The following is a 551966-nucleotide window of genomic DNA, read 5'->3' as shown; positions in this document are numbered from 1 at the left end:
CGGTTCAATTGTCCGAGAAAACAGGAGATGACTTCTCCTGTTTATGCAGCAATAAAACAGGTTTTGACATTTTTTTTTCATAGCTTTAATTCGTCAAATTTCAATGGTGTTCCTATTTAAATTTAGCTTCCTGAAGCATATATATTAAGCAAATATATGAGCATATATATTAAGCAAATCAACTGTTTAATGTGGACCATCCATAAATATTGGCAGGTTGTTAGGTCACCAATTAGGGGCACCAATTAGGGGAATTAATTATCAACTATGTCAACCTTCATCTATCAAAAGGTACCTCAAAATAGAATCAAGGTAACATGTTTTATATACTAGTGATTTGGTATTTAATATTTATAGTGGTAGGGTAAACTAACCAGTGACGGAACACTTAAGCTTCGCTTGCCTTTTAAAAAATCATATTAATTTCAAAATTCGTAATTTTAGTTAAATGACAGTGTCAACATGTTTGTTACTAATTGCAAAGTATGTAAAAAATTGTAGAGAACTTACAAAATATTGTTTTAAAGTTTTGGAGGTTCAAATAACAAGTAGTAAGAAGACCCAGTGAAGGAACAGCTCTTACCAGTGAAGGAACACAAAATTGCCCAGTAAAGGAACACTTAATTTTGGTTATTTTTTAATGCTCTTTATGAATTTATTAGTCATACAAATATATAAAAACAAGACTATTTATGAAATTATAACATACAAGCACTTGTAAAATGCTAACTTTTTTCTGTAATCATGAACTAGAAATTAAAGTGCTGTTAAATACAAAAAAAAAAAAAAAAAATCATTCTTTCTTATAATTTGACAGTCAAATCTAAATCATTGTGTCATCCGATGCTGTTTATTATAATTATTATTTCATCTCCTTTTTGTTTACTATTTCTCCTCTTATTTCTTGAAGCTTTTTTTCTTTTTTAAGTATTTTTTTATTTCTTTTTCTTCTCCATATTCTCTTGTTTTAACTTTTTTTTTAGATCTTTCAGCCTCTTGAAATTTTTGTCATTTCTCTGAAGTTAGTGCAAAAGGTAATTTATTCGTTTTTCTTCGTATTTGACCTTTCTTATTATCATCAATATTTAGCCAATGTAAATGGTTCTTCCAACATTTCTAGAATGTCTTTCTCAAAAATAGACGGGGGAAAGATGTCTCTTGTTGACTTATATCTAGAGGATCTTTAGAAGTACTGATTTTACTTATAAGAATCATTTCTTTTTTCAGCTAAGAGAAGATCAGCATGAGGACTCATTTCAAATTCGATACTAGCTTCAGTTCCTAAGTTTGATTTAACCAAGTGGTCTTCTTTTAATACGTACTTCTTCCATATTGAAAAAAGTACAGGCTCTTGGACATTTTCGATATTAGACTCTTCAGTCAATGCTGCGTTAAAAATTTGCAACATATCTTGGGGGATTTCCCTCTCAAGCTTCTGAAGAAATTGAGTATCGTTTCTGTTTAACTCTGTTTTTTGTTGAGGAGCTTGCTCCTAAATTCTAACATAGTAAAGTATTTTTTATAAATTATATAATCACGTTGCTATCCTAGAATGATAACTATAATGATAACTTATTAGGAGTTCTTGGTGCAAAAGCCAGCGAAAAAAATTTCTATTCAAATTTTTATGATTATATTTAATTAGTTTTCGATTTGTAAACATAGATAACCAGTTGCTTAACATTTGTTGCCTAACATTTGATGTAACTACACACCCTATTAATAAATATAAATTATAATTTTGTCATAAATTAAGCTATTAAATTAACATTTTGAACTGAAATTATTTCAGGAATTATTCATACAATTTTTAAAAAAATTTCGGTTGTCCTCTATATAGCAGAATTACTTATCCTAGAGTCATGTAAAATCATGTTTCACACATTACTGTTCATTCACTAGAAGTATTCCCAGTGAAAGAACATGCCTGTTTCTTCACTAGTTAGAAGTTGCTTTTTATCTTTTAAAACAGAATTTTGATGTATAATATGACTAAAAGTACAAGAAAATTAAAAAATTTCTTTTATTTTCATTAACTGGGAAAAGAATCCAGTAAAGAAACACTTGTTCCTTCACTGGTTTTTCATCGTTTGGCGATCCAGTGAAGGAACATGCCTGTTCCTTCACTGGTTAGAAATTGTTTTTTGTCTTTTAAACAGAATTTTGATGTATAATATGACTAAAAGTACAAGAAAATTAAAAAATTTATTTTATTTTCATTAACTGGGAAAAAAACCCAGTAAAGGAACACATGTTCCTTCACTGGTTTTTCATCGCTTGGTGATCCAGTGAGTAAACACCCCCTTATCTCAGTACTTGATTATGCTATGGTGCTTTAAAAAAAATAAAACGTAACTTCAATAACTATATTTTGAATTCTCTTTTTCACATTGAGAAAAATAAGACTATTACATGCAATTAATTCCACTCCAAACATATAAATACAAACACTCACCTTATAATTTTTTCAATGAAACAAGGTGTTGCAGAGATAATAACAAATTCAAAATTTTTTTCCAGGGAAGTCTATTTGACCAGGTAATCCAAAACATTGCTAGATGACTTCCTATTGTTTGGCAGTAAGCTATTGTTACCAATCAATCTAAAGAAAAACTTTCAAATTCTTATTTTTGATCAATATACATGAAATGTTCCTTCACTGGGTAGTGTTCCTTCACTGGTTGGTTTACCCTAGTTACGCCACAATATAAATTATGAAATCTGGCAAAAAAAAAGAGAAAAAAAACACTTTCCTTGATTTTACATTTCCCCCCGACATTTTTGGCTGTTATTGTTGTTAATTTACGTCGCACTAGAGCTGCACAATGGGCTATTGGCGACGGTCTGGGAAACATCCCGGAGGATGATCCGAAGACATGCCATCACAATTTTGATCCTCTGCTGAGGGGATGGCACCCCCGCTTCGATAGCCCGACGACCTGCGCGCGAAGTCGAGCACTTTACGGTCGCACAGTTTAACGAGGAATAATACCGCACACCCTCGTTCCCTACGCAGACTGATCCAAGTGGTAACCCACCCGCACAATGACCGTAGCCAGTGATGCTTGACTTCGGTGATCTTCTGGGAACCGTGTCTTAACGATCAGTCCACTGTGGGACCCGACATTTTTGGATTTTTTACTATTAGAATACGGGACACAATCTAAAAAATATGATCGTATTAATTTAGTCGGCAAAGTGGTCGGTAGGTAAAGATCCTTAATCTTCATTTAGCTTTTTCCGTATTTCGAGCTATCTCGTCACTACACTAATTAAAGAAAGCAAGAACTTTTAAACACAATCATAAAATCCATTTAATCGATCTAAGCAAAATAAATCTTTTTTACTAATTGCTTTTTATTATCTTACTTAATTGTGGTTGGAAAAATCCAAATAGTAAGTTTTTTAAGTTTATACAGTGTAATTTCTTACCATATATAAAAATCTAATGACGGTGTCTTCTTTTCTTGTTTTGGTTGTCATCAGCATACATTTAATAAAAGTCAAAAAGGTATTGTTTTTCTGTAAATATTTTTGTATCCATAATTTAAAGTTATTTTCGTATAAAGCTGCTATTATTACGCTTCTAATGTTTAAAACTATGCGAATTGTTGTTTTTGTTTATTATTATTATAATGTAATTCAGGGCAACATTTTAAGATAAAATTATTTTGAAAGGTGGTCTAATCTTTTTTAACCGCTTTACAATTATTATTTTCATGCAAATAACATTAATATACTGTTATAAATTACAGTTAAAAAGATCTGTTAAATGATTTCGAAAAAAATTTTGTAAATTTAATTTATAGCTTTGAGAGTGTATGCAAAATGAAAAAAAGATTTTCAAACTGTTAATTTGTCTCTAAAATAGCTGAAGAAATGATTATGCGCCCTTCCCAGCGAATCAAGAAATGAAATCAAAGATGTTGAAGTTCAAAGAAAATATTATTTTATTCCACTTATTTTTAAGTTAAAATAATGCTCAATTGCAGCCGAATTACTTATTAAAATTAGTCGCAGATTGAATAGAAATTGTATACATTTAGAACTAGGGTGGATGATTTTATTTTTCGGTGTTGCATTAAAAAATCAGTGTTTTCATAAATTTAGTCCAAAAAATAACTATCCATCTTCGTTATAACCTCTGTGCTAATGTTAAAATATTCAGACAATAAAACTAAGATTTGCCTTTTTTTTTTTTTTTTTTAAAACCTAGAGTTGAAATTTTTATTTTTATATTTTTTAAAGTAAATATTTACTAATGTAATTATTATTATTTTTTTACTATGCATTAAATATTTAAATACACAAATTCTTTGAGTAAATAGGAATTAAGCTATAGTTAGAAATTATTTTTATTTTTAAATTTATAAATTTTAATTCCCCTTTCTGCAATATAGTATTTACAAAGTATGATTATTCTTAACTTTTCTAGAAATTCTAATGTACATTTTTTATTGTTTATAAAATAACTAAATCGACAGTAATGTTGATATCTTTCTCAACATTTTTATTCTTTGAGTAAATAGGAATTTTGCTATATCGAAAAATTATTCTTATATGTATTTATGAAATTTAATTCCTGTTTCTGTTGTGTAGAACAAATAAATCCATTTTTATAAATCTAAATTTTTTTCAAAAGACTACTGCTATGCTGAAGATAACTATTTCCCTGCATTATATTCAAGCTAGAATAAATACATAAAAGAATTTATAACTTAAGCTTTTCTACTTTTTTAATATATAAAATTATTCTTTAATAAAAAATTGATTCAACATTTTTTTTCACCGAACATGAAAATAAATCTTCGAAATTAATTTGAAATAAAAATCATGGTTGAAAAAATGATAGAACAAAATTATTTTGTTTTTATAACGCATTATTTTAATAAGTAATATGAGGCATCTATAATTCACCTTCCACGGCTTATCACTAGTCTCAATTCCCCGTGGTAGAAGCTGGGATCGGAATCCACTTTCTCTGATCGTGTCTTTTAGGTTCGAATCCCATTCTAATGTATTCAGTAGTTTCTGAGTCTGAGAAACTCTGTCGCGGTAGGGGAACATGGTGCGAAGATCAGGTGACTGCTAGCTCGAATATAAATTGTAATAATGACGTGTGCACATGCGCCAGTATTGTCTTCGGATTATTCTTAAGGATAAGTCCTATTATTATCACCAATAATCCATTAGTATAGAGCTAGTGCGACGTAAACAACCAAACTAACGAAACGAGCCGAAAATCTATATCAGTCAAAAAAGAAAAAAGAATATGCTTATAATTGGTTCCGATAATAAGCATGTTTGACGTCACTCCTTTAAACCAATAAGAGTACTTGACAATACTTTGTATAACACTATTGTCAAGTTGTTTATATATATATATATATATATATATATATATATATATATATATATATATATATATATATATATATATATATATATATATATATATATATATATATATATATATATATATATATATATATATATATATATATTATTTTATAACCATCGTTGAACAGTCGACCCAATTTTTTGGCTTACGACTACTATTGTTCAAGTCCGTAGTTTTGTAATTTTGATCCCAATACAGAAGACAAGGTAAGTCCTGTATCAAGTATTGGGAGAAATTTGCCTGCGTGGAGGACTTTTTTGATGAAACTAACCTACATTTCCGTTACATGGACGGGAAGACCACGAATCCCTCCCACGGTTAGCCTGACGGCAAGGGGACTCTAACTCATGATCTGTCTACCACTGTGGATATTTCACGTTAGCTCTGAGGTCGGTGCAAGCCGGATGCAGAATTCGTATCAACCATTCATCGCTGAGTATCGAACCCGGTTCACCTCATTGTCCGGCTCACCTGAGCCATTGCGGCTCTCTCATATATATATATATATGCGTTAATGCAAAGGTGCGTTAATGCATGCATTCATATATATATATATATATATATATATATATGCATGCATGCATTAACGCACCTTTGTATTTAATATAACTTTCAGTAGTTATTTTTTAAAAAAATATAAGTCTCAAAAGTAAAAAAATAGCAAAAAGCGGAAGCGCTTGTTTTTTTTTCCCACTTATTTTTTTATTACTTTATTTTTTTATTTATTTATCAATTATTAGCATTTATTTATTTTTTAAATGCTTAGTGCGCCAAGTATAGAATTTTAATTCTTAAGTAGACAGCAATAAAATTTCGGACAACAATGATCGATTATTGACAAAGAAAATGATTCGAGTCACGGAAGAAAATAAAGTACTTTTTCTCTTTTTTTCTTTAATCATTGTCAGTACATGCCTGCATCTGAAGCTCTCAAGTTTTCATCTATCAAGGTTGAAGTAAAATAGTTTTTATATTATCTTGAGTTGAAAAGAATAAAGAAAAGAATGAAAATCGAGCAAGGATCTTTGAGAATAGAAAAGTATTATCGAAGAATGTGCTTGGATTTACTACATTTTAGGGTAAAAAGGGGTAAAAATGTATTTTATGTAGCTGATTGACTTTTCAAGTTTCTGCTTAGTAAGGAAAAAATACATATAGATGACCTTGAAGGGATAAAAGATACTTTTTCTCGTGGTAGGGGCTACTCCTTTTATCAACATCACCATGGCAACGCAGACGATCCTCTTTCACACGTGTCTTAACTAAGAATGAAAAATCTTTCCCTAAAAATTATCAGATTGTTTTTATTAGATGTATCTATCGCCGTCTGCTGCTGAATTTTTACTTTAACCTATTTAAGTCTAAGTTGCAGGTTTTTAGTACTATTTTGTACAGGCCGTAATCACAGCTCTTAGTATACAGTTTTAGAATCCTGAACTAAAAAGTAACTGAATAACTTTTCAACTGATTATCTAATTTTCACCTACTCATAATCTTTCTTAATGGTTTGAGAGCCTTACTTTATGCTAATTATTTAGAGCTGGTGATATTTTAAGTTGCGAAATTAGATACAAAAATACTTTTTTTTAGTAAATATGAATTTTTTTAATATTTGGATTCTTGACTTTCGAAATATGAGAGTATACAAAAGTATATTTATTCAGAAAAAATACGTTTGTGCTTGATTTTGCATTTTAAAATCTGCTCTAAATATTAAGGATATTTGAGGTCAGACCCTCAAACCATTAAGATTGAAAATCAGATCACTAAATCAAAAGTTGTTCAGAGGGTTCCGTTTTCTATTTTGTGCATTGTACATTAGGAGTATCAAATAAATATTTAAGAGAGGAAATAACAAAAACGCTATCGAAATCGAACGAATCACTGCGTAGAATGGTTATTGAGGAAGCAATGCCTGTTTGATTGATCGAGGAAATTGAAATAAGTTGGGAAAATATGATTCGAAATGCCTTCAACTTTCACCAGGCAATCAAACTGGTTTTGATATTTCTTCCTCTGTCTTTTTCACTAGTTACTTGACGGATTTCGATAGCATCTTTTTTTCTATCTTAAAATATTAATTGAATTGATCAAGTTATAGTTAAACAGGTGGTGATAACACAAAACCCTTTGTATTATATTAAATGCCACGAAACCAAAATGATATGTGTTAAATACATTCTCTATTTGAGAAAAAGAAATTGAAAAATCCGTTAAGTTTTAATGTTTTACAAAATTAAAAAAATTAACAAAAATTTTAACTATGCGATGTGGAGCAACACCTCCTAGAAGTAGAAAGGCCTCAGCACGGATCAATTTAGTAGTCCGATGTGACGAAATTAACTGCGCAGTAGACGAAAAATAAGAGAGATGTCATTACGTTAGGGGTACTAAGCTGCGCAGTGGTTGAAAATACAAAATATGTCATTACGTTTGGACTACTAAGGGATATTTATGGTAACCCGTGCTGAGGCCTGTTCTTTCTAGGAGGTGTTGTGTGGAGTCGTAAAATGGTATGGTATTAGAAAAAAGAAATGGCATTTGAATTATTATTATTAACGGTATTAGAAAAAAGAAATGAAAAAAAAAATCCGTTAAGTTTTAATGTTTTTCAAAGTTACAAAAAAAAAAAAAAAAAAAAAAAAAAAAAAACATCAAAGTTTTAAACTATGCGATGTGGATTCGCAAAATGATATTTTCGTAATGGGTGGTGATTTAATCATTGGATTTTCACCAACTAAGTTAGCATCGTAATGGTTCGATGGGGACAACTAAAATGGGCTTTAATTTAGTATATGCGATATTTTAAGTTGTAAGTTACAAAAAATCAATAAATTGCAAGTTAAGCTAAATTTTAAAAATTTTTCTTTTAAATTTTTTTTTTTTTATGAAATTTAACGTAAGGAGAAATCAGCTTCAATTATTTATTTTTTAAATTTCTGCCGTCACTGATTAAATACGTAGTAATTTAAAATCAAAGAAGTTTTTTCCGATATTTTTAAATAAGACGTATACTTAAGTAAAACTTAAAGGGAAAAAAAAGGGAGCAAAATTAGGATTCTTAGATGTATTAAATTAAAATTTTAATAATGGATATTCCCTGAGGATTGCGGATACCTATCTTTTTCGCTGTCAATAATTATGGTGCGGTTTCCGATAGCAATTATCCTTCAAAAGTATCAAAAGTCTTCATTCAATTAGAGTGAAACAAATCCCGTGTGACATTTGAGAATTTTTTTAAATTAGGTAATATAATATTTGCTCGCTTTCAGATTTTTTCTAAAATCTAAAAAACATTCATTTTATTTGACTGAAAAATATTTTAATATTGATTTTTCTTTTAAAAATATTAAAAGAAAAGAGCAATAAGAGAACTAAAATTTTATTAATGCTAAAATCAAATATAGTTAAAATTTAATAATGCTGTCAAAAAAGTTAATACAAATTTGTAATTTCCTCATAATTGTAGAAATAAGTGATAAAATGTTAAACTGTTGTTATGGATCGTCTACTTCAGGTCTTATTAAATTTTCTAAATTTTATAAAAGATTATAAGTTCATCCATCGCCTTGACGGCTGTAGAAATGCTGTTAATAATTTTAAATAACTATCAATTTTTATAAGATGAACGAACTTAATTGATATATTGTTTTTGATGGATTGATTTAATTAACTAACGCATAATTGAGCTAGATCGTCAGAGTTGCAGTAAAAGACGCCTGCTTCCTTCCTCAACCATGTCCACTCTCTCATATAAATGTTATTTTATTTTATAACCGTCCCAATTTCTTGGGTTTACGGCTAATAATGTTCAACTCCGTAGCCTTGTAATTCTGAACCTAATCCAGAAGACAAGGTAACTCCTGGATCAAGTATTGGGAGACATTTGCCATCGTGGAGGACTTTTTGATGGAACTAACTCACATTTGCGTTACATGGAGAGAAAAACCACGAAAACCTCTCATGCTTAACTAGACAGCAACGGGACTCTAACCCACGATCAATCTACCACTGAGAATATATTTACGTCAGCATTGCGGTCAGAGCAAGCCGGATGCGAAATTCTTATCGACCAGCCATCGCTGGGATTCGAACAAGGTTCGCCTCATTGGAAGGCGAATGCGCTACTCCCTGAGCCATCATGGTTCGCTTCCATATGAATGGCGCATGCGTATTGTGTGTTTCCATTAGTTTGCCATATGCCTATGGTATTTCCCCTTAGTCATACTATAAGACTATGGTGTCCTGCCATATATCTTAAAAATTTCTAAGGTTACATAGACTTACGACATTCTGCCGTATGAATGCCATACAAATTTCTATAATAACCAGGTTTTGGTGTTTTGTCATATAAATTTCGACGGTTACCATAGGCTTATGGTATCTTGCCATATGAGTGCCATATAAGTCACAATGGTGACTACATTCTTATGGTGTCTTGCCAGATAAATTTTGATAGAAACCATACTTTTATGATGTTTTCCCATATATATTTTTATGATTGCAATAGACTTATAGTGTCTTGCTATAAGGATGCCATCCAAATTTCTGTGGTAACCATATTCTTATGGTATTTTGTCATATTAATTTCTATGCTTACCATAGACTTTTGATATCTTGCCGTATAAACTTCTATGGTTATCATAGGCTACCATGAGTGTGCATATGGTAAAATTTCCTAGGGGAAAAAAAAATTCGAATTTTGTAACTAATTTTTCCTGTAATGATTTTTGATCATCTTGCTACCCAGCTTCCAATATATTGGATAACAATTGGTACAATTTTATCACTTAAAATTTTTTTACAGTTTGTATTCCGCTAAAAAGCTATCATTATGTAAAAATGTAATTAGGTTTACCCTCGATATTTGGAAGTTTTAAATACAATCAAAAATTGTTCGAAAGATAAGAAGTTCCATTTAAGGAAGCTTTCAGCCAATTTTATGAAAACAAAATACTTATTATCGGGGTCTAGTCGATTTCATTTCATATCCAAAACGTGAAATGTTCAATAATATGCAAATATTACAAATTTGAACTTATCATTATTTTATTTATTAAAAATAACCTAAAAAGATTAAGTTTAATCAATTGAACTTCTTTTAAAAGAAGTTTACTCACATTTTACTTTTTAAGCTGCTGGTTCTGAAATTAAAATCGTAGTTTTTACCATTATTTAAGATCACAGAAGGTTATAAAAAATAATTTCTAAGCTAAATTTTTAGCAAAATGTACTACACGTTTTAATGAAGTTTTACATATTTACAGGATATAGCTAATTTCGTCTATAATTTTTTAAAATTTATTTTTAAGAGATTTTTATTTTAGCTGAATTTTCAACTTTTTTTAAAATTTTTATCCATCATATTTTGTATGGTATGTTTTCATTAATCACATATATTTTTTAAAAATTCACATATGAGTTTCTGCGTTTTTAAAAATTATATTTTAGCTTTTGATTTCGAAAATAAATATTTTCATTGAAAAACCTATTTTATGTGAAAAAGATATTTATCTTGACTTTGATCTTTTATTGAAAGGTATTTATATTACTTCTTTCCTTTATTTATTTATTTTACAAAAATAAAATAAAATTTGAAAAAAGGTGCATGAAAAGATTTCAAGATAATCTTTTTCATAATCTATTCCCATTGTTTCCTGAACATTTATTGTTGATAAAGATGTACTTTTTTGTTTATTGGAAGGAACAATCTAAATAATAAAGGTGAAAAGTTAAAAAAAAAAAAAAAAACTTTTGTTTATCCTCATTTTGATGAATCTATTCTCAAATCTATTCCCATTGTTTCCTGAACATTTATTGTTGATAAAGATGTACTTTTTTGTTTATTAGAAAGAACAATCTGTATAATAAAGGTGAAAAGTTAAAAAACAAAAACTTTTATTTGTCCTCATTTTGGCAAGAAAAAGAAAAAAAAAACTCATATACTCTTTAACATATACTCGTGTAAAATCGTGTTTGCTTTTTTCATATACAATGTTATATATATTTGATGGGAAAAAGAATTGAAAAGGCTTGTTAATTCCTGATGGTATATCCTAAAAAATAACGGACGATGTTAAGATTTCACGGTATTAAGGAAATTCTCGCTCTTTATTTGCAATATAAATTTATAGAGAACAAGTCTTTAATTTATTCTTTTATTAGAAGGAAAATATCTCGTTATTTTCAAAAAAATTTAAAATATTTTTTATTATAATTAAGAATTTTTGGCACTTTCCCATTATGCCGGCACATATTTCGCCAAGCAGACTTTATGGCGAGTTTGCGCCCGCACACAGTCGCCGAATTAAACCACACGAAGCAGATTTTATTGGTCACACAATAAATAATAATAATAAATAATAATAATGAATAATAATAATAATAATGTTCATAAATGGTTCAAATTTTTATTTTGGTGGCATAAACATTTTAATATAGCTTAAAATTTTTTCAAATGGGTCTTCCGTTTGCTTTCTCCACATGAATTCTGCAAGATAACTTTCGAGATGATGGCGTGACGTTCTTGTTTAGTGCTGCCCCACAGTCTCTCTATTTTTTGAGTGTGCGTTCCAGTTTCCGGATCTACAAAGTGGTACTTATGGTTAACTTTAAAATGTTCGAAACTTTCATCTTCCAGCTTACAACTGCTATATGATTTCCATGAATCGGAATATATTATCGTTTCTTTTTTGATATTTTCCTTAATTGCCTTCAATAAAGTGTTCATGGATCGATTTGGCACCTCCAAAAAGAAACATTCGTTCGTTTCCTGGCAAACTCCACCGAAGATCCATTGCTGAGGTAGGATTCGTCCCGCATTGTTTTTTCTCTTCGTAAACAAACTTTCGTCCACTTCGACAATCATGCCAGATCATCCTATTTTCCGTTGTTCACGTTTCAGCAAAGAATTCACACAAACCTCACGCATGTAGTTATTCCAGTTTACAACTGTTCCATGATTGATTTCCAACTGCTTTTCACACCATTTAATTGAAGTTAATTCTTCGCTCCAACAATACGTAAACCTCACATTTCAAAAAGCTCAATTTCAATGATTGAAACCATGTGCCTTTACGAACACTTCTTCTACAGCGACAAGATGAAAGGTTGCATCGCCATTGAATTTCATCCCCGATATATAACTTCATTTCATGATTCTTATCGCAAGCTACGATTTCAGGCAAAACCCCTTTCTCTTGAAAGAATCTGACCTCTTCTTCCTCTGTTTTGGGCAAATCCCAAATTTTCATTGCTTTTTGCTAATTTTTCGTATTAAGAAAGAGACGTGACTGATGGGAAAAAAATGGCCGCGATTTGTTTTGAAAATATGGAGGCAAAAGGTTACCACAAGCGATTTTCCGTTTGGCGTTCGTTACATCATTATTGGCGACTTTATCGCCTGCGCCGATATAACGGAAAAGTACCGAATTTTTTTATTATAGTTTGTATTTTTTGTGCGGTCGAACACGACGCTGCTTGTCTGGACGACAACCCGTAAATGACGAAAAAAGAAGCAGTTTTTAAAAACCATAACAGTCACAATTAGGACTGGGCGATGTAAGAAATTTTATATCGTGATGCTTCGTCTGTTAGACATCGCGATTTAGCATATGTTCAAAAATTATCTTTCTGAAGTCTTTAAATTTATCAAAAATAAATAAAAGGAATAAATCTATTACAAAACAAAATGTATTAGGTAAAAACAAACCCAAGCTTATTTTTTTTAAAAATAAGCTTGGCTAATTTTAATTAAAGCTAATTTTTTTTAAAAATTAAAAATGACTTGATTATTGGTTTAAAAATAATAATGAAACTAACAAAATATTTTGCATACGTGTATTAAAAATTAAAAGGAAAAAAAAAACGAAAGTAAAAAAACAAGCTAAAGAAATTTTTACTTTAGTAAAACATTTTTTAAATTATTTGTTGAAAAAAATCGTCCTTTTGAAGCGTTGTTAGACCTTGTTTAATTTATTTATCTAAATTAATAAAGTTGCATTAAATGATGCTCTAATTCTATATTTAATGAATGTAAAAATAAATTAAAGTTTTTATTTATTTATTATTATTATAATTTTTTTTGAAACTAAAATCGACTAAGGATTTACTTGTTTAAAAATGATACTGTCTGTCTAACAAATTATGAAACAAACAAGTATTGAAAGAATTAAGAAAAATTAAAAAAAAAAAAAACTTTTAAGTACTATTGTTAAATTATTAAAAAGCGTCGAAACATTGCTTAACTTTTTATTCAATTAAAAAAAAATACTTGTTTTAACTAATAGCCAAATTTTTTTATAATTAAAAACGACTGAAGATTTATTTGTTTAAAAATAAACAAATTCTATTAAATTATTATACTCAAGTGCATTAAATAAATTTAAAAAAAAAACTATCTTTTTATAACAAAGTTAAATACAAAATATCCCTATTAAATTGTATAGCTTAAAATGAAAAACAATAATTTAAAAAAAACAATGAAGAATCTTTTTTTTTATTGATATTTTCTTTTTATTAATAGATTGATTTCAGAAGGAAAATTTAAGATAAAAAAGAAGAAAAAGTGACGAAATAATGCACAATGAAACGATTGCTAACTAGCAAAAGTCTCACTGAAAATAATTTGCAAGAAACGTTAAATCCCGACGAAATAAAGTGGACAGCGATCACAAAATAACGTAAGTCCAGCTGAAAATAATCTTCAAGTAAACTTTCTAAGACAAGAATGGCGCATAAAGAAACTACGCATAGCGTTCTATTTCACCGCTGATCCTCACACGAAACCGGGAGTTCTGATTCAATTCGCTTTTCGTTATTCAACATAGCGAAACTAATATCATCTTCGTAGCTAGACGCTATCAACAGCTCCGCAGTTAGTCGAAATCAAAATCGTCTCCGTCTACGCTGACGACGGCTTAAATCAGATTTCTGATGCATCGCCTAAAACGAGAGTCAATCTCGGCAGCTTAAATCAAATTTCTGATGCATCGAAAATGAAAGTCACTCTCGGCAGCTTAAATCAGATTTCTGATGCATCGCCTAAAACGAAAGTCATTATATCTAAAACTAAACTCAGTGGCGCGACAGCTCATAGAGGGCCAAGGCCTACTGTGCCCATTTCAGTTTTCTTGACCTTGGGCTCTGGGGTGCCGGAGCAGATGTTCTGGTTAGGTGGTCAACCGAACGCAAAACCCCCTGTGCTTAGTTCCCAAGCATGCTTGGTAGTCATTTATCGATCCACTGAAGGGATGAATGGCTGAGTCAACCTTGCCCGGCTCGAGGATCGAACCCAGGAACTCAATACGGGAGCGCGAAGCGCTCCTGGAATATGTGGCACAGGAGCGCGAAGCGCTACCACGTAACCACCGGGCGTCAAGTCATTATATCGGCTTACCGATATATGCATTAAATCGATATTTCACGATGCATCGATTTATAGCCCAGTCCTAGTCACAATTTACAACAAAAATTATTAGTAACTGAAGGGAACATATTTTCCCCATTACATACTTCCCTTTTTTTGTTGGTAACTCGCATTTTCTTGTTTATAAACTGTTTATTTTTATTTTCATTCACGTCCTATTCAGAAGTTATTTTGTTTTCAAGTACGTAATTACATCATCTACCGTTATCTTAATACTTTAATACCGTCTCGAATACTTTAATACCATTTTTTTACTGTTATTATATCTTAATTTTAATTAGGTAATGCTACATCCTTTTACTGTTGTAAGACAAAATAAACATTGAAAGACGCTTCAAAATCTTTAAAAAAAATTTTTTTTTCTTAATTTAAAACAAATTTATCTAAAAATGGAGTGTAAATAATGAAAAAAAGTTTGCTAGAAAATAAATTTATTTTCCTCATTTTCTAAATTAAAATCTGAATACTAACGTAAAAGGAAGTTAAGATTTTCTAAAAAGCTCTTAAAAATATTTGAATGTCTTCAAAATCTTCGTACTCGCTATTTGTTTACTTCTAGAGCCTTTTAAATTTTGGTAAACATGCAACTAGAAAAAGAAAAAAAGTTTTTTAAATACTGTCAGCCTCTTAAAGCATTGATTGTATCGAATGCATTCGTGATGAGCTTTAAAGAATATTTATTTGCATATATATGACGTATTTTTTTTAAAGAAAAGAATGCTTTGAATCAAATGAAGATTACTATCTTCATTTTTGTGCAGATATTAAAATTTATTGTGCAAATATTAAAAGATATTAAAATTTATTCCAGGATTCTAAGAGGAAGTAATATTTTATTATTAGTTTCAAAATTTTATTTTTCAGTAAATAGTGTCAGCATGATATAAAAGCAGACATGCTACATGGTCAGAAAAATCGCTAAGGAAAAAAAATTTTTTTTCAAATATACAGGTTTGAGTTTTGTGAAAATTTAATATAATCCAGTAAGAAATTTTAATGATATGATTGATGTGTACAAAAGTATTCAAAAAATTGATTTAATAATTTTTTTTTGACATCACAGCTAATTTAGTAAGTCATGAGAGCTACGAATCTTAGTTTTTTTCTTGCAATACAAAGTTACAATAAATATGTTTACAATCAACTCTCTTGCAATTGGGTATTTGCAACTCGAAAAAATGCGAAGCGGTTATGCTTAATAATATGATTTAAAACAGATTTAATAGGACGTAAGCGACGTCACGAGTGTGCGTCGAACCTGATTGGCTTCAGATTCGACAAAAACCACGATTTACATACGATGACGTTGCTTGTAGGCATCCAATTACAAAAGTAAAACAAGATATGAAATGAAAACGATAAAAAAAGTCAATATCAAAATGCTTGTTTAAATGAACGGCTAGCAAAATAAATAAATAAAGGAATCGACGGCATTTTTTTGGGAAGCTTGTAATATTTGGAACAGTATATTTATTCTATATCACATTGAAAATTTAAATGAAGTTGTCTTGTGATATTTAAGGATAGAAAAAATTTTGCTTGTTCAAACTGAGAAAAAGAACACAAGACCATTCTATAAATAGCTTTTTGAAATCGTTTTCTATTATTCAATTTTTAACTATTCTTTTTGATAAAACATACGCTAAGACACCATTTTGTTAAATATAAATACTGTAATAAATTGCAGCTTGTACAAAATTTGAAAGCTCAATTTAACATATCTTTTAAAAATTTTAATGCACTTTCATTTACCTTAACTTAAAGAGGGGAAAAAAACCTATCTATATTCAACATACTTCTGGAAAACTTCTTAATACATATTTTGATCACTGCTTCTAAAGAATATTTTATTTAATTCCACAACAACATTTTTAAATAAGAAGAACACAATATTTGAGTAATTTTTTTTATTAATGGATAGTTTTTCAAAATCGATTTTTAATTTTCAATTTCTAACTTTTCTTGTTGTGGAAAGGCACATTAAAAGACACCATTTTGCTACATAAATCCACTCTCATCAATTTAGGTTGCGCAAAATTTGAAAGTTCAATTTAACAGATTTCTTTTTGAAATTTGAGCGTATTTTCATATATTTAAACCTTAAGAATGAAAAATTAAAAACAAAACCCAACTATATTTAACATAAAGTCGAAAACTTTCTTTAACGATTCTTTCATACATATTTTGATCCCTGCTTGCAAATGTTTATGGAAATAAATATTACAAGGACAACCGTAATTGCACTCGGTTTTAAGTGTTTAAAATTTGACCCTATGAGTAAGGGGCGAGATTCAATAGAAGAGGATTCTATTTGCTCTATCATTAATTTCATTCAATTGCTTCATTGTTTTCCAGAGCACGAAACTCTCAACATATCAGAAGCATCGATCATTTCTTTCAGGTATGAAAACATTTTCTATTAATAAATGTTTCTTTCGTTATTTTCTAACTCGTGTGAAATTTATTGCTAACACATACGATTAATATAAATGCCATGTTGAACAATGTCATTTCGGCAGTTTTTTGTCATTTACCAAATATGTTAGATTTCTTTACCTCATCACTGTATTTATTCATTGTTACGTTGCTCAAATATTACCTTTTTTGTGCGTGGTTTGTTTTTGTTCGGTGTGATTTTATATAACACCGGGGACTTAAAACCCCTTATTCAGTGCGGAAAAAAAAGATACACTTTAATAATTTTTGCTTTAATCAAAATAATGTACTCTATCATGTACAGTGCTCAAAATACAAAACGAACCACTCTGAATAACTTTTGATCTAATGATCCGATTTTCACGTTCTAGGACTCATTCCTAATGGTTCAAAGGGGTGACCTCAAACATGCTAATTAATAAGTGTAAATGATATTTGAAGTTAGGAAATTAGACAGAAAACCATAGTTTCTTTAGCTTCAGATTTCTGACCTCCCAAAATATAGGGAGTAGCATCAATCTGGAAAATATGATCTCCTTATTTTGTCCAGGAGAACGATCCAAAGTTTGGACCCCTTAATGTTAATTTTAATTTTTGAGTATTTCGCCATACCTCGAGAATTTTTCAAGCAAATTGAAAACTGTTTTCACACTACTATAAAATGCGTTTTTCTAAAGAGGATTCCATGGAAACTATAACTTTAAGTAAATATTTTTCTTAAAATTTTATTTAATAATGCAGTGAATTCGCGATAACTCGAATCTGATAGGACTGACGAAAAACTTCGACATATCGGAAGTTCGACTTACTGTCAGTTTCGGTTTTGGACTTTCAAAATATTGTCGGATTATTTAATTAATGCTTATTAATTGCAAATCTTCTAAATGCTTACAATATTTGAGATCATTTTTCTGACAAGCCATTTACGATAAGACTGTTAGAAGCACTTTATGATACCCTGGCCCATCGGCTGCAACTTTGCTCTTGTGTTTGGCGGGAGAAACTGCAAGTTTACTGCTTTCAAATTAGGTAGATCACTATGCGCTGTGCATTTATCCATTAATAGTATCACTTTTCTTTTTTCAGCGAAGAATTTCCGATCCAATTTTCTTACATTGTCTTCAAATAAAACTGATGTCATCCAAAACTTTTTGTTAGACTTGTAATCCGAAGGATACGTTTTTACATTCTTGAAACATCGGGGATTTCGGTATTTTCCGATGACAAGTAAGGGCAATTTCTCTGTCCCAGACGCATTTCCTTCAACTAGGACAGTCAAACGTTCCTTGCTCATTTTACCCCCTGAGCAGTTTTCATCCTTAAACATCATAGTCTTATTTGGAAGACATTTAAAAAATAAACCCATTTCATCAATATTGAAAACTCATTTTAACTGTATCCTTGAAGTAAATTTGGTAACGTTTCATTTAATCACTGTTCACATACTTCAAGAGGGACAGCTTTAGCTTCTCCATGAAGAATGCGAAAGACATTGTGCGTGTTTTGCAAAGGAAGGGGCAAGATATCAGCTCCTGGTTTTTTTTTCTTGCTTTAAAAGATCAAAAAAAAAAAAAATCGAGTTAAAGGAAAAATGAGAGGCAGTCGCAATCTGAAAAATAAAATATAATCGAATAATTTTTTTTTTTGTGCTCTGCAAATAATAAAGTAGTTTTGGCAGGAAAATCGTTTATCTTGAGTCATTAACACTTAGAATTTTTTTATTATTAAAAAAAAAAAATGAAAATTTAGAATCATGTAAAAGTTTTAAGAAAATGTGAGAGCCAAATTCCTGAATATTTAAACTGAAGGGAGCATGTTTTTCTTTTCGAAAAAGTAGGGGATGGTAACTCGATCACTTATTTCTTAGAATTTATTTTTGAAGATACAAGAAATTCAACTCCAAAAAAAATATTGATAACATAAATATTTTTATTTCTATGTAAAATGTTGCCCCCTCCCCCCAAAAAAAGAAGAAAAATTTGATCGATAACACTATGAAGCATCCACTTATTTAAGCGCAAGGGTAATACAAATTTCTTTCTTATAAAAGTACTCATTGCATCAATACAAAAAGGTACATATTGTGCAGCATAATATTCCGGATCAAATTACCGCAAAAATTACTGGCACTCAAGATATTGGTACTTTTTACAGTGAAATCCATTGCTACCGAAACATGTAGAGCAGTGTTTCCCAAAGTGTGGTACGCGTACCTCCGGGGGTACGTGAACAGTTTAGCGGGGGTACGCGTTCTTATGCGAAATATCTTACAACAAACGAAACTCTTAAAACTTTTTATTTAAAAACAAAGCTAGCCATGAAAATTTACGATTACGTATTTTTCTATTGGCTATTTTTTTCAGAACTAACAGTTAATAATTAGTGGTGTCAATAGCCAGTTGTGATTTTTAACTTTTGTGCAATTTTTTTACAGTAAAAAATACATTAATTTTTTAATTAGTGGTACACAGCGTTACAAAAATTTAGAAAGGGTACACAGAATTCATAAGTTCGGGAAACACTGATGTAGAGGAAGAAAAGATCTGATATACCGCAATTTTTACAGTAATAATTTCCGTAAAATCACTGAAGCACTGCAATTACATAAATATTACTGTAAAAATTAGGATATAATATTATACAGTAAAAATAGATTTCGCGGCTGATGCAACCGAAGTTGCGGTACTTTATATCGTAATTCGATCTGGAATTTTTTACAGTATAGGTTGGGAATAGGTTAAGTTTGTAAAAGATTTATTCGGATTAATTGGATGTTAGTATTTCATCGGTTTCTCACACATTGTGTTTTTATTATCATCAAAATTTTGAAATAATATTTACTCAAGTCTTTGGAGGAAATTTGATAGCATTGTGCCGACAGCTTCGTTGGGCCATCTCCATTATTTCATATTTATTGATAGCAGGTGATCCATTTTAACTGTTGCCCATTTTGTTATAATCGAATTCCTGGGCACATTATACACCTACTTTTATTTGCCATTAGTGATCCGCTCTGAGCAATACCTCCTATAACAGAGAAGGCCTCAGCACGTGTTACCATAAACAAGAAATTAGATCGTTTAGTAGTTCAAACGTAATGATATTCTGCGTATTTTTCCTTGCTGCGCAGCTTAGTAGCCCGAACTTAGTGACATCTTTCAAATTTTTCCTCCACTGCGCAGTTTATGTTCGTTACGTCTCACTACTAAATTAAACCATGCTGTGATCTTCTCTCTTCTAGAGGGTGTTGATCAGAGTATTTACAATTAACTGGTGGACCATTTATATAAATTATATAGAAACTATTTTCTTGTGAAGTTATCGAGTTGTACAATAAAATGCCGTTATCTGATTTATTGAAATTAAAACAAAGGCAGTTAAATCTCAAATTCTAACTCATTCCTTCTAATTGAATATTGACGCATTTTCTGCGGTCTGTATGTATTTTTAATCAACATTTAATACTTACGAAACAGTCTCATAATAGCATCAATATTTTATTCACTTTTATTAATGTGATACCGTATTTAAATTAAAAGCTATCAACACATTCATAAAAACATTCTGGCCATATAAAGGTGACGAGTCAATGGGTTAATGACACTTATATTGCCCTCCGATATTTAGGTACTCGACATTTCATAAATGTAACGTTTATTTTTAGACAAGTGTTAAACAGAGAATATACTATAAAATTTGACGGTGTGGAGGATCATTTTGTTGAAGTATTAATAGCAAATTTTACCCATAACTGTCAGTTTAACCTTGAAAAGTTTTTTTAATTTTCTTCTCTATATAGCGTGAATGCTGGTGAGTATTACTCAAAATATTTTGCAGGAGGTCGAATCAATATTGACTCTTCTTATCATCAAATTTGGATTCACGTTATAGGCTTGAGTGAGTCGTGGTGGCTCAGGGAATAGAGCGCTCGCCTTCCAATGAGGTGAACTGATATCGAAACTTGCAATGGCTGGTCGATGCGAATTCCGCACCTGGCTCACACTGACCACAGTGCTAACGTAAAATATTCTCAGTGGTAGATGGATCATGTGTTAGAGTCCCCTTGCCGTCAGGCAAGCCGTGGGAGGTTTTCCTCTACATCTAACGCAAATGCGGGTTAGTTCCAACAAAAAAAGTCCTCCACGAAGGCAAATTTCTCTCAATACTCAGTCCAGGAGTTCTATTGTCTTCTGGATTGGGTTCAAAATTACAAGACTACGGAATTGAACATCAGTAGTTGTAAGCCCGAAATTAGGGATGCTGTTCAACGACGGTTATAAACTAAAATATGATTGAGGAGTTGAACTTCAAGGGCCGAAATATGAAATAACGAAGATCATAAAAAAAATTAAGTGTAATAACATAAATTAAAAATAAAAAATAAATAAAATTAAAATAAAATAAAACATAAATAAATAAAATACAATGAAAGAAAACAAAGTAATATAAATAAATGAAAATGAGATCTGAGTTATTAAAAGATTTTTTCCTTCATTTTTTGGGTTTTTAGATGTTAAGAAAACAGCAAATTGACAATATATTTTTTTTTGCTCAATTAATAGTAACATATTTATCATTTTTATATACGTCCGAATAAATTTTTATCAGCGGTATTTTATATTTAAAAGAAAAAAAAACTTTTAATCCAAAAAAATCGTAAAAAATCATCACTTATACAGACAACTAAAATAAATCTTTTTAGACTCGCAAATAGTTTACACACAATTATTATATAATCACGGTTCCATACTAATCATCACGAACGTTAAAAAGTCTACCAATTATCTTAAAAATTCCCTAATTTTTATTTTATAGAGTTTCCGAATGTGATAATAATCTGATTATTAACATGAAACGTGCAAAAATCAACTAACTGTGAAGAAAATCCGACTCTTTATTTTCCTTATCTTTCATAATAATCAAAGAAAAAGAACTATTTACACATGTTCAGCCCGATAGCCAATTTAAACTAGATAGCATATAATGCTTTTTTTTTTCTTATTTTATTGCTGCTCTCTTCAAGTTCTTATTTTTCAATGATTAAGAGCGAAATTAATGAATATCTGTTGCTGGTTGAAGGTTTTGAAATACAAGAAATGAAATTTCATGCATCGGTTAATAAGTGGAAGACGATGCTTTGAATTGGCTGATTAGAGTGGGATTTGGCGTATTTCTTATTATACTTTTTGAAGAAGATTGCAGTACTACAGAAAAATTGATTTTGCGTTTTGTATTCTAAATAATTTCTTATTAAATTAGAGAAAGAAATGTTATTTCCATTTAGAGATGAATTTTATGCACTTTTCTTCAATAAATTGCACTAATGAAATATATATACTCTACAGGTTTTAGAACTTGTAATAAAGATTTGTAGTTAGTTATAATATTTATGTTTGTAACAACATATTTAAATTAGTAATTATATTTATAATTAGTTTATAATGTTAAGTTTATAATGTTATTTATTAGATGTAAAGTTCCGTTCATATATAAGATATTAAATAAATTTATAGCTCGTTTGTATAGGTAAGTAATAAATTTATAATCCCTTGAGTGTTTAATTAACAAGTTTATAATTTAGTTCATATTTAAGTTATTCACCAAATTTTTAATACGATCATAGTTATGTTAATAAACCAATTTATAGTTCATTCTTATGTTAATAATAAAATTTTAAGTCCGTTCTTAAGTATTTTAAAAAAATGCATAGTCCATTCATATTTTAATAACTAACTTTATAATTCATCGAAAGTTAAGTTAGTAAGGCAATTTATAATACTGTTTTTGTTTAAATTGATGATATTAATAGGCCGTTGAAAATTAGATTTGTAAAAAAATTTATTATTTTGATTATACTCAAGTTGGTAACAGAACTTATATTTCTGTTAACAATAAAATTCATAGTCATTGGCAGCTAAGTTAGTTAACGAATCTATGATTCTGTTCAGATTTAAGTTAGTTATTTGAATTTAAAATTCTTTGTTCATACGAGGGTTGCTATTTATATTTCCGGCCTAATAATGAAAAAACAAATATGTAGGATCGAAATTGGTTTTATTGCTTTTCAAAATATTTTCCATGATGATCAATACACTTTTGCATGCGTTTGAATCAATTTTCAAAGCACTTTTTCCAGTCCGATTGAGGTAACTCCAAAACATGCGTTTTGAATGCATCAACCGCTTCTTTGGGGGTCGAAAATCGTTGTCCACGTAATTTATTTTTGATGTGTGGGAATAAGAAGAAGTCATTGGGTGCCAAATCAGGGCTGTACGGCGGATGACCCATCAGTTCGATCTTTCGCTCCGTCAGAAATGCCTTTGTTTGAGTCGATGTGTGAGAGCTCGCATTGTCATGATGAAGAATGATTCGCCTGTTCTTCTGCTTTTTTCGAATTTTTCCGCTGACTTCTGGCAAACAAATGGCCGTGTACCATTCAGAATTGACCGTCCTGCGTTGCTCTAACGCCACTGTTGCCACATGACCGTTAATGCCGAAGCAACAGGCAATCATTTGTTTCGATGTGCTTCTTCCTCGAACAACTTTTGTTGGTTTTGCCTCGTCTTGGAAGACCCATACAGTTGATTGCTATTTTGTTTCCGGCTCATATGCATAGATCCATGATTCGTCACCTGTGTAGATGTTATACACAGCCTTTGCTGTACCTTGAACGCATTTTTCCAACATTTCCTTGCACCAATCGACACGAGCCTTTTTTTGAGCGTTTGTCAGATTATGCGGGATCCAACGCGAACAAATTTGTTTTACGCTCAAATGTTCATGCAATATTTTATTGATGCTAGACACACTAATGTCCAAAGACGCCTATATCTCACGGTATGTCATATGACGATCTTGCTTTATCAGTTCACGCACAGCATCGATCTTTTCTGGCACAACAACGGATTTTGGACGACCTGCACGGGATTCGTCCTGGATCGAACATCGACCACGATTAAATTCGTTATACCAATTTCTTACAGAGCTGTAGGATGACGCTTTATCGCTGAATAAAGAATTAAGTTCATCGAAGCACTCTTGTCTTGACAATCCACGTCGAAAGTTATGAAAAATAATGGCACGAAAATGTTCACGATTCAATTCCATTTTTTGAAAGAGAAGAACTTTTCAATTTACTGTCAACAACACAAATGAAGCTATAATGGTAAATCGTCTGCTGAATTTATGTTTAAAAATATCAAACTTTCGATTAAAATCGTCTGCGGTCGCCTTGCAACACTTACTGTTGCCAAGGCCAAAAATATAAATAGCAACCCTCGTATTTAAGTTAGCAATCCAACGTAAAGTTTGTTCATATTTTAGTTTGTAATCGGCGTTGAACAATCGACTCGCATTTACGTTTCCGACTATCAATGTTCATTTTTGAAGCCTTGTCATTTTGAACCTGACCCAGGCGACAAGGAAACATCTGGATCACGCTCTAAGACAAACAACAAACTAGCCTTCGAGATGGACTTTTGATGGAAGTAACCCGAATTTGTGTTACATAAAGAAAAAGAAATCCACGAAAAATTTCTAAGGTTAGTCCGACTGAGAGGGGATTCTAACCCATGATCTTCCTACCGCTGGAGTATTTTACGTAAGAGATGTAATCAGTGGAAATCGATCAAAATTCGAATTAATCAGCCATCACCAGGATTCAACCGATGAAATAAGTTTAACGATTAAGATAAATTACTTTATGGCCCAAAATATTTAAAAAAAATTTAATGGTTCGACGCTGAACGCATTCGATGCTTTCATCATCATTTTACCTTGGAACTCAAACTTTTAGAAACTTTTGCGAATTCTAGTTAAAGTTACAGTGACATTTTTATGTTTCGGCTCATGATTGAATAATCGAAATTCGCCATAGCTTTATAGAACAGTGAACTGAAAAACTCAATTAATTTTACATAATGGCTTATAGGGAAAGTAATTTATAGTAGATTAATGGTAAGTTTACTGCCATGTATTACGGACAATTTATTGTTCATATTTTATACATCAAGCAAGTAAAATAAAATTTTTGTAATATCACAGTAGTTAAATATAGATAAGCACGCAAAAAAACAATTTTAAAATTACTTTAAAAAAAAGAAACTTATCGAATTTTACTGACTGCGAAATAGAGCAAAATATTTCTTTCCACCCAATGAATAATTTTTAAATACATATAAGTTTAAAAATTTTATAGATAACTGGGTGTTGCGTAAATGTTACAACAAGCTTCTCATGGAGTTAAGGCACATCATCAAGATTAAAATTGCATAGGAACCTGTTCACGGAAATGCCGTCATACATAAATAGTTGTGCTTTCCTACTGTGACCTGTTCAGAAGTACACGAAGTTCATAATAGGGAAGAGTCCCTAGCAGCGTACGATGACATTCTTGGGCATCGGTTCTCATGCAATTTTGATCCTCATGATGTGCCCTAACTCCCTTAGAAGCTTGCTGCAAGGTTTACACAACCTCCTGTTATTTAGTTTTTAAAGTAATATTTCGACAAAAAATAGACTAAAAATATTCTTTAAGAAAAACTGTAGCTTGGAGAGAGAAACGATTGCAGACTTGAAATTAGTGACACGAAAGTACACAGTATCTATTTAAAACTCTCATGGAACAGAAAAAAAATTCTTCCCCTGTGTCATCATTTCTTAAATAATTATCTGACAAGGCAACTACCGGAATTGTTACTCGCAATTCTTGCGGAATGTTTTCATACAGTTAATATAGTTCTGTTCAGAATTTCAATAGTTGTATTTAAAGAAAAAAAATCTAGATTATTTATCTTCTTTAGATTGTATTTCCTGAAATCTTTTTTTTCTCTTTCCTTAACGAAGCTGGTAAGGTCGAAAGTCATTGTAGATTTATATATAATACCAAAAACCAGAAAAAATATCGAAGCAATCTAGTTTCGGAATATTGAATAGTCTTTAACAATCAATTACGCGCATCTGAACAATTTCTAAAAATTTTTCTTTTCAGAAGCGGTTGAATTCAAATTAAAATTGATTATCTAGAACTTTTTACTTTATCTGGAAATTTAAACTTTGTACAGAATTACATGTTTTACAGACGTACATAGAATTTACTTGATTGTACAAAAACTTTTTACGCTTCAAATATTATAAGTGTAGAAAACGACAAAATGTTTCGAGTGCTTAAAAAAAGGCACTTATTCTGCAGACTCATCAGACGTTAATGAGGAAAACTAAACAAAAAAAAATTGTCATTCATGTAGAATTACAGCATATATGAGTTAATGCAACAAGCGTAAACAGATTTTTAGCATTATCGAAATTAAAAATTTGTCCTGTTTCATTCATATGAACATCATTTCGGTTAAAGACGTAAGTTTCTCTCCACTTTCCATAGCACTTGGGAATTTAAACTGTCCAGATTCGCCTCTCCCGGCTGCAGCAGTTTTTCTGTTTTATTTTTTCTAATAGTTTACTTTCGTTTCGAAATATTACACAGACAATTCTGTATTCACTAACTTTCACATACATATATATATGAAGGACTTTGACCAATACAATAATAAGCTAGATTTGCAAATTGTTCAGGAGACGTTCTCAAAAGAGTTTTAGGGCAGGAAAAAACCCCACGATTTCGATGAAGTCAATGAGATATACTTTAAATTGCGCTGTCATGAAAAAAAAATTGAATGAACTTGTAAAAACCTACCTGGAAACAATACTAATGACGAACTTGTTCTAAATTTGTCGCTTTTGGAAAAAGTTTTGACCATTTTTATACAGTGTCAGGCCTTTCGTTTGTATATTTTAAGTAAGTTAGCGTGATTTGTTAATGACATTTGAAGAAGTTTCTTCTTAAAAACTTTTCATAATACGGAAAAAAACTACAAATTTAACTTTAACTAGTTTTAAAGCTATAAAGCACGAATAAGAAAATTTCTAGAATATTATTTTACGTGGAACTTTAATATATATATAAAGTTACACGTAAAATAATATTCTTTTCATTAGTTTTTTTTATTCATGATCCAACATCATATATATATATATATATATATATATATATATATATATATATATATATATATATATATATATATATATATATATATATATATATATATATATATATATATATATATATATATATATATATATATATATATATATATATATATATATATATATATATATATATATATATATATATATATATATATATATATATATATATATATATATATATATATATATATATATATATATATATATATATATATATATATATATATATATATATATATATATATATATATATATATATATATATATATATATATATATATATAAAATAGAATTACAGTTTCATTCCTTAGTTTTTACGTTTCTTTATAAAGAACTTTTTATGCTCAAATTTCAAAAAATAAAAATAAAAGTCTAATTGATAGGAAATTTAGCCTTCTTGTCCCCAGTTAATCATTAACAATGATTTTCGTCCTTTATTTTTTCTTAATTTTTGCTATTGTTTTTTGTGTGCAAGTTCTATTTAAAGGATTTATTTTTCTTAATCACAAATTCGATAAAAAACATTTACCAAAGCAAGATTTTTAAAACCCAAAATGTATTATTTCATTTTAATTTTTAAATAAATTTGTCAGAATATAAGTCGAAACGGAAATAAATATGAGTGTTTGCATTTTCTTTCAAAAAATGAGCGCACGCAATTATGTTAATTACCTCTTCTAATAATTCTAAGAATTCAGTTAAAAAAAATCTGAATTGTGATTGAACAATTTTCTTTATTTTCCTCATGATAAGGATAGATAATTTTTAATTTATAGTTGCAATTGAAGTTAGTTGCAGCGGACATTTTTTATATTAATCATAAGCCTAATTTGAAATGCATTTGCAATTAACGTAAAAACAAATTGTGTTTTTATAAATATTAGCTTCTAAGGAAGCAATCAATTAACGAAAATGCAGTTTTCAAAATTCATATTCTTAGAACATAAAAACATTATGTTCTTAGACCGATACAATGAAAAATCATTGTAGTCGGTGCTATCCCGTTGGATACTAAATCACATGGTATGGTTCGTAAATTGACAAAGAAGATCCAGGTTTCTTAGGTTATCGTCAGCATAAAATTAATAAAAGTTATGAAGTTATTTTTTACTTGCATACATTTTTTCATACATTTTGTTATATTTTTTTGCTTTTGAAAATGACATTTATCTGAAATATTTATTTGCCATCTTTATCTTTCTTAGAAATTTTTTACTTTTATAACATTTTTGATTTCGATTATTATTTACATCTAACTCTTATATCAAAATGGGGTGCCCTTTTATTATAAAACTATCTTTTGATAGTTTTATAATAAAAAAGTTCGAAAGTTCAAAATGTAGCGAAAACATGGAAGAAATTACAGAACTATGAAAAAAGGGAAAGAGAAAAAAATAATAAAAATCCAAAGAAAAAAAAGATATAATCTTTTTATCAGCTCACACGATTATATCCACAAAAAGACAAAAAGGAGTGCTTTCTAATATTGGATCAATATAGCCAAAGCAAAATATATCGATACAATAGTGTGAGGAGCACTCAAAGAAAAAAAAATAATGTACTGTGCTATATATATATATAACAACGTTTTACTTATTAACCGTCTTACAATTATTAAATGTTAAGTAACTTATGAGAGCGGTTTATAAGTCATAAGCAACTTATGACTTATAACAAGCAACTTATGAGCAAATAATAAAATATTTTATTGTTCGCGTCCTCCTAACTCAACGCTCGATTCTGACTATCTGGATGAGGATCTTTTTGATAAGCTTTCACTGCCTAGGGAATGTGAAAAGTACAGATGCATTCATAATGGGGTGTTGTAAGACTTGAATATACAAAGTTATAATTGCATTTGAATTTTGATTGGAATGAATTGACCACGAAACGTTGCTTCCACCACAACTTAATTCATTTTACATTTAAATTAACTCCTGTTTCAAGAGAAAACAATATTTTTCCAATGAATCAGGGGCGTGCAGTGGCGTGTGAATGGTCGGATTAATCTCCTCCATTAGACAACAATGAAAAGAGGAATCAAAGGAGGGCTAAAAAGAAATAATTATGTAAACAAACAGAGCTGCGGGGGTTCAGAGAATAGAGCGTTCAATGGATTTTTAATTTAAATTAACACATTTAAATGTTTGCGGAAATTATTCTGTGGAAAAAATTTAATTAAGAAAAATTATCCTTAATTTTTTATGTGTAAGAAATTTATTACCTAAAACTTGAAGAAATCTTATTTTATTGTATTCATTTAAAAATCTTATTTTTTATGTACATAAAATATTTTGATTAAATCAAATATTTACCAAAAAGAAAAAAAAACTTGCTTTCATAATAAAATATAATACTAATATAATTAATAATTAGAATTATATAATTTTATTCAAACAAATTATAGTAAGATTAGTTTTTATTATGGACAGAAGTATTACTGTCCTAATTTGATATTTGGAAAAAAATCAATTTGTGAAAACATCATAGTTTTCCATAATTTTCTTTTTAAATGTTTTTGATAGAGAATTTGTCATTAAGGTATCTGACTAGTACAAAAACATAATTTTAGGCAAAATTTTCGAAATTTGAGTTTATTTTAAATTTAGAATCCCTTGACTCTTAGCTTCCTAAAAATACTTTTGTTTGTACTGCAATATTTACAAAGTTATGCAGTTTTTGTGATAGGTGATAACAGTGGATGGACTAATGGCTTTAAGATTTTAAATGCATTTATCTCAAAATCAGATTACACCACCATAAACACGATATCTCATGTTCTTAAAATAATTGTCTATACAATTTTTCGTGAGTGTTTATTATTATATCACTCATGTTTTGAACGGACTAAGAGAAAAAAGTAGAATTTAGTTTTTTTCGCAAAAACAAATGCGGAAATGTTTGAAAATTTACTTTTTTCAACTACATTGATCCTTAACTTAGTATATGCACTTGTTTTTAAGATAATAGTTCGAAATATAGTTGAGAGTCTTCTAAATATCCAAAGAAATTTTTGTTTTAGACAATAGAATTTTTTACAGTGTTTACCGTATATACGTAAAAGTACCCTATTTTTACATAAAAATGGAAAATGAAATATTTTTTTTTTGCTAACTTCGAAGTTTTTAAATAAAATAAAAGTTTTTTGTTTTTTAATTTTGTATTAATATTTAAGAAAAAGTTACAGAAACTAGTCGTATACTTTAAAGATTTTCCACTCAGCATAGCGTTTTCTTACGTGCTTTTGGAATAAGTCATATGTCAAGTCCCATAGATTTCTGATAATTGAATTACAAATATTAATACCATATGAATTAAAGTATTAATTTTAGTTATTGAATCGTAATCACATATTTTACAAACGCGTAAATTTATTAAAAATAATTTCGCACTCGTTAAAACATTACAGAAAATATATTCGCTGCGGTTCTCATTAAAATCAAGTTTTATGTATTTCCGTGTGAAAGTTTAAAAGGCGAAGGCTATGCGTTTGATATTAGCATTCGATGCATCTTTTATTTTAATATTACCGTTTTATATTGCCCTTGGATAATAAATTACTTTCCTAAAAATGACCTTATGTTTAAGAAAATCTTTTCTTCCTCTGTATATAACTGTGCTAAACTGGATGTTTACAGTTTATACGTAAAAAAAAAAAAAAAAAAAAAAAAAAAAAAAACAGCAGCTTGTTTACTGTTACAGAGATGCAGCTATCATATGAAAGTTTAATAACAGCGACCTATTTCGAAATTTTAAGAAATAGTAGCAATCTTTTACCAGATAAAGTAAATTATTGCTTGCCTAATGCTAGAGTGATAAAAGTATTGTATTGCAATTGATAAAGAGTGACACATTAAAAGTTTTTGTTATTAAAATGTAAGAAAAGCCAACAACCTTTAATCAAAGTATCTGAGGGTCACGGTGGTTCAGGGGATATAGCGTTTGCTTCCCAATAAAGTGACCCAACTTCGAATCCCAGCGGTGGCGCTGGTTAATACAAATTCTGCTCCCGGGTCGCACCGACTGCAGTGCTGACGTAAAATATCCTCAATGGTAGACGGATAGTAGGTTAGATAAAGAGGGTACAGTCCGGTTAACCGGGAGAGATTTTCGTGATTTTTCTCTCCTCGTAACGCAAATGCGGGTTAGTTTCATCAAAAACTCCTACACGAAGACTAGTTTGTCCTACTGTTCGATCCAGGAGTTTCCTAGTGTTCTAGGATGGGTTCCAAATTACAAGGCTACGGAGTTGAACATTCATAGTCGTAAACTCAGAATTGGTTATAAAAAGAGAGTGATATATTAGAAATTTTGTGCCATGAAAAGTTTAGAAATGGCAACAATCTGTAGAAGAGAAAGTATGTAATGATTAAAAAACTAAAATAATATTATAAACAAATTCTTTTCATATTTATTTTCTAGAATTATTTTATTCATATTTATTTATCATATTCATTTTTATTCACATTTATTATTTTTAATGATTTCAGAAATCATAAGAAAGGCTTTAACATTATATTTATTAAAGATAACTTGGTTTAGCTGTTTTTGCCATATTAGAAAATAATAAAGACATGTTATAATATTTTTTAATTACTATTAAGTACAATTGTATCATTGTATTACATTCACGTATCCTTGGATAGTTATATAGCATTAGTAAAAGTTTATCTTCTCGTTAAAAACGAGTAGCTCTAATGTTTTTTTTTTTCATTTTTTGTCTCATCAGCAGATGCTATCACATTTTTCTTTTTTATATGGAAGCATCCTGTCCGTAGGACATAAAGAGAATATCTGCACAAAATACTTACATTTTATGATGACATAAAAACATTTTTATGCATCGTAAATCAAATCGAATAATAACATTTGGATTCATTGTATTGCTCTTAAATAAAACATCTGTTGTGGTTATTCTTTTTTATAACAACACGACAACTAGTAAAAATGGACAGGTAACAATTTCTATGATGAAAAAATAATTATTACACTCTGACATCACTGAGAATATTAACACTTGTATTTTCTTTTAGAATGTATTAAACACAAAAATACGAATCACACAAGTTGAATTTTCATTAATGTAATGAAAAAGTATGATCTAAACTACCTGGATATGGTAAAATTTACCATATTTCTGACTTCCTGGAAACACTAAAAAGTTCGGTAATTTTTACTGATGCTCTTTGGTCATGATTTTGGTTAGATTAACAATAAGCTATGGTTTTTATAATATGTGATATAATTTGGTAAAAAGGATAAAATTTAGTAATTTTATCATGATACCTTTGAGAATGGCTTAAAATCCAATTTATTTGGTTAAATATACTTTTAAGTTTTTCATTTTCTTACAAAATGTCTGGTAGGAAGAGATATGATTTTGAAAACCAGAATTTCTGGTAAACAAATACCATTTAAACGGAAAAATTACTAAATGAATTGTTTAATTACCGAATATTTTGCTTTTATTAACCAGATTTATAGTTTTTTTTACCATATATGTCTTTACCTAATAGATAGTTACTGCCTAAAGTGACATTACCTAAAAATGTTATTACCGAAAATGTCCTTAAAGTAATTTTAATAAAATATTCCGTGTACCTTCACGTTTAAGGCAAAATTTTCGTTTTAAAACGGATCATTCTATATGATTTTAAAACGCATATTTCATATTTCATCAATTATTCAAGAAATATGCGTGTCGACGCAATAAATAGGATTTGCTCTGTTGTCAACAACGCTTAGCTTGAATCTCGCATAAAAAGATCGCATCTAATAAATGTCTGCATACGTTCTTTGACGGATGGTGTGATTATAATTTCAGTGCAAATAAAAATATCCTGACATTTCTTATTGCATTCTAAAATTACATCAATATGGAAAGCGCTTGGCTGTAAGTTCATATTTTTTTTTGTTTGTTAAATGTGATTTCCCGACATCAACTCTGATGTAAACACAGAAAATTTTCATATTTTAAATTTTAGTTTATTTATCAATACTTTATGGGGATTATTCAAACACATTATTTTTTCAAAAAATATGTAAATAAATTATATTTCGTTTGATATAAAATATTTGAGGGAAGTAAAAATAAAAAAAATAATGAGGGAAGAAAAGTATAAACTGAAAACATAGAAATAGAATATTATACTAATAGCTAAAGTATGATGAATTAGCTGCTGTGTTCGAAGTTCTAACTTGAACTTAAGATGCGGAAACAAATATTTCATTCTTTATTACTTTGCTTTGTGTATTACTCTATATTTTATTGTATATGTATGCATTTCTATCTTCTTTCTAACTTTGTAAATCTGATATTTTTGAGAGACAATACATTTTATAAGAATATCATTGCATTTCAGAGCTCGAAAAGTAATTTTTAGGAATATATGTTTGCAGTATTTAACGCATCACTTAATTCTAAATCATTTTAAAAATTATAATTTATGTTACTTAAGGACATGCATCCCCAATAAATAATAAAAAAAAAAAAATTTATTTTTATTTTGCAAGCATATTACTGAAATAATTGGTTTTTACGTGGATCATCCAGTCAATAAATACAGAAGGTTACTACTTTTGATTAACCGGATTTTAAATATTTGAACTTTCGAAACTATTACACTCATTTTATTTTATAACCGTCTTTGAACAGCCGACCCAATTTAGGGTTTACGGCTACTAATGTTCAACTAAGTAGACTTGTCATTTTCAACCCAATCCCGAAGACAAAGGAACTCCTGGATCAAGTATTGGAAAAAATTTGCTTTCGTGGATAATTTTTTGATGGAACTTATCTGCATTTGCGTTTCAGGGAGAGGAAAACCACGAAAACCTCCCACAGTTTGTCTGACGGCAAAGCGGAGTCCAACCAATGATCCGTCTACCACTGAGGATATTTTACGTCAGCACTGTGGTAGGTGCGATCAGGTTGCGGAATTCGTTTTGATAACCTTTCGCTGGGATATGAACCCGGTTTACCTCATTGGAAGGCAAACGCTCTATCCCCTGTGCCCCCACGGCTCTATTGCATACATTATTTTATAGCCGTCGTTGAGCAGCCAACCCAATTTTGGGTTTACGTCCACTAATGTTAAACGCCCTGGCCTTGTAATTTTGAACCCAATCCAGAAAACAAGGGAACTCTTGGATCTAGTGTAGGGAGAAATTTTCTACATAAAAGACTTTTTGAATGTACTAACCAGCTTTTGCGTTACATGGAGAGGAAAACCACGAGAACCTCTCATGGTTACTCATTGGGAGGCGGGCGTTCTATCGCCTGAGAAACTACGACTCTATTATTACACATATTGGAATAAATTCATAAAATTAAAGAAAAATACAGTAAATATTCTTTTTTTTGTTCATAACAAATATTTGTTATGTGATCCTTCTGTTACATGCCAAGCTTCTAATTCCGCACATTTGATACTTTAATGCTTTCAATGGTTGCCATTGCTGTACAAGTGCTTTCTTTAACACGCTTGTAGCACGATCACTTTTCCTATAGTTAGCGCCAATAAAATTCAACAAGTGGTAGATCAAGTGGATAATTATCATTGAAAATTTTTTTTTGCAGTCATGATGTTTTCTCATGACAATAAGCTATTGTTTGCCAAAAAAACACATTGTAAAATTTAAAAACCAAAATGGTTGCTAAAGTAAGAAATTTTACTTTTGATTTTATCATTAAAGATTGCCATTCTTCAATGATAGATCTATTATAACCCACTGTACTCTGCTGGCAGTATTATTTTCTTTCAGTGTTAACAGCATCGACAGGTTATAAACAGTGTTTAAGGTGTATAAGCGATAGCTGACTGATCTATAATTACATGGCCACCGAAATCCTCGGATATTAACAATGTGATTTTAATGGGGTTACATAAAAGACATCATTGTTATTAACCAACGCATTGGTATTATTTCTCAACGATGTTGCAAAAACTGCAAGAACTCAATGAACTCATTTTAGCAGCATAATAAACCTCTGCTGTACAAAATATGTATTGATACTTTGAACAAAGTGTAGGTGTAAAAAAAGCAACAAAAGAGGATAGCGTAATGTAAAGGTCACTCACAAAATATTCGTAACTGAAAGAAAAGCTGAAAATTTTTTCTTTAATTTCTTGTATCAGTTACTGTAATATGTGTAAAAGATGCAAAACTATAAAAATTTAAAATCCAATAATTCCTTTGCGCTGACACAAAATATAATTTTTTGCTCCTACTAGCGATAAAACATTATAAACATTTAAAATTCGATTATTTATTTATGCTAACATTGAATATAATTATTTGATTCTACTAAAGAAGAGAAATTATAAACATTCAAAATTCGATTATTCATTTATACTAAGACTGAATATAATTGTTTGGTTCTACTAGAGAAGAGAAATTATAAACATTTAAAATTCGATTATTCATTTATACTAACACTGAATATAATTGTTTGGTTCTACTAGAGAAGAGAAATTATAAACATTTAAAATTCGATTATTCAGTTATGCTAACATTGAATATAAATATTTGATTCTACAAGAAATAAGATATTATAAACATTGAAAATCCGGTCACTCATTTTTGCTAACACTGATAACAATTTTTTTTTGATTCCACTAGAGATGAGTATTACTGACAATGAGATAATCTCATAATCTTGATATATTTCGAAATAAGATAATATCCGGTCGGAGAACATCTCCTTGTCCTTAACATTAAAACGAACCATGTACCGCAGTTGAAGAACAGAGAACAAAGGAAAACCTGTTTAATGAAGAACATCGATTCTAGAAGATAGTCAAGATAAAAAACAGGTCAAGTACAAGATCGAGATTTAAACTTAAACAATAATTACTCTTTAGCATTTTTTTTCTCTGTAAGAATTAAAAAGGCTTTTTTTTTGATGGAGAAAGTCTTCAAGTCGATAAAGAGCACGTGAATAAAAATATTTCTTTTTTATTACGTTTATAATAAAATCCTTCATAAACATATTTATTATCTCAACAAAACAATAAAACATAATGGCATATTTTCGCTTGATGGTGAATTTTTTTTGGTCAGTAAATAATGGATGATATTGTATCTCAATTGACAAAATAGATTCAAATTTCTTTAGTTCTCAGCTGCATAAAATTAACAAAAGTTATCGAGATATTATTTTCCTATAAAAAACTTATTTATTCCTAATTCGACGTATTCTTTAAAATTTTTATTTATATTTCTTTCAGTATTATTCTCTGCCATTACATTTTTTAATTTTAATTATTATTTCAAATTAAAGGTTTAAAATTAAAAGCAGTGTTTATTTATTAAAAAGTTATTATTATCCTTTATTAAGATGGTATTACTTTATTATGTAATATTTTATTATAAATATACTTAAATCCTTACCTAGACTCATTAATCATTTTACAAGTTTTAAACAGAAAATAAATTATATTTACTTTCATAATAAGTTTTGAGTAAAATTATGCCGAGTCAACTTATGCAATTAAAAAAAATGTATTCAAAATTGTTAAACATTATTTGGAATTAACTTTTCATACAGTGTTAGAATTTTCATTCTGAAATTACTTTGAAATAACGGGCAGCAGTCTGTTCCTCTGATTGTCCATACAGTTAATGATTAGGGATATTTTTTATTATCTTTAAGGTTTTCAAGCCATTTACAAATGGTATGGTAAGAAACCGTTAATACAAAACTATAAGTTGTAACCATTTACAACTAGCATAGTTTCTAAAATGATCTTAAACGATCAATGCTAGGATTCGAACCCCTGTTCAACCAGTCATGAGATTTAAAGATTAGCCCTCTCAGCTACAGTATGTACAGCATGGAACAAAAGGTTTAGTAAGGTGGGCCTAGTTGGCGTGGGTAAAATTCCTGTTATTTAACCGTATTAGAAAAAAGGAATCAATAAAAACTTTTTTTCTAACACTTAATAGTTTGAATATAATTTTTTTATGGTTATTCGACTGCTTTGATTTAATACGGTAAAATAACAAATGTATTGCTTTTAAACCATTTTTACCGAGAAATTTCTAATATTGTATAATTACTTAATGTGAAAAACAATCAATAAAAGTTATTAGTGAAAAGCATTTATAAGAAATCTTATAATAACTGAATAAGAATTAAAAAGGAATTTAAGAATCCTAAATTAAATAAAAACTTAAGAAAGACAATCACATAGGAAAGGGCAGCAAAATAATAAGGTTTATATTTTTATGCCATTAGAATTGGAGACTAAAATCTGTGTTAATACAAGAAAAAGTTTCTGGGGCCATTTAATTGTATAATTTTAAGTTTTTATGTAAATATCTATTTATCTTTAAAATATAAAAATAATTTCAAAGCAGTCTTGAAGGTTAGTGAACGAAACGAGGAAATGGTGTCAGACTCCTATATTGAGAAAAAAGTATGATCAAAACTACCAGAACATGGTAAAATTTACCATGTTTCTGGCTCTATGGAAACATCGAAATGCTCGGTAAAGTGCTTTGGTAATGATTTTAATATAATTTAGTTTTAAATTACGTGATGAAATTTAGTAGATGAGGTAAAATTTGGTAATTTTATGATAATACCTTGGAGCATGGCATCAAAATAATTTATTTGGTTAAATTTACTTTTACTTTAGTTACGCATTTTTTATATGTGTAGTTATAAGAGCTACAATTTTGAAAATCAGAATTTTTGGTAACCATGATCATATTAACGAAAAAATTACAAACCAATAGTTTAAATACAGCATATTTTGGTTTAATTAGCCAAAATTTCTTTTTCAAATTTTATTTTTTTTATTAGAAATATCATTATTATTATACGGTTTTTCTGCCAGAATTTTTTTTTTCGTGTAGAATATACATAGAAATAATACTTTTTTACGCTTCTCATAACAAAATCCTTTGATTATAACAAAAATTTAAGAGTATAATAAAATCCTGAATATTTCAGTCAAACAATTCAAATAAATAAAGCAAAAACAACGTAAATAAAACACAAATAAAGGTACAGAAATGTACATACTATAGTTTTGGTTCTGTAAACAAAAGCCTTCCTCAGTTTCAGAATATAAGATTTTGTTGATGGAACCGAAAGTCTATGTACAGTTTACTACATTTATTTGTATTTTATTTACTTTGATTTTCTTTTATTTATACGCAGAATAAAATATACCCAATTTTAATACAGTGTTCTATGAAGGAATAAAGTATCCTATTTCATTCGGATATTCAAATAAATATTTGATTTTCTTCCATTTCTGATTTCTCTTATATCCAGCCAATGAAATTTTTCCCTATTTTTAAAAAAGATACTTATAAATTGGAACCACAATTTGAGAGTTAGTGTAAATTAACAAATTACATAAAAATAACGTAAAGTTTGAAAGAAAATTAAAGTTTGTTGAGTATTTTTTACCGAAGTTAACCTTAATCAATATCTGTAATCTCAATGTATGTTACCCATAAGAAATTCATTTAAATAAAGGTTGTGGAACGTAAAATGAAACAATCAATGAAATTTTTTAACCAAATAAAAATAACGCAAAATAGTTTTAAGCAATAAAATTTAATAAGGAAATTTTTTTTCTCTTAAAAATAAATGGTAACGGTTCACATGGAACCGTTACCATTTTTACCGGAACCGTTTACCGGAAAATCAGGTTATCAAATTATAGTCGTTTATACCTCACATTCAATAAAAATCTGTAAAGTAAATTCAAATTAATAAATGATATTTATGCTATTATCTGAAGTATCATGATAAAAATAACAAATTTTACTACATTTACCAAATTTTATTACGTATTTTAAAACCATATTTCATTATTAATTGCACCAAAATCATTATCAAAGCTTTTCTGTAAAAATTACCGAGCTTTTTGCTGTACCAATAGGGCCAGAAACACAGTAAAATTTACTATATTGTAGTAGTTTTGACCATACTTTCTTTCTTAGTGGACGAAATTTAATAGGCCAACTATTTATAAATTCAATATTTATAAGCAATAAAATTGTCCAAAATGAAACATGAATAGTTTCTTATCTTTCTTACAATTTTTCATTGCAATTAATAATTCCTAACAACGAGGATAAAATCAATTATAATTATACATAGAAAATCGATTTGTAAAAGGCATACAAACATTTCTAACAACGAGGATAAAATCAATTAGAATTATGCATAGAAAATCGGTTTGTAAAGGCATACAAACATTCCTAAGAACGAGTATAAAATCAATTAGAATTATGCATAGAAGATCGGTTTGTAAAGGCATACAAACATTCCTAACAACGAGGGTAAAATAAATTAGAATTATACATAGACAATCGGTTTGTAAAGGCATACAAACATTCCTAACAACGAGGATAAAATCAATTAGAATTTTACATAGAAAATCGGTTTGTAAAAGCATACAAACATTCCTAATAATGTGGATAAAATAAATTAGAATTATACATAGATAATCGGTTTGTAAAGGCATACAAATATTTCTAAGAACGAGGATAAAATCAATTAGAATTATGCATAGAAAATCGGTTTGTAAAGGCATACAAACATTCCTAAGAACGAGTATAAAATCAATTAGAATTATGCATAGACAATCGGTTTGCAAAGGCATACAAACATTCCTAACAACGAGGGTAAAATAAATTAGAATTATACATAGACAATCGGTTTGTAAAAGCATAGAAACATTCCTAATAATGTGGATAAAATAAATTAGAATTATACATAGATAATCGGTTTGTAAAGGCATACAAATATTTCTAACAACGAGGATAAAATCAACTTGAATAATACATAGAAAATCGGTTTGTAAATGGCATACAAACATTTCCAACAACGAGGATAAAATCAATTAGAATTATGCATAGAAAATCGGTTTGTAAAGGCATACAAACATTCCTAAGAACGAGTATAAAATCAATTAGAATTATGCATAGAAGATCGGTTTGTAAAGGCATACTAACATTCCTAACAACGAGGGTAAAATAAATTAGAATTATACATAGACAATCGGTTTGTAAAGGCGTACAAACATTCCTAACAACGAGGATAAAATCAATTAGAATTTTACATAGAAAATCGGATTGTAAAAGCGTACAAACATTCCTAATAATGTGGATAAAATAAATTAGAATTATACATAGATAATCGGTTTGTAAATGCATACAAATATTTCTAACAACGAGGATAAAATCAACTAGAATAATACATAGAAAATCGGTTTGTAAATGGCATACAAACATTTCTAACAACGAGGATAAAATCAATTAGAATTATGCATAGAAAATTGGTTTGTAAAGGCATACAAACATTCCTAAGAACGAGTATAAAATCAATTAGAATTATACATAGAAAATCGGTTTGTAAATGGCATACAAACATTTCTAACAACGAAGATAAAGTAAATTAAAATTATACCTAGATAATTGGTTTGTAAATGCATACAAGCAGAAAAAAATCTTAAAATATTATCTTTTAAATAGTTAAAATTATACCAAACGTTGTCCAATATATTGGACGCTAAATCCCAGAAAGTTAGATTAACATTCACATATTGCATAGCAGAACACTTAAAGCATAATAACTTTATTTAAATGTATGGAACAAAGCATTTAAAAGAAAGTATTTTTAAAAGTTAATCTGCAGCTGTTAAGATATAGATTTAATAATTTCCTTCATTCACATATTGCATAGAAAAACACTTAAAGCATAATAAATTTAATAAAATGTATGGAACAAAGCATTAAAAGAAAATATTTTTAAAAGTTAATCTTCAGCTGTTAAGATATAACTTTAATAAATTCCTTACTGTTGTTTCGTAAACAGAACAACAAAATCCTAGTCTTGTTAGAAATTCGAAAAAAAGCTTTAAATATAAGAATACATTCTTTCGTTTAAAGAAATATTTCAATGGGGTACTATGCATCATTGTTATTTCATGTATTCATTGACAGATACTAGTTGTATGCTTAAGTGAGCGTAAAAAGCTTTTTCAAGAATTTTTCGATCAAAATAATAACACTTTCCTTTGGTACTAAGGATTCACCCGAAGGCTCAGTTCAAACTCAATTTTAAACTTTATTTATTCACGCGGAGAGGGGAAAGTGGTAAATTTATGTTATCTTTAAATCTTTATAAAGTTAGATGATTTAGAGACCTGGAGGAAAGTTAAGATGTTGTGTTTTGCAATGCTTACATCAGTTTTAAAATGAAACTTTTTAGCTTAAAATGCGTAACGTTTTAAGCTGTTGTTTATAAAAAATAAACTTAAGATTCACACAAATGAAAAAAAAGATTATCATAAAAAGGAGCTTAGTGAGGTAACTTGAGTATAGATTTAGAGTTTATTGAAACATAAATATGTGAATACCCTTTCAGGAGGGATAATCTTAAGTGTTAAATTTATTCGTATTTAGTACCGTTACTGTAGTAATTAAAAGTAAGTCATTAAAAATAAATAATTAAAAAAACTGTATAATGGTATATTGCATTGAATTTCCAAATTTTTACTATTAGTAAGAATTACAAGTGATGTTATTTTTTTCGAATTTATTCTAATTGATGCTAGGCGTTCAGCTGCTTTAAAATAAAACTTGTTTTAGATTCAAAAGGGTGATGGTTTAATTTGTTAAACTTAACTAATAAATTTAAATAATAATTTTAAAATGTAACTGTTGTTGAATCATATAAAAAATGCATACAAATGAATAAAATATTATTATAATGAAGAAGCTTAATAAGAGAGCATTTAGAATTTATTGAAACGTAAATTTGTTAGTTCGTTTTAGGACAGATAATCTTAAATTTTAAGATAAAAAATTTAAATAATTTTTTAATTTACTCTTGCTTAATATCCCAGTTGATGTAGCATTGATAAACAGTAGCTTATAATCGTACAATGTTATTTCAAATTTCTGAATTATTACGATTAATGGGAATGAACTAGTGATGCTATGCTTTATCTAATTCTTTCTAATAGATACTAGTCTTTCAGTTGCTTTAAAATGAAACTTCTTTTAGTTCAAAAAGTGTAATGTCTTAACCTTTTTTAAAAAATAAATTTCAAGCGCAACTGTTGATGAATGTTATTAAAATATACGCGGAGAAAATAAATCTGACAAAATTACTGTACTGTATTGTAATGACATTTCTTATAAAAATAAAACCAAAATTCTGACTAATAAATCTAAAATACATAGTATTTAAACCATTCATTTCGTAATTTTTTCGTTGATATGGCAACGGTTTACCTTAAATTCTGGTTTTAAAAATCACAGTTGTTATTACCACGCATTTAATTAAAAAATACAAAACTGAAAAAGAAGGTATTAACCAAAAAAATTATTTTTTATGTCCAAATAAAATTACCAAAATGTACCAAATCTTATCACATACTATAAAATTATATTTTATAGTTAATTTTACCAAAATCATTATCAAATCACTTCGGTAAAAAATACCGAATTTTTGGTGTTCCCATAGAGCCAAAACCATATTCTGGTAATTTTGACCACACTTTTTTTTCGGTAAACATTTTTATACATAAAAATTAATGGAAGGTTATAAGAAAGAAGGAGGCAGTACATGAGCACACATTTATAGAAACATAAATTTCTACCTTTTAGAATTGATTATGTTAAATGCTATTAAAAATCTGAATTGTAAAGCACTAAAAATACTTATATTAGAGCAAGGTTGTTTTGAATTCCTGAATTCGTACTAATTGAGGCTATGAATAAAATAATTCTTAGAAACTGAATTTGAAAAGAGTATTCAAAATTTAGACACTTCATAAATTAAAAAAATGGAAAATGTTAAATTTATGAAATAAAATGAGTTTTTTTTAATTTTCGAAGCAAATGAAGTGTATACATTTCATGTAATTAGTGCTGTGTTCTTTAAAATGCTTTCTAATTAATACTAAGTTTTCAAAAGGAAACTTCTTTTAAATTGAAACATTTAATGTTTTAGTCCGTTTTCTTTGTAAGCCAAATTTAAAATATAACTAATCTAGAAAATTCGTTATATTGTTATAAATTGAGAATTATAACTATTCACGATAATAACTTTGAAATGTAAGAGTTTTATATCGTTTAAAAGTCTTAACTTTATTTGCACACTCTACATTTCAAAATAAAGTAAATTAGAGGCAGATATTATTGTAACTTGATATTAATGCATTATAAATATCATAATTGTTAGTATTATAACTATTATCTAGAATTAAAAAAGTGTTTAAGTTTGCAGAACTTGAGAAGAATTATTAATAAGAAATTATTAATAAGAATAATATAATTATAATATATAATTATTAATAATATATAGTTTTTAATAAGAATCAATGGACCACATTGCAACACTTTTATGATATGAAGATACTCTGATAAAAATTAAAAATACTTTTCGGTAAAAAAAAGTAAGTTTATGGCAAATTTTTTTTTAATTTGGCCCCCCGCTGGTTTACAATAATTAATTTGAATCACGTGGGGCATCAAATCTAATATTCTTAAAATAGATGACCAACGGAACATTTAATTTAAAAAAGTTAAAAACTGCTTTTACCGTTATAAAAAAGACAGGTTTTGCATCAAACGCTACCAAAAGATAACTAATACAAGTGCCTGTCAAAGGAAGAAGCAGCGTGATTTGTGACAATTATTTTGGGAAATTATTTTGGACAATTATTTTGTGATTTCAAATTTTTTATTTTAACAAAAATCCGTGATGTCACACACACACTTCTTGTCATATACTGTCAAAATTTCACGAGAGCCCCTCTTCCAAGTGTAAAATCATTTTTGTAGATGATTCCTTATTTACAGAAATATATATATATATATATATATATATATATATATATATATATATATATATATATATATATATATATATATATATATATATATATATATATATATATATATATATATATATATATATATATATATATATATACATATATATATACATATATATATATATATACATATATATATATATATATATATATATATATATATATATATATATATATATATATATATATATATATATATATATATATATATATATATATATATATATATATATATATATATATATATATATATATATATATATATATATATATATATATATATATATATATATATATATATAGATAATCTTCTTCATGTCTTTCAGATATTGCTAAAATGGCACATTTTATCTTTCTTTCTGCCATACTTCTTCATTCATATATACTGTGTACTTCAAGAGAAAGTGATAAACACATAAAAAACATCACAGTTATTTCATCTAAGAAGGAAGACGTAGAAAGTGATAATCTGCCAACTTTTTCACTACCGTTTGGAGCTAGAATAAGTAAACATTTGCTGAAAGATCAAAATACCCATCGTCAATCACAACTTCAACAAAACTTGACGTCTGAACTCCATCAACAGAGGAGAAAGATAAAGAAGCGGAAGAAGATCGTTAAACTGTTGAACCAGAAACGATCAGGACCATTAAACGAGAACTCAGAGCATAAAATCAGGAAAATCGAAGAGTTTCCTTTTCGAAATAATGCATGGAGTGACGAATATTTTAACGATAATTTTTCTCGGAAGTCATATCACAATTCTTTTGACTTAATTAAAAGTGAAAATCCATATTTTGATTTATCTCATACCAATCGAAACTCTTCCCAAGGTATGCTAAATGTTAATGGAGAAAATTTTTTAAAAACAGCCTTTATGGCCTCCACATATTTACCTCATTTAAATAACAGGACATATACAACAGCGGAACCAAAAAACTTATCAGGTAACACAAAAAAGTTTTTTAGTACATTGAATTTACCAGTTCCGACTACAAATGCACCTCATGTTTCAAGATATGTGGAAAACTCTGTAACTGATGATAAATTTATACCTGATGATTGTTCCTGTTTTTGGAGTAAGCAAAACTGTGGATGCAGTTGCTTTGGTTCCTTAAATGTTGCTGATTTTCAGGTAATTGATAAAATTTATTTCAACTAATAACACCAGAAAAAGAAATCGAAGTGCCACTCTAGCAATATTAGTTTTTTTTTCTTAAAAAATGTATTAAAGTAATAAATTTTTTTTATATCAATTTTGTTTTGATTACGGGGAAAATTTTACCACCAAAAATCCTTTCTTGAAGGAAAGAAATAGAATTAGACACTATTTTAATTAGTGAAACGAGAAAGTTCAAGCACTATCTTTAAATTTTATTGATTAAAATTGTAAGAACCTTTTTTTGGAACAGTGCGTGTTAATTTATTTACATTAGATCTGAGCTAAATGTAACCAACGTAGGCAAATGTAATCATGTAACGCGATGTTGTAATAAAAATAGGCACCTGTATCATAATTCTAAATTAAAAAAATAGTTTTATACAATATATTAATGTGATTGAAGAGCATAACTTCTGGTATTTTTCTTAGTTGTTCAAAAATGCAAGAAAGGTTTATTTTATGCAGGTACATTTGTTAGTTCTTTTGCATGTTTATTGAAATAATTTATCTTTAACTATTAAAGTATATCATTGCAGGTTTACATTGCTGGAGAAACTATGAAACTTTTTTAACCGTCTTCTTTTAATCTTTCACATGGTAAAGGAATATGTAAAAAATAGTTTAAGATACGAATGAAGAAAATAAACGAGTTAATAAATCAACGAATTAGTTAATCAAAAAACTAAAGAATCGGTGCTTTATTAAATCAGTGAAGAAAAAAATCAGTTAATAAACTGAACAATCAATGTTCAAATATGTGAATTGATAAAGTAGTTGATAGGCAAATGATTAAATGGTTGAATCAAAAAATGGATTAATTAGTGAAAAGTCGAGTAAGTGAATGAATGAATAAGTTTGAAAACAAATAAAATCCATGATATTATAAATCTGTAACATTGGTATATACAATATAGCATATATTTAATTAAAAAAAGTCAAAAATCTAAGCTTTTTTTTCATTAATAATTAAGTTTAAATAAATTAAATTGAAAATTCAATTAAAAAACTTTTAAAACTTTTACTGAGTGTACTTTTCAAAAAGCTTTCTTTTTGTTTTATTATAAATATTTTAATTCCTCATAAAGCATCTTTTTAATAAATATAAATATTTATAAGGTATAAGAAATAATACTAATTTATTTATTTTTATATAGTTTTGCATTTTTTATACATAAAGTTCTTTTCAATCTAAAAATTATTACTTTAATGAGCACAATTCATTTTGACTAAATCAACTGCTGAGCATCTCAGTTGAGCATCACAAAGAAAGTTGCTGAGCATCACAGCTAATCAACAGTAAATGTCATATTTAATCATTTTTAACTTTATTCTTTTTTAAAAGTAATGTCGTAGCTATAAAATGTTTCTAAGTTTCTCGAACTAGCAAAATACGACTTCGTAAAATTGCAAGACTTGTGAAAATATTTAAAAACATTAAATCTAAATTATGGAAGTAAAGCAAATGAGCAAAATGAAAGGTTCGAAATAAAATAAATTTTTTGACAAAATATTATGTTCCCTGAAATCAGGCACTGCATAATGCAATTGCGCTAAAATAACTTTCACTTCGAAAAGTTTTGTGTTACATAAACTTAGGAATAAAATGTGTTATACTCATTACATCAAAAATTATGATAAATTTTTCAATACTGAGTTAAAAACAGTTCCTTAGAAAGTTTAAAAAGTGAAGTATGGAAATGCATAAAAACGAATTATTCAAATTTGCTCATCTACTAACTATTCAAAAAATTGAAAACAATTTGTGCCTTAAAGTAAAAATTTTAATTACACGTCAATTTTTTTTATTATGAAGTTAAATATAAAATTTGTAGACAGCAAAGAAAATTATCAAAGAGAATCTTTTGTTCTGGCTTTTAAAACAATGAACACTGCTTAAAATTTTTAATAACGACGAACTTTTATTAAGAAAGAATAACAATTAATATGTCAAAACATTTTCTTTCGACCATTCCATTAGGTATGCAAATGCATAGAAAAAAACAACATCATTTAAATGCATTTCAATTCCAAACTCTAACTTTTGTTGAATCTTTACAAAATATTTAATGAACTAATTTTTGCGTACATTGAATTTTTTTAACTATCAAAAAATTGTTAAGGATTTTATCCATTAACTAACATTCTGAAATTTTTTTTATTTCTGTTCTTTTACAATAAGTTTAGACAGTATATTATTTAAAGAAGAAAATACACATTTTAGTAAATTTATAGTTGAATTAATTTTTAAGGATATTAAACTTTACTATATGGAAATGTGGTAAGTTTTTGGGAAAAATATATATTTGTTTTCATTTTAAGCAATCTTTTGTCGCGTATGTATTTATTACATTACGTAATATTTTTAGCAAGTATGACATATATGATGGTTTTACACTGAGCGGAAAATTTAAAATTTTTGTAACCATTTTTAAACTATTATAAACTAAGCTTACTTTTAATGTTTTTTTTTACCTTCTCCGGAAATTTTTTCAATAAACATATAACTATTTAAACTTCAAACAGCCGAGGTTTTTAAAATTGTATTATAAAAACTGTTAAGCCTGAAAAATTTTCTCTTATGTCTGTTTATGCCACATCAACAATTTCATAATAGTTTATTTTGACGTAGAAGATTTTGTCTTTCTTTATGCGTAAATATCTTTTACCCCTTAAAACAAACATTACTTTATGATAGAATTTTAATAATGGATCGTGTAATAATGAAAACACACACGCATTTTTATTGGAGATACGATATGAATTATAACACTCCTAATTTCAGCAAGAAAAATTATAATCAATTCATGAATGGTAACAAATTACTTTTCCACTTGTTTAATTTTGTGGTGCATGCAATAAAGAGAATTGCAGTTTAAATGTAGTTTGTGTGTTAAATAAATTTTAAATTTCTTAAATTTGATATCACTGTGGAACGAAATTTTTGTAACATTTACACAAATGCTTGATCTCGTCCTATTCGGTTGTGGGGGATTTCGAATCTGGAATTAGTTTTGCTACTAAAGCTACAGATTTTTTAAATATAAAAATGACATTTTTAGTCTATATTTTGTCTAAATGCACAGGTTTAAAAATGGTATATATAACGGGAAGTGCGTAAAAATGTTGAGGCATATTTCTAGGGGAGTTAGGAAATATCATCTGCATGTAAATAGCTACAGAATCCATTCCCGGAAATTTTCTCTCACGCAACACATGGGGAGTTTCCCTATTATGACCTGCTTAGAAGCACACGAAAAAACAATTCATAATAGGGAAGCGCATTTAGCGGCATATGACGACCTTTTCAGGGATAAGTTTCCTTGCAATTTTAATCCTGATGATGTGCAATAACTGCCAAAGAAGTTTGCCTCAAAATGTACTTTTAAACTCGTATATTTCGACAAGAAATAGACTGAAAATGGCATGTAAAAAAACTGTAGCACGGGGAAAGAAATCGATTGCAGATTTTAAAATCTTGACGTGAAAATATCCAAGATTCGTTAAAAAGTCTCAAACAACAGAAAAAAATTGTTCTCAAGTGTAATCTTTGATATTTAAGTAGATTAATTTAAATTAGCAACACTAGGCAAATAAAAATGCTCTTTTTAGCTCAAGGCACATATACTGTCAGTTTCATAATTACGCCACTTAATATGTTTCAAAGAATCAATAAAAACGAAAAAAATAAAACATAGGAATATGGCGTCACAAACGCTTAAGCAAAGTCACCTTAGGAAGTTTCATATTATATGTAATACGAAAGAATATATTAAATATTTTATTTCTATTGAATTTATACACATGTGATGCATTAAAGACCGTTCCTACAACGGGTTATGCTTAATGCTTTAGACAGCTTGTTGCGGATACAAAATATGACCAAGATAAGATGCGTCATCTCTTACAGCGCCGTTGGAACACTTGTCTCCCGGATAAAGTTTGCGATCTCACATTCTTAAGTGATTTTTTGTTAAAAATTTCTTGGTTTCACAATGTTTTCAAATTCAATCTTCATTGAGATTAGTACTAGCAAAGGAAAAATTAAAATTTCTTATTTAAAAATGAATTAAAAAAGGCGAATACATCACAGTTCTGCCTGGCAAATAAACCTGGTTACTGAAGATTTTTATATTTTCTTCATTCCTTCTGATCTCAATAATAATAGGCCTAAGTTTTATATATTTTTTTCTCATTCCGATATTAACTCGTGTTCAACATTGTTAAAAAGTTTTATTTCATTGTTTAAAGAACTCGAAGAAATCATCTTAATGGTAGTTCAGTTATAAATCTCCAGATGCGACTTGAAGCCCACCCAGCTTCAGATTGATGGGCACCAACTTGCATGGAAGTAAAGGCGGCTTGTGCGCAGGGCTGACCTCATTGACACAATCATGCCGTTGGTCATGAAATTATGGAGCATTATCCTCCATGACCCCCTTGCCCCACAAAGGGGCTGTTGCGGAAATGTTTTTTTTTACTTTAGTTGAGTTATAAAGTTAAGAATATACTTGTATAATCTTAAACAAGTTGTTTTTATATCTATTCAAGTTCTTGCGTATTTTAATATACTTATCATTTTATTTTGGATTTATTACAGATATTATCAAAATTTTTTCAACCATGCAAGAATTTTTCTTTCACCATCCAGAACGGCAAAATACTTTTCCTTCCCTCGAGGTTTCTTTTCGAACGTTGGGAATGTCGAGAACTTTTACCTCTTTGTGTCAAACGCTACATTTGATTATCTATTTGAACCGACTCCATTGACGTCAGCATTTCAAAATGTCAGCTTTTCGAAGTCAGCTGTGGTTAGAATATCAGATGCAAAAGTAAATCTAGGGTGGAATTGGGCACCCTTATCACAAATAAAATCGACTATCCCCGATGTTGTTGCATTTATTGAGATAGATGGCTGTGGACTGAATCGCTTATCTTCGGATTTTACCCAGATCCTAGATAGAAAAATAAGAGATATTATTATCCACAACAGTGACCTGCAGATGGTAGGAAGTGGTGCATTCTCGAACTTCGAACACTTGACACATTTTCGAGTACCAAGGAATAAAATAACAACCATTAAAAGAACTGATTTACCACCGAATCCTCTAAGCTTATTGGAAATAGATCTCAGGTATGTATGATGATATATTGTAGAAAAAATTGGTTTTATAATGAAAAGAATCGGCACTTTGAGTATCTGAACTTTTTACTGCTAACTGAATATTTATTGTAAAATTTTGTGGGGGAAAAATACGAGCACACAATAATCTCAAGAATATAAAAATCTTACTCAATAACCATCTAGAGTTAAAAACCAGAGAGCCTGCTTATTAAGCTAATGTACTAATCTATGCACCTTTATGCAGAGAGGATAGTTGCAATTCAGATAAATTATGTTGGAAACTGAACATGACATCATAGTGGACGAAAGGAATGCTACAATGGCCCTGTTCACCTGTGTAAAAGATTTTAGAAATTGAACTGCACTGCAGAGACTATTATATACAGGGCAATTTACCTTTGAAGATTCTGTTTGCAAATCAGCTAACTGAATCTTCAAAGATAAAAAACAATCAGATGAAAAAAAACTAATTATTCTTCATTTTGATTGGTTGGAATATGTTTGTTGCTTTATATAGTGTGGTTCCATTAACATCTGAGTGTCTATTGGGCTAAAATTAGACTATTCCCGAGATTTCGCTTTTCCTATTCCCTAGACTTTATACAAAAGAAAATTTTTTTGCTTAATTTTATATTTTATATTATAACTTGAACACGTCACTTGAACAGTCGATCTAATTCTGAGTTTACGATTTTCAATGTTCCAACCTTGTAATTTTGAACCCAACCAACAGAAGACAAGAGAACTCCTGGATCAAACATTGGGACAATCTAGCCTTCTTGGAGGACTTCGTGATGAAACTAACCCACACTTGCGTTGTATCTAAAGAAAACCACGAAAACTGGAATTGAATGATTTTTATCTGTTATTCAGGGATTTTAACTCATAGTCATAATTCATTAATTTTAGCGAAAAAAACAAAAGTGGTGTACAAAAGTAGTGGTTGTTGAAAAAATTTATTATCAATTTCTAAGAAAGTTTGAAAAATTAGACTTTAAAATAATGCATTTAACGGTTTTCCCCCCGTTGTTTTTAGTTTTTCGGTAGATCACTGATTTTAGTGGAATTCAATTTCATTCAAATAATACTGTTGAAGGAGGATATCATATTTACATAAAAAAATGAAGAAAAAAATAGCTTAAAATGTTCACCGCTTCTTTTTTTAATTACCACCTTTAATACTAAGCCTTTGTACTAAGGACTGAATAGTACTGAGTTTTTAATTTATCAAATATTACCTATCCATACCGGAAAATAATAATCACAAATAAAAACAAAAAGCAATCTTACGAAGTTTCGAGTAGAATATTTAAACCGGTATAGCCCTAAAATATAACAACTTTCTAAACATCCGAAATTTCAAACTATTTTCAAGAAAATAACTCAACAAATTTCAGATATTATTTTACCAATCATGTATCGGAGCATCACCTTTAACTTGTAATAGCTTCCATACATATTTTTATAAAATCTATTTATACACGTCGTTTTATCTCATTATTAGATTTAAGAATTTTCCAGAAATTTCAAAAATAGACCCGCTATCTTTGAGAGTAATTTATTTGGGAAGAATTTTTGGCGCAGAAAACATCAATGACACATACAGTCATATTCCGATGGAATAATGAACTGTTCAGGCTGTATAGAGAGGCAAATATTATCAACGGCCTAAAATTAATTCGCATCGCAGAACAGATTGTTGCGAATTGTTGGCAGTATAAACTTCTCTTCTTTAACATCCTGAGTCTACAATTTTAAGTCGATGGGCAACCAAATAAATGGACTAAGGTTATTGGATTGCATTGATAAGAACTTTAAAACCCTGAGAGAGGCAAACTAGAACACCTTGATGAAGAAGAAAATTAAATGCATAAAGAATCTAAAGTAGGCTTTGGCTCATATAAGAATGTCATGTCCAAAAAAAGAGAGATTATACTTTTTTCATTTTATTTTATTTAACTTCCTTTATTAAACAGCCGATGCAATTCTAAGTTTATGACTATCAATATTTAACTCAGTATCCTTGTGATTTTAAATACATCCCTGAAAAAAAAGGGAACTCCTGGATCAAGCAGTGGGACAAACAAACCTTCGTGAAGCAATTTCTGACTGAATTAACCTAAATTTGAGTTACATGGTTGGGAAAACTACGAAAATATCCTCCGGTTAGCCTGATAGAAAGGGGATTTTAACCCATGAGAATATTCTATCACTGAGAATATTTTACGTTAGCCCTATGGGAGCAGAATTCGTTTCGAATCTGGGTCACCTCATTGTGGGGCGAACTCTCTATTCAGTGAGAAACTGCGGCTCTTATACTTTTTCTAAAAAGCTTAAAGCTCATAAATAGATTAGTCAAAACCAAATATGTAGAAGTCTATGAAAAAAAAATTCCCATTCTAATATGTAAATGGCCTTAAGTTATGAGTAAGAACAGAAAACTTTAAAGCATGTTTCCAATTGTATAGAAAAATAAATGTTACATACTTTAGTTATTAACACGCGCTATTTTGAGATTAATTAGTTTCTAAACTAACAATAATGAATCTGTATTCCTGACATGGCCCTTGTTTTGGAAAATTTAAATGGTTTTAATTTTTTGCATGTTTTTTTTTCTTTTTTTAAAAGAGAAAATCAGTAAAATTCTCTCAATCTTTTTCCAATCAGAATGTAGTATATTTTCCAGTTTGTTTGAATCGGAAAACAAGCTAAGGCAAATAATTTGAAACTATTTATTTTGTTGAAAGACACTTTAAACTCAAAAGATGGATCACTGTAAACTCTTTTCATTTTTAACACAGGTTTATATGAAAACAAACTATATTTACTTTAATGTTTTTCGGTATTAAAATATTCTCGTTTCAAAATAAGTTTCTGAGAAATGTTATGAACTATTTCGTTTTGAATTAAAATATTCTATTTTTCTCTCTCTCTTTGATGCATAGAAACAAGATTTCAAAGTTTCTAAACCGATAACACGTGTATTTTTGTTTGCTTTTTATTCTACTAAACCTAAAAAGAATTTAATTAATGTTTTTTCAGTTTAAAGCTTTTTTAGATCAAAGAGGTATAGTGGGCAGAATAAAAAAAGAACACCATATATATTCACCTTTTGATCTCACCTTTCATCTTTTCATCTAAAAAAATCGGAATTTCACATACTAGGATGTGATCTTGCTTTATATGGGTTAACTGATTTCTACAGACGATATTTTATGTGACAATATCAGAAAGAAAACGTTCTTATTGAATAAACATATATTTTCCTAATGGATTTGAATACTTGATACTTCCTTCTTCCTTAGATTATGGTTCAGTTTTCCAACCCACTTTTCCGTGTATATTAGGCTTTATCATATTTTTAAAATGTTCCCTCCAATTAATAATGTACAGTGCGCAAAAAAAAAAAAAAAAGAGAACACTTTACTAACTTTTGATCCAATTGTCATATTTTAAATAACAAATATGATCTAAATGGTTGAAGGGTCTAATCTTAAATATGCTGATAATTAGTGCATGCGATGTTTAAAATGAAATTAAACACTAAAAATGTTCTTTTCCTAAACAAACCATTCCTCTGAAAATATGATCCCAATAGTTTAGGTAGAAAAGTGGCTGAACTGAATTAGAAAACACTCAGTTCTGAAACTATTCTTTCAATTCATTTGGATGTTATTGGGTTTAACGTAAAAAATGCATAAAAATTCTACCTCACTTGTCTATATAGCAATATTTGAAGCGCAAATATATATAAATAGAAATTTTTATTTAAAAAAAAAAAATTATTGGGTTAATTCTATTGTCATTGTTTTGGTCTATATATTCGATGTATGTGATTTTGATTATGTAAAGCAATACATAAAAAACAATACTTCATTTTTTTCGATAACATTGCGAAATACGTTAATAAGCATATATTAAAATGTATATCGACTATACATAAAATTATGATGACTTCTGAACTTTTAGTCTTACTGACTTGGGAATGGTTTCATTAGGTTCAACACCGACAAATACCTCATTTGTCAAGATAGCAATCTTTAAATCATGTTCATACCATTTATAAATAATAGAACATTCTTATATTAACAAAATGTTATTCTTATGTTATAGAGTGCGTAAATTTTTTCTCCCAGAAATACTGATATTGTTCAGAATTCTTAAGACAGACTGCGTGCAGGTTTATATCTAATAGTAATGTATTCCTTGCTCCGTATTACAGCACATGATTTTGACTGACGGTGGACATTCAGAAAATATCTTACTGAGAATTTTCCTTGATTGAAAGATTCCGAAAACTTGTGATGTGATTCTCAATATTTTTTTAATACTTACTGCTTGCAGCGCCATCTATCCAAACAAATATGAACTGAAAACAGAAACTATATGAGAAAAAAATATGTCTTGTCTCAAAAAATCGCTAAGTACGAAATATTAAAACGAAGTATTGTTTCATTTAACTTTAACCATTTTTCTGATGGAATTCTATTTTATTTTATATCCGTCGTTGAACAAGTTGGCCCGATTTTGAGTGTGCGTCTACCAATGTTCAACTCCGTAGTCTTGTAATTTTGAACCCAATCTAGAAGAAAAGCTACCTTCTTCTGGATTAGATTCACCCTTGATCAAGTATTGGGATAAATTTGTCTTCGTGGAGTACTTTTTGATGGAACGAACCCACATTTGTGGAACAAGAAGAAATCCACGAAAAATTTTCGAGATTAGTTCGACGGTAAGGGGATTCTAACCTATGATCTTCCAACCACTGGGGGTATTTTACGTTAAAGCTGCTGTCAGTGTAAGACGGGAGCAGATTTCGTATCTACCAACCAACACTGGGATTCGAACCTGGCACACCTCATTATGAGGCGAGCACTCTATCTCTCGAGCCATGAAGGAATTTAAAAAAAAACATCAGCTTAATTCAGGACACTCTGTATGAACAGAAAACTAAACTAATTACAAAATCGTAAAATTGTAAGACTCAGACAGCTAATCCCAGCCGTCCGAACGAGATTTTACATAAAAAAGGCGTTAAAAGATAAACAGTTTAATGTGGCCCCCAGATTAAAATCAGCATTTAAGAATAAAAAAATTTCCAGTTGCGGTGTTACAAGCGCAAATACTTAATGCAGCATGTATACTTAAGGCAACAATTTGAATCCATCACAACATTAACTAAACATTATAATAAATACTACATTTTGTTTACTCTATGAGTGAGATCTGACCGCTTTTTGTATATATTGCTTTAGTGGTCATTTTATTGAGGAAAGTGAGTCATCATTCTCCATATTATATGATGTAATTCTTACATATATAATAATAACTTATTTAATATACGTTATTATGTAATATAATATTTTTTCCATACGGTCAACTTACAAAGGGGTTTAGGTTAGCTCTGAAATTTTTTTTGCCAATTTATACTTATCATAACAGCATAGGAAATTTCCTAGAAATTTTTACCGGTCGGGCAATTTATGAAGGGTTTAGAATAGCATTTAACAAACTCTTAGATAATCTTGGCATATTTTTTTTTCCAATGGCAGGCACTGAATTTGAGTCTTTGCCTATACTATGTCAGAATTGTTGATCATTTCACGTTACCCAGTGGGCACCTGTGAACCAAAGTCACGGAGGCGAGCAACATTGCCCACGCCACACTGCCCCAAACCCGTTTATAGGGTGGGCCACATTCACACATCATACATACAACAGAGGACAGCACAAAGAGAGAGAGAAACATCCATGCCCAGAGCGGGATTCGAACCCGCAGCCTATGGCTTCACAGTCAGGCACGCTAACCGCTCGGTCATCTGGCCGGCAAACTTGACATATTTCAGTGGTTAACTTTCAAGATAGTGAGGTGGCCTTAGGTCGCTGTAGATCAATTTAAAAGTTCGGTCCAATTTGACATGTTTCACTTTTGTTGAGTTTCCCTAATTATATCAGGCACGTTAGTTTAATTGATATGTTTTATGTTTTATTTTTCAGTGACAATCGAATCAGTTTCTTGGAAGTAAATTTGTTTACAGAAATGCCTTCTCTTCAGATCGTTGCATTATCCGGAAATCCTTTAAGTGTCATTTTAGAAGAAGCGTTTCAGGCAGTGATTGGAAAAGTTTACTTACCTGGATTAGCAAGTAAGAGCTTTTGCATCGCCCGAAGCAAGGGCGACTTTACTTAGAAACAGATCGTTTTATTTTATTTTATAACAAGCTTTGAACAGCCAACCCAATTCTGAGTTTGCAACTACCAATCATCAACTCCGTAGCTTTGTATTTTTGAGCTTAACCCAGATAACAAGGGAATTCCTGGATCAAGCACTGGGAGAAACTAGCCTTCGTGGAGGACTTTTTTTGCTGGAACTAACATGCATTTGCGTTACATGGAGAAAAAAGCACGAAAACCTCCCATGATTAGCCCTGCGGCAAGGAGACTCTAACTTAAGATCCATCTACCACTGGGGATATTTTACGTCAACACTGTGGTCGATTTGAGCTGGGTGCAGAATTCAAAGCGACCAGCCATCGCTGAGATTTGAACCTGGAGGTGAGGGCTCTGTTCCCTGAGACACCACGGTTTTTGAAACAAATTGCTATGGTTTCAGTTGATATTAAAGTCAATTAAGACTATATAAGTTTATTTTCTTTCTAAAATAGCAGTTGATATGCGGTATTTGTCACGGTATTTGTCAGAAAGCTTAAGGTACCGGACAGGTTTCGACACATTATTTTTTAAAAGGCTCAATTAAAGCTTTAATTTTATGTTTAGCAAGAAGGAGTTTAAAATTATAATTTTTAAAAATTTTTATAAATGTTTTGAAAATAAGGGAGTTTGAAAACTACAAAAGTGTTATGTCATGCTAACAGCTCTAGAACAAATTATAATGCATAAATTTCAAATTTTTTTTTCTTGATCAATAATGTGATTACCTGCGTTTTAAACTACAAATCATAAAAAAAAATTTAAAAAAAAAAAAAAAAACCAATAAAATAGAGCTAAATTTGTTGTTCAATATCGAATTTTTAAAGAAAAATTCTAAATATTCTAACTTAAAGCTTGATAAAAATGACAAACTCCAACTTAGACATTAGCTTTTAGTTCAAAACATTCCTAACATTATACAAAATTTACAATCAAAATTTCGAAGAATTCTATAATAAACTTTTTTGTGATGCGTATTAGCGTAAAGAAATTTTTCTCAAAAACAACGTTCTTTAGAAAATGCATTGAAAATGCAAAAAAATTCTGAAAATAAGAAAAAGAATAATTCGAAAATTAATTTCTGAAAATGAATTTCATTTGCATTAACTTTATAATTTATTCCAATGAATAAAAGTTTTAGTAACACCAAAGCAGGAAAAAAAAACATATTAGTTGCGTTTTCGTGAGTTCACTTCCGTTTGGCTTCTTATGAGAGCATATGAAAAAAAAAAACTGTCACTTAATTTCTAAAAATCGTAGTAAAATTTTTTAAATGCTTTTGGAAAGCTAAATCACTAAAGTTTAAATGTAATAAAATAAAAAAAATCGAAATTTTCATCGAAAATTTTTATTTTCATACTCTTGTATACCTTAACAAAAATTGGATAATAACAGATATTTATTAAAAATTTAATGCACATTTTCCGTTAACGCAGCATTTGGATTAAATATAACATAACTCAAAAGGCTATCTATATATATATTTCTCTTACACGGCACCAAAAAAAAGCCTCATTACAACTTCCCGAATGGCAACGTTAGATAATTGACCAATGATTGCTGCTAAAAATGTCACATGGCAAATGTCACATGAGGTGGCTCAACATATAGCGCTTTTAAAAACGGAAAAAATAACCAGAGTGAGCATTATCAGGTTGTTCAATTCAGATTCATGCCCTAAAAACATGATAATATTTAATTTAAACTCAATTAGGAATTCATTAATTAATTGAATTGAGAATGCTTTAAAAGGCCGCTGTTGAATTGATATTTTTCTACTGGGAGCTACCTAAACGTCTTAAAAACGTCTAAGTGTTTGTATTGAATGCATTGAATTTTTTTTATATTTCGCGTTTATTTATGCATTGAATTTTCACGCTTTAAAATGCAGAATATTAGTGAAGCTGCTAGGGCTTTTAAACGTAATGAAACGTGTTCGAAGAGCCCAAGAAAATGTTGAGGAATGTTATGGAAGACATAGATTGCAGAGATCAAGTGCAATATTAAGTATTGGCAGTAGTCAAGGGGAAGTGCCAATATCAAAACTCCCCGATTAGAAATGCAGCATGGCGACCTCCACATGGTATTTCTCGGGTAATGCTAACGGCCATGCATTTTAATTTATTGTATGTAAGACATCCTTATTTTGTTCTAAAATGTTAAGTACTTTATCACAAATGTTAATTAATATAGAAATTGATTTTAATAATGCTGATCACCAAAAAATATTTCATTTGGCGATAAAACAAATTTTTGCGTTCTTGAAAATGAAAGACTTTTTGAGGGTTATTATCTCACAAGGAAAAGTTAGGGTTTAAAGTTTATATTTTTAAATAATAAATTTTTTTTCTAAAACTTTCAGAATTTCTAGCATTAACTAATTTATTATACACATTTAGTTGAATTTAGGTGAGTAACTGCAATATTTGATAATTTATTTCGCTAATATGTTTCTCATTTAGCTAACGTTTTGATTTTTTCACCATGTACAATCTAAATAGCTAATCTACTTTTTTAAAAGCCAATAAGAACATTGATAGAATTCTTCTACATAAGTACAATGCTATGTCTTTGATGATAAAATACTATGTCTTTGATGATAATATACTATGTCTTTGTGCTAGAACATTGTGTTCATTGGCGAGCGAGCGCAGCGAGCCATGGTTCACGGCGTGAAGCACATAGGATTGCGTAGCAATTCTCGGGGGTCGGAGAGCGTTAGCGAGCAGGGGGCGGAGCCTCTTAGTTGTATTGAAACGAGTAAAATAGGAACATATAAAACGGAGTGAAGTTAATGACAAAGGATTAGAAAAGATTTAGTGAAAGTTGGTAAACAATTATGGGCTTAATGTATTGTGTCATGAGGGAATTTGTTGAAATGTTAAAATGGGATTAGAAGTACATCAAATAAGTTTAAATCTACAAAAGTAAAATTTATAAGAGTCCGAGGATTTGCTAGATTATATGAAATTTCAAGAAGTCAGTCACTTAAATTATTTCATCAAAAATGAAACGTACTTAGCTTAGTAATTGCTTAGTGTTTGTTGTTTTATGACTCGTTGCAAATGTCGTCGTCACCTTGTTATACACAAGGCTAATTGCAGAAGTGTCCAGCATTTTCTAATCTACCTTATCTTTTTAGGCTTATTACTATAAGCCTATATGCCTTTGGGAATGGAATTAGGAGGTGGAAGTATTACTCAATCAATTACTTTTGGGAATGGAATTAGGAAATGGATGTATTACTCAATCATAACGAAACTGCTTAGACTTATTGCAATAAACCTTCATTATGACTTTTCATATAAAGTCTTCACTAGTCTGAAACTATTGTACCTGTCTGAAATAAATCAGGCTAATTGAGCAATGAATGACATGTATTTTCTAATCAGTATGTGTGTTCTCTCAGCAATTAACCTAAAATTGTCAGACTGACTTGAAAATGCAGAATCATCCTAGGGCATAACAATAATACGATGGTTTCTTACGAAGAGTCGGAAAATTCAAATAGCTTATGAGAGCCGCGGTGGCTCAGGAGATGCAGCATTAGCACACCAATCACGTGACCCAGGTTTGGATACCTGCTGTGGGTGATTGGTATGAATGCTGTTCCCTGTTCACACCGATGACAGTGCTGACGTAACTTATCCTCAGTGGTAGTAGGATCACGGGTTTGAATCCCTTCGCCGTCAGGTTAACCGTGGAAGGTTTCAGCGGTTTTCATCCCCACTCAACGCAAACGAGGGTTAGTAACATAAACAATTCCGCTTCGAAAACTAGTTTCTCCCAATGCTTGATCAAAGAGTTCACTTGTCTTCTGGGTTGGGTTCGAAATTACAATGCTACGGAGTTGGACAGTTATAGCCGTCAACTAAGAATTGGGACGGCTGTTCAATGTCTGTTATAAAATAAAATAAGATATAAATAAGCTTAAGAAATATATATTTTAATGATGAACTTAAAAAAAGAAAATCCAAACAATTATCAAAAGAAAGGGCAATATAAAAACAAATTATATTTTTTTGAAAATATTGGTAACATATTTTATAGATATTTTGCATTGCGCAAAAAAATTATCACCCAATATAATTTTTGTACTTTATGTATTATACATATGTATTGATTTTTGATCCTTGAAACCGCAATCAGGAAACTGTGTCCCTAATCAGAAAAGTGGATGAAAGTTTATTGCTCTTAAGGTTGATTTCACTTTGAGTTTGTGGTCATATCTTTAAAACCAATTAAGCAATTTTAAAAACCTTTATACTCACTGACAAAACCAGTTTACTCACAGATAATTTCATAAATTTTTTTTTTAATAATCATTTATTATTTTTTATTATTTAATTTAAAAGTGGACGTTAAATTTTGAATTATGAGGCATAAATTATTTTATGCCATGTTAATCTACGTATACATGCCATTAAGTACTACGTACTATTGAGAAATCTAAACTTTCACTTGTTTTTTAATAGAAGCCGTAAAAATTAAAATTTATTATTTTTAAAAAGTAAACTGGCGGCAGTGAAATAAATATTTAAATGGAACAATTAATACCAAATTATGACAGACTTACAGGGAAGTTGACTTACGCACATGTGGCAAAAATTTCATTCATGATTTTTTCGTTGTTTCGATTCGAACTCGTTTTTCTTTATTTTCTTTTTTTAAACACTTAAAATATAATATATTTAATTTATTAATGTTTCTCTTAAAATCATCTGCTAATTTTTACTTAATTTAGTAAAGAGATTTGAATGAAGTAATATATTTAGTGAACGCCAAGTTTCTAAAAACATGTTTCATGTTTTATTCATCAGCGTTTTTTTAAAATTTTATTGTGTCGCTTTTTCATTCCTCAGTAAATTCAATTTCAGTAATGTGCTTTGGTATGTATACATTTGGAATAATATATTTATCAATTATTCATAATATATATTTAATAACTAAACAATAAAACCTTAATTAAAGATATTAATTTTGTAAAAAGTATCCTTATATACTCATGAATCAAACTCTTGTAATATCAGCAATGATTATATGAAAAGATTTTTTAATGTTTTGAGTGTAATGTTTTACAAATAGTATGGAGTAGCCGATCCTGATAAACTGTCGAATGCGTGGCTAAAATTTTTAAACGTCTTAAGATATTTCAGTATTTCATATATCATCCTAAGCGTCTTGATTTTAAAATTAAATTTTTAATTATCTGGTCACGCGTGTTTCGTAGAACTATTTGACCAATTACTTCATTATATGTCCCTGCTCTTTATGCTTCTACGAAGATTTTTATTCTATTTTGTTTAATCTATTTTCTGACAACCTTTTTTTATTTTCTCGCACGAAATTTTTTTGATTATTTTGAAAATAAAATCTACGTAGATTTGATATACGTAATAAAAAATTAGCGTTCTTTTAACGAGAGAATTACTTATCGTCATACTTTTACAGACATTATAAATGCAATTTTTTTAGACTTTTGTCATAAGGAGACAAGAGAGCTAATGCTCCGAGGAGCAGTTTTTTGTTTAAACTTTACTCCTTTTTTTTCTTCTTCCTATTCCATTATTTTTATTTGTATTCCATTATTTTTGCTTGTTTGTTTTAGCGGCATCAATGATAAAGAAAAGCTTTGGAAGCCCCATTTACCATTCTACTATGAATGTATTAAAGGGTATAGCTTGAATAATTTAAAGCAACTAAGAAAAAATAAATAAAATGTGTAACAAATAAACCATCGAAATGCACCTAAAGTATACGCGAAAATGAAATGTATCTAGAGTAAATTTTGAGAATCTATTTTCAATTAACTATTAATGAATAAGGCTTTTCGAGCTATCACAAAATGTTGAATGAAAAAGTTTTAGCTTTTATTTCATTCTTATTTATTCTCTTAACTTCATTGCTTTGCAACGGAGAAAAACAGGGTATTGTTTTTTCTTGTCAATTTAGCAAGATTACGGTTATCTTAAATTACTAAACTTGCTGCGGTGATATTGTTTGGTCGTTTCTTGTGACAATCGCTAAAAAACAATTATGATCCAATTTATCGAAATTTTGCTAACCCCCATATTTTAAGGATCAAGAATCCAAATGTGTACATGGAATTATATGTTTATTCAGAAAGTACGTTTTTGCGTCTTATTTTGAAACTTAATTGATAGTTAGCACTAACTAATTAATAAATTTAAAGTCACACCCTGGAACTATTAAGATTGAAATTTAGTACGTGAAAATCAGATCAATAGATGAAAGTTATTCACAGTAATATCTTTTTTTTATTGCGTGCCGTACATCATGAACAGTACGACGAAAAAAGAAAAAAGAAGAAAAAAAAAGCCGGACACGTTCTAAAAGCCGGATACGTCTTCACGTTCTAACCTCCATCTTAATGGTTCAAGAGGGTGACCTCGAATATGCTAATTAATTAGTGCAGACGATATTTTAAGTATTTACACTAAGCAGTAACATATTTGAGGTCACCCTCTCGACCTATTAAGATTGAGTCCTAGAGCGCGAAGATCTGATCATTAGATCAAAAGTTAATCAAGGTGGTTCGCTTTTCTTTTCCTTTCTTTTTTTCGCGCACTGTACATGGCATATGGTTTTCTTTCACTACTGTCTTAAAGTTTACTCTTTTTTTTAATTTTAAGCAAGGAATAAATCATTAGAAGCTACATATTCGTGTTAAGGTCAACAAATTAATATGAAGTTAGTTATTTAAAAACATATATATTATATTTGTATAAAAAATAACAAATATTTATTTTTGGAAATTTAATCAAGCTTTTTCTAAATTTTTTCCCCCCACAATACAAAAGATAATCTTTCACATAAGAAATATTTCACATACATGAGAAAGATTATATTTAATTCATATAAGAATAGTTTTTTGCAGAACACACCGAGTAGAAAATATAACTTTTTCACGTTTATTCGATCATGAAGGAATTTAAAATTACAATATTTTCTTATATTCTCAAAATGCTTATTTTCTTTTTTAAATGTTTTATCTTTCTCTTTGAAATACTTGAAATACGATTCCCAACAACTTGTTCTTCAGAATAAAACAACGCTGAAAAGAAATAGATAACAAAAGAGCTTTAGATTTAGTTTAAAGTTTCAAAAGTTCGTTTCTATTTCTAACATTTTTCATTTTTTTGATGTTGTTTTCAACAGCGACATCAGGCGGGACGACAATGATTAGAGGAAGCAATAAAGTGGACAAAAAACTGTTTAAAGAGTAATTTCTGAAAATTCAATAGTGAACAAAATGGTTTCTTACATAGTACGGTTAAAAACAATTCGTTTAAAAACAAAGTTGAAGGTAAAAAATGTGTATTACGCAATGAACTATTTTATTTGGATTGAAAAATCGAGTATTTGATCGCAATTCAATCAACGGCTTTTTATTATACTATAAAAGATTTTTTTTTAAGACTTTGGAGTAAAATTTTTCCAGTATTACAAATTATTACTAGATATTTTAAAATTTATGATTTTTCAGAATGTTTTTGTTTAAATGTTGGCATTTTTATAAAATACAAATCCTAAATTTTAAAAACTGTCTTAAAAACTCGCAATAATATAACGCGCACTACCCAAATCTTTTCAATTGCTATGATGTACAGTACCGCTCAAAAGTATCAGTAGTTGCAAAATAAATTTATTAAAAACAATTAAAGTACATAAGAGTAGAGATTTTAAGCTTCAAAATGAGCTAAAGCAGAAGCATTTTTGATAATTTTTAAAGAAGTTATGACACTTTGAATTTAGCCATTTTTTTATAAGTTTCTAGGTGTACTGATACTTTTGAGCGGTACTGTAGAGCTGTGGTGGCTCAGGGGATAGAGCGTTCGCCATCCAATGACGTAAAAATATCCTCAGTGGTAGACGGATCATGGGTTAGAGTCCCATTGTCGTCAGGCTAACCGTGGGAGGTCAACACACTTTCTCTATCATGTAACGCAAATGCCAATTAGTTCTACCAAAAAGTCCTCCACGAAGGCAAATTTCTCCAAATGGTTTATCCAGGAGTTCCTAGTCTTCTGGATTGGGTTAAAAACTACAAGGCTAAGGAGTTAAACATCTAGTCGTAAACCCTAAATTTGATTGGTTGTTCAACGACGGTTATAAAATAAAATTGCGATGTAATGATGTGCTATCAATTTATAAAGAGCCAATAAATCTCTGAAGAGAACTTTTCTACTTCGTCTTTGATATTTAGGTCAAATTTTTGATTATTGCATTCTTAATGTCTTTTTTTTTTATAACAAACTATTGATAACAGACTCGAATTGACTAACTTTTTGATTCGTCAGTTCTTTTTTTTTTAAAAAGAAAAATATTGAAAATGAAAGTATTATTAGAAAAGGAGAAATAACACTTGTTCACTTACAAAATGTCTATGAATTTTCCTCGAAAACTTAAAACAATAAAATCATTCAATTAGCTGTTATGGATGGATAATTTAATAGTGTACATTTGCTTGTATCCATATTCTCAAATGCTTATGCTTCACTGTTCCCCAGATTTTAAGAGGTCCGTATTTGTTTTTAGACTTTTTAGAGATTTTTGGTTTTTGCTCTGGCTGAACTGCATCATGCGGGTTTAGAAACAGCAACATTTGCTTGTTTTTGTATTATTTAAAATTTATTATTATTATTAAGTCATGAACAGATGATATATATATATATATATATATATATATATATATATATATATATATATATATATATATATATATATATATATATATATATATATATAGACACGGTTCTCAGCAGATCACCGAAGGCAAGCATCACAGGCTGCGGTCAGTGTGCAGGTGGGTGACCACTTGGATCAGTCTGCAAAGGGACAGAGGGTGTGCGGTATTGGTCCTCGTTAAACTGTTCTACCGTAAAGTGCTCAACCTCGCGTGCAGGTCGTCGGGCTAGCGAAGCGGGGGTGCCATTCCCTCCGTGGATGATCAAAATTGTGATGGCATGTCTTCGGATCATCCTCGGGGATGTTTCCCAGATCGTCGCCAATAGCCCATTGTGCAGCTCTAGTGCGACGTAAATGAACAAATCAAATCAAATCAAATCTTAATGATGTGAAATAGTAATTTGCGAGTTTAGTCATCTTACTTTGGGAGAAACTAATAATGGGAAGGAAAATGTTTAATTTAGCAAACACCAAGAGGTATTTCGAAAAATTGAAATCAAAAGTTTTGTGTGTTCTAAAACAATTCATGTTTTAATACCTAACTTAAATCTATGTAATGATTTCTCACAAAAAATTGCTTCTTCTATGACTGAGTGGTTAGAGCAAAGAAATTCCACTCAAAAATATGTGGATTTGAATCCTGTTCCTGCCCTTTAAATCAAAATTTCGTTATTTTCTTTCTATTTAAGCTATGTGCAAATGGTTTTGTACTTGCGATAATAGTGTGCAGGTATGCAAATTAGTTTTACGTATTCTTACGCCGCTGGAATATTCCAGAGTTGGCGATGCTTTGAATACAAAGCTGGGAAATCATTCAGCTGGGTTGTTGCATGTAAAATTGACTTACAGCTGCGTCGTTGTTCACAACACTTACTTTCTTAATCCTTAAAGCATTACAATTCTATTTCCTAAGAGTTTCTGGATCAAATATTGGGAGAAATTTCTACGTGGAGGACTTTTTGATGGAACTAACCCGCATTTGCGTTACGTGGAGAGGAAAGCCAAGAAAATCTCCCACGGTTAGCCTTACGGCAAGGGGATTCTAACCCATGATTGTTTACGTCAGCATTCTGGTCGGCGCGAACCGGGTGCAGAATTCGTATCGACCAGTCACCGCTAAGATCCGAACCCCGGTCATTTCACTGTGAAGCAACCATTCTATTCTCTGTTAATATTTCTAAAAACCAACAGATGGCGCTCTGCGCAGCAATATAAAGTTCATTGTTATTCAGAATCCTCTTTGACACTGTTTTTTTGACATCGTTCCTTTTGTTGTCATTAAATATTTCTGTTAAAGGCGTTTTGAAATGAATTGAACCGCGAGATCATCATATTTAATATAGACTTGCGAGTTTATAGAAACGTGTTAAAAGATATTTTCGCTCTCACGAAAGATAAACATTGATTTTAATCATTTTCGAATTAATAAGTAACATATCAAATAAATTCCAAGGAGAGCGTAACTATGAATCGCAAATTCTTAAAAATTATTTATTTTATATTTTCATCATCACCTAACTTCTAGGTAACACAACAATTCAGGGAAATCCTTTTGTCTCCTCACATTAATTATTCTTACCTATTGGCTATAGTCTAACATTCCTGTCAAGACTTTCACGAGTCCTTCAAAAAATTGCACAAAAGTTTCTAAGGAATGTTTTTGATAATGATTCGTAATAGTTATTCAGAACGAAAAGTTTAAGTAATAGTTAAAATGCAGTAGAAAGGTTAAAAGGAATCGAGACATTAACATTGGGGAACAATTTTTATTTTTATTTTCTGGTGCATGAGATTTTTTAACGAGTCTGGAATATTTTCACGGCACTGATTTCTAATCTGCTATAGATTTCTCTCTTCATACTACAGTTTTTTTAAAGACATCATTTTTAGCTTTTTTCTGTTGAATTGTTCAAGTATAAAAACGTTATACAGTAGAGTCTCAATAATTCGAGGTAGACGAGACCGAACTTTCGAAAACTCGAATTATCGAAAATTGGAAATTTAATCAATGAATGGAAACAAAGCAATCTTTAAATTTCAGTATTTAATTGAAAAATATATTTCAAAAAGATTTACTTACATTAGAGGATCAGGGAACATTTGTTACATTAAACTCAGTTACAATATTCATTACATTATCTGCATCAGGCTAATTGTACTTTAAAATAATTGTCTAATGTTTTTTCAGTTTCAACACACTATTCACATATTTCAGAGTTGAACAAACAATATCGTTTTTTGTCATTCAGGTTTTTCAACATTCAGTCGTAGTAATAGTAGTAAAATCAATCATAGTAATTGTGTTATGTGTGCGTTTGTCATTTTTTGGGAGCAGGATAGACTTTTTTTCCCAACTAGCTCGGATTTATTGGAAACTCGAACAACCGAGACTCGAGTTATCGAGACTGTAGTGTATATAACCGGGGATCACAAAATGTCGTAACAAACTTCTAGGATAGTTCAGGCACATCCTCAGGTTTGAAATTGCAAGGGTACCTCTGCCCGAGAATGTCTCTAGGGGTGCATCCCTATTTCGAACTCTTTCTTCGTGTTTTTCTGAACAGGTCATAAGAGGGAAGCTCCCCTAGACGCTTTCGACAACATTTCGGGCATGGGCTTCTAAGCAATTTTAATCCTGATGACGAGTATTAATTTCTCTGGAAATTTGCCACAACGATTGCGTGACCCCCTGTTCAATACATAATTTTTAAGCTTGGACGTTTCGAAATTCCAAACATTCCAAACACTCCGACATTCTTGAACATTTCAAAAAAATAAACTAAAAACGTTATTTTAAGAAAAATCTGTAGTTCCTGGAGCAAAACTAATTTCAGATTTGAAATCCACGCATGCGAATTAAGCAAGATCAAGTATTTGTATAAATGCAACAATAAATTTATTTACTAGAGTTCCCCACCAAACGAAACATTTCCTTTAAGTTTTGTTTGCTGTTAGGCTTGATATTTAAATTTCGTTTGCTAAATAAATTAAATGAACAGCTATAAAAGCTTAGATAATTAAAATAATTGCTGTTAAGGAGCTTTGTTAAGTCCTTGAATCAAATGTAAAAGTGTTTACAATATCGTTTTTTTTAATGTAACTAAAAAGATATTTTGTCCTTAAAATGGCTTTTTGTATTTTTTTTTACAGTATTTGGACGTAAATAGTTTATATGAGTAAAACAAAATGCCTGAACTTTTGCCGTGACGTTTTTTCACGTCCTGGAAGAAATATAAGTCTTCTAAAAAGTGCTTAGAATTCTTGGATATATTTGCTTTGAACATCGATTCTTAGTAATTAGAATCATAAATATCACGTTCCATCACATTAAATGTCCCATTTTGTCAGAGTAAAAGTTATGCTTTCTCCAAAGTCGGGTGAAATAACGATACTGTTTAGGGAACTTTCTTAAACTTACGTAGCTACTATTTTGAATAAATAACCAACATAGCCCCATTTTAAATTACTTGCAATAGCAGTAATATAAAATTGCTTACAGAAGTAATATTATATAAAATTACCTACTTAAAAATTAAAATTTTTAATTAATTCTTACTTAAAAATTATAAAAAATATTTATTTTCCGAATTCAGTTCCGTCAAGCTCCTTAATTTGTTAATTTCTCAGAATTTAGTTTACTTTTAATACATATTAAAAATAGAAGAGAACAAGGTAGTCTAAATCAGAGTTCCTCAATCTATGCACTCAGAGCTTTGCGAAACATTTCTTAGTACTCCGCCTAGCATTTTCTAGTACATGATAAAATTGAAATAAAAATAACACATACTAAAATTTTTTAATTATTTTGTTACGAAAAAAAGGAAAAAGAATTGAGACAGCGATTTATTTTTTGGGCTTTTCATACAAGGAAAAAAATTGAGTAACGTCGTATCGATTGTTTATCACTGTTTAAATAAGACATTGACTGCATAAACAAGAAGTAAGCATTTAATATGTCAAAGTTTTTTTGTTATTCGCTTAAACAAATCCAGGATAAATGACAACAGTAGGCAACACTATCCAAACGTCAGCCAAATATAATCCCATTTTGCACATCAGAGAAAACTCGCTCTTCTTATTAGCCTATTTTAGGCCGAGAATAGAAATGTTATAAAATGTTGGATTATTTTTATTGAAATATGTTTAATCTGCATTCATTAAAACGCAAAAAAAAGTTTCATGCATGAAAAATATTATATTAAATGAAATAAAATGTTGTGTTTAAGTTCCATTGGAAAAAAACATTGCGCAAATCAATGGACAAAACATTTAGTTGAGTTCAAGTTTTTCTTATGAAATTTGTTTTATTTTATTCACAGAGCTTGAAACATTAATTCATCATAAAAATGCATGATTTATTTCAACTGGAATACTTATTCATTTTCAAAAGGTTGAATTTGTAAATAACCGTTTCAAATTAAGAAATTAAGCTTGATTTAAAAATTTCTCAACAGAAAGTGTTTACTCCAATTTAATTACTAATATTTTACGTAAGTTTTCAGAACCCTTAACAATAACATAAAAGTTAAACTAGTTAAAATTGTTCATCTTCGTGTGAAAATAATTAAATAGCAAATTGTGGATCTGCAGTATTTATCTAGAAATTATTTTTATTTTTAATGTATACTTTTGCTGTCTGAAGAGGGAAATTTATACGGTGAATTATTAATTTATACAGCAATGGTCATAAAATCTAAAATAATCTTTGAGAAGGTGAATTTATCTTCGGTTTCAGAATGCTTTCTATTCTTGATTTACGAATGATGGTTCATCCTCGATTTTATAAGGTTTTTCTAGATTTGTTTTTTAAAGGCAGATTCAATCCGATATAAAAAGGTTACTTATGCAAGCTTATTGCTAAAGTCATAGCGCGCGAATCCTAACGTGTTTTTAGGAACAGTTCTGGAATAAAGGAACTATAAAAAATTATTTTCAAAATTAGCTTACATTTCTTATTTTAACTCATTTACATTGTAAATGAGCTAAATATTTGGTTTTTGAATTCATTCAAAAATGATCCAATGTGATGAACTTGTAATAAGCTATAATTTAAGTACTTGTCACATTGTTCATTTGAGTAATATTTTTGTTCCCATACTAATTATAAATATACATCTAAAAAATTTTTACAAGTTCAAAAAATTTGTTTTTTCTTAATTATAGAACCTAATGTTTGCTAAACTGGAGTCGAAGTATTTCCAAATCAAATTGTCAGACTCCCGTAAAATTTTCTTCGACTTCCCGAATATTACTCCAAATCTACAGTTCTGATATAAAGTTATGTTAAATTTTCAAAATACTTAGAAATACAGATTATTACTATATTATAAATTAGTTCATCACTGTAACTAAATTATCTTCTTGTATACTTAAGTTCTGGGTTCCTGACATTTTTTCATAGAAAAATAATTATCCATTTATATATAAATTAATAGTTTTTTTTTAAAAAAAGAAATTTTTTCCGGTGTTTTATTCAATGTCGATTAACGATGATATTTATTTGGTAATGGCATGCTTTTTTCATGCATTTTCTAAAAGATTTTAGGGTGTAAAAGAATGTTCTGAAACTGCTTTTTTAAATTAGAACTCGTGATAGCGTCTAAGCAATGTAAACTGCTAGTTTTTCAAAACTGTAGTTTATTGTTAAACGAGGTAATTTTTTCAGCAATTCTATATTTTAGTTAAAGATATGCAGCAATACTTTAATAGCACTGCCCACTCCAATATATATATATATATATATATATATATATATATATATATATATATATATATATATATATATATATATATACATAAATAAATACAAGAAAACACGAAGAAAGTTAAGAAAAACAATGAATTTCATTTATTGCGCTTAAGCTGCAAGCAAACAGAACTCATTAGATAAGTTCAAAATGAAGAATAAAACAAAGAAAAATATAGACATATAAAAAGAAAGGGGGAAGGGAATAATAAGTAAAAAAATAACAAACAAAAGTTTATATAAATATATATATAAAAAAAAAGAAAAAAGAAAAAAAAAGAAGAAGAAATTTTATTAAAAAAACCGGAAAAAAAGAAAGATATAATCTTTTCTTCAGCTCACACGATTATATCCGCAAAACAGAGTGCTTTCTGACATTGTATCAATAAAGCCAAAGCAAAATATATTAATACAATAGTGTGAGGAGCACTCAAAAAAGTTTTTATAAAAATAACAATAAGTAAAATAGATCACAAAAAGTAAAAATAACATGTAAAAACAGAAAATAAAATGAAATAAAAGGAAAAACATTAAAAAGGGGGCTATAAAGCGAGTAGCAAAATCAGATAAACTTACATGGTCGAAATATTTTTCAAGAATGATTTAAAAATGTTTTCACAGAAAGATTGCCAGATTACAAAATATGAAAACAAAAGATGAAAACAAAAGCGCAAATTGAGTGTAACAAGAGGGTTTTAAAGTGTCGTTCTTACTGCACAGCTGAAGTGATTTGTTATTCTGAGATTTGATTTGTTAGTTACCAAGGATGGGCCCGAAATGGATGTGCGCAAGGTAATATTATACTGGATAATTTTAAAAATTGATCATAAATAGTTTTAGAAGATAGATGTTTATTTAAGAAGAAATATAAAATATTTTTCTTTGTTTTATTCTTCATTTTGAACTTATATATATATATATATATATATATATATATATATATATATATATATATATATATATATATATATATATATATATATATATATATATATATATATATATATATATATATATATATATATATATATATATTAAGCAATATGAATACTACCGGAATAAATAAATTGTAAAGAAAAAGGAATGTGTCTTTAGAGTTAAACTTTGTATAGTAGTTGGTTTATCAAACTGCCTCTTACCTATCTCTATTCTCGTATGCATGTTTACTGTCCCTTCATTTTTTTTACTATTTTCCTTTATTTTTTTTATTAATTACAGGTTCTAAAATATTTTCATTTAATTTTCACTAACTGATATTTTTATATTTTCTAGGTTTTTCTCTAAATTGTGATTGCCAATTGAAATGGTTAAAGACATCTCCTCTAAGCAACCATTCCATGGTTCTAAAAAACCTGGAAGGGGTAACTTGCAAGAGACCCCCTCATTTACGAGGAACACCCTTCTCCGATCTATCCGAAGAACATCTCATCTGTTCAAAATAAGAAAAATATATATTATAAATGGGTTTATTAAAATACAATTCAATTTTATATACTTGTAAATACATAATAAATATAAAAAAATAAATTGCTAATGGCAATATAATGATAAGCCACGTTTTCAAACTGTTTAGAAGAACTTTAATTTGTGGTGAAAAACGTCATGCTTTTTACATAAATAAGTGTACGTTTCTGTTTATTGTTCACCGTTTCTGAAAACAATATTAAGGAACAGTTGGATATAAAATGCAAATTTTTAAGAAATTATCACAATATTGCTTTCACGTGAGTTATAAACCATTATTCGTGATTTTAAATTTTTAAGAAACTTAATTGAAAGCTCTAATTTGCATCCATTTCCTTGGGTTTTACTTATAACCTATGTTACTTGTTTACAATTGTATTCATAAATATCCTACACAATGCTCAAATTAATAAAAAATATACACCTGAATAACTTTGAATCTAATGATCAGATTTTAACATTAAGATGCGAATTTTATGGTTCATGTCTGACAATTAGGTCTAATGGTCTCATGGTCAGACCTGAAGCATAAAGATGGTTCAGATTTGACTTTAAATATGGTATTTGATAAGTGCAGGTGATGTAGTAAATCAAAAAATCAGATACAAAAACACACTTTCCCAGAATTAACGTGCATTTTTTAGAGGAATTTTTTGAATCTAGAATATGGAGCTTAAGTCTATCTCTTGACCTATTATGCTTTGATGGTCGCAATTGTTACTGCTATTCAATCTGATTAAAATTTTCTCGCTGTTCTGAAAAGGATAACCACCTAAAACGAGAATATTACATAAAATCACGTTTTTTTTTAGCATAACCACTACAGGTAACATGGTCCGGAGACCGTTGTGGCTATGTAAGAAGCACACCCAGGACGTTATTTATGAAATACCGAGACCAAAAACACAGAAAAACTTGCGCAGATGGGACTTGATTGCAGATTAGACGTTTGTCATCGATTAAAAAGGGTCATACATCGAACAATTAAAATTAAATGAAAAACTTTGTATACTTTTCATTCATTGTAACAAGTCCAATACTTTGAAAATTGAATTTTATTTTAAAATCCGGTCATATGCTTACACTTATCACATATATTAGAAGACTTATCTTAATAATCTATTTGAAACTGAAACGACGGCAAATACGGACAGAGCTCTTATTCCGTCAGAGCAATTACCTTAAGTGAAACATAAAACGGAAAAATTTTCAGAAGTTGTATTGATAAGGATGTAGCGGAAACAGAAACTTCGAGGAGAGCGTAAGGAAATTAATTTACTTCAATTATATTTCAGGATAGATTAAAAAGCACCGGAGAAAATTGAAATAACATCCTTTTCGACTCAAATTTTAAGTATCACTACAATAAAGTTTCTGCTTCATTATTTGTAAAAAGAGTACAAATAATGAAGTAATCAGAGAACAAGTTATAAAAAATAATTGACTTTATGTCTAAGTAACAGCGTTGTTAAATGTAAAATGAAGCCCGCACTTGACAATTTCCAATAATCATAAAACTAGATGCAAAGGCTCATAGACCTTTTCAGATTGAATACAGAAGGATTTAGAAATTAAAAATTGCACTTTAAAGTGATAGTGTTTGCTAAATCAAGAATAAGAAAAGGTTTCAATTTAATGTGTCATAACTTAGCAACAAAGTTTGATATTTGTTCCAGATATCATGCGAATAAAAATGGAAAGAGAAAAGAAAGTGATAAAAAATTTGCTAGTTTTTAAACCTTTTCTTTCATAAGAACAATTTACTTTTCATTTTTAAGAAGAATTATTAAAAAAAGAAACTATTTACTTTATTTAAGAATTTTCAGAAAATTGTTTCTTTACTTTTGGTTACTTTATTTGCAAAGAAATTTTATCAATAAGAAACCATGCTTTAAAAATAATAATTTACTCGAATTGTTAATCACAACTTTAATAAAACAGAGTTAAAAAATTATACTAGATAAAAAATGGATTGCAGATGTGCAAAAACTGTATGAAATTTTAGAAATTTAACGGATTAAAAATCGGTAAAAAATTCCCAGAACGTTATTATTTACTCTCTAAAACAAGAACCAGCTGCTCTCCTGAAACTACTTTTAAAATTTCTCTTTTTTGTGCTTAAAATGTCTCAATCATTATACGAGTAAATAGGTTACAAAAGTTTTTAAAGAGAGAAAAAAAAGTATTTAGAAAGGGAATACGTGCTGCCATCTGCTTATTAGATATCAAACTAAGTTATTGGTAACTTAAAATGAGCAAAATTAATTGAGACAATGGCATTCCAGTTTATTTTACCAAGCAAATTACAGAAGATTATTTCTTATTGAACTTATTATTTTTATTGCATCCCTTTTTAATCAAGATGCGAGCCCCGGATTTCCGGACTCGCGCTTTATTGTAGGTACCCAATACGCAGAATAAAAATTAGTAGTGATGTTTTCAATATTTATAATGAAAATTTAATTAACATTTATTTACTACCTACCTCAATTAGAAACTATTTCAGCTTACAGGCAACTGAACAAGAAATCAACACGAAAATGTTAAAAAAGAACACATGTTTAAAAAAAGCTTATGTTTTACCTTGATGCTATACCTAAACAACTAAATCATATATCTAAATCAAATATTTATTTAACATTTATTTACCACCTATTTCAATTAGATACCATTTCAGCCTGCAGGCAACTCAACAAGAAATCAACACAAAAATGTTAAAAAAGAACACATGTTAAAAAAATTTTACCATGATGCTATACTTTCACAACTAAATCAGAAACATTTTGTGACCATGTTTCTGGACGTTTAACAATGTTTCAAATTATTTAACAACAGTTCTTTTAATATCACTCAGATAATTTTCAATAGCGCAGAAGGGTGTCAATACTCTTTACGACTTATAATTTTTATATATATTTTATACATAATATATAGTTTTATAGCAAATAATGAAATATAACTAACTAATTTGAGTTACGTTACTAAAATGTTTCTGAAACATTTAAGAATTATTTAATTTAAAAGATTTTTAATTAAAATTTTATAAATTTATTTTTTAATTGAAAAAACAATTTTTTAATTAGTTTTTTTCATTTTGTTAAGTAAAATGCAATTTTTAGGAAGGTATGTCATTCAGTAAATTTATACTTTTAGGCATTTTATTAAAGATTTACTTGTTGACCATTTTCAATTGTAAATTCTTAAAACCATACCTGTCAACTTCTCATGCTTTCCACTGAAAGTAACAGTAAAATTTAAGTTTCAGCCTTAAATGTTTAGAAAAAAAATTGGCAACTGTCACTTTCAAAGCATTCTCTGTAAGCATATCATGTTCTTAAGAACCAGTCGAAATTTGAAAACATTTGTTCCCTATATTTTTATATCACTACCACTTTAAAAACTATGGATAGATGGAATTTCCGGTTTGGTGATTGCGTTTGATGCATTTCTAAGCATTCTAAATAATATAAACTGATTGAATCTATATTAATATGGACTACTAATGTTATTGAATCGATTTTTAAACAAGACTCGAAAGTTACACTTCCCGACAGTTACTGTCGAGCTATTAAGAGATCTCCGTCTGGTTGAAAGACTTTTGCTGTGGAAGGAAGAGTAAAATTATTTAGAATTGGGGCGTATTAAGAAATGGCATAAGTATCCCAACCTAAACCAATGCGAAACGGTCAGCCCCTCACCCATATCTTCCCAATCATGCTCACAAGATTTTTTTAATTAATTAACAAAATGTTAATAAAAGTTATTAAATTGGGAATCAGATGAAATTTCGTAGTAATGTGAGTGGGAAAAGGGACCACTCCAAGCAGGTGGAGAAGATAATGATAGTAAAATGATCAACACACATTAAATTGACCAGGTGCATGAAAATGAATAGCAGTTCGGGGGGGGATAAGAGAAGGCCAGGTGAATGATGGTCAGATGATGTCATGAGTGTTATTGTAGTAATGGAGAATAGCTTTTGGGTCTGGTCTTCTACAAGTGGGGTCGTCCGGGTCGTAATTTGAGGTTGACCATACAAAGAGGTTGCCCAGCGCTTTTGAGAAAGTGATTAAAAGCTCTCTTTTTAAAAATATCACTGCGACTGAGCAATGAAATAAGTTTGAAGTTTTTTAAGGTCTGCACATCAATTTAAGCCTCTAAGTTTACATATGTAGGTAAATATTGCGTCCTCTTCACCAGTTGACTCCTCTTATTCGATTTATATTCATTCGTCTCTTTCTTTTGCTCTCTAGAAATTTTTTAAATTTGTTACCCTTATTACCAATTATCATAAGATTTTACTACCAATTTAGTGCAGCATAATCTTCCCGGACTTTTTTATTACATTTAATTCAATTCTAAAGTGAAGGGGCTGAGAACTTTGTGTACAGATTTCAGCATTTAATTTATAACTGGCGTTGAACAGCTGACCCAAAGTTTTGAGTTTAAAACTACATAGTGTTCAACTTCATAGTCTTGTAATTTTGAACCCAACCCACAAGACAACCCTTATGAAAAAATCGAGGTATAAATGAGGTATAAACAAGGTATATTTTAAAGGTATAAAGGAGGTTGTTATTGAAAGACGTCGTTGAGGTTGAAAAGGGTGCAAATGAATACCTCAAAACCAACCTCAAATATACCTTAATATATACCTCCAGAGGTATATATGTTTCAACTTGAGGTGTTTAATTTTACATCTTGGGAGAGGTAGATATTTACTACTTTAAAGTGTTTCATTTTCAACCTTAGGTTATTACTTATCAGCTTGAAGTATATTTATTTACACTTGTGGAAGTATTTATTCAACAACCTAAAGTGTGTCATTTTACACTTCAGGTTATTATAAATCAACCTCAGGTGTATTTTGTTCCACTTCAGGTAATTATTTTTCAACCTCAGGTATCTAATTTTATGCTTGTAGAGATATATATTTTTCAACGTATGGTGTGTCATTTTACACTTCAGGTTATTTCAAATCAACCTCAGGTGTATTTTGTTCGACCTTAGGTTATTACTTATCAGCTTGAAATATATTTTTTTACACTTGTGGAAGTATTTATTCAACAACCTAAGGTGTGTCATTTTACACTTCAGGTTATTATAAATCAACCTCAGGTGTATGTTGTTCGACCTCAGGTAATTATTTTTCAACCTCAGGTATCTAATTTTATGCTTGTAGAGGTATATATTTTTCAACCTGAGGCATGTCATTTTACTCTTCAGGTTATTTCAAATCTACCTCAGGTGTAATTTTTGATAGTTGGAAAGGTGATTTTTTACTAACGTAAGGTGTATTATTTTTCACCTCAAATATAATTTTTTATACTTGTAAAGGAAATTTTTTTAATCAAACTAAAATATGCCATTTTTCCCTTCAGGTTATATTTTTTTATGCTAATGCTGGTAATTAAGTATAATTAAAATGTTTCTCCTTAGACTGCTAATTTTTAACCTAAAATATATATCTTTTCACTTGTAGAGGTATTTATCACTCTGATGGAGTTTTTAATGTTACACATTAGGTGGTAATTACTTATTAACTTTTTACGGTCTGTCTTAATTTTCACTGCTAATCCTGATGCTAAGAAACTATTTTCTAAACACATAGGCGGAATACGGATGAATCTTTCTTTCGAAAGAATTTTCGACTGATTTCCATGTATTGTGTGAAGAAAAGTAAAATGCAATGCAAAGAATATATCTTCCTTTAATTTTGAAATACAACCCATTGGAATGTATTCTTCCTCACACAATTCAAAATAGGAATTTTCATTTAACGCCTTTAATTTATAGTTTGTGAACCTTGTGCTAATTTGCAATTAAATAGTTCATAAAATTTATTAATCTTGAATTAACATGTAGAGTTGAATAATGTTAAGTATGCTGACTCATAAACCTTAAAAGAACATTTCAAATGTTTCTGTAATTTTAATAATTTCAATTAAACTATCGTGAAAAGAGGATACATTTGTTTCAGAAAAATGTGGGAACTCATTTATATAGAACAGATGTTAAAGGCGCTAATTTTTTGTAAAAGCGAAATAACAGCAGATTTAAATAATTTAGCCAGCTTACAAATAAAAACTTTTATTAACAAAAAAAAATTAATTTTTCGTTCAAGAAATCAAAATTCTTGACAATTACTCTGCTTCTTCTGCAAGTTTGCTGTGCTTACGTTATTTGGAGCATTGGAACCTATAAATAAAAAATTTGAATTAGCGAGAGTCATATTTACATTGATAATGACAAATTTTAAAAGATTAGAATAATATTTTAAAGCTTATTTCGTTGCATAAATCACCTTTTATTATTTCTATTCAATTTTGAATAAATAAATGGTTTCTTTAGTAACAGCAGATGAATAATAATAATGACCTGCAAAACTCTCCTCCCAGTATATTTCAATTCTTTGTTTTGACTGTTTAAACATATCACTTAAAAAAGCTAATTTTTCTATAAGATGCATATAAAAACTGCTGTAGAAATAACACGCTTATTGAAATTCTTAATTTTCCAATAATTCAACCGACCATTTTTAATTATGGATTGTTATGCTGATATTTAAATTTTTTTCTCAGCAAATTTTGAATAAATTCAATTACACTGGCCTGCTTGTTTAAATTTTTAGTCCAATTTCGCAAAAGAAATTGTACTAAAACCAATTCTCAATGCTGCTGATTCCGAAAATAATTGTCTATCACGTAAGGTTTTTAAAAACAAAAGGTCATTTTCAACCTTTTATTTAATGTGATCAAGAATCAATCATCTTTTAATAAAAGAATGTAGAACATCAATGTTTTGTGTTTTTCATGCCCCATCGAAATAAAAGCAACATTAATACTTGCCTGAGGGAATAATTTAAGATAATGCTATAAAATAATGTTTTCAAAAATCAAAGATCATGCAAACTTTATCAGTAATTTTTTAGGTGAAAAGATTTCATTGAATCAAAGGAGAATAATTTACTTGTCTTTTTTCTTTTTGGTGTATATTTAGAGTTACTCCCAGGGGAAGGCTCTCCAGTTACTAGTCTCCACTTCCTCCTAGCTGCAGAGCACGTATTATTGACAGCCTTATTCAAACCTTGAAATTCTGGATGCCATTTACGGAGCAGCTCTGTAAAAGTTGCATGTTCAAGTTGAGTAAAATCAAGTTATATAAAAGTTGCATAGCAAGTTTCATTTGGAAATTTTCAGATGAGATTTTTTTTTAAGAAATTGAAGGAAATTGAAATATATATTTATATAACTTTGATAAGTTACTAATGTTGACAACAAAAATCCAGAGTCAATAATACTTTTAAACTTTTTTAACTACAATATAAGCAGGTTAAGTATAGGTTCACCAAAATGATTTTAATATTTAATTGAAATAATAAAATTACTTTTTTGGAATAGCTGTCTCAGTAAATTTGTTTTATACAATATTCTTTGTGGATTAAAGATAAAAACTATTTTATTAGAGCACACTATTTATACGAAAAGTTTTCATGTTCTTTTAGTCTCTTTACGAGTCTTCACGAGTCTTATTAAAAATAAATTGAAAATCATTCCAAAATATTAAACTGCATAATGTTGATCTAGAATAATATTCAAGATTTTGCCTTAGCGGACTAAAAACTAAAATAAAACTAAACACAGTGGCGCGACAGCCCATAGAGGGCCAAGGTCTACTGTGCCCATTTCAGTTTTCTTGACCTTGGTCTCTGGGATGCAGGAGCAGATGTTCCGGTTAGGTGGTCAGCCGAACGCGGAACCCCCAGTGTTTAGTTCCCAAGCATGCTTGGTACTCATTTATCGACCCACTGAAGGGATGAAAGGCTGAGTCAACCTTGCCCGGCCCAAGGATCGAACCCAGGACCTGTGGCACGGAAGAGCGGGGCGTTGCCTTAGTGGACTAAACGGACAAAAAGTTTGAATTTTGCATGAGAATTTTTTAAGTGGATGCCAGTTTTCCTTTACCTATAGTTGCCTTTTTGCTAACTAACTTCAGATATTATTTAATAGGTGATACACATACAAATACTTTTAAGATACTCAACTAAACCAAGCTTATGTATAAAAGGGCAAGTAAACTTAAACTAGGCTGCATTAATTTCTTCGTAAAAATTTTAGTAACTTGTACTTGTCAGAATTCAATATGCTGTTGCTGGAATTATTATGGTGTTATTGAAGAAATGATTTCTGGTGAAAAGATGCGTTCTCTTAATCTTAATTTTAATGTTGAACTAAGCCATATTACACAAGTAACTAATTCTGGCAACTTTAACTTAATTCCTGTGACAAATATATCTTCTGTTTCTATTTCCATCCAGTGCGATGACACTGGGAAAATTTATTTTGCTAATGTGGTGAACAATCTAGAATTAGAATAACTTTTTTCTCTCTAGAGTAAAGTGACCACATTTTTATTGAGACAAATCGGGACAAATGGGATGAAATGAGAATTACAATTTAGTCAAACTTTCAATACGCACAATATATATATAAAAATACGAATAAATGTTTGCAATAATATTTTCAACAACAACTGGAAGTAAGTCAGATGCTGTTTGAATAGTATAGGTATAGAATGTGCGCTGCACAACCTACTCCAATATTTTTTTGCTTCAAATGTTCGTTAAGTTTCGTAAAAACGTTATTGATGCCTCTTCTAGCTTTTCCACCAAAATTTACGTTAGTGTTAGCCGCACAGTGGGCAATAATTTTATTGTTTAAATAATTTTTTTTAAAAATACAGTTGACTCGCGTTATAACGACCCCATCGGGACTGCCCCAATCTGGTCGTTATATCAAATGGTCGCTATATCAAAATGAGCAAATTTCCTTTGAAAATCGGTCGCATAATGGTTTTAAATGTCATAATGCATGCATATACTATTTGTGGTATACATGTTATAAACTAAAGAAGGATAGGATGCATACATTAATAAAACATAATGACATTTTAACAATTGAATTACAACTGTTAACAATTAAGAATTTTATTTTAAAGTGCAGACTAAAAAACATAGTATGACTAAAAAAAAATCTAGTTTCTAATGAATTAATTTTTTGATGTACATAATTTGCGGTATATATAACGAATTTTTTTTTATGTACATAATCTGCAGTATTATAAAGAAGAGTAAACCGAGGAACATAAACGAGACTTCATCAGACGAAGACATTAATTTTTTGATGTGCATTAATCTGTTGAAGTTACATATTAAGAAGACTTAACATATGTGTGCTTGTTCAAGGTCAACCATTTAACCCCACTTTCCAATAGGAAGTTAGAAAAGAGCGGTGTTCAAATTCAGAGAGGGTCGTTATATTAGGAGTTGACCTTTTTTACGGTCGGTATAGCAAGAGTAAAATAACGTTATCTTTTATGGATGTGAATTGGGACTCCTTCACAGGGTCGTTATATCATGTTGGTCTTTCTATCACAGGGTCGTTATAACACGAGTCGACTGTAGTACTTATTAAATCAAAAATTATTTGTGAAGTTTCATCAGGCAATGAAACAAAATCTAATTTCAATTCCTGTTTCTGGATCAAAAAATCTAACAATTGTGGGAAATAATTTTAAATCTTTGTGGTTGGAAGTATCAGAATATATGGATATAAATGCGCATTTTTCTAATTCTTTCTGCAATTGTGAAAACGAATATGGTCAAAAAACATTACAAATAATTGCTTCGGTTTTTGTCCTTGCACATGCATATTTTTTGTCGTACAATCCATTGATCTGAAACTTTGATTGTGGTTTATAGTGCGGAAAGCAAATAGCCCTTCTGCTAATGCTAGCTGTTTTTCCGTGTTGCTAAAGCTAACACTAAACTAAAGCTAACACTAACTAAGCTAAAGCTAAAACTGTTCCATTTTAGATGAGGAAGCGGTATTATTAGAAAATCTTTTGTGCCTCTTTGTCGCTAGATGTTTAGTAATATCGTTTTTTCCACCATGTGAGACCGAAAATTCAGCATTGCGTTTATCACACCGTACCATATAGTCCATTTTGTTACTTTTATTAAATGGAAATTCTCTGCTTAGCTCTTCATTAAATTTGCATCCTCTTTTATTTACTCGTCTTTTATTTTGTGGGTCAATACTAGAAATAAATAAAAAATTTACTACAAAGGCTAAAAAAGAGTATTAAATTTTACCTTATTGACCGTTACTTTGTGGCGACTATTGCTCAACCTTAGTCAATCAAATAATGAGTCAAACCGAACGTCAAATTGAAAACAACAAACCGCACTGTCTAACGGCAGTCCGCACTTATCTCAATTAAGCCGAGACGTAAAGACAATGATTCGCACACCACCGAGTAAATCTAACTTGGTACACTGCCTAATTTAGTTTACTCTGCACGCATTTTATGTATTTTTTATTTCTTTATATTCACCATAATACTTAATAAATAATAGGAATATATTTTTACAGTACATTTAAAATAAGAAATGCAGATATTTTCTAAAAAGCGGGACATTTTTAAAAATCGGCGGGACGCGGGACAGTTCACCAAAACGCGGGACTGTCCCGCCAAAATCGGGACGTGTGGTCACTTTACTCTAGAGGCAATGTATATGTAAGTTCAGTAATCCCCGCTTATATATAATGTAATCGCTGCTAATATCAATCACTTATTATTACCGAAATTATTCGGTTCTGATTTTTTTTCATTGATATTATAGTTTTCTGTGATCCTTACATAATTTAATGTTATTAGAATTTAATTTTCAAAATTCTTTATTTATTAGCGTTATATTTTTATTTACTCTGCACATTTAAAAATAAAAAAAATTCTTTTCTTTCTCTGCGATAATGTTAGAATTTCCAATTTCTCATCATTTCTGGAGTTTAAAAACAAAATATTTTTCAGATTATGAAAATTTATGAAGTTTGCTTTATTAATTTGTGAGGGGGGTTAAAAATTAGTTCACTAAAATTAGCTTGAATCTTATCTCATATTACATAAATTTTTATTAAAAAAAAATTACAGATTTTATTAGGAATTCTCATATATTTTTTAATGAAATTTGTTGATTTGATATGGTAAACTTGTTTCCTACCTTAGAATCACCTGTTAATAGTAAACATTAATTTAAAAAAATGAATATTTACTTCGAAAAACAGGATTGTTTTTTTTCTTCATGTTTGTAAATATATATTTTTATGAAAATGCAACTTTTGAAGAAATATTAAAATTTTTGTGTGATGTATTTACCCTGATTGCAATTTTTATTGTATATGTTTATTTTATTAGTTAAATATGTATGTTAGATTTTTGTTGAAGGCAACAAATATGCATTTCGTTCCTTACAATAGTATTGTTTATTTGTTTTATTACCTGCAATATATAGAAACTGTTAACTTTCAATTTTCAGTGATTTATTTATAAGAGAAATTATGAACCTTTTACTCAATCAGCTTGCATACTGCTACGTTAAAACATATACATTTAAGCAAAACAAAAAGAATAGTTATATTTGAATAAATTACAAACAATAAAATATACTGTGCGTAACCTGCTGTAACGATTCACCAGTAACGTTACCCTAAACAGCGACGAGAAATATTTAGATTGATCTGTCTTATTGCTAAGCCTACAACAATAGCCTCAAAGAATATTCTCCGACTTAAATAATGTAAGATCAGGACGCGTCTTTAAAACAAAAATAATGAAATTTAAGTTTGAAAGTTGAGGCATATTTGATTAAAAGTGACAAAGCTAAATTAATAAATGTCAAGCACACTTACCGAATTTTAAAGAAACTTTCGATTGTAAACACACACGCCATTTGCCGGCTAGCACGGAACTCTGGGAAGTGAGCTAGTTGATATGAAGTGTACTTTAAACAACCTTAAAACAACCTTAGGTATAAATAAAATGACTTCATACATCTCAATAAAGACCTCACTCTCTTTAGTTGAAAAAAATTATATTTTTTATACCTCGTAAATACCTCTTTTGTTACAAGTGTAAAAAAAACAACCTGGTGAACCTTAAAAACTGCCTCATGATTCTGGTTGATATGAAGTGAATTTTAAACAACCTCAAAATAAGCTTAGGTATAAATAAAAGGACTTCATATACCTCAATAAATATCTCACTCTCGTTAGTTGAAATAAGGTCAATTTTTTTATACCTCAAAAATACCTCTTTTATTACAAGTATCAGAAAATCAACTTGATATACCTTAAAAATCACCTTATCAGTCTGGTTGATTTGAAGTGAATTTAAAACAACCTCAAAATAAGCTTAGGTATAAATAAAATGACTTCATATACCTCAATAAATATCTCACTCTTTTTAGTTGAAATAAGGTAAAAAATTTTACACCTCAAAAATACCTCTTTTGTTACAAATGTAAGAAAATAAACCTGGTATAACTTAAAAATCACCTTATCAGTCTGGATGATTTGAAGTGAATTTTAAACAACCTCAAAACAAGCTGAAGTATATATAAATCAACCTCGTACACCTTAATTACAACCTTTACGAGGTATAATTTTTATTTCTGTTTTCTCTGCAACCTTAAATATACCTCAAATATACCTCAAAACAACCTTAATACCTCAAAAATACCTCAAATCAACCTTAAATATACCTTAAATTTTCATAAGGGAAGGGAGCTTCTGGATCAAGCATTGGAACAAGCTAGGCTTTTTGGAGGACTTTTTGATGGGACTAACCTATATCTGCGTTATATGGAGAGGAAAACCATGAAAACCACACACAGTAAGCCCGATGGCAAGGGGATGATCCATCAACCCTAACTCGTGATCCATCAACCATTGAGGATATTTTAAGCGAGCACTGTGGTCTGTGCGAGCCTGGTGTGGAATTCGTATCGATCGCTCAGCCATCGTTGAGATTTGAACCTGGGTCACCTCATTGGAAGGCGAGCGCTCTATACCCTGAGCCATCACAACTAGAATACAGCATTGAAACAAGTACAATTTAGCATCATCATGTGCCGCATTAAATACCAAATAATGATGTTTTCAAAAACATATTAACAATTGTATACTTCAAACTATGCCTAGTAATCTCTCTCACTCTTTTTTGAAGTTCTATATGCTTTCATCAATTAGTTACATACATTTTTAAAAAAATTTTAGTTTAAAATTCCACTATTATTTTTCAATTTTAATGATCATTTTGCTGTTGTCATTCACATATTCATATTGCACTAAAATTGTTGTTAGGAATTTTTACTTTCTTGCAATTCAAATCTCGCAATAGAATTGTGACTACTTTTCTATAAGAAAAAAATAGTACTTTTTAATCTGAAAGCTTCTTTGTTTTATTATTGCTAAAAAATTCAAGTCAGAAAGTAAAGGGAGTTTAGTTATTACGTTTTCAATTCATATTGTGAAAATACGGTATTCGTAACAGATTGAAAGTTCCATTTTCAATTTTACCCCATTACTTTACTTGAACGAGATACAAATTGTTTTTTGAAATTGTACTATCCTTTCTAGCTGATACTCAATAACTACAATATCTTGAAACGTTAAAAACAAATTAAATTAGATTTTAACTGTATTAAACTTAACTTTTTTGCGATTCACTTTTATGTTGCTGCAAGCATAGAATCACTGTAAGTGATATCGCATGATACCATTAAGCTTTAAACTAAAAAAACGGAACGAAAGAAAAGCGAAATTTATAAAGAAAGTTTTGTATCAAAAACATTTCGAGACAAATGAAATGAAAAAAAAAAGAGATAAAAAATATATTGGCTCTAAGGTATTTATTTAACTAAACCATTTAGCTTAATTGGAATATTATCTCAAATTATAAAACAATAAAGATGTCTCCATCAACAACAATTTGTTCTCTAAGAATGGAATATGTACCAATAAATTTATAAATGTTGCATAACATTTCACTTTTTGGAAACTAAAATACTGTAATTTTTTCAATACTTAAAAGCATTAATGTGGTGTGGTTTTTTTAAGTTACCGGTTTTTCAGTAATCATACATATAGAACGCTTTTAGAAAAAAAAAAAATTCTTTTACTCTATTTGCGCACTTGTTATTTCAATTTTCCTGATATTTAGGGGTTGAACTATTATCGTTACCCTTTTACCGTACATGGGACCTTTTATATTTTTTTCTGACGCTCTAACTACAAGCAAATATATATATTTGCTATTCTTTAATTATAAAAAACAGTAAAATATAAATAGTAACTCCTTTTAGCCATATGAATTTGTGTAAAAATTTTTTTAAATATTGAGAGCTCTGATCAGTTGTTTTTAATTTTTATTGTAAAAATATTTTTTTCATTTAAAAGGAAGAGAAAACAAAAGGTTATAAAAATTAAGAAGTTTTGATCGCCTTATTACCATCACTGGTTACTCATTGGTCAAATGCTTTTTCTTTCTGGATTGACTCCGTTAAACGCCACAACATTTTAAATCATGGGTTGCAAAAACTGTCTCAATTGATGTTTGTCGCCGGATTGGTTTTCAAATCCTGCCTATATACGTGTTTCAAGATGTCACAAAATACTTTTCTTTCTTCAGTATTCATATTTATATTGAAATCACCGTCAAGCCAGTAATAAGTTAATAATAAAAAGAATATAAAAATACTTTAAATTATTATTATGTAAATACATTGAAAATGCCTGCTAGTGAAAGTAAAAAAGAAAAATAGCAACCGTCGCCATAGCAACGCATGTAATGACGACGCATGCGCACTGTTTACTATTACTCTTGAACACAGTTGAAAAGTGTGGTGACGTCCAAATAAGTTGCTCACGCCATCAAAACCCAAAATAACACCCATTTTGCCACTGGGTAACAAAACCCAAAACAACACCCATTTTGCCAATGGGTAATATTTACAAAAAAAAAAAAATCTGTTAGATTATCAGTATTATATTTGTACTCAAATAAGTATTTCAGTATAATTATTAGAGTCGAAAAAAACCATAGGATTTTTTTTATATTCATATTCAAAACTTTATTAATAATTGAATTCGTCAATTAAAGAAACTTTAATGACGAATAATAATTTCTCTTAGATCTAAATAACTACAAATAAGTGAAAATTTGAAAAATTATTGTTTAGAAGTGAGTCGCATTTGAAAGATTTTAGATCTTTGCTTAAAAGATTCTTTTTTGCTTAAAAGATGCTTCAACAAAGCAGAAAAATGACACAGGTGTTTCGTGCTGCATTGTAAGACCATAAATTTTTAAAATGCTAAATATAACATTGTTCATTTGTTTTGACCCAAATTAATGCGAAATAATGTAAAAGGTATGAAAATTGTGTTTAATAAAAATTCTGCGTCAAAGGTTTAAATAATTCATTCAACTTTAAAAAATTGAAAGCGAAATTACTCAAATAGTCAGAATCAGAATAGATTTTATCAACAAAAAAAAAATTCCTGCTAAAATTTTTAAATATTCTCAGTTTTCTTCCTAAAATGTAGAAAGTTGAAGTAGAATTCTAAAACTGGTACTTTTACGAACCATTAACTTTAATGTGCTTCACTTAAAATTCTTATTGTATAAAAATTATTATTAGCTTCAAGTAAGCAATTGTTACCCTTATGAAAAAATCGAGGTATAAATGAGGTATAAACGAGGTATATTTGAAAGGTATAAAGGAGGTTGTTATTTAAATACGTCGTTAAGGTTTAAAAGGGTGCAAATGAATACCTCAAAATCAACCTCAAATATACCTTAAATATACCTCCAGAGGTATATATATGCTTCGACCTGAGGTGTTTAATTTTACATCTGTGGAGAGGTAGATATTTACTACTTTAAAGTGTTTTATTTTCAACCTTAGGTTATTACTTATCAGCCTGAAGTATATATTTTTACAATTGTGGAAGTATTTTTTCAACAACCTAAGGTGTGTCGTTTTGCACTTCTGGTTGTTATAAATCAACCTCAGGTGTATTTTGTTCTACCTCAGGAAATTATTTTTCAACCTCAGGTATATAATTTTATGCTTGTAGAGGTATATATTTATCAACCTGTGGTGCGTCGTTTTACACTTCTGGTTGTTATAAATCAACCTCAGGTGTATTTTGTTCTACCTCAGGTAATTATTTTTCAGCCTCAGGTATATAATTTTATGGTTGTAGAGGTATATATTTATCAACCTGTGGGGCGTCGTTTTACACTTCTGGTTGCTATAAATCAACCTGAAGTGCATTTTCAACACTTGGAAAGGTTATTTTTTTATTAACGTCATGTGTTCCATGTTCTTCCTTAAGTTATTATTTCGTAACCTGAAGTATATATTTTTGTATTTTTAGAAGTATTAATTTATCAACCAAAGATGCGACATTTTACACTTAAGGCTTATGTAGCTCAACCTAAAGCTGTTTTTTCAGTACTTACGAATGTGAGGTGTTCACCTAGTTGATTAATTTTTAACCTCACTATATAAAAAATATAATATATATATAAAGATATTATCTATATTATATGAAGAATAATGTATGTCATTACATTTTTTCACTAGTAGAGATCTTCATTTATCAATCTGAAGTTTTTAATATTAAACCTTCGGCAGTAATTGCTTCTTTTGTTAAGTTATAAAAGAAGGTTTTAAATGCATAATTCTTCTGTAATTTCAATAGATTGAATTAAATCATCTTAAAATAACACTTATCCAAATTCTACAATTAGTAAAAACTATTTATGGGAACTCATATTTTTCGAAAATAGTTGTCGAATGTGCTTGAATTTCTTAAGCTATAAAACTACAAATTTAAATAATTAGTCAGCTGAAATTCAAATACTTTTATTTAAAACTAAAATTTAATTTTTCTACAAATCAACAAAATTATTTTAAATACTGTTTCCGTCTACCTGTTGAAACTTGTAATTATTGGAACCTAAAAGAAAAAAAATGAATTAGTAAGTAAGTCATATTTACAATAATAGTGGCAGGTTTTAAACCATTAAAATATTAGAAATAATTTTTTTTATGATTTAAATTAACTGGATGAAGTTAATTTTCTTTTTCAGATAAATAGTAGTACTCTTCTGTCATTTCTATTCAATCCTCATAGCTAAAAAGCATGACAGGTACCACAGCCACAAAATAAAGTACACTGAAGTCAGTACTACCATTAACAACATTTACAGAAATTCAAAGATATAATTCGAATCTTAATATGCAATTTTAACACTTTGTATTTTTCTATTCATTTGGTATCATTATGGTACTTGTAAGTTTGATAATTATTTTTTTTTCTTTCTTTTCTTACAAATCTTTAAACTCAATAAACCTAGTCTATATATTTTTAAGCTTTTTGTCAGACTTTATGAAACTAATAGCTTTTTTATAAATTTTAGACGCTGATTCTGAAAAGGACTTCCGTTATTGTCAATCACATAAGAGTTTCTTGAAAAATAGTTATTTTAATATTTTTCAATAAATGTAATCAAGAATCAACAATCGTCTAATAAATTAAATTTTAAAGTTATGTACCAATTTTTATTCTTTTTTTACACTCAAATATTTTTTTACACTTAATCGAATGGAACAAATTACAAGTAGATAAAGAGCATTTATTTTAAAGTTGTGAGTAATTTTATGTGAGGAAAATGTCTAAGAGAGAATGATTTGAAATAATACTTTTAAAATAAGTTGAGTACAATATCTCCTATATAATTTATAATACCAAGCAGAATAAAACTAATAGCTAGTTGTTACAAACATTTGTTTAAATATAAAAACATATCCCATAAGATGAAATTCAAAAAATTGCATATTACTTTTAACAATGAATGTCTTTATTTGCAATTAATTTTATTCAATTAAAATTGCATAAGAAACTATACTGGCTTATTTCTAAAACATTTAAGATTTCCGAAAGTCGCTAATTTTTGAAGTAGTGAACTATAAACAGCTGCATAAAAATGCTCATAACCTTGAAACAAATTGTCATATAAACTTGAAATCGGGTTAAATTTAATTCTATTCAATATTTTAATAAGTAATAACAATCTGCTTAGTAATTAACGTGGGTAAATTGAGAAAAAATAACGCGTAGTGAAAATAGCAGTGTGATCAAACATAAAAAAGTGAGCTAGTACAGTTACTAGTTTTCAATTATCAAATATCTAACAAACTATTGTTATCAACAATTGAATAAATGTTGTAGTTTATTAGGAGAGATTACTTTTTCTTTATGGTATGAATTCAGAACTATTTCCTAGGGGAAGGCTGAGCAGTAACTTGCTAGTCACTTCTTCATCGCTGCTGCACATGTGCTATGTACAGCCTAGATCATCTCAGCAATATCAGGGAACAGTGGATAAGCTCTGTAATATATATATATATATATATATATATATGTAAGAAGAGAAAATTGCACGTTAATCAGATTAAAAAAAATCAGATTTAAACTGCTGTGTTATTATACATATTTTGACTCATAAACAACAATATAAACTTTGCAACAGATATCCGAGCAAACGATAAGCATACAGCGACAGTAGAATTTCAAAGCAAAATTGCTATTTTAAAGATATTTCAATTTTCAATGATTTATTTATAAGAGATATTATAAACATTTTACTCAACTAATCAGCTTGCATACTGTAACGTTGAAACCTATACATTCAAGCAAAATAAAAGAATAGTCATATTTGAATAAATTACAAACAATAAAATATACTGGGCATAACCTACTGTAACGATTCACCGGTAACGTTACCCTAAACAGCGACGAGAAATATTTCGATTGTTCTCTCTTATTGCTAAGCCTACACTAATAGCTTCTAAGAATATCCTCCAACTTAAACTATTTAGGATCAGGAGTCATCTTTAAAACAAAAATAATAAAATTTAAGTTTGAAAATTGAAGCATATTTGATTAAAAGTGATAAAAACCAAATTAATAAATGTCAAGCACACTTTCCGAATTTCGAATACACTTTCGATTGTCAACACACACGCCATTTGCCGGCTCGCACGGAACTCTGGGAATTGAGCTAGTTAATATGAAGTGTACTTTAAACAACCTTAAAACAAGCTTAGGTATAAATAAAATGACTTCATATACCACAATAAATACCTCACTCTCTTTAGTTGAAATAAGGTATATTTTTTTATACCTCGTAAATACCTCATTCACGTTAGTTGAAATAAGGTTGATTTTTTTATACCTCAAAAATACCTCTTTTGTTACAAGTGTAAGAAAAACAACCTCGTATACCTTAAAATCACCTCATCAGTCTGGTTGATTTGAAGTGGATTTAAAACAACCTCAAAATAAGCTTAGGTGTAAAAAAAAATGACTCCATATACCTCAATAAATACCTCACTTTCTTTAGTTGAAACAAGGTAAAAATTTTTATTCCTCAAAAATACCTCTGTTGTTACAAGTGTAAGAAAATCAACTTGGTATACCTCAAAAATCACCTTATCAGTTTGGTTAATTTGAAGTGAATTTTAAAGAACCTCAAAACAAGCTGAAGTGTATATAAAACAACCTCGCACACCTTAATTACAACCTTCACGAGGTATAATTTTTATTGCTGTTTTCTGTGCAACCTTAAATATACCTCAAATATACCTCAAATCAACCTTAATACCTCAAAAATACCTCAAATCAACCTTAAATATGCCTTAAATTTTCGTAAAGGAAATATAACATTGTTCATTTGTTTTGACCCAAATTAATGCGAAATAATGTAAAAGGTATGAAAACTGTGTTTAATAAAAATTCTGCGTCAAAGGTTTAAATAATTCATTCAACTTTAAAAAATTGAAAGCGAAATTACTCAAATAGTCAGAATCAGAATAGATTTTATCAACAAAAAAAAATTCCTGCTAAAATTTTTAAGTATTCTCAGTTTTCTTCCTAAAATGTAGAAAGTTGAAGTAGAATTCTAAAACTAGTACTTTTACGAACCATTAACTTTAATGTGCTTCACTTAAAATTCTTATTGTGTAAAAATTATTATTAGCTTCAAGTAAGCAATTGTTAGCTTAGTGTAAAAGCAAATTTAAATAAATTTTTAAAAAAAAAGTAGTAGGAATGCTCTAAAATTCATTTTTACAATATTAGATAAGCAGTATCACATAATTAATTTTATTTTAAAAATATTTTAAAAGAAAAAATAGCACGTGTATGCACGTTTTAATTTAATATCCTTATAAGCTAGTAAGCTATTTTTGCATAACAAATGTTTAAGTGCCCTCAAAGATCTCATTGCTTTTCTCAAACAACCGCAGAAAAAAAGAAGAAAAAAAAGAAGCTAATGTTTGATTTTTAAAAGTAATATTTCTGAAGATCGTTTATCGCATTGTGAAGTCTCATAAATAAAATTTTCGGAGCTCTTTTTTCTTCTTAATTTCAATTTTTTTGCTTAAAAGATTCTTATCTATGTATATGAAGAAACTAGCAAAACTGAAAATATATAAAGTAAAACAAATCCAAAGTAAAAATATTAAAATGCCTTCATAAGTTTTTTTTAAGAAGCAATTATATTTTAATTTTTTAAAATTATATATTTTTTTGCAAAAATTGACTTTTTCTAGGTAACTAAATATATATTTTTGAAAATGTAATAAATTTTGACGTTCCTTTAAAAAAAAAAAAAAAAAAAAAAAAAAAAAACAATTGACGTTCCTTAAAAAAAAAAAAAAAAAAAATAGCGAAAATAAGGAAAAAAAAGAGAACGAAAGGTTGAAGTATTTTTGTTTTGGTTATTTATATTTTCACTTACAAAAAACGTTCGTAAAAGTATAAAAAAGTGCAATTACATAAGAGCATGTAAAATCATAAAATAGTGAAACTTAAAAAAACATTAAAAAAAAGATTATTTAAAAGTTTAATTTCAAACTCTAAGCCTAAGTTGAATATTATTTCGAAGACTAATCACATTAAGTGGCTATTTTTTATTTCCAACTAATTCACTAGTTTTTTTCGTGCATTTTGGAACAACAATATGAGATACATAAACAATTTTTGTGATAGTTGCTTTTCTATTTCTTGATTAATTTAAAGCAAAGATGTTTTAGCAAATAAAATTTGAGAAGTTAATCATAATTTTAAGACCTTTTTTTTATTAATCATAGTTTTGAAGAATCTAATGTAATGTCTAAAAGAATAACATTAATATTTTTTTAATCCTTTTTTGATCCTTAATCCTCAGCAACGAAACAGTTTTTCTCTAGTGCTAACTATTTACTAAAATAAGTAATTAATAAAGCCTGGATTTTATGACTTAGAAAATGTAATTAAAAAGATGTAAATATGTTAAAAATTAAAAAAAGATCTTAACTACCATTTCCTTCCTAAAATTCCATACAATATATTAAAACATATACTCTTATATTAAAATGAGATTTTTGATTAAAGTTTGAAACTAATATTAATTACTAAACAAGCTGAAAATCAACTGAAGCAGATCACAACATGTTCATAATAGAATAGAACAACATTACAACATATTCATGAATTTTCAAATTTACATTAAATTTCAAGTTTAGCTTTAGGAAACAAATGCTTTTGTTTCCTGTCTCGCTTAGCTATTTCTGTTTTCTGATGATATCAATAGCTTATTTAACCGATGGACGGTGGTCATCTTTTTCATGCAAGTTGAAATTAATTAAATTACATAACTCAGTAAAATACGCGGGAAAATTGTAAGGACACTCTAGTATACTGCTAAATATTTTAAAAAACATTCCGTAAAATTAAAAATATGCTTTCTGAAAGTAAGGGCTCGAGAAATCGATAATGAACTCCTTGAAAGAGCTCAAAAATACAAAGTATGCTCAAGTCTCAAAAATCCGGTGTAATGATGTAATTATATTCACGGGGTTTCATGTGATGTTTGTGATGTAATGTAATGTTTTTTAAGTAAACATTTTACGTTTGGAATATGGTGAAGTTAAAAGAAGTAGCAATTAATTTGTATTGTGTTTCGTAATGGCAACCCTTAATATACAGGGTGTCCGAGAAGTGCGGAAATGATGATATATTTATTCCAAACTTTTGAACCTTCTCTAAATTTAGTATTTCCTTCCGTGAGTCACCCTTACAAATATAGTCATCCCGCTGTAGACTGATAGTAAAGACACGGTTCTCGTAGAAGACTGTAGTCAAGCATCCTTAGTAGTGGTTAGTGAGCGGGTGGGTGACCGCTTTGATTAGCTTGCGAAGGGGATGAAGGTACTTGGTATCGGTCCTTGTTAAACTGTTCTACCGTAAAGTGAACGACTTTGTGTGCCGGTTTCGGGCTACCGAAGCGGAGGAGCCATCTCCTCTGCAGAAGATCAAAATTGTGATGGCACGTCTTCAGATCATCCTGAGGTAAACTTCTAAAACCGTCGCCAATAGCCCATTGTGCAGTTGACTCTAGTTCGCGATAAATAAAGCTTCAGGAGGAAATTTGGGGTTTAAACTAGGTATCAGTAGATAAGTTTTTAAAAACATCCAACACTGCTATTTTAACTTTTTTGATTTGACAAATATTTTTCGAGATTTTTCCATTAGTACCTCATTTTCATTTTGAGATTATAATGCATATGTGAAATGAATTGCAAAAATCTTTGGACTGTTCTTAGAAGGTACAGCATAACACAGAGCTAAACTTTCAGCTCCTGTACCAATTGATTTTAAATTTAATTCACAGTAAACAGTTTAGAGTAAAATATGTAAATTCTGTCTGTTGAACAGTAATTAATGTAAGTTGTTGCTAACCGTAAAAAAAAAAAATTCAACCAAAGGGCTAATTTTAACTAATATAACACCATATATCAAGTCATTATAACATTTAAAAAAATATTTTTAAAACAGTGTCTACCTGTTTATATAATAAAATTAAGAGTATTAAGTAGGACGGCAACATGATAATATCCTTGACAAATGGCAGAAATAGATAAATTTTACTGCGTGAAACATATTTAGAAGAAGCAATTTACTGTTCTGATAGATGGCCAAAAAGTAACATACGATGCCACTATAATAATTAAACAGAAAATAAATCGTTATAGTACATTTTGTATTTCCAATAATATCGAGATTCATACTTAGAAATTTCATCATAGCGACATGCTACTTTGTTACGAAATGTTTCGTCTATTCACTGATTTTCAAAACGCGTCAATTTACTAACACACTGATTTTCGTTTTTCTCGAACTCACAAATGCACCGATAGATATATTCGCAATTTCAATAATTCGCTTTCGCTTTTCGTCCTTTCATTTTTATTCATTAACTGTATCAAGAATCATTCAAAGTAATTTTACGATATCAACATTCTAATTATTTACGAATTGTTTCGAGTATTCACTGATTTTCTAACACTCCAAATCACAAACACACAGATTTTCGATTTTCACGAACTCACAAATTCACTAATCCGCCGATAGATTTATTCGCTCACTCATTAATTCGCTTTTTCCTTTTCTCTTTCGTTTTATTCATTAACTGTATCAAGAATCATTCATCGAAATTTTACGATAGCGTCGTTCTATATTTACGAACTGATTTTCTAACAAGTCATTTCAATAACACATCGATTTTCAAGAACTGACAAATTTACTAATAAGCCGATAGATTGATGTGATTCAAAGATTCATTAATTCGCTTTCTCTTTTTTGCTCTTTCCTTTTATTCAATAACTGTATCAAGAATTGTTCCAATAAGTTTTATGATAACAATATTCTATTTAATTACTGTTCCACTGATTTTCTAAAGCGTCAATTCACTAACACTCGCTAAATCCTCTCACTCACAGATTCCCTAATGTGAGATAGAGTGATACGCAGATTTATTAATTTGTTTTTTTCTCCCCTCGCTTTTTTTTAAATTTATTATTTGCATTAAGAATAATTGTTAGTAATTTTGCCATAGCTAAAAGCTATTTTTATAAAATATCATTAGACGATCATTGATTGCAGTTAGAAGATAGCAAAACATTTTATCCTTTTTGTTATACTAATTAGTTTATTAAGTTAAAAAAATGTATTTGGAGGGGAAAAAATTAACAGCAAGAATTATATATTTTTTTACAACTCATCGTTGAAGAAAGTTTCAGAAAATTTATATTAAAAAATAAATATTTTCATCAATTAAGAACGTAATTTTCGCAAATTTCAAATGAAGAAATGTATTTACCTTCCAAGTAACAATTATAGCTTCAAGTAAAGAAATATTTTAAAATGTTTGGGTATAAAAAAACGAAAGACTTCAGGATAAATGAACTAATTAGAATTTTACCCTTCATAATTACACAAAATAAGTTGCATAAAAATTAAATTAAATTAGTCTGGATGGAAATCTTTTTATTTGAACTGAAAATAATTGTTTTAAGAGTTTCTCAAATTAATGTCAGTTATTAAATTAATATTAAAAAAAATAGTGTGCGAAAAATATCGTATCTCAGACAAATAAAATGATTCGACGTCATTAAAAAAATTTCATGTTCTTCAAGATTTCTCAATCTTATTAGATAATTCATATCAGGAAACGCTATTAACTAAGATGTTTTCCTTATTCTTTCGAAAATTTGTTGAAAGAAAACTTTGCCGATTGTAATCTAGAACTTAATTATTATTCTAATCGTACTTGGGAAATTCCTAATTCTTTCTAAGTCTTAATTTACGCACTTGATGATGATGTCTTAATGTTGATTATAAACATTACAGTCCCAGTAGTTCTAAATTAATTTTCATAATTATAAACTTTGTATAATTTATTTATCTATACACTTATACTCGTAAACTTTATGTTTTTTTTGTATAGTTAAAAAAATAATGAATTGTACTTAGTTATTTATTTGAATAAAAACAATACTAATTTTTTAACTCATTTTCTTAACACTTTTAGAATATTTTAATTGTTATTATAATAACATTGTTATATTCAGGTTTGAGCCCTCTACCCTGAATGTAAGGAGGCTCTAACACAAGATACGTCTACCACTGAGGATATTCTTACTCCAGCACAGAGGTCGGAGCATGCCAGGTGCTAAATTCGTATCGACCAACCATCACTGGGATTCGAACACGGTAGGTGAGTGCCCTGTTTCCAGAGCCACTACGGCTCTTGGTTACGAGGTTAAACTATTTCAAGCGGAGGTGTAGGATAAATAATCAGAGCAAGTTTTGGCAAGGGAAGGCAATAGAGATATCAAAGGCTCCCCTCTCCCAACTCTTTCTAGTTTTTATTGTAGTAGATTACTCCATATTCAGAGGGATCGGAAATTCTTCAGATGGACAGACTATACTTAAAGTATTTCAGTAATTGCACAATGAGAAAAAAAAATATCTGGCAAAGAAACCCATATTTGAATTGTAAAGACATTTCGAATAAAAAGACGATAATTAACACCAAAATGTGCGGTGGTGAAATAGTTTCCTTGCTAATTTTCTGTTCGTTATAGTAATGGTTTTTTGGAAAATAGGGTTGTCCCAAAAACGTAATTCACAAATGATTACAGTTTTCATTACTCACACATTTAGTAAAATTACAACACTACAAAGTATATTTTTCACGTTTTCTGAAGAATCGCGATCAAATAAAATGGTTGTTCGTCAAAGCGCATCATACATTTTACTATTCATTTGGTAGTTTTAAGATTTTGATGGTTATTCTTTTTATGAATAGAATAGTAATAGATATTACAATCTGTTTACCGTGCTAAGACTTATTTAAAGTAAAGGTTTATATGAATGGTTGATAGGCATTAGGACATATACATAGACGGAACATAAAAATTATATAATAATAAAAAATAAAACTAATCGATTAAAAACAAAGTTTAGTAGTATTTACTAAATAAATTGGTGTTAATTAAAATGAATCTTTTTACTGTATCTCGAATTATACTAGAACTGTTAAAACTACCGACTCTTTTGGTAATATTACCGAATTTTATCAAATTTACTACCAAACAAACATGATAATGAAAAAATTTTTTTTGGTAATTTTCCAGAATGTCATAATCAAAGTACGATACGGTAAAAAATACCATGTCTTTTGGTTTTCCCATACCGCAAGATAATGCGACGAATAGCTTAGTTTTGGAGTTACAAACTTTTACTTTAATCTTTTGCAGACAAGAAAGTTTCTCAGAAACATGCATCCGATGGGAAGAGGGAAGAAAGAAGCCAAAGGGAGATACGATGTCAATGCCTCAAGGGTTATATAGAGACAAACATTTTATAAAAATAATGTCATTATTTCTCAGTAAAAAAACTCTTTAAATAAATTTTCTTGGACAACTTAATATTGCGGTTAATCAGAGTAAGCCCTTTAACTACACGATATAATCGCGTATAGCATGCAGTCCTCAATTGATATAATTGCGCATGAAAATAATTTTTTTTAAAAATGAAATAATCGTTATCTTTTACTTATTGAAAGTGCTCTAACCTTCTGCGACTCAAGTTATGACTAATGATAAAAGTAAGATTTTTATCTAAAAATATGTAGTTTAGAAAGTAAACTCATAAATGCGATAAAATATATGTATATTTTTTAAAAATTAATTAATTTTAACTTTTAATTTTCCTAAAATTATTTTTAATTATTGCAAAAATATATATTTTAATTTTCAGCTTTCTTTGCCCATTATAAAATATTTTTATAATGTATTTCTTTACATTTTGTCCATAAAAGAAAATTTACTTGATTTAAATTGTAAGATATTTATATACCTTAAAACTGAAAAAAAAGACTAGTTGAATAAAAAATATTATTTTTATCATGTGCATTTTTTTTAATTTGAATTAAAAATTCCGATCAGCGAGGGCAAAACTAACTATATTTTCAAACAGACAACCGGATTGTAAAAGCATAAAAACCGATTAAAAAAAAATCTCAAATTTTTTTATAACTGTAGTCCTGCATACTCTCAAAGGGTCACAAGAGGAGAGACAAAAGAATTCTGAAAAAGAAATTATGAAAGTAAAACAATTAAAAAGTAAAGATGTTATTTAGATTTTATTATTTGTTATTTAGATTTTATTATTTTTTTTATCATTCAGTATCTGAATATTTATTCCTTCTATGGAGTTAAAAAAAAGGGAATTAAACTGCAGAAGATTATGTATTTTTCAATCAATTTGAACTAATTAACACAGCCTAATCAAAGAAAGAAATCAATTTAAAACAAAGAATTTGATTATCCAATAAAGATTTCCAATTGATTAGCCAATAAAGATCTTGTCTGTGTATCCATATACGGCATATCCGAATACAATTTAAAAAGTTAAAAGATCTTTCAGATCTTCTTTAAGTATAGATCTTTCAGCCCTTCCCTGGTATCGTATATTATTAGATAAATCAAATCACGTTTTTAGAAAACCAAATCATCAAAATAAAGTTCAAGCATAATTCGGTATCGAAAAATGATGCGGTTGATTGCAATATAACTTAGTTTTTCAATAGTCGCTGCTTTTTTTTACTATTTAGGTATAAAGAAATACGCTTTAAAAGCGTAACATAATAAACGAGTTATTTCAGTTAGTTTTATAAATACTGATTCATTGACAATCATGGAAGATCATCTAATGTCCTAGTTTTGGATATATCTTTCGTGTTGTTTAAGCACACCTCAAAATATACATAATTCTTTTCGAAATTTTTTAAAATAATTTTTCGAGCATATTTGCGATAAATCCAAACTCTATGCCTCCTCAACAATTTTATCGTTTTCCTATAAAACTAATTAAAACAGTTATCTTTCAGGAAAAGTAATTAAATACACTGTCAAGTATCTTAGATATTCTAACTTTAAATCTTTTTCCTAATGTTATCTATTTTAAAAACTAAATTTTTTAATTAAGCAACTTTTCACTAAGTGCTTAATTGCAATTAAAATTAGCTTTAACTTCCTATTGATTTTTATAATTGAATTCTGATTTGTTCACAGAAAAATATCTCATACTATACAAACATTGAAGTAAGTTACTGCTTGTGAAGTTACGGAAATAAAACAAGTTCTTATAGTTTGTCTTCGGTAGCTTTGTAATTAACGATAATTAAATAAACTACATGATTTCGCGGAAAAAAGTAAAGCGAACTTATAAAGTTACAGTTGTTCACTTTCCAAGACCAAGAATTTATTCAGCTAAAGATAACGAGAAAAGTAGCAATTAAAAGTAAGTTTTTAATGAACTAATTAATTTCTTTCACATTTATATAATTAGGATTAATGGGTTATGTTGTGTTAATTAAGCGTTTCTTAAATAATTAAGGTGACCCTGGAAAAATGTTTGTATCACGTGTTCGTAAATAATATTACCCAGAGTTCTTTAAATAACAATAATCTAGTAGGTAGTTTTAAATTAATTGAAATTTATAGAAGCAAGTTGTAAAGAAATAATTCCACTAAGAGTTTTTTAAATTTTTATTTCTTATTTTTATGTCGTTTGGGATACATTTCTTGAAGCAACAAAATTTTTTATTCTAAGAATTTTCAGGAGAATGTTTCTTAACAAATCTTTCAATTTTTCGAAAGCAAAATATCTTATGACCTGCTTTATTCTGAGCAATTTGATACTAATAAGAGAAATGTTAAGAAAAGCTTCCTAAATTACAGCAAAAAAACTGAAACACGCACTGAAAACAGTAAAAAACACACCAATTTCCTAAACAGGAATTCTTTGCAAACTCATGTATTTTGTATAAAGTTATTTATTCAAAGATTTGTCTTCAAATCTGTTTTTGTAATTCAATGTTTTTCTTCTTGAACGCAAGATTTTTTGTTTTTTAATAAACCTAAGTGAAAACTTAGTCACTGGTTTGAGTATGCTGCATTAATTCATATTGAATGTTAGTTTTAACGTATTTTGGTCAAAGTAAAACTTCTGTTATAAAAATCCAAAGAATTAAATTTCATTTTATTTAAAAACTGCGTTTTTTTTTGTAGTTAGTATGGCCTTAAATTGAGGATATTTGACTGCTTGTAAATATTTTTTCAAGACTTTTATTATAAGTATCATGTATCATACGTATATATTTTTTCTTCTTCGAATTATAGCTCTAAATAAAATTAAATTACAAAAGTTCTTTCATTGTTTCCGAAACTTGTTTGTATTTAATGTCTGTGATTATGTTTAACTCCAGTAAAAAATTCAGAATTCTAACTTGAATTTTAGATAAGTCACAGAAAATCGCAACAAATTGTACATTGTAGCAAAACCAACTGGACCAATTAAATAATTTTTAAACTTAGAAACACCATCAAGTTCATCCAGAGAGTAAAATTCGAGAGAAATTTCATTCCACCAGTTACGAAATCTTAACAAATTAACGTAGCTTCACAATTTTTTGTGTAGATAATTATAGTACTCAATACATAAAAGCACTATAAAGATTCACATGAACTTAAGTTCACATGAATCTTTATTCCCTCCATATGAAATGAGTTTTACTAAAGTACTTTGATGAGTAAATACTTTGCTGACTTGACTTGAGAGAGTGACTGCTATTGACCTTGATGGGAGTGACTGTTGTTGACCTTGATGAGACTTGAAAGGTACACCTTGAGAAGAAGGTTTTAAGTTGCGTTTTATGATGTGTACAGTGCGCAAAAAAGCAAAAACATTTTTAATAACTCTTGATCAAACAATCGTATTTTTATGAACTAAGAATTAATCTTAATAGTTCGAGCGATTAATCTCAAGTATGTAACTTGATTGTGTACACGATATTTTAAATTATTAAATCAGGCAAAAAAATGCACCTTCGCTGAACAATTAGAACTTTTTATCGATGGATTCATGGTCTTGAATCCGAAAGTACTTGGGGTGAAGTATCAGCAAATTGGCAATGCAGCAAATCAGCAAATGGGGTCTCTTTAGGTTACTTAGGAGAGCTGTTGAAAGCTTAGGTAACTTTAAGTTAATTTCTTATTTTGCGTAATTAATGGTTGCAAGGAAATCGGATCTTTAAATTTTTATTTCCTAAGAACTAATTCATAAGACCAACTCCTTCCATAGTTTCGCTGCTATGATTTAAAATAATGTAGGTCAAAAATTTTTGACCATTAGTAAATTAAAGGAATAAAAAATAATATCTAATAAATTTTTTTTAAAGATCGAATTCTTTTTGGATAAATGAGGTTTACAGTTGTGCTCTAAAGTTTCAGATTCATTTCTCAAAAAGTTAAATTAAAATTAGGGGACCTAAACTTTGATTACTCTTTTGCCTAAACTATTGGTACCATATTCTCCAATTGCGATTATCTTCCATATTTTTGGACTTAATCGAAATTCAACAAAAATCGGTTAGGGATAGTGCGTCTTTTGACTCATTTCCTATCTTAAATCATCTTAATGAACAAATTAATTTGGATGCTTGAGGTTAGACCCATGGGACATAATAATTGAGTCCTAGTACATGAAAATATGACAGATAGATCAAAAGTTATTAAAGGTATTTGCTTTTTATTGCACACTGTATATTTTTGAAGACTTGCTTACGCAATAGATCATAAATAAAAAGCATTTTTGGAAAGCAAGGAATTTCAGCTGGTAAACACTCCAAAGTAGCACGTTTTGATTTTTAGAAATCATCCACTTACATTTCTCAGACATAACTACTAACAATAACTTAACTATGTAAACATTATAACTAAAATTAACGAAGATTTAATAGAGAATCTTTAGAATAATTTAGAGAAATCCTACCCAACGGAATGCTGCGTTAATAGGGCTTCTTGTCCTCAAAATTTAGCTTGTCTAGTACGGTGTAGTAATTGCTACACAAAATGCTTTAGAATGAAGTGAAATACACAGTTAGCGTTATTATTGACACATTTCATCAATCATTGCTCTCTTCATGTTAAGCTAATTCCACTAGAGAGATACATTTCGAATGTGTTAGTAAATAACTGAATTGAGAATCTGAATAAAAAGAAGGGGAACTAAAAAAAAAATTTGAAAATAGGCCTTTATCCTATTTTTGATAAAATACTTACCTAAAGTACTATTTTTATTCCGTATAAAAAATAATCTTTTCTAAAATTTTAAAAATGTATATATTAAATTATTTTTAATTCGAAAATATATTCTACTTCAAGAGGAATACTGTTTGGATATTTTTTTAAAATATTTAATGTTCTTTGACACAAATATCAAAGATATACCTTCTCATTTCATCTACACTGAGAAAAAAATGGTACAGTCGAAACTATCTGAATATGGTAAAATATACCGTGTTTCTGGCTCTAGGGGAACAATAAAAAACTCGGTGAATTTTACCGAAGCGCTTTGGTAATGGTTTTGGAAAAAGTAACACTAGAATATGGTTTAATAACTTGTGATGAAATTTGGGAGATGCCTCAAAATTTAGAGTTTTATCATAATACCTTTGAGCATGGCATAAAAGCCATTTATTCGGTTAAATTTATTTATCAGCTCTGTATTTTTTACTAAATGTGTGGTAACTATAAGTTTGAAAACTAGAATTTCCGGTAAACCGTTACCATATTAATGGAAAAATTGTTAAATGAATGATTTGAATATCGTATATTTGGGTTTTATTCGCCAGAATTATGTTTTTTTTACTAGAAATTTCATTACGGTAATTTTACAAGAATTTCTTTTGTCCATCTATAATTATGCAGTTAGAATATAAATAATAAAGTTAAAATTTACTGTTTTAAAATTTGCTACATGCAATCTTTTGATTTTTAATTATAATTAATGCTAAAATCATTTGATCATCATTGTCAGATCATAAACAAAAATGGCGTTGCTCAAATTTTTAAAAGTAGTGGTGGGTGGGAGATTTTTAAAGTATATTTTTACAGTAAGTCATAACTGAAATACGGTAATGATTTATTGCATAAAAATATTGTTAAATCTTGAGTCAAGATAAGCTTGCAGAAATATTACAGATTTGTGCTACATCATTTTAGCACAAATAATGTTTATAATATCTTTAACTATAAAAATGAAACATAAACCGTTGTTAAATATGTAATTTTAACATAGTTTCATTAATTGGTTTAAATAAATCTTATGAAAAATACTTGTTAATCATATCTTATAGTAAGACTTTGGTGCTCATGTGACAATCATATAGCAAATGGGATGCCTGTAAATAACGTAGTGTGGGTATCTCGATCCTGATTGGTTGTTGAAACGTGGCATCTGTTTAAGTTAGCAACTCTTCTTTACATTCTATTTTGAGTAAGCCAAGCCCGTCAAGTACAAATTCTCGTAAGTGACACTTTTTCACAAAGGTTCTTTCTCTAAGATTTCAATTCTTTCACTATATATTTACGCAGAGACTTAACACAAAGACAGGCACGAAGCCACGTGGAACATGAACAAAATAATTATGCATCGAAATTGCCAGATACACAGAACAAAAATATATCACGGTTACAATAAAATAAATAAACAAATAATAAATCTAAGTTAAATAAAAGAAGTATACGAGAAGGAATTATATTTCAACTAATTCAATGGGCGATACGGCTCTGCATTTCTAATTACATTCTAACTTATGTAGAGAAACTTAGCTCAACTTTAATACGCCATTTTGCTGATAAAGATCAACCGACGCTGAAATTATAGGTCACATATGTGGGTATTAAAGGTCTTCTTCTTAAAGTTGCAAGTGCCCAATTAAATTGAACTGAAAATTTATTTAGCACTTTTAGCATATTTTACAAACTGTCACCAAACTATTAGCAGTTTTTATGTTTATGTTGTGCAAAACAATCAAAATAGGAAATTCAAGTAACTTAAGTGAAAATTCCCTGATAAATAATTTTGGATTTCCAAATAATAAGTTTGAAATTTGGAAGCACGAAGAAATTTTCTTTCTGGAATGCTGCTTATTGGTAACCCATCCTTTTAATGAAAAAAATAAAAGTTTTCTCCCGTTTTTAATTTGCTCAAAAAGCCTTGTGTCCTTAGTTATTACTTTAGTTTATTATTTTTTCTTTTTAATTTTGATGCATGTCGTTTCGGTAGTGCCGTAAAGTAGTCTAAACTTTGATTGCGATTAGTTTTGATAGTGCCCTTAAGAAAAAAACACTGTTAATATAGCTTGTATTAGGCACACAGTTTGAGCAAACATAATTTCTCACTCTTATTTAATGGAAAAAGGTTCAAAATTTTGATAGATGAAAATTTCTAATAGGTGATAAAATTGCACTATAATTTTTGTTTTTATTGGTCAAGAAACTATTGAAACCTATTTTATAGTCTTTAACATCAACTGTTGTTTAACTGTTAAAAATAATTTTTTTTCTTCAAATTTATGCATTTTAATATACTTAAACCACAAAAAATACTAATACTATATTTTTTAAACAAAAAAAAGTTTCGGAATAATCATTGAATAAAACTAAAAAAAAAAAATGGTTTAATAACGATACGAAGGGCAAAACAACATTTGACAGATAAAAAATTTTTCTTTGAAAAATTAAATAAAACTCGATAAATCTCTATAATAATTTTAAAAACCAGTGCGTTAAAAATATTTATGTAATAGCAAACATAAATTATTTGTCTATTTTAGTTTCGACAAAATCAAACCAAAATTGACTAGCTTAAAGTTTGGTTACAACAGAGCTCAAGGTTAGTCATGAAATAAATTTCAAAACAAATAATTCAGTTATTTAATAAATTATTGATGGACGAAGGACGAAAAAGAGAAATATCTTACAGCATTTTATAGAGAAAACATGATGTTTTTCGAAAATTAAGTAGAAAATTATAATATAATATTTATAATATCCTTAAAAAGGGCTTGGTGGCTCAGGGGATTGAGCACTTGAGAACGAATGAGGTGAACCGGATTCGAAACCAAGCAATGGCTGGTTGACTCGAATTCCACTCCCGGCTCGCATCGACACAGTGCTGTTGTAAAATATCCACAGTGGTAGATGTATCATTGGTTAGAGTCCCCGTGCCGTCAGGCTAACATGTGGGATGTTTTCGTGGTTTTCCTCTCCGTTTAACGCAAATGCTGGTTAGTTCGATCAAAAAAGATCTCCATGAAGGCTAATACTCTAGGCCTTGATCCTGGAGTTGCTTGTCTTCTGGATCGGGATCAGAATTACAAGGTGACGAAGTTGAACATTGGTTCCAAAAATTGTGTCGGCTGTTTAAGGACGGTTATAAAATAAAATATCTTTACTTAGAGTCGTGGTGGCTCAGTAGATAGAGCGTTCGCCGTCCAATGAGGTGAACCGGGTTCGAATCCCAGCGATGGCTGGTCGATTCGAATTCCGCATCTGGCTTGCACCGACCACAGTATTGACGTAAAATATCTTCAGTTGCTGATGAATCATGAGTCAGAATCTCCTTGCCATCAGGCAAACTGTGGGAGGTTTTCTCTCCATTTAACACAAATGCGAGTTAGTTTCATGAAAAAAGTCCTCCACGAAAGCTAGTTTGTCCTATTTTAGATTCTATACATATTCTTTGTAAGCGAAGGTCTCGTGTTATAATTTAAATCAATACACAATTCTTAAATAAATATATAAATATATTAACAAAGTTACATAAAAAAACGAGGTTTGATCAAAAAAGTAGAACAAAAACTTATTTTAAAGCAACCTTCACTTTTTCGATTATATGATACAAGATCGATTATTATTGTTTCGAAAAGACAATTAACCTCAAACCATTAGTGTTTTGATCAAGGTACCGGCAGGTTGAAAAGACCAGATGTCAAATAAAATTATTAGTTTTAAGTGAACTGGTATGAGTCAAATTTAGTTAAGAATAGTGAAGTTGGAAATTTTCAGCAACTAATGTTTTTGTGATTAAATTTATTTTTGAAATTTTAAGGAATGAAAGAAAATTATCATTTTATTATTTTTGCTTTCCTTTAAATTCAGAAAGCTGAACTTACGGGAAATTATTATTTTATTATACTCACGAAACTTCCAAATTTGTCTTTAGAATTTTCTTTTTAATTCAATAAATATAAAATAGAATTAGATAATCAAAATCTTTGTCTATATTTCAAGTAGTGTCAGTTGAGTCACTTATATTATATCAAAAATATTTATCACTAACGTCTTAGTTTAATTGCATGCATTAAGTGACATTTCTGTCCTCTGTTCCAAAACATATAAATAGATATTTAAAACAAATTTTAAATGTGTTTTTTTTAAACTTTTAATGTCGATCACATATTTTAATTTATTATACATATTACGCAAGTTAAATTTATTAAATCAGAAATATTTATCACTGACATCTTAGTTTAATTGCATGCATTAAGTGACATTTCTGTCCCCTGTTCCTAAACATATAAATACATATTTAAAACAAATTTTAAATGTGTTTCTTTTAAACTTTTAATGTCGATTACATATTTTAATTTATTATACATATTACGCAACTTAAATTTATTATATCAGAAATATTTATCACTGACATCTTAGTTTAATTGCGTGCATTAAGTGACATTTCTGTCCCCTGTTCCTAAACATATAAATAGATATTTAAAACAAATTTTAAATGAGTTTTTTTAAAACTTTTAATGTCGATTACATATTTTAATTTATTATACATATTACGCAACTTAAATTTATTATATCAGAAATATTTATCACTGACATCTTAGTTTAATTGCATGCATTAAGTGACATTTCTGTCCCCTGTTCCTAAACATATAAATAGATATTTAAAACAAATTTTGAATGTGTGTACAAAGCAATTTAAATTTATATAGTCTGTTTACTTTCGTTGCTTCATGGTGACATGGTCAATGACATGGTCGTGCTTTATGGTCAATAATTTATTATTTTCGCAACTCAAACTTTCAATTTTCTTTATCTCCTATATTCTCAAGTTTCTCCTCCCCCCTCTCTCTTCATGTATATATATATATATATATATATATATATATATATATATATATATATTTCAAAATGAAGAATAAAACAGAAAAATTATAGACATATGAAAAAAAGAGGGGAGAATAATAAGTAAAAAAATAACAAACAACAGTTTAAAGAAAAAAAAGAAAAAAAGGAAATTTTATTTAAGAAACTGGAAAAAAAGATATTATCTTTATCTTCTATATATAAATATATATATATATATATATATATATATATATATATATATATATATATATATATATATATATATATATATATATATATATATATATATATATATATATATATATATATATATATATATATGCAGTACAGGACCCGTTATCCGGAAATCAGAAAACCGGAAAACCAAAAAACCGGAACGAAAATCAATAAATTATCCCACAATTTTTAAAACAATTTTTTTCCTCATAAGATTTTAGGATTTTTCTCTCTTTTTTGAAAGATGTTTACCTTACCATCATTTCGTAAATAATCATTAGTGTATATAGTTCATCTTTTTTTCTTCTTTTTAAGATTATTTCCCAATATTTTCTTTTTTAGCTGGGTTTAACAATAAAAAAAACGGCTTTTTGTAGAGATTCAGAAAACCGGAAAAATCAGTTATCCGGAATAGCGATGGTCTCGATCGTTCCGGATAATCGGTTCCTTACTGTATATATATATATATATATATATATATATATATATATATATATAAAAGAAAGCAGTTACTTAAATTTAAAAAAAAATATTTTTATAACAATGTCAAAATTAATTACTTAGTTATAATAATCTAGTTTAAGAAAAATACTCAAAAAATAGAAAAACCTAAATCTCGGAAAGTCAAGTTGTTTATCTTCTTTTAATAATTTTTTAACACGCTAAACATGATTCCCCTCCAAAGTAAAAAATTTGACTTAAGTGGAAAGTTTATGAAAGATACGTAAATTAACGAGTTCATTAACACTTCATTTTTGAAAGAACTTTTTTAAATGAAATATAGCTGTATTTTTTTCATTTATAAATGTAAGGCTTCAAGTGTTAAATTAATTTGTGTTTTTCCCCCAACGAGACTTAAGAGAAGTTTAGTTCAATATGAATTGATATTTAAATAGTTTGTATTAAATCGATAAATAAATATGCAAATGCTTTGTTGGATGATTAGATTTAACACACTTTTTTTAAAAAATTTATGCCGCAAATTTATCTCTGAGAAGTTAGAGATCAAGTGTGCATGATATTAATTTTCATCTCATGTTAAGTACAATAGTGTTTCAATTTAAATTACTATTTCAAGCAAATCTTCGAATTTTGATATTACAAGAACCGAAAACAGTTCTAAACTAAAAATTAAGTCAAATGACATGAAGATCTCAAGACCAAAATAAACAAACAATTCTTAATGCTCAGTTTAAGAGGTAGTTTTATTTTTTAAATATCGGGCAGTTCAGGCAAGATCGGATACTTGGCAGTTTTAAATTTTTAGGATATGCTCTTTATGAAAAACTATTGTGAGGTATTGCTTTAAATTTATTTTTTAAGAAATAGATAGGAATACTTCAGTTCACAAGCAATTTAAAATCTTAATAAGATGTAAGTGAAAAAATGTACATAGCTGTAATTTTTTTCTCTAACAGTTTTTTAATTGCCAGGGAACTGCAACGAAATTGCAAGTTTTTAAATTGTTCATTGAGTGCTTAAAAACGTATCAGAATAAATACCTCACTTGCCTTGATAGCAATGTCAGACACAAGCGTCAGTTTCAGCTCTTTTTCTATATAAAACTTAAATGACTTCGAGACAACTAGATATAACGACTTGGGTGTGAATTCATACGTTTCTGAGTAAGCAATTGCATTGGAAACATTATGACACTTGCCTGGGTGGGTAGCAAAGAGTACGTTCCGCCTCATCAGTAAAACTTAGATAAAAACTAAAGCGCACCTCGGAGGGAGTGTTTTGTTTTAGAAATTCATTATTGGGCCTAAATCCTATTTTTTAAAACAATTTATAGCTTTTACATAACTATTTAATTATTCAGGCCTGGGTCTGAAATCTTAGGGTCATATTATGTAAAAATTGAGTAAGTAACTGTAGATCCTTGAATTGGTTTTGTTTTTGCAATACTTTAGATTCCTTTTCTAGCAAATTTCACACTTTTCTAGTATTGGCGAAGGCAGTTAATGATTTTGTAAGTTGTGCAAAATTTGAGTTTCTCGCATAGCCTTATTTCGAAGATTTTTGAAATTCCTTCGATGAAAAAGTCCACCAAATTATTTAGGTTTTAATTGTTAGAGTGGAAGCAGTAAGCCACAAAATAATGCTCAATTATGTGGTTCACTAATCACACAAAAAGCTTCAACACATGTAAAAAGAAGTGTTTTTTAATTTCAGAAGATTTTCTGCTGTGACCCCTAAACCCTCATGAAAAGCAGTTTTGTCGCAGAAATAAGAAAAAAGAAACACATTTCTAGCAATTCAACTGAAAGAACATATCCTTAAAATTTCAACAAGATTAAAAATTTCTTATACTTATCTCTGCCTGACTCTTATACGAACTGGCTTTTAAGACAAACACATAAAGATGAAAAGTAAACAATCATATTACATAAAGAAAGAAAGTAACACAAGCGTTTGCAGTGATGTGTGAGAGATTCTCTATTTTTCGACTAGGATCGAACTGGGGACCTTTGCATCCGTAGCCAGAAGGATGCGCTTAACAACTACGGTATGTACACTAGGGAAGATCGAAAATTATTAATCTTGTAGTTCTGGAACGTTTCAGTGCGGAAAAGTTGCCTATTTTATAAGAAAAACGGCATTAAGAATTTTAAAGTCGGATGAGTTTTCCACTCTCGCATCGTACTTAAAATTAACAAAAATATAGAAAAATGACGTGTTTTAAAATCCTTTTTTTAGTAGGCTAAAAATTTTGAAATAAATGTGATTTAGTATTTTTTTGATTTTGATCAACAATTTAATTTCTTTTGCTTGCTTATGTTTTAGAAAAAAAAATCAGAAGCTTACCAAATTTCCTTAATTTGCACCGTGTATTTCTACTCTCATTATGTTAGGTCAGAATGATTCAGAGCTTATCAATGTCGAGATGGTTAAATGTTGAGTTGCATTTACCCCCTACACAAACAACTATCCAATTTTTGCTGTGGTATTTACATAATACTATTTACAAAGATTTTAATGGAGTGGGATTACTTTGGCTTTGAATTGTTACGATTCCTTTTTTGCATATACTACTCATTCGAAAACTGGATTTTAAGACAAATGAATTATAACTGATCTAGACTTAAGAGATGCCCGAATATAGCCATTTCTAGTTTCATTCTTACATATTTCATACTAAGTAGAATATAGCCTAAGTCAAAAATTTGACACATCTTTCCTTCACCTGGAAATGACAGGGAACTATGATGCTCAGTGATGAACATAATTTCAAGATTGAAGAGTGATTTAACATCATCTTCACTTAAACTTTGCTGCATTGGAGGTAGGATATACTACACACGAATTTCAATTAATGATTCCAAAGTAATTCAAATGTCCGAAATTTCTAACAGAATTGTTATTTGTCTTGCTTTTAAGATCCCTTTTTTATGCAACCTAAGGACTCGGTTGATAACAGTTAGTCTTAGAGAGTAAGACTTAGAGAATTCATGTTGTAAAATGAGTATTGCATGGTTAGTTTACTGATTCCCTAAATCGTAAGGAAAATGTCTTTTTCTTTCAATCTAATGTAAAGTAGACACTAATATCTGCTCGTCTAACACTCTAGCCATAGCTCACAAATCATTTTTCCATCACAAAACAATTAAAAAAAAAGGCTGACAACTAGTAATATCACACGCGCTAAATGCCGAGTAACGAAAAAGCCGTATTGCAGGTGTTTAAAATTCCTTCGCCAAAGAAATGGCAAAGGTGGGCAAGTATAAATCCAAAATAAAAATGGCAAAATCTGCAAAACTTGAACGAAAAGGTGGCATTATGTCTCCGTCTTGCTTATTTTATTTTAAGTGGTCTCCAAGATAACCAGATCTTACACCTAGTGATTTTCATTAGCGGGGTGAATAAAAAACATCGAAAATGCATCCTGTACATGCTTATTACTGTGCAAGTTATTACAGCACATTATTACAGTAATGAATTCCATAAGCAAGATTCAATTTCCTTGTATAATTCTAGTGAGAAACAGTATCTCGACTAGTTTTTTGATTCATTAATGTTTAGGGTAAATTCAGGAAAATGAGAAAAAAAGTTTTTTTTGTTGAACTTTTCTTTGTTCTAATGACCGTTTTTTTAAGGATAAATATTTGAATGTCTATGGTCTGCTGCTACATTTTAATAGTTTCTGTACTTAAAAAGCTGATTTTTTTATATAAAAATATACTATACACAAGTAAGTAAAAAAGGAAGAAAAAGTCGTAACACAACAATTTTTGGCGTTAACAACAAAAAAAGCGTTTATTAAAATGTACGTTGATTTTAATGAGTTTTAAAATTTTAAAAAAAATTATGAAGCAGTGTTTGTTAATAAAAAGAAGTTTTTCTAGGTTCCAGTTTGTCTTTAACTCATTTGTTTATTCCTTTGGCAAACCAATTTAAAAAGAAACACACCATTATTTCAATCCAAGACAATTAATTTCTAAGTTAAACACTTCTGGTTTTAAATTTAATGTTTTAGTTTAAAATTCCATTTTTATCCATTGTTCCCAAAACCTTCCAAATACAAGATATCACTTTACTTTAACCGAAAAATCATAATACACCATTATAACTTACACACTTTATTCTTGAAAAGTTATTCTCGTTTATAATGAATATGATATTTCGCGATAATCAAGAGGGAGAATTCTCTAAAATAGAAGCATTATTTGTGGAATATATTTTGACTACTCATCTTAATGGCTGAGTTATTTTATCCGTGCAGTGAATAAGACTAAACCAAAGAGGGGACAAATTTGTTTTTGGCTTGTCTAATGATTATTCGAAGAAAACGCATCATTAAAACATGTATTTTTACCTTATATATATCAATACGCATAGATATTTATATTATCTAAACTGAATTCTAATTCAAATACGCAAGCTCTTAAATGGTTTAATTCGAATTTTTTTAGGTTGAATATAAGACAGAAATTTACTTTTATTGCTAATAAATTATAAACATTCTAAGTACATGCATGAGTACATATAAGTATATGTACTTTTGCTTAAGTCCTCTAGGGAAAATGTTTGTAAAATTTAAAACCTCCATAACGAATATAATTTATTTTTAAATTTATTTTGCGAACTCGCAAATTTTAGTCTGTTATTTTTTTCAGTCTGTTCCGTACAATTAACGATTTTGAGTAAAGTAATTCTTTTTTATAAACATTAAGAATTTACGGAATAACTATAAAATTATATAATTTATTTACCGTTACCATTAGGATTATCACAAAATTTCAGATCATTATAATGGTTATTTCTTTCATTTTTTCTCTCTCTTGCGAGCTTGATATTTATTTTTTGTTTCTTGTTTTAGAAATTTTTCCATCTAATACGTATAAGCTAATTTCCCTATCTTTGAAAACGGGAATACTTAGAAGTATTTACGGAAAGCGAAAGAGGGTAAAGAAAGGAAACTGTTCTTAAATATTACAATCTAGACAAGTGAGGTATTATTTTCTATGTATTTTTACGTTAAATAAATTGACATCAAAATCAAGTCGATAGAGTATATTGTTCGGACTTCATTAAGGAATTGTAAAAAAGACATAGAATTCAATACTTTGCATATTTATGCAGTAATGTCAAACAAATAAATAAGTGCCAAATGTGTACTTTTTATAAGTAAAAATTTTAAACTACTAGTTCAATCAATTTTATTATGGCCTCATTAATTCAATGTAAAAAAAAAAAAAAAAATGCATGAGAAATAGTATGACGTAATACATCACGTAAATGTCAGCCATGTAGTTAGGCATAATTTAAAGTAGTACTTTTTAACTTTCCATACTTAATACATCCCATATAATATCTAAATTATCAGTACTATCAATTTGATTTGGAGTCATTCCGTTAAGTGTAAAAAGAAACAAATGAGATTATATCTCATTTATCTAAATAGTAAAGCCTAAGCCCTCTCCCCTTTTGAATCCTCTATCCCTCTAGATGATGTCTTAAGGTCACCTTGGGTTTAAGGTCACTAGGGCTGAAGCGAAAACTTTTAAAACAACGTTTTCCTATTTCTTTCCGTATTGAGCTTCACTTTTACTTATTTATTTATTCATTTTTAACAGGGAGTCTGTACTATGACAGACATTTCTTTATGGAGTGCGTTTCTATAACTTTTGCACGGCTCTGCGTTGGATGGAAAAAAGAGAATTAAACCGAAATTTTCTTTTCTTCTTATTTAAATTTTTAACTCAAAATAAATTCTGAAATTGAAATTTATTAATTTATTGCGAAATTCAAGGAGTTGTATAATGAGTTTTTCGTTCTGATGTTTTTTTTTCAGTCTTAAGAGAAATGAAATCAAAATTTCTCGAGCTATTATTGAAAACACTAGATAGTTAGTTTGATTAAAAGAAGAGTAAATAAATATAGTTTCTTTTTTAGAACTTCAAAAGAAAACTTTTCAAGATTAAAAGTTTAAAGTCTTTGCCAATTAAACTTAATAGCTTCTAATATCATCTTCATTTCAAAAATTAAGACTCATCATTTAAGAAGTAAGGATAATTAAGATAATTGGAAACACGAAAGCAAAGAGAATTAGCTAATCATTCTAAATTGCCTAGTTCTGTACTCTGCAAAAAAGTTTGGTGTACAGTTACCATCATTTCTCGTATTGAGGTAAATTAAATAAATTTCTAAATAGAAAACTGTACTTAAGGTGCGAAAAATTACATAAAATTGACAAAATTACTATGGTTTGAAAAAATTAGTACGAATTTATTACTAATAAATTGATTCCGATGTGCAGGAAAATGTGGTTGTCAGTGACAAAAAAAGTAATAATGAATAAATAAGTGGAAAACTGTACCAGTGTAAAAGTAACTAAAATGTGACTAAATGCATTGTAAAAAATTTTTGTCTACCCCAACTCCGAAAATGGTACCAACTATACAGCAAAATTTTTACCAGTGTAGCAATATCACAGCGAATTATTCTTTTTTAATGAAAGTAAGCTTCAACGGGGAAAAAAGAGAAATTAGTCTGAACCATATGATGGAATTTTAGTGATATGCAATATTTTCGCAATGAACCTCATCTTAGCATGCTCTGATTTTAATTTTTTCCTAACAGAAGGAAAACCTTCAAGATTTGTGCAAAAAAAAATCTTTTAGTGTCTCTCAACACCAAATATGGTGTCAACTACTTAATGTATAAGTGGTGTAGCGAAACGCCATATGTAACTCTTGGATCTACACTGTTAGAATTTTCATTCTAAAATTATGCTAAAATAACCGGTAGCAGTCTCACCATCCAATTAACCGTTAAGTTTACGATAAAGAAAATTTTTTACCTTTGCGGTTTATAAACCGTTTATAACAAGTATGATTAAAAAATCATGAACTAAAACTATACGGCTTTCTAACCATTAACAATGAACAATTTTTCAAAACCATTAAAAAATGAATTTAACTGGACATTAGAGCCAGGTTTTTCCGTAAGAATTGGGCATTGGAGTTGGGAATGCAGGACACTGGTTGAAGGGAATGGAGGAAATATTGTGGCGTCTACAGTGGGATTCGAACCCTCGTTCTGTCCGCCATGAGATCGACATATTAGCTTTCTCGGTCATAATATGTTCAAAGCTGCAAAGAACTAAGTGTCTTCAATAAGTGGGCCTAGTTGGTACAATAAAAATCTGTTTGTTTAACCGCTTTAATTAAAAGTAGTCATAAAATGGTTTTTCCTCGCAGTTAACAGTTTGAAAATCATCTTATTTATGGTTATTTAACTGTTTTGTTTAAATATAGTAAAATAACATTTAAAGAAACGATATTTTCCGAGAAATTTCTAACGCAGTAAGTGTTTCGTTAGACCAGGAAATAAGGTTGTTCATTTAAATCATTTGGTGCAAAGTAGTCACCACCATTTTTCTTATTCATTAATAATAATTTGAGATTACAATGAGATATGATACTCATCAGAATCAGTAAAGTTATTTTTGCGAAACAATATGATGTAAAAGTTATTAATTTAGGACGTATATTTACAATATTACTTGGAATTAAATTAATTAGTCAACTAAACCTACACACAGACAAAGAAAATATTAGTTTGAATTCGGTCTTTTTGAACATTAATTGTTATAACACAAAACTTGAACGAAATTGGTCAAAAAGTTTTTGTTTACTTAAACTTCAAAAAATTTAACTTTTTAAATTTTGCTACCCGAAGTTTATCTATTCGACAAATTTTGTTAAACTTTCATATATTGTCAATTTCAATATTGTGTCATTTAAAATTTCAGTTTAAAATAATGTAAACAAATAAAAGTTGCAATTAAAGAAAATTTCGATTAATAACAAATTGAATAATAAGTAATATAAAACAATAATTTTTTGTATAGAATTATCTTTGGATAATCAGTTTTTCTAATAGCATGCAAAAATGTTTTGATCAACTAAAATAATTCCACTGATAAGATGAAATACACAAAACGTAAAAGTAACGTCAAGTGTTCCGAACTTTCAATCTAAACAGGTTATAGGCCTCGAAAGATTATTGTGTACACATTTTCCATCTTGAAGTTGATGCTTATATTATGATTGTTAAGAATCTAAATCCACTGAAAATAAAAAGCCTCTTTATTCAGAGACATTTCGTTTCAGAGATTGATTCCGTAACCTACACACCTTCGTTACGTGATTCAGTGCACAAACTGATTTGCATATTTAAAGTAAATCATCAGAGAAATTAAGTTTGCAAGTTTGTGCGGAAAATCAGTTAGATCAAAACTTATCAGGGGGTTCTTTTTTTTCTTATTTATTGCATTATACAATAATTCCTTCATGCTTAGTTGAAAATTGTATTTCATTCGTATAAGAGTTATAGCTAAAGAAAGTGTTAATGTTATGACCGTTTTTCAATTATTATTTTGTCAATAACTTTTAACTATCCATTAACAATTTTCATCAGGATTCCTTTACACTCCAACATCATGTTTATTTAACTCTAACCTTAAAACTTCCCTAAAAAAATTCACATCTGTAATTTTGTTTCTTTTGCTCGTAGGAATGAACTTTGTTATTTATATGCTATACATCTCTTAAAACTTCAGAAAATAGAAAATTCCAAATATTTAAAACAAAAACAAAGGTAAAACTTTTCATTTTTAAAACATATGCTCGACAAAAATTTGGTTTCACAAGAGGGCAATAGAAAAAATTATTTTAGCATGTTATTGTCTGTTTTGAAGATTTAATTTTAAAAAAGTGGCTTATTTTGTAAGCCATTGATTAGATTAATAGCGGTCACTGAACCATTAAATGTTTTTTTTTAAAATAACCTACACAACCGTCGTTATTTCTTCAATCCAATTAACTTTTCTCGAGACAATCTTCATTCAAATAATTTATACTCCATTTTAATTTTTTAATTATAGTGCCATATGCGGTCCAAATCACAAAACCCTGCAGGTCAAATAAGGATACATATTTTGTATGAAAAGTATTTATCTGTAATAAAAAAATTGCGGCTCCTATTTAAGATTTTGAAATTGCTCTCCACACTGACTACAGGACTGAGGATTAGAATAAAGTTGGTTATCAATAAATGCATCATTTGAAAATATTTGATGCATCTATTTATAAATTTTTTGATGCGATGCATAGCTCTCGAAATATTTTACTCCTTCTATAACTTTTGAACACTTTGTATAGTTAAATGTTTGGCATATGTAAATCATAAATAAGTTCACTTTTTGGGATATATATTCAACATAAAATATTGTATCTTGTTTTTACAAAATACTCTTATAAAAATTTAAATACTGTTTGCTAAGAAATAGTTTTTTTTTTACATTTGAAATTCAAATATATCAATCAATAAATAAATAGTGATAGTTAGCTTTTGTTTCAAGCAAGGTAGATGCATGAAAAGAAAATTTAGTATGTTTGCGTACATTTTGTTTTTGTTTTGGTCTATGGTTAAGAGATAAATAGTTTAGTAATAGTTATAAAAAAAGGCTTCAGAATGTAATATTTATGTATTAGTTTAAACAAACGGTAGAAAAAATAGGAAGCAAACTTTAAGCTCAAAATATATTTGAATAAATGAAGGTATTTCTAAAGGCAGAAAAGTAAGTGTATTTAAAACAAATATAAAGATTTTTTAACAAAGTGTCTACAATAATAAATATTAAAACCAAGTTTTAAGATAAAGGTTTGGATAAAAATTAAAAATGGCCTTTATGTGAATGACTAATAGTGATAAACTAGAATGATCAATTCAAATGATCATCAAACTAAACACTTAATATGAATTTGAGATAAAATGTTCTTAAATTGTTTGCTATCCGAATAATTTAAGTTCCTACTGTGATGGGTTATAATTTAATTTTTTCATTCAAATCTAGCATTTTCTTACGAACATTTAATAAAAAACAATATTTTTTCTTTAAATTTTAGAATTTTATTTTATTTTTTTTCAAAGATTAATATCTAATATTTCCAGTAAAATTTTTTAACTTAATATGTTCTTAAAAGATACGAATCGAAAACTTTTTCGACGAATCAAATCTAATATTAATAATATTATAATTTAGTTTTTTAGAAATTAAAACCTAATTTCTTTTTTCAAAGATTCCTCTCTAAAATCTTCCTTAAAGAATTCTAACTCAAACTTCATTAACGATTTTAGTCTAATATTATTCTCTTACAAATGTTCTAATAAATTAAGCCAAAAAAAATATTTTTCAAGGGTTCTAATTTAATATTTTTTTTCAAAGTTTAAATTGATTCATTCTTTAAGGATTCTATATTATTATTTTCTTTCAAGGTTTAAATAGATACATTCTTTAAGGATTCTAATTTAATATTTCCTTTTGAGGTTTAAATCGATACATTCTTTAAGGATTCTAATTTAATATCTTTTTTCAAGTATTCTAATTTAATTAACTTTGTATTAAAGATTCTAATCTAGCATTCTCGCATGACATTCTTACGGAATTTGTATAAAATTATAATCTAGTACCTGATCTATTAGTCTCCTGCTAACATTCTTAGGATTTTTCTTAGAGATTCGAATATATGATTTTTTTAAGCATTCCAATTTAAACTTTTCATTAAAAATTCTAATATTTAAGAAATTTTGCAAAATATTCTAATGGAATTTCTTCAGATTATAATATAATATCTTCTTTCAAGCTTTCTAAATATTTTAAGCTAAAGTACTTTAGCTTAACATGCTCTTAAAGTAATCTGGTATAATATTTTCTTTCAAGTATTTAATTTAATATTTTCGTTAAGGATTCATTTCTTATAAGGGATTCTAGCTTGATCAAACTATTTAAAAATTAGAATAAATTTTTCGTGTTCCAAAAATTTTAATCTAATGTTCCTCGTTACACATTCTAACTTAATGCGAATTTTAAGATTTCTAACCTTTTCCATCGAGCATTATTCTGTAATATTTTCGCTTATGTATTCCAACGAATCAATTAGTATATCATTTCTCCAATTCAAAAATTTTTTAAAAACAAAACGATAAGATTAAGAAAAATTAGGAAACAATTTAATTTATATTTTTTCCAAATAGCTCTATAAAAATATGTCATTGAAGCATATCAGATCGAAATTTATGTATTACAGTACTTTAAGAATGTTTTATTAGATAAAACAACATCGGAAATTTTAAAATGCTTCATTGAGTCCAAGAAAAAAAATGCTTGGGTACGTATAAACAAAAATTAGAATTTTCAAGTCCTTTCATGTCCTTTTATATTTTAATTAACAGATAGCAAAATCCTTTCATTAATTTGTGCTTTTTATATATATATCTAATTATTTTAAAGATTTTCTTCTTTTGCTTCTTGTTTAATCCCTTAAATTATTTATAAAAAGAAAAGTCAGTTTAAGCTGAAACATTTATTTAAAATCTTACCACAGCTATTACTTAGTTTGAAATGATCATTATAGGTTTAATCGAAGACAGAATAATGAAATGTTTTTTTTATCTGTAATAATATTTTTTTTAATGTGTTATTTTACAAAAAAAGTACAAAATTAAAGTATTTATTCAGAAAAATTGCTTTAAAACTATTAGATTTTACATTTACTCGAGCTAGAATTATAAAACAAAAAAGAATAATTAAAATTTTATTTTTATAAACTTATTAGATGTTAATTCTTAATAAATAATATCAGTGGAAATACATAAAAAAAATCAATAATAATGCTTAATTAGCCAGATCATAAATATAATTTATTATTAATAGTGCGCGATTTGAATATGATTAAGATGCTAAGTCACTTAATATTCCACCAGAGGAACAAACCGAGTGAGAGGGAAGCCTAAATTTATATAAATCGACCTAAATATTGCTATAAAGACAGATAAGGTATTGTTTTTTGTTGTTGTGTACTTTCACACAGTAATAATACTCAAACTCAAGCTTAAGAGATTAATACTTAAGACTTATACTTATTTTTTATTAAGCTTATACTTTGTAGTTATACTTCTTTATACGTTTGACATTGCTATCAAAGCAAGTGAGATCTTGTTTGCTATGCGTAATTTTTTTTACGCTAAATAGAAAAAAAAATAGTATTAGATAAATAAAATTAGTAATTTAAAGGTTATGAGAGTTATAATAGTTTCACGAGTACAAAGTTCACCTTTTGACTTATTGCTATTTGATTATCCAATTATTATCTTTGATATCTGTCATTGTCATCATTGTCACGCATCTGTCATTGTTATCTAGAAAAGTGAGTGTGATGTCGCAATTGGCATTACATATTTATTTTCTATCCTCTTAAAATATCTTTCATTACTCAAGCTGATTTTTATTAATATAATTACATTTAAAATAAATCAAAGACTTAATCTTTTAAAATGAGAAGAAAATATTTATTCTCCTTTTGCATCGATCAATGCAACGGGTACTTTTTATTTCATTACTAATGCAGACTCATTAATTCACTGCCGCTTCTAATCGAAGACAAAAATCGAGTTATAACTTTTTATTCTAATTTTCTAACCGAAAATATGTTTCAGTTGCATGGTTGTAATAATTCTCATAAATTTGTTGGTGACTCGTGATCGCCAAGGTGTTCTTTTAAACCCAATATTGATATGCTGGTTGACTTTGTTTTGGCTATGTGATATTTTGATAAATCGCCAATTTTGGATCTCCTACCCATAAGTTTTGTGTCCGTTGGGAACAATTGTATTCACTTTTAATTTTAAAATTGTGGAGCCTCCCCAGTCTTAATTTCTAACCGTCAGAAATGATATTCTGGCCGTATGATCTCTCAACAAGAGGGTATTCTGATCTCATTACTTTAAGGGATTTCTTTTTTTGGATGAAGAAATGGCCATTCTCTATATCACTAATTATGCTTAATAAAATCTAGATTTCACTAAACAATTTGTATATTCTTTCCTGGAGACTGTTAATTTTCTAATCCATTCATTAATGGCCAAAATGAACAATCATGAAGTTATTTTCCACTATACGAATATTGGCGGCTACTGATAGAGAACAACCTCCGCCATAGTGAGACATTGTTTCTTATATAAATTATTATTCTTTATCTAATAAAATCAAAAAGATTTTGATAGTACTACTAGTTTAGAAATAATAGGGTTCTTAAGTATGAAAATTTTTCACTTATATTCGTTTATTATTTAAACCTTTAAATTTATAAAATGTTGGCCCTATAGACTTTATTTTAAAACATTCTTCTCAACAGATAAAAATGCATCGAAAACAATTAGTTAGTAATGTCGGATAGGTGTAGGTATAAAGCAGTACTTTTTTAAAAACACAAAACCTAATTCACTTCTAAACAGCTAGTACTATTATATTGATTCGATGCAGTGTAAAAAATACATCAAAGCAATACCTCATTTGTCTAAATAGCAATATTCTAAAAGTTTGTATACAATATAAGTCTTTATCCCTACCTCTGCAAAGTCTGTCACTATGTAATCAATAGAGATATTCTACAAAATGCTCGAATATTCTAAAATCATGAGAATATTTTGTGTTTATATCACAGTGGTTGCAAATTGCACAATTTGTTTGCTAAGATAGTCTTATATTGCTGAAAACAGTTATATTGTAAAATTTAACTTCATGTAGTTACCATAACTACAAAAATCTGAACCATTTTGTTGATTTTTGATAATTATTGCGAAAGAGGAGTAATATCACCACTTTAATTTGGTTACTTAATATCAAATATTAAATATTAAATATCATTAGCAAATAAACTCACTCATTAAATAAACACCAGAAAAAAGAAGGTTTATTTGAATGACTTTTAGTCTAATAATCATTTTTCGAAGTTCATTTTTTATGGTCGAAGAGGAATACCTAAAATATTTCTGTCAAACATTCAAAAACGCACTTTTTCTGAATAAACATAAGAGTTTTTGCTTACGTCTTACTGACAAAATAGTGGGGAGGATGAATTTATAGCCAATAATTATTCAATAGTTCGGGGGAAAGCTCTTTCATATTAATTTTAGATTTTGCTCATGTCATATCAATTGAATTAATTTATAAAATCAATCAATTCAATCAGTTTCTGAATTTTTCCATTCAAAATATAAAGCAAAATTGGAGTAAAAATTTTCATACCTTACAACTAAATATATTTAGTATCGTCAAAATAAATTATGAGGCATAAATTATTATTACATAAAATCGAGCAAAATAAAAAAAAATCCTTAAAAATTTAAATAAAAAAAGTTTTTGATTTAATTAAATATTTCCAAAAATACGGTTAAATACTAATTAAAACATATATTACGGTGTTTTTAATTAGAGATTTAATTAAAAAATGGATGGAACAGCGAGAAGTTTTATAAATATTGTATTCTTTTTATAATGGTGCCATTTTGGACAGATTTGCAAATTAGATTTTCCATATTTTATTATTAATATCTTTTAATCTGTACTTAGTCTGCTAATCATTGGAAATATATTTTTAGCTTTAAAACTAACATTTCAGATATTAACTTTTAAATCCTTAATGTTCGATAGGCAAATAAAGCTTTGTATTTAATTAAGCGAAAGTTGAAACATGTTTCAGGGAGTTATGTGTTCTCTTCGCATTTTATGCTGGAAACTAGATTTTTTTTATCCAAACATTAAATCGTATTTCTTTCATATTATTTAAATCTTATTTAGAACCGGAAAGCCAATTTTTTTATTTAAAAAATGTCAAGTTTGCTTTTAAATTAATTAAATTTTTCTAATAAAAATTTACTCCAAATTTTAAATTGAATCAGACAAGGCACTGGTTTTTATATAAATATAATATACTAAAATGTAATTATATTTTTATTTCACATCTGTTGCAACCTTTTTTACCAACGCAGTCAAATTCAGAGAAATTATATATATTTGTTAAATTTGAGAATTTTAACAACTCAAGAATCTAAATCTTTACTAAGTTATAATTTCTTTTTTAAAGACTTACAATCAACTTCTTTTCAATCAATTTAGGTATGTTTTTAAAAAGCTGAGTTCTTCCATTAAAAATCTAAAATAAAAATTTTGAATTCCATTCAGCTTCATTTAAATGTTTATTCATAATCTTTTCAGCATCTTTAAATCCATTACAATTTTTATCCAACCTTAATTAAACACACGAAGATATATTTTTATTTGCATTTACAATTGTAGAAAGAATCTGGAGACCCCTTTTTAAGCATTAATTCATTTTTTTAAAATTAAACTACGTACTAAATTTCTCCTCTAAACAACACATATTTTTTAGAGTTGTTTCCCTAATATTTTAAAATAAAAATCACTCTTGAAATTCAATTGTATTTTGATAGTTGAGTACATGAAAACAGAACAATCATTTTCAATAACTAAAATTAGAAAAGTAAGATTTTTTTAAAGAATCATTTGTATTCTAACTAAATGCTAGGTAATAAGAACAGTAAATTTGAAAACCAGAATTTCTGCAAAATCGTTACCTTATTAACAGAAAAATTAATGCTTTATATACAATGTAGTTTGGTTTTATTAACTAGAATTTCGTTTTTTTTCATCAGAAATTTCATACAATACGGTAATTTTATCAAAATGTTTTCACCGTAAAATAATTAAAAAAAATTTAGAATTTGTTTTTATTAGTTGAGAGTATATACATTTTTCATTTAAAATAATACTTCTTTTGAAGACTTAAACCAGAATTGCTCGGAATATTTTCACATTCAAACCCGCAATCATTTGGGAAAGAAAAGTTACGCCACATGTTAGCGTAATAAATGTAACATACATTAGTGGAAGTATTTAGGAAGATGTGTGTGTTGTTGTAGCCTTATTACAGTTTATCGAGTCAGTTATTCTCCTGATTACGATCAACTTGTCGGAGTCAAGACGGTAAGTTCATCCTCATAATTATCCTAATCCCGTTATTAAATGAGATTTCGACATAACTGTGCAGATTATTGGATAATGCATGTTGACAATAAATATTTCCATTATATAAAATAAATTATTATGTCGATTTCGGTACTAGAAACAGCTCACAAAATGTATTTACAGCTCCTATTTCACGATATTTTAAGGGGGTCTGCTTGAGACTTTTTTCATTACATAATAAACTTAATGCAAATAATTTTGTTTTTCAAAAAGTGAAAAAGTTCGTTTTTGTCTTAATTGGCTACATTGATTTGGCGAGATAAAATATAATATGCGAGATTTTAAACTAACGGAATAAGGTTGAGTTTTATTTATTTTTTCTCAAGTTAGGGTAGTGAAGGAACTCTTCATAATCTGTTTTCTTTGGTTTAAGTTTCAGATACTCTAACAACCTTACAGGTTTTTGAGCAACTGAAACGATTGAGAAAGAAATCTATTCCCTGGAAAAATTAACCTTTAATTTTAATCAATTTAAAAAATAATAAAGTAAAACACTCATAATTTATCCAGCTTACAGGGCGCAAAATAAAAAAAGGGACAATCCTGAATAAATTTTGATCTAATGAGCGGATCTTAACGTTCTAGGACTGAATCATAATGATTTAAGGAGGTGATCTCAAATATGCTAATTATATAGTGAAGACGATATTTCAAGTAACGAAATCAGACACAAAAACGTATTTTCTCTGAATAGTTTGAATAGGAAAGAGGTCCAAAGTTTGGACTCCTTAATGTTAATTTTATTTATTTATTTTTTTTTTGTGTATTTTGCCATATCTCGAGAAATTTTGAAACGAATTTAAATATTTTTGCGCACGGTTATAAAAGTCGTTTATCCAAAGCTAATTCCATGCAAAGTAAAACTTTTAGTAAATATTTATTTTCTGTTATTTTATTTAATGATAGTCGAAAAATTTTGAATTGTAAGGTGTACAATTTGTTACATCATATCAAAGAATGTAATTTAATGGCAAAATACAAAGTTTATGCGAAATCGGTTGAATTGCTCCTGTGAAATCTAATTGTAAAAATACGGCTTCTTTATAATTCGATTTCAGATTTGATTCGATTCTGAGGTCATAAATCCGAAACTGACGAAAAAAAGGTATGTTCATTCAGAAAAAGAATGTTTTTGTATCTGATTTCGTAGCTTAAAATATCGTTTGCACTAACTAATTAGTATATTTGAAATCTCCCTCTCAAACTTTTAAGAATGAGTCCTGGAACGTGAGGATTCAATTAATAGATCAAAAGTGTGTGGGTCAGGGTGGCCCGTTTTTTTTTTATTTATTTATTTATTTTTTTTTGCGAAAGGTATACTGGGAAAAATAGTATTTCCTGAATACTGTAAAATTTACGGTGTCTTCTGGATCTATGGGAGCACAAAGAGACAAGGTAATTATTACCGAAACCTATTGGTAATTAGTTCGGTAAAATTAAGAAAGAAATACGGTCTTATAAAATTTGATCAAATATGGCAAATGTGATACATTTTGATAATGTTATTATAACCTAGAGCGCGGTATAAAAACGTTTTATTCGGTTAAATTTAGTAATAATTTTTGTATTTTTACTTAGTGTGGTAATAAGAACTATAATTTTGAAAATCAGCCAATGTAAATTACCAAATGAACGGTTAAAATACCGTATATTTTGAATTCATTAACCAGAATTATGTTTTTTGCTTATTTTTTTAATTTTTTTAACATTCATCACGGTAATTTTGCCAGATGTAATAATTTATTCACAAAACTTTAGAAATTTTGTGGGAATACACTATAAGAATATTCGTTAATATAACTTTTCTGTGAACGGTTCATTTTCGGATAGGTCATGCTTGCGCTTGCGAACAGAATCCTTTCGTTTTCCCGTTTGTGTGTAACGCTTAAGGTATTCCCGTCTACGCTCTTTGGCTTTTTCAGCCTCGGTAAGTTTATGACTTGGCTTCGTTTTTTTGTCTTGCTTCTACTCTAACTGTTGAGACCGTGTCAATCAGTCTGGACCCTCTTTAATTGTGATATTTACCTGAATTAGTATTGAAAACGATCCAGTTTGAACTGTAGGTTAGAATTTCTGATTCTTAATTGAAACAATAAAAACAAAAGTATCGTTCAAATGAGGAAATTCTCTTTTATTCGCATCTTAAGAAGTATTTATGGGATCTCTCTAATCCCATATCTCAAAAAATAAACTCACCATCTTAATGCATAACAAAATTAAAAGTGATAAAAAGAATTCCAAAAATATTATCAAACAGCAGTGGTCGCCATATCAACGCATGCGCAGTGTTTACTCTTGATTATTGTAGCTGAAAAGTGAGGACTCCATGAAATCCAAACCAAGACCCATTTTGCCAATGGGTTAAAAAAAAAAGAAGTTCTTGAGCGTTTACTCGAAACACCCATGAACATAGCAGATAGTGTATACTTCATACACGAATTCTTCACTAAAAGGTGTAAATGTTGACACTGATCCAAAGTACAACACTCTACCCTATTATATGAATGATCTACACAATTCTATGAGTGTAGTGCCAGTTAAATGTTAAAAAGCTATTTAATGGGTTAAAGTTTACATAATTCATAAACTGCAACACTTTGCAAAGCAATGACTTCACTGACAAAAAAATTGAAATGAAATCATAACCAAAGAAGTACAGTCAAAATTGCGATACAGGGCATAGCGGTACTATAGTAGTACAATTGCGATACAGTGCATTTCGATACTTTTGAAGAAATAAGAAGTAGTTGACTGATTCGGTTATTGGAATTTATCACAGCAAATAGGTATACTTAAAAAGAATTTTTAAAGAATATAATTTATACAAAATAATTCCTAAATTGGACACTGATTTTGCTTACGAACCTTGTATACTCTCATCGAATAGGCTAAAATTTAAAAATTGAATTCTTCTCTACAATGATTCTCCTATACTGGTATTTCATATACTGTACATCTGCACACATTTGATGCTCATACACTGATGTATAGATAAATGGTCCTATGCATCCCCTTAATATTAACCCATAATATTCAAACTTAGTCAGGTATTAGAAAATAACATACCACAGTACCATACCAAAGGAAATTATTTAAGACAATATTATATTTTTTTAAATAAATATTTATTTTCCAAAATTATTTATAGTCAACTTCTTTAAATTATCCAGCATAATATTATCTTGCGCACATCCATTTTCGGGCCCATCCTTGTTAACTACCAAATCAAACGCACTTCAGTAATGCAGTAAGAACGCACTTTAAAACAAAACTCTTCTAGTTACGCCTCTATCTCAATTTGCGCTTTCGTTTTCATATTTTGCAATCTGGCAATCATGTTACGAAAATATTTTAAATCATTTTTGAAAAATTTCCCGTTCATGTAAGTTTATTTGATTTCGCTACTCGCTTTATAGATTATGTTTTATGTCTTATTCTGTTTTTTCTTTATATGTTATTTTTACTTATTGTTTTTATTTCATTTGTTGTAATTTTTGTAAAACTTTTTTGAGTGCTCCTCACACTATTGTATTGATATATTTTGCTTCGGTTATATTGATACGATATTAGAAAGCGCTCTTTTTTGCGGATATAATCGTGTGGGCTGATGAAAATACTATATGTTTTACTTTCCGGATTTTTCAAAAGAATTATATCCTTTTTTTCAGATTTATTTCCCCCCCCCTATTTTTTGTTATTTTCATTATTAATTTTCTTTTTCCCCCTTTTTCCATTAATCTGTAATTTTCCTTTGTTTCATCTTCATTTTGAACTTTTATATACATATATATATATATATATATATATATATATATATATATATATATATATATATATATATATATATATATATATATATATATACATATATATATATATATATATATATATATATATATATATATATATATATATATATATATATATATATATATATATATATATATATATATATATAAAAGTTCAAAATGAAGATGAAACAAAGGATATGTACATATATATATATATATATATATATATATATATATATATATATATATATACATATATATATATATATATATATATATATATATATATATATATATATATATATATATATATATATATATACATATATATATATATATATACATATATATATATATATATATATATATATATATATATATATATATACATATATATATATATATATATATATATACATATATATATATATATATATATATATATATATATATATATATATATATATATATATATATATATATATATATATATTATACATATATATATATATATATATATATATATATATATATATATATATATATATATATATATATATATATATATATATATATATATATATATATATATATAAGCTAAAAAATTGTGGAAAAAATAAAAAATAATGACAAGAGAAGAAAAATATTTACAATAATTTTTTAAAAGTATTTAAAAAAAACATAATTTTTAATATCTTAAAAAAAAAAAAAAAAAAAAAAAATTATTAAAATTTGGACAACAAAACAAAGAAAAGATATAATCTCTTCATCAGCTCACACGATTATATCCGCAAGAGGAGTGCTTTCTAATATTGTATTAATATAGCCAGAGCAAAATATATCAATACAACAGTGTGAGGAGCACTCAAAAAATTTTTAACGAAATTGGAACACATTAAGTAAAAAATATGTACGGAAAAACAAAGAAATATATCAAGCAAAAAACTGAAAAAAAATGTAAAGAGTAAATGTAATAAAACTTATTAATTATTTTCGTTTTTCTCTTTGTTTTTATTGTGCTATATATATATATATATATATATATATATATATATATATATATACATTAAAGCATTAAAATAAAGAAATTGTTGCTTATATGCTGTATATATTGATGAAAATAGAGCTACTAGAAACAAAAAGAATTTAACCAAACTTTGTTATCAAAAATAGTTCAGTTTTTTTTTTTTAAGAAAATTTTTTTTTGGTCTTTTTATTCCTATGCTTAAGATAAATGATTCAAACGATCTTAAAAGTTGACACAGATGATCTTTTCTGTTTGATCTTTTGAAAAACTCCAAGACGGTATTAGAATTATTTGAACATGAATTGAAAGAAATTGTTTTATAAAAAAAGTCAAAGTGAAATTGAATGTCTTAAAGTAAAACAGCCCTGAAGTAGTTTGTTTGTGAAAAGAGATACTTTAAGTTTTTGTATAAGAACCAAAAAAAAAAAAATTTTCATTCTTGATTAGATATTGATTAAAGTTATTTCTTAGAGAATTAAAGTAGCCGGTGGCAACATTTTATTTTTTGAAAAAATGACTGTCGTCCTTTTCTCCATGATCTTATCTTGAATACATACTTTTAAGATATTTCTGTAAAATGCTGTCGTATTTAAACGGTTAGAGAGACGGCAAAAAAAATAGGATTTTGTTTCTTACTTTTTTTTCACCCAAAGTTATAAAATGTATTAAAGCAAAACTGTTTTTGTTCATTTGTTGACCAAGAAAGATTCTAATAAAACTTCTAAGGGAAAATCTTCTGTTTTTATCTGGCTCATGAACTCTCCAAGCGCTGAACAACAGGGTAAAATTGTACAGAAATAGCTATACTACGCACGATTTTCTCATGCAATAACACGGAGAAACTTATTTTTTTAATATAAAAAAGCCTGCATCTGAAAGTTCAGAAAATCCGAGACTGACGCTCAGAGGGTACACTAAACACTTCTGAATAGTTTTCTAAGACACCATGACCTTGCTACTGCTCATTTATCAGCCGATTAAGATTTTCATAAGCGAAGTTTCCTAATGGGAATGTACTTTTATATCTAGTCCATGTTGAAACAAGCGCATTGAGATAGTTTTTTTTAAAGAAACCATGCTTTTGCTCTTCTGTTGGCTGATGAAGAATTTCTGACCATTCTACATTATTTGTGCCCTTCATAGAAACACGTTAAAAAAGTGTCACTATAAACAAAATAAACGCGTGGTTTAAAAAATTAGTTTTCAAACTATTAACTCCATGACTTTTCCTTGACCTGTCATAATATATGGAAGATAAATATTTTCTGAAGAACGTGCAATAAGCTCTCAGTGAAACTCTGTTTTGATCAAACCGAGAAACATCGCTTATGTTTATATATTTAAAAAAATAGATATTTTAAAGTTTAATTTACAAAAATGTGTAATTTCAAATCAAACAGAAAATTTCTTACTCAAATATCCTACCCGAGCGGACAAAATTGCAGTTTTTAACGACTTCTAGGGACCGAGGGCAACTTAACAACCTTTTCAGACGCGATTCGAATTTTAGAATCCAAGAACAAACGATTCTGGAGTTGAAAGTGACACAAGACAAGAAAGAGACAGGATGGATATATATAATATAATATAATATAATATAATATAATATAATATAATATAATATAATATAATATAATATAATATAATATAATATAATATAATATAATATAATATAATATAATATAATATAATATAATATAATATAATATAATATAATATAATATAATATAATATAATATAATATAATATAATATAATATAATATAATATAATATAATATAATATAATATAATATAGTCAAACCTCGCTGCAGTGAACCTTTAAGGGACCGAAATTTCGGTTCACTATAGCCGGGAGTTCACTATATCCGTACTGCTAACAATGTTGACTAATTTTTCCGAACTGGTCCCTTTTATTACACATTATTTAAATAAATGATCAATAAAATGAAGTACAAAAATGATTAAAAAACAATTTGTAGTAACAAAATATGTGTTAATATTTGTTTATTTATTATTCTTCATCTTGCGTACAAAAAAGTTAGGATGGGTAACTGAAATAGAAGCATACAAGAAAAAATGCTTATGGCTACATTTCACTCAATTGATGGTTTAAAAAATCGGTATATATATTTTACGTCGAAATTTTAACATTACCAGGAAATGAAGAAAAAAAATCAGTCGAAGACAGAAAACAGTTCATAATATATGTATAAAATAATATTATATATGTATAGCAAGGCAAGGGAGCAAACATTTCGTTCACTATATTCAGGAGTTAATAATAATACACTATAAATCATATTCACTATAGCGGGGTTTGACTGTATAATATAATATAATATAATATAATATAATATAATATAATATAATATAATGCAATGCAATGCAATGCAATGTAATGTAATGTAATGTAATGTAATATAATATAATATAATATAATATAATATAATATAATATAATATAATATAATATAATATAATATAATATAATATAATATAATATAATATAATATAATATAATATAATATAATATAATATAATACAATAAAATATAATTAGATTATTCAGCTATAAACACATTAATGAAAAGAGATCTGAATTAAACTATTCAATCCTTAAAAATCTACCAGACAAGTGTAAATATATAAACAAAAATTTGACTCATTTGATTGCATAAGTCTTCAGTCAAAATGGTTGCGAATGGGCCTCAGGCCTATTCTATAACTAAGCAAATTTTTCAAATTTCATTGAAATATACTTAGTTTTCTATTAATTAGATGAATGTCTCCTTTTAATCTCGAGTGAAATATTCGTCGGAAGAAATATTTACAAAAGGAAATACATAATTATATAAATGTTCCTTATCGAAATTACGAAACTATTAATTATTCATTCTCAGATTACAATAAGTTTTATCGAAAATTATTTAAGTGTTGGTGGAAATTTCAAATACCTGATATTAAATCTGAACAATTACAAACGTTATCGAAATTGATAATTCTAAAATCCAAACATAGGGGAAATGATAATTGAGCTCATTGGATATTATTGAAACAAATTATACTCTTGAAATTTAAATCTAGCATTACTAACGGAGTCCAATAAATAACACTAGCAACTTCATAACTCTGCTATTAATAACATTACTAGTTATGAACATGGTTAAGAAAGACTGAAAATGGCTTCGAAACATGTTTTAAATTGCTTTAGAACACAGTTTATTTGATTCTACAAAAAAGCGCTTCTAGTAATTAAGAAGAAAAAAGAGAGAAAATTTCTTATTTTTATTTATGCTGTACAAAATAGTTTTTATAAGAGTGGATATAATTCTAAAGCTATTTTTTTATTCTTAAATTGTATAAAATTGTTTGCCTTTTTAAACCCTTTAACTCAATAACAAAGAGTAAAGCATTTTTATTACAATTTTGTTCTCAATGGTTTTGCAAATATTCTAAATTCATTATATAAATAAAATAAGTTCCAAAGGTACAAACATGAGATTAAATATTGTGGCACTATCTGTTTATAAGAGTGCAAACTATTCAATAAAAAGCCGATAAAAATATTCTACAGAGATTTGAACCTGTGTACTAGTAGATCACCCAATAACGAAATCCATAATGATTGAAAATATTTTTCCCATTTTATTTTGCGTAACCTAAAAACAAAATTAAAAGCAAGAATTGCGTTTGATATTTCAAAAAACTATTTCAAAATTGCGTTCAAACAATTCAAGTAAAAAGTCGCTAGTAATATATATATATTTCTGACAGAGCAACGTAGCTTTTTAACTAGTATCTAAGTAGTTGAATGCAGGGAGAGTTAGGGTATTTTTTTAATGCTTTGGATTGAGTTCAACATTTTAACAGCCTGATTCGAGTATTTTGTAAGATACAACGCACTCTATTTAAGTTAATTTAAAAGTGTTACAAAAATAACAGACAAAATGGAAGTTTACAAAAGTACATGTAAGAGGTTACAAACTATTTAAGGGACTTTCTCCAAAATAACGTTTTTACAGCAGGTTAACTCATTGCACCATTTTTTCTCATACAGAAATTATGTATTGAAAGATTTTATGCTTTTTTATGACTGACTTTGCGCCACCGATCTTGAAAACTTTTAACCCCGTAACTTTCTTATGGAATTAATTCAGAAGACGAGTAGTGGGACAAACTCGCTTTTGAGGTTGTGCTCCTTTTCAGTGCATAATAGTGTAGCATCAAAACCTTTAAAATATATTTTATTCGTATAGAAATTACGAAGATTTAATTTTACTTTATGAACTCCATCGGATTTACGACGGATATTTAGTTGCCAATTTTTTAGCCGAAACTTTCCAACTTTGAGATAACTATTTTACGAAGCAGTGTAAAAAAAATTGGCCCTCGTGAAGAATATAGCACTCAGAACACTTATTCTAACGCAAATGTTAAGAAATCGCTTAAACTTAGTTTGAGTAATGATAAGTTTTAAGAGTTATTTATAATGTTAATGTGGGAATTATAGAGTTAACTATTTTTTTTGGCCTAATATAAATGAAAGTGGATGAAAAAGTATTAGCGTCTTATGCTTTTCTGGCTAGTATGGGGAAATAACATAAAACTTTCAAAAAGAAAAAAAAATATTCAAAGGAATTTTCAACTAAGTATTTGGCTAATCCTTTCTAATGTAGTGTAACGCAGAGAAGGATACAAAAAAAAAAAAAAAACTTGAATAGATAGCTCCAAACGAGCCCGTTGCCACATAAAAATTGCTAATCGTCACCCATGGTAGTCCTTTCACCCTTAAATGTTCCAAGTAATGGAGGTATTCTCACTTAAGAAAGTGAAGATACAATTGAAAAAGAAACTGCACCATTTTTTTTTCAATGGAAGCGTATTCCTTCGTTTTTTATGATTCTAATCCACTAATTAACGAGTTTTTTGGTATGGCAGTTTAAAGACTTGGTAAGACCTGATGGGAATATCGTTTTCAAATGCCTTTGTCTGCAGACGATTTTCGATGTTCAGTCATAGAACTTTGAACTTTTGGAGGTGTGACAAGCTCGCGTTAGTAAGAAATTATTTGTAAGTAGAATATTTTTCTTTCATTTGCATAAATTATTAAGTGTGCTACTTATTATCAATCATTAGCAATTTGAAAAAAAAAATAGTAATTTAAGATTTTGAATTAGGATATGTTTCGCAATTGTTCCAAATCATTATTCGTTCATGCAGTCGTTATAAAATGACTACAATTTTTTATTTTGTGATTATGATTTTATAAAATAACAGTTTCATATACTGCGGCTGGCCAAATTTGAATTTTACCCTAAATTTTATTTTAATATACTGAAAACTTTATTTTAGCAATTTATTTGTTTTATTTATAATTGAAAAATATTCATATTTTTTGTAGAGCATAAACGATATTATCGTTTTATAAACGATGTTATTAAAATAATATTCCATTTTTTCCATATTATTTGAAAAATATTTTATTCTTTATTTTGTTTGAATAATATAATATTATCATATATATAATAATATTATCATATAATATAATATTATCATATATAATATTATCATATACCACAATATAGTATTTATCATTATATAATGATAAATACTTATGATACAAAAATTTAATTATACAATTTAATATATTTAATTTTTAATACCCATGGAAATTGAAACATTAATTTGTAAAGGTTATATATATATATATATATATGGGTGATTCTTTTTAAACCAATTCGGACATTTTCTTCAAATTTAAAGTCTTCAAAATAATCTAAAAATTTTTTTGTATACTTCTTTAGTTACATTTATTAATATCCTACAGACGGCAGTGTAGTTTATTGACATTTGCTCGAGAAAATAAAATAAAATAGAAATTCACCAAATCTTGAATGCCAGGAAAATGACATATTAGCTTGAAAGTTCAGAAAACAGTCATTTTAAGTTAATAGTTAGTAACTCAACTTAAGCCTTTATGTTAGATGGACCATAAATTGCTTAAATTAATTCTTTTTATCCACTGTAGAAGGAATCAATTTTTTTTGTTGCTGATATGTACCGTATAAAATTGTGTATAATAATCAATCATTAAATAAATAAATGACTTTGATTACATCCAACCATATTACAATCATACATAAACTTGTTATTAGGTTAATATTTGCTTTTCCTCCTTACAGTATTAGCCGTTAAAAAAAATTCTGGTAACAATTCAATGTCCTGCAATTCATAAGCCAGGAAAACGACAGCCAGTATTTTGATAAATTCGCCATTTTATAGCATATAACTTTACTTTAATTTGATATTTTGGCCTAAGACGTTTGCATTCTACAAAAAACAACAGGATTTCTTAAAATAATTCAGATAAATCTATGTAGTTTATGTTATTAATGATTTCAAGAAGCCTGGAAAATGACAACACAAAAACCTACTCATCTTGAAAAATTTTTTGAAATAGATTTTGAACCAGAAAATTGGTTCTTTATTCATGAAACAAGACATGTTCACATAGGAGGGTATCTAATCTATCTATTAACATAAGATATTGATTGCTGGTTCTATCTACTTTGGTTATAAACCACTAAATAAAAGTAGCCAGGAAAATGAAAAATTTTCTTGGGACAAAAAAATTATTGACAGAAAAAATTATTTTAAACGAAGTTTTTGTAAATAATGCCCTCAGCGTGTATTCTAGAAATGCTTACACTGGTTGAGGTAAAAAAAATTAGATATTTAAAAATTTATGGGAAGTTTTTGAAGCTAGTTATTATTGGAAACATTGTTTGGGACATGCCAGGAAAATGACATTTTGAAGTTCAATTAAATTTTTTAACTACACAAGACAGTCAATACTAGTGCAAAGTCATTTTAAAATGCTAACAGCAATGCAATTTATTAATTTTTTTAAAAAAAAAGTTTTTTTAGTATTATAGTATTAGATCTTGGAGCAAGGGACAGTGAATTGTTATATTTCGTGAGAATCACCCATATATATATAAAGTGGGAGTAGGACAGAGTAACTAAGATTCGAAAGTCTCTTTGAGCTAAATTGTTCGATTTAGTCAAGATATTCATTGTTTGTTTGGTTGTGTACAATGCATTTTTCTTGTAAAGTCATAGATACACAACATTTTTTCTAAAAACTGGAATATCAGTAAAAAAAATAGCAGCTACTTTTATTTTATGAAGCAATTAGAGTATATTATGTAAAAAATTCACATTTGAAGCATTTATCTGCTCCTAAAACAGCTTTCATAATCCCAACAAAAACATTTTTCAACATTAGATTCACCTTTTCTCATATTTTTAGTTGAGAAATACATCATTATAATAAAAATAACTTACATATCATGTGTTTTTATCGTTTTCATTAGAACAAACATCAATGAAGGATTTAGGTTTCTTAGATAAAACTATTCTTTCTTCCTTGATAGCACACTTTTTTTAACGTTCTTTTTTCTGTTCTTTTTCCCGATACTCTAAATCGGCTTTATACGTAGGCTGTAGTACCCGATCTTAACCTGAGATCAGAGGTTATCGAAAAGAAACAAAGCCATGACAGGACTAAATCCTTATTGTTTGTTATGGCATGAGTCATTAGTAAACGCATAATAAGCTTGGAGAAAAAGATTTTTTATAACTGTAATGACCAATAAATGCAGATAACTTATAAACAAAAGAAGATCAAGAGTAATGGCGCAGTAAAACAATCTTATTCACTTAGACGCCATGAATTCAACAATAACTATAGGCCAACAAAGTATATCCCTCTTCTTATCAAATAGAATGCAATGCAGAGTCTATTAGCTAAAAATTAAAACTAATCTCGCCAGAATCTGGGTAACTGGAGTTACCTTACTCTCCCCTATATATTCATTAGTGATTTGGAATACCCCATAGAAATTTTCTTACTGCGCCACTCAACATAACTATAGTTACTGTCTAGAGTATTTATAACTTAATCTTAAAATATCGAGACACCATATAAGACAGAGTTAATATGATATAAATTTAAGGTTATGAAGTAACAAGTAGTAACTAAAAAATTTTTTTTTCCTGAACGATTTCTAAAATACAAGTTGTGTCAAATATTTTTACTAAAATGAGTTTATAACACTTTTTCATAATATATCTTTTATTTAAGACACTTTCATAAATAACGGTACCAAATCATCCGAAAAAACCGACTGTAGTAAAGACGGAATTACTTTGAGTTGAAAGCCAATTTTCGTGAAATAGTGACTACTTTTACTTGCGGATTTCACTTATCTTCTCCTTCTGTAAATCATCTCAACTGTAAAACTTTATCTTTTTTTAGTTAAGTCTGAGATATTTATTCGATAGTTCTTTTCAGAGGATAAAGCTATTACCTTTTTGGAATGCTTTTATTAGAGAAAAAAACACGTCCTCATTGTTATATTCCCATAGATACTCGTATTTTAAAAGGTGTATTATTTTTAGACAGTATTACTATATGACATTTAGATTTATATCTTTCGGGTCTAATAGTTAAACAACTCTAGTTTTATTATTTAAAATTTTTATTAAAATAAAGAAACAAAATTTCATATATTGTTAGCATGGTTTCTATTTAGGATACAGCTTAGAATGCGCGTTTAACCAAATGGACAAACATTTCAATATAGATTCATTATCTTAACTATATATGTTACGGTCAATGCGAATAGTTGATTATTATCAAAACTAACAGATCAATATTAATAATAACCAAATAAGTCTTTTAAAGTGAATAACTTAAGCGAATTTATGACATTATCCGTTTATTATTTTATATCCGCCATTGAACAGCCGACCTAATTTTATGGGTTTACGACTACTAATGCTCCAACTCCGTAGCCTTGTAATTTTGAAAAAAATTCAGAAGACAAGGAAACTCCTAGATCAGTACCCCAGAGGTATTGATTTATTATGGGAACATGGAGAACTTTGCGACTCGATAGATTTAACGAGCATCAGTCACCATTTACTACACGAGGAGTCTTCGGCCGGCGGGGATCGAATTCTTGGGCATGGGTCCAGCACCCTACCGACCAGGTTATCCCGGCCTTATCGGTTATTATTAATAATAACAAATCAACTACTGCCAAGTCAACTACAATCGCCAAAGCAGCAAATTGATTTCAAACTGGAAAAATATAAGTGTGGATGTTTGACCGGGGGTGGCAACGAGTTTCCCTTCAAGTTCGTCCCTTTCTGCGATGTTTTTTTTAAATTTTTTTTTATAAGTTTCTCGCTGGCAGCTGCCCGGAAGTTGCTAAGACTTGGTGATTATTCTGAAACAGATTACGATACGGAAATATACCCTTTTTATTTCTTACTTTGACCAAAAGAAGCAGTCATTATTAATTTTGACCCGTTAGTATTAATAGTAACGGGATTTATCACTTTAACCGCAACACACATACAACGAGGCATACCCATGTCCTAATGCTATAGAAACCGTTTAATCACATTGAGCACACTTCCTTGGTTATTATTAATAACAACCGATTAAAGTGAATAATTTGCGATATTTCTCCCTTTGACCAAAAGAAACAGTTAGTATTAATATTGGCAGATTAGTAATAATAATAACCGGATTTATTACATTAACCGTAACATATATATTCATTGCATTAGATATTAGCTCAAAAATGCCTGCTTAATATAATCTACATGCAAGAAAAAACGCCCTCTGTTCAAAAAGTATGTTCACGATACTGTACTGGACAATATTGTACAAGAAAATTATGACTATAGACTATTATGACTGTAGTATTTATACTAAATTCAACCTACTTTTATGTATTTATAAAAATATAATTACGGATTCAAATAAATTCTTAATACATAAATCACTTTGTGCTGTGCACAAAATAAAAAGCAGAATTGCTTTATTACTTTCGAGTTAAAGTTCGAGTTAGCATGCAAATAAATGCAATTTTAATAGCAATTATTAAATTTAGTTGAAATTATATAAATTTACTTAGCAATTATTAAATTTATTTACGTCTGATTTTATATAACTTTTTTTAGAAATTGTATCAACTATATACAATCTTTGAATGCCATCAAAGTTTTGAAACAATCTTTTTAAAATTTATCAATTTTGGCTTTTATTCATTTTCCACCAACCACGAAGGCAACAAAATATAGACTATCCGGTTGACAGGTTATGGGGGAAAGCTCTTTAGATATCGGGGTTACGTACTTGTCATTCAAGATTTTTTTCTCAAAATGATACAATAATAGTAATACTTTCACATAAAATGTGCTGCCAAACGCTAATTTTTTTCAGATTCTAGAAAGCATAAGTTTTTTTAGGCACTGAGATGCATTCATGTTTACAAGTTGAAGATGTTTAAACATTAAGCTATAAACATTAAGCTTTAACATTAAGCATTAACATTAAGCATTAAACAACATTAAGCATTAAACAACATTAAGCATTAAACAACATTAAGCATTAAACAACATTAAGCATTAAACAACATTAAGCATTAAACAACATTAAGCATTAAACAACATTAAGCATTTAAGCATTTATTATCTTGTTGGAGACAATAAAAAGGAGAAAAAAATTATGACCAGTTTGGATTAGCATTTAACAAAAACTAGAAATTTAATTTTGACACTAGTTTCCCAAAATACAGCAATTTAATCCGCATTTCATATGCCGTAAAAGCAAAAGCTTTTCCTAATAAGAATGCACTACAATTTTAAAAAATAGCCTTTTTCACGATAATTAATTTTGTTTATATGTTATAAAACGGTTTAAATTTACATTGAAGCATAAAATATAAGGTGAATATCATTAATAAAATGTTTCATAACACAATAAATACTAAAATAAGATATTATTCATATTACGTCATTGTAAATTTATTGTGACACTAGATGAGTACCCATTGTTCATGCTGACTGAAAAAAAATAAATTTCCAATATATCAATATGATCAAGACTACGATATCATGCTCAAAGACATATACCGCCACAATTAATTAAACTTAACTAATTCAATTCTTTTATTTATTATTTGTTGCCTTTCTCGTTGGCTTTGCGTTATCAGAATAAGTAAAACATGTTTTAAGAAAGAAGTTCACTCCTTCAAAATAATTTTCCTCTTATTTTCTTTAAATTAGCTTTTTAGTACAAAACCTGTTTCTTTTCATTTCAATTTGTACCTATTACTAAAACTTATTGAGCACTATTGGCGTCAATAATAACATGGCAATTTTTTTATGGATGATATACAAAGATAAATAAATTTTCATCATTAATTTTACTTTTTAATAAAAATTTTATTGTATTTCGATTTATGCTAAATTAGCTAGTATTAATTCTCGAAAATAATTGGTTACGACACTAATATTTTTATAATCATTTTTGGCGAACGCACTAACATAGGTATTTATTTCAAAGGCCGTAAAAAATCAACAAACTTTTATTGACTGCAGTACTGCTTAGTTAAATACTTCCAGTATAGCACATACTTTTGTAATGAGAACCTATTATACTAAGGTCCATTACATATATGCTGTGGTAATGGATTTTTTTATCACCGTCCTCAACGCGGATAAGTACACTAATATCACCATTCCATTCTATGAATTCATGGCACCTAATATATAACCTTTATTTATTTTACTGTACGTACTGAAGCGACTGCATACTATTAGATTTATCATTATGAGTTAGAAGTACAATTCATTAAAAAAAGATTACCTATACACATAGTATAGTTTAGAATGTGATATTCAGAATTTACCATGTAAACAAATACGTTTTTAATGGCTAAATAGATAATTTCAATAACATTTCATCAGTTCCTATCGATCTTCCTCGATTAAGTTTATAGAAACACGCTATAAAAAGTATCAGTATAAGGAAGACGAACCGTTGTGGCTCAGACAACTGAGCGTTCGCCTCCCAATGAGGTGAACCGGGTTCGAATCCCAACCGTGCCTGGTCGATAAGAATTTCACACCCGGTTCGCAATGACCACAGTGCTGACGTAAAATATTCTCAGTGGTCGACAGATCATAGGTTAGAGTCCCCTTGACGTCAGATTAACCGTTGGAGGATTTCGCGGTTTTCCCCTCTGCAAGCTAGCAAATCACTCAGTTTATAAAATATATTTTTTATTTCACTATCATCGTTAAACAGAAAACCCAATTTTAAGTTTACTACTACTAATGTTAAACTCCGTAGTCATGTAATTTTGAACCCGATGCAGAAGTCAAGGGAACTCCTGAGTTATAAAGTAGACAGCTAGGTCTGACATGTCTTTAAATGTACATACACCAAATTTGGTGCTAATTGGTTCAGAATAACGGATAAACAAATCCGTTATTCTGAACCAATCAGCACCAAATTTGGTGTATGTACTTATGTACAGTGTGCAAAATAAGAAATCGACCACCCAGTATTACTTTTCATCTAATAATCGGATCTTCACGTTAAGTGACTTAATGGTACAAGGTACCATTAAGGTACACCTTAAATATGCTAATTAATAAGTGCAGACGATATTATAAGTTACGAAATCAGGCACAAAAACGCACTTTCTCTGTATAAACTTGCCTTTTTTCGACTAACTATATCTGACCCCCAAAATATAGGCGGTTGCAGCAATCTGGGGAATATGGTCACTACAGTTTGGTCAGAAGAACGGTTCAAATTTTGGACCCTTTAAAGTTAATTTTACTTTTTACATATTTCGCCATACCTCGAAAACTTTTTAACAAATTTAAAAAATTTTCCTTGCAACTATAAAACTTGTTTGTTCACAGATAATTCCATGCAAAATTTTAGTAAATTTTTATTATTTTTTATTATTTCATTTAAGAATAGTCGAAAACATTTTGAATTGTAAGGTATACAATTTCTTACATAATTTTAAAGTAACTAACTTTCCATACCAAAATACAAATTTTGAGCGAAATCGGTCACATAGTTCTTGAAAAATTGAATTTTAAAAAGTCGCATAGTTAAAATTCGATTTCTCAGGATTTATTCAATCGATTTCGCTCAAATCTGATACTTTGCCATGTTAAATTAGATACTTTAAAAGGATATAAAAATTATATACCTTACACAACAATTTTTTATTAAGAAATAAAATAATTAAGAAATAATAAACATTTACTAAAATTTATTTTTTGTATGGAATTATCTTTCTAGAAGCAAATTTTATTGTTGCGTGTAAAACTTTTTAAATTCTCTTAAAATGTTCTCGATATCGGACGGAAGACGATAAAATTAAAATTAGCATTAAGTATATTTGAGGTCACTCTCTCGAACCGTTAAGATTGAGTCCGAGATACGATTATTAGATCAAAAGTTATTCTGTATCTTTCGTTTTTTTTTTGACACACTTTACATACACATATAATCACTTTTTCTTATTCATAGAGATTAATTTATTAAGAATAATCAGAAAAATTTCACAATTTTAAGACAGTGCAAGGAAACTTATTTTTTTATATAATTAATTTTATTTTAAGAAAAATACTTTGCAATAATTTTAAAGAAACATAATTTGTTATGTATTTGTAAGAAATTTCCCTCAAAAGATATCAAGAATTAAAAAAAATGGTAAGAATTATTTTTAAACTCAGTTTTCATTACAAGGATTAAAATGCTCTAAAAATACTTAAGACGAAAACATTGTTTTAATAAAATGTATAGTTTAATTTAAATATTCATATTTTTTCACAACAAATATATCCATGCGTTTAGAAAAATTTAATTATTTATGATTTAGCTATATTTAACTATACAGTAATCCAGTTTTGGTAAACAAGAAAGGCATTTTATATGGGTAGACTTAATTTAAATCTATTTTTAAAACTTCAAATATAAACTCTGAATTTTAAAAAAAGTATCTTATAATATATATTTTGCATTTGGAAAAAAAATAAAATTCATTTTACGCATTTTTCATGAAAATTAATTTCTTTCATATTGCATATTCTCAAATTCGATAACCTTCCGCACAAGCGGCAAATCTACTTCAATTTCCTTTAAACTGGGATGAGATGAGATGTTTGCTTTGATGATGGTTTGCTATTGTAGTGCACTGGATGATGTGTCTTAGAACTTCAAGAAGTTTCTCAATTCAGCGTCTAACCCTCAATAGAATGTAAATTTTGCTTTCAATAACGAAATCATATAACTCTAAAACGACCGACATTTTTACCTAACTAGAACGACCATTGCGGCATTTTGATCGCAATAACAAAATAAGCACAATTATTTGATTTTTACTTATATCATCATAAAAAGTTAGAAAAAGTCATTTTTAATAACTTCATTCTGCGCAGAACTTTTAACGGTAATTTTAATCCATAAAATTTGTTTTTATGCAAGGAAAAGTAATGTAATCTATCAGTTGCATAACATTGTAAATATCAGCATATGATTTGAAATAAATTTTACTAATGAAATTTCTTAGAATGTTACTAATGAAATTTCTAATGAAATGACAAAGCTCAAACTAAAGGACGAGAAATTTCAAAAGTGTTGCACTCATGAAAAAATTCGGAAAAAAATGGCAAAATTAAAATTGGTATAACTAAAACTAGCAATATTCTGAAACTCGTTCGTGTCTTTCACAATCGGCATCTTTGATGCAACACATCCACTAATAGAAATTGAAAAAAACTTCAGGAAGATTTTTAGGATTATAAACTGTGTTAACGCTTCCAAAGTTATTTTAAGACTTAGCACCTCTCAAATTTGATTTGCTGTCAAAATTACCATTCCTGCTGTTCTAGTGTTATTCAACTCAAAGCAGTTTTGAATATTTGCCAATATAAATCTTACTCTTTTGCTTGTTTGATAATATTTATTACTTTTTATTTTAAATTTAATAATGATAATTTTTAAAGTTTAAAGGAACATTAAAGTCTTAGTTTAAGGTGAGTTTAAATCTGACTGTAAAAACACTGATGATGCCGAATAAACCAGCAGTAGTCCCAGAAAAAATCAAAAAAATTCACAAAATAGCTTTGGAAAACCACCACACGACCTCACGAAGGTAATGTGATTACAATTTTGCATGAAAATCTGAGCATGCGCAAATTGCTTTCGAAATGGGTGCGGCGTTTAAACACACCGGACCAAAAGGAACAACATGTCGACCACTATTTGGATATGTTAAAGTGAAATAAAAATGATTTCTTTCAGCGGTATGTGACAATGATTAAACATAGATCCACTACAACACCACCCCTGAATCAAAAAGATCTTTAGCTGAGGTTATGGCTTCCGTGTTTTGGAACGCGCATGGATTTTTTTTCATCGTCTATTTTGAAAAAGATACAGCTATCAATAGCGAATATTATATGGCATTATTGGATCGACTGCACTAGGAAATAAAGAAAAAACAGCCTCTCATGTGAAGAAAAAAAAATTCTGTTTCACAAAGATGAAGCTCTTCGTTACAAGACGATGAAAACTATGATGAAAAATATGATGGTCAAATTGAATGAATTGCGCTTTGAATTTTCTTCCCATCCCCTATATTCTCTAAATCTAGCCCCCAGTGACTACTGGCTACTGGCCTCAAAAAAATGCTCCAGGGAAAAAAATTTGGCTCAGATGAAAAAGTTATTGTTGAATCTTGGGCCTATTTTAAGAGCAAAGGTAAATCATTCTACAAAAAAAGCATCGAAAAGTTAGAGGAGCGTTAGAATGAATGAATGTTTTTTTGAAGAAAAGTAAGTTTCATATTTGTTTGAGAAAAAAATGTTAAACTGGAGACTTATTGAGTGATTTGTTATGCTTAAAAAAAGAAGCTATGAAATTGTAAGTGGAAACTCCAAAATTTGAACTAATTGAATCACATTTTAGTAATAAAATTAAGTCTTAAGAATTTACTTTCTCCGGAACTACTTTTTTGTATTCGTTTATCTCTTTTTTAATTTTGTCATTTAAAATTGCTTGCATAAAAGTAACACGGTAAATTTTATCATGCTGTGGCTTAGCAATTTCCGAATAATTTCAGGTATTTTGCGGCGCATTTTTTATACATTGCTTCATGTGTTATACGTGTTAATTGATGAGACCTTAATTAAGGTTTTCTCAATTTCCTTTTTACGCTGCTTTGGAATTAGCTTTTTATAAATAAAAATTTAGGTTATTTTGTATTTCAAGTTTGATCTAAAAATGCAGCTTAAAAGGTTATTGGGTGTCAAAGTTAGAATAATTACAATGGTAAATATTTTTTTGTTTTCTGTTGCATGAGATTTTTTTAACAGATATTAGACACATCTCTGAATTAAAATCTGCAATAAGTTTCACATCCCAAGCTACAGTTTTTTTGGATGAGATTTTTAGTGAATTTTTTGTCGAAAGTTACAAGATTAAAAACGTTATGTATAACGTTGTGCTCTTCGCTTTGTGCAAAGTGCTCGGAAGAGCCTGTGGCGTCATCTAAGACTCATCGCATAGAACGTCACACAGAACGTCATCTTCATTAAAATGCAACGCAGTTGGAAGAAGCCGATCTCTCAAGATGCAAATCAGCTTTTCCGGACTGCGCGCGCCTACACTCAAGAAGGATAAAAACCTGCTCACCGTCGATCAGTATGCCACTTCAACTTCAGCTCTCACCCGGAGATGTGTGCTGGACCTAAGCCACCGAGTCCCGAAGTACTGATGTCTTTCTACTTCAGGGGTGTCAAACTCGCGGGCCGCATGCTGCCCGAGATGAACATTTTTGTGGCCCTGTCAATATATCCAAAGCGAAGTAAAAATAAAATAAAAATGTGAATTAGAAACGAAGTCAGCATATAAAGTTATAATATACATTATTTATAAACCATATGGATCATTTTAAATCGTACGCGCGAAAATGTAAATGAATGGAGTCCGTTTGAAATGGAGTCCGTTTCACACTAAGCTATCAATTAAATAGTACATTATCCTACTATAACGAGGTATGTTGGTTTTCTTGCTCCAAGGTTCTCAACCAATTCTGGGATTTGAAAGAAGAAATATGTAAGTTTTTGCAAACTAAAAATCAAGATACAAGCTTGTTCTCCGATCAAATATGGTTGCAAGATTTATCTTTTATGGCTGATGTAACCAAATACTTATCCGATTTAAATTCATTGTTAGAAGGCAAGGATCAGATCATTACGAACATGTTTGACATAATTAAAGCCTTCAAATGTAAACTATTTCTTTGAGAAAGGCAACTGAAAAATGAAGATTTAACGCACTTCCAAGCGTGCAACAAGAACAAATCTAGTTTAGATGATACTGCATCGTATCAAAAATATGCAGAAAAAAATTTCAAATCTTAGAACAGAATTTGAAACAAGGTTTAAAGATTTTAATTCTTTGAAAGACAAATTTGTTTGTTTTCTTCGATTTTCTCAATAAATATAGATTCAGTACCCAGTTGCATGCAAATGGAAGTGATTGAGATTCAGTGCGACTCAAATTTGAAGGCAAAAGTCATTGAAGTGGGTGCACCTGAATTTTACGAATATTTACCAGCAAGGTTTGAAAATACTCGAAAATTCGCATATGAAATTATTTCCATGTTTGGAAGTACTTATCAGTGAGAGCATTTATTTTCTGTTATGAATGGAAATAAATCTCCTGTCCGAAACCGTATTAATTACGCTCACGTTGGGTCAATTTTGAAAGTCGTCTCGGCCAATAAAATTTCTCCCGAAATAGAAAAGATAGTAGCAGAGAAGAGATGTCAAGTATCAGGACGTAAACAATAATTTAACTTTATATATGTTTATTGCAATTCAAAATAAAAACATTTGTTTTCTATGAACATTGTTTTGTTTTTTTTGCGACCCACCTAAAGTTAAGCATTGTTTATTTGACCCAAGTTAGCCTTTGAGTTCGACACCCCTGTTCTACTTACTTTGATGATGGATTTAATGTTGCAAAACGCATTTTAGAATTTTAGTTGTTTATGAAGGAAATAAACCAAGTTACAGTTATAAAATGTCTGGTATCTTTTAAATACTTCCAAACACTAAAAGCTCTTAGCAGTATACGATGATATGTCCTGGCATGGGTTTTTATGTACTTTCAATTCTTATAATACGCCCTAACTTGCCTAGAAGTTTGTAGCAACATTTACGTGTCCCCCTGTGTACTTTTAAAACTGTACATTTCGAGAAAAAAATGAAATAAAAATGCCATTTAAAATTAAATCTGTCATTTTAGAAGCAAAACTAATTTCGTATTAGAAATCCCAACACCCGAATCAGGCAAGATGTATTTGTATAAAAAATTTGTTCTTCAGTGTTATCATTCAGTGCATATCAAATTCCCTTGTTCTAAAAACTAGCCCAATAGAAAGCCTTTACCGAATTGACATTATTAAATTATTAAAATTGAGCAACAAAAATATTATAATTAAAATGTTTCATTTATATTTCAGGCAATGACTACGCTATATAAAATGTTCCCATTCCTTATAATCATTCTGTGTGCAATTGTGCACGTACACTGTAACGGAAACAGGGAGACAAATAGAACAGAATTGGAATTGAGAACCCTACAAGACAATCCTTGCAACTGTTATTTTCAGGTAAGTATACAATAACAAAAAATAGTATAAAATAGTATAATGTAAAAAATGTATACAGTGTGCGACTAATTGTTTATAATATAATTCTAATAATTACTGCAAAAATTACGTGAATTACATACCCATTCAACATGTTCCGAAATATCCTTCATCTGCCGTAGCTCGTACTTGCACTCAGACGTAAAAATTTCAGAAATAACTTCTGAAGGTCTCTCTCTTATTTCTGACTTACTTACGGACTTTGACATCCTTGTTACGCATAGTTAGTATAATCCTATTAAACAAATAAATAAGTAATTATTCAGGGTTTAAACACACTTTTAAAACTGTCATATATGTCGAAAATATACATGGGATGGAAAAAGAGGAAAATCGACTCTTTCCACAATTTTTAAAGGCCAGCCAATGATAACAAACTCGATCTTTCACCCTGGAGGTGGGGTGGGACATCTATGAAATCTTAAATATTGAATCCCTATTTTTTTATTGCAGATTCGGATACTCCAAAAAAAAAATAACATCACATTTAGCCTTTAGGTTTACGCATTTTGCTTCATAGATGGCGCTGTAACCTAGAAAATAAATAAATGAGTTACTAACTGTTTAAAATGATGATCTCAAGACTAACCGGATTGAAAAAAATAAATAAATAAATAAAAATATTTCGGTATTTTTTTTGAGAAATTTTTTTAACAAAAAAAAATTTACAAACAAATTTGAAACAGATCTACTTTTATGTTTTTAATCTGATAGGTCTCGAGTTTTGCCAATTTAAACAGTTTGAACCCTGTTTTAAATTTTTTCGGTTAGACTTGCACTTATCGAGTTTGGTTTCATTGGATAGCTTTTAAAAGAATATTAAATGATTTCATTTTCCCTTCATCAATTCGATATATATTTCTCAAGATATTTGACAGTTTCCAAACTTTTTTTACTGCTTGCATATTTTTGATAATATTGAACTGAAGAACGTAAGAAAAATCTTGTTATAGACGACCACTGACTTATTTGTTATTTATTCGTCTAAAATTAAATCAACAAAAGTTATTCATTTTTCTTGGTCTACCTTTCTAAAGATAGCATCTGTGTAAATTTCAAATTGAATCGCATTCAGATGTTTTTGTAAGAAATAGCTTATATCATAACAAGTCATCCAGAATAAAATATAACCAACTTAAACTTTTCTGAAAAGAAATGAAGCACAGTATCCAGCTTTAGTTTTAATATGAACGTATTTTTCATCAGTTTTCGGTAGCTAAATATGTAAAATTTTTCTATAAGAAATTTCTTATTAACGCAATTTGTAATGTAATAACTTGTGATTCATTCATTTCAAAATTTTAATATCACGATATATCGTTATAAAATATAGATTTTTGACGATAAATTGCGAGTATTTTCCGAACTTATTAATTTACTTAAGCAATGGAATTTTTTTTCGTTGTCCAAATAAATATAATTAACCATAATTAAAGAAAAGAACAAAACAAATTTAACCCTAATTTAAAAAAAGCGAAATTAACCATTAACCATAATTAAAAAAAATGGTTACATCGTCGTCAAATTACCATATATGATAATTATAATTTCTTTTTATAATTATGACAAATCGTTTTAAAAAAGTATAGTCATGGATTATGATCGTAATATTAATGTCATATTTTATGTTTTTTGTAAGTCATAGTACATAATCATAAATCGTAGAAATAAACTTTTAAAGATAGCTGTAATGATACAGAAATATTTCAATATTTTATTACATATTACAATAAGAGCAATTATGAAGCCTATTCTTATGTGCAAATATTTGAAACAAGTCTATCAAGTTTTCTTTTCATTTGCTTTTTACCTTAACCCATTTTGACCCAACGTGACGTACATGTCACGGGAATTGTGAGAAATCTATGAGAATTCTTCCGATTTGAGAAGGAACAAGCAAATATTTTTAATTCTTTTCAAAAATCAAGTAGTAATAAACAGAAGAAGATATTCATTTAGTTAAGAGAAATCTTTTTTTTTTTAATTGGAGCTTTTTTTGCGTTAGGTCATATAAAAAAAATTCAAGCTTTAATGAATTAAGCTTGAATTTGCAAACATGTTCTGCAAAGATATTGCTTCATGAAGCATTTTTTAATTAAATATATACATATAGTCCTTGACATATAGTTGTACTTGATACATAATTTATTTTAAATTGCTCGTAAATAATTTATTTTAAGGCAAATTCCAGTCACAAGTAATAGTAACGAAATTTCATACCATATATTTGAGAGTAGGGATTCAGTAAAAATTAAGCCCATTTCTGTGTCTTGTTATTTAAGATTTTCCCTGATGCCTTCAGTGCTTTTGTTCCACCACGATAAACACCAAAAATTTTTTCGCTAAAAGCTTGGCCAAAAGAGGTAGAAACCTCTTAACATTAATTTAAACGAATTCAGAATTGAATTGCATATAACCCAGATGTGATTGTTCTGTGCCAAACTCAATGTACTTCGACACTATGCCTGGCACGTGCAAAATGGGACAGTAGAGCACTTTAGGATCATGAAAATTGCAATTATTTGACGAAAAGATGAGCTTTAATTTTATTGAAGAATTTGTAGTTTAATTTCCAATCTAAATCCTAAACTGTATTTCTTAGTCATTCTTACATTTAATTAAACCTATGCAATATAACTGATGCAACAAATATTCTCTGAACAGGACTCATGTGGATGCATTTGTTCCAGACCCATTTCATGGTCGCAATTCCAACTCCTCCCTCAAAATTTTAAGCCCTGCAGAGGCTTTACTCTTGCTTTGAGGGGAGGACAGTTCCATTCTTTTCCTGGCGATTATTTCTACAGGATAGGGAACGTCAAGGATTTTGTTCTAGATATTAGTAGAGTGGCATTCCAGTACTTGAATGATCCGGAGAGCGAATCATCACCCTTCAATGGAGTGACGTTTGATGTTAGTGCTTTTATACGAATGCATGAGGTAAGTAACATTATAGCGTAATTAAAGAGCACGTACAGGGTGTCCAGAAGATAACTGCCTGATTTCGAAATTAAAAATTTCTGAAACATTGAGGAAGGAAACAAATTGCATTTTTCTTGTGAAAGTGGTAAAAACTTTTCACACAAGATATAGAATTTAGTTGAAAATTGCCAACAGATGGCGTTGTGAGTCTGAGCGATCTTTTCTAGTGTGAAGAAAGTTGCCGTACCGGATTAGGAGGTCTAAACCATGCATTCTATTAAACAACATGTACCTGTCATAATTCACGTGATTTGCTCCGTCAAAAGCTTTTATTTTGACCCATAAATCTTTTTACTTGCTAGCTAATGGTACTTGTTTATGCTTTAACTACTTTACGCCTTGCATTATTGAAAGAAGTCATTTAAAACTAAATAACTTAATTTAAAAATTTGTTTATCTTAAATCTGTATTTGCTATTTCTTTGTAATTATTCGTTATTATTGTTAAATAATTTGCTTAACATTTGTTTATCCAAAGATAATTTCATGCAGAAAATTATTTTCAAAAATTATTTGTTATTATTTTATTTAATAATAAGTGGAAAAATTTTGAATGGTATGGTGTACAAATTCAAAAATCATTTTCTAAAAAAATGGAATTTTGAATGGCAAAATACAAGGATTTGAAAGAAATCTGTCGAATAGTTTCTGAGTTATTAATTTTTATTTTAAGAAAGTCATATAAATAGAATTTGATCTCTATGGAATAAATGAACTGATTTCGTTCGAATTTGTATTTTGCCATTTAAAACTATGTTTTATTTGCTATGATGCAAAAACTTGTATGCCTTACGATTCAAGATTTTTTTACCTATTATTTATAAAAGAAAATTTATGAAAAGGAATAAATTATTTCTGACATGTAATTACCTTTTAATTAGCAAAAATTTAAAATTGTTTGCAAAAATTTTTCCTTTCGTTTCATAAGTACTAGAGATATAGGGAGAAATGGACAACGACAAATAACCATTAACGGGACCAAATTATTGGGACAATATTTTCCACATTGCGTCTTCTCTCCATATTTTGAAGTGAAGAATCCTTACCCGTTCTAAAAGAGATATGCATATTCAGGGGAAGTACGTTTTTGTATCTGAATATGTAACTTAAAATATCTTCTGCACAGATTAATTTTTCGAAGCTATGCCGACAAGGGAAATAAAAAAATATATAGTTTAGGTGCATTACACTTGAAGGAATGCAATAATTTTAAACTGTATATATAGTAAGAATTATCTGAGCCTTAGAACAGAAAAATGACTTAGATATTTTAAAAGTTATTAAACGTTCTGAAGAATCGATAATTCGGCAAAATTTTTTCACCAAGATGAAAATTATCAAAATAACTGCTGTATTCTTAGCTTTTGTAAATTTTTATGAGCTTGGGTAATGCAGCATTGGTATAAGCTTTTAAACTTTGAACAATTAGACCACAAATGCTTTTCATTTTCCCAAAACTATGGCTTTTCTCCATACTGTTGTTTTGCGCCATTTTCAAAATATGCGCAGTCAGCTCTGGCTTTAGAAAGGCTTAACTTGACCTAACAGTCATATGCGTAACAGTTGCAAACTCACAACAATTATAAAAATAGCATATTATTCGCAAAAAAGCATCATTTCATACTACGACGGAGCCTTTAAAAAACGGCCTTAATTAATATATTTGAGATTAGGCCCAGAAAACATTAAGATTGACTTACAGTACGTGCAATTCCTATCTAAAGTAATTCAATGAGCTCTCTTCTTTATTTTGAGTACTGTACCTTATGACGCCTGGCGTAAATTTTAATATGCAACACGCATAGCAAGTAAACGCTTAACAAACTTAAACAATTACAATTGAAATATCTGCAACTATTCTTTTCACAATTTTTAAGGTCAATGTTGTTCGGCGGTGGAATTGGGCCGCCATGTACTGGCTAACTCCTACTTCACAAAACGCTTATTGTGAAGTACAGATTGTCCAAAGCTCAGTCCCCGTTCTTCAATCAGATTTTGGAAGGATCTGTCAGGGTGCTGTTACTGTTGTGAATGTCGTATCATCGGGTCTCATTGGTTTAGAAAACCACGTCTTCCAACCATTCTACAAGCTTACTGAACTGGACTTGTCCAGCAACCGTCTTCAGGACCTGAGAAGATCACTATTTGCTTATCCAGCCAGAATGTTAGAAATTATTAATTTGGCGTAAGTGTGCACTTTTGCTATTTGTTTGCAAATTTTTTTAACTTGTATGCTTATTTTTATTTTCATTTTTCTGCATGCGAAATTTTTTTGTAACTGTGTTTCATTATTTTTTATTTATTTGTTTATTATATTTTACTTGCTTCGTTACAGTTATTTTTATTCATCTTTGCTTTTTTTACTTTCCTTATCTTTTCGAATTTTCATTTTGTATTATTTTTTTAAAATCTGTATGCATATTAACTTGCTTTTTTTTGTTTATGGACAGATTTTAAGTTAGTTCTATTTCTTTGCATTTTGATTTTTTTTTCTATACAGACGTTTATTTTTCTTCACTTTCCTTTGTTGTAGCAACTTGGGTTTCGTTTGTTAAAAATTTTTTTATTTGTGATTTTTAGCAACCTTTTTTACTCTAACTTTTTCTGTTCAAGATTTTTAACTACTATTTATATAATCACTATCTGTATAAATCAATACAATATATCTTTGTCATGTTTATATGAATTTACGTACTGCTTTCTAAAATAGTAAAATACAGAACACCAATATTTAAATTTGCTTAAAAGTTGTTGATACAATTTTAGTGCGTTTAATTAGTCAATATAAGTAAAGTATTATAGATTGTTTAAATACAGCAACTTAACTATGATTAACATTGTAAAAATATAGTAATTAAAGCATATTATTCTTAATTAACAGGCAATAAAGTAAACTCCTGTACTATTTCTTCCCCTCTGTCCTTTTTATTTCTTACACAATACTAAATGAAAAATATTCAAGCACAATAAATTAAACACATTTTTTGCTTGATATAAATATAAATTATTTGTTTAAATTCATGCAAAAGCTCATACGCTTGTAAAAGAAAAAACTAGGTTAATTAATTAATTCTTTTGTGACTTATTTTATTTGTAAGAATCTGACAGGGAGAACTGCTGTAATGAGTGTTGGAATGATTTTATGGAATACTGATATAATGAAAGGTTAATTAAAAGTTAAGGGATATAATGGTAGGCAATAATGAAAACTTGAAATTCTCACGTATGACTCAAAATTAAATTTTTTTTCTGCTTCATTTTCCTGTTTTCTTTTCCATTTTTCTTAATTATCTTATTGTCTAATAAGTACTTGTAATTGATACTTATCAAGCACTTACTTAAAGTCAGAAATTGTATTGAACAAATAATATTACATTGAATAAATTTGTTTTGCTTTGGAGGATGACAATTAAATTATAAAAGTTGGGACAAATAATTTTTTCCCGAGGATATGACTAACAACCATTTATATAACTTTTTCTTTTATTTAATTTTAAGTTCCATAAAATCAATTTAATACAAATTTATATATTCTTACAAACGAATTCCGGAATATTTAAGTGAGTTGCCAGCTATGGAAGTGAAAAAGCAAACGCAATCATTATAATTAAAATGGAAATTAAGTAAGATTAAACTTATTTCCTTTGGGATAACTTGAAAACAATTATTTTTGAATTTAATATTTATAAGAGGTCATTTTCAAATTTTATTAAAAAAATACGAGCGAAATTTTATTTTTACTCTCGTTTTCTTCATATTAAGGTCGAACTCCGTGATTAATTAAAAGTATTTATATTTTCAATAATAATAAAAAATTACATTTATGTACCTTGGCTGTTAAGAAATTAAAAGTAATGCTCGTTAAAATGGACTTATTGGAAAATCTCTTAAGCATTAAGTGGTACTTTAACTTGAATCTGTAAATAATTTTTAACGCTTCTTTACTATCACAATGATGGAGTTAGTCAAAATATTATTCTTTGAAAAAAATATTTTGATTTAAATTTTAATGAAATCCTCTTGTTAAATATGAATAAAATCAATTTTTCGAAGATATTTTGAAATTCCGTCTCTTCTGTTTACAGAATAGTTTTTGAGAACAATTTTTTTTCTTTTTCTTTGTTTCTATGGTTTTAATGTTGTGAGACTTATAATAAAAGATATTAAAAAATATTTTCTCCCGAATGCTTTTATATAAAACGTGATAGAGAACTGCACGCAAATTCTGCTGTCTTCGTTCAAAAAAATTAATTATGCTGGACAACTTCTTGTTTGAATATTTTTAAAGATTCAGCAAGTATTCTAGAAATAACTTTAAATTAGAAAAGAAAATTTAATAGAGAGATTTCGCATTTTTACATAGCATCCAAAATGAAATAAAACTTTTTGGTTGTCAGAAGATATTTATTAGAAGATCCATTAGCACTAGAACTCATGCCGGCATTAAATCAAAGGAAACGAAAAAAATGATCAATTAAGCCTGGGACAAATTTTGCCACGTTTAAAAGATGAAGAATAAAGAAAATAAATTTTGCAGTACAACAAAAAAAAAAAGCAAAAACAAGAAGCGTTAAATATTTAGTCAACAAGTTACACACTTGCCAACATTTACGATTTTTACGAACGATATTTTCTTGTGGTAGTCAACTTTATGCTATAATATATTACACATATACAACTCCAAGTTCGAAAATGTTGATTTAAAATTATTTTAAGCACCACAACATAAAGAATTTCAAATATTTAAGAAACCTGTAAATTCGGTGTTATATGTGCAAACGCCGGAGAAAATTTTAAAAAAATGTTTTCTTCAAAGGAACAACAATATCCGGTCATTGCCCAATGATATGTTCTCTCAAATGCCTGCCTTACAGAGTGTCAATTTAAGGGGAAATCCAATAACTAATATTGATGAAAGAACATTCAGGCCTATTTTCCGTACAGTTGAGATTGTTGGACTTGAAAGTAAGTAGCTATACTATATTTTATAACAGAAATGTTAAACACGATTAATGTCATAATTCTAAATATAACTATATTTTTAAAATTTTCGTACAAATTAAATATTTAATTATTCCAGATTTTGCATGCCCTTTAAAATATAATTTTTTGCCACATTATAAGTTTTAGAACCAACCCATTTTAAATTCTACAATCATAAATATTTAGTTAGTAACATGTTAAAGTGATAATGCCAAAAATTATATATTTTAATAAATCTTGCTAAGCTTCTCCTGTTTACAGAGTGTTACAAGAACGATACTACATTTCTAGTCTTAGAACATTATTGTAACTCTCTAATCAAACATATCCAGTTACGTGTTAAGTTAAAATTCCAAATATCATGTTTTTATATTACTCTCGATGCTTGTGTTATTGTCACAAGTACCCTTATTTCCATGAAACTTAGCACATCAAAAAATAGTGGTGGGCCCGTAACAAAACTTGGCATAGTCTGTAGTCAGCTCAGGGGGTAGCCTGCCACTGATTCCACTGAAAGAAAGTTTTGGGACCTAGAGACAAGAGAGAGGTAGACGACCGTTTGGACATTGACCGCACTTTCACTACGGGGCCCCGTGTCTGTCTGTAACATCGCAAGACGTCCAGCTGAAGGACATTTGCCATAGCGCTACCCATTACGAGTGCTACCATAGACACCGACCCACAATTGTTTCTAATTGGAATGGATTCACACTCGAGGACATTGGACTGCAACGGAATTTAACCAGGCAACCGAATTTTATGGCAATGACTGTATATTACTCCTGTGCAAGTTTTAGAACCAATGATATTGTAACTCTTTGACCAAAATTATTCACTAGCAAGACGATTACCATACTCTTTTTTAATATAGCTAAGCTTCCCTGGCCTGCCCTTTGTTACTATTCTATTATCACAATACGATACGGCACACTGGAAAAGCTTCTATAGTTTAGTGTGTTCCCTCATAACATAAAAATTACGTATACTAAAGATATATAAAATGATTTTATATTGTATAAAATTTCTTGTATTAAACTTTGAAAATTATTAGTGCTATTAAACATGCCGTTTTAAAAAATTCTAAAAAAAGTGAAATATGATTAAAATAATTCTTAATAGGGTAATCTAACGGCAATAACTGATTTAATAAACGTTATTTATTTTATTTTGTGTTGTTTTAACATTTTCATGTTTAATTTTTTATTGCTATTGACTAACTTATTGCAAGAAGTCATAAATATTCAAAAATGATCATAAAATGAAAAATAATATCCTTTAAATCTTTGAGAACAAGCTTTATTTAAGCATTTAAAAAACAAAAGAAATATAAATCGTTTTCGGTATTTTTAAATTTAATAAAAAAAGAAAGTAATAATTAAAAAAATATGTAACTTGGAATTAAATTTAAATGTAAATAGGTACATTATAAAGATAGAAAAGGTTTCAATATTTTTACTCGTATTAAAATCAAATGAGTGCTTTTAGTCCACAGTCAAATTCCTTGATTTTAAAAATCTCTGTTCATCATGTTTACTTATTATTGGAGCAAATTTAAAATTCCATAATTCAATGCAAATTTTACAGCAATTTATAAAGAAAGAAAAAAAACCTTTAGCGAATTCTCTAGAAAGGAAAAATATCGTTTGAAATCCATAAAAAATAGCTGAAAAAATCTGAAAAAAAATTACCAAAAAAGTAGGAATAATGCCCTAATCAAGAAATAAATGTTTAAAAATTCATTCATCATCACCATCCTAGCCCAGCCTAATTATTGAAATTATGCTCCTAATTGTTTCAAAATCTACCCATACATTGGATTATTTTGAAACACTCATCGCTTTTCTTAAATTCTCTTTTACGTGTTCTTTAAATATTAATAGCAGTTCATATTGTTAATAGCTATAACTAGTCTTTATAAAATGGTTCGAATGAATATCATTTGAATAAGCAAAAAGGAAAGAAAAATACTTAAATGAAGTTATACTTAAAATTTATGAAACAAAGCATGTTGATATAGTTTTTATATCCAGTTAATAATTTAGTTATTTATGAAGAAAGTTGATTTAAATAAGTTAACTTGTCTGTTATAAGTTTTAGTTTTTGTTTAGAATTGAAGAATATTATAAGAATTTTTAACATCAAAAGCACAAAAGGCTTTTCAAACCCTTATTATTCAAGAAGACAATATCAATATTTTTATTTTAGAAAACACAATTGATAAAATTGAAATATTTTACATTATATAAGCAGCTAATTTTTTTTTTCATTATTCAACATAATGTGCAGTTGACACGCCTTTTACTCTTTGATAAAATGCCCAAAGCTTCATCAATTTCAAGATTATAAATAGGTTACGCAGATTAGAAAAACGCAAAGTTTGACTTTGAAGCACTTCAAGTAATTTATGAAAATAAAACTCATAGTTTATGTTCCTCTAAGGAAGTTTAAATAAACTGTAAAGATATACTAATGATATAAAGTAGTTATTTTTCAAATAGTTTGTGATCTGTTTTAATAATTAGGTTCTTTTTAATATAACCTGAATTAATTCATTTACTTGGTTAAACTTGGTTAAAGGAACTTAACTTGGTTAAACGTAACTTGTTTAAAAGATGTAGCAGAAAAAAATACAAAAGGTCTAAAGTGATGAAACTTATTTTTCTAATAACAAAACTTTTTTTTTGAATACTAATTTTATCATTTAATTATTTTTCTTTTCGGGTACATTGAAAGCCTATAATTTAAGCAGGTAACAGATAAGTCAGTTTAAAAATTTGTCTAGTCCTGCTTGACAATTACAATAAATTTTTTTAATTAGGAATTTTTTTATAGGGTTTTCAACATTTTTGTATTTTGAACTTTAAAAATCAATCGATTTCGATTTTAGTAAATTTTTTTAAGCTAGTTATAAAAAAGTCATTTGGTTCAAAATTCCCCCCTTTTTTTTGCTGTTCTAAATAATCTTAAGTTTCGATATCAGCAATCTATAAAAATTAAAAAAAACTTATTTTTCAATCGAGAAAATCAATAATTGAAATGAATTATTAATAACAAACAATGAGCAAATATATTTTTTTTATCTTTGAAATTTACTAATGATAGCATTTTATCAAAGAGATTAATAAATATGGAATTCAAAAAATTTGCAATCGGAATTATCAGTTTAATTCAGCTGCTTAAAAAGAGCCATAATCTCACAGCACGATTCTAAAATTGAAATTATAAAAAAAAAATCTCGTAATTATTGTGAAATATCGTCTACAATTTGTAAAATGTCGCATTCACCTACTAAGTGAATAAATTGCAGAGTAAGGCTCAACTTTTTTCCCTAAAATATAGATTAATTCTTGTTCATGCCAACGTTTACTATAGATAAGCGAAAAAGAAACGAATGATGTAGTTGTTGACATAGTTAAATGAGCCGATAAGAACCTTAATGATGGCAATATAAGCTAAAACACTAATGGTTACTCATAGAAAAGAAATTGCAAATATTTCTTTTTACTGAATATTGATATTGTTATTAGTTTGAGTATGTAGAAAACTCTGTAAGTAAATTTACAGAATATGTCATTCGATATTTGCGCATAATATGTATTTGAAAAAGTAGTTCTTTTCCTTAAAAAAAAAATGTTTGTTGCGTAAGTTCATCTGAACGTTTGCATCAAAATTTGTAAGCCTTTTAAAATATACTTAATGTACTACGTATTAAATTGTATTAAACTTATTAAAATTATAAAATTAATTAATGCTTATCAATTAGCTAATACTTATAAAATTTAGTATTTATTAATTAATCAATACTTATTAATTAGTACTTAATAAATTAGTCCATAAATCATCTATTGTTTGAAAAATCAAAGAAATCGATAGGAGATAGAAATGTATGGTTTGCTGAATTCTGCTAAAGAAACTAAATTCGTACTCCCACATTTTCAAAATTTGTAACAAAGTTTGTCAGCAGATGGCGCTTCGGAAAAAATTATGCATTTTTTTTTTTTAAAGGCCACTATTTAAAAGAATTATATGACGCTGAGTGAAGTCGAAGTGAACTAATCCAGTTCTAATATGACATGAAGCAAACAAAGTTGTATTGTTAACTTTGAAACTATCAGTGCCATGTCTTAGACATTTTGAAACGAATTTTAAAACATGATTGAAACAACCACAAGTTTGCTAAGCAGAGCGCAGGAGACCAAGCATTCTCTCATATCCTTTCTTTGATTTTTCAAATCAATCATTTTTGATTGATTTGAACTAATGCAAAACCTCATTTAATGCTTTCAGAATAAAAGAAAAATCATTCTTAAGAAATATGTTATGTAATTTAAAATTAAACATTCTTTTTAATAAAACATTTTAGTGATTCCTTAAAGCAATAAAATTGTTCTCTACAAATTTTCATTTAACGATACGAGGGATAAATTTTGTCATTTTTGGATTAAATAATACAAAACCTCATTTTGTGCTTTTGGAATTTAAAAAAATCTTTCTTAGAAAATATGTTCCGAAATTTAAAAACATATTTTCTTTTTAATAAAACATTTTAGCAATTTCCTGAGACAATGACAGTGATTTGTACGAATTGTCGTTTAATGATACAAGGTTTCATTTGCAAAGCTTAGTTTAACAAAGATAAACAAATTTCTTTAAAATTGGAAATGGTAAGATAGGAATTAACTTAAAAAAACGATCCAATTAAATTGCAAAGCAATCAAGCACTCGCCTCTCCTTAAGGTAATTTCAAGTTCGAGTTTCGGTAGCCAAGGAGAAGAAAGCATTTGAAAATCTCCCACGGTTTGTCATGGTTATGGATTTTAACCATTAACAATTTCCGTCAACACTGCTGTCGAGAAGCAACATACGAATGAATCAGCTGCTTTCGAATTAAACCTTTCAAATGCTTTCTTCTCCTTGTATTAAAAATATTTTTTAATTTTTAGAAAAAAAGCCCTCTATAACCTAGGAGTTCCTTTGTCTTGTAGGTTGTACTGCAAATTACAAGGCTAGGAAGTTGACCATTGATATTGTCAAATCCTTTATTCCTTTATAATCAAGTCTATTCTTATGCTCCAAATTTAAAATTCAACGCTGGCGATGAAATTAAATAAAACTGATGTGCAATGGCAAATATTTGCTTTCAATACAATAAAATAGTTAAATCTGACATTATTTAGGCTTGTAAGATTGGTGAATGTACTTCAATTCTTATACTTTGAAAATTAGAATTGCTATTACTTTTTTTTAACGTTATTATACATTACAGGTTTACCATTAACATGTGATTGTAAAGCTCGATGGATGAAGGAGCCAGCACAACTTTGTGGAGCAAACGTGTTTGGACTTGCTGAAGCTATATGCAATGGCCCAACTCCATTTAAAGGATATAGTTTCTTCAACGATACATTACCAAAAGATCTCGTTTGCTAATCTTTAATACTATAATTTTGGCTATTTGTGAAGATTTATTACGGTTCAGTTACTGGTTTTAATTAAATGATTAAAGGTCTTATAAACATTTCATTATTGTATTTTGTTAAAGGTTGAGACTGATTTCTCTAGTATGTGTAATAAAAATTTATGTTATCTAATATTAATTTTTTTCCATTTCTTTATTTTAGTATTCATTGAATTATAGCCTTCATATCAAAAATTTATTTGTTAAGAAGTTTAGTGCACTGCAAAAAATTCCGGATTAAATACAATAAAAAAAAAGGTACTTTTAATCTTAAAATTAATTTTTAGTGTAACCTTTGACGGAGAACATTTGGTGTACCGTAATTTTTACGGTAATGTTTATTGTAAAATCACTGAATTAATGCATTTTACAGCAACAGTTGCAGTATCAAATTATGGATTTTGCTGTAAAATGGAATTTACGGATAATGGATGCCAATACTGTTTACCGTGACTCGATCCAGTATTCTTTACAGTGTGGTCTTGCATATTCTAGTGTTGCATGCGTCACGTACAATAGCTGTTACTTAATGTTTGCATAAATTAAAACTGTAATTTTTTTATGCACTGAATATCTACAGAAAATCACAAGTTATGAATTTTTTTTTCAAATTCATTCATGTTATCAAATTTGAAAACTCTAAATTAAGAATCACTGTCTACTCAGTTGTATCGGGATGATACTGTGCTCACTTATAAGACATTTTCTGAAGACCTATTTTTATTAATTGTATTTTAATGTTATTACGATGTTTAAAAAACAGAAATTTGAAGTATTTTCTTAAAGTGTGCAAAATTCTTCAATTTTTATGGCTAATTTCTTTTCTGAAAGAATCCAAATTCATTATTTAAAAAAATAAAAGTATGCATCCCTTACACAGCGTATAGAGCTAAAATTTTGAACTTGTACTTTTTTTCAAAAAATAAATTAATGAATTCTGTTAGTTAAACGAGACAATTTAATTAACGCATTTTTTACAATATATAAACTGTGGCAAATGCTTTGCCGTGGTTTTAGTAATGTTATAATATGAATGTATCAATTATTTCTAAATCTGTCATTAGTTTGTCATGTAGGAGTATCTTTTAATGTCCAGGGCGTGACAGTTCACGAGAAAACAACATTAACCATACTTTTTGCTTATAGAAGGCTTTTGTAAGTTAGTTACAAAAAATTGAAGCATTTTAGCGATAAAAATTATTTTTATGATATTGCATTCATTGAAGATATGAAAATTTAATTGGTTTTTATGGAATATGGAACAAAAATTACAATAAAAGTTTTCTCAAGAACATATTTTTTCAATAGACTATAGATAAATAAATCTAAAATTTGAATAGTTTTTCACAATTAAGATAGCGGAAATTGTTTTTACAATCCACTGAACGTCATGCAGGGTACAGAAAGTGGCCACTTGTGAATTTCAGGTATACCATTTGCTTAATTGATATTTAATTCATATCTATTCTGAGATAAAATATAATTAAAAAATATCCAGGAGAAAAATAAATCTAATACCAAAATATGGTAAAATTTATAGTGCTCCTCGCTTCATGGGAACACCAAAACGGTCACTAATTTACAGAGAGGCTTTGGTAATCATTTTGGTAAAATTAACAATAAAATATTGTTTTTAATATGTATTAAATTTGGAAAATGTGGAAAAAGTTTGATAATTTTATCAAGATACTTTTGGGCATGGCATAAAAATTATTTATGCCATGCCCAAATTATTATGCCATGCTAAGTTAAATCTACTTTTCAGTTTGGTATTTTACTAAATGTAGGGCGACAGGAGCTATAATTCTGAAAACCACAATTTTAGATAAACAGCTGCCATACGAACGGAAACCGTTACCATGTTAATGGCTTAAAATACGTATATTTTGGTTTTATTACCAGAATTATGGTTTTTTTTCCCCAGAAATATTTTTGTCATACTGTGCGGTAATTGTACCAGAAAATGTTTCTCACCGTTAGCATTATTTTTCATTTGAATGATTTGAAATCAAATAAAGCAATTACTTTCGAGGTAAACAATGAGTGATGGTTATCGAGGGACTTTTCGTAACTGGTAATTAATTTAAATTAGCATTGGATTCGCAATGAACTTCGTTGTTGATCCACCAGATAATGTGTTTTTTTTTCGGAGACATTAAATACCATCTCCACACTTGCTACTTCAATTTGATTCGTATTTTTGTTACTCAAGCTAAATAAGAAAAAATTACTAAAGTATTTTTAAGTACAATATTTGGTACTTCCGCAAAATCTTTTCAAATGATCTTCTTGATATGACATTTTTTCAAATCTTTTTCATACTGAATGACGAGTTCATTTTGCGACACCCTCTTCAATCGTACGAGGTGCTTTATATTTCCGTTAACAGCACCTTTTTACGGACAATGTAGCAAAATAAATCTATCAATAAAATAATTTTATCATGAATTCGTATTTAGACTTTAACGGCAGTAGATTTCTCCACTCCATTAAGACTTTTCCCGTTATATTTTTTATCGAACCAAACTAATTGTATATATTCTACAAAACTAACTATGCAACTAAACGTTCGAAAACTTCATAGTTTAGTAATTTAATGTAAGAAAATATGTCTTTCCACTTGGCTTTAGTATTCGTGTATATTATGTATGTTTTATCACCAACGTTTGCTCTGCAATTGTGCAAAGCAAAACTGTAGTTCCACCTCTGAGAGCATTTTGATATTTACAAAAATAAAAAGGTAAATAATAAATTTAAAACATCTATTTTAGAATCTACATGTAGAACATATTTAATGACATCATTGATAATCTTCTAATATTTTTATAATGTAATATTTGTGCATTAATTTATTATTTATTTTTCATCAAGGTTTATTTGCAGTAGGATCAGATGGTTTGAGTAGCAATTAGACTTCTGACTTGCATTACAATAAATCCATTTTTTTCTTTTATTTTTTGTGCAGCACGCTATATTCACTTTCCATCACGCTAATAACCTCAACCTCTACCTTTTTTATTTTATTAATATGTTAAGTAAGTAATTTCAAATTCCCTTCTTCTATAAAAATCCTATTCTATAATCCATATCCTATTCTTCCCCTATTCTATAAAAATAAAATTTAAGTGTAAATTGTTTTCTCGTGATTGTGAAAGCACACTATATATATATATATATATATATATATATATATATATATATATATATATATATATATATATATATATATATATATATATATATATATATATATATATATATATATATATATATATATATATATATATATATATATATATATATATATATATATATATATATATATATATATATATATATATATAGTAATTTTTACCGAAGTGCATTGGTTAAATTAACAATGAAATATGATTTTGTAATATGTGGTAAAATTTGCTACATTTCGAAATTTTATCATGATTTTTAGAGCTTGGCATAAAGACCATTTATTCGGAAAAATTAACTTTTCAGTTTTGTATTTGTCACTAAATGTGTGGTAATAAGAATTATAATTTTGAAAACCAGGGTTTCCAGTTAAACGTTACCATATGAACAGAAAAATTACTAATTGAATGGTTTAAATATCGCAAATTTCGGTTTTACTTACAAGAAATATGTTTTTTTTTTTTAAACCAGAAATGTCCTTACCTTACAATACGGTTAATATTTACCTGATTTATTTTCTTTGTGACGAATAATTTCCTCCAATTTTTTGTGTCAAAATTATATAATTCTGCATAACGCCTTGATGCCCGGTGGATGAGGGATAGTGCTTGGGCCCTTGGTTCGATCCTCGGGCCGGGCAAGGTTGACTCAGCCTTTCATCCCTTCGGTATGTCGAAAAATGAGTATCAAACATGTTTAGGAAATAACACTGGGAGTTCCCCGTTGGGTTGAACACCCAAACATCTGCTCTTGCACCCCAGAGGCCAAAGGTCAAGAAAACTGAGTTGGGAGTTGGGCCTGGCCCTCTATGGGCTGTCGCTTCTGTGGTTAGTTTTATAATACGCGTTTTTGTTTAGGTATATTGATTTTTTTTAATATTTTGTTTTTGTGTAGTTAACAGTAGGATAATAGTAAACAAGAATTTGTTTTTGCGCAATTAACTGCAGGAAAACAACATACCAAAGTTTTGACCTTGTACTAATGGATGCTAATAATAAATCTCATAAAATAAGAGTATTAAAATGTACATTCAAAACTAATGAACCTCTAAATCTATTGTTTTCTATTTTTGGGAAAAATATTCCGTCGAAATACTGAAGAGCATGCAGAGCCTTTCTTTCACACTGATAAAGTAGGAACTTTATTTCCAACCTCCTTTAAAAGATACTATCGATTGATACGCTATCATCAAAAGTGTTTTTCGCTGCAAAACAGCACTGAAAAGAAAGAAATAAAAGAACGAAAGTCAGAAATTTAACCTAAAATCGAAGATGGTAGTTGAAGAAGATTCTTCGTTCTGAAACTCTTTGGACCTCAGAACTTTTTCTACGACGTTTAAGATGCGAACATAAAATGGCTTTTATTATAAAGCAATGAACTGCGTTAAAAGATAAAAATAAATGACAGAAAACGCAATTAATCTTTTCTCAGCTTTATTGGCGCAGAAGAAATGTGATTGTCATCTGTCCCCGAAATTTGCGAATCCTTAGAGTTTTTCAGAAATTTATTTTCATTTGAATTGATATCTTTCTCAATCATTTTGGCATCCAGATGATTTTCAAAGTGTCTTTATTGTTTTCATTATAAATGATCCATCAGTTATCTAGTAAGGCATTTTTGAAAATCACTTATGAACTATTCACTCATAATCATATATATATATATATATATATATATATATATATATATATATATATATATATATATATATATATATATATATATATATATATATATATATATATATATATATATATATATATATATATATATATATATATATATATATATATATATATATATATATATATATAAATTTTAATATAATGATGATTAAAGTCCACTCACGCTCTATTCACGCATGTTAATTATAAATGTTTGATTTTTTTTAAATCTACTTATGATCTATTCACGCACAACCATTTAAAATATTTGGACATTTATAAATTTACGAAAAATAGCAACCCATAATAAATATTAAGAAACCTGCTTATTTAAAAAAAAATAGATAAATGTATGGGAAAACGTGATGTAACCTGATTACACAATTTTAAATACCAACTGAAAAAATAAATTTTAATAATTGACTTACATACAAAACTCCTTTATTTTGTTTGCTTATTCTTAAAAATAAAAAAAATATATGACAAAACAGCATTGTACATAATCTGTTTTGAGAAAAGGTAAAAAAGTTCATTAAAATTTAAAGGAATGATTATAAAGTAAATTCCTTCATTATGAAATTCTTGCATTGCATTAAGATGATATCTTACTTAGTATGTTTAATGACATTTGCTCAATTAAGGGTGATATTGTTCTATGTAAAAGTACGTACAGTGCGCAAGAAAAATAGACCACCCTGAATAACTTTTGATCTAAAGAGCGGATCTTCACGTTCTAATTCTCAATCGTAATGTTTTGAGGGGGTGACTTCAAATATGCTGAATAATTATTAGAGACGATATAATCGATAAGTTGAGAAATCAGGCACAAAAATGTTTTTTCTCTGAATAAACATATCTTTTTTTCGTGGATTCAGATTTCAGACGACCAATATGTAAGGGGTAGTCACAATCTGGGAAATACGGCCAGGAGTGCTATCCAAAGTTCCGACCCCAAAATGTTTATTTTAATTTTTGCGTATTTTGCTATATCTCAAGAAATTTGCAAGATAAATGAAAAATTTTTGGAAAACAATTATAAAATTCATTCGTCCAGAGATAATTCCATGCAAAAAATAAACTTTAATGAAGATTTATTAGTATTTTATTTAATAATAGTTGAAACATATTTTAATTGTAAAGCATAAATTTTTTTCGCAATTTTGAAGTAGGTTATTTTACATGGGAAAATACAAAATTTAAACGAAATCATTTAAATTATTCAACTGATTTTGCTTAAATTTTGTATTTTGCCATGTAAAATTACCTACTTTAAACTGACCAAAAAATTTTACACCTTACAATTTTTCGACTATTTTTAACTAAAATTAAAAACAAAAACAATAAACATTTACAGAAATTCATTTTTTGCAAAGAATTATCTTTGAACAAATGAATTTTATAAATTGTGTGCAAACTTTTCCGTTCCCTTAAAAAGCTCTCGAGATATGGCGAAATACGGTAAAAGTAAAAGTAAATATTAGAGATACAAACTTTGAATCGGTCTCCTGACCAAACTATGGGAACTATATTTGCCAGATATATTCCAGATATATTTCCCAGACCCACCATATTTTGGTTGTCAGAAATCCGAATCAGTTAAAAAAAGGTGAATTCATTCAGAAAAAGTACGCTCTTGTGCCTGAGTTCGTAACATACAATATCATCTGCACTATCTAATTAGCATATTTGAGGTCACCTCCGCAAAACATTAAGAGTGAGTCCTAGAACGTGAAGATCCGAATATTAGATTAAAAGTTATTCAGAGTGTTAAATTTTTTTGGCGCAATGACCACACATTATAATTTCATTAGAATTATATTTTTAATAAAGTGAATTTGTTTTAAGTGCAGCTAAATCTATTAAAACCCTGAATTCAATGCTTGGAAATTATATTTATGCTTGCAGTATTATATTTTCTTTAAATATTTATGAACTCAAAAACTTGATTGTAAAATAATCAAAATATAATGCAAAAATAAATATTGTAAAAATAAATATGTAATTCAGAGTTTGATTTTAATTAGACATGCGATCGCTTTGCTCACGTTGCTCGAAACTTAAAAGACATAATTACAATAGAATTTCGTTTTTGACTTTCATCTGAGATATATAGGAAAATATATTCTGTCTTAATATAAGCTCGTAATTTAATAATACAATCTCTTATGTCTGATAAATTATAAAAACTAAATCTAAAAAAATAATTTTATAATAAATAATTACATTTTCTACCACTTTTAAACTATGTATGCATTTGATTGAATTTTCGGTCTTATCCATTTTCGGAAACAAATTTTCAGATGTTATTTAATAATCTTAATTGAATATTTTAGTGCATATTCTATTCAAGTATGGCGAAAAATAGAACAAAAGATTTAAAATTTATTTTTAGACAAAAATGGTGGAGCGTTAAAGTACAAACAAACCGGTAAGATGTCAATTCAAATGAAAATTAAAAAAAAACTGGTCAAAAACTAAAAGAATATTATGTTTTTCTAATTCTCTTTGTAAGTTTATGATTCAAATAAATCGGAAAATACATTATTGAATTCAAAACATGCTGTGAGTTTAGTGTTCAGTCTTGCTAAGAGTCTTAAGACTCATAACTGAACTTTACATGGAATTGTACAGTAATTGAAATTACATGGTACTGTACAGGGAATTGCTAACGCAATTGCGCATGTTTTGTACAAAAAAAAATTGTTTAAGATAAATTGCAAGATTATAAATTTTATTTCTGTTGCTAAACAAAAACAGATATTAAAAAAATTTTTATCAGAAAGAAAATATTTCCATTAAAAGCATTGCTCTGTTCTTAAACTGAAAATTACAAATACAATTTTCAATTTCTGTTTTATTTACGTCGCACTGCAGCTGCACAAAGGACTATTGGTGAGGGTCAGGAAAACATTCCTGAGTATTATCCGAAAACAAGCCATCACAATTTTAATCTACTGAGGAGGGGATGTCTCCTCTTTTTTGATATCCTAAGGATCTGGGCTCGCGAGCACTTCATGGTAGAATAGTTTAACAAGGACCAATACCACCCACCACTTTACAAAGCACGCCTTTTATTTTTGGGCAAAAAATGTTTTTCGACGTTTTTTTCCGGATTTGGGAGGGGGGTCGAAGCTAAAACTCCTCTAGAGAAAATCACATCTGCTTACTTTTGTAATACTTCTGAGTTAACCCTGGCATTAACCACTATTTTGTGTTCCTTTCTTATATTAACTATTAGGATATAAATACTCACATTGCAATGTAGAGGGATATGGGTGTTTCTGCTCCAGGGATCCAGGGCGTCCCTAGGAATCCCACTAGCTGAAGAAAAAGTTAATTTTTCTGCTTTAGGGGACTCTTTTCAATTTTGATTCCTTTTATGGTAGTTAATTCTTCAAATATTCTTATTATTCATATTAGTTTACTTATTTTAGTCATTTTCAATTAGTTATTTTAGCTAATTATTTTTAAATAAGAAGCAAAATTTTTATAAATCACCTGTGCAGAGGTCATTGACTTCAAGCATGCAAGGTAAAATATATTACTCGTTTTCCACAAACATTTCTAAGTGACTCATCATGATTAACAAGATTTATCTTGCATCATGTTAACTTGCTTTTCCTCGCTAGAGGCATTCCATTACCGCTGGAGTTGCTGTGATTATCAGTAAACCAATCAGGAAAGAATAACCAATGGCATCATGCATTTTGACTCAAGCAGGAATACGTTTTCCATGCAATGCATTCCGTGCCATAATCTATCGTATGAAAATCGAAGCTGTCACTGAGTAATCAGTGTTTTTGCTTGATATTTATTCTTCATCGCAGTTCAAATTTCGTATTTTAGCCTTTGCGTCATCCACAATGGAAGTCAAAACTTTTCTTCCTACTACGATCTATTTTAAAGAAATTCGTTCATATTTCGTCACATTTTATTTTCTTAGTTTATATTTCGTTAAATCAGTTCATTTGTAACATTTCTTACATCACAGTTCATACAGTGCAGTTTCAAAGAAATTAATTTTTAGTCTTAGGTTCTGAAAGTTTACTGTATTGTTCACTATATAATGAATCTATTATCAAGAAAAGTTGTTTTGCGAATCCTGTAATTATTTTGTGAAAATTTTCCGGAAAAAAAAATATGTTTCAAAGAGATTTTCAAAAAATGTCTTCAATTCTCATAAAACAAATAAGAAACTTTTTTTTGGAAATATAAAGATAAAATTTCTTTACATTTTTAAAAAAAGTTAGTTTTCAGAAAAAAATATTAGTTAATGATTTAATCTTATATATTTGTTTTGAGGTTTAAAAAAATTAATTTTTGTAGGTTAAAAAATGTTTTTAGTTTTAGAAAAATAGTCTTCTAGAATTGTATGCTTCAAGTTCGCGAGAAATAATTTTTAAATTTAAAAAAAAAATATTTGTAAGTTTTTTTGATAAATAATTTTATTTTTAAAATATTAATACTCGAAAACTAAACATGTTATTTTAAGAAAAACTATCTCAAACTTTTTTTCTTAAAATATATATTTAATAATCGGAAAATATAAGCATTAGTTTTTGTGAATCAGGGGAAAATAGGTTTTGCGTTTAAACTTGAAAATTTTGTTTTAAAATTTTATATTTTTAAGAAAAATATTTCTATGTATTTTAATAAAATGATTATTTTTGAGGATTTGATTGTTTCGGACAATGATTGTTTTTTAGTTTTTTTAAATCAATTCTCTTTGTGAAAAGTAGTATCAATTCTTTTTTTATTAAAATTTAAGACAAATAAATTTTTTAATGTTCAGAAATTATTCCTCTAAGGATTATATATTTTTCATATTTGAAAAAGAGCTTAAACATAAATGTATATTATATTTTGTAAAAGTGCCCGTGTCAGTAAAAATAAGAATGTCAGTTCGCAAATTAAATATTAATTAAATTATATAAACTAAGTATGTCGGGTGATAGTAGTATTAGAACTCATGAATTAATAAAAATTTTTTAGGAAGAAATATATGTGGTTTTGCGAATTCGATAAAATTGTATCTGCTCACTCGTTTGTATGAAAACTCATTTTAAAACTCTTACAATGGGGCATAATTTTAATACTTTAACCAGTACAACAATAACTGCTGCAAATACTATTCTGGGAAAATTTCTGGAAATAATGATTAAACAATAACAACTCATCAAGAACTTTATTAACTAAATGTGCATACTAATTTTCTTTTCCATGCTTTACTTACTTTTATAACTGGTAATTATATACCGTGTATCTGTCTGAAAAATATGCTTTTTGCTTTTCGAAACCATATTTTACACGTTATGTGTCTCAATCATTAAAAACATCATCATTTTCTAATATTTACTTCACTATATCTAACTCACATAATTCCGGTTCATTATATTAAGAGACTTTCATGAAAATATTTTTATAATTTATAACATTTCAAAATTACATTTTTAAAGAAAATATTTTTTCTGCTCCCGTTGTTCCAACTCACACTATAGTTTAAAATTCTTAATTTTAAAAACGTCGAAATATTTTTTAATCAGTTTTAGCAAAAACTTCGCTGTTTTCACTTTAATGGGCAAAAATTTTTTGTTGATATTCAATGTGTTTTTTATGTTTCAGTATTATGTAAATTTTTTGATTTGTGCTAGAAACATTATTCGAATAATTAAATATTAATAATCATATCTCAGACTCGAGGCCTATCTTACACTTAATAGTAGAGACTCATGTTTAAAACTTTTGATTTTCTAAAATTTGTTCTTCTAACAAAGAAAAGCATGTTAGAAAATTTTTGACCACTAAGGAAATAATTTGTTATTCTTCTTTGAAATTCATTACTGAAGACCAAAACTTCATAACTTCTCATGATATAAACTTAAAAATACACTGATTTGAAAGAACAATTCATTCGGTTTGGGATTACTTTTACATTTAGTTACTATTAAAATTTATTGTATGTTTTACAATTTTTTTTGGCTTTTTGATGAAACAGCTGTTTTAACCATACAGATTCCAACTCCATATTTTAAAATGATTTGTATCAGGATCTTCTGATTTTTGTTCAAATAATTACTTTATTGACACATGCTTATAGCCCTTTGAGTTTACTTCTTTTCTTATAAATATTAACATTATTTCCCTGATTCAAATTTTACTAATAGTTGTAAAATAACTCATCAGGAGGAAGCATTTCAGTTCAAATCTATAAAAAAAAAATTTTATTTTTTGAATAGTCACCTGTAAGGTAATAATGAAATATTCTTAGTGGATGGTCATCTACACATGTATAACATTTAAATAGTGTGTTAATATTTTGTGGGAATTTTTGAAACCAAAACATCGGTTTCAGCACGAGACAAATTATTATCATTTCTCACTTTCGGTTTTAGCATAAGTGACCAAGTTCACATCGGTTTCAGCACGACAAATTATCATCATAAAATATTCTGTTTTAGCCTTCAATCGGTGTTCATTAAAATTTGAGGAAGTTAATAAAAAGTCATAATGTTAACCAGAAAATTATTTACCTCCGCTATTTCTCATTAACATACTTCATCAGTTCGGATGCCAAATGTAAGGAATGCAGGGTTAAATTTCATCTCATTATCTGGAGTTCGCTTTAAGTTGAGCAACATATTATTTATTTAAACTAAAGATACATATGGAATTGTTCCTCATTTATTGTATATTTGTATAAAAAAAGAATAAAATCTTTCGCTAACATCATATTAACTTTCAGTATGTCTTTACTAAAATACCTCATAGACTATTTTATCGTCATACTGATAACTTTTTACTGGAGTTTAGCTAGTAAATGCTCTATTCCATTTAAAACTACTCGTAAATGCATGCTAAATTTGAGAAATACAACTCAAGTATAAGAAGTATTTTCAAATATGTATTTGTTCAGTTTAAGAACTGACTGTCTTATTTTTACTTGAATGGATATTTTTGCGAAATATATATATTTATGTTTAAACGCAACGATTATACAAACTTAAATAAAATATATGATCCTCAGAGAATAAATTTCTCATAAATTATTTCAAATAAACCTAAGCTTTGCGTCAGAAGGGAGACACGTGTTCATTTACCCCTCCCTCAAAAAAACCATTCACATATCAGTTCAATGTCATTTTTTAACCAGAAAATAATATTGTTTAATGAAGTGAATTAAATGATAAAGTGGAGAATGTTGTAACTTGGACCAATTTTATTTTGCTTATTTTACGCAAGAAGAAGTAATATATATAATTTTGAAACAAATACATACATATTAATATTTATAATAATCATAATATTAATATTTTTTATCGATTTTTTATCAGTATTTTTTGAGAAGGAATTAGCTCTCACACTTCAGAATTTTTTTAGTTAAGAGCAATTGGTACGACAATTGGACTTTGAATTGGACATTCATATTTGGTACCTTAATCTACCGGATGTTGATAAAATCTAGATTTTCGTGCTATTGAAACTTATTTTTCATGTAGCCTGCATAAACTAAAATAAATCTAGTTAATCATAATGCCAAATAAGTTCACCACACATATATTGATTTTATTAGGTACTACTTATTGATAAGTATTCATATAAATATATACCTTTGTAATTTACTGCTGGTACAGGTAGATTTTGACGTTCAAAGTCCAAAAAAGTTTAAGTTCAAAGATCTTTGAAAGTACTTTGACCTTTAATGCAAAGGTCCTCTAAAAATACATACCTCTTAATAGTTAGTGTCGAAAAAGTAAAACATAAAATAATAGTCAGTTGAGAAGTTAATTTATTTCAAACAAAAGTAATACTGCTACGTAAACAGATATGTTTTTCGTTAAATTACAGGCTCTATAGTTTTTATTCCCTAAAAAACCTTAAAAATTTTTTTCCTCATATAATAATTTTGCATAAAAGACATATCCTGCAAATCTGAACTAAATAAAAAGTGTTTAATATCCAATCTTGCCTAATTTTTAAGACTTTGTTTGTGTCTTTTTTAAAGAAACTATCTTTAATTCTGAATTAATTGTAAATATTTCTTAAGATACCTAAGTCTAAAAACAAAATTTTAGAGTTTATGATTTTTAAATATTATTCAAAATTTAACCCCGTAGTTGGACAATTCGCAAATCTGAACTAAATAAATGTCAAATATCCAATCTTGACTGATTTTTTAAACTTTGTTTTTTTTGTCTTTCTTAAAAAAATTATCTTTAACTCTGAACTAATTTTAAATATTTTTTAAGATACCTAAGTCTAAAAACAAAATTTTAGAGTTTATGATTTTTAAATATTATTCAAAATTTAACCCGTAGTTGGACAATTCGCTAATTGTGGATATTTTTAAAAACCTGAAACCATGATAAAAAGAACTTGAAAATTTTTTTAATTTTGTATTTTCTTAATTCTGACGAATTTTTGTACATTCTTAAGTCTGAAAAATCAAGGAAATTGTTATTTTTGAATATTATTCGGCTTTTTGACCTTGTCAAAAAAGTCGAGAAGACTAATTTAGGATATTTTTTTAAGATTTTAACTTATTTAAAGAATATTACTTATATTTAAAAATGCTTTGCTTTACGAACTCAGCATACGAATCAAAACTTATAAACGAATTTTATTCTTAAACTTCATGATATTCTTATCATACTATAGTCCAAATATTCGTGTTTTCAGAATATTTTTTGGAATATATACTCCAGATGCTATGCTTCAAGAGTTAACAAATAAAAAATAAATTTTTTCATTCCAAAAAAACGTAAAATGGTTCTTAAACATGTTTTCAAAAATGAATAGATCTTTTTCCCTATTCAACTCTCCTATAATCATATTAAATTTCCATCTTCGAATTCAATAAAGTTATAGTCATGTCTGTCGAAATACATTGCGAAATTCAATGAGATATATAATATTTCAGAAATATTTATTCCCCACGACTTATTCTTAAAAATAATATATCACGCATTCTTATTCCCATTGTCTTCAGAATTTATAATTCTAGGATAAATTGTAACTTTAGGCATCTTATTCTCACAGTATGTTTAAATAAAATCTCCAGATTCGTTGCAACTAAAGGCATAATTATTTATCAGATATATATATATATTTTTTGCAAAACAAACAATCTCTTGCGAAAAGAATTTAATTTGCATATTTTAGGAAATTATTGCTTTGGGACGAAATGAATATTTTAAAATAGTTATAAGTAATAAACTTGTTTCAATAAGTTTTTAGAATAAATTAATTTTACAACTTGATTTGATTAGTTTTTTGAAAATAGGTTAGAAATCTGTAAATGTTAAAAAAAAAAAATTATAAAGTGCTGTTATACAATATCTCAGGTAAATTACACGTAAGAAAATTTATCAAGGTTTCCCTTGGTTTACCAAAGTCATTAGAAAAAAAAATAAACTGATTATGTCCCTGGCGAAGAATAAAGCTTATTTTGAAATGAAAACCCTTAATCTTAAAGTTTTTAAAAAAATACATTCAAAGGACCATGCATATTAAGCCTGAAAATTATATGTAAGTGAAAAATAGACAAAATGGTGTTTGGCACCATTTTTAGTGGCCATTCAAAGCGAACAAGGGGTTAAATCCACCGAACCAATTTATATAGTGGGATTGAAATGCATTCTCTTTCCGTTAAGAGCTCAGCAAGATCTAGAGTCCCTTTCTCTAACTTAGTTAAAGAGTTACTACATGCAGTTGACAAACTGATAGCGCTTAGAGCTGAAATTTGCCAAAACCGAACGAAGCAAAAACTTTCTCCTAGACTGTACATGAAATGATCGGCAAGGGATGTTTACGTCTCAAAATTATAGGTATGTTATTTAATTACAGCTTCTGAAGATCAAATTTCATCTAAGTTTTGTTTTTAGTTTTAAAAAGCAAACAAATATAAGGAAATTTCTGAGACCCTTTTTTGAAACATCTCGAAACTTATTTTCAATAAAATTCAAAAAGCCTATTAGAGAAAACAGCAAGGGACAAGAATTTACTTTTTTCCTGTTACTTGGTTACTGACTTAACTGCATAATGATTTATTCCAAATTTAGCATGGTTGTGTAAAATTCAACTAACATTTAAGCAACGTTAAGTCTTTGTGCATAATTTTTAAAGACATTTTATTTTTAAGTTTTACTACATGCATGTTAGATGAAGCTAAATTTGTATAGTAATAATCTTTGTCCGACCTGAGAGAATTTAGATAGCAGACAAATTTGGATTTATGAAGATAGTTCTGCAGATTGACCCTGAAAATAGTTCTTCTACCTAGGTTTATATTCTCTTTTCTCTTTAATATTAAATTGTAATTTTTCAATGTATCTATTATGTGATTTTGTCATAAATATGATTTTGTCGTGGATTAAAGAATAGAAGTTTGAGGCAATCTTCGTCAAGGGTGGTAGACAACTGCGATATATTTCTCTTTAGCTACCCTAATCTGTTTGTCGTAACTCATTAACTTAGATGCAGGAATTACATGTAATTCTCTTCGGTCGGGTCAAATTATGTTAACATTGCAATGAGCTACATTGTACAGTTATAGTTCTTTTTACCAAACAAAATACGAAACTGAAAAGTAAACTTAACCGAATAGAAGATTTTTATAGTAGGCTCTAAAGTATCATGATAAAATTGTCAGATTTCAGCACATTTACTAAATTTCATCCTATATTATAAATCCGTATTTAATTGCTAATTTTACCAAAATTTTTACCAAAGCGATATTTTGATGATCACGTAGAACCAGAAACACGGTAAAATTTGACCATACTCTTTTCTCAGTGTATGACGAGACTCGTAACATAGACAGCATTTCAAATTTTTTAGAACATAATATAATTAATTGAAAATGAAAAAAAAAATTCCTGAAACATGCCTTAAAATAAGTACCAATAAAAAAGAGTACGATTTTCTATAAATATTTTTAAGTATATATTGGTATTTTTGTTAAATATGAAACTTTATCTTTCTTTTAAACCAATGTCAAATGTACTAAAAATTCCTAAATTGTCTGCCAGTCGATATACGAAAGAGTCATTGAAAAAATCATTAGTCATACCATTACTCATTGAAAAAACTAGAAAAAAATGGAAAAGGGAACACAAAATACCAATTTTATAAAATTACCCAAAGCAAAGTCACAACATTTCTCATCGTTTCCAAAACATATATTTAAGAATGATGATGACTATACAATCAAAATTAGCTATTATTGTTAAAAACAACCAAAATTCGTTTTTAACAAGGAGCAAAAATAATATATATGGTTACAAATAATTTTAAACATGGATTGCTTTCCATATAAAACATTTTGAGAAAAATCACTGTTTTTAAAGGAACATGTAAATTAAATTTAATTAATAATATAGGTCATGTGAGAAAGTTTTTTTTTGTATCTTATATAAAAACACATCTAGTTGCTCATAAAATCTAATTTTTTTGCATGAAGAACAAAAATAAACAAGGCTGTTCTTTAAGAAATTAAAAATTTTTAAGAAAAAAACAATATAATAAGGAGAATTTAATTCTTGATATGGGTGCAAAAAATAATAATAAAATTCATTAAGTATTTGTCATGTGGCCTCTTGTTATGAAGGGTTACTGGACGTATGTAAAATAAGTTGAATGTTTTACATAATATAGGTGTGGAAGGTTTTTTTTATTTTATATAAAACACATTTACTACACATAAAATGCAAATTAATTGTGTAAAGATCTACAAAGCAAACAGTTTTGAATTTTTTTTAAAAAATTTTAAAACAATAGATGCAAACATTGCAACAAAAAAAATATTGTTCTCCAGATGACACCATATTATAAAATATTTCTTAAAATTATAAGGATGCGAAAATAACCTTGAATTATTAAAATAATTTAGGTGTGGTGAATTTATCTCATATAAAAAAACATTTAATTCCACATTAAATGCAAACTTCAATGCATAAGGAAAAAATATTTAAAAATCAATGAATTGCTTAAGAAATTTAGTTATCTAGTTAACAATTATTGAAATTGTATTTTTACAGTAAAATTTCAGAAAATGTATTTTACGAGTTTTGAAACTAATTGCCCACTTAATGGGCCTAACTTAAATATAAAATATTTATGCAGTTTTATTTAGCGATTTTACTATCAATATATATCATTTAAGGAATTATAGCAAATTTTACCATTACTTTCAACGCAAAAGCCTAATTTCAAATTACTAGTTAATTTCAGCATATCTTAGGCTTGAGCTAGCTAGAGTTTCATTAACTGCAGCTTTATAGTACCTTAAATGGGAGTAAATTAGGTATGGGGGCACAGAAATGTTCGCTTCACTTAATTAGAATTACTTCGACGCGAATTCAGAAAGTTATTCAACTTGTCGAAGCGTGATTAGTATGAAATTAAAACCTTTTCAAGTACTCTGGTAGTAAGGCCTGCGTGTTTAGTTTGACTTATGAGAATTTCTATTTAATTTATGTTCTAAATCCAACTCATCAACTGTAATAGTAAAGAGCTGTTTAAAATATCAAACCGGATTAGATTTTTGAAAATTTTTTTCTATTTGCTAAGAGGCATTGCTCACTCAGCTCACCAATCTCCATGATTAACAAAAAAAAAAATTATTTCTTGACGACAGTTTGGTACATCTAAATTAGAAATACTTATTTTTTAAAACAAATTAACATGGGTAGGTTACACACAGTAATTAAAAACGGAACTATAGCATGGAATGCTAAGAATGAATGATAAATAAATAGTGCAGACAAATACCTTTAATTCAGTAAACTAAACTCAATGGCACGACAGCTCATAGAGGGCCAAGGCCAACTGTGCCCATCTCAGTTTTCTTGACCTTGGGCTCTGGGGTGCAGAAAAAGATGTTCCGGTCAGGAGGTCAGCCGAGTGTGGAACCCCCAGTGTTTAGTTCCCAAGCATACTTGGTACTCATTTATCGACCCACTGAAGGGATGAAAGGCTGATTCAACCCTGCCCGGCCCGAAAATCGAACCCAGGACCTGTGGCGCGGGAGAACGAAGGGCTCCCACTCATCTGAGGCATCTTAATTCAGTAATGAAGGAAATATTTTACAGGTAAGAAATAACAATTATTTAAAATATTTCTTGATATTATGCCGATGAGAAGCAAAAATCTGGGTCTTTATGTGAGAAAATAAGATCATAGCCAGCTCATAGCTCAATTTGTTTTAGTTCTTCGTTCCTAACGTGGTGCTAACATCGTAAATAATTTTATTCGTTTGTGATCACTTAAATTGAAACATTGTGTATCATTTTGACCATATCTTACATTAATCTTAGTGCAATTAAGAATTTTAAACATTTTCTTAGTTCAATTTCATGAAAAATTGCACTTAAATTTGAAATGGAAAATAGCTGTTCCCTTTCCTATTGATATACTGAAAACTTTATCGTAGCTTTGAATTCCTTAATACTTTTAGTTGTAGCATTCAATTTGAGCTCATTATCCGGAAGTTCAGATTACAGTGGGCAGGATTTGCGAGATTCTTCTGTATATTTATAATATATTCTGTATATTTCTGTATACTTCTGTATATTCTGTATATTTCTGCACATTTTCTGAATGAAAAGAGGTGGGGATTAGCAAAACATTCAATTATATTAACATCCTTTTAAAAATAGTCAAATTTAAATGCCGGAAAAACTCATAAAGTTGATAGGAATTTGCATTCTTGTTAGATATTTTTAAATAGTTCATGAATACTAAACAGGTTTTTCGAAAATGATTTTCCTTTTCTTGTTATAAAAAGAAATTACACTTCAATTGATTCTTTCACATTTTCATGAGCTCTATCAAAGTAATATGTTTTATTAATATAGTTTTGAGTATGAATAGATTGTGGATTCATTACATTTATAATATTGTTATTAGTCATCGCTTTTTAATATAACAAATAAGAGAAAAGTCGTTAAAAATTCAAATATTTTCAGTCAAAATCATCTCCTATCTTCATTAAACTTTATGCATGCATATTTTAATGAACTGCATCGTTTTTATATTTAGAGCATTTTGTTTTACAATGTAAGATACAATAAAATGATATTGAGTTCAAATGTACTTCGTTTCGTTAGTATTTTATTTTAAAAAGTCTTTGTGTATAAGTCTTTAGTAAATTTGAAACATTCATTTCATTTTAAAACATCTTGTCTTATAACACTAAAGGAAAGAAAAAAGCTATTAAAATTTTAATGTAATCTATATATAAATTTGAATACAACATATTTTACGATGAAAAATAATTGGAAATAAGATAATTATTCTAAATAAACCATTACCAAACAAATTATTGCAATAATCTTAATTTTGATAAATGATTAAATAAATGAGATATTAAATTTTGACCAAAATAATATAACAAAACATTACATAGGAAACATCTACGCAATAAAGGTAATGTAAACCAAAGTGTTGTGAAGCTTTCAGAAATTAATAACTGGAAATGTCTGAAATATTATATCGAGGAATGGAGACATAATTTTAATAACGTATTTCAAATACAGAAACGAATACGTTGATTAAATTCCGCTGGAAGCTATCGTATCTCTATTGCTCAATATAAGTTTGATATTGCTTGCAATGCAAAGTTTAGAAACTAGAATATGTTCACTGAGTATTATATCCTTAATGACAATCTGTGGTAAACACGCGGTGAATACAGTGTACTGAGTGAATATATTAAGTAGTATCACAATAACGTGTCATCATACTGTTATTGGTCCTTGCCAGATAGATGTGTAGTTTCTCAGTTTATATTTTAGACAGAGAAAAAAAAAGTATGGTCAAAACTATGATAATATGGTAAATTTACCGTGTTACCAAAATTATTGCCTTTTTTACCAGAAATTTCATTATCATTCCGTACAGTAATTTTATCAGAGTTTTATTCTGCGCGTATAAAAAAAAAGATTACTTTAAAAAATGTAGTAATAACTTTAATATATATATATATATATATATATATATGGTTGCAGTCAAACCCCGCTCTAGTGAACCTTTAAGGAACCGAAATTTCTGTTCACTATAACCGGGAGTTCACTATATCCGTTCCTCAAACAATTTTAACTAAAGGTTACGAACTCCTTCTTTTTATTATACATTATTTAAATAAATCACCAATAAAATGAAATGCAGAAATGACTGAAAAATAATACGTAGTAACAAAACACGTGTTAACTTGCTTTTATATTTTATCATTGTTCATCTTGTGTACAAAAAAAAATTGTAACCTTTAGTTGATGCAGGGAAAAATTTGTCCATACATCTGACTGGGTTGTCCTTTGCTTAGAGATGGAAAAGTGAGATAAAAGAAGCAAACATGAAAAAAAGTGCTTATCGCTACATTCCACTGTATAGATGGTTTTAAAAATTAGTATAAGTATTTATTTTGAAGTAGGCATTTCAAAATTATTAAAACAAATCAGCCGAAGACATAAAAAAATGCATAATATCCAATTTCCTCACTTTCTTAGCTCACTATATCCACAAAAAATAATATTATACGTGTATAGCAAGGCACGGGAACGAACATTTCGTTCATTATATCCGGAAGTTCACTATAAACCGTGTTCACTATAGCGGGGTTTGACTGTATTACTAAAAATAGATTGATGAAAACTTTTTTTATATTTGCATCCTACTTACCGTACAATAATTCGTTAATCAATAATGTTTAATTTCAGGGGGAGTTTTGTCCCCCACATCCACCCAAATACTACGTCACTGATTTTAGCAGTTATAATTTAAAATGAAAATCATATGAAATAAAAAATATTTTTTACAAAATTTTATGATGATTTCAAATGTTATTTATTTTCACCTGTGTAAACATAAATTTTTATGATATATTATTAAACATTCATGAAATTACTTTCCCCAACTTTTAAACTGCACAATTTTTTACTTTTTACAATTCAAGCGTAGGAAACTGCTATACCAATCTTTTGGCATCTTTCACAATGCTGGGAATATTGTTTCTAGAGAAATAACTTTGTCTTATTTATAAACAGTATGTTTTATAGATAAGATTGCCGATGGTATAAATTGATTCATTTTATAGCCTATATTGACCGTCTAATATGAGTAGAGATAGTCACGAAATTGGACTGTAACCAAATGACTACTACCTTCTATTTTATCTATTTTATATTCGATGAAGAAATGAGAAATGCTGGTTACTTATATTTCATTTACATTCCATACAGCAATAGTAACGCATCAAATATATATCCAATGGAAATCTGAAACTACGTATATGTCGAAATTTAACAGCAATTGCATCAACGAAGACGCTAAACTAAGAGAAGTTATTTCATTCGGCTTACGAAAGATACGAAGAAAAAACTTCTTTTCAAAAATAAAATATTTATTGAAGCAATCTAGTAAGATCTCAGGGGTATTTGTTTTTCTTCTTTAACTAAACATAGCTTAAAACATACACTGAACTGAAAATTACTTCTTTATTGAAATAAGTTCCTGAGAAAAAAATTTCAAGTCAGATATTTAAAATTTGATTTCTCAGGAACTATTCAACCGATTTTGCTTAAATTTGGTATTTTGCCATTTAAATTTACTCTCCCTAACATGATTGAAAAAAATTTTATACCTTACAATTCAACACTTTTTTCGATCACTAATAAACAAAACAATAAAAAGTAATAAATATTTACTAAAAGTTATTATTTTTTTTTGCATGGAACTATTTTTGGATAAGCGAATTTTAAAATTACGTGCAGAAATTTTTCAATTTGCTTAAAAAGTGCTCTAGATATAGCCAAATACGCAAAAAGTAAAATTAACATTACGGGGTCTAACTTTTGGAGCTCTCTCCTGACCGGGCAATTGGCAATTGGCATACCCCCTAAATTTTGGGGGTCAGAAATCTGAAACTACATAAAAAGGCATATTTATTCAGAGAAGGTACGTTTTAGCGTCTGGTTTTGTATCTTAAAATATCGTCTGCATTTGATAATTAGCATATTTGAAGTCACCCCCTCGATCCATTACGATTAAGTCCTAGAACATGAAGACCCTATCAAAAGTTATTCAGAGTGGTCCGTTTTTGTTTGTGCACTATAAATACATGCACTTAATAACTTCAAGTTTTTGTGCTATTTTCCATAATTTTGAAATATTTCTCCCAAGAATTAAGTGTATTTTTATAATCAATGTTAGATTCTTTTCAAGAATTATTTATTTAGCGTGGTTTGCATAATTAAAATAGCTTTGAAACCGCGATTTAATGCATTGTACTTAGATAAAAGTTCGTATTTTTGGAAATTTATATTTTCTAAATGATTATTAAATATTTTCATCATTGTACTTAAATGGATCATAATATAACAATATGCATATTTGGTTCACTTTTAGTACAAGTTAACATTTGTAATATTTATATTTTTTTACTTAGTTTTAACCTGAGATCCACGTATGTGAACCTAAAATTATTAGCTTCTTGGCTGTATAATTCCCATTTTGTTTATCTTATTATGACTAATGGTAGTAAAATAAAAATTCGGAACTGTAAAATATTTTTTTGCCCTATTCCTGTATGTTTCAGTAGTGAAGATGCTAAATATCTTCTTCCTCATATTAAATGGTGAAAAGTTGCTCGACTTCGCATGTCGGATTTAAAGATATGAGGCAATTTAAAGATATGAGGCATAGCTTATGATGCTATTTATACGCTTAATTGACTGAAAACGATCCTGATATGATCAGATAATTATTTTTATGTTTGGTTAAACTAAGCAGTGGAGGAACACTTAAGCATAGCTTGTCTTTAAAAAAATAATAACTTTAAAATTCGCAATTTTAATTAAATGACAGTATCAACATACTTCCCATTAAATGCAAATTATATGAAAAAAAAAGTTGTAGAGAACTTAGATAATATAGTTTTACGCTTTTGGTTGTTCAAATAATAAGTAGCAAGATAACCAAGTGAAGGAACAGTTTTTACCAGTTAATGAACACTAAATTTTCCTGCTAATTAACACTTAATTTTGTGACTTTTAATGCTCTTTATGAACTCATAAGCCGAACAAATGTCTAAAAACAAGACTTTTATTGAAATTATAACATATAATCACAATTAACGTAGAAAATTTCGCAATTTTTGTCAGTCATGAAATGGAAAATAAAGTAGGGTTGAATACAGCATTAAAAAATATTTTCTTTCTTTCTCACAATTTAATAGTTGATTCTGAATGATGAATGTTTATCATTATGTTATCCGAGGATGCTTTTATTACTATTATTATTATTACTTTATCATTTTTCCTTACTCTTTTTCCCCTTATTTTTTTATGCTTCTTCTCTTTTTAAGTATTTTTTCTTCTTTTCTCTTCGGCATACTTTCTTGCTTTAACTTTTTTTCAGCTCTTTCAGTCTCTTTAAATTTTCGCCATTTTTCTGAAGTTAATGCAAAAAGTAGTTCATTTCTTTTCCTTCCTTTTGATTTGACCTTTCTCTTTTTTCCCAATATTTGGCCAATGTAAATAGTTCTTCCAAATTTCTTCTGATTTTCGAGCACTTATTCTGATTTCCGAATTTCTTCTGATTTTCCAGAATTCCACACTGGATAATACACGAGAGAAAGGAGTTTTGATGCTTGAGGAAAATCCCTCTCTCGTTGACTTATATCTAGAGGGCCTTCAGCAGTACTTAACTTTTTCTAACTTTGATTACTTATAGAATTATTTATTTTTTCAACTAAAAATGCCTCCGTATTAAAAAGGCTTGTGTATTACATAGAAAACCTGATTGAACTGCAGTGTTTTCAGGCAAACTAAGTCAGACGCAAATAGAGAGGAACGAATTATTACAGATATTTTATTGAATAAGGCAAACCCCTGAGAAGGTGCAATAGTTATTTACATCAATGAATTTATTGTATTTTTTACAAACTGTTTTAAACAATTATTATTTTGATTTTTTATATTATTTATTATCAATATTTTTATTAGAATATTTTTGTATTTCTATTATTTTGCATAAATTCCGAATATCAGAGGAGCTATCAGCTAATGCAGGCATCTGTCAATTTTTTTTTGCAGATTCAAAATAATTTTTAACTTTTCGACTTTCAGACTATCAAAGCTTTTTGGACACTTAGAGACTTCTAAGCTTGGATGTATTTAATAGTTTTATAACCAATAAAATAATTGTAAATCTCAACACTGGTCTTAAATGCATATTAGCTACCAAATACTGACTGAAAGATACACGATAATAATGTTATTCAATCATTGTGCTTAGCTCGATCAGAATCTCGAACTACAGGTCGAGACGTTTTTAATTAATTCCGCTATGAGCTCTATTTCGTTAAAATGTGCTTGTTACGTTGCAGACTAAGTAGACATTTCCACAGTTTTCCTTAAATTTTAGATTATTGCTTTTTTTAAAATTATGTTTCTAATTTTTGATATAACTTAAAATGTAATGTTTCAATATTAAATATTTTTGTCCTATTTTAAAGAGAAAAAATTTCATTTTTGAAATAGTCTTCCGCAATTTTATATTATTATTATTTAAAAAATTGAACTAACAGCACAAATTTTTTTTTATTTTCTTCGATAAAAGTCTTAAAAATTAACAAAATGAAATTGAAAAATGATTTACAAATTTCCTATATAAAGTAAGTAATCTAAATTGAAAATGGTATATAAACCAAATTACATGCATTTTCTTCAACAGATTTTGATGCATATGTTTGTAGTATTAAGAAGCATTAAAAACTGATTATTGAGATAAGTAGAATACGATAGAAAAAAAAGGAAGGCATGCCTTATCCAGCGTTAAAATTGTAATAACAATCACAGTTTTGTTTTCTGCCATTTGAAATATCTTTAATTCTATTATTTTTTAAATAACACTAAAAGCTCATGATTCTTGCGATTTTTGTGACACGGAACCTTTTTAATAACTTATGGTAAAGTTATCAAAAAAAGAAATTCACATAGAATATCCTTTGCTCAGATGATTGGATTTTCACGTACTAAGAACCAGTTTGCTCAAAAGGTGCATTTCAAAAATTAATTAACCAAGTGCTTACTATTAATTAGTTTACAAGGTCAGACTTAAAAACATACTAAGTAAAAACCGACATAATTTTCGACAAAATCGTAGTGCGGCAGCTCCGCTTAATTTTGTGGTCTAAATTCCAAATCCATTAAAGCAAAGTAATGTTTATACATTAAAATATGGTTGTTAGAATAAAAGTAATGCAGGGGGATATCTTACTATTTTCAAACTCCAAATCGTTAAAAATTTGACGTCTTTCAAACAATACGAGAGTATATTTTTAGTGATTTAGTGACACACTCTTCCCTTGTTAACAAAAATAAGGAAGTCTCAAATCTTCGTCATACTTACGTAATGGTTTTTGAAAATGCATTATTTTTCAAGCTTAGTCACAGTTTGTAATTTACGAGAGACTTTTTTCTAATAAAAGAAATTAGTTTGTTTCGCAAATGCCTCTATTCGTAAAAACATACTTTTTTTTAAAAATATAACCTTTTTTTCCTTTTATGTGCATAAATAATTATTTATAATTATTTATAACTTAAAAAATAAATGGAACTATAAAATTTTTTAGAAGAAAAGAGCATTTTATAATTAAAGTAAAAGCTTTTGATAAAAAAAAAGGTGATTCGTCTGTAAGACATTTTAACTATTCTTTTAAAGGAAAATTTAATAGCCATACCAAAATTGAAAGCAAAGTTAAAATCTCCAACAGTCTCTTTGTTACTTCTTTAAAGATTTAGTATTTTTGCTGCTTCAAAAGAGTAATTAAAACATCATTTTAAAGTAATTATAATATCAATAAGAAACAGAAAAATTAAAATATTTCTACTAATACTATTAAATTTCCATAAATTATTTTTTTAAATATCTAGATTGGGGGCTACTCCGCATATTTTCACAGTCAAAATTCTAGATTCATTAAAAAAAGTAATGTTTAAACACTAAAATTTGAACGTTAGATTAAAAGTAATTCAGGGTGATATTTTACTATTTTTCATATTTCATAATATAGTTTGTATCTTTTGAAATTAATTCTTTAATATTTATGAGAAGTTTGAAATTAGAGGTTAGAAATTAATTTATTATTTATTTTAGATTCTTATTTATTATAAAAAATCATATTTCGTTTTTACGAAATTAAAGATAGATAACTATAGCTCAACTAAGCCAAATGAAATGAACTTAATAAGCTTACTGAAAATTTCTAACTGCAATTTTTTAAAGTACATTTTATGTAATTTCAGTAAAAATATTTTTTTTATATGTCTTGAAATTAATTTCTGAATATTTTATATCCTTATTATGTTATATATTTTAATGTTTTTCATATTCTATTTATATTCTATTTATATTCTTAGAAATTTTTTAATTAAAAAGTATATTATAATAATATAAAACTGAAGGTCTACTAGATAAATGATATGAATGTGATAAGTTAATGGAAAATTTTCATATAACTCAAACGAAATTTCAGAGAAAAGAATTTATGTCTTGAAATATTAAATGTTCTCTAGAAAAAACTTTTAACAAATTAAAAACGTATTTCATTTCTTGTTATCTCGATAATTTACTATATACTATAAAAAATTAAATAAAATTAATTTATGATTTTTTTTTCATATTCTTAAAAATCCATGCAATAATAATATGGAACTAAAGCTCCACTAGGACAAATTATATCGTAATAAGTTTACTTAAAGTTTCCAACAACAATTTTCATGTAACTTTAATTGCCATTTAAGTGAAAATCTTATTTATTATTTTCTTTAAAAAAATCTTTTAAACGTTCTTTTTTAGAAAAAAATAAACATTCAGCAAATTAAAAACTTATTTCAGTTCTTGTAACCACCGTTGATCGAATATAAAAGTCTCATTCGACACTTCTAAGCTATGTACTGTGGCTTGCCAAGAGCGCTTTTACTTTTCGAATGATGGCAGCGATCTAAGCCCCACCGAAAGGCGCGTAAAACGTCGCCAAGAATTTCAGCGCAGTCGCAGAGATCTTTATGTCACCAATAGTTCCGCTTTAGTTGTTCTGAGGGAACAGAATACCACGTGTGGACATATAAACAGAAGATTTTCACCGACTTCTTTCAGTAGGTCGACGATTTCCGTTCTATGAGGATCACCCATAAATCTCTAAATTTGCTCTCGTTCGGCCGCAGTGAATAAAATTTAAATCATTGATTCCGCTTGGCACGAAAAATGATTTTTATTCGATACATGATAGGAATTCATGGTCAATTTTATATTTATCATAGTATCATTAATTGCTGCATTTAAAATACGTAAATATTGCTAATTTTACTATATTTAATTTGTCTTCGATGTTCTATGAAGCTTGCAAATGTATTACTCTTAAAATAGTTTAAATAGTATTTATATTGGTATAATGGATAGATATTTTAAAGTTGTTGATAAATTAATTAATTTCAAAGCTGTAAATTATAATCCTTTTAAAAAAATGTCAGTATATTAAGAACGTAAGGAAATCGAATTAGCACACAATGCAGGAGCTTATTAAGTGAGGTATAGTTAAATTTTGTGATAAAGTAAAAGTTGTTGGTGCTATATACTTGATGTTTTACAAGATTTCAGTATTCATTAGTTATAAAGAAGTCAAGTTCGAAAATAGTTAGAACTGTGCCAATCGCAGCATATTTTATTAAATATTAGATTCCTTCTTATTTAAAAAGAAATTCTACTCAAAAATGTTTTTCTATGTAATGCACATTTGCCTTATAAATTCTTATTTTCTTATTCGATGTTGAAAAAAAACTTGTTTTAAAAATTGATACTATGAACCGATTAAAAATTACAAACCAAATTCATACCGAAAAATAGATTCTGATTTCAGAAAACATAAGCAAGAACCGAATTCTGACGTCAGAAGTAGAAACTGATTTTATAAAAAAAAAATAGCCAAGAACCGAATTCAGACGTACAAAGTGGAACTTGATTCAGAATCAAGAACCGAGCTCAGATGTAAGAACTGGAAAATAAATTTCGGACAAATAATTAGTAACCGAATCCAGAGGAACGAATCTAGAATTGTATTCAACCGTAAAAATATTAAATTAAAAATTCAACATCGGGCTACACATGATTGAAGAGAGAGTTTGCTGCGTGATTTAAGCAGGCATTAATTTTGTTTGATTTTTTTAAAGAAAAAACCAAAAAGCTTATCTTTCTTTTTCTTGACCTTCTTAAAAAATAACAAGTTTGTACAAAGCTCTTTCATTTGAATCTAGAACTTTTAAATCGAAAATCATGATTGTAGAATTTCAACCATTCTTCACTTACAAACTATTTGATCCAGAAGAATCCAACATACGAAAATAAAGTCCATGTCAAATCCACTCAATCTTTCGATTATGAACAATCCTTTTACAAACATAACTGAAGCAGCAGCTGCATCAGTTGCAGAAACATCAACAGTTTCTGGTGTAGTGGGAAAAGAAGATCTTTCTCCTATAGGCTACACTATTGCAGCATGTGTTCTGTGCTTCATAATGGTAGTGGGTTGCGTAAATAATCTGATTGTGATAATTGTTGTTGGTGGAACCAAGAAGCTGAGAACGCCAATGAACATAATCCTGCTGAATCTGAGCTTGAGTGACTTTTGCATTTCAGCACTCGGCACACCTATGAGCTTTGCATCGGCCATCAATCATCAATGGATCTTTGGAGACTTTCTTTGCCAAGCATACGCATTTTGCATGACATTAACAGGTAAAAATCCTTTAGCTCCTTCTAGATCACAATATTAGTATCGCGATAAATCTTTAATTTATATTGATACTTCACAATATTTTTTTAATACATCTTAATTCATTTGCATTATTTTGATATCTGTGAATATTTTCCTTGATTGAATGTACATTATCTACTCTCACAAGAATATCGCATTCGATTATAATGCTATCGGAAGTACTCATGACTTAATTGTATTGCATATTTATTCTAATTATTTTTGATGGTCATCGTACACTCGATATTTATCGTAATATATAATATTCTCAATATATCTGGATGTCTAGTTCTTTGCCAAGTCTACGCATTTTGCATGACCTTGACAAGTAAGACTTCTTTAGATCTCTCTAGATCAAAATATTTATATCTTGATCTATCTCGATACTTCACGATATCTCTGGATATGCCGGTATATTTATCCACGTTAACAAATTTACATTATTTTCATATTTGTCAATTTCTTTTTGTTAGTTGAATGAAACTTACAAAGACTTACGATAATGTCGCGTTCACGGATTATTGTTATCGAACATAATTGTATTAGAAATTTATTGCTCTCGATAATGATTGTGGTATAGATGTTTATAACAATCGTATTCAATACTTATCGAAAGATATGGTGTTCACGATGTGTCATTAGAATACACTTTGAAATATCGCTATTTCAAAGTTTAGAATATATCAATGTGTGCGCAAAGGTTTTCAAAAAAGATCAGATTTTTATAACTGAAATCAGATTCAGCTAGATTAGAATATCAGTATCTCAGTATATCGTTAAGATATATTGAAACCTGACGATGATATTTTTTTTCAGTTTTAATTAATTTGCATTTTTTTAAATTTATCAATATTTTCTTTACTTGAAGGAAATTCAGTAATACGATATCGAATACGATAATATCGCATTCGATAGTTATTGTTATCAATAGTACTCACGCCATAATAATATTAAGCATTTATTGCTATAATATTGACCTTGGTATAATCTTTTTTTTTCATAATTATCGAATATTTAACTTTAATCGTAAGACACGATATTCAAAATATATCATGAAAATACCTTTTGAAATAATACTATCGCGATATTTAAAATACATCAATATGAGTGTCAGTGTCTAGAAATTAGTCTAGATTTTTGTAATTGAATATAAATTTAAACTCAGCATGAATCTTCGTTTTTACTAACTCGATTATCTCTTATTAAAATATATATAGTGCTCGCTTTGAGTATTGGACGGGTAACAAATTGAATTCTCCAGATTTTAATCATTCTGATTTTATTATCTTTAAGAATCGTTGATTTAAACTATTAAACTAAAATAACAATAACTTTAAAAATATTTTTTAAGAGTTTTTTGCTTTCTTTTTGTATTAAATGGAAAACAACTTTTTCTGTAATAAATTAATTGTATAATTCCATACAAGTTACTGTTCCTAGAAAAATCTTTTTTCTTTCACAGAATTTAACTAAAACGAGAAATGTAGGATGCATCTTCATTTTTGTATAAATCAGTCAAAACGTATCCCTCAGAAAATCCGCCCCCCACGTCCTTCGATAATAGTTCGAGAGCTATTATTATTATAATTTTTTGGGGCATGACAACAACAAAATTATTTGTTCTCTTTCAGTTCGTTTTATAGTTTTTATAAATTTAATTTTATCATTTTCTCTGTTGTTTTTATGCCTGTCTTTTTACTTGTGTGTGGAAGAATTTTGATTGATCATAAATTTTGCTTGCACCATTTTTGGAAACAATTTCATTTTTAATTGTCGTCAAGTAAAGAGCTCCAAGTGAAATTTAAGTACTCTAGCTGGTTGGAAATTGATCGAAGCTTCAATTGTCGCTAAAATGTATTTAGAGAACAAATTATCTTGCATAAAAATTCATTGAAACTTGTTATCCAGATCAAAGCTCCAATAGAAATTTGAGTGCTTGAGCTAATCGATAAAAATTTGGGAGATTTTAATTGGGGATAAATTTTTTTGGTTGATATTATTACAACAAAATCAGCGATCAATCGATAAAAATGTGGGAGATTTTAATTGGTGATAAATTTTTTGGTTGATATTATTACAACAAAATCAGCAATCAATTTGTGATACAAATTGCAATCAATAAATTATTGCAATTTATATTGCCATGTCTAATTATATTTTAAATATTGTAGTTATACCAAAAGTAGACGGAAATTTGATTAACACTGAATTCACTTTGGCGTTAATATTGCTATAAATTTTACTTGTCGCGAGAAGGAAAAATATAGTTTTAACTTTTAATGTCCTCATTTCATTTCCCAGTTAAATAATGTAGTTATTCCGAAAAATATAGGAATTTTCATTTGTGATAAAAATGCTTTTGAGAATATATCGAGATGAATTCTGTTTAAAGTGATTAAGAAACAACTGCAACTTGTATTGTTGTCTTACAATTGCAGCAATTGACATTTAAGAACTCTAGTTTTCCGGAAATTAGAAGCAATTATTTTTCATTAAAATTTGATGTAAAGTAGTTGCCACCATTTTTGGTGTTGAGAGTAAAAAAAAAACTTATAGTGCATGTAGTCATTATTTCATTTTATTTTATTTTTTACTGTTATAGCCTTCATTTATTTATTTATTCATTCCCTTTTGTGTGCGTGTTGATTGACAACACAATCTTATGAGCATTAAAATCAATTTAATAGCTTTATTATAAAAGCACTTTGCTTAAAGAACAAGCACACTTTTAGTTATGTGTGTATTCGCAATAATTCTTTAAAACAATTATCCTTTTATTAATTTTATTTTATTTCTTGAGTTATAGTAAAAGTTCGATACTCAGAAATTTACATGTAAATACAAATATATTTTAAAATATAAAGCTGTTACAGATATATTTTAAAATAAAAAGCTGTTACAAATACATTTTTATAAATATAGTACCGAATCGTATTTATCGTGTGAAAAATAATATAATGTTCTTGTTTTTAAACGAAGTATTGAATATTCTAATGCGTAAAAAAATAAATGTTGTCTGTAAACAAAAGCACAAAAAAAGAAGAAAAAATAAAGAAGAGAAAAAGTAAATGAAAAATGTGACGGTATGTAGTTTATCGTGTAAAAAAGAATATAATGTTCTTGCTTTTAAACGAACTGCTTTTGTAACGAACTACTGAATATTCTCTAATGCATAAGAAAATAAATGTTGTCTATAAGCAAAAGCACAAAAAAAGATTAAAAAACTAAAGAGGAGAAAAAGTAAGTAAAAAATGTGACTGCATGTAGTTTATCATGTAAAAAAGAATATAATGTTCTTGTTTTTAAACGAACTGTTTTTGTAACGAACTATTGAATATTCTAATGCATAAGAAAATAAATGTTGTCTATAAACAGAAGCACAAAAAAGGAAGAAAAAACTAAAGAGGAGAAAAAGTAAGTAAAAAATGTGACTGCATGTAGTTTATCGTGTAAAAAAGAATATAATGTTCTTGTTTTTAAACGAACTGTTTTTGTAACGAACTATTAAATATTCTAATGCGTAAGAAAATAAATGTTGTCAATAAACAAAAGCACAAAAAAGAAGAAGAAAAAAGAAGAGAAAAAGTAAATAAAAAATGTGACTGCATGTAGTTTATTGTGTAAAGAAGAATATAATGTTCTTGTTTTTAAACGAACTGTTTTTGTAACGAACTATTGAATATTCTAATGCATAGGAAAATAAATGTTGTCTATAAACAAAAGCACAAAAAAGAAGAAAAAACTAAAAAGTGACAAAGTAAATAAAAAATGTGACTGCATGTAGTTTATTGTGTAAAAAAGAATATAATGTTCCTGTTTTTAAACGAACTGTTCTTGTAACGAACTAATGAATATTCTAATGCGTAAGAAAATAAATGTTGTCTATAAACAAAAGCACTAAAAAAGGAGAAAAAACTAAAGAGGAGAAGAAGTAAGTAAAAAATGTGACTGCATGTAGTTTATCGTGTAAAAAAGAATATAATGTTCTTGTTTTTTAACGAACTGTTTTTGTAACGAGCTATTGAATATTCTAATGCGTAAGGAAATAAATGTTGTCTATAAGCAGAAGCACAAAAAAAGAAGAAAAAACTGAAGAAGAGAAAATTTAAATAAAAAAATGTGACTGCATGTAGTTTAAAAATTTTTAGTTTATCTCAGCAACAAAAGCAGTGGTAGCAACTTTTTACAGATTTTTATAATGAAACGTTATTTATGTCGAAACTTTTAATCTCGAAATATCTTTCTTTTGACTAATGACTATGTCTAAAGACATTTGACTAACGACGATTTTCATAAAAATTTAAATTATTCATTCCATAATTATTAAATTATTGATTCCGTTAAATTATTCACCATAAATAAATAGTTATAATGTTCTAGTAATTAATCAATGTAAATAAAACCGACGCGAAATATTAACACCACATTTATGTAAATATATTTTCAGATTATGCAATAAAAATTAAAGTTAACGGGTAGATATAATTCCTTACATCTGAATACATCAAACGAAACCAAAAGTCACTAAACGAAATATAATTTTTAAATAAAACACTTACAAACAGAACATCCGTCAAGCTTCTAAACATATATGTCTGTTATTAACGTAATTATTCAAATTAAACAAGATGAAATGTACAATTATAATTCAAAAGAAATGAAGATAATTGAACTTTACTGCTAATTATATCTATCCCAAAATGAAATGCCCTATTAATGAGTTGTAATTGCCTTTCTTTGTGAATTCGATAAACGCTTTTCTACTTGTAACTTAGCCAATTAAATGAAATATTATTTTGTTCAAAATTTCATTCCTTATTAATAAATATCCCTGAGGCATACTGTTAAATTGCCTTGCATTTTAATAATAATTCTCATTCTCTGAGGTAAATTAATATTTCAAACATTAATTAGCGATGAAATTAAAATTTTTAGCGTATGCAAATATGCCAAATGCACAGTTTATGATGGGCAAAATATTAGCGACAAAGAAATTACTTCATACTAAAATAAACTGTCTTTGGTTACAACAAAAATAAACTTTCTCCTTACAAATTACGTTTAAAATCAATAAAGATTTAATAAATATAGATAATTAACAAAACTGTGTGCATTTTAAACTTTTTTGTATAAAAATGATATTTAAAGTATCCAAAAGATGCTACAAATCATCATTCATTTCCAAGAGTTAGTTTGAGTTAGTATATTCTTTTCAAACGGGCGATTATATGGAATGCGTAATTTTAGCACATCCATTTTTTAAAAAAAATTTATTAAAGTTTTGCCAGTTTTGTAAACACACATTTTGAGCTTTATTCAAAATAAAATAAAAGTGTCTATCGGTTAACAATTAATCCTATTTGTAAAACTCATAATATAATTATGTATCTAAAACTCATTCAAAAATTATCCATCCATTCATTAGAAAGACAGATTAGAAACCTATTCAAAAATTATAGAATTATGCTAAATACATATAAAATTGCCCAAATAGTTGAAGCATATAATATTTTTAGCATACAAGGGTTGCTATTTATATTTCTGGCCTTGGCAACAGAAGACGATTTTAATCGAAAGTTTGATATTTTTAAACATAAATTCAGCAGACGATTTACCATTATAGCTTCATTTGTGTTGCTGACAGTAAATTGAAAAGTTCTTCTCTTTCAAAAAATGGAATTGAATCGTGAACATTTTCGTGCCATTATTTTTCATAACTTTCGACGTGGATTGTCAAGACAAGAGTGCTTCGATGAACTTAATTCTTTATTCAGAGATAAAGCGCCATCCTACAGCACTGTAAAAAATTGGTATAACGAATTTAATCGTTGTCGATGTTCGATCCAGGTAGTGCAGGTAGTCCAAAATCCGTTGTTGTGCCAGAAAAGATCGATGCTGTGCGTGAACTGATAAAGCAAGGTCGTCATGTGACATACAGTGAGATAGAGGTGTCTTTGGACATTAGTATGACCAGCATCAATAAAACATTGCATGAACATTTGAGCGTAAAAAAAATTTTTTCGCGTTGGATCCCGCATAATCTGACAAACGCTCAAAAAAAGGCTCGTGTCGATTGGTGCAAGGAAATGTTGGAAAAATACGTTCAAGGTACATCAAAGGCTGTGTATAACATCTACACAGGTGACGAATCATAGATCTATGCATATGAGCCGGGAACAAAACAGCAATCAACTGTATGGGTCTTCCAAGACGAGGCAAAACCAACAAAAGTTGTTCGAGGAAGAAGCGCATCGAAACAAATGATTGCCTGTTTCTTCGGCATTAACGGTCATGTGGCAACAGTAGCGTTAGAGCAACGCAGGACTGTCAATTCTGAATGGTACACGACCATTTGTTTGCCAGAAGTCATCGGAGAAATTCGAAAAAAGCAGAAGAACAGGCGAATCATTCTTCATCATGACAATGCGAGCTCTCACATATCGACTCAAACAAAGGCATTTCTGACGGAGCGAAAGATCGAACTGATGGGTCATCCGCCGTACAGCCCTGATTTGGCACCCAATGATTTCTTCTTATTCCCACACATCAAAAATAAATTACGTGGACAACGATTTTCGACCCCCGAAGAAGCGGTTGATGCATTCCAAAAGCATGTTTTGGAGTTACCTCAATGAGACTGGAAAAAGTGCTTTGAAAATTGGTTCAAACGCATGCAAAAGTGTATTGATCATCATGGAGAATATTTTGAAAACCAATAAAACCAATTTCGATCCTACATATTTGTTTTTTCATTATTAGGCCAGAAATATAAATAGCAACCCTCGTATAATATAAGTTTCCACTTTATTGTTGGAACATCAATGCGTCTTTCTCTCTCTCTTTTTAAAGTGTGGCAAAACCCATCTTATCCAAGCGCTTCCAGCGCCACATTACGGCAAAATGATTAACTACTTGTTAAATTGATGAGTTTATCGTTTACATTTTTTACTTTTAATAGAATTTATAAAGTGATTTGTAATTGTTTAGTTATCAGTTTTATTTTATTTATATAAATTCTGTAAAATTTAGTTCTTAAATTTATTTCATTGTGGAACAAAATAAATATATATGGCATGTACAATTAATATTTTTAATTTTAAGAATAAATTCCAAAAAGAGTTATTAATGTAGATTTTTTTTGATTGATTGTTGAATACATAATATGGCAGAATGAATAAAACAAGTGTAAAAAGAAATATGATATAAGCACTTTTTACGTATAATAGAATTAAAATCTAAAATATTAGAATTTCATTGAATTGGAAAATTTTATATTTCTAAATAAATGACCAATATGAAAAAATTTCAAAACAGTAACAGAAATTCACTCAATCCTAAACCTAAACACACGAGCAATCACATGCAGAGGAGTATTTCAGTCGCATATACCATAAATATAATGATCGTTCATAATTATAATTGCACAAAAGTTAACAAAATTATGACAGAGTGACTTAATAACAAACCATAGAGTGTCAACCATTCGAATCTAGGGCATCAACTAATTACGTTCTAATTTTTACGTTTATTAATTTTTACTTAATTTTTACGTTTCTGTCTTACCTGTAAAGGACGTAACACGTGGTTATTGGATCTGATTGGCTGCTGAATTATCGACTTTGGTTTATGACATGATTTAGTAGCCAATCAGGTTCAACACCAGCGCGTAATGTCAATTGTGGGTACCAAATTAGATTTGTTCCGAAAATTGATTCAACGTGATAATAAACCTACTTTAAAACGCTTTCTTGTTTATACACAACCAGCTGAATTTAGTCTTCTTCCTCTCGAGTTGCAAGCACCAATTGTTTACTAACAATCATAAGGAAACACGCTTCTCCCAGAGTTTTATTTCACTATTCACTGTAAAACATGATTTACAACAAAATTATGAAAAAAGTTTCTTGAATATTCTGTGCATGCGCAGTATGATAAAACTGTCTTAAATGCTCTTATCTTGCGCAATTTTGAAATTTTTTTTCAAATTTCTGAAATAATAATTTTGCTATTAATTAAAAAATTTTACAAAAATGTTGGTTAATTTTGTTGAACATTTTTTTTGTTGTAGCAAAAAAACGGAAGCAAAAAAATGCAGTTTTTATATGCTCGTATTTCCATAACTATTTAAGGTAGACTTACAAAGTTTTATGCATTTATTTCAGATAAAACCAAAATAGTATATAAAAGTTGCAATTCTTTTTTTTCATTTTATGACAGCGGGTATTCAAAAGCAATTATTTTTCTTCAGTAATTTAATGCCGGTGTTTCAAACCTTTGAAAGCTAAAAATTTCATTAATAAATATGAGAAATCGCATGACCTAAACACATATTAAGTTATAAAATAATACTTTAAGTCTTTTTTGAGAAATTTAAAGAAAAATGTCAACAACTGAAAGTGTCTCTTAAATTATTGTAAGATAATGTATATTTCTCATGCGTGCTTGTCTAATCAAGTTATATTTAAGTGCTCCCGTTGGTAAAAATCTATTAATTATTTTGCCATAAACGGAGACCTACATAATTTACACTGTACAAAAAAGGGGGTTAGAGTGTAGAGATTTTATTGTGTAGGAAATCTACCATTTACCTATTATTTCCTTCTCGATTACTTATTATTAAAAAATATCACTTTTAAGATTTTCCTACTTTCTGCAAGAGTATAAAAATAAAATCTCTAAAATATGAGAGGCACTCGATTTTAAATTTTTCAAGATTACTAATAAATCAGATAACCATGTCTGTATATCAAGATAATTTTTCTTTTCATTCTCAGAGTGTTAAAATATTGAGACATTCTTCTAAAAAAAGTTTTAAGATAATTTTTTAGTGAGTGACCGTTTTTATTTTTTTCTAGTGTTTAAAAGTCTCTATATCAAAATTTGAACAATATTTGGATAAACCATCTTTATGGTGAAAAAAAATTGATACTTCTTTTTTCGTCCTGTTCGATGTCACTATTTCGCCAAAAAAAATTAGTTCAATACTATCCAATGCTTTCATATCACACATGCTTTCACAGATTTTTTACAGATCTTATAAAAAAAGATGGTCTTATAAAAAAAAACTATAAGACCATCGAGCATGTTATAAGATAGTCTTATAATGGAAAAAAAACTAGATAATTACATACCATAAGTTGGGAAAGATTTAAATGAAATATTCAATCACGGAAACTTTATCCTGGCAACACTTTTTTCCCTGTAATATATTTTTTTCATTGCAGGTATATTTTTACAGACAGGAAATGGTTGAACTTGAATATTTATAACACAGGAAGTAGCAGTAAAGATTTCACCTTTATAGAAATGAAAACGAGTTAGCTTAATAAAAAAAATGTTTATGTAAGCTTGTGCCTTTACATTATTTATAATTTATTTCAGAAGAGCACTTCGATTCAATTATGTATCATTTAATGTTCGAATTTTTTTAATGAAATAATTGTTTCATGCTTAATTAATTAATGTTTTAATTACAAATATACGTAACACAGAGGAATAGAATATAGCAGAAACTATTGGAATATGGTAAAATTTATTATGGCTTTATGGAAACACCAAAAAATTCGGTAATTTTTATCGTAGTTCCTTGCTTATGATTTTAGTACAATTAGAAATAAAATACGATTTTATAATATTTGATAAAATTTCATAAAGTATTCCCGTAGCAGCCTGTTGTTGGTCATGGGCTCTTGGAGGATTTAACTAAACAATGAGATAAATGTTTTAAAATTATCAAATATTGCCATGATACCTTAGAGGAGGACATATAAGCCTTTTTTGGTTTAAATTTACTCTCCGTTTTGCATTTTTTACTAAATGTGTGGTAATAAAAACTATGATTTTGAAAAACAGAATTTCTGGCAAACCGTTACCATATGAACGGAAGAATTGCTGAATGAATGGTTTAATTACCATATATTAAGGTTTTGTAAACCAAAATAATGTTTATTTTTTTATCAGAAATTTCATTACCATACAGTTCGGAAATTTTACCAGATTTTTTCTCGCGTACTTTTAACTGGTTTCAGATAATAAATATTTGGAATGCACTTTTTCCATGATTTTCATAGTCATTAACTTCCTGATTAATGGTTAATAATTTTCATTTTTAGATATCTTTTCATGAAGATGATGAATTTTTATTTTATAAACAGGAAAATTAATCAGAGATGAAAATTGGATCATGCAAATGATAAATAATTATTTGTCCACCGAAATATCACTTGCCAGTGAGACTGATTTCTTTAACGTTTTTAAACATTCATCGCAATTATTTTGTTTAGTTTGAAGTGATTATTAAGTTAAAAATTATAAAAGAAACTATAATTTTAATCATAAATTCGTCGCCAAGTTTAATTCATTCCATAGATGATGAGCATTTTTGGTTATAAAACAGGTCACTTAAATTTGAAACTTCTTCAGGAATTTTAATCTTCGTTAATTTTTGCTCTTTAAAAGACTAAACTTAAAAGATTAAATTATTAATTTAGAATAAAAATAGAGTAATTAATTTTTTTAAAGAAATTTATACCCATGGACGCAGCATGGCAAATCAAAAAATGTGGTTTTTCTCTTAAGGAATAATAAAATAATAGTCTGAAGACCGTATACCTTCTTTGTTAATGCCTGTAGTAATCTGTATAAAGACCAGTTTTTAAATGCACATAAGGAATACGAAATTAAAAAGCTTGGCTTTAATGTCTTAATCACTACTCTTTTTGCTTATTGCATATTATGCAAATAATAAGCAATTTTTCTGCTGACATTTTTCACATAATGCAATAAACATTTCGCAAGAACAGTAATTTTTACGCAATTTCTTCAAAATAAAATTTAGAAAAATGGTTGAACAAAAAAAATTAAAAGCATTTTTTCAGAGGGAAATACTTTTAATGTTGGAAACATTACAGTCACAAATTGTTTTTTTCTTTTTATAAAAGATTCACTTAATTTCCAATTCTGCTGGAAGCTTTTTGAAGTCTATTACATCTTCAATTAATATTAAACATAAATATTATACATAATCTAAAATTAAATAGACTTTACTTCCAAATTTCTTTTAAATTGCTGCTATTAAAAGTCAATTTTTCATATAAAAATTGGGATTTTGAATTGATGGAATAATAATATATTAATTCCAAATATTTGGCGTTTTTAACTATTTTTTTCCAAAGGAGAGAAAAGAAATTCTGCGATGAATGGAATTTCTTTCGCTAACAGAACATCATCCATTATATTTCTTTCATTCGGAACGATTACGACACTCAATGCGGTTACTATGGTCACTAATTGCTTCACTTAGAAAAAAATCCTTAGCCTAAAGATTACTTAGTGGTTTTTATGCGTTATTTTTTCTTAATCCGTCTGTAATGATCACGATTGCTGAGAAAAAGCAAACCTTCAGGACGAAATTCCTTCATATTACATGCTTTGCTTTTGTTGCATAATACCGCCGAATATTGCATTTAGGAATGCAAATTTAATCTTTGTTAGAATTTTACTTCTTTATTTGCTAAGGTTTAAAGAATTGTGTTCGTTTTTATATGTCAGCGTTTGAATAGTTAAAGTCCTGATCCTACTTAAAAAGCCATCCACGCGTTTAAAGTTGAGATTTCTATAAAAGTTAATTTTTTTTTGATTAGATTTAGAATTGTAACCAAAGATATGACATTTTTATTAAAAATGATCTTAAAATTCATCTTGATTATGAAAGCGTTCTATTTCTTATGGGAAATTGGTTGGAAAAGTAATCATTGAATAATTCGCATTTATGTAATTAAAATAATTTTGAATGGCCTGCTATCTTGATTATGAAAGCAAGATTATGGAATCTGCAATTGAAATAATCTTGATTAAGTAAAAGCTTAATTTTTAATGAAAGTGCTAAGAAATATTTTTTACATAATTCAATTCTCTACATATCATAAAAAATATAATTATATGTATACATAAAATATAATTACCTGAATATAATTACTGTTTCGTGCATTTTAAGTGAACTGGAACCTTGTATGATTTCAATGTTAATTAACAAAGAAGATATATTTTGTTGTAACCTGCATAAAGGTATATGAGTGCACTGTATATTTCATATTTATCTGTTCCATAACGTTATATACCTTAATTTTTAACATTCCGAAATTAATTTCTGATATTATTTTGCGCTTTTTTTATCTTGTTTATTATTTAAAATTGGGTACTTGCTGCTAATCTATGGTTGTGCATGTCGTGTTAACGTTAAAGATTCAAGGCATGAGTTTATTATCACGCTGAACCAATTTTCGGATCAGACTGTGATTGGTCAATTGCAAGCAGCATCACGCGTGTATCCTGCCAGATTGGCTGACCCACACGTATCGCCGCCAACTAGATACCCGTTCTTCATACGGAATTTTTAAAAAAAAATGAATCAATAAAACAGTAGGGGAGAGTGGGGTCAATTGTAACAGGGTACGATTGTAACAGAGCAAAAATTTCGAGTGTCGGGTTCTAGATTTGGTTCCTAGGTGGCGCACAAGGTGTATTTAATAAATCTACATGTACACCCCTGATGGCAACCATTTTTATGTACTTTTGAAAGAGTTACATCACAAAAGATATTTTCACGCCACGCAAGTACTTTTTTTGGTATTAGAATATTATATTGCAACAAGGTAATTTTGTTTAAACAAATAAAAATTAGTAACCGAATATGTAAGTGGATACTTTAATTAACATTTCAATAAAAAAAAAGATTAGTTTTGCTAATTAACTAGCATTGTTTTTAACAAATGAAGCTGAAATGGCGTCTTGGGGACAATTGTAACAATAAGTAAAGGGACGATTGTAACAGCTGAAAATAAATATTCTTATGTTTACAAACCATTACTTAACTCTTTAGGAACCACCAATAGTTTGCTATATCATTTATATTATGTTGCATGTGCATTATTTAATTTGTCACCTTTCACAGCATAAATTAAAATTTTTAACCCCTTAAAGTTAAAAGTTTAACCCTTTAGGTTTCTGCTCATTATTATTTTTACTCCTAAAATATCACTGCTATTTTGATCAATAAAAAAATATATCACAACTATGATAATATGTATAATTAACTATGTTTTAGTTGAATTTATGAACTGTTACAATTGACCCCGTAAGTGGGGACAATTGTAACAACTGCACGACTGTCAAAAAGTGTTAATAACTAATATAATAATATTTAAAATCAGGTATTTATTTTTTTTTTCTAGTAGAGGATAGTCTACTTTACTCGTCTGTCAATTAATACTAATAATATATTGGATTTTTTGTTAGTTAAAAATAGTTAAGTAAAAAATGTTACAATTGACCCCACTCTCCCCTACTAAACATCACTATGAAATTACGCACAAAACTGAAAGAAATATACAAGCACAAATAATAAAGCTAAATTAATTCCAATATCGTTCTTTTTATTTTATGTATATTATTTGTTCCCGATGTTTTTACATTATTAGATAAAGAAAAATACGTATTTTTTAGTTAATCTCATCAAAATAAAGATTAACTGTAATCAGTATCATCTGGCATAACGTTGTTGCTAGAGGCAATTCATGATATTTAAAATTTACCACAACTAATTTGTACTTTTATATTCTAGGCGCCGTAAGAAGCTAAATTACCACAGTATTTCATTAAAAATTCCCTGTATTGGTGCAGCTTTAATAGCCGCTAAATTTGAAGTACATTAATATTTTTTTTGCCTTTATATATATATGTAGTACCTATTAAAACTGTGTCAATTACCATTACGCCAGTAATGGCTATTTTAAAAATTAAGCATCATCATTGGTATCAATAATAGTATGGTGGCTTTTTACGGTATCCCATAACAAATAAGTACATTTTGTTTTTCTTTATAGTACATAGTTTTTTTTATTTCAAATAGTACGAATTACCAAAATTAATTAAGCATCATTGACGTCAATAATAGTTTACCGATGTTTTACGCTCTCTTAAAAGAATTAGTATCATTTCTCTATCAATTTTGCTTTTTAATGCATACCTGATTTTTACTTCAATCAGTAATTATTACCAAAATTACTTATCATTTGCGTCAATAATAGTATTGACGTTCTTTTACGTTTCTCTTCAACGAATTAACACCATTTCTCCGTTAATTTGCTTTTTCAGTACAAAACATTATTTTATATTTCAATTACCCTCGATTTACAATTATTTATTTTTATAGTAACATGTTTTAAAAGTATAACTAAAAACAAAATAAAGATGTGGTTTCAAATGACTTTAGAAATACTAATTTGGTGACGTAGTCTATCTATGATACCATAATCACATTGTTGATTCAGATAATCTGGCATAACGAATAAAAATAATAAAGTATTACAGATCGAGCGATAAACAACATTTTTGACTAGACCTATAAGCCAGCAAACATCACTGATGCTATCTTCAAAATATTTGGTGATACCGTATCATCTATAGTTTTATTTAAAACTACGGCTTCCATGTTAAATGGAAGCCGTAGAAGAGTAAAGAGAAATCTTCTAGTAAGTAAAGTAGTAGTAAAGAGAAAATTCCACTTTTTAAATGTCTCTGAATAAATAATGCAATTAAAAAATAAAAAATTGAGTTTTGTAATTTGTTTACAATTGTACTTATTTTGCTTTTTATTGAATGTCCTATTTTTAGCGCTTGTGGTATACCCACAATCCAATTTATACAGACATACACTCACACCCAAAATTCTTTACTCTACTAAATGTAAAGACAAAAAGCAATTCTATTTTATTACTTTATCACAGAACATTTTGCAATAAACATATTTAGTTACTGCTTTAATATTATTGAAAAATAATTAATTTCTAATAACTTTTATAGCAAGATTATTCATAACTGGATCTAGTCATAGTTTGGTTAACTGGATCTAGTCATAGTTGGTATTGATAGTTTGGTAACTATTTATTAAGTGCTTTGTTACATAGACTCTGTAAAGCAATTTCTTTTCTTTGATGTCATTAAACAAAGCATCATGTTTATTTATTGCCTAGATAATTTAGCAATAAGTATAACTTTTTCTATTAAGTACTTTAAAACTTCTGCAACATAATTTGAATTTTTTTATATGAAAAAACAGTTGTGATAAAATATTGCTGTCAATAAGCTAAAAGCAGTTTAAACCTCTCTATGGCTAACCCTGATGGTAATCGAGCAAAATACTTAGATTTACACTTTATTTCAATATTATCGGGAACTTAATTTGTTAATACAACGAAAGATTTTTTATTAGATTATTTAACTGAATCAATCCTAATTTTTATGCAATTATCAATGAACAATATCATTGTGATGAAGCTATCACAATACCCTAACTTTTCAACTTTTCAGTTGAATGTACTTTTCGTTATAAATTTTAAAATTACAACTAAAATTGCTTTTCTGGCGGTGTCTTGCGCCTATCACATTTCAACTGTAACCGTTAACCTTTCTCATTTTGAATGCCAAGTTCACTCACATTCGATAGTTGATATTGCTTGAGATACGTGAGCCGTTTTTAAAGTTTGCTTCCCTTCTCCGCATGCTCAGGCAGTCGAATTTGTTTTCTTATATTTTAATTATGCTTGTCTTAAATAATCTTGCATTCTTGCAGTCTAAATAATTCAGATAAAGTAATTATTTACATATCTTCTTAGAAATAGTTTCAATTATAGAACGTGAGAAGAAGGGAACACGTGCCTCCTTCTGAAGGCTCTTCAGCCACCACGATCTTTTTCTGGACGTTCTAGTCTCTCCTGAGTAGGATATTGATTTAGAGAAGCGATTAAAAGTAAAAGCTGGATCCATGACAGCCTTCTGCTAATTTATTCATTTTCTAAACAGGTACAATTTATCTATGCGTGGAAGAAACTATTGACCAGGAATCCTTGGGTTATAAATGAAATGCCTTTGACCGTACGGAAATATTTTGATTTCAATTTTAACTATTTTCAAGAGATGACCATGATATTGTTGAAATTCTCTTCGATTTTAATTTTAATAATAATTAAAAATTTGTTCGGCAGTCCTTAAATCTCAGAAACCACCGTAAGAATGGGTTGAAGACATTTTAGCATAGTAGACAGTAGAAATATTAAAATTATTCCTATCGGCGCTGTGAAATAAGATAGAAAACTCAGTCCATGTTCCTTTATGCGCTGTACTATTTCCTCACGCACCTCTCGAGCCATAACTCGAGTATCGTAAAAAACACATGTTCCTCTTTGAAAAAGGCAAGCCCTGTCACCAATAATTGATTTGGCAATATGGTGCGCCATATCATCATTAACGTTTAAAATTTCTGCAGCCATTTAAAAACCGATCAAAAATAAATCTAAATAATTAAACCGTAACTAAGTTTTTATGATACAAAACTATACTAAATAAGAACTTAACGTATGGCTAACTATTTAACACAGCTTAAACTATCACTTAAAATAACCTAACTAAATGGATCTAAGCGAATACTCGATGCATAACTAATTATTTAACATTACTTTAATTATTACTTAAGACAACTTAACAAAATTAATAGTTATTGATGATTACAATGTTAACAATTTAGATTGAGGAACACCCGCAATTCTGATGCCACCCGTAAGAGAAATAAATGTATAGATTCCAAAAAAGCAGCCTCTAGAATACCCAACAATAATCACTCAATGAGAAAGATGAAACACTTATTTTACTAGAAGTATATAGTGACAATAAACTTATCACATAAAGGATTTTATTGATAAATAAAGAGTACAGTTACAGATTAGGAAATACTAAACGTGACATAGTATTAAAAATGATAGCCGTTAATATTGTAATTAAATTATTTTTCAGTTTCGAATTTCAATTATTTTTTCACTCATTTCAATTATTTTTTCACTCAAAAAATATGAGATTGGTTGCGTATATACACTCTATAGCAAAAAAATCGACGCACCAAGAAGCAATCATCCGATTGCTTTGAAATTTCGTATGCATGAATGTTTTGAACAAATATGGTTGGAATGATGCCGACTGGATACGTATAGTCTTTAGCGACGACTTCCAACTGTGTCCTGACGATCATCGAAGACGTGTTTGGAGACGCACAGGGCAGAAGGGGGATCATGCCTTCACTATTGCACGCCACACAGGCCCTCAACAAGGCATTATGGCCTGGGGTGCCATTTCCTTTGACAGCCGGACCCCTTTGGTCGTCATTAGAGGTACACAGCGGTACGTCGACGACATCCTAAGACCTGCTTTGCCCTGTAGCAAAACAGGTCCTTTTGCAGCACCCTGGGCTGGTTTTTTAGCAGGACAATGCCAGACCACATACGGCACGTGTTGCTATGAACTGTCTGCAAGCTTGTCAAACTCTTCCTTGGCCTGCCAGATCACCAGATCCTCTCTTCCATCGAGCATGTTTGGGACATGATGGGAAGGCGATTGCATCTGGCACAGAATGTTGATGACCTTGTTCGACAATTGGATCGAATTTGGCAGGAAATACCGCAAGAGACCATCCGGGAGGTCTATCGGTCTATGCCACGCCGTGTGGCAGTTTGTATCCAGGCTAGAGGCGGGTTAACACCTTATTGAACTTGCTACTGTAATTCTGCAATAAATTTATTCAATTGTTCTGAAATTTTAATCATTTACTATTCTGTACAATGTCTTTCTATCCACCAATTTTCGTTTCAATCGGGCAACTCTTTCTCGGTGCTTCGATTTTTTGTTATAGAGTGTATTTTCGAAAAACATATGATTAATTCCGTAAATTTGAAATCAGTTTCTTTTGAGTGGTTAAAATGGAAAAATTATAGTAGTTCTAGTAGGGAATGTCTTTTCCTAAAGATTGATTAGAAAAGTTTCTTTAACGACTTGAATTTATAATCTTGTCATTTAAGTTGATAACTCATACGAGGGTTATTCGTGAATTTGTGATAAGTTAGAGAGTTTCGCGGAAAATCGATTCGTCATCATTCTGAACTTTTATTTCCCTGATTCTTTAAAACAAATTTAAGCCACTCTCAACTGAGCCTCATATTTTGACTTTATTAGGGAAAACGTCCTTTTGAGATTCTTAAAAAAATCAATTTTTATTTTCTCGTTATTCCGAAGTATGCACAAGTATTTAAAAAAAGTTTGATAAATATATACGATGAAACTAATTAACAAAAAGGCATTAATAACTCTTTTTAAAGATATTATTTTAAATTTGTCTTCTAAAATGTAACAGTATCTAACAAATTAAATAAGTAAACAGATTAAATAAATAAAAACAACAGGTAAATATTGCAAAAGTCTATCAAATAGTGTAAATATAACACAGGATTTTTTTTTAAAGAAAAGTTACTTTACTTTAACATTCAGCAACATAGTATGTATTAATATAGTTTTTGTAGTACAGGGAGCATAATAAAAAAATCAACACTTCATTGACTTTTGATATAATAATAAAATTTTCATGCACAAAAATGCAAACTTAATGGAAGAGGATAACTATGAAGATACAAATTAATTAGCGTAGAGACTCTCCTAAGTCTCAAAATCAGACCTGTTACCTTATAGCGCAATTTCTTTGAATAAACATACTGTTTTTTTTTATAGGATTTACTTAAACATTTAACAGCATAGTATATATTACTAAAATAATGTTTGTTGCAAAATGTGCAAAATAAAAACAAGAGGAACACTTCATAAATTTTCACGTACAGGAATGCAAATCTTAAGTTTCAAGATGATTACTTTTAAGTGTATTTAATAGAATCTTTGTACTAATAATATACAAATTAATTAGTGCAGAAATTCTATTAAGTTTCAAAATCTGACTTAGAAACGTATTTTTTCTGAATAATATACCTTCCTTATAAGATTTACTTAAGCATTTAACAGCATAGTATGTATTACTAATATATTTTTTGTCGTACAGTGTACAAAAGGAAAAAAGAGGAACACTTAATTAACATTTGATCAAAAAATCAAGTTGTCACGTAATTTGAGGCAAACTTAATGGTTGAAGACGTTAACCATAACTATGCAAACTAATTAGCGCAGACACTCTATTAATTTTCAAAATCTGATCTAAAAGTAAGATTGTTTTAAGTAAACATGCTTTTTAATAGGATTTAATAAAACATTTAGCAACATGAAATGTATTACTAATATAACTTTTGTTGTGCAGCAAGTAAAATAAAAGATAAGACAGAGCACTTCATACATTTTCATACACAAGAATATAAACCTATAGCTTCAAGAGGCTAACCATTAAGTTTACTTAAAAGAGTCTGCACTAATTAATATGCAAATTAATTAGTGCTGAGACTGTACTGAAGTCTAAAATCGGACCTGGAAACGTATTTTCTCTGACTAAACATGCCCTATTTGTGATGGATTTCAATTTTTGACACTCGAAACATTCAGAGTACTACAATAGTGGATAAAATTTGGGCCCCTTAATATATCTTTCGTAACGTCGTCTCTCTAACTATTTAAGCGAATAAAAAAAAACTAATATCTGAGATTATATTTATAGATTTGAAATGTATTTTAAATCTTTAAAATATAACAATAAGTATTTTGAAAATATTGCGGCTACCCGCATATTTTGAGAATTGAGAATCCAAATCCATCTGAAAACAGTTTGTTTCTTGATTGAATGTACGTTTGTATGTCCAATTTTGTAACTTGAATCACCATCTGCACAAAAAGGTACTATATTTTAAGTTAATCCTTCAATTCAGAAAGGATTACGACTTAGTACATGGAAATCTAATAATTCCAATAAGATTTTCTGTTTATTATTTTGTGCACTCTACCCACGTTCTGTGTGTATATGCTTGGACTTTTTGAATACTTAAAATATAGTTTGTCAGATATATTTTTTAATAAATAAGTTACTTTAAAAGATTATTTTTTCCTAAAAAATAATTCCATAAACAGAAACTAGAACTTTTGTTTGAAAATCGAGTGAAAATAGAAGAACTATAATAGGAAACAAAATCAAACTAGATAATATAGATCGAAAAGGAACAATGTAAGAATTATCATATTGTAAAGAACAATTAGTGTTAAATAATTTAATAAATAATTTTAGAAGTGAAGAAATAGAGGTAGAAATAACTGTCATTAAAGAATGTTAAAAGAAAAGTAATTTTGAAAGTGTTAAATAATAGAATGGAATTACTTATTCAAAGAGAAGAAACTGCAGGAGAAATAACTGGTATTGAAGAATAATATTCAGAATAAATAATTAAATGACAATCCTGCATTGTAACATTTCGGAAAGAAAATGATAAAAAAGAAGGAATTATTTAATATCGGAAGGAAAGGCCATTCTTTCAAACAATTCTGAAGCTATTAAAATTCCAAAATCTGTAGAAATAAGCAGAATGTTTATATGTACAGTGCACAAAATAAAATAAAAAACGGAATACCTTGAATAACTTTTGATCTAATAATTGGATCTTCACGTTCTACTACTCAATCTTAATGGTTCAAGGGGGGGAACTCAAATATGCTAATTAATTAGTGCAGACTAAATTTTAAGCTACGAAATTGGACACGAAAACGTACTTTCTCTGAATCAAGATTACTTTTTTATTCGGATTCGAGTTTCTGACTCTCAAAATATAGCGGCTCTTACAATCTCGGAACTGTGGCCACAATAGTTTGGTCAGGAGAGTGGTTTAAAGTTTGGATCCCTTTACAAAAATTTTTCTTTTAATGTATTTAGCCATATCACGAAAAAATTTTTAAGCGAAGTGAATTTTTGTTTACAATCATAAAATTCATTTATTCAAGGATTATTTCATGCAACATGTAACATTTAGTAAATATTTTTTTTATCATGCTATTTAATAATAGTCGAAAGAATTTTGAGTTATAAGGTTTACAATTTTTTATCATTATTTTAAAGAATGTAATTTTGGATGGAAAATACAAAATCTGAGCGAAATGAATGGAAAATACGAAATTTGAGCAAATTTGGTGAAAATATGTTTGAAGACGCAGTGAACCTAAGAACCTAACCTGAAGAACCTAATTGTCTTCCTTAAAAATATCTCCGATCACAAATTCGTGCACTACATTCCACAGAAAAAGCTTTCCACAGTACTTGACAACTATTTTATAAGAGCCGTGATGGATCAGGGGATGGTGCATTCGTCTTCCAATGAGGTGAACAGGGCTCGAATCCCAGCGATGACAGGTCGATACGAATTCACCATCCGGCTTGCACCGACCACAGTGCTGACATAAGAGATCCTCAGCGGTAGATGGATCATGGGTTAGAGTCCCCTACCCGTCAGACTAACCATGGGAGGTTTTCGTGGTTCTCCTCAACATGTAATGCAAATGAGAGTTAGCTCCATCAAAAAGTCTTCCACGAAGAAAAATTTTTTCTCCCATTACTTGATACAAAAGTTACCTTGTCTTCTGAATTGGGTTCGAAATTGCTAGGCTGCGGTAGCCATAAACTGAAAATTCGATAGCCTGTTCAACGATGGTTATAAAATAGAATATTTTATAATATGAGTGATTTCCTAATTTGATCCTTCTTTTAGGGAGTTGAACTTTTAACTCTATGGTGAATTTAATAGTATGAAGCCGCACTGGAATATACAACAAATAATAAAAAATAAACGTTGTATATTAGGTGACTCTAATGTCTAGGACGGTGATGTTAAGGTACTTATCCGTTTCAGAGGGTGGAAAGAATAAATTACTACAGTACTTGTATTATGCACCTTAATACAACAGATTTTATTTACTACAGTTCTTATAATGGCAATACCAGAAGTATTTAATGCCTCACTTAATTAACCATTACTGGCATCAATAATAGTTCGGCGATTTTTTACGTGCTGATATTAGTACTGATATTAGTTTATTCGCCTTAAATGATTATAAAATTGTTAGTGGAGTAATTAGTTATTTTTGAGAATGACAACAAACTAGTTTTGGTAATAGATACAAATTGGAATGAAATACGTTTTGTATTAGAATGATAAGTTAATTTAGTAAAGATACTTACTTACATATATAAACTGTAAAAAATTGCTATATTGCTTTTGATGCCAATGATGCTTAATTTTGTTGATGTTTGTTGAAAAAATGGTGTTAATTAATTGATTAATCAATTGCTGTTTCAATGGGTACTAAATATTGATACCAAATACAGTGCGAAAATAGGTTTTTACTGCTCAGGATATCTACATGAGAAAATTTTGATTATGGTAGCTTTTAACTATCAGTTGACATCGACCAATAGCACTATACCGACAATATAATTCTCTTTATATTAAAGCAATGAACTTCTGATAACTTGATTTCCTTCATCTTATAACATAAAGTCACTGGAAAAAGCATAAGTATAGTATCTGCAAAAATTGTTGATTATGGCAATTTTGGACAACAGGAGTTACCTCGTACAATAACTTTATGTCAAATGATACTGTATCTAGTTAATATTTATTTTGAACGCATGAACTCCCAAAAATATTATTAGCCTTTTCTAAAAATTACCATGAAGGGCAACAAACAAACAAAAATGGAATTGATTTAGCTTAATAGATGTGTCGCATATGTCATGCAGTTTTGTGCGTGATTTCGCAGTGTTGATTAATACTAATTTATTGATCGACCCCTTACGGAAACGAGTATTCAGTTAATGAAGCATAAACTAGTTTTATGTTGAAAAGAAGTTATAGTTTGAACTTCAGAACCAATTCAAAATTGATAATTACGAGATATAACAATTTACTTATCAAAGCGTTTATTTGTCGGAGCTGCTTTAAAGGGTTTATTTAGACCAGAATTTCTTAAACTGCGGATAGCGACTTCAATTGGAGTCGCAGGACCTGCAGCAGTTATAACCAGTAATTTTAGCAATTTTTATATTTCTAAGCACATTTTTTATAATAGAACTATCACTTTATTTCTCTTTTCAAATAAGTAACTCAAATAACAAAAACTTTGCTATTTGAGTAACATATTTGAAAAAATCAAAGGAACTAAATTTCACTTCTAGGAAAAAGTTGCAAGATTCAAATCAAAAATGTATTTTTTTATCCTGGGAATTATATGAAAAACGATGGTGGAAAAGCGGTTTTAAAAAATGTTTGTCGCAACAAGTGAAAATGATGAGTTTTTAAAAGTGATAAATAAACTTTTCGGTTGAAGAAAGCATTTGGGTAAACATTGATAAATATCTAATTTCAAATTTTAGTGCCAAATAATTCATATGAATTCGAAAATCATTCGGAAATGATGTGTAAAATGCTATTTGTTTGCCATTAAAATCACAAACAGAACTTGCCGAGTTCTGGGAAAATGATTTTAACATGAATCCTTTGGCTAGGAGTTCCAGATCTTTCTGAAACTATTTTAAAAATTTTTAAAAATTTTTCTACCACACTTTTCTGTGAAACATATTTGCCACCATGAAGTTAAAGTATTGGACACTTTTGAAACATACTGAATAATGACCTAAAACTGTAATAGTACACAGTACAAGAGAAGAAATTAACCGTTTCACTTAAACGTATATCGGATTTGCGCAATATTTATGTAGTCTGACAAAATTAATGTAAATATTATTAAAAACTTCTAAATGCATATGATTACCTAAAAGTAAATTTTTAATTTTTAATAAACTTAAATGTAGTCTTTGGGACACACCTATATTTTATCCTATATTTTAATATTAATTTTTTAGTCCTATATTTTAATACTAATACCCGAAGATAGTATCTTTTAAGCAGAGAAAAAAAGTCACGATAAAATTACAGTACCGTATGTTAATTACATTTCTGGTAAGAAAAAAGAAATATAAACGAATAAATTTACCAAAAGTAAATTTAACAGAATAAACAGGTTTTTATTACCATGCTCTAAGGTATCATGGTATGTAGTTTTTACTAAAAGTTTGATAATAATAATAACTATAATTTTAAAATCCAGAATTTCGGTAAAACCTAACTATATGAACTGAAAAATTACCTGATGTATGGTTTAAATACAGTAAGTTTTTTTTACTATAAATATTATAGCCATACAGTACGATAATTTTAGTAAACTTTTTCCTCGGTGTAGCTTGTTTTCTCGAGAATGTAATATTCATGGATTTTTTTAGCAGTCATAATAAAGGACTGTTTTTATCTAAGAATATACAAGGAATAGTGATGAATAGTTTGCATTCTAGAATAGTGAAACCTTATTTTATTCCGTCTCACTTTTAGTCATGCCATAATAGTACCACGAAAAACAAAAGCTATAGGTCTTTTAATTCACGGAAAGTAATACTTTTGAAAAAAATAATTTACACGCAATATACTCATTGCTACCAATGCAAAATTTATGAGAGTATTTTGCAAATTAGAATACAATTCACTCATTCATAAAATATTTTGATTTTCAGAAAAGATCTATGCATTTATTTGTGGGAGAAGTACTTTTGTACGGTATATTTAGTTTCGCATAATCAAAGTAAAAATAGTTCACTCAAAAATATCGTCACGAAATAATTTGTTTAAGAATTCTGAGGGCGCAGAACGAAAATTCGGCAGAAACGGAAAAGAATTACCTAGCAAATAGTGATAACGATCGTTTCTCATGTCAGAAAATATGACGAAAGGGGGAATATTAATCAGTTTTATTCTAAATAAGCGTCACCGATTTGAATTTCGCAGGAAATAGGTTTTACTTCAAAAACCGGGAACCGAAAGAAAAGACATTTGAGGCGAAAGCAATGAAAATTTTCACTTCGAAGGTCAGTTTTGGAATAAAGATGCCTAAGCTGACGTCACTTCTCTCTTATCTGTCCACTGGCAATCCATCAATGATCAATCAGATAGCAACCAAGTGGAATTGCATTTCTATTAAGATGGGAATACGCATCGTCTAATAGGAATAGTGCAAACAGTTAGTTGCAATTCCCAACCACAAAATTAAAACAATTGATTGATTTATTTCACCCAAGGATGTAGTTAAGCTCCTGGCTTGGGCATCTTTATAGCTGGATTAAAATACAATAACATAGGTGACTTTCCCTAAATAATTTAATTTTTGTTCTTGAGGATTTCGTACTGATTGATATATGTCTTTCTGAAGTAATTAATTCCCTTGACTTATAATATAAAGCCGATTTTTTTTGTTCACATGTGAAGAATCTGACAAAATATCTATTTTACGTTTTTAGATTTAACGTTTAAAGATTTATTGCAAGTCGTTACAGTTTGTCTATGATTATTTAAACTTTTATTAAAATAATTTGATTAATAATATAATTTGATTATGTAATTATATAATTTGGCTAAAGTTTTACAGGGATATCTAATTTAAACTTCTAAAATGGTGCAAATATCAAATATTTAATATAAAAGTGGAGAAGAATTTAATTTCGATAAATTGGTTATTGAAAATAGCCCTAATGACGATACTAATTTTAGGTTGCTCAAATTTCAAGTTATTGATGATAAAATTTAAAATTCTCCTTTAAAACAGGAAAGTTTAAAAAAATTAGCAAAAAAATATAAAATTTCAAGATATCAAAGTACAAAGTTAATTTACCGTCCAAAATAACGTTAAAGTTTTTGACAATTTTTATTTGCCTAAAAAAATAATAAATTCGGATACTTTTTTTATAAATTGAGCTCCAGTAAAGTGGTTACAAACTAGGAGAAAAGATAGGAAATATAAGTAGGTTAAACACTAAATCAATATACTACGATATAACAACTAAATCTGGGCCAAAGAGAACTCAGTTTCCGGTAATACTCATTAGAAAACATAAAATCATCATCAAATTAGTATATTTAATGTAAATAATAATTGATTCCAAAGAGAGTTAGTCAGTACTAAATAAGGGTCCTTAGCTTCCTTCGATTATTTTTCCATCTATTAAATTGCAATGTAATTCTCTACCCTTGCTATATTCCCCTCCTCCTCTTTCAGACGAAGTCCCATTTGATGCAGCTTAATTTTTATTCTTTTTATAAAAATCTCGTCAGTGTTTAGAGTGAACAATTATTAACCAAGACACGCGGTAATTTTTACTGAAGCGCTTTGGTACAGTGTGCCAAAAAGAAAGACCACGTTGAATAACTTTTAATCTAAAGACGTTACTTCACGTTTTTGAACTCAATTTTAACGGTTTGAAGGGGGTGACGTTAAATATGCTGTTTAATTTGTGCACGTGATTTTTTAAGCTTAGAAATCGGGCCAAAAACGTACTTTCTTTGAATAAGCATATTTTTTATCTCCAACGGATCCCGATTTCTGACCCCCAAACTATAGCTCTAACCTAAGAAATATGGTCCCCATAGTTTGGGCAGAAGAACGATCCAAAGTTTGCACCTCTTAATATTAAATTTATATTATGAATATTTCGCCACATCTCGATAAATGTTAAGGCGAATTGAAAAAGTTTTGCTCACAATCATAAAATTCGTTTATCTAAAGATATTCCAATTCAAAAAATTTATTTCAGTAAATTTTCTTATGATTTTTTAATATTTTATTTAATAATAATAGTCGTAAAAATTTTGGTAAGGTATTCTTTGTAATGGTACAATTGCAAGGTGTCGAACAATTTTTTGCAAAGTACACAATTTCGTAATTTTTAAGGCATAAAATTTAAACATCTTTAAAACTTTTCCCAGGAACTATTTAATAAAGTTCACTCAAATTTTGTATTTTGTAATATGAAATTACATACCTTAAAATGACGTAAAAAATTCGATACCTTACAATTGGAACTTTTTTCAACTTTTATTAAATGAAATAATGAAAAATAATAAATATTTACTAAATTTATTTTTTGCATGTTTGTATTGCCCCATTGTGGGCCTCACAGTTTGGAATCCACAATGTGGCACAATTATCTTTAAATAAGCGAATTTAATAACTCTGTACAAAAAATTTTTCAATCCGTTCAAAATGTTTTCGAGATATGGTAAAATACGCAAAAAGTAAAAGTAACATTAAGTGTATCAAACTTTGGATCGCTCACCAAACCGAACAGTGAGGATCGCTCTTCTAATCATATTTAGGAGGTCAGAAATCCGAATACGCTGAAAAAAATCATGTTTATTCAGAAAAAGTACATTTTTGTCCTTTTTTGTAACCTAAAATATCATCTGTAGAAACTAATTTGCATATTTGAGGTCACCTTCTCGAACCATTAAGATTGAGTCCAAGAACGTGAAGATCCGATCATTAGATCGAAAGTTATTCAGCGTGGTGCGTGTTTTTGGTGCACAGTACAATTAACAATATTGTTTTAAATTATGTGTTAAAGTATGTGTAAAGCTTTATATGTGCTAATATATTAAAATTTGATAATTTAATAATAGCTTAGTACATGGTATAAAAACCATTTATTCCATTAAATTTACTTCACAGTTTTGAATTTTCTTCAATGTGTGGTAAAAAGGACTATGATTTTGAAAACCAGAATTCCGGTAAACTGTTACCATATGAATGGAAAATTACCGAATGAATGGTTCAATACCGTATATTTTTGTTTTATTATTACCAGAATTAGGATATTTTTACCATTAAAGTCGTTACCAGAATGGTAATTTTACTTAAATTCTTTTCGCCTTTCAACCCCCCCCCCCCCAAAAAAAAAACAAAGATTTTCGTTATAAAACCGTAACTTTCTAAATAAAATAATCAGAATTTAGACTGATTGGAACAATAAAATTATCATACCGGAAAAAAATAATAATTATCTTTCTTCGGCATAAGTTTTAAATTAAATATGTGTTGACGTTCTTTTTACGGGTAGACATAGGATTAAAAATAGAAAAAATATTTCACCGGAATTTGAAAGAGATTTATCCGCCGAAAATGGCCAGATAATAAACTTAAAAAAATGCATTTTTAAGAAACATCTCCTTTAAAAGATTGAACATAGTGAAGTATTTCATGTTCTTGGAAATTCTTTAAAGGGAGAATTAAACTTAAATTTGATTTCGTAATTGATTCTTTGGAAAAAGGTAAAATACTAGGAAAAGCGTATTACGCATATCAGCAAAAAAAAATTTGATCCAATGGGACATATAACAGCATTCACAATTCGCTTTTAAATTCTTCTTCGTAGAAATATAAGAATAAAGATCGGAATGGGTTATTTCATTAGGATATGTTAAAAGAATGAAATGGGAAGCAGACGTATTAAGAAGTAAGTGTTCTGAAAGAACTTTCATTATCAAGATTTTTTTTTCATAAAAAAGTAGTAGTAGAAAAGTACGAAATAATAAAATTTTATGACTTGAATGGAGAGTGCAAGGTTGGTATTTCATTCAATTAATCGAAAATAATAGAAGATTTTAGAATTTTTTTTATTCAAAAAACTCGCATCTCCATTAAAAAACTGAATTTATCCAATACTGACAGTGTGTGTTATAAGTACCAGATTATTTAAAACAGTAAGGAAAGTATTACCTGGTTAAAAACTTCATTCGCTTCAAACATGAATTAATAAGAAATAACATTTGACATGTTTTGTTTCTCACCTTTATTTTTTTCGCTTGCAACTTTTCGTTTTATATTTCAAATCACTTTTGTTTCTTCTGGCAATTCTTTAAAATGGACACCTGTTTTTGAGCACTTGAAACAGGTCGACTGTTCTTTACCTATTTATATTTTTTGAAGAGAATGAAGTTCTTACTAAGGCAATATCTTAACGCTTCAGTTTCTAGGGATTATTCATTTAGCAAGGAAAGTATTTAAAACAAACAACAACAGAAACTATCTTCTAAAAAAGAGTATAACATCTAATTTTCGATTTATTTATTGCGTTGTTTTTCGAATTACAGCATGGATAAGAATAATTCTCTAAGTTAAGTCTTATGCAACATCGCTGCTTATGGTATTTCAATTTGTTGGATATTCAATTTTACGTTACATTCTGTTCAATTGGGCCAGCACTAAAAGATTCAAAAACATATAAGTACGAAGGTGTGTAGAAAATTAACATTTGAAAATTTGCTCGAGATTTAATTTTGAGTAAAAAGTAACCTGATAGCTGAGAAGCACGTAGGAATGAAACTAAATTGTTGTAATTTGATGTGCTGAAAGGGCTATTTTTATGAACTCAGCATACATTTTCCTTTTCTTTCAAAACTCCAATTTGTTCTTAACTAAATTGTAGTTTTAAGTACATTTTTGCAAAGTTTTTTTTCACTATTAAAATTTAAATAATGACTAATTATACCTTGCTGTAAATTTGTGTTTCTCTCTCTCTCTCGAGATTTTTATTTCATATTCTCGCCCTTGAATTGACGCCGGAAATAACAAAAAAAGAAAAGAAAGGAGAGTGAGAAGGAGATTAGATGTTGACAGGTATAGCATCTTAACATTTATATTGAAATCTTTAAAGACATATGAAACTTAATTCATGATTTCGAGAGAGATAAAAAACCGTTTATTATCTAAATTGATATAATTGAAAAGGTTATTGTTATGTATCGTACATGATTAAAATTACTTCTCTTTATTTCTTCTTATTGTGTCATTTTTTCTATTTTCCCGAGTTTTTTTTTCTTGTACAGATGGTTATTTTTCAAATCCAGTTAATAATTCATTTCGTTAGAATTAACATGTAAAACAAAATGTGTTCATGCAAAATTATAATAATTATATATTTCATAAACAAAATAATCTTTGCGTATTCAAAAACTATCAACTTAAAAAATAATGTATGTGTAGCGATAACTGGGGCTGGTGAGCGGACCGAGGAGGGGTGAAGCCTCCTAGTTCATAAAAATTTTAAGACCGAAAAAAATAATCATTAACGTAAGAGAAATAAAAGGAGCTGCAGTCGTTTGGTTGAGATTCTCTTACAGAAATTGATAGAAAGATGGCTTTAACTAAAGAATTCAAAAGTACATTTATTTCCGGTAAAAGGATTCTACTTGCTAGTTGAGGATTATAAATATTCAATCTGAAAGATTACGAGAAATGCTCTACAGTAAATTCCATCAAAAACTAAGTTTTTGGAACTGGTAATGAAAAATGCTTATGTATTACAGATGGACTTACACGAGCTCTGCAATTTATTAAGTCATTACTAGGAAATGCGTCGTATAAAAAGTTATAATGCTCCTTTAAAGAAACTAAAGTTATGACTCCTCTTCCAAAATTGAAAAATCACATCCATTTTCTGTCCCCGGCAAATCACTATATCTTTATAAGGAAGATAAGACTAACAAGGCAACCGGAAAGGAGTATCACTCGCAAATCAAACTGATAGTTAGATTTTTGGTTAAGTATTAACCACACATAAATCATTTTGTCAATTTAGCATTGGTTGTAGATTCATAAATTTTTGAAAATGTTAATGTGAGGAAAAAATTCCAATTGTTAAAAATTGTTGTCTCATAAAGATAAAAGAAATAATAATAATAGTAATAATTTCAAATGATTTCGCATTAAAATTTTAATTGTTATTAAAAATGAGGATTGCATAGAGCAGTCCTATAGGTAACACAAAGCAGAAATAATAATAATAATAATAGTAATAATTTCAAATGATTTCGCATTAAAATTTTAATTGTTATTAAAAATGAGGATTGCATAGAGCAGTCCTATAGGTAACACAAAGCAGAAATAATAATAATAATAATAGTAATAATTTCAAATGATTTCGCATTAAAATTTTAATTGTTATTAAAAATGAGGATTGCATAGAGCAGTCCTATAGCTAACACTAAGCAGAAATAATAATAATAATAATAGTAATAATTTCAAACGATTTCGCATTAAAATTTTAATTGTTATTAAAAATGAGGATTGCATAGAGCAGTCCTATAGGTAACACAAATTTTTTTTCTCGAATAAAAAAAAAGATGAAATTTCATCATTGAAAGAACGCGGTGATTGGGTGGATTCTACCAGCAAATGTTTAATTCAATGGACATCATTTTTCAAAAATTGTTTAAAGAATCATCGTTAATAGTTTTTTTTTGTCTATTAACGATGTAATCGAATGATGAACGAAGAATTAGTTTTAAATCATTTTTAAGCAAAGGACTTGATACCATTATGGGCGAGATTGAAACTATTAACGGCTCAAAGCCAATTTAATTATTTAACTACCATTTAATGATTCAAAAGACTAAAAGACCTCGAGAGACACAATTTCGTATATAGTTCCAAGTGACTTAATAATCCATTTATTTAAAATAACTAAAATTGATTTGAAATTCGATATAAAGGTAAATTGAAGCTACTTTATAATGTAAAACATTATACAATGCAATTTTAAATCCCTTTATTCTGAATACATACCTGGTTAAATATTTGATTTAAATATGGTCTTGTCTCGCACTGCAACGCCACAAATTGTATTTTAATTATTTTGATAACATTTTATGTGTATCTAATTAATTTAAAATTGGTTTAATGAACTTCCAATGTATTAGGATAAATTAATGAAATCTATTATATAGTTAAGCATCCTAATTTATTCAGAATATTAGAAAGGGAATATTTTAATTTAATATCGTTTTGATAAGTTTTATCACTTTCGCAGTTTAAACGTCTTTTTATTTCTCTAAGTAATACACAAGCTTACCCCTACAAGGTTGTTACAAGATTACCCCTCGTGGCTATCATGTGTACGCAGCTGCAACTAACGAAGTGGCTTCATTAGATGGACTGAGTTGGTGCGATAAAATTATGGTTGATTAACCGAATTAAGTGAAAGCAGTTAAAAAACTGTTTTTCTCACAGTTAACAGTTTGATTACCATCTTATTTATTGTTATTTGACTGTTTTGTTTGAATATGGTAAAATAACAATTTAAATTGTTATTTAACAATTTTCTTGGAGAAATGTATTTAGAAATGTATGTTTGGAGATGTGCAACGTGTTTCTCTTTGTTTATATTTCGAATTAATTTTGATCTTCGTGTTCTGATATAATCCCTACAGGTTAACAGAAAATAGAAGAATTTCAGAGGGTAGGCGAGGGATGGAAAATAAAAGGCGTAGAGGCATAGCCACAGACAGGCATGGCCTCATAATAAGTTTACAACGTCCTCTTCGGAAGCGCGGGAGTACGCAGTAATTAGATTAATGTTAAGAGAAAATTATAAGAAATAGTTCAAATATTTTTCATCGGAATATAATATTTTTATTTTCGCTAATTTACTAGCACTTAAATAATTTTAAGTGGTAAATTTTTAATTTCTTTATTTAAATGAATCAATATTACTTATCACGTTATTACTGAATAAAATGAACGGGTATGGCTATTTGATGTTTTCATGAAGCAATATTATTTGCATTTCATAATAGAAAATGGTTTAAAAAAGAGGATTTTCTTTCAATTTTAAATCACGATGCATCATAACTATTTTTAATATCAAATGAATGAATCTCATTTAATTATATCATTTATTATTTATCTAATATATATTGAAATATTGAATGTATTCATATATTAGAAAATAATAAATGATATATTTGAATAAGGAAACAATTACGAGACTGAGAAATAGATGTTATATTATGTAAGAAGAGAGACAAATAAAAAAATTATAATTTTATTGGCATATTCATAAAATTGCTATTTTGAATAAAATTGCTATTGAGTTTATTAGAACAGTACGATAAATATTTAATTTACAAGCGGAAATATATTAAACACAGACACTACATTTATTTACAAATAAAAGACGCATATAATATAAAGAAACGAGTCAAAATGATTTAACGAAATATTTTTACTCTTACGATTAAAATACTTTAAAATAGTGTTTATTATTTTCAAAAATAAGTTAAGCTTTTTTCTATTGAGTTAATTGTTAAAAGTAAAATATTAAAATGAAAAAGTAAAATATTTTCAAATAATATTTTTGTACTAACATATAAATTCTTAGATGACGATCTTTCTTTTCCGATTTCTAGAGAAAAAAATATAGTAATTCCTCCAAACATTTATTAGTAGAATATTCTGAGCCGAATTTTCCCGCCAAATTGCATTTAACGAAAAGAGTGTACGTACTTAACATCAAAAAACTGATTGATTTCAGATTAAAATATAAAGGTGTTTTTGAATAAACGTCTTCCATCTCCTCTATCTCCTACCGCAATCAAACAGGTTTTGGTGTTTTATTTAACTGTCTTCCTCGACTGTGGTTAGTCAGATTTCAGTTTTCGGTAGTTTTTACTTTTATTTGCAAAAATATTAATTTGAAACCCATAATGTGTAAACTTTTTAATTTCTACCTTTTTTTATTCGGGAGTATTTTTTTATTATGGGAATAATTTGCGGCACATAAAACAATGAGAAAAAACTTCGCACAAATGAAATTTCAGAACTCATCCAATTTAAAATATGCAAAGTTAATTTTAACTCCAAAATGATTAAAATTTTACTCCTAAATTATACTCAAAATTGCAAGGCAAATTGATAGTTGTGAACTCAGAATTGGGTAGAGTGTTAAACGCCAGTAATAAAATAATAAAATATAAAATGTATTAAAGTATAAAAACTGGATAATCTAAATAAGACTAAGCAGAAAAGAGTAAGTTAAGTTAATTCTCATCGTTGAATAATTTCAAAGGAACTGTCAAGTTTTGTGGGCTGACAAGCTAAAGCGAGATGGGGACAAAATCCTTACTATTTATACATCGAAACGAATTTTAAATTTATCTAACAATTCATTAATATATTCATTTAAAACAAATAAATTTAGCTGGAAAAGATATTGGAAGTATTACAAATACAGTAAGTAATAAGTAAAGTATTAAAAAAAATAACCAAATTTTAGTATTTATCGCTAATCAAATTCATTTTAAATTTCCACTACTTAGCGCATAGTTAATGCAGTAACAAAAACATAGACCTAAACAAGTTTCTCTATTTATGATAAACAACATTATTAAAGAAGAATTTATTATGAACAGGGAAAAAATAAGTTTCTGGGAAAACATTTAAAAGTATTCGAGTTTATTAACGTATGAAAAATAAATCCTTTGCTAGGTATTTAAAGAAAATCTCTAGAGACTCTTTCGAATTAGTATATACTTTCTTTACTTTTAAGAAAGATAATTGCTTAATTAAAAAAAAAATAATTGTAGATGCTCCATTAAAACTATTGAGTATAAGGTAATAAAAAGTACGTAAAAAAAGTTGTATTAAATCAGGTTTAATAATTCAGGACTATTTAGTTTTTGAATTTATTCTTCCGCATTTCTTCTTTGATCTAATTTGTTTTTCTCTAAATAATAAATAAATAAATCTTCTTTTTGCGTATTATCTTTTTAAGGGTAAATGATATCAAGTGGAAAATTTAATAAACTGAATAATTAAATGTTTGCTTCCAAATAGAAAATGTCTAATCATAAAACGACGCCATAATGCAATATTGAAGATATTTTTGTTCTATATATTTTATATTAAGAATCACAAATAGATTTTAACTACAATTTATTTTAAATGGCGTTCATTAAGAGCTTGATTTACATCCCTACAAAAAGAAGAAAAATTAATTGAAATACTTTGCACCACTCACTTAGAAAAAAATACAAAATAAGGGGGATATTTTTTACAGATAGTTTTTAGATTCAGAAATCATATGTAAAATATGTTTTTCTTGCTTCGAAGTACGGTAACGGCAGAGCTTTGGTAATAATTTTGAAAAAATAAACAATACATCATGTGCTAAAACTTGGTAAGACATTCCAGCAACAGTTCGTTGCGGGCCAGGGGTTTATGGATGTTAAAGCTCCATAATATTGCAAATGATAATTTAAATGATAAATGATAATTATAATTAAGTGATAATTAACCCTTTAACGGGCCCTTTACTTCTAGTAAAGGTAAATTAAAGTATTTTTGGAATTGAAATTGTTTTAAGAACGGTAATTGATATTTAAAAAAACCAACTCATTTAGTTTATATGCCATTTTTAGTTATGTTTAGTTATTTTTAGTTATGTTTTTAGTTATGCCATTTTTTCGGTGGTAAATATATTTAACATGACCTATTAGGAACTTACTGACTTTTAGTTTTCTTTATTTATAAAATAAATTCCTTAAATGCTACAAGCTTCAAAATGAATTATGTATTTTATAACTTTTATACGTTTTTTAAAAGTGGCAAATGGTTACCAATTTTATTCAAACTCACTTCAAGAAAGCTGAAGTTATTGAAAAATGGAAACCTAAATTAAAAGTGGTAAAGAGTGGTGGTAAGTATACTTATCACGGCCTGCTAAAGGGTTAATTAATAAAATTTGATAATTTTGCCATATCTTAGAGCATGGTATAAAAACCATTTATTCTGTTTAAATTCAGTTCTTAAGTTTTGTATTTTTTACTAAATGCGAGATATTAAGAACTGTAATTCACAAAACCAGAATTTTTGGAAAAAACTTAACCATATGAAAGAAAAGTTACCATATGAATAGTTTACTAACTATATATTTGAGATTTATTGAACAAAAGTTTGCTTTTTTGCCAGAAAACTCATTGCCATAAAGAACGGCATTTTTAACAGAATTTTTTTAAGATGGTTTCAGCTAAGATATAGACTGTAGTTTTCTTTTCTTGAATTTTGTACTCGTTAAATTGCTGTTTAATTGTCAATAAAAAATTATTTTAGAAACTTTTTTCAATAAAATGTTATTTTATAGACAGAAAAATTTAGTAGAAATGAAGTAGAATTCAAAAACTTTTGGTCTCTCAAAAGAGCAAATTTTTTCTCAGTGCAGCAAGAAAAATATTCCTAGTGTTTTTTTTAAATTTTGAAGTTTTTATTTTACATTTTTTACACTTGAAATACTTCAAATGTTATACAGTTATTTTCTTATGTTTTTAAGTCATTTGTGTTTTTTTTTCCGTTTGAAAATTATAGTGCGTATAAATTTCAATCATATAATTCATTTTCAACCTTACAAAAACAAAGGATAAATCGATATAAATAAACATCCGAAGTTAGAGTTAATTTTCGGAAATCCAACTCCAATTGTTTGAATAAACCACTTGAGAGCCAAGCTGGAAATGATAAATAAATGCTTTATAAAAGACTTATGCCTGTGCCGATATTTCCTCGAGTAAAGCACTTTTCTACAAACATTTAGATGGTGAATGCGAAGACAGGACTAAACCTAAACTGTCTTTAGGAATTTATTTACACGGTAGGGAATAGCATTGTATTAGGGCATTCCTTTCTATCAGTAATAAAACGAATAAAAGGCATAGTCCGTCGAATAAATTTGTTGAGAATTTATCCTCCAAACAAGGTATGTTATTCTATTTACCCCCAAATATGTGAATTCTTTTCCCGCATGGCTATGCAGAATAAATTCTTTTAATGTTTGTATTTAATGCAATTATAAAGAGAACACAAGCTACTTTTATTATTAGGAATTACGTTTCACCAGATTCACTGGGAAAGTTTAATATAGGGTATTATAATTATTAATCTCTATCTTTTCTTTAGAAACACGAATATTAAATGGGGACTAAAATTTCTATTTGAGGCGCTTCTTTGCCTTTGGGAAATGCGAAAGGTTTAGTAAAACTTTAAGGCTTATTTTAGTTTCATGTTTTTTTAACTAAATGCCACATTATCCTCGTCTTTTATTAAAAATTCGTATTAAGAAACTGAATTTGATACATGATGTTTCTAATTCACATTATAGCGATATAAACAATAATAACATAGTTGATGGTATTAGTTGGGTGTACTGAGAACATATTCACCTATTATATCTCAAAAATCTAGAGCAAAATTGCTTAAAAAAGAAGGGAAATAATTTTAAATTGAATGTACGGGAATACTAAAGAGATTTTGCGTAGCTTCTAATGAATGCGTGAAAGTTTACGTTAACCGTTGCGCTTACCTTATTTTTTTTCCTTTTGCGACTCTGTGATTTGTACGGAAATTTAAAGAGATACGATGTGTTAATATTCGTTAATAATTTTTTTATTGTTTATTATTGTGTATTCGTTAATAGTTTTATTAAAGTTAGGGGAGGAGACTCGCAAATGAGAACATTACATGTTGGTGGATAGATAGAGAAGAGCAAATTTGACCTTGGAAAGAGGGGTTTTTATATCTTTCTGGACAATATATTTAAATATTAATAGGTCTTAGTAACTTAGGACTGTTCAATTTCTCAATCTACTAAAGAAGCATCATCACGTTTTCTGAGATAATTAAATCAATATTATTACTTTCTTTGTGGGAAAGGTTTTAAACGATTGGGCGTCAGATAAATGCTCGATTTATGGATTATACAAGGTCCGGCTATTAATTTCCAGGACTGACGTAACTGTAGGAGAAAGAAAAGCCGGAAGATGGCGCTAATGATTGCATATTGAAGAGTGTTTTCTTGCGCATGTGCAGTGCAATCGGCGCCATTCTGAAGTGAGTGGTTCTCGTGGAAAGGCGCATTAAAACGGAGCTCTTAAATTCTTGTTGTCGAAGTGAAATGGAGCAAAGAATTAACATTAAATTATGCTTCAAATTGTGCAAAACAACTGCAGAAACCTACAAATTGTTAAAACAAGTTTACGGCAAGGAAGCATTATCTCGCTCAAGAACTTTTGAATGGTTTAAACGCTTTCGAACGCGAAAGAGTGGAGGATGATCTGCACACAGTTCGTACACAAGCCGGAAGCAATTGAAAAAGTTCGCGTCCACACATTGCGTTTGCTGTGAGGCGATTCTCAGCTCAGCATGGTGTCGTTGAATCGCAGCATCCACCATACCCGCCAGACCTAGCACACACTTTTTCCTGCTTCTTAAGCAGAAAAATTCACTGAAGGGAACAAGATTTCAGGATGTCGAAGCCTTCACGAAAACTGTAACGTCACTAATAAAGAGCTTTCCAAAAGAGGACTTTAAAACTTCTTTCCGAAATTTGTACAGCCAAGCACAGACGTGCATTACGGCTGATGGGGATTACTTCGAATAATATTAAATGGCTATGTGTTTAACTTTTTTTTCTTCTGAGCTATTCCATGAGTCCTGGAAATTAATAGCCAGACCTTGTATTTAATATATAATTATTTTAACATTTTATATATATATATATATATATATATATATATATATATATATATATATATATATATATATATATATATATATATATATATATATATATATATATATAATTTTCCTTTGTTTTATCTCCATTTTGAACTTATCTAATGAGTTCTGCTTACTTGCAGCTTATGCGCAATAAATGAAACTTATTGTTTTTCTCAACTTTTTTCGTGTTTTCTTGTATTTATTTATTTTCTTATATATATATTAGGGATATAATTTTAGCACAGCCATCTAGATAAGGTTTGTAAATCGGACATCTCTACAATTCATGGCATAGAAAACAGCCTTTAAATGCAGCCGGCAGATAGCAGTATTCGGAAAAAGCTGAAATGAAATCCACTTCAAATTTTTATGCACATTTCTTTTAAGAAGCTTTTTTAAGTTTTTGCATGATAAAGATTGCTTTGTTGTTTTAGTACCACTTGAAGTTTCAAGGTGAAAAAAAACTTATCACATTCTAATGACACTTTCTAGTTGAGATAAATAAAGTATAATCCATATTTGAAAGATACTTAATTTCCGTACGCTTTCAATTTTCTCTGCCTACTCCGAAAAAGAAATTTAACGGTTTGACCATCCTAATATGTGTTGGTAACCGTATTTTTTATTATTCCGTGAGCCATCATTACGGATTAAAAAATATTGCAAAATTTATATCTTTATTTATATGCGTGATTCATAATTTACCCCACTTTGGAGTTGATATAAAAAGTTGTTTGATTTTATTATTTACCTGCTCAACATTATTATTTTTTACACCATTTTGTGTAGCGAAATTTCTAAAAAAAAAATGCCGTCACTCAATTCATTGGTAAGGTAAACGATAAAAAAAATGGGTTTACATGGATGGAAAACTTTTTAATGGCAGTTGCGGAATATATGCAGTCATAGTATCAATTTTTTTAATATTGATGTTGTAAATGATACGTTTACATATCATCGATAAAGTGAATCTTAAATTATGTGATAACTTTTAGCTAATGCTATTAATAATTCAACAATTTTTATTATTATTAGTTTAATATATATATGATATTAGAGTTAATAATAATTTTATAATTTTATTAAATTTAAATTTAATTATATTCATGTTAATATTATTAGCGAAAAAATATACTTCAATGCAATAGCTTTTGTCAAGTATTGATTTATTGCAATATCTAAATTTTTTTTAGCATTAAAACATCAGTGTTTGCACTATTTTAATTAAAATAAGTGTCGTATGTTATGGAAAATTTTCCCCTTACAAGAGTTAACTAGATGAAAGCTGCGCTAACGCTATCTCGCATCGCAAGTAAATTGGTAAATTTGTGGGCCTTGTCTATATTTATAGCATCAGGACATAGCAGATGGGATAAAGAGGGAGGGGACAAATTTTTTGTAATATTATGAATACTACTCATGGCATAACCACCAACAAGTATGAAATTATTAGTGACAACTGTAAGACAAAAAATAGTTAAAAGAATGAGACCTCCTAAACTAACGATTGAAAACTTTATCAAAATTTGAGTAATCTATTTAAAAATGAAAAGAAAAAAGTGAATATTATTGCCCTAGACAAAATAACACATTTACTTTCTCATTTGTCTGATGAAAGCTTTAGTATTCACCATCACGGTTAAAGTTTAGTTCCCCATGTTGAAGGCTGAGTGTCTGATCGGATTGCGCGTTCTTCGGTTATGTTACTATTATTGTTCGAAATCCATCCTATTGCAACGTCTTTGGTAGATGCAGTGCCAGAAAAATGTACGCATTGTTAGGTGGATGAAAAGCGTGGTGCAGAGGTAGTGTGATCGTAGGTTAGACAGATCATAGGTTAGAGTCCCCTTGCCGTCGGGCTAACAGTGAGAGATTTTGTGGTTTTCCTCTCCATGTATTGCAACTTCTGGTTAGTTGCGTCAAAAGTTTTCTACGAATACAAATTTCTCCCAATACTTGATCCTGGAGTTCTCTTGTCTTCTGAATTGGGTTCAAAATTACAAGGCTAAGGAGTTGAGCAATGCTAGTCGTAAACCAAAAAATTCGGTCGGCTGTTCAACGGCGGTTATAAAATAAAATATTGTCTTCGAAGCCGTGGTGGCTCAGGGGATAGAGCGCTCGCATCTCAATCGGGTGAGCCGCGTTCGATCCGGGCAGTAGCTGGTCGATTCAAATTCCGCACCCGACTCGCACTGACAACAGCAGTGCAGATGAAAAATATTCAGTGGTAGACAGGTCAAGGGTTAAAGTCCCCTTGTAATCAGACTAACCTTGGAAGGTTTTCACGGTTTTCCCCTCCATGTATCGCAAATGCTGGTTAATTCCATCGAAAAGTCCTCCTCGAAGGCAAATTTCTCTCACTACTTCATCCAGGTGTTCACTTATATTCTGTATTGGGTTCATAATTACAAGTCGACGGAGTTGAAAATCAGTAGTCGTAAACCCAAAAAATTCGGTCGGCTGTTCAACGACGGTTTTAAAATAAAATATAGTCTTCGGAGTCTTGGTGACTCACGGGATAGAGCTCTCGCATCTCAATCAGGTGAACCGGTTTCGGTCCCAGCAGTAGCTGGTCGATTCGAATTCCACACCCGGCTCACACCGACCACAGCAGTGCAGATGAAAAATATTCAGTGGTAGACAGATCAAGGGTTAAAGTCCCCTTGTAATCAGGCTAGCCATGGAAGGTTTTCGTGGTTTTCCACTCCATGTAACTCAAGTGCTGGTTAGTTCCCTTGAAAAGTCCTCCACGAAGGCAAATTTCTCTCAATACTTCATCTAGGAGTTCCCTTGTCTTCTGTATTGGGTTCAATATTACAAGTCGACGAAGTTGAAAATTAGTAGACGTAAACCAAAAAAATTGGGTCGGCTGTTCAAGGACGGTTATAAAATAAAAAATAAATATTGTCATTGTTAAAGTGGAATTCCAGATCGTCTCAAGAAACTCTGTAATATATATCTGTATAACGACATTAACAACCAAACCAAATCTCGCTTGATGAAATATTTGTCATGTCTTTATTGCTGACCTAAATATTTCGCAATTTCTCTAACTCATTTCCATTCACTGCAGAATTTACACATTTTTTTTAAGTATTCTTGACTGCTGTTAACTAATATATAGATAATTTGATATTTAAATTGGCCAGAGCAAGGAATTCGGTTAAATAGCTGCCAGTTAAAAAAATATGTATCGCATGTTTAAATAATTATATTATGCATTAGAGAATTTTAAAATAACAATAGAGAGTTTTAAAAAGTTAGACAACTTCAGACATTTACCATACTTTCTTTAACTAGTCAATATTGGAATGTAAGATAAAATGTAAATAAAATATTTTTTAATACAGCATTGCTCATGGAAAAAAGTTACCTTTATAGTCTTTTGGTTTTTATTTGTAGGTTCAGATAGTTTATTTTTTCGGTACATTTACTTTGAAAATGTATTTTTCAAAATTGCAGGAATGAACATCTTACGAAAGCAAACCATGCTTTGGAAATGTTTTCTTTTGAGAATTGTATTTATATATAAAGTTTTCAGTATGGGAGGTGTTTACTTTTTTTTTCGTACGGTATCTGTGTCAAAAAAAAAAACAAGATAAATACTTGGGTGACTATACAATTCATAAGTATAGTAAAGATTTAATTTAAAACATGGCATTTTAAAATTTTAAAATAAATTTGACATTTTTCAAAAAAAATTCAAACTTTTTTCCCTGATCGAAAGTATAATTATAAAATTTAAAAACGTCAAAATAAATATGGTATTTGTCATTGTGTGCGGAATACATGAAATTCTATTACATAAAATATTCATATTAAATATTGAAATATTTGACATTCAATCTTTTTAAGAAAATTCAAACTTTTTTCCCGATCGAAAGTATAATTATAAAGCTTAAAGATATCAAAATAAATATGTTATGGTCATTGCGTGTAGAATACATGAAATTATAATATATAAAATATATAGTTTATAAGGTAAATTAAATGTATAAAGTATATTTCATTTGTTATCTAGAAAAAGTTTGTTATTATAACTCTTATGAAATTCAATTCCTATACCATTGTTTTATTTATTCATATAACTTAAGTAACAGTGTAATTTATCAAAAATTTTGTTAGCATAATATATGCATATTGATCCTGAAATCCACACTAAATATATATTTTAGAAATTCTTATCAAAACTGAAATTTAAAAAATCAGAGCTCACAAAATACTAATTAAAGGTGACAAATGGTAAGAACGTTTCTAAAATCTTATGAAACACAAATGAGGTAGGCGGGATTGAAAACCTGTTTATTTATCGGAAGAAAAGGAAAAGAGATGAAATGTGACTTTTAGACACCCCTCCAGACTTCATCAAGGAAGGAAACTGCTTTTTATACTTTTCATCCCGACTTTTTTAATAGTGATTAGACAGGTTCAGTGACTCTTCTGTTGCTTTCTCGTATAAATGTTTATTTACGATCTCTAAATTGTATATTTTTCACTTCAAGTATTACAAATTACAGGTTGTCAAAATACACAAAATGTTTATGCAAGTCTTACTTGAAGTTCTACATTTTAAGTGTTGCAAAATAAATGTTTTCACTTCAAGTGTTACAAAATAAATGCTTTCACTTTAAGTGTTACAAAATATATCAGGGGGTACAAAATACAAAATATATCAATAGATATATTTTGCATCCCTTGATATAAGATACAAAGTATATTAAAATGCAAAATATACAAAATATATCAATAGATATTCACAGATTTGCTACTATATAAAAAAAATAATTGAATTCAATCTATTAAAGGTAGAAACAATTTTAAATAAAATATTTCTAAACATAATTTAATTTAGTAAATAATTATCGTAATACGAGATTTTTTTTTAGTCATTAAACATCATCACACAAAATTTTGTCAGAAAACATTTAATGATGATCACAAATGTGAGAGATGTTCAATCATTTAAAACATTTGTGACCACCAAAATTTATTATTTTGCAAAGAAAGTTTATCTATATGAGAGCAGAGGTCAGATCTCTAAACGTTAAAGTGGTATCTTGAATAGAAATTCCTGTTAGCATTGATAAAAGCCTCACATCTACGTGTTCTCACTTGCCCGGTCATTTTTACGTGTCATTTCATTATTCGTTTATTAAGGAAAATTACTATTGAAATACGTACACCTAGAAAAAAAATTCTCGTATAATTACTGTACTGTAAAGTAATGACAATTTTAGTAAAAAAGAATCAAACATGATTCTGGTCATAAAACCAAAATATACGGTATTCAAACTATTCATTTCGTAATTTATCCGTTCATACGGCAGCGGCATACCTGAAATTCTAGTTTTCAAAACTATAGTTCTTATTACCACACATTTACTAAAGAATACAAAACTGGAAAGTAAATTTACACCGGGCTTATTCGTTTGATAATTATGCCGTGCTTTAAGAAATCATGATAAATATAACAAATTTTACCACATTTACTAAATGCTTCACATATATTATTAAACTATATTTTATTAATTTCACCAAAATCATTATTAGAGAGTTGTGGTAAAAATGCCTTAATTTACTAATTTCGATCAGACTTTTTTTCTCAGTGTAATAAATACATTCATCTTTAATATAATATTACCTGCTGTTAAAAATTTTTAATAAATATAATCTAAAGTCAAAATTAAAAAGTTAATTAGAAAGTTACATACATAAATTATTTCCATACGTTTTTTTTTTAATTTGCTACTTTTCAGAAACGAACTTAAATACTAACAGAATGAATGGTTTTTATGTCATGCTGTAAGGTATCATAAGGAAATTACAGAGTTTTATCACATTAACTAATTTTTTTCAGACATTAAAAAACCATATCTTATTCATTTTACCATAATTTTAATTAAAACGCTTCAGTAAAAATTAGGGAGCTTTTTGGTGTTCCCATGGAGACAAAAACATGGTAAATTTTACCATGTTCTGGTAATTTTGACCATTTTTATACTTTAAAAAGTGCATTCATTCATAATGCAATATCAGCCGTTGTTAAAAATGTTGAATAAATATAATCTAAAGTCAAAATTAAACAGCAAATTAAGAAGTTACGTATGTAAGTTATTTATATACTATTTTTTTATATGCTACTTAAATTTTTTTTTTATTTTGTCTTGAAACTACAAAATGTAAGACAGTTTTGCAAGTTCATCAAAGAGTGCGGAAAAATTCCTTCCCCAACTTTATGGAGGTACATTAAGATAGCAAACCCATCACCAAGCAATTGAAACAAACATGCAGTTTTGTTTACAATGTGAACCATTTCTTGATTTTTTTTTCTTTGCAACTTTTGTCCTCCTTGTCCAAATGTACAAATTTACAACAACAACTATTTAAGTTGACAACTGTAATGTTTTCTAAACTGATACAAATCACATGGAAATTTATTTGCTATTTCCGTAACTTAACGTACTTTATTTTTCGTTTCGAGGCAATTACTATTGTTATTGATCGCTTTTGACATATATTTTGTGTTCCCAGACTCTGCAAATGAAGTTTTTTCAGCATTCTGTATGTATTGCGTTTAGTTTCAAACCAATTTTATTCAACTTTTATGCATAGTACAAAAAGAAATATAATATTTGCCTAATCAAACAATATTATAAATTTACTCAAAAATCAAACAAACAGTGCTCGAATACAAAACAAATAGACCAACCTGAATAATTTTTTATCTAATGAGATCTTCACGTTCCAGGTTTCAATATTAATGACTCAGGAGGGGGTGACTTTAAATATGCTAATTAATAAATGCAGATGATAGTTTAATTTACGAAATCAGACACAAATACGCACTTTCTTTGAAAAAACGATGCCTTTTTTTCAATGGATTAGAATTTCTGTTCAAATTTTTCTGAAGGAATCATAATTTTAAAATTCGATTTATCCAGGCGCATTCAACGGATTTAACTTATATTTTGTATTTTGAAATTCAAAATTAAAAATTATAACATGACGTAAAAATTTTATACCTTACAACTCAAAATATTTTTGACTATCAAGATTGAGTAGTAGAAAGCGGAGATCATTAACTACACAAAATAATCCGGGTTTTTTCGCGCACTGTACGCAAGACATCTAAAAAAATTAAGATAATAAATAATTTATATAATAAATCATTTATGTAATAAATAATTAATGTAATAAATGACTAATGGAAAAAAAATCTAAATTGTTCATTTACACAAATAGTTCGCAATATCCCTCTTCACTACTTTTCTTCAATAAAAAATTTCAATTTACGATATTTTAAATTCAATTTTTAAATGAACCATCAAATCTGCGTCTAAGTCTACTGGTTATTACACAATTTAAACTTAGAAAGTTCTATTCTAATCAGGCATTTTGATGTTGATAATCTAATTTTTTAAAGTAGCGGATTGAAACAATATTCCTTTCTATCGCATGTGATGACTACTCTTTTATAGATAAAAATCTAAAAGAACTTATATCTCCGCTGAAGAAAAGTTTTCTAAAATTCTTTTATTCGAAAGTACTGAACCAATCTTCACTTTCAATACCAATTTCAGGAAATACTGATACTTTACTTTCCTGAAAGTTAGAAAAGTAAGTCCAGCATTCTTTTTCATATTTTGTTAAGAAAATATCTAAATACTTTCTCTATTATTGAAATTTTGAAATTACATATTTATCACATTTCAAGATTTTAGATAAATTTTAAATCTTCCCTATCACTCTTAAATACATGTTGTAAAAACCAAAATATTTCAGTATTTCATATTTTTTTAATGTTTATTTTTTTTAAGCGAAGGAAAAACATTTTTATTACATATAAAATTTTTCACACTTGCATAAAGATGTGTAATCATTCAAATCACCAAAGAAAATTGTGACTTTTTTCAATTTTTTTTTTTCAATTTTTTTTTAAAAACATCTAAATATTATTTTATTATTAAAATTCTGAAATTATTTGTTATCATCTTTAAAAACGCTACATACATTTTAAATGGTCTCTGTTATTTTCTGTTAATTAACTCTTGTTTTCTGTAACTCTCTGTTAGCTTCTGTTTTTTTATGCTTTTAAAGCAAAAAAAAAAAAAAAAAAAAACACGAAATTTTCATTACAAGTAAAGTTTTTCATACTTGTATGAATTAATGAACTTGTATGAATAAATGAGTACGCATTACAAATGAAACATGCGTACTCATTTTGTTCCTAAATCACCGAACAAAAATCTTACTGTTAATAAGATTACATTTTTAAAGGGAATTTGAATCAATTTAAAAATTTACTAATTGAATAACAATTGGCAAACATTCTGTTACAAAACTTGATCAGGATAAACGAAACACGCTTGAAAATGCGACGCTAATGACTTTCTATATTTTATTCAATCTTAATGGTGGAAATTAATATTTAAAGCATATCAGGGGCCTTCACTGTTTCGAATCCAGTTTAAGTTAAATGTTTTGGAAATTTCATTGTGTTACAGCTGGTCAATTTTGTCTTTGCGGTGATAAATATTAAACTTCGTAGCCTTGTAAATTTGAACTCAACCGTGATTTCTCGATTTAACATTAAATTAACTTTTACAAATATAATCAATACATCTGTTGTAAACAAACCATCAGAGCAATGTAAACAGAATAGTTCCTCTTGAATCTCCGGCCCTAATTATTAATCTACAATCTTAATTTATTAAATAAAAAGAAAAACCTGTATTGTATTTTCTGAAAAAATATGTATTGTATTTCCTAAAAATACCTGCCATTGAAATTCTTTAATATCTAAAATTGAAGACCATAAATGCCAATATCACCAATTGAATGACTAAAATTGCATTTATAATGTGAAAATAAGATAGTACAGGCATATTTGTGACATAATATAAATCAAGATATAATATGCTCTCTTTAATTATGACATTCTGAGTTAATTTTTTGAAGAAAACTATAGAGTGAATATTCTTTCAAAAATAGTATTTATAATTAATTTGATAACCTCTTTATACCTATCCATTTCATTAGTTTTTAGCAAGCTATTTTTGAAAATGAAAAAATACTTTAAGCACTGAAAGAATAGTTAGAATATGTAAACTTTTTGCAATTTAAATATAAAATAGAGTTTTTGCTTCTTTTTGTAATCATTATTATAAACAAAAAATCTGAAAATAATCTTAAGATTTTCAAGAAACTATTACATACTTCTACTTGCACAAAAGCATCGCAGTATATTCATTGGCCGAAATTTTAGTTCCGTTTATTCGATATATATGTATATATATATATATATATATATATATATATATATATATATATATATATATATATATATATACCAAAGAGCCATTACATTATGACCACCCTCCATCTATAACAATGGGCTCGCCCAGGTTTTCATGGTTTCTCGCCCAGGAACAATGTTTTCATGGGGCACATTAGGACCCACAATCCTTGACGTCTGTAAGCTACTAGAACATAGTTGCAAACCAGGTTCACCCATTCATGGCAACAGTTTTTCCTGCGGGGGATGGTGTTTACCAACAAGATAATGCACCATGTCATGAGGGTCGAATCGTCATGGATTGGTTCGAGGAGCATTCCAGTGACTTTCATGTCATGTCTAGCCCCCCCCCATTCACCTGACCTTAATCCAATAGAGCATTTAAGTTCCTACTTGGAAAACCAAATCCGTGCTGCCACGTTGCAGTGCCAGTTGGTGAGCGCTTGGTACCAGATACCTCAGACTACCTATCAGCCCCTTGTGGAATCAATGCCACAGCGGGTGCTAGCAGTTTTGAGGGCTAAAGGTGGTCCTATATGCTATTAGCAGGGTGGTCATAATTTAATGGCTCTTCGGCGTGTATATATATATATATATATATATATATATATATATATATATATATATATATATATATATATATATATATATATATATATATATAACAAAAATTAAATACTTTTGTATTAATAAAAGCATTAAAACTTCATTCGTTTTCATAAAATATCTTTGGTAAAGGATAAGGGTAGAAATTCTATTTTGGGACTTCAAGGCTAAAAACATGCCAATGAAAAATAATTAGATTTATATTTCAAAAGAGAAGTTATTTCAAGATCTTTCACTTCCATATAAGGAAAGATTAAACGATTTTCTACGAGTAATAAATAAATTTGATGAGGCGTAAGAATACAAAAAAGGCAATATGGCTGGCCTTTTTACACTTTTTAATTATCGTATAAAACGCAGAGCAATGTGTTTTGCGTGGATTTTTGCTGTTTATAATGCCTAGCTAACGTACGTCAGTTTAGACGGGATATGGGTCTTCCCCTCTCCAGCTTGGAGGGGGCTGAGATGTATGCTTGAGGTCAACCCCCAAGTGCCTGCCATTAAAATATATTTATATGCATTTATATATTACTTATATATATATATATATAACCAAATATATATATATATATATATATATATATATATATATATATATATATATATATATATATATATATATATATATATATATATATATATATATATATATATATATATATATATATATATATATATATATATATATATATATATATATATATATATATATATATATATATATATATATATATATATATATATATATATATATATATATATATATATATATATATATATATATATATATATATATATATATATATATATATATATATATATATATATATATATATATATATATATATATATATATATATATATATATATATAACCAAACAGTAGAGCTGCGAGTTCTCAGGGAAAAGAGCATTAACCTCTTAATGAGATGACTCTGATTCGAATTACGGATTTACTGCGGTAATTCGAATCAGAGTTATCTCATTAAGAGATGAGTGCTCTTTTCCCTGAGCACTCGCAGCTCTACTGTTTGGTTATGATGAAAAAAATATTTATCTGTCTTTAAAAGTCTTATCGAAATCATAATATAAATGCAAAAACATTTCATATTATAGTCTCCCACCCTTATAGAAATGTTTGGTAATTTAACTTACCGAAAAATTATTTCTGAAGAGATATAATAATCTGGTAGAGTATCAGTTCGACGATGAAATTGAATCACAATTTTGTTTATACCATGTTCAAATCCATACAATATTTCCTGAACGTAAAATTAAGTATAAAAAATAAAAGTTACATGACTTGAAAATGTAAAGTAAATATACAATAAGTAAAACTGTATAGCAAAAACTAGAATTTGAATTGACAGTTTCTGACAATTTATGATTAGGGTGAAAACAGAAAAAAAAAACAGGAGCAGTTATTTTTTACAATGAAGTGATTCGTTTCTCATTTTTCACTTTACCCTCAATATTTTTATGACGAAATTATACTTGGAATACAGCAAAAATGCATTTTATGTAGATCTTATTCAAATTCTTATCCTATTTTATTGATCTAAAATAATTACTTTCAATGTAATGAATAAATTACTACAGATCAAAAGTTGATTTGTTTTAAAATAAATAATAATTTCATAAATGAAGCATATTTTTTATGCATGAAAGATAATTATTTTATATATAATTAAGATCTGAAAATAAAACAATGCGCTAGCACAAATTCCATTTTTAAATATTCCAAAACATTCCTCTTTTTCTATAAAAATTTATTATTAATTTTAGATTACTTTAATATTTTCTTTAATTATTTTTCTAAAAAATCAATATCAGGCTGCAATATTTCCGAAATGAATAAAATACTAAGGAAAATTCCCTTCTACCTTGCTCTTTGTTCTTTCTCTTTAATAAAGAAAGTATAATAATAAAGAATATGATTGAAAACAACGAAATGAATTCTAAAATTAATTGCATTTACGAATATTCCTTTTTTTAATCATTCTAAATGTTGAATCAGCTTTATTTAGAATTTATTTCCCTGAAATTTAGTAATTTCTTACACCTCGCGTATACATAATATTTTTATTCGTGCATTAAATTTTCCTCTGGAAGTGATCGAGCAACTTAAAAACGTAGCGTGCAACGCAAAAGTATTATTTACTAGCTGTTGTCCGCAGTTTTGCCCGGAGGAACTATGTTTCAATTTTAACTATTTCCAAGAGATGTCCACGATATTGCCAAAGTTCTCAATGAATTGAATTTCAGTAATAAAATTTAAATTTTCCCTTCAACTCTGACAAACCAACGAAAGTATGGGGCCGGAGCATTTAACCATAGTAGGCAACGAATATATTAAAATTATTTCCATCTTTGTCGCTACATAAGCTCTCATCAATCATTGTTACTTCCTCACGCACCTCTACAACCACATCTTGGGCACCGTATAATATATACGTATAATATATATGCTATTTCTCAAAAAGTAAGCTCCGTCACCAATAATTGGTGTGACAGTATTTAACTCCATCGCTCCAATTAATGTTTAAACTTTCTACAGTCACTTTAGAAAGAAAAAAAAATCTTCCAGAAATAAAAAAATCGTAATTTTATAGAAATAATTTTATAGAAATAATTTTATAGAAATAAATACTTAACGTATGACTTCAGCACTACTTAACCGATTATTTGAGACTACCCAACAAATGGAATCTAGATAAGTATTAAAAGCATAACTAATAATTTAACATTGCTTAAATTATTATTTAAGGCAACCTTACAAAATAAATTAATATATATGACTATAGAGTTGTAAGTTATGGAATTTTGAAAGAGAAATTTCTGCGTTTTTGTGCCACACACAAGAAATAAATATATAAATATTTAGTCTTAATGCTTTTGGAAAGAAATCCCTCAGGCTTATTATCTATTAAGCCTTTTTTTTATTTTTACAAGACCATGTTTTTGTACTTTTTCTCTTCTCGTGCTTTCGTTGTCATTAATTTTTCACGCACCAACCAAATTATGTATGTTGCATTATATAAATACTATTATAGGGAAAAGATGCAAATATTAGCAGCTAATTTAGAATTCTGTTAATACATATGTCGGGTGTGCTAAAAATATTCAATATAAATTAAATTAAAACTCACTTCAATAACTTTTTCATTAAATTTTTGGACACTTGATTATCTTAAATAATAATTGTATGGGATAAACCATCAGCTCATGAATTATTATTATTGCAAAAACGTCACCACATTTTCTGAGATAATTTAATCAATATTATAACTTTCTTTGTGAGAAGGATTTTAAATGATTCGCTCGTTAGATAAATGCTCTATTTAAGAATTATATTCAATATATAATTATTTTAACATTATATATATATATATATATATATATATATATATATATATATATATATATATATATATATATATATATATATATATATATATATATATATATATATATATATATATATATATATATATATGTTATGATTCCGCTTTTTAAGAGTTGCATAATGATAATAGATTAGTAAATTTATTTTGATCTTCTCACAAGCACAAGGCCAATATTCATACACTGTCAACAGTCTATCTAAAAATACATGTAGTCAATTTTTCACTTAATCTAGATTCTTCAAAACTTAACCTTTAATATGAGATTTGGAGCAAAAGATATTAGGAAGAAAGTCACATATTTAGTTGTGGATCAGTCTTTCTCCTGAAGGAAGTTTCCCTATTTAGCCTAAAGGGTTTTACAATTAGCTTACTGATGGCACTTAACTTCAAATTCGGTTTCAAAATGCTTATAAATGGATGTAGCCCAAATTATATATTTCAGATTAAAAACAAAAAAGTTTGACATTTTGGATGAAGTAATAAGACTTTCTGCGAAAAAAAAATTTATGGTTAAACCATTGTGGTTAACGTGCTTCTGGCTTTATGAGAACACAGAAGATGTTGGTAATTTTTGCCGAAACGCTTTGGAAATGATCTCAGTAAAATCATTAATAAAATATGGTCCAATATATGCCTGATGTTTTTATAATATGTGATATGTGAATATGTGTGGCGGTCTTGTAATATGCGATAAACTTTCTTAAATGAGGTATAAATTAGCTATTTTATTATTATTACTTAGAGCATGGCATGAAAACCATTTATTCGGCAAAATATGTTTTCTCGTTTTGTATCTCTTACTAAATGGTACTAGTGGTAATAATAACTATAGAGAACCAGAATTTTCAGTAAATAAACGGAATATTATATGAACGGAAAAATTACTATATGAATGGTTTAATACCGTATATTTTAGGTTTTATTACCAGAATTATGAGTTCCTTTTACCAGAAATGTCATTACCATATACTAATTTTACCATATTTTTACAGTCACTTTACCTACCTTAGAATTTAGAGACACTCCCAGGCAGAGGACCGAATTTCAGGTAGAGTAATCTTGATCGTTTGGTTACTTTGCTAATATCGTAATTAGAGTGTTAGTTAATAAATTCGTTTAACAAATTGTTTAGTTTAATAATTATATTGAGACGAAAGAATTGTTAGCTAATTGCCAATTAAATGCTTTATAAGACATGACCAAATGTAAACACAATTTCAAAGATTTAACTTGCGATACTGCCAACGAACCAGATCCAAAAGTATGTTTTTAAAATCCTTTAATCTTTTTCTCAATTAAGAGAAAAGAAAAGAGGCTCTTTGTTTAGTCAGGGCTTAATTCTTTTTTTTCCCTTTAAATCAATTCTTTTTCTTTTTAGATGCCACAAATATTCAGTTTCTTTTTATCTATGTGTACTTTTATAAATTTGAAAGGCTTGTATAAAAGTCAAAATAATATGTTTGAATAACTTCCGGTCAATTTTCGATTACGATTTTTTGATTTATAAATGCTGATTGCATGAATTGTCGTTTTAAATGTGTTTTAGAATTCTCTTCAACAATAAAACGTAAACTTTGTTCTTGTTTCAAAATTTTCTACGTTTTTATCATAAAAGTACGCGTGTTACTCTATAAATTTGAAAACTACCCTATAAATTTGTTTGTCTTTTTTTCCATTTTTGTTGTCGAAATATATATTTATGCCTTGTAAAGATTATCAAATTTAATTTAACCGAATGAAAATTTATTTAATAAAACATAAGTAAAACTTATTAAATAAAGGTAAAAATAAAGAACAGTGAGCCAAAAATAAAAGAAATACGCTGAATAACCTTAAATCTAATGATCGATTTTTCACGTACTAAGAATCAATCTTAATGGTTTTGAGAGGGTTGCCCTAAATAAGCAATTTATTTAATGCAGACGATATTTTAAATTAGAAAATCAGACACAAAAACGTACTTTCTCCGAATAAACACCTTTTTTTCGACGGATTTCGATTCCTTAGCATTAAAATTTAAGGAGTAGTCAAAAACTGAGGAATAAAGTCACAATAGTTTGGTCAAGAGAGTTGTCGAAAAGCATGAATACCTTAATGTCAATTTTCCTTCCTGCTTATTTACCCATATCTCAAGAGCTTTTTAAGCAAATGGAAAAGAAATTGCTCACCCTTAATAAATTCGTTTATGCAAAGATAATTCGACTCAGAAATACTAAATGTATTGCTTTATTTATTGTTAAAATCTTAGTTTGTTGTTTTACTTAATAACAATCAAAAAGTTTCGAATTGTGAATGACGCGAAAATGTACATCATTTTAAATGACGTGTAAGGCAAAAAAAAAATTTGAACGTAATCGGTTGAATAGTTCATGGAAAATCAAACGTTAAGTATCTGACTTTTCTAAAACACTATTTTCAATATCAGTTTTTCGTTGGAAACTTAGGGTTGTCTTTTTCAAACGTGGTTTGTTTTCTTCGTTCAGATCTGGTGAGTTTTCAGAACAAGAGTATATTTTTGAGCACTTGAAACAATCTTAACTTTTGTCACCGCCATAATTTTTGAAGTAAAATAAATTTGTTTACATTATCATCTTTTCATTTCAGTTTCTTTGTATTATACATATCATTATTTGAATTTATTAAAATATCATTTTCGTACAAGCCAACAAAAATACTTCGAATCAGCAAGCATTGCGTGCATAACATATCAACATCATAAAATTTAAGTTCACTTTATCCCTTTAAGACCGAACTTGCGCAATTGTGCGGGTAAGATAGACCTCATGTGTAAAATGTGGAAAGATATGTGTTTTAAGCCATTTTTAAACTGTATGTAAAAAATTTCTCTCTTAGCTACCATTTTAATTCTTAAAATATTCCAGCTACTTCATAACAAACATAAAATTTAAAATTATTAATGCATTCTTGTGTGCACAGATAATCTTTTATTTTTCAGATTAACCCTCGTAAATAAATAACTTTTAAATTTTGAGCTTTTTTGTACGAGAGATATAAGTAATTAAGTTATATTCGGCCTTAAAGGGTTATGATAATAGCTAAGCCTTCATGAACTGAAGAATAAATACTTAATTTAAAATCATAGGGGAATTAAGGTATATGTAAAAGAACTTCTATAACAACGAAGTATATGAAACGCAGTATCTAAACATAAATGTTTAATTTTTGTCTTAATATCAGATTTCACAAAAATATGAATAATACATAAGAAAGTTTTAAATATTAAATTTTTTACAGACAGTTACTTTCACCTAAAAATATTTTAAAGATAAAAAGCCTTTTGAATTTAAAACGTTACAGTGTCATAAACATGAAATAAATAAAATAAGTCAAAGAACGTGCCACAATTACAGTGAAATGTAAATAAATAATTTCAAACATGACATTTCTCATGAATAATATGAGCTTCTTAAAATTGCAGCTTGTCAGAAATTTGAATATTATTTGATAAAGAAATAATAAATAAAAAATGAGCAAGATACAAGTTTCAATCCAAATCTTTGAACTGAAGCAAGCAATCCATTGCATTTAAAAAAATTTAAAAGCTCTTTTTTCTAAATATACATCTGAGAAAATTTAAAATAGTTTCAATTTTCTTCCTATTGTCAATAAGAGAAGTTACGAAGTTTTAAATATATAAATTAACAATTTAAGCGGAAAAAAACTTTGTGTAAATAGGAAGAAGAGTAAAGTTATTTAGGTATCGCACTAATGTGATTTTTTTCTCCAAATATTTTTACTATAACGCAGTTAAGAATAAACACGAATTACAATTTTTCTCTCAGAATTTCAGGATTTAGTTCAAGCATCTTCCGGCAGATTGTATTTACGTTCATTCCGTCTCATTTTGATGCTCGTGATAGTGGGTTCGAGTAGTTATCAAATGATAGCCGGTCAAGTATTCGTGTGCCACTATACTTTTGCTCGATTGTCGGTTTATTTAAATGTTGCATCATTTACGGTTAATGATACACATTTCAAAATCTTTATAATGTGATTTCCATTCACTATTCAAATTTTTCGAAGTTAATATTTTCAAGTATTATTCTTTGATTTTGACGTTAATCTCCAGCGCCAATCCTTTGAAAAAATTTAGAATTAAAGCTAGGAATTCCGAAAGGAAAGATCTATACCTTTTCACTTGACTTTGCATCAAAAATTATTCATTTAACCTTAAATATTTTGTTGTTATAATTTTTTTAAAACTACCAGTCTAATTTAGAGCATCGTGTATTTAGGTACTTTATTATTATTTTAAAATCTATATTTCGCTTTTTAAAAGAATTACATCAGTTGATAATTTTATTATCATAGCTCCTTTTTATTGCATAATATTTATTCTCATGGCACAAATGTATATCGCATGTAAATCAATGCGCTTTTTAAAATTACCACATAACAAAGTTTTGTCCGCCAATAATTTATGAAAAAATTACAAAAATGAAAAAAACAACTCATGTCTTAAAGTTTTATATAAAAAAGATGTCCCGAAAATTATAACAAAATCAAATATTCCAACAATCCAAATCTGCCTGAATCTTTAAAAAAAATATGGCTCTTAAATATCACAATTGTAGAGATTTGTTGTACTCTTAGATTATTATTGAAAATTCAGTAGAAATGATATTTAAATTGTTAAATTAACACAGACTGTATTACAAGCGATGAATTTTACTGTTTAGACACTTTTTAGAACAAAATTTTGAAAATAGGTATATTTGGCAGTAAACCATAGAAAAAAACATTTTTATATATTTATTATTTTTTATATATTTATTATTATTATTTTTTATATATTTATTATGAAGTAAGCAGTAACTTACTTATAAAAGCGAATGCAAAATGTACTAAAAGTTATAGTATGGACAGATCGCTTTGACATAAGATTTATTTAATATTGTTGAAAATTCTGAAACTAAAATTTACATTTTTCATATACCTAGAAGAAAATTCATAAATATTTTTAAAGCGAAAACGCTAAATGTTAATGACGAATATAAAGTAACTAAGAAGACGTTGCTAGTTAAAGCTAATCATAACACTCTTTGCGTATTACTCTAGCCTCCTAAAGTTAAGATATTATCTGTTTTCTGTGTCGAATTTAAAAATAAAAGAATATAGAAACTAGAAATTTGCTGGGAACATGCACTACATTGTCCTTTTTCAATGTAACATTAAAAATTTACATAAATCAAAGCACAGGCATGGTTTTAAACACAAAAGTACTATAGGAAGTAAACCCCTTTCTCAGAGAAGTTTCCTTGTAGATAGATTGCAAAAATATGTTCAAGTAAGAAATTTGTCTTCCTCTAATTGCACTATATTGGTGGCATTAATTTTCCATGATACCAATCAAGTAGTCGGGCACCAAAATGGAGAGCGAAACCTAGCCACGGATTACAATTATTCCAGCTCATGTAACGTGACTCTAAGTAACAACTTTTTTATTAAAATAGTCCCAAATATTCTCCATCAGATTCAGGTCTGGAGATCTGGATGCCAATCCACAGGGTGAATATCTTCACTTCCCAGAAAATCTACTGTATGATATGACTACGTACTATCTTTCAGATTCAAATGAATCTCTAAAAAGCGAATATAATGATCTTGAAACATACTGCTGTACTCCTACCAGTAACAATGCCTATTAAGACATTTAGTATGTTAACTCCCCACAGTTTCAAACTTTCAGGACCATAATGGCCTATTTCTCGATCAATAGAGAATAAATAAAAATTGTTACCTCTCCATGAGTAAAGATATCAACCAAGCAACAACTAGTCTTTACATCTGAGAAATAAAGAAATTTTAATCAACTAAAAATACAGAAAACTATAATGTGACCATATACTATCTTTCAGACTCAAATGAATCTTTAAAAAGCGAATATAATGATCGAAAAACTAACTGCTGTACTCATTCCAGTAACACTGCCCATTACTAAGACACGAGCATTCGTACGACCATTTAACATGTTAACTCCCTACACCCTCAAACTTTCACTACTATAATGGCCGATTTCTCTATCAATAGAGAGTAAGTAAAAATCGCTGGCTGACTGGCTCTCTCTTTCTCTCTCTCTCTCTGAGTAAATATACCAACTAGGCAACAATTGCTCTTTACATCTGAGAAATCAGGAAATTTTAAGCAGCGAAAAATACAGAAAACTATAATGTGACCATATACTGTCTTTCAGACTCAAATGAATCTCTAAAAAGCGAATATAATTATCTAAAAACGCACTGCTGCACCAGTAATACTGCCTTTTACTAAGAAACGAGGGCTCGTACAACCATTTAACATGTTAACTCGCTGCACCATCAAACTTTCGAGAGCTTAATGGCCGATTTCTCGATCAATAGAGAGAAAGTATTAATCGCCGACTCTCTCTGAGTAAACATATCAACTGGGCAACAATTGCTCTAATAGTTGTATAAGATTTTAAAATAGTTAAAAACGCATGTATTATTTTTGGGCTAACAGAAACAAACTGCAAAAATATGGTAAAAATATGCAAAAGTAAAAGCTTAAAATTGCATTTAGAAATCTTCTAATGATTAAACATACAAAAAGCGTTATGCTAAAGTTTATAAACTAATCAGACAACTTCCAAATTGTTTTATTATAATGTTTTCCTTCAACAGAGTTAATTTTTTTTTATTTAAATAAAAATGGAAATTGGAGCGTATATAATTCTAAACAGGAGAGGAAAAAAGTCATTTAGTTTTGTTCTCTGTTTTAATCTCGAAATGTAAATTCTTAATAACGTCTGTGAGAACATAAATAATTTCAAAGACCGTGTTTTGCTTATTTTAGCTATTTAATAACTAATTTAAACTTATTTTTGAAAAGATTATTGTTTTAATAATTTATTAAAACTAAGAGGGGTACAATAAACATTCCGAACGCGAACTTAGGATCTGATATTTTGAGTTATGATTTAGTAAAAAATACCAAACAGAAAAGTAAATTCAACAGAATAAATGGCTTTTATACCCTACTCCAAAGTATCATGATAAAATTACCAAATTTAATTACATATTATTGAACAATATCTTATTGCTAATTTTACCGAAATAATTACACAAGTGCTTCCGTAAAAATTTCCGAGCTTTTTAGTATTCCTGTGGAGCCAGAAACACGACAAACTTAACCATGTTCTGGAAGTTTTGTCCATTATTTTTTTTCAGTGTAGATTAGCTTGCATTAAAAATGGATATTCTATTATCTTTTATCACAAATTTACTAACTATGTATTATAAAGTTTTTAATATCTATCAAAAACAAAATATGTTTAATAAAATATATACATCCGTTTCTGCATTTCTTTGTTCATATTTTTATACTGTGATCACTTTTCTATCAGAACATTTATTTGCACCTTAAAAAAATTCCTGACCAAAAGAAGAAAATAAAGGTTTCATCATTCGGAATACATTTGTCTCCTCTGATGATCATCTTAGGAATTTGTCTGACAGAGTTTCTAAACGAAAAAAATTGACTCTTTCGTTTTAAGTCAATTGTTTTATCCATTGTTTGGGTCATAATCGAAGCCATATCTTTCCATTTTGATCCACCAGGAAAGAAAAGGAATGAGATGGCATCCATTACACATCCTCATAATTCATTTCGCAAACCTAAATCGTTTCTTCACTGAGATAAAATGTATTGTCGAAACTACCAAAATATGGTAAAATTGACCGTGTTTCTGGCTCTATGGGAACGTCAAAAAGTTCGGTAATTATTACCGAAGCGCATTGGTAATATTTTTGGTAAAATTAATACTAAAAAATGGTTTTATAATAAGTGATAAAATTTGGTAAATGTAATAAAATTTGGTAATTTCATTATGATACCTTAAATCATGCATAGGAACCATTTATTCGGTTATGTTTACTTTTCAGTTTTGTATATTTTTACATAATCTGCGGTGAGAGAATTATAATTATGAAAATCAGAATTTTCAGTAAACCGTTACCATATCGTTGGAAAAATTACCAAATGAATAATTTAAATACCTTATATTTTGGTTTCGATAATCAGAATTATGTTGTTGTTTTTTTACTTGAAATGCAAATACCACACAGTACCATAATTTTACCTGAAATTTTTCTGTGCGTTGAATTGCCAAGTTTACAACACAGTAAGGTTTTTTTTAATAAAAAAACAACATATTTTTTTTACTTTGACCATAAAAATCCATTTTTATCGAAGAATTTTAAAAGCATTCGTGGTTTTGATTTGATAAACAAGCGTTTAATTTTCTTTCCAATTAGCCGCATTATGACGAAAGAAGAGCTAACCTTATGTTGAGAATTACTGATCATAAGTTTCACACACTCAAAAAGTAAAAGTGATTAACACGTTGAATGCCATGGGGGTCCCCGGTGACCAGCAAAGCCAAGATTATTAGAAACACATAATTCAAGTAAATTTTTAATGCTTTTAATTTTTTTATATTATATATCGTTACTAAAATGGTTTGAAGAAATAAATGGAATACATACTGAGAAAATCATTTTGGCCAGACGGGCAAGACATGTAAAATTAGCGTGGCATTCACCGCGTTAAGTGAATGATAAAAATTACAAGGGGGCAGGGAAAGAGAAGTTCCGCCGTTCAAGTAACAGAATTTTATTGCAAAAATTTAGAAATAATTATGCATATTTCCTAAAATTTTTGAGATTCAAAGGTTATGCTTTGAGTTATAAATATTTCAACTGAGATATTTACATAAATACAAATAATTTTTTTAATACTTTAATAGTAAAAAGTGTTTTATCAAACCATAAAACCAGACATAAGAGGACCTTTTCTCATGTCAGGCTAAAATAATTAAATTCATTAATATTAATTAAAAAAGTAGTGAATGCAAAAATTAGACTGTATTATTTTAAACATAGGATTTAAGCTTTCTTTTTTCACCAAAAACGAAAAATAATCTTTAAATTGGAAATTTACTAATTGCTTGATTGGAAAAATAATTAGATTAAGTCCTTTATAAGCTTTGACTGAAACTAAGCTTAATTCATAAATATGTGTTTCCTTCCTTTTATTTTTCAGTCAGGATCAATTTACAACAGTTAACTATATTAACCTTGTTGTTGTGAATGCGTGATAACAATTTACTTAAAGCGGCTCATTTGAAGAAAATAGTACCAAGCAACAATAAAATTAATAATCGAGAATCGAAAAATGATACATTTTTCTGAATGATGAAAATTAAGTTTAATAATTGGAAAATTAAATTAAAAATTAATAGAAGTATTACTTAGAGGCTTTTATCATCATGTATTATTCTTCAAAGCTACAGTCAATAAAGTTTTAAAATTAAAAGCAACTGCCAGTACTTTGTTGTAATTTGATCTGGAATATTTTACAACATACGATATTTAAGCAAAATGTGCAAATTTTATTCAGCATTCTTTAAAAAAGGATTTTACTGTAATGGATTATTGTTTACTTTCAATTGTTTGTTAAAGAGTGATTGTTTACCTTCAATTATTCTTTTGAACTATTCAGTTTACAAGCCGATTTTAATAAAAAAAGATGAATTTAAAAACATTACCTATGAAATAAATTAAGATTTGATTAAGAAGATTAAGATTACCTATGAAATAAATTAAGATTCTATAACCATCAGTTCGGATATTACGGCAAAAATGTACAATTCTTTCACTCTCGAGGCGGGGTCTAAATATTGTTTATTCAGATGAAACTTATCAAATATTAGTTTTATACCAAATTGTTCTGAGAAAGATTCGACAAAAAAAATTTCCCATGTTAACAAAAACCAACCTAATACATGACTGATTTTACCATTTTGGCAAATAACTAACACTAAGAAATAACACAAATAACTTTAATTGAAGCATAAAACATCAAAACAACAATAATGTGAATTATTTGGAAAACAGTATAATGAAATCTAACAATAAAGCAACACTATTTTGTAGAAACGTCTAGAATACTTAAAGATCTTCGATCATTTGTTTTTGTTTATTAAAACTTTTTAATTAATGAATTTATTGCAGCGACTGTTGCATTTGTTTTTTCACTAGATTTTCAGGCAATCCGAATATTTAAGTGAAATAAAATTGAAAAGTATTGACTTCAAGTATACTTAAACAAACTTTTCTCAAACCTTTAAAATTTATCTTCTACGACCATTTTAATGAGACATGATTTCCATGGGGAGAATTACTGCTTCACTTATAACAAGATGAATTAGGCAACAAAAAAATATAGCTGCGAATAAAATATAGATTTCCAAAGCATTTCTAGATTTTCTTATTCGATCAAAATTGCTTCTCAATTTAATGATTTAAAGACTTTCAGAATCCAAAAATCATATTTAAGGAATCTTAAATAAAAATAAAATTGTCTGAGTTCCGTTTATCATTTTTCCCTATTTTTACACATTTTAATTTCATTCCTTTCACTTCAATGTTATGCTTATCTTCTTTTCAAAATGCTTTTCTTTTACCCCTTTCAAAAAGCCAAAAACTTTATTCTTGTTGAATATTATGCAATTGTTTATTATCCGTAAATGTCATATGGGACATCGGGAAGCCCTCTTTGCTTCTAACGAAAAGAGAAATGTTTGCACGACAAACTTCAGACTCCGGGGATTCAAGAGCTTCAACAAAATTGTGATATGCAATTATCTAGTTATTAAACACTTTTACTGTTTATTTTTAACTAAACACGTTGCAAACAAAAAAAATTATCGGCAGAATAAAAATCAACAGAGGGGCGCTGATCAGATATGGTTCAACGATGATCCATAACGCTACAGATTTGCTACAATCCACTCTGTTAACTATGTATTAATTTAAAAAATGTATTTGCTCAAGTTGAACCGTAATACCACATGATCTAGTTAAAAAATGCAATTACATGTTTTAAAACATGTTATCTAGCTTAAGAAGTACGATTAAACACTTCATCTTAGCTGCAAATTAAGAATTCAATAACTTTTATTATTATTTAATAATTGATTAAGAAATTCAATTATATGTTTCAACGTAGCATATTAAGAATGCAAAGATTTTAAGTATCATGGAATCAAGTTTAAGAAAGATTCTATGTTTCAACTTGCAACTATATTAATGGTGCAGCGAATTTGAGTGTCATATACTCAAATTTAAAAGTACGATTATATGTTTCAACTTCTAATCACTATATTAATGATGCAGTAAATTTTACTATCATGTAATCAAGAAGTACGACTTTATGCTTTAACTTCTTAGCATTATATTAATGATGCATAAATTTGAGTATCATGCAATTAAATTAAAGAAGTACGATTATGTGTTTCAACTTAGCATTTTAGTAAAGATGATGTAAATTTGAGTGTCATGTAGTAATCAAGTTTGAGAAGTACGATTATATGTTTCAACTTAACACTATATAATTGACGCACTAAATTTGAGTATCAGGTAATTGGGTTTAAGATGTGCAATTATATGTTTCAATTTAGAACTATAGTAAAGATGCTGCAAATTTGAGTATCATGTAATTAATTAAATTTAAGAAGTACATGTTTCATTTTCTTAGCACTATATTAATGATGCAGTAAATTTGAGTATCATGTAACCGAGTTTAAGAAGTACGATTATATGTTTAAACTTAGCACTATATTAATAATGTAATAAATTTGAGTATCATGTAATCAAGTTTAAGAAGTACCATTACAAGCTTTAACTTAACGCCATACTAAGATAGCAGCAAAATTTGACACTATAAAGGTTCAGCACTCTCTAAAATTTCAAAAATTGCTTCGATGAAGCATATTTTAACTACATCAGTGATAAAAGTAAATAACAGTCACGTTAACAAGATTTAATTTAATTTAACTTAAGATTCATTAGCTTATTTCGCTAATTAAATTTATTTCTCAAAAGTTTGTTAATTTTAATTTCCAATTTCAGCTTATTTAAGAATAATTTAATACATCGGATTTAATAATAAATTTTAACTACCAATTTACTTAGACTTATTAGGATAAAGAAAATGAAACAAACTCAGAGATATAGTAGAAAATGTATCCTTTTCGAGCAATTCGGATTAACAATTATTCTACGGGCTATAACATTAAGGAAACTATTTAATAAAATTAGAATTCAATTCCATTACTGAAGGGTATTGCTTTCAAATTCCCACGCACTTTAAAAGTATACTTCAAAAAGCTTTCAAACTAGCTTAATTTTTATTATTTCTGATCAGATATCATCGAAGCAGTGCTGAACTAATTAAAGCTTTACGAAATACCTATGGTACATAAAACTGAATTGTTCGAAAGAATTCAAGGTAATTTAAACTGTTCAGAAAATTTTAAAGATTTTAATGTATTTTTCAAATTAATTTTGTTAGAGATTTGAAAAAGATTTTTCAATTAATTTTGCCGTATTGTAAACTAAAAATTCCTTTTGCAAATTATCGTACATAAAATATTCTTTTCACCTCTTGATTTTAAATACATTTTATAACTAGGTTTCTCATTACTCGCTTTCGGGTTTATTACATTTATATTGACTTGCGCTTGGGTCTAAGTGAGATTTTAAATTCAAAGTTTCGCTCAATTTCTTCTTTTTTTGCTCTATCTTGAAGACCTGTAATAGTTTTTGTCCTTTAACATTCTCACTGCCGATCCTGCACCAGTGCGAGACTGAATTCTTCCCAGTAGTTTGTGTGGATAAAATGGATCAAATGGTAGCAGGATGCATATTATCTTTCAACTATTTTTACAGAAGATATGATATGTTCTGCCAACAACAACACATCGTTTATTGAAATAAACTTATTGTGAAATTTACAAACTAAAATTGTTGCTAAAGAAAGAAATTTTAACTTTGTTTTTTTTCATCGATTATCACTTATAATGATAAATACAGCGTAACCACCAGTTCTCGGTTGACAGGGAACGTGTTTATGTCCGCTGCAAGCAGAATTCAACGCCATATTATGGTAAATGAAAAATGATCACCAATCAAAAGTTCGCTAACTGCCTGGCTGTCTTGAGCTCTATGCTAGATGACAATTTGCGATCTGCTTTTAAGTCAAAGACCTTTAAGACGCATGGACTTTTAAGTCCATGCCTCTACTTAAGTCCAGTCTTAAGTTCAGTCATAGACCTGGACTTAAGTCCAGTCATGGACCTTAAGTCCTATAAGAGTCAAATTTCTGCAATAAGGTTTCAAGAATCAAATTTTTGTGATAGACCTTTAAGTCACAACCAATACAAGACAAAATAACATTTAACAGAAATTTCATTTAACAGAAATAACATTTAACAGAAAAGAAAGACTGGTATCAATAAGTCAGATCAGTAGAGTATACGTCAGATTAGTAGAGTCTATGTAGAGAATCGGAGGACTACTAATCAGTTGGGTAAATCAGAAGAGCTGAGTAGAGAATATTAGATTAGTTGGTTTTTCTATACAGAGAATAGAACACTTGAGCATTGACAGTCATTAACAGCATTGACTAGCTATGGAGTGCTTAAATTCTGCAGAGATTACTTTGATATATGTCTCAAAGAATTGATGGAAATAAAAAATATCTCGCTGCATATTGGATGTCCAAAATATATATCTAGAAATATCTGACTCAAAATACATATGTGTCAAATATCTAGAAGAATACATATTCATATCCGGAATTTTAAAAAATATGAGTGAAATGTTTTCAAAAGATGCATTTAATGATACACAGCTTTTACCTCGGTATTACGCCTTGTGGGTAGGAAGTGCCTTCTCATTTTTAAATAGGAATCCCTTTTTTAATTACTTATTTGGATTTCCTAAAAAAATGAACCCAAATGAGATGAGCAGGCTGTTCCATTTTAGTTTGTAAGTGCAAAATGAAGAACACTTAACAATTGTTTAAAATAGAGATGCATATCAATAATAATAAAAATAGACTTGTTTGATATTTTTTTAACTACCAAACTAGGTTCCAACTCTTTGAGTCATCCTAGCACTGGGAGGGGATGAAAATTGGAGTTGAATTTTTTGTCAATACATAGTATTTTCAGATATTAAACAAGTCTATAATTGTTTTCGTTAGTTATCTCTATTTAAAAAGATTTTAACTCCATCTTTGTTTTGATTACCAATAATCGCTGTTCAATTCCTTTCTGTTTCATCTAACTACCAAACAGGTTTTTATTCTCATTTTTATGATGGGTTTCGTAAAATTGGGGTAGCGTTTTATTCCTGAGTTTAATTGTTAATTCCCACTACTTCATTTCCGAAATAGATTCAAAAAATTTACATTACGAACAATCATTACTTTGCATCTCTTTTAACGTTATCCCTTTGCTTGGTTACAATGTTACAATATTGTAGACTCTCCGGAGGGGCTGTCGGTAAAGGCGTCGCTCACACCACTCTCTGGAGATCTGAGGGGTAGTGAGTTTGATCCCGACAGCCAACAAAGCAACTAGCATGTTATCGCAGCAAGGTGCACAATAGATCTGTCATGGCTGAAAATCATCTCGTTGGTGGTGGGGTTGAATTTTGGAGAAGGGCACTCTCATTATCATCTGACCAGGATCAAAATTAAGTGGCATTCCTACCATGGCCATAAAAAGATCGAGCCCAAAAATAGGGCTTGGTGCTTGGCCCATGGTTGGTTGATGTGTATGTGTGTTATAAAATTGTAAGTTATCTATTATATTAGTAGTATTGAAACGAAACCACTTACCTTATACTGTCTCATTAAATTCTATGAGTGATTTTAATGTAGTTAAGGAAAAAACTTTAAATTAGTAATAAAACTTAGTTATTTTCAATTTATTCAACTATTAACTTATGCTAAATTGAAAATTAAATTTAGTTCTAATTTATCTATCAATTGCGTTCTTTGACTTGCTTTTCTTTACTTTATTTTTTTTCTTTTTACTTTTTTCTGCTTGTTATTTTGTTTTAATCTTTTAAGGATATTTATTATTGCTATATTTTTGTATCAGAGATTCAATTATCAACAGTTACATGTTTTATTTCAAAAGATTAACAAATAAAATGCATGCCCTCTTTTGATTTTCTATTTTTGTAATTGTTTTTACTTGTAAATCCCAGCGTATTTTTAAGCTTTGTTCAAGCATTTTGTTCAGCTACCATCACTAATAATATATCAGTCAGTAAAAAATAAAAACAAATGTTATGAAACAATTTTTTTTTAAGTTGCGGAGCAAATAAAAGTGTTATACAATGAAGAATTCAGTATACAGGAACAATAAATAAGAGTTTGAAAGTGTATGTTATAAATTTAAAAAAAAAACAGCATCAAAATATTTATATGCTATATACAATTCATATAAAAATATTAAATATTTCATAAATGTTTGCATTTTATGCTTTGCATTAACATTATTTTCAATTGACTTTTTCTGTAATGTTTTTGCCCGCGGGTTTTAAGTATCTTTTAAAATACAAATATTTGTATTTGTTAAAAACAAGCTAAACAATGTAAAAGGTTGAAGCATACGACAGATACTTTTTTTAAAAAATGCAATTATGTAAGGTGTGTTTAGAAGATGCATTTATCAAAAAAAATTATTTCAAACATATGTTAGAATAAAATTGTAAATATGATTAAGCCTTTGTCAAAAAAGAAAACAAGTTAGATGACAGAGAAAACGAATTATTCGAAACAATAATTTATTTAGTTATTTTGATAAGTAAATTTCTATTTTCATGTTTCTCAATGGACATGTAAAATACATTACTAATATTTTAGATTTGTTAACATGAATGTTTTGTCAACATTCTATTGATAATGTCTAAAAACATAATTTTCTGTACTGTAAATCAATGAAAACATAAAAACTTTATAAAATTTAAAAGCATTAAAAATTAATAATACGCTATCCCTTTTATACTGAAGTATTAGCATTTTTTCAAATTTAATTTGACTGAATATTGACTTGTCAGATTAGGAATATCTTTATATCGTGTTTTGAAAAAAATCTCTGTACTAGAACAGAGTATTTTGAAATAGGTTTAGCTATATTTTGGGCATACTTTGCTTAGTCAAATAAATATAAATACATTTCTCTATGTTTTAAAATACTAAAAAGTCTAAAAGAAATATCGTGAAATGAAAAAAAAACATTTTCTTATAGTATTTATTGTCATTTCAGGCAAAAACTTTTTTTTTTAACTGCTACTGAGGGTTTAGAAAATTATACTAAAAAGATTGTTCCGTATTTGTAAGTTACGCTCTTGGCGTTCGAGCATCTCCCCTTGGCACACTGTAAATACGCCAACTTGGCAAGCAGTCTATGTTTGTACGCCATTACAGTCTACGCTCTACACCCGAAAGGGAAACGCAAATAAACTCCTTTTAAATACAAAACGCTTTCTCTCTCATTTTACGCTACCTCCGCACATTTTGGTCCTAAGCGACCCGGAGGTATCCAGAACCTATGGAATACTGAATAAACGCTTTAGATTGAATTTAATAAATTCATCCCGCTAAAATATGGCAAATATCATTGCCTTAAACCGCAAGAGTGGCAGCATAAAAAGCCAGCTTACAAAACTAAATACGTTAATTAAACTCCCGAAAATCCCACTTCCTTTTTTCAACGGAAAATTCGAGGAATGGAACTTGTTCAAAACGCAATTCAATAGCCTAATTAGTGAGAATCCGGAACTTTCGGAAAACGAAAAACTGCATTACCTACGAGGATCCCTAAGGGGTGAAGCGAAGGTAGTAGAAACGTCAGACGATAATTTTGAATCATTATTTAAAGCCTTAGAACAACGGTATGAAAATAAAAGACTTATAGTTGATTGTCACATCAAAAACATACTTAAAATCCAACCTATTAAACAAGAATCTGCCAGAGAACTTCGTAATATTTTGGACAATATCAAGAAAAATCTTAGATCATTAAAAATACTAGATTTTAATAGAGACAAACTTTCTAATGTTTTTTTATTAAATATCATTCTGGATAAATTAGATCGCGAAACTCGTAAACAATTTGAATTTGAAATGACCCTTGAAGATAATGAAGTTCCTGATTTTGACACATTTTTAGAATTTTTAGAAAGAAGATACCAAATATTAAATAGTATTAATGCAAACATCCCATCTAAATTTAATTCTGATCGATTGAAGTCCTTTTTAGTTAAATCGAACAAATTTCAAAAATTATGTTTCGCGTGTAAATCTCCATCACATGCATTATATCATTGTGATGAATTTAAAAGGATGAAATTATCAGAAAGAATAAATTTGGTGAATAAAAATAAACTCTGTTATAATTGTTTAAGCGATTTCCATCCTTTCAATCAATGCAATTCGAAAAGTGCTTGTTTTGTGTGTAAGAAAAAATTAAATCATCACACATTGCTTCATGAATATTCTACACCGTCAATCGTGACAACTAGTCATAACATTCAAAGTGAAACCAGACTCGCGACGCCTACTCACTCTCGAGAAAGAAATCCACAAATTAACAATTCAGAATCAATTAATATGCAGGTGCCAGAAAACCCTCGTCTTTCGTTTTTCTGTGACGGAAATAAGAGCATTTTGATAAACACAGCAATAATATATGTCAGAGACGCTTGGGGAGAATTCAAACCCTTACGAGGTGTCCTTGACCAACACCTCCTAGAAGTAGTAAGGCCTCAGCACGGATCAATTTTGTAGTCCGATGTGACGAAGTTAACTGCGCAGTAGCCAAAAATTAAGTAAGAAGTCATTACGTTAGGGGAATTAAGCTGCGCAGTGGTTGAAAATACAGAATATGTCATTACGTTAGGACTACTAAGGGATATTTATGGTAACCCGTGCTGAGGCCTGTTCTTTCTAGGAGGTGTTGCCTTGACTCAGCTAGCGAGAGTTCTTTCCTCTCCTCCTCCGCTGCAGACTTTTTGGGTTTGCAAAAAGAAAAAATAAACATTCCTATTTGCGGTTTGAATGATACATCATTAAATATAAAGAAAAAAGTATCTGCTTTCTTATCGAATGAAAATAAGGATTCGCAGTGGGAGATAGATTTATTAATTGTTCCCAATATAACAAATTTCACACCTTTAAAAAATTAAATGTTTCGAACTTAAACATTCCCAGGGAAGTTAAATTAGCTGATCCATCATTTTTTATTCCTCAAAAAATAACATTCTATTAGGCGCAGAGTTGTTCTTTTCATTATTGAATGACGATAAAATAAAACTGGCAGACAACTTATTCTTGCAATCAAGTTGTTTTGGCTATCTTGTTTCAGGTATTATTTCAGACAATAATTTTTATAACACTTCTAAACATTGTTTTTTAACTAAAAACTTAGACATTCTTAATAATACTCTCAAACGATTCTGGAAAATTGAAGAAATCGAATCAAACGAAACTTGCAGCGATGAATTAAAATATTGTAACGAACATTTCGCGAAATCGCATTATAGGAAACTGGATGGTAGATACGTTGTGGAAATGCCATTCAAACCTGATTTTTCCGAAGAAATGTTAGGAAATTCTAAGACAGTCGCATCAAAGAGACTAGACCAGTTATGGACGCGTTTAGAACGCGATCCAGCCATGCAAACGCTTTATTCAGATTTCCTCAGCGAATATGAATTATTACAACATATGGAAGAGGTGAATGAAATTTCAGATGTCGAAACCGGATACTATCTACCACATCACGGTGTCTTACGCCCATCAAACAAAACTACTAAACTTCGTGTAGTTTTCAACGCGAGTTCGAAAACTTCCAGTGGACATTCTTTAAGTGATTTATTGTGCAAGGGAGGAGTACTTCAAGAAGATCTCTTCTCGATCCTAATTAGATTTAGAAAACACGCTTATGCATTTACAGCAGATATAAAACAAATGTTCAGGATGATGGAGGTCAATCCTTCGCAAACCAAGCTTCAAAGAATTCTGTGGAAGAACAATAAAAACGCGCCTACTAAAGTTTATGAGTTGTGAACTGTAACATACGGAACCGCATCAGCTCCATACTTAGCTACAAGGGTTCTGCAACAACTTGCCCTAGATGAGCAGAAGGACTTTCCTATAGCGTCAAAGGCAGTACTTCAAGATTTCTATATGGACGACTGCCTCTCTGGTGCTCCAGAACTTAGCGAGTTCGAAAAACTCAAATCAGAATTAACACAGCTGCTCCAACGAGGAGGCATGACTTTGCACAAATGGTGCTCCAACAAGGCATCGTCAACTGAACTTAAGGAATTCTCGCTTGACCGAAATTCTGATGAGATAATGATCAAAACTTTAGGAATGCTTTGGAACAGTTTAACTGATTCATTTACGTATAAGGTTACTACCAGCACAGATTGCAACTACACCAAACGAGATGTGCTTTCACAAATAGCCCGCATCTATGACCCACTAGGACTCCTAGGACCTGTCATTGTCAAAGCTAAAATATTCATGCAGCAATTGTGGTTGCTTCAATTGGACTGGAACGAAACGCTACCTCCAGATGTGTCCAAACAATGGGAAAACTTCATCAAAACTCTACCAGATATCGAATCCATTCATGTTCCCAGATGTTTCTTGGAAGTTAGTGCAAGGTTCGTAGTGTTACATGGATTTGCAGACGCATCTTCAAAGGCTTATGGGGCAGTGATTTACATACAAAGTGTATCTAACTCCAATGAAGTAGCTACCCAACTTCTTTGTAGTAAATCGCGGGTTGCACCAACCAAATCCATGACAATCCCTAGACTCGAGCTTTGCTCCTGCTTACTTCTCTCAAAACTTACACAGAAGGTCATAGCTGCAATAAGACTCGAAATACACTCAGTTATATTATATTCAGATTCAACAATAGCCTTAGCATGGATAAACTCTCCTTCTAATTTGCTCAAAACATTTGTAAGCAACCGAGTGTCTCAAATTCAGCAACTATCCAAACATTTCCATTGGAAACATATTCCATCAGAGCTTAACCCCGCAGACTTGATTTCCCGAGGACTTGATGTTAAGACCCTTGCAGCCAGTGAACTGTGGTTTAAAGGACCAGACTTTTCGAAATTAAACTTACCTGATCTTCAGAGTGTGCAAATTTCCAGTGGCTCAACCGACAAACTTTATATTGATGAGTTGAAGCCAGTTTCCAAAATAACTTTGACTTTAATTAATGACTCTAAATTTTTAGATGATTTTCTAGTTATCACTAATGATTTTCAAAAATTAATCCGAATTCTAGCATTTATTTTTAGGTTTGCCCATAACTGCAAATTTTCTGAAAAGGTAAAAGGATTCCTCACACAGGAGGAATACAGGAACGCGGAAAATGTGCTCTTAAAAATTGTACAGGTGAAGTATTTTTCTTCTGAGATCTCTGCTTTAGAAAAACGATCGCCAGTTCCATCTACCAGTAAGTTAAAATTTATTAATCCCTTCATAGATCCATCCGATGGACTAATTAGGGTAGGTGGCAGACTTGCGCATTCTAATTTAAATTTTAATCAGAAACATCCAGTTATTCTTCCGGCAGGAAATAAATTAGTTAAACTCATATTTCAGTACTATCATAAACGATATTTCCATGTAGGCCCTCAAGCCCTTCTAAATACTGTACGTTTAAAATATTGGCCCATTGGTGACAGGAATGCAGCACGCAAGGTCGTTCACGAGTGTGTCGAATGCTTCAAAAACAATCCAGTTGTCGCAAATCAAATTATGGGGGACCTTCCTGCAGAAAGAGTTACACCTAGTTCAGCATTCTTAAATGCAGGCATTGATTTATGTGGACCGTTCGAAATTAAGTACAAAGGACAGAGAAAGGGTACTCTTCAAAAAATATATGTTGCTTTATTTATATGTATGGCGACCAAAGCTGTACACATAGATTTTGTCTCGGATTTAACGTCCGAAGCTCTAATCGCAACCTTAAAAAGATTTTTTGCGCGTCGTGGCAGAAGCTCCATGATTTTTAGCGACAACGCGACTAATTTACAGGAGCTTCCGCTGAACTTAAACGCTTATACAAACTAATGTTTAGCAGCGAAGACGTTTCGAATATGCTTTCCTCCGAAAGCATCAGATGGAAATTTTTGCCTCCTAGGGCTCCCAACTTTGGCGGTCTTTGGGAGGCAGGCGTGAAATCTTTTAAATATCATTTTAAGAGAGTGGTAGGCTCCGCAAGACTAACGCTTGAAGAGTTTTTAACTGTAATCACTCAAATAGAGGGTATCCTCAATTCGCGACCTCTCACTCCTCTACCGTCTGATATTGACGAATTTCAAGTTTTAACACCGGGTCATTTCCTTATAGGAAAACCTATAAATTCGATACCAGAACCTAACTTCATCGACAAAAAAGACAATCTTCTTAATAGATGGCAAAGGGTTCAAAAATTAGTTCAAACTATTTGGAGACATTGGCAAAACAGTTATTTGAGCCATTTGCAACAACGCTCAAAGTGGCTGCTCAAAAAGCAAAATTTATGTCCTGGCATGCTAGTTCTTGTAAAGGACATCCAACTTCCAACCTATCAGTGGCCTTTAGGTCGAATCATTAGAGTAATTTCAGGTTCAGATGGCAACGTTAGAGTTGCAGATATTCGCACAGCGAAAGGAAATTTTCGAAGGCCAATTTCAAAAATTAGCATTTTGCCTATTGTAGATAATTTTGAGTTGAATTGAAATGTTCATTTGTATCTGTTTAATTATTTCACTGATTGTATTAATTTACTATTTGTATGGTTATTTAGTTGTTTTATTTCTTTTACTTTCATTTGTAAGAATAGTGATGTAACTTTATATATATTTTTCCTTATTGAAACATGCATATTTCAACGCCGGGCGGGATGTTCCGTATTTGTAAGTTACGCTCTTGGCGTTCGAGCATCTCCCCTTGGCACACTGTAAATACGCCAACTTGGCAAGCAGTCTATGTTTGTACGCCATTACAGTCTACGCTCTACACCCGAAAGGGAAACACAAATAATCTCCTTTAAATACAAAACGCTTTCTCTCTCATTTTACGCTACCTCCGCACAAAGATTAAGGCGAATAAAACAGAAAAGAGCATTATTATGCTAAATATACAAACTATTTAGGTTTCATTTATAGCCCTTAGAAGTATGAACTAGCATCAATGTGATACTGAAGCTCCTTCTACGATTAATTCAAATTAGTACACTCAAAGATATTGATAGCACTAGTGTTATTATTATCCAGTTCTGCTAAGGCATAGAGAAGAGGGAAAAAATTATATATCTTCACAAGGAACAACATGGGGATAAATCCGGTGAACGTGAGGGCCATGACAAAAAGAAACACTCCATCCAACGATATGCTTGCTCCATCCAACGATGTACTGCTGATGCAATCCGCCTTCTGCTACTCTGCATGCTGTACCAACACCACTTATTCCGATTGAACACATTATACACAAAACGCTTCTTACTTGCCCTTAAACACCATTTTAAACAGCTTACAGTTTTCAGCCAGATATATGCTGCAACCTACGGCTAATTAATATAGTAAAAAAAATTACAATTTAAAAATAGTTAAATTACAAAAATTACAATTTAAAAGCATCAACGTAAGAAATACCGAGTAAGCGTGAATCATTACTTTAAAAAAATAGCAGTGCATAGAATGCCCTGCATTTCGTAACTTCCCTAACCTGCAAAGAAATTGGAACAATCGACTTATACTGAAAAAGAGATTAAAAATGACGGATCAGAGCTGCATCATTGTTTTTTTTTAATAATCTCGAACCCCAGAAGAAATCATGAAGAGCTTTGTATTTATAACTTATCTTTTCATTCATTTATTATTTTGACCTACACACTTTTAGAATTTTTTTTTGTCACAAATATCTTCTTATTGTATTTTCTCATGGGGTAAAAAATACCCCCAAAGGCGTGAGAAAAAAGTAAACTATAGCCTTCAAGGCATTGCAATGTAATCTTCTACGCTGGGAAACATTTACGCGAAATATGACATTTTCTCAGCAGTGTTTTCTTTAACTATTTTCGGATATTGAATCGAATGTTACATATTCCTCAAACCTGTCGTGAACACATTGCACTTGATTGAAATTCTACAAAAGTTCCAGAAAAGTTATTACAAGTTTAAGAAATCAATCAAAGAGGAAACATTAAATATCAATTAAGAATGTTAAAACCATTAACCTAATTCTTCCTATTTTTAATCATAGATAATAGAAATTGCTAGTTTCGCTATAGAATATGAGATAAGCATATAAAGATTTTTATCCTTAAAACTGTTTTATCCAAGATTAAACATGAAATGTTAAAGATTTTTTTTCCTTAAAATTTTGGTATTATTATTAAAATATCGGATTTTAACAAAATATTTGTAAGAAAAGACTTAATTATGGCCACCTTTAAGATAAACGGTCCGGAGAGAATCTGCAATGTGCAAAATAAATCATCCATAATAGTTTTTTTATCTAATGATTGGATCTCTTCGAACTAACTAGTGGACTCAGGAAATTAACTTAATTTAGCCTTTTAGTTGTATATCATAGGGACTTTCACCCCTCAATAAAATTAAACACATTCACCAGCCATTTGCAAGAAAAAGCATTAAATTGTGAGCTTATCAAGTTAAGTTTTTCCTTTGCTAACGGTGTAGTGGTGTTTTACTAGCTTCAAGTTAATACTTCAGCACACATTTCACATTCTCTAAGAGCTATTTCCCTTTTCTTAAACCAATTTTTAATAAAACTGCTGCTATTTACAAATATTATTAATTGAGCCGTGGTGGCTCAGGGGATTGAGCGCTCGCCTCCTAATGATCCAAGCAATGTCTGGTCTATACAAATTGTGCACCCGGCTAGCACCTACCAAAGAGATGTCGTGATGTATCCTCAATGGTAGACGGATCATGGGTTAGAGATCCCCTACGTGAGAGGTTTTAGTGGTTTTCCTTTTCATGTAACGCAAATGTGATTTAGTTTCATCAAAAAATCCTCAGCGGGGGCAAGTTTCTCTCAATATTTGATGCAGGAGATCCTTAGTTTTTTAGATTGGGTTGAAAGTTCCGTGGCTACGGAATTTAATACTAGTTGTCGCAAACTCAAAATTGGGTAAGATGTTCAGACACGAATATAATCTAACATAATATAATGCAAAATAATATTAAATCAATCTTGAATACTTTTTAATTTATTTTGTTTTTATTTCCTAGCTATTATTCGATATTTCAATCAAAATACTAATTCAAAACTTTAAAATAGTAAGGACTGAAATATTAACATTTATGAATAGTGCTTGTAATATTTAAACGGTTAAATTATTCGACAATTTATTCATAGATTTTTTTTTTACTTACAAGAATATGGACGATAAATTTATTCAAAATTATTAAAAACAAATAAATTTTTTGTCATCTTGCAACAATAAACAAACATTACACGAACAGCGTTTTTGAATGTGATCTGTTGACTTCGTTATAATCAGCGCATACTTCAAATCCTAAACATCTAAAATCATCAACATATATCTTTATCTCCTGAACGTTTAGAAACATATCAAGCATATCTAATGATTTTAATAAAGTTTTTCGATGAAAAATGATGATGAACTATTGATTGTATTTTAATGCAATCTTTATGAAAATCTATTGTTTGATTTTGAAGGAAAATGTATTCCTTTATGAGGAATTATGTAAATTTCTTATTAGGGTTTTTACCTCTCTTAAATAACAATCGTCGCAAGATTGTAAGAGCGCATGGAGAAAAACAATTCTGGTAAAATGTCCATACTATATGGCAATAGCCTTTCTGGTTTTAAAAAATAAATAAATGAAAATAAAAAATATTAAACCGAAATATTTAGTAATCGAACTATTGATTTTATAGTTTTTCCTTTCATGAGATAATGATTTTCCATAAATTCTGGTTTGGTTTTTAAAATTATAGTTCTTATTATCGCACATTTAGCAAAAATAAGAATAAAAAATTGAAAGCAAATTAGATAGCAATAAGAGATTTATTAGCAATAGATTAAGAGAAAGCAAATAAGAGATTTACTAATTTTTATCATATACTATAAAACTATATTTCGTTAATTTGACCAAAGCGCTTCGGTAAAATTTACCGATCTTTTCAGTGCTCCTGTAGAGCCAAATGCATCATAAATTTTACCATATTCCTGCAGCATACATTTTGGAGAAATAACTTTAACTGTACTTGTAGAACTTTGACCGTATCAAGATGTACTAGTACATTCTTCAAAATTTCTTTATGCATTTCTAGATTTGTACGCCCATGCCAACTGACTATGATGAGTAGGAAAAAGTGTTCCGTCCCCCATAAGATTTCAAACAGTTTCAAAAAAGTCAATCCATGAGTAAGACTTTCCTTACATCTCCGTTCTTTAAAGTTTTCTTATTTATCACCACCATAAATATTTTAATTTAACGATCTAGAATCTTCTAGAAATTGAAAACGTACTGTAAACGAATTTAGAAAATATTTATATGTAAATGAATAAAATCTGTAAATGGAGTAATCAACAGAAAAACTGAATAAGTGATCCACGACCCGAATCGAATTCTTAGTGAATGTCTTAAAATTAAGAAATTACGTCACCTAGGGTAATTTGCACCTTTGACGGGAAAACTTATTCAATATCACATAAACTGTGCTCAATTTCAGGCTAGCAACTTTTTCTTATTGTCATGTGAACTAGTACGCTAGCGATATCTCGCAGGTGATTTTGACATTAAACAAATTGAGTTTACCAACTTGATACATTCGAATGGTCCCATACTGGAGAATCCTTTGATAGAGTTATCTCCCCCTGTCACGTGACGAATTGAATGTCGGAAGCGAGTAGCTTCGATTTGTTTGTATGATATTCTAGTAGTCCAGGGTCACAAATTGTGCAGTACACTGAGCACTCATGAAGGGAATAGAGGAAATATTGTGGTGTCAATGCTGGGACTCGAAGTCCGTTTATTAGATAGACAGATTAGCTCTTTCAGCTTATAATATCTACCTAGCAGTAAGGAACTAAGTGTCTGCATTTGGTCTAGTAGGTGAGATAAAATCTGTTTTAAAGGAATCGTATAAAGGGAAATCAGCTAATAAAAGGTTTTTTTCTCAGTTTCGAATTTGAATACCATCTAATTTATGGTTATCTGTCTGTTTTATTTGAATATGGTAAAATAACAATTAAATAAATTGTTATTTAACTATTTTCTGCAAGAGATTTATTTCTAACAGTGTAAATTTTCTTAAAAAGTTAATAAATTTGACTGTCATTTGATATTCTAGTTTCTTGCGTAAGACGCATTAAAAATTCGGCGTCTCCTTAATAAAAATAACTTCTAATGAAGTTATCTTAATATTCTTGTTCCTTCTTTGATGCCCGTATTATGTAATTCTCTCTGATTTACGAACGGATTCTTCTTCTACAAATTTAAAAAATAATATATTTCTCATACTAAGTGAAACACTCGAAATGTCGTTATAAACAATTCATATTGTTTTCGTGTGCATTATATATTCAAAAGCGCATTCCGAAATTTCTATAGTCGAAATTTTTTTTCCATCTGAAATATCTCCATCAAGTAATTTTTATTGTAAATCAACGTTTCTAAAAGTTGTTTCTCTCGCAAAGCTAATCACATCTTAGAATGAGAGAAAAAAATCATGGAACGTATTTACATCAGAGAAAACTAAGCATTATAAATTTACATTATAAAAGATTCGCTTGCCTAAAAGCAGAATCAGTTGATCATATACCTATGGAGCTCTCTGCTACGAACATCTAATATGTCTCGTTCAGAATATAATTAAAGGCAGGATAAATAAATAAAAGCTTCAAATAGAAATTTATAGATTCGTTTATATTTAAATGATACAATGCGAATTGCATTAAATCAGAAGGAACTGTTATTCAAACATTTAGTTTTGAATAAAATATTAGGAAACGAATTAGTAATTCTTTTCTTTCAATTGCTATCAGCGCATCGAAAATCCCTTTAAAATGTAGAAAAACTTTATGTTGGCTTTTTCGTAAGCATTTTTATCGAGATTACTTTAAATCATACAATTACTGTTACTGGTTTCAGATAATTCAATTTGCCCTTTGCTTGAGATTCAGTTTCAATATGTCGCCTGTCGTAATATTGTTTCGCTACCTAACACAAAAACATCATAGTGAAAAATCGCTTCTCATACTCGTTAACTTACTCTTATTGGCCAGTAAATCAGAAGACATGGTTCATTAATTAACAAAGAAGATCTAGATTTCTTTTGCTACCATCAGCAAAAAGTTTTGAAGATACTTATCAACCAATAAATTATTCTTTATTTCTTATATTATGCTATATTCCCTTCATATCTTTGTAATTTTTTTCTTGGTATCTACCAAAAATATGTTTTTTATTTTAATCAAAAACATATCATACGATTTTTATTATTGAGAAATCGAATTTTGAAAAAACGACTTTTTCTAAAATGCGATTTCTCAGGAACTATTCGACCGATTTCGCTCAAATTTTGTATTTTGCCATTTTAAACTGTATTCGTTATAGTGATGTAAAAATTGTACACCTTACAGTTAAAATATTTTCGACTATCATGAATAAAATAAGAAAAAATTATAAATATTTACTAAAAGTTTTATTTTGCATGGAATTATCTTTGGATAAACTAATTCTATAATTGCGATCGAAATTTTTGTAATTCGCTTAAAAATTTCGCTACATGTAGCAAAATGAGCAAAAAAAAAGTCCATATACGCAAAAGGTTAAGGAAATATGCAAAATGTTAAAGGGGTCCAAACTTTGAACTGCTATCCTGATCAAACTGTTGGGACCATGTTTTCCAGATTGCAACTATATTTTGGGGGTCGAAAATCTTAATCCGTCGAAATAAAGCTATGAGTCAGTAAGTTTTTGTGTCTGATTTTGAAACTTAAAATATCGTCTGCACTAGTTAATTAACACATAGTTTGATTCGTAGTGAATGAAAATCCGATAATAAGATCAAAAGCTACTTAGGGTGATCACTTTTTTTAGCACATTGAGTATTTATTTTTCCAAGAAAAATATTTAATTCCTACTACTGTTTTTAGTTTCCACGTGTTGAATATGCATCTCAAACCACCATTTCTTATTTTATTTTATCTTTTTGATTTTAACTGTCATGTCTTGTAAAACTTTTGTACATGTAAACAAATCATATGAACTTTCATCTATGTAAACATAATGTTCTTTCATGTACTTGTGACATTCATGTAAACATCAACTTTCTTATCTCAAAGTAAATGCTTTTGAACAGGCTCTAAGTTGAAAAGTGATTTAAGTGACCACCAAATAACGCTATCTGAAGAATACGTAAACCGAAAATATTTCCAAACCCATTTTCAAACGCGCATAAAACATTCAAAATATTCAGAATGGATAAAATGTTGAGCTAAGTGCCATCAAACATTCAAAATATTACTTTTTATAGTAAAGTGCATCGTCTTTTGTTACTTTAAAAGCTCGTCGTCAAAACCTCTTTGTATTCCGCATGATAAAAGCGAAAAAAGTGTAAGGAATTTTTTTCTTCTTTGTAGTCAATAACTATTTTGCTCAGCGGTAGACCTTATATTTGAAGTTGACATACTGCATCTTATACATTTCTCTGTCTGAATGCTATACATACTTTTCAACAGTAAACTAACCACTATGCTTTGATGCATTATTCAAGAGCAACATATGTTGATGGCATCAAATACAATGCTGCTTTCAGTGCAGTCACGAAGATTTTCAATTTTAGAACGAATTTGAAAACTTTTAAAAACTTGACTAAGCTTCATTTTGAAGAAAAGTATATATGCCTTTATAGGCCTCCCACCCCCGCTGCGAAAACATTGACAGTGCAAATTTCGGGACCACCCCCTATCCCTGTGGCTAAGATTTTTAGTTTTTCGAGCATTGTTTGGACTTAAATGTAGGGATGAAAGCTGTAACATTATGGGGAAAAAATTAATAGTGAAAAAAAAAAATTTTTCAATTTAAAAATATGTACTTCCCTCCTTGATGAAAATGTTTATAGTTTTGGGCTAATCATTTCTCTTAGAATAAATACAACGCTAAAAGAGGTTTCCTTTGCAGTGGTTAGAAGTTCGAAAGTTTTACTGAACGATATTTTCCTGGCCTCTCTTATCTTACACACTTTTATCCAAAACTATGTGGCTAAATATTAATGTTCATTAAGAGTGTTTGGATAAAAAATGGATAAGTTGAAAGCTGGGATATGTAGTGAAAAAGTTTGAAAAAATTATGACGAAAAAACGATGATTTTTATTGTTTTTTATTTGTTATTTTTATTTACTTCTTGTTATTTATTTATTCTTATTTATTGATTGCGCTGAGTTATTCAAGTATCCCCACCCTTGTGGCTATTAAAAAATTGTAGCTGCATCTTTTTTTTTATTTTTTGGACGCGTTTTTAGAATTAACCGGAAGGGTGGAAGCTGTAACTTTTACGAAGTAAATAAAATAATTGGGGAAAAAAACTTTTTCATCTTACAATTTGAAGGTATGTGTCATTTTACAATATGAAGGTTTTGAATTTATCACTTCTCTTGTCTCTCTGAATTTATGTAACGCCCACGTTGTAGAGATTTCCGAAATTCTTACAAGGAAGGCCTTCCTGACCTCTCTTTCCTCACACCCTCGTATCCAAAACTACGGCTAAATCCCAGTGACAGAATTGCGGCGACACGGCGACATTGTCGCAGAATATTATTGAGTTCTTTCAGAAAGATTTTTCTTTTGGAAAGTAAAAAATTTTGGTTTCCTTTTCTGCAAAAATTTTGGAGAAAAAAATTTTCTACAGAATTTTATTCAAAAGATGCCTTTCTTGCTCATCAGAGGGGAAAGAAATGCTCTAGATTTTTCTATTCTCATTTGAGAAATTAAAATTCGATAATTATTGGCTTCAGCAAAATTTATACATACACACATATACACACACACACACACACACATATATATATATATATATATATATATATATACAATCAGACCTCGATATAAGGTCATCCGCATATAAGTCCCGGCTCACTGAATAGGAATTCTTTGTTACAGATTATTGGTTTATTGGATATATGGTCAAGTTTTAAAAATCGTTATCGCTTATAAGGTCATTTTCATCTGAGGCCAAGGGAAGCTCTTTGCTAACAAAAGCCTAACTTTCTTACAAGACAATTACCCTAGGAATATGTTGCAGCCAATGAACAAGCTACATTTTCTGAAATTGTTTCACAAGTTGTGGACAGTGTTGACAATGACAGTAATCCTGAGACTGTAGCTGTAACCCAAGTGGAAGCCGTCAATACAATAAATTTCATACAAAAAATTTTTACAAACCATGAGGGAGCTGAGGAACATTTTGAGAAGTTACAAAATATAGAAAACATTGTTCGAAAAATGAAACCAAAAACGAGACAGACCTGCATAAATGATTACCTTAAAAGAAGGTAAGATGTAATGTATGTACGTACACTTTGAAGAAATTTGTAAACAGCTTTATTTTAAATTAAAACTTCTTTTAAAAATCTAACTTTCTTTAATTTTTTACTAATTCTGTTAAAATTTATTGACTTAAATATTTAACTTATGGCCGATTGTTTTCGTTTGTATTAACATTTTTAAAAAGTCATAATGTGTACTATTTACGTGCTTAGTTACGAACTGCTAATGAATCGGTTAAAAGGTCACCCCGCCCCGCTTATAAGTTCACTTTTGCGATGTCCCTTAGGGTGACCTTATATCGAGGTCTGACTGTATAAATATACATATATATATATATATATATATATATATATATATATATATATATATATATATATATATATATATATATATATATATATATATACATATCTTTTATATTTTAATAAAATATAATTGTGAGTGGGTATTTTGTTACGAATTCAGATTCATTGTAAAAGAGTTAAAATTTCCCCCCTTTTCTATAAATTTGATTGAATAAAACCTATAGAATATTTTTCATAAATTACGTACATGAAAATTTTAAATCACGCATTTTAGTCTTTTTCATCTTATCGCTCGGAATTCACACCGATTCCATCATAAATATATGTAGTGTTTGGATCATTTTTGACCGAGCTATTGCTACAAATTTTAACTTTTTTTTAAAATCTCAGTGTTTCTTATTGCTCAAATACTATTATTGATATTCTCGTGATTTTGTTTTTAAAAAGGCCGATATTATTACGATACGCAAAGTTCGATACCCGGATTCAAGAAATCACTCTTTAACACGCAAAATTGGGCCGATATTATCTTTGATCCATACGGTGTTTCAATCGTTCTTTCGACAATTGTTGCTATGAATTTCCACATTAAAAACAAAATCCTCGATGCTTTTTTTTACAATTTTATTTAACTCGAAAGTCGTTATCGATTATTTGAAAATTCACTTTTTTAATGCTACGATTCGAACATTTTTTCGTCAGTTTTTGCTAGCCCTCCCCGGAGATTTTTAAATTCCAGTTAATTCTCAGTTGATATTATTTTATGCCTGAAAGATTTAAATAATCTCTTTCTGATGCAAATGACAATTTACGCTAATAATATCGTAAATCCACAGTGTTTTGATTGTATTTTCGACAAGTATTAATTTTGATTTTCACGTGGTTTTTAAAATTCGTAGTTTTTAATACAATGCTTATTACAACAGCCGAATCATGGTACGAAACACGCATTTGAGTAATCCCTTTTCAAAGAGTCCGATTCACGTGATTTCATCGTCGATATTTTTTTCGGTAGTAACTGCAACAGATCTTATGATTTTTAATTAGTTTTTTTATGTGATGCTAATTTGCGAAACGCAAAAGATAGAATAATTCGTGCGTTTTTCCTCTTCAAAGAATATTGCCCACAATATTAAAAAAAAAAAATATTACATATTCTATTAAAATATATATATATATACAATTTATTTCATCCAAATAGAATTTCTTTTTTTCTTTCCTTTTTGTAAACACAACTCCTTTTTAAATTTAAATTAGTAATATCTATATTTGTAATTATTAAAAGCATCTAGCAGAAAGATATTAGTGCTAGACAGGTTTGTCGCAGAAAACCCGAATAAATTCTGACACAGGTGGCAAATTATTTATATTATTTAGAAAAATTTGGATTATAAATGGATAGGTTGGAAGCTGGGATATGTAGGAAAATGTTTTAAAAATTATGACGAGAAAACGATAATGTTTAATGTTTTTTTTTTTTATTATTTATTGTTTTTATCCGTGTCGTTTCAGATTAAAACCAATTCTAGCGCTCATTCTTACTTTAAATGGCGTAGTCAAAGAATACTAAATTATTTTACAGTGTAGATAATAATCATACGCATTTATGGAGGGCTCAGCCAAAACCCAAGAATGTTTCCGGTGCTGTGAAGCACTTAAAATGTTCTTTTATACTACTTGGTGTAAAGTGATCGCTACCATCCTCCATGTTTGTTATTTAGTAACACTAAAATTTATAATTACAGTAAAATATGATAACCATAAGAATCAGTAATATTATTTTTACGAAACATATAAAGTAAGAATCAGAAACTTAGGTAGAATTCATGCACCTACTACAGTTTGTAATTAAATCATACACTTAGCAGAGGGATCGTTTAGACTAATTCGAACTAGGCTTAACATAGCAGGAACGAATGGAAATTATACATCATAAAATGATTTCATACATTATTACAGAGACTTTAAAATTAAAATATAAATAAATATCCTCAATACAACTAAAAGCATACTTTTAACGGCGAACTTAAGTTTCTGTAGATGAAAAGCAACATTGATGGCAGCTGCAAACATTCGCCAACTCATCATCGATTGTAAGCAATATTACGAAATCGAATGCGCTAAGATTTTATATTTTATATGAACTGCCGACCCAATGTATGGGTTTACGACTATTAATGTTCAACTCCGTGGCCTTGTAATTTTGAACCAATCCAGAAGACAAGGAGACTCCTGGATCAGTACCCCCAGAGGTATGATTTGTTATGGGATCATGGAGGACTTCGTGACTCGACAGATTTAGCGTACATCAGTCACCATTTACTACACGGGGAGTTTTTGGCCGGCGGGGTGGAAGCCATGACCTCTTGGACATGGGCTCAGTACCCTACAGTCCAGACTATCCCTGCCAACGCATGTTGTAAAGGCAAGTGATCTCGGTATAAATATTTTGCATCATCGTAGTTCTGAGCTTTCCTACATCCTTTAAATTATATATGTATGCTCTATTTTATCGTTAAAATAACTTTTAGGTTTGATCAACATCAAATTCGGATCTATACAGTTCCTGACCTAATTATTAGACGCACTATAGGATTCTATGTAAAATCTTAATTATCAGTTGATACTATACTGCTTTATTGTTTTTTCGAGACTGAAACCGGTTTGCACTTGTTTATGTTCATGTATCAGTTGGTTAAATTAGGCAATATATAATATAAATTCGACGATTGGATAAATTAGACGATATATTATATAAATATACAATATTTATAATATCAGGTATTATATAATTATATTGTAATAATTAGATCAAACTATTAGACGCACTGTAGTTTTTTAATAATGACATGTTTTCCACGAGTTTATGTGCAATATTTTTACATTTAAAAATATATGTAGTGGATTTTTATTCGGGAGAATTTTTATATACTTCCTGTTAGTATTTATTCGTAACGTATTGCATTGCAATGTTAACCAATTAACACACGAACGTAAGCAAGTGCGAACCGGTTTCAGCCACGTAAAAACAATAAAGCTGTATAGTATCACCTGATAACAAAGATTTTACATAGAATCTTATAGTGCGTCTAATAATTTGGCCAGAGACTGCATAACACCACTGTTTTTACATTGGTGTTGTTTTTACCACTATTTATACAGTGGTACACAGAAACCGGTTCGTGACCGTCACCGCCAATGGGAGACAGTAGTCAGAAAAGGTTTTATTCACTTTAAAAAATATACTTAATAATATATATAGTTCATTAAATTCATATACCTAAACTATAAATGTGAATTTCGTAAACAAACGTCTACAAGGAATTTTTTTCTACACTAAGTAGATCACTTCTGAAGCATCAAGGGATAGGATTTATTTAATAACATTGAAGATTTTTATTGGATGAAAATATCTTGCTACCCATAGAATATAATTCTGAATAATTCAAGAGTTTAGAAAGAGACGACTTATATTGTAGATTGCCATGGTTTTAAAACACAATACAGATTACTTTCAGTCTGTATCATTGGAAATAACTAAGTTTGATCTTGCATAAGTTATGAGAAACGTATTAGCTATTCTCTGCGAATTGATGAAAGGAAAATGCAGTGTTCGCTTTTAAAGGAATTCAAGGAAAAGGTTTGATTTTAGATTATCCAATTACCGTGTTTCTCGAAATTTCATTTTAATGCAGGGTTTAAGACGCCTCTTGTTTAAAATTCAATTTACATACATTATATTCCGGAGTAAGAAAGTTCAATTACGCTTGTCTTAATATATTTTGTGAAAGCGTTGCAGTTGGGACTCCCAGAGTTGTTTATTTTCTGACTCTGTACCATGTTCGCATAGGAGATGAGGCTTAGTATTTATAAGATCTTAAGTAATTAAAACAGGCACAGCGATCCGTATACACTGCTTATACTATATGATTACTGATAAGCAGTTCTTCGTACGTGGTAAAAAAAAAGTCAATATTTAATGAATCGATATAAATCAACACTACGCAATGACGCTTAAAACTAAAAGTTATGTACCAACATAATGAAGTCAGTTGGAATAGGTTCAATTTATTTTTATTATTAGAGACATGTTCGCAGATTTACGTATCCGCACGCAAGTTATAAAGTAACTGCACATGCTCGTATTTTCTGTTTTTTTTCAATAATATGTACTTTTACGTTTTGGGAACATGGTTAGCATTACAAAACCAGATGCACTCTGTTCATAGTTGTTGAAAAAAATAACAACCTGAGTATCTTTTTAAGGTCTAGGGCTATGGTTTAAAAAGTAAAAATCATTTAATATCACTGAATTCCGTCTAATTTTATTGAAAAGTTTACTTTTGTATCAATACAACTGTTTAATTTGTATCAATACCCAATGCCAAACCTACGGAAAAAAATTAACGCCTTTAACGGCCCTCCTGATTGGGCCAAGAGTTTTATACTGTTAGTAATCAATAAAAGTGATTAAATAGCAATTTATTTAATTCTTATTTTGCCATTTTTAAGCAAAATAGTCAAATAACCATAAAAAACAGATGGCATTCAAACTGCTAAGTGTGGGGAAAGAAACTTTGTTGATTGTTTTTGCCTAATGCGGGATAGCAATCAGAATTTTATCCAGACCAACTATATTTTTTGCATTCCTTCAATAGATAAAGAGTTCCCAGTGTCCTGCAATCTTCATTTGGTGAACGTGGACTATTAGCATAAGAAACTATAATTCCCGCTTAAATGGGGCAGCATCCACATAACTCCAGTGTCAGTTAAATCTTTTATTTTGATGGCTTAGAAATTATGCTACTTGTAAAAGACTGTTTTATATTCACTGCTTTTTATCCGTACCAGTTATAAACCATTCCGAAACAGAAATGGTAAAATAATGTTCTTAACCATAAACTGTATATTTAATAGTATGTACAGACTGATACCGGGTATTTTTTCTTGCAGTATAGGATAGGTAATTTAAATTACCCAAAAATAAAAGTGAAACCTATTAATCTGTTTGATTTCCTGGCGAAATTTGAAAGAATTTCTAATAATCTCCTTTTATCTCATATCCTTAAGGTATCAAAGTGGTTTAAACGTTTTCTATTCCACCTTTCCTTGTAATAGTGATCTATTAGGCTTCAATCGCGCTTTCGTTAGTTTCATGGCTTAAAAAGAAGCTTGCGATTCCTAATGTGTTTGCATTTGTTTGCTTTATTTTTTTGGCATGTTATTAAAAAAAATAACATCATAAGAAAATCATAATTTTTCTTTCGAATTTAAAATTGACTATTTTATTTAGAAGTCTGATTAGAAGAAAAGAAGTTAGGTAATGGTTTTAATATTACCTATAACAAACACAATTCCTTATTTACCTAAATAAGAGAGTTTAGGTTTCTTCCTTTAATATTTTGTACCCCCCCCCCCTATTTTTGCCCACTATCACTTTCCTTATTTTATTAAGCATAAGGGGAAAAAATAATAAAACCATTCACAACGCCTAATAGTAAGGTTGCTCGCGGCCTGAAAATGGTGGATAATAGAACATCCATTAATTGCGCTTTTCAAAACAATTGAAAATTTTTCAAATAGTGTTTAGACAACTAAAAAGAGTGAAGAAAATTAAGAGTGCAAATTATATGAGTGAAAAAAAAATATTTGCCGTACCAAAGTATCAATCTGATATCTAGGGTGGATAAATCGTTTAAATGGAAGATAAGAGGAAATAATAGCTGGATATATTTAAGCAATACAAATAAAATATTTCCCTAACGACATCTTTCCTTATCTTAATAGTAAGTAAATATTCCGAAAAATATTCGCTATTTGCATCAATCGGTACTTATCAGTTTCGGGGAGGCAGTAAAAAATCGGCAGTCTACTTTCAACACCAGTGATGCTTGATTAATTGCGGTGATAGATACTATTGGTATTTTGATAAAACGATTGTGGTAATAAATTCTTTGGTAATAGATATTGTGGAAATAGTTACCTTATATAATAATATAGGTATTGTGTTTATACGTAAGATAACTATTTACAACAATGGTAATAGGTTACTTACCTCTCCGAAATTTAATTCCCATTGAACTAACATAAGAAATGGCGAGGGAAGTTATTATTTACATATTTAATACACTCTAAAAATAATCTGTTAAATTTACAGAAATTTGTTAGCTGGTGCAGTATAAAATCTCTTAGTATCTCTTAGTAGACCTTCTCGGAAAAATGATGTTATTTAAATACGGATGCTTATTTTTTAAGCAAATGAGCACTATTATTTTTTTATTATTACAATGTACTATTATTATTTTAACAAACAAGCTCTTAATTTAACAACAAAAAAACTCTGTTATTTTTAAAAAAAAACTGTTATTTTTAAAAAAACTATGTTATTTTTAAAAAAAACTGTGTTATTTTTAAGTAAAACTAAGTTATTTTTAAAAAAAAACTATATTATTTTTTAAAAAAACTCAGTTGTTTTTTTAAAAAAACTCAGTTACTTTTAAAAAAAACTCAGTTATTTTAACAGAAAACACTGTTAGTTTAATAAAATTCGGTTATTCAAACAAGAAACAATGTAAAATAATTATGTCACCATCGTAGTCGGTTCGAGCCGAGAGCAGAATTCTCATGGCCAGTCAAAGTTGGAATTCGAACTGGTAAACTCATTGGTCTTGCTTATTAAAAAAAAAAGTCTCACGTATTAAAATCACATTTAAATGTTAAAACGATTAAAACTATAAAGGTTATATCCTAATAAAAATGTCATTTTACTTAGCAAAAAATGTACCTAAAGAAAATAATAATCAGGCAGAGTATCAATTCAACAATGAGGTAGAATCACAATTTTATTTATACAATGTTCAAAACCTTAACAAAATTTCTGAGAAGTAAAAGCAAATATAGAAAGGAAACCGTCAAAATATTTTAAAAAAGATGAAGTTAAAAGTAAGCAAAACTGCTTGGCAAAGGCTAGAATTTGAATTGACGCTGTTAATGTTGAACTGACACTGACTATGTTGGACTGTTTTCTGAACAGCAATTTTTTGAACCGTCAAATATACGGAAAAAGTCTGTAAAAAAACGGGAATTTTTTGCATCTCGTGGGTAACAATTAAAAACAGAAAAAAATTGTATTTAAACCGTTTTTTTTTCTGTAAAAAACATGTTTTTTTTGTAGAATTTACAGTTATCTGTGACTGTATATAGATATTTAAGTATGGGTAAGTTCCGTAATCATACAAAACTTAGTTATTGCTGCTTTATTTTATCTGGTTAGTTTTTGCTGCAATTCGTAACACTACTTAGTACTATTGCTTTTTAAAAAAACTCATTCATTATCAATATTTAAATGTCACGGATACATAAAATTGTCCACGTTACATTAAGTCATTCTCACAAATCTTCAATGAGACGTTTAATGAATTTATAGTTGTTTTTGATTTTTATAAATAAAAGTATCGCTCTCAAATGAAAATATTTATTATTTGGTTTTTGAACGAAAGGAAATTCGATATTAATATTTGTTTTCAATAGCTTTGCAGACACCATTTAAATTAGATTAGAATTTAAATTAAAAATTATTAGAATTTCTAAAGTTAAGTATTTTTTTTAATTATTTTTAGAAAATTTACGAATTAAGAATTGAAACAAATTAAAAATTAAATTAGAATAATTAAAAACAGACTAGTTAAATTATTAGAAAATTAAATAACAGACAGATAATTAAGTATTTTCACGAAGTTATCTATAGTTTTCTCGGATATTTTGTTTTAAAGTCGAAAAAATTATAATGGAAAAGAGCGCATTCAAAATTTAAAGATCACTTAAACTAGTACTGTAAAAACACTGTAAAATCACTGTGGTCGGTGCGCGTCTAGAGCAGAATTCGTATCAACCAGGCATCACTGGGATTCGAACATGGCCACCGCATTGGGAGACAAACGCTCTTTTCCCCTATTATTATTATTATTATTATTATTACGAAAAATATTACAGCCCAAGAAATGTTTCAAAGCTTAGAACCTTATTTTAACTGAAGAACTGGCATCCACTTAGCAATTCGTGTGAAAAAATAAGAACAAAAAAAAATCATGTGCTTTTTCGTTATCTGTTTATTCTACTTTATTAGTAACTATTCGTTTTGAATAATAAAAATTTTTTGAATAATAAAAAATTTGATTATAAACAAATATTAGAAAGGTCAACTCGAAAAACATTTTGCAGAAGTTTCAATGGCAAACTGAAGTGGGGTACATAATGAACTCGCTTCAATCTTTCACAGGGAGAAAGATTATTAAGCATCTGTTTATATAATATCGAATTTATTTTTACATTAAGTGAAAATTTTTCTTAATTAATTTGCTTTAAATCAAATAATTGATTTTTTGCAACATTTTTGTCATCGTATATGGCCTAAAATGTAAAAGTATCTGTGTCATTTTAATGAAACTATTTGAAGTCCATTATAGTTCGCCTTTCGTGTTTACGGAAAAGCTTTTCTATACGAAGGTTAATTAAAAATTCTTGATACACTCTCCTGTGGAGAGAAAGTCTCGTTAATATTTTTAGTAAACTACACCTGACTTACCAAAAATATCACAACTAATTAATTCAAAGCCAAACTCATGCTCGTGCGGAAAATATTTGATTTGTGACTATTAATTACTTCATTAACAGAAAAACGTTATTGTCATTTTATAAAAATATTCTCTAACTCAGAGGGCTTTGTAGTTTAAGATAAGATTGCATCACGAGTAATAAACAAATGAAAAATTTCAAAAAAAATATAAGAGTAAATATACACTAGGTACTTTACCGTTAAAGAAAAAGTACTTAGTATTTATTTATTTTCACTGCTGGCTCAAGTTTGATTTTGTTCGACGTTTTGAACCTTAATCTTATCATCCAGTACCATACACGCCATTGTCTCGTTATATTGGTTGGGTTACCATGGTTACGAATTTCGCGTCGACCATGGAAAAGAACTTTTAATGATACTTTGTAAATCCGACGATATGCGTGACATTAAATAGTTTTGTTCAAGCTCTTCTCGATTATGCTTTTAAAATCTTGTTAGAGTATTAGTTTTGAAATTTCATTAACTTGATGAGGCTATTTTTCGAACGTTACCGGTGAGTGGGTAATAACTAAGTGCGAAACTTCGTTAAGCGAAAATGCCAGTAATTTTACCGGCTAGCTGTAATTTAATATAACCTACCCGGTATAATTAAAGTTACCCTGTTTTGAGCATTCTGGTTTAAAGAGTTTTATGAAACTTTATATATTCATTACATAATGTTTAGGTGAAAAAATGACATTTACAAAGGAAGAAATTAGTTCAAAATTGACCATCAACGAGAACAAGAAGCACACTATGAAAATAAAACTCAAATTCAAGACACCAAACTTTATAAAATCATATGCTCCCTGTTCCATTTTTTTTATCAAACTCGTGATACTGAACCATGGTGCCTCTGGGGTTAGAGAGTTCGAAAATAAAGTGGCATATGTTCGAATCCCAGTGGTGGCTGATTAATACGAATTCTGTAAACAGCTCACACAGACCACAATGCTGACGCAAAATTTCCTCAGTGGAAGACGAATCATGAATTAGAATGCTTAAATGGCAGATCGAGCTAACGGTTTTCCTCTATGTAACGCAAAGGCTAATTAATTTCACAAAAAATCCTCCATGAAGTTTATTTGTTCCAATGCTTTATCCAGGGGTTCCCACATCTTCTGGGTAGGATTCAAAGCTATAAAGCTACGACGGTGAATATTGATAGTCGTAAATTCGAAAATGAGTCAGCAATTCAACTCTGGTTATAAAATAAAATACAAATAGGCATTATGGTTTTTTCTCTTTTTTTGCATCATGGGTTAGAATCCTTTTGCTGTCAAGTACGCCATGAGAGTTTTTCGTGTTTCATCCTCTCCGTGTGACACATACGCGTGTTAGTTCAAACAAATATTTCTCCAAGAAGTCTATTTTCAACCAATACTTGATCCTGGAGTTTCCTTCTCTTCTGGATTAGATTCAAAATTGAAAGACTACGAAGTTGAACTTTGACAGCCGTTTACCCAGAATTAGGTTGGTTGTTAAGTGCCGGTTATAAAATAAAATGAAAAAAGAATTTCTTATTTTATTTCGCCGTGAAATTTAATACTCCCTTTCAATTCAATTTTATGATAAAGCCGCTTCCTTCATCTTCCTTTCAGCAGACCTCTATATCCTTAGATTCTATATTCCCAGCCTTAATAATCATCTTTTTTCGTTTCATTTCTTTTCTATCATGGTGCAGAATGATTTTGATTTTGCGGCATCTTAACAACCATCTTTTTTGTTTAAAGCTCTGTCTTGATAATATACATTTCAGTGGCTACAAAATAACTTAAGGAGGATAAAGAATGCGTTTTTCGAAATTAGGTACCCCACTTGAAAACCTGCTGTTGAAAAGGGACGCAAATCAGAGCGTGCTGCATTTCCAAGCACTAATAATGAAGGATGAATAATTCATACCGTTAACTGGAAACTCTCATTCCATATAAATATGAAAAGAGACTAGAGTATCAAGATGAGTTGATGTCACAGAAGTGGGAAGAATTTTGGTCATTAACGAAGTTTAATTTATGCCCAATGCTCCAAGAATGTGCGACAATTGATTGTTTGTCGAATTCTTGATGATAAACCGCATCTATCGTCATCTCTTAATCTAATTTTTAAATTACGTTCGGTTTGCGCAATATAACCAATGTTGAATTGGCAAGCTAATAACTGTGAAGCTCTAAATTGCGTTAATGCATTTTTTAGTAAAGGAAAAGTTCCATCTGCTACTGAAAATGCGAAGCGCTTTTATTCCAGATTCCTTTTTAACATAACGCATACACCAATAACTTTCATTGATCCCCAATCCAGTACTGACAGTATGCAGTTCTAGGCAGTTTAACCATAATTATAATCACCATATCAAATATTCCTAGATGAGCATACCATTCAAGGAAATAGAATAGAATTTTGTCTAAAAGTTGGGATATATTACAAAAGAAAAATTTTGAAAATTTAGTGTAAAAAGCTCTGGCACTCAAGCGGTAACATTGTTTCCGTAATTCCTAAATTTATTCTAAAAAGTTGCGACGGAAAAAATTTAAAAATTACTACCAAAGGGTCACAAATTCTTCGAACACGAAGAACTTCGAAAAGTTAAGGTTATTTTTCGGAAGCTTCGTCGTCATATGAAATAATGCATTTTGCGAAAAATATGCTATTTTCATAAATGCTGTGAGTTTGCAACAATTACTCATAACTGTTTGGTCAAACTTAGCCTATCTAAAGCTAGCGCTATGTATGCTTATTCTGAAAATGGTGCAAAACGTTAATATGGAGAAAAGTCACTGTTTTGAGGAAATAAAAATAATTTGTGTTCTCATTTTTCTAATATTTAAAAATTTACTTTAATGTTGGTTCATCTGGGCTCATAAATATTTGCAACAAATTCGCTAAAACTGAGAATAAGGCAGTGATTTCGATAATTTTCTTCGAGGGGAAAAATTTCACCAAGTTGGCGAATTTTAAAAAAGTTTAATAAGCTTAACTTGTCCGTTCTAAAGCCCAAATATTTCTTCATAATAAGATGATATCTATATATTAAAATCATCGTTTTGCTCAAAGTTCAAGGCTCTTAAACTTTATTTTTTTTTATTTTCTTTGGCAGCACAGCTTTGAAAAACCATGTCAACCAACTAGCGTACAAATATTTGAACCATCCAGGAACGCATCGTAGATGGTCTTAAAATCAGATATGTACAAAACCGATCACAACGTCATAATGGACCATGACCTTCTATTAACATTAATCCAAACTATTATTTCCGTATAATCTACGGAAGAAGTGCATTGTAAAGTAGAGAATACATTTTGCAGTAATATTACAGTATTTAACGCCCAGAACAATAGTAGAAAAATTATAAGGCTGCCATTAGAAATCCATTCTAAAGAAGACTATAACCAAACTAAAATACATAAGCATGGCTCGCGCTAAGCATTCGCTACTTCGCCCCAAATGCGATAAAATATAAAATCGCAAACTTAGCGAATAAAATTGAGTTTCGGAGAAAGTATTGGCGACTGATTTTTTCCACTGGAAAAAAATATATATATTTAACTTGATCCTCAACTTGATTAGATCTATATCAATTCCATTAGAAATAGATTTGAACCCCATTTTAAAGAAGACAACCAGCAAACTAAAATACTATAAACATGACCCACGCTGAGCATTTGCTACCTCGCCAAATGTAATAAAATCGTAAATTTGGAGAATAAAATTGTGTTCAGGCGAATGATTTTTACATTGGAAAGCAAAATGACATGATCTTTAACACGATAACCTAAATTACGCCAAAATGAATTCTTCTGAACAAATCAGTATTTTTTATTCGATTACAGTAATTTTTGGTAGATGCGCTGCATATCCAATTTGAATTGGGTCCAAATAAACAAATAACCAATTAGAACTGGGTCTAAATAAAATTAAAAAACCCTGAAACAAACTACCGTAAAATAATTTTCTAGGAGTAAAAAATGAATCACAAAAAATTGCTAAGATTTGCATTTGGCAAAGACTTTCGAAAATTGCTGAATACTTTTGATATTTGGATAATTTACTGGCCAATAATTTGAAATCTTTAGTGCGAGCACTGCGTAAGTATTCATTGAGAGAGCATTTCCGGGGGTTGTGGGGCGTAGCAAGAAGGGGGAGGGCTCACTAGTTTTCTTTAATTCCGAGGAAATATTATGATTATATTTAAGTATCATGCGTTGTTTTATCTGCGACATTTTCCTAAAAATGCTGACTGATTTAATAACATTAATATTAAACAGTACTACATCTGGAAAATAAACTGTGTCGAAGAAAAATATATGAAAATGAATGAACTTTATTAACTTTTTTAAAACTCTGATTCCAATACTCCTATGTTAAGTTCGTCATTAAAAAACGATTGCTTATAGGGAAAAAAATTCTTTTTCGATATTGCCTTCTGAAAAAGGAAATATTTAGATCCGCTCCTTTGAAAATTAAACAATGCGAATGCTTGATCGATTCTCTCAACTGCTGAGCTGATGCGAGATTGTTCAGCCAACTAATAAAAAGAAGATGTAACTGAAAGACTTCATTAAATATTTCCATTATATATATTTAAATCGATGGCAAAAACTATGACTCAGTTTTTTTCCAGATGTGAAAAACAGACGTTACTTATTTAAAAAGTACAACAGTTTTGGATTTTTTATAATGTTTTCAGTAAAGTTATTAATCATTTTCAACCTAAATGGCTATAAATTTGTTAAATGTAACAGCTTTAGATATTTTTTTAAATTATTTTTTTCAGCGAAAATGTTAATCACAATTTTTTCCTTTAAATATCACATTTCTATTAATTTACAATGATGGCAGCGATATTTTTTTTATAAAACAATTAATTGTTCAAAGGAAGTGAATAATCTGCACTTTTAAGAATTTCAGATACAATTACTGTAAAAATTAGTCACCCAAGAGCTCTTTAACGTAAAATACATTTGCGTTAAGAAGCCATTATTAAAATCCATTTACGTTATAAACCTTAATTTTTACAGTAATAATCACCATAAAATCATTGGATCATTCTAATTAAATAAATATTACTGCAAAAATTACGATAAAAAATCGATTCTATGGATAATGCACCCGAATTGCCTTTACTTTATATTAAATTTGATTCGGAATTTTTTTACAGTGTAATTATTTATAAATTGTTAAAAATAAGCTCATTTTAACTGTTTAAAATGTTTTTGGTTTTTAAATATTTTCAGTGAAAGTATAAACCATTTAAATGGCTGATAGTAAAATTTAATTAAGTCTATGGCAAAATCCACAATGCAGATCTTTTACTTTTTGAAAAATATTTACTATTAATGTGAACTACGGACGTCACGTCATAACAAATTTCAACAGTTTTTGATGTTTTTGTTTTGAAATGTTTTCAATAAATGCACTTTTAACCTTTAAATATTTTCTTTCTATTCATTTTAATTAATGCTAAAATTATATTTTTTCATTTTAAACAAAGTAAGTACTTCTGTAATGGAATTCAATTATTAGTTACGAAAAATGCGTTAATTGCAATAGCTTTAGATGCTTTTATTTTTAATTAATTTCATTGAAATTGTAAAAGCATTTAGCCTTCAAATGTTACCTTCCTATAAATTTATATTGATGAAAGTTGGACAGTTTTTCTTTCTTTATAAGAAAAACTGAGTAGAAAAGTTACTTATTGTCAAAAATTAGTAACTTGATCATAAAACTGAAACCACTTTAAATATTTTTCTTTTTAAATACTTTCAGTAAATAATTTCAACCGTTAAAAATACTTTTCAACATATTTGAATTTATGGCAACTATGTAAATTTTTTCTTTAGTCAAAAAGTTAACTATTAATTTAAAGCTTCGTTAGTAACAGAATTTACCTATTTTTTAAGTGTTAAAACTAATTCCAAGGCAATAGTTTTACATGTCTTTGTATTTAATTTTTTTAATGACTTTTATTTAATGTGCCAATAAATTTAATTTTATATGATATTTTATATTATGTAACATTTTATATAAAATTATATTTCATACTTATTTATATTTTATTTTATATTATTTTCTTTTTTTGTAAAAAAACACAAAAAATGTTTTTCTTTTTTTCACGAAATGATCTTTTTATCAAAACTAATTTTTAAACAACAGAAAATAAAAATTTGAATTTACAAGATTAAATAAATACAGAAAATTTTTTAACGTTTTTTATCAATTTCTATTCAAAATTAATAACTAAAATGTCCTTTTCATCGAACAAATGTGGACGTTTTGAATTAATTTAAACATTAGGCTAATTTATTTGACTATATTGCATTTCCACCCTAATTTTTAGACACATTTTTTTACAATCTTACGGACAAGCATAACAAAACTTAATTTTTTTAAAACATTTCAATTCAATCATGAGCTCTAACAATTACTGAATATTTGAATTTAATTAAAAAAAACTATTCTTCTAATATTACTATAAGTCGAACCAGTGTAGGAAAATTCTTTTTCAACCAAATTTTAAAAGTTGTGTTGGAATTTGACCAAGTGGATGTCAGGTCAAGTTCTTAGAGTACTTCTCCGTAATTATTTTAGGTCTAAATTTTTTCATATAATCATACAAGCAAGCATAACTCATTTTATTTTTTAAATTCCGGATCGAATTACGGTAAAAAGTACGGGTACTGAGGGTGCCGGTACTTTTTACCGTAAAATTCATTTTTACTAGAACATGTTACGGAACAAAAAAACTGTTAAGCTAAAATTTTTACAGTAATAATTACAGTAAAATCACTGGATCTCTTAAATTAAATCAATATTCTGTAAAAAATACAGTATAATATTTTGCTGCAAAATAGATCTTGCGGTTTAGTACCATATCGTAATTTTATCCAGAATTTTTTACAGTGAAGTAACTGGTCGTTATCTTTCCTTTTAAACATAGAACATAGACTTGCATTATAAATGTCACCATCTGATGAAACATCTCATGACATGCTCATAAATGAAAAAACGATAGTTAAAAACACAGTACATCACTTTTAGTATCTTGTTTTCTGCAGTCGGTATCATTTAGTAGAGATTTACTTTGAGTTAATCCTTGCCTGATCCATGATTCTCTCAAAAGAAGAAATGAGATTGATCAGCAAAGTCGTAAAAATTTACGTAACTGAAAAACGCAGACAAATATTTCCTTTGTACTTTTTTTAAATCAATGGTGATATCTACGAACCAATTTTGTGTTTTTCTGTGAAATCCATTAATGATAAAATGCTTGTAAAATTTAATAGCTTTTTTATAGTATTTCCGTAATCGAAAACATTTAGTTCCATTTTTCTAAAAGTTTAGCAATGTTTGTTCGATTTTCTCAGAGTCAAGAATAAAAAGGCTCAAGGAAATTGCAAGGAATTGCAACAATGAAAGGCATCTGCAAATATTTCTATAAAATCAATAGTGATATCAACTTAGAAGCATTTTAATTTTTGTTGAAATTTTGATGTAGGAGTGATTTTCACGTACAATACTTTTTAGATAATATTTACGAAAATCGGAAATTTTTAGATTTGCTTTTCGAAAGTTCATAATCAAATGCTAAAATGAGATTGTTTAACGGAGTTGTAATATATTGAATCAATGAATGACTTCGGCAAATATTTCCTTTGAATATATTTATGTGAATGGTGGTATTACGACGAGAAAAAAGTTCCGGTAATTAAGATTTTTTTACATTGTTTTCGGAAATTACAAACAATTAGTTCATCTTCTTTTGGTGCTGAATAATTCATGATCAATATTTTCAGAAGCTTAAATAATTTTTCAACTAAGATGTGAAAAATTGCATCAACCTTCGTTGGCAAATATTTCCTTTTAATATATTCAAACCAATGATAATAACGATGCAGAAGTTTCTCATATTTTGAAAACAAAATTGCAAGGCTTGAGTCAGTATAAAATGAAATAAATTTTTTTTCAGAAATTGCAAACAATTCGTTCCACTTCTTGGTGCTAAGCAATGCATGATCAAATTTATCAGAAGCTAAAATAATTTTTCAGCTAAGATGCGAAAAAATTGCATCAATATAAGACGGTTTTTCTTGTAAAATAACAATAATAATAATGTCAGGTTGATTGCCAAAGGAAAGCCTTTTATATAAAAAAATTAAGTTTTGCTCCTAGTGGAGTAAATCAAGATCGTGATTGATACTCTCAAAAGTTAAGATAAGATTGTTCTACGAAATTGTAAACTATAGCATAAATGAAAAACGTAGACTAATATTTCTTTCATTCATACTTAATTCCATGATGATATCAATGATACAAATTCTTTTAATTTCTGTGTCATTCATTTGTCTTATAAAGATTGTAACAGGAAATTATTATTTTTCTCATTTTCTGAAGACACATTTGGTTCTACTTCCAAGAGTTAAACATATGATCGATTTTTCTCGCAAGCTAAAATGAGATTGTTCAACGAAATCGTAAAAATACCCATAAAGGAAAGATTTCGGCAAATATTTCTTTTATATATATTTAAATCCATGACAAAATCAATGAGGTTTTTTTTTGAACAACTATTCATGTTAGAATAATTGTAACATGAAATTGTTAAAATAAACAAATTTAAACAGCTTCAAAAATATTTTTCAAATATTTTCAGGTATAGTACAATTTTTTTTACGAAGTAAAAATAAATTTTTAACACAATATAAATTTAAGTAAAAAATTAGAGTAATTAATGTATCTCTAATATTAATAATTATACATTTTGAAGCCAAATTTAAATGAAATAATATTTTTTGATGACGTTTTTGAAACACTAAAGAATAGCACAATCAAATATTTCACAAAGAGAAAAAGCATATTGTTACTACTACCAGTACATGGTAAATTTACCGTGTTTCTGGCTCTAGGGAAGAATCGAAAAGCATAATAATTTTTGTCGAAACGCTTCGATGATGACTTTCAGTAAGATTAATCAAACAGCGCCACTTTTATTGTTAATTTTACCAAAGCGTTTCAGTAAAATTTACCGTGAGTTTGGGGTTTCAATGCAGCTAGAAACGTTGTAAATTATACATATTCTAGTAGTTTTGACCACACCTATGATTGTAAATTATATCAAAATTAATAGCAAAAATTTTAACAGCTTGGTGGTAATATTTACTAATTTCAATTAAATTCCGAATATTATTTAGAAGTAATCAAATTTACAATTACCAAGTTTTGGAAAACGACAGAACATTTAGTCATTTTAATGCTTATACCATGTGAAGTGTGCTGGAAGATTATGAAATTAATATTATCGTTGAATATCGTCATAAAATATCAATTTTAAATTTTATTTTAGCCATAATGTTTTCAATTTTAATTCTTTAAATTACTCTGAGAAAAAAAAGAATAATCAAAACCACAAGAATATGGTAACATTTACCGTGTTTAGGAAGACCAAAAAGCACCTTACTTTTTACTAAAGCACTTGGGTAATACATTTTGATAAAATTAATAATAAAATGTGACTTTATCACTATGATTGTATTACCAGAATTATGGGAGTTATTTTACCACAAATGTCATTACTACACCAGTAGGGTAATTTTAATAGAATTTTTTTTCTGTGCAGTATTTAAGTTGAAAAGTTAAAATATTCATTTATCTGAAACGGCTAATTGGTAATGAAAATTATATTATTCCCAAAAACATTTAGTTTAAACAATGTACGTGTAGGCAAAACGAAATTTCAATACTGCAAAAATTTTCTGTGCCTTAACCCAGAATTCAAGACCTAACTGATCTAACAAGGCGAAAGAATAACAAAGAAATTCATTTTGGGATAAAACGAGGTATACTGATGGTAAAACTTATAAGTGTTCATAAGTTAAAATAATTAAGCAAACTAGATAGCCAATTCTACGAGAAACGCATGCAAAAATGTAAGAGCAATTTATTTCATTACATCCTTATTACATAGCGGCCGAATTCCCTAGAATTAACCCTCCGATTTCTTTCATATTTTGTAGTTTGCCGTAGAAAATTACATTCTATAAAATGATGTAAAAGTTTGTATACCTCACTAGTCAAATTTGTTTATACTAGTATTAAATAAAATAACTAATAATTAAACACATTTTTGCTTGGGATTTACTCTAAATAAAAATTAATTTAATTTAAAATAAAAAAGTATTTTTCGTAGACAGGTAATTTTTTGTGAATATAACATACGTATTAATATATTTCAAAATTACTTGAAATGGTCAATGCTAAAAAGGGGTATGTAAGATTTTTGCGAAAATAAGTCTTTTCATAGTTTTTTAATATCAATCACTAATTATCAAATACCGAGTAATATTCTAGACTGTCTAAAGAAGAGAACACAACAGTTTGGAGGCAATTAAAATAATCTTTCCACAGTTGATAATTTTTTTTTTTTTTTTTTTTTTGGTTTTCCTCGAAAGTGCAAATTAGTAACATACCACGTTTTAACATTGGTTCAAATGTAGTTAACATTATTGTTTTCACCTTTTTAGAAACATTCCTTAAACACTATGATTTATTGATTTATTTATGTTACGATATTTCTTCGTTTCTTAAATATTTTTATCATTTATTTTAAGTAATTGCATAAAAATATATACATATAAAGAAGAACGTTGAAATTTACATTTTCATTTAGAAGCAAAGGGAAATTTAAAAAAAGATGGAATTTACTGAAATAAAACTCAAACTACTGAAAAGGAAAAGAAGACATTAAACATTACACTGTCGAATTTCATACTATCCAGAAAAAAACGCTTGTTTCTAATACAAACTATCAAAAGTCTTTATTGTTTTTATCACTATTTTTCTATTATACAGAACACTTACAAGAAATATGGCTCATACACCAAAACTGCGAATCATATCTACGCGAATATCTCAATAAAATATTATTATGACTCTCTTTTCAAACTGTGCAAGATTATTATATTTATAAAATCGCTGAGAAAAACTTCTAACAAAATATTTCCCAATAAAGGAAAATGATTTATTCAAATCCTGAAAAGAAAAATATGAAGACTTTCTTTTATGTCAAAAGAAAGCTTTTATTTTTCAAATATGATTGAAACGAAAAGACGGTTTTCAATACTTCCATTTGCCAACTATTTCGCTTATTACAAATAATTGCTGTTTCATGAAAGATGAAAATGCAACAATGGAGCATAATATTTCTTTGATTAAAATAAAATGAAATTTGACTTTGAATATTTTATTTGTATGCAAACATAACATAACATTATTTTCTACAATGGCAGGATAATATTATTTTATTTTATGCAAATTTATGTTATTGATACTGAAAAAATAATAACCAATATTGGAAAATGGATCGATAGATTCTATGTAAAATTCACATAAGTGTTTAATTTTTACTATTTGTACAGTAAAATATTGCGAATGAAGAAAAAAAGACGAAGCGACAGCTAACAAGGTTCAAATTTTTCAAAGTTTATTAAAAATGGAGTGCTATACACAAAAGATCTACGCTTATTCCTTTGTTGGCAGTGTTTTGAGCTATAGTGAATCTTATACTAATCTTTTAATTTTCTGTTTTATTGCTCAGAATTGGCCACAATAATCATGCGCTTTAAAAACGATGTCATCAATGGATATGCTTCTCCATACATAACTCCATACTTTGTACTTCACGAATCAATATCACGAATAACTTGGTTTTTTTAGTTAAAAACCAGTGTTTTTTTTATCAAAATTACTTCGTAAATGAATATTGGTATACTCTGCGTCACATTTATAATGCCATTTAAATGCCTGGCTAATCTAAACACGTGAGTTTGCTGTTCTTTAAAAGTATTGAAGTTAGAAAGTTCGGTTTTGGACATCTCTCATCCTGTTTAGACGCCAACTCAAAATGATGCTTCTTTTATGCTTTTACTACAAGGAGAAGAAAAAATTTGGTAAGATTATCGAAGTTGTATGGCTAAGGAATATCTGGTAAAATATTTCTGTAAATAAAACCAAAGTGCACGGTATTATTAAATTCGTTCGTTAATTTTCCATTCGTATAGTAACAGTTTACCAGAAATTCTGGTTTTCAAAATTATAGTTCATATAACCACGCATTTAGTATAAATATAGAACTCAAAAACAAATTTAACCAAATAAATATTTTTTATTCCATGCTCTAATGTATTAATGATAAAATTATCAGATTTTCAATCAAGCAGCATGGTAACAAAACCAATTTTTTATTGCTAATTGTACAAAAGCGCTTCAGTAAAAATTACCGTGATTTTGGATTCTAATAAACTAGAAACATGGTAAATTTTACCATATTCTGGTAGCTTTGACAGCACTAATTTTAGAAATACTACTTATACCAAATTAAATATCGGAAATTTTATCAATTTAATGCCAATATTTCCAAATTTCAATCAAATTCCGAATATTTTCCTGTGAGTTCGATTTAGAAGTACTCAAATTTGCAATTAACAAGTTTTAGAAAAATACAGAAAATTTAGTCACTTTAATGCTGTGTCAAGTGTGGTGAATGATTTTGAAATTTATAATTTCACGATAAAGTGTCGTAAGATATCAATTTATTTTTAAATTTTATTTTAGCGATAATTTTTTCAATTTCAATTACTTAAATTACATCGAGAGAGAAAAGTATGATAAAAACTACAAGAATAAAGTTACTATAACCATGTTTTTGGATCTATAGGAAGAGCAAAAAGCACTTAAATATTTATCAAAACGCATTGGTAATGAATTTTGGTACAAATAACAATCAAAACTGATTTTATGATTATGTTGTATTGCAATTAATGGGGTAAAATTTAGTCATTTTTTCATGATACCATAGAGCATGGCATAAAAACCACCATTTATTCGGTTAAATTTGCTTTTGAGTATAGTATTTTTACTAAATGTGATATTCGATTGCAAGGATATATACCAGCCCACTGGTCACACACAATCCATTAACAGGTTTTTTAGACCCACTGAGACAGTCTGAAAGATTCACATTAAATTGGGACGTAATGGAGGTGAATCACGGGGAATTGACTTACACAAACAACTTTTTCGATAAAAGCTTACACTGTAAAATATTTTAGTGTAACTCGACGCCAAAAATAATGGTAACAACTTTACATCAAAGAAGTGTAATGAAGCGCCAATCATAACTCTTAGATCTATTGTTTCACTATATCAATGCTCTTTTACACTGCTTGTCGTAAAGTAGCCACCCCCATGATTGCTATTCAGTAACACTAAAACTTATAATTACAGTAAGATAATATACACATAAGAGCCAGTAAAATTACTTTCGCAATGCAATATGAAGTACTATTTAGAATGCAAATACACACTAATTCGTAAAATGTAATTAGCTTTTAAACCAAACATACCCGTAGCACAGAGAAAACATGAACACGAATTTGAATTAGGCTTTACAGAACACAATCAGTCACAAATCATACATTATTAAAATATTTAATACAGATCTCAGAGTTATGGCGGCTCAGGGGATAAAGCTTTCACCTTCCAATGCGGTGAACCAAAATCGAATCCCAATGATGGCTGGTCGATACGAATTCCACATCCGGCGTGAAACCGAACACAGTGTCGACGTAAAATATCCTCAGTAGTAGACGGATCATGCGTTAGAATCCCTTTGCCATTAGGCTAACCGTGGGTGGTTTTCGTGGTTTTCCTCATAATGCAACTCAAATGCGGGTTAGTTTCATCTAAAAGTCCACCACGGAGGCAAATTTCTCCCAATACATGGTCCAGGGCTTCCCTTGCTTTCTGGATTGGGTTCAAAATGACAAGGCTACTAAGTTGAACATTAGTAGCAGTGAACGCAAAAAATTGGGTCGACTGTTCGTCGGCGGTTATAAAATAAAATATAAAATAATACAAATTTCACAGATTTTAAAATTAAACTATAACTATCTTTAGTACATAACTCGAGACATATTTCTATATTTTAACGACTGCGAATAATCAGCGCCGAAAACAGCAACAAACTATCACCGACTCATTCTGGATTGCTAAGTACAGGCACCCCAACGCAGCGCGTCAACATAGAGATTTTCGGAAGCGAAAATAATTATCGTATAAACGTGCTTCTGCTTGATTTAAGCGTAGTCTGCTTGATTTAAGTGTTTAGATTTAAATTACACGCTTTAAATCGTATATGAACGCTCGATTCGGTATTTACTTGTTATAAATCGATTCGTCACCTAATTATTTCGGCTGTTCTGCATCATATTTGGAGAGATATTGTCATCGTACTGTCATTGTCTGTAAAATTAAACATGTGTGTAGCTGTATGGGATATAAAATTAGCATAATCAATCAATTTTACAAACATGCCACAATTATATTCAATTTATTTTGATTTTGATTTTTACCTGTATGGTACAATTTACATTTTTTTCTGAATTGATTTTCATGGTACAATTATTAGGTAAATTAGTTGATTGATTGGTTGAGTTATGGTAAAATAGCTGATTTTTATGGTTTAATTTACATTTTTTTGTGAAATGCCAAATTAATTAATTAATCATTTCAAAAGTATCCCTCCTCCATCCCCCACTTCCACAAAGTGCTTCCTACAGCACACTCCTGTGCTAGTGATTCTTAATGCAACTTTTCTTTTAGTTCTAAATAAGTAAGGGAAGATAGGGTAGGGTAAAATAGTCCATATGGTACAACGAAACATTATATTTAAGAATAAATCACTTTAGTTTGCTACCGAAAGCTGCTGTTCAAGTACATGTTATGCAGATATAGGTACTAGTTACTGTAGTAGCTTTAATATCCGCGAAAATTAGCAAAAGTTTATTAGATTTTAACCATAAGTAATAAATTTCATTTCTAAAATCAACTCCTTTCATTTATCTTTTTTCATTGTTATTGCATGCAACATGAAATTTTTTTATTCACAAAAAATCTGTGTTGTTGACTCTATGCCTACAAAAAGAAAAAGAAATAAATAAAAATTGTAAACGCTTATAAATAACTTCTCATTTAGTAACTTTAATGTATGCAATGATGAAACTTTCCATGTTCAGGGTAAATTCGCTTTCCTAAACTAACATAACGCATGTCAACTTTATCTGTGTTTATTATGCGTTTATTAAATATTACGCTCAGGCGTATTTGCAATATTTATTATTTCAGACTAAATGTCACCATTTATAAAATCCTCTGTTTTATTATTGCCATCCGTAATTTCCCCTTTAAACGAAACATTGATGAAAAATGCCCATATTTATATTGGAATGATAAAGTAGTCTATAATTAAAAAAAATTCATTTTTTCTTATATTATTTGTACTGTTCGCTTGCAATCTGAAATGCGTGGTACAATTAACAGTATTTTATTATACCCCTGCATACGGGGTACACTTTAACACCGTTAGACTTACAACTATTTTTCAAGTACAGAAATTATAATTAAAAACTAATAAAAAATAACTTAAATGAGGGAAAGTGCGTTTTGATTGGATTTTTGTGTACGCTAAATTGAACATCGAAAAGAAAATAATTATTCGACTCCTTCTGCTTTTTATTCCTCTGTAGTACTATTCCTAATTTAAATTTTATTAATTAATTCGGCATGCATCCAATGGAATAAATTAATGTGATTTATGAAAACTAATTTATCTATAAATATGAAAGAAAATGCAAATAAATACTGCAAAGAAAAATTTCCATTCTCATTAAAACATTCCATTAGAGTTAGACTTTAGCGGATGGATATCTTTCTAAAAGAGTAATTTCAAAATTATTAAAGGTAAGCAATTAACAGAAAAATCTTTTAATCTTAAAATCCATGGCCAAAAAGTAATAAATTTAGGGAAAGTAGGATTAATGGTAGGAGGAAATAATGAATACTTATAATTATGTACAAAATATACTTTTTAAAGGTTTGCTAATTCTTTTAATAATTTGTAAATTTTTTTTTTTTATTTTCATTAATGAACGACACCTACGCTGTTGTTCAAAAGATTGCAAATTTGTAAAACGAACTAATGAACATTGTTCTAGTTTTATTTCTTTAAAGTACGCCCACACTCCGTAAATGAATGAAATGTCTCTTTATTACGTTTTAATAGTCTCCTTGATTGTGTTATTCCTGATTTGTATCAAGATAAAATTCTTAAAATTGAAGAATAATTACCAATCCATATGTATAGTTTGAGGGCCCAAACAATGCAACATAACTGCAGCTTTTCAAATATCAAATATTCAGTTACATATGATTTTCACCTTCATAAATCAGAAGTTTCTCCTCATATAGTCAATTTACGTTATTTTCGCAATTAAACATATTTCTGGTAAACTGAAGACCTAGTTATAGAAACCAATTTAAAAGAAATATTAACTGTCATACTTCAAACATTACAAAATAAACGCCCAAGAGAACATAACATTTAAAAAAATCACTTTTAATTTTAAATAAATTTATAAATATAATGTCTGTTTTAATAGTAAAAAAAAATCTCCCCTCTGCAGAGGATCAAAATTGTGATGGCATGTCTTCGGATCATCCTCAGGGATGTTTCCCAAACCGTCGCCAATAGCCCATTGTGCAGCTCTAGTGCGACGTAAATTAACTACAACTACAACAACAATAGTAAAAATTATACAAAAAAAAATATTATTAATTATTTAATATTCCTTAAATTATATAATATATTTTTATATACTTTATATTTATAATTTATATGATTATAAATTATTTAAATTACAAATTATATAATATTATAAAATAATAATTAAAAGACATATGAAAAAATCAGTTTCAAAAGGTTTTAAGTCATGTCAAGCTTTCAGCAATGCCGGTCTGGAAAAACAAATGTTAGCCTGTCAGAAAACTGTGCTAAATCATATTTAGTACAAAATTTATAAGTTTTTAAAGAAAAGTTAAGTTTTTCTTTATATTTTTTGGGTTTTATTTATAAGTTGTTGAGTTTTTTTTTTTCCTTTTTTTTTTCTTTTCTTTTTCTTTTTTTTTTCTTTTTTTTTTTTTGATAAAACTCTATTTATCTTAATTTTTCAACCATATTTCTTTCCACAACTTGTCACTGGACAGGATAACTTATATTTCATTTTTCTATAAATAGAACATAAAAAATAAACGGCAAAAAAAATTACTTTTCGAAGTATTTTATTTTGATTTATTGGTAGACAACCTCTAAAGGTACCAAGATGTTATAAATGATTTTTTTTTTAAAAGGAACTAACGAAATTTATCAAAATATATAACTAGAGTCCTCAAAAAATATTTAGAAAGATGATTATCGCGTCAAATGCTCCTCGATTAGCGACAAATACTTTTTTACTAAAGAGCTTTATCCTCTGCTCGATGCACTCGCCAACCCCCTTACTGTTTTCCCAACCCGAACTCGTTCGTTGGATTGCCTTTTTAAGTCTTTGTACACTTTTTAAGATAAAGTTCTAAAACCTAAGTTTGTTCTAAAGTTCTAACTTTTGATCTAACAATCACAAACTAAGACTCTATTTTAATGGTTCGAGAACGTAACTTTGAATGTATTAACTAATTAGTGTAGAGGATGTTTGAGTTACAAAATCAGACGAAAAAGGCTTGCTCTCTCTGAATAATACCCCGCTTTTGATTTCGGTTGATTTGGATTTTAGACCTTCAAAAAATTGCCGCAATCTGAAGAATATGGTCCATAAAAGGTGTTGAAAGCTTCAGCCGCATTAATATATGTTGATTTGTCTTTTTTTTTTTTTTTTTTTTTGCATTTCACCACATCTTAGAAACTTTTTATGAGAATGAAAAAGTGTTGTTCACAATTATGAAACTCGTTTATCCAAAGATAATTCCATGCAAAAAATAAATCGTCAATAATTATTGATTATCGTTTAATTGTTTTATTTAATAATCGTGGAATTTTTTGAATTGTAGGGTATGAAAATTTTACATCCTTTAAAATTAAGTAATTTTAAATGGCAAAATGCAAAATTTGAACCAAGCCGGGCGAGTACTTTTTTAATTATTAAATTTTGAATGTCGTAATTTTAAATTTGATTTCTCTTTTATGTGATCATTAGATCAAAAGTTATTCAGGGTGAAAAGTTTTTTTTTACGTGTACTTCGTTTTGTACTTTTTCCATTTTTCTTACTCTTTACTGTACATCCTGTAAAAACTGTTATTTATTTACATTTAAGTACTGTTACGTTTTGGGGGGGCGTAAAAAGACATATTTTCACAGTATCCATGTTAGTATTCTCTTCTCTACTGAATTATAAAGGACTATAGCAAAAAAATAAATATTTTATAGTTCTATTTTACTGCCATAAATTATAATAAGAAACGAAAAATATCAATTATACTGCCAAGGGGCTAATAATTTCAGATGCACATACGTGGACCTCAGTTTTTAAGTAAGTAAAATAATATAAATATTTCAAATGTTAAATTGCACCTAAAGTAGGAAAAAACATGCTTGTAATGTTATATTATGGTCTATTTAAATGCAATGATTAATAGATTTTATAATCACTAATAATAATAAAAAATTTAAAATACGAAGTATTTTTCACAATGAGATGCAATATCAGTGCCTACCAGTGCATCACTGCATGAAATCTCTATTTCAAAACTTATTTTTATTATACAATCCATTCAAAATATATAATTATTGAAAAGAATCCAACTTTAACAATAAAAAAAAATTTAATTCTTGGGGGGGGGGATTTCAAATTTTTAGAAAAAAGCACAAGCAGTTTAGATTATTAAGTACATGTATGTACCTCAATACAAAGCAATTAATTAAATTACGCATGAAACTATTACTACATAGACATATAATTGAAAACTCATTATAGTATGATTTTTCAATTGACTACTACGCTGTTATAAATTTCGCCATACGTTCCAAAGTACACATACATAGAACTGCATGTTCTTGACTGTATTATTTTTAAATATAATGTAAATATAAATTTAAAACTTTCATACAGATCACAGAACTAGTAACTTAAAAGAAGAAAAATATTTTCAGAAATACTAAAATTTAATATTTAAAATCAGTTTCACTACCGAGCACGTGGATTTAGCGTCATTTTCCGAAAATCCCTTCTGATTACGTGGAATTCTACCCGAACAACTTTCATTTTCCTCATCTATTGCGAATCCCTAGAAAGCTTAAACATCCGACGAATGTTTCAATGAAGATAAAACTATATAATTACTTATAGCGTGTTTTTAAAAGCTAATAAGCGAAGGTCCAAATAACTGGGCAGAGATAATGAAGAGGTGAAATTACGTACCTATTATCACATTTCTTGTAGTTTCCAATAGTTCATTAAGCATCACAAGCATCAATAAGCTATGGCTATTATTTTAACGCCGGCTCAAAACGAAATAGGACTTATTTAACTCTCAAATAAAAGTAAACTCGGTAGTCAAAATCAGAAAAAAATAAAACAAAATTATACTGATTTAAATTAAGCGTCAGTAAACATAGATAGTGTAAGAATGATCTATTCTGATATATTACATACACATTTGTACATATGAGAGTTTTAAAAATTTAAGCTAAATTATATAGTGAATTAAAAGATCTCGCAATAACAACACATGACTTAAGGTTTATTTGTAGTTACTAAAAAAATTAAATGTTGATATTGTTGAGTATTACACCCCCCCCCCACATCGGATAAATGACCTCTCTTCTATAGGATGAGCGCTACACCCCACTTCATTAGTATGAATGAGAGTTCAACCCCATTGATAAGCTCTCAGTAGGGATGACGTAGCCCGGCTCTTTACATAGCATTGTTTAGACTAAACAATTGCTTCATAAAAATTTTGGGTATTTATTTCTTTACAGCTGGGGGTATATTTGAAAAATTTGACGCTAATTTTATAATCTGAAACAAATTTCAAGTAAATTCCTCATTGTAAATAATTATAAAACAGTTATCAAAGTTTCTTCCAATACTTTAACCATATATATACTCTTAACGTCGACAACCGTGGGTATATTTGAAAAATTTGACGCTAATTTTATAATCTGAAACAAATTTCAAATAAATTCCTCATTGTAAATAATTATAAAACACTTATCTAAGTTTCTTCCAATACTTTAACCATATATATGCTCTTAACGTCGACAATCATGGGTATATTTGAAAAATTTGACGCCAATTTTATAATCTAAAACAAATTTCAAATAAATTCCTCATTGTAAATAATTATAAAACACTTAGCTAAGTTTCCTCCAATACGTTAACCATATACAGTTAGTCAAAAAAGTCTGCGTACATACACAAAAGTAATATCAAACTCGAATTTAAAGGGCGATAAAAACGGTTTTTTCAAATTTTATTATTTTAAATCCTTAACGTCAGTTAGTAACTTTAAAATTATTTGACAAAAATATTTTCATGCCCAATAATTTATGCACACTAATTTTTAAAAGAGAATTGGACAAAAATCAAGGCCAATAAAGTTTGCGTACACGCCAGATGGGGCGGGGAATTTCTTATCTTAATTTTTAACTTCAAACTTGAGAATGTAAATCAGATTACACTTTTAAAGTCATTGAGCTGCAAATCTATTTTCGAGTTAATGGGAAGTTGCTAGTGCTATTTTCTTTGACGAAAATGTCACTTAATAAGGAAATTCCTTTAGCTACAATAATTCTAAAATTGAGAGATGAAGGTACAATTCCTAGCTATATTGGTGAAATAGTTGGGAGGCCTTATTCTAGTGTGCAAAGAGTTATTCAGAACTACCTTGATGTTGGAAATCTTGCTGTAAAACCAAGATTTGGAAGACCTAAGAAGCTTACTCAGAGAGAAGAAAGAAAAATTCTTTTGCGAATTAAACAAAATCCTAAACTTTCTGCTGTAAGTATAACAAAAGATATTTTTTTAACAAGCAATAAGGAAATTTCTCCTGAAACTGTAAGAAAAGTACTGTTAAAGGCAAATTATCACGGACGCAAATCTAGGCCTAAGCCATACATTTCTAAGACGAATCAAATGAGAAGAATTGATTTTGCAAAAACTTATTTGAACTCCTCTGCTGATTATTGGAACAGTGTAATTTGGTCAGATGAAAGTAAATTTACAATATTTAAAATCAACGGCCACCCTATTGTATGGAGAAAACCGGGAACAGAACTGAATCTGAGAAATTTAAATCCAACTGTTAAACATGGAGCTGGTGGAGTGATGATATGGGGTGTATGTCTTCGAATGGAGTTGGAAATTTGCATATTATTGATAAAGTTATGGACAGGTATGTTCAATTTGATATTTTGAGGAAAAATCTACCAGAAAGTGCTCGAAATTTAAACCTTTCTAATACCTTTATTTTCCAACAAGACAACGGACCCTAAACATACTGCTAAAATTGTGAAGGAATATCTTCTCTATCACACTCCGCAACAATTACCAACTCCTCCACAGTCACCAGAGCTTAACCCGATTGAACATTTGTGGGCAAAATTGGACAAACGAATTCGAAAACATAATATTACTTCCCGAAATGAGTTAATATGGAAATTGCAGGAAGAATGGGCGAAATTTACGTCAGATGATACAAGAAACTAGTCCAGTCAATGCCCAGACGTCTGTAAGCTGTTTTAAAAAATAAAGGGTACACAACAAAATATTAAAATAACGCTAAAAACTTTTATTTTTCATTTTTTCTTAAGTGTACGTAGACTTTATTGGAGTGTATAGCTGTGTTTTTTTCGTAAAAATTTATTTTTGAAAAAGTCTTTAAAATATTGCACTTTTATTTTTGCTCTTTATTGTAGCTTACAATTGGAGCTATTACAGGAAAAAAAATCATACAGATTAAAATGTTTCTTTGATGTTTAAAGTGCTTTTTTAATTTAATAATCAGTCCGTACGCAGACTTTATTGACTAACTGTATATGCTCTTACGTCGACAACTGTGTGTGTATTTGAAAACTTTGACGCTAATTTTATAATCTGAATCAAATTTCAAATAAGTTCCTCGTTGTGAATAATTATAAAACACTTATCTAAGTTTCTTCCAATACTTTAACCATATATATGCTCTTAACGTCGCATGGTTTGGACTAAACAATTGCTTCTTATAAACTTTGGATATTTATTTCTTCACATCTATGGGCGCTTTTGAAAATTTTGACGCCGTTTACTTTGTATTCTGAAACATGTTTCAAATGAATTTCTCATTGGGTAAAGTTTCTAAAGATATATTTAGATGTATGCTTTTAACGTAGCATTGTTTGATCTAAAAAATGCTTTTTAAAAGTTTTGAGTTCATATTTTTTGACATATACGGGTATTTTTGAAAGAATTGACGCTCATTTTTTAATCTTGCTCAAGTTTCAAATGAGTTCCTCATTGCAAAAAAATAAAAAGATTTCAAAAAATGTCCTCCTGTTCGTCAATTATACATATGCTCTTAACACGTCATTGTTTGGAGTAAACAAAATCTTCTGAAAACTTTTGAATTCTTATTTCTTGACACTCATGGGTACTTTTCGAAAAATTGACGCTCACTTTGTAATCTGGAACAAGTTTCAAAAGATTTCCTCAATGCAACAAATTATTAAAAAAAAATTCGCAATATATCCTTCATTATTCTACACTCCCAACGTAGCATGGTTTTGACTAATCATATTCTTCTTAAAAATTTTGGTCATTTATTTTTTAACATTTATGGATATTCTTGAAAATATTAACTCTTACTTTTACTATTAACAGGTTTAAAAAAAATCCTCATTTCAAACAAATTTTAAAAAATTTGCAAAATGCGATTATTTTTATAAGTATGCTCATAAAGTAACATTGTTTGGTCTAACATTTTATTCTTAAAAATTTTGCGTACCTATTTCTTGACACAAAAGGGTATTTTTGAAAACATTGACGCTCACTTTAAAATCTGAAATAAGTTTCAAATTAATTTGTCACTGGGAAAATTATAAAAAATTCCCAATTTATCCTTCATTATGTTAACTATAATGCTCTTAACGTAACATGACTTAGACTAAACAATTCCTTCTTAAAATTGATGCTTACTTTGTAATCTGAAACAAGTTTCAATTGAATTCCTTATATCCGAAAATTATAAAAATTCGCTAACTTTCCTCCAATAAGTTAAATATAAATGTTTAACATATTATAACTTAACATATTATTGTTTGGCGTAAACAAATCTTTCTTAAAATGTTTTAGCACTTATTTTTTGACATTGTTGTAAGTCATTGTTGTGACTTTGTAATCTGAAGAAAGTTTCGAATGATTTTCACATAGAAAAAACTTTAAATCGAAAAATCAAACCCATATTGTTAACTATATATATATATGCTCTTTACCTAGCATGGTTTGTACGAAACAAATGCTTCTTAAAACTCTTGAGTATTTATTTCTCACAGCTATGGATTTTTTGGAAAAATTAGACATTTATTAAATGAATTGCATGGAATTGCAAGGTATCTTATATTTTTATTCAACTGAAAAATAAAGTTCGATTAATTTACTATGGCATGTTTTACATGTGAATTATATATTTTTAAGCTAAATTAAAGGTTTTTAGTTTATTTAAAAGTAAAGTATATATAAAAGTAAAGTTTATATAAAAGTAAAGTATATATAAAAATGTATGTTAAATTTAATTGCAAAATATTGCAAATTTTTATTCAACTGAAAAAGAAAAAGTTCTAGACATGTCAAATTAAAACCAAAATCAAAGATCATTAAAATGTTTCATCACTGAATAAGCATCTTCCATGGAACAGAAAATCATATAAGAATAATTTTTTTTCCTGTTTGTGAATTGCATGATTTCAAGCCAAATTTAAACAGATTGCTTAAATTGATTTGCTTTAGGACCCATGTATATTTACTACGTAACCTATATGAATGGTCAGGAAATTCTACCAATAAATGAGAATTTCTTCCATTTGAAGACGTTCTCTGAATAAAATATTAAGGAACAATACGAAAGTAAAGTAATAAAATTCTTGTTTCTTATTGCAATGTTATGTAAGGCTATTTATGTGCTTTATATGCATTGGTTGTCTAAAACTATGTATGGGTTAGAACTTGGGAATTCAACAATCTAGTCACAAGATTAGGGAATTGATATTTTATTTTGTCTTACAAATTGATGGGTCTCGAACACTTTTATTTCAGAGATAAAAAGTTTTAGGAAGCAATTTGATTAGTGTCACATAATATAAAAGTTCAAAAGTTTTAGGAAGCAATTTGATTAGTGTCACATAATATAAAAGTTCAAGTGGTGTGGCTATTAAATTCTTTTACTAAGTAAAACTCAGCAAAAAGTACATCTCCATTTTCTTCCTTTTTTCTTTAATTGAAGAGTCTAATTATTTTTGAGATATCAGTAAAATTAGAAAAATTTCTATATAGCTATAGGGATTTCGGTGCACACCAACTGCAATATATTACACATAAGCAACTCACACTACCTATGAGCCTATTTTTATAATATTTTCATTTTTAATAAAAATTCTACAAATATGAGCTTCTTTTTATTACTTAAATAAAGCAATTAATAAACTTTCAGAAGGAAAACAGTTTTGATTAAATTGCCGCACTTGTATGGTAAAAGCATTTCTGGCAACGCAAAGAAAAATATAATTCTTTTCATTAAACAAAAGCATACGGTATTTAAACCATTCATTTGGTAATTTTTCTGATCGTTACGGTAACGGTTTACTAAAAATTCTGGTTTTCAAATTATATTTCTCTTTCAAAATTATACCTCACATTTTATATAAATATAAAACTTAAAGATAGATTTAACCGAGACAATGAAAATATGAAACAAATTGGATAAATATGACAACCAAAGCTGACGTCTTCAGCTGTCGAAGTCATAAAAGCAAAAATGTTTCTATCGAGAGAGCAAGACAAAAGTCTAAAATTGCACTCTCTGTACCCCAAAGGTTTAGCCAAAGTCCAGGAAAAGAATATAATGAATAATAAACAATATAAAATACAGAAGAATACAATATAAAATGCAGAAGAATACAATATAAAATGCAGAAGAATTAAAACAAGACAAATACATAAGAATAGTACGGTCGAAAGCTTACTTAAAATAAAAATCCAATAATTAGATAACGCAACTGCCTGCGAGCCACAACGAAAATAAAATTAACATAAAAAAACGCCCCCTAACCTGATTCACTGCTGCGTTTTTCCATTGGAAGTATTATTATTTTTAATTGCTTCAAAATTTTGAATTATTTATTTAATAGATTTAACCTAGTAACTGGTTATTTTGCCAAACTCTAAAGTGTCACGTTAAAATTCATTCAGTCATATATTTCAGTTATTTTACTTTTATTCATCCCTAGAAAAATTTACAAAAAATCACAATTTTATGTTTAAAATATTGTTAAGAGAAAAGGATAGTAAATTAATACTACAGATATTAAATATAACACACTAATACTATGAAATGCTGTAGTCAACTTAAGGTATAGACTTTTTTATTCAAAATCGAACTAAAAATTTATTTTCGCAGCATCATATTTCATTTATATTCTTCTCCGCCATTCGTGTTACCGAAATACGAAGACTAATAGTAACATTTTTATAATTTATTTTTATTCAACTTATTCAAACTTAGCAAACTCTTCAGCAATTCTTAGTTTTTATACAGGGTGTGCCGTAATAGACGTCCTTCAAAATGTATTTTTCGTAATCTTCATGAAATATACATTGGGGGCTGCAAATTAAAATTTAAGCGATAATAAAAACAAAAGCACTATCGAAATCTGTCAAATCTAAGTAACGAATAAGCAGCAAGACAAGTTTGATGGTTGAAGAAACACCTTCAAATTTCAATCTGCAATCAAACCTGTTTTGATGTTTAGTACATACGATTTTCTTTGTTGTAGCTAATCTGAATACAATTTCTTTTCGTTTTTTTCTCTCGTAAATACTATTTTGCGACATTGTGTCATTTTAGGCAGGGATAGTAAAAATACAAATGAGGAACAACGTGTATACTATTGATACACAAATAGGCCTTATGAAACTCAAATAAAAATCGGTTTTGGTAAAATTTAGAGATTTTATTGATGCATATGAATTTATATCATCCAGAAATATAATTTTGAGGATTTGTGTACCTATTTTATTCAAAACATAAACACGGATCCTAGAAAGTGTGAATTGTGCGATTCTAAGTGCAGTTGTGGATTTTACATCAAATTAATTTCTTTTCACCTGTGATACAGATCAAAATTTCGGGTCGTATATTGAAGAATTTATTCTATAATTATAGCTTCCTTATATTAACACAACATTTATTATCATTTAGTAAAATTGGTTTTACTCTTTGCAATTGGTTTACATAAATACATAATTCAAAATTATGTATTTATTATTGCAGTTAAGTTTATAAAATATTTACGAAACTCATAAAAATATTCTACTAAATTGTATAAATTTTTATTGAAAGAAATTAGTATGCATGCAAAAAAATGCATAAGGCAGATAGAAAATTTCGAGACGTTGGCTCGTTTGAAAAAAATATAAGCAGTATTCACACTAAGCGTTCTAGAAAGCCCAAATACGCAAGAAAAATTTAAAACAGACATATTTTTGTTATGAGCAGGCCGACTTCCAGGTTCTACAATATATAAGAAGAAATAAATAAAATTAAACAAACTTCAGTTTCATTTGATACAGTTAAAAATCTACAGCTATAAAAAATCTACCAAATATCTAGCCGAAAATCCTTTCTGAGATGTGTAAACAAGATGAAATTCCTTGATTGGGATCAGAAACATCATAAGTAAACATACAATCAACTAGAAAATGTTTAGTTTGGATCAATAATTCCAGGTTTGTTATTTGGAACAAAATGCAGACAATATGGTCGAATAAAGATCGGAGAAAAAAAACTGGATATAAGTTATTTAAGTCACAATAGGAAACATGAAGGAAGTAATGTTATGGCTTAGGGTGTTTTGGAAAGGAAGTGAAAGGATTTTGATGCAAAAATGGACAAAAAAAGGCAAAATTGTGGTGCAACAATGAACAAAAAAAATATACTATAATATAATAGTTCGTCAGGTTGTTTCATCTGAGACATGTTGGATTCATATCAGATTCATTTTTCTACCTGAAAATGACTCTAAATATGCATATAAACTGCTTACTGAAATCAACTATTTAAAATCTAATGGCCTCTACATTCACCCTATCTCATACCATGATAAAATTCAGTAATCCAAATAAAATTATTCCATATTTCACTATTTCAGATTTATTAAAGACTATAACACTGTTTTTATTTCAATTTTTATTCGTAAACTATGGTAAAATAACCGGCAGTAATCTGTCCGGCTGATTAACCGTAAAATTTACGGCAAAGAATATTTTTTACCTTTACTGCTTTGAAACCTTTTACATCTAGCATGGTAATAAAACCATAAATTCAGAACTATCCGTTTTCTAACTATTTACAACTAGCATGGTTTCAAAACCTTAAAAAAAGAATTAATTGAGCATAGGAGCTAGATTTTACGTTAGGTACTAAGCATTGGAAAGTGCAGGACATAAATTGAGATGAGCAGGAAACTCTTCATGTGTTGGAGTTAATTGTGGTGTCAACACTAGGACTCGAATCCCCGTTCTGTCGGTCATGAGATTGAAAGATTAGCTCTCTTGGCTATAATATGTAAGAAGTTTCAAGAAACAAAGAGGCTTCGTTAGGTGGACTTAGTGCGATAAAATTCGGGTTGTTTAACCGTATTAAGTGAAAGCAGTTAATAAACGGTTTTTCAGCCAGTTAACAGCTGGATTATCATCTCATTTATGGTCAATTGGCTTTTTTGTTTGAATATGGTAAAATAACTAGAAATTTCTAACAGTGTATTTACTCTTGGACAAAGACTTTCACACTCTAGTACATATTTGAAATATTTCAAATTTTAAATCCACTTGCTTTTTAATATTTCAAGTCAGTAATATATCAAGTATTTTTTAATATATCAAGTGCAAGTTGGTGTAAAGTATCTAAAATGTTCAAGTTCCAAAGTTGTCCTTTTTTAGTTTTCAAAAAATATTTCAAAGCAAAAGAAAAAAAAATATCATGGAGAAAAAATATAGCATTCAAAACTGCAGCATCAATTAAAATAATAAAACTAGCCTTATTCACAAGTTGAAATTCAGATATAAAAATAATTTTGTGAATTAATAGCATTTATTTTTAAATAATAAAACAGGTCGAAGTTTTCAGGAATTTTTGTTCCAAATCCGTTTAAGTTATTTCAATATTTCAAATTTCTTCGTAATAGATTCAAGTGTTTTGCGTTTTTTTTTTTCAGCTATAAAATATAAATGAATTTCTTCACCCCTCTAATTTAATGTTTCGTTTATGCGTTTGTTTTATAAGAAATTCGTTATGTTTACGTAACATATTCATAACATTCAATTACTTTATGTTAAAGAAATAAAACTAAAGCCTGTTGACGATATGATATCCCCATATTATTTATTGCCCTATTTTAGTTTTAAAGGTATTTTATTCAAAGGAAATGCATTTAAGCACTTTTTTTATACTACTCTCTGCAAAATATAATTTGGATGAAATTAAATTAAATCAGATGCTATTCCTAGACTAGCATTTTGGATGATTTTCTTAGATATGCTTTTCAATACGAGAGAACCTTATTAAATATTATAGAATGAAAGTGACACAAATTTTTTATCTTACTGATCATACGGTGCATATTGTTTGAAACAGAAACTAAATTATTTTTCTAAAAATAAAAAAATTCGAAATACTCATTCTATTTTAACATATTTGTTGATTTTACGCACGTAAGAAAATATTTAGTAAAAAAAGTAGATACATATGTCTTGTAAAGAAAGTATAAATATATGTTTATTAAAAGTATGTGCATAAAAATTATAAATACGGTTTACTGATTAATATTTGTATTTAATTAATAAATAATAACGTTTTTACTAAGTAAATATATTCTGGTACAGATTATACTTGTAAAATCATTTAAAGGAAACTAAATTTCACAAAATTAAAAGATGCAGGATTATAAATTTCTTATATCTTAACTTAAAGAGCGTTTTTCAATAATTTATGCATGTTTGCTATCTGAGAAAAAAAGTGTGATCAAAATTCTTGGATAAGATAAAAATTAACGTGTTTCTGGCTCCATAAGAACACCTAATAGCTCAGTGATTTTTACTGAAGCGTTTTGGTTATGACTTTGGTAACGTTAGCAATAAAATATGGTTTTTATATTTTGTAAATGTGTTAATTTTATATTGATAACTTAAAGCACGTGGCCACTTATTTAGACATTTATTAGGTCAAAATTACTTGTCAGTTTTGCATTTTTTATTGAATATATGGTAATAAGAAACATAATTTTCAAAACAAGAAATTCCGATCCACCATTAACATATGAACGGTAGAGATACCAAGAAAATAGTTTAATTACCGTATATTTTAGTTTTATTATTACAAATATGTGTTTTTTTTACCAGAAACGTCATTACCTGCACTATGGTAATTTTACCAGAATATATTTTTTCTCTGTGTATAAAAAAACCTTTATATACGTCTTTACAAATAAATGCGTGCAGTATCTACAGGTTAAGTAAGCACAAATATGTTACAGATTATATATAAAAATGTTTGAATGAGCGCATTATGTTTGCAAAATATTTTGAGGCTAAATTTTTAAAATTATTTTCAGAAAACTACATCTACTAGTTAGTATAGTTATTATTTAGTATATATCCTATTATTATTTAGTATATATCCTATTATTATTTAGTATACATCCTCTATCTTAAAAAAATAGTTATGCATGCAGTACCAGCATGTAAAATGAGCGAAGTTCACATGAACTATTACAAAGGTATTATAAGGTAAAAGGTTTATAAATTGAACTTGATAGCAACAGGAATACCCTAAACTCTTGAAATAATTCGAATAAGACTAAATTCTAAGGGAAAATATATTGCTTAAGGCTAATAAAAAGATAATTTTCTTGGCGAACAAAATTTAATTGTTCTCATTCTTTCAAAAAACTTGATACAATAAAAGCGATAATCGAAGTTTTATTATAGAATTATCTTCAAAACATTGTTCCCAGCGGAATAACGAAACTCAAGCAGGTTAAATATTTTTTTTTAAACTTGTTAAGAACATGACCACTGTTAATCATTTATGTTTAACTTTCAAAAAATAATTAATCTTTTGTTTGCATATAAAGTGTATCAAACATAATATAATAGTTTTAAATATTAAGTTTACATTCTTTTAAACTTTTTGTGATATTCTATTTTTAATCTTTATTTCAGGTATGGTTTTTTTTAATCGATATTCTTATTCAAAGTGAATTTATATTTACAGTGCGCAAAGCAAAAAAAAATAAATGGAGAAAAAAACGCTAATAATTTTTGATTTAATGATCGCTTTATCACGCATTAAGTTTTTAACGGTTCGAGAGAATATATAAATTTATAAATGCTTATTAATTTGTATAGACGATTCTTTGTGTTGTTGTTCGATTCTTGACTTTTAAAATATCTTTAGCCACAATCTTGAAAATAATAATTTACTTATTTATTTAATTAATAATAATCTAGTAATTTACTCCGATGAGAGACCAAACTTTTGATCCCCTCAATAATAATTTCACTTTCTGCGTACTTCTTCATAGACACTCAAGAAAGAAAATCATAAGCTTTTTGCACACATTTACAAAACTCACTTATTCAAATAAAACATAACATTTTAACGTTATTTATTTCGATCATTCATTTTACTTAGTTCATTCATTTTATTTAATTAATACATTTTATTTAATTAATAAATTTTATTTAATTCAATTAATTTAATTTAATTTAATTAATTGAAAGGTTTACAAATTTTTACAACTTTTCAAATTGTATAAAAAATTTTAAATAGCACGATCCAAAATGAAAACGCGTTCAGTCAAATTGTTCTTTAGAAAACGAAACACAAAATTACAATATTTCATTTTTTTCTTACTCAAAAACTATTCAACCAATTTTGTTCGAATTTTTCCTTTTGCTTTATTAAATAAAATAAATTAAAACCTTACGTTCATTAAAATTCAAAATATTTTTTTCTTTATTATTAGTAAATTAAATAAAAATATTTCAAAAATTCAAAACAATACATATATTTTACGAAATCATCTCTAAATAAGCGTGTTACATTATTGCATAAAAAAAACCTTCTTATTAGCTTATTTAACTTCTGAAATATTGTGAAATATACAAAAAGTGAAAGTCACAATTAGGGGTTCGAACTTTCAACCAGGCCTTCAAGGAATTTCAATCAGGGGTTCCCCTGACTGAACTGCGGACGAATAATTTTCCATTATGCAGCTACCCCTACTTCCATATTTTGAGGGACAAAAATAGAAATTCATCAAAAAAATGTATGCTTATTCTCAGACAATATGTTGACCGATTTTGTAACTTAAAATTTCGTTTGCATAAATTAATTAGCATATTGAAGGTCAGAATCTTAAACCATTAATAATGTAGTATCCTAGTACATCTAGAATATCTAGTACGAAAAATAATTACCGAACACGCTACACAGTGAATTCATGAAAAATTTTACCTCTTATAGGGAAAACTAACCAGTGAAGGAACACTTAAGCTTCGCTTGCCTTTTAAAAAAATCATATTAATTTCAAAATTCGTAATTTTTTTTAAATGACAGTGTCAACATATTTGGTACTAATTGCAAATTATGTAAAAAAAAATTGAAGAGAGCTTACATTATATTGTTTTAAAGTTTTGAAGGTTCAAATAACAAGTAGAAAGAAGATCAAGTGAAGGAACAACTCTTACCAGTGAATGAACACCCAGTAAAGGAACACTTAATTTTGGTTATTTTTTAATGCTCTTTATGGATTTATAAGCCATACAAGTTTTTAAAAACAAGCCTATTCTTGAAATTATAACATATAAATACTTGGAAAATGTTAACTTTCTTTTGTAATCATGAATTGAAAATTAAAGTTTCAACATACTAACAAATACTGTTCATTCACTGGGAAATCTATGCCCAGTAAAGGAACATGCTTTTTCCCTCACTGGTTAGAAGTTGTTTTTCGTATTTTTAACATATTTTTGATGCGGAACATCACTGAAGGTACAAGAAAGTTAAAGTTTATCCTTTATTTTAATTAACTTAGAAAAAAACCCAGAAAAGGAACACTTCTTCCTTCACTGGCTTTTCATCGTTTGGTAATCCAGTGAATAAACACCCCCTTATCTCAGTACTTTATTATGCTATGATGCTTTAAAAAAAAATAAAACGTAACTTCAATAACTAAATTTTGAATTCTCTTTTTCACAGTGAGAAAAATTTAACTACTACATGCAATTAATTCCACTTTAAACATATAAATACAAACACTCACCTTATAATTTTTTCAAAGAAACAAGGTGTTGCAGAGATAATAAAAAATGCAAAAATTTTTCCAGGGAATTTTATTTGACCAGGTAATCCAAAACATTGCTAGATGACTTCCTATTGTTTGGCAGTAAGCTATTGTTACCACTCAATCTAAAGAAAAACTTTCAAATTCTTATTTTTAATCAATATATATGAAATGTTCCTTCACTGGTTGGTTTACCCTACACTCTCCAAAAATTCTGTTCATTATTAAATTACAGTATTAATACTTGGAAGCATAAATACGGAGAGAATTTGCTGCTAACTTAATAAGGTGTCAAATTGAACTATGTTTCTTTTCTTGTTGAACCTAAGCATCGCGTAAACAAGTTTAAAACGTACGATTATATGATTATATTTGGCACCAAATTAAAGTTATTGTAGCTAAATTCATTCTAAAATTTCTACCAATGTAATTACATTGTTTTTACTAAGATGCTTTCGCCAGTAATAAAAACATTTCATTCATATATGTTCTAAATTGTGTTATTGATAGGAATTGAAAATAGTTCATGCTATTTATAAAAAAATGCAACGTAAAGAACATTTTTTTTTCGATGCAAATACACTTTTGTAAGGCACGCGTTATTAAACTGGTATTGGGTTACTTTCTAATAAAAACGATTTTGGACTTTAAACTACTATATACTTTAAACTACAATAAAACTTCTTTCTCATTTTTGTACTACATAACGTAAGAGAAAAATATTATTTACATTAAAAATAAGAAAACTGCTGTTAAGATATAATTTTTTTTCCAAAAAATAAAAATAAACTGAAATTTAAACAGAAATTAAGAAATAAACTGATTTTTTCTTTTAATTTTACCATCGCAATCGTTTTTTTTTCTTTTCACTTTCTTCTTATTCTCTTTCATTAGAACTTAAAAAAGTCATCGTAAAATTTGTTTTCATATTTTATAAATGCAAGTAAAATGCTTTTTATTTGCTTTCTTAAGCCTCGAACTCTTATGTTTTCATCTATAATGACTCTTAATCTCTTTTCAATTTTTGAAGAATTTAAAATTTGAACCATGTTACAATAACCGCTTAAAATAAAAACAATTATAAAATAGAAAACGAGAATTTTGAACTCAACAAGAATCAAAAATCATTTCATAAAATCGTTTGCGAAGTAAATTATTTATTTTAAGAAGCAGACAATATTTTTTAAATAAAATTACATTAAATATAATTTATAATAACTTTAAATAAATTGGCAATAGATATTTCCAAAATACAATGTTTCAATTTATTATTGCCCTTTTTTTATTATTGCCCTTTTTTTATTTTCACGTTATTAAAATATTATTGATGTTAGAATTTTTTTGTCACCTATTTATTAATGAATTGATTTTTTTATACAAAAGTCTCTTTTGCAAATAATAAATGCCCATTTATTAAAAAAAAAAATTTCCAATTTAAACGGAACATACCAAAGATATTTTTAAAATTTCCGATGGGAGATGAATATTGCTTATTGAAAAAATTAAGTTTCCAATTTATTGATTGTTTTTTCACAAACCATGTAGTTATCTAAATAGTTTTGAAATCATATTTTTACTGTTTTGATTAATCATTGCCAAAATCGAGTTTGAACTGTAACGAAAAATTGTAGATGAACTTACCCTCTTTCCAACATTAATGAGGACTTTTGATTACTAATAAAATAGCGAATAAGGAAATTCAACTGATAAATATGATGTAATGGTTTCATGATATAGGTTTTAAACTTTAAAAACTGGCTTTCTGCTATTATTTTATTATTATTATTCCATTATCATGTCAGTCCCCTTATTATTTAATGCACATTTTTTCACAAAAGTTGGTTCACTTCCTGGATGGTTTAATTCGCCACTGGATGACTGACTAACAAAAAAGTATGGTCAATACTACTTGAATATGGTAAAAATTACCGTGTTTTTGACTCTATAGAAACACCTCAAAAGGTCAGGATTTTTACCGAATTGCTTTGGTAATAATTTTAATAAAATTAATGATAAAATTTTTGTTTTATAATATTGTATAAAATTTGGTAAATTTTGAAATTTTCTAACCACACTTTAGAGCATGGCATAAAAATAATTTATTTAATTAAATTTACTTTCAGTTTTGCATTTTTTACTAAATTTGTGGTAAGAAGAACAGTATTCTTTGATAACCAGAATTTTCAGAAAACAGTTGTCATTTGAAGTAAACATTTCCAAATGAAAGGTTTCAATACTGTATATTTTAGTTTTTTTTTTTTTTTTAACCAGAATTAAGTTGTTTTTTATTAACAGAAATGTCCTTACCATTCAGTACGGTATTTTATCAGAATGTTTTTTAGCCGTGTAGTAAGAGATGCGTCTTTGAAGCCAAAACTTCCATTTTTAAACTTGGTGTACTAATCATGGGAAGTTCTTTTACATATGGCCCCTCTCCATGCACAGCGCAAATCCCACGAGTAGCTTGTGCAGCCATAAAACCCTGATTATAGGCAAAACTTTCAAGGTGTTTAAAAATGCTCATTTTTCTCAACTTGGCAATCATATTGAATGGTCTTAAAATTACCATGCATTAACTCGAGAGAAAAAACAAACGTAGAGTCCGATAAAGCGAAACATCGTCTTAAAGTGTCATAAAACATTATGCCAAAAGCATTTAATAACATGCAGTATGTTAAAATTTTAAAAAAATGGTGAGTACTTGATTGACAATCCAGTATTACTTTCTTCTTTTTTTTTCTTTTTTTACAATAACACTGTTCATAATTTAAAAAGAGTTTTTTTAATTGTATATCATGAAAAAGTACTTTTTACTAATCATTCATTAATTTATCGCATTCAGTATTGGTTAAAATTACTTATGAGCAATATATATTTAAATTTTACTTCATAGTAAACAAATTAATAATATCTTCTGAAAACCTAAGGTTGAAATGAACCAAGTGGGCAATTTTCAAGAAGTAAGAATTGAAGGACGTATTGAATGAATGCTTTAAGTGGTATTTGAGTGAATTAGCTTTAAAGTTTATACGTTAACAATGGGAAATATCGATTGGGCCTTGTCTTTCTTTCTCAACCCTTAGCTTCTAATAAGTGATATCTATAAATCCCTAACACTCATTTAAATAGTTTGCATCACAGCGTCCGTATTCTTAGCAAACAAAAAAGCAAGGTTTTATTTATCGACTATTTGCTGTCCATTGCACTTGAACCTTTTTTTTTACATTTCTAAAAAGTTAATCATGCGGTAATTCATTGGATATATTGAATTCAATAACTTAATAAATTTAATAACTTGATAAATTAAATGAATATTGTAATGTTGAACTAAGTCTGAAATAAAATCTTTTTCTGAGAAATCTCTTAGTATTTTTAAAAATGTCCTTTTTTTTAATCTTCTACTTATGCTCTCTTCAACTGAGATATATATTTTTAACATGAGTTCAATTAATTTGTGAATATTATATGTGCAAAAAAAGTATTCATAAGAAATTGTATTCATTGTCAATGAAACTGTTTAAAAAAATGATTCAATAAAATAGTTTTTTTCCATTCAAACTTAGGAAACTAAAGCTAATTTATAACTAACCTTTATTTACATTTTTCTTATGCTTGTAGCTGTTCTGTAGCTGCTTGTAGCTGTAATTTATTTTCGTTTTTTTTCTTTCTTTTTCAAAAAAATTAGTGTATAGTACTATTGAAATTTTCTCATAAAACCTTACAACTATTTAGCTATAAAAAGCAAAACAATTTTTAACGTAAAATTTATAATCATTAGGTAATACAACCAATTTTCTCAAATGTCAATTTTCGACGAGGTTACCCCCGGGTTCGAATACCAGCCATGGCTGATCGATACGAATTCCGCAACCAGCTCGCTCAGATTACAGTGCTGACATAGGATACCCACAGTGGTAGACGTATCATGGGTTAGAGAACCGTGGATGGTTTTCGTGGTTTTCCTCTCCATGCAGCGAAAATGCAGGATTCCTAATACTTGATCCAGGCGTTCCCTTGTCTTCTGAGCTGGATTCAAAATTAAAAGGCTACGGAGTTGAACATTAATAGTCGTAAACCCAAATATTGGGTCTGCTGTTCAACGACGGTTACAAAATAAAAATATATTTTTTAAAAAAAATTTATTTGGTAGAAAACATGCTAAAGGCTTCGCCAAAAGAAAAATATCATTCAGTGGATAACATGTGAATATCACCGACCACACTGCTGACGAAAAATATCCTTAGTGGTAGACGGATCATGGGTTAGAGTTCCCTTGTCGTCAGGATAACCGTGGAAGGTTTTCGTGGTTTTCCCCTCCATTTAACGTAAGTGCAAATTAGTTCCTTTAAAAAGACTTTCAAGAAGCAAATTTCTCCCAAACCTTGATCCAGGAGTTCCCTTGTTTTCTGGATTGCAATCAAAATTACAAGGCTACGAAGGTGAACATTTGTAGTCGAAAAATCAAACTTTTGTCGGTTGTTCAACGACGGTTATAAAATAAAGTTTGAGCCGGGTTGCCTCAGAGAATAGAGTTCCTCGCTTCTCAATCAGGCAACGATCTCAGCGATTGTTGGTCGATACGAATTCCGCCCCCAGCTCACACCGACCACAGTTCTGATGCAAAATATCCTCAGTGGTAGAAGGATCATGGTTCGAGTGGAAATGTTACTAACCATTTGTTGGGCTTTTTTTCGTAGTTCAAAGAGAAATATTATTTTTTATGTTACATAATATTTTATTATTAATATGATACGATGATGATTGTAATGTGATGATTTTTTTGAAAAGCAACTGTTTTTATCTTCTTTTTTTTCAATTATTTGTTTTTATAGTTCAGTAGTTAATTTTATAGTTCAGTTATCAGAACTAAAATATTCTCAACAATTTTTTTCTTTCTTAATATATGATACTCCAAGAACTTTATCATTTTATTAATTAATTAAAACTCAAACGCAAAGGGTCATGGTAAAAAAAATTATTTTTTAAATTTTATAATATTATTTTTAATGTTTTATGCAAGTTGTTATTAAAAATGCAAAACTATGCTAAAAATTTTATGAGAATCTTGATATTTTTTGGGGAAAAAAGAGTTTTGAAAGTCCCTTGTTTTAATAAAAGCAAGCATAATTTATGCGTGCATTCTTATTTAACAAAATACTTGATCCGAAAAATGACATCATGCAGAAGAAGATATAAATCAATAACTTATTATCATATCATATCTCTTAGTAATTATATTGAAGTACTATTTATAGCTTTCGAAGTCTCTCAAAGGAACAGAGTAAAACATAATTTTTTAAAAACGTACCTTGCGTACAAAAATGTTTCAAAATGAATATCAAAGTTTTCTGTTACCGTCAAGTTGGAATAAAATTTTATTAAAACTTTGAGTTATTAGTTTCCAAAGCATTAAACTTTCTCAAGATGATTAATTTTTTAAAGATATTCAATTTCAAATGAATAGTTCCTCATTAATTTGTAAGAAAATCAATTTTTTGCTGACAATTAATGTATCTGATTCCTTTACAGCTTGTCACGTAAATGCTTAAAGATTAGTATAAGTACCCAGATCACGTTCAACAGAATTTTTAACCTTTGCTATTAGAACACCGGTTTAACGAATATAATTTTAAGTTTAACCCTCTGAGCACGTTTATGTCGTTTCGGCGATGCATAAAACATGTCCCTAATGAAAGTTGTCGAAGATTTATGTAATTTTCTATAACTGATGGTGCGATATCGAAACTTAGCGACGTGTTGCAATATGTTTTAAAGCAAGCGTGTTAATTCAAAGGTAGATAATAAAGGTCTAAGCAAGCATATTAACTAGAAATGATAAAGGTCCTTTAACAAATTTCATTTCACGTGAGAAGGATTAAGCGAAAAAGATTGATATTTCAAGCCTCTATGTTCCTTACAAATGTTGCTGGAGATTGATATAATTATCTTTAACTAACGGTGTAGTAGTGACATAGGCAATTAAAAGAAGATTTATTGTAAAGGAGGGAGGCCTGAGCAGTCGCCAGGTAGTCGGGACCCTGTCGGTCTTGATTTCTTTTAGGTTTCTTAGCCAATAATCTGCGGGTGGGGATCTAGCTAGCACCCTCGTTGGAGAAGGACCCCAACCAATGGAAAGGGGACCGAGGTTTCCTGAGGACGAGGAAGAGAAAAATAGAGTGAAGACGAATGGAAGGCGAGAACGAACTGTTGACCAAAAAGGCGAGAAGGAAGACAGCAAACCCCCCCCCCGCAGAAGATGGTGAGAATATGTTTTAAATGTTGTTTTTCTCTTGTCAATTTTCTAGGCCTCCTCCTCATTGCCTCACCTCATTTTTAATACCTCCTGGTAAATATACTATATTCGTGTTATTAATAATAGCTAATATCTTATTAAATAAAATTGTATTTTTCTTAATTTAATGGTTATTGATTGTCTTCTCTAGTTTCTTAGACACATTGCTTCAATCCTAATCTGACCGAACTTGGGTTTTGTTTAATATAAATTTTATCTATTGGATATATTTAAATTATCCCTTAAATAGTCACGACATTAAATTGGTGCCGTGACTTCTTTTCTAAAAAGGATGTTTGATGATTGAAGTAGTGTGATTAAGAAGTTAAGAGATGAAGGTTAGGAATTGTTAATTATTGTAATTAGTTGTTTATATTATTTAGTCATTTCATTTTCTCATATATGTGAATGCATACTCGTAAAAAAATTTTTTTTGAGATTACAATTTACTAAAAATTTACAACTAGAATGAATAGAGGATGTTCGATTAGTTTGTTTACTGACTGTTTTTAAGGAAATGTTCTAAAGAAAAGAAATAGAATACTTACCTTATATGAATAAAATATTTGACTATTATTTAAATAGTGACTAATTTTATATGTATAATTAATCGAATTCTGTATATAGTAATTAAATAGTGCAAAGATTCATGTATGTGGGCGCAATAACAAGAAAAATGGCTAACAATAATAAACCAAATGATTCACAATTAAGTAACACCCCAGAAATAGCGTTGAATAGGACAGATCCGTCAGGATTAACAGCAGGAAGAAGCTCGGAGAATATACAACCGCAACGACAAATAAACCTGAATTTTTCAAATTTAATTCCTCCTTTCGATGGAGACAAAGAGACGACCACTTTCTTTTTTTCTCAGTTTGACCAAATATCAGAAATGGCAGGCTGGGACGAACATGAGAAGGCAACGATATTAAAAGCAAAATGCACGGGTGCGGCAAGGCAATTTCTAATTTTGGATACGGATTTAATTAATTGTAATGTTTATACGCAAGTAAAAAACAAATTTCAGGATCATTTTACAAAGAAGCAATCATTAATTGAATTAAACTTACAATTCGCCAACATGGCCATGAGAGAGCATGAGTCAGTGAGGGATTTTGCAGAAAGAATTAAGAGAGCAGGAACACAGTTTATGGGGGCAAGTAACGTAATATCTCAAGAAGCTAGTCAAATGTTAGACAAAATCCTATTAACAAAATTTATTGAAGGGATATTACCAGAATTGCAAAGAGAGGTTGTGTTAAAAGGACCGGATAATTTTAACGAGGCCGTCGAAACAGCATTAAAATGTCAATCTGCCAGCGAAATGTTTGCTAGGTTGAGAATTAACGCAGTCGGAGTAAACAACATGCATGCAACTCCTGAACAGCCGACAAACCATCAATCTTTGGCCCCTTCAAATCATATGTTTTGCATGTATTGCGGAAAAAATAATCATTTCGCTAAGGATTGTTTTGAGTTGCAAAAAGTTTGCAGTACTCTAAATAGAGCAGCAAACAATAGAGAGCGAGCAATAAACGATCGCTTTCAGCGCAGCAATTATAACCCGCAGAGTAGGCGTGGAATGGTTGAGGAGCAGAGCGCTTTCGCGAATAGGCCAACTAATCAACATCAACGGGGTAGCATCAATAGAAGTAGAGGGTCGTACAGGGGCAATAATCGGTATTTAAACTAAGCGCCTGCTTCGAAAATCCTCGGGAGCAGATGACTGAGGTTAAATCAGTTGTAGAGGAGGTAAAAGATAAGAAAATCATCGAGAAGGGTATATCAGGAAATGTAACAGTCAATAAAGATATTTGCAAATTGATTGATTATAAGAATTGTACAAAAAACTCACAATTAAATCAAGGGAGTAAAAATAGTACCAAAATAATACCGAATGTATCGGCAATAAGTAACGACTATAAAATACCATTAATCGTAGGAAAATGTTTACATAGAATAAGTGAAGATCAAGTCATGGATCATAATGCATACACAGAATGTAAAATGCTAGTAGATACGGGAGCGGCAGTTAATTTGTTAAGTGAACAAAAATATAATGAATTAGAAAAGTTTTGTGAAATACAAATGGATAGGAAAGGAACGGATATCCGCTCATTGACTGGAGAGGAAATAAAATATGTAGCGTGTGTTAAACTACAGTTTAATTTAGGGGAGGTTCAGATATCTGATATTTTTTATGTTACTAGAAATAAATTTGTGCATTATGACGCGATTTTAGGATATCCTACTATGAGAAAATATAAATTAATAATCGATACAAGAAGTAATTGTATAAAAATAGGAAATGTTGTAATTAGTATTGGGACAAGCGAAGAAAAGTGCGTAAATAGCATAGTTATGTTAAGTAAGAATAAGATAAAAATTGAGGGTCACAATACGGAATTTGTAGTTTTAAGACCTCGAGATACAATTGAGGATAAAGATTATTTGTTTATGCCAAAAATATTAAAGTTACCTTTAAACACAGAAGAAGCAGTAGTAAAAACTAAAAATGGTGAAATAGTCATAGCTATCACAAATTATTCTGAAAGGGCTGTAACGATAAATAAACAGATGAAAATGGGGTATCTCGAACATGATATCGATATTATTAATGTTGAAAACATTCCAAAGGACGAAAATAAGAAAACTCACATAAATGTTATTCAGAATGTTTCGGAAGATGTTAAAAAAGTAAGGAAATCGGAGTTTAATTTAAAGGATTTTAATTTAAACCATTTGGAGCCTAATCAGAAAGAACAGTTGTCAGCTATGTTATCAAAGTATTATGATGTGTTTTCAAAATCATTTAAATCATTAGGGAAAGCAGACGTCGTTAAGACAAGAATAAATGTAAATTGTAACAAACCCATAACATCGAAACCATATCCCGTGCCTTTTAAATTGCAGCCGGAGTTAAGAAAACAATTAGAAGAATTAGAGCAGGCGGGAATAATAGAAAAAACAGATAGTATGTGGGCTTCACCAATTTTATTAGTGAAGAAACGATCGGAAGATAAAACAAAGGAAGTTAAATACCGCCTCGCATTAGATTTAAGAGCATTGAATTCGGTAATAGAGTTGTCACCCGTTCCACTCCCCAAAATTTCAGATTTGTTGAAAAATATGGCAGGAGCAAAATATTATTGCTCAGTCGACTTGAGTTCAGCTTTCTACCAATTAGATATGTCAGAAGATGATAGGAAATACCTTGCTTTTACATCCATTTTTGGAAATTTTCAATTTACTAAACTGGTATTCGGATTAAAGAACAGTGCGGCATATTTTTCTAAACTAATGAGGGAACACGTTTTGAAAGATTTAGATAGCCTAGGAATCTATAATTATTTGGATGACATTATTATTTTGGCTGATTCGTTTGATGAGATGATGGAAAGATTAAATGCTATTTTTGAGAGATTGAGAAAATTTAATTTAACTTTATCCCCAGAAAAGTGTAAATTTTTTCAAACAAAGATCAAATTTTTAGGACATATGGTATCAAAGGAAGGGATTACGCCATCGATAGACAATATTCAGAAGATCATACAATTTTTAAGACCGCAAACGGCAAAACAAGTTCATAAATTTATGGGAGTCGTGAATTTCTATAGGTCATTAATACCACGTTGTGCAGAGATCGCAGCCCCACTGGAAAAATTGATGAGCAAAAAGCAAAAATTTAAATGGACAACCGAATGTGAGAAATCATTCCGTACGCTGCAAAATTTATTTCAAGACGCCCCATTTGTGATTCAACCAATACCAAATAGTACCTATTATGTAAATACGGATGCATCAGCTACGGCAATCGCAGGAATGTTAGCCCAAAAAGTAGATAACACCCTGAGACCAATTAAGTTTTTTTCAAGAAAATTTAAAATGAGTGAATCAAAGTATTCAGCTGTAAAGCTTGAGTTATTAGCGGTATACGAGGCAGTTAAATATTTTCGGGAGTACCTATTCGGGGAAAAATTTATAATAAAAACCGATCATAAGCCACTCTTACATAATTTAAAATTGGACAATCCCCCCGCAATTATAGGTCGGTGGTTAATGTATTTGGCGGAGTACGATTTTCAAATTGAACACATAGCAGGAGTAGACAATCATTTAATAGATTACCTATCGCGATTTGTTGACTTTAGCCAGGGGGATAATAATCAGTTGAATGACGAGGAGCGTCAAAAGGAGCAGGGTATGAAACAGGAGAATGTGCGGACCCCTGAGAGTATAACAAAAGAGCTGCCGGAAAATCAGAATGAAGGAGGGGAAACTCTCATAAAGCAAGTTGCGGTGTTAGAAGAAGATAAAAAAAAGAATGAGAATAATAATATCATCGATAGGTCGATATTACTTAAAGAATCCTTGGAAGACAAAGAAATAATGAAATTTAAAAAAGGAATAGTCAATGGGAAATTGCCTATTAAGCAAAATACGGAAAGATTCTATATAGATGAGTCAGGGTTATTAATGCATTTAGGAAAGATTGATGTTAATAAAGAGTTTGTCAAACAAATTGTTGTACCGAGTTGTTTACGGCGTACTATAATACAGAATATGCACTTATCACACTTAGGCGCAGACAAGACTTTTCATTTAATTCAAAGGCAATTTTGGTGGAAGGGATTATATCGTGACATAAGAAATTACGTTGCGTCTTGCGAAATTTGTTGTCAGATTAAGCCGAATAAACAAAAGCAAAGGGAATTTGGAAACACTCCTCTTCCAAGGGAACCGGGATCGATTCTTAGTATTGATATGTGTGGTGTTTTTCCGAATGGGAAGTATGTCATTTCAATGATAGATCATTTTTCGCGGCGAATACAGTTATACCCAGTGTCTAGTATTAGAACACATATCGTAACGTCCAAATTGTTAGAATATCAGTGTAATTTTGGGAGAATCGAAGCAATTTTATCTGATAGGGGTAGTCAATTTTTATCAGAAGTTTATGAAGCAATTAATGAACGCTTGAAAATTAAAATTATGCGAACGAGTAGCTATAACCCAAATCTAAATGGTAAGTTGGAGCGAATACATAGTTCATTAAAAAAGACAATTTATGCTAGCGCTTTAGAAGATAGAGATTTTGATTTAGCGGTGATGCTTCACCAGTCATTCTACAACGAATCTTTGCACCCATCTACGAAATTCAGCCCCAATCAAATATTCTTTGGTAGGAAGTTAAAATTATTAACAGATACTTGGGAGCAAAAAATTGAATCGGACTATTGTAATTACAATAAGTATTATTTTGATACAGTAAAGACAATAGAATCGGTCAGTAAACAAGCTGAAAAAAATATGGTAACTTCCAGAGATTTGCAAAACGAAAGACAAAGAAAGAAAGCAGTTAAGACTGAATTTAAAATCGGCGACAAAGTTTTTGTAGAGAATAAGACTCGTTTTAGAACAAAATTTGACGGTCCTTTTGAGGTAGTTAGAGTGCATTCACCAAATTTATTGTCTTTAAAATCGATGGATGAGAACTTTTCGAAAATAATAAAGGTTAACACACGTAGGATAAAAAAAATGCAGGAAAGATTGCCTCATTTAAGAGTAAATTAAATTTACTAAAATATGATTAATAATGAGGATAATTAGTGTACATAATAAAGAAAAATATGATAATAAAATGATATTGATAATAAAATATGATATATGATAATAAGAAGGAATATATGAATTGATAAATGTATATGGTGTTTGTTTTGTGGTGAGGAGAGGCCAAAAGGGTTGACAGGAGGTTGACATATTTTAATAAGAAAAGAAAAGAAAAAAAAAGGTGACGTCCCTTTACGCAAAATGCATAAGATGAGAAAGAAAAAAAAAGCTGTTTTCCCACGCCACGTTTGCCTTCTTGAGACTATTCACTAGATGTTTTCTATTCTTTATACATAAATGGCGATGACAGGAGTGATAGCCAGACTACACGCCTAGGTCCTTTGGCGCCTCAAATTCCTCTGACCAAAGGTCCGAAAATCTCAGATGACGGAAAGTCATAACGTATGAATGAAAGGAGTAGAAAGCCATCTGCATAGGACTTTCGGCGATGATATGGAGCACCTGTAGTGAGCGGCGCCCGAAACAATGAACGTCCAGAAAGGTGGGGATAGAGTCATCAAGTGCAGGCTGACAGAAGGAAAGTCTAACCCTTTGTGTACAGCAGGTGTGTAAGAAGAAAAAGATACCGAAAACGCGAAGGGGTTCGAGAAACGTAAAGAGGGACTCATTCAACAAAAAGTGAACATCTCACTGAACTAATAATTATTTTTGACAATTCTTTGTGTATATAGCGACGATGTCAATGGGAAGTGACTCTTATCGATCATAGATAGACAGTGATTGTGCTATTCCATCTTTGATATCTAACTTTTTTTCAGACGATTGAGATTAACTTATATGTGATAATAGTTGTGTTGATGTGTTTAATTTTTAAAATTAATGTTTTTAATGTTAAATTTTTTTTCCTTCCTTTCTATGCTGATTGAGTAGAATTGCAAGTATAATTGCTGTTCAGCAAGTATAATTATCTATGTATAAATTATTTTTTTTTTTTTGTTTTTTGTTAAGGAAGGGGTGAGATGTAGTAGTGACATAGGCAATTAAAAGAAGATTTATTGTAAAGGAGGGAGGCCTGAGCAGTCGCCAGGTAGTCGGGACCCTGTCGGTCTTGATTTCTTTTAGGTTTCTTAGCCAATAATCTGCGGGTGGGGATCTAGCTAGCACCCTCGTTGGAGAAGGACCCCAACCAATGGAAAGGGGACCGAGGTTTCCTGAGGACGAGGAAGAGAAAAATAGAGTGAAGACGAATGGAAGGCGAGAACGAACTGTTGACCAAAAAGGCGAGAAGGAAGACAGCAAACCCCCCCCCGCAGAAGATGGTGAGAATATGTTTTAAATGTTGTTTTTCTCTTGTCAATTTTCTAGGCCTCCTCCTCATTGCCTCACCTCATTTTTAATACCTCCTGGTAAATATACTATATTCGTGTTATTAATAATAGCTAATATCTTATTAAATAAAATTGTATTTTTCTTAATTTAATGGTTATTGATTGTCTTCTCTAGTTTCTTAGACACATTGCTTCAATCCTAATCTGACCGAACTTGGGTCTTGCAGTTAGATAATTAAAAATTTGCTGACACAATAATTCAGTATTAGAGTTTAATAATTTTAAGCATGTTGAAATTGAGATGACGTTTGGACGAATAGCAACAAATATATGCTAAAATTTGATTTTTGTTTCTATCGCGCGTTTTTACTGCAGCATTTAAGCTGTGAGCTCAGAGAGCTTTAATTAGGTATTTCATTTTTTTTATTCTCGATGTTTGTCTGCTTCTATTTATTTAGGGGAGTCGGTATGCCCGATTCTAATAATGTGCAATGGCAAACTTTATGTACTTTTTCCATAAAAAAAATTGAACATAGGGATTTGTAATTTTTATGGAGATTTAATTGCACACTTTTACATATACTGAGGTAATAATTACAGAAATAAATATTTTTTATCTAAAAATTTTAGGCAGAATCACTGTAAAATGCCATTTTAAGCACAGTATCAACAGTTAAGAAGAAAAATTTCATAAGTTATCAAATGTGTATATCTACTTATGCATAACAAAAATATAGTTAGAATTTCAAGTTAGTGTCTTCTACTGTTTCTAAGAAAAAGGTACACGAAGATTGGAAAATAATATTTTGAGAAAACGCCACTTTAATGTAAAAATCAGGCATTTCTAAAATATTCTGACAATCTTTCTGATTTTTTTCTTCATTTTTTTAGTTGTTACTGATTAATGATTTACTTATTTTTAATTTTTTATAATTTCTTTCTTGTTAGTTTGTTAACCAAAATCACATTTTTGCTTGCATAGTGTACATCATACAGTGCAACGTCAATGTTAAAATCATGAATATACCCACTTTTTATAAGATTAATGACTTTAAAAACTTATAATGAGGAATAAATAAGTACAATTATGTATTTCTAAAGTGTTACTTAATGAATATAAGTTCAAATATCTTAAAACAATTTAATATTGTACAAAACATTAAAAACAGTACTGAATTACAACGCATTATGAAAAATTTATTTTGATATTCAATAGTAAATCAAAGGTATTTAGGAAATTATTTATGTGGATTAAATTAATACTGTAATACGTAAACGATTAAAGGTACACTCAAAATTGCTTTATTATAAATATTATATGCATCGGTTAATTAGCAAAACTACAAAATATTAAAAAATGTATCGATATGTCGCATGAAATGATGTTTTGAGAGACAGCTGAAGTACAATAATAAGTAATACTCAACTGAAATATTCCCAAATGCACTCATTTAGTTCATCACATTTTAGAATTCATGACAAAGTCAATACAGAATTTAATTTTAAAATTCGTAGTTCGAGTCTATTATTACACATCTTTCATCGAACAAGACTTTTAAATATATTGGCAAACATATTTAAATCCTTCGATGCATTTATTTGTCCATTATTTTCTTCAAATTTCGGAAAAGAATTATTCAAAATCGGTACTTTTTTTTTCATTAGCAGAAATTTTTGCATCAGCAACAATTTTCTCTTATGATACCGACTTCCTTTCATAATGAACTCCTTCATGGTTTTTAAAAGATTTACTTGATCTGAGCATGTTCAAATTTGAAAATGAAACAAACACGTAAGAAAAAGAATAAATGCAGTAGTGAAAATCTCAAATGCTATCTTAAATATTCGGAAACGGTATCGTTAAACGTGCTCAATCGTCAAAGAATTGTGTTTATGTTTTTAGGTAGCACAACCATAGAGTTAAGAGTATAAGTAGAGATGGCATTTCCCACCCTCCTATGAGTAGAAACTGAAGTAACTGTCGGCCTTCTTGGATTATGCAAAGCATTCATTGTAACCTATGGTTGCATAGCTAATAAATGAAAGTTTTTGAGTGTCAAACAGTTGCTTTTAGTTGCAAGAAAAAAAATCCTTTATTACAATTTAATATTTATATAAATAACATAACTAAAGATTAAATTTAATCATTTTTATGCCAAAAAATCTAATATTTTATGTATGTAGATTTATTTTTTTGACACATAAATGAAAAAAAAATAGTTTAAATTGAAAAGCTTTTTATTTTAAATTATTATTTTTTTTTATTTAATGCTTAAAAAAGGGAGAAAAAAAACTAAAGTTTTTTGTTAGTTAATTTTTCATGCATTTATTAATTTTAGAAGAAAAACTTTCCCTTTCATAAATTATATCCCTCAATTGAAGCAGTCATTTTTTGTTGATTGAATCATCATAGAAAATAAATGAATTTTAATACTTTAATAAAAGTTGTAAAAAAACATTTGATATTTATTAAAAAATTTGAAATAAACGCTTTCTATATTATTATATTTATTTTATATATTTCTTTCATTCAATAGAATAATACTGAACTTGAAATTTTTTTTTTCTCAGTTTATGAAAATGAATTTCCATTTTATTCTTAAAAAATACACAGACATAAAAGAAAAATAAATCATTTTATTTATTTTTACATTATATACCATCAATTTCCATATTTTTTTTAAGTAAGTACTATCAGAGTTTATTAGTCATTCTTCACTCACAAATATGAATAATATATGTTGGTTATTCGACAGTAAAATATTGCATTAAATGTATTACAAGTGATAAGAATTTAAAAATATACACTTATTTATACACACATTTAAGAGTACACAAAAAACACACATTTAAGAGTACACAAAAAACAAAAATTTAAAAAAACATAACTTTATTGTTAACAATTTTTTCGTTCATTTATTAATTTTAGAAGAAAAACTTTCCCTTCATAAATTATATCCCTCAATTGAAGCATTGTCATTTTTTGAAAAGAATTGAATTTTAATAAGAGTTGTAAAGAACATTTCATACATATGTTAAAAAATTTGAATTAATACTTTAATTTGCCACGATCTTGTAAATGGTTTTTGCAATAATATTGAAAATGATGAATAGTTTAATAATTATTAGAGTAAATTAATTAACAATAAGAGTTTTTATTCACTAAATTTTTTTAAATCAATGAATCTGTAAGACCATTAAGCAAATTTATTTGTTTAAATAAAATCATGATTTTTATCAACCTTGCTTTTTAGAATGAAATTAGTTTTGCATCTTTCCCATATGTAGTTCTCAAAGCTCAAGTAAAATTTAGGCATTTTTATAAACCTAAATTATGCAACATATAAAATGAAATATACTTTTGTAAAAATCCGCCAATAATAAAGATGAATCAAATGATTTATAATTTGAGTAATTCTAAATTTAACAATGTAATTACTGTCCTTTGAATAATATTGTTTTTGTCAAAAGTTGTCTATCTGAAAGAGAATTTTGAAGCAAATTTTTACAATAATACTTCATTCTTATACTTAGGTATTGACTGACAATTGCTTTTACGAGATGAACAACATGATTATCAAGCGGATCATTGTCATATTGATGGTCATTTAAATCTATAAATAGATATTTCCAGTTCACACTTTGAAGTACTTCAATTTTTATTTTTTTTAAGTTTAAACTATTTTCTTTACGTTGCCGAAAAACAATTTCACTTTTTTTACAAATAATAAAAACGTCATCACTGGGATGAACCAGTTTACCATTGGATTTGTAAGAAATCAAAGATAATTTTTGGGGTGTTTCCCTCTTAGTTAAGGATGCTATACATGTTACACATTTTAAAATATTTTGCAGTTTTTTTGCAACAAAACCTGATATATAGTACACAATATCTTGTGAACATTCACTTAATGAGCTATATAGAAACACATTGTTATGTTCACAAGTATCTATTATCAAAGTTTCATCAGATGAAGAAGTGCTTAAATTGATGACATTTTCTGAAGAATGAAAATTTGGCACACTTAAAATGCTAATCTCATCTAATGGTATGCAGTTACCATTGGTGGACGAATGTATTTGTGACTGAACAAGAAGCTTTTTATAAGCTGCTCGAAACTAGCGTGCTGTTGGATTGTTGTTGTTTCCACCGTGGAATCTAATAGATGAAAAAAATAACTCCAAATGGTCTTGGCTGACTTTGTAACATGGGAAAAAAATTAATGGGGTTTTAGCAGAAAAGATTAAGCGCTGAACTAAGTTCAGTAAGCTTTTGATACAAATCTTAAAACCTAAAAACCCAGTTTTCCTATTGGAATCCAATATTTTGTTGCCATTTTTACAAACTTTCAATGAGGATATATAAGAATCAGCCATTCTTAAAAAGCTTTCTATCTCATTAAAATTTTTTTCATTAATAGCTTTTTTAAAACCATACTGTGAAAGAGATCTAGTGTTTAAACAATCAAACAAATCATTAAAAATGCGTAAAAACTCAACAGTTGCTTCACTTCCTTCAAATTGTGGAAGTTTTAATTTGACTCTACAATATTCAATCGAATCAGCCACACTTTTACTAAAAAGTTGTGAGGCAAGTTTCACTTTCATTTTTTGTTTAAAATAGTTCACATGAGCTGCCCTTAGCTTATTAGCCAAATGTAAACCTTCATTTTCTTGAAGTTTGTTTAATTCCTTGATAAATCTAAATTCTATTAGAGAATTTTCATAGGCAATGCTTCCCTTGTCTCCAAAAGTATTCCTGACTAACTTTAACATGTGAGAAGGATCCAAAAAAACTGAAATAAAACTATTAGAATTAGCAGGATTCTGAAATGTTGTAATCAAATTTTCATGATCTAAACAACATCCAAAGTTTTTTGTCATTGTCAGATTTGTAGCTAGTCCATCAAAGGTCAAAGAAACTACGTCTGCACCAATTTCGTGAAGCAAAGTAAGGCAAGTACTTAATAAAGTTTGTTTCTGGCTAGCATTTATGCCAGCAGTTAGAAAATATCCCAAAGGCAGCTTCCAATGATCATTTATACATACGAGTAATACAACAAAGGCTTCTTTAGCCATCGGAAGTGAATCATCATTTTCATTTTGTCCAAGAGTGACGTGCCCATGGAAATTCTCTCCATCAAACTCAACATGCTGGCGTATGGCCATTTCGTCAAATACTAAGCTGAAGTATAAATGGTAGGCAGTATTCTTTATTTTTAATTCCACAGCATGAAAGCATTCATCTGTGAAACCAGGTTCCCCATCAATCCTTTGGTACCATCTAGCCAGCGTTCTTTGATGAGGTAAGGCTAAATTGAAGGTTTTACGCACAAACTCATACGCTCTCGGTGAATAGAAGTGCAGAGTTAACGCAAAAGCTCGGAGCTCACTTAAATAAGCTTTAGGTTTTGCTTGGTTTGATGCACTAGCCAATTGCCTGGTCAAAAACTCTTTGTTTACACTGGAAACAGTTTCTAATACATGAATTGCATCTTCATCAACAAGTTTTTTCTTTTGCAATTCAGAGAAAAGGATATTCAAGGATGTTACTTTTTTCTTATACCGTCTAGTTTTCTGGTGAAGCACTTTAATCTTTTTATTCTTACTCTCAATAATTTCTGATAACAGATCAATTTTTCTTTTACAAGCTTCCTTGGTTGGAGATTGGCTTAAAATAATTTCTTCATTGGAAGTAGAGGGATTATTTGAAAGAACTGTATTGTTATCAGTACTTTTTTCCTTAATGTAAGCTGAAGGTGGTTTTCTGGACTTATGTTCCTAAAAAATGATTTTCAGTGTAAGTATTAAAGAAGATAAATTTGAAACATCTTTTTTATTTAATAAATGATGAAGAACACTTTTTTACTTTTGAATAAAATATAAGAAATTAATTGATATTAAATTTTCACAGTAACATTAACTTTGAAAATGAAAACTTAGTCATCAAATTGAAAGTTTGCTAAGCTGAACTACCATTAAGTTATATTTCACTTCACATTAACTCTTTCATTCCGGTAGGGTCTGAGATTTTGAGTTCCCCTGTTACGGCAGTTTTCAGAAGGAAGGTTTTTCACTTGAACTCGACCACGGTTCCCACCCAGTGAGATAAGTAAAAGGGGTGTGAATGATTATCCTTTCTCTTCATTGAAACTCAGTCAAGTGGGGAAAAAATGCATGCAGCAACAAATTGTTGGATAAGTTTAAAACACCCCATTTACCAAAACGTTAGTTCAGCACTTTTTTGGCGACGAATAACTAGAATTGTAAAAGTTTCCTTCCTTATTTTTTTGTTTTCTTTTTACATCTTTTCTATTGTTTTTTTTTTTTTACTCGATTTTTTTCACAAAATCATGAAATGTAAAAAGTTTAGATAAAAAATGCTCTTCAATAAATTTTTTATTACATTGCATTATTTCAAATAATTCTTGAATAATTAATTTAGCTTTAAATAATATGTATACCATACCTCACAAATTTCTCTGTTTTACCACTTCCGACATCGAATCTCGAGACTTCTTTACTCAAATTTTATTTAACTTAAAAATAATTTGAATAATCTATTATTTTTTATTAAATGGAGATTTTTATTAAATAGTTTTTTAATAGTATATTGCATTAAATTTTTCAGAATCTTAAAGATTAAATTATAAAATTTTGCTCAATCTTAAAGATTAAAGATTAATATTTTGCAGAATCTGAACGATTTAGCTATCTTAGTTTTATAAATGACAATACCCATGGCTCGAAATGATCAGTTGAACAGTCCCTAAAAAATACTAGATTTTATTTTTTAACCGTTTGACGAAGATGAGACACCGGTGTTCCTTTTATATATACTTTTTCTTGCACTCAAATTACCATCTATAACTTATTTCAGCATTTTTTAATTGTAAAAAACAGTATGATAGTTTCTAAAAAACTCTGTTAGATTATCAGAATTATATTTATACTAAAATATGAAATATGAATATAATAATTTGAACAAAAATTTTATTTTCATACATGTAAAAAAATTATCCGAAATTGATTTTCAAAATTAAAGAAATTGTAAAAATTGAAAATTAAAGAAAATTGTTTCTTTTAGATCAAAATAACTGTGTGTGAAAATAAAGGCAAACTTTTAAAAAAATATATATATAATGCTTGCAAGTGATCTGTGTTTGGAAGATTTTATCTAACTCAGAAAAAGATACGGGTGTTTCACGCTCTATTTCATAACCATAAATTATTAAAATGCTAAGTATAATATTTTTCACTTATTTTCAACCAAATTATCTTAGTGTAAACAAATTTTATACTATTTGAGTAATACTTTTTGATCCCCATAATTAGATTCAGAGAGAGTAATAGAAAGGCATAATAGTTAAAGGTATAAGTTTCAATCTTTCTCTTTACTGATCTATGAAGGCCATATATTCCAAATTATCTTTTCCTTTCTGACAACAATATTTTGAAAAATATTTATTTTCATTCTGAGGAATCACCTGTGTATTGAATTTTTCATAGAAATCAATAATTATATGAAATAATATGCATATTCTAAGTGGACCTCTTAAGACAAAAATATTATTTCTTTTCATTAAATAGAATCATCACTCAAAATTATTAAATTATGAGTGATAATATTTAGAGCAGCATTTTATTGCAGAGCACATCTTATATTGTTCAATAAATTAGTAATAAAACTGAATGATATCAAGACCTGCGTTTTCATCTTTAAGAACTAAGCCTTTACATAACGTGCTCGCTATCTTGTAGGCAAGAACATTCGGATAGTGTCATCGGCTTCATTAACTTTAAATTAAATTATAACAAAAACTATTCCGGCATCTGGTGGCCACAAGTCATCACATTTTATTTGTGTGTATTATTATAGATATATGGTTAGTTTATGATTGAAGAATCAGAAAGATGGATTAGTCTGTTTAGTATCTTCTTTTTTTTTCAGTGAAAAGAAATCTGTGAAAAAGTAGAATACTATCATCTTAGCTAATTTGTGTATAATTATCAGGCATAATTTACTTTTAACGGTATAAGTGTAATATTAAGCAATTTGTTGACATTAATATTTGATAATGGAGAATTTCAAAGTTGTTAGAATTCCTTAAATTCATTTTTTAATAAAAATAAAAGAATTTTCTTTTGTAGTTTGAAAGTATATTATTTAGTCTAAGTTTTAAAATACAAGTCTAGTTACAGATTCTTTTTTTTCTCCCAATAACCACTTTTGACGTCGAATCGGAATTTGTTTGCGTAAACGTTCAACAACAAATTAAAGAATGTGGTTATTTCTTCATGGTTAAATGAAGCCTAACTGTTATTTTTCTAAGAAAATGTTTCTTGCTGGTTGCAATCCTTTTCAGCAAAAATGGCCAAAGTAAAATAAATTTTAGCTTTTACTATCTTATGTCAAGAAGTGTTTTGTATGGTATATTATTATATTCTCATTACGCAGCAGGTATTCGTCTTACACGCCTCAACTCAGTACCCTTTCCAACCGGTTCAATCATTCACAACACACATCGGGAATTCTTTCCCTTTTGTATAGCGATTGACACCACTATATTCTTCCCTCAAGGTGTGCTGGCCTCCTTCTCCGAAAAAAAAATTAATAAATAAAACGGAAACTGTATTTGAATCCATCTTGCTCGTATATTTTTAGAAACATTTCGCCCTAGATAATTTTTAAAAAAAATAATTACTGTCGTAATTTTACAAATGTTATTAATTTATTATCTTTTTCTTATTTATTTCTTACGTTAGAATGCTTTAATAAGTCACATAGGTGCAAAGCATTGTTTATTGTTGCAAAAACAAAAGTTTATATAAAGCAGAACTAAAGTAATTCAGTTGTTTTTAAATTTTCTCTATAGAAAAAAAGTATAAACGATAAAGAAATTAATACAATTAAGGATACTATCTGATTAATTTTAATATTTTGGAAGGCTTTTTCTAAATTTTAAAAGTATTTTTTATTACACTCAGTTTTTTAAAAAATTAAATAAATGAATAAAGTAAACAGCACATTGGAGCAGGAAGCGGGAAGGTGATAATATCCATTCCGTTATATTAACATTTTAAATAAAGCCTGTTGATACTTGAGTTTTTTTAAAAGTAAAATGTTTCATTTATGTTCTTTTTTTCAATATTAACGCGAATAATTTTAATAAATAGAAATAGTAGTATGTTGCATGGTTAATAGCATTAAAATAACTTAAATCTTGAAAGAAAATAATAATAATAAATAAACACACTGAATAATTTTTTTTTAAAATTTAATTAATGAGGTAAAAACATTTCTAATTTCTTAAAACAAAATAAGAAGAGATACATGCAATGTCAGAAAAATCAGTGCAAGATTAAATTTGCTACAACCGCAAAGAAACATCAAGTTAAGTCATATTTTCTATTCAACTCTAGCCAAAGTATTGTGTGATTCAAAATTTGATTGACGCAAAATGAATTTCATTTATACGTTGCAAAGAAAAATTGCAATTTTTTTTTTAGAAATATATCACCTTTTAGTCTTAGACTTACTTTGAATAATTATTGCTAAATTATTTGAAACGTGTACCATTGTTTTTTTTTCGCAATAAAATTTAAAGCATAATATTTACTTCACTGATAATTTGAATATAAATTATTATATTATACTCGGTATGATTGTTTTAATGCAGACATGTTTGTATATAATAATATTTTTTTTAAAATATTTTGCTATATTGGAGACAATAGTTACAGACAGAAATCATACGTTTTGGGGAGGAAAAAAAATAAGGCACAAATCGTTAGTCTAGAAAACTTCTAGAAGTTTTTATTTTATACTTTGGTTGATTCCAGGCGAAAATCGTTTAATATTTGAACGCGTAGTTAGTGATTCTAATCAATGACGTAGCAAGGTTTTTGATTTTCATTCACAGATAGGTAGCGTCTTAGGTACAAATTGTGGATTTTTATTAGATAGCTCAGTTCTTGTAAGTATTGCGGCAAAACTTTTCGTGAACATTGTATACAAATTCAAGAAAATTCAGTTGGGAGCAAAAAATAATACACTGAACTCAGCAACCACCAAAAAATAAAATAATTGGTTGAACAAACTGGAAGATATTTGGGGAAATGATAAAACGTCTATTGGTGATGAAGGAAAATGCCCAAATGTCATTTTAATTACTCACAAAAGGTAGATAAGGACGGAATAAGATAGATAGAGGAAGCTACGAATAAGAAAGGGATGAAAAGGTTTCTTTCCTAGTTTTTCAGGAATACGAACTTATAGAATGCATTGTGTAATAAAATTATTCCCACTCGTTCTTGCAGGCTAACAGTAAATACTTTTATACGTCGTCTAGAACAATCAAACTTTCAAAATATTTTTGAAATAGAAACGATTTTTTAGAAATTTTATCCATTCCTCATATATGAAGAAAAATTATTGCACTTTCTCCTAAATTAGAACACATAGAAAAACGGTAGACCACATTCATTCATAACGAAAATTACTAGACTTAGTCCCCCTCGTTTCCTCCCTCGTGAAACAGTTGATTTTTATTTATTTTTTAATTTAAGCATACATAGACAAAGAGGTTATTCAAAAGAAAATAAAAGGGAAATTATGACTGACTAGGACTAAAGTCTTTTTCAAATTGTATTCAAATGATTAATTTATTGACAAAATTTGAAATTTATTAAAATTGCTAAAATCGAAACAGAACAAAAAACTAGGGTAACTGTTTCCAATTGCGTTATTGGAAAAAAAAAATTTAAAAAGAAGAAAAAAAAGCTGAAAAGACAGCAAAACAACTATTGTTTTCTTTTTAAGAATTTTCTTTAAGAAAAAAAAAGAAGATTTTTGATTACATAAAATATGATAGAGTTTTCTTATATCTACCAATATTAATCATCAGATTTTGAATAAATTGTTTTGAATTAATTTCAATTGAATGGTACCATTGAAATAAATTTATTTTATGAATATGCTTACATTTATTTAATGGTTGATTTTGTGAAGTGATTTAAAATTTAAATATCACTATACAATGTAATTTCTTATATCATTGAAATCTTTAAAGTTTTAAATTATAATTTCTGCGCAATTAGATTTTTTTGAACAAGTATTTTAAATTCCTTAAAAGTTCTGTTTTCAAAATCTTTATTAAATATTCTAAATATTGTTAAATCTGTTTTAAGATTGGCTGCCAGCAAAAAAAAAAAAAAAAAAAATGCCCACAATATTTAAAATCTTTTAATTTTTAAGTATTAGTTTTTAGACATTAAATTTCATTATTTCTAATAAAAATCACATTTCTTATTTTGAAAAAAAAAAAAAAATTTAAGAAGAGAGAAAAATAACTAAGTAGAGGAAGTTTATTTCTTATAATTTTCTGTTTCTACTTTGCATTAGTAACAATATATGTCTCTGCTTAATTATTTACTTACTTAATTATATTTTTTTTTATGTGTGGATAAAAAATTTTTCTATTTTTTTTCTTAAATCTATGGGAAACACCATAAACTAGGGTACGTAGTCGATCAGAGAAGGTATATATGAAATTGAAAATGCATGAAAAATGTGCACTTAATAAATTGAAGTATATATTATTTTCCCCTAATTAAAACAATTAAAATTTAATTAACTCATGTTATTGTTTAAAGAGAGAGAGACTAACAGTTGAATTATTAGACATTATTTACTAAAAGAAACTAATTAAATACAATAGAAAAAGTGTAATAGAAAAAAGGCTAGATATCTTTAATTTTATCACCATAGAAAAACCAACAGTACTTAGTTAATATTATATTTATAAATCTGATGAAAATTGCACGACCTTTTGAATATGAATTTCTCTAACTTTTTTTCCTTCAATATCAGTTTTATCTATATTTTTTTCTTAAGGTGTTCCGTGTTTTTTCCTTATTTTTTACGATGATCGTTAATCTCTCTCTCCCAGAAAAAAAATATAGTATAATTTTTTCTTGAATTTAAAAAAAAAAAACAACAGAAAATGAAGTGGTTGAATTTTGTTTATTTTTCTTTGGTGACGTTTACTGTGTGCAATACCTTACAATGCCTTTCCGCAGCTATTGTAATTCCACAAGTAACAATGAAGAAGGAATAGACAAGTATTGAAAGAATTTCTGCCTCTGGTAACTGTGGGTTAGTAGGATAGTTTAGATGCCCTGTGGTGAAGAGGAGTCAAAAAGCTTTGTGAAATTTTTCTATGCAAATAGTGGACAACCGTATTGTGTAAATCCTTACTCAGAATACTTACTAACATTAGTCTTTCCCTTGCCGCGAAAAAAAGAAATATTCCTAAGGGAGTACTACCACAGTAATATAAATTTAAAATAGAACACTGAATGATTTTTATGAAGAAAATAAAATGATTACGCATAATTAAGAAAAAGAAAAAAAGAAAATATTTATTATTTAAAGTTAGTAAAATATTAACACTAATCATTAGCATTTTGAATAACATTAAAACGGTTTGATATCAATGAGGTTGAGAATCAATGAGAAATTAAAGTAGTATTTTGATCGATAAAAACTTGATTTTTGTATGACAAATGAAAGGCTTTCAAACATTTTCGAAAATTCGTTAGGTCGTCTATTTCTAAACAAAAATAAACGAAAAAGATATTGAAAAAAGTAGAAATACTGAAAATTCCTTAGAATAAATTCGTATCTTTTCTTACATTGAAATAAATTTGTAGACATTAATGTATTGTATTTTCAATATTTTTATGCACCATAAAATATTAAAAGATAATGTCTAAGTTTCTTTATTCGCGATCAATATCGAGTAACATAACGACGCATATCATAATGAAAAATATAAGTTTTAATGTTGTTATACATTTTTAAATTTTAAAAAGTAACTAAAACAAGAAATCAGACCTTTTTCAATTTCAATCTTTTTTTTTTTCCTTTATCGATTTATGCGGCGTATTATTATTTAACAATAAAGCATTGATCTTTATCATTCGAAGACTATTCGAAAGTTTTATGTAAGTGTTCCTGAGGTTTCCTTGTGTACCTGCTCAAAAGCACATTAATTCGTATATGTGTACGTATAAAACACTACATTTCCTGTGTGTACTAGATATATTGCTTTGAAAAAAAATTCCGCGAAAAACTATGTAATTAAAATTTGATTCCACTTTTTAATAAGAAAAATTAAGTATAAGGTAATTGCTCAAGCATCATAACCTCCAAAGACTTGAGAATAACAATTGTATTAGGTAATTAAGTTGAAATATCAAACAAATTTCTGTATGCGCTAATTACAAACGCTTTTTTTTTTCTAATACAAAAGTGTTTTTTTTTTTCCTTCTTTCTTTTATTTATTGATTTTTTTTAACCACGGATGTATTTTAACAAGTGTAAAATAAATGTTAATCAATGTTTGACAGAATTAATTAAACAACTTTCTTATTCCTATGAATAGCGAATATTTAATGTGGTTAGAGTGAAGTACAGTTTCGTCAGTTTAGGCTATTTTGTCAGTAAACTCGACATGGAAATCCAATATGGCAACAGTTTATTTTACGTTTCAGTTAAAAGAAAAAATTTTAAATTCATATATACTTATATTTAGCACGATTTTAACAAGTCAAATTGCCACAAATGAACATAGCCGTTGATTAAATGGTTCTTTTTTTTTTTTGCTTCAAAAATAAAATTTCATAATGTGATATGAAAAAAATTATAATTTCGTTTTGAAATTTAAAGTGTTAATGCGAAGAAAAATTATTAAACCGAAGAAATTAATATATGTTCCATAATTATTCGAAGTTTGCTTAACGGTTGCACTATGACAAACTCTTGTGGCTAAGAGAAAAGAATTATTAAAGTATAGCAGCTCTTAGGAATTCCCGCGAAGAATAAAAAAACGCTATGTTTTAGTTTTAATTGTAATTTGACACAATTGTAAATTCTTATTGATTAAATAATTGTAAATACTTTAACATCAATTCTGAAAAACATTTATTTATTTATTTATTTTTTATAAAAAAGGGCTCTGAAGCATTTCGTTATAGCACAGGATACGTCCATTTGTTGATTTGAAAAAGTGTCTTTCCGTGAAGTTGGCATTAGAAGATAAAATTTGGTGTTTGGCGCTTTCTCTAAGAGCCATGCCTGCAATTTTTAAAGTTAAGAATAGCAACCTTAGGAGAAAACTTTTCAACAATGCATAGGGAGGGAACTAATTGATGTTAACTGACAATCCTATTTTCTCCCCTCCCCCAATGAACCCCAACAACCGCGAAGCTACCTTCCCCACCTTATATACCTGGAGAGTCACGAAACAACACCTATCCGGAGTTTGCATGTAGATGTTTTTTCGTGACGCTTCGGAAATAAGGGGTTAAAATAAAAGAAAATCTCAGTGCTAATTTTAATTTTAACAATACTAAATTAAATATACATTAATTAGTTATATTTATAAAGCACGTAAGAGGCATTGTATGAGATTCCGATTTTTCTATAAGATTTTTTTTGATATATTAAATATTAAAAAGTTCTTTTTTTATTTGAAATCTTTGATTTATCTCTTGAAATTATTTAGTATTTCAAATACGTCCCCATGTCATCAAGTGCCATCATATTTGAATTATTATGTTAAACATGTTTTGTATTGATTGAGGGGGGAAATTTACTTTGGTTTGATACGCTAGCCGATTGACTGGTCAAAATCTCTTTATTTAAGCTGGAAACAGCTTCTAATACATGAACACAAATCTCAAGAAAATAATATAATTGTTTCAATTTAAGATACCTTAGTTATATTTATAAATTTCAGAATATGTTATATCAAGGTAACACTTTTAGGGGGCCAGGCATGGTAAACAAGGTATGATTTTTTTCCACTGTTCCCCAATTAAAAAGAAGAATAAATCGGATTTTGTTATAAGATCGATTAATCAAAATCTGGATAATAGAGGTTGAAATTTGTACAAAGTATTTACAATTTTGCATTAGTCCTTACTTTCCATACCCCTTATTAAAAGCAATGTAAAAAAAATAACAAATAAGAAATTAAGAAATATCAATATGAAGAAATGGATCAGTAATGCATTACAAAGAAATTTACCTTTTTCAAATGAGGTGGAAAAGCAGGAAAAATTGATGGTATTGCGTTTGGTCTAAGACGCACACAAGAGAGAGAAGTTCTGTCAATCATATCTTCTGAGAAATGCTCATTACACAATTTACTACATGAAGAAGGCTTCCAATTAACTCGTCTCACAGCTTTGATCCATAACTGTTTACGTTTTTCATCTTTAGGAAAACTGCAAATAAAATTCCAACTTAAAAGCATGAACATAAAAACTCGTTAATTATATAAGTCTGTTAAAGAACCGACTCAAAAGATTTATAATTAACAATTAGAAACAACTATATTAAAATTTTGATAATTACAGTTAATCCAGTCGATAATTTCAAAAAAATAAATGCAGTAGCACAAATAGTCTGTTTTCAGTCTATTATGCTCAACTAAAACCCACTACTCCAATATAGATTACCCACAACTGAAACTTTTAATTTATTTCATTAATTTAAAAGCATATTAATTATCAATAAAATGCACGAACTTAAATAGTTCGCAAAATGAGAGTGTGGCGGATTTTTGTCAGTTTCTATAGTTCACTGGATTTCCTATTATAAAATTTAAGGAAAGGTTTCTACCAAGGTTATAAAAGTGAAAAAAAGTAACAATTTGGGTGGATTTTTTAAATTATGTGAATGTGTTAAAAGCTCTAAAAAAAATTTATATCATTCATCAGTTCAAGAGTGATCATAAATAAAATAGCAGTTGAATAAAAATCAAATTGTTGACAAACTAGACATTATAATCATATTTTTAAATTCCACTTAATAGCAGAGCAACAGTTCGAAAAGCAACAGTGCTGATTTGTAATGTTTAGATTACGAAATAATAATCAATAACAGAAAAACACACAAATAGATTTGAGAAACTGTTCACGATAGATTAAATTTAATTTCATAAAAGCAAAAAAATATTGTAGCAAGTAAAATAAATACTTTTAACCATTATCTATTCCCACTAATTCGAATAACACATTCTACTTATTGATACTATAATTATACCATATTAATTGTCAATTAAGCAGTATAAAAGTAAACGAAATCTCATAATCTTATCTATAATCAGTTTTATAGTGAAAAGTACTTTATTTTGATATTCTATAAGCCACTTAGAACTTTTATTTTGATTCGTTTCAATAAACATTTATAAGAATCAAGGTTGGGTTTGAAATGAATAGCTAATAGTTAAGAAGAAGAAAAAAAATCTTTAGTCTTCTGACATTAAAGATACAGTTTATTGTAAGAACAGAATTTAAAAATTCTAAATTAGAAAATGAATAAGAGAATTGATTTTACACTTACCTATGAAATGTAATTCCAGTCATTTTCTTTGTCCATCGATTCGTACAGCCGTATGCAACGCAGCTCGTCATTTTTACAAGCAAAATATATTTAATTCAATGTTTAAAAGGTAAAATAAAGAAAATCATTGAAGAGAAATAAAAAAAAGCGATAAAAATAACATTGATCAGCAAGTTCAACGAGCAGAAGATAGCAGCATTCGAATGTTTTGCATAAACCAATATGGCCGACCGGTTACAGTGACGGCTTCACTGTTACTTTCTCATGTCAACTCTACTTATACTCTTTACTCTATGAGCACAACCTTCGTATCGTTTGTTTACATTTTAAAATCAAAATTTAACAAATTTCTAATTTGAGTAAGCACGAAAATTATTCATCGTAGAAAAAGTCTTGGATTGAAACGTTACAAAAATGAAAACGTTTCAAAATCATATTTTTTTGTACGTTATAGGGGTACTGACTCATCTTAAACTTCTTGTAATGGTGTTCTTTACGTGACAGTGCAACGGTGAAACAATAAAAAAACACATTTTTCAATACTGCATACTGGGAGGGAAAATTTACAAAATGATCCAAAAATACTTAAAATATCTGTAAGAAAAAAACACCATGACAATCGGTGATGCCATTCATAAAGGAACGCTTAATCAATAACAATAAAATTCAGCCATGGAATTTCATATTTTCGCTATTTTGTCCGAGTTAATTGACACCAGAAAGTAGTGATTGCTTACAAACCATCCCATAAGACTTTGCTAATTGTAGAAAAAAGCACGAACTCGAGTTATAAACGAACATGCGTAGATAGTCCTCGCTTTTATATATAGAAGAGATGATTCGAATTGAGAAAAAGATAATGAGTGTGCCACGTCCAAGATGCAAATCTAGCTTAGTTTTTATTCACTTACTTCTTTTTTTGTTCTACGTCAAATGGTTTGAAATATGTAGATTCCTGATAAATTTTTAACTACGTGCTCCAAAAAAAAGGAATCGTAATCCTGAAAATAACTCCATTCAGTTTTTTCTTCGAACCACATATACAAAATTTCATATATTTTAGTTCGAATTTTATCTTGTAACCACCATATAAAGAGATATAGAGATGAATGAAAAGCAATCACGGGGGTTGGTGTGTAGAGTGTGCATTCGTTTTCTAGTAATTAAAATAAGTGTAAAAAACATAACGACAAGAAAAGTGCAAAGAGAAAACTTAAGCAAGTTTAGTTTTCTATTCTGAGATATGAAAATAAGATAAATACTTCTAATTATGACTATTAAATTTTTTTCAAACAACAATGATTGAGTATAGAAGCTTTTGATTTCAAAATCAGGAAAACCGTTTTTTAATTTTTTATTGAATGCTAAAAGCATACAATCGACTTATTTTTTAAACAACCTAACAAAGAGTTTATCCTAAAGAACAAGCTATTTTTTTTACCGAACTCAGATTTTTAACCTCCTGTTATCATGTTAAAATATTATATAGGCTTAACAAATCATTTCGTGTCTAACCCTTAGAAAATATTTATATTATTTCAACGACTCAAAAACATATTACAAAAAATTAACTGTTCGGTTAACGAGACATTTCAAATTTAACTATCATAGCATGTTTACTTTGCATAGCAACGCAATAAATATTTGCTTTTACTGCCAAAGATACCATATTTATTTATTTTCTTTACTGCAAAACTAAGAAATATAGCAACGGTTTTGAAATTATATATTAAATGCAAGCATAATTATTCGAAATATTAAAAAAGTGCATAAGCAGGCATTTAAGATCTTAAAAAATTGGGTAACTCTTAAAAAATTTAACTTTCCAAGAAATGGTTTGGAAAAACAATATTTATTCTGAAAATTAAGATTCATTTCGCAATCATATTAACCACGATAATTAAAATATTGTTGTCTTTGTTTAAAAGGTTTGATTTTAAAACCATTCCGAACTCATTTTTTTAACCTTTAACAAATCAATTAGATATTACTACACCACTTAAAGTATTTTTTTACGCTTACAAAAACGCGATTTAATTTAAAATATAATAATTAATAGGAAACTGAACGTAATAATTACACAGTTAGAATTTCCATTCTAAAATTATGGTAAAATAACCAGCAGTAGTCTGTCCATCCGATTAGCCTTAAAGTTTACAATAAGGAATATTTTTCACCGTTACTGTTTTGAAACCCTTTACAATAATTACTTACAACCCTTTATGGTAATAAAATGATGAATAAACTACATGGTTTTTAACCATTTACAGCTACCATGGTTTCAAAACAGTAAAAAAAGATATTTAACTGGACGTAGGAGCTAGGCTTCTCGTTAGATAATGGGCAATGGAGAGTACAGGACACTGTAAATTCCTCATGTGTGTTAAAGGGAATGGAGGTGTCAACGCTGGGCTCGAACCCCGTTCGGTAGGTCATGAGATTGACAGATTAGCTCTCTCGGCTATGATATGTACGCAGTTGCAAAAAGATGAAGTTTCCTCACTAGGTGGGCTTAGTTGGCGCAATAAAATTCTTGTTATTTAATTGCTCAAGGTAAAAATAGTTAATAAACAATTTTTCTCACAGTTAATAGTTTCATTACCATCTTATTTATGGTAATTTGACTGTTTTGCTTAAATATGGTAAAATAATAACTAAATAGAATGTTATTTATCCATTTTTTTCCGAGAAATTTCTAACAGGAATGCAATTTTCTAATTCTTTATTTATTTGCTTATTTTTTACTTATACATGCACTCTTTAACAGCTAGGAATAAAATATATTAATGATGAGATACGTTAAATATTTATATTATTTCTTATGTAGCTGAAGTTAGTGGTTATCTCTCTTTACGTCGAAAGTTAAGCCTATTAATTGGCGGAGCGCATTCGCGAAATAATGATTAATAATGATTATTTTTTCTTTCTATTTTTCAGTTAATCATTATTTTTTTTAGTTGGAAGTTAATAAATGTGGTCTGAAATAAATAAAAAAATTAACTTATCATATTCGATTTTTTTTTTTATATTCGAAACGGAAAAATTCAAGTTAATTAAATTTTTTACTTATTTTACATTTGTTTGCTTTTGGCAGTTTCAGTTAAATTTTTCGATAAGAAATTTAAAAATATATAGTTATTTTTTAAGCACTTTTGTGTTTAATAAAATTGAAGAATTAAATATTTAGAGTATTCGATTCTGTAAATGTCAACTTCTAATATTAAAAACAAGAAAGGAAAAGTGGACAAAGATGGTGTTTACCCTGTATCCAGAATGTTTTAGACCTTCACTTTTGTGTTTTCATTTCCCTCGTCATCAGCAAGCATATAAGCAAACATATTAATTAGAAAAGTGGAAAAGCTTTTGATAGAAATATTTCTAAAAGAGTTGGTTTCATATAATTTCAATAGATAAGGTTGCTTCTCTCTATATAACGATGTTTAAAATAATACGAATATTTAAAATAAAATATAGATTCAATATGCAGTAAATTCAAGCAGACTTTTAAAAAATCATACATTAAGAAAAGAAAATTATTTTAGAGGAATATATTGGAAACTTATTTTACATTGATGAATTAATTCAAGTAAAAGATTTTACCAGCAAAGTCTTACAAAATTACGTTAGACTCATGAAATTAAATGAATGTATTGGAATGTTATGTTGAATTCACAAAATAAAATAAATGTACTTAAACAAATTATTAGTCTGAAATAAAAGTACTTGGAGTAATGTATGAGTCGAAAATAAAAGTATTAAAAAGTTATATTAAAACGAATCTATAAAAGCAAGCTAAGAGATTTTTAAGATGGAAATGTGCTACAAAAATAATTTTATGAAATTAGTTTCAAAAATATTTTTTTCTAGATGGTATTTAGGTTATCGCAATCAATTACTTTTTAATATTGCATTTTTGCACAAAATATTTTTAAGGTTAAAAAGTTAATCAAAATATTTAACGAATGTGATTGTTTATTATAAGTCAGTCAACAACACTGTGAACAATTCAAGATAAAATTACTATTAAATGTACCGTCACTCACTAAACATGCCGGAATTTTTACAGTAAAATCTATTTTTACCGGAGCATGATGCGTAATAAAAAATCTAATATACCGAAATTTTTACTGTAATAATTACTGTAAAATCACTAAATCACTCTAATTAAATTGATACTACTGTAAAAATTACGATATAATATCTTACTTTTAAACCGGACTTTACGGCAAAATGGATATTACGAATGATGCTGGTACTTTATAGAGTAATTTGATCAGAAATTTTTTACAGAGTACTTTGTAACAATAATAGTAATGCAAATTGAAGATAAACTCTGAAAGATACGAAAATTTTTATCTTTTTTTACCAGAATTGATCTCAAGAACTTATTTTATTCTTCCATCGCAACATATATATTTCAATGATTTCATAAATAACGCTTTTAAATCTTGTTCGTTCGACGAAATGTGCAATAGTTGAGCATGAAAACGAATTAAAAATATCGATGGACAATATTTTATTAAAATAGTTATTAATAGTTATTAAATAGTTATTTTATTAAAATTTAATATTATAACAAAAAAACTATCAAATTAAGTTAAACTAATAATATAAAATATGGTACTAGACAAAGTAATTTTAACAAGTGAAGTAGCAAAGCAAATAATTTAATTTACATGAAATTTATATCAAATGTATATATTTAATTTATGATTTAAACAACTGCAAATAATTTTCTCTTGATGTTGCAGTTCACGTGCAAAATATTTTGTATGGTTACCAACAAAATATTAACTAATAATTTATTTTAACCACAGATCAGCCTATTACTTCATAATAAAAATTGAACATCTTTACATTGCAAGTTAGAATGACGTTTTATTACCATAAACCATACCATAATATACAAAACGAACTAAATTTTAATATTTAACGACACAATAAATTATACTTAAACACGTCTAGTTCTAATTCTTTTAAACTTATATAAACTGAATCACAATATTAAAATCACTTGGAACAATAACTGAGAAAAGAACTTAGCACTATTGAATACTCAAATACTGCATTGCAATAGAAACGCGCTGAAACACTAAATTGTTATTCATTAAAATTTTAGGAATAAAAATAGATTAACTCTTGACATAAAGAAAACTGTGCTATTTATTTAAGTGTTGGAATGTGGTCGGATGTTTTCACAAACTTGATCAGTTTAAGTAAATATTTTAGTTAGTATACTATTTTCCAAAGTACGAATTTAATCCCGTTCTACCTAATTTTCAGTTTTAAAATAATCGTAATCTCAAATGTTCAAAGTACTTCTTAACTAAATATAAATTTAAGTTCGATTCGTAAATTAAATTAGAAATTCAGAAACTGAAATCAATTTATTTGATCACCTTAAGTAATTTTAGACAGTTTTTTGAAATTTTTAAAAATAAATTTAAAATTTAAAACAAAATTTAAAATAAAATTTAAAAATTAACGCACTTTTTAAAATTTATTTTCTGGTTTTTGATATAGCTTGTTTGCTTAAACGCTTATTAAGTTATTTTGAATAACACTCCTCCGTAGTCCATCATCATTTTACTAGCTTATATTTATTTTTATTTTTCATTTTGTTAAAAAAAAAAAACTACGAAAGAAAATTCTAAAAAAATTTCGTATCCCTGACGAAGAATTAAATTAAAATAAATAAGAAGTGTATAATTCAAATCTCACACAGTTTTTGAGATATCTCAAAAAAATCTAAATCAAATGGAATTAGCTTAAATAATATGTATATGATACAAATCCTATGCAGTTAAAGATCAAATTCAAAGAGAAAATTAAAAATCAAATTTAAAGATCATTAAAAATGGCATATTTGTTTCATCTTTCGAAAATGAATTAGTTTCATTACATTCGACTTTCTTTCAGGTTTCTTTGAACTTTCAACTAATAGCCTTCCAGAATTTTTTTTAAAAAAACAGCTAATATCTTGTTATTTAATGAAAAAGTATTGCCTAATAGATAATTTCAGTACAAATTTGTTTTGAAAAACAAATACAATATTTAATATAAAATACAATATACAATGTATGTGTGTGCTTTTTTTACTTGAATTCGTTTTAAAATCTTTAAATGTTAACGATATAGCAATATAATAATTGAATTTAAAAATAATTTTAAATAAATGGAGTTATTTTTAATTATAAACGATTTTTTAACTAATATCATTTTCAAATGAAATTAAAAGTTACTTTTAAAAAACATTAAACTCTGTATTGTCTCTCCCTAGTTTTGGTTGAGTATTTGAGAATACGCGCCCAAACAACTGGATAGGGGTGTTCCAACAGATTCTCGATTGGTTTTAAATCTGGACAGATTGGGGCCTAGGAGACTAGGTGTACTCACCCTTGTGGTTTCTGAAACACACACGTACACTGTGAACAACATTATAGTTTGTCTATAGAAAGAATCCCCTCATCACAAAGTCAAAGACCATCCTCTGCAATGAAAACAAGAAATAGCGCATTTCAAAGAGGGGAGATTCCCTTTCTCTCACCGGCCCGTTCACCCAACCTTGAAATATTTAATCCTCATAACTATAGTCACTGTCACTTCTCCAGGTGAATGACAAGAGGAGTCCTTTCCATAGACAGACTATACATGACTCATTTTTCCAATCGCTGATGCCATCATTCTAAAGATCATGTAAGCAAGAACATGATTAGAAAATACCGGTGCATGCTCTTGATGATTCATTGCACCTTCTTCCATCAACAAAACACAATAATTACTGTAAGTGATTGTTGGGAAACATTCTCCAAGCCATAATGATCTCTCCTCCATCCTGGTCTCTTCCGGTAATTGTTGCAGGATATTTCCTTTTCCATATTTCATGCTGTTAACGCCAGCGTTCATCTTTCCGATTAAGCATAAGACGCGATTTATCCAAAAATCTCAGTGTGGCGAAGCAGAAAACTCCCACTAGTAAGAAGAGCTAGTAAAACTTAGCTTTATTCGCCGATGAACGATGTCAGTAAACATGATTTCCGAAGCTAATGTAAACAACATTCATGGCACAATCGTTGGTCACTGATGGTATGTCTATTTTCTTAAGCACTCTCAGCAACCATCGTTAGCATTTGTCATCTATGGCCCGCCGTGCACCATATTTTTTACATAATCATTTTAGATGATACCATTTTGCCATGTACAGTATGGTTTTACTATGATAACTCGTGAAAAGTTTACAAAACTTAATTTTATTTTGTGACCGGTATTCAGCAACCCTAATTCTGAGTTTATGATTATCAATGTTTTGACTATCATTGTTTACGACTATTAATGTTCCATGTTCCGCCTATCAATGTTCAGACTACCTCTTCGTTGGGCTCAAAATTACAAGGTAATTCCGTAGGCTTGTAATTTTGAACCTACCCCGGAAGATAAGGGAATTCTTGGATCAATCACTGGAACTGCCTAACTTTCGTCGAGGAATTTTTAATGGTAGCAACCCGCATTTGAGTTACATGGAGAGGAAAACCACAAAAATATGCCATGGTTGACCAGACAGCAATGAGATTCTCTACCTCTAAATATATTTAACGTCAACACAGTGGACAATACGAGCTGGAAGCAGAAATCATATCAACCAACCATCCCTGAGATTCGAACCTGGGGCACCTCATTTGGAGCCAATGATCATGACCCTTTGGATGCTGAATAAATCACTTCATTTCTATATCACGTTAAGAGATTTATCCCTTTCCTCCCTTATATGCACTTCAATAAGCCTCCACCTGCATTCTAAAGTTGCTTGTTTCACTTTAATGTTGAAGGTAGTCAGTGTTATATTTGACTAAACAGATCTATTAATTTATATTTAAAAAATATACTAATGAAATTCATATTCACTTTTGTTAATTTTAGCAGCCTCTCAATCTATGTCAATATAAGCCTCTTGAAATTAAAAAAAGTTGCTACACAAATTTCAAATGATTTATAATTTGAAGTTTGTGAAAATAATTAATAATTTGAAATTTGTGAAAATAATTTATAATTTGAAATTTGTGCATTATAATGACTTAAAATATTATTTTTATTTTTATATAGTAAATTTTAAAACTTTTTTGTATCGCATTTATTATGCTTTTGAACGTAAAATCAATCTTTATTATTTTTTATCAATATGCCTTCCCCCTTTAACGTGAATTGTAGGAAAACTAAGTAATGCTTTTAAATTTACAGTAATATATGTTTAAAAAATTAATACTTTAGTATTTTGATTAGTTAGAAGTAATTACCAGAAATGCTATCTAAATTCTGTGATAAGACTTCATTTTAAATGCAACTACCATGTCCGTTGAAACTCAAAATATTTTAGCACGAAACTGATTTTTTTTTTTTTGTTAAGCTAAACTCTATTTTTTTTCCTTAAGTACCTTATGAATTCTCTACGTCTCTCTCTCTAACTCTGATATGGAAGATTAGATTACACTACTAACTAGATTATACAACCCAGATAATGTAGAATTATAACGAAAATTGTTTTCATTTTAAATAAAATTAAAGAAACCGAACATTTTGAAAAAATAAATTTCTTCTGTATACATAATCCACTGTGAAACAAAATCTTTGTGAACGGTGAAACAAAACTTTGAAACAAAATCTTTTTTAATTTGCAACCCGTAATTAATTATGCATGCATGGCACAATAGAATAAACTAAATTTTAGTTCATTTCCAAGAAACTTAATTTTACAGAAATAGTAACTGCAGTCTACATTCTATTTACTAAATTGCCCTCTTGAGAATCTTTTTATTACAAAGGGGTTCGTAAATTCTTTCAGTTAATTTCAACACTTAAAACAACGTTTTAACTTTTGGAGCTAGTTCAGTTATAAATACACAAAAAAAAAATTCTAAAGCAATTTATTCTGAAGAAAACTTGCGTTTTAGTTAAGATTACAATGCTTCTAAAACTGTTAAAGATAAATTTAATACATAATCTTTGTTAGTTTGATAATTTGTTCAAATTTGTATTTATGCATAATAATTTAATATTTCAAAATCTTTATTTTATTATAAGATATTTAAAATAATTATATGGTGCAAGATTAACCCTTTGAATCAGAATTTTTATTAAACATATTTTTTCTTACTATTTTCATATTTTGTATTAATTTAAATCAAAAAAATGGAAAATATTATGTTAAGCGTTTCAATAATTGATGATTATGAAATTCAGCATGAAACACTTGTAACCTTTCAGTAAATTTGCATTTATTTAGATCTGAGAGAAACAGTTATTCAACATTGAAATTTCTTTAATTTACAAAATTATTGATGAACGAAAAATAAAACATTTGTTCAAACTACTTTTTTTGGATTTCATATTTAAGTACAAATGTATAATTCCGATGATTTTTTAGTAACTATTCGATTGTTTTTTCTTATAATTAAAAAAAATAGCAAAATATATTCTTGCTTGTAATTAGAGCGTTAGAAAAATAGATATAAAAAGGACATCGATGTCCCAGCTGCTTCAAAAGGAAAATCTATGAGATAAAAATTATATCTTACAAATTATATTTTTAGCATTTTATAGCACTTGGTCTAAGTTTAGCCTAGAATATCTTGGGATTCGATATTTTCACTTTTAATTGTTTTTATGATTCTTGAGTAATCCCTTAAATATTTCCTCACTTTCTTTATCCTTTAAAACTTCCCTCGATTACTTTGTCTTTTACATTTTTCCTCTATTGCATTATCCCTTAAGCCTCTTATCCATTACTTTATCACTTAAATCTTTCCTCTGTTGCTTTGTTCCTTAAATCCTTCGTCTATTGCTTTGCTTTTAACACTAATTTATTGCAAATTTGAAGTTTAAAAAAAACACTGCTGTTCTTTTTTAAATATAAACCAGTCCGATTTTGAAACATTTCATATTTTATCATTAAATATTCTGATCAAAAACAATACTTTTTCGAAGAAAAAAACCGGTTTTTGAGAAATGAAAAATATGATTTCGACAGAGATTTATAATATAAGATAGGATTTCTCGTCTCTCTTCTTTCTTTGATTCTGATAGTTCTATCAACTTTCTCAATTCGTTTCATCTCCAAGAAAATATATGAGAAAATCATAAAAAAAGTGAGTTTGTTATGTGTCATAGTTTCAGAATTTGAAAAGAAAGTCTTTTTCAAAGTCGTTTCAGAAGGCGTAACTTTTCCAAAAGGGGAAAATAAAATAATAGAGATTCTTTATAAAAAAATTTCCTTTGAAGTTGTTTCACAATCTATATTACATAGAATTTCAAAATCTTCTCAGATCAAACTCTTTATTAAATCATAAGTTAAGATCGCACGATAAAACCTCAGTACCATAGAATGTAACTCATATTTAAACTATTATGTTTCTATAAAACATAATGGTCTAACTCGATTATTAATTGTTTCTGGCCTGGAAGGTTTTGTTGGCCGGAAAATCACATTTTAGGATCTAATTTTCACTCAATAATTTCCATATTTATACTGGTTATCGTCAGAATAAAATTAATAAAAGTCATAAAGGCATTGTTTCCAATAAAATATCTTTTTATCGTCAATTTAAGGGTATTTCCGCGTAATATTTATTTTTCTCATTCTACTCTGCTATCATTGCGTTTTTGATTTTGATTAGTTTCTAAATTAAGAGTTTAAAACTGAATGAGTTGTTGCTTTATTATTACGTAATTCTATGATATTACCTAATTACGCTATATTTTAAGATAAAATAATTAACTGCTTTATAATTTTTATTTTTTGGTGTAAATTGCATCAATAGTCTATAATAAATTACATGATTCATAAATTGATTAAAAGCTTAACTATAAGCTTCTTGCACATTACGATGCATTCACTAAATTGTTTTCAATATATCAGCCTGCTTGGTAATAGTGGAGCAAAAGTGTACACTGCAAAAAATTCCAGATCAAATTACGGTATAAAGTACCGGCATTTTGGGAGCATCATCCTTAGAATCCATTTTTACCTAAAAATATTAATTTAAAAATACAAAAATATTTATTTAATTAGAGTTATGTGATTCAGTGATTTTTACACTATTTATTACTGTTAAAATTAAGGTATATCAGATATTTTGAACACTCTGAGTACCAGTACTTTTTACCATAATTTGATCCAAGATTATTCACTGTGTGATGCAAACAAAATTCTTTTTAGTACATACATTTTAAATGAATTAATTTCAAATTTCATAAAAAAAAATGAAAATGTCGGTGAGCGGCAGCAAACAGGGATCGTTGCTCTCTAGTAATGACAGAAAATGTACACTGATGTTGTCTCATTAAAGTGTTAAATAATGGTTAGAAAAAATTCTTTCCATTTGTATTCCTTTAAAAAATCGAATGATTTATTTGTTTTTAAAAATTTATAAATTTTCGGGAAAGTCTTAGTAAAAGATTTGTTATTTAAATAACTTGGATTTAAATTTCAAATAAAATTTATTTAGTAAAAGAATTTTCCTAAGAGGAAATATTGAAAGAAAATTAAAATAACGGAGAGTTTTTTTTTATCAAAATAACTGAAAATTGGAGCTGAAAAAATTAAAATCAATTTCAAAAACAATATGTCGCAGTTAATATTAAAATTAGTTGTGTCTGCTGTTGTTTGTGTTTAAATATATTTGCAAGCCAGAGTAATTATGATTAAAAAAAAGATTCTATAGGTTAATTGATTCTATAATGCAAACCATTTATTAAAAATTAATTCCACAGAGATGTTTTGTAAAGATTTACTACTTAAAAGTAATTGATTATTTTTTTTAATTTAAAAAAAAACTTGTGGCTTAGAATTTTAAAAAAAATTACATATAAACTTTTTCGGTCTATCTTTGATCTTAATATTTAAAATGATGATATCTTTTGCATGAAAAAAAAATAATAAATGATTCCCAAAAGCGTTTTAAACGTGTACTTATCAATAAAAAAACCGACGAAGAAATTTATCCAACTAAATATTTTCTGCCAATTACTCTTGAATGTATATTACTTGCATAAATTTTCTTTAATAAAAAATTTCTTTCAAGATATTTTATCGCGTTTTTATTAATATAACATTTAAAAGTTCAGTGCTTGCTTATTATTTTTTGAGTTCATATTTTAGAAATTGCATTTCATCACAGATTCTTCTTTATTTAATATTATTCCAAAAAACCGGCAACACAAGAAAAATTTCTTGATATTTTCTTTGTATTTCGCATTTATGCTTCGGTTAAAATGTATGACTGATCCGGTATTTAAGCAAATATTCATATGAAATAAAATAAGCAGCTAATTTAATTAAAATGTGCAGTGCGCAAACTAAAAAACGGATAACTCCGAATAACTTTTGATCTAATGATAGGAACCTCCTGTTCTAGGACTCAATCTTATAGGTTCTAAGCGGTTGATCTCAAATAGGCTAATTGATTAGTTCCTACGAATTTTAAGTTAAGAAATGAGACATGAAAACGTTTTTTCTCTGAATAAGCATATCTTTTTTTCTACGGATTCAGATTTCTTAATCCCGAAATACAGCGAATAGCCGTAATCTGGAAAATATGGTCCCCATAGTTTGGATCCTTTGATGATAACTTTATTAAAAATACGGCTTCTTTAAAATTTGATTTTCTAAGAACTATTCTATCAATTTCACTCAAATTTTGCATTTTGAAGTGCAAAATGACATTCTTTAAATTGATGTTGACCACTGTGAAATAAAATAATAAAATAATAAAAATTAATAAATAATGCTTTTGTGGAATTATCTTTGGATAAATGAATTTTGTAATTGCGTACAAAAAGGACTCCAAAAATATATATAATTAAAATTAATGGCCTAAACTTTGTCCTGATGACCGTTCTCCTAATGAAAATATGAAGACCGTATTTTCTAGTTTGCGGCTACCCCCCGTTCGTCATCATGGGATCAGAAATCAAATTACGTCAAAAAAAGTTATATGTATTAAGAGGAAGTACGTTTTTGTGTCTGATTAAGTAATTTAAAATATCATCTGCATTAATTCATTAGCATACTTGAGCATCACTCAAAGCATTAAAATTGAGTTCCAGAACATGAAAATCCTATTATTAGATAAAAAGTTATTCAGAGTGACTTGTTAAAGTTATTCAGAGTGACCCACTGTATAATCATTATAACTTTTTACACTCTAATAAGTTATTTTTATGCAATATATATGTATATGGTTCGGTGATGGGAATGTAAGACTTTCAAAAATGAAACAATATGGCAAAGAAACATCCTCTTTAATATTGAAAGATAACAAACCATCTACGAAACTTCACAAACTCCAATTAACAAGTTATTCTTTAAAAACATTAAAAGTTGTTATTAAAAGAACAATTAAAAACTTAAACTTTTGATTGTAAATATCGCATACTGCAGGTGGGCGTCACCGGGAAGAAATGGGATATCGGGACGAAGTCTCGGACGCTGCACAACAACCTCTCTCGAAGGCAAATTATCATCTGCTTAAATACTGGACTTCAGCCTTTTCACTCCCTGCCTTGGCCGCCGGTTGATGCTCCTCCGCCAGTATTCATCCGCGCAGGAACTATTTCGGTTCGTCCTCCTACCTTCGGTCTTCGTTCCAATCCTCGATCCTTCTACCTCAGTTTTTCATGCTATCTGAGCTGACGCAACCAACAGCCTCTACAGTAGCCCCCTACCAGCGCTAGCGAGACTTTTCCAGCTCATTGCTGATACTTTTCCTGAAACTTAACTCGACGGCCTGGTCGTGTCTTAACCTCTCTTGGCATGTCACTAGGCTCTGGGATAGTAGATTCCTCTGTAGATTCACTCATAGCTGTTGATTCGCTTTTAGGAAACATGTCCTGTTCATCTCGGGATACACATACAGGTTTTAGACGATACCGTTTAGACGTTACAGGTTTAGACGTTTACCGTACTTTCCCGGCCATGAATAAGAATCCTAAAAACCTTCTCCCCTCGACTCAGCACTTGAAATGGACCCTTGTATGGTGGCTGCAGGCCTTTCTTTATGACATCGGTCCTCAGGAAAACATGACTGCACGACGAAAGGTCTTTACTAACAAAAACTGCTCTATGGCCCTGATGTCTGGACCTTACTGGCAGCAACTCCTGCATGGTCTCTTTTAGTTTTCCAACAAAGTTTGCGGGATCCGCTGTACCAGTAGACGGACATAAAAATTCTCCAGGCAGTCGTATCGGAGTTCCATAAACCATTTCCGCTGTCGTTGCCTGCAAGTCCTCCTTCCATGCAGCTCTAAAACCTAAAAGAATGGTAGGTAAAACTCTGGTCCACTGACTTGTACTGTAGGCTCTAATCGCTCCCTTCATCTGTCTATGAAATCTTTCCACTTGACCATTTCCTGCGGGATGATAAGGGCTTGTTCGATGACAGGCCGAACCCAGGAACTTAGTCAAGGCATCAAACAGTGAGGCTTCGAACTGTGTTCCCTGGTCTGCTGTGATTCGTAGGTATTCCAAATCTAGCAATCCACCCAGCATAGAAAGTCTCAGCAACCGATTTGGCTGTTATATCTACGAGCGGGTAAGCTTCTGGCCCCTTGGAAAAACGGTCGACACAAGTTAGACAGTAGCGAAAACCTTCTGATGGAGGCAAGGGACCTACGATGTCGATGTGCACGTGCTCGAACCTGGCATTTGGTGGAACAAATGTACCAAGCTTGCTCTGTGTGTGACGTGTTACCTTAGAACGTTTGCAAGCTAAGCATTGCTGAGCCCATGTTCTAACATCTTTCTTTATACCAGGCCATACATATCGCTCTTCCACCAACCTTATAGTAGCCTTAATACCTGGATGTGAAATAGCATGCAGTTTGGAAAAGACGTTTTTTCTGTCCACTTTCGGTGCGAATGGTCGAATCCGTTTGGTAGATACATCACAAAACAGTTCCACACCAGGATCACCTATTACGAATGGTTGAAGTACTAAAGACGAGTTACCGGTTTGAGCTAAAATTTCGGCTAGTTCCTGGTCACCTTTTTGGTTGTTAGCCATTTCTTGAAAATTGATATGGGAAGGTGTTTCTATGGTAGCAATGTTTACTCTGGACAGCGCATCTGCAACCACGTGATCTATTCCCTTCACGTGCTGAATATCCGTAGTGAATTGGCCAATAAAATCCAAATGACGCGATTGTCTTGGCGAACACTTATCTTCCTTTTGTTTAAAGGCATATATAAGCGGCTTGTGGTCAGTGTAGATAGTGAACGGCCGACCCTCTACCATATGACGAAAGTATTTGACGGCCATGTACGCAGCCAAGAGTTCTCTGTCGTAAGCGCTATACTTTTTTTGTGACGGTGCAAGCTTCTTTGAATAAAAACCAAGTGGTTGCCACTCTTTCTCGATCTGCTGATGCAAAGCAGCACCCATCGCAGTATCTGAAGCGTCTACCACCATCGCCAACTGTGCATTCATGACAGGATGGTACAGCGTGGTTGAATTCGCCAATTCTTTCTTGCTCTTCTCAAAGGCAGTAACTGCTTCCTCCGACCACTTGATCGCGCATTTATCATTTTTCTTAGCACCTTTTAAATATTCGTTTAAAATTGCTTGAGTGTGGGCAGCTCTAGGTATGAATCTTCTATAAAAATTCAAGACCGCAAGAAATCGACGCAGCTCTCTTATTGTAACTGGTTGAGGAAAATTAGCAATTGCAGAAACTTTATCAGGAAGCGGAGTAATACCCTTTTCCGTTACACAATGCCCCAGGAATTCTACTGAAGACTGTCCCAGGACACACTTGCTTACGTTGAGTGTTACACCATATTCAGCAAAACGTTGAAAAACTCGTTTTAAATGCGTTAAATGTTCTTCTTCGTTCCTGGAAGCTACCAATACGTCATCAAAATAAGGTACACAAAATTCAAACTCACCTAAGACTTGATAAATGAAGCGTTGGAAAGTTGCGGCAGCATTTGATAATCCAAACGGCATATACAAAAACTCGAACAATCCAAACGGGATTGTTACCGCAGTCTTTGGTACGTCTTCGCTGCGCACCGGAATCTGATAATACGCTTTTTCCAGGTCCAAGGTAGAAAATATCCTTTTACCTTCCAAAACCTGAAAACAGTCTTGCATGTTGGGAACAGGGTACCTATCTGGCACGGTCACACCATTAAGACGACGAAAATCACCACATGGTCGCCAGTCGCCGTTCTTCTTTAACACCATGTGTAACGGACTTGCCCAACAGTTTTTGGAAGGCTGACAAACCCCTGATGCTACCAGAAATTCAAACTCTTGTTTTGCAGCCTTCAACTTATCTGGCGATAAACGTCGAGGTTTCGAAAAAACAGGAGGTCCTTTTGTCTATATCCAATGTTCTACTCCATGCTTAACTTTTCTTGGCGTGACACCTGATCTAATCAGAGCAGGAAATTCAGACAACAAATTGTGGAATTTGGAGTTCTCTAAAATTACCTTCACCGCTGAAGCATTCCCAGTACATCGGGTACCTCTTGTTTGCAACTTGGTCAAAGGATCAATTACTGTAGCATTTTTGACGTCTATTAATAAACCAAAATTGCGTAAGAAGTCAGCTCCGATAATTGGATGAGGCACGGCAGCGATGATAAAAGGCCAGTTGAACTCTCTTCTGAGTCCGAGGTCTAATTTCAACAGGCGTTGGCCAAATGTTGGAATGGTCGTACCGTTTGCGGCGAACAACTTCATCTGAGAGGAATGGTCACTGGATGCATAAGCAGCACAAGGTATCACAGAGACGTCAGCTCCCGTATCGATGAGATAACGTGAGGATGTAGACTTGTCCGTCAGATAAAGTCGCTGAATCATCGCTTCGCCGTCATCCTTATGACTAGATGACGGCCTCAGCAGTTTTCCGGCAGGAACGAACATGGAGGTCGGCATTTTGTGGCTCGTTGTTTAAATATTTTATGATACCAGCAATACTGTGAATTGTAGAGCGTTTCTGACTAGTACTTCTCGACCGGTCACTTGTACGGGCTTCCAACCGTGCGAGACGAGCTGTGATCTCTGTCAATAAAGACCGTAAATCCGTCTGATCCGTCGAATCAGCAACTACGCTGACTGACTGTGCGTTAGTTGTTGTAGCCATGATACCATCCGCCATCTCTGCCAGCTTGTCCAGGTTACCGTTGGAAATCGTCAAAATCTGTTGAACGTTAGTAGGCAATCTCTGCAAAAATAAAGATTTAAGAATTCCATCGTTAATTCTCGCTCCGGCTTTATTCCGCATCTCCAGAAGCAGTCTTGAAGGACGGCGGTCGCCAAGTTGCATCCCCGAAATCAAATCCCTTAAGCGTTGAGCTTCAGATTCAGCATATTGAGAGCACAATTTTTTCTTAAGTGCGGCGAAAGGCTTATCCACAGGTGGACTGATAACAATGTCGCTGATAATCGCCAGTTCCTCCGGTTGTAGAGCAGCAACTACATGGTGGAATTTCGTTGATTCTGTACTTACTCCCGCAAGAGTGAACTGACTTTCTATTTGTCTGAACCACAATTCTGGATTTGCTCTCCAAAAAGGTGGCGGCTTTACAGTGACACGAGCAATTTGTTGATCAGCAGCTTCAGTAGATTCGGGCATTTTTCGCATTAATCCAAAATTTATAAGTCCAACAATAGAAGTAATTTGAACTCACGGCTTGCCAAAAAACTTTAAAACTTGAAACGTACCAGCATTTCCCCGTAATCCATCAACTAGTAGAATTTCTCAAAAGCAGTTTGCAGAAACAGAAATATACGTGTTCATTTACAGGTCACCAATTGTATATGGTTCGGTGATGGGAATGTAAGACTTTCAAAAATGAAACAATATGGCAAAGAAACATCCTCTTTAATATTGAAAGATAACAAACCATCTACGAAACTTCACAAATTCCAATTAACAAGTTATTCTTTAAAAACATTAAAAGTTGTTATTAAAAGAACAATTAAAAACTTAAACTTTTGATTGTAAATATCGCATACTGCAGGTGGGCGTCACCGGGAAGAAATGGGATACCGGGACGAAGTCTCGGACGCTGCACAACAACCTCTCTCGAAGGCAAACTGTCATCTGCTTAAATACTGGACTTCAGCCTTTTCACTCCCTGCCTTGGCCGCCAGTTGATGCTCCTCCGCCGGTATTCATCCGCGCAGGAACTATTTCGGTTCGTCCTCCTACCTTCGGTCTTCGTTCCAATCCTCGATCCTTCTACCTCAGTTTTTCATGCTATCTGAGCTGACGCAACCAACAGCCTCTACAATATATATGTTTTAAAAAAATAAGGAAAATTAAGTTCGAAATTCCGCGTTCAATTGTTAAAATTTTATATTTTATAGCTGTCATTGAACTACCGATCCAATTTTTGGGTTTATGACTACTATTGCGTTCAACTCCGTAGTCTTGTAATTTTGAAACCAATCCAGAGAGCAAGAGAACTCCTGGATTAAGTTATGCGAGTGTCAAGTTGCCTTCGTTGCCAAGTTGAGTTTTTGAGGAAACTAACCAGCATTTCGTAACATGAAGAGGAAAACCGCAAAATCCCCTCACAGTTAGCCTGGTGGCAAGGGGACTCTAAACCATGATCCGTCTACCACTGAGGATTTTTAAGTCAGCACTATGGTCGGTGCGAGCCGGATGCGGAGTTCGTATCGACCAGCCATCACTAGGATTCAAACCCGATTCACCTCATTGGAAGGCGAATACTCTATCCCCTGAGCCACCACGACTCATTGTTAAAATTTTGTTTAACATTGAAAAGGTTCCCTCCTTGCTGCGCCATTAACTTAAACACGTGTTTTTTAGCTATATCCAAAAATAAAAAGCTCGTCGACAAAACATAGAAAGCCAACGAAACGACGACTACACACTAAAACATTTGTTTTAATGTGCTCATCTCAATTCCTTATATTCTAAACTGAGTAATGATGAGCACAATACCACACTATTCAAATTTCGAAAAAAAAAGTTATATCTTCACATGTTTTTCACAATTTATGAAAAACACACAATACCACACTATTCAAATTTCGAAAAAAAATTATATCTTCACATGTTTTTCACAATTGATGAAAAAAAATGTAGTATCTAAATAATAAGCGAACGTTTTAAAAAATACTGGAAGATAAAATCATTCAGTATGTTGCTTTCTGTTTTCGAAACTAATTATTTACTCTCACCAAATTTTAAAATTAGTAACGAAATTCGTCAACGGATGTCGCTATTGACAAAGAAATAAACAAAATATGAACTATTTACACGATGCACCTCGTTTTTACTACAAATGTGAAAAACAAAACTAGTATTATAATATCAAAGAAGGAGTACAAGATAAATCAGAAGAGTTGTTTCTGAGGAAATAAAATAAACTAAATGCTCGAATTAGAGAAATCAATAAAAAAATTTTCCACGGGAATTTTTTAAATTTTAAAATGTCAAATTGAAAAGCCAGATAGATGAATAATCTTGAATAAAACTTAATTCTTGAAAACACAGTTTATATTGAAAATAAGGTAGTGATTTTAAGAGCTACTAGTATAGTTGAGATTAGAACAAAACACGTTATCCTAAACTCTGTGCATAATTCTGTTTCAAATGGGTTGTTATCATAAGAATACGACTTTGAATTGTTCTGAACATAATATTGATGATGTAGGTTCTAAGATTAGGACAAGTATTCCTTGCGTAAATCTTAAGTTTAGTACCCTAACGTTAAATTTGAGCACGGTAGGAAAACTAACTCTTTGACAGCACCAAATGATGGAAGTTATCCCAGCTTAATATTATACATTGCGAACCAATCCACGTTATTCAAATTTATTAAAATAACCTGCAAAAATATTTATGAATTCTAATGAGAATTACTAAGGACTGTTTAATTAGCTTTAAAACGTCTTAAATAACTAATTTTAAAATTAATGGTAAAAAAAGATGTTTATGAAATTGCAAATTGTTTAAACTTCAATTTGTTATGATATATATATATATATATATATATTTATATAATATTTTTTAAATTAATCACTAAAACGTTAAGGAAAATATCTTTTTCAAAGTGCAAGAAACTGTTGATGGAAAAGAAGTAGTTTTCTAACATACGTTTACTATTTAAGAAATTTCGGTGAAATTATGAAAATTAGCCATTAATTTTTGAGGGCCTTTTGAAAAAAAAGAAAGAAAAAGAAAAAGTGCGATACTCGCCATTGTAAAGAACTTAAGAAAAGTTAATAAAGTTTACTGTATATTGTTATGATTATAATGTAAAACTTACTAACTTAATTCGGAGCTGTACAGTGCGTCAAAAAAAAACATACCACCCTAAGTAACTTTTGATCTAAGGATAGGATCTTCACGTTTTATTACTCAATCTCAATGGTTCGAAGAGGTAACCTCAAATATTTTAACTATTTGGTGCAGACGATATTTTAAGCAACGAAATCAGACACAAAAACGTACTTTCTCTGTAGACGTATATCTTATTTTGGACAGATTTTGATTTCTGATCCCCAAAATATAGAAAGTAGTCGGTATCTGGGAAATATTGTTCAAATAGTTTGGCGAGAAGAACGTCAAGAAGAGATGTCAATTTTACTTTTTGCGTATTTCACCATATCACGAGAAATCTTTAATCGAATTTTTAAAAAAAATTCAAAACAATTTTTTTAAAATTCGCATATCTTAAGATGCTTCCATTAAAAAAAAAAAACTTTTAGTAAGCATTATACATTTTTTTGTTATTTTATTTAATAATAGTTTGAAACATTTTGAGTACAAATACATATCATAAAATTTTCACATTATTTTAAAGAAAGTAATTTTACATATTACAATACAAAATTTTAGCAAATTCGGTCAAAAGGTTCCTAAAAAATTGAACTTTAAATGTACTATTTTTTTTAAAGAAAAATCATTTTTTCTGGAACTACTTGACCGATTTCGTTTAAATTTTGTATTTTACCATGTAAAAAATGTTCTTTAAAATGATATAAAAATTTGTATACCTTACTATTCAAATCGTTTTGACTATTACATATAAAATAATAAAAAATATCAAAAATTTACTAAAAAATATACTTTGCATGAATTATCTTTATGTAAACAAATTTTATAATTCTGTGTAAAAAGCTTTGGACCGCTCTCCTTACTAAATTATAGGGACCATATATACCAGATTGAGGCTGCCCTCTTTATTTCGGGGTTTTAGAAATCCGAATCCGTCGAAAACGAAGCATGTGTATTCAGAGAAAGTGCGTTTTTGTGCTTGATTTCGTAACTTATACAGGGTGTCCCAAAAGGTCGTTTACAAACTTAACATGCTGGTCTGTCATATCATGGTGAACAAGATTTACATAGGAACTTGTGTCCGAAAATTAAAACTGCGACCGCTAGAGGGCGATAATTGCACGAAAACGGGAGAGTGGGAAAAACAAGCATTTCAGGCGTGGACGTTGAAGGAGAAAGATGAATGAGTTTAGTAACGCAGAAATGGCCGACATGCATTACGTATACGGCGCCGCTGATGGAAATGGACGAGCCGCTGCACGGACGTACCTTGAGCGCTTCCCAAACAGACGTCAGCCAAGTCATGTTTTGTTTGGACGATTGCACCGCAGATTATGTGAATCAGGTGCTTTCGTAGCACGTAGACACATCGGTCGAGAACGTGCTACACGCACACCTGTCGTAGAGGAAACCGTGCTACAGGAGTATGCCATCAACCCGCAAAGAAGTCTCCAAGAAGGCGAACGTGTCTTGGTTGTAGCTCGTTCCGCCATAATGCGCATACTGCACGATGACATGCAACACCCTCACCACTTCCAAAAAGTACAGGCATTGTACGCTGACGATTATCCCAAACGCATTGCATTCTCACGCTGGTATTTGCAACAGCGGGTCGCACAGCCAGATTTTCTATCATGGATTTTGTTTTCTGATGAATCGGATTTTGTTTTCTGATGACGTTTGTGAACACCCAACTCTCACATTTCACTCAAATGGAAGCAGTACTTTTTCACATAATTTCAACGTTTGTCTTGATTAGACAAACAAATGGCCTGAGTCTAAGACAACACCGAGGCCTATAAAGAAACTTATTGGAGCATAACGTTAATTTACGGTCAGTGGCCATGAAATTTACAAGAAAAAAACTACGGCCAGAGCTGTCTTTTTTATTAATATAAGAGCTTCACAGACATGAATATATTTTAACATCAGGGAAATGAGCACGTCTTACTATTTAAGGTTGTATTGGTGAATCATATGCATTAACAGATTAATGTCGTATGATTTTTGTTCTATTTGAAAGTTTAATTAGTTATCAAATTATTTATTCATATTTAAAAGCTAAAATTAAAAATCTAATTTGGTAAAAAAGAAAATTTGGAAAGATATTAAAAGCTGTTGCGTTTTTTTATCTAAACTGCTCAAAAATGACTTAACTAGTTTTTTTTCCATAAAGGAAAAAAGAACTAATTTAGAAAACAATGTGATAGAGTTAATTTTTTAACTAAATTCAATAAGTACCTACGCGATTTGGAAAAATACTAATTATTTAAATTTTAAATGTATTTATCCATATTAAAAAGCATTAATTAAAATCTAATGTTGTAAAAAGGAAAGTTTGAAAGATATTAAAAAAACTGTTACTTTTTTCCTCTAAATAGCTCTAAAATGAGACTTTTGAAGAAAAAAAACAATTTAGAGAGCTATGTGATGGAGTTAATTTTTTAACTAAATTCAGCATTTGTTTCGGCTTTCTGGAGAAATAGTAACCCTTTATATATTAAATTTATTTGCATGCCAGAAAAAGCGTATTGCTAAATGCAGAAGGTTCCATAATGCAAATCAATCATTAATTGAATTCTCAAAGAAGTCTTGTATTGATTTACTACCGAAAATTGCTTAATTATTTTATTTTGCTAAGAAAGAAACCGCTTCAGGAGGTTCAATTTTTCTAAAACCTCTTTTAAGAAAATGAAATATTCATTCAGAAATTCCTTTGACGTTTAAGTTTGATCTTAAAATTTAAACTGAATGTGATTTTTTAAAAATAAATTAATGACTCTCAAACATTTTAACTGTGTACTTGTAGTGAGAAAAAATATGACAAACTTTATTCAACCAAATATATTTTCGGATTACTTTAGAAAATACATTTCTTTATTTATTTCTTTTAAAAGAAAAAAATATCTATAATTATCTCATATCGTGTTTTTATAAAAATAAATTTCTGCTTCCTTTAAATTTACATTTTTTTTTATAATTTTTATTCAATTAGGCCCTCTTTTATTGAGTAAAAGTTTAAAAGGCAGCATCACAGAAAATAGCAAACGTGTTAAGATATTTTTCCTATTTTGCATTTTTATAATTATTTATTTCTTTGACATAGGAAAAAACATTGATTCTCTTTCCTGAAAAAAAAAAGATAAAATGAAATACTTTGTTAATGTAATTAAAACGTGCAAAAATGTAAACGTTTTACACTTTAACTGGTTATTCTTGGGCAGTTTCATAACAATTAAAAAATTTATTTTTGTTGTAGATTTAAGATGTTTAACTCAATTCTTTATTCTCTGGAAAAATTAGTACTGTACTCACTACTTCACCGTTCGAATCTCAAGGAAAATATAACATTGATATTTATATACAATTTATAAAAAATGTCGTTGTCCGAAATATGTTGGCTGAGAGCTAAAGAAAAAATATGATTAATGATAGAGTTACAAGGATTGCCGTGTTCTGCTTAGGAAACCAACCATTTAATTCTCTCCAAATTTTAAAATTCATTACCAAGTTAATCAGTAGATGTCGCTACTGAAAGGCAAACTATAAAAATGTGATTTCTACTGCATGTTAAACCAAACCAACCATTTAATTCTCTCCAAATTTTAAAATTCATTACCAAGTTAATCAGTAGATGTCGCTACTGAAAGGCAAACTATAAAAATGTGATTTCTACTGCATGTTAAACCATATCAACCGAAATATTTGCGACAATATTCTTAATTTTGTCCTTAGACTGCATCACATTGTTACTGCAGATAGTAATTATAGAAAAACATTGCTGATAGGAAAACATTGTTTAATACCTTCTACTAGTTATAAGTGACATCTGTGAACAAATTTTGTACTTAACAAACTTTGTCAATTTTTGGATATCTGGTAATAGTTAAAAAGGAATAAACTTAATAACAATATTATAATTTTCTCGTTGAGTGAAAATAAGTGAATTCAGAGATCAGTATATTGGAGAAGGACATATTTATCTGTACGTAACAAAGACAGAGTGTAACGCTGTAAGAAAGCACAATTGGAAAAAACAGATAAAAAGGAACACCAGAGTTAAGGAGTAGCTTGTATATGTAGCTTTTTTGTGTTCAAATATATTGGTACAAAAAAGTACGTAAGTGCAATAGTACAATTATGCTTAAGAACTAGAAAATCATTATAATTGCATTCGAATAAGCTGATTTTGAGAAAAGTAAGATGACAGCTCTTAAACGGGATGAGAATTTTTTTTTTAAAAATTATTTTTGTTGAACAATCATTTTGATTTTTTCGCATTTTTTTTCTTTTTTATCCTTTAAAGAGGGCTGGGTTAGGTGTCGGGAATTCTTTCTTTTAAATATATCTCCACGCTTCGTTTGATAGCTGGTGAGCGGATGAATAATGTACGAATAAAAACTTTATCTAAACAGTAAAAAAGTGGCAGCAAATTTATAACGGAAAGTAGTGATGATACAGCTGACACTTTCTTTGCAAATTTTTAGAGACAAATATTTTATGGTATACATACTCAAAAAACTGACATACTTGACTTTAAAAAAAAACTCTCATGTATTGAATTTAATAATAGGAAGATAGATGAATCGTTATTTTGAGAAATAAGTTAGTTGAAATAAATAACTTAATGCTGTTAGATATTTAAGTATAGAATCCGTCGTTATTCTAAAAAACATGCTAGTTAAAGTTTAGAATGTAATGATTTTATACTTGAACGATAAACTATCATTATTCTGAAAAATAACTCTCTATAGTACAAATTTAAATTATGTTATATTCTTTAATAATAGATCCATCGCTAGTCAGTAACTAGTTTAAGTATAGAGTGTCATGATTTTATAATATAATAATCTATCAATAAATCTATCATTATTCTACAAAATAAAACACGAAGAGCAATGATTTCATGCTCTTTAATCATAGATCTATCGTTATTCCATAAAATAACTAATTAACGTAAAGTATGTAATGATTTTATGTACTTAAAAAATAAATTTATTTCATTCCTAAAAATACTTAGTTAGAGAACATAATCAGATGATTTTAATGCATACAGTGTGCAAAAAACACCCTTAATTCCTTCATCGCAAAAAAACAAAATAACTCGACTTCCAGGAAAATTTTAACGAGGCGCTTCTGTTGTATTTCTGAGTATTATATTGATTGCGATTAATTATTTTAAAAAAAATAGAAGAAACAAGTTCTAAATAAATTTGAATTTTGTTTAAATTTCAATGCTGCCGAATAACTCTTAGCGCAGAAAGTGGTAGAAAGGTATACCACTGCCGTGATGAAAGTGCTAATAACTTTTGACCTAATTATCAGATTGTCACGAACAAAGACTCAATCTTAATGGTTTGAGGGACTAATTTTTTGACTAATTATGTAGCGATAATTTCAGTTACGTGGTCTTATACAAAAAATTTATTATCTTTGCGTAAAAATACCTGTTTTTCGACGGATTCGTATTTTTGCTCCTCAAAATATATAATTAGATAAATTTCCCGCAGTCCAGAAAATAAGGTCCCAATAGTTCGATTAAGAAAGCAGTCGAAATCTTGGGATTGTTTAATGTCAATTTAACTTTTTGCTAATTTGCCATGTACTACTGCATCTGGAGTATTTTTTAAGCGAATTGAACCATTTTTGCACACAATTATAAAATTCTTTTATCCAAAGAAAACTTCACTCAAAAAAGAATATTTAATAATTTTGTTTATTATTTTATTTAATAATAGTCGAAACATTTAAATTATGAGGTATGCAAAATCATTTCATAATTTTAACGACAATAATTTTAAGTGGCAAAATACAAAAGAAGTTTGAACAAAAATGGCAGCATAGTTCCCGAGAAACTAAATTTTAAATAGATGACTTTTTTCAAATAAATCAGTCAATGAAACTTAATATTCTATGAAAAAGAATTATGAATTCCATACTAAAATGAAAATTGTTGACTAAAACAAAACTTTTGCAACTTAACTGGTCTTATGAACATCGAGCGTTGAGAAATAAAATTGCAAAAATTTGTTATAAAAGGTAGCATTTCACATGGGATAGAAAATTAATTATAATTAATTAAAAAAGTTGGTTCTCAGTCTAGTAGACTTCATACCATTGTTGTTAATAATAGAGACAATATGAATGAAATGATGTCGCTGTCCGTTATTCTGGTATCTGTACAAAATAAGGACATTGGAGACATCATTTAATTAACTAAATCCTCAAGAACGAAAAAAAATTATTCCAGAATATTTCCTTTATAATCGTTATTAACTATTCTAAACACTTGTTATACGCAAAATTACTATTAAATAACCATACATTTTGTGAGATATTCAAAATTTAAAAAATGCAATAGTTATACGTGGCATTTTTATCAAATTATTCATACTATTATGTACCAAAAAATTGCTGTGTTTTCTAGTAAAAAAGGTTTGCTTGTCAAGTAAAAGAAAATTTTAAGCAATCTTAGAACGAGACTATATTTTGATATTAAAAGAACTAAATACATTAATCAAAAATTTACTAAACTTTGTTGTAGTTATGTCTTTTGGCTCGTAAAAAAACGAAACAAAACCTAGCTCGATAAAATGATTTTGACTCGCATTAAGAAAACAAGGTGGCGCAAACTTTGTTGAGCGTGATAACATTCTCCTCTGCTTTTTTTTTTTCTTCCTCTCTTTCTCTCAACTATTATCTAGAGTATCTAGTTTACGTTATGATCCAGAAGTCTATAATACCGGAGGTCCAACTGATATTAAACCAGGTCACCGGTAACAGCGCCACCCAACGGCCTGCCAGGATTGCTGTTGAATAATCAAATTTGGTTTATTATAATGAATTTAAATATAGTAAATAATGAATTATAAATGAAGATGGTGAGTCCAAAGGAAAAAAAAATAATTTGTTTTTGAAAGAAACTACAAAAATAAGCAAAAAATTCTATAAATAAAAAAAATATGCGGTGTATTTCTCAGAAAATTTCTGAATTATTTGCCTTATACTCTGCACTCAAAAAAAAGTCAAATTTAGTCTAAGACTCAACAATCTCCAAACTGTCAATCATTATATTCGTGATTTGAAGTTCTAAAATCAACAGTTTTAGTATAAACTGAAATTTTGCTTAATATTTTTAAGTAAAGTTCTCGATAAATACAATCAAGAATAATAACTTAAAAAAATTAGAATTTTTTTTAAAAAATTTAACATATTTCAGTATTTATGTTTCAGTTTTATGCTTAGTTTTGTAGCGTTATTTAGGGCGTATATTTCCTATCAAATTCATTATTTTTTTAATGGCGATAAGAAGCTATTTCTCTACCTATGATTTGCGCGACCATCAGTTATAACTTTAAAAAATACCACAAAAAAAAACTTGCAATGTTTACCTAAATGGGGGTAACAGTAATGGTTTACGTGAGGTCAGGAAATGAGGCTAGAATGAGGGAGCTATTTTGTCATGTTATGCTTTCGTTCATATGATCATTTCTCATCGAGTTTATTTTCAGTTTTAGAAACATTATCTCAGTTATTTATAACCACATAAGTTTGGGTTTGTAACCAACTCTTTACAGTAGGTAAAATTTTGAAATCCCATCCACCTTCACTACCTAAAAATCCCTTCTAATTATCTGAAATTAATTTAATTTTAAAAATAGTCCTAAAATGCAAATCAATTTTAGGTAATGAGCTAAATGAAATTATCTTTATAAATTGATCTCAATCAAAAACATGTTTCACATTACTAGAAAAAATTTTTTTAATTCTTTTAAATTTTATATTAATTTTCAGTATATATGTTTCAGTTTTATACATGATTGCGTAGCAATGTTAAACCTTTTTAAGGCCGGGGGAAGTATATTTCCTATCAAATTCATTAATTGTTTCAATGGGAAGTTATTTTCCTTCCAATGGTTCGTGCAGTCATAACTTTAAAAAAAATGCAAAAAAAGAAAGAGTGCTTGGTTTACATAAATGTGGGTAACATTAATGATTAATGTGAGGTCAAAGAGAGTACCTTATGGAATAGGTCAAGAAAAATATTAATCTTATTAGTTTATAGCGTTTGCATTGATTTTTAGAATATTTCCTTTTTTTGGCCCATACAAAGAACAGGTACTCAACTAGCTTGCAATAAAATATTTCCTTTTTGACTACATGTGGTGATGTGCCTTTCCGTAAGAGCTAAAACTACTTAGCTCAAAGAAAAAATTTAAAAAGAAAAAGAAAAACAATGTCTCCTCGCACATCAACTATAAATTTTGTTATTTCTGCTAAAATGACTCACATCTATTATGAGACTTGATACTTAGTCGTTTTCTAGTTTGTGAATTCAAATGTTTTGAATGTATTTAACTCTTTATGAAGTAAATTCCTATTCAGATCTCTCTTTTCTTTACATAGGTATGACTGCCATAGGGACCTTAGCAGCTATAGCTATTGATCGTTATATCATCATCTCACGCACATTCTGTGGACAAAGTATGTCAGGAAAATCGTCATTTGCTACTATCACTGGTATATGGGTATATTCTTTGATACAGGCCACGCCACCGTTGTTTGGATGGAATAGATTCATTGTGGAGCATCCCGGGATAGCTTGCTCATTAGATTGGCAATCTTCTGATGTATCGCATGTCTCCTTCATAATCTACATATTCTTCCTCGGATATTTTTTACCGTTAGTCATCATAAGCTTCTGCTACATCAGAGTGATCTGGATCATCAAAACAGTGAGTAGTCTCTCATTTTACGAACAGTAATTTTAAAACCTGCTGTTGTTCTCTTTAGTGTTGCTTTTATAACCAAACTTAAAACTAATGGGTTCTTCGGAAAGTAATTTCGTTATTTTTCTTTCAATATATCATTATATTTTTCACATCTAACATAATAAAGACATTAATTGATAATTTGCAGTTTGTACCAATTAATAAAGGCATTAATTGATAAAAACTGCGGAATAACACAAATTGTGAGATTGCTAAATGATTAAATTAAACGAAAGGGACCATGATAATTTAGAAAGCCTAAAGTTTAATCTCAAAGCTCTATATATGGGTTCCTCATGTTCTTTCGAGGGGAAAATTTGTGCAGTCTGGTTGACGTCAGTGATTGGTCAAAAAACCGAAGAACTTTGCCACCAAAGAACGACTATTTTATACTTGTAAAATCACGGTACTGCCAGAAAGATGGAAAAGGTTATTGGACCAAAATGGACAATAAATGGTTAAATAACACAATTTTGTCATTATAAAAAAATCGCTTTTCATTTTCATAAAAAAAAAATTACTTTCCGAGCAACCCAATAGATCTATAAAGTTTTAGAACTTAATGAAGAGAGCCCCCCAATCATCGCCTTTAAAAATTATTTATCCAATCGTTGTTAAAAATAAAGTATAAAAACTTTGTATGTTTGAACTAAGAACTAAATATTTCAGTAAAAACAGAAGGGTTATTATACTCTGACGAATAATTATTAAGTACTATCAAAATGGACAGTAAAGGTTAGTGATGAAGTTGATCGTAAAGTCACTCCTCCTCAAGCGAGTTCTTATTAAACTTAAAGAGTTGCAAGTCGAGCCACAAATATTGTTTAATCCCTAAGGGAAATTGGAAAATACAATTTCCCTAAGCGACGGAAAAATCAATCAGATTGAAAGAGCTTGATGGGATTGAAGCATCCATTTGCTTCATATAACGGAAATTGATAAGAAATTGATAGGAAACTTATTTTTCTTACGTTAAGTGTTTTGTGTAATTAGTGAATAATTGTGTAGTGAATAAGATTACAGGAGGACAGTTTTAGAAAATCACTGCTTTGGGAAACCGGACACTAAACCTGAATACTAAATATCAAGTAATTACATCATTAAGAACAAGGCATTACCCGTTAAACCGTAGGTGACATCTGTTTTTCACGGAATTTTAATCATAAAATGTTTAATTTAAATATATTAAGGGACTGGTTTGGGTTGAAAGTAAGTAGTTCGATGCCGGATCGTTAATTTTTACTTTAAGGCCAGTTAAATTGCAAAAAAAATAAAAGATTCTTTATTTATTCCGGTTTTTTAAGTCTTCGATTGCGAAATTTTGAAAGTTTATTCTAAATTTTCAATAAACGGCTACCAAAAAAGATATAAGATCTTAGAATGGTTGGTTTATTTATATATCTAAAATAAATTACGCAATGACTGTTTTATTTAAACGAAACCGTGTACCATGTATTGTATTTAATCAAACAAGCAATATATATTTAATTAAACAAATCCGTATTTTTAAATAACATTATTTTTTTCAATTTATGTGTATATTTTCATTCAATTAGATGATATTTTATTAATAGATCGATATTTTTGAAGAACGTTGGAGTTGTGGCTAATTTTTTATCGTAAATAAAACTATTTATTTATCTTGTTATATAGTTTGGAATTTATGCAGCTATTCCAGTTTTTTTTACTTATTTCAACTAGAAAAAGAGTTTTTTAATCCAAAAATTACAATACGTGTAGAGATGCTTTTGAAAGCCACGAATACTGAACCAGTTAGTCTCAAAGCACTTCCAATCAGTAATGTGTCCACTTAAAACATTTTTTTCATCTATCTATGCTCTTCAAGTTTATATTATTTAATATTATTGTGTTTTTACACGAAAATAAACATAATTACTTTTATTTTATTATTATTTATGTTATTATTGCATATTAAATAATGTTAATCCTTTTTTTTAATTTCCTTTATTATTTCATCATATAATTTTGCTTTTCAAGTAGTCTTCCACATAGTAAAGTATAACACATTACATTAGCTGAATATCCTAATCTCGCTTTGAAATCCTAAATTGTTTATCCTAAATTTTTCAAATAGGACTGTATAAGACTATTTGTACAGTGTGCCAAAAAAAGGACTACCCCAAATAACTTTTAATTCAATGATTGGATCTTCACGTTCTGGGACTCAATCTTAATGGTTCGAGGGAGTTATCTCAAATATGCTAGTTACTTAGTACAGATTATATTTTAAGTTACGAAATCAGACATAAAAACGTACTTTCTCTGATTAAGCATATCTTTTTTTCAACGGATTGAGATTTCTGACCTCAAAATATAGGTCCAAAGTTTGGACCTCTTTAAGATTAATTTTAGTTTCTGCGTATTTTGCCATATCTTGAGAACTGTTAAAGCAAATTGAAAAATGCTTGCACACAATTATAAAATTCGCTATCCAAACAATAATTTCATGCAAAAATTAATTTTAGTAAATATTTATTATTTTCTTATTATTTCATTTAAAAATAGTCTTAAAACTTTTTAAATTGTAAGGTATGCAATTTTTTACATAATTTTAAAGCATGTAATTTCACAAAGCAAAATACAAAATTCAAGCGAAATCGGTTGAATAGTTCCTGAGAAATCGAATTTTAAGGATACGGCTTCCTTAAAATTCGATTTCTCAACTATACGACCGATTTCGCTCAAATTATGTATTTTGCTATGCATTTTGCATTTTTTATTTTCCGTACATTCTTTAAAATGATACAACAAATTTTAAACCTCACAGTTATCGACTATTATTGAATAAAATAAGAAATACTTAATAAATTTTCTTTCTGCACGAAATTATTTTTGGCTAAATGAATTTTATAATTGTATGCAAAAAATTTTCATTTTGCTTAAAACTTCCTAGAGATATAGTGAAATACGTTTAAGGCAAAATTAATTTTAAGGTGTCCAAACTTTGGATCGCTCTCCTGACCAAACTATAGGGACCATATTTCCCAGATCTATATTTTAGCTTGTCAGAAATCCGAATCCATCAAATAAAAGGAATGTTTATTCTGAGAAAGTGCGTTTTTGTGTCTGATTTCGTAACTTAAAATATTGTCAGCACTAATTAATTAGCATATTTGAGATCACGCCCTCGAACCATTAAAATTGAGTTATAGAGCGTAAAGATTCGATCATTAGATCAAAAGTTATGTAGGGTGTCCCGTTTATTTATTTTTTTCGCAAACTTTATGTGCTTAAAAACGTTATATTTAGCAAAGGGTCGCATAAATATTGGCCAAACTTCTAGGGGGATCAAGGCACATTATCAGGATTAAAAATGCGTAGGAACTTATGTCGTGAAATATCATACACTGATTAGGTAGCATTCCTATAATGTAATGTCTCTTCGTGTGCAACCATAACGCTCTAGAACTCTAGATCAAGTATTCCACAAACGCTCTATATCAAGTATTCCACGAACCGGCCTTAATAGGGAAGCGGCCCTAGCTGCTTACGACGACATTTCCGGGCATTGGTTTCTGTACATTTTTAGTCGTTTTCATGTGCCCTAACTCTCCCAGAATTTTGTCGCAACATTTAAGTGACCCCTTGTAACGTATACATTTAATAAACTAAAAAAATATATCAAAAAAGTCAATTTTAAAAAAAAAAATCTGTGGTTTATAGATTAAAACTATTTTCAGTGAAATCTCCACACCCGAGTTAGGCAATATCAAGTATTTGCATAAAGACAACAAAAAATTTGTTCCTTTGTGTTATTAATAATATTTTTAGAATATATTGAGTATTGAGTATATTGAGTATTTTCTCAGTACTGAAATATGTTAATTAAAACATGCTTTTGTATTTTCTAAAATTATTCGTTTAAAATCAATAATCGATAAACACATTAATATAAAATTTCAAACCCAGTATTTTTTTCTCTTTTTTTTTAAAAAGATTTGAAAAATTTACATTTTAACCTTTGTAAAAGTTTTGTTACTTTTATGGAACGGACCTGATAAGCGTTTGACTGCTTGTAAAATTTTTTTTAAATGATTATCTGTGTAAAAAAAGAAATTTGCTTCATTTTACTCTGGTGGAAATATATTTTGCGATAAACATGCCATCTTTCATTTTTATAAAATTCCTATAATTTTGCTTCAGTTCAGAAAATAATATTTTAATTAGTGTTTGCAATTTAAATTATTTCCTGTGCAGCATTTCCGCCTCTCCCTATTGATTTCGTTTCTTCAGCAAGAAAGTTAGTAATTTAAATAATTTGATAGCACTTTCTCTTACCATTTCAGTAATGAAATAAAAGAGCGCGAATAAGAAGTAAAATCACGTTAGATGAAAGGAAAATGCTTGAAAACTTGTTCGAAACATTACACACAACAAAGCACTCAAAACCTATCTTTTTTTTTTTTTTTTTTACAATTTGCAGTCGTTTCAGTCTATTTATACCTCTTTCAGATACTGTAATAAGAGGAGCGTTACAGTAAGTCATGACAGGTTTTATAAAAATCTTATAGGTATCAAGTAGAGTTGTGGTATACATATATATATATATATATATATATAAGTTCAAAATGAAGAATAAAACAAAGAAAAATTATAGACATATGGAAAAAAAAGGGGGGGGGAATAATAAGTAAAAAATAACAAACAACAGTTTATATAATATATATAATAATAAAAAATAAAAAAATAAAAAAAAATAAAAAGATGAAATTTTATTTAAAAAACCAGGAAAATAAAACCGGGGAAAAAAATATAATCTTTTCTTCAGCCCACACGATTATATCCGCAAAACAGAGTGCTATCTGATATTGTATCAATAAAGCCAAAGCAAAATATATTAATACAATAGTGTGAGGAGCACTCAAAAAAAATTTTTTTTTATAAAAATAACAACAAACATATAAACATATAAACAAACATATAAATCAACATATATATATATATATATATATATATATATATATATATATATATATATATATATATATATATATATATATATATATATATATATATATATATATATATATATATATATATATATATATATATATATATATATATATATATATATAGGAAAGCAAAAAAAATGGAAATATACAATCTCTTCATCAGCTCACACTATAATATCCTAAAAAAGGAGTGCTTTTTCGGAGATTTTGATTAAATTTTTTGAGTGCTCCACACACTAGTGTAATGATTTATTTTGCTTTGGCTATATTGATGCAATATCTTCTTTTCTTTACTTCTTTTTGCGGATGTAATCGGTTAAGCTAATGAAGAGATCGTATTTTTTCTTTTCTTTTTGTTTTCCGTATTTTTAATATAGTTTTTTTAATATTTTTTTTAAATATTTTATTTTAATAAATTTTTTTCTTCTATTTTCATTCATCTTTATTATTATTCATGTCTCCTCTATATTTTAACTTATTTTATGAATTATATATACTTGCAGCTCATACTCAGTAAATTTAACTTAATTTTCTTCGTTTTTCTCTTTTTTCTTTTATCTTTTTCTGTCTTTATCGTGCTGTATAATATAAAGGTAAAATATATAGTATAGAATAATAATATAATAGTAATTTAATATAGAATATAAAGGTAATTTTTACACTATAATACGAAAATGAAGTGTTTCGAAAGTCTTATTAACCCGAATCTGAATAATCTGAAAATAAACTCAAGTTTTAATCTTGTATAAGAGAAAACTCTAAGCTATAATGCAAAATGTAATTTCCCTCACAGACAGTTTTTTATACCAATTCAAAAGATGTACTGTCGAGGAAATTGGAGATACTTTTTTATATATCGAGATGAGATTATAATTTAAATTTAAGATCTAGCTAGATTTCTAATATTCCTAGGAAGATTCTCAAACATTAAGTTTTTCATTAAACATCTTTCTTTTCAGTGCCTTTCTTTAAAAAAAAAATAACTATAAAACTAAATCCCAACTTTTTCACAAAGTAATAATTATATTTTGAAACTAAGCTATGTTAAGATATGATTACTTTTTAATATGTAACCCAATAATGTTTCTCTTTTGAAACCTTTTGACACAAAACCAATAAATATTGCTCATAAAAATAGGTTTTCTCAAACTTCCAATATATAATTGATTTAGTTTTCTTTCAATTTCCTTGACTTTTTGTAAACTTTTTCATTACATCAAGAAATAACCGAATGAAACAAAGATGTTAGGAAGAATATATGGTACAAAACCTATAACAACTAAATAAAACTGTTGAGAATTAAGATATTGTTGATTTAACTTCCATTTCTGATACCGCTGTTTGGATTCAAGCAGTATATATATATATATATATATATATATATATATATATATATATATATATATATATATATATATATATATATATATATATATATATATATATATATATATATATATATATATATATATATATATATACCTATATATATATACCTATACCTATATATACCTATACCTATATATATATATATATATATATATATATATATATATATATATATATATATATATATATATATATATATATATACACCGAGGAGCCATTACATTATGACCATCCTGCTAATAACATGTAGGATCACCTTTAGCCCTTAAAACTGCTAACTGATAGGTGCTGATAGGTAATCTGAGGTATCTGGTATCAAGCGCTCATCAACTGGTCCTGCAATTTCCTCACATTGCGAGGGGGTAGCGTGGCAGCACAAATTTGGTTTTCCAAGTAGGACCACAAATGCTCTATTGGATTAAGGTCAGGTGAATTTGGGGGCCAAGACATGATTTGACAGTCGTTGGAATGTTCCTCGACGATTCGACCCTTATGACATGGTGCATTATCCTGTTGGTAAACACCATCTCCCGCAGAAAAAACTGTTGCCATGAATAGGTGAACCTGGTCTGCAACTATGTTCAAGTAGCTTACAGACGTCAGGGATTGTTCTATAAGGATCCTTATGTGCCCCATGAAAACGTTGTTCGTGGGTGAGAAACCATGAAAACCTGGGAGAGCCCATTGTTATAGATGGAGGGTTGTCATAATGTAATGGCTCTTCGGTGTATATATATATATATATATATGCAATTATAATTTTATTTATTATCCTTCGTTAAATTCTTGAGGAATTTAATTTCCTTAATTTCCTATTTATTCATTATTCTCATAGATATATTCTTTAAACAAATATTTTTTTGGGGAATAATTGGTTTGGAAAAAAGATTTTATCTTTAAGAAAACCCAATTAATTTTTGTTAGAAATCAGCATTATGTCACTGAGTCGCATTTATCAATCTTTAATTAGTTTCTACCCCCCCCCCTTTAGGGTTTCCTAATACATTTTTAAAGAATGCTCAAAAGTAATTCTAGAGCTTGTTATCTAAGTTTCTTTTGTTTAATAAACAAATATTTTATGTTTTGTTTTAAAATATGTAACTATAAGCAACAATGAAATGGTTTGTTCATTCAGATAAAGACAGAACTTATTATGTCATTTCTTTTTTTTTTGCTTACACAGTTTCCTTTACTTAAATGCAATTTATATTTTTATTAATATTTATGTTATATAATTATTTTACACTTGTTTTACTTATTATAGAATTAATAAATAAAACATATATTATATAAATTTCCCAATTTATTGTTTTAGACTTATTTTAAGTTATATAACTATAAAAAGTAGTGAAGCAGTTCTTTTTTCTGATGTGGGAAGAACCTATTAAAAAAGAAACATTTTAAAAGATTCTGTTTAACAAAATTATAGCCTCACCAAGTTTTTCTTTAATTTTGAAGAAATACTATGCTTTTTTTGATTTTATATATACTTTTATATAATCAATTGATAAAAGCATTTATAAAATCTTTAATTATTATTATTATTATTGTATGATATTAGCTATTATTGCTATTATTTTCTTCTCAAATTTTAAATTATACTGATTTGCTCCAGATCTGACAATATATGTTTTTTCGTTCAATACTAAATTAGCAACTAAGTTCTTGCCATTTTTATTCTTTTAATTTTAGTTTTAACATTCCTCTTGTTAACTGTTTTGATTTATATCATTCAAAAGAGTCGGATTTCTTCTGTGCTCTGATTTTTCATTCGAGTTAATTTATGTCAAATTTAGATCATTAAATTGAAATATAGAGTTAAGAAAATTTCCGACACCTTCCTTTTTTTGTCTTTAATGTTAGTTCCAAAGCCGCAAAAAATTGCTCGCAACATTTTTTCTGCACACTGTAAAAAATATCAGATAAAAAATTACGGTATAAAGCACCGGCACTTTAGGTGCATCATCCGTAAAATCCATTTTATCGTAAAATCTTTTCTTTCCGTAAAATATTGTACCGTAATTTTTGGAGTAATATTTATTTAATTAGAGTAATTCAGAGAATTTACGGTAATTATTACTGTAAAAATTTTGGTATATAAATTTTTTGTTCCGTAGCACGTTCTGGCCATTCTGTTGAGTTCACTGAAAAGCGTTTAAACCAACTATTGCATTAGAATTTGCATCGACCGACAAGGCTACTGGCAAAGAAACTGGAATGTTCCCAAATTTTTAACTTTTAAAATTTAAAAGAACGGTTAAAATTTAGTTTCCAAGATGTAGACATGTTTTACAAATTCGTCACTAAACCATTTTTAATATAATTTTTAACTCATGACGAAATTTTTTTAAAGTAATTTAAACGTTTATCAGCATTCTAGGTAATACCTGGTATTCCAAAGTTGTTTAGTTTTTCCATAATAATTTTTTAATTTTCTTAAATGTAGATTTTTTCCACACTAGCCCTATTACACTAATGTGGACAAGGGATGGGGATAGTGTGGGCAATTGTGATATCTTATTAAATAATCGATTAATAGAACTCCGAGAAATATATCTAAATCCAAATTGAAAGATATTTCATTCTAAGCCTAATTGGTAAATAAATATTGACATATTTTAATTAAGAAACTAATTTTTAATATAACTTTTTACTATACAAAGAAAGACATTTTGAAAGCAAATCATTTCATTTGAAACCATTATTCAAAGTCATTTATTTGAAAAATATTTTGACATTCATTTTTCGTTTTATCAAAAAATTTGGCAAGTCAGCTTTAAATATTTCTCAATTTGAAGTCCTGGTAGTTCTACCAGTTTTGAGATTTGAAAAATGTTCTCTTTTTTTTTTTGGAAAAAATAAATATTCATGATTAAAAAATCCATGTTCATCTTTCTTTCATTATATTTGACTATCTTACAATATTTTCCACAGCACTGTTTTTCAAAAATAAAAATAAGAAAAACTTGACAAGAAGAAATTCGTTAACTTGTATTAAGTCATCGTAGTCAAGAAGATAAAAATAAAGATTCATGATTAGAAAATCTATGTTCATCTTTCTTTCATTATATTTGACTATCTTACAATATTTTCCACAGCACTGTTTTTCAAAAATAAAAATAAGAAAAACTTGACAAGAAAAAATTCGTTAACTTGTATTAAGTCATCGTAGTCAAGAAGATAAAAATAAAGATTCATGATTAGAAAATCTATGTTCATCTTTCTTTCATTATATTTGACTATCTTACAATATTTTCCACAGCACTGTTTTTTAAAAATAAAAATCAAAAAAACTTGACAAGAAAAAATTTGTTAACTTGTATTAAGTCATCGTTGTCAAGAAGCTTCAATTTTAATTTTCTCATTCACATTCACCGAAAACAACACAGCTTTTTCTTCAGGTTTGTGTTTTTTGGTGCAAATACGTTTTAGATAGCTTATTTCTGCTGCATTTACACACTGAACCAAATTTCAGTTGAATCGAATTTCATAACCAGTTTTAACTAGATGATAAAATGGTTAAAATAGGAAATACACAGAGTGCATGTTTCAGCCATACATTCCTTATTGCAGCCATGTAAACAACTTGCAAAAGAGAAAACGAGCCCGTTCTTGGGTCTTCTGATTTTGTTTCATGTATTACGAAAAATATATATACTTAAAACAGTCTTTTTTACAATTTATCAATATTGAATTATATGCTTTTAACAAAAAGTACCTCGATTAAATTTTCTTAAATATTCTAAAATGGGGATTAATATAAAGGTTTCGTACTTAACTTTTTATTTGAGATTGCATTATTTGTAAAGGTATATCATTCGACAAATTCACTACATTCTCTGATTTAAAAAAATTAATAACATCTAACGTGATACATTTATAAACAATTCATATGGAAATTGAATGGGATCAGTGTGGCCATGCCCACCACCATGTGCCTAGACCAGCCCCATGAAGGCATGCTTAATGCTGGTTATTTGAAACTATACAGGACAAAAGTTAATATAAAAATATGTAAAAAACTATGTATTAACATATTATCACTTTTTTTAAATCCTAAAATTTCTTTATAGATAAAAATTGTTAAAAAAAATAAAAATTGTTGATAAATAAGTAAAGAGAAAATTAAAAGTTACTTTTGCACCTTAAAAACCTTCTTTTACAAATTTAAACTAAAATATTCACAGTGTGACTATTCAACTGTGCGTGGAAATATACTTTGTTGCCAATCTACGATATCTCGGAGAGAAAATTTGACCTATTAATAATAAAGTTATTCAATATGTTCATTCTAGACCCATGTCCATACTAGTTCCCTCCCCCATATTTTACGACAACAATAATAAAAATATTTTTAAAAAAATTACTACTAGGAAATTAAAGCCTAAGACCATATAATTTGCTTATTTTTATGTATTTTTATCTGTTTATTTTAATTTTATAAAGTGTAAGAAGCCTAAATTTTTACCTGATCTAAGATTACCCTGGTTCTAATTAATACAAAAATGCAATTTTATACGCATTTCACAAAATTGATTCAATTCTTTCTACAAGTTTCTTAAATGAAATTGCTTTGTAAATTTTGATGAAACATTTTAATTCTATTCCTCCTACTTAACTGAGAGCAACCTAACGGAGACCAAGCTCATCTCGTGATGGCTAGATATTATATATCATAATTATATAGTTATATATTATATCTCTTTCAAGTTGGAAAGAACGTTGAAAACAGACACTCTTTAGAAATATCTTTTCTTGTCGAAAACACATTTAAAAAGTAGCGTATATGATAAGGGAGTAAACATTGCGATTTTTTATATTTAAATAAATCATGTCTGGCAATGAGAACTGGTTTTATGCTAAAATATGAGCCTTTAAATTTTCTAAACTCTGAAATTTGGCAAAAGAAATTTATAGACAATATTTGAAAAGAACTCCTTTCTTGTTCAAAACATACACGCTGAAAAGAACCAATTTTTGAGTTATATGGGTGTCAAATCACTTAAATTGGACGAAAAAATTTTATATACAATATTTAAAAATTATTTTTTGTTAGCATTTTGCACTGAAAATAGCGTAGATACCAATACTATTAGATAAGACGTCTACCGCAATGTTTTTAAATGCAAAGTTTTTCTAATAGTTTTTTAAAATACAGGCTTTAATTTTTGCTGAAAACATATATTTTCTGAAAATATTTAAAATATTTCTAGACAATGTTAAAAAACTCTATGCTTACTCAAAAACACATTCTGAAAATTATGAAGCCATTATTATAAACGGGGTCATTTTCCGAATTTTTTATAATTATTTTAAATCAAGTATTGCAATTAAAACTATCTTGTTGAAATCTAGGCATCAAATTTTCCGAAAATAGCCTAATTGGTCAAAAAGTATTTATAGATAATCGTTAAAATCCATTTTTTGTCTAAAGTACACTCTGAAAACAGCATATATACCAATATTATAAGAGAGGCACTTTGTAAAAATTGTTTTAAATCTCGCCATCTTCTATTTCAAATAGATTTCATGCTAAAATAATATAGTCAATTATTTCAAAAACTCCTACATTTGTCAAAAAATACCAGTAGATAATCCTTAAGAAAATCTTTTCTTGTCTTAAACACACTCTAAATAGAGAATTCATTCTAAAATATGGACATCAAATTTCTATAATTCATTTTTTTCTTTTTTTGCATAATGAGTAGCACAACTATGCAGGATACAAAAAAAATTACCTGCTATTACTATGAGCTTCTTGGGTTATAGTTATAAAGTTACTCAAATTACTTTTTTCAGCAGTCATCCTGCATACGAATTACTACCTAAATACCCGTTCTTTGCTCGGGATCAAAAAAACATTTAAGAATTAATGACTCGACATTAATTAGCATTATGTATTCATGTAGTACATATCTAAAATCCATGCAACGACAAAATTGATTAAGTTAAAATAATTCTGTTATCAATATTGATCTTCTCGATTACCTTACGTTGAGAACTAATAAATTATTAAGCGAAGCACGAAGTTCAACTTATTGAATTAAAGATTAACCATGCTTACTATCAGTTGGCACTGAAAATGATGTTAATTTATTATTGATTGATAACTTGACAGCATAGATTTATCACAATCAAGGAATATTTCGTAGAATTTACCCTTTAGTAAATATTTTAGTTTTTATTTATTAGATTACTGTTAATTTTTCGTAATTAAAGTTTGTAGAAAACAGAAGAGCATCCATAAAGGAAATAATCACGTCATTCCAGATAGTATTCGGTCAGGTAGTCGTTATAGTTCGTCGCTTGAGCTTTCTTGGTTAAAGGAATCAAAGAAATAAAATTATAGAAGAAAGTGAGATAATTGCTTTCTTGATTAAATAGAGCTGTGAAGTAGCAAAAACATCAACGGTATTATCTTTGAAATATGAAAAACAGAATCGTGTAGCTTAATTTATAACAATGGCTAATGCTAAGTCAATGTGAAAAAACGTCTCTCATAAACGGACTATTTGAAAATTCTGAACTAAGTAAAGTTCCCCCCACCTCATGTGTTATGCTAATTGCAGGATACTAGTACAAACAGTTCAGGAGTTATGAAAAGGATACCCACACACAAACGCATATACAATCTCTTCCTTTTATTATATAGATTTTTACACTGATAAACTATCACTAATTAGAAATACCTCTGCCTCAATATTGTTTTTTGAGCTTAGCTCTGTTTATTTATGGAGCACTCCAGGGCCAAAAAGTCAATGTTTTTTGCAGTCAAAACTTTACTTATTTATTTATTTTTTTTGCAATTCTAGTTGGGGCGATACTCATATAATAACAAACCCTATCACTTTGAATCAGCAATTCCCATTTTTTTTTCAGCTGAGAAAGCCTAATGATCGACCTTTTCACGGCTTAACTACCATCTTATAAATAAAGTATATAAAAACAAATGTGATAGTATTAATCAACAAAATATTACTTTATTTATTTCAAAATATTTAAAAAGAGCAATGATTAGGTCGGTTGTTCAACACCGACCTTAAAAATAAAGTTAAGTATAAAAGGAATAAAAAAAATTTCATCGTTTTTTTTATTGATAACACTTGAGAACATTTTTTTTTTCGGTTGCAGGAGATTTTTTTAACAGATCTTGGATATTTTCACTTCGCTGATTTTAAATGCAATTGGTTTTTTTCTCTCTAAGCTGCAGTTTTTTTAAGTGACACTTATAATTATTTTTTGACGAAATGTGCAAGTTTAAAATAGTTATAGATAACAGGGGGTCGCATAAATGTTGCAACACACTTCTAGGGGAGTTAAGATACATCATCGGGATTAAAATTGCATAGGGAACTCACGTCATATGAGGACGCTTCCCTATTATTAACTATTTCTTCGTATGATTCTGAACAGGCTATGATAGAGAAGTGTCCCTTGCCGCGTACAATGACATTTCCGGGAGTGGATTCCTATGCAACTTTAATTCTGACGATATGCCTTAACTCTCCTAAACATTTGTCGCAATGTCTACACAACGTCTACTGCGACCCCCTGCTACACAAAACATTTTTGAAACTTGTATATTGCGACAAAATATAGACTAAAAATCTCCTTTTAATATCATTTGCAGCATTAGGAGCAAAACTATATTCAACAGTGAAATCCTCACAACCGAAATAAGCAAGATCAAGTAATTTTTTATTTTATAACCGTCGTTGAACAGCAGATCCAATTTTTGGGTTTACGACTACTAATGTTCAACTCCATACCCTTGTAATTTTGAACCCAATTAAAGACAAGGAAACTCCTGGATCACGTATTGGGAGAAATTTGCCTTCGTGGAGGACTTTTTAGTGAAACTAATCTGCATTTGCATTACATGGAGAGGAAGACCACGAGAACCTTCCACGGTTAGCCTGATGGCAAGGGGACTCAGCCCATGATCCGTCTACCACTGAGGATATTTCAAGTCAGCACTGTGGTCGGTGCAAGCTGGATGCGGAATTCGTGTCGACCCCAGCTATTGGTCCCCGCATCCGGTTCACTTCATTAGAAGGCGAGCGCTCTATCCATTGAGCCATCGCGGCTCATGATCAAATATTTGTATTAATGAAACGAAAATTAGTTTCCCAGTGTAGACTTATGTCCCACAATTGAATTTCCGATCTTCGCGCTGTGTCCAATTTAATTTTGAATTTGTTTTTGGTGTATATGCATTGCACATTCTTTTTTTGTGTAAATGCATGCGAATGAAACAAATAATCTGATGGTTTTCGTTGAAATGAAAACTAAAAATGATGCAAGCTTTTTAACTTTCATGAAGAATCATGAAACCTAAAAATAAAAAAAACAGCTATAAACGTAGAAAATGGTTACCCGAGAAACATATTTCTACATTAACGGAATTAGTTATTTTATTTTGATTTTGAAAGTACGATGGGAAAAACAAATGCAATTTTCAAGAAATTGTTTTCAGAAAAATAAATTATTTTAAAAAATAAAATTTGCTATTTCTTCTTATTGGCATTTTACTTTGTAATTTCATGAAGACAATCGAAAAATTAAAATAAAAAAATTTATTATTTGTTAGATCAAAATATAAATACAGGCTTCAAAAATAATTACCGTGAGGTAAAAAAAAGTTCTAAACCCTTTTTTTACTCCCTCGTAGCACTAGAGTTTCGCAGAATACCATATAAGAACAGCTGCTTAATTTTTTTTTCGTCATAAAATTATTTTTTCTCCGAAACATAAATTTTCTTCCAACTATATTTGCTATCTTTTATTTTAAGTTTAATTTTTGGCATTCGTTTTCTTAATTTTGTTAACTGACTTTTAATGATAAACAATTAATCAGCAACATTTTTCATAAAAGTTGCTGATTAAAAGTTGTGCAGAAAAATTCAAAATTTTTGCTTATTTTTATTTCTTTTCATTTGGAGGAACATCTATTTTGTTAAGTTTTCGAAAAAAATGAAAAATGAAAAAATAAATAAAAAATTTCTTTGACGTAAATTTCTATTTATAAAATAAATTAATTGTTTTTATAGAATAACTTATTTTGATATTCACTTGCGACCGACAAACGCAAATATACCATTTTACACAAAAGGTCAAAATTGAAGGCGTGATTATTATGAAATAGTCTGTGCAATGTGACCAAGTTCGATGAGTGTTGGACCAGCATTTTTAGTTTGTTTTTCCTTTAAAATTTAACTTAAATTATGAGCTTTTATGTATAATAAGAATGTTGATTCGAGAATTCTGTATATTTATTCAATTTTCGTGACATATCTTTTTTTTTTCCTTTTATTTTCAGTCACCGAAGCCGTCTGGTAAAAGTTCAACTGCAAAAGCAGAACACAAAGTAACTCTCATGGCCAGTGCCATGATTGCATGTACATTTTTTGCATGGACACCATATGCTGTTGCATCTCTCATGGTTTCTGCAGGATATGAGCATTTACTAGGTCCTGTTTCGTCAGTGTGCCCAGCCATATTTGCCAAAACTAGCGTCATATATAATCCTATTGTCTACTTCTTCTTCAACTCACAGGTAAGTTGAGTTTTTTTTCCTTCTTTTTTTATCGTGTGAACTTTTTTACTATCTGACTATAAATATATCTGAGCATGTAATTTTGATAGAAAATTAAAACAGGTTGTTTAATTGCTGTTTCAGGCAATTTCAAAATCTTTTGTGTATAAAAACGCAGTATCTATAAATTATTTTAATTGCTATTACACTTTCTGGCTCCTAATATTTTTTCCCGAGTGAGAATCTTTCGCACTGTATTTTGTCCGTAGAGTATTCAGTCGCGCTATCCGTGTAGGATTCTGCCCAACTATATTTGGCCAACGTGATGCTCTACCCCGCTTTATTTTACCAACTTAAAAATATCCAAATTATATTTTGTCCATTCGTGATTTCGTCTCACTTTGTTCTTTCAACGAAATATTCAGTCCAACTATATTCTGTATTGCTTTATTTGTCAAAAGTAAGAATGTCTCGAACTATATATTATCTATTTGCGATTCTGTCTCACTTTGTTCTTCCAACGAAATATTCAGTCCAACTATACTCGATCCTGCTTAATTTTACCAAAGTTAGAATATCTCGAACTATATACAATCTATTTGCGATTCCGTCTCACTTTGTTCTTTCAACGAAATATTCAGTCCAATTATATTCTGTATTTCTTTATTTTGCAAACGTAAGAATATCTCAAACTATATTTTGCCCATTTGCGATTCCGTCTCACTTTGTTCTTTCAACGAAATATTCAGTCCGATTACACTCTGCCCCACTTTATTTCACCAACCTAAGAATATTTCCAACTATATTTTGCCCATTTGCGATTCCGTTTCACTTTGTTCTTTCAACGAAATATTCAATCCAACTATATTCTGTATTGCTTTATTTGACAAAAGTAAGAATAACTCGAATTATATATAATCTATTTGCGATTCTGTCTCACTTTGTTCTTTCAACGAAATATTCAGTCCAATTATATTCTGTATTTCTTTATTTTGCAAACGTAAGAATATCTCAAACTATATTTTGCCCATTTGCGATTCCGTCTCACTTTGTTCTTTCAACGAAATATTCAGTCCGATTACACTCTGCCCCACTTTATTTCACCAACCTAAGAATATTTCCAACTATATTTTGCCCATTTGCGATTCCGTTTCACTTTGTTCTTTCAACGAAATATTCAATCCAACTATATTCTGTATTGCTTTATTTGACAAAAGTAAGAATAACTCGAATTATATATAATCTATTTGCGATTCTGTCTCACTTTGTTCTTTCAACGAAATATTCAGTCCAATTATATTCTGTATTTCTTTATTTTGCAAACGTAAGAATATCTCAAACTATATTTTGCCCATTTGCGATTCCGTCTCACTTTGTTCTTTCAACGAAATATTCAGTCCGATTACACTCTGCCCCACTTTATTTCACCAACCTAAGAATATTTCCAACTATATTTTGCCCATTTGCGATTCCGTTTCACTTTGTTCTTTCAACGAAATATTCAATCCAACTATATTCTGTATTGCTTTATTTGACAAAAGTAAGAATAACTCGAATTATATATAATCTATTTGCGATTCTGTCTCACTTTGTTCTTTCAACGAAATATTCAGTCCAATTATATTCTGTATTTCTTTATTTTGCAAACGTAAGAATATCTCAAACTATATTTTGCCCATTTGCGATTCCGTCTCACTTTGTTCTTTCAACGAAATATTCAGTCCGATTACACTCTGCCCCACTTTATTTCACCAACCTAAGAATATTTCCAACTATATTTTGCCCATTTGCGATTCCGTTTCACTTTGTTCTTTCAACGAAATATTCAATCCAACTATATTCTGTATTGCTTTATTTGACAAAAGTAAGAATAACTCGAATTATATATAATCTATTTGCGATTCTGTCTCACTTTGTTCTTTCAACGAAATATTCAGTCCAATTATATTCTGTATTTCTTTATTTTGCAAACGTAAGAATATCTCAAACTATATTTTGCCCATTTGCGATTCCGTCTCACTTTGTTCTTTCAACGAAATATTCAGTCCGATTACACTCTGCCCCACTTTATTTCACCAACCTAAGAATATTTCCAACTATATTTTGCCCATTTGCGATTCCGTTTCACTTTGTTCTTTCAACGAAATATTCAATCCAACTATATTCTGTATTGCTTTATTTGACAAAAGTAAGAATAACTCGAATTATATATAATCTATTTGCGATTCTGTCTCACTTTGTTCTTTCAACGAAATATTCAGTCCAATTATATTCTGTATTTCTTTATTTTGCAAACGTAAGAATATCTCAAACTATATTTTGCCCATTTGCGATTCCGTCTCACTTTGTTCTTTCAACGAAATATTCAGTCCGATTACACTCTGCCCCACTTTATTTCACCAACCTAAGAATATTTCCAACTATATTTTGCCCATTTGCGATTCCGTTTCACTTTGTTCTTTCAACGAAATATTCAATCCAACTATATTCTGTATTGCTTTATTTGACAAAAGTAAGAATAACTCGAATTATATATAATCTATTTGCGATTCTGTCTCACTTTGTTCTTTCAACGAAATATTCAGTCCAATTACACTCAGCCCCGCTTTATTTTACCAACCTAAGAATATCTCCAACTATATTTTGTCCATTTACATTACGTTCCTCGTTGTTTTGTCAACGAAATATTTCCTCGAGCTATATCTTGTCAACTTGGTTCTCTATTCAACTATATTTTGTCTGCGATAGATTCTATCCCATTACATTTTATCCGCTTGAAATTCTGCATTACTTTATTTTGTCAACGTGAGATTTTATTGAAGAAGTATTCTATTGAAGTTAGAAATATCGAATTCAGATCCACATTCTTTTCAACATGAGAGTCTGTTCCACAATATTTCTTCAATGTCAACTAGAATATTTCGTCAACGTTTTGTCCCGCTATATTTTGCCAACATGGAATAATGTTGACCTATATTTTGTTCTTGTCCATATTGCTAGTCCACGTAAGAGTAAACATCCCACGTTCCATCGTTCTTTTAACTTTAAGTAATGATTCTTTTCATTTTGATATTGGTGGCAATGTAAATTTCTTTCCTATTGTATTTTGTATATGTAACATTCTGCTTCCCAACATTTTGTGCAAGAAATATTACTAAAATAATTTGCACGGGCGATAGCATTGTCTCATGACACATTGACCAGGAATCTTGCGATCTATCATCCTTTTAGATTTCTTTTGGCATTGATAAGTACTTTGCTAAAAACCATCGATCGTAAATTTAATTTTTAATCCCATCAATACAAATAATTTTATATCATTTTTATTGTGCTTTTATTATTAATTTTTAAAGAATATGGTTTACTCACAACATTTTTTACATTCACTATTTTTTATATTATTGTTTATTATTACTTTTTATATTTATCATTATTTTTATATTTCGATATTTTACATTATTATTCATTTATTTCGTTCGTTACACTCAATTTTTAACTTGAGTTATTTTATTAAAGTTTTAAAAAACATATTAAATTGCATTTTCTTAGCTTATAATTAAAATAAATGATGAATTTCGAAAAAAAGATTAAATTAATGGTGATGAATTAAATGGAAAAGAGACTGATGAGCTACAAAAAATTTGAGGAGTTTTTTTTATTTTTTATTTGATTTCTCCAGTCTAAGTTTTTATTCCTTTTGTGCCTAATAATTCTGCCTTCTTTTCTACCAGATTAACATGAAAATAATAAACAAAAGAAGTAAATAAAAGTAAAACAACCAACAACGAAGCAAAAATAAATATGCTGAATTATGTAAAATTCATTTATTTTAAAGTCAGTCTTTCTTATCAAATCTTTACTTGAAGGAAAACGTCTAAGATTTCGCAAATTAATGACTGTAATTCTAGAAAAACTAAGCTTTTTTTAATTCGTTTTGAAGGGTTTAATAAAAATACTTCCCCAGACATAAAAATAGTCCGTATAAATAAAGACAAAATTTTAATAAACCTTTAAAAATGCAAAACTATTTTATAATAAGTGCAAAACTTTTTGCAATTCTATTTAACACCGTGAGAAAAATATTTTTTTTTCCATTAATTTTGATAAAAAGTCAGTAGAAAAAACATTCCATCATTTTTCACGTGATTTTCCCTTGCGGGTTTCTTAGGACTTAACTTCCTCTTTTACAGTTTTTTGTTTATCGATTTGAATCTTTAAAATGTCTAGGGACTACGTACTGAATTTAATTAAGACTGTTTTAAGTTTCTTTCACTAAAACATTTTTTAAAAAAAGAGTCATAGCTCTAATACGTAAAAAGAACTCACTAGATTTGAAAAGTGTTTAAAACAACACATCAAAATATATAAAATATTAAACCCTTAAAACTTTTTTATGTAAGGAAAACATATCCAACATCTTCATATTAAATCACATTAAACTTACAAAATTTTACTAAACTTTAATACATATAAAACTAAATATTTAAAAAAATAGGATCAAGATATGAAGAAGTGCTTATTTTTGGGTGATTCAAACATATAACTCAGAAATCCCCCTCTTTTGAGTTATTTAAAGAAAAAAGGTAATTCTCCATAAAATATTTTTAAAGAATATATTTTTTAATGTAAAACTTTTAAATCTTTTTTACGAAAAACATATGAAATAAATAAAACTTGTAAAGCTTTAGAAAAACGCATAAAGTGTATACTGTATTACTCCTAAAAATATTTTTATGCGGATATAAAATTTGTAAAACTTTTTCTGTGAAAAAAGTAGTCGATTTTGAGAGAATTTTTTGCACTTAAAAGAAAAAAAACATTAAATAATCCTCAATATTTTCACATTTTAATGAGTTTAAAACGATAAAGTGATTATTAAAAACACTTTAAGTATTGAAAAGTTGGATCGAAAACGCTTTTAATTTTTTAAAACAATTTTAAGCAATTTTTTTTTGTCAACATATATAGCGCTGGCGAGAAATGGTCAAAATTTAATATAACAGTTAAAAATAATTATTAAAAAAAATTTATAAGTATTATAGTAGAATATCATTCACAAACATTCAGTGAAATTCAGCTTTAAAAACGGAAAATAATGGGTTAGCTTAAATTATTCTTAAACTTTTCATAAGTAAATAGCTTACAGTTGGAACATGCTAAAAATGTTAACACCCTTGGTCACCAGTTTCGCATTTCAATGTTAAGTCAGTTTGTTACGGATATTCATTTGCACGTTTTTATGTCCGTTGCAGTAGTAGTGACACTTTCCTATGGTGTAGTTGGCCCTAAGGGTACATAATTTTATGAAGAACAAAGTTTGTGTATCCCTTATTCCAAATCGTGACGAATGAAGTATATAACTCCCACAATGCTCCAAAAAACGGCATTAGTGCTTTGACCGACATTTGTGTAAACACATTATTTAAGGTAATGCCAGAAATAGTTTACCATTGGGAAGAATGCCGATTGACAAAATTTTAAAGCAACAAGCGTACAGCACTAGTTCTTCAATTCCAAGCTACCTCCCTATGGGGAATGGATTGTTTTACATATTGTGCTGGTAGAGGGAAGTAGGAATGCTTGTCCACATTTTTTACTGAAACAGATACGTCAGACTAATCATCAGAGGAGAAAATACCGGGCAATGGACCTTTACCTAAAAAAGCATCAGCGTACAGTATAACAGAAAATGGGTATTTACCTTAAAAAACATCTATGTAAGGAAAGGGATGCACTTCTGACCTTTCTCAACCTGCAAACCACTCGCCATATGGAAAAAGTTTATAATTGAAAGAATTATTGTTATAATGGTAATTATTGCTGCATAATTATTGTCTTGTAATCTTGCTACCGAGTGACGAAGGGTGCACATATTAAACATTTGAAGCATATACCAGAAAATTGATTCGTGTAAGCATCTTTCCATGTATCACTTCTCTTTGTATGTCATATACCTGCAAATAAACAGTCATTTGAAACTAAAAGAATCATTTAGGCTTACCACGTATTTTAATTACATTTTTCTATTTGATGTGAAACGCCCGATGCCATGAAATATGTTCTAAATCTGTATCTAAATTCCTTTCAGATAAGAGAAGCACTTCTCGCCAAACTTCCAGCCACTTGGACACGAAAAAGAGAATCCACTGTTGACATCAGCCTGGACACTAAGCGTGGGCTGACTATAGTAAATACTGTGATATCAAACCATGTTCTTGGGAATGGAAAAGAATACATTGAAACTCAGAAACTATGACTGTAGCTTATACACATCTCATGAAAATAGTACACGAAACTTGAGTTTAAAACAGTGAAATTTTGAAATTTTCATATGTAAATTAAGGTAACGTAATGTGCAGTTTCCTTATCCGAAAAAAAGTTCTGACTAAAAACTGAATGCATATGCTGTACATAGATGGTGGTACTATTATTTTCATTTAATCTTTTAGTCTTATTTCGCTATTGTCAACATTTGGTATTTTTGCATGTATTTTTATGACAAGTTTAAAAGACAAATTTGTAGCAAAAAATTAAAAGAAATCGTAAATTTTTTCAACAAAAAAAACATTTAAGTTTGTTTCTAAAAAAGTGTTAAAGATATTTAAATTTAAACATTTTTTAAATCACTATTCTTAAGGGCAAAATTTCTTTTTTCTGTGACTGATTAAATTAATAAAGTAAAGTAAACAAATTTTATAAAAATAATCACTCACTAGTTCGAACAACTAAAAACATTTTAAAAATAAAGGCAACGCCCTCTACGCTGCGCTTATCCAACTACGAAACTGCTTAAGCACCTTCTTTTAAACTATTTTTCTGGTACTTTAATGTTTGTATGTCTAATAAGAAACATATTTGTATGAATGATCTGCATAATTATTCCTTTTAAACCAAAGAGTAAATTCTTTAGTAAGATCGTTATTAATGTATATTATTTATATTTTCTCAGTTCATAAAAGAGTTTATTATATGACAAAAGGGAAATAAACAAGAATAAAAAAAAATTGACCAAACGCTTTTTTCATATAATAGAATTAAAATCGAAAATAAAGGAATTAAACTGATTAGAAAAGTTTTATGTTTCTACATAACTGTACAATATTAAATAATTTGGAAACATTAACATTAATTCGCGAATTTCTACCTTTATTCTACAATTGTTATTGGAATGAAGCAAAAAAACTTAAGTACTAATCTCATTAAATGAAGTACATCATCCTGCATCGTGTTACAAATATATTCATCGTTCTTAATTATCAGAAATCAACAAAAAATATAACAAAGAAGCAGTGTAACATTAGAATGTAAACCATATAAATCTACTGCATCAACTAACCGTTTCCTTTGAATACTGCTAGAGGGTGATATCAGAAAAGCAGCTTGATGATATCAGAGTATATCGTCCTTAAGTATTATAGTTCATGCTACATAGTGTTTTAAATATGCTTTGTTGTTTTTCATTATTGAAAAAATTTATTTTTTCTGATTTGTACTTTTTATAATTTGCATCTGTGCCTAATTTAGTATTTTTACCTTTTATACATCCAGGGGTTATAATTATATTGTTCATTATAAACCCTGAATTTTTATTTCATGTTTTAAGAAGCCACATTTTGAAATGTAATCGGAACATAAATTTCATTCATGAAAATTACAAAAAACGTGTTTTAGCGATTAAAGATACAAAATAAGTACTTAGTGCTAGGATGTACTGTTTAAAAGATGGAGATTTTTTGGGGGACTTTTGCGGACCATAATATGTTATTACCGAATTATATCTGTCTGTAGTTTACTTAGTTTTATTATTAAAATAAATTACGTGAAAAATTAAATTATTTAATGGTTAAAGTACAATGTATCTTAAGTATGTACTTCAATTTGCATGTAAGTGTGCTCTTACAGTTTTTTAAACCAAGCGAATATTGTATTTAAGTATACACTATTTTAATGTAATTTGCTTCAATGCTTAGGTACATGTATTTGCTGAGAAAATTCATATATTTAAATATTTAAATTTTTATCCAAATATACTCAAAATGTATTCAAATTTTGGAGTACAGTAGTATACAAAATCCCACTTCTTTATAGGGAAAACTACTATGTTTGAATTATGCTTTACTTTTGCCAATCACAGTTACCTTTAGCCCTAGCTGGAATTTTATATAATTGTAAGCTTGCCAATAACAGTCAATGGCTCGGTTCAGAGAAAGCGACGACGGCAACGTCTCAGCGTATAACATCTAATGTGTATTGTCCACATATGACGCCTGTTGTTTGATACGTATGGAGTGACGTCATGGATCTATTCTGCATTTGAATTGAAGTAACTATGTGTTGAGATGTTACCATCAGCGTCCACTGTGAACTAACCCTAACACCACTAATATATTTTTTTTCAACGTTGCGACGTTAATAAGGGTTAATGGTACTTTAGTAACATTTTCAACAAATGTGCAGTTTAAATATACTCTAAATATATTTATCATCATGTACTCAATAGTTGTATATAGGCCATAAGAAAAGCGTATAAGGGAAAGAAAAAGTTTCACTCATTACGCGTGTACTTATGCTACACATTTTACCATAATATCAGCATTACGCACAGAACTCCAGCTGATTTTTGAACATGCTAGATTACCGGAAATTTAACAAATTTCAATCATCAATGATAAATTCTGTTCTATCCTATTTCTACTGATAATTCTATTCTATAGAATTCTGCTTTCAACTGTCAGGAAGTGATTGAAACTTGCATTGTTATAAGATACGGTGCTTCATTAGAGATTTGTGTGATCTAGTTAGTCAGAAAAAGGTCGAAATTTCGATTGTAAGATTCCGTCCTCACCGGCATGAAATCGATAAAAGTAGGGACATAAAAGTAGAAAAATAAGTTATGAAAATAGTCGGAAAGCGATTGAAACTCATGATGTCATCATAGTTTCAGTTACAGTTTTAGTTAAACGGAAAATGGTAAGGTTTTTAATAGACGATAAATTTATTTTGGTGATAGTATTGATTTCGATGATAATATTTGAACCTATATAAACTCTTCCTAAATCGGTAAGGAAACAGTTGATACGTGCATTATCATTGAACAAAAATCTGCTGTAGAATGTTCTAGCCAATCGAAAAGTGGTCGAAATTTTGATGACAAAACTCCATCATTACCAATGCAAAATTGAATTCGTTAAAACGTATGAAAATAATATAAAACTCTAAACCTAAAATGTATGCACTTTTTACACTTGAGAATAGATCCGTTTAAATTCGGAAGTGAAAAACCTATCTCTTGGACATTAGTGACATTTTTTTATTCTATCACTTTTAACGTCTAATAATTATTTATAATGGGTCATTTTCACTCCAATATATAGAATAATGGTTCTAAAAATACTTTTGATTACCACTTAATGGGATTAATTCGAGCAACTATGTTCAGAGGAAATGTTTTATTAAATAGTATTAATGTTACCATTGTATTTGAATGTATAACAAGCAGCCATGTATAAAATCCATGTATACAATGTATACAAATATCCATGTATACAATGTAATATTTTGGTACAATGAATTACGCAGTTTCGTGTAGATGTATTCAAAAAATCTATTTATGTATTCAGCAAAAATGTGAGAATGTACAGTATATTTCGTAAATTTAATGACATAAATTATGAGGAAGAACATTTTTTTCTATGAATTGAAATGGATATTTTTATAGCAGAAGCAAAGAAGATTGGTCTAAGGGTGTGCGAAATAAAATAACGTCACTACATCTTTTGCGTTTTACCTAATGATAGGATTTGGTTTCATAAGATACAATCTACATTAATTATTACCAAACTACATCAATTTACCCTTTGACGCAGGATTTTCCTTAAACATATTCTTAATATTATTTTCATTATTTTGTAATAACTTAGGTTAAAATAAGTGAAAAATATTAAAATTATGCTTTTTAATAATTTATGGTAATAAAATGGAGGAAACACCGATGTCTCTTTCTACCTTAAAAGCAAAATCGTTTAAACAAGGCTCACTTGCAAACAATAATTTCTTAAATTCATGCTTATTTTCAGTTATTTATACGAAGGAAAATAATAATTTAAAATAATTCTTTAATTTACAAAATCAATTATTGATAAATTTCTGAATGTAAATGAAAGAAGAAATTTTCAAATTACTTTTTTTTTTTTTTTGGATTTCATATTTTAGTAGAAATATATTTCTGAGAGTCTAACAGATTTTTTTAGCAACTATTAGATTGTTTTTATAATTAAAAAATCCCAAAATATACTTTTGCTTGTAATTAGAGACTAGAAAAAATATCACCATCGGCGCCAACGGGTTTAGGGGCACACATAACAGATAAAGTGTTTAATTAGTACATATTAAAAGTCATGAAGCAAAATTAAACAACAAATACAACAAGCATGAGAATGCACAGTACATTTCATCAAACTTTTAACATTCCTTATGTAAAGTTATTTTACTTTTATAAATTAAAATGGATATTTTTATAGTGGAAATATATAGTATTTGTCTGAGGGTTTAGTGTGCAAAATAAAATAAAGTCATAAACTCTTTATATTTTTACCAAATGATTAGATTTTTATGTATTAAGATGCAATCTTCCAATTTGAGGGACCTACGGAAGATACTTACAAACTAAACAAAAAGTGCTTTTTGCAAAATCAGACACATTTTTAGCAAGTGTAACTGTTAACAAAATATTAGATTTTCTGCTTCTAAGATACTAATCAGGGGACTATCAGGTGAAATCAGGAAACTCTAGCATCAGTACACTGTGAAAAGTTACGGATCAAATTACGGTATAAAGTACTAATACATTTGTAATTTGGGTGCATCATCCATAAAATCCCTTTTACCATAAAATCCATTTTCACCATTATACCGTACTTTTTACAGTTATATTTATTTAAAGTGATTCAGTGATTTCATGGTAATCATTACTATAGAAATTATGGTGTATGAGATTTTTTTGTTCCGTAACATGTCCCGGTAAAAATGCATTTTACGGAAAAAAAATATACCGGCACCCTGAGTGCCTGTACTTTTTATCGTAATTTGATTCAAAATGTTTTCAGTGCAGTTAAGTCTGATAAGCAGTCGAAAGTTATTTCTATTTTTACCACATTTTTCATATTTGTAGAATTCATTTCTCCTATAAATAAAACTGGCTAACTAAAAACTATTAAATTTTCATATTAGTTAATTATTTCTCATTATTTAATTAAATAATCATCAGAAACTTTGTGTCCACTTTTGACATTAAAATGTAGAAATTTTTATACTCTCTTTATATGTTAAATGTCAAAATATTAGATGTATGAAATTTAAAGGAAGTTGCTGATGCAGCTTTCGAGATTTTTTTCCCTATCTCAGACATTATTTAGGCACTTTTTTTAAAATAGAAAACTTTGCAATTTAAAATATATTTGTTTTATAATTACGTATAATATCATCATTATGATTTACAATAATAAATATTTACTAAATATTGTTTTATGAGTGCAATTATCTTTGTCTTTGTATAAATTATTTTCAAAATTAAGTATTTAAAAAGTTTTTTTCACAATTAGTTCGAGAAATACAATGACTAAACAATTGACTCTTAGAAATAAAAAGAATCCCTTTTATTTTTAAATATTAAACTATTCAGAAATAAAAAAGATTTTGCTTTTAATTTTGTAATTTAAAACTGACGCCCGTAAAAATTAAACATAATGCTTAAAATTTAACCCTTAAACCTTTGAGATAGCATGTTCAGAACGTGAAACATTAATCATTAGAATTAAAGTTTTTCAAGATTCTCTGGGTTTTTTTTTTGTACTAATCGGTTAGTATCGGTACTAATTAAATAGTATGCTTAAAGTGTACCCTTTGAACCATGAAAATTGTAACTTAGAACGTAAAACTCAGATCATTAGATAAGTTATTCAAAATGATTCGTTTTTTGTACATCATTTGTTTGTAAATAGTGAAAAAGTTGAGGGCTGATTTTAAAGAAAATTTTAATAGAAATTGTAAATGTAAAAATGAACTACCATTTAACGTTGCTTACATTTTAGATCTATGATAATCTAATAACTTCGCTATCCGAAATCAAGTTTAAGTTTATTAAATACCGTAATTTCCCTAAAATGTTATTTTTGTCCTTAAAATATATCTAACATCCAGTTTTTGAGAAATTCATCAAATTTCTCGTACTTTTTCAGTAACGGATCCTTCCGTATATGGCGGTCATCTAAATATTCTTTTTTTTTTTCAGTAAGTGTGTCGATCTGACAGTGTGTTCAGAGTTAAAGTGTAAATGTCGTAAAATTATTAATATAAGGAGCAAATGAATACAAATTAAAAAATATACAATGAATAAAAAGTCAACCTTATCCTATTACGCTATATTTTAATTCGTCAAAAAACAGAATTCGGGTTAAAGAAAAAAGTTTTAGAAATGTTGATTATTAGAAATTGTTGCAGATGCAAAAGTAATCTGCAATAATTCGATGAGTTGCTTGTTATTTATTATTATTTCATTATAATTATTTTTTATATAATTTAAAATTAGTTCCTATTGTTATTTTTTAAGATTATTATTATTATTTATATTATTAAAACTAATTCCAATTGTTATTTAAGATTATTATTATTATTTATAATTTATTTATTATTATTATCATTCATTATTTATTTATTATTATTTATCATTCATTTATTATTATTATTATTTAAAATTAATCACTATTAACCATTGATTTTAATCCGTGCTTTTGTGTGCGTATTTGAATCCCTGAAATTTATATCTCATCATGAAGGTGTGTTAAAAAACTTTCTTGTGTTTAACTCTCCTACTAAACAGCTAATGCAAGGCTATTTAACTTACAGTTAGTGCTAAACTATTTTACTCACCACTAGACTAAGCTATTTTACTTATTGCTAGTGCTTAGCTATTTTACTTACCGCTAGTGCTAAAACATATCGAAGTCATCCTCTTTTATTTATTTTTTTAAATAAAGTTTTTTTTTGTACTCTAGTACTAAAACGTACATACTCAGTTCTTTTTACTTCTACAAGCTCTGCCTCATACCTAACCAATGGCAAAACTCGGATCTTTTATTCTTCAAAAACACCGTTTCAAATTCAATTATAGTTTTCTTTTATTCTAAAGATAATATATAAGGGGTATGTGTATCTTTATACTGATTTTAACTTATGTTCGTTTAATTTTTAACGCTTGGACGTAATTTCAGCCACTTTCCAATGTAAAGATAGGCTTAATTTAATCTTTATTCTGTAAAAAGTGAATCCTGTCTAAGTTGACGCGTTTCTTAAGAACCGAATTTTTTCTTTTTAGTAAATAAAAGCGGGCAAAACTTTTGAAACCTGTGTATCTATCTGCCTTGCTTGTGTTATTGTTGTTTCAATTACTACTTGCCAATGACAGCAAGCCTGCTTGGGAGACCAAGCGAATTAAAGGTAGAGGGTGGGTTTCTTACTTTTCAATGGCGTAATCTATAGCCAAGAATACGATTTCAGCCACACACACACGCGTCACAGTCCGTTTTACAGAGTGGACCCACACATACATTGATTCATTCATCCACAGATCATAACTTTGACCTGATCCAGAGAAAATTTTGCTTGTTGACCTCTAATGTGATATAATTTTGTCTAAAAGAGTTAATAAAGGCTATTCTACGCCCTTTATAAGTTGACTGACCAATAAAATTTTCTTATAAAATAGAAAATTTATTAATTATTAAATTATTTATGCTATTGTGTTATCTCTTTATACTAAAAACCGTAAGTGAAGCCGGCGCTGTTTTGGGTATTAAGCAGAACGTAAAATTTTGCTTTGCGACGCAAGCATTACAGAATTTAGAAACTTGAAAATACGAAGGTCTGTAGAAAAATGTACATGAAATCCAATCCAATGAAATAAAAATATTTCAAAATTGATAAATATTTTGAGAATCATTAGCCATTCAACTTGTAGGAAAAAATACCACACAGGCAACACTATAGGTAGCATGAATGCAACTATAGTGTTGCAATTTAGTATGCTGAAAGGAGCATATTTGTTAATAAATTTAACACAGATTTTTTTTTTTTCGAAATTCGAAATTTATTCGGAAGTTATTGCAAGTTTAATCACTCTTTTACCATTTTTTCTCATTTTTTAACGATGCATTTTTCCATGTTGCACAAAATTTATAACCCTTAGAAACTTTAAATTGTGAAGATAGGTAGAAAGTTAAGATGGAATGAAAAATATTGTTATTCGACAACTAGTGCGAAAATTATTAGCTGCTTAGCTTGTAAGTTAAAATACCATGTTTGATCGATCTGTATCCCACTGAAATGTAACCATGGATTTAAAGTCCGGCATGCTTAAAGAACCATTTTCATTTGCGCACTTAACACGAATTTTGCTTCAAAATTACAACTAGTTCAAAAAGTATTGCAAATTTAAGTGATTTTTTGTGTTTTATTTTTTCAACTATTTGGTTTATATATTGACTATTTATTCATTTTTGTCGAAAAATTCCTTTTTCTTCACGAGATGTTTATTTCTTTATTTTATAAATTTGCACTCGAATACATATCAATCAAAATACCAAAAAAAGAAAAACATAGAGAGAGGTTACACATGTTGCTAGATATAAACTCTTACATTTATATTGAAATTTTAAGAAAGAAAAAAAAAAAAGAACTTAATGATTAATAAAAGAGCCGTTATCTATTTGAAATGTTATAAGTCTAATCAACGAGTACAATTACTTATCATTTATGTCTTATTATTGAGTAGAATGGTTCGTTGGGTTTAAATTTTTTTTCTAGCGCAGATGATTATTCTTCATACCTAAGTAATCGTCTATTTCATTATGATTAACAGAATTTTCTTACAAGAAGCTAGAATAATTACATATTTGAAAGCAAAATATTTAGTGTTTTTTGGGGGAGAATATCGACGTTTAAGGAAAAAAACAACAATGTAATTACGAAGGTTGGAGACAAGGGGGTTTAGCCTCGGTGTATTAAAATTTCACTGAATTGGAGAAACAGAATAAAGAGCTAAGCCTTAACTGTTTTGAGAGTCAACCATACTGAAAACTGATTACCTGCAAAATAACATGCATTGTATATATCAATCCTATATACGTAAAAATAGCATGATATAAATTAACCCTCTGTCTAAGCTGATCACTGGAACATTGCCACGCAAGTGGTCAACTTAAGTAGGTTTCATTGTACCATTTATTTTGTATTACAGCAGGGTTGTTCAAAGAGATTGTTCCAATTAAATTTTTATTAAACTTAATATAGAACTGGAATTAAATAAATAATCTCAAGAACTTAACTTTGAACAAACCTTAAAAACTTCATTGGCCATTTCAAAAATATATAAATAGGTAATAACAGTTGACATGTTTCAAGCCCTCAATTAAAGATGCTCATTTTGAAGACTTGCCTATATTTGAAGACTTGCCTTGAGAAAAAACGAATTTGATTTCGAATGAAAAACGTAACGCTGCCAACGAAAAATGGAAAAATGAAGGGAGAGACAAAACTAGAAAACCACCTAGCTAAGAGGGAAAACGGAACAATAAAACCACAGTAGCCGAGAGGAGTAAATCTAGGTAAAATGCATTTCCATGGCTATGCGGAGAAGTTGAGGAACTAATGTCGTTTTACCCTGAAGCATTTTACCCTTATTTGGCCCTCTCGGCTACTACGGGTTTTTTTATTTCTTTTTTCTGTTTTTCATCTTTTTTATTCTCTCGGCTAGTGTGTTTTTTCTAGTTTTGTTTTTTATCTTTAGTTTTCCATTTTTCATTGGCAACTTTACGTTTTGTACTTTAAATCACTTTTGTTTCCTCTCTTTCACGTTTGGCAAATCTTGAAAATGGGGGCCTGTTTTTGAGCGCTTGTAACACGTCGACTGTTATTTCTTATTTATATGTTATTGAAGCGCATGTAGGCTTTAATCAAGTAACAGGCTTTAAATGGTCAACGTGTGCCATTTAAATGCACATTTTATGAAACACAAATTTGTTAAATTCGGTCAATTTTTTTGAATTACCCTATGATTGTCTATTTTGGATGTCATTATAGATGTTACCCAAATAAGGCATTATTTAACAATGACATGTCTTCACTTTGTACCCTTTTCTTTCTTCCAAATGCCACAGCTTTGAGTAATGAAATAAAGCTTTCATTTTAAAAAAAAATTATATTTACAAAATATATTAAAACATTTTAAATATTTTAAACATTAAACTAGTTGTTTTACTATGTAGGATCTAGTAGTTTATGTAAATACGTATTTTTAATATTTTTGAAAATCATTAATATTATCCTATTTTTTATGCATTGTATGAAACTTGCTGTTTAAAAATATTTATTTATTTACATTCTATTGTTGAATATTAAAATCAAATATATTACACATGAAAGAAACCAATGCTGTAAACGAAAGTATATAAGCCACTTGTACTTCCCTTATATAAAGTCTGTGTAATACGTGAGTGACAATTAACTGTTTGTGATCAGTCTCAAAAGTACAGTGTTCTAATGTAAATGTTCCGTTTAGTGAATAAATATAATTGTATACAGTTGTTTTGTCTTGCTTTTTGGTTTTAAATTTAAACTTGGACCACATAATAAGCTCTTTATATGCAATGTGTTCGGAATACAATGTGTTCACCACGTAATACCACGTTTCATGCAAACAGCTTTTGCAATAATTTTCCACCTAAATTTTATCTCGCCGTTATAAATAAAATTTTAAAAGGTGCTAGCCAAACTTTACTTCGCATTGATTAAAATTTGTCTCTGTAGCTGTAGCTAAAATTTAGAAATCATAAGGAGGAGGTGAGATGTAGCTTCTGTTGATCCGGAGATCTGAGCACCATATAAGTAGAAGTCTGTCTTGGCTCGTGTTGGTATTCTTTTTCGTCTGACACCTACCCTTCAGTTGGGAGACCCTACCGGCAGCAAGCTACCGCCGGTATAGCCCTCCGGGTCATTGGTACACGCAAGCCTCACCGCCCCGTCAAGGCAGGAACACCATCGAGAGGATGGTTATTATGTGGATTAGGTTACCACGCTAATCTTCTTCAACTCTTACCTTCCTAGAACATCCATCCATAGTTAATTCTGCAATTTCGAAGGGGTGGAGGATTCCTACCTGCCATCACTGGTATGCGGCAAAGAACCAGGTTCTTCATTCGCCCCCAATTGTGGCAGACCTTCTAAAACCGCACTTCCCAGATTAGCAAGCGATCACACATAAAGTCTCCCGTTTTTTCGAAGGCAGGAGAATCTTCGAGGTCTGCTCCAAGCGTCAAACTGAGCAGGCTTCTCCCGAGCTTATCCTGGACTGCTTGGGACTTTCCAGAGAGGACATATACTTATCTCCCCTTCTGGTCCTTGATTTTCTTAGGGTCAACGGTCTGATGGGCCTTGTCTGACTTCGTCAGGCATTGGGGGATAAGCCACAACAATTTAAATTTAAAAAATTTCAACACACTGGGAAAAAGGGGTACGGTTAAATCTACTAGAATATGATAAAAATGTACAGTGTTTCAGGCTCTATGGGAGCACCAAACATTTTGATAATTTTTCACCGAAGCACTTGTTTTTTTTCACCGCACTTGTTTTTTTTCACCGAAGCACTTGTTTGCACACAATGTTTTAGTAAAATTAACAATTAAATATAGTTTTATAAAATTTATTTAAGTTTGGTAAATGTGGTAAAATTAGGTTATTTTATCGTGATACCTTAGCGAATCCCATAAAAACCTTTTATTCGATTAAATTTACTCTTCAGTTTTTTTGCAAAATGTATGGTAAGTAGAACTATAATTTTGAGTACCAGAACTTCCGGTAAACCTTTACCATATGAACGCAAAAGTTACCAAATAAATTGTTTAAATACCGTATATTTCAGTTTTATTATCAGAATTATTGTTGTTGTTTTTTTACCAGAATTGTCAGTACCATACAATACGGTAATTTTAACAGAATTATTTTCTGCGTAGATGCATTAAGAGTGATCATTACGGATTTGAGGTTTAGAATATAATTCAGAATTTTTAATCGTTAATAAGAAAATATTAACAAAAATAAAATGAAAAATACATTTTTTCAGAAATTCCCTCATAAGCAAATCTGGAAGTTTATTATCCTAAAAACAAATTTTCCGTTTTATATTTTACTCACACCAGACTGAAAAGAAGGTAACTCTGGAAAATTTAATCGAAAAAAAAACATTTGGATTACATTAATAAAGACTCGCTTAAACTTAGATAAAAGAAAATAGCGAAGTAAACGTGCTTAAAATTAAAAACAAATCATATTTTTTTCTTGTTGAAAAAAATTTACTCAAGATAGAAAAAGAAGCAAAAAGAAACTTTAGTTTCTTGAAGTTAATTTTCTTGGTATTACTTCTACTAATCCCTTCTCACAATCAATAGTAATCCTTTAGAAATTGCGTTATAGTTACCTTATAATCTGAAAAAGTTAATAGTCACACTAAAAAATTTTGAATAATTAATGTTTTTTTTTTCAAAAACATTACAGATCATTTATATGCTCAAATAGTTAATCCTTAATAGTTAAGTCTTTTGGAAAACGATGGCACGAGATAAAAATTATGGGGATTTTTCAATACTTGAACAAATAAAAGTCAGAAAATAAGTTAAATAAAATTTAGAAAAATTTCACCAATCATTTAAGCTAACTTATTAAGCGAATTTTTCAAAAACAATGTACAGAAATTTACAAAAATATTTAATTTACAAAAGAAAATTTACGGTCAAAAACAAAATGCTTTAATCATATTTTGAGCCTGAGAGGTTCATGTTATGTAATGATGATTGTTTATCAGCAACAAATAAACATGTTTGGAAGGTTTAAATTTTATCATTACATAACATGATAAATGCCTTTAGGTTGGTTCGAAATATTTACTCCAAACAAGCATTTCTCTTTTTTAAAACTACTGCATCAATTAACTTCAGATTATTTGTTAAGAAATTAGAAGATACAAACAGAAGCTCCACTCTTTGTACTAATATCAAAGGAACTTTTTCAAACTTTTATGGAAGTGTTATTGATAACTTCAATAATTAAATTACTTAAGAGAAATACATTCCTTTTAATATTCACTTTTATATTCCCTTTTTAATACTCATTTTTTTCCCTTTTTAATACTCCTTTTTTTCCCTTTTTAATACTCCTTTTCAAAATTTCTTTTAATATTCCTTTTTCATTCAGCCTTTATTAAATAATTTTTAGAACTCTTGTAAAAAAAGAAGTCAAAATTGAATTTTAAACCACGTAATTAAAACTTTTTAAATTCTAATGCTTAGATTTTCAGATTAAAAATAGGAATATAAATAATCCTTGATAAAAACATATAAAAATATTTTTGGTAGAAGGTTTCAAAAAATCCCTATCAATATTGTCAATATTATTCACTGTAATAATACACGCATTAACTCTAAATAATGGATAAAAAGTTTTGACATTAAAGATCATGCTTGGATATCAAATACATTTTCGCTTAGCCTCTTTTTATATACATTGAATCATACATATATAATATCTATCTATCTATATATATATATATATATATATATATATATATATATATATATATATATATATATATATATATATATATATATATATATATATATATATATATATATATATATATATATAGATAGATATTATATATGTATGATTCAATGTATATAAAAAGAGGTATATATATATATATATATATATATATATATATATATATATATATATATATATATATATATATATATATATATATATATATATATATATATATATATATATATATATATATAACATCTATATATATATAACATCTATATACATATGATATCTATATACTATATATGCTCTGCATTATATATACTATACATTGTATATTTATTTTGAGGGAAAACTGAAAAATTATTTAACAATATTGACTACATTAAATACACTCAGTGAAAAAATCTGATAAAATTACCGTACTTGTAAGACAATGACATTTCTGTTGAAAAAAAACCTATTCTGGTCAATAAAACTAAAATATATGGTATCTAAACCATTCATTTGGTAATTTTTCAGTTGTTATGGTAACGGTTTTTCGGAAATTCTGGTATTTCAAAATTATAGTGATGATTGCCACATATTTAGTTAAAAATACAAAACTGAAAATAAAATTAACTGAATAAAAGGTTTTATGCCATGCTTGAAGGTAATATGGTAAAATTATATTTTATTGTTAATTTTACCTAAATCATTATCAAAGGGCAACGGTTCCTATAGAGTCAGACAAACGGTAAATTTTACCATTTTCTGGTAGTTTTGACTATATACTTTTTTCTCGATGCAAATTTAAATAATTCAAGCTTAAACGCTAAATGAATTATTTCGACAATTTAAGTGATACACGGATTGCATAAACATTTCATTTAATCTCCTTTTAGATACATTGATACTATATATAATGTATGTATCATACATTATATGCAACATGTATGTACTATCATTATATTATAGATTTATTTGGCAAAGATATTCATCAATATCTCCAATATTAATTATTAATTAAAATACTTCACGCTTTATCACTAAATATATTTTTAAAGTCTGCAAAAAACTTACATAAAGTATTCGATAATTTAAATAAGTAAATTCAACGTATTTCACTTATCTTCTTTCAAATGCGTAACATTTTTAAATATCAAACAGATTTATTTATTGATAAAAATTTAAGAAAAGGTTGTATATAGGCATTAGTCAAGTAAGATTTTTAAAATTAAAAGTTATTTTAACTTTTTAAAGATTGTAAACATTTGTTAAGAATGTCTGTGAAACACGTAATCGAGTATGTTTAGCTTAAAAAACCATGGCTTAAATCATAAAATCATTTAAAAATAAAAATATTAAATAGAAGAATGCTTTCAAAAATAAACCCACAGACTTTAGAGTTAACATCAATCTAAATCAAGTTGATTAACGAGGCAAGTTGATTTTTGACCTAATATCACTCCGCACAGAGTGAATACTAAATACAAAGAATAACAGAAACAGTGATCAGTAGTACTACCAAATTTGCATAAACTGACTTCCGTCAAACAAATTTGAAGACAGAAGCTTTCATAGATTTACAAATACAGAACAGCATAATTAACTTCAAAAATGCAGCTCAAAAGTCATTTGTAAATTATACTAAAACAGTAAGTTTAAGTCATAAATCTTTTTCATGAAAAATAATTAACGTAGAACACAGTAAGCGCAGTTTTAAGATAAGAGATGATTTTAATTTTTAAGTTATTATGTTAGTATTAAGTATTGCTTTTATAGTACATACACTTCAAAACATCTGCATTAGCTTATTGTAAAATCAAGTCCACAAGACTTATAAATGGTTTGCAAATAAACCATGCATACTTGAAGCAATGTTAAGTTTAACTGTGTTAATTTACGCGCTATGAGGTCCACTTTTAGCTAGCATAAACAATCCTTTGTTATCGAGATTGAATCCACCTTTACAAAACAAGGTTAGAAAATCATTCTGAAATCGAGCATGAATCATCATTAGCAAATAAGAGTAGATATCATTCTCAAACAGTGGATAAATTCATCTTCTCATTTATTATTTTATATTTTATGACCATCACTGAAACAAGTTTTATTTGCACAGGCTTTTATGTATTTTAGTTAACGCTTTAAAAGTTAAATTGAACGGATCATTAAGTTTTCAGCATAAGCAAAATGTTGCATTTGAGAATCAGGAAAAAGCTTGATTGAAAAAAAAAGACAAAAGTAAGTAAAAGCGAAACTATTGTATTTTTTGAACGATTTCTGCATGCCCTAATTCAATTTTTAAAGAATTAAGCTTAGCATACCAATATTTCTACTTAATTTTAAAAAAGGGTTTATTAATCAAGATGTCTATTTCAACAAAAAATAAAGGAAAATACAATGTTTTTCTTGAAATTGCCAGCTAATCTGGGATTAATCATTAAATAAGGTATTTTAAAACATTATTAAAGTTTTGTTCCTTAAATTAGTATTTAATTAAATGATTTGACAGCATTTTAAAACAATACATAATGTAATTTCGTTTAAAGTAAAAGCTCTTTTTATTTTTTTTCTTTAAGCTTTGTTTCTTTTATTCTCAGCTTGCCAAATTTTTTAAACTTTTCGAATAAATTGATACTTCTGAAGCGAATTTAAATAATTCCCTCAAACAAGAACCACGAATTTAGATTTTGAATTGTAAATAAGCACATTTACAAAGAATGATTGCACCAGCATTATCGAGACTGACATCTATAATGAAATTGAGATTTATAGAAGCTATTCACACTGCAATACAATTCATTCAAATGAATGGTTCACAAAAATTCATAAAGCGTGTAAAATGGAGATACAAGAATATTCTTTTTCTTTATGAAACTGTGGAATAAAAAATATGGTTAAAAATGAACTAAATCAAACCGTGTTATAACTAAAAATAAAGTTAAACTATTACAGTCATAATTTTTAATGAAATTTAAAAATATGACTTGGTTGAGATTTATAAATCAGAAACTATTTGATCGATTTCTTTAATATTCATAATTTCATCACTTAAAATAAATAGATGCCGTTCCTTAAGTACAGACATAACTCAAAGCCTTTTGTACTTTTGTAAATATCTTACTTTACATCAAATTTTTAAGCAAAATATTTAATTGTTCATTTTGAAAAAATTCAGAAATGATAAGTAAAATTATAAAAAAATAGAGACATTTGGTTTACTAAAATTTTAATACCGTGGGCATATAAATTAACGACGCATGGAGGATCACACAGAGAGAGAAAAATCTGGTAAATATATCGCATTTATATGGTAATGGCATTTCTGATAATGAAAACAAAATGTAAGATATTTAAACCATTCAATTGAAAATGTTTTCGCTCCTATGGTAACGATTTACCGAAATTCTGGTTTCCAAAGTTATAGTTATTATCACCGCACATTTAGTAAAAAATATACAAAACTGAAAAATAAATTTAACTGAATAAATGGTTTTTAGGCCATGCTTTGGTATCATAATAAAATTAATAAAATTTTATAGTTTTTACCAAATTCTATCTCCCATTTTAAATTCATATTATATTGTTAATTTTAACAAAATCACTTCAATAAAAATTACCAAGTTTTTTGGTGTTTCCATTGAACCATAAACGCGATAAATTTTATTATCTTCTGGTAATTTTGGCCATACTCTTTTTTTTTTCTGTGTAATTTTCGACCCCTATCCTGATGAAACAATTGGGACCATATTTTTAAGATGACTGATGTCCCTCAATTTTCAAAGTCAAAAATCCACACCTGTCTCAAAAAATGGTATGTTTTTTTAGAGAGAGAATTTGTGGCTGATTGATTTCCTAATTTAATAAATGATTAGGACTCGTTCATTAGCATATAAAAGATTAGCCCATCAAACAATTTAGATAAGCATTTAGTTCGTTAAAAACCGATAATTAGAACAAAAGTTATTACATCTTGAACTTTTACTGGTAACAATCACGTCAAGTTTTGGTAAATCAAACAATTTTCAGATAAAACTGTGAGATAAAAATTATTAATTTAAAATTTTTCATTTTTTTTTTTTTTTTTTAGTTCTTAATTTTTAAGTACAAAATTACACCCTTAAAAATATTTTTTTTCACGCGCATGAACTATTTTCACTGAAGTTTTCAAACTATCCAACATGAACTAATAATTCTTTTAAAAACTAGAAAAAATATTTTAAAAATAAAGAGACTTATGTTTGGAGTGTTTTTAAGCAAACGAAAAATAGATATTTTCGAGAGCAAGAATTTCTTCAGGCGGGATATAAGGAATTCATTTAAACAAGATATCCAATTGATTAAGATTTGGCAGATGCTTGTTATATCTTTAAAAAATTTAATAAGAAAAACAATTGTACAGTTAAGGATTTATTAGTCCTTAAAACGAGCTGTTGGCAATGCTACGAAGTTGATTTTTGATTGTCAATTGGTTTATGTTCATCAAATCGAATTTGTTATTTTAGTTAAAAGTCATTAGAATTTTAAGCTTAGAAACTTCTCAAACGAAATATAAATATGATAATGAAACATATTCAGTATGTGTAGTGAACTCTAAATATCAATTCAAGTGGCTTTGCAATAGATGAAATTTCGCAATGCTCGAGATACAACTTAATGTATTCTTTCAAGATTTGAATCACATAAATTGAATCACGTAATGAATCCGAAAATCAAAGTCAGAGAAGTCATGGTCAAAATTTTGACCCCTTAAGAACATGGCTCTTTTTCATATCATTATATTTTTATCGACTTCTAATCATCAAAGGCGTGAGATATAAATTGATATATTCTTTCAAATTTTCGTACCAAATAAATTTATAACCAAAAATCAAAATCTGTAAAGTCATTGACGAAGTGCTGATACCTTAAAAAATTTGTTATTTTTCTTATCGTTATAGTTTTAGTGATTTGCAATGCCCAATAGTGTGGGATATAACTTGATATGTTCTTTCAAATTTTATACTATATAAATTTATAACCAAAAATCAAAATCGGTAAAATCAATGGCAAAGTGCTTATCCCTTATTTTATGTCACTATATTTTTATCGAATTGCAAAGTCCAATAACATGAGATATAAATTGAAATATTTACCAAGCTTTGTGTCACATAGATTCATAACCGAAAATCGGTACATTCGTATAACGGAAAATCAAAACATTGTTAAAGTCTGGATTTCTTAAAAAATTGCTTATTTTTTATATCATTAGCTCTTAGATCATTATTTTTTTATCTATTTGCAATGCCCAATTGTATAAGATATAAGTTGATATATTCTTCCACGTTTTGTGTCGCATAAATTTATACCGAAAATAAAAATTGGTTAATTTCTTGACAAACTGTTGATCCCTTAAAAAATGCTTCTTTATCATATCACTATATTCTGATTGATTTGCAATGCCCAATAGCTTGAGATATAAATTTATATAATTTTCAAGTTTTGTATCGCACACAAAAATTTATAGCATGAATTTATAACTGAAATTGGAAATGCTAAAGTCAATGAAAAGGTGTTGGTCAATTAAAAAATGTTTCTTTTACATAGCATTAATTTTTTAACAATTTATGTGGAAATGGATTTATGATTAAAAACTAATCGATTGAGGGTTTCTAATCGATTTTTTTTCGATTATCGATTATCGATTTCTGACACTATTTTTAGAGATATGAAGAAAACTATAAATACTTTTCGTTTCGATGTTTATATTCAAAGAGGGTTAATTTTATAGTCAAGAATTTATTAGTCACGGATTTAAGATGTTGACAGGAAGCGTATTTATTCCTCTAGAATTAGTTTTATTCCAAAACTATCTAAGCTTTAAACTAAGAACCTTTTTAAGAAAGATATAAATTTAAAAAAATAATAGATAATATTATAATACACAACAAAAATTTTGTCATTCGCAAACTTTAATGTTTAATCACAAAGTGTTTCACCTGATCGATACGATACGATACGATACGATATGATCTGGTACTCTATGATCAAAAATGCAAAAAGTGGTTTTCAAATTTATAAAAATATGTTCATCAACAATTATACGCCAAATAACAGGTCTACAACCTTTTTTTTTATTTACTTACGAACTGATTCGCCCATTTATTAGTTTCCTTATTTAATAATACAATACACTTTTTTGGTAATTTGCTTGTTGTTTTTTTTCCTTGCTTTATTCACCACTGCATCCTGAATCATTCATTCATATAAACAATAGCCGAATTAAAAAAAAAGCTTGTTCAATGATGATCACTGTTAAAGTATACACCGATTGCCCCAAAAACTGACAAACAATTTGAAAAATCAATTTTGAAAAAACGGAGAGAAATGTATGATTTGTTGCACTCTGTTTACGAAACTAGAAATTTATTCTCGAGTTATTCTCGAACTGTTTTTTTTCTGCAAAAAAAATATACTAACATTTATTTTATTATATTTATAATATAATCATTTGTATATGCGTCTTTTAATTACATTGTTTCTAAAAGTGGTGATTATAAGCAAATGGTGTTCTGCGCTACTTTTGCAAATGGTGATTATTTTAAAATCATTGCTTGATAGTTTTTCTTACCTAACAGAACCATCATTTCAGATACTTCGTGAAAAAAATTTTATTTATTTATTTGAATTAATTGGCTTCCTGAATATCACTCAGTAATCCATGCACACTCCTTACATTTTTCTGTAGTTAATGTACAAATCTTCCAAGTATTTCAGAAGCACTCAGTACCATTTTCCTAAAGATATACACTAGATTTGTACAGTACGAAGCAAACTAATTGAGACTTTCAAAGTTTAGCATTTTCGGTGATCCTTGTCACCACTTTATTGTGAATATAAATAATGTTATATGGGAACTAAATCACAAAACATAAATTCTTTTTTTTCAAAAAAATATAATTCATTTTACAGATTTGATAATAGGCCGGAATAGCCTGTAGGAATAGCAGGATGTGGTAGAGTGTTGGGCCCATATCCAAGAGATAGTGAGTTCGATCCCCAACGTCCGAAGACTTCCCCGTCCAGTAAATGTTGACTGATTCACAGTAAATCTGTCGGGTTTCAAAGTCATTCATTTTCAAGTAACAATTCATACCTCTGGGGGTACTGAATTGGAGATTGATTGTTCTCTGGTTTAAGTCAAAATTACGATTTAAGGATGAATGAAATGTATGAACGGGTCCACCCTATAAACGGGTTTTGACGTGTATGTGGCTGGTATTGGTAATTGGCATTAGAAACAACAACAGATTTGATTTGAATAACGAATTTTGTCCAGGCAAGAGAGATATCGAAATAAACTTGAACTTTAATAAGCGTGTGTATTCATAACAACCGAAAATTGGTGGAAAGGACTAGAAAGAGCAGAGCTACAATTTTGCGTATGGAAAAACGTCTAAAAGACAACAAACGGGCTCAAAGAAGACCAGGATCGGGAAAACCTCTCATATTCTCAGCAAATGGTAAACGGAGAATATCACGCTTAGTCTGAAAAAGAGGGAGAAGACTTGAGACAATGTCAGCCTTCATCTATCAAAAGGTACCTCTAGATAGAATTGAGTTAACGTGTGTTATTTACTTGTGAATGGGAATTAAATAATTGTAATGGTAGTACATTACTCCCCAACAAGGATTTTATCTGTGATAGAATTTGATGAATGGATATCACTAGTTGATTCATTGCCATTTTTGTAGTTGTAGCTCTGTATTAAGATCACCGGGCTCTGAGTGCTGGTCGTGAAAGCTGTATTAAGATCATGGTTGTGGGCGTAGTCGCTTCTGTGTAGCAATTAGCAGTCGAGAGTGTACAGGCCACCGTTATATATGATCGAGACTAAGTAGCAACAGCGTCAGGAGGACAATGTCGCAATCACAAATAGCAAGTCAACTGTTCACTGTAGACCCTCCATCGAACTAGACTTGTTCAAATCGAAGTGGGCGTCCAGGTAGACGTGTTCAGTTCATGTCTGAAATTCACCAATTTATGTGTGGGCTTGCGACAGTGTCAACCTTTATCTATCAAAAGCTAACTCCAGACGGAATGGAGTTAACATGTCTTATATGCCAGTGAATGGGAATTGTAGTGGTAATGACGCTAAAATAACATAAGAGTTCAGAACAATTTGCAACTTCCTACTGTAAAAAAAATCAGTACTAGCGGTTTTTTGTTATAAGACAATAATATTCCAATGATGATAATGGAAAATTTTTAAATTTGATTGCTTCATACCACGATAACGACTAGAAAAAAAAATTTTATAACCATAGTAAAATAGCCGACCCAATTTTTGAATTCACTACTCAAAAGAACAGTTGGACATTAGTATATTCAACTGCTCAGCGAACAACCAGAGATTTAACGGGAACGTATAGCATACCTGCCAACTACTACGCCTTTTGAAAAATATTTAATAGAGTGATAGCCTTTAAAAAACCAAAGCTTTCAGAATTTTGCAAACATTTTAAGAGCTTCACCACGAAACATCTAGAACGAAGTGTTGTCGCATATGAACTTTTAAATCATTTATATGTAGTGATGTCAAAAAAACATTTAAATGAATAAAAAATAATTCATTAAAACGTAAACACACGAATGAATTTCTACAAAAGGCGTAGAGAGTTGGCAGTCCTGGTATATGAGTCTTTGCGGAGTCGAGGGTCGAACCTCGGTCCCTCCGGACCGCAGTTCGATTCTCTAACCACTGAAGTACCACGGTTCAAAAACGGCTTCATCTGGTTATTTATGCAAAAAGAGAAAGAATTCCACTACCCATTTATCTGCATAATAATGTATAAAAATATTTTTTAATTTCTGGTTTCTATTTTTATTGACTTAAATAAAGCAACTTTTCAAAGTTACAAATTCTTTGCTCCGTTCTCTAAGATCTGTAAACATAATCGATTACGTAAATTATCCATCTAAGCTTATTTTATTTAATAGCCGGTGTTGAACAGCTGACCCAAATCTGAGCTTACGGCGATCAATGTTCAACTCCTTGGTCTGGTATTTTAGCACCCTATCCAGAAGATAAGGGAACTCCTGGATCAAGCATTGGCGCAAGCTAGCCTTCGTGGAGAACTTTTTGAAGGAACTAACCCACATTTGAGTTACATGGAGAAGAAAACATCCCACGGTTGGCCCGACTAACAGACTTTATCCCATGATTCATCTACCACTGAGGATATTTTATGTCAGCACTGTGGTCGGTGCGAACCGGGAGCAGAATTCAAATCGATCAACCGACGATCGATCCTGGATCACATCATTGGGAGGAGAGCCCTCTATCCTCTGGACCCCCGTGGCTTCCGTCTAAGCTTTTTATAATTCTACACAACTCGTTTTCGAAAAAACAATATTTCCAATCTATTTTGCATCGAAATTCATAAAAAAACGCAATATGAAATGCCTTTAAGCTACTAATTAAATAGAAGTTTAAGAAATGTTCGAGAAAATTCATACCCTTTAAGTTTAAATTATTAAAAGAAAATCCCAGTTTCGTCCGTTCTTATTGAACTTCCTACGCATTTCAACTAATTAAGCAGGAAAATCTTTTAATCCATACTTATCAAAAGTCAGTGAAAATTAAATGCAAAAAATAATCGATGAGAAGTTGTTTGTTCGTAAAAAGATAATTCAAATAAAAATGCTACAAAAAACTGAGCATTTAATTTGCAAGCAATTGAATTGAATGTAACATTTTTATGTTTGAATTTCCAAGTAATTATTTGCTTAATTCCATGTGATTTTATTTTGTTTCAAGGATAACGAAGAACGAAAACCATTGTATTAACTATAAACAAAAAGATCTCTTTACGTTTCACCTCTATACGTGATAATCTTAACATAGGATTATTTTAATTTCTTTAGAATTTTTTTGTCGCTATTTAACTAATTATAATGATATAAACTAATAAAATAATTTCTGTTTAAAAAAGAGTGTTTCTAGAAAAAACCGAAGTTTGTTTGTTTTTTGTTTTGTTTTTTAAGAGCGTTTTAAATTAAAATCCTTTTTACCCAATAAAATACTATATTTTTATGCTATTTGCATTAATTGTTGCAAACAAGTAATTTTTATTTCTTTTTCATCTAATTAGTTACAGAAGAGTTATAGTTTATATTAGTTATAGTTATAGAAGATTAGATATGAAGTAATGCGACAGTTATTGTTCACCAATACGGCCTATTTTCAATTTTGTTGACGCTTGAATCCATGTTGATGAAAGATTTGCATTTTTTTAGTTACTCTTTACATTAATAGATTACACCAAAAATCCATTTTTAATTGTTTATTTCGAAAAATGAAACTAAGCTAGTTGCTTTAGATGTTTAATAGAATGAATTCAAATTTAAACACATGGTGTATAGAATTAGAGTTACGAGACTCTGCAAAATGAGATCTACTGAACCAAAAGTTATCAAACTTGAAAATATTATTAACCCTTTATAAGACTATTTATTTCTCCCATGATTAAAGAATCTGCCGCGTTTTTTGAAAAATTATAAAGAAGTTATCTACTGATAACTTCAGAAGATAGAGAGACTAATACTTAATAGAAAGATGCGTAATAAAAAGAAAATGAGGAGTTTTTCTTATAAATATGGGTAACTATAAAGGGTCAAGAAGAGAGGTCAACAGGAGAAAATGGCTACTTGCTATTTTTTCTTGCGCGTTATGTGGTTGCTCATTTCATATTTTCTCATTAGTCTTATTTGCAATTATACATACAGAATTTAGAAATTCGATTATTCATAAGTACAGAAGTTCAAGTTAAAGACCGTTTCTTTACAGGGGAAAAACTTTGAAAATACCACCAACCTACCCGCAAAAAATGGTCTGAAAAATTTTATCAATTTTAGATAATAAGAACTATGATGTGGAGTAGTAAAACTGATAATTATGTATCTAAGCGAATGCTGAACCATGAACAAAACTGAGTAAAATAAGTTTATTAATATATAATAGTTAATTGATATTTAAGCGGAAAATTATTAAGAAAAATATTTGGTGTTATCAGAGAAAATAAGGTCTGAAAAATCAGATGTAATAACAAAATTTATACGAAATTCAGGGAACCAAATAATTGTGAAAACTATAAAGGTATTTTAATTAAGATAGCTTGGGCATATCTGCAGCTACAATGATTTTAACACAATAAAAAAATGGCTTTTTGAAAATGTGAAGGAAAAAAGAAAACAGGTACTCTGGAAAAAATTCCAGATCAAATTACGATAAAAAAAAGTACCGGCACTCAGGATGCCGGGAGTTTCTACTGTAAAACCCATTTGTACCGGAACATATTACTGAACAAAAAATCTGATATACCGTAATTTGTACTGTGATAATTGCGATAAAAAGTACCGGCACTCAGGATGTCGGGAGTTTTTACTGTAAAACCCATTTGAACCAGAATATGTTACGAGGGAAAAAATCTCATATACCGTAATTTGTTGTGTGATAATTACATCATCCTAACTGAATCATCCTAATTTGATTAATATTACTTTAAGAACTGCGGTATAATATTTTAAGGTAAAAAATTAATTTCATGAAAAGAATAATAAAAAACTGAATGACGAATAATGAAAGAAAAAACCAAAGTGCTGGTACTTTATACCGTACTTTTTTACGGTGTAAATCAAGCACCAGATGGCTTGAGACAGTTGAGAAAACATTAGGTCCGTTTGAGAACTGTGACAGCAGTTATTTCCCGATGGAAAAAACGTTTGGAGACATTCTTGATCTACAACAGGATGTAGTTAAGAAGAAGAAGTTAAATTAATTTTTTGCATAAAACTATTTAAACCAAAAATTCTTTCAACATAAAATTACTAAAAAATGGCCCTATATGGTCAGTGCATGCGATTTTAATTTTCCAACTGATAAAATTCATAAAGTATCTAGCAAGGAGAAAATGGTGCGGTGTACTGCATTTATAACATACCAGATTTGTTTCGAAACTGTATATAAATTTCCATCGCGCGTCTTGCGATTCATTTGGAGTATTCATTGTATTTATATTTCTACTTTTGATCACTGTTATGTTCTTTAATGTATTATTTTAAGTTTGGCAACTATTAGTCTACAACTCAATTAGCTTCATAAAGTATAAAAGTGAATTGACATGTCACACGCGCCTTTTCTCAAGACTTATTAGAGTTGAAAGCGGAAAACAAAACATATTTGAAAAATAAAACGCAAAGTTGTCAACGAAAAAAAGTGGAAAACAAAATAAAGGTGAAAAACAAAACTAAAAAGACCGCATTAGCTGAGAAGCGAATCAAGGCAGAATGCGTTTCTAAGCTCTCTTGAGGATTGGTGAGAAACTCGTGTCATTAACCTGGAAATCGGCATTCATGTGAATAAATCAAGATTCCGGGGTATTAAGATGAACTGATGCGGAAACAATTTGTCGTTATTGCAATTGAATTTACGCCACAAGCTCCAACGATGAGCTACACCAGACTTGAGTTTTTGATTACGGATATACCAATCGTATTTGCTTCATCAACGGGCATCGCAACCAGGGGGTCCGGTCCCTCCCCCCGATACTTGAGAAATTAGGATCATTATTTTGAGAAAATATTATCTATCTGTATCTAGTGAGCCGTGATGGCTCAGGGGATAGAGCGTACGCCTTCCAACGAGGTGAACCGGGCTGGAATCCCGGCGATGGCTGGTCGCAACGAATTCCACATTTAGCTTGCACCGACCACAGTGCTGTCGTAAAATATCCTCAGTGGTAGACGGATCATGGGTTAGAGTCCCTTTGCCGTCAAGCTAACCGTGGGAGATTCTCGTGATCTTACTCTACATTTAACGCAAATGCGGATTAATTCCTTCAAAAAAGTCCTCCACGAAGGCGAATTTCTCCCAATACTTGATACATTAGTTCCCTTGTCTTCTGGATTGGTTAAAAAATTACAAGGCTACGAAGTTAAACATTATTAGTCGTAAACCCAAAAGATTGAATCGGCTGCTCAACGACGGCTATAAATGTAAATATCTATGTCTAGCCTGGTTGGTAGGACACTGGCCCATGTCCAAGGAGCCGTGGGTTCGATCCCCGAAGGCTGAAGACTCCCCGTGCGGAAAATGGTGACTGATGCACGTTAAATCTGTCTATTCACAAAGACCTCAATGCTCCCATCACAAATCATACCTCTGGGGATACTGATCCAAGAGTTACTTTGTCTTCTGGGTAGGTTCAAAATTACAAGGCTTCGGAGTTGAACATTACTGGTCATAAACCCTAAATTGGTTCGGTTGTTCAACGACGGTTATAAAATAAAATATATCTTTATCTATATCTATATCCCTTACTCTTTAACTATATCTTTTACTTTCTTCTCTCCTTCTTTTTTTTTTTTTTTTTTTTTTTTTTTTTTTTTGCATAGTGCAACTTATTACATTATTATTAAAAGAAAGTTAATTAAAAGTGAGATGCACAAAAATCCACTACATAAAAAAATAAAACAAGTGTTTAGAGAACTACAAGAGATGACACTGTTACCCTTTCCTTCAATAAGCAATAAAACGCTCTTAGCACAATTCTTTTTCTGTTGTTGTTGTTGTTCCTTATCCTCCGATTGTCTCAATCAGACAAGATCCAATAGGTTGTTAACCCTCAAAAAGTCGATGACAAGAAGTGGAGTAGCATATAAGTCCTCCTTGGAAAGGCCCAAGCAGTCAAGGATATGTTCGGCTGAGGCCTGCTGGGCTTCACATTTGGAGCAGACTGCATAAGTCTTTCTTCCTTCAAAGCACTATTCATGTGTCCACTTGCCAATCTGGAAATTGCTGTTTGAGATGCTCTACCACCTATATGAACAAGTGAAGAGCCCGGTTCCTTGGCCGCATACCAATGATGAGAGGGGGGATCCTCCACTTTTTTGATAGATGACTTTTGATTTTGGACTGATACTCTGAGTAGGTAAGGGCTGAAGAGGAAGATGTTAAATGACTACAGTCCTCCTTGGCCAAGCAATCTGCTTGCTCATTGCCAAAGATGTCAACGTGAGATGGTATCCACTGAAGATGAACGTCGTGGTGCTTTGAAATAAGTTGAAGTCTAAGAAGGATGGAGATGCTTGTTTTGTCTCCAACTTTAGTCCAATTGTATTCTATCTTTCATTCTTTTTCTACATGCACTTACTCATTAATATAGATTCTAAAGCATCCCTTAACTTTCGACACCATCCCCGGTGAGTCATTTGATACCTCAACAATAGCCGCATCAGTTTACGTTATTGGAAAATGTCCTTTGCATTTTGAAAGTCTTTATCCTAATTCTGGGATCCTATGTCATCTTTTAAGAATGCCGGATAACAACAGAACCATCTCTTTGTTGGCTATCTATTCATAAATTGTCTCTAACAGGCAATTATCTAGAATTTCTAGGAAAACAGATGCATTAACCTTTTAGGGAATTAAGAAGGAGACTCTTGTTGATATTTAATATTTTTTTCGTGATTTTGTCAAGAAGCTTTCTCTGACAGTCTAAATCTTCTCTTACTAAGCACTCACATTTTTATCCCACCATCATTTAAATTAGCTATTTCCATTCATTTAACAAAATTTATCTTTTAATTACAAGAACTCATTAAATAGATCTATTTCTTGGGAGGTAAGCAAATTTTTGTATTAAATTACGTATTACATTTATAATTGTTTGTTTATATACTGTAAGAATTGTTTTATGTTTTATAGTTCATATGCCAAATTTGTTTATATAGTACGTTAGTTCATTATTTTACTTTTCATTGTTTGCGCATAAATTTATCTTTAACGCATGGATTTTGTTCTTATTTTATATTTATGAAATTAATGTAACATTTAAATTTTTAAAATTATAAATCAAAACATAAATTCTTTAGGATTTTTCAATAACTTTGTTTTCATTCCTAAATTAAATGTGACCTTTAATTTTATAAAAAATTTGCACATAATTCAATAAACAATTTTGTATAAATATTAATAATTTATATCCCAATACAAAAAGTTAACATTAACTTACATTTTAATTAATTAAAAGAACGAAGAAATGTTTCAAATGCAAAAGTTTCATTAAAAAAAACGCGATTTTATTATGCTCATTAATAAAAACAGTAACAAAAAAATATTTTTAAGAATTGGATAATTTCTGAAACTTAATTTATTGTATGAGTGTATTTATCGTACTCAATGTAGTTTTATTTATTTTGTTTTTATCAAAATAATATAGGATTTTTAAAGTAATTATTTTATGCTAATTCAGTGTTTTTCACGAATATTTTTTCTGAATTAAAAATATTAATTTTTTTAAATTTTAATACAGAAACAAAAAATGCTGCAGAACGAGGGACAAAATGAGAGTTCTATGTTTTGTCGTTTTTATTTCCTTGTGTAAATTTATATAAAGCTTTGGACCATGTGATCCAAGAAGTTCGAAATAGCTCATCTCGTCTGTTTCTTTTTCTGTAAATCATAAAAAGGTAAATATATTAAGTAAAATATGCAGGTAGATTTTTTTCCCAAGTAACAGTTCAAGTATGGTCTCCCCTCCCCAATAAATTTAATCTGCCGACATCAACGGCTTAATCTAAATTTTAAAGCATGTTGAAAGTTGAAATGATATTCCTGATGTCTTAAAACATGTCACATTTTTCCATCTTTATAATTAATGAAGTTAGTGAAGTGTTTGCATTACCTAGTATATTTTTCAGCTTCCTTTTATCGTAATTTTAAGTTATATTAATTTCTAATTTTTATCTTTTCTAATTTAATGCAATTTTATAACTTCTAATTCATTAAAATTTCACCATTTCTAATTTATTAAAATTTTAACAATTCTAATTTATTATAATTTTATCATTTTTATTTTATAGTAATTTTACAGTTTCTAATTTGTTAAATTTTATCATTTCTAATGCAGTTTCAATTTGTTACAGTTTTATCATTTCTAATTAATTATAATTTTATCATTTAAAATATATTATAATTTAATCATTTATAATTTATCATAATTTTACCATTTATAATTTATTAAAATTTTGTCATTTATAATTTTTTTAAATTTTATCATTTATGATTTATTCATTTCTAGTTTTATGTTATATGAACCTCAAGTTCAAATAATTTATAATAATGATTCAAATCAAAGAATGAAAGATAATAATTAATTCAAAAGGTGAATATATTCATTAACTCTAAAGGTGAGTAACACAGTAATCAATACCTTGATATTACCTATATGAAATCAGTAAAAAGATTGAAATCAGTTATGTCTCTAAAACCTGGCGTGTTTATATAACTGTATTACTACCTTGTTTTACTTAATATTGCTTGATTTATGCACTAATCTTTTACATTAAATCATCAAACAGATACTTAGCTCTTCAAAAATAGCAAATTTCGTAATAAATCTTGCTCGTAAAACCTGATTTAAATGTATATTTATGATACGAATAAATTTCAAGCTTAGAAATAGTTTCTGCCAAGTTTTTTTAACGAAAAAAGAAATGAAAATGCAGTTTTAATTAAAAAGAAATAGCAGGCTTCTCACATATAACAAGAAAAGTGTTACTTTTTAATTAAACAGTTAGTATCACTTTATTCTTATGTAACAAATTAAAAAATTCCTGTGTTGAAAAAAATTTGAAAAACTTGGCATACTTCTACAAAATAAAATAGACTTATATGAACACATTTGATAATTCGCCAAAATACGCATATGCGTGATAGCGTGCAGAAGTTAAATCAGAACTGCAGAAGCGAAATATTCAGGTCTTTCTAGAAAATTATTATAAATTAGGCTTAGGTTTGTTCTATAAAAGGCGACTAATGCTTTAGTTAATAGCACTGTTTGATTAATTTGTTAAAATTACAACTGTTTTATAATTAAGAATTCGAAGAAAAAATTCAAATAAAGATACTCAATACAAAATTAAACATTAGTTCTAAGATGTAGGCAAGATATTCATGAAAAATTGTATTTTATTATATTTTATAACCGTCCGAAAATTAGGCAGCGCTTACAAAAATAAATTCGCAAAGCTCTAATTCTCTCTTCGTTTGAAATATTAAGGTTTAATGATAAGAATGATAAACAATTTGAACTTTCAAACTCCTTAAACAAATAGAAAACAGGTTTTATTGAATGACTTAAGAAGTATTAGTATAATAAAAGAAACATTAGACAAAATTTTTAGATTTAAAAGTTTTGTGAAAAAAAAAGAATAATTAAAAATCACAAAGCTTCTACCGGGTGATCCAAAATAATCAAATCCTACTATCTACTTAAGTAGTATCCAAACCTGGCAAAATAAATCGTACAACAACCAGTAAATAAAATGATGACATAGCATTTTCCACCAAACTTAAGACATGTTTTTATTAATAATCAAATGCTACTAAAACAGTATCCAAACTTGGCAAAATAAATCGTATAACAACCATGAAACAAAATGATGACATAGCATTTTCCATCAAGTATTGGGAGAAATTTGCCTTCGTAGAGAAGTTAGCCTGCATTTGCGTCAGTTGCGAAGTTAGCCTGCACTTCTTAGAGAGAGTTAGCCTGCATTTGCGTCATATGAATAGGAAAACTACGAAAACCTCCCACAATCAACCTGACGGCAAGGGGACTCTAATTCATAATCTGTCTACTACTGAGGATATTTTACGTGAGCACTGTGATCGGAGCGGTCAGCCAGATGCGGTCTTCGTATCGACTAGCCATTGCTGGGATTTGAACCTGGGTCACCTTATTAGGAGGCGAGTGCTCTCTCCCCTGAGGCCCCAAGGCTTAAATAAGTAGTACTTATTGTAAAAAAATGCGGACAATTTTTAAAAAAATTCAATATGTGCCTAATATTTAATAAAATGTTTGTTTTCAAATTTACGGCAAATTTGCGTATAAGTTTATATTTTTATATTTAGCCTGTATTAGTCCCAGGGCCTGATTATCGCCTAGGCCCAATAGGCATGGGCCTACTGCCCACAATTTCTGAGAGGACTCAAAAATTTGTAAAAAGTCTATTGAAAGGTGGGCAGTTGGTTTAAGTATTAAATACAAAAAATAATTCAGCTAATCAGTGCCCTTTAGCAAAAATCACTGATTTCAATTGTTTGTGCCACCAAACTATTTTTATTTTGATATAGCATTGTTTTGTTGCTTTATATTTTGCTTTAATTTATAGATACGTAAACTTTATCTTAGAAAAATAATCCTCAATTATCTGCTTTCAAAATTTCTTAGAATGTTTCTCTTGAATCATGCAGTTCAATAGATTCTTTTTCTAAACCCTTCAATGTAACTAACATTTTATTTTTCAAACTTTACACCAATTCGAAAGTAATCAAGGGTAAAAAATGTTGTACAGTCCCCAAGTGAATCTCACGTAAAAATATTGTTTTAGATCCGCCTTTCCAGCGATTTATTTTGTTCTAGATTAACTGCAGAAATTGGAAGGAAACAGAGACGGTTTGTTCGACGCATTTTCAAGTTTCTACCAGCAAACAAACACGCTTGAATCTTCTGTACACCCACCTTGCGCAATTTTAATTTTTGAGATTTCAAAATATCCTATTTGTTTTCCCTTCACTAACTTATTAATTTGCAACCCCCAATATGTTTATTTTAGATTATTTTCCGGCAAAAAATTTAAAATCCACCTTCTCCAGAATTTTTTTTTGCCATACACAGGGATGTGTAAACCTAAAAGTAGTAACATTTAACATTTTTAGGCTCATAAAAACCACTTAAAAGAGAATAAAATAAGCAACACTTTATGATATATTACTTTCAGATGATTACTAACAGTAAATGAATGGAAGGTTTTCATTTTAAATATGTATTAGCTTTTACCCTCGGCCTTGTTCGCGTAGTAGGATTATATTTCATTTTCAACTACTTTCATGAGATGCCCACGATATTGTCAAAGTTCTCTATGTACTGAATTTTGGTAATAATATAAAATCTGTCCGTCAGCCATTAAATCGCACAAACCACCGAATGTAAGAGTTCGGGACATTTCAGCACAGTAGGCAGAAATATTAAAACTATTTCCATCTCTGATCTATTCGTGAGATAAAACTCATCCCAAAGTTTCAATACTAACTACTACTTCCTCATGCACCTCTCGAGCCGTAACTTGAGAGCATATATAAATATATATGATCGAAAATGGTAAACTCCGTTACCGATAATTTGTGTGACAGTATGGGGCACGATTTTAGAAAAGATAAAAAAATAAATCTAACTAATTACTTTGTGTCTAAGATTTTATTTCCATCAAAATAAAAAAAACTTCTAACTAAATACTTAACCTATAACTAACCATTAGACACTACTTAAAATTTAAACTATTACTTAAGACAACCTAACAAAATGAATCTAAACAAACCCTAACGTATAACTAATTATATTACAATACTTAAATTATTCCTTAAGATAACCTTACAAAGTGAATTATCATAGATGATTACTATGTTACCCATTTAGATAGAGAAATACTTTCGTTTTTTGTGCCGCATAAGAGAAATTAATATATAGATCTTCGATAATAAAAATAAATATTAAATATAGTTAAATTCAGAAATTACACATTAGCGAATTAAATTTCGTCTACTTCTTTTATGCATGCGTTTAATCCCTACAAGGATCACAACTAATTATATAATTCTATAATCGAAAAATTAATTCAACCGTTTGAAAATATCTATTTTTTCTTTGAAATATGAATAGCAAACCAGGAAAACAAATTTAAGTTTTGCGTTTTGCATTTCCATTTTCACATAAATATTTTTTTTTGATTAGTTTTTTTTTTAAAAAATATAATAATTGCCATATTATTTCAGCTTGCTAGATTAGAAATGTTGCTCTCTTTTAACCTTTAAAAATCCCAAATAATTAGATATACACTGATAAACAATTTTAATTTATGTAATTTTTGCATAAATTGTCTTCATGCGCAGCTCTAAAAACTAACATAATTAAAATGCAAAGAAATAAAGAAGCTTTATGTCAGAGATAAGTGATTTTGTAATAGTTTTAGTATTATAAATACTGCATATTTTTAGAGGCAAAAGTTTTTTGGAAGTAAAAGCGAACATTTTTAGACTTGAAAATGTATTTCATATTCGTGAAAAATACAGCTGCATGCTGAATTGCATGAAATATCTCATAGCCTACTACACATTAATTGTATGCATGTAATTTTAAAAATTAGCAAGTCTACCAATGCATACACCAGTCTCGAACCTCTGACCCATTTAGTGATTATAAAACACATGAGCACCTCGGCGACAACTACAATTATCTACCTTCAATAAACTTAATTTCAGAATCTACAATTTCAACGACATCTTTATTATTAATTTGTGCAAAATATTTGAAAAATTTCATTTAAAAAAGACTGCTTCATAATTTTGATTAAAATATACCTGAGCTCTATGGCAAATATAACACTCTTTTTTTATATGAAATCAATATGAAATTATTTTCACAGTGCAAAAAAAAACATCTAAGATTCCTTAACACTAAAGGTTTCCTTTCGGTGAAACCTTTAGCATGTTTTCTACCAAATTAAATATTTTTAAATATATTTTTATAGAAATCATTATTATATAGAAATCGTTGTGAACAGCTGGCCCAATTTTGGGGTTTACGACTACTTATGTTCAACTCCGTATCCTTGTAATTTTGAATCCAGTTCAGAAGACAAGGGAACTCCTGGAACGAGTATTGGGAAACGCGCATTTGCATTACATGGAGAGAAAAACCACGAAAGCCTTCTACGGTTAACCTGATGACAAGAGAACTCTAATATATGATTCGTCCTCCACTGAGGATATTTTACGTCAGCACTGTGATCGGTGCAAGCCGGATGCGGAATTCGTATCGATCAGTCATAGCTAGGATTCGAACCCAACTTACCTCATTGGAAAACGAACGCTATATCCCTTCAACCAATACGACTCTCAAAAGTATATTGCAAATATTATGTCTATGAGTATTTTTGGAAAATGAGACACTCGTTTTTTCTTGAGTAATCAGTTTTAAATGAAACTCGCGTTGCCAATATTTTTTTTAAAAAAAATTTTATAAACTGTCCATTACTTTGCACTTTTCTACCTAGCACTCGAAATGCTTGTTACGGACGAATTGAGATTGATTTTGATTAATTTATTTTATGTATTTTTTTTTTAAATTTATTATTTTTATTATTTGTTTACAGATACAGATAGGCTTACAATATTAAAAAATTATGTTTATACAGTATAGATTTCAATGACTATTCCTACATATGCCATTTTGAAAAATAAGCAATGATAATGATAAAAATTTATATATTTATATTGAATCAAATAACTATGTATAATGCGAATTATAAAGTGAGCCATTAAAAATATTGTGGTAGAACACAGTATACATTTTCAACTAAAAAATTCAAGATTTTAAATTGAAACATAAAGTAAGCTTAAAATGTCTTAATTTCACAACGGTGAAAAGATTTGATGCATATAGGGAAAAAAAGCCTAATATGTTGAAACAATGAGCAAAAGATTTAATTACTTTATAAAATCAATCTAAATTATCAAATAAAAACCTTAAAAATTATTGTTGATTGGAGTGCATAATTATAAAAATGAAGAAAAAACTATTAAAAAAATTGATCAAAATAGAATAATATTGACACAGCAATCGAAAATTTGAAAAAAAGCGAAATAAGTACTTGAAAACGAAAGAACCTTTAACCGAAGAAAATAGTAGAATTTAAAAAAAAGTCGTAATTGATCAACGAAAGTGAACTCGAAACATAACAATTTCTTTAATCATCAATCTGGAAACACAAACTTATTCTTACATAACTTAAATCATAAATACTAATTTATTCTCACATTTAAGAGCTTATCAGCAGGAAAACAAAAAGAGTATGGACTCACCCCTTCTACATAACTTTATACTTTATGTCGCAAAACGGGAAAAAAACGGAACAGTTGAGAAATCACTTTCTGCTCTGGAAATAAAATCACTGACTAGGAATTCCATTAGAGGATCAAAAATTCTTACGTTCATGTACAATATTCATCAAACGTGATTACTTTTTTGAAATATTCAATTTTTTAGTAACCGGCCAATTATCATATGAGTTTTTCGTTTATAAATGCAAACGAACAATGTGAAAAGGATCCACCATTATTAAAGATGCGTCATGGTTTAGTTACAACTAAGCGTCATCAAAAATCAACAGCAAACAAATAAAATTTAATGAAAATAGAACAAAGCTTTTATAAACCTAAAGCATCTATACACGTTTTCAACAGAAATCAATGAATTTCAGTCGTGTACCATATCTTTTACGGACGATTATATGTTCAATTTTAAGCAATAGCATCAAAATAACTTCTTTCTAAATTTGAGCCACTCCTTAGAGAGAAAAAAATATATGCTGACGATTAAAGAATGGCAGCAGCTGTTATTCGCTTTTAAAATCACTTGCTTTTTACTAACAAATATCGAATAGATGTTTATTCCTTAGAAATATTTTTGCCTATCAACAATACATTTACACTTTTATAAGTTGTAAAATTATATATTCAATTTTTTTTGAAATATTCAATTTTTTAGTAACCGGCCAATTATCATATGAGTTTTTCGTTTATAAATGCAAACGAACAATGTGAAAAGGATCCACCATTATTAAAGATGCGTCATGGTTTAGTTACAACTAAGCGTCATCAAAAATCAACAGCAAACAAATAAAATTTAATGAAAATAGAACAAAGCTTTTATAAACCTAAAGCATCTATACACGTTTTCAACAGAAATCAATGAATTTCAGTCGTGTACCATATCTTTTACGGACGATTATATGTTCAATTTTAAGCAATAGCATCAAAATAACTTCTTTCTAAATTTGAGCCACTCCTTAGAGAGAAAAAAATATATGCTGACGATTAAAGAATGGCAGCAGCTGTTATTCGCTTTTAAAATCACTTGCTTTTTACTAACAAATATCGAATAGATGTTTATTCCTTAGAAATATTTTTGCCTATCAACAATACATTTACACTTTTATAAGTTGTAAAATTATATATTCAATTTTTTTTGAAATATTCAATTTTTTAGTAACCGGCCAATTATCATATGAGTTTTTCGTTTATAAATGCAAACGAACAATGTGAAAAGGATCCACCATTATTAAAGATGCGTCATGGTTTAGTTACAACTAAGCGTCATCAAAAATCAACAGCAAACAAATGAAATTTAATGAAAATAGAACAAAGCTTTTATAAACCTAAAGCATGTATACACGTTTTCAACAGAAATCAATGAATTTCAGTCGTGTACCATATCTTTTACGGACGATTATATGTTCAATTTTAAGCGATAGCATCAAAGTAACTTCTTTATAAATTTGAGCCACTCCTTAGAGAGAAAAAAATATATGCTGACGATTAAAGAATGGCAGCAGCTGTTATTCGCTTTTAAAATCGCTTGCTTTTTACTAACAAATATGGAATAGATGTTTATTCCTTAGAAATATTTTTGCCTATCAACAATACATTTACACTTTTATAAGTTGTAAAATTATATATTCAATTTTTTTTGAAATATTCAATTTTTTAGTAACCGGCCAATTATCATATGAGTTTTTCGTTTATAAATGCAAACGAACAATGTGAAAAGGATCCACCATTATTAAAGATGCGTCATGGTTTAGTTACAACTAAGCGTCATCAAAAATCAACAGCAAACAAATGAAATTTAATGAAAATAGAACAAAGCTTTTATAAACCTAAAGCATGTATACACGTTTTCAACAGAAATCAATGAATTTCAGTCGTGTACCATATCTTTTACGGACGATTATATGTTCAATTTTAAGCGATAGCATCAAAATAACTTCTTTATAAATTTGAGCCACTCCTTAGAGAGAAAAAAATATATGCTGACGATTAAAGAATGGCAGCAGCTGTTATTCGCTTTTAAAATCGCTTGCTTTTTACTAACAAATATGGAATAGATGTTTATTCCTTAGAAATATTTTTGCCTATCAACAATACATTTACACTTTTATAAGTTGTAAAATTATATATTCAATTTTTTTTGAAATATTCAATTTTTTAGTAACCGGCCAATTATCATATGAGTTTTTCGTTTATAAATGCAAACGAACAATGTGAAAAGGATCCACCATTATTAAAGATGCGTCATGGTTTAGTTACAACTAAGCGTCATCAAAAATCAACAGCAAACAAATGAAATTTAATGAAAATAGAACAAAGCTTTTATAAACCTAAAGCATGTATACACGTTTTCAACAGAAATCAATGAATTTCAGTCGTGTACCATATCTTTTACGGACGATTATATGTTCAATTTTAAGCGATAGCATCAAAATAACTTATTTCTAAATTTGAGCCACTCCTTAGAGAGAGAAAAATATATGCTGACGATTAAAGAATGGCAGCAGCTGTTATTCGCTTTTAAAATCGCTTGCTTTTTACTAACAAATATGGAATAGATGTTTATTCCTTAGAAATATTTTCGCCTATCAACTATAAATTTACACTTTTATAAGTTGTAAAATTATGTATAAAATTTTACTCAAATTATTATTTGCATTTTAAATTATGGAATATTAGTGTGTGAACACAATATATACTCAAAGCAAAGTGCTTTATTGAAAATTTGTCGAAACTTCTTTCTGAAAAAAACAATCTTTGTTCAGCTAACATGGTTTTAATCGAATTGTACGCAGTATTTATTCAAAGTGTTATAATTTATTCAAAATTCATTTTATTAAAAATTCAAGGTAAGAAAAATGCTTAGTTTACGGATTGTTCGCTTAAAAATTTTGTTATTCTCTTCTATCTCTGTAATAATATTTTTGAATAAATAAATCTTATTAAGACCGTTTGTGGCTTTAAAAGCAAAGAAATCAATAATTTAGAATTTAAAACTTCTTAACATGAATCTAAACGAAAAAGCAACTGCACCTATTTTAAAAACAGAAGTAAAAAACATCCAAAATTCTTTCATTCTTTCTTTAAAATTTTAATAGATTTATTTAAATATTGTTTCGTAATTTGGACAAAGAGCTTTACATTTAAAATCTTTTAGAAATAGAGTACGGAAACAATTTTTTTAACAAGTTCGTTTACGGAAACACTTTTTTTTTTCATATTGAGAGGCATTTGGAGCTATTCAAAAAACACACGCGAATGAAATTGGAACTATTCGTGACTCTAATATGATTCATATATTTAGTTTTAAACTACTTAAAAGACTTTCAAGTGACAATATTAACGAGATTCAAGATTTAAAGTCCTTTCCGCGAGTTTGCAAAGGGTACTCAATGGAACCAAAATATACTAAATCGTGCTGCCCCTCATTCGTCTGTAATTTTATGGTTTGGTGTGTTTATATGGTGCGTTATGAGGTGCGTTTAAATAGAATGTTGGCCATTGTGTACATTTAAGCTATAATCCTTCTGTGTTTAAACACTCTTTTTTAATAAAAGAGTTATTTTCATTTTAATTAGGCATCCCTGTGTCTTAACTACTCCGTCAGTAATTCTGTGACTTGGCCGCCTATATAGGCATATTGAAATAATAAACGGAGCCTAGTTTTAAAATCATAAATTATTATAAAAGAAAAATATAAATCTTTATGTATTCGCAGAGAACAGAAGAAATCTCAGAAATTTTTCAAAGTGTCCCGATGATTTGGTTATGAAAGAAAATATTGAAAACGATAATTAAAATTATTTTATCGAAATTACCATATTGTAAAAAAAAGAGAAAGAAACGTTTGAATAGAACAAAACAATTTTGCGACAAACAGTAATTAGCTAATAATAAACTTTGGTATTTACATATGCTACTACAGACTGCACTGAGGGTCGAACTTGTGCCCTGAAGATTTGCAGTCTGGAGTTGCAGACAAATGGACTGCGGTCATCTGGCCGACTCAATATCTTAGGCCATTTTTGAAAAGAGAAAAAAAAATATTTTAAAGTTACCTCTGTACTTTAAAAACCTTCGTTTAGTAATTTCTACCGAAGTACTATTGTGTGCTTATGCAACTACGCAAGGAAGTGTATACCAGCTTTTCCAATTTATGGTATCTCACGAAAAAGATTTGAACAATAAATTAAAAATTATTCAAGATGTCAACTTTAGCTCATATCTACACTAGCCCTATGTTTCCAATTATTTTTCCGTACATTTGATGTTTTTTATTAAATTTCTGAATAAATTTTAAAAATATATATTCAAACATTTTATCGAATTATTGAAGAAGAAACAAATTTGAAAAGAAAATTTCAAATAATGATAATTTTCATTGGTATCATTCCGTTTAAGAGGACTGTGGAAATCCTTTTATCACGGCACATACTTTTGTAAATTAAGATCTCTCTTTCTAACCTCTCCTTCTATTATCTCCTTCTCTTTTTCTCTCTCATAATTTCTCCTTCTTTTCTCTTTTAAGGAGTAGCGGTTGCCCCTAACATATTCTAAATCCTTTACATTCTTCAACATATTGCCATGATTTTGCCAGTCACTCTTTTGACGGCTTCCTAACATGACTTTCGAGCTTATTCTAGCTGTATGCTTAAAATATTTGCCATAAAGTTTGAGAATAATCAAAACTTATTTTGCTCTAACCCAGAAATGAGAAAATGGAATTCATCTTGAATTCTTACTAGAAACAATCGTGTAAAATTCCTTAGAATCAAAATCTTTCAGATAAAGTACTAGTAAGAAAATAATCAAAAATGTAGGTAAAAATTTTCTAAACTCATAAAATCTTCCTACTTTCAAATACATACCCTTAAAACAAACGTAATTTTTCTTTAACCTACTTATAAATTTATTGTTTACTAAAACTTTTAAGCTAAACAACATAAACTTTCCTTTATTTTGTAAAATATAATAAATATTTCAAAAATAAACAGGCTTTTATTTTGAGTTCTGCTTAACTTAACAAAAACATACTTTTTTCAAGAGCAAGAATTCCTCAGGCGTGATTCAGAAAATTTATTTAAGCGACATATCAAATTTGTAAAGATTTGGCAGACTTCTGTTTATACATTGCAAAAATTTAGAAAACCAATTTTCTAGCCAAGAGCTTTCTAACCAATCATTAAGTTCAGTTGTTGGCTATGTTTATGCAAATAACACCTTCATTTCTTTAGTATATTATCAAAACTATCATAAATTTAAAATAAGTTTATTATACTTTTCAAGATAAATAAAAATGAAACAAATTTGATAAGGGTATTGAACTCTAAATATTTGTTCGAAGTAATTTAAGATACAGCAAAATGGAAAAACCTTGCAAGGCTCAATGATTTATTCAAGTCAGATATCACATGAATTTATAACTGAAAAACGAAGTTCGTGAAGTCACCTTATTTAGCATTTTAATAACTTATAGTTATGAAATATAGCATGGAACACCGGTACCTTTTTCTGAGATAAAGGTAAAACATCCAATGCGCAAAAGATCCAAACACTGCTGACAATAATTTCTTAAATTTGCACTTATATGCAGTTATTTATACCTAAGATAAACAGTTAGTCATCATTGATATTTCTTTAATTTGCAACATCAATTTATCGATAAATTTTTGAATATGAATGAAACTGCTTTTTTTTTCGGATTTTTTATTTTACAAAATAATCTAACAGATTTTTTTAGTAACTACTAGACGTATTTCTATAGGTAAAAAATACCAAAATATATTTTTGATTATAGTTAGAGCGTCAGGAAAAAATATATAAAAGGACAACAATGTATGAAATGCGTCAAAAAAATAAAAAATCGAAGCCTACTTAAACTAAAATTTTTATAACTATAGAAATAAGTCATTAGACATGAAAGAAGATGTTTTCTTCATTTGTATCAATCATTTTTTAGCATTTTATGAATGAAAAAAATTCAATTTTGTATTTTTATTTTTTTTTTCATTTCGAATACAGGAAAGTAAATTTATAGAAAAATATAGAGTTTAAAATAGTAAAATAGAATATAGAATAGAAAAATTTATAGAGTGTCGGAATTCCGTAACCTCATTAAAATTATTTTTTAAGCGCAAGACAGTAATTCTTTTGTTGATATGTAGTAAAGGAATGTAAATTTTTTCTCCATCCATTAGAAATACAGACATCTAATTTTTCATATTGTAACGTAGCCGCAGTCTCTGGAGACGGAATAAAAGACTGCGCACAAGATCAAATCTGTGAACTAACATTTTAAATCATGAAATTAATATTTTGAATCATAAGGGAATCAATATCCAAATGAAGGCATTAACATTCATCACAAGATGAATTCGAATTTCTAAAAATAAACGTATAGGGAAATTGAAAGAGAAAGATGTTTAATTTTCATATCTTAGAAGCACATCACATGGAATTATTTTCATTTACTTCACATTACACCCACTGTCATTAGAAGACGGAAACTCCCTCCCCTCAGCCATCACGGCTCATCTTGGGATAATAGTAAAGATACTATCAAAACCAAAATATTTTAACCAATTTTGAATTAAAATGGGGAGCTCAATGATCCCCCCACATTGAACCCCACTCGTCAAAAGTTATCCTCAACCCCTTAATTAGGACTATTTTCTCACAGTTTGACCACTGGATAGATAAATACCAGACCAGATACAATTAAATAAAAAGTAGAATTAAAATAAATATGAAATTAAATAAATTATTTTATAATATAAGTTACAATACAGATATCGTAGCAATATCAGACACTTAATAATACTTTGACGCAGCATTTTTATTAAACAAATTTTTCTTTTTTTTTTCATTATTTTTGTATGAAATTTGGACAAAATAAGTGAAAAATATTGTATTTAGCATTTTATTAACTTATAGTTATGAAATACAGCATGAAACACCGGTGTCTTTCTCTGCGTTAAAAGTATAACATCCAATGCGTAAAAGGTCCAAACGCTGCTGATTTCCAGACAATAATTTTTCACATTTGCACTCATGTACAGTTATTTAGATTTAAGATAAACAGTTATTCATCACTGAAGTTTCCTTAATTTAAAAATTTAATGATCGATAAATTCTTTAATATGAATGAAAAAAAAATTTCAAACTACTTTTTTTTCGGAGCTTTTGTTTTAGTACAAATATAATTCCTATAACCTAATAGACTATTTTAGTAATTATTTTTTCACGTAAACTGTTTTTTTTATAATTAAAAAATACCAAAATATATTTTTGCTTGTAATTAGAGCGTCAAAAAATATACATATATATAAAAGGGACACCCGTGTCTGAAATATGTGAAAAGATTAAAAAATCAAATCCTACTCACAACTAAAATTTTAAAAACTACAGAAATGCATCACTAGCCATGAAAGAAGATTGATCATCCCCTTCATGTATATCGATTAACTAATGGTTCATAGATCGTATTGTATCGAACTTTTTTAACCTTTTGCTTACTGTTGAAAAAACTAGTGAACCGAATGCGTAAGGTTAACATTTTTGTGCTAATTTTTTGTTCAAATGTGTTTATCAATTATCATGATACAAATTTGTAATTTTAGCTTACTACAATTATTTAGTTCTTCCTTTGTTCAAGATAATTAGATCATGTAATATTTCTGCCTCATAAGAAGGCATGAAAAAGTAAGACGACAATTATCTTTATATTATGGCATGCAACGAAAAAAATTCTTTTTGTTCTGATATTTGCTATAAAGAAAACTTATTTGCTATAAGGAATAAAGAAAACTTAAAAAGCCGTTCATCCCGATTGTTTTTGTAATACCTTTACATAACTTTTGCAATTTGTTCGGAGGCGTATTTGTTCAAACACTTCAAGAAATAACAACATGTGTTCGAAAAATGGGATTGTTTGAAATATTTTAACCAAGTTTCCTAAAAATGCTCCAAGTTCTTCTGAAGTTAAAAAAAAATGGCATAGAAATTTGAAAAAAAGTTAGGTCATCGATTGCTGCAAAAAAAACAATACTTTTTTTAACTTTTTATTTAATCACAAATCGATTCACCCATTCATTAATTTGCTGATTCATTAATATGCCCATTCATTTACTCCTTCATTCTTTTTTTTACTACATCTGTAATCATTCATTTCAACGGTTGCAATATTGGCGTACTGTTGGAAGAAACCCAATCCAGAAGAAAAAGGTACTCCTGGATCAAGTATTGGGACAAATTTGCTTTCGTGGAAGACTTTTCTATGGAACTAACCCACATTTGCGTTACATGGAGAGGAAGACCACGAGAACATCCCCTGGTTAGCCTGACGGCAAGGGGACTCTAACCCATGATCCGTCCACCACTGAGGATATTTCACGTCAACACTGCAGTCGGTGCAAGCCGAATGCGGTATTCGTATCGACCAGCCATCGATTCGAACCCGGTTCACCTCATTGCAAGGCGAACGCTCTATCCCCTGAGCCATCACGGCTCTGATTTTTATCTTATTTTATAACCGTCGCTGAACAGCCGGCCCAATTTTGGGTTTACGACTTCTGATGTTCAACTCCGTAGCCCTGTAATTTTGGACCAATCCAGAAGACAAGGAAACTCCTGGATCAGTATCCCCAGAGGTATGATTTGTTATGGGAGCATAGAGGACTTTGTGACTCGACCGATTTAACGTGCATAAGTCAACATTTACAACACGGGGAGTCGTCTGCCGGCGGGGATCAAACCTACGATCTCTTGGACATGGGACCAGTGCTCTACCAACCAGGCTATCCGGGCCTTCACGGGATATCTCACGTCAGCACTATGGTCGGTGCAAGCCGGATGCGGAATTCGTATCGACAGGGATTCGATCCTGGTTCGCAGCATTGGAAGGCGAACGCTCTATCCCCTGAGCGACCGCGGCTCTTGATGTTGATTCTGAAAAAAATAATTATAAAGTAAGGTTTTATAATAAGAGATAAAATTTAGCAAATGTGGTGAAATTTGATAATCTTACAGAGCATGGCATAAAAACCATTTTATTCGACAACAGTTTTCTTTTCAGTTTTATATTTTTTGCTAAATGTGTAGAAATAAGAACAACACTTTCGAAAACCGGAATTTCCTTTATGCCGTTACATATGAACGGAACAATTATCAATTTAATTGTTTAAATACCGTACATTTTGATTTTATTACCAGAATTATGTTTATTTTTCTTTCAGAAATACAATTTATTCAGTGCAATTAACTCTCAAAAAACGATGCTTTGTTTTTCTTTGCATATTGATTTGTAAAATGCCCTTAAGCTACTTATTAAATGGACGTGAAAGAAATATTTGAAAAATTTCAAATATTTTTAATTTAAATTAATTAAAATATTATATAGGTTTTCATTTATTTCCTGCGCATTTTAACGCATTAATTGAGAAATCATCTATGGTGTTTTTATCAGAAGTCAGAGAAAAATGAACATGAAAGTCAATTTAGTATTTATTTTGCTCATAGAAGAATGCAAATAAAATTTTATAAAAAATTAGCATGCTAAATTTGTAATAAAGCAATTGAATTAAAAATAAGATTTTTATGTTTGGCTTTCGAATTATATTAGTTAGCGAAATTCCGGATTATTTTCTCTTAAGCAAAACGAAGAAATAAATTCGCTACTTACAAAAAAATTTTACACAATTTTTTTTTTTTTCCTTTAAGCTTTTTTATTTCTACATCGAAATGTTAATATATATTTTAATTTCATTTCTTTAAAGGCCTTCTTCCGTTCTGAGTTATAATCATAATCTCGCAAAGTACATTAAATTTAAAAGGAATCTAATTTTCTAAGTTTTTGGCATTTTTAGGAAGAACATAATTACTTAAAAGCGTTATAAAATGATTTTTTTTCTTTTTCTATAAAAAAAGATATTCTATTTCAAGGCTACTAAGTTACATACAATGACTAAGGATTTTGTTTAAAAATACGGATGCCTTGTTTTCATGCTTTTTCGTAAGGGTTTTTGATGTTACATAAAAGAATTAAAATAAATTATCAATAATATTAATGCACGTTTTTTAAATTATTTTTATCACAGCATAGAATATTTCGTTTCGAAAAATGAGATTGATATAGTTGCTTTACAAAAATTAATAAAATGAATTTGAATAAAAATACGAGGAGATTAAAATTAAAGCTTGAGGCTTCTCTAAAATAAAATTTACTGAACCTATACTCACCAAGCGCTATGAAAGAACAAATGTAATTTATTTTTCTCTAAAAAAAACTTCTAAGTCTCTTGCAAGGACATGCTGCCGTTGTACGCTGAATTTATGATACGTTAGATTAGGGCTTTTACTTTGCTTTTAGCTAAATTGGCGTTACTCAACCGGTTTGCTTTTCAATATTCTAATTACTAAAATTTCTTGATCTCGATTACATAGTAACATGATCTTTATTTTTCTACAGTATTAAAGGCTGTTTACACTATCCAAGTTCTTGAATTCTAGAACTTGGAGGAATTTCTCTCTCCAAGAGATTGCATAATTCGTCGACACTATCCAAGTTCTTGCATGTCACTGATTGGTCGGATGAAAAACCTGCGAATGCGCATTGTTTAAATCCAACATTATAAAATCATACTTAAATGAACTCAAAATTACTAAATAAATTCCAATAAAACCATAATAACAAAAATAGACTGTAACAGATTTATTTAGATAAAAAATATATGAAAACGGACAATAAAATGACATAATCTGATGCCTGTTGACGTCACAAAACTTAAGAAGCTGATTGGTTAAGGGAGGAAAAACTTGGATGGAAAGTAAAGCATGCTCTACTATCATCCAAGGACTTGGATGATGATTTACACTATCCAAGCTCCAAGCAAAACAAGTTTCAATCAATTTCAATCAATCTTCGTACAAGAACTTGGATCGTATAAACAGACCTTAAGTCTAACACAGTTTAGCCTAGTAAATATTGTTTTAGTATTTTCATGTTATAATGATCTTAATCTTTCACCATACTATTCATCCTTACGAAACTAATAAAATGTTTGGAATATGTTTCAAAAATCAAATATGCTTCAAAAACTTATCACAACATTTGTGGAGGCATTTATCCAGCCTTATAGAAGAATTGGTTGTAGAAGTTGTGCTGTGCGCAAAATAAAAAAACAGACCACGACTTAAATATTGATCTAACAACAGAATCTTCACATTCTACGGCTCAATCTTAAGATTCAAAGGGGTTACTCAAATATGGAAAATCGGTTAAATAGTATCTGAGAAATCGAATTTTTAAAATACTACTTTTTTAAAATTCAATATTCGACCAATTTCACTCAAGTTTTGTATTTTGCCATTTTAAATTATTCTTTAAAATAATGTAAAAAATTGCATACCTTACAATTTAAAACTTTTGGGACTAATATTAAATAAAATAATAAAAAATGATAAATATTTACTAAAAATTATTTTTTTCATGGAATTATGTTTGCATAAATAAAATTTTATAATTGTGTGCAAAAATTATCATTTCTCCTAAAATGTTCTCGAAATCAACGAAATAAGCAAAAAGTAAAAATAACATTAAAGGGGTCCAAACTTTGAACAGCTCTCCTGACCAAACTATTGAGACCAAATTTCCCAGATTGCGGCTGCCCCCTTTTGAGGGACCGGAATCTGAAGACGTCAACAAAAAAAAAGGCATGCTTATTCAGAGAAAAAAAAAACACTTTTGCTTCGGATTTCAAAAATTCAATTATCGCCTGCACTAATCAATTAGAATATTTGAGGTCACCCCTTCGAACCATTAAGTTTGAATTCTACAACGTGAGGATCCGATCATTAAACTAAAAGTTATTCTCGGTGTCCGTTTTATAATTCGTACACGGTAAATTACGTGTCCAGAAGTGAAAGAGGGATTAAATGCTGAGATGCGTCGAACGAAAATTGTTTTATTTTGGGAATATTTTTAAAAGTAACAAATATGGCTCTATTAAGAATGTAACAAAATAATAAGCAGCATCTCCTTTAATAAAAATGAAGACATGCATTTTAAATATGAGGATTTTTGTAATTATTAATAGTTGGACTGAGGAGTCATTGGGCACCTAAAGAGTCCCCCTGTTCAAGCACCGATAATTTTAAATGATCAGTGATGGAATAGTTTACTAGCGGACATTTAGCAGAATAGAAAGAGCTTCAAAGTTGGCGAGACATTGATGGAAAATATAGCCCAAAACAAAGCCAACCACTGACTTTTAATATTAAATTTTAAATAATCTTACTACTGATGAATCACCAAAAAGACCTTTAGAATTTAATGTAACCCTGTAACCGAACCATTTTTGTGATTAGTGGATAAAAGCGACTAAAGGAAAGTAGAGTATGATTATCGATTAGTCGCGACACTTAATTAATTAGTTATAGACTTGTATTGAATTTAAAAATTAGCAGTTACATTAATAATTTTATATTCGCTTTTTTTTTTCTTTGGAAATGTGATAAACGCTAAATAATTGCTTTAATTTAATCGTAATTGAGTTAGGAATGATTAACACAAATTTAATTTGTGAAGAAGAAAGAAAATAGAAAAAGAACGATTATAAAAAATTTTAAAGTTAGGAAATATGTAATGTCTATAATGGCATAAACTGGATATTGCTTGATTTATATACGGATCTCTTATTTGTTGTTGTTGTTGTTGTTGACGTATGCCTGTTTAGGCAGAGGGGGTGCGATTGTTCTTGTATTCCATTGGCGCCATCTATGGTCAAAAATTCGACTGCCACACCATAATTATAATTTATTTTTAAATTTTTATTTTATAACCGTTGCTGAACAGCCTACTCAATCTTTGGGTTTACGACTACTGATGTTCACCTCCGTAACCTTATAATTTTTAACTCAATGCAGAAAAAAAGGGAACACCTGGATCAAGTATTATGTGTAATTTTGCTTTCATGGAGGACTGTTTGATGGAACTAATCTGTATTTGAGTTACATGGTGAGGAAAACCACAAAAATCTCCCACGTTTAGCCTCCTTGCAATTGAACTCTAACCTATGATCCATCTACCACTGAGGATATTTTTACGTCAGTACTGTGGGCAGTACAAGCCGGGTAAGTTTAATTAGTTACAGTTTCTGAAAAGTATTTTTCGCAACAAAAAACAAAATGAGAAAGAAAGTGCCACAATAAGAGCAAAGAAATAAGAGACTTCTTGCATGCAATGTGAAAAGTGTTACTTTTTGATAAAATTAAATTACTGTTAAATTTAATTCTTAATATAGTTGGTATCTTTTTACACTTTTATAATTAACTGAAAAATTCTTGTGAGGACAAGGGGGATTGGTATCATAAGTTTGCTTAAACCAGGTAAAATATACATATATGAAAACATCTGCGAGCTTGCCAAAACTCATATATGCGTGATAGCACGAATTTAAATCAAGACTAAAAGCGAAAAAAAGTCAAGTCTTTCCAGAAAGTTGTTATCTATTTGGCTTGGGTTCAATCAACAAAAGTTTAACTTAAGACTTAGTTAATAACAGTATGGTAATTAGTTAGCGTTATAGCTATTGAGATAATAAAGAATTACAAGAAAATGTTTAAATTAAGTTAGAGAATAAAAATTAAACCTCACTTGTAAGATGTTAGCTAACAGATTCATAAAAATTTATTTTATAATTGTAAAGCTCAACAGTTCTAAAACAAAATTAGAGAGCTGTAAAAATATTAGTTGGCAAAGATTTAATTATTTATCTTTTTTTTAGAGTTCTTGCGAAATATGAAAATTTATACACATTTAGAGGATGGGAAATACGATTATGAAGAAAACCAAAGCGTTCGATTAACATAATACACGTTTTAAGAAGGCTTCTGAAAAATGAAGTCGAATCCATGCGCACATAAGAGGTAGTAAATTACTATTTCATGTAGTAGAAAAATCACAATTGAGGAAAACGAGACAAAAAAAATAACAATCTCTTGATTGCCAGGAAAAACTGAGGTCCGGTGACAGGTGAACATAAATGAAGCATCCAGTCATTAAACTAGTTTTAATGTTTTTAATCTCGTTTTCCTCAATAGCGATTCCTCAAATTTTGTAAATGCTTTTACTTTTTCTCCGTCTTACTTTTAATTGGCAATGTTTTAGGAGTATACAATCTATTTCAGTTTCATAAAAGATTCTTAAAATATATATTAATAGCATTTTACTCAATTACCTGTATATATTTCTTTTACACTAGTATCAGGTAATATTTTCAGAGTAATGTGTGGCTTCAAAGTAATGTGGATCTACACTATACTTTCGAAGTATTACAGATACTACTTGTACTATGCTATACTCTCAGAGAAATGTGGATACTACCTATAATAAAATTTCAGAGTCATATAAATAATATAGTCCTTTCGAAACATTTACAGTATCAATCTACAACATTTTAATTATTTATATATACAATATATATACCCAATTCTAAGTTTACGACTATCAATGTTCAACACCATGGCCTTGTAATTTCGAACCCAACCCAAATGACCATGACACTTCTAGATCGAGCATAGGACTAAGTTGCCTTCTTCAGGGACTTTTTGATGGCATAAACCTGCATTTGCGTTACCCGGAGAGGAGAACACGAAAACTTCACTTTAATTTGAATTGTATACAATCATATCTTAACTCCGCCTTAAAGTAGAAAAAAAACATGTTTATACTGACCCAATAATGAAATCAGAATCAACGGTTTAACTTGAAGATGACATATAAATCTTTCATTTAAAAAGAACCTTTCTGATTTTTGCTTATTTTAAATCTCTTCTTATGAAGTCCATTATCAAAGCATCGCAAGCAGTTGGCTGACAAATAAAGCAATAATCAGAAATATTAACAATTAGAAAGTGTTTTCTTTTTCGGTATTAATTTTTTTTTTAAAGTAAAACTATTCCACCTTTTTTTTATAAATGAATCTAGAAAAATGTTTTCTTTTTCATTTTATCTTTAAACTGTTCTTGTTCTCGGTTTTTTTTCTGCTAGCTAATGTTTCTCCATTTTTTTTTTTTTTTTTTTTTTTTTTAACTTTGAGGTGAAAAATAATCTGCAGATACTGTTATTATCTTCAGAGCCTGCTATACTATACTATCAGAGTAATGTGATGACATTATAATTTCAGAGTAATGTCTATAATACCTATATTCTACTATAGTTTCAAAGTAATGTGGACATTGCCTATACTATACTATACTTGAAGATAAATGTGGAAACGACTGTAATTTCAGAGTAATGTGATACTGTCTATATATTACAATACATACTATAATGTCAGAGTAATGTTTATATTACCTATACTCTACTATACTTTCAAAGTAATGTGGATACTGCCTATACTATACTATACTGTACTATACTATACTATACTATACTATACTATACTATACTATAAGATAAATGTAGAAACGACTATAATTTCAGAGTAATGTGATACTGCCTATATATTATAATTTCAGAGTAATGTCTATACTACCTATACTCTACTATACTTTCAAAGTAATTTGGATACTGCCTATACTATACTATATTTTAAGATTAATGTGGAAATGACTATAATTTCAGAGTAATATGATACTACCTATGTATTATAATTTCAGAGTAATGTCTATATTACGTATACTATATTTTAAAATAAATGTGGAAACGGCCTTAATTCAGAGTTATGTGGATACTACCGAATAATAAATGTATAATTGTATTCCCTTTTAAAAGTACGAATTCAAGTTCATAGAAATTATGTAAGCATTATTTTATTAAACTTTGAGTAAGACAAATTTATACTCCTTTAGAATTCAATAGACGCTACAAATAAACATGCACTTAAAATTCCTTTTAAAGTGCTTTAATCAACGGTTTCCAGTCGTTTGACATTTCAACAAATGGCATAATTAAACTTCCGGTTAAAGTTACATTGCAAATCTTCTGTATAAAGTTAATACATTTATGATGGAGTCTTTGTCTAATTAGATATATCGCTTCTGTTAGAGTTACATCAATCGTTTTTAAATGTTACTTACATGAAATTAACATAAATTGATAAAAATTACGATTGCATATGGTAAAACAAAGGATCATGAGGTTAATTGCAACAACCATTAAAGTAGAGTCTATATTAATTCCTAGTAACAGCATAAATTGATATGTAACAAGGTCTGTTAATGTGTAAATGTTACTTATATATGCTATTATTAACATTATGCTGTCAAAAGATGTAAACGGCTTTTGGCAGCATATTTTTCAAAAATTTGTCAATATTTTACTTAAATTGTTCACATGATTGTAGATAGATTTAAATAATTAAAGGATACTTTAAACTTTAATAACTTGGTATTTGTAAATTTAAGAACATTCATTATTTTTTACATTAAGGAGTATTTTTAATGTGTGTGAAACACTTAGAGTGCAACATAATTATTAACTTTTAGTAACTGAACTTTTTCTTATAATAAAACAATAGAATATTTATATTCATTGATTAAAACGCATTCACTTAAAAGCAGCTTAAATTATACAAAGAGAAATTATACAAAGAGAAAGTGTTAGCCTTTCATTAACAATTAACTTAACTGAAACAATTTAAAAAAATAGAAACTGCACTTCGTTAATAAATCATCGATTAATTATTAATAAAAATTTATTAATTTAAATTTCAAAATAAAATATAATAAATCATACATACTTTCATAAAAAGCCTTTATAATTAAATTTTTGTAATATTTTTGATCGAACATGAACCAAGTAAAGTTTATAACTCCTTATAAAAATTTAACAATGTAATTTCACCGTTTGATTATTATCTGCGTTATGACTCATAATTTATCATTAATTTATTTATTCATATAATACAAAATCTTCTGCTTAATTTCCTAGAATTAACAAATAACAATTAGCCGAATCTTTTAAGGCGCCATAAAATTATTCACATATCAAATATTTATTCACACATAAATTCAATAATGTATTCTGGTACGTGCCATGCATATCAAAATATTTAGAGTTCCTTAAATCACCTGGTTTCTATTGCCAGGAATTATCATGCCGAAAAATCAATCAATAAAATATGTCGATCAATCAATAATTAATGTCGAAAAATATCGTGTCAAATATCGTTCGAAAAAAAAATTCCCGAAAATCAAACTAGGCCAGAAGGAATTGTCTTTTATTTGGTTTAGTTAAACGTTCATTTAAATATGTATATTCCTCAAATGACTTTATCTTAACCTTCTAAAGCAGATGGAACACTGGTGTCGCTTTTATACGCTTTTTCCGAAGCTTTAGTCACAAACAAAAATATATTTTGGTCTATTTTAATTATAAAAACAGTCTCATAGTTATTTAAAAAAAACTCTTTTAGGTTATCGGAATTATATTGCACTAAACTACAGAATCCCCCCCCCCCAAAAAAAGTGGTTTAAACGAAATGTTTATTAGCATTTAAAAATTTATCAATAGTTGACTTAGTAAATTAAAGAAATGTCAATGATTAGGGCTGCAAATTTGTCGCGGGAAAAAAGACCCCAAATTCGTGGGAAAATCGCGGGAAATTTTGAAAATTACACAAATTCTAAACATAAAAAAATTTATTATATAAATGATGCAAAAGACAGAAATTGCGCAAATAATAAAGAAAGCTTAAAAATACACAACAAAAGTATTTCTTTGAATTTCAAGCAATATTAATATTTTTATTTAAATGAACAGAATTTTGGTACAAAGTATTGTACATTGTCAGATTATTCTCATTTATCCTTCGTCTTTCATCACTTAATACATTTTTATACTTAGAAAACGATCTTTCTGCGTCAACGCTGTTTTTGGGCATCAACAAACTTTGAATTGCCACTTTTGCCAATTTTGGAGCGTTCGGTCTTTGATTTCCAAAACTCGATCAATTTTCCTTCACCAACGCGCAATTCCTTGACCGTTGCTTTGTAAGAAGTAATTGCTGTGAAAACTCAAACATTTTACATTCAAACTACTAGTTACAAGTCCCTACTAACTACTAGTCCCCCCCCCCTTCATCTGAAACACTGATCCATATTTAAGAAATCACAAGAAGCCGCCTAGGAAAAATTAACTGGATATGTAAAAAGGCAGTAGAAATTTCATTGTCCAGTGCAATAGCATGTATAACAATTTTTCTGTCAAAGATTTGATTTACAACATTTTCCTTCTTTTGTGATTCCAATTTCTTTTGTACTCTTACTGACTTCAGGAAGGTAATTATCCTCCCTAGGTGTAGAAAGACCACCTTAGTTGACAAGATTGTGATTATCTCTTTCTGAACTATTTTCATGTCATTTTGCTATTGATTCACTCCCCTAAATATCTAATCAATTTTACATGTTCAATTTAAGGTTCAGGAAAATAAAAAATTCTGTTTAATAAAAATAACAAATAAAAAATGGAAAAAAAATCAAATTTTAAGCAATTTTCGTGCAAGTCAAGACATATTGAGAAATTCGCGAATTTTAGGAGAAAAGATGACAATTACCCGGAAATTCGCGCCGCGACAAACCTGCAGCCCTATCAATGATGAGTGATTGTTTCTTTTCGATCTAAATGTCAGCAAATGAGTGCAAATGTGAAAAATTGTTGTGCAAAAAGTAGCAAAAAGTATCAAAAGTATGTTTAAAATATTAGGTAAAATTAAAAATTTTTAGGTAAAAGGGTAAACCGGAATCTCTCTAGAGTAGAATGGGAAAATACCCCCATTCAGTCTATATATATATTTGTAAAGAAACCGTATGGATTTCGTTTCAAACCTGAAGAAGTAGCCAAAAGAAGAAGTTCGCTTAATTTAAATACGTTTTAAATAAATGTACAACCACTTTTTACACATTGATAATATTTTACCCTTATTGTTTTACATCAGGGGTGTCAAACTCGCTGCACGCGGGCAACATGCGGCCCAATCAATATATCCGATGCAAAGTAGAAATGTGAATTATAAAGAAAACTAGCATATAAAATTAGAATATACTTTATTTATAAACTATACGGATCATTTTAAATTGTACGCGCGAAAATTTAAAATTCTAATTGGCTTGCGGCACCTGCCATTCCAGGGATACTGCATCGTATCAAAAATACGCAGAAAAAATTTCAAATCTTAGAACCGAATTTGAAACAAAGTTTAAAGATTTTAATTCCTTGGAAAACAAATTTTGTTTGTTTTCTTCGATTTTCTCAATAAATATAGACTCAGTACCCATTAATATGCAAATGGAAGTGATTGAGATTCAGTACGACTCAATTTTGAAGGCAAAAGAAGCGGGTGTGACTGAAGTTTACAAATATTTACCGGCAAGGTTTGAAAATACTCGAAAATTCGCACATGAAATTATTTCTATGTTTGGAAGTACTTATCAGAGAGAGCAATTATTTTCTGTTATGAATGGAAATAAATCTCCCGTCTGAAACCGTATTAATAACGCTCACGTTGGGTCAATTTTGAAAGTAGTCTCGGCCAATAAAATTTCTCCCGAAATAGGAAAGATAGTAGCAGAGAAGAGATGTCAAGTATCAAAGAATAATTTAACTTTATATATGTTTATTACAATGTACTATTCAAAATAAAAATATTTGTTTCAATGAGCATTGATTTTTTTTTTTTTTTTTTTGCGGCCCACCTAAAGTAAAGCATTGTTTATTTGGCCCAAGTTAGCTTTTGAGTTTGACACCCCTGTTTTACATACTCCATAATAAAGTGTTAGACTCCTTAAAACCGATCATTTAACATTAAAAACTACATAAATATTAGTTGAATAAATTTCTTTTGAACAAATTTCGAACAAATTTCGCAGATTTCATTTAATTGTTTATTTATTTTGTGGTCGTTTTTCTTCTCCACTCCGTGTTACTCCATATGGCTAACCGGGAACTTTACATAATTTTCTGTTGGTTTTTTCTTTTTTTTTTTTTTTTTTGAATAAAATAAATGCATTTGACTTTGTTCACTTAAAATGTCCTTATATTTTTAATAATTTTATTTAATTTAAAGCATAATGAATAAAAACACTTGCGGCACTTTTAGTTCACTATTTAGCATTAATGAAACATATTTTAAAATAGGTGCCCTATCTTGCCTCGTCTTTTCCCAATAATTTTTTTTACCAAGTTTTAATCATCAGATTAAAGTTTCTCGTGTAATTTATCTATCACTTCTTATAGAGCTGGGATAGAGGGCTTTTGGTAGCCAAAACTTTTGATATTTTGATTCAAAATAACTTACTTTTATACCATCAAAAGATAAAAAAGCAAATAAATCTTTTAAAGTCCTAACTTTTTACTACTATCGTAATTTTTTCAGAAATATAATCTAAATGGTTAAATCGGGGGTTTTAACGCGAAAATCGGCAAGGAGCAGGAATTTAGACCTATAATCGGAGGACACAGTCTTCGTGACGACTCAAACGACAATGGACAAAGAGTTGTCAGCTTTGCTGCCGAACACAATATGGTGGTATCTAGCGCCCTCTTCCCACACAAGAGAATACATAAAATGACACGGAAATCTCCAGATGAAGAAACATTCAATCAAATTGACCACCTTCTGATTGATACTAGACACATGTCAGATGTCCTAGATGTCCGCTCATACCGTGGAGCGTGCTTTGATTCTGATCATTACCTAGTCAAAGCCAAATTAAGGGCTAGAATCTCCAATGCACGTAAATCTAATGGTAAACGGCTTGAAAAGCTCAACTGTGATAAATTTAAGGAGGCGGAGATCAAACACACATATCAATCCAAACTATCAGACGCTCTTAGAAATAAGACCAACAACTACATTGAAAACATTGATGAAAAATGGAGCGTGTTCTCTAATACTGTTGGTGAAACAGGCAAAACTGTTGTGGGTAACGTTGGGATAGCAGAGAGAATGGATTGGTTTGACGCTGAATGCCACGTAGTTACCCAAAAAAAGATTGACTCATACCAAAAAATGCTTAGTAGAAAGCACTCAAGACTCTCCGTAGAAGAGTACAGGGCCGCTAGAAGAGAAGAAAAGAGAGTTCATCGGACCAAGAAAAGGAAATTCTACGAGGATCTACTGCGAGATCTTGAACATCTCAAAAGATCAACTGAAAGCAGAGCTTTCTATCGTGAGATCAACCTTGGTCACAGAGATTTTAAACCTAGAACAGCTCTCTGCAGAAATAAGAACAGGGAAATACTGAGTGACAAATCTAAGATAATGGAAAGGTGGAAAGAACACTTTCATGACCTACTGAACATGGATCACCCACCAAGTGCTTCCAACTTCTCTCAAAATACCAATCAAGAAATGATCGATCCACCTTCATTTGCTGAAGTTGTGGAAGCAATAAAAAAGTTAAAAAACCATAAGGCCCCTGGTCCAGATACCATTCCTCCAGAATTACTAAAATATGCTGGAGAAGATGCAATTAAAGACATCTACCGCATTATGCTATCAGTGTGGGAGACTGAAATACTTCCCCAAGAGTGGAAGCTCAGCACTGTCTGTCCCGTTCATAAAAAAGGAGATGTCCTCGACTGCTCTAACTATAGAGGTATAAGCCTCCTTTGTACTACCTATAAGATCTTCTCTAATATACTCTTCACCAGACTATCTTCATATGCCGAAAACATCATAGGGGATTACCAGTGTGGATTTCGCTGGGATCGTTCCACAATTGAACAAATATATAACCTCCGGCATATTCTTGAAAAGACTAAGGAATTCCAAATCAATACACATCACCTTTTCATTGATTTCAAAACAGCGTATGATAGCATTAATAGAGAACTGCTTATCGACTCTCTGAGACAGTTTAACATTCCTGAAAAACTTATGAAACTAATATCCCTTACATTAAATGACACCAAATTGAGAGTCAAAATACAGGGAAACTTATCTGAACCTGTTGAAATAAAAAATGGCATAAGACAGGGCGACGCATTAGCATGCCTTCTTTTCAATCTTGCTCTTGAGAAAGTAGTTAGAGATTCAGGAATTAACACTAGAGAAACTATTTTCTCAAAATCTGTTCAAATTATGGCCTATGCTGATGATATTGATATCATAGCGAAAACCCCTAATGACCTAAAGCAGGCATTCCTGGACCTGGAAAGAGAGGCCAAAAAGATGCACCTCTCAATTAATCAGAGTAAGACAAAGTATATGCAATGTATCAACTATACCGATACCTCCACGCACATCGAGATAGGAGAGTATAAATTTGAAAAGGTGAACTCTTTCACCTACCTTGGCTCTGAAATCAAATCCGAAAACTCAATTTCTACAGAAGTAAGGAAGAGAGTAACTGCAGTCAACAAGTGCTTTTATGGCATAAGAAAATTCCTTAAATCCGACAACATTAAAAGAGACACCAAGTTGCTAATATATAAAAGCCTAATAAGATCAGTTCTCACTTACGCATCTGAAACCTGGACCTTGTCCCAAGCTGATGAGAGGACCATCGCTGCTTTCGAGAGTAAGATACTCCGATCCATTTTTGGTGGTGTGTGTGACAAGGGAGTGTGGAGAAGAACTAACTCTGAACTTTACAGGATATTCAGAGAACCGGACATTCTGAAGTACCATAAGATCCAGCGCATGAAATGGGCCAGACACATTGTAAGAATGAACGATGAACTGCTAAAAGAATCTAAAAGAAGCTTTTTGGCAAGGCCAACTGGAGTTAGAAAGAGAGGCAGACCCCGGCTGAGATGAGCGGATTGCCTCCAAAGGGACTTTACCACAATCAAGGTCAGAGACTCGAAAGCCGTGGCACGCAGAAGAAAGGACTGGTGCAGTCTTCTTGAGAAAGCCAGGGTCCACCCAGGACTGTCGAGCTACTGATGATGATGATAATCTAAATGAATAATAAGAAACATAGGTAATGATATCCAAAGTACTCACGTATCATCAATCTTTCACTTAGACACTTAAATTTACCACATTCGAATATTTTTAAATATTTGATTCTTATTATCCCCTTTCGTTTCCATGGGACTTAACCAAAAGAAAGTATTAAAATGATTAAAAACGAACAACTGAACACAACTATCTGAGCGATATGGTAAAACCTTATGGAATCAATAATGAAACTGGTCGTTTTCGACTATATAGGGTGTTTCGTATTGATCGCCTTAAACCTGAGTCGTGTTGTCTCAAGGGATAGATTGTTCGCCTTCCAATGAGATTAACCGGGTTCGAATCCCAACGACCGAGTTCGGATATCATAGGCTTACATTTTGGTCTAATGCAGGCTAAATGTGAAAACATAAACTTATACTCAAATTAATCTTAAATCTGAAAACAAACATTTTATTAAATATTGGACAATATTATATTGGACACTTACTGAACTTTTTTTACTTTTTGAACTTTTTTCTTGAATACTAATTCAAGAAAAAGGCTATAAGCCCAAAATTGGGTCGACTGTTCAACGACGGTTATTAATATAAATATACTTAGAAACCTGGAATGGTCTTGTATTCCTGGAATGGCATAAGACTGAAGGAATATGCCAGTGTAGCACAATGTTATAAATGTTGCTTTTTCGGACATACAGCGAAATTTTGCAAGAATGCAGAAATTTGAGCAAATTGCGGTTCGATAAAACATAAGATAAACGATAGCAACAAGAAAAGCAGCTGTATTGACCCCCTTCGTCGATCAAGCAGGTCTAGTAAGCCAATCAAAAATTTCAATTAAAACTATTAACAAATCAAAGTTCTCTTTATAAGCATTGTGAAAATTATATTTGAGAGTACGAACAAGTGATAAAGAGAATTAATGATGGATAAGCCTCAAAATTCACTAAAGATAGCGCGCATCAACTTAAATCATTCTAGAAATGCAAATTATCAACATTCAGTTGATTTTATTTCCCAAAATATTCATTCAAGTTCAATAAACGATCCTTATTTTAATTTGGAGTATAAGTTAAAGGTATACAGATTAAAATTATTATTGTGAAATTAATATTGCAGATAATCATCGATCTGCTATTTTGGCTCACAAAACAATTAACTACTTTCCTGTCATCATTAAGAGAGATCTTGTAATTTTTGACGTTACTTATCGAGATATAAAATTTTAATTTATTTCAGCCTATATTCCACCTTCCACAGATTTTTGCAGCCTCGCTTGATGAATTACAATATTATTTTGATACCAACTCTCCTGGGCGACAGTTATTAATGTGGACTCTGAGGCCAAGAGTACCCTTTGGGGCCCAGCAGATGACGAGAGAGAACGTCAGATCATCGAATTCATTGGACTAATGGATTTAGATGTCCTTAACGATCCTTACTCGCTGCGGATATATGATTCCACCATTGGAAAGAGTTGAATTGACTTGACTCTTGTAAAGGATCCATTCAACATCTGTGAGTGACTAGCAGAAGATGCAGAAACTTTGAGTGACCACCGGTTGATTACGTTGATGTTGATGACTGGCCGTTCTGAAAGACAAATTATTCAAACAATAAGATTTTCTGTGTTAAACCTCTTTGATTTTTCTATGGAACTTAAAAGCATTTCTGAACTAACAAGAGATTTACTTATAACACTAAACACAACACACGTCCTTGGTCAATTCATCTCTGGTGTTCAGGGTGATATAGCTGTCATAGGGTGATCTCTGTCATAACTCTAAAAAAAGAATAGCTAAGACTTACCGGGAATTCCCGGAAAGTCTTAGCTAAGGGTCCATTCAACATCATAAGGGTGTACACTTGAGTTCTGAGTAAGAAGGAGAAGACTTGGAGCTAAAATACGAAGATTCCATGTGACAGAGATCCCGATGTAAGAAAAAAATGATGCCTGAATATAAAAAGAGATAAAGCTCAGTTCAGAAAAATAACCAAAACAACTATAAACAAACTACATGAATACTTAGAAAAAATCACAACTCAATTGAAATTCAATATGTAAGAGAAGATATTAAAAATATCAAGCATCTGGCCTCGAGAGGTAATAAAAGCAATGTTTAAATACATTCTACACAGTTTACAGATGTTCTAAATAAATATTATGAGCTCCACCATTTTCAATATGCTCAAATCTTATGCAATCTGATGGATCATTTATCAAATAACCAAATAGAAGCAATTATAGCCATTCTCTAATATCACTTTGAGCAGGCCCACTACTACAGGCACACCATAACCGAAGGCTGCAAATAATAATCTTGAACAACTATTTTCTGAAAATGAAATTCAATATGTAATAGAAGATATGAAAAATAATAAAGCATCTGGCACAGACGGGCTGCCTGCAGAGTTAATCAAAACACTGTTTAAAATACATCCTAGATGTTTTACAGATATTCTAAATAAATGTAAAGATCACAACCATTTTCCCACAGTCTGGAAAACCGCTACCATAGTTCTAATTCGAAAATTGGGTAAAGATCCGCAAAAAACTAGAAAGTTATCAACAAATATCCTTACTTCCGGTGTGGGGCAAAGTCCTGGATAAGTTACCAACCAAACGACTATATCGTTTAGAAATTAATAAAATAAATACAGACCAACATGGCTTTCAAAAATACAGATCTACAACAATAGCTATTAAAGAATTAACAAACAGAAATAAACGTGCTAAAAAGAACCGAAAATATTCTTAAGGGATCCCACTTGACATAAAGGGAGCATTTGACGCTGTCCACTGGTCAAATATCGTAAAGGTATTAATAAATGCCGAATGCTCAAGAACTGTTATTCTCCTAATAAGTTGCTTAGGCCCAATCCTGTGGTTCTTAATTTCAAGTACGATTTTAAATAGCCAAAGACATCCGCACGAATCAATAACAGCATTTGCAGATGACTTTTTTTTATTTTGATCACTGATACAATATTAAACCCTCTCGGACAATTGGCTTCTTCCATGTTTACAAAATATCTCGTTTCGGCAAAAGAACAAATTCTCACATTCAGTATGCAAGAAGCAGCCGTAAATATATTTCCCACGAAAACAAATACACAAGAAAACCAACAATTAAAATGGAACGGCTAAAATATAGGAATTCAACATAGGATTGACTACTTGGGATTCAAACACAAGCTTAACACTCAGTTATCTTGGCTATCTCATTTCAACAATGTCTATTCTAAAATTATTAAATTCCAAACCAAATTAAACAGAATTTCTGATCAGACTGTGGAATCAAGAAATTTATCTATAGAAACAGTACACTTAATTTCATACCGAGTGGAAATAGGGTATAGTGAACTGGTCAGAACGTTAAACGTAATCAAGAAAATTGAGAGGATATTTCTATTAGCTATAACTAAGGCATATAGAACAACGTCACTCGCAGGAACCATACTCCTAAATCTTATATATTAAAAACATAAGCAAACTTCATAAATCCCTTTCTACATAGCGAACCAAAAATTTTCCAGAAAATATCATCTGAAGTACTTTTACACTACCCTACCGAAATAATTTCCATTCAATTCAATTACCACAAAACACAGGACTGTAAACTTACACTGATGGTTCAAGTCTTAAGTATCTGAACAAATTTAGAATAGGATGTACCTTCTTGATCTACTACAATGGAATTTTCATTGACAGCAGACAATTTAGATTGTCAGACAATGTTCAGTTTTTAAAGCCGAGCTCTGGGCGATTCTCCCCCCGACGATGATCGGGAGAGAGTGAGCTACACACAATGTAGACCTTTAGGGGTCAATGGCACTGCTTTCAATTGCCCTAGAATAAGATGACTAGCTGTGCTCATCTTATTCCAGAGGTGCTATGACCTCGAATTTATCTGGAAACTTCCGATTTTATATATAAACAGTAAAATACTCGTATGTAAAAATCTGAAAAACGCCTGATCAAAATAATTTGTATTTGATGTACTAATTCATTTTACGTGTGTTTAATGAATGTAGAATATCTTGAAATACACCAAAACAGCTTATTAATGAAAATAAATTTGATGAAGATGGTTTTTCCACCTGGTGTAAGTTATTAATTAAAAAAAGGAAATCTCTGTTTCACATATAAATTAATCTTCGAATTATCAAATTTATCGAGTAAGTTCCGTTAATGTGTCCTCAAATCATGGTTTAAAAATCTGATCACCTTATTTTAACTTCAAACCTTTATAAACAAAATGTATCATGAGCTGCTCATGCATGCGCGAATCACTATTACGTGAGATCACATATGCGAAACTCATGCAATAATAACACTTCATTTGACAAGCAAAGTGCGTAAGAACGTTTAATAAAGGACCATTAAATGAACATTCACCTTACATCTAATTGTTCTAGATGCGCGAATGAACATTTAGGTAGGTACTTATATACGTCGCACTAGAGCTGCACAATGAGCTATTGGCGACTGTCTGGGAAACATCTCTGAGAAATCTGAGGATCGTCCGAAGACATACCATCGCAATTTTGATCCTGTGCAAAGGGGATGAATGAATATTTAGAAACTGCAAGTAAGAGAAACTGATCACGCATGTGCGAATCACACTTACGAGCGATCGCATATGTGAAAACCATGCAGTGAGAATACTTCCTGTTCTCAGGGACCATTTACACTGCATGCGATTTACACATCTCTAATCTTATTGAGACAGTAAAAAGGAACCTAGGAGCATTTGCATCTGATGCGTTTGCCGTACCTCAGATTACCGTTGAGAGAAAAAAAGAACCTAATTGAGGAGTTTCCACTGGAAACTATATTTCACCAATCAAGTTCTTAGAATTCCCGATAGCGGTAGTAGATGGGGCAACGCATTCGGGTTTTTTTTTTACAGGATATTGCATTTCATTCGACAATTGTCCCTCGACAGCGATCGTATGTGCCTGAATCGTATGCGAGTACGAGCATAGCCACCGAGAGTGAAGGCCTCTCAGTAGATTTGTGACGTCATCCTCTGACGGGTTAGCGAAGCATAAGATAACGCGGTATTCAGGTTTGTATTAAGAGAAAAGTATAATAAATAATTCAAACTTTTGAGCCACGTAATATATTTTTGCCTCAGCTAATTTAATAGCACTTAAATTTTTTTTCAAGTGGTGAATTTTTAGCTTTTTCAGTTATTTTTAAAGTTATAACTCAATAAAATGAACCTGTAGGACTTCTTGATGCTTTTCAATAGAAATGAATGAATAGAAATGAAGAAAGCAAATTTAATAAGAAATTTTTCACTTTTAATTTTTAAATCTTGATTCCTTATAACTATTTTTAATATCAAAAGAATAAACCTTATTTAAGTGTATAATTTATTATTTTCTAATAATTAAACATTAGATTTAATCATATATTTGAAAATAAGAAATAATACATTTTAATAATGAAACGGTTACGAGACAAATAAAAATATGTTATATCATGGCAAAACAAATAAGAGACAAATAAAGAAATAATAGTTTTATTGGCACATTTATGAAGCTTTTATTTTACATATACTCTTCCAGACTTATAAAATAAGCATTAAATTTGGGATAAAATGAGAATAGTATATAAATATATATATATATAACTTAGATCTCTGGAGCAAACTCAAAATTCATTTATCCTTAATATTGCAAAAATCTAAATTCAAATTTTATTTATTTTTTCTTAAAGAAAAGGACATATACTCTTCCAGACTTATAAAATAAACATAAAAATGGGAATAAAATGAGAATAGTACATATAAGCTGAAGCAAACTCAAAATTTATTTATCCTTAAAATTGCAAAAATCTAAATTTAAATTTTATTTATTTTTTTAAAAAAAAATAGTGTTTCTCTTTTAGTTTTAGTATAGATCATTATATGGTAGTTCAAAAAATAATAAAGAAAATAATAACATAACAATTTAATAATATTTTTTTGTTGCCAGATTTGTACAAAAATATATTACAAGGAGGAAATATTGATTGGATAATTATAGGGAAAAAAACATATTCTAAGAAAATAGAGAAGATTTTTTAATATGAACAAACTACTTTGAATATTAATTAAAAAGTTGTCTATTATATTCTAATATATATACACCAGCAAGTAACGGCAGAATTTTAGATTGGTTAGCTTCGTGGGGAAAATTACAATGTTCGGGCTATATATATCTATACATATTTTAAATATATATATATACATGCCTTTCACAAAATGAGGGAGAAAATGATACAGAACGAAACAGTTTCAGGTGCGAGTTTTAAAACGAATTCAACATAGTAAATAAAATATATTAGTTTACAGAACTGTCCTTAATTGGTATAAAATGTTAATTGTTAAAATAGTAAAAAAAAAATTTTTAAGGTATCAGCACAAAGACAACAAAAGATAACACAAATACGATTCATCTGTATTCGAAAGATTCATACCATATGAATCAAGAACAACAGTTTCATTAATATTCATTAAAATAATAACATACAAAACTTAAAATGGCTACTAATAATGAATCAAATTCTTTTTTTATTAATATAATCTAATGTACTACCGGAGTTTTTTTTTCAAGTATGAATATTTATGAAGTTTTACTCATATGATCGTAAGCTATCGTTAAGAATAAATAAGCTTCAAATGCCAATCAACATTGTTATTAATTTTTCTTTCTTTTAAAAGTATAAAACTAAAGATTCTTTACTAGTTTTTTTAAATAATATAAATGTTAACTCTTAATGACATCTTATATTTGTTTATATATACATTTAGACACGACAAATGATGTTTAAATTTGTTTTATTCCACGTCTAAGAGTTTTGCAAAAGCACGAATGTTTTGCTAGTTTCATATTCTAATGTTTGCCAACAATAAGCAATACCTAAAGCATGAAGGAGCTGTTTTAGGCTGAATAATTTTCCCTTCAATATTTTTCAATCTTTAGCAAGTAAAATAAATGATGACAGGAATAAGGAAATAACACAAACAATTTATTTTACACTTTTTGGAACCGCAACAAAAACATGATGCCACTCACCACAAAACAAATATATATATACAAGAGATTGGAAATTAAATTAAAGAGGGAACATAGAGCACGCTACACACTCCCTTCCCAGTGGAAACGATTAAGAAACATAATCCTCTAAATGAGGTGGGAACCTGACGGTTCTTCCACTACGTGTGGTTTGCTTGTGGTTGTTAGAGGACGAGATTTGTTCCTGGGGTTCGCACTGAGGGTGTGAATCTGTGTCAACCCTTGGTTTGTGAGTATCAGGCGAATGCTCGGTATTGTCCTGTATAGTAAAGCATGGCTTTAGCCTATCAATTGAAATTCTTTTGACTTTTCCATTGATTTCAATATCAAAGTATTTCGATGTTCGGAGCTTGACAACGTAAGGACCAAGATAAACTGGTTGCAATGATGAAGTGGCAGCATTATTGTAGATGAATACATGCGAGCAATTCGAAAGTTGTTTTGAAACAAATACGGCTTTAGTGCCATGAGTAGTCGTTGCAGAAGGTTTCATGCTACGTATGATACTTTGTAGCCTATGCACGAAGTCTGAGTGCGTGACATTAGGGATTTTAGTAACAAATTCTCCAGGTAAACAGAGAGGACTTCCGTAAAGAAGCTCAGCTGAAGAATATCCGATATCTTCTTTTAGTGCCGTACGTAATCCGAGAAGAACAAAAGGTAAAGCGTCTACCCAAGATTTATTTTGTTGCAAATGGCATCTCAGGCTGGCTTTTATAGTTCTGTGTTGACGCTCAATCAGTCCGTTCGCTTGTGGATGGTAAGCAGTTGTCCTAGAGGTTTGAAATCCCAAATATCTGCTCAACGATTAGAAGAGTTGGCATTCAAACTGGCGTCCTTGATCGGATGTAATGCGTTGTGGTACGCCGAAACGAGAAAACCAGGTTGAAATCATGCCTTTTGCTACTGTTTCTGCTGATTGATCCGTCATAGGTAGTGCTTCAACCCATCTTGAAAAACGGTCAATCATCGTTAGCAAGTATCTGAAACCTTGGCAAGGAGGCAAGGGGCCAACAATGTCGATGTGAACATGTTGGAAGCGTTCGGGTGGGACCTTGAAGTCCATCAGAGGGGATTTTGTATGTTTCTGAACTTTGGATCGTTGGCAATCCACACATGCCCTGCACCATAATTGGCAATCTTTATTGATACTTGGCCATATGAATCTTTTCGTGATTAGTTTCCTTGTGCTCCTAATCCCTGTATGTGAGAGGCTATGAATAGCGGAAAATATCTGTCTTCGAAATTTTAAGGGAATGTATGGACGGTTACTGGGTGTAGAGACATCACAATAAATCGATTTGTTGGTTTCCGGAATGGGAATTTCAACCATTTTCAGTCTTGGATTGTTTTTCAAAATTATTAAATCATCATCGTTTTGAAAGTCTGCCATGGTTGAGTAATCGATTGGAGATGGTGTGGAGATGGCATTAATTCTAGAGAGAGCATCGGCCACAACGTTCTCTTCTCCAGCGACGTAGCGAATATCCGTTGAAAATTGAGCAATGTAACTCAATTGTCTGGCTTGTCTAGGGGAAGCTTTGTCCAGCTTTTGCTGAAAAGCGAAGATGATAGGTTTGTGGTCTGTGTAGATGGTGAAAGACCTTCCTTCCAAAATGTGTCTAAAATGCTTAATAGCAGTGTAGATTGACAACAGTTCCCTGTCATAAGCGCTGTATTTTTTCTGAGCGTCGGTTAAGGAGCGTGAAAAGAAGCTTAATGGGCGCAATTCTCTATGTTCGATTTGATGTATGACGGCCCCAATGGCTGTATCTGAAGCGTCACATGTCAGAGATATATTAGCATCAGTAGAGGGATGAACAAGCATTGTAGCATGACAAAGCGCTTCCTTGAGATTTCTGAACGCATTGCGGGAATCTTCGGTCCATACTAGAGGTATTTTGCTATTTTTGCATTTTCCGCTGAGTAATGAGGTCAGAGGCTGCTGAAGCTTGGCGCAATTTGGGATGAAACGATGGTAAAAATTTATCATCCCTAAGAATCTGCGCAAGCTGGTGGATGATGTGGGCTCAGGTACGTTTTGTATGGCATCAACCTTCATCGGGAGAGGTCTTATTCCTTCGGTTGTTATTTCATATCCCAGATATTTAAGTTTGGAAGCTCCAAAAACACTTTTTGCAATGTTGATACATAAACCATAGTCGTTTAATCTTCGAAAAACTGCGTATAAGTGTTCACGATGTGATTTTTCATCTGGCGAAGCAATTAGTATGTCATCTAAGTAGCAGAAAGTGAAATCTAATCCTGATAACACCATATTCATGAAACGTTGAAATGATTGTGCCGCATTGCGCAAACCAAATGTCATGAATGGAAATTCAAACAGCCCGAAAGGAGTTATAATGGCCGTCTTTGGGATATCTGCTTCGTGCACTGGGATTTGTTGATAGGCTCTAATTAAATCAATGGACGAAAAAATTCTCTTTCCATGCAGAATAGAACCACAGTCAGTGAGAAATGGTAAAGGATAACGATCGGGAATGGTGATATTATTAAGGGCCCTATAGTCCCCACATGGCCTCCAATCACCTGATTTCTTTAGGGTAAGATGGAGAGGACTGGCCCAACTACTTTTGGATGGTCTGCAAAGACCTTGTTGCAACATAAAATCGAATTCAGCTTTTGCTGCTTTTAGTTTTTCTGCTGATAGCCTTCTGGCTCTGGCTGTAACAGGTGCACCTTTAGTCTCAATGAAATGCGCGATGTTGTGACTCTTGATTTTATTATTGGCGAGTGTTGGGCGCAAGAGGTCTGGAAATTCTTTGAGGATGGCTTCGTACTGATTTTGTACTGTGTTTAATGTTGGCGAAACCGCACCGTAGCCCGGGTCACCAATAGAGGACAATGAAGTGATTCCATCGATTAATTTACGATTTTTACTGTCAACCAAAAGGTGAAAGTGAGACAAAAAGTCAATACCTATTATTGGTTTATTTACGTCAGCTATCACGAAAGGCCAATTGAATGATCTTCTTAGTCCTAAATCCAAATTTAGTAATTTTTGTCCATAAGTCTTAATTTTGGTTCCATTTGCAGCGAAAAGTTCCAGCTTCGCAACAGACCGCTTTTCTTTTGGTTGTGGTGGAATCACGGAAATTTCAGCACCTGTATCGATTAAAAATTGAGTCGCACTCTCCTTGTCGCGAACAAAAAGACGACACAGCTCCACCCCTTGGTTCTCTGTCGTCCGCGAGAGCCGGGGATCTAGTTTTCCCGTTGGTGGAAGTTGGTCTCGTTTGGCCAGTCGCAAGGTTTATTACATTTAAAAGCTCTTTCGCCAAACTTTGAATGGTAATAACATATACTGCTTTCTGCACTATTACCCCTTCTTCTAGAATTGCTTCTGGAACGGTATCTGAACTGTTGATGCCCTGTAAGTTGCTTTTTATTCAGTTCGCTAACTTGCAGTGATAACTCTGATATCTGTTCTTGTAGTTTAACTAAAATACTGTCGTCCCTAGAGCTAGCTAAAGCAGCATTTTGAAGCGGTGTGGCTTTTATTTCCCAGATTTTATCAGCCATTGTCGCCAATTTCGACAAATCGTCACCGCTGATTGATAAAATACTTGACATCGCCGTTGGTAAACTTTGCAGCCAGAGAGTTTTAAGAAAAGTTTCACTTACTTTATCGGAAGCCAAATTCCTCATCTCACATAATAGCTGAGAAGGTTTATTATCACCCAATTCCACTTCCGTTAATAATTTGCGGGTTTTTTGAGTTTCAGTTTCCGCGAAGATAGAAATGAGTCTGTCTTTTATGGCGATATATTTGTCATCTTTTGGTGGATCGATTAGGATATCCGACACTTGACATAGAATTTCAGCTTCAAATGAGCTAACGACATAATCATACTTTGTTTGGTCTGTCGTTATTGCAGAATTTCGAAATTGAGCTTCTAGTTGCAGGAACCATATCTTTGGATCCGGTTTCCAAAACGGTGGAACTTTGATGCTAACCCTAGCAATGGTAGATGACGAGGTGTCGCTTTTAGACTCATCTACATTTGCCATTTTCCTTTACGAAGTGATCACGTCCGGTTGTCACCAATGAAGGAGCTGTTTTAGGCTGAATAATTTTCCCTTCAATATTTTTCAATCTTTAGCAAGTAAAATAAATGATGACAGGAATAAGGAAATAACACAAACAATTTATTTTACACTTTTTGGAACCGCAACAAAAACATGATGCCACTCACCACAAAACAAATATATATATACAAGAGATTGGAAATTAAATTAAAGAGGGAACATAGAGCACGCTACAAATGTAATTCTTAAATACAATTTATTTCAATATTTAATTAAAAAGCTTATTATTAAGTCTGCAAAAACGAATATTAAAACATGAAAGATAAATAACACTTACTCGACTATTAACGGTTATTTGATAACTGTCTCGTTTGGTAGAATTAATCCATTTTTTTTTTTTTTTAAATTTCCTCATTTTTTGGAAACTTAAATACTGATACTTTAGGCACATTTTTGTAGTTCCCTTTACATCTTGGAACTACACACGATTATTTTAAATCGTTTAAAAGGACACATCCGACGGACAAACAACACTGCTATTCAATGAAGGACAAATATTTGAAATTGGCGGCTAATCACATATCCCCACAGAATGTGACGTCACTGAAAGACCTTGATGATCTCGCAGGCCTTATTTCTCGGTGGCTATGGTACGAGTTCGATTTTCTGAAAAATTGCTAAAGTCATCAACTAACGAAGTGCAGAAATAGGTAGCAAAGCGAAAATAGGCAGCCGAATACGCTTCTTTTCTATCATTTGATTTGTTTTTAAATTTAAAAGAGCGCCAAAGGTACCTAAAGTTTCTACTGTGTACTTGTTAAATATTAATTTGGAACCATAGTTTTTAATAATGTGAACAAATTATTTTTCTTGCCTTTAAAAAATATGCCAATTGTCATTTCTCTTATTTTTAAATAAAATTAAAGCCTGTTTGTTGACTATTATACATTTTTGTAGACTGTTATTATTTTTGTAAATTGTTATTATTTGTCTGTTAGATTTCTTTTCATATGCAATGATTTTGCTGTTTGAGTTCATAATATCCGTTTTTCAAAATAGTTTTTTTTATATTAATGTTAAATTCTTTTCAGTTAATGCATACTTTCTAACTTGACCGTTATGTTTTCACCTTTTACCTCCACCTATTTGTATTATACGTACAAATCATACTCAATCTATTCGGCTTCTCTCAATTTTCTACAAGAAATATCTAGTACCTCTTTTCTTGGTTTATCTATTGTATCCTCATTTTAATTTAACTGGGCAATTGTAAATTTCTGAAGTTCTGGTTTTTATTGAAATTGCAATTGTTTTTAAATGATGCTTCTTAAACAATAGCAAAACTGCACATTTGGTTATAATTTCACTACATGAACTGGTACTTGCTACTATGTTTATTTTCTCCATTTTTAAATGTTATAGTCTTTAATGTACAAAAAGTAATTTATGAAACTGTAACATTTGGGTTTTTCTTATAAATTTTGATTTTTCTGTTATCTTGACTAATTATTACTTAAATTTCTCTTGCAAGCCTTGCAGTTGTCCTATTTTAAAGAAGAAAAAAAACAAGTCTTTTGTCCAATATTTTTTTCTTAATATTTAGTTTCAATTTTGTCATTTTTGGGAATTCTTTGAATGTTTCTTTTCAGCCAAAGAATGCTTAAATAATTGACAGACCATATTTTACTTTCAACCATTGTATTTATTGTTGTTTAAAATAATATTATATTAAGAGAAATATTTGTGACTTAAAAGTAATGTTTTCAAACTTGGAATTTTTGTACCAATAACTTTGTGTTCTAAAGTTAATAGTTTGAATTGGTTGAAATTTTGAATTAGCTACTTTGTTTCTAGGTTAAAATGAGCCTGTTTTTACTTACAAGTTTTACTTACCTTTTCAAAATAAGATGTGACCCAAAATGAATTCAAGTGTGATTTTTTTTTTTGTGTGTGTGGTTTTTGTTCAAATTTTAAGATATTTTATTTACTTCTTCTTTTCAGTGGAAGCATGTTTTTTAAGTGATATATGCTGAAAAAAAACTTTATTTTCTTTCATACTTGGATAATGTTCAAAATATAATAAAATGAAATTATTTTTACACGTTCATAAGTTATATAATGGCATAAAATTGTCTACTCATATTTGTTTAACTTTGATAACTTGATTTGCAATCAGTCACTTGAAAGGTTGTCCTATTAATTTATTATTTTTTTAAAATCTAAAACTTAACTGCAAGTAAACAAATGTATATGTCTTAATAATCTTACTTAATTTTCTATTTTATAAAAATTGTATTTTATTATATAATTTACACTAAATCTGTTTATAGAAAACATAATAATGGGAGAACTGTCTATTTCTTATTTCCGAGACTTACTTTCAAAAAATGTGGATTGCCTACAAAATTTTTGTAAGGAGTGGGAAGAAATATATATAGATTCATCAGTACCAGATGAAGGTTTGATTTTAAGATCATTTTAAAATATTGTTTATTTTCTATCTCAAAAAGTATTTTTTGAAATAAAATTGCAGAACAGTATTTTTCAGGCATAATCAGCTTTTTATTTGCAGGGATGAGATTTTTCCGCTTTTTTCACTTTTATCTCTTAAATTTCAGCTTTTTTCATCAAAAATTCAGATTTTCTAAAAATTTCATTTTTTTTTAAATAAGTATTCCGCTTTTTCAGGAAGTTCACCGATTTTCAAAGAGAAGCAGAAAATTCAAACTACATAGCTACCAATCCTTTCTCATTTTTACCTATTTTCTCCCCTTTTACAAGCAGCAGATAAGATTTTCCAAATTTTTACCCGCCCTCCAGATAGATCCGATTTTTATAGTTCAAACGACGCTGCTTCTGACAAGCCTTTTAGAGGTCCCAAGCCTGGAATCTGCTAATATCCCGATTCTTATTCACACGATTTTAATATCAAACATAGCTTTTCATATTTGCGTGTTGCGATTCACATTCACGCGATTTTAATATCAAACATAGCTTTTCATATTTGCGTGTTGCGATTCTTATTCAGGCGATTTGAATATTGTACGTTGCGATTCTTATTTACGAGATTTAAAAATCCGATATTGTGATTCGTATTTACGTCTTTTTAACAACCTATGTAGCGATTCATATTCACTTAAGTTTAAAATTCAATGTGTTGATTTGCTCATGCGGTTTATAATATCAAACATTGATTTTCGTATTTATACGCAATTTTAAAATAAGGCATTGGGATTCGCATTCTAAATGTTATGCATCATAATTCTTATTTATGCAATCTAAAAATTACGCATCATGATTCGTATTTACGCTATCTAAAAATTATGAATCGTGATTTGTATTTACGCGGTTTGTATTTTCTCATTTTCAAAATCGTATATCTAGTTTCATATTCATGTGATTTCAAAATCCATAATTGTTATTCATATTCACGCAATTTTAAGATCAACTATCGCGATTCTTTTAAGAAGTAAATTTTTTTTAATTAGTTACTATAAAGGTTACTGTTTTTCTAACAACGATTATTAGTATATGTAAGTGTTACAACATCAGAGAAACTGGAAGGGAATATATTCAAAACTTACATTCTGTGCTTGCAAAGAAGAAAAAATAGGATTTGTCACAAGATGTTTGAAGATGGACTAACAACTAAATATACCAAACATAAACGATATAGCAAACAAAAGCAATCACTTAAATAGGGATTTAATGAAGAAAAAAAATTTTGGGAGAAAAAGAGTTAATTAACTCATCATCAAAATTTTATTTATAATTGCTGTTATTTATGGTATAAAATGCAAAATTCTTATCAAATAAAAAACAATTATCTAAACAGTTGCTGATTGTCATGTAATTTTTCAAACTAAAGTAGCAATTTTTGCATGTTAAGGAGTTACTATATATTTCTACTTCACTGTTATTGATATGTTTCAGAGGGCTGTAGTTAGATTAGACTATATGAACATAATGATTCAGTCCATTGTTAAAAGTTTTTTTTTTCCAATATAATTTAAAAAGTATTACTGATATATTTGCTATAAATCACATAACAGTATTTATTAAAAGGAATGAAATATTAATTTATATTCTCATTAGTTTTAATTTGCTTAACCTGGTAGTTTTTCAAGTAGTAATTGTCTCTTATGTGAACTGAGGAAAAATATAATTTCCAGCTTTATTTTTTCAATTGGTAATTTTTTTTCTCACTAAGTGTTAAGAATCAATGTAATCGTTTTTATAATAATAGATTAGTACACAATTGTATGTCAACACATTATTTATTACCTTAAACTGTCTGGAATTTATTATTAAAGGGTTGTGCTTGCGTAAAATTTACTATCGTGGAAATTCAGCTTTTTTGCGTTTTAGCTAATCTCATCCCTGCATTTGGTCTGATTGTTCTTTTTAATATTTTATTTACAAAAGGATTACTTGGTATTAACTTTGAATATGTCATATTAAATAAGAATTTTTTTATAAGTTGTTTAATCATTTATTTATTTTCTAATTTTATGTCTCTGCATTTATGTACCCATTTTAATTAAAATTGAACTTGGTTTCATAGTTGTCTAATCTTTGGTTTTAAGTTTTTTCTTTAATAGAATAAAAATCTTTTTAGACTTTTAGTTATAATTATCAAATATTGAAATTTATAGAGAGAAATAAAACTTGAAAAACTCCATTACAATTTTTTTTTTAATGTTTAATGCAATGAATTTTTATTGTATAAAAAAATGTTTACTCTGAAATTATAAAATTTGAATGATTTCACAAACTTGAAAATTGTAATTCTCCTTTTAAAAAAAGAAAATTTACATATACTATATGATCTACGAACAAAAGCTTGCTATTGGCAAAAAAGTTAATTGTAAATAAATAAAATGTGCTTGGCCGTATAGAATATTATTTTGCTTGTAACTGATAAAACTTGGAAATTTTTCCAGTTCATTATGTGAAAATTATGGCTTTAATTTTTTTTTTTTTAAATTTAATTTTAAGCTTTTTTTAAAATTAGAAAAAATTAAATAGTTGAAATAAGTATGTGTCGATTACTATTTTAAATACTTAATTATATAATTTTTAAATAGAAAGAAATGAAGGATTAGAAATATTTTCAGTTTTAGGATAAATTTTCATTTTATTTTAATAAAATTTAATTCTTGCTTGTTTTCGTACTTCAAAGTATTTTTATATATTACTAATATTATTTAACATTTTTTGACTAATACATAAGTTGATGCTCAATAAAATATCAAGAACAATAATAAAAAGTGTTGTAACAGGTGGGCTGAAAAGTTCGTAGGGTATAGAAAAAAAAATTTTATGATAAAATTTCATTTTATTATTCAATAGTTTCCTTCAAGGGCGATACAACGCTTATAGCGGTCATATAATTTTTCGATACCATTTTTCTAGTACGATTTGTCTTTAGCCTCAAAATAGGGCTTAGTTTTCGTGACTACTTCTTTATGGGCGCTAAATTTCGTTCCAGCGAGCATTCTCTTGAGGTCTGAGAACAGGAAAAAGTCGCTGGGGACCAAATCTGGAAAATACCGTGGATGCAGAAGCAATTCAAAGACCAATTTATAGAGTTTTGCCATCGTTTTCATTGACTTGTGACATGGTGCATTGTCTTGATGAAACAGCACTTTCAGACTACAAATGGGGCCGTTTTTCTGTGATTTCCTAGTTCAAACGCTCCCTTAACACTATGTAATAGTCGATGTTGATGGTTGTTCCTTTTTCAAGATAGTCAATGAATATTAAACCATGAGCATTCCAAAATACTGATGCCGAAACTTTGACTGCTGACTTTTGCATCTTTCCAAGCTTTGGAGTTGGTTCCTCTCGTGCAGTTAACTCGCTGACTGTCGATTGAACTCCAGTGTGAAATTATGGAGCCATGTTTCACCCATTGTCATATTACATCATATGTCATTGTCATCATATGTCATATTACATCATTGTCATATTATGTCATATTACATTAACACATAAATTCAGATTTATTACGATTAAACAGCTTCAAACACAGCTCAGAATCATCAATTCGTTGTTGTTTTTGGTCAATTGTGAGCTCGCGCGGCACCGACTTTGCCTAGAGCTTTCTCATACCCAAATATTCATTCACGATATGTCTAACACTTTCCTTTGATATCTTTAGAGTCTCAGATATTTTGATCAACTTCACTTTACGGTAATCTAAAATTATTTTGTTGACTTTTTGATATTTTCTTTGCTAACAGCCTCTTTGGGGCATCCACGTTGCGCATCTTCGTCGGTGTTCATTTCGCCTCGTTTAAACTTAGCAAATCACTTCTCAATGGTTGATTTTTCTGGTACAGAGTTTGAATAATGTTTCTCAAGCCAAGCCTTTGCTTCAAGAGTATTTTTTTTTTTTGATAAAAAGCAATGCTTTATAAACACGCGAAATTCCTTTTTATCCATTGTTTTTAAACCAACAAAAGTTGCTTCACTAAAAATACTATATCTCACAAACTGTTAGTCCGACAGCTGTCAAATTTATACACGTGTCTTTCGAAGGTTAGAACTAACTAAAAATCATATGTTTTTAATAATAGTAGCCCCATCTATGTGTCAGCCTACGAACTTTTCAGCCCAACTGTTATATCAAATATTAGTAATTTAAAAGGTGTATTTTTGCAATTATACACAATTTGAATTTTTTATCTATACAATTTTTAAAAAATGATATATTAGATTAGTGAAATTTTTTTCTTCCTTTTACATGTTAAAAATATGTTTAACCAACGGTACCAAATAAATTATATTGATTTAAAAATTGTATCCTTATCTGTCTAAAAATGTTAGGGAGGTAACATAGCTTTTGACCATTAGAAAAATGTAAAGTATTTGCTATGTGCTTGGTCGTACTGGAAAAAACTTTTTCACAAACATGGTATATACATATTATGATATTGATCTTTATAGTAATATAAATATCAAATTCTTAAATTATTTAATGTTTAACGTGTAAAAAATTGTGCTTATGCTGAATATATATTAACAGCTAAGGATGAAACATGCACAATTATTGGACTGACTCACCTACTAATGCTTTTAAAAAATGATATATTCGTTGGGTGAAATTTTTTTTCCTTCTGATTTTTTTTTCTATAAAAATATATTTAACCAAAGGTACCATGTAAATTATATTGATTTTATAATCTTTATCTATTCATAAACGTTAGGTGAGGTAACATAACTTTGGACTAGGGATGCACAGCCTTTTTGAGCTTAGGGCCACTTGCACATCAGGTAGATTAACAAAAGGCTGCACACATATTTAGTCATGATGGTGGCAAATATGATAATTTTTTTATAAACATTAGTGTTCTAAGCGCAAAATTTTTTAATCAATAAACTTAATAACATATTTGTTGCAGAAAATTAAATACTTTTAATTAGTAGAATTTATTTAAAAATAAAAAACTGATACTTCTTTTTAAAAAAAACTTTAAGCGTAGTCATAACTGCCTTTAAAAAAAACATTTAGATTTATGTTGAAATCGGTACAAATATGCTGGAAAGTGGTAAGTTAGATGCACGATTTAAAACTCACTAATCATAATATGATAATAAATGTGTCGGAATATTGAAAACTACATGAAATTAGGTAATTATAAATGCCAAAAGCGATCGAAACATCACTTGGATTTATGACAAAATCGGCAAAAATTTAACAATTGCATATTCAATATCGTTTTACCAATAAATATTGAGTCTTAAAACCATGTGGAATTTCGTACCAATAACCAATGAAAAAGCTATCGAGAAAAATTTTAGATTTACAATAGAATTAGTATGAGTTTTAGCTCATTAAAAAGTGATGACTTAAAAGTGCGATTAAACGTTTTATTTTCTTTTCATTTTTCTATTTTAAAAAAATTTATTTGCGTTCAGAAGCTCCATTGAGTCGCAGGTTGCTTCCCTAATTAGAAAAATATAAAGTATTACTATTTGTATGATCTTACTGGAAAAAACTTTTTTGCAAACATTGTATACATACTATAATATTGATCTTTATTATAATTATTAAATTCGTAAATAATTGAATACTTAATGCAAAAACAAAATTGTGTTTATACTGAATATATATTTACAGCTAAGGATGAAATACGCACAACTATTGGACTTACTAATCTACTAATACGTCAGAAACTAAAGCAATTCCAAGGTTTGATTGATGATTCAGAATTTAAACGAGGAGAAAAAGAAATAACTTGTTTAGATCTTCAAGGATTTTGGGATATGGTCTACAATGAGGTGAATATTGTTCTTTTCTTGATAACAACTTTAAATAAATTTATTTTTCACTTTTTATCCACTTTAATTAAAATATATTACATTTGTTTTTATTAATTCTGTATGTGTGTCAATGTTTTTCAACAGATTCATAGATGTTTATTCATATATGTTTTTTTCTTGATTCTTAAATACAGTGAAACTTCTCCTAAAGGCCACCTCTACTTAAGGGCCAGTATTTTGAGGAACGAAAATTTTCCCCATAGGCATAATGTTAATTTTCCTCCCATTAGAAGGCCACATTTTCCTGACTAACTCCAATAAAGGCCATTTTTTTTTAAAAAAAATTCTCAAAAAAGCCATTTTTTTACATTTTTCTTCTCATAAAGGCCATAAATCTAAACAGGTGTGTCCAATTCTTTAACTAAAAAATAAGAGTTCAGGAATTCCAAACACCTGCACTTTCAAGAAAGAAGGGGGGGGGATTTAACACAATGAAGACTCAGAAGCTTTTCCATAAGTGAGAAAACAAGTGTTCATCACACTCTGTTTGACCTTTCAACTTCCCTTTTATGCTGAAAAATTTTGAGCATTGGGGGAGGAACTTGACCTTTTGTTGTGGGTGCACAAAGGATAACAGGTTTAAGCCTTTGTACTCTTTTGATAGTAAGAAACTAGAGTCCTCATTTACTATAAGAGTGAAGGCATATTGAAGCACAGTTTTTTACACTAGAAATTTTATGCTCAGACACAAGTAAAATTAAAAATCATGGCACCTAAACCAAGCAAAAGATTACATTTGGATTTGAGTGACAAAATCAAAGTCATGATCAAGGAACATCTGCAAGAAAATTGGCTTCACAGTTTAATTGCAGCAAGAATCAAATAAACAATGTTGTTAAAAACAAAGAGAGCTTACTGAAAGAATATGAAGATTTTAAAAATCGTGGGATAAAGAGAAATGAAAAGTTCTGTGAAATAAATGAAGCTGTAATTCAGTGGTTCAGATGTGCTAGGACTAAAAATGTCCCATTAAGTGGTACTTTAGTGACAGAAAAAGCCATTCAGATTGCAGAATCACTTGGTGTAGAAGACTTTTGTGCAAGCAACGGATGGTTAAATAAGTTTTGTAATAGAAACAATATTGTTTTCAAAACTTTATGCGGTGAATCAGCTAATGTTGATAAAGATTTGTGTCAAGACAGGAAATCAAGGCTTCCAATCATTCTGGCAGGCTATGAAGATTGTGATGTTTATAACTTAGATGAGACAGGACTTTTTTTCCGTGCCTTACCTACCAAAAGTTTAGTTGAGAAGGCAGAAGAGGCCAAAGGAGGAAAACAAACTAAACAGAGGCTCACTGTGTGTTTTTGTGCTAATGCTGCTGGTGAAAAGTTCTTTTTTTGGATAATATACCATGTCACTCGTGTTACGAAAACTTGAAAAGTGTAAAGCTTCAATTCTTGCCTCCAAATACTACGTCTGAAATTCAATCTCTAGACCAAGGAGTTGTACGCTGCTTTAAATTAGAATACCGACGTTTTGTTTTGCAAAGACTCCTTTCTCTTATATATTGCGATAAAAATTCATCACAAATCATTCAATCTATCACAGTAATAGATGCCATTCGATGGATTAGACACGCCTGGGAAAATGTAAAAGGACAGACAATTGTAAATTGCTTTAAAAAATGCGAGCTAAGCAATACAGCTTTAGAGGCCACTATCGATGCAGCTGATTTAGAAAATGAAGTGGTTGAGCTTTCAAAAGCTGCTGCAATTCAATATGACCCAAATTCAGATAAATATGAAAATGGGCTAGAAAGTTACGATGATTTATCGGAAGATTGGGAGAAAAGATTTTTAGATGATTTAGATACATGTAAAACATTAATATTTATTGTTTTAAGTTTTAAAAAAATACAATACATATTTTTTTTAAACTTATTTGTTCAATTTTTTCAGGAGTTCAGTCTGATTTAGATAATGAGAATGAGTCCCCCGTGCCATATTTATCAAACCAAGAAACGCTATTAGAAGTAAATAAACTGATATCCCAATCCAAGGCATTAATAAATTATGCGAATTTAACTAATTTGTTTTATAGAGTTAAGGAATCATTAGAAACTAAAATTGTTTGCGAAAAAATTGTAAAAAGTAAACAAGCTTCAATTGAAATTTTTTTTAAACATGTATAAAAACTTAAAATGTTAATAAACAGTTTTTTTCTACATAAATTTTGATTTCCTCATTTTATTTTTTGGTCACCCCCATTTAAGGGCCACCCCCATAAGGGCCAATTTTCAATGGAACGACAGGTGGCCCTTACCGAGAGGTTTCACTGTAGTACAAGATTACTCAAATTATTTTTCAGTTTTTAATGCCCAATAACACATACAACAGGGCTTCCATTGGCTACTAAATCTACTATTTTGAAGTTTCAGCAATCAGTTGTGAAAAAAATGGCCAATTTTTGCCAATTGGCTACTAAAAAAATAAATTAGTGATTTTTATTTCCATTGGTACAGTATAGATAAAAATTAGTTTCTTTTTGCTGTATCCATATACATTATCACAAACAAATTTTTTGGCCTATGCTATTACATTGAAATGTCTTATCTTGTAAAGTGAACTACAGCCATGTACTATTACAGAACAATCTTTGGTCCTTTAGGATTTTGTTTTAAACTGTCGCACATTATTATAAAATGTGTAGAATTTAATATAATATAATAAGAAAGTATAGTTGAACTTGCCTAATGTTTCTATTAAGGGAGCAAAATTTTAAGAATTGTTTTTAGAAATAGTAAATTATGTATTTAGTGATAATGGTATTTAAAAATTGACTATTTTAATGATTACTTATGAAATTTTATTCACCTAATAAAATATATTAAATGTATTTTTGTTTTAACGTATTTTTATTCTTGTAATTTCATTTTTCATAATTACAACTAACCGTTAACTCACATAACTGTCATATTTAACTTAGAAAACATTGTAGATCTAATCTATGTCACAATCAAGTTTACAATATTGTTATTTCTCAACTTTTATTCATTCCTAATAATATTTATTAAAAATAGAAATGATTATTTAAATAACATAATCTATTCAGGTAGAGCTCATACACGCTGTGTAATTAAGAATATTCTGTAATAATTCTCTGTAATTAAGAATATTCTATTATAAATATTTCCAAATACTCTGTTACTAATATTTTCCATACCTCCTACTTTCCCTTTCATGCATAACTTAATAAAAATGAAACTATACTATTTGCAAATTTCCATGGATCCTGAATTTGTAATTTATTTTACTCTTGAAATTTTCTCTGATTAATTATCCTTTCTCCTTACTAACAGACTTCAATGAAATCGTTGCTTTATCCCTTTCCATCTAGAATGTGATGTTCAACAATCATAATGAACTTAGATTGTTATAACACTGGGGAATGCTCTATTTCCAGATCATAGTCAATATAGTCATAGTCATGATTTTTAGTTTGATAAGTGGTGAAAATTGTCATTAACTTCTATAGCGATTTACTATTATTTTTTTAGTTGAAGTCTGTACAGTAAATTTCTAGTTAGTCTTCAGAGTTAGTCAAGTAAATATCTCGTTAGTTTTCTTTAGAAAATGCATTTAAAGAATTATATTGCACAAAATGAAATTTTCAAAACTGTAAATTACTCTTTTTTTTTAAATTAAAAAAAAAGCTGTTTGTTTCTTTTTTAAAAAAATAGTCTAGTATGTATTTAAAATGTTCTGATTACAAGCCATTTGAATAAAATGTCCCAATATGTGTCATATAAAAAATGTCCTAACTTTATTGTGAAATATTGTCTTGATTTTTATGTTGAACCACTACAAAGCCTACACATTGCAGTTTATAATTCTTTAAAAAAAAATTCTAATTCAATATTTGATTATTATTTTTACATTAGAAAATTTAACAGAGTTTATAACATATTAATTAGGTGTCTGTGTATTTTTTAAGCACTTAGTTAAGTTTTATTTTATTTAATTATAATTATTACACTCTGAAAACAGTTAATATTTGCAAATTTTTCTTTATGCATATTCCCTCATTTATTTTTTTAGTATTTCTGAAAACATCGACATAATATGATTATGTATGTTCAACAGATTGAGTTTATGGCTTTTGTATTTATAAATTATTATTCTATAAAGTGTAAATGTCTTAAAAAAATATATTATTTGGATTATTTTTATATCATTTTGGATTATTTTTATAAGAATATGTTACAGGAGAGAAACTTATTAATGCAGGTGGCAACTTTTTTGGAGACTATTTTTCATATCTCTAACAACTAAAGCTTCTATTTATGGAGTATTATCCAAGTGGCAACCCTAATAAATTTAATTGGATTTTTTTTCCGCATATTTTAGCTGCATGCAGTAATGCTAATTTCATAACTTCTTGATATTAATGCATTTCATATTTATTCAATGTAGCATTTAACTTTAATAATATTTCTTTGAGCTTCAATTATAACAAGAAGAAAAAAACATTATTTTTTTCTTTCATAACTTTAAAAATTGGAAAAAAATTTGGTATTACCACATATTCTACTTTCAGTGTTTAAAAAGTACTGACAAAACTAAAAGGAATAAAATTTTTAGCATGTTAGTAAGTACTAAATTATTTTATTGATACTTAGGAAATAAATGTAAATGCAAAGTATCAAGTTTTGAAACTGTCATTCAAAAAGGAAAACTGATACTGAAAATTAAATTCAAACTTTGCAACTTATCTATAGTTACTTCTTTTACTTTTTTTTTTTTTTTCTATTTTTTTCTTTAAATTTCTATGTAAACTCTACCTCTACTTCTATTTCGATTTGTACTCGTGTATGTAGAAGCATTTATATCAAAACCCCTAAATTTATTATTCTTTTGAGGTTCTACTGCTTTGAACCGAGTCTCTATGAATGTTGAATAGCAAAAAAATAATTTCAAAGCTTTTTTTAAAAAAATCATCATTTATATTCATTTATTTACTTTTTCCCCTGTTAAATGTTTTTTTCCCCCATAAAATTTTGACTTATTTTAAGTTGACAAAGTTTTCCTCATCTTTGCATTTCAAATTAACCCCACAAAAATTTTGAAACTCTGAATAAATAATAAAATTTTAAATTCAAAATTTCAAAGTATTCCTGTTCAAATCAAAAACAATCCACTGTATTAGAAACTGAACATAATATTTTTTAATGTTTTACTGTTGTTTAAATAGTTTTTCTTTTATGCTATAGGTAGAGAAAGTTACAAGGAGTTTTCAGAATCTTGTAAAAAGTAAAGAAAATAATTGGAATTTTATTCAAGACCAAGATCATAAAGTTGAAAATAAGAAGGTATAGTCAAATTCAATTGATATATATATAACTTCAAATAGCTAATGTTATGTTTTGTTTTTCTTTAATCAATTTTCTTCAATTAAAATAGCAATATTATATTCTCAAAAATAAGTTATGATAATTAATCCATGAAGCTTCCTTAGATTTCTGCTATGCAGTTGTTTGATAGAATGCCTTTTTTCTAGTTACAATTGACTGTATTTTATGAATTGTCTTCCCTAAATTTTAATGCAAACTGTATTCTTCATGCTAAAGTTAATACTGATTACTTACATATTAGGGGGAAATAATTTGTTTTTGAATTTCATAAAAAAAAACTATGAAGTTATCCCTGTAATCACAAAGTTGCTTTTTCTAAGAGATCACTGAAAACCAGCTTTCAATGGTTACATTTTCAAACACTGAAATTTTGTTCTTTTTTAGGCTTTAAGTTTGAATACAATACTTCGTTATTTTTAATATCCCCCTTCTTAAAAATCCTTATTAATCTTTTCAGATGTAATACTAGTAATTTTAATATAAAAATTATGAATGAGAACAAAATTTTACCTGTAATAAAGATTTGTATAATTTTTTTTTCAAGGGGACATTAAGTGGAATAAATTTTATTAAAATACAGTTAAATATGAACAGTTGCATGTTTGTTGTTGCAGTAATTAACTACATTTCTATTGTAGTGACAAAACTTAGCCCTAAAAACCACAAACTATTTCATTCTGTTTGCTATGACAGGTATTTATATTTCTAAATCTAGTGATGTGAGGCAAGAATATTCTCATGAAACTGAAATTTAGAGAATAATTGAGAACATTCTTTATTCTTATTAATTAAATACAAAAAAAAAATCAAACCTATATCTGAAATGCAATTCAATTATTATATTTAAACAGATCACAAGTTAAAATTTAGGTATACTTACTATATTGGTAGTTTTAATTATTGGTATGGATTATTAGTAGTTTTTAATTTCAAGAATTTCCTATAAACTACAATTATAATTTTTTTTTTAAACTAAATTTCTTTTTCTCCCCAAAGCATAAACATTTTAAATTCCTTAAAAGTTTCTAAGATAATCTTAGAAAAAAGTACGAAACAATGGGAAAGAAATATAAACTTTGTTGATCAAAAGCTGATAAAATCCTTTATACGAACATGGTTTTAAAGATTTTCAAATAAGTTTTATATAACTGAAAATTAAATATCTATCCTCTAAAGTTAAAATTTCATTTTCTCTAGTACACTATTTGTAGTCTGAATTAAATCTGTGATTAATATCTAAATCTGATAGCGTAATTCTTAAAAATAAATACAAATTCTTAATTAAGAATAATATTTTAAAAGCATCATTTATGATTAAATTGTGCTTTAGAATTAATTTTTTAAATTAAAATAGTCATTCTGAATTATTTTTAGAAAAAATTTTTATGTTTTAAAAATAATGTTCAAAGAATGCTTGTTTATTTTTTATTGAACAAATGATATATCAAATTTATTATTAAGCTTTTTCCCTATGTATATCTATATATTTTTTATCTTTGGGATGTTCGAAAAACGTTTCTCTTTTAATATAAATTTCTAGAATTTTACATCTCGAACTGAATCACAAGATAGTTAAAATAAGTCTTCAATTAGAATTTACTTGAAAGAATAAGTTATTATTATTTATTTATTTATTTGGTTTTTTTTATTTTTTTGAAATATCAATACAGTCGAACTCGTTTATAACGAGCACAAAGGGCCTGTAACATGTACTCGTTAAATCCGTAATAAACGGGTCCTTAAGGCAGGCTTGCAACCAGAAGAGGGGTGGGGGTTTGGGAGGTCAAATTATTGAGTTTACATAAAATTTAATTAATACTTACTTACTTTAATTAATTTAATTAAGTACCCAACCAGCAAAAAATTTCTAGTTGCGCTACAGTCTTAAAGGAAAAAAGCAATAAAGGAAAAGATTCTTAGCAAAACATTTATTTTTTTCATTAATCTACATATTTAAAATAGTAGTTTGTTAGCTTACTTTGAAGTTTCAGTTCGCGGTTTTTTTTTTATTTCGCGCGCATTTCTTATTTTGAAAAAAAGATTGCAAGACAGAAAAATATTGCTCGCTAAAATCGGGTTTTGCTCGTTAAAAGCGACTTCTGTTCCATAGACTTAACATTGATCCAACCAAATATTCTCGTTTCCCTCGGTAAATCCGAGTTCTCGTTAAATCCGAGCTCGTTATAAATGAGTTCGACTGTATTTCACAAACATGTCACGTTTTCTAGAAATTTATTTATTTATTTATTTTTTTATATCTAAAGGCTTAACGATAATAGGTTTGCAAAAATTTTATATGTTGAAATAGGTACCCATTTAAAAATTATAATGAAGTTAAATATCTTATCAGTTCTACCTGATTTGTTTCAGAATTTTTAGAATTCTTAAATAAAAAAATTTTTGTTACAGTTTAATTAGTAATTTAGGGTGTTTAATTCAGAATCTGTGTTTAGAAGAATTGGTATTTAATTCAGAATTTTTATATCTAGAATTTTTCATCTCTAATTGAATCACAAGATATGTTAAAATTAGTACCTATATAAAAATTATAATAAAGCTAAGTATCTTATCAGTTCTACCCAATTTGTTGTTTTAGAATTCTTAAATAATGTTATAATGAAAGGAATCGGATTATTTAAAATTTCCTTTCATAAAATTTTAGAAAAGTGAGTTGGATCATATATTTTTATAAATTACTTTTGGAAGATAAAATTGAATCGGGTGTGATGAACGTAGTTGTTTTCAAAATTTGAATTAATGTCTTTGTACAGTCTATATAAAATAATTTTGATCCAAACAACGCTTCATTAACCTCAGAATTTTTTAAATGATGAACTGGTGAGTTGCACAGTAACTTATTTTTAAAAAAATTAAGTTCTAATTTTAAAAAAAAAATGTTTTTTTTTTGGTTTGAATTACATTTTATTAAATATGCAGGGATGAGATTTTTCCACTTTTAAACGGATTTCCGCCTTTTTCGCTTTTGTCTCTCAAATTTCAACCTTTTTTATCAAGAACTCCGATTCTCTAAAAGTTTAAGTTTTTTTTAAAATAATTATTTCGCCTTTTCTGAAAATTCAGTCTTTGAAATAAAATAATTATATTTATTTCCGATTTGATATATAGATATAATATATCGAAAGATATATAGAAAATTCAAATTACGTAGCTGCCAACCCTTCCACATATGTACTTATTATAGGGGCAATTCCACGGAAGTGTCAACTTTTAAGTGAAATTTTTTTCTTATGAATCGCATATTTTAATTTTAAAAATATGTTCAAAAATAGCCAAAGTCTGCATATTGTCGTTTCATTTTTGATAATTTTAAATATTTGAATCTGGCAGCATTCTAAAGTAATCACATGGCTGACAATAGAATTGTTCACATTTGTGCTCAAATTGTTTTCTTGGAAAATACTTATAAAATAAAAGAAATGTATCTTTCTTTTGCAATATTTTGATAAAAATATGCATATAGTACAAAATTTAAACATTTAAAACATTATCATTTTAAGTTTAATATATAAAATAAAAGTAACTTCTTTTACGTCATTCCGTCACATGTCTTAATAATGCATAAATTTCCTGAGAACGAAGATAAGATGTGACATTGGCAAGTTAGATATAAAACCTCTTCAGAGACAACCTAATTTTCAAACTGTTGAAATTTTTACTAATTCTTACATAAATATTAATTCTGTTTATCTGTCACATTCTGTTTATCATTTACATATTAATAAAACATTTTTTTAATGAAGACTTTCTTCTACTAAACTTTTTGTCATTCAGTCATGGTCATTCCGTCACAGCAAATAGATGTTAATAACTGCTAGCCAACCTGATTTTAATTTTCCAAATTCACATTTTACATTGCTTACACATTATACTAAAAGTATAAAATAGTTCAGAAAAATAATAGCTGCAAAATTCGCAGAAACTACCGGTTCTAAGCGGCATGCCAAAAGCTTGGTTGCCAAAATGTCATTCCGTCGCGCAAATAAAAAGTTCGTAAAATTAAAAGTAAAAAAGATAGAAAATCCTGTTTTTTTTTTTAGTTTATGAAGCGCATTATGCCAATAATAATGATATGCATGAGAAAAAAATGTTTATTTGAAATTAGATACATAGAAACTTCAATTAATTGTTGTTTTGCAAGTCAAAATGTCATTCCGTCACATATGGAATTGCCCATAGCTTTTACCTTTTACGAGCAGAAAATAAGATTTTCCTCATTTTTACCTGTCCGCTAGATAGCTCGTATTTTCATAATCCAGACGTCTCTGAATTTTAATATCAAGCATCGATTTTCGTATTTACCTGATTTAAAAGTTGAGATTCTTATTCACGCGATTTCAATATCGTCCATTGCAATTTTTATTCACGCGATTTCAGTATCGTCCATTGCAATTCTTACTTACAAGATTTGAAAATTCAATATAGCAATTTGTATTGAGGCGTTTTAAAATTCTATGTAACAATTCGTATTCATGCGAGTTTATCCAACGTCGTGATTCGTTTTTGCGGTTGTAATATATCCAACATCTATTTTCGTATTTACGCGTGATTTATAAATTAGGCTTTGGATTCGTATTCACGCGATTTTAAAATTGTGCATCGTGATTCGTATTTACACGATCTGAAAATTACGCATCGTGATTTGTATTTTCACATTTTTGAAATCCAATATCGAGTTTCATTCACGTGATTTATATTCACGCGATTTTAAAATCCAATATCGCAATTCTTGAATTAGTTACTATAGTCTTGAATTAGTTACTATAAATGTGGAAGTTTTTCTATTGACGCTTATTGCTATACGTAGGCATTACAACATCAACGAAACTGGATGAGAATATTGTTACTGGTATTTTTGCTATAAATCACGATTTACTCACGTGAAAATTCAGCTTTTTTGCCTTTTGGCCAATCTCATCCTTGAATATGATACTTTCTTAAAATAGTAATTGTTGTTACAGTTTAATTAGGAATTTAAGGTGTTAAATTCTTAACATGGAAAACGTGTTTTTAAAGTTTTATGGTTACAGCTCATAGTTGCCTTATTTTTTTTTACTCAATAGTGCTGTGGCATGTTATAAAATCCAAATCTAATAATTTTAACCCATATCAATTATCTTAGAGGTGATTTATATAAAATATGAGATTTCAGTACTTCTTGCATTCTTGTTTCAGTGTTTTTCTTGAAAGTAAAAAAATTAATTTAATAAAGTGGCATTTTCATAATTTAATATATATTTCCACTTTTGTAAGAATTAAAATTTGACGAAAATATAATTACTACCTTATAAAAATAAAATTATTGATAATACCATACACTAGGGTTGGCAAGTTTTTGACACATGACGGTTATTACCATGGTTTTTACCGTCATGTCAAAAACCCATAGTTTTGGTAAAACTGTATTTTTATTTGAGTTTAACTGCTTATAATTTAAAATTAATTAATTTTTGGGCAATAAAATTTGAAAAAAAAGTTGTTAAAAGATATTTAAGAACAGATTCTTGCATTTTCTCAACATGTTTATATCAAAACATACTATTTGAAGTAAAATATTAGGATACTAAACAAAATTTTCAACATTTCCAAGCAGCACTTAGTTTGACATATTACATTACTGAAGAATGTCATGATTGATTACTTTCATTCATAAAATCTTGCTTTGAGAAACACATGTACACATAAAAAGAAAACTTTTCTTATCATTTTTGTTTTCAATATTTTACACAGAAATGAGACATGAAAAAACCTGGGAAATCCTTTTAGAGTTTCCTTGCAACATTGCAATAACCTGTTTTGTTTTGCTTCCATTGACAGAATCTTCTTGAATTTTGGACTCATCCATACTAAACTCAGAAATCGACTGGGCAATGAAAAATGCGCAAAATTAGTCACTTGCTATCATATGCTTCGGTACCGTGACCCCGACTACTGAACATGTAATTTTGTTTTTAATTAAGTTTTGCTTAATATGCTTTTTCAACTGAATAAAAGCTTTTAACTTGACAAAATAGCAGTAATTCTTGACTTAGAGTTTGTTAGTACTTACAAGTTTTGAAAGTTTATTTTAGCTTATTTCTAATATTTAAGAAATGCCAAATTTTAAATTATTCTTTTTAGTTCTTGAATTTATTAATAGTTCCAAGCTTTTTTGTTTGTTTGTTTATTTCTAACAATTAAGAAGTGCAAAATTTTGAATCATTTGCAAAGCAAGCTATAATGATAAAAGTAAGTATCACTATTTTCAATAAGTATATTACAATATTACTGTATGAATGTATATCCTTCTATAAGAATACATGTATATAGTTGCAAAATCAATAGCAATCATTAACAACATTCATTTATAAAGGCAATTATGTGAAAATAATATATTGTCCGCTATATGCCATAAATTTAAGAAAACAGTAGGTTTTTGAGAGTTTTTACCGGTAAAAACACGATTCTTACCACTGACATGTCAAAAACCAGTTTTTGACGGCAAAAACCCAACCCTGCCATACACCTATGCTCACTGATAGGCAGCAATAAAAGAACCTCTTTTTTAAATCAAGCATTGCATTGAAATCCCTTTTTCTTTTATTGTTTGCAATTTGCTTATTTTTTTTCTAATATATTCAATTTAATATTTTATTTTCTAGAAAACTTTGCCGGCAATTTCAAAAACTATAATATCAACCAAGAATCATGCTTCTGCTGCACGCCAAAGACTGGCAGAGGCGAAACAGAGAATGAAGGAACAAATGGCCTCGAAAAAAAATAAGAATTTGGATGATTTGAATACAGAGGCTGAAAGTAAACAGCCAATGTCCAATGTCACTAATATTCAAAATTCTCTGCATGCTAAAGAACAAGAACAAGCAAAATCAAGTCCCACAAAGAAAGTTAGGTCTCATAATAAAGTTACTGAAATAGAAGGAAAAGAAAATCCCTCATCTATTCTTTTGCCAGGTTAGTAATTGTTTATCAGGTTAACCAGAACTTGTTCTTAATCATCACTCGTTAGACCAGATAGTAGAGTAAAAGTTGGATAAATTTTGCAGGAATTAGGCCTCAAAGTCCAATAACTTAACTTTCTAGTACTCATGCCTTAGAGCAAATTTGCAAAAAGTTTTTTCTCCCACTAGGATGTTCACCCTCTTCTTGCTTTGTTAACCCCATACTTGCTATACAAAAAAAATTAACCATGAATGTTAACATTAAAATTGTTTATTGTATTATTGCAGATAAATTTTCTGATTCTATTTTAATTTAAAACTATTAACTAAATTTAAAACTATTCTTTTTTCTCAGTTACTATTTCTTATTGTTACTTATGCCATTTTATTTTATAACCGTCATTGAACAGCCGATCCAATTTTATGGGTTTTACGACTACTAGTGTTCAACTTCGTAGCCTTGTAATTTTGAACTCAATCCAGAAGACAAGGGAACTCCTGGATCGAGTATTGGGAGAAATTTGCCTTCATGGAAGACTTTTTGATGGAGCTAACCCTCATTTGCGTTACATGGAGAGGAAGACCACGAGAACATCCCACGGCAAGGGGATTATAACCCATGATCCGTCTACCACTGAGAATATTTCACGTCAGCACTGCAGTGCAAGCCAGATGCAGAATTCGTATTGACTGGGATCAATACCAACAAACCTGCTCAAGTGAATTTTTAAGGCAGAAAGTGCGTTTCATGTTTTTTCATTAGTGCCATCTATGGCCAAGAATATGACTTCAGCCACACACACATCACAATCCATTTAAATCCCCAAATTATAATTTTGACCTGAACCAGATAACGGTCAATCTTCAATTCAGCCATTGGGTCATCCTGAGGAATGTCGCCAATAACCAATTGTGCAAGTGTAAATGTTGGATACAGTTGCAAAGAAAGAAAAGAAGTTATTTCACAACCCAACATTATTTCGGATTATGATAAGCATATGGGAGGTGTAGACCTACATTACAATGCCATAGCTAATTACCGCATCAAGATTCAAGGTAGGAAATGGTGCTGGCCATTATTTACAAACATCATTAATAGCGTTAAAAGAAATTCATGGAAGCTAAATAGAATTTCATTTAGCTCAAAATTCGCACTTATAGGTTTTAGATCTTATATTGCCCTATTAAAATCTGAATCCAAGAACAATCCATCTGGTGAAAGTACATTACAAGTTACCCATACTAACAAAGGTCGCCCATCATCAGCAGTTCTACCAAAATAAGTACAGCTGATAGAATCGGGCATACAATTAGTGAGCATTTTTTTAAAAAAAAGCCCACAGACGATGTAAAGTGTGCAAAAACCACATGGTTTATTTATGCATCAAAGTCCATTTGTATACAAAATGTTTTCATTAAAAATATAGGCGTTGAACTAAACGAATTGTTCATTGATCTGGCCAATGGTGCGTATATGCACCATTTCATTTCTTAAATAAAATATTACTTTTCATGCACAAAATTTATTTTTTGTTTTAATGAATGTAATTTAAACATATTTCAATGAAAATAATACCACATTTGATAAAATATCTATTCTTGGCCTGAAACAGGTTAAATAGTGGTATTCGCTTATTACTATTTGTTTTTTTATCCTCCAAACTTGTATTGTACTTGTAGCAGTCAATTTAATTATTAAAAATTATTAATTAATAATGTTTGCGTTCAATGAGTGTTATGGTCTAAGACAGTGTTTCCCAAAGTGTGGTACGCGTACCCCCAGGGGTACGGGAAAAGTTTAGCGGGGGTACGCTTTCTTATACGAGTCAACAAACAAAAATTTCACAAAATTTTATTTAAAAACAAAGCTAGCCATAAAATTTATGATTACCTATTTTTATATTGGCTATTTTTTGCAAAGTTAACAGTTAATATTAGTGGTGTCAACAACCAGTCGTGATTTCTAAATTTTGTGCAATTTTTTTTTGTAGTAAAAAGCACATTCATTTTTTGATTAGGGGTACACAGCGTTGTGAAAATTTTAGAAAGGGTACACAAAAGTAATAAGTTTGGGAAACGCTGGTCTAAGATAATAAAAGATTTAATCTTTTTTTATTTTTTATTCTTAAATATGCAGATGTTGAATAATTTTTAGTAAGTTAAAGGATTAATTCTTATCAAGTTTAATAAAAAATATTTTAAGTTTGATGGCCACAAAATAATGCAAGTTTTTCAGAACTTGGAATATTAAAATATCAAGGAACTATCATATATTTTTTTATAGAGGAAGGTCATTCTGAAAAAAAAAGTTTATTGAATTTTTTAAATAAAATAAAATAAAGTTGAGAAAAAAAATATTTCATTAAGCAAACTGTAACTTTAAGATAGGTGTTTAATTTAGTAAATTATAACGTCTTAGTTGATTTTTCTTCTTGCTCTATTTCTCTTTTTACCGCGTTTATATCAACTTGCCTTTGTGTGTCTGTTCGGGTGGAATTTTGTAATCGATTTTAAACTAACTTCCCGACTAGCTACAGACTTCAAATTTGGCACAACTTTCCTTCTCTGCAAATTTTCAGATTTCTCCTATTTTAATATGTACTTGATTATTTAAAGTAAGTTTTTTTTAAAAAAATTAGTTTAAAACTTAACTCATTTTGTAACAACCTTTTTTTAAATGTAATGTGTTCAATACCATTTTAGTGTAACTAAAACAATATTAATAAAGCCTTTTGTTTTAGAAGGGGAAGCTTCATCTACACCCTCTAGTCGTAAAAGAAGAGAAGCAAATAAGGATTCTATACCGCTTCAGTGTCTTACAAGATCAGCCAAGAAAGCAATGATGGCCCAACAGAATGCATTGCAGGAATGATATCTCTATTTTTTCTGTTATTACTTCAGTGTCTTACAAGGTCAGAGAAGAAAGCAATGGTAGCCAAAATGCATTTAAGAACTTATATTTCTCCTTTTTTTTATATTTAAATTCAGTGTCTTACAAGATCAGCTAAGAAAGCACTGATGGCCAAACAAAATGATTTAAAAAATGTTTCTCTTTTTTTGCCACTTCAGATCAAGATCAGCTAAGAAAGCAATGATTGCCAAACAAAAATCATTGTGTGACTGATATTTCTTCCTTTAGTGTGAAATTATATACGATGTGAATTATTATACCTTTTCTATGTTTTAGAAGCCCAATGAAGGCCCCAAAAAATATATATATAAAATTTTAAATTATGTATCAGAAATTTTGTGGAAAGAATATTCTATTTTTTAGAGTTTTTTAAAATCGGCATCTAAGCCAAACATGCTCGTTACATATTTTATATTACAAAAAACTTATACTGTAATACTACTTAAAAAATATCTATATTTTTTTTTTATTCTTGTCCTGATGAACTATTTTTTAATTGTCTTTTTATATTTTATTGAATAAAAAAATTTAAAAATAACCTGAAGTCCATCTTGTTTTTAATCATCTTGTTTTGTTTTATCTTGTTTAATTTTTTTTTTCATTCTTAATGTTTGTTGTTATTACTTATATGCAGGTTAGCAAAGTATTATGTCTAATCATGTAAACGAGGTTTTGAGGAAAATTCAGGCAGCCATAGGAAGAAATTTTAAAAATTTGTCGCTTCACAAAGTTTTTCTTGTTAAAAAACATTCTATGTCAATTCGAGTATTGATTAGCTTGAATTCCTTAAGGGGGGACCCCACCCTGAGATGGTAAAATATTAATGTTTATCTTGAATTTTTTTTTTTTAAGTAATAGAGACAATGCAGAGACTCCTTGTTTTTTTATGTTATTTAGCTACAATTTAAGTCTATTTTAAAAAAATTTATTTTGCATAATAATAAAAAATAAGTTGGTGGCTGGTCATCAAAAAGTAGTACCTCACTGGCCTCATGGATTTAGAAGTCCTGATGCATAGGAAAACGATTTTGCTTAGATTTTCTGAAACATAAAGACATTATCTAAAAGGTAGCATAGCGGTTTTTTGATATTCGCAAAATTACCAAAAAGGCGACAACTTAAAAAAGAAGTTAAGTTTTTCATTAAAAAAATATTCATTAAAATACTAATATAAAATTGAAATATCAAAATTATCCTATTCTACTTTCTAAAGAATATATTTTTACGTAATTCAAAATAAAGAACAGCTTATTTCGTTGCATAGATCATGAGAAAAGCGTGTTTAGAGTTTTGACTTATGGAAGGAGAAAATGTTTAATTTCATATATATAATGTGGTCGATAAATGAAATGCCTACAATAAGCTTCTATATACAGTTAACAGAATGGATGAGACACAGAAAGAATGTCACCCCTCCTAATCCGGCCGAGCGGGCCTTTCTACCTGCTTAGCGACAACTCTCTATTTTCCTGTATGACTTCCAAGCGAAGTTAGGTACCGAGAAATCGTTTTAGACAGACATTAGGAAGGGTACAAAGATTCGAAAAATGCAATAAAATTTTTTCGAATTTTTGAAATATTCAGGGTGGGTCCTCCCTTAAATAATATTAAATACTACTATTCAATATATTTTGATTTCTAATAATTTTTAACATATGCTCGTTTATTCAAGAATTGTGTAAAGTCAAACGATTTTCTTTTGTAAACTTTACTTTCCAAAAATATTTTTAAAAAGTTATTGTACTAGAGGAAAAAATTTTTGTTCTGAGGAATAGGGACTGTGAATTTTCTGCACTCCTGTTTATATGTACATGAATATTTCCAATAAATCAGGACTATAATATATTCCCTGGTAAGTAAACTAATTATACTTTATGAAAAATATAAATATTTGTTTAAATGAGTTAATAATTTTTTAAATCAATCAGCGCAAAGGTTTAATTCAATTACTATCGATATTAGAATAAATTTCCTTATTATACGTTATTTTATTATGTTTTAATAGTTTTTTACTTATTTATTCTAAAAAATATTACAATTTTTAATTAAATTAATGCTGAATTTTTTCCTATTTACATTCAGAAAAAAATTCTCCACAAGTTAATTAACAAGAATTAATTACTATGATTAATCTTTGAGTTTTTGATTTAAGAAAAGAGAACTACATAAATTACGCTTGATACTTTCTTTCTCTTAAATGTTACGGAAACAAATTGTCCAATTCCTAAAGCAATGTCTTTTTTTTTTTTTTAACTGAAAAAATTTTTGAGACTGAAAACAATATCTTATGTAGTTTTTTAAGGAAACTTTTGTATTTAAAATGTTTTTTTTCCATATTTCAATTGTTAAAGTTGATAACAATTTTTTGTATTAGAATTAAAATTATCATTATTTATATAAATTATTTTTGGTGTATAAAGGTTATATGGTTTATTCACATGAAAAAGAATAAATGTGTAACGAATTTGGTGTTTCAGCTCAGCTGTTCTACGTAATGCAATTATCATATGAGATGAGAATGAAATAGCAAATTTAAAAAACAAAAGAGAAAAATACGTCTTTCGTAGCTGATTTAAAGCATTCTAAATAGTTATTTATCTGCTTTTTAAATTAACTGTTTTTCATTCATTTTAATTTATTTAATGAATTATTTAACTATATAAAACTGCAGCAAATTGCGCTTTTGTGCAATTAACCCAAAATAATTTAAATTAACTGTATTTCCATAAAATAAGGTAATAAAATACTGCTCTTAAAAAGCCGATACTAAAAAGTCTCTCATAAAGCTGGAAAGAATAATCGGAAAAAAAATTATTTTACTTTAAGGAACTTCATTTTTTTATTAAATGAAAAACTGTGATTAATTAATAATGAAACAGGAATTTTTTTAATAAAAATAAAGGCTGTGTTTCATTTGTGAATGAAAACAAAGTTATTTGAAAGCATAAAGAATTTGAAGTTTCGATTTACAATTATAAAAATTTAAGTCTAGTTAATTTCATAAATATAAACATTATGTATATATATTTATATACTATCTATATTAAATAATATAAATATTGTATTATACATTATATGTATCAAATATATCATCATCAACCCAGGGTGGGCCTTGGCTTTCTCAAGAAGTTTTTTTCCAGGTTAACTTTTTTTTTAGCTAGTATTTTCCAATTTTTAGTTTTTAAGACCAAAAGGTCTTTCTCTAGGCCATCTATCCATCTCAAATTCAGCCTGCCTCTTTATCGTGTGCCAACTGGTCTGGCATTGAAATCTCTTTTTGTGGTATGGTCTCCGTCCATTCTGATAACGTGGCCTGCCCATTTTATTCTTTGTCGTTTAATAAAGTTAATGTCAGGTTCATTATATGAATGATAAAGCTCTAGATTAGATCTTCTAAGCCACACACCATTTTTTTTGAATTCCTCCAAAAATACTTCTCAAGACTTTCTCTCAAAGGTACCCAGCATAGCCTCATCCATACAAGATATGGTCCAGGTTTCACAAGTATATGTTAAAATTGATCTTACAGGAGATTTATATAATAAAACTTTTGTATTTCTATGAATTACATTAGATTTTATGTATTTTCGAATTCCATTGAAGCAGTTATTAGCTATAGTAATTCTTTGTATTTCCATTGTGGTATTGTTCCTGTTGTTGACTACAGAACCCAAGTAAACGAAATTGTCAACAACCTCAAATTTATATTCTTCAATTTCTAAATGGGTGTTACTGAAGTTTGTTTTCGTACAGAGCAAGTATTTAGTTTTGTTCTCAGTCCCATCTTTCTCTAATGAAATAAAAGCCTGTCTTAGCGCTATAGGTGTGTATTAAATATATATATTTCATAAATAAGAGCAAAATCCATAAGTTAGAAATAAATCCATGCACAATAAGTAAACGGTAAAATAGTGAACTAATGTACCACATAAATGAATTTGGTTTACGGACATATTAAAAAAAAAAGACAATTATTAAACGAACATCTATCTAAAACAATTCTATCAGTGCATAAATAGACAACTATAAGTGATTTAATGCGAGCATAAGGTGGTAATCCTTAGAAATCAATTAATTTTACTTTTTCTAGTTATCCAAAGAGAAATTTCATTAAGAATGGGAATTTTTAATGTCATGATTTATGTTCAAAAGAAAAAAACTTGCAAATACATTCATGTTCACAAATTAAGGAGCTAGCTCCAGCAAATAAAGTTTCGAAAACAAAGCAAACGTGACTTTCATAAAGCCTATTTATTAAACAAAAAAACAGATGGAGTATTTATGATACCATTTATAAAAACTACAACTTTTGCTCTCTGGAGCAGTTATAAAGAATATCTTCACAAAAACTTAACATATTGCATAGTTGATTAATGCATTGTATGTCTCCCATGCGATGAAATACAGTCCGTACAACGCCTTAGGCATGCTGAGTATCAAATTATTGAGGTGTTGGATGAGATTACGCCAATCAGCAAGCAGTGTTCTTCAAATTCCGGTACACAAATAAGTTGTTGCTGAGCTGCAACTTGTCGACCAAGCATGTCTCGCGCATGCTTGATCAGATTCAAGTTAGGGAAGAATACTAGCATTATATCCTCAGATTAAAGGTATTCGCTTACGATGTTTGCTCGGTGAGGACGGGTGTTGTCTTCCATGAACGAAAATTTCCGTGAGCGGAGCACATCTTATAGGCCTATAAACATATAGGCCAGTATTTCTCAAACGACTTCACACGGTTTGCTTTGAAACTGTGGAACCCGTGGCTGCAGATAACTGACGAGACAGATCGGACGCTGTGTTCTGTCTGCTTCTTTTGGAAGTTACTGCCAATAACAGCCTTCATTTGCACTATAACTCAGGGTTGATCTGTAGTGTTACGTCTACTGACATTTCTATCGCCTTTCACGCTTTCATTAAAGGTCTGGTTTCTTAGGACAAGCGCCTTATCTGGGCGTCAGCGAAAAGCTGACGTAGAGCTGACGCCAAAAAAAATACTTTTTTGTTAGCTCAGCGTGAGCAGTCGGTCCAACGCAGACATTATCTCTCATTGCGCATGCGTTAATAACGTAAACAAATATTTATTTTGAATTTGTATAGATTTTGTTATTGTCGACCAGTGTTTTAGAGAACAAATAATGACTTTGTTCAAGAAAAAACACATTATAGCTGAGCTAAATGAAGAGTGCTATGTTTAATGAATAAGCTATGTTTAATGTCGAAATCAAAATCTTGGCTGATTTCAATGTGCTGTTGTTTGTTGTCCGCCATTGCTTCTGTGGTTAACGTCACGTTGTAATCCAACTGCAGTTGAGTTGGACGGCAATTGTAGTTCAAGATGAGCGTTCGATGACGTATACTATCAAGCTCACAAATGAACCAATCAGAGGTTAGCGCTGATTTCCAGTTGACGGCGTCCTGTCCAAAGAAACCAGGCCTTAAACTGCAAGGCAGAAAACAATTGGCAGGATCAATATAAAGATAGATGTGGATTCACGATCGCAACTCTCGAATACGTCATCTGGGAAGAAGTCTGGTAGACTGGTTTCTTGTCTTGACCCTTTCTTTAGTTGTAAAAGAATGCACTACGATATTTTCTCCTTACATAATATATTTCGTATTTAATTTTCAAAAATATTTTCTAAAAATTCTACGACGCTTTCCTTAAAAACTATGCTTAATGCAGTTTTGAGTTTCGTATATTTTCCTAATTTAAAAGTTTTTAATCTATTTTAAAATCTAGACAAATTAATGTACTTTCCTCTTCTATGTCTGCCCATAAGCCAAGTGCTGAATCCCACAGTGGACTGATCGTTGAAACACGGCTCCCAGCAGATCACCAATGTCAAGCATCACTGGCTGCGGTCAGTGTTCGGGTGGGTGACCACTTGGATCAGTCTGCGCAGGGACTGAGGTTGTGTGGTTTTAGCGTGTGTGTTGATTTATGTTGGAGAATGATAATCCATGCAGACTCAGACATTATGCATATTAATAGATTTAATGAATATAAGTAAAACTAACTGCAATATTGCAAAACATAATCGTGATACAGCTCTAGAGGTGACGCGAAGGATATGGGAAGAGTCTTTAGCGCCAGAGCTGATCGTTGAGGGATGTCTGACCTCGTCAAGTGTTCGAGCGGGAATGTCCGTGTTGTCCCTCCTTTTAGGGGAAAAGGAATAACATCAGCGATCCTCGTTGGTATCGCCATCAGCTGGTGGTGGTTGGTACTACGTCTATGAGATAAGGGAAAGGGATGACATCAGCGATGTTTGTTACTATCACCATCTGTGGATGTCGTTTGATACTAGTCACTATACAGTATTGGTCGTCGCTAAACTGTTCTACTGTAAAGTGCTCGACTTCGCTTGCAGGTCGTTGGGCTACCGAAGCGGGGATGCTATCTCTTCTGCAGAGGATCGAAATTGTGATGGCATGTCTTCGGATCATCCTCAGGGATGTTTCCCAGACTGTCGCCAATAGCCCATTGTGTAGCTCTAGTGCGACTACACAATGGGCTTTTGAACTGCAACTACGACACTGCCAAGTGTTGCCATAGATAGAGAGTTCTGCTCGGCACCATCTGTAGCCTAATTCGATCGTCAATGAAAATGGATGGTGGCAAACAGTTTATTCACCAAACGAATGATGTGAAAAGTTAAGTGTGATGCAGCTCATAGAAGACTATAAATGATTTGATTGGGAAAGATCGTAATTTTAATTTTGGGATTTCTAGGCATCTGCATGTCCTGAACATGCACGCTTTCTATCACCGAGAATGAGCGGTATCAGTCTTCGTAACACTGTTCAACCGTAAAGTGCTCGACTTTGTGAGGAATTCGTCAGGCTAAAGCGGGGGAACCATTCCTTCCGCAGAGAATCAAACCTATAACGTTACGTTTTCGGTTCGTCCTCAGGGGTATTTCTTGCACCGTGTCAACAAGAGCTCATTGTGCAGCTCCAGTGCAGCGTAAATAAATTGCTACTGCTACTACGCTTTCCATCAAAAGGAAGAATTCAAATGCTTGAATTCGTGTCTGTTTTGAGACTCAATTTCCCAAACTTTCATTTAATCTTGTGAAGCAGCAATTTTACAATAATTATTTAATTTTATAATAATCATTACAATTAAATGACAATTAAATGAAGCATCCGATTCGAGAATGCTTTGTGCCCTGCTTATGCACTATTGAACGTTCTTTGGCAGCCAAGAAATCAACTGTTTAAATCTATGCTAATTTTGAGACAATATTTTACTCTTCTGATCCTCATCTGTTATACCTTGTCATGAGTATCTTCAGCGAATACATAATTTATTATCGATTAACATTGTGCAGTTTCACTCACATTTATGTGCACAGGTCAAGAATGGTCCCCCCTCTGAATACAACCAAAATTCGATTCTGCGGCAGAAACAAGAGCTCTATCAAGCTTTCATCCACGTCCTATGTCTCGTTTGCAGTCAACTATGGTAGATTCATGCAAATCATGTTAAAAAAAGTAAATTTTTAATAAGATAACAACTTCTATTAATACATAATATGGTTTAAATTTGCTTCTTGACCTCATCAAATTTTTTATTTAAGCTTTTTTAACCTTAAATTAGTGTAAATTTTTCAATGTTGGCAATGATAGAGCAGAGGCGGGGCGATTGTTTACAAAAAAAATTTCTACCAAAAAAATGTAGCTTGGCAGCGTCACTTACCTTTGTCGGTGATCATAACATTAAAAAAAAAGTTAAATTTTTTAATTTTAAATTATTTTTTTACGATCTGTGTAAATAATGTAACATGTTTGATCCAGATTTCTCCTTAATACTCATTCGTTGAATCTATTTTTTTTCTTCAATCATATTTTATGTTCTTCGTATAAAAAAACTATCTGCACTGCAGTAGCTAACCAGTGCAGAAAAATTAGACTTTTTTATTATACATTTTGGATTACAAATAGGATGTTATTTTTTGCATAATTATTATTGCACAGTAAGTAGTTTAATAGCAATTAAGTTTTCACAATCATGACATTTATTATTTGTTTTTGTAATTATGTTTTTTTTTCTATGATAATATCTGTCATTGATGGTGTATATCTAAAAATGACATATTGTGTTGACAGAGATTTTAGTCATGCATATATCTTGTAATTTTGTTCAAAAATGTCATAAATTGTTTTGATAAATAAGATACGTATGATTTCAAATTTAATACGTTTACATTTCTCATTTAAATTACATTCGCTGAAGTTAGTTTTTTTAAAGAAAAATTTACCTACAGCGTTAATTTGTTTATAGTGTTTTTTTAAGTTGATAAACTACTTTTTTTAGAATAAAAATCTTCATCATATTGTAAAATTTTATTTTTTATTTATTTTATGAATAAAATTGTCAACTTGGTTGATTTTTTTTCAGTATTTGAAATTAGAACTTTAAATAAAGATTTAGTTTGACAAACATTTAAAAGTTTATATTTTCTTTTCTCAATTGAAATTCTAAAAATAATATAATATTTAGAAAAATTATATGTGAATTATTCAATCGAAAATTTATGGGATTCAAATATAATAGTGTTTTATTTTCCTTCTTTTAAATAAAACGTCAAAGCAGTTAAGTTTTCTTAAAAATAATATCTGAGAATTTTATTTTACATTAATGCTAGTTTTTATTCCATGTGAATACTTTGAATACTTCTGTAAAAAATTTTTTTGCTAGATATAAGCTTTCATGTTTATATGGACACTTAGGTTAAAAAATTTTCGCCATGTATAAGCTTTTATATTTATATCCGAATACAGAGTTGGAAAGTTTTTGACTCATATCAGTTTTTCCTCTTGTATCAAAAACCTCTTTGTTAAAAACTCAGATCTTAAGTTAAACTAATTAAAATTTAAATGAAAAATTTATCTTTAAACATTTAATTTAAAAAAAAAGTTAAAAAAGTTGTTTGACAAAAAAATTAGTTAAGATTATTTCTAAAAACATGATAAATTTTAATTTTGGCCATGTAACGAAAAATGTGCAAGACTAGTTACATACACCCTCTTCAAAACAATGACTCTGAGTACTATAAATGCTATTTTAAATACAATTGTTTCGTGGTTCCTTTGATATGAGCTTTCAATAAAATAAATATTATCAAATTATATAAAATAGCGGTTCTTTAATTACAAATTTTGAATAAAAAGTTCAAGATTATATACTGGCATCCAGGTGTATTGTAAAAAATATAAATGCTAAATTACAAATAAAACTGTATCAAAATTGTAATCAATAACCAAAAAATTGCACACAGTTTTTTAAAATATATTTTTAATGTTTCACAAAGTGCGAAATTTGGATATTTAGTTTTATTTCATATCAGATCATATATGTATATTTAGATGAAATTAAAAAGTTCTTACAAGTAATTATAATTAAAAATATTAATTAACTCTTGAATTTATTTTCAATCACTTTCGTTGCCACTTATTTTGACGAAATTTTCCAGAAAATCATTTATTTTTTCCAAAATATATTATTTTTTATAAAAATATATTGTTTATAATATATACCAGCATGCTTGAATGTCAAATGCAATGGTGAAATGGCAGGAAAAGTATGGCTGTACAAAGCAGAGAAAGAAACTCTCTTATCAAATTTTTCAAGTTTAGGATTGGAGAATTTTGACCATTTTTTTAATAAGTAATACTAAAGCATTTTCTGTCGTCCTGAAAAATATTTGCTACGGCTAAAATAGGGGAATTTAGGCCCTGTTTTGTTTATAATGAGTGATGCAAAAAGTTTTTCTTTAATGGTGAAAAATATTCTGCAAACCACTTTCGTGTGTATTATATATATCTGTTATACATATATCTATATATATGTATAACAACTTTAAACAGTTAATATTTGATAGTTTATTAAAACAATTACGTAAATATTTGTGTAAATATTTATGTATATAATATCAAAATAATTTGTTACTCATAATTTTTTTTCCAAAGTTATTGTTTGTTGCAACATAATATAAAGAAAAAAGTAGGTTTATACTGTTTTTACCTCTGTCATGTCAAAAATCTAACCCTTTGCAAATGAATGCTTTAGATACTTAGGTTAAAAATTTTTCACTAGATTTACACTTTGATGTCTATGTTAATACTTTGGATACTTAAATTAAAAATTCTTCACTAGGTACATAGTTTACACCAATGTGGTTTAAACCAAATATTTTTTTTTTTTTTTGATGAAAAAGCTATTCTTTATTTTTTAGAAAGAGAAAATCTTTTTAAATTCTTAGCTTTTATTTATTTTATAAATACTTTTAGTTCAAATATAACTAAATGAAAAAAAATAGTAAATTCTGTTATGAAATTTTTTAATCTTACGTTAAATAAGCATATGCAATACGTAATTTTTAAAAGTTAATGCATTATAGCTTTTCTGTAAAAATATATTTCTAAAATAAAATATTTTTGATCAAATCAAAAATTAAGTCATTATACTCTGAAATTTCTTAAAATAATACAGACCTCTACGAACTACATATTCTAATAGTTCTTAAAATTAATAAAATATGCAATTATAGAAGAGTACTGGTCAAAATATCTCCATTTCAATTTTCTTAATACATTGACCTTTCTACAATCAAAAGCATAAATGGGAAGGAGATGCTTTTCTGAATTTTATATGTTAATATTCTGTTTATTTTTAAAATTCTTTTCTGATATTAATGTAAATTTTTTTTTTTATTGTACGTATGCAGTTTATTTTTATTAATGATTCTAATATTTTCAAAATACCATGCTTATATAAATGAGCATAACTCTAAAATATTGTAAAATATTCAAAATTCATTTGAAATATTATCAATGTATATTATTTTATTTAATGCTGGATTATTCATAAGCGCCTGTTATATTTAAAGCTTCATTGTGTTAAAATAAATCTAAAAAAAAAATATTATTATTTTTTTTTAATATTATGAAATCATTAGTATTAAAACATAACTGTAGCTCCACTACTATATAATTATATGTATGCATGCAGTCAACATTTTTGGTTCTCATTATTACATTATTTTCAAAAGAAATTTAATTGAAAAAATAAATTACTTTACATTTTTGTTGAAAAAAAAACAACATGATTATTTTGCATAGTTGGATCAAATATAAATGAGTCTTTTTTAATAACAGCAAATTATTTAAATTTTAGTTGTCATGGCAGCAATAAAACTTTATCTAGAGTCTAAATAATTGTTTGGCAGTGTTTAGTACTTTGTACATTCTTTTTTTAGGAGCTTCAATCATGAGTGAATGTTATGTTCCTAATGAAGTTGTGCAGCGCATAATAATTACGTTTTTAACAAGAGAATATGTCAAACCTATTGAAATTTTACGCAGATTATAGACGTAGTTCGGCATTGATACCCTGTCGAGAACTCAAGTTTGTAAATGGCACAATTTATTTAAATAAGGCCGTGAAGAAGTCAAACCAGCATTTTTGGTCTAAGAGACGTGGTTTCTCCATATGGAAAGAGCTCTTCCTATGTGAAATCGTATAAAGCTGCTGTAACACCACAAAAGTTGAAGGCATTATACTGAAAAATAGTTGAGCATCTTCCACATAACCTTGACTTAGCACCTTCAGACTACAATTTGTTAGGACAACTTACAGAAGCTTTGAGGGGAGAGATTTTTATACAATGAAGAGGTAGACGATTTTTTTGTGCAATTGTTTCACTACACAGCCTACTTCTCTCTATGCAGTCAGGATTAAAAAACTGAAGGAACTCGGGGGAATAGTGAAGTTCGCGGAAATTATGTAGAAGAATAACTTTTTTGTGTTTTTTTTTGTAAGTCATATTTTAATATTTACTTTTGAAAAAAGTCTCGTTTATATTTGATCCACCCTTGTATTAAGTAAATTTATACATATATTGTAAATTGAATACTGTTAATTAATGACATTAAATAATGCTAAAGTAGGCCATTTTTATGTATATTGGCAAACAACTCATTTTTTACATACAATACCAAACTTTTTTCAAGTTGAAATTCATCCAAATGTATAAGCATATTCAAAATCTTCAATTATTCTATATTAATTATCTAAGCATACTTATGGAAGAAAAGTGGATATTTTATAATTGTTTATTGCTAATATTAATTGATATTTGAAAAAATTTTCATGATTATACTTTAGAGTAGCTTAATTACTTTTATTTAGAGCATAAAGTATCATTTTACCCTTTGTTTTAAATAAACCAAAAACAAAACAAAAAATGTTTTAAATCAAAACACCTGGTTTTTAGGCAGCAAGCTTCGCGATATTTAAAGAGAACATCAGCCCTTCTGAATAAAGTTGCAAGGCTGAAAATCGTCCTTTGTTGATGACGCATTTTTCGATAGCAACATACCTCTTTTTATTTTTCAAGTTTTTCAATATTTGATTTAATGTCTGCTCCCAATAATAGTAATAAAAACGATGAAGATTATAAAAAAATATCAGAGGATACACCCACAACTGATGAAGCGTTTCAAAGCATAAAAACTAACAAAATTTATCTGCGTATGCATACCGAAAAGCCAATTTGGAAACAATATTGAATATTGATGGGGATATTGTTGAAATTGTTTCCAAACACAAGAAATATGTCAAGATTCCACTATTTTTCTAATAGTTCATCTCGTAAGAGACATTTTTTGAAAAAAAAAATTTCTTTAATGCTAGTTTAGAGAATGTAAAATCGAGGTTCAACTATATAATTTTTTTTCTTCCTTTAGTTGCATTGTCTAAGAGAATAACAAATAATTCCAAGAAGTTAGGGTCTGCTATTTCATGCATACAATAATTAATGTTTAGCAATTAAACAAAAGTTGATTATTGTTTTGTTCAGTTGACCTGTATCCTATAAGTCTTCTGCAAAGCTATTCACACACATCACAAGTAATGAAATTTCATGTTTAATCTCGAATTGAGTTCATGATTAATAAATAGTTAATAGGTTACAATATTTTTCTTTATTAATATAGCTAATTGATTTTGTATTAAAATGCATTGCATTTATTTTATAAATACATTCTGATATCTTTTTTAGGATGCTCGTAAATTGGAGTTGGAAAGTTATTTCGTAAACAAAAAGAGTTTCCTGAAAACAACTGAACAGTAACTGTATTTTAGATTACATTAAGTGACAGAAAAGTATTAAAGTTTATACATTTTTCTGAACACATTTATGTTATTAAGAGTGATTAAGATTTATTCATAAATGAATTGTTATGTATCTTATCTTCAAAATTTATTTCAGCCATTAGTTCAAAGTTTTGACTATGGTAATTTTTATGACAACGTAATTTTTATTTCGCTGTGTTAAACTTCAGTTATTTTTAAAATATGATTAAATAATTTATTTATTTTAAGTTTGAATCTTTATTTTGTGCTATTACTTTTGTTTTCCCTCTTTTGGTCATTTTAGATCATTTATTTTTATTTTTATCAAGATCTGCTGTTTTATTATTAAGAATACTCAAAATATTTTGTTGTGAATGAATTTTTTGATCAAAAGGATCTTAGTATTCTTATGTTGGAATGCTAAACTGTAATATTCTGTAAAATATGCATTAACGGCCGTTTCCAGTTAACAATCACTCTAGATCTACATATGAGTGTACAGTCATCAATTTTAGTATTTGGCTGGCTTGAAAAGGAATAGTTAGTGTCAAGAAAATATTTATTGCTGTCAAGTAACCATTTACAAATTTAAATGTTGAATTTATTTTTTTCCGGGATGGCATTTCAGTCCATTCCTCTTGGCTTGTATCCTCCAGGGAGGACTTTTGATGGGCAACAAGACCAAAAACCTAATCTGGATAATCAGAATGTGCCCGCACCTCCATCTGTTCCACCCCCACCGCCCATCAATGGTGAAAAAGCATTGATATGTGATCAGTGTGGTAAAACTTTTGCTGACAAAAATAGCTTCCATCAACATGCTCAGTTTCATTCTAAGCCTTTTGCTTGTAAAGTATGTAAGAAAACTTTTAACTCCCAAGGTACACTTACTCAGCATATGCGTATTCATACTGGAGAACGCCCATATATCTGCCAGCATTGTGACAAAAAGTTCAATCAGGCAGCCAATTTACAGCAGCATCTTCGAATACATACGGGAGAAAAGCCTTTCGTCTGTGAACATTGTAATAAGTGTTTCAATCAAAAGGCTATTCTTCAACAACATATTCGCATCCATACCGGTGAAAAACCATACACCTGCATGTATTGTGGGAAAAAATTCTCACAGTTAACAATTCTCCAGCAGCACATCAGAATCCATACTGGTGAAAAGCCTTACGTGTGTGATGAATGCGGAAAGCGTTTCAACCAGAAAACGATTCTTGATCAGCATATTCGACTACACACTGGAGAAAAGCCTTTTACGTGTCCGTACTGTGGGAAAAAATTCACCCAGATGGCGATACTCCACCAGCATGTCCGGATACATACCGGAGAGAAGCCATACGGCTGTGACCGCTGCGGCGAGAAGTTCTCGCAGAAGGCGATCCTGGTGCAGCACATTCGGGTGCATACAGGTGAAAAGCCTTTCCCATGCATGTATTGTGACAAAAAGTTTAGTCAGAAAGCTATTCTTTTGCAGCACATAAGAGTGCATACAGGCGAAAAGCCATACGGGTGTGAGCACTGTGGGAAGAGGTTTCGACAGAAAACCATCCTCCAGCAGCACATTCGCATTCATACCGGTGAAAAGCCATTCGTGTGCCAGCTCTGTGATGAAAAATTCAGCCAAAAAGGCAACCTCCAAAAACATTTGCGGTCACACTCGGGTGAAAAGCCTTTTGTTTGTGACCATTGTGGACTGAAATTTACTAGAAAAGTAATGTTAGATCTTCATATACGGATGGCTGAGAAAGGTCCTCATGCCACTGCTGGTATAACCAAACCGGTTACATGTCATTTCGGTCTGCCTAATGGTAATGACAAACAACAACTCAGTAAACCATATATTTTTAATGCTCCTCCCAGTGACAAACAAATGACTAAACCCATGCAGTTTACTGCTCCCAGTGACAAACAAATGACTAAACCATTGCAGTTCACTGCTCCCAGTGAAAAACCAGTTGCTAAGCCATGCCTTTTCAATTTATCTAATGAGAAACATATTGCTCATGCTTCTCTAGCTGCTTGTGTATCTAGTGCCATAGCTCAAAATGAATGGGCTTTTCCCCAATAAAGTTAGTTTGATCTGTGATTTTTTTTTAATGGTATGCTGCTTATAATTTAGTATATTGTTATGATATGTTAATATGGTATGATTACCATGTATTTAAATAACTTGAATATTTCAATATAGAATTCATAAAAATATTTTTTATCATCGATATTTTCTTTAAAAATGTATGCTTAGCTTATTTCAAATGTTAGCCAACTTTCACTATGATGGTAACTCCTGTTTTTCATATAATTTTTTAAGTTTATTACCTCTAAGATTTTGCTATTTCATTATGCAGCTTTCTTGTCATTTGCAATAATTTCCTCTGCAGGTTTGGCTTTTTCTTTAGCTGTCCCAAAATTTGTATAATATAAATGCAGGATAATATGTTTTCATCATTGAAAAAATTGCTGGATCAAATTACTCTTGCATCAAATGTCATAGTCCAGGGAAGAAATTATTTGACCATAGGGAGGACGTTATTTGATTAATTTTCATAATGCAAAACAGAAGGTAATTGCTTTTATAGAAAGAATTTCTAATAAATTTAATTTTTTTTTTAATGACTTTCTTTCATGATTTAATGAATTTATTTCTTTTAAAAACACATTTTAAAAATTGAAATTGTTTTCAAATATATTAAAAGAAATTTTACTGTCTTTTTAATTAAATTTTTTTTTCTTCTTTTACTAAAAGTGTATCATTAGAATAAAATTTTCTAACTATCACAAATTTATTTATTGAGTTTTATCAAGGAATGGAACTTTTAAACTGATGCTTTAATATTTAAATACTTTTATACAAGCAACTGTAATATAACTTTTCTTTTACAATAAAACCTTTTTTTGTGAGATAAAGTTTTATTTTAAATTTTCAAATTAAATTTCTTTATCACCCTGTATATTTAAGTTTCTATAATCATAATGCTTTGTTGCATAAATGAATTGAGTATTATTAGGTACACAAAAAATTGAACATTATTTTAACAATTATTTTTAATCATTAAAATTTTTTTCATATATTTCAATAATTTAGGAAAGCATTTTTTTTTTTAAATATAAGATGAAATTAAATAAATAAAAAGAAAACTCTTTTTATTATAATGCTATCCAAATTTCTAATTTTGATAAGTTGGCAACTCATCAGTTTTAAGAAAATATTTTCAATAATTTGAATTCAAAAACTCTCATAGAATAAGCTGCATGGATTTTTGTTGTTCAGTATTAAAAGAGAAACATCTCTGAATATATAAACTTAAATTTTTATAGTGTCGTATTAGTTCTGAGAATGCAAAACCTTTGATCGATGTAAAATTCAATTAAAAAAAGTATTAAAATTTTGCAATTCTAGTCTTGACTTAGTATTTAAATAACTTGGTAAAATGTATTTTGTTTTATTGGAATAGTCAGATTTATGCACTGCATTTAAATAATTAAATTCACTATCAACTAATAAATATATCAAATTATGTTACATTTCTGAAAATTTTATAGGTAAAAAATAAAAATCTTTACCTTTGAAAATTTAAATTTTGAAATGTAATTGTATTGTTCAAATTCATGATTTATTTTGCTTGCCTTATGCGTGAAATTTGTTTTTAAAAAATGTTACGTTTTTATTGTGTTTTTTATTCATGTTTTAGGAAAAACAATTCTTGAAATATATTTTACATATAAAAATCAAACTGTTATGAAATTTTAAGCATGTGAATTTTTTTTTTATCTTTAATTATTTTAGATTCAGTTGCAATATTTTTACTCTCTTTTTTTTTCTTGCACAATAGAACCTCAATTGCAATAGAACCTCAATGTACAAGCATATTTTCACGTATCAAACTTAATTTGCAGCGAGCCATATTTAAAATTTAAAGTAATTTTTTTTCTATTCCTTTGGCGTTTGAAGGTAGCAAAATTTTAAGGTTGGTTAATACCATCAACAAATGTCATGCTTTGAAAGGCGATGTAGTTAGTGATCAAATATTTTTTTAGTTTTTTCTTCTTACGTTTATTTTAAAGGATAAAAAATACATATTTAATCATTCATTATAATTGTTAAGAGGCCTCTACTCTCATCATCTTGGATAATAGGTTAAATTTTAATCTTTTTTCTTGATTTTTTTGTTGTTTTTTTGTGCTTAATAAACTTTTGATGATATAATATTATTGGACAGCACAATCTCTCAGAAAAGGTGGAAAAAAAGGAGTAACCTTTTTGGAATAGGAGAAATAGTGTTTTATAAGTTTCAGAATTCCGCTATTTGTGGTTATAAGTAAATAATATAAAACTGCATGTTTTTCTCAGTTTTTAGATTTTTTAATATCTAAATTTACTATAGTTTTAATTGATTTTGCTGACCCCAAAAAATTCTTTTAGCTTTATATGCATAAAAAAAAGATACTTATCAAAATTCAAGAAACAGGCAACTGTATATTATTTAACTACTTATAAAAAACTTTATGGCAAAGTTGTACTGTCATAATTTAATCCCGAAATATTAATCTAGAATCTAAAATACCACACACTTTATTTCTGAAATTATAATTGTGTGGTGGCCTGTATTTTATATTCATTGAAATATATTGCCTAATAGAATAAATATCAATCATTAGTTTATCTGTAAAAATTAAATAAAAGGGATTAAAAGCCTATTTAGAATTTTCATCCCCGTCTCCACCCTTTTGACTATTGCTGAATGGGGAATTCGAGTGCGTCAGTGCAAGCCGAATGCGGAAATCGTATAGACCATCCATCTGTCGGATTCAAGTCCACTTCACCTCATTCGAAGGCAAAACGCTCTATCCCCTGAGCCATCATGGCTCAAGTAGTTTTTATTGAGTTATTTTTATTCATTTGTCATTTATTAAACTTAGCATTAAACAGTTTTTATGTTTTGGATAATCAATAACTTTAGAGACACAAACAAATTGGGTCGATGTTTAAGATTGCATCTGATACAAATGTAGAAAACTATGAATTCATAAAAATTTAAACGATGTTTTATTTTTAAAAAGCCCTCTTTAGAAAAGATATTTGTCTAAGCCTTTGATCTTTTTAGTAATCAAAGATGTCTACCTTCTGTACATCTTGAAATTTTCTGACTTGTGAATGTATAAATTTTGCTGAAAATTTAAAGGAGAGATAATTGAATTTTTTCTGCCAGCTAGTTGCAAATTCATTTTTATTATATTGTTTGCTATATGATAGCTTGCATTTTTTTGGTATTATTGAGGTTCTATTGTGTTGGGTAGTTATATTTAATGAATTATACATAGTTATAACAGTTAACCTAAATAAAAGTATGTTTCTAAATGTATTGCTAATTATTAGTTCACTACTAAATTTTACATTTATTGTTTAGGTTGATATCTTCATTTTCAATGTTCAGTTCCCTATTTTAAAATTAAATTGTCTCTTTAGTTTATAAATACTGATTTTGTATTATTTATGTGCTTTTTTTGTTATTTTATTTGCCATTTCTGTATGTTCCTTAATTTTTATTTGATTGCCAAACTTTTCATTGGTATATTGGATGGTTATGATTGTATTGTATGTCATGCATTTTTGTTAAAAAAATAAAGTGTTAATTGCTTCTAATGCAATGGCAAAAAGGAAATTTGTTATTGATAGTCAACTAATGAATTGGAAGTACTTAAATATTTTAGTTTTATCATGAGTTTTCTGATGATTTGAGATTAAAACTGAGAAAAGAAAATACAAGTAATCATTTATTTACTTGTTGACATAGTTCCTGATTTAAGTATGACAATACGAATATTTGTTCTTTTAAATAGTTGCCTTTTTTATTTTATCATGTTGTTATATGTTGCTTAGTTTTTGTTTTATCTTTGTTTACATTAAATATAATAAATTTTCTTTAAAAATCGTATTTCTTTAAAAGTCGGGCGAGATTTTTTTCCCCTGGTACAATGTGTTAGAACTATATTTAAAAATAATTGTACGTTAGCATAGCTATCTATGAAATTTATTTAATTTTTTAACGAAAAAAGAAATTGATTAAAATTTTTAAAAAGTAACAACAAATAATTCCATAACTGACAATAAATAGCGTTTGTAGTATATTTACAAGTTTCAAGGCTAAGTGTAAGACTCTGACAAGATTAGAGAAAATAAATTTCAAAGATTGAGAAAAAATCTGGCTAATTCTGCATATTTTTCAGTGCATCATATTTAGCTCTGGAGCAGAAAGTTTTAACACTAGAACTGTGGAGAAATCTTATCTACTGGAATGGCGGGAAAAAGTCATTTTGACTGAAATAATCATGATATCACAGTTTTAACTGCCATACATTGGCAAATATATGTAATTTACATGTATTTCATAATTTATATTTAATAATATTACATGATTGTTTATTGAATTTTTAAAATATTGTAAATAGATTACTTACTGGGTGATCGATTAGATCATACTACAACTACTTAAATAACTCATTAATTTAATATAAAAATTGATTTCAAATAAATAGCTTTACATTTTAACTAATGTAATCTATAATAAAACAATTTATGAAATATTTATTTATATTGTACTTACTGGCAGAATGATTCAATCTTTCAATTCATAAATTAAACACATTTTGTGCTTCTGTGATCTCATTATTCTAGTAGCTGAATGATTAATATGTAAAATGTGCAATTTTAATTTATGATTGAAATATTTTAAATAGTATATTTGGTTAAAACAATGTAGTGTGACTAACCAGGTTTTAATTCCTCTTGGAGACGGTATGAATGCAATCAAAAAATGCTTATCGCTGAATTTTTCTCATTGGTTATTTGTCATTGTCACTTAGAGTTCAATGAGTATTTCATCAAAATGATCCCCACCTGCCATTCTACATATGCAAACCGATGTAAATATTTGTTTACTATTTAGAAAAAGAAAATAAATTTTAAGCAATTTCTTTCAGCCAAACAAAAGTGATCAATTGACAAAAGTGATTAGAAGTCAAAATGACCCCTACCTCCGTTTTTAGTGTTAGCTGTGAAGTAATGCACAGAAAAATTAAGGTCCCTGTAGAAAAATTAATGTTTGGAACCGAATTATTTATGTGCACGACTCAAACAACTTATATCTAATTTGCAAAAAAAAAATTTTTTTTACTGAAAATTTTTTATTCAATAAACATTTATTTCATTTAATATTTAACCATATAAGGTTATTTTTTTTAACTTTAGTTTGCAAAATAAAACAGTCATTTAAAAAAATTTGCATAATTTAATTACACTGAGAATTGTTTATTTATGGTGATACCCACAGAACATTAGTAACTATCAAGTCTTGTCTAAAATTTTATATAATATTTGGAATATTTAATATTTTGCAGATGTTAGGGGTTATATTTAACTGAAATGATTTTTTTAATAGCCATTTAGTTATTTTAAAATGCAATTTGTAATTTTTCTCAATATAAGCCTTTCAATTCATTTGAGCTGCTAATATTTATCATCAAAATAATTTTAATCAAAATGATAGTTTTTTTTTCCACATACAAAATTAAGCCAGAACAATATCAAAATTCAGTTTGTCTTAAAACTTTTATGTTTTCACATCAGATTTCATTTTCTTTTTAAATGAAACAATATATAACATCATCTTGAGTACTATAACCTGATTATATGTTACATAAAAGATCTGAGCTAAATCGAAAATAAATTGTGATTATTATAATTGTGTTCCATGACTGTCACAAGGCAGTTTACAGCTTAAAATCTTTTCACAAAGTTGCAAACTGTTGACTTAATAGTTAGCATGAACTGTACTTAGTTAGCATAACTATATACAAGTCTTCTCTATTGAACAAGCTAAATCGATTGAAAAGAATCAGACAAAGAAAATATTGTTTGTTTAGATTTTATTTGTATCATGGTATTTATCGTTACTATCAAATTTGAATTTTCTTAACATATCATTTGTTTTATGTCATTCAGCTTTCTTGTTTCCTGCATTTTTGTTTACAACTCTTGCATTTAACATCATATACTTGCTTTTAGCTAAGCTGTTGTAAATGATTATTTTAGTATTCAAATGATTGATTGTGCTTGATGTATCATTTTTTGATGATTGTAATTGTATCATTTTTATTAATCTTATTTAGCCTTGCATCAATGAGTTACAAAAGTATGCAATTGCGTTATGTTTCTTTTTAAATTGTACTACATAATATAATTATAAAAACTTTAAGTCATTTAATCCCTGTGATGAAAAAAAAAAGTTAAGAAATATGTGGTTATTTCAAGCACGTCAACCACAAATCAGATTTTAATAGTGAAGCAAACCAAAAAATCTAGTGAAAATCACAGAAAAAAATTATTTTTGTGGTCATTACATTAATATGAACCAATTTAGTATCAACTTCTCATTATTTTTTTTTTTTATCATTTTAGTTCAGTCCTCCAAATTGAATTGGATAGTCGACAATCTGTTGCATTTATAAATATATTGTATCATTATTTGATATTCTCTTAATTATTCAAACGAATAATAATGATTATTAATTGAAATCGTAAATGCATCATTTATGAGTTATATTTGGAGTGCTAAGAAGTTATTAGCAAATTAAAAACCAAAAATAAACATGAAAAAGAAATAAATTGTTTGTGTAGTCATTAAATTAATTTGTTATTGACAAATTTAGTTTCCTTACCTTTCTATGTAAAAGCTGTTTTTCATTAATTTAGTCAATTATTCCAATGGGATTTGGCCCTGTCTAATACAGATTATTAGAGGTTTGTTTTGTATATTAATAAAAAAAAAGTATTAAAGATTATCTGTCTTATATATGTCTTTTAAATATAAAAGAAATTAATGTAGTCAATAATAGTAATTTCAATAATTTCCATAAATTAAGATTATTGATTAAAAAATTTTTTGTTTTAACATGTTTTTATTTATGTCACGCTGTTGTTATACAAGAAATTTTTTTTTCAACTTTACCAATTTTATCTCCTTGCATTGCTTATACTTTTAGCTTTTAATGTAAATAATTGTAATTTTGGCTGTCAAAAAAAAAAATGAGTTGAAAATTGCCTAGAAAGTGCTATAACCAGCCTTAATTAAGTAAAAGTCTTCATAGTATGTAAAAATTTGATTCTAGTGGCATGACATGGCCTAGCAGCAGTGGTAAATTTGTACATTTTAATGTTTGATGCTACACTCTTTTAACAAGCCATGATATAGTAGCATGTAGAATAATAATTCAGGGTATTCTATCAGTGTTAATAATACAGTGACATTTTACATGTTTTTAATCAGGTCATTTGATAGCTGATGACGTGCTAGTGTGTTCGCTTTTAGCAATACTTAGTTTAGCAAAAAGCTTAAATGTACATAAGAATTGTGACACCATAGACATGTGCATTCTAAGATATATATTAATCTAGCATCTTCTTTATATTTTCTCATAACTAAACTAAGTCAATACATAAAACACAAATTTCTGTTAAAAGTAATTTCAACTTGGTTAATTTTCTAACTGTTGAGCATTTTAAGCAAATTTGTAAAAAAAAAAATTATCAATATCTCTGTAGTAAATGCTTCTCCATACAATGAAATTGAGAAAGATTGGTTTGTTGTATGTAAAAGCAAGTTTTAACAGAAAGCTTTAACAAATGCAGTATTTTAAAGGGTTTTAATATACTTTTTTTCACACATTTTGGCATGTAAATCTTATTCTCGTAACAATGCAATAGACACCAATAAACCTAAAATATATTGTTTTTATTATATGATATTTTAAAATAGATCGGATCAAAAAATGGCATATAGATAGAATCTGAGATTTATAATGATAATATTGGTTTTCTGAACATGATTAAATGCATTTTTTCTTCGTCATTAAAAATTTATTCTAATTTTTTATGAGTAAAAAATTTTCATTGCATCAAATATCGTTAAAAATTGTTTAAAATCATACAACATATCAAGTGAATTGACATTTTATTTAATTTGAATTCTAAATGTTTTTTTTTTGAACTTGATGCTGATTAATTTAGTCTATCATAATCAAAGTGTTATGCACATGGACTATGGATTGTGTAATTGTTTATCAATGCAATACTTAAGTTGCAGTTTTAGCACTGGTTTAGAATTGCCTACACTTGGAAAAAGACCAATTTATGTTCAATTAATTTGCAGAGGTATCAACTACACTAAGGTTTTGGAAGCTTTCCTTCAAATTATTGACTTATGAAAATATTTAAAAACTACAAATATATTTTAAAAAAAATCAATTTTATTAATTCTCTATTTTCTAATATTTTTTTGAATTTCGAAAAGCATTTACTGACAAAATTTAAATCCATCATCTTTCTTTTGTTTTTATTTTGAAGTACCTTATTGTTAAAATTGTTGTAATTCTGTTTTTCATCTTTTTTTCTCTCTCAGCTATTGTGGTTTTTCTAGTTTCGTTTCTCATTTTTATTTTTCCATTTTTCGTTGGCAATTTTACATTTTATATTTTAAATCACTTTTGCTTTGTTGCATTTATACCTTTCAAGTCTTGAAAGTGGACGCCTATTTTGGAATGCTTGAAACATGCCAACTGTTATTTCTAATTTGTACATTTTGCGAATGAAGTTTTTAATCAAGTACTATCTTATGTGTCACTTAGCTAAGTAATTAATAGCTCTAATCCAACTGAAATATTATCTCTGTAAAAATACTTATTCATTAAAATGGGTCAGATTTAATTATGATAAAGGGAAAAAAATTCCTCAGAAACTGTGCTATCATTCAGCATTTTTTTAATAATTTTTATTTATTATAATCATGCTATAAACATAAATAATTTTACATGCTTGTGAGATACAAAATTTCTGAAAGCTTGTCTTTTATATTGTGACTATTTCACAGTGATTTAGGCACGGAGCTTTCATTGTAAAGGACCTAGGATTCACTTTATTGGCTTGAAGCCTCTACAGTAGTTAGTTAGGCATGCTTTTTGAAGTAGTTATTTTCATTATGGACTAAAAGTGTCTTCCAATGGATATTTTATAAGCAGATCTTCCTTTTTTATTATCTAGCAGATAAATCTTTTATTTATAAACAGACAGAAATATTCTTGGCTGACGTTACAATTTCTGGAAAAAGCATGTCATTGCATGTTTAGAAATAGTTGATGCACATGTTATTCTTAACTTGAATCGTTTTTAGTATGAAATTTCGTTTGAAGTAATTTTATTTCATTTTCTTGATGTAAGCAAATCATAACATGATTGTTGGAGACTTTAACCAATGCAGATTAATTCTTTTGTAGAACACCATAAATAAGTTGCAATGAAAGACCTTTAAGCCTACAAGGAAAAAATTAAAAACCTAAAAGGAACACTTATAATGGCCTTGAAATGAGTTTTATAAATTAAGAACTTTTTAAAGTTTTTAAAAGCTTGTATAACATATTACAAAAGCTTTAAAAATTTGTCCAACATGTATGTTTTTCTGATTGCTCAAAAGAAATACAGGATTCAGTATTACTAAGCACTCATAACTTTAAAACCGTATTGTCTGGTGCAGCATGTCCTCATTTGAACTTTGTGCCACTAAACCCTACATTCAATCATAACTTTAAAACCCATTTCTTTGTTTGGGTTAATTCAACGAGAAGAAATTTTTGCACAACTAATGTAGTCTAACACATTTTTTAGTGTTTGAAGGAAATGTAGCTAATAAAATGCTTTATTTTATATTTTAATATTACCATTTTATTAAAAAGAAAAAAAAAATGTTTTAGGTTGGTATCTCTGCATGTGTGATTTAAGCTTCTAAGTTAAAAATGTATGCTATATTTCATTTTTCAATGTTATATGGAAGGATATTTAATTTTTAGATAAGCATTGCTATGTTACAAATTTGCATTTTTTGTTTTGTTTATAGAGATGAAATTTATATAAAACAATAAGAAATTTGTCTTTACTTTTAAATTACATCAAGTCTTACATCAGACTTGTATAGCATTTCTTGTAATGTTTTGATTTTTAATGGAGATAACATGTAAAAAATAGAATAGAAAAACATGACACATTAAGTACATCGTTTTAGAATTTTTTTTGTGCTTTAAAAATAATTTTTACAAGTGCTTATGTTGCTATTATATGTATGATCAAATTCTTTATGTTTTGTTGCTAAAATTATGTGGATTTTATCAAATTGAATCACTTATTCCAACTTGTGGTTGTTCTAAACTAGTTTTTATGTTTTAAAAATATATAACAAATTTAGAACAATAAAAGAAATTTGATTTTATCTCTGCCTGTATACATTTTTTAAAATTCTAGCATGTTGTTTTTATGTATTGAATTACATTTGTGTGGGCATTTAAAAATACTTGAAGAGAGGTCTAAAGTACTCATAAATTTAGTAGGAAGAAAAAAAGGTTTAGGAAAACATTCATAAACATATAAGAACTCTCTTTGGATTTTAGTTTAAATTTTTTTCTTCTAAATAACTTTTGATGATAGAGTAAATAGCATTCAATTGAATAATATCTTTTAGAAATAGAAAAATATATTAAGCATATGTATTTCTCTTTAAATTTTTATTTATTTATTTTTTTGAAAAAAAAAATTATAATAAATCTTAGCATCTAGTCAATTTGTATAGATTATTTAATACTGTATGTTTGCCTCTTTAAAGATTTACAAAATAGATTTAAATAATTTAAAAAAAATATTTGTATTTGAGCCAGAAAATAAAGTTATTTATCAAAAATATATAAATGAACAAATGCATATATTAAAATACCTTCGTTTATTGTTATTTCGTGGAATAAAAAGCGAAAAAATACTGCATTTTCTGTTTTAAAACTTATTGTTAGAATGAGTAAATGACTATCAATAAATTGTTGGTAAAAATTTAAGCTTATAAAGCAATCACATATGACCAGGGATAGAATTAAAACTCGGGCGTACCTTTGAAAATTATATGAAGAAAAAAAAAACTGATATAAGTGGGAGGAAATAGAAACCACACTTCTGAAATTAGAACTCAAAATAGACCCTAAAACTATCCTATGATTTATCTCAATTTCACAGGTGATAGAAAGATTTTAAATTTACACCTCCATATTTATTATATTATTTTTAGGGTTTCTGTAAGCATTGCGACAATAATGCCGCTCACATGGATGTCGCTGATGTTTGGGGGGATGAAATTAAAATATACTATCACACTAGTTACCTAAATTTCGTTCATGACATACATTTCTTTAATTTGATAAACATTTGTAAAGATATCAATCTCTTTCTTGTTTTCATTTTTTAAAGAATTTAAATTGATAATGATTGATGAAAATTTTCTCTACTCGTCAGAAATATTGAGGGGGACTTTTTGAGATTTCTAATTATTGAGAGGGACATATATTTACTGCCAATGCCACCCATGCTAAGTCATAAAAACTGTAATTAGATAAAATAATTTCGAATCAATTTTTAAATTCCTGTATGTTTTATAAACTTATTTGTTATAGGCATCACAAAGAAAAATTTGTGATACATTAATAATAATAATAAAAAATAACCTTTTGAACTAAATAAAGATAAAAACATATCTCAATGATAAATTGTAAGAAATTTTTGCATCCATTTGAGATTCTAACTGAAAAAGTCAGTTCTGTGTATTCTAGTATTTTTTTTTTATTTCATCCATGGGCACGAAAACTACAATTGATAAAGTATTTTTATGACTTTTTCATTTATTTATTGTACTAAAGTAAAGGAATATAATGAATTATTATAAATTTCATTATTTAAAATATAATTTATTGCATAAAGTACAAGTTACAACTATAAATTTCTCTCTCTTTTTTATTAAAAAAGTAAGAGTAAAGCAAATTAATTTATTACATTCACCCTTATATCTGCCCATATATTTTGTTTGCAGGAGTTACTATTTACCAAATAAGTCCTAACTCTGATAAAAAATGTACATTTTATCAAAATAAAACACATTTCTTCTTAATATCAAATTTAAAAGAAATTGTAATTTTACATTTTAGTGTCAGATTAACTAAGTAAGTTCTGTTTACAAGCAAGTGGCCCTTTCTTCATCATTTTATAGATACAGTGGAACATCGTTTATACGACGCCGAAGGGACCACCGAAAAACGTCGTATAAACGATGACGTCGTATAATCGATTTTTACTTCTAAAACTGAAACTTACTCTGTTTTCAGTTAATTTTATTGTTTAACGTGTTGATTTACATAAATTTCTAAATTAGACAAAGCAAAACAAACAAATAACCAAAGAAGAAAAATTGCAGTGAGCAATTTGAATGTATGTTATCTTTAATTATATTTTCTTGCTATTAGTCTCTACAATGCTTTGAATAGCGAGTTGAACTTATTGCTTTCTATGATGCAATTTTAGATTTCTAATCACGGCCAAATCTAATGGCTGAAGTGCACTTGTGCAATTTGCAGGAAAAAAGAGAGCTTTAACATTTTCCAAAATAATTAGTATCGATGGGTGTGCTGGACATTGGTTGATGAATAGCAAAATTTTTCGTTTTTGCCTCTTCATAACATTGTTTAGTTTTTTCAGTCATCTAGTAAAAATTACGGTCGTCATCCAAGCATTCTTGTTGGCACTTTTTTCTGTATCATTAATGTTGGCAAATTACGCCCTTTCTTAAAATGCACAAGAAAAAAGAAAAAAATTAAATAAACGTGAACAAAATCTAAAAACGGACGTATAACCGATTCTGTGCGTCGTATAAACGATATATTTTTACATTAAAATGAATAGGAATGATTTGGGACCACACTAAAACGTCGTATAAATGTAAACGTCGTATGAACGATGCTCCACTGTACTTTAAATTTAATTATTACTCAAGTAACAGAAGAAAAAACTATAAACACAGATATAAAAGAGAGAAAAAATTTATTTAACCCTGTTCTATATTTGCTCTTTTGAAATCATGGGAACTCATTCAGAATGAAAGTCTAATGTTAGGGAAGTATCCTGTATCTGTACCCACATGAAAAACTTCGCAAGAACAATGCAGTAGCACATGATAAAAAAAAAAGTTTCAGAAGGAGCAAATTTTGAAGTGTAGCTACATCCAGATGAGCCACTGTAAATGACGCATTGACAGCTGCTGTTTAAGCAAACTTAGTAACAAAAACCCTGCAGCACAGCACCTGCATTATTTTCAATTTCAGTTAACCTAATTTTTCCAATAATAGTTTCAGTTTAACTGAATTGGAGTCACAGACAAATTTAAGTTTTAATCGATTGTACTGATGAACTCAATTCTGCTACTAGAGCAGTGACTAAGTACCGATATATAAATATCTAATGAGGTTTTCTTCTTCAACAGTAACAAAAACCATTTCCAATGGGAGAACATTCAAGGAATCACTTCTTAGTTTTGAAGCTTACACCCAATCTGGAATCATAATTGTTTTGTTCTCTGCTTTTAGAACAATTAAAACAATGTAAATTGTAATTTCTTTTCCTACACCAATATAAAACGAGTAACCTCACAGTTTTATGCAGTTTCTTATCTTCGTGACCATAATAACTGCTAGTGTTCGTGTCTAGTACTTGGGGTTCTGGTGATAGTTGAACAGAAAAAAGGTCCTGCATTGTAAGTTCACAGGAAAATAGGTATCGAAATAATTAAATTTATTAGTATGAAATTTTTTGTTTTTGTTTTCTCTTCTTGAATACACAAGAACATTGTTCATATAGTAAAACAGTAAAGTAAATTAAATAAATATATACGTATTTAACATATATTTAGACATGTATTATAGCATATATTAAATAGAGCAAATATTTAGCATAGGTTTTATTGAAAAAAAAAACAGTAATATTATAAATTTTGCACGACTTATGTATAGTTTGTCTAAAGTAAGAACTCCCCTAGCCTTTCGTCTGGACCTATGGCGGTGACTATGGTAACGAGGTATAACTATTTCAAGTAGGGGCGTGGATCACTGTTTGGCTTGGGTTGGCCAGAGAAAGGAAATCTTTTTTTTTCTTCGGTCTATTGTGTTAGCCCTAGAGAGAAGAGAAGCTACTCTCCCTGAAATGCACTATTCTAGTTTCCATATCTCAGCCTTAGACTTTGTGGCTGTGGAAGTTCTTACCGTAGACAAACTATTTTTTTTTTTATCCAAGGTATAGTTTATCCGAAAAAAAATCAATATAAAATTGTAAAAAACCTCTATAGTTACATTGAATATGTAAGAACATTTTAATATTATAAAATAAAATGTAACAAAACAATAAGAATATTTTCATTAACTTATCATTATTCTTAATTTTTAATCCTCTGAGTATTAGTCTTTTTGTGTCCAGGGGCTCAATGCTTGGAGGGTAAAAATGCTTGTAGAATCAGTTGTAATGAATTATTGCTAGAAATTAATTTAAAAATTAGTTATTCAACAGTTTGTAATAAAATATAGTAAAACATAAAAAAATCATTTCTTTTCTTTTTCAATTTAGTATCTATTTATTATTTACTCTTTTCAATAGCATGTATACTGCTTAGTTTTTAAAATATCATTAGATTGTTGTTGTTGTTGTTCATTTACGTCGCACTAGAGCTGAACAATGGGCTATTGGCGACGGTCTGGGAAACATCCCTGAGGATGATCCGAAGACATGCCATCACAATTTTGATTCTCTGCAGAGGGGATGGCACCCCCGCTTCGGTAGCCCGACGACCTGCAAGCGAAGTCGAGCACTTTACGGTAGAACAGTTTAACAAGGCTCAGTCCCTACGCAGGCTGATCCAAGTGGTCACTCACCCGCACACTGACCGTAGCTTGACTTCGTTATCTGCTGGGAACCGTGTCTTAACGATCAGTCCACTGTGGGACAAATATCATTAGAAACAATTGTTATATAATTTTTTTCTGACAACAATAAACTTTTTAAATAAAATTCTTTTAAAAAAAATAAGAACAAACCCTTGTTATAATAAACTAATATAATTATAAATTTATAAGCAGCTAATATATTTATAGTCAAAACATTGCAAAGTTTAAACATGGAAAAAATCATTTGATCAAATGATATAAAATTTAGCGTCATAAATCTTTGAAAATATGTAAATTTATTCCAGAAATTCTGAAAGTCATTTCAATATCAACAGTATATATTCAAATTCGTAAAAGTAATTTTAATGGCAAATTTATATTTATAATTTGCAAAAGAAATTTTTTTCTTCTTAAAATAAACTAAAAAATAATAAAATCAGAGGAGTCTTAGCCAAGTTTACATTCAAAAATGTTGTATGAGTAATATTTATTTTCCCTTTGCACTTTGGAATAGTAGATACATAAATGTATTTTGTTATTTAAATGTATTTCTTCTCAAAAATATATGAACCTATTTTATTTATTTTTTACGTTTGGAATTATCCACATCGTTCTGAGCTGCATCAGCGTAAAAAATCTGATGTAACTTTTGCATGTGCTTGCAAAGGGAAACTGTATGCAATTCCTTTTTACAGGTTAGACCAGGGATGGGCAAACTTTTTTTGGTCGAGGGCAAAAAATCGAGAGAAAAAATGTTTAGTGGGCCGAGTAAAAACTTCAAAATTTAAAAAAAGCGATATACAAGTTTTAATTTACATATTAAGTGAGATGAATGAAATTGCTATTTCATTTTTAAAAGTTCGTTATATTGAGGTTCGAAGTGAGATGTGCTTATTTTAAGGAACGAGGGTAAATGCTTGTCTGTTAGTCTACTTCTGAAATGATTTTTTCTAGGGTTCATGTTGAAAACTCTTGTTTACATATATAAGATTAAGCAAACATAGCGCTGATTTTCTGGGCATGAAATATTAGATTTTGGAAACTAGCTTTTGGTAACGATTTGTAAAACTCAAGCTTTGGCTTATTTAGAAACAACTGCTTCAGATGATTGTTAAATTGTCCGCTCGTTGGAGCTTAAAATGAGCAGTCTGCCACACGTGAAGTACAATTCACCTATATTAGATTCCATTAGCCTGTTCCACGACAAAGACAAACGCTAGTTGAAGCCAATCTACGGCTATTCTATAAAGAACTTCTGCTTTCAACATTTTACCGTTGAAGCTGTCTGTGCTAACTATTTCCATCAATTTATGTTTTGTGGAACAGAAATAGAGAAAGTAAAAAGGTCATCAGTATTTTGTTAAAAAAGAAAGAACGGAAATAGATTTAAACGAAGTCGACAAGAAAATGGATGTATATTATTTATATTTGCCCCAGATCGGCAAGTTAAAATTCTATCCGCGGGCCGGATAAAACCATCCGGAGGCCACAGTTGGCCCGCGGGCTGTAGTTTGCCCATCCCTGGGTTAGGCAAATGTTATTATCATTTCTTTATTTAAAGTTATCAATCACAGTTGTTGAAATTTTGTTCGCAGTCCATTCTTGTGAAATACCACCAGTACAGCTGTGTAGTATGTTACTTGTCTTGTTATTTATCGCAGGTGAAGTTTTATTGTTGATGCATTTTTCTGTTGACATGATATCAATATTTCTATCTATTATATCTACAGTTATCACTTGGTTTTTTCTCAGGTATCATAGTCACAGGATTTTTGTCCGCCAAGTAATTGGAGGAGACTTTGACATTAGACAGTTTGTTACTTGATTTTCACCATAGGACTTAGATGCCAGAAGATTCCGGAAAGTATTCGTTGTATTATGGAGCAGTATGTTGCTTGATTTAGTGCTATCTCTGATGAAGACTTTTTGTTGTCAGCTCATTTCTCAAAAACTTGAGCGGCATTACAATAGCCGTAATTATGATGATTTACGAACGTTGTATATTTTTTTTATTCCTAATTTTTAGAAATTCCTTTTGAGTTTATCTATATGGCAGTTTCTATTTGTTTATTAGATAATGGAAATACATATTTTTAATACCAGTTTTGTCTTTCACAGACTTAAAATCTGTGGAGTAGTATGTTGCTTGATTTAGTGCTATCTCTGGTGAAGACTTTTTGTTGTCAGCTCATTTCACAAGAACTTGAGTAGGATTACTATAGCCATAATTATGATGATTTATGAACGTTGTATTTATTTCTTTTTTTACCCAAATTCTTAGAAATCTCTTTTGAGTTTCTGTATATGACAGTTTCTATTTATTTATTAGATAATGGAAATACATATTATTAATACCAATTTTGTTTTTTCACAGACTTGAAATCTGTGGTAGGGAATGGGTTATAATTTCTCAATGGCATCTCATTTTCTTCTATATCATCTGAAGAAAGTTATTTCCATAAAATTTTTGGATAGGAATTTAGTCCTTTTTTCAGCATCTGAAAGAATAGGAATGCTAGAATGGTTATTTTTCCAGGATGGCAATAAGGTTATTTTTTGATTCATTGTGTCGGTTTTGAAACATCTTGAAAAGCAGTTGTATCATTTTTCAATACAATAGAATTTTTAGAAGTAATAACATCAATGTGTTCTTTTAATTCATTTTTTTGATGTCATCGTACTATTTTTCTTATCTAATGAACTTGTGGAAACTGGAATAATACAATCATTTTTATTCTTACAATGCTTCATATCTAAATGTTTTTGAATGGAGGTAGTCAGTTTTATTTTACAGATATGACATATAGCAGGGGTGGCCAAGCTCTTTAATAGTAGAACCATTTTTCAAAATTTGAAATTTTTCGAGAGCCGCAATTAAATGCGTATTTAAAAGGTATGCTAAAAAGGTACTAAAAACATTTTATATTTATCGAAAACATATAAATAAAAGTTCAAAATATGTGCATTGAACTTATATATTAAAAATTAGACGCATTTATTTTACTTCTCTTAATAATTCTTTAAAATTTGGTGAATAATTGGTGGCAGCACTTCTCAGTAATTCTTTGAGATGTTGGTTAGTTAATACTGATCGGTGTTTGGATATCACCAATTTTAAAGTGGAATAAAATGATTCACATAATTACGTTGTTTCGAACATTGAAATAATTCTACAAGCAGCCTTTTTTAATTCACTTCGATTCTGGGCCAAATTTCCAAAATTCAGTAATCGACGTCGACTTATATTTTAATTGTAGAGCTTGATTTTCTTGCATCTCTAGTAATTCTAATTCTCCAGATGCTTTTTGAGTCATAATTATATTGGAAACGGAAAACTCACCTTGAATTATGTTAATTTCAAATGGATCCAGAAAAAAAAATCAAGAGACGATTTAAAATATTTCAAGTCTTGAAATTTTCAAATCTTGAAATCTATTTAGGAATTCCGTCAATATTCCTTCTAGCTTTTTTATATACTCGTTGAGTTTTTCTTGTTAAATATTGGAACAATTGTTTTTAATTCGAGGAAAATGACAAAATGTTTTATTTTTAATGTCCGCTTGCATTTAGTTTGAAAACTAAATACACACTGTGAGCAGTGGCGTAGCGAGCTTAACTCGCTCCCGGGGCACAATACCCTTTTAGCGCCCCCCCCATTCGAAAACCATATAATATTATATGTAAAATATACTCGCAAATTAATAAATAAATAAAGCAAAATAAATAAAGTCATAGACTTAAGCTAGGCTTTAAATTTGAGACAAAAAATGTAGTTGAGAGAACAAGACTAGATTTTGAAATGTATATGATCATCTAGAATTAGTTCAAAAGATACATATTATTTATTTTACATATTTATAAAGAAATATTTTAAAAACATGCAGTTTTAAAACAATAAAAAAGTAAATATTTATTATCTCTAAGGAGATACATATATTTAATAATCATATGATTATAATACATTAATAAAACTATTTACTATGTCTAAATTTTCAGTGCTTTTGATGAAGCAAATGTATCAATAATATCATCAAAATTGATCACTTAGGTCACTTAGGCGATCTGTCAAAATTAACTTTTATTTACTGAATGAACGTTCGCAGCTGGCAATTGATACTGAGATAGTCAGGAGTATTTGAAGTGCAGCTCTCAGATTTGGAAAAACATCTTCTCCATTCGAGATTGATTATAAAAGTAAGAAATTCTAATGGAATTTTAGGTTCAATTTCTTTTCTACTGCGGAGTAACATTTTGCTGTCACATATTTTGATAAAAAGTTCTATTACATTGAAATCTGTATTATAAAATTTACCCAAATTTTTACAATTTTTTTTCAAGGTCGTTATCAACATTATCCTTGTTTAATAAATTTTCAACGTCTAGTAGAAATCCAAATTTGAAATTAAGGTCACTTAATCGTGTACACATTTCTTGTTGGAGACGATCAAGTGTGCTTTTCATAACGCGAGAAATTTCACTTTCTGTGGAAAGACCATCATAGCTAATTCTCCAGGCACGTATTGTTGTATCCATATCCCCTTTTTTACAAAGAGACTCTGCTTTTTCTATTGCCTCTTTACAGAGCTTGTCTCAAATTTCGGCTAGTTCAGTCGCTAATGATTCAAGATCATAGAACACTTCTCTAAAATTCATTCGAGTATCTTGTAATCTGAGCTGCACACGATCAATCCTTCTTAAGATTTCATATCAGAAATGAACTAAAGTTATAAAATATATAAAGTTATAATTGGTTAGTATATTTTGCAACAGAATTGTAGCTTCACTTCTGTTGTCACTTGTAGTGGTAGTGTGCTCTGCTAATTTTTCTAATAGTTCTTTTATATTCTCTAGCCCATAGATGATAACGCTAACCGCTTGCATTCTGGCGCTCCATCGCGTTTCAGATGTGTGACCTGCCATCACGGCAGCATTATCGTAACATTGTGATCTGCAGTTTGTTAATGAAATTTCATCGTAATTTAATTTCTCTAAAATTGTATTTTCAATCGAGGCTGCATCTTTAGCATGTATTTCAATAAAACCCAAAAAAGATTATTTGGTGGAAACTTTTTTATTGATAAAATCAGCATCTACGTACATACCTAACGATTTGGGACATTTGTTCTCGATGAGAAATATCAGGAGTTGAATCAAGCAAAAGTCCATAATATTTATTTCTTTTGATATCGTTTATTAGTTGGTTTCGAACTGTAAATGCCAGAAGATGAATGAATTCATTTTGAATCTGTGGTGACAAATATGAGAACAAAAAATCTTTCTGTTAACAAATTTTTTCATACTCTATTTCACTTCTCATACTTTCACTTACTAATACAATCGTCGAGTAGATGTAGTAAGTAATCTTATTCGATTTATTACTTACCAAGAATGCCTTGAACTTCAAAGGTAGTAACATAGTGAAATATACAATATAATTTATGCAGACATTAAACTTATATATAACATTTAATATTTAATAACATTTCAGTTTTATTCTAAGCAGAGCGCGATGACAAGGACGCAAAACTGAAAAATACACGCCCAAAATAACTTAAAAGTTACTATTTCGGGTATTTCACTAATTTGTTACGCGCTTCCACAACCTGTCGCAAATGTCACGGATATGTACAGTCACGGAAAAAAGTATCCGGAAAGTAACAAATAATCTTTTTTTAAAAAAACAGATAGTTCTCAGGCACACAACAAATACGGCATTGTTTGTGTCCTTTCCTAGAAACGACGAAACGCTGTATTTGCTGTGTGTCTGAGAAGTATCTATATTGAAAATTAGACGATCCTTTAGTTGTTATTTTCCGGACACTTTTTCCCCGTGACTGTACATATAAGTACATTAGAGTGTTATTGTTATCGTTTTAAAATAACATGCGTAAGCTGGATTGCGTTTATACAAATAAAAATAGTGTTCTGAAAGAATGTTTGTACTTAGTGCACTGCAAATATTTATTATAACATATTATGAGATAATTTATGTAACCACACAGCGTAGATGCCATAAGGAAGTACTGACAGACACAGGTCTGCCAGTAGAAAAGACGTGCCATTTCTATTATGAATATATTATTACAGTTTGATTTAGACTATTAAAGTGACATTATATATTAAATATTATGAATAATATTTAGGAATTAACATTTATTATATTACACTGGCACTAAATTTAAAATATATTTTCCGGAAATCAATTATAATTAAAAAAAAATTACTCAGCAATTTTTTGTCTTGCGGACCATTTGGCTCCCCTTTGTGTGTAGCGCCCGGGGCATGATGCCCCCCCTTGCCCACCCCTCGCTACGCTACTGACTGTGAGAGGTCAGATATTATTCTATCTCTCCACTGCAATTGTAAATTCAGTATTTGCAAATGTTCCATGACATCAGTTAAAAACATTAAGTCTTGTAACCACTCGTCATTGTCTAATTCTGTATCGGTTATTTCCATTTCTTTTAGAAATGCAGTTATCGGATCAAACAAATCTACAAAACGATTTAACACGTTGTAGCTAGATAACCATCGAAAAATGCAAACATTAAAAGACATTTCGAAACACTTACGGAACGATAATAGTTTTTAAAAATATAATAGCACAAAAATGAAAAGGGAACTCGGGTACATTTATCGAGAGCCACAAATAATCCTTCAAAGAGCCGCATGTTGGCCACCCCTGACATATAGTATAGTCATTACAAGACATAATATTAGTCCTTATATAGTTAATATTTCCTACATAAATATTAGTCTCAGAATTTTTCCAAACTTTTTTGGAATCCTGTTCAGCACGTTTATTAACTGTAGCTTCTTTGGAAGAGGTCATTTGTTTTCTAGATTTCCCTTTGTTAAAACTCGGCTGCTGTTTTAAAAGCTGATTTAGCTTAACAGTCATGGAACTTTGAGTTCGTTTAATTTTATTTTATCAATGTTAATTTCTTTTGAAGAACCATTTGCTATAAAAAATTTTCTGCTTGCTATAAAAGAGACTTCTGATTCTAATGCTTCCTGAGAAGAAAGAAATAGCCATTACACCACTTGTTAAAATGTCTATTTTATTGTTTAACAATCCGGAAATTTTTGTTTTACTGTGAGGAATATTTGATTTATCAATCAACATTTTTGATTTATCAATTTCCTTATCAAATGAAAGCAAAGAAGTATCCATGAATCCAAGAGCAGCAGAACAGAATTTGGCATGGTCACTATTTTTATCAGTTTGTGATGAAAAAACTGAGATACATTCTGAGGAGTCATAATCATTGTTTGTAGAAGTCTTCACGGAAGATATAGCTTCTATTTTACGAAATGCAGCTGCAGTTTTTATTGTCTAAGATGAAAAAGAAATAAAGAATTCAAAGTTAGAGAACTCATTTACTACAGAAAGAGACACACTTACTGAACTAGGATAACACTGCAATGCATTCATCAAATAACTAACTTCTTCAGATTGAGTTGAATTTCTTGCCTGATAAGTTGTAGCTAGAATCAAAATGCTTGAATGATAATAAAGAAATATGGGGTCTGATTCTCTTATATGATTATCATCAGCAAATAAAAACCTTAGTTTTTAAGCAATATTAAAGCCTGGAGGAGAAAATAACTGTGATTTAAAAAAGCTAGAACATAAATGCATTCGAAAATTTATTACAACTCAAAATAGGAAGCAAATATGTTTAGTATAAGTTTATATAAATTATTATAAGTTTTGCAATTGATGTCAAGTTTATTTTAAGAAAGTTATACAATCTGAGTAAATGTAACTAATTAAGCCTAACTCAGCATACCAAATACATAATCATCACTATTAATACTTATTTGTATAATCCTTGTCAAATATGAAACAAAACATATATTTATTAACCGTCACAAATTATAAAATAAAAGTATCAGCAAAATCTGACAAATCCCTATTTGAGGAGGTGGGAATAAAAACACTAAAACAGGTTTGATTATCTTATGAAATTTGAAGGAATTTTTAAGAATTGCTTTAAACTTTTTCGCTGTTTCCTCCAGGAATGAAACTGGTTTAAATGTTCTCTGTACTTCCTAACTAAACTAAATTCAGTGGCGTGACAGCCCTAGAGAGCAAAGGCCTACTGTGCCCATCAAGGCCTACTGTGCCCCAAGTACGTAGTTGTAATTTAAATATTACCCCCCCCCCCAGCTTGTATAACAGTTTTTGCACTTTCTCGAAAAAAAGAATGAGTTGTGTTTAGTTTTTTTTAAAAAGTTAATTTCATATAAATTTTGTATTCAGAAAATATTGTAATAAATACAAATGGAGGAATATTAAATTTCCTTTAAATTTTTTTAAAATTAAGATTTTAAATTTTGCGTTCAAAATTTTTTTAATTTTTGAAATTTTAAAATTCTTATTTGAATCAAAATATTTTCAGGAAGGATTTTTTTTACTAATTTCTCAGTTGATCTCCTGACTCACTGCACATAACATTAATTTCAAAGCATTTTAATAAAAATTGGGACATATAATTATAGTGACGTGTTAGATTTTTAAAAAAATCAATTTGTTTATTTTCCGCCAAGAGATGGCAGCAGTAGAACTTAAAAAAATAAGTATCAGCCAGATACATAGCGCTGTTTGTTTTTTGGTCTATGAAGAACAAAGTATTATTCAGCGATTCTTCATGAAGAATTCAAATTCTGAAATTAAATTCTGAATTCAATTAATTTCAGTTTAGGGAACTCCAAAATACAATTGTGTTCTGCATAAAAGCACCTCTTATCAAACAAGCCTAATTATGATCAAACTATAAATCTCTATTCTCCTCCCACATTTTCCATTGTTTTAATATTTTATGCTTTCTTAAAAAAAAAAAAAAAAAAACTTGACTTGTTATGGAAGACTTGCTACGGAAGTAAAAAATATAAAATAATCAACTCAATACATTTAATATCATTCGATTAGGCATAGTTCAATCTTAATAACTTCTATAATTGCATTAAATTTTATCATGAATAACAATGTCGTTATATATCTTTCTATTTTTTGGAATTGATATCGTATTAAGTTATCTGATTTATAATTTTGATTTTGAATTTTTTGAATATTATTGAATTTTACTTAACCGTCTTACTTTTTATTGATAGTGGTGACATCTGTTGAATTTGAAAGAGAACACAGCATTTTAAGGAAAATAAATTCTTCACTCAACTATCTTTCATTCCTAGTAGCGACATCTGTTGTCAACGGATAGAGCATTATACTGAATACGATCTTAAAACTCAAAGTAGGTCTGATTATGACAAAGTAAAAAGTAATAGAATGATTTAGAATTGGCTAACAACTTTTTATTGCACCAATAAGTAAGTAGTAAAATCTCGAGCTCGATGTTTTCAGTTATTAAATTCTTTCAGCATTGATCATGTATACTTTCAGAAAAATCAATTCTAACGTTGTATCGAATTGATTCGCAAATTTGCACCACTCTTGAAAGAGTGTTAAATTAAGACACAGTATCGTACAATCGTGTTTAAAATCAGTTAACTAAAATTATTATGATTAAAAATTAAAAAAATATTTTTTTAAATTTTAGTTTGGCGCAGGTTCTTAATTATTTGGCACTATTTTTCGCATGCGCTAGACTAACCGAAAAATTCCGAATATTTATTAAAGAGTATTTTATATTTGTTTATTAATTTACCAATCCATAAATTTACTTAAATTTTTTTTTTCCATATGGAAACACTTTTTTGATTTAAAGCAGAAGCAGTTTTAACAAGTTTGTAATAATATTTTATAGGCAAAAATGATTAGAATGAAAATGTTCGAATTATTTTTGCTATTAAAAAATTAAAAGATTAAGCTAAATAAGGGTATATGTAAGATGGTTCAAAATCATTGCCTTTAATGCATAGTTTTAGGATCGTGGTCAAAACAGAAATCCAAAGTATATGCATTTTAAGGTTCATAAATAAAGGAATAAAGAAGAACATTATCAGAATCTGACGAATTACTAGGAAGACTACATGGGGTGAAAAACATCAAAATCGAGGAAACTTGAGGTTGTTTTTAACTTCCAAGAAGATGTTTTCAACTTTCATTTTTCAACTTCCCTCTTTTTCCTCTAGCTATCAAACTGGGCTTGGTGCTTTCAGTACCGTTTTCCTCAGGGAATTTATTAGATTTCGGTAAGCGTCTTTATTTTTTACTCGCTAAAATACTACCTTGCAATCTTTAAACTGTATAAATTTTTTGTCTTAGTTTTTGACACGGATTCTAAAATTATAGAATAAGTGTTTTCTTTACAAACCAATCACAAATACGTCAATAGATTCATTTGAAAATAGGACCAGCTGAAAAAGATAAATAGAGATCAGATAAATAAAATCCAGTGTGCCCGTAAAGATATTGTGCAGTTTTGATATGTGACTGATCAAAAGTTCATAATGACTTTAGGAACATACTGTATTTGATTACAATGATGAATGCAATTTAAACTGAATATCATCAATGTATTTTGATAACATTGGAGTGGGAATTAGATAAAATATAAATATGTATAATATTATAAAGGAGGAAGGAAGCAGTTTTTGCGAAAAAGAATTACATCTGAATGACAAGCATGAGGGGAGCTCTCAGTGAAGTTGGGTAGGGGCTCGTCTTGTTATTGCTATACAATACATCAGATTAGCTTACAAAGTTGGCATATATATAAATATACAATATATATATATATATATATATATATATATATATATATATATATATATATATATATATATATATATATATATATATATATATATATATATATATATATATATATATATATATATATATATATATATATATATATATATATATATATATATATATATACTATAGATTGGAACTGGCACTACAGATAGGAACTGGCACTAGAGAATCGGCCGTCCTGCATTTCGGCTGGTCCTCCAGCGACTCTAAAAAGAATAAAAAAAGAAAAAACAGAGCAGACTGAAAAATATAATTGATATCTGAAAATTAAATGTTTTAGGTTAATGTCTTTCATGAAAAAAAAAATCTTTCAGGTAAGAGTGTATCAGTTCAGGCACGTTAACTCTTCCATCTTTGCACGTCTTTTCTCTTCTTCAAAGGCTTCGTCTCCTTTTCTTTTCAACGTCTTTGGACTTTTTTCTTTAGCGTCTTTCGTCTTTTTTTTAAACGTCTTTCGTCTTGAACTTCTTCGTCTTTAAATTTTTTTGTCTTCTTTCACGTCTTTCGTCTTCTTTTACGTCTTTCTTCTTTAAATTCTTTCACCTTCTTTTACGTCTTTAAATTCTTTCGTCTTCTTTTACGTCTTTAAATTCTTTCGTCTTCTTTTACGTCTTTAAATTCTTTCGTCTTCTTTTACGTCTTTCGTCTTTAAATTCTTTCGTCTTCTTTCAAGTCTTTCGTCTTTAAATTCTTTCGTCTTCTTTTACGTCTTTAAATTCTTTCGTCATCTTTTACGTCTTTCGTCTTTAAATTCTTTCGTCTTTCTTTACGTCTTCTTCAAAAATCAAATTCTTTAGCAATTAATTTTTAATCTACAAAAATTACAGTCTTTATTTTCTTGTCCTGGCAAGCACTAAAATTCTTCTTTATGCAATGGATGTAATAGTCCTTCTTTCTTTCTTCTTTTATGATTCATCAGTATGCAATGAACACAATTTGCTATGATGCTTTCTATTTTCTGTCTAAGTTTGGGTATGAAATAATATTCTTCGATTTCTTTTTCCGTATATTTAATTCCAGAGTGTTCTTTCTCATGAGCTGTTCTTATAATTTCGTTTTGCATATTTTCTGGCACAACCACCAATTCTTTGCCATCAACAAATTTATACAAAATTCCGTTTCTATTGCAATAATCTTCATAATTCGAAATTTTAAGTAGTTCTCTTATAGTCTTAATTCCAGTATCTTTATCTTGGGCTGACCTGAGTCTTGGTAAAATATTATCGACGGTAACACAAAATACATTAATTGGAGATCGGCTAAGGGCGTCTACGTGAGCCATCTTATTTCCAGAACGATGCTCAATTATGTAGTTGAATTCTTGCAGCAAAAGTGCCCAACGAGCTACACGAGTCGACAAATCTCGTTTTGACATAGTCTTTTCAAAAGCAGCACAGTCAGTAATTATTTTGAATGGAATACCTAACAGATAGATGCGAAATTTCTTGAGGGCTTCTACGATAGCAAGAGCTTCAAGTTCGTAGCTGGAATACTTTTTTTCTGCATCAGTCGTTTTTCTACTCATATAGTAAGTGGGGTGAAAATGTTTTTCATCAGGGGGTTTTTGCATTAAAATGGCAGCATATCCTTCTAAGCTGGCGCCTGTGTGTAACTCGGTTTCGTATTTAGGGTTATATATTGAAAGAACAGGATTTTGGGCTAACAAAGATTTTAATTGATTAAACGCTTTCTTTTCTTCAATGCTAAACTTAAACTTATGATCTTTTTTTAGCAGGTCACTCAGCGGTCTAGCTATTATAGAATAGTTAGGAATAAATTTTCTGAAGTATCCGGTCAATCCCAAAAAACTATGAATTTTTTTCAAATTTGTTGGCTCCGGAAAGTTAAGAACTGCTTTGGTTTTCAAGGTAGATGGGAATATTTTTCCATCCTCTATCACATGACCTAAAAATTCAATGCGCTTCTTTAAGAAATGGGACTTCTTGAAATTAATATTAAGTCCATATTCACTAGCAATATTTAAAACCCGATTAAGTCGTTCAATACCTTCTTCAAGGGAGGAAGACAGAATTATAATGTCGTCTAAATATGGTAAAACTATACCCTCATAAATCAAAGTTCGGAAAATGGTGTTTATGTATCTTTGAAATACAGCGGGAGAGTTGCATAGTCCAAAAGGAACTTTAAGAAATTGATATTGTCCTTCATGTGTTACAAATGAAGTGTATTTTCTACTATCTTTATTTACATCGACATGTAGGAATCCGTTCTTAAGATCAATTGTACTGAAAATTTTCGAGTCTTGTAGTCTATCTAAAATGTCTTCAATTAATGGGAGGGGAAATCTATCTTTGACAATTATCTTATTTAATTTTCTATAATCTATGCAAATACGAGGAGATCCGTCTTTTTTCTTAACTATTACAACGGGACTACAATATTCGGAAGAACTAGGCTCCACTATTCCTTGTTTTAACCATTCAACGACTTGAGCTTCAACAGTCTTCTTTTCAGAAAACGGCAATCTACGTGGCTGGTGAAATATCGGTTCCTGACTTTTAACCAAAATGTTCATTTCCACATTAGTTGTCTTAAGTTTATCTGGCGCATAATCGAAAACTAATTGTTGTAACTTATTTTTTAAAACATTAGGAACACTAGGATCTATGTTAATTTCAACTTCATCAGATATAGTAAGATCGATTGGTAAAATAGACAAATAGTTTACTTCATCAAAACACTGAATTTTACTTTTAATTGTGATACCCTTTTCATTGATTATTGTTTCACCGTGCATTAAGACATTAAGGCCTATAATAGCGTCATACGGCATCATATCATTTTCTACAACACATATTTCAGTCAAATATTTGAAATCGTCAATTTTAATACTTTCTTTAAAATAACCTAACGGAGTCACTTTTGATTTACCAAATCCGTTTAGAGTACAATTAAATGGAAATAGTTCTTTGGAGTTTAAATTATTAAAAATTGATCTTTTGATTAAAGTGGCTTGACTTCCTGTATCAATCAAAGACTTCACAGTTCAGTTATCAACCGTTACCATTTTAATCAACTTTGGCTCTACACTAACATTTAAAGTAGCAACTTCCGTTTTTGCATTTGATTTCGGACATTGCGAAGCTTTGTGTCCAAACGCTTCACATTTAAAACACTTTAAACCCTTATCTTTATGTATGCAATATTTTGAAATATGATTTCTTGAACCACAATTGTAACACAATTTATTATTAAAAGTTTCAACATCAGTATTATACCTTATCTTTTCATTATTATTTTCATATTTATTTTTATTCCTATTTGAAACATCTTTTCTTACATTATACTTATCATCATATTTTGCTTTTGTTCTATCATAATAATTATATTTACTATCAAAGTCATGTTTTGTTCTGATTTTATCGAAAGCACTTTTACTCTTTGCAGAATCACTTTTTATTATTTCATAGACTTTAAGTTTCTCTTTAAACTCGGACAAATTTTTGCAGCCATACAAAACAATTTTGTTTTCATGCTTATCGTTAATCCCCTTAATTACATAATGCATAAAAGCAGCATCGTCTATTTTTCCGAAATTACAGAGATCTCTTTCATCTTTAAATAATATTCTTGAGCCGATTCACAATCCTTCATTTTTCGTCTACTTAAAAGATCATGCAAATTGGCAGAATTAATTTCAAAAGAAAATTCGTCAATCAAAGCTTCTTTTAATTTTCGCCATGAATTTATTTCCGGTACAGTTCTGACAAATAAAGAGGCGTTACCACCAAGAGATCTTTTAGCAAAAATAAATTTTTGTAAATCTGACAAATTAAACAATTTTGAAATATTTTCGAAATGTTCGATCCAATGAACAATATTTTCATGCGATCCTGCATTATACTTAGAAATAGTACTTTCGATATCAGAATAATTAATAGCAACATTTAGAAATTCGAAATTTCTACAGGAATTATTTTTATCTTTTAAACACGAATTACTGTTTTTATTTTCATCATTTCTCTGCACTGGAAAATTGTGTTCCTTCTCTTTAATCAAAGGCTCAGTTTCACTTTAAGGATTGCTTATGTCTTCGTCCGACTCTGAACTAGACGCGTTGGCGCTATTGGCGAGCTCTGCCAGTTTATTCAAATCCATTAATAACGTCAACATGTTTATTGCAATTTCGGTTCATTGCCTTCATACGAAATATTTAGAATATTGGAAAGAGTTATAAGTTGGTTAAGAGTGAATTCTTTTTCAATATTTTTTAATTTATTTTGAAATTCTTCGCTGTCTAAAGTAAAATTGAAACCAGTAAAATTTCTTAATCGTTTTCTGTTTGAACGATCGCCTTCTACATCGAAAATAAATTTATGTAAAAGTCTTATTTTGTCTTTCTTAAAATTTTTCAATGCTTTGCTTACTTGCTTAATATCGTTAAGAATCATTTTTGATTAATGAATAAAAGTCTAATAATAAATGTAGATGTCACAAATGTACAATACGTACCCCAATTGTAGTTGCAGAGATGAAATTCAAAAAAACGAAAGTTTCATCACAACGCCATTCCGTTACTTACTTTCACAAGAATGAAACCATTCGGCATCCAATTTTTTTCGCCAATAATTTTCTTTTTACTAGCAATTTTTTCTCAATCTAATTTCTTCACCATCAATTTGTTCTTGAAACCACTTCTGATTTTGTGGGGACGGCATGAGTGGTCGTCTTTGAAAATGAAAGACACTGTACTTTAACAAAACATATATTAAACGCTAAATTTACATAAAGATGGACGATAAACAAACACAGAAATAACACAAAATAAATGAGTTCGTCATCGTGAAGTTAAAAGAAAATCATCATCGCTGCCCCTCTCTGGAATTCATCAGCGTCTCCTTTTTTGTTAGTTCCATAAAGCCCTCCCGTGTCTCTCGTGTCTTTGGGAAATTCGCACGGGGTCTAACTTGCAGCTTACATAATCTGTCATAATCTGGTTGGATCTCTAGCTAGATCAGCTTACAGCACAGGAACTGGTACTATAGATTGGAACTGGCACTACAGATAGGAGCTGGCACTACACACACACACACACACACACACACACACACACACACACACACACACACACACACACACACACACACACACACACACACACACACATATATATATATATATATATATATATATATATATATATATATATATATATATATATATATATATATATATATATATATATATATATATATATATATATATATATATATATATATATATAGTTCAAAATGAAGAATAAAACAAAGAAAAATTATAGACATATCTTTTCTTCAGCCCACACGATTATATCCGCAAAACAGAGTGCTTTCTGATATTGTATCAATAAAGCCAAAGCAAAATATATTAATACAATAGTGTGAGGAGCACTCAAACTTTTTTATATAAAAATAACAAATAAAATAGATCACAAAAAGTAAAAATAAGTAAAAATAACATGTAAAAACAGAAAATAAAATAAAATAAAAAGAAATGTTTCTTCGTGTTTTCTTGTATTTATATATATATATATATATATATATATATATATATATATATATATATATATATATATATATATATATATATATATATATATATATATATATATATATATATAAAGATATGATCATGATCTATAATCTCGTAATCAGCTTACACTATTATATACGTAAAAAAGTGCGATAATGATGGATAGTATAGTATTATGCACGATAATTCAAAGTCTATAATTAATAAGGGTGAATTTTAACTATAGAATTTTAAATTTGATGATTTAAAAAAAATGGTTGACATTTATTGAAACAAATTTTTTAATTAATACAATTTCTTTAATAAAGATTAAATAAAGAATTTTTTTAATCTTATAATAGTTAAAAATTTTTCAATAAATGTTACTAATTTCTCGAAAGATCATCAGAATTAAAATTTTATAATTAAATGTAGGGCTCCTAATAATTATAAAATTTGAATTATCCAGTATAATATAATCCAGTATAATATACCTTCAACACATCCAGTTTCGGGTTACAGTAAGAGCGCACCATAAAATCCTTGTTGTAATTTTTCTTTGTTTTATCTTCATTTTGAATATATATATATATATATATATATATATATATATATATATATATATATATATATATATATATATATATATATATATATATATATATATATATATATATACAGTACACTCTCGATTATCCGTGCTTATTCCGGAATCACACAAAAAATATAAAGAGAAACATTTTCAAGATTAAAAAGATTTGATTCATGAAGTTATAACACTACCAAATTTTAGAAAGCAATATTCGTTATTGGATTGCAGTATATATGAAACAAATCGTCTACGTTATTGATGATATGGAAAATCGCCTACGTTATCACGATCGTGGAGAAAGATGATACCGCTTGATGAACAATCCTCTTCAGATGTTCAAGAAAAATATGATAACAGTATTCTCGAACAAGCAAAAGAAATCTAAGTTTTCGAAATTTTTGATGAAGAAAATTTAGAAGATTGGTTTCAAAGTGATGCATGTGAGCCTGGCTTCCAGTATTTGACTGACATCGTTTTGTTGTTAAATCAAATAGTGATGATAGTAACTGATGTCGAAGATGTAGTAAATGAATGAAATACAATTTCTCATTCTGCTGCTCTATGGAAACTTTATTAGATTATATGGGAGGATTTGATTACGGTGACATTACTGCGGTTCGTAAAATATGTGTATCGATATATGACGAAGACGCATTACACATTTTTTAATAAAGAAAATTTCTAGTTTGATGTTATGCATGCAAATGTCAGTAATTTTTATATTTTTTGTACTGATATTGAATTTTTCTTTAATAAAAGGAGTTTTCGGATTATCCGTGTTTTTCTATTGTCCGTGCGACCTGCCCCGGTGATTAACCCGGATAATCGGGAGTGCACTGTATATATATATATATATATATATATATATATATATATATATATATATATATATATATATTATATATATATTTTCTTTTTTTAAATTTTTTTTTTAAATATTTTTCTTCATCATTTTTCGTAAAGTTCTAACTAACAAATCATATGCATTTCTGCTAATTATTTAATATATTTAATATTTCATTCTTATTTTTTAGTAAACATAACTTCAAAATACCTCCGTCCCTACGTCTGTGACACAAAATAATTTTTAATGGCTGATAAACAATTTGAATGTCATTTTAATAATTTTTGTAGTTTTACCTAGTTAAATGCTTATAGTAACTTTTTATTTAATATTTTTTTTAAAAAAAACTTATTTTTATAAAATAAATAACTAGTAAACTTTGTCCGTCAAAAATGAAATCTCCCTCCAAGAACAATATGCAATAAATAGGTCGGTAAATATGCAATAAAAAATGTGTATGCCAAATACCTATAAGACAGCTGCTGGGAAAGGTAACCATTCCATTTTCTAATGCTAACTATTAGTTGTTTTTGTTCTCTTTGGTGTCAGTTTTGGATTGTTGTGTTCAACTAGGGTTTGGCAAAGTTCTCACCGTATACTCCGTGGATATCATAAAGAAGGTAAGAGAAAATTATTTTATTTTTGATAGATGAATTTCAGATTGCAAAAATAGTATATTTAATAAAAAGAACTGCCCCATTTTTGTATTTTTAGAACTAAAAATCAGTAAAATTCAAGAACTAGTTTTTGTTTCCTCCGTGGACTTCCCCTCCGTGGACATAACAAGTCAACGGAGGAGAAGATACAGTCAATGGAGGAGACAATGTGTTAGATAACCATATTACAATTTTAATACTTAAAGAACTGTACATATTTATGTATGTATGTATATACATATATATATATATATATATATATATATATATATATATATATCCTCACTATGTAGATTTCCTTTCATGTACTGTTCTCTAATCTCTTTACATTTTATTTTTTGCTTGATATATTTGTTTGTTTTTTCGTACATCTTTTTTACTTAATGTGTTCTAATTTGTTTAAATTTTTTTGAGTGCTCCTCACACTATTGTATTGATATATTTTGCTTTGGCTATAGTAATACAATATTAGAAAGCACTCCTTTTTGCGGATATAATTGTGTGGGCTGATGAAGAGATTATATCTTTTCTTTGTTTTGTTTTCCGAATTCTTAAATTTTTATTTTTATTTTTTATTTTTTATTTTTTTTAAGACATTAAAAATTATATTTTTTTAATACTTTTGAAAAATTATTTTTAATAATTTTCTTCTCTTGTCATTATTTTTATTATTTTCCGTATTTTCTCAATATTTTGCATATATATATATATATAAATAAATAAATAAATAAATATATATATATATATATATATATATATATATATATATATATATATATATATATATATATATATATATATATATATATATATATATATATATATATATATATATATATATATATATATATATATATATATATATATATATATATATATATATATATATATGTAGATATATAATAGAGAGAGAGAGAGAGAGAGAGCATAATGCCAAAAAGAATATTTAAAAAAAAATTATTAAATAGCAATGAAAACCGTTCCTTATTTGAATTGTTATAAGTCTCTCTATCTTCAACGAACATTTTTTTCTTTTTACCGAGTCTCACAATCAGTTTTATAAGGTTAATTTTCTTTCGTTAATTTTTTTTTCAAGTGCAGATGTTTATTTTTCAAATCTAGGTAATCGTTAAGATTAACAAAATGTTCATAGATAATAATTGCATATTTTGGAATCAAAATGTTCGGTGTTTTTCTGGAAAATATTTACATTTAGGAAGAAATAAACGATGATATTTTTTCAAAATCAATGATATAATTAATAATGGAAATATATCATTTATTTTGAAGTTATCATTTTAAATTATTATTTAGTGAAAACTTCAATAGACTATAAGTCGGAATATAGCTTTTGTCAAACATTTTGACTACCGACTCCACTGCTCTGGTCTAATCAACTTTTCCACGCATTTTGATTTTTGTGCTTTTAGTGCTTTTTCCCATTTGAGTTTCCAATTTTTTTAAAATGAAATCCATAGATCTCAAAAGTTTACTGATAATCATGACTATATTAATATTTATTTTTGAATCGATTTTATTCTTTAATTTGACGCAAAGAACATACACGATTGAAGGTTTATATTTGGACGATAATTGTACGACTAAAAATAGAACACCCCATCCTTGAAATTGGTCCCAATAAATATAAATTTCAAAGAGTTAAGCACTTCGATAGCAACAGTGTCCATTACTTTCGTGAGTGACACCCCCTCTCTTAATTGCTTGGAAAAGAACATTATCTTTTTTCTGAAATAGAGGGGTGAAATCCAATGAGCTCCAGGAATTTTTCTGGGATAAATCAGGGGATGTTTTCGACCGTAGGCTTCGTTTTCGACCATAAATCGGTTGGTAATTGCGTCATATAAACAGGAAGATGGTCGTTTGAGCGATTGAAGTTGTTTAATTTACGGCGGAAAAAAAGTGATGTTGAGAGTTTTGCCGTTAAAGCCAAGCGGTCAGCCACAAAAATCGCCAAGGTGATTTGTGTTGGCGATCAGTATTAAGAAGAAATAAAATTTTATTGTTGTTGATAGTTTTAGTATGGATAGAAGGTGAAAACGGAACTTAAAGATTAGATGAGAATGAGATGGACCATTAGCGGACAATGGATTTTTGTCACTAGAAAATAGTAGATAATGTGAAAACAAGAATATTGAAGGGATTTTAATTAGAGAGTAGAGGAATGTTACCAGGAAACTTAAAATAATCGGTAATTTAAGAGACCAGTTTGCAGCCTTCTGCTCAGGAAACCAATTGCAAATTCTCACCAAGTTTCAAAATTAAATACAAAGCTCGTTAACGGATGATATTTCTGACTGTAAATACCATAAAACGATGCTTTCTGTTGTATGGCAGACTATTCAACTAGGATATTAGTGCATTTATTAATCCCCAACTCTGACAAGTTGCGGATAGAGGAAACAGGGTTTATATAGTTTTTTTCGTTAAGAACGCCACCTGTTGACAAACTTTGTTTCTAATTTCGTATTTCAGTGGGAATAATAAATTTGGTTCCCTAAGCAAAACGCCAAATATTGTATATTTACACCTTCTTCTCAAATCAATAGTCAGTGTGTTATAGTGTCTTTTGCATATCCGTTGCACTGCAACGGATATGTAAAAGGGCTCGAAACAACTCAGAAATTTTACACGTCCCCGAGGACGGCTTGTCCAACAATGTACCCCGTCCTCCTTCGAAAATAACCCGTCGCTTCTAAATAAATAAAAATATTATTTTTTCTCATTTATTACAAATATTTACATAAATTACACAATGAATTAGTAGCTACTAGGATTACATTATACAGTAATAAAAGAAATACTAGGTTACTAATAGTAAAACCTAGTATTTCTTTTATGAAATAATTTAAATGACAAAGGTCAAGTTATCTGGAATGTCAATTTATCCGAGGGTACTGTGTTTTTCAAATGAATCAAATATGACGTTTGCCAGTTCCACAATCAAGCCTATGGTTTCTGCACAGAAATCTGAAAGGGGTTTTCCATTTAGGTGGATGTTCATAATTGCGTTTAACGCTTACGTAATGTGTCTTTTTGTATGTTCATTGCTGAAAAGTCCCTTTCAACTGCTGCAGTACTCTCAGACGGAAAAAACATCAATCCACTATGAGCAGTATGTTGCTGTACGGGATTTCTAGATTAGAGGGTCATTTTAGAGGTGAGGAGCTAGACTCTTGTAAGATAACAAAAATTGAAAGTGCATCACGAACATTAACGGGAAAATGGCCGTCCGCGCGGACGTCTAATTCGAGGAATTCGTTGTCCGCGGGAAATTTTTAACCGTCGAGGACGGGCGGACGGGCGTTTTTTCGAGCCCTGCGTTGCAGCTATATCCGTTTGTTTCAATTCCCCCTATTATGTTCCATAATAGCTCAAAAATTAAACAAATACTTATAATTTTAATTACTATTTGAAGGCCTTATTTGAATAGTGGACCCACTCCACTAATAAGAAAAATATGGGGTCAATCTCACATTCATTCTCATACAAATTATTCTTATCTTAATTTAAAATTACTCATTAAGATTACACTGGGGAACAAATTTTTGTGGCATAGAAATGGCAAATTTTTGTAACAAATTTTTGTGAAAAAGGCTTGATCTTGCTTAATTCAGAATTTGGGGACGTCAAATCTGAAATTAGATCTCCTGAGGCAACAGATTTTTTTAAGTTTTGTCTGCTTTGTATCGGGATGTTCAAGTTTAAAAACGTAATATGCAGCAAGGTGTCACGTCAATGTTAAGAAAAACACCTAGGAGAGTTAGAGCACACATTAGAATTAAAATTGCATACGAACTAATGCCAGGAAATGTCATCGCATGCTGCTAGGGACGATTGCCTATCATGATAAACACATGAAAAACACGTTCAAAAACTCACGAAGAAATAGTTCATAGTTGGAAAGTGCCTCTAGTGGCAGAAGATGACATATCCGGGCATGGGTTCATATGCTATTTTTATTCTGATGATATACCATAACTCCCCCAGAAGTCCGGTGTTATACATAACGTTTTTTACACTTCTACATTTAAACTAGAAATAGACCAAATAAACCAATTGCAATTTTGTAATCAGCTGTTCGAAAGTATCTGAGATCTGATAAAAAATTTCATGCAGCAGAAAATAGAAAACAAATTTGTACCCCAGAGTTTTCTTTTTTTGCTGCCAAACATAAAAAAAAAAGGATATGACGAGGTACGAAAAAAAAAACCTTTTTGAATTAAAGGAAACACAATTCAAAATGAACAATTTAAGTTGAGTCACAATTCTAAAAAGACATTTATTTTTTAATTAACAATTTAGCTATAATTAATATTTATGATATTGTAATACAATTATAAATATTATTGATAATATTATTATTAAAAATATTTTTATTAATAATATTGCTAATATTAAGAAAGACAATAATATTATCAATTAACATTATTCGTTGAAATATTTTCAAAACTATTGCACCAAATTACTTTTAAAGTAAAATGGAAAAAAAATCGACCTTTTTTGTTTCATAACTAATGAAAATTGCTTCTCTAGGATCCTTAAAAACAATCGATTCACAATTTAGGTACACTAGATTTTATAGGTAATATTACATAGTCAATGTATAAATTAACGATAAATGATTAATAAATACTATGTTGATTGTTAAAATCAGCTTAAAAGTATAAGTTGGTACCTAAATTAATGGGGGATGTAGTGTGTAAATTAAGAGAGGATATGTAAATTGATTTGAATAATTTTCTTGCACTTTTCAAGATAGAAAAATAAATTGTCTGTTTATCATTTTGTTAAATGTTTGGTGAATTATGAACTTGAACGCTGTGTACTGTTTAGTACTCGGTAACGTTATTGCCACTGTTTTTCTGGAACAGAGAAAATGATAGAGTAATAAATTAATTAAATTTAAGCTTGTGATTAGAATTAACTTTTAGGTAAAAAAAAAGTTTGAAAAAGAGCATTTGAATGTAGAAAAATAATAAAAAGCTGAATTTGTATAATTCATAAAGAGAAAAATAATACATTCGAACAATTATAGTTATTCGTGGCAAGTGTATATGCATATATACCTAAATGAAATGTGATATATGCAAGTGCAATGTAATTATGATTAAAAAGAAAAAAAAAAGAACAGAATCGAAGCAGTTTATAATAATGTAATGACCCTTGAAATGCTTAATTTTCAGAGTCTTAAAAGACTTAAAAATTAAAAATAATCATTTATTAATTAGATATTTCCATTCATTTGAAGATATTTTAAAGAAAAATAATAGACTTTTAGCATTAGAGTTAAAAGAGATTACTTTTAAGAAAAATGAAAATCACATTGATAGCTTGAAGCTAGATTGAAACAATTTTTTGAAAGGTAAACCTTTTGAACTACAAGTATTGTTAATTAATTAATCGAAAATGATCTATTAAAATTTATAGAATTTATTTTTCTTCGAATATAATTAACGAGTAAGCATGTTCTAAAGACACGCAAATTATGCAATTTTGGGGTTAAAATGCTATTTTTATTGCAAAAGAGTCTGGCGTTGAAAAAAGTATTTGAATATCCAATTAAAAGTTTTACTTTTCACGGCATTGTAGCTTTCACAGAACGCACTCCTGTGGGTTTAAGATAAGCGTAACTCCTGAAATTTTCATTAATTCGGAACAATGTACGAGTGGTACTTAAAGGTTAGCGAGAACCACTTGTCACCACTTAGTGGCATTAGAGAGAAAGGATTTAATTAGTGATGCCATAAAATAAAAAGAAATTTTGAGAAAAAAATGGCGCTTCCATCCATGTGAGCATTCTTGATCTATTAAGCGCACGAGTAAGTGAGAAATAATAACAATAAATTTTTTTTGAAGGGAAGTAGAAAAACAGCAATTAACTAAGGGAAATGGTCGGTAAAGAATTGAAAAGTTTCGCTGAAATGGCTGTGATGGTCTTATAGCATTTTCGCTCTTATCTTGAAAAAAAGAAATCTTTTTTAAGCAGAAACAAACGATAATGAAAAAAAGTGGAAGCAGACGATAAAATTCTTTTTCAGCTTTTGGCGCAAAAGATGAAAAAAAAAATTATGATGACGGACGAAGAAAAAATTTAATGGAAAATTTTGAGAATTCAGCTTTTGTATTAATAGTATAGAACCAAATTAATTCTCTTTATGAAATCTTCGTCTTAGTTGATTCACTCAAGCATTTCTGCCTGTTGTTAGAAAGAAAGTTTAAGTACTTTTTAACGAATGTAGAGGAAAAGAATGAATTAGAAAAAGCTTAGTTCACAAATTTTTTTCGTTAAATGCAAATTCAATATTATTCATTAAAGGGTCTCTTTTAGATTCATTCTAATCAGCATGAATTTTTGAGAAAAATGGTTATCATTATTGTTACAGTGAAGAAGAAATAAGAAAAAATAGTTTTATAATTTTCTTTAAAAATTTTTTTTTGCTTAAGATATTAAATAAAAGCATAATAGAAAATGCAACTTAAAACAATGCAGAAAAGAATTAAATTTAAAATCGATTTTAAATTATGATGTTCATGTATAAAACTCTTGTTTTTAAAGATGTAGGAGTTGGTAGGTGATCAAAATAAGATTCATAAGTTGTGCTAAACATATAATATTTTTCCCTTTTTGCACTCTTTTATTAATTTCAGTCCAAGAAATATCAGCAGTTTCATATTTAGGCATTCCTTCAGACATTTTGGAGCATTCCTGGGTAAAATTATTTAATCAAAATCTATTAACACAATAAAAAATTCCAGATTCAGTGGAAAAAAAGTAACAATTAAACTTGCAAACAAAATACTTTAGATACTTAGGAACATTCATAAGTAAAACTATTTACTCCAAAAATATGAACACAATTAAATAAAATTCTGGAATTAGTGAAAACACATTTACAATGTTAAATTTGCAAACAATTCTTTAGATAGTTTGTAATGTTTTTTGGTAAAATCATTTTAAACAAAAGATCTGAATACAATAAGAGAAACAAATAAACGATGCGAAGCGGAAATATTGCAGATGATATTATATTTTTAGTTATATTAGTTGAAAATTAAAGAAGTTATTCTGTGTCCAAGTGTTGTGAAAAATCTGTCAAAAATTTGTCACTTGAAATTCGACCTATGTCCACTCTTCTGTCTAAAGGCTATATTATCCAGCTTGCGGCTACCTCTCATTCTTTGAGGGTAAATTTGTGTCAGATTTTGTAATTTAAAATATTGTCCGTCAAGATTAAATATCATATTTAAGCACATAGAATCATTAAGATTACATCTAAGTGCTTGACAATCCAGTAATTATTAACTAAGAAGTGTTCTGAAATTTTTCTTTATTTCATTATTATGATTATTAATATAATTTATTTTTTGCATTTTGCGGACAAGGATCTGTTTTGCTTTGTTAAATGACTGAATCTGCGCCACGATGACTCAGGGGATAGAGCGTTCGCCTTTCAATGAGGTGAACCGGGTTCGAATCCCAGTCGATACGAATTCCACATCTGGCTTGCACCGACCACAGTGCTGACGTGAAATATCCTTAGTGGTAGACGGATCAAGGGTTAGAGTCCCCTTGCCGTCAGGCTAACAGTGGAAGGTTCTTGTGGTATTCCTCTCCATGTAACGCAAAATGTTGGTTAGCTCCATCAAAAAGTCCTCCACGAAGGCAAATTTCTCCCGATACTCGATCCACGAGTTCCCTTGTCTTCTGGATTGGGTTCAAAATTACAAGGCTACGGAGTTGAACATTTGTAGTCGTAAACCCATGAAATTGGGTCTGCTGTTCAACGACGGTTATTAAATAAAATAAAATGACTGAATCTACACGTACTAGGAGTGAATCTTAATGGTTCGAGGGGGTGACCTCAAATATGGTAAAATATATAGTGCAGACGATATTTCAAGTTACGAAATCAGACACACAAACGTTCGTTCTCTGAATAAACATACATTTTTCAACATATTTGGATTTCTAGTGGGTAGCCGCAATAGGGTATATATGGTCCTAATATTTTGATCAAGAGAGCAGTCCAAAGAACTATTTGCGTATTAACGAATTTTATTATTGTATGCAAAGATTTTTCAATTCACTCAGGAAGTTCTCGAGATATAGGGAAATACGCAAAAAGTGAGGCCCAAGCCTTGGACCGGTCTCCTGTTTAAACTATTGAGACCTTATTTCTCTGATTGCAGCTACCCTGTAAATTAAATTCCGTCGAAAAAGTAAGCATGTCTATTAAGACAAAGTACGACATATATCAAATCTCGACATATCGTTTCCTCATGTTCTTACGGAGAGAGATTTAAAAAAAAAAACGAAATTACTTTTCGAACAACCCATTAGTACATTCTGTATTCCAAGTGAATTAGCATAATGTTACATTGCTGGTACCCTTTCCATTTTACAATGCGATTTTGGGATTCTATGGAGTAATATTATACGGAGATAAAATTATTAATTAAGAAACCTGCTGGAAGACAATTCATATAATATTCATTTAAATCTTTCGCATTATTCCATTTACCCTTAATTAAGAATCACTTTTGTTGCCTAAAAAAGGTGTATTTTCCCTTGTGAGCATCATTAATTAACTTGAGTTTAATTTGGTGATAAAGCTGATCATATTATTAAACCGTACTTTGTCTTACAATTCCTCACCAATTTATTTTTTTGGTTAAACAAATTTTTATCGTTATTGTACGAAATAGTTTTTTTATCACATGGATGAAACTTTGCGACTTAAAAAAACTATTAAACCACTAGCATAAATTTAATGACCTTGGGAAAAAATGAGCAAAATTTTGGATAGAAATTTAGGTAACGTTTAAAAAGTGCAACTAATTTGTAAATTTTAAATTACTTGCAGTTTTTTTTTAAAGATTTTTTCAATGGGATTAATATCGGTCATTGCTATTTTCTGTACCTTTTTTTATTGTTCCAATTTTCCATCTTATTTTTAAACTTATGAAGTTATTTTAAATCCCCATCTTATTTGAAATTAAAGAGTTTCGCAACACTTCTCTAAAATCTGAAAACAGTTTTTTTTAAAGCAAGTAATAGCCTTTTTTGAAGTAATTGGACTCGTTTTCTTATTGCTCGAGATTGATTCGAATTTTTTTTTTCTCAATGTGCATCTATCTGTATTTGTTCCACCATCCCATACTTTAACTAAAATTTCCTTTCCCTCTCTTGCTCTAAATTTTATTGTATGATACACTTTAAACAAAAATGTTGATTTCATATAGAGATGTCTAAGCTGATGTCACTTATCTGTTTACTGGTAATCCATCAATGATCAATGAGTTATGGATAGCAATCAACAGGAAAACAGGAAAGAATATGAATCGTCCAGTAGGAATGGGGCAAAAGACACTTGATTGATTTATTCCACTCAGTAATACAGTTCAGCTTCTGGCTTGGGCATCTCTATATTTTATTTTTAATGAAGCTTTTACAGTGCATTTAGGATTTTTTTCAATTGAAGCTATAAGCTGTTACATTTCCTAGCACCATTCCTTAGTTACTTGCTACGTCTAGAATCATTAGTAATGCTGGTTGCCATGACAACTACACGCTATTTATAAAAATGAGAGAGATATAGCAATTTTTCACACACCCTCATGTTCACGCATGTATGTTCTTACGTAGCTAGGCATGCGCAGTTTTGAAGAGTCTGGGCTGGACATGTGCAGTTATTTTCGAACATATGTACGAGATAGTGAGGAGATATGTAATGGTATTGATAAATTTCTATAATTTTACACCGAAGAGCCATTACATTTTGACCACCGTGGTAATAACATGTAGGACCACCTTTAGCCCTTAAAACTGCTAGTACCCGCCGTGGCATTCATTCCACAAGGTGCTGATAGGTAGTCTGAGGTATCTGGTACCAAGCGCTCACCAACTGGTCCTGCAATTCCCTCACATTGCGAGGGGGTAGAGTGGCAGCACGAATTTTGTTTTCCAAGTAGGATCACAAATGCTCTATTGGATTAAGGTCAGGTGAATTTGGGGGCCAAGACATGACTTGAAAGTCACTGGAATGTTCCTCGACGATTCGACCCATATGACATGGTGCATTATCCTGTTGGTAAACACGACCCCCCGCAGGAAAAACTGTTGCCATGAACGGGTGAACCTGGTCTGCAACTATGTTCAAGTAGCTTACAGACGTCAGGGATTGTTCTATGAGGATTATGGGTCCTAAAGTGCCCCACGAAAGCATTGTTCCTGGGCGAGAAGCCATGAAAACCTGGGCGAGCCCATTTTTATAAATGGAGGGTGGTCATAATGTATTGCTCTTCGGTGTATATGACAATGGCTGAGGTCTGCATCCTCTTCCCCATAAACAAAGACTAACCTAAATTGTAATTGCTATAAAATAAATAAAAAAAACTTAAAATCAAAATGCTTTTTTTCATTTGTAATGAATTAAGTCAATCATCGTCTTTAAATATCTACTGAAATAATCCTATTCATTTAAATGGCTGCCTTCAGAAGCTATAGTGGTAAGTGCCAATAAAGATTTTTCTTTTCTTGATTAAAGCAAAGATTTATGTCTAGTCATTATGACCCATGTTTGTTGGGTTTATATGAAAAAGGGGTTGCAAGGGGGTGGAATAGTAGGATTATTGTAAGAGATAATAATAGTTGGTAATTACATATTTTTATAGGAGGGGATGAAATGGGATCATATTGAAATAGATCTTTAAATTATCTTTAGCGTTTGATTTATGATGAGGTGTTATTGTAAGGTAGATTACTGGAGGCGATCGCTGAAGGTTTTTGGAGTAATAAGAAGAAGGGGATACAGTCATAAACAGGAAATAATTGGTTTTTCAATCAAAATGCATAATTTGATTTAATTGAAAGAGGGATATCAGATAATGATTGTTTTTTAAAATAAACTTATTGATCGCATAACTTCCGATTAGAAGAGGGAATTGATATTTAGAAAAAAGTATTAAACGTATCGATGCCACTGATACTACTTGATGCTAGATAGCAGTGGTAGCCAATTTTTTTTTCTCGACTATGGAACACTAAATATTCGACTATGAACATTGTTTTGCTGTACTCCTACTGTATGAATAAAATTCATTAGCAGTTATAAATGCACTGAAAAATTTCTAAACGCAACGTAAAATATGCACCGAAGAGCTATTACATTATATTATGACCACCCTCCATCCATCGCAATGGGCTCGCCCAAGTTTTCATGGTTTCTCGCCCAGGAACAATGTTTTCATGGGGCATATTAGGACCCATAATCCTCATAGAACAATCCCTGACGCCTGTAAGCTACTTGAACATAGTTGCAGACCAGGTTCACCCACCCATTCATGGCAACAGTTTTTCCTGCTGGGGTTGGTGTTTACCAACAGGATAATGCACCATGTCATAAAGGTCGAATCTTCGCTACTTAGCTTTAATTGAAATTTTAAAGTTGAATTAAGGGTTTATTATGCTATTAATCACAATTTTATAATAGTTCTTACTTTTTATTAAAGCCGAATGAAAATTAAGTCAGTGAGTATAAAACAAGATTTATTTAAAAAAAAGCGAAGTTCGCGAAAGCTTAGTTCAACCATATGTAAAATGCGAATAGGCGATCAAAGTGACATTAAAAGTGATCACGCAGCTGTACTAAATTGTATATGATGGAATAAAAAAAATTGGCATTTGATGAATAGTCCAAGAATTATTTATTACCTGTTAAACGTGAAGTAAAAAGTAACATGTTGGCCGTTCTGCGGAATTGCAAACACTAAGTTGAAATTATTGCAGTGTTAGAATTTTTTTCGTGAAATTCTCACTCTTTTGCTTTAAATAATACTGTTTATTCATTGTTGATGGAAATTTATTTCTCTCTCTCTCTCGAGATTTTCATTTTATAAGCTCGTGGTTAAGTTAGTATGGAAAGTAATACAACGTGAAAGAGAGGAAGATTAGAAATTTCTAGATAAAAAACTTAAGATTTATTTAGAACTTTTTAAAAATGTAAAAAACTGTAGTGTATGACTATAGCCTTACATTTCGTTACGATTAACATATTAAAAAATATTTTATAGCTAAATTATAAAAATTATACAAAATATTAACAAAGATTTTTTTTGTGTGGAAAATGTCAACTTTTGTCTATAAAGTCAATAAGGAATGACATGGGGAGAGTGACCTGGGGGGCGAAACCTTCTATTTAAATAGAGCATTTAAGTTGAATTTATTTCTTCGAAATTCTAATTAGTTACATCTTTCCTATTATTTGATCACACGATAAAAAATTGCTTTCAGTGATAAACTGTGCCACAAACTATAGACTATTTGATTTGGAGTTTAGTTTAGCGATATTAATCTGACACAACTTATTATTGAAAGTTTTTTCCTCTAGTCATACAGTAAGCAGGTTAATTTTATTCGAATTTTTCGTAATGATACGTTTTTAATCCAGAACTTGCAATGCTTAAGGAAAAAAATCCTAAATAGTTCATTTTAAGTGATCTGTCAATTTTGTTTCAGAAATCGTTTCGATAAAGAAATATTTCAAGCTTAGAAAAAGTTTTAGAATGTTTTCATTCCTATTCACATGAAGAAACGTCGGAAAACAATAGAATAGTGCTTTCATTCATCCATTTTTTTAAGCTCTATTGGGTAACCCTCTTAGAAACTCCTCTTATCATTAACATTTTTTTTCGTTTGGAGGGTAATTTTCACTTCAGGTAATGATAAGGTAGATCTGCCCCGGTAATGGGTCCCGAAAATGATTTCCTTCCCTCTCGAGATGCGGAAATAATTAAAGGTTTCCTCAGCAAAAGTTTGCCCTCATTTGCATATGAAAAACGAAGAAGAAACAATTGGGTAAAACATAAGATTATTCCGAATTTCTAGAGAGAAAAAAACCTTCTAAAAAAATTCTTTTTCAAATTCTAGTTAATTTGATGTTCATATGCATATAGAAATGAGATAAGTTCTGTTGCATTGTTTTGGAATATTTCTGCTTCTTAGAATAGAAATAGTTTTAAGCTATTGAGATTTTTAAAAATCACTACTAACTTGAAGGATAGCAACAACGTCGTCATTTTTAGAACATAATATAATAAAAAAATAGTTTTAGGTTGAGAAAGTTACAGTTATATTTAATGTTATTTTTAACAGTAACTGTTCCTGGGAAGCTTTTAATGTGAGAAAAGTGTATTTATATGTTCAGTTGCAACAGTTTCTTAGAATAGATATACTTTTAAGAAATTCAAATTTTTGAAAATTACTACTAGCTTTTCTTAACTACAATTTTTAGAATGTCAGCTACTGACAAAAATATTTTTATCTATTATAATTTATGAATTTAAGTAAAAAAATAAATAGTGCTTAAAACTACAGTAAGTATTAGTGTAACTGTTTTTTAGAAAGTTTTGATGGACTATCTTGCCTTCTTTCTGTTCTATGAGATTCAGGATGAGAACTGCGATAGTGATTCGAATACAAGTTGTGCATAGCTATTTTTTTTTCATAGTATAGGATTGCTTTTGATAATTATGCTTGTTATATATTATCAAATATTAAAATCATAAAATAAATTTTGATTAATTTAATATTAAAATAGTTGTATGAACTGGGACGTACCCTTGTTTTTAACGGACCTGAGGGAGATTAAACAAAGTAACTAAATTTTTAAAGTTCTTGAGACGAAACAAATATGTAATTTTGAAACTGAAAATTACAAATGTTGTAATTACATTCACATAATATTTAAGATTTTACATTTGGTACACTAAAACTTCATTATAATGTAATAACAGAATATGTAATAACATTACATATGTTAATTATATTGTAATAACGGAGAAATGTACAAGTAAAATATTACAAATTATTCCAATTTGATTGCAATCAACTTGAAAGAATTCATGACTTTAATTGTTTTCTGAAAGCCTTGAATTATAGTTCCTTAACTATTTCGTCTAATTCTCTACTTTGAATTTGTCATTGACAATACATATGAAATAGTTATATAAATTAATTGCTTAACAATGGAAAGGGTGTAAACTATTAACCTTTTAGATTCTAATTTTAAAGACTATTTATGAAATAACATGGAATAACTCCTTGAGAAATCGTTTTTGATTAATTCACTTCACTTCCTTTCACAATCACAGATCGTCTGCTATATTCATATCTTAACGCAAGCTACCAAGCAATTCTAAGTTGATGGCATTTCTCTGATGTTCTGTTCCTAAGATGACGCAATCAGTGGCGCGAGAATGACTTCATCTTTTCACTGATCTTCTAATGTCCGTGGTTATGACATGAAGTTGTGGTCATGGTTAACTCAATTAATTTCTAGGCGGAACTCGAGGCGTATTATTGTGGTGTAGAGCGTTGACGGCACCGCAGACCACATCATTAATGCATCTCATCTGGAATTAATCCTCTTCATTACGGCATAAGTCTTATTAATGCACCGCATAGTGGCATTTCAATTCGATTTTGGATGCTGGGATCTATTTCCCCTGTTTGGGACTGTGCATATACTATATCGTTATCGTTCGCCCAGAAAGTGAATGTTGAGCAAATGAAAGTTTTAGATATCTGTATTATGCTTCGGCTTTATTTTGCCCATTCTTATTCCTCTAATACCTAATATATACATACATTGTTTTAAGATATAGTTATGTATTGTTCTAATATATATTATATATAGTTATATATTATATATAGTTAGATATTATATATAGTTATATATTATATATAGTTAGATATTATATATAGTTATATATTATATATAGTATATACTTTCCTAATATATAGCATATATAGTTATATATTGTTCTAATATATAATATTTATATTACTATTGACTTAACTATACTGTACTCATAATTGGAATAAGAAATTCTTTTTAGCACTTGTAAATTCGAATTGTAAATTACAAATGATTTAATGAATATGAATAAGGATGTTATTTAAGTTTGCTAAAATAAATTTAAAAATAAAATACCTTAATTGTTTCTAGATGTGTGACTAATAAACACGGATATTCAACTTTTTAAATAAAATAATTTATATTATTTTGTGAGTTCTATTTTTGTAAGTGAAATTGAATTAATTATTGTTGTTTTCTGCAAATTTTTCTATTTTAAATTTGTGGATTCTTTAAACTGATTAGGAGTTTTTTTTTATAGCTATTCATTTCTTATTTTTATTTTACAATATTATATGATGCTTACACGGGCAAATTTATGCATCCATTGGCTGAATGGCACCAGTAAAAGAATGGTATTAGTATAAATCAATTAAAAAATGATAAAACATTCCAACGAATAGTTAAAATGTAATACAGGGTTTATACAAATGAATGTCCAGAATTCTAAAACTGTTTTCCACGCTATTATATGCAACATAATCAGTGATATGTGGGAGAGGAAAGCTTTTTTTAGTTGCAAATGTAGAATGTGTGTTTCTTCTAAAACAAGACATACATCGTTCGATGTATATTGGAGTTTTACACTTTCAAACGATAATCAGCACTAATATTCTCTTTAATTTAGATCATTGAGAAAATCACATGCTCTAAAATCTAAAAACCTTATTTTACATATGAATAAGTGAAACATTTAAAACAAAAGACACTTTGATCAAGTAAACCGAGTATAAATAAAAGGAATTGAAATTAATGAAAAACTTTTCTTATGCTTCTTTTAGACAGACACAATCTAAGTATGAAGAAAAAAAAACTTAAATTTGATATATATCAATATGAAACGCAATTAAAATGCCCTATCGAAGGGTGGCTAACCATATTTTTGAACAAATTTAACTTTTAACTAAGTTCATTAATTCAGTTCAATAACGAACCATAAAATGTTGCAAACTTTCTGCAACCTCAATAGAGAATTTAATTGAACCATAGTACAGCAAAAATAAGTTTAATAAAGACGGTAATATGGCTTAATTTAGCACCATATTAAGATTGCTGTAAATTCAAACCATATAATGGCTCAGCACACTTTAAAATTTTTAACAGTGAGAATTAACGTGGACAATTCAGACATTAACACCGATCCCTTTGTTTTAGGTGACGCATTATGCACATAAA

The 551966-nt window shown here is 29.0% G+C and overlaps 4 protein-coding genes, 1 long non-coding RNA gene and 1 pseudogene across 10 annotated transcripts; 5 read left to right on the top strand and 1 right to left on the bottom strand.

Annotated features, from left to right (window-relative positions):
• Positions 1-17052: 17052 nt before the first annotated feature.
• LOC107438784 (uncharacterized) lies at positions 17053-73315 on the top strand (annotated as a pseudogene). Its single transcript, XR_015432673.1, has 5 exons — positions 17053-17229; positions 44512-45320; positions 49945-50478; positions 56467-56615; positions 72407-73315. The product of XR_015432673.1 is annotated as an uncharacterized LOC107438784 (transcript).
• Positions 73316-78672: 5357 nt separating this feature from the next.
• LOC147814120 (uncharacterized) lies at positions 78673-84979 on the bottom strand. The gene is made up of 3 exons (XR_015432672.1): positions 84349-84979; positions 79568-79717; positions 78673-78796 (listed from the first exon to the last, which is right to left on the bottom strand). It is a non-coding gene; the product is annotated as an uncharacterized LOC147814120 (long non-coding RNA).
• A 39861-nt stretch (positions 84980-124840) lies between these two features.
• On the top strand, positions 124841-162008 carry LOC107438782 (uncharacterized). The gene is made up of 6 exons (XM_016051151.3): positions 124841-124977; positions 148259-148408; positions 151112-151387; positions 153306-153613; positions 156245-156393; positions 161678-162008. Exons 2-6 carry the CDS (start codon positions 148262-148264, stop codon positions 161839-161841), a joined length of 1044 nt encoding a protein of 347 aa, XP_015906637.1. The 5' UTR covers positions 124841-124977; positions 148259-148261; the 3' UTR covers positions 161842-162008.
• A 26794-nt stretch (positions 162009-188802) lies between these two features.
• On the top strand, positions 188803-395385 carry LOC107454625 (melanopsin-B-like). Its single transcript, XM_071183841.1, has 4 exons — positions 188803-190506; positions 372073-372401; positions 388119-388355; positions 394423-395385. Exons 1-4 carry the CDS (start codon positions 190122-190124, stop codon positions 394588-394590), a joined length of 1119 nt encoding a protein of 372 aa, XP_071039942.1. The 5' UTR covers positions 188803-190121; the 3' UTR covers positions 394591-395385.
• Positions 395386-464586: 69201 nt separating this feature from the next.
• Positions 464587-488071, top strand: LOC107454657 (disks large-associated protein 5). 5 transcript variants are annotated; one of them, XM_016071923.5, is made up of 6 exons: positions 464587-464775; positions 466316-466444; positions 472111-472271; positions 477526-477624; positions 484326-484635; positions 487364-488071. In XM_016071923.5, the coding sequence occupies exons 2-6, from the start codon at positions 466327-466329 to the stop codon at positions 487492-487494; spliced, it is 819 nt and encodes a 272-aa protein (XP_015927409.1). In that variant the 5' UTR covers positions 464587-464775; positions 466316-466326; the 3' UTR covers positions 487495-488071. The 5 variants fall into 5 exon arrangements, with proteins under 5 accessions (XP_015927409.1, XP_015927408.1, XP_015927411.1 ...); XM_016071922.5 differs by having other exon boundaries at positions 464703-464837; XM_016071925.5 differs by having other exon boundaries at positions 464765-465363.
• A 7100-nt stretch (positions 488072-495171) lies between these two features.
• LOC107454663 (uncharacterized) lies at positions 495172-502891 on the top strand. Its single transcript, XM_016071935.4, has 2 exons — positions 495172-495515; positions 500604-502891. Exon 2 carries the CDS (start codon positions 501270-501272, stop codon positions 502752-502754), a length of 1485 nt encoding a protein of 494 aa, XP_015927421.1. The 5' UTR covers positions 495172-495515; positions 500604-501269; the 3' UTR covers positions 502755-502891.
• The last annotated feature ends 49075 nt before the right edge of the window (positions 502892-551966 follow it).

This window comes from Parasteatoda tepidariorum, chromosome 3 (assembly GCF_982258835.1).
Source record: "Parasteatoda tepidariorum strain Cologne lab strain chromosome 3, Ptep-v5.0, whole genome shotgun sequence".
Lineage (NCBI taxonomy): Eukaryota > Metazoa > Arthropoda > Arachnida > Araneae > Theridiidae > Parasteatoda > Parasteatoda tepidariorum.
This window is presented reverse-complemented; position numbering and strand designations above follow the sequence as displayed.

Excerpts from the sequence above, each read along its gene's own strand:
- LOC107454663 (XM_016071935.4), top strand. The coding sequence starts at position 501,270 with ATGTTGAATTTATTTTTTTCCGGGATGGCATTTCAGTCCATTCCTCTT.
- LOC107438782 (XM_016051151.3), top strand. The coding sequence starts at position 148,262 with ATGACTACGCTATATAAAATGTTCCCATTCCTTATAATCATTCTGTGT. Across the intron at positions 151,388-153,305 it reads CTTTTATACGAATGCATGAG|GTCAATGTTGTTCGGCGGTG; the intron begins GTAAGTAACATT and ends ACAATTTTTAAG. Across the intron at positions 153,614-156,244 it reads TTAGAAATTATTAATTTGGC|GAACAACAATATCCGGTCAT; the intron begins GTAAGTGTGCAC and ends TTTTCTTCAAAG.
- LOC107454657 (XM_016071923.5), top strand. The coding sequence starts at position 466,327 with ATGGGAGAACTGTCTATTTCTTATTTCCGAGACTTACTTTCAAAAAAT. Across the intron at positions 466,445-472,110 it reads TTCATCAGTACCAGATGAAG|CTAAGGATGAAATACGCACA; the intron begins GTTTGATTTTAA and ends ATATATTTACAG. Across the intron at positions 472,272-477,525 it reads GGGATATGGTCTACAATGAG|GTAGAGAAAGTTACAAGGAG; the intron begins GTGAATATTGTT and ends TTTATGCTATAG.
- LOC107454625 (XM_071183841.1), top strand. The coding sequence starts at position 190,122 with ATGTCAAATCCACTCAATCTTTCGATTATGAACAATCCTTTTACAAAC. Across the intron at positions 372,402-388,118 it reads TGATCTGGATCATCAAAACA|TCACCGAAGCCGTCTGGTAA; the intron begins GTGAGTAGTCTC and ends TTTTATTTTCAG. Across the intron at positions 388,356-394,422 it reads ACTTCTTCTTCAACTCACAG|ATAAGAGAAGCACTTCTCGC; the intron begins GTAAGTTGAGTT and ends AATTCCTTTCAG.